Source organism: Aquarana catesbeiana, linkage group LG04, assembly GCF_042186555.1.
Source record: "Aquarana catesbeiana isolate 2022-GZ linkage group LG04, ASM4218655v1, whole genome shotgun sequence".
Taxonomy (NCBI): Eukaryota; Metazoa; Chordata; class Amphibia; order Anura; family Ranidae; genus Aquarana; species Aquarana catesbeiana.
The window spans coordinates 231,675,606-232,215,023 of NC_133327.1; the positions used below are offsets into that span (position 1 = coordinate 231,675,606).

At 43.4% G+C, this 539,418-nt stretch overlaps 1 protein-coding gene across 2 annotated transcripts; it reads right to left on the reverse strand.

Moving 5' to 3' along the window:
- Window positions 1-217,761: 217,761 nt before the first annotated feature.
- Window positions 217,762-479,831, reverse strand: TBL1XR1 (TBL1X/Y related 1). 2 transcript variants are annotated; one of them, XM_073626244.1, is made up of 17 exons: window positions 479,665-479,831; window positions 350,240-350,297; window positions 323,555-323,610; window positions 302,267-302,372; window positions 290,532-290,677; window positions 285,866-286,109; window positions 261,735-261,867; window positions 261,317-261,458; window positions 258,802-258,865; window positions 255,893-255,990; window positions 254,616-254,676; window positions 248,234-248,355; window positions 235,648-235,722; window positions 232,815-232,942; window positions 232,562-232,727; window positions 225,002-225,103; window positions 217,762-224,182 (listed from the first exon to the last, which is right to left on the reverse strand). In XM_073626244.1, exons 4-17 carry the CDS (start codon window positions 302,322-302,324, stop codon window positions 224,156-224,158), a joined length of 1,566 nt encoding a protein of 521 aa, XP_073482345.1. In that variant the 5' UTR covers window positions 302,325-302,372; window positions 323,555-323,610; window positions 350,240-350,297; window positions 479,665-479,831; the 3' UTR covers window positions 217,762-224,155. The 2 variants fall into 2 exon arrangements, with proteins under 2 accessions (XP_073482345.1, XP_073482344.1); XM_073626243.1 differs by lacking the exon at window positions 479,665-479,831 and adding an exon at window positions 393,513-393,737.
- Between the last annotated feature and the right edge of the window lie 59,587 nt (window positions 479,832-539,418).

The window sequence follows — 539,418 nt, forward strand, 5'->3', positions numbered from 1 at the left end:
TTTCCACCCAAAAGTGGAACCTTCGCTTTAAGTACTCCTCACCCCCTTACATGCCACATTTGGCATGTAATTTTTTTGGGGGGGGAGTGGGTACCTTTTTTAGAGAGGGACTTCCTGTGCCACTTCCTTGTTCCATCTTCAGGCCACCTAGGCGACTTCTCCTGTCCCCCTAGGTGGCCCCTCCCTCTAGGCAATCTTCTGGGGCACGTCACAGGTTCCAGAGATTGCCTTTTCACTAAGAGAGCTCAGCGTGACTCAAGCATACGTAGTGCGCGCCCGGCAATGAAGCCACAAGCTGTCACGGCCGGGTGCCCACAGTTCCAATGCCAGTGCCGTGGAGAGGAGAAGGAGAGGAGCGAGGCTTCGGGCGCCCGCATCGGTGGACCGTGGGACAGGTGAGTTGCTGTTTATTAAAACTCAGCAGCTATACTTTTTGTAGTTGCTGACTTTTAATAAACTGAAAAAAGGCTGGAACGTCTCTTTAACGATGAGCAAATATGTCCAGGTTCAATTTGCAGAGGGTTCTGCCCATTTTTAGAGCTAATGGGAAAACTGTTGTAAAAAAAAAGAGAGCATGGAAAGCTAAGCATTGCTATGGTGGGCATGTATCAAAACTAGTTAAAAAAAAAAACTGCAGAATATGAAGAAAATACAAATCATTTAATCAACATGACCCTGAGGAGGGGATACTGTATTGATATAACATTGATATGGAGATATTCTTTTGTTCTTTCTAGACCTGATGAAGAGGGTGCTCTTGCACCCCCAAAACACATTGGCTACCTTTTTTGGATTGTACCCCTCTTTTTATTGGAGTGTATTTGGACCTTTTAGCAGTGATGTAGTGCTTCAATTTCAACTTTTGTTACATTACACTACAGTCCCTGACAAAAGTCTTGTCGCTTGTGTACAAATTGACCTGAAGTGCTGCTAAAATACATTTATAATCAAGATTTTGTTACAAGAAATGGGTCATTTTAATCCCAACAGCTTTTGTAATAAAGTTTCAGTGCAAAACGAAACTGACAAAAAGTATTCTAATATTCACAGCTTGGTAAAGCCCATTGAGTCAATTTTTGCTAAGACATAAGTGTTGTCGCCTTGTTATATGAGCTTCATCTGTGACTAATAATGGATCAATTAGGTCTCAGGTGTGTATAAAAAAAAACACCAGTACACTAGACCTTCTCAGCTGCAACTAGATCTCTGCAAACATGCCTAAGATTCACCCGGAGACTAAAGTGTTGATTATCAAGAGGCTGCATGACCAGATCCACTGCTGATGTGGCAGACACCTTCAATGTGTCTCAGCGTCAAGTTCAGAGGATAAAAAAAGATTTGAAGAGACTGGAGACGTTTTGGACAAGGCCAGGTCAGGCTGACCCCACAAGACAACTGCTCGAGAGGACCGTTTGTTGGCTCGAAAATCCAAGGCCAGCCCATTTTCCACTGCAGCAGAGCTCCACGAGACCTGGTCACCTGAAGTCCCTGTGTCAACCAGAACAGTTTGTCGAATTCTGTCTCGAAATGGCCTCCATGGTCGAATCAGTGCCCATAAGCCAGCACTAAACAAAAGACAATTGAAAAAACGTGTGGCATTTGCCAAGGACCACAGCCTGCTAAAAGGATGGACTCTGGAAAAGTGGCAGAAGATGGATTTTTCAGATGAATCTTCTGTTGAATTACACCACAGTCGCCGCAAATATTGCAGGAGACCTACTGGAACCCGCATGGAGCCGAGATTTACCCAGAAAACAGTGAAGTTTGGTCGAGGCAAAATCATGGTCTGGGGTTACATCCAGTATGGGGGTGTGCGAGGGATCTGCAGGGTGGAAGGCAACATCAATAGTCTAAAATACCAAGAAATCTTAGCTACCTCTTATATTCCCAACCATAAAAAAGGCCACATTTTGCAGCAGGATGGTGCTCCATCGCATACTTCCATCTCCACATCCAAGTTCCTTAAGGCAAAGAAGATCAAGATGCTCCAGGATTGGCCAGCCCAGTCACCAGACATGAACATCATTGAGCATATGTGATGTAGGATGAAAGATGAAGCATGGAAGATGAAACCAAAGAATATTGATGAACTCTGGGAGGCATGCAAGACTGTTTTCTTTGCTATTCCTGATGACTTCATCAATAAATTGTATGAATCCTTGCCAAACCGCATGGATGCTGTCCTTCAAGCTCATGGAAGTCATACAAGATATTAAATTTGCATCTCACAGCACCATTACTTAATTTGCTGACATATTTTTGGATTTTCAGTAAAGTTGTTCAATTTCTGTATAGGCGACAAAACTTTTGTCTTGCCAAAATTTGACCTGTCTGTCTTGATTAAATGATAAATCTTTTTTCAGTGAAACTAATTTATTTCAGTGCATTAAACATCATTTGGGAGGGCTTTAGCTTTTCATATGAGCTATTTCTAACACCAATTGATTAATTAAAAGTCTGGTTAATAGCAGGAGTTTCTACAAAATAGAGAAGCGACAAGACTGACAAAGGACTGTACAAGCCAGGAGACTGTGGAAATCACATGTAGGAGTTGCCTGCCAGTGAACCAGATCATTTAAATCAACACTTTAAGATAGCAATATCAATGAGATAACCCTATGGTTCCAGTGCTATATTTCCACTTTCCTCAACAAATCATTGTGGATGAAACAGCAAAAATAGTAAGCCAGAAGGAACATTACACTATATTTCCTGTTCCAGTAGAGATGTCTGCAACTGGGAGACAAGTGGAAGGCCACATTTTGGTTTCTAAGGGTTGTATACTTCTAGCACCAAATAGGCTCTAGAACAGCAATTCATAGCCAACTGTAAAAAAGCTACATGTGGCGCTCATTTGTCTATAAGGTTCACTGGGTTTAAAGGTGAATTTCTTTTAGTTTGGAAAACATGTTTAAGAGATAGATTCTTTTTATAGTTTATGTCCTGTTGGGGACATTTTTCTTACGTCCTGCAGTAATGACCACCAGGGTAGTGCTGTGAGCTGAATATCCTGTTTCTTCTGACCGCAGTGCTTTCTCCATATATTCTTATAGATAATACACTAAGGAATGACACATTTATTGTCTCTTTAGTGTATTCTATAAGCAAAAAAAATCTAATATAATTGCAATAAAATATATATAATTTATTGCTAGCAGAGATTATCTCTTCAGTTTTAATCACTTCAGCCCGGAAGGATTTACCCCCTTCCTGACCAGGCCATTTTTTGCAATACGGCACTGTATCGCTTTAACTGACAATTGCGCGGTCGTGCAACATTGTACCCATACAAAACTAATGTCCTTTTTTTCCTACAAATAGAGCTTTCTTTTGGTGGTATTTAATCACCTCTGCAGTTTTTATTTTTTGAGCTACTGTATAAACAAAAAAAAGCGTAAATTTTGAAAAAATAACAATATTTTTTACTTTCTGCTATAATACATATCCAAAAAATATATATATAAAAAAACAAATTTATTCATCAGTTTAGGACAATATGTATTCTGCTACATATTTTTGGTAAAAAAAAAAAAAAAAAATCACAATAAGCGTATATTGATTGGTTTGCGCAAGTTATAGCGTCTACAAAATAGGGGAAAGATTTAGGGACTTTTTATGTTTTTACTGGTAATGGCAGTGAGCTGCAATTTTTAACGGGACTGCAACATTGAGGCGGACAAATCTGACCCTATGTGACACTTTTTGGGCACCAGTGGCACCAATACAGTGATCAGTGCTTCAAAAATGCACTGATTACTGTATAAATAGCACTGGCAGCGAAGGGGGTTAACACTAGGGAGCGATCAAAGGGTTAACTGTGATCCCTGGGAGGTGTTTCTAACTGTATGGGGGTGGGCTGCCTGGGAGAAGAGAGAGATCGCTGTTCCTGATCACTAGGAACAGCTGATCTCTCTCTCCTCCCCTGTCAGAACAGGGATCTATTTGTTTACATTGACAGATCCCCGTTCTGGCTCTCTTTCCCGCATCAGACCCGCCGGCGAGCTTCCACAGCGCGTGCGCCACCAGCGGTTTGTGTGCGCCCGCAGTACCACATGCACAGACCGATGTACAGGTACATCGGTTTGCGCAGCAGAGCCATCTTGCCACAGTATATATGCGGAAGGCAGTCGACAAGTGGTTAAAGTGTTACTAAACCCACAACATTAAAATCAGTCTGTGTATGTAGTAAAGCATGCTTGTCAAACTCACTGTGGAATCTAAGGGGTTAATCTAGCACATTGTGTAAACAGGCTGTTTGATCCTGTCTTCTCTGATCCTCCCCTTCTTCCACTGTCCCCTAACCATCTACTGATAGTACAGAGCCCTTGGAGTCACTCTGCACATGCTCAGTGAGGTGTGTATTGCTAGAAAGTTTCTTTTTTTCTTGGGAGGGTGCAGGTAATTAGCACAGGGACAATCAGAACTATCCAGAGGGTCAGGGGTCCTGCAGCCTCATAGGACAGTCAGAGTAGAATGAAAACTCCTCCTACAAGCTTTAAGCAGACACTGATAGAAGTCACAAAACTTCTATATACTGCTAATCAGAAAAAGTATTTAAAACTGTATATAGGGTGTCTGAAAACATCCCAAACAACCTATCACTATATTCACCAAGGCTAGTTTGCAATCGGTACCTGGTGCAAACTGCCAACACCAATACATATTTGTATCATCTGATGCCCATGAGTATCTAATATCTTGCAGTAACAAACAGAAACAGAATAAATCCTGTCTAATAGACATGGTTTATTTACGTAGAAAAACTACTAATGCAATATTGGTTTATTCTAGGTCACATTCCTTTTGGCAAGCATTTTTAGAATGTTTGAGGCCATAGTGATCAATCAGTGACAAATGGAAATCTAATTTAAACTTCTGACTAATCCCTTTATCTGAGTATCCCTAAAGCTATTTGTACAAAGACGAACAGTATTTGCTGACCTTTATCACCCCTCACTTGTTACATTATTATGATTTCACAGAATATGGCTTACAGATTCAGTACATGTCTTACTAAAGCCAAGTAAATAAATACTTAGTGTATGAGCAGGTAACAGAGACATTAAGCTGTCACTCCTAACACAAAAAGATTTCAGATGAAAATCTTCACCAAGGTGCTAAAGTGAAACTGGGGATGTACGCTTTAATCTCAGCCATAAAACTCTGTACAGTACTCACTAATCCAATGGGTGACTGTAGAAAAAAATGTCCGCAAAGGTTCTACTTCCCTGGTCACCTTACTGTCCCCTGGCCTGCCTATTCAACAAAGGGCAGTAGTATTATGATGAGGTTGTGCGCTTTGCAATCAAATCCACAGACTCATGCTGTTGACCCTCCCTCTTTCACTCTCGGCCTTGGTATGGACAAGAAGGTGGGCGGGAATCAAATGGCATGTTCCAGGTACCTATACTAGAAATACTTAAAATACATTTAATGATTTTGTGATGAATAGCTGGATCAAAAGACACTTGTTAATTTTTTTACCTTGCGTTCAGTAGAACTCCAGTTTGCATAATGTTGGTCCAGAATGAAAAAATATAAGCTGGGATCTATCTATTAGACCCCTTATTACACTACAGTAGTGTAAAAAAAAAAAATATTGACAATTTTTTTTAAAATAAACATGTTTTGATTAAACAAACACCAATCTCCCCATTACCCAAAGTTCCCCAACATCTTCATTTTGCAACTTACAACTAGAAAATGAATGAATTTCACATACATTAATTTTAGCACATTGTAAGATCCCAGGAGGTTCCATTGTTTCACTTACATAGATAATCTGGTTGAAAAAGGACACAAGTCTATCCAGTTCACTCAACAGAGAAAAGAAAAATACCAAAACACACACAAATCGAAAATCTCCATATACACAATCCTATACGCACGGTTGATCCAGAGTAAGGCAAAAAATAAAAAATAACACATGATCTAATTTGCTCCAGCAGGGAAAAAAAAAATCTTCCTGCACAGTTCCAGTGCCCCTTACATTCCTAAACCCCCATAAGTTCATACAAGGCTGGATTTCTGGGCTCCCCTCTTGAGAAGGCTGCTAGACCATGATGGACATACAGGTTGGTTTCAGTAGGCAGGGGGCTCAAAAGCTTGTTCCTCTCGCTATAGGGACAGCAGCCCCTATTGTGCCATTCTGATCTTTCATTTTGGATGAAGGAGGAAAGGAAGATGTGGGATTGACAAATCCAAGTCCTGAGAACTGCCTCCTAGGAACTGCCAGGGAGCATATTATTATTAGCAGTATGTAATACAAATGTGTACCAGGAAATTTTATTGATGTGCTATTACCATGGTGTTTGCCATGAAACCCCACCTCTATCTTTGTCATCACATCAGCATACTGATTTATTGCACGAGTGGGCAAGTGCACTTACTTATAATTCAGCAGAAACTAGGTCTTTTAAATGGGTGCTCACTGACTTAATACCAAAGGCTAGATGTAAGACACCTCCCATTCACAATCATAATCATCAAACGCTCCAAAATGGACCCATTATGTAAGGTTTACCAAGAAAGGAAATAATCATTTTGAGTGGCAGTTCTCAGTCTATGATTAGCTTTGCTGTGTAACCTGTTTTACCTTTAACTTAAAAATGTATTTTTTGTCTTACTTTTGCTAAAAATCCAGTGTAAATTGTATCAGTGAAGCTAACTAGAGACTTTAGATGGCATTTGGACATGGTCTGAACACCCTCATTTAATGCAGAAGATAGTAGAATAGAGTATCTCATCACCCCTGGTTACAATTGTATCTTGTAGTCAACATTAATGACTGGATTGAAGAATCCACCACAAATATTCACTAGTTCTCCTAAATTGTTGGCTTTGCATGTCTGCCAGTACTTATACGTGAATTAGGCCCCTTTCACACTGGGGCGGTGGGGGCGTCGGCGGTACAACAGCGCTATTTTTAGCGCTGCTGTACCGTCCTTCTTGCAGCGGTATTCGGCCACTAGCGGTTCGGTTTTAACCCCCGCTGGCGGACGAAAAAGGGTTAAATCTGCTCGTACAGCGTGAAAGGGGCCCCTTTCACACTGGAGCAGTTTTCAGGCGGTATTGCGCTAAAAATACCGCCTGAAAACCGCCCCTAAACAGCCTCCGCTGTTTGTTCAGTGTGAAAGCCCGAGGGCTTTCACACTGAAGCGGTGCGCTCGCAGGACAGTAAAAAAAGTCCTGCGAGCCGCTTCTTTGGAGCGGAGAAGGAGCGGTGTATTCACCAATCCTAAACCGCTCCTGCCCATTGAAATCAATGGGACAGCACGGCTATACCACGGTAATACCGCGGCTATAGCCGCCCTGTACGAGCGGATTTAACCCTTTTTCGGCCGCCAGCGGGGGTTAAAACCGAACCGCTAGCGGCCGAATACTGCTGCAAGAACGACGGTACAGCAGCGCTAAAAATAGCGCTGTTGTACCGCCGACGCCCCCACCGCCCCAGTATGAAAGGGGCCTAAGAGAAGGTAGTGCACTCCAAATGGTCTTTGACCCTTATATTTGAGTGCTGTACGACATTGCAAATTCATTGAAGATTGTGTCAACCAGCAGAACATTCTATCCTTCTCTTAAAGTGTTACTAAAAGTAATTTACATATTTTTTTATTCAAATAACAAACATGTTATGCTCACCTTCTCTGTGCAATGTTATTGCACAGAGCGGCCCGATACTTCTTTTTTCAGGTCCCTCACCAATATTAGCTCCTCCTCTTCATTATGTGCCCCCCCTAGCAAATGGCTTGCTATGGAAGCACACAGTCCCTGCACGCTCCCAAGCTGTATGTCTATGAAGCCTGCTCCATAGACACACACAGCAGGGCTTAGCCCCACCCCCCACTTTCTCCTCACTGCTTTTGATTTGTTTGAGTCTCTGTATGAAGAGGAAGAGAGGGGAGAAGAGATGCAACCATGCACAGCGCTGGATCTCTTTTCCCCTCTCTTCCCCTTCACATAGGTAAAAGGGAGGAGAGAAGAATATAAAATGTTTTTTTACCTTAATACAAGGAATGCATTAAGGTAAAAAAAAGTTTAAGCTTTATTATCACTTTAAGCTACCTTTATTAGTCAAATATTAAATACATAGTTTTGGAGCACTTTCAGCTGCTCCCTTATGTTTCAACAGTAAAAATGTGCCAATATACAGAACAACATTGCCCAATCTGGTAAAAATCAGCAAAATGTGTTTATTAGCAGGCAGGGGGGGGGGGGGGGGGGTGACTGTTGTGATAGTCAACCTCTTAGGGTCCAGCAGAGGAAATGAATACAAATGCTTGAGGTGACATTAAGGTACTCTCTGTCACATCCTTACATGCCTCTTTCTTTGCAACACTGAAGGCAATTGTCCTCTTCTGCCCATATTGAACATAACACAATGGTAATGTAGAACACGTCCTGGGCTCCACCTGCCCATGCACTGATTACCCATCACTCTCCCTAGTGACAACATTGACATACACTTTTCTTCATGCTGGATAGGATTCCGCCCCTAGCTTACCGGGAATCTAACACTGTACTTCTCCTTGAAGCCCCACACCCAAGACTCTCAGGCCAGGTCTCTAAGAAGGCCCTGTACCACAGCTGGTCCCAAGATGGGGTCTGCGCCTCAGTGAAGTGAATAGCCTCAGATGATACACAGAGATTAAATACATCTCCCTACATAAGTTTTACATGTATTTCTATTGTCTTTTCCTTTCTACACTCTTTCTCCTCCACATAGGCAGAGGAAGGAAGGAACATGAATAGCTGTACTCTGAATAGACAATCTCTCTGCTAATCTACCTCTAAGCACCCTTCCTGACACTCGCTTCTCTACAGACTGACTGCTATCTTCTCTGTATCCAAATTCCCTCAATGTTTTCAGCTGTGACACCACTCCCAACAGTTAAATTACCCATCATTCACATTACAGAGTTCTTCCTAACACCAAGGGTTAATGTGATGTTTCCACCAACATATATTGTTGTAATACACTTTGAATATACCACTATGTGATATTGAGTAAATTTAGACCAGGCAAAAACTCTTCAACTTAAGGCCTTTACTGATGATCTCCTCATACAATGCAGAATGAATACATTATCATCATTAATATAGGATGGTGGCGCTGTTCCTCTTATCCTGCCCCATGGTCTGGTCCAAATCTGAATGCCAAATATCCATTAAGATAGCACATCCTGGAACCCTGACTGGGTTACTGTCAAAAGGATATTGGAAAACGCAAAGTCCTTCTACATCCTTAGACAGGTCTCCCTTTCACTTTCCATAGTTTGACCAAAAATCGACTATGAGTTCCACCTTCCATTATATTTATGTGTAGCTAGGTGCTGGGCTACAGCAAATATGTAGAATATGTAGGAGACATCGCCTTTGATTCTTCTCTCCCTCTATTGAGATACTGATGTTATGATGGACCATTCTTCTCCTGGGACAAGGAAAGCGCAACCCTGGCGCATTGAAAATGTTTAAGAAGTAATGTTAAAAACACAATGAGGTTGCACTCACATGATCCCGATGTTAACAGGCATCACACAATGACCAGAAAGCCTTTCAAGATGGTAATCTCACTCCAGCTAAAGCTAAATTCTCCAAACTCAAGCTTCTGTCTCTGCATTCTCATCTGGCCAGCAGGGGGAATGCTAAAGCCAAGCAAGCCCATAGACTTCTATGCAGAGCACTGAGGATCATGGGAGCTGTAGTTTGAGACAGCAGCCATATAATGGGAAAAATAGACTTGTTACACTAGAAATCAAAAAATGCACTGTGCAATTGGAGGAGTGGAGAGATGATTTTTATTAAACTGCCCAGGAAAGTTCTTCCTCTTGGCACCAAGGGAGTTGGAGAAATAGAGAGAGAGAGCGCGAGAGAGAGCACCTCTGTCTGGATATTCACCTGCCAACTGGAGACCATACTAGCAAGATCTGAGACAGAGAGTAAGGACACACCGGGGCATTGCAACATCGCCCACAGTACTTGCATCGCTGCCGCAGGGAGACTGGAGCATCCACTCAGCCTCTGCTTCCCACCGTTGATCACCTGAGACTTTCAAGGAAAGATTGAGGGGGCCCACCTCTTACAGCGAGAGGTCACCACAGCATCCTGGGAACTGGTCAGTGGTCTTATTCACCCATTGCTGATACGGCTATCAGGGACTGAGCCACTGAGTGCAGGACACTAAGTGTATCCAATCCATACTGCTCCCATACCGCACTTACATAACTCCAGAAAACAAAGATCATTCTAGGGAAAATGTGACATAAGATTTCTTTTTTTGCATTGTTTGAGAGTCAACAGTTACAGAAGTGATGAATAAAGACATAAAATGCTTCTTTGGTATGAAATATCTTTGAGTGAATTCTATAGAGAATAACAAATCTGCTAGTTTATAAAAAAGGTTTAAAGACTATACACGTATCTTCTTCACACCAAAGGAGTTTGTGATATTTGTTAGAAAAGGAGATCTGCTGATCAGGGAAATAGTGATCAGTCTCTAGTGAAAAATGAAGTCTAATCAATGTACCTAAACCCATTAATTCTTGCTGTAAAAGGATTACGCATTTTAATTGCTTTATCCTTCTGAAGTCAAAGTAAGCTAAGTTCAAAAAGCAGCAGTATGCTTTTGTGTTGACACAGGGGAACTGCTGCTGCAGTTAAAGTGTTTGTTGGTGGTCACTGATAAAACAAGAGCCAAATTCACTTCTTTCAAATTAATATGTGGCATTTAAACATAAAATGTGTTTGTCATTGCTCACCTTTGAAACATCTACAATAAGCTTAGTGTCCCTATAAAATGTTTGCCATTGTTTTCAACATTATTCTGGTAAAGTAATACTGTGAAAGGGGTTAACTTATAAGCATCAAAAACATCATTAAAATAAGTGTTCGTTATTAAATACAGAGATTTTCCATTGCATTTGAATATTTCAGTGATGGATCAGGCTCCCTTTTTAGTAGAAGAAAGGAATGTATGTTTTACTACATGGGGAAAGAGCTTGCAAAATTACAAGAATTAGGCCCCTTTCACACGGACGGATAGAATGGTGCTTTTATCTGCGGATTTTCTCATTTTCTACCGCAGCTAAAAGCACACAATGCTTTCCTATGGCCCCATTCACACACTGCGTTTAGCTGCGATTTAGATACATGCGGTTCCGTGCGGATAGAAAAAACAGAATTGACTGCGTCCAGGAGCGATTTAACGCAGCTATCAGCACATAACCGCAGGTAATCGCAGTGCACTGTGTCAGCTGCGGAAAACAGTACCGAGATGCTCATCGAGAAAGGAAAAATGATTTTTCCTTTCCCAATGAGCGACAAGCACGGGGATCCGACTCGGATCCCCGGCAATGCCCGGCACTGTTTGGTATGAATCTTGAGGGGGAACTCCACGCCAAATTTTAAATAAAAAACCGGCATGGGTTCCCCCCCAGGGGCATACCAAGCCCTTAGGTCTGGTATGGATTTGTAAGGGAAACCCCCTACGCCGAAAAAACGGCATGGGGTCCCCCCCAAAATCCATACCAGACCCTTTTCCGAGCACGCAGCCCGGTCGGTCAGGAAAGGGGGTGGGGACGGGAGAGCGCCCCCCCGAAACCGTACCAGGCCGCATGCCCTCAACATGGGGGGTGGGTGCTTTGGGAGAAGGAGCGCCCTGCGGGCCCCCCCCACTCCAAAGCACCTTGTCCCCATGTTGATGAGGACAAGGGCCTCTTCCCGACAACCCTGGCCGTTGGTTGTCGGGGTCTGCGGGCGGGGGGCTTATCGGAAGCCGGGAGCTCCCTTTAATAAGAGGGCCCCCAGATCCTGGCCCCCCACCCAATGTGAATGAGTATGGGGTACATGGTACTCCTACACATTCACCTAGGGAAAAATTGTCAATAAAAAAACACACTACACAGGTTTTTAAAGTAATTTATTAGACAGCTTTGGGGGTCTTCTTCCGACTTCAGGGGTCTTCTTCTGACTTCGGGGGTCTCTCCGGTTCTTCTGTCGGGCTCCTCCGCTATCTTCTGCTCTTTTGCCGCTCTTTTGCTAGCGGTGGCCCGGACTTCTGCCTTCTGCCTTCTTCTCTTCTTCCTTCTTCTCTTCTTCCGATGTTGACACAACGCTCTCTCCGGCTGGAATGCTCTCTGAGCGCTCCGCTATGATTTATATAGGCGGTGACCCCGCCCCCTTATGCCGTCACAGTCCCTGGGCATGCTGGGACTGTGCCGTCATAAGGGGGCGTGGTCACCGGGTGATGTTGATGTTCCAAGTCGGATCCCCATTCAATACGAGTCGGTACCCTGTCAGGTTGCCATGGAAATGGCAAACCGCAGCTAAACGCAACAGCAGCTACTCGCACTGTACAAATGCAGCTGATCGCAGTGCCTGGAGTCTTGAATTTCACAGAAAAAAAAAACATGCTTTTAACTGCGGCAGAATAGCCGTCCGTGTGAAAGGCGCCTAAGAGGACAGTTTCATGAATGGGCACATTTCTCATCGTCTGCTGTTCTCTGACCATATACAGTAAAACCTTGGATTGCGAGCAGAATTTGTTCCGGAAACATGCTTGTAATCCAAAGCACTTGTATATCAAAGCGAATTTCCCCATAAGAAATAATGGAAACTCAGATGATTCATTCCACAACCATTTATTTATAGGTCTTTCAGTTTATAGTCCATGTAAAAATATTATTCTAGCAATGTGACAGGTTGTATAACTATAAAATATTCTAATGGCAGCCTCCACAAGGGGATTAGAAGCAAAACCTAACAGGAACGACAGAATATAAAAGAAAAGAGAGGCCCCTCTAAGTGTAGCAATATGGTTACATTTAATGAAGGAGGATGGTCTATGTGGTCTATGTTTACCCCGGATGCCTGCATACTTAGATGTGCCTGTTTTAATCATCAACCGTGTGAGTTGCTAAATGTTGTACCTTCATTAAATGTAACCATATTGCAACACTTATGCGCCGTACACACGAGCGGATTTTCCGTCAGAAAAAACTTGGATGGTTTTTCCAACGGAATTCCACTCAAGCATGCCTTGCATACACACGGTCACACAAAAGTTCTCTGAACTTTCGACCATCAAGAAAGCAGTGACGTACAACACTACGACGAGCCGAGAAAATGAAGTTTAATGCTTCCGAGCATGCGTCGAATTGTTTCCGAGCATGCGTAGGAATTTTGCGCGTAGGAATTTGTACAGACAATCGCATTTTTGGATAGGAACTTTTCCCGACCGAAAAATAGAGAACATGCTCACACTCTTTTGCTGGCTGGAATTCCGCAAAAGACGATAGAAAATGCAATTTTGTTGCATTTTTCAACAAAAAGCTCTCATCAGAGTTTTGCTGGCGGCATTTCCAATCGTGTGTACGGGGCATTAGAGGCTCCTCTCTTCTCTTTTATACTCAGTTGTGACATGACGCTACTTGTATGTCAAGACATCGCTTGGTTATCAAGTCATAATGTATTAAAAGATTTTGCTTGTCTTGCAAAATGCTCTCAAACCAAGTTACTCTCAAACCAAGGTTTTACTATACAGCTATTGTTGCTGCATCCTCTTCCTTAGTTATCACTGATTTTATTTTTTGGGGGGCAGTTATCACCAATTCCAATTTTCCAGTGCATTTTAATCATATATTTATGTCAAGAGAATTGGACAGGGACTGAAATATTTAATCTAGAATTCAAGAATTTAGCATCTGTAATTTTAGAAACACTATAGAAGATAAAAGCCAATGCATGAGTAGTTGAAATACCCACAGCATTGGTTCTTTAAGGCCCAGTTTATATAAATTAGCCTAAAATACACCACATAATTATTTCATATCTAAGTACTAAAATTGGAGCATTACAAATACTAATATCATCCAAATTGAGTAAACATTTTCTAAAGTTTATGGATATCATGGTAACTTGAAAACAATCAGGTTACTTTGCCATGTGTCACTTTGCAATATACGCAAAATGTTGTTAAAAAAAAGGAGATGTACAATAATAGGAATTAAAGTTGTACTGATATTTACAACTTTCATCAGGTCTCCATTCATCTTTCAGCATGAGATATTTTAAAATGACAAAAGCTGTTAATAGAGGACATCAGTAAAATAATTTAGCTGCTGACTTCTGGGGCAAACATTTTCAACCTGTTTATCCTGGAGGAACCCTTGAAATAAAGGTAATTTCTTTTTTTTTTTTGGCAAACGGTTCATTTGCCAATGGCTTTTTAAAGCCACCAACTCTGTTTGGGAAGGGGGGGATAATGGTCTGTCGAAAAAACCTTTGTATGCTGAGCTGTACTGTAAAAAAAATTATATATATATATATATATATATATATATATATATATATATATATACACACACACACACACACACACACTCTAGGACAGGTAAACAATACTTTCGCGCCCGTGATAGTAGTAAATTTTAAAAAAATTATGAAAAATTAATAGTTATAATAATAAGTGTATAAAAAACAAAACAAAAAACAAAAAACAAAAACACAAAAAATCACAAATGCAAGCTGCTCCCCTAATTTTGAATGAAACAATCAAATAAGTAGTGGTGTACAGTAGGGGGCGCTAGAGACCTGAAAACATATGTATCTGTCACTAGATACACACACAATCCACATCAACCGCAGTGAATTGAATAATACTGTTTGTGCTGTAATGAAAATATACCAAATACATAATATGTAATAAAAATATACAAATATATAAAATAAAAGTGAAGAGTAATATTAAAATCAAAAAAGTTCTTAGCGCAAGTGTGATAGATGAATTCGTGATGTTTGATTGTCCCAATCCATTGAAAAGATCAGAGCAAACAGTTAGTTGAAACCAACATTAAAGCTGACACATAGATCTTCAAAAATGCAACAAATCTTGCGATGATATATAGATTCCATCACCCAAGAGGAAAAAACACCTGAAGATAATAGATATCTGCTTACCAGATACCAATGACTCCTTTAACTAAAAAGAGAGTCATTAGCGCTTGTACAGGATTGTGCCTGTTCACATGAAGGCTGGAAGGCTGGATGGTACTTTAGGCATAGATCCCTCCCGTCCCATTCATTCAGGATAGGAAATATGAGAAACACAAAAGGGAATCTCCATAGCGTAAAACCATTTAATGTATAAAAATAAAGAACAATAAAATAGCCAAATGGCCTCTTACATTGATCGGTGCCTACCCGGCACTGGGACTGCTTGCATGTCAGGGTGAATGGTGTCAGAAACCCTTCGCATCACATCGCACATGCGGCGTGCGTTCCACCCCGTGCGTCTAGCTAGCCAGATGATCCGGAAGTAGGTGGGACGATTCTGGACATGTGACCACGTACCGCTCCGACGTACGTTTCGTTTGTGAACGTCTTCAGGGAAGCGTACATTGGTCACTAGGCAACTGGTTTATATGGGGAATAAGGGCGGGTAAATTGGCTTAATACAAATACTCCGCCTCTTTGTCAATAAAGTTTATTTGTTAAGCACTATGCACAAACCAGCCAGGGGATGAGAGCTCCCTCTGGTGGTTATATGTCTTAGTGCTCCAAAAAAACTCCATTATTAAATTAGAGAAAAAAAGATAATTTTATAACAGTAATACATACCCTATTTGTCAATTAGTAAAAAGGCAGAAAACAATTAGAGATGGTAAATTTGTAAATAAGTATGCTACATAAACAATGATAATTGTCATAGTTGGTTGGAAAGGACCAAAATTAATCCCGTCATTCAAAGCAGTCTCAGTCTCGGTTTCACAATGGCTGGTTTTTTGATTTTAATATCACTCTTCACTTTTATTTTATATATTTGTATATTTTTATTACATATTATGTATTTGGTATATTTTCATTACAGCAAAAACAGTATTATTCAATTCACTGCGGTTGATGTGGATTGTGTGTGTATCTAGTGACAGATACATATGTTTTCAGGTCTCTAGCGCCCCCTACTGTACACCACACACTCTAGGATGTCCACAAGGTTTAGGCGTGTGTCTATGGGAATGTTTGACCATTCTTCCAGAAGCACATTTGTGAGGTCAGGCACTGATGTTGGACAAGATGGCCTGGCTCGCAGTGTCTAATTCCTCCTAATGGTGTTCTATTGGGTTGAGGTTAGGACTCCCAGCCAGTCAAGTTCCTTTTGGACATTTTCATGCTCCCAATTTTGTGGGAACAGTTTGGGGATGGTCCCTTCCTGTTCAAACATAACTGCGCATTGGTGCACAAAGCAAGGTCCATAAAGACATGGATGAGCGAGTTTGGGGTGGAGGAACTTGACTGGCCTGCATAGAGTCCTGACCCTGACCTCAACCCGATAGAACACCTTTGGGATGAATTAGAGCGGAGACTGTGAACCAAGCCTTCTCATCCAACATCAGTGCCTGACCTCACAAATGTGCGTCTGGAGGAATGGTCAAACATTCCCATAGACACACTATTGTGGACAGCCTTCCCAGAGGAGTTGAAGCTATTATAGCTTCAAAGAATGGGCCAACTAAATATTGAACCCTCGCACATCTAATCCTAGAGAATAAACTTTTTAGCAAATAATCTCCTCTCTTCTAGTCCATAGATTTGAGTGGAAGCAAGATATTAATCAGGTATTTTGTAGATTTTTTTTGTGTTTTTACCCTACATTTCCCTAATTACCCTACATGGCCCTGCAGTAACACTAGAGAGTGATATTTTTTTCAAACTCTAATATTAAAATTGCCCATGTAGCCCTAGCCTTACTGTTGTCTGTGTCCCTATTAATGAGATCTCCCCTCTCTTCCTGTATCGTCACCTGGACACGAATATCTCCACAATGTTGACAAAGACAGAGATGATAAACCCCACTCTACACTATTCTACACTATTCTACCTTATCTTGCTGTCTGGGGGGAATTTTCCTCTGCAGGAAACAAGTCAGCAATACAAATCTTACATCCAATCATTTTCCACTCTAAAATTAAACAAAAAAATGCTTTAGTTTCCACTTTAAAGAGACAGACATTTAAAAAAAATGGAAGAATATGCATCAAATGTAGATAAGATAACCCCCCTTGGACTTTTCAGGCACAGAGTATAATAGAAGTAAATTTCATTAAAGGGCAGTGATGCCACTTTTATTAAATATAAAACATGATAAAATGGCAAAGATAGCCCTATAAACAATTGTAATAAATAAAAACAGTATATACAAAACAATTTTGAAAGTGGGTATACACAGTTCAAAAATACATGGAATAGTCAAACCCAATATTATCAAATACACCCATGTACTGCCAGAGTCATACTGTGGTCAGTCCTATGGGTTTCTTGAATGTATCCCAACATGTTTCGGAATTATTGGTGTATATTCCTTCTTCAGGGTAAATTATATTCTGGGTGATTTTTCTCTTTCTGAAATACAAACATAGTCGCTAATAGTCACATTGCAATACATGGTAATGAAGGGATTATTGATTTCACATAGTATATCACAGTATACTCAGAGCTGTTTAAATACTTACGATGAGCATTATACAACACAAAAACAGTGGAACAAGTATGTGGACTGATGGAGGATCCCAAAGTGATTGAGCTAGTCTGCATAAACCCACCAGGTGGACAGATGCACACCCCGGATGAGTCAAAACAAACATCCACAAGAAGCACCCTATAGGCTACACCTGCAGTCAAGGTAATGGTATCTAGAACCAAAGAGGTATACTAGAATAAGTATGATTAAAAAGTTAAATTGCACGAAAGCACATAGCACCTCATAACAGTAAAAGAAAGGGGAGAAACATAGACCAAGTAATGTCCCCTTACAGTAAATCACTATCCCTTCGAACAGACTGATGCAAATGTATCTCCATATCGGTAGTGCTCGAACCGAGACAAACCTGGCTGAGTAATCAGAGTTTATATACATATGTTCCCACTGAGGGAGCCAGTCCTCAGACAGGGGAGGTGCTAGACACTTTGCGTCAAACATCACACTGCTACTAAAGCAGCTGGAACTATAAACAGGGCGGTTCTCTGATGCATTGGCACACGGTGTAGCCCTGCCCCTAAGAGTGGGATGATATCACGTGCCGACACATCGCAGACGGAAAAAGACACCCAACCACGTCAACAAGTGGCGCAATAGAGGCCAGAAGGAGCTTCTCTCCATATGCGGGCTGTGGAGAAAGCCGGAAGTGGAGAACTTCCAGCAATAACTGCCAGCCTAACATGGTTGGAGCCTACCCGCTGGGTGGTGTGAGTAAAGATGCCATATGGAGCCACCCAGTGGTCAATATGAGCACAGCAACCACGGGAACCCAAATGATATAGAACCAAAGGGTCTAAAACAAACATGAAATGGACACACATGTAACAAAAAGCAAAAACAAGAATCACCACAGAACTAGAACAGCAAACCATTCTATGTAGTTAAAAAAGGAAGGACAAGAGAGGGCATAGTTGAAGATTGCATATATGAAATGACAAAGGGGAAAAAAGTAGAGAATTGGTATCCCCCAGTGTATAAATTACAGATTAAGTTCACATCCCCCGATATAAATCCTGGAAGAAAGGTTTTAAAGTTAAATTCCTCGTTTAGGCCAGGAGGTAAGGTGGCCTGGAGGTCAAAGATCCATCTGAGTTCAGATTGTAATAAACGCTTGTTAAGATCACCTCCCCTTGAGTTGGAGTGTATGCGATCCAATGGCAAAAAATATACTTTAGAAATGGAGTCACCATGGACAAGAGTCACATGTTGGCCAATAGGCACTTCTGGATCTCTTTGCGTATGCTTAAGAGATGTCGATAAATGCATTTCCAAAACTCATTTATCGTCTTCCCGACATAGTAGCATCCACATTCACAGGAAAGTAGATACACCACGCCAGGAGCCTTGCAGTTGACATTTATTTATTTATTATTTATTTCAGGTACTTATATAGCGCCGTCAATTTACGCAGCGTTTTACATATACATTATACATTCACATCAGTCCCTACACCCTCAAGGAGCTTACAATCTAAGGTCCCTAACTCACATTCATACATACTAGGGCCAATTTAGACAGGATCCAATTAACCTACCAGCATGTTTTTGGAGTGTGGGAGGAAACCGGAGTACCCGGAGGAAACCCACGCAGGCACAGGGAGAACATGCAAACTCCAGGCAGGTAGTGTCATGGTCGGGATTTGACCCAGCGACCCTTCTTACTGCTAAGTGAGAGTGCTACCCACTACACCACTGTGCCGCCCATAATGTCTGGGATGAAACATGCATCCATTGGGTAAATTGAAATGTCTGCGTCTGTACATGTATTCACAATTTGTACATCCCCCACATGAAAATGTTGACAAAGTTTTACATGCATCACCTCTGGTAGTTCTAAATTCACTTGATACCAGTTTGTCACCCACAGAGGGAGCCCTCTTGTAGGCGACAGCTGGTATATCGGATACAAAGGGAGCAAGCGTCAGCTCCATAGTGAGTAAATGCCAATACTTATTTAAGATGTGTTTGACCTACTTATGTTTTGTTGAATATGTGATGACAATCTTGGTTGTATTCTCAGCTTTGGGTTTTTTATGGACGAAAAGCAAGTCCTGATGGAACAGATTAAGTTTTCTATTGTATGCCTTCTTAAGAGTGGCTTTGGAGTAGCCTCGCTCGAGAAGTCTATTTTTCAAAATATTGGCATCATTTTGAAACCTAACATCATCAGTACTATTGCGTCGGGCCCTTAAATACTGACTATAGGGAATCAATGCCAGTAAAGGTTTAGGATGGAAGCGTGTAATAGCGAGTTCCTGGATGTGGGCTTGCGGAAAAGCTCGCTAGACGAACGTCCATTAGATTGTTTTTGAATAAGGACATCTAAGAAAGTGATTCACTATGTGACATAGTGATATTCAAATTAAACTATTTTTTTTTTAAATCGGGTCATGAACTCACAAAGAAGGACATCAGATCCATTCCATAGCATCAACACGTTATCTATGTAGCGGTACCACGCAATTACATGGTCCACATACATACATATCGTGTCATCAGCCAACAATGTACATTCCCACTCCCCCAGGTACAGGTTGGTATATGCAGGGGCACAACAAGTCCCCATAGTCACACCCTGCACCTGGAGGAAGTGGGAATTATTGAAGGAAAATACATAGTGTCAAAGTATTAATTCAAGAGCAATCAAAATAAATTCAATATATTGTGGCTCACGTTGAGTGGATTGAGAAAGAACATGGCGTACTGCTGCAAGGCCCCTATCATGAGGAATAGCACTATAAAGGGTCTCAACATCTATGGTCACAAGTTGTGTACCATCATTTACATGGAACTCTTCAATAATTTGTAACAGGTGAATAGTGTCACACACATAGGATGGCATAAATATAACAAATGGTCTAAGATGGTTATCCACTACACAGCTGAGATTCTCGGTAAGATTACCACATCCAGATATTATGGGTCTACCAGGGGGATTAGATAAATTCTTGTGTAATTTTGGTAGGGCATAAAATGTAGCCTCCCCGGGAAAACTCGTTCTAATAAATTCCTAGGTATGCTTGGAGATGACATTGTGATAATATGCTTCATCTACCATAAGGTAAAATTCCTTGGTAAAATTTTCCAATACTGATTTGGATATGGGGCGATACCATTCAGAGTTGGTAAGTATTTTAGTGCACATTGATATATTGGGTATGACAACGACCTTTGTGTCGCCTACGACCTTTGTGCTGTGCTGAAGACTGGGAAAAAGAAGAAGACACAGATGAATATGCAGACATCTCAGGAACATCCATATACTTATTTAATTTAGATACATTGGAAGAGTTCCATTTATTAGTTTGACCAGGTTGCCATTTGTAGGCCTTTCCTTCTTGGAAGGCTCTTTTATTTCGTTGAAATTTATTATCTTTTTTAATCAGAATATCTTTATTAAATTTTTCTAAATGACTTTTGAACTTAGCCTCAAAGTCAGGAAAAAGTGCATGGGTTTGAAAGGATATCATCTGGTTTTGTAGTTTGTCAATTTTAACATCCAAATCGGTTATATGTTTACAATATTCTTGAATTAATAATGACATCATGGTATTGGAACATTGTTTAAGATTATTTTCCCAAGCAGTCTTGAATGTAGGGTCAATATTAGTAGCGGTGTTATGTTTGGCGCCATGTGTCCAACACCTCCCCTGTCTTGCCTCCCTCAGTGGGAACGTATGTATATAGACTTTGATTACTCAGCAGGTTTGTCTCGGTTCGAGCACTGCCGATATGAAGATACATTTGTACCATTCTGTTTAAAGGTATAGTGATTTACGATAAGGGGACATCGCTTGGTCTATGTTTCTAACCTTTCTTTTACTGTTATGATGTGCTATGGGCTTTCATGCAATTTAACTTTTTAATCATACTTATTCTAGTATACCTCTTTGGTGCTAGATACCATTACCTCAACTGCAGGTGTAGCCCATAGGGCGCTTCTTGTGGATGTTTTTTTTTACTCATCCGGGGTGTGCATCTGTCCACCTGGTGGGTTTATGCAGACTAGCTCAATCACTTTGGGATCCTCCATTGGCCCACATGCTTTTTCCACTGTTTTTGTGTTGTAGTATGCTCATTGTAAGTATTTAAACAGCTATGAGTATACTGTGAAATACTATGAGAAATCATTAGTCCCTTCTATACCATGTATTGCAATGTGACTATTAGCGACTATGTTTGTATTTCAGAAAGAGAAAAATCACCCAGAATATAATTTACCCTGAAGAAGGAATATACACTAATAATTCCGAAACTTGGGATACATTCAAGAAACTCATTTGGACTGACCACAGTACAACTCTGGCAGTACATGAGTATACTGGATAATATTGGGTTTAACTATACCATGTATTTTTGAACTGCATATACTTACTTTCAAAATTGTTTTGTATATACCATTTTTATGTATTACAATTGTTTCTAGGGCTATCTTTGCCCTAGAATCATGTTTTGTATTTAATAAAAGTGGCGTCACTGCCTTTTAATAAAATTTACTTCTAATATACTCTCTGCCTGAAAAGTCAAAGAGGGTTATCTCATGTTGCATTTCATGCATATTCTTCCATGTTTAATCAGGATGTTGGCAGCCCCATACACCCTCTCCCCAACACTATTTCGACATTAAAAATAATGGTATATTTATTTGTGTTGTTTAGACACCAGTGATAATTAAAAACAGCTGTAAGTTGACATACAGAAAAAACAAAATGCTTGTCTCTAATTCTGTGTAGCATGTGGCATATTTGCTACCAGTACCGGCCCCACCCATCAATAGTTGTTAAGGATGCTGTCATTTTCCCTGCAGACAGCTTCTAGAACCAGTAGTGTTGACAGTTGGCGGAGCCTGATGGGAAAGCTGAAACACTAGTTCCCTATCAGGTTCACCCTCTCCTTATGATTGACAACAGGCAGTGGGCAGTTTCTATAGCCAATAGTATGTTGTGAAGCGCTGTGCAAACTGTTGGCTCTATATAAATCCTGTATAATAATAATAATAGCAGGCTTTCTATTGGACAAGGATCCACCCACTGCCTACTGTCAATCACAAGAGGAGAAGACCTGATGGGGGACCAGTGTCTCAACCTCCCCACTAGACTCCAGACAGCCACAAAGCTTTTTAGCGAGACGCTGATTGTGTGGCAGCTGCAAGAGTGTCTTTGGCCTCACATGAGGTGTTTTAACACCTCATGTTGCCTGCAGTGCCTGCAGTGACATTTTGTCATGTGGAAGCATGACAGAATTTTAAAGCATGTCAGGCGCTCTTTACGACTTCCCCAGATTTGTTTTTGCCTAGAGTTCAGATTTATCTTCTTTGTGCCTACCAAAAAGTTGGTGTCCTTGATTTCTCTTTTTCTCCTTTCGCCTTTTTGTTTACTTTGAAGACAGATGAAACGCCTCTATCTCATCACTCACATTTTAACATAACACCATTGTGGGCAAGGAAAAGAATGTACATTTATGGGAAAGAAATTAGGCTTTTTGTGTTGCTAGCAAAAACATGGTGAAAAACCTGCAATCAAAGTTCTCTAAGCGATTCTCTAAAAATGCATTTATAATGCCAACCCTGAGCAATATTTTCCACATCGCCTATGTTTTGAAAACATTTTCTGCATGAATGTCAGCAGAGCAATTACTTTGAATCTCTTTGTTGTCACAGCTCTCTAACTTAATGAGTAATTAAACTTCATTGTTGGCATGAAGAATTTATAATTGTGTATGCCGAAATGTCAGTCCACTGCTTTACAAAAGACCAGAAATACCACTGTCTGATTGTTTGTTTCAGACCTGCACTTCTACTGTGCCTACTTTTCATGTTTTTTTTTCCACTCATCACAACTAAAAAAAAAAAGTGTTTTTTTACCACTTAAGGACCGAGCCTCTTTTTGAGATTTGTTGTTTACAAGTTAAAAACATTTTTTTTTGCTAGAAAATTACTTAGAACCCCCAAACATTATACTTTTTTTTTCTAACATCCTAGAGAATAAAATGGGGGTCGTTGCAATATTTTCTGTCACACCGTATTTGCGCAGCGGTCTTACAAGCTCCCTTTTTTTGGAAAAAATTCACTTTTTTTAATTAAAAAATAAGACAAGAGTGAAGTTAGCCCAAGTTTTTTGATATTGCGAAAGATAATGTCACGCCTAGTAAATTGATACCCAACATGTCATACTTCAAAATTGCACCTGCTTGTGGAATGGCAACAAACTTTTACCCATAAAAATCTCCATAGGCAACGTTTAAAAAAATCTACAGGTTGCATGTTTTGAGTTGCAGAGGAGGTCTAGAATTATTGCTCTCGCTCTAATGTTCACGGCGATACCTCACATGTGTGGTTTCAACACCGTTTTCATATGCGGGAGCTATTCACCTATGCGTTCGCTTCTGCACGCGAGCTCGTGGGGACGGGGCACGTTTACAACATTTAAATTTTTTTCTTATTTATTTTACCTTTTATTTTTTATTTTTACACTGTTCTTTAAAAAAAAAATTGTATCACTTTTATTTCTATTACAAGGAATGTAAACATCCCTTACAAATAATATAGATAGTAAACATCCCTTAGAAACAGAAAAAAAGCATGACAGGTCAAAAAGACCTCAGATCTCATATTTACACTAAAATGCAATAAAAAAAAATGGCCTTTTAAGAGCTATGGGCGGAAGTGACGTTTTGACGTCACTTCCGCCCTGCAATGGTATGGAGACGGGTGGGGACCATCTTCCCCTCACTCGTCTCCATACCCAGGAAGGAGAAGGATCCGATCGCCTCCGCCAATACCGATGGCTCCAGTAAGTGGCGGAGGTCATCAGAGAGCGGCGGGAGAGGGGCGAATACGCCACAGAGACCACTATTATTGGAAACCGGACCGCCTGCCGAAGAAGAGGATACCAGGGTTATGGCAGCTAGCTGCTGCCATAACAAGGATATCCCTCTTCAAAGTTAGGACGTATATCAGCATGCGGCCGGTCCGGAAGTGGTTAAAGTAAAGCTTTGGGACACCATGATGGGTCACTACTGAAAAAGTAAATAGCCTAGTTTGTCCAAGCAAGAAATTAGTAGTGAGTATGCTATCCAAATCCGAGACATAGTCTAAAAAAAAGAGAATATTTATTCTCTTTCTTTTTTTTTTTTTTTTAGAGGTTCACAGCTATGCATTTTGCAGATTATAAAAGACTTCAATTGACCCGCACCAAAAACGCAAGTGTTGCATTTTTTATGTGTTTTTACATACGTCACAAGGGGCGGGGCCACCCAGTGACATCAGAGAGTGACCCAACCCCTTAGTTATTTAAGAACTGGTAGACGGTGAAGCTGGCAGGAGGCGGGAGCCTTCGGCGAGAATGGATCGTTTTTTGTTTTTTTCTTTGGGTAAGCAGTGGCGGCGGGGATAGTGATTGATGATGGATCTACATTGGGAGGCATTGTTTTTTATTTTTTTAAATATAGCACTTGACAAAAACTGCCTGCTGTAATTTTTTACACTAAACAGACCCCTGACATCTCCCCTTTGAGACAAGAAAAGGAACTAAGGACACAGATTCCCCAGTCCCTTTCTCAGAAGCCTCAGCTGCACTGAAGATAAATAGAGAGGAGACAGCAAATGCTTGGTATTGGCACCAATACTAGTATCAGTATCAGTATCAGTGTAAACCTACCCACAATGCATGAAACACAAGTAGTATTAACTATTTCAGCCTTTCTGTGAGAGAAGAGAGAGCAGTGTGCTTTAACTATGGATTATCTCTCTGTCCCTCTTTCTGTCTCTCTCTCTGTCCCTCTCTTTCTCTCTCTGCCTCTGTCTCTCTCTCTATCTCTCTGTCAGTCTGCCTGTCTCTGTCTGTCTCTCTCTCTTTCTCTGCCTGTCTCTCCCTCTCTCTGTCCGTCTCTCCCCCTCTGTCTGCCTCTCTCTCTCTCTCTCTCTATCTGCCTTTCTCCCTCTGTCTGTCTGCCTTTCTCTTTGTCTATCTGCCTCTCTCTTTGTCTGTCTCTGTCTGTCCCTCACTCTGTCTGCCTCTCTATGTCTCTCTCTCTCTTTCCCTCTGTCTGTCTGTCTCTGTCTCTCTCTCTGTCTGTTGTCTGTCTCTCTATCTCTGTCCGTCTTTCTCTGTCTGTCTGTGTCTCTCTTTGTGTCTCTCTCTCTCTGTCTGTCTGTCTCTCTCTGTCTGTCCCTATATCTGTCTGCCTGTCTCTCTCTGTCTGTCTGTCCCTATCTCTGTCTGCCTCTAGCTCTGTCTGCCTGTCCCTATCTCTCTCTGTCTGTCCCTATCTCTGTCTGCCTGTCTCTCTCTCTCTGTCTGTCCCTATCTCTGTCTGCCTGTCTCTCTCTGTCCCTATCTCTGTCTGCCAGCATCTCTCTCTCTCTCTCTGTCCCTATCTCTGTCTGCCTGTCTCTCTCTCTCTGTCTGTCTCTATCTCTGTCTGCCTGTCTCTCTCTCTCTGTCCCTATCTGTCTGCTGCCATCCCTCTCTCTCTCGCTCTCTCTCTCTCTCTGTCTGTCCCTATCTCTGTCTGCCTGTCTGTTTGTCTCTCTCTCTCTCTCTTTCTGCCAGTCCCTCTCTCTGCCTGTCTCTTTCTGCCAGTCTCTCGCTCTCTCTTTGGAAGCGCCGCAATACGGGCAGTTTTAACCCTTTCTACAGCCACTAGCCGGGGTTAAAAGTGCCCCGCTAGTGGCCGAAAAGCACCACTAAAACAGTGGTAAAGCACCACTAAAACTAGCGCCGCTTTATCGCTAACGGACCCACCGCCCCAGAGGGAAAGGGGCCTTAAGCTGGGGAGTTAGTGGGCTATTACATCTAATATCTTTCATTTTCATTGAAGCATTGAATATTGGTATATTTACAGAACACCTAGATGAGGTAAGTGTCCATTTAGCAGCAGCTAAAGGTTCTTTTCAGATTTGGAGTCACTAACTAATGGAAAATTTGGAAAACCAAGTGTAAAGATATATGTGTAGTTCCAGAATGTGATAAATAAGATTTGATTCCGCCTCTCAATAAGAATATGTATTATGTATGTATGTACAGTTCCTTGCAAAATTATTCACCCCCCCCCCCTTTGCTTTTTACCTATTTTGTTACATTACAGCCTTTAGTTCAATGGTTTATTTAATCTGAATTATATGTGATGGATCAGAACACAATAGTCTAAGTTGGTGAAGTAAAATTAGAAAAATATATACATAAAACTATTTTTCAGAAATGAAAAACTGATAATTGGCATGTGCATATGTATTCACCCCTTTGTTATGAAGCCCATAAAAAGCTCTGGTGCAACCAATTACCTTCAGAAGTCATCTAATTAGTGAAATGATGTCCACCTGTGGGCAATCTAAGTGTCACATGATCTGTCATTACATATACACACCTTTTTCAAAGGCCCCAAAGGGTGCAACACCTAAGCAAGAGGCACCACTAACCAAACACTGCCATGAAGACCAAGGAACTCTCCAAATCAGTAAGGGACAATGTTGTTGAGAAGTACAAGACAAGGTTAGGTTATAAAAAAAAATCCAAATCTTTGATGATCCCTAGGAGCACCATCAAATCTATCATAACCAAATGGAAAGAACATGGCACAACAGCAAACCTGCCAAGAGAGGGCTGCACACCAAAACTCACGGACTGGACAAGGAGGGCATTAATCAGAGAGGCAGGGCAGAGACCTAAGGTAACACTGCAGAGTTCCACAGCAGAGACTGGAGTATCTGTACATAGGACGACAATAAGCCGTACGCTCCATAGAGTTGGGCTTTATGGCAGAGTGGCCAGAGTGGGTTATGACTAAGGCCTTATAGGCTGAAACGCGTCAACTGTTCTCATTTGCGTTTGGTCACTGTGGCTTGTCAGTAAATACTACACTTTTTAAGAGCAGTCACCGGAGTGCAGATCATCTTTTCCTCGTGGCCAGAAGAAAGCCATTACTTTCAGCAAAAAACAAAATGGCACGTTTTGAGTTTATGATAAGGCATGTGGGAGACTCCCAAAATATGGAGGAAGGTGCTCTGGTCTAATGAGACTAAAATTGAACTTATTTAGCCAAAAGCAAGCGCAAACCCAACACATCACATAACCCAAAGAACACCATCTCCACAGTGAAACATGGTGGTGGCAGCATCATGCTGTGGGGATGTTTTTCTGCAGTCAGGACTGGGGAACTGGTCAGAGTTAAGGGGAAGGTGGATGGTGCTAAATACAGGGATATTCTTGAGCAAAACAACCACTCTGTGTGTGATTTGAGGCTAGGACGGAGGTTTACCTTCCAGCAGGACAATGTCCCCAAACACACTGCTAAAGCAACACTTGAGTGGTTTAAGGGGAAACATGTAAATGTGTTGGAATGGCCTAGTCAAAGCCCAGACCTCAATCCAATAGAAAATCTGTGGTCAGACTTAAAGATTGCTGTTCACAAGTGCAAACCATCCAACTTGAAGGAGCTGGAGCAATTTTGCAAGGAGAAATGGGCAAAAATCCCAGTGGTAAGATGTGACAAGCTCATAGAGACTTATGCAAAGCAACTTGGAGCTGTGATAGCCGCAAAAGGTGGCTCTACAAAGTATTGACTTTAGGGGGGTGAATAGTTATGCACATTGACTCTATTATTTTGTCCTATTTGTTGTTTGCTTCACAATAAAAAAAAAATCTTCAAAGTTGTGGGCATGTTCTGTAAAATAAATGATGCAAATCCTCAAACAATCCATGTTAATTCCAGGTTGTGAGGCAACAAAACACGCAAAATGCCAAGGGGGTGAATACTTTTGCAAGGCACTGTATGTAGTAGTACTTGCTAGTTTCAAAAAGATGACAGTCCCTAAAAAACCATGGCAGGAAACGTATGGCTGTGGTATGATACAATTGTAAACACAATTTATGTTATAAACAGTATATGAGGTTTTCATATTTCCAAGAGAGAATTATGTTCAATAAGCAATTCCAGGAAACAAAAGAAAGTATTTACGGAGTTATTTTTTTCTTTTAGGTAAATACTGCAACTGTGCTTAAAGTGTTACTAAACCCAGAACTTGCATTCACTAGACATGTGAATTTGAATTCGAAAACTATTTGAAATTGATTTGAAAACTTTTCAAATTGATCAGAATTCGAAAATTTTAATTTGATTTGAATAGGAATAAACAAAACGAATTCCGAAAACAAATGAAACAGATTAAACAAATTTAACTAAATGAATTTATGTATATGAATGGAAAAAAAACAAATGTTTTCATTCTGCACATGTCTAGCATTCACTATATCTGGTCTCACACAGTACACAGAACATAGAAATACAATAGTTTTAGTAAATATAAACTGATAAATACCTTTTTTCATCAGCTGTATATAGCAGTTAGAACAATCTTGTGGCTTGTATCAGCGTGCGCAGATAGCTTGTAGTAGGAGTTTTAATTTTTCCCAAGATTATCCTATCAGACTTCAAGACCCTTGATCCTCTGTCAGGACATGTCTGGACAGTGCTAATTTGCCCTGTGCTGATCACATGCACTCTCCCAAAGAAAAAAAACTTTCTAGCAATGCACACCAAACTGAACACTTCATAGACTCTGTAAATATCAGGATATTTTTTGGAGTCTGTGGAAGAAGGGGAGGGTCAGAGAAGACAGGATCAAACAGCCTTTGTACACAATGCAGAGGATTAACCCCTTAGGTTCCACACTAAGTGGTATAGCAAGCATGTTTTACTGCATATACAGTCTGATTTTACTGTTGTGGGTTTAGTAACACTTTAATCATTCACCTGGGGTGGCATCTTTATTGTTAACATAATATCACAGATTTCAATAAGCCCCCCCATCCACAGACCATGTTACCCGCCATGACACATTTGTGGGGAAGAGACCCTTGTCCTCTCAACACTGGAATAAGCTGCTTTGTCAATGCAGGAGTTTGAAAGCTGGCAGTGAGGTGCCAGGTGTGATGAGAATGACAGGAGTTAGGGTGTTAACAAGGTGACAGTGGAATGCCAGGTGTGATGAGGATGGCAGGGGGTAGTTTGTTAGCAAGCTGGCAGTGGAGTGCCAGGTGTGAACATGAGGATGACAGGGGTAAGGTGTTAGCAAGGTTGCAATAGGGTGCTAGGTGGGATGAGGATGACAGAGGGTAGGGTGTTAGGAAGGTTGCATTAGGGTGCCAGGTGGGAGGAGGATGAGGATGACAGGGTGTTAGTAAGGTTGCAGTGGGGTGCCAGGTGTGATGAGGATGACATGTGGTAGGGTGTTAGCATGGTTGCAGGGGGTGCCAGGTGTGATGAACATGAGGATGACAGGGGGTAAGGTGTTAGGAAGGTTGCAGTAGGGTGCTAGGTGTGATGAAGATGAGGATGACAGGGGGTAGTGTGTTAGGAAGGTTGCAGTGGGATGCCAGGTGTGATGAACATGAGGATGAGGGGGTCAGGTGTTAGCAAGGTTGCAGTGGGGTGCCAGGTGTGATGAACATGAGGATGAGGATGACGGGGGTAGGGTGTTAGCATGGTTGCAGTGTGGTGCCAGGTGTGATGAACAGGATGAGTATGACAGGGGGTAGGGTGTTATCAAGGTTGCAGTGGGGTGCCAGGTGGGAGGAGGATGAGGATGACAGGGGGTGGGTAGTGTGTTAGGAAGGTTGCAGTGGGGTGCCAGGTGGGATGAGGATGACAGGGGAGAAAGAGGAAAGGCACAGAAAGAGAGAAAGAAGGATCACAAATATGAAAAAAGAAAACAAATCTGTATTATTTATGAATTTAGAAATTGGGAAATGAATGGACTTTTAAAAGTTTAGAAATGTCTATTCCCTCATATGCATGTCTGCAGGCTGTAACTGATGCTTGGAGAGGTCAAAAAAGAACAGTGCAGTAGCCTGTATAGTGGTGGTATCGCGTTTATGGGAATCACTGCCTCTTGAAATCCACTATAGCCTGTGTCCTCATGCTTTTATGGGAGGCAAATCATTTATCAATCAAGATGTGTCATCCAACTCACTCTGTTATTCTTTAGTTACTGGGCATGGAGGAGGAGGGAGGGACTGTATACACACCCACATGTGTGATGTCAATACCATGTGACCTGAAAAGCTCAACTGAAACAGGAAATGTTCTCTCCAGCAATACAGACCAAACGAGCATGTGCAGCAGGACTACTCTGACTGTGTCTTATCTGGCCTTGTCTAGAGTGACCCTGCTGGAGGGGGAGGATCTGTACATACAGAATCAGAGAGCCTTTTTACACAATGCAGATGTTTAATCACTTAAGTTCCACATTGAGTATAACAAGCATGCTATTCTGCATATACAGACTGATTTTACTGTACTGGGTTTAGTAACACTTTAACCCCTTCTTGCCCAACCATGACATCCCTTTAATAGGGTCTGTAAACCTGGGAGGGCGGGAAGGATCGGCAATCATGTGACCACAGTGTATGCAGGTGTCTTACTAAACGTCTTTATTTTGTTGTTATGTTACTCTATTTTTTATGTTGTGATGTCTCTTTAAATATCTGTCTGATTTCTCCAGGGTTGGATCGTGTTTGACTTCTTCATCTGTTCCTACTCGGGATATAAATACTTCGGCAGAGGACCGGCCCAGACTGCTGTTGCCTCATGGGAGTACACTTGCCAGGACAGCCTGCTGCAATGTAAATTCCTCACTGCTGCCCTTACCTCCTCTCAATGGGACCATTTTCAGGGACTACAAACTTTGCTGCTATTGACATTTCCAATTCAGGTATGGGCCCCACTATGTACCTTGTGCACCGTAATATATGTGAACTCACTACAGACAGAGTTTCATATTGCAACAGAGCCAATTTTACCAAAATCCAAATATGTGATTTGTCTGCGCATGTATAGAGGGATTAATGAAGCGTGCATCTGTAATTCATTTATCTGCTTCAGTAATATGAGCTTTATTCTAGAAGAGAAGTTTCTGTGTATTTTACTTAAGGAGAGCTAAAGCAAAGTTAATGTAACCTTGCTGTATCTAGTGAACCTTCTACTGGGAGTCAAGCCATGCAACCCTTTGGGTTAAGCGACCTTGTGCTGCAACAGAAGAGAGGACAATGGAAATTTCCTAAGTCTAGTCTGCATTATCACACACTTTAATCTTCAGGATTAAGACACACTACCAAGGATGACAGCCAGTCCAAAGATTGAAGCTGGTGACAGTGGCATATGATGGTGCCCTGTGATTGGCTGTATCCAATCACAGCCGGTCACATGTAAACAAGGAGATGCTGGTAATCCGCTCTCCTCCCTCACACTGACAGAGTGTGAGGAGAGAAGAGCCGATCAGTAGCATCTCCTCACAGGGGGACATCTAGGGATGTAATCAGGGCGCTGATCATCAGTGCCCTGATTACAATAAATAAATAAAATTACAATAAATAAATACAGTGTCGCAAAACACTGCCCACCATTGCCCACCAATGCCAGCATACAGTGCCCACCACTGCTCACAAGTGCCACCAGTGCCCATTAGTGATGCCAGTCAGTGCTGGCAATCAGTGCCACTTATCAGTGCTGCCCATCAATGTCCATCAGTGTCGCCCATCAGTGCCACCCATCAATGCCCATCAGTGCCCATCTGTACCACCAATCCATGCCGCCTATCCATGCCCACCAATGCTGCCTATCAGTGCCGCCTATCAGTGCCCACCAGTGCCCACCAGTGCCACCCAACAGTGCCCATCAGTGCCGCCTATCAGTGCTCATCAGTGCCACATATCAGTGCCACCTATCAGTGCCCATAAGTGCGGCATATTAGTGTCTCCTCATCAGTGCCACCTAATCAGTGATCATCAGTGCCACATATCAGTGCCACCTATCAGTGCCCATAAGTGCGGCATATTAGTGTCTCCTCATCAGTGCCCATAAGTGCCGCCTCATCAGTGCCCATGAGTGCCACCTCATTAATGCCCACCAATTCAGCCTATCAGTGTCCATCAGTGCCGCCTCATCAGCGCACATCAGTGAAACCAAAAAATTACTTAGTTACAAAATTTACTGACAGAAAATAAGTAAAAAACATTTTGTTCAAAATTTTTGGTCTTTTTTTTGTAAAAAATAAAAAACCCAGCAGTAATTAAATACCACCAAAAGAAAGCTCTATTTGTGTGAAGAAAATGATAAAAAATTTGTTTGGGTACAGTGTTGCGCAATTGTCATTCAAAGTGTGACAGCGCTGAAAGCTGAAAAATGGCCTGGGCAGGAAGGGGGTTTAAGTGCCTGGTAGGCAAGTGGTTAAAGGGGTTGTAAACCTTTGTGTTTTTTCACCTTAATGCATCCTATGCATTAAGGTGAAAAAACACCTGTCAGTGACTGACCCCCTAGCCCCCCCCCCCCATTTTACTTACCTGAACACTCAAACTTGTGCCCGGCGGAGACGTGCTGTCTCTCTGCCCAGGGTTCTTGGCTCTTGATTGGATAGATTGATAGTAGCACAGCCATTGGCTCCCGCTGCTGTCAATGAAATCCAATGACACGAGCGCCGGGGGGCGGGGCCGAGTCCTGCATTCAGCCTCTATGGACGCCAAATGCTGGACTCGTGAGTGCGCCCACAAGGTAACCCCCTCGGGAGATCGCTTCTCCGAAGGGGTTATCAGATGTGGGGAGGAGCCGCGAGAGCGCGCCAGGGACCCCAGAAGAGCCAGGTTCGGGGCCACTCTGTGCAAAACGAGCTGCACAGTGAAGGTAAGTATGATATGTTTGTTATTTTTTTTTTTTTTTAATTTACCTTTACAATCATTTTAAGGTGTCCTTCCCTAGTATGACAACTATGATTTTTAAATTTTGAGTTTAAAGTTGTTTGAAAAATGTCTTATATCTGGGGTAACAGCAAAAATCAGTACATTTCAATGAAATTCTAAATATTTGCTAATTGCATTAGTGTTACTTGGGAAGGCAAAATTAAGTTTTTTTGTGTTCTTTTTTTTTTTTTTTTTTTTTAGAGCTAGTTTACACTTGTTTCAAAACATGGATTCGGACAGGCTTTGTTAAAGCTCTCTGAATGCTAGTCAAAGCTCCTGTCACTAAATAAAATGGTTAGCTTACAGTTGTGTTTACACCTTGCTTTTGCTTGGTGCTTCGATGAGGTTCGATGAAGCTTCGGTGGGGCTTCAAGTGAGCTTTGCCATAGATTTCTATGGAGGCTTTGAAGACACTTTGAAGCACCAGTAAAGATAAATGGGGTATAATTTTTGAAGCAAAGCCAAAGCAAAGCAAAGCAAAGTAAAAGCAGGTGTAAATAGGACTGTAAGCTAACCATTTTATTTATTGATAGGTGTTTTGACTAGCATTCAGAGAGTTTTAACAAAGCCTGTCCGAAGCTATGTTTTGAAGCAAGTGTAAACTAGTCGTTAATGTGTGTTGAAGCCAAAGCAAGTGTAAATGAGCCCTTAGGGTGCAGTGGACGTTTTTGTGCCAACCCTATCTCTAGTGCTTATTCTAATGCCTAACCATGCCTAACCATTTGTTTATAAAAAGTAATTTGATTGCATGAGGTAATCTTACTCTAATGCTAACGCTAATGATAATTCTAACCACTTTAAACCCTTTAACCTCTTTAGCTCCAGAAGATTTTACCCCCTTCCTGATCAGAGCACTTTTTACAATTTGGCACTGCGTCACTTTAACTGGAAATTGCACGGTCATGCAATGCTGTACCCAAACAAAATTTGCGTTCTTTTTTCCCACAAACGAAGCTTTCTTTTGGGTACTATTTGATTACCTCTGCGGTTTTTATTTTTTGCAACATAAATGAAAAAAAACTGACAGTTTTGAAAAAAAATGATATTTTCTACTTTTTGTTATAAAAAAAAATACAGTAAACTCAATTTTAGTCATACATTTAGGCCAAAATGCATTCAGCCACATGTCTCCGGTAAAAAAAATTTCAATAAGTGTATATTTATTGGTTTGCGCAAAAGTTATAGCGTCTACAAACTAGGGTACATTTTCTTTAATTTACACAGCTTTTAGTTTATGACTGCCTATCTCATTACTTGAGATGCTATAATGGCAGGGCAGTACAACCCCCCCCCCCAAATTACCCCATTTTGTAAAGTAGGCACCCCAAGGAATTTGCTGAGAAGCATGTTGAGCACATTGAATATTTAATTTTTTTGTCACAAGTGATTGAAAAATGAAAAAATAAAATAAAAAATATACACAAAGTTGTCACTAAATGATATATCGCTCAAACATGCCATGGTTATATGTGAAATTACACCCCAAATGCATTCTGCTGCATCTCCCGAGTACAGGGATACCACATGTGTGAGACTTTTTAGCAGTCTAAATCTAACCAATCACCGCCTTCAGGCTTTCTAAGGGTGTAAAATGGTGATTTCACTCCTCACTATCACAGTTTTGCAGGCCATGAAATGCCAAGATAGCACAAGACCCCCCAAATGACCCCATTGTGGAAAGTAGACACCCCAAGCTATTTGCTGAGAGGCATGTTAAGTCCATGGAATATTTTATATTTTGCCACAAGTTTCGGTAAAATTACAAAAAAAAATGTTTTCACAAAGTTGTCACTAAATGATATATTGCTCAAACATGCCATGGTGATATGTGGAATTACACCCCAAAATACATTCTGCTGCTTCTCCTGAGTACGGGGATACCACATGTGTGGGACTTTTTTGGGGCCTAGCCGTGTACAGGACCCCGAAATCCAATCACCGCCTTCAGGCTTTCTAAGGGCGTAAAATTGTGATTTCACTCCTCACTACCTATCACAGTTTCAGAGAACATGAAATGCCAATATAGCACCCCCCCTTAAATGACCCCATTTTGGAAAGTAGACACCACAAACTATTTGCTGAGAGGCATGTTGAGTATTTTGCAGATCTCGCTTTTTGTCACAAAGTTTTGAAAATTGAAAAAAGAAAAAAATACATTTTCTTTTTCTTTCTTCATTTTCAAAAATGAGCTGCAAAATACTTACCTTGCCTCTTAGGAAATACCTTGGGGTGTCTACTTTCCAAAATTGGGTCATTTGGGGGGGTTTGTGCTATCTAGCATTTCAGGACCTCCAAAACTGTGATAGGTAGGAGTAAAATCACCATTTTACACCCTTAGAAATTCTGAAGGCGGTGATTGTTTTTCGGGGTCCTGTTCGCGGCTAGGATCCCAAAAAGTGCAACACATGTGGTATCCCCGTACTCAGGAGAAGCAGCAGAATGTATTATTGGGTGTAATTCCACATATACCCATGTCATGTGTGAGCAATGTATCATTTAGTGACAACTTTGTGAAACTTGTGGCCAAATATAAAATATTCCATGGACTCAACATGCCTCTCAGCAAATAGCTTGGGGTGTCTACTTTCCAAAAGGAGTCATTGGGGGGGGTTGAACTGTACTGGTATTTTATGCACAACATTAGTAGCTTATGCCACACATCACCCACTCTTCTAACCACTTGAAGACAAAGCCCTTTCTGACACTTTTTGTTTACATGAAAAAAAATTTTTTTTTTTTGCTAGAAAATTACTTTGAACCTCCAATTATATATTATATAAAGCAAAGGCCCTACAGATTAAGATGGTGTTTTGTTTTGTTTTTTACACTGTGTTTGCGCAGCGATTTTTCAAACGCAATTTTTAGGGAAAAAAACACTTTTTTGAATTTTAATGCTCTAAAACACACTATATTGCCCAAATGTTCGGTAAATTATAAAAGATGATATTATGCCGAGTACATAGATACCAAACACGACATGCTTTAAAATTGCACACAACCGTGCAGCGATGACAAACTACATACATTTTTAAAAGCATTTAAAAGTCTTTACAGGTTACCAGTTTAGATTTACAGTGGAGGTTTACTGCTAAAATTACTGCCCTCGATCTGATGTTCGCAGTGATACCTCACATGCATGGTGCAATTGCTGTTTACATATGACACAAGACCGACGCTTGCGTTCACCTTTGTGCGCGAGCATGGTGGGGACAGGGGTGCTCTTTTTTTTTATTATTATTATTATTAACATTTTGCTTTTTTTTTTTTTTTACATTGTTCCTTTCATTTTTATTTTACTTTTTTATAATTTTTATTGTTATTACAGGGAATGTAAATATCCCCTATGATAACAATAGGTAATGACAGGTATTTTTTTTAAAAAAAGTTGGGGTCTATTAGACTCTAGATCTCTCCTCTACCCTCAAAGCATCTGACCACACCAAGATCGGTGTGATAAGATGTATTCCCAATTTCCCAATGGCGCTGTTTATATCAGGCAAAACCGAAGTCATGAAATGCTCATAGCTTCCGGTTTCTTAGGCCACAGAGATGATTGGAGCCATTCTGGTCTTCGATCAGCTCTATGGTCAGCTGGCGGAACCACTGGCTGCATTCTCAGGTTCCCTGGTGGGACAGGAAAGCCCGAGAAATCCATGGAAGACCGCGGGAGGGGGGCGTTCCCTCCCACTGCTTGTAAAAGCAGTCTAGCGGCTAATTAGCTGCTAGGATTGATTTTACACGAAAGCCAACCACTGGCTGAAATAAACGATACCAAGATGATACCTAAACCTGCAGGCATCATCCTGGTATAACCACTCAAAGTCCAACAACATACCAGTACGTTGCTGGTCCTTGTTGGGCATACATGCACCGTTTTTTTTTTAACTGTGGTGGTGAAATCACCTCCTACAGCGCTGGAGTCGATGATTTACGTATCGTGAGAGCAAACGCTGTTGCTGTCAAGATGAATAAATCAGTGCTGCAGCTGAATGGTGTACCTGAAAAAAAATAATGGTTAACAATAAAACACAGTAAACAGTAAGGTATAAAAGAATTACATACCTGAAAAGCAAACATAATAAAACATTGCAGTCAAAAAATACAGTAAAAAGAGCAAAACAATAGAGAAAGAACAATAGAGAGATAAGAGAGAGAAAACAATAAAACGGCAATTATTTTGGGCTTTTTTACTATATATATATATATATATATATATATATATATATATATTTTTTTTTTTTTTTTTTTTTTTTTAACTTGTTTTATTTTATTTTTTTACACTTTTTTTGGTAACTGTAACGGTTTCAGGATTGGGTATCTCAAAATGCGATGGCATCTTTGGAGACCCTGTGAAAGTGTACCTTAGACTGTGCAGTGCTGTACCCTACACTAATAGTCCACTAGTGTGTGGTAGCGTTCGAAACATCCACTGATGCAAAGACCAAGTTGGCCAGGACAGGAGGGACAATAATAGCAGGTGTATATTTGCGCTTGCTTCAGACGCTTCTTGCTTCTTTGGGTTGATCGCTGGGTAGGGGAGGACATACGGAAAATGCCTCTCATGCAGCCGGCTCACTGCATTTGGATTGGGAAGTTGGGCCACAGCACTGTCTAGAAGCAGAAGGGCTGTGATGATCTCTTACTGGAATTTAAGGAAGGATCCAGTTCGTCCTGATGCTTTGTATAGCACATAAGCATTCAGCAGAGCCAATTGGAATAAGTATACAGACACTTTTTTGTACAAACATCTGGCCTTAGGGACAATTAAGCACCGCGCCATCAACTGGTCATTGAGGTCCACCCCTCCCATATTAAGGTTGTATTCGTGGACACAGAAGGGTTTCTCCACAACACCAGTTGCCGTTGGAATTTGGACTGTCGTATCTGCATGAAGGGAGGACAGAACGAAAACATTCCGATTATCCCTCTACTTCACTGTGAGCAAATTATTACTTCTCAAGCAGGCTCTCTCCCCCAGTCTAAGTCGGGACTCTATAAGCCGCTGGGCTAAGCCACAGCGATTAGATCACACAGTGCCACATGCGCCAATTTCATGATCAAACAAGTGACTAAAAAGTGGCACGTTTGTTTAATAATTGTCCACGTACAAGCGGTACCACTTTCCAAATAAGGGTGACACCGAGTTCCAAACAATCTTGCCAGCGCTCCCTATGTAGTCTGGGCAGTTCTCAGGCTCCACGTGACTATCTTTTCCCTCGTAAACCATAAAACTATATTATAGCCTGTTGCCCTGTCACGGAGCTTATTCATCTTGACTCCATATCTGGCACGCTTGCTGGGAAGATACTGTTTGAAAGACAAGCGATCAGAAAACTTAATCAAGGACTCATCAACACAGACAACTTGATCGGGAGTAAACAAGGCTGCAAACTGTTGGCTGAAGTGGTTAGGAGGGGCTGAATTTTGTGGAGCCGATCGTAATTAGGGTCACCCTGAGGACGACAGAGTTCATTGTCATTAAAATGCATGAACCACAAGATCTGCTTGAATCTAGCCCTGGTCATGGATGCAGAGAACACAGGCATATGGTGAATTGGGTCAGTGGACCAATATGACCGCAACTCACTTTTTTTAGTTATGCCCATGAGGAGGGATAGGCCCAGGAAGGCCTTAAATTCGAAAACCATAATAGGTTTCCAATCTCTGGCAAGAAACAAAAAGAGACCCTCTGGTGGGACTTTAAAGGGCAATGACTCCAAAAAATTTCTATGCAAAAATATGTATGTAAAATATATGAGTTTAATAATACAAGATCTAAAAATATAGACACGTGCAAGGAGAGGATTGGGAGGATATGTGGGATCACCCATTTACAAACCTAGTATCAGCTCGTGATCGGCTAATCCAATTCAAATTTCTCCACCGCATCTATCTAACTCCAGCTCGGCTGTTGCGAATTTTTCCATCCACAGATGGAAAGTGCTGGAGATGTAGGTTTCCCCAGGCAGATGCGAAACTCATTTTTTGGGACTGTCCGGAAATACATACATTTTGGAGGGAGGTTACAGACTGTCTGACGGAGGTGCTTAGTACCCCAGTGCCCTTGACGCCCAGAGTGTGCCTCATTGGGTTGGTGGAGGAAGTGGTGCCATCCTTGGCACACCGCACCCTGTTGAATATAGGCCTATTTTATGGTAAAAAAGCTATCCTTCTGAAGTGGAAGAATGCAGCGGCGCCCACACTTTCCTTTTGGAAGGGTTTGGTCAACTCGGTCATACCCTTATATAAGGCCACATATAGAATTAGAGGTTGCCCAAAGAAATTCTCAAAAGTATGGCAACCATGGTTGGATTCAACAGTAACGGTAGGCTAAATAACAAATATGCTGTAGGTTTGCGAATTGGCATTGTGAAATAGGCCTGGTGGGGGAGAGATGAAGCCATAAGTCCTTGAGGTCCTAATTCTATAGAAGCTGTCAGTATCTCCTGTTATGTGTTTCATATATAATAGTAGGGACGGTTTTGTGTATCATAGAGGACAATATAATTGTATATGTTCAGGGTATAAATACTACATTTAACACTGCAGCCGTGACGGTTGGTCGGGTTAAGGGGGGGGGAGGGAGTTCAAGGGAGTAGTAGTAGTAGAACTTGTTAGACAAATGTATAGCCCTGCGTGGCAGATTCGAGGATGGGTACGTTGCCCGTCTGGTTGTTGGTGTTGTTTTTTCCTTTTTGCAAAACAATAAAAAGAATTAAAAAAAAAAAAAATAAAAATATAGACACAGCATTTGCTATATAAAACAGATTACAACATTATGTTAAAATTAATGTAACATTTTGTTCATAATGAGATCAGAAACCACTAATTTACATCACTCATGTACATTTGGACAGAGTGATACTCAACGCGTTTCAAGGTCATGTGTTTTTCCTCTTCATCAGGGAAAAGTGGTATGAATATCTATGATATCTACAATTTATAAGGCAGAAAAACAACAAGTAAAGAATATATGCATACAAATAATTAAACAAAAATTGATATACAGACAAGCAATCAATACACTAAATGCAGTGTCTACTGACCACGTAGAAGCAGGTGTCTTGGTACGTCACATTAAGGATTTCAAAAACAAGGAAATATGGCTGTACTGGCCCTACAATGCCCAAGAAGAATAGAGACGGGTGAGGCCACCCCGAATGATGGCCAAAAGGGGGGGCAGAGAAGGGGGAAACCTGACCTTGACCAAGCACTCCACACTAAAAGATCTAACAATGAACATGCAAATGAAATAGTAAACAGTATATATGCACATGTAAGTAACATGCACATACATACACAGACATATATAAAACTCCATAACCACTCCAAAGAGTGTGCCTGAACCCACCTCAATCATAGGTGCACAACATAGAAGCTGAAACAGTTCCAAGTTGGAGGATCCAGGGACCAGAAAGTAAGACACTTACTATTGGTATGTCTAGTCTATGAGTAAAGACAATGGAATATTGGTATATAGAAGGCACTGTACATATATATGTGCATTTTTCTCTACAATGCTCACATTTAGAGCAGAGGGAGTGAAACAAATAAAAGAAGGTATATATCTACTTAAAGATTGAAGTTGCAGGGGAAAAAATGTCCACTGAATAGGGGGCCTGGGGGATCGCCTTTATTTTATATGTATGAATCTTTAAATAGTGGAGTATACCTAAAAAAGGGTTAAGAACGATGGATCATTATCACAATCAGGTGTCAAATGCATAAACAGTCTATGCATACACACATGCACAAAATACCTATCAGTGTGCACGCATGCATCCATTAAACATACACAAGACATCCAAAGCAACAGATTTAAAAGATCATAGAAAAGCATATACAAAAAATCAATGCCCAATAGAGTAGATGAAAATGCATCCTCTCTTCAAACCAAGCATAGAGCAATATAAGTGGAACTTACCAGGTAGGTGACCTTTCATATGAATATCCCTTTATTTCTTTTTACCAGGGAGCCAGCAGGAGTATAGATTTGACCTGCTGGAATTTATATGCTTTGAGTGAGGGAAGGGAGGGGGAGGCACAAACAGTAAAGGGGTGGGGCATCTACATTGGTGCGTATATAATCAGTGAGGGAAGAGCATCCACAGGATGCCCCCCTCCAGGCGAGAGGTGCGCAGCACTGCCGCAAGGGTGCAGGCAGACAGCCATGGTGGACATGGTGTGAGATGCCAGAGACAGGAGGTGCGCTCAGTCACCGCCCAGCAAAGTTGGAAGCCACGCCCCACGCCGGAGCGAAAGAGATCCACGTCACCCGCCCACCAGCGCAAGTTGGTGCCATGATGCCCACAAAACTATCCGGCCGCATAGCAATCAATAAACAAAATTTGACATAGTCATAGTCGAAAGGGGAGCAAAAAAGGAACGGATAACATCAGTACTAATGAGAAGGTGGTAATACAGAGGAAATACAGAGTTAGCATTTCAAATACAGTTGACGAGGAAGACAAAAAACTGAAAAGCACGGCGTGACCCCAAATCTAGGATAAGAGGAAATATGTATAAAACATAATAATAGAGGGGTCACAGTAACCAACATTAGCAGATAATCACCTATCCAGTTTTTAATGATAGCAGTACAATAAGACATACCTAAAAGAAATAGAGAGAATAGTAGAGAGAAGTATCATTGATTAAAGGTTCATTTCTGAGACCCCTGACTTAAATCCTTCTAAGAAGGGTCTAAATGATAGAGACTCATTTAATCCTGGGGGAGACGTGGCATTTAAACGGAAAATCCACCTCTGCTCATGTTGGAGTAGAATCTTGTTCCAATCACCACCACGTGTCCCCGGATGAATCCGAACTAGAATTAGAAAAGGTATTTTCCAAAAAGAGCCCCCATGCACTGCAGTAACATGTCTCCCCAAGGGGAGATCGGGATTGCAGGTTTTCATGGCATGAATGTGTCTGTAGGCCCGTTGCCAAAACTTCATTTTAGTCTTGCCCACATAGAAACAGGAGCACTCACAGAGAAGTAGATACACTACACCTTCTGTTTTGCAGTTGTTGTTGTGCTTTGGTTCATATTTTTCTCCATTCAGTAAAGTGGTAGGACATTTTATGTGCATAAACCTGCAATAGTTGCAGCCCCCATATCTAAAGGTGCCTCATCTTTTTCAGGGGTCCTTGCCTGAACTGCTTTTAAATTTGCTAGAGACCAGGTTGTCCCTGATTGATCTGGCCTTCCTAAAAGAAAATGCCGGAGGCTCAGGGACAAAGGCACCAGCAATTGGATCCATAGTGAGCATGTGCCAATACATTTTCACGATCCTCCTAATTTCTTTATGCTGGTTAGAAAACCTAATAATGATCCGAATAGTACCGCTCGTCTTTAGTGTATTGGTTTTGTTGTATAAGACATTGTGACGTGTGTTGGCACAGGCTCGCTTGAAAGCTTTCTTCAGGCAGGTATGTGAGCAACTTTGTGCAAAAGTCTTGTTTTCAGTGCGTCTGCTTCCCTTTTAAAGACGATATCTTCTGTACAGTTACGTCTAATCCTCAGATACTGACTATAAGATTTTCGTGCAAGCACATAAATAAATCAAACATAAATGTTAGCTGTGTCACGTGGTGTGTGTACAGCAATAAGTTCAAAGTGTCCAATAATGGTAAAATAAAATAGTGAAAGCAAACAATAGACTATGGCCCCTATCCTCCGGCCAGATGGTGGATAGTGAATCCAATAATGCGATCAGCTGTGTGAAGTGACTGCAGTGATGATAATTACTGACTTTTCTTTACATTGAAGTCAGATACAGCAATGTGACTCGTTCCCCCTGTGTATGTGCTCCCAATGCCCTTACCTCAAGGGGCTTAAAATCAAGCCCTGTTGGAGATGTGGAGTGATGGTCAGGGGGTGCCTGTTCTTCAGGTTGTCAGGTGATGTCCGCTGGTTGCAGATGAATGGATACCCCAGCTGCTCCTCGATGGGAGTAATTCTGTGTCCTGAACTCCAAGCCAGAAAAACGAAAGAGAAGACAAGGGGGCTTCCAATGGTGTAGTAATTTTTAAAATCTGGTTTATTAAGGTTAAAAGGTGAGTTAAAATAACATCCACACTGTGGGTACAGTGTAAAGCAGTGACAGGAAAAGATGGCGGCGGGACGCTGTCACCTGGTGCAAAACTTCCGGTTCACAGCAACAACACCCGGGGTCAAGACAGCGTCGAGTGTTGTGCGCGTCTCCTAGCTAGATCCTACGCGTTACGTCACATGACCTCGTGACTTCATCAGGGATTCTGATTGGTCAAAGCCTCCTTCCATTTATAGTCATTAACAGGTAGTAGTTCGGGCGCCATGTTTGTGTAGTCCGAGTATTGTATCATTGCGCAAATGATACAGCCCTGTTTAAATACTAATATGTGTGCATCATTTGCTGACTTTCAATGAATATCATTAATTAATTTATAAATGCTCATGATATTTAAATAAATAATTAAATGTAATATCCTAGGAGAATATCATAGATGAGTGCAGTGTTAAATTATGTATGTGTGCTGCCATCTAGTGGTAATTGTCAAAATAACATAATGTTATTATAACAAAGGATAGTAGGCAAGATATATGTGACTCCATAGTAAGAGCTGGATGAACTACCCCGGTAAGTCATTCGCAATTCAAAAGTTGTAAACTTGGAGGATATTGATAATAAATTAAGAAGATTATATAAAAATATATGTTAAGACTCTATAAGTAATTAATAACACATCTCCTCACTGGTGGATGGGCCTGGTGCTAGTCCATTGTAAGTACTGCCATCATGTGGTTAAAGTTTAAACTACATTTCGAAAATATTTAGTTTATGGTTATATGGAATAGCATCGACAGGTTGTGTTCTAAATAATTAAAAATAATTAAAAATAGATAGATTTAGGTTCAACTAAAAAATAATTGGTTTAAAAATAAATATTGGTCTGTATCCCGGAAAATTAGCAACAGGTTTACAATAAAATATATATAATAACCGAACACTTAATCAATAATTACTGATAAAACAGTTCAGGTCAAAGTCTATATTCAACCCATTTGGCACTAAAGTATTCATTTTATGAATCCACTGGGATTCTTTTTGACTTAAGCTCCGAATTTTGTGATTACCTCGCCATGATTTGTGATAACGTTCTATGCCCCAAAACATCATTTCTGCTGGGTTGCTGTTATGAACCTCGGCAAAGTGTCTCGATACATTATGCTTCAGGAACTTTTTAATTATGTTTTGCACATGTTCTTTTACTCTAACTTTTAAGGCTCTTTTTGTCCGCCCTACATATTGCAGGTTACAAGAACATTGCAAGACATATATGACCCCTTCCATGTGGCAACTTATAAAATCCTTAATTGGATAAGTTTGCCCTGTATTGGTTGCTAAAAACTCAGTTTTTTTACTCTGGAATTTCCTAGAGTGCTGGCATGCAAAACAATATTTACACGGAAAAAAGCCTTTTCCGTTAAAAAAAGAAAATGAATTAGTGGAGGGGGGATCCACTACATTTTTAACAATTAGATCTCGTAATGTGGTGGCCCTCTTGTAAATAATGAGTGGTTTATCAGATAGTATGTTTTTCAGATGTTTATCCTCTCTCAAAATGTGCCAGTGTCTTTTTATTATTCTTTCTATGTCTTTATGTTGTACATTGAAATTCAAGATTAATGCCAGAGCCTCCAACGATAGTGATGATTTCTTCTGAGTGTGTAACATAGTCTTCCTGTCCAGAGATTGAACTAATGTGATCTGTTTGTTAATAAATTTTGAATCATAACCCTTTTCTATGAATTTTTTACCAACTACGTCAGCTTGTATTTTGTAGTCGGATTCTTTCGTGCAATTGCGTTTGACTCTAATTAGTTGCCCCTTTGGTATATTAAAGAGCCATGGTTTATGGTGGCAACTAGTAATGGGTAAGTAGCTATTTCTTGATACCTCCTTGAAATGAGTCTTGGTAATGAGTTGATTGTTATCAATGATGATATCTAGATCCAAGAATTGGATTTGTTTGTCATCGATTTTCCAGGTGAGAGAGATGTTTATATCCATTGTGATATGATTTCCTTGGCTGTTTTTTGAAAGACTTCTTTCTGTTGTTCTTTGGAGTTTGGTACCTGTAGTTTTGATGATCCTGGTACTCTTGTTCCCATCTTGGTGTAACATATTCTCCATTTCTCCAACCTCCAGAAGTATGTGGTGTTGTAGAGGTATTTGCTACCGGTTCCTCTATTCTCACTTGGCGTTCTGGGGTGGAGTATGTGGAAGTGACTAAGGGATTCTCAAGTTTAGACTGCCATTTGAAAACCTGGTCTTCCTTATAGTCTGCACAGTCCCTATGATACTTTTTTGTCTTCCTTTGTTGGACTTCTAGATCCTTAGCTATAAGGTCCTTATTCATTTGATTGGCTAACAAACAGGTGACAGGCATTGCCATGGGAGCTAAATATGCCCTGAGTGTGGCAAACGCTTTCATGGCCCAATGGGAAGATGAAGCAGTCTATAACATCCCGGGCCAATTAGAATTATACAAAAGATTTATAGACGATATTATAATCGTGTGGAATGGGGACAAAGAGTCACTAGAACAATACCTAACCAGACTAAACCAGAATGATAGAAACATCTCTCTCACCTGGAAAATCGATGACAAACAAATCCAATTCTTGGATCTAGATATCATCACTGATGACAATCAACTCATTACCAAGACTCATTTCAAGGAGGTATCAAGAAATAGCTACTTACCCATTACTAGTTGCCACCATAAACCATGGCTCTTTAATATACCAAAGGGGCAACTAATTAGAGTCAAACGCAATTGCACGAAAGAATCCGACTACAAAATACAAGCTGACGTAGTTGGTAAAAGATTCATAGAAAAGGATGAACAAGATAGTTACCACCACTCTAGGTGACCGGGTTCAAGCTTCCCGTCCTCCGCTGTGTGGATGATTGTGAGAGCCCCAGGTGCCGGCAATTGCTATTCCAATGGTATGTGTGTGATGGAAAAATCTGGACAGCCGCACTCCGGATTGGAAAAGTGAAAAATAAAATCCTCTTTATTGAAAAAGTAATAACATAATTAAAATCCGTACATGGCTTTGTTGGGATAATGCAGCATAACCGCTAACGCGTTTCACGCTCCCATAGAGCGCTTACTCATAGCTGGTTTGTACAAAAGTGATCACGACTTATATACACATAATTTGTCTACCACATGACTACATATTTGGTCGTTAGTCTGTGTGGGATTTTTTTTTTTTTTTTGGCATAGATGTGATTGGATGTGCATCCTATAGTGAAATCACTAATGAAGACATGAATATATAAATGAAATGTGTTCATGTTGACAAATGTCAACATATATGAATGATAAAAAATTTTCTTTTCAAGGTTTTCGAAAAAACATATTTGTTATTTTCCAAAATCACAAGAATGAGATGGGTGCTGGAATTTGACGTTCAAACGTATAAATTATCATACGGATAGGCGCAAGTATGGGCAAACTATGTGAACTGGTGGCTGCGGTATAATGTAAATGGTGTATAGAGTGAAAATTGGGTCTATATGCATGTGGTAAAAAGATGTGCATCCAACACCACTAGCGGTGTCAAAAAAAAAAAAAAAAAAAAACTAAATATGTGTGTATGGTGCATATATATAAAAAATATATAAAAGATTAAACCACATAAAGGTAAAAATATAAATAATAATAAAAAATAATAATAAAAAGCAATTCTTTATATATGTGTATGTGTACGATGATTTCAGCTTTCAAAAAACGTGATAACGTATGTGAATTGGAAGTTGGACAGAAAACTAGCGTCCTGTCACAATGATGCTTCCAATAATCTCCTGATTTGCAGGAGTCTATGTGTAAATAAGAGCTTTTGCTTCAATTCCTACATGTGTGAATTTTAATCTTTGCAGCATATAAAAGATTATGAAACTTATCACTCACTGATAACCCCGCCACTCCAGTTTCACAAAAGTGCTCATTTAAAACCTTGCATCATTCCGTATGGGATGCATTCATCCCAATCAAGCAACAACATTAACGTTGCTGAACGTCTTTCTTTGAAGCAATCACATCTCTCGATGAATTGTCTTCAAGTGTATGGGCAGAACTATATGAGGTGGATAAAAATGGGACAAAATACAGTGTTTGCGCACCTGTCACTATTCTTTTATGCATAGTATAGTATTGGCAGTGACCATATGACAGGTTCATCCAATATATGTGTTTATATCAATGGATAAGTTACAATCTCACTCAACCAATTATTATGTGAAATAAACAACTGATCTACCCCTTTGAAGACCACAGCTCTTAAATCAACTCAAAACACATGAGAACTTTGCAAAGAAAGTAATGAACCATGTATACATGTGGTTAAAAACATTTGTGCAAAGTTAGTGTTATGGTCTACCTACAGTTACCATCAAACAATAATGTCTAATTAGAGACGAGATTCAAGTGACAGTGAATGCAAAAGATATAGTAAATTGTTTCTTTTTTAATGAAAGCATATATGCATATCACTAGTCATTTGCTCGTATGAGTGGGGGGATGTGTGGCCCAATAAAATGGATCGATTACTGGGGATATGTGTAAACTCAAAACACATGAGAGTTCAATCAAACAACAACATTAACGTTGCTGAACGTCTTTCTTTGTAGCAATCACATCTCTCGATGAATTGTCTTCAAGTGTATGGGCAAAACTATATGAGATGGATAAAAATGGGACAAAATACAATATTTGCGCACCTGTCACTATTCTTTTATGCATAGTATAGTATTGGCAGTGACCATATGACAGGTTCATCCAATATATGTGTTTATATTAATGGATAAGTTACAATCTCACTCAACCAATTGTTATGAAAAATTAAACAACTGATCTACCCCTTTAAAGACCACAGCTCTTCAATCAACTCAAAACACATGAGAACTTTGCAAAGAAAGTAATGAACCATGTATACATGTGGTGAAAAACATTTGTGCAAAGTTAGTGTTATGGTCTACCTACAGTTACCATCAAACAATAATGTCTAATTAGAAACGAGATTCAAGTGACAGTGAATGCGAAAGATATAGTAAATTATTTCTTTTTTGCTGAAAGCATATATGCATATCACTAGTCATTTGCTCGTATGAGTGGGAGGATGTGTGGCCCAATAAAATGGATCGATTACTGGGGATATGTGTGAAAGAGGAACTCATATATTAATATGTGTCCCTATATGTTTTTTTGCTCCATCATCCACCAAAAGAATGTGGATGTGTGATCAAGGAAAGAGTTGGGAGGAAGGGTTACAGATGTATTACTCGGGGATATAGCTTCAATGTTGTTTTATTCATAGAAATGTGAAACGTCCCACTCAAAGTTTAACCCCCGTGGGATCCTGGTGTCCAACGAGAATATCCAAAGGACTTCTCGTTTGCACAGTAACTGGAATCTGTCACCTCCTCTCACTGGTGTGATGATTTTCTCAATGCCCTGAATAGTTAAACTGGAAGTGTCTTTGTGGTGTGTGTAAACCCAGTGCTTTGATACATTGGTTAAAATCTCCTTCTCAATATTGTACAGGTGATCATGTAGCCTGTCTCTGAGACGCCGTGTTGTGCGTCCAACATATTGTACCTGGCAACTGGTGCATGTAATGACATATACCACAAATTTGGTGTTACAATTAATAAACACGGGGATCGAGAATTCTTTTTGATTGCTGCATGATTTTATGAGTTGACCCGTTTTAATGTACCTGCAGTAATTACAAGTTTTTATTCCACACTTGAAATTGCCTGTGAAGTTGAGCCAATTGGATTTTATTCGGTTGGTTGAGAACAAACTGGGAGACAATGAGCGTCCCAATGTGGGTGCTCTGCGGGATACAACCTTGATCCCTTTAGAAAGGATGTTGTTATATATAGGGTCATTATACAAAACAGGAAGGTGTTTCATGATAATTTTTTTGATTGTATTAAATTCAGAGCTGTATGGAGTAGAAAATACCGGGATTCTAGGGGACATGTCCCTTCTCTGTTGAATGTTTTTAGCTGGTTTTTTCTTTACAAGTGAAGGTCTTGGGATAGATCTTACTGTGTTGAGTGCTTTTTGTACTGATGTTTCTTTATAGCCTCGAGCTTTAAACCTGTTTGCCATGCTTTTGGCTTCAGCCTCAAAAGTATCAGGAGAGCTACATATGCGCTTTAACCTTAAAAACTGGCTATATGGAATGCCTCTGATGGTGTGTTTAGGGTGTGCAGAGTCAGCTCTAAGTAGAGTGTTGCCACTGAGAGGTTTTCTGTACAGACTGGATTGAATCGCATCACCGGACCCCGCCAGTTGCACATCAAGGAATTCTATGGATCTGGATTGCAGATTTCCCGTAAATTTTAAATTTAATGGATTGTCATTGAAATATGCCAGCCAGATATCCAAATTAGCTTCTCTATCTGATGTAATAAATAACAGGTCGTCTATAAAGCGACAGAAAAAGACCGTATCTTTACGGCGGGGACTATTTGGTCCAAAGATGCGGGACCTCCCCCACCAGCCCATATAAATATTGGCCAGTGAGGGGGAAAAGAGACAGGTTACATGATCACCTGTACAATATTGAGAAGGAGATTTTAACCAATGTATCAAAGCACTGGGTTTACACACACCACAAAGACACTTCCAGTTTAACTATTCAGGGCATTGAGAAAATCATCACACCAGTGAGAGGAGGTGACAGATTCCAGTTACTGTGCAAACGAGAAGTCCTTTGTATATTCTCGTTGGACACCAGGATCCCACGGGGGTTAAACTTTGAGTGGGACGTTTCACATTTCTATGAATAAAACAACATTGAAGCTATATCCCCGAGTAATACATCTATAACCCTTCCTCCCAACTCTTTCCTTGATCACACATCCACATTCTTTTGGTGGATGATGGAGCAAAAAAACATATAGGGACACATATTAATATATGAGTTCCTCTTTCACACATATCCCCAGTAATCGATCCATTTTATTGGGCCACACATCCTCCCACTCATACGAGCAAATGACTAGTGATATGCATATATGCTTTCAGCAAAAAAGAAATAATTTACTATATCTTTCGCATTCACTGTCACTTGAATCTCGTTTCCAATTAGACATTATTGTTTGATGGTAACTGTAGGTAGACCATAACACTAACTTTGCACAAATGTTTTTCACCACATGTATACATGGTTCATTACTTTCTTTGCAAAGTTCTCATGTGTTTTGAGTTGATTGAAGAGCTGTGGTCTTTAAAGGGGTAGATCAGTTGTTTATTTTTACATAACAATTGGTTGAGTGAGATTGTAACTTATCCATTAATATAAACACATATATTGGATGAACCTGTCATATGGTCACTGCCAATACTATACTATGCATAAAAGAATAGTGACAGGTGCGCAAATATTGTATTTTGTCCCATTTTTATCCATCTCATATAGTTTTGCCCATACACTTGAAGACAATTCATCGAGAGATGTGATTGCTACAAAGAAAGACGTTCAGCAACGTTAATGTTGTTGTTTGATTGAACTCTCATGTGTTTTGAGTTTACACATATCCCCAGTAATCGATCCATTTTATTGGGCCACACATCCCCCCACTCATACGAGCAAATGACTAGTGATATGCATATATGCTTTCATTAAAAAAGAAACAATTTACTATATCTTTTGCATTTACTGTCACTTGAATCTCGTCTCTAATTAGACATTATTGTTTGATGGCAGCTGTAGGTAGACCATAACACTAACTTTGCACAAATGTTTGTACAAATGTTTTTACCATATGTGTATATGGTTTATTACTTTCTCTGCAAAGTTCTCATGTGTTTTGAGTTGATTTAAGAGCTGTGGTCTTCAAAGGGGTAGATCAGTTGTTTATTTCACATAATAATTGGTTGAGTGAGATTGTAACTTATCCATTGATATAAACACATATATTGGATGAACCTGTCATATGGTCACTGCCAATACTATACTATGCATAAAAGAATAGTGACAGGTGTGCAAACACTGTATTTTGTCCCATTTTTATCCACCTCATATAGTTCTGCCCATACACTTGAAGACAATTCATCGAGAGATGTGATTGCTTCAAAGAAAGACGTTCAGCAACGTTAATGTTGTTGCTTGATTGGGATGAATGCATCCCATACGGAATGATGCAAGGTTTTAAATGAGCACTTTTGTGAAACTGGAGTGGCGGGGTTATCAGTGAGTGATAAGTTTCATAATCTTTTATATGCTGCAAAGATTAAAATTCACACATGTAGGAATTGAAGCAAAAGCACTTATTTACACATAGACTCCTGCAAATCAGGAGATTATTGGACGCATCATTGTGACAGGACGCTAGTTTTCTGTCCAACTTCCAATTCACATACGTTATCACGTTTTTTGAAAGCTGAAATCATCGTACACATACACATATAAAGAATTGCTTTTTATTATTATTTTTTATTATTATTTATATTTTTACCTTTATGTGGTTTAATCTTTTATATATTTTTCATATATATGCACCATACACACATATTTAGTTTTTTTTTTTTTTTTTTTTTGACACCGCTAGTGGTGTTGGATGCACATCTTTTTACCACATGCATATAGACCCAATTTTCACTCTATACACCATTTACATTATACCGCAGCCACCAGTTCACATAGTTTGCCCATACTTGCGCCTATCCGTATGATAATTTATACGTTTGAACGTCAAATTCCAGCACCCATCTCATTCTTGTGATTTTGGAAAATAACAAATATGTTTTTTCGAAAACCTTGAAAAGAAAATTTTTTATCATTCATATATGTTGACATTTGTCAACATGAACACATTTCATTTATATATTCATGTCTTCATTAGTGATTTCACTATAGGATGCACATCCAATCACATCTATGCCAAAAAAAAAAAAAATCCCACACAGACTAACGACCAGCTGTTTAGAATCAGATAATCAATATGTAGTCATGTGGTAGACAAATTATGTGTATATAAGTCGTGATCACTTTTGTACAAACCAGCTATGAGTAAGCGCTCTATGGGAGCGTGAAACGCGTTAGCGGTTATGCTGCATTATCCCAACAAAGCCATGTACGGATTTTAATTATGTTATTACTTTTTCAATAAAGAGGATTTTATTTTTCACTTTTCCAATCCGGAGTGCGGCTGTCCAGATTCATAGAAAAGGGTTATGATTCAAAATTTATTAACAAACAGATCACATTAGTTCAGTCTCTGGACAGGAAGACTATGTTACACACTCAGAAGAAATCATCACTATCGTTGGAGGCTCTGGCATTAATCTTGAATTTCAATGTACAACATAAAGACATAGAAAGAATAATAAAAAGACACTGGCACATTTTGAGAGAGGATAAACATCTGAAAAACATACTACCTGATAAACCACTCATTATTTACAAGAGGGCCACCACATTATGAGATCTAATTGTTAAAAATGTAGTGGATCCCCCCTCCACTAATTCATTTTCTTTTTTTAACGGAAAAGGCTTTTTTCCGTGTAAATATTGTTTTGCATGCCAGCACTCTAGGAAATTCAGGAGTAAAAAAACTGAGTTTTTAGCAACCAATACAGGGCAAACTTATCCAATTAAGGATTTTATAAGTTGCCACACGGAAGGGGTCATATATGTCTTGCAATGTTCTTGTAACCTGCAATATGTAGGGCGGACAAAAAGATCCTTAAAAGTTAGAGTAAAAGAACATGTGCAAAACATAATTAAAAAGTTCCCGAAGCATAATGTATCGAGACACTTTGCCGAGGTTCATAACAGCAACCCAGCAGAAATGATGTTTTGGGGCATAGAACGTTATCACAAATCATGGCGAGGTAATCACAAAATTCGGAGCTTAAGTCAAAAAGAATCCCAGTGGATTCATAAAATGAATACTTTAGTGCCAAATGGGTTGAATATAGACTTTGACCTGAACTGTTTTATCAGTAATTATTGATTAAGTGTTCAGTTATTATATATATTTTATTGTAAACCTGTTGCTAATTTTCCGGGATACAGACCCATATTTATTTTTAAACCAATTATTTTTTAGTTGAACCTAAGTCTATCTATTTTTAATTATTTTTAATTATTTAGAACACAACCTGTCGATGCTATTCCATATAACCATGAACTAAATATTTTCGAAATGTAGTTTAAACTTTAACCACATGATGGCAGTACTTACAATGGACTAGCACCAGGCCCATCCACCAGTGAGGAGATGTGTTATTAATTACTTATAGAGTCTTAACATATATTTTTATATAATCTTCTTAATTTATTATCAATATCCTCCAAGTTTACAACTTTTGAATTGCGAATGACTTACCGGGGTAGTTTATCCAGCTCTTACTATGGAGTCACATATATCTTGCCTACTATCCTTTGTTATAATAACATTATGTTATTTCGACAATTACCACTAGATGGCAGCACACATACATAATTTAACACTGCACTCATCTATGATATTCTCCTAGGATATTACATTTAATTATTTATTTAAATATCATGAGCATTTATAAATTAATTAATGATATTCATTGAAAGTCAGCAAATGATGCACACATATTAGTATTTAAACAGGGCAGTATCATTTGCGCAATGATACAATACTCGGACTACACAAACATGGCGCCCGAACCACTTCCTGTTAATGACTATAAATGGAAGGAGACTTTGACCAATCAGAATCCCTGGTGAAGTCACGAGGTCATGTGACGTAACGCGTAGGATCTAGCTAGGAGACGCACACAACACTCGACGCTGTCTTGACCCCGGGTGTTGTTGCTGTGAACCGGAAGTTTTGCACCAGGTGACGGCGTCCCGCCACCATCTTTTCCTGTCACTGCTTTACACTGTACCCACAGTGTGGATGTTATTTTAACTCACTTTTTAACCTTAATAAACCAGATTTTTAAAATTACTACACAATTGGAAGCCCCCTTGTCTTCTCTTTCGTTTTTCTGGCTTGGAGTTCAGGACACAGAATCACTCCCATCGAGGAGCAGCTGGGGTATCCATTCATCTGCAACCAGCGGACATCACCTGACAACCTGAAGAACAGGCACCCCCCGACCATCACTCCACATCTCCAACAGGCATTGGGAGCACATACACAGGGGGAACGAGTCACATTGCTGTATCTGACTTCAATGTAAAGAAAAGTCAGTAATTATCATCACTGCAGTCACTTCACACAGCTGATTGATCGCATTATTGGATTCACTATCCACCATCTGGCCGGAGGATAGGGGCCATAGTCTATTGTTTGCTTTCACTATTTTATTTTACCATTATTGGACACTTTGAACTTATTGCTGTACACACACCACGTGACACAGCTAACATTTATGTTTGATCTATTTATGTGCTTGCGCGAAATCCTATTTAATTATTTATTTACTACATGGTGATTCAGTGTGCACTATTGATTTTGCGGCATCACTTTCGTGATTTTTTGCTCACTATTTTCAACACATTCTTTTTGCACGGTCACTTAGTAGCGCAGAGGTCCTATCACTAAATATTACTGACTATAAGGTATTGAGGTGACCAAAGGTCGAGGATGGAAGCTGTTAGCATGTAGGATACAGTTACCTGCCATATGTTTTCAAAAAAAGGCTGCCGGTTAACAGACCGTCATTGCCCTTATGGATCTGAACATCCAGGAAAGTAATGGACTCTTTATCATGATTTATGGTAACGTGCAGATTGAAAGTATTGTCATTGATGGACTGAAAAAAGGATTGAAGTAGTTCATTGGAACCATTACAAACCATAAAAATATCGTCAATGTATCTATATCAGAGTAACACACACTCCATGAAAAGAGAGAGGTTCTCTGATATGCTAATCATACGTTCCCACTCCCCCAGGTACAGATTGGCGTAAGATGGGGCACAGCAAGTCCCCAACGCTACGCCCTGCACCTGGAGGTAGTGTGAACCATTGAATGAAAAATAATTGTGTTGTAGTATAAAGTGCAGTGCATCAACGACAAATTGGTTCAATGTACGATCATATCGACTTGACTGAGAAATAATGTGTTTTATACAAGCTAGACCCTGGTCATGGGGGATTGAGCTATAAAGTGCCTCAACTTCGATGGTAACTAGTAAAGCTGTGGGGGGGACATAGAGTCCATCTATATTTTGCAACAAATGTATCGTGTCACGTACATAACTTGGAAGGTTGAGTACGTGAGGATGGAGGTAACCATCGACAAATCTACTTAAATTCTCTGTGAGTGATCTGTTCCCTGAGATAACTGGTCTACCCGAAGGGTGTTGTACACTTTTATAATTTTTTGGCAGCGAGTAGAACGTAGGGGTGCGTGGGAAATCTGTGTGTATAAATTCCCAGTCGTTCTTGGATATCGCATTGTTAGCATAGGCGCTGTTGACCAATTCATACAATTCCTTTTGGAACCCCATGGTTTTGGTAGTTGGAATACGGCAGTACCATTATTTATTTTTGAGAATTTTATCGTACATATTAATATATTTTTGGTTATCTACGATGACGATATTAACCCCCCTTTCGGAGGGTTTTACTGTGATCGTGGAATTTGATGCCAGGGATTGAAGAGCCTCGCGTTCACCTATAGATAAATTATTGTGACCCCTATGTTTAACTTTGAGTCTTCTACTTTCATTACGTTAACTTAATAAATGCCATGACATTAGAGTTGGTATTCAGGGCTGGGAATTTATCCAATTTTTTCTTATTAGTTGGTCTCGTTTGATGTATAATTTGTTCGGATTGGTCCAAACGCTGAAGCAAGTGTTCCAGATCAATCCAATCAAGTCGGGGGGGGGTCATTTTCCTCTAAAATGGCAATAAGTGAGTCTATAGCTTGCAATTCTTGTGGTTCAAGGCGAGGATTACTGGGCCCCGCTTTAGAATATAGTTGCTTAAGAATTATTTTCCTAGAGAATAATTGAAGATCTTTGATGACTTTGAATTTGTTGAGGTCATTACTAGGACAAAAACTTAGACCTCATGCTAGGACCTCTGTCTCCATAGGTATTAGAGTGTGTGGATAGATTAACAATATTGAGGTGAGTCTCAAATGAGGGATTAGAAATCAAATTCAATTGTGGTGTAGGATCTGAAGTTTGTTCAGTGTTTGATCCCGAAGGATCCAATCATGATGATATCATAGAGATTTGGGCCTCTGTGCAATGTGCAGTAGGTTTAGAAAATTAGTTGAGTGAAGTATTAATAGCAGAAGAAGCGACAGGGGTAGAAAGTGGAGAGCCCGAACCACCTGGAGTGTTACCTAGCACCATGTGAGAACTCTTATTGGGATTGCTGGAAGAAGCTTGTTCAGTGATGTTTTTTATTAGAATCTTTGTGGGTCCTGCCACCAGGTGACTTCGTATTCGTTTTACGTGATTTATTAAATCTGGATGACCCTCTTAAAGAGATAGAGAGAGAAGATACAGATGAGGCATCAGACAAACCCTGTTCCTTGTTATTTTGTCTTGTCCTATAATTAGATCTAGTTCTGGAGTATTTATTATTCCAGCTATATGCCCTATTTTCTAGAAAGGCAATTTTATTTTTATGGAATTTCTACTCCCTGATAGTCAGTATGTCTCGGTTATATTGTTCTAGATGTACATTTAGATCCTTCTCATATTGTGTGTATGCCGCATGGCTTTTAAAGTTAACTAATTGGGCATATGTAGAATCAATTTCTTTGTGTAAATCACAGGTGGCAAACACAAGGCTCGCAGGCCGAATCCGGCCCGCCAGGCCTTGTCATGTGGCCCGCACAGCAGCCTCCAGCTGCTGCCTCTTTTTCTCACTGCTGTTAGTTTTTCTCTGCCAAGTATCCCAGGCAACAAGGGAAAACATCCTCCTCCTCCTAAGTCCTGCGAGCGGCGTGGCTTTGTATTAGCGCGGCTGGTCTCCAAGACAACAAGAGTAAACATCTCCCCCTCCGCTATGTGTTCGCCTCCGCTCTGTCTCCGCCTCAGCTCTGTCTCCACCCCCTTCTCTGCCTCCATCCCCGTTCTGTCTCCGCCTTCGCTATGTCTCCGCCTCAGATGCCGTTCTGTCTCCTCCTCAGCCTATGCTCTGTCTCCACCTCCGCTCCGTCTCCGCCTCCACCCCAGCCTCCGCTCTCTCACCTCCTCAGTCCCTCTTTTTTGCGAGCTGAGCGCATGTGTGGTCAGCCCAGCATAGTGGCAGGGATTGCTGACAGATTTGTATTTTTTTTCCATCCAGCAGGGCTGCATCCTGAGGGCGGGATTTTTGAGCACTTGTGTTGATGAAGAGAGACAGTGTTGTGCTGCTTATATTGAAGTGATGGTGAAAAAAAAACATATAGGGCAAGACTGAGTACTGATACTGAGCACAAGAGATCCGCCCACAAAGGGAGGAAGCATCTATAGCCCAATAAACAGGGAGTAGGGATGAGCTTCGTGTTCGAGTCGAACTCATGTTCGACTCGAACATTGGCTGCTCGCAAGTTCGCCGAACAGCGAACAATTTGGGGTGTTCGCAGCAAATTCGAATGCCGCGGAACACCCTTTAAAAGTCTATGGGAGAAATCAAAAGTGCTAATTTTAAAGGCTAATATGCAAGTTATTGTCATAAAAAGTGTTTGGGGACCTGGGTCCTGCCCCAGGGGACATGGATCAATGCAAAAAAAAGTTTTAAAAACGGCCGTTTTTTCAGGAGCAGTGATTTTAATAATGCTTAAAGTCAAACAATAAAAGTGTAATATCCCTTTAAATTTCGTACCTGGGGGGTGTCTATAGTATGCCTGTAAAGGGGGGCATGTTTCCTGTGTTTAGAACAGTCTGACAGCAAAATGACATTTTGAAGGAAAAAACTCATTTAAAACTACCCGCGGCTATTGCATTGCCGACAATACACTTAGAAGTTCATTGATAAAAACGGCATGGGAATTCCCCAAAGGGGAACCCCGAACCAAAATTAAAAAAAAAAAAATGACGTGGGAGTCCCCCTAAATTCCATACCAGGCCCTTCAGGTCTGATATGGATATTAAGGGGAACCCCGGCCAAAATTTAAAAAAAAAAAATGACGTGGGGTTCCCCCTAAATTCCATACCAGACCCTTCAGGTCTGGTATGGATTTTAAGGGGAACCCCGCGCCAAAAAAAAAAAAAAAAACGGCGTGGGGTCCCCCCAAAAATCCATACCAGACCCTTATCCGAGCACGCAACCTGGCAGGCTGCAGGAAAAGAGGGGGGGACGAGAGTGCGGCCCCCCCTCCCTCCTGAACCGTACCAGGCCACATGCCCTCAACATTGGGAGGGTGCTTTGGGGTAGCCCCCCAAAACACCTTGTCCCCATGTTGATGAGGACAAGGGCCTCATCCCCACAACCCTGGCCGGTGGTTGTGGGGGTCTGCGGGCGGGGGGCTTATCGGAATCTGGAAGCCCCCTTTAACAAGGTGACCCCCAGATCCCGGCCCCCCCCCTGTGTGAAATGGTAAGGGGGTACATAAGTACCCCTACCATTTCACGAAAAAAGTGTCAAAAATGTTAAAAATGACAAGAGACAGTTTTTGACAATTCCTTTATTTAAATGCTTCTTCTTTCTTCTATCTTCCTTCATCTTCTGGTTCTTCTGGCTCTTCTGGTTCTTCCTCCGGCGTTCTCGTCCAGCATCTCCTCCGCGGCGTCTTCTATCTTCTTCTCCTCGGGCCGCTCCGCACCCATGGCATGGGGGGGAGGCTCCCGCTCTTCTCTTCTTCTTTTCTTCTCTTCTTCTCTTCTTCATTTTCTTCTCCGGGCCGCTCCGCAATCCATGCTGGCATGGAGGGAGGCTCCCGCTGTGTGACGGCGCTCCTCGTCTGACAGTTCTTAAATAACGGGGGGCGGGGCCACCCGGTGACCCCCGCCCCTCTGACGCACGGGACATGACGGGACTTCCCTGTGGCATTCCCCGTGACGTCACAGGGAAGTCCCGTCAAGTCACCGTGCGTCAGAGTGGGGCGGGGTCACCGGGTGGCCCCGCCCCCCCGTTATTTAAGAACTGTCAGACGAGGAGAGCCGTCACATAGCGGGAGCTTCCCTCCATGCCAGCATGGATTGCGGAGCGGCCCGGAGAAGAAAATGAAGAGAAGAAGAGAAGAAAAAAAGAAGAGAAGAGCGGGAGCCTCCCCCCCATGCCATGGGTGCGGAGCGGCCCGAGGAGAAGAAGATAGAAGACGCCGCGGAGGAGATGCTGGACAAGAACGCCGGAGGAAGAACCAGAAGAGCCAGAAGAACCAGAAGATGAAGGAAGATAGAAGAAAGAAGAAGCATTTAAATAAAGAAATTGTCAAAAACTGTCTCTTGTCATTTTTAACATTTTTGACACTTTTTTCGTGAAATGGTAGGGGTACTTATGTACCCCCTTACCATTTCACACAGGGGGGGGCCGGGATCTGGGGGTCACCTTGTTAAAGGGGGCTTCCAGATTCCGATAAGCCCCCCGCCCGCAGACCCCCACAACCACCGGCCAGGGTTGTGGGAATGAGGCCCTTGTCCTCATCAACATGGGGACAAGGTGTTTTGGGGGGCCACCCCAAAGCACCCTCCCAATGTTGAGGGCATGTGGCCTGGTACGGTTCAGGAGGGAGGGGGGCCACACTCTCGTCCCCCCCTCTTTTCCTGCGGCCTGCCAGGTTGCGTGCTCGGATAAGGGTCTGGTATGGATTTTTGGGGGGACCCCACGCCGTTTTTTTTTTTTTTTTTTTGGCGCGGGGTTCCCCTTAAAATCCATACCAGACCTGAAGGGTCTGGTATGGAATTTAGGGGGAACCCCACGTCATTTTTTTTTTTTTTATTTTGGCCGGGGTTCCCCTTTGGGGAATTCCCATGCTGTTTTTATCAATGAACTTCTATGTGTATTGTCGGCAATGCAATAGCCGCGGGTAGTTAGTCTGTACGTAGCGCACTCCTGATCCCTTCACTCTGTAGGTAGCACAATCGTGATCACTCCAACCTGTAGGTAGCGCAATTCTGATCACTCCACTCTGTACGTAGCGCAATCCTGACCACCGTACTCTGTACATAGCACACTCCTGATCCCTTCACTCTGTACGTAGCGCAATCCTGATCCCTCCACTCTGTACATAGTGCACCCCTGATCACTCCACTCTGTATATAGAGCAATCCTGATCCCTCCACTCTGTACGTAGCACAATCCTGACCCCTCCACACTGTATGTAGCGCAATCCTGTTCCTTGCACTCTGTACGTAGCGTACTCCTAAACCCCTCCATTCTGTACATAACGTACTTCTGATCACTCCACTCTGTACATAGAGCAATCCTGATCCCTCCACTCAGTACGTAGCGCAATCCTGACCCCTCCACACTGTATGTAGTGCAATCCTGTTCCCTGCACATCTGTACGTAGCGTACTCCTATACCCCTCCATTCTGTACATAACGTACTTCTGATCATTCCACTTTGTACGTAGCGCAATCCTGATCACTCCACTCTGTACGTAGCGCAATCCTGACCTCTCCACTCTGTATGTAGCCAATCCTGATCCCTCCACTTTGTATGTAGCGTACTCTTGATCACTCCACTCTGTACGTAGCGCACTCCTGATCCCTTCACTCTGTACATAGCGCAATCCTGATCACTCCACTCTGTAGGTAGCGCAATTTTGATCACTCCACTCTGTACCTAGCGCAATCCTGATCCCTTCACTCTGTACGTAGCGCACTCCTGATCCCTTCACTCTGTAGGTAGCGCAATCCTGATCACTCCAATCTGTACGTAGCGCAATCGTGATCACTCCACTCTGTACGGAGCGCAATCCTGACCACTCTACTCTGTACGTAGCGCAATCCTGATCCCCTCACTCTGTACATAGTGCAATCCTGATCCCTCCACTCTGTACGTAGCGCAATCCAGACCCCTCCACACTGTATGTAGCGCAATCCTGATCCCTGCACTCTGTACGTAGCGTACTCCTAAACCCCTCCATTCTGTACATAATGTACTCCTGATCACTCCACTCTGTACGTAGCGCAATCCTGATCACTCCACTCTGTATGTAGCGCAATCCTGACCCTTCCACTCTGTACGTAGCGCAATCCTGATCCCTCCACTTTGTATGTAGTGTACTCTTGATCACTCCCCTCTGTATGTAGCACAATCCTGATCCCTCCCCTCTGTACGTAGCGCACTCCCGATCCCTCTACTCTGTACGTAGTGCAATCCTGACCCCTCCACTCTGTATGTAGCACAATCCTGATCTGTGCACTCTGCACGTAGCATACACCTGATCCCTCCACTCTGTATGTAGCATACTTCTGATCACTCCATTCTGTACGTAGCACAATCCTAACCCCTCCACTCTGTACGCAGTGCAATCCTGATCCCTCCACTATGTACGTAGCGCAATCCTGATCCCTCTACTTTGTACGTAGTGCAATCCTGATCCCTCCACTTTGTACGTAGCATACTTCTGATCCCTCCACTTTGTACGTAGCGTACTCCTGATCCCTCCACTCTGTAAGTAGCACACTCCTGATCCCTCCACTCTGTATGTAGCGCACTCCTGATCCCTCCACTCTGTACATAGTGCATTCCTGATCCCTCCACTCTGTACGTAGCGCAATCCTGACCCCTCCACTCTGCACGTAGCGCACTTCTGATCCCTTCACTCTGTACATAGCGCATTCCCGAACCCTTCACTCTGTACGTAGCGCACTCTTGATCCCTCCACTCTGTACATATCGCACCCCTGATCCTTCCACTCTGTACGTAGCGTACTTTAGATCACTCCACTCTGTACATAATGCAATCCTGATCACTCCACTCTTCACGTAGTGCAATCCAGACCCCTCCACTCTGAACATAGCGTACTCCTGATCCCTCCACTCTGTATGTAGCGCACTCCTGATCCCTCCACTCTGTACGTAGCACACTCCTGATCCCTCCACTCTGTACGTAGCGCACTTCTGATCCCTTCACTCTGTACATAGCACATTCCCGAACCCTTCACTCTGTACGTAGCGTAATCTTGACTTTTGATGGTGGGAGGGCTCTTGGCATCTGATGTATTGGGGAGTGAGGTGCTCTGGATGTCTGCTTATAATTATTATAAGAATACTACAATTCCATGTCAGCTGAAAAGGAGGGTTGCAGACCATTAGTATCGTCCACAAGAGAACTTTATTGAAGACTGCTCAGACCGAACACCGTGGTGTTCGGTCTGAGCTGTCTCCAATTAAGTTTCTTGTGGATGATACCAGTGATGTGTGACCCTCTTTTTCAAATTTGCATCACCTGCTACAGAATGTGAGTGGGCTCCATGCTGGTCTGCACCTGCCCTTCACAGCACTGAAATGGTTACATACCATGGCAAGTGGCGCGGTAAACTTTGGATATACTGACCAATTACATGTCACTTTACAGAGGTATAGGGAGCATAAACTACACTCATATAACCCCAAAATGTCCAAGAAAAGAAAAGTTGATGCAGAGGGAAGGCAATTTCATCAGAGATCGGAAAGTGAATACAAGTTTGTGCTTAATAGAGAGAAGCCGGTATGTCTTATTTTCTACGAGGCAGTGGCAGTGATGAAGGAATACAATTTACGCCGGCACTTTGAGACCAAACACGCCAATCTTAGCCACCAAGAAAAGCAACATAAGGTCAAAGAATGAAAAGGCAGCCTGCATTCTCAACTGAATATTTTTGCAAAAACTACAGCAAAAAATGATGCAGCAGTGAAAGCCAGCTTTCTTGTGGCAGAAGAAATTGCACGAGCTTCAAAGTGCTTTTCAGAAGGTGCATTTGTAAAGCAGTGTATGCTGAAGGTATATGAACAGGTGTACCCTGAGCAGTGACAGGCTTTTAACCACTTAAGGACCAGCCTCATTTTGGAATTTAGGTCTTTACATGTTTAAAACAGGTTTTTTTGCTAGAAAATTACTTAGAACCCCCAAACATTATATATTGTTTTTTTTCTAACATCCTAGAGAATAAAATGGCAGTCATTGCAATATTTTTTTTTCACACCGTATTTGCGCAGCGGTCTTAAAAAATAAGAAAGCAGTAAAGTTAGCCTAATTTTGTTTTTATATTGTGAAAGATAATGTTACACCGAGTAAATTGATACCCAACATGTCATGCTTAAAAATTGCGCCCGCTCGTGGAATGGCGTCAAACTTTTACCCTCAAAAATCACCATAGGCGACGTTTAAAAAATTCTACAGGTTGCATGTTTTGCGTTACAGAGGAGGTCTAGGGCTAGAATTATTGCTCTCGCTCTAACGACTGCGCCGATGCCTCACATGTGTGGTTTGATATGTGGTTCTCATATGCGGGCGCTACTCATGTATGTGTTCGCTTCTGCGCACAAGCTCGTCGGGACGGGGGGTTTTTATAAAAAAAAAATGTATTTCTATTATTTATTTTACATTATTTTATTTATTTTTACACTGTTTTAAAAAAAAGTGTCACTTTTATTCCTATTACAAGGAATGTAAACATCCTTTGTAGAAGCAAAAAGCATGACAGGACCTCTTAAATATGAGATCTGGGGTCAAAAAGACCTCAGATCTCATATTTACACTAAAATGCAATTAAAAAAAAAAAAAAGTCATTTAAAAAAATGACATTGAAAAAATGTGCCTTTAAGACGTATGGGCGGAAGTGACATTTTGACGTCGCTTCCGCCCAGCAGTGTCATGGAGACGAGTGGGTGCCATCTTAGCCTCACTCGTCTCCAGGCACAGCACTGAGAAGGACGCGATCGCCTCCACTACCGACTGCTCCGGTAAGTGGCGGAGGGCACCAGATCGCGGCGGGAGGGTGGCCCCTCTCGCTCCACCGATAAAAGTGATCTTAGCGGCGAATCCGCCGCAGAGACCACTTTTATCTGAAAGCCGAGCGCCGCACGAAAACGGGGATACCGGAGTTATGGCAGCTAGCTGCTGCCATAACAACGATATCCGCCGGCAAACTTTGGACGTACATCGGCGTGCGGCGGTCGGCAAGTGGTTAACAATGTCAGCTTATCAAAAAACACTATCACAGACCAGACCGAGTCAGGGACTTAGCGTGGAATCTTACAACACAGCTGGCTGAAGAAACATGCAGTTATCTGGCATTTTTATTAGCTACTGACAATACTGATACAGCTCATCTAGCCATTTTTGTAAGAGGTATGAAGGAAGACTTGTCTGTCAGTGAGGAGCTCTTGGATGTGGTCGCCATGCAAGGAACAACGACTGGGAGGGATATCTTCAATGCGGTGGAGGAATCCATAAATAAAATGAAGTTACCTTGGGAAAAGTTGGTGGGGCTTACTATTGATGGCGCACCTGCAATGTGTGGAGAGAAAACTGGCTTAGTTGGACTGTTGAAAGAGAAGATGAAAAAAGTAACTGCCAAATGCCACTGATAACTTACCACTGCATTATCCAGCAAGAAGCTCTGTGTGGCAGGGTTCTGGAACTGGATAACATAACGTCCACAGTCACGAAAACAGTTTCTTCATGCACAGGGCCTGAATCATCGTCAGTTCCAACAATTTTTGAAGGAGATGGGCACGGAACATACAGATGTGCCATAAGATACAGAAGTAAGGTGGCTGAGTAGGAGCACCGTTCTCAAGCGATTTTTTAAGTTTTTGGAAGAAATTACTCTCTTTTTGCAAAATAAAGGGAAGCCCTTGCCTGAATTGTCAGATCAAAACTGGCTGTGTGAATTTGCCATGTTGTGTGACATAACACAGCATCTTGCTCAACTGAATCTGAGGCTGCAGGGCCTCAAACAACTCATAACGGCAATGTATGACGCAATTACAGCTTTCAGGAGAAACTGCACCTGTCAGAGCATCTCAACCTCATTCCCAGGTGCTTTTTCATGTGCTCAATTGGCTACCAAAGTAAATCGGCTGATTGATGAATTTGATCGATGCTTCTCTGACTTTAAAGAACAACACTTAAAGTGGTGTTCCGGCCGAAATTATACTTTTTAAATAAAAATACCCCTTTATTACACAAGCTTAATGTATTCTAGTAAAGTTAGTCTGTAAACTAACGTCTGTTTTGTTAGTTTATAGCAGTACTTTGTTATTTTATAAACTTATAGTAGGCCGTGGCCATCTTAAGTCTGGGCATCTGAAGCCAGACTGTATTTCTTCCTGGATCTCATCCTTGCAGATCTCGCACATGCTCAGTGCAGCACAAGCAGTGTAATAGGTTTCAGGTCAGGTTTCCATAACAACGGCAGTGTCAGAGGAAGTTGCCGCCCCTTCCCAGAAGGCATTCCAAACAGGAAATCATGCGATGGGCCGCGGCCAGGGAGGAGGAAGTGAAAAATGAATACAGCAGATTTACAGTAAGTGCAGAGAAAAAAAATTCAAAAATATCCAATTCGTTTACAGTGCACAGTTTAGTGAGGGATGCGGAAGAGTTGTAAAAGTGGGTGGAACTCCTCTAACATTTACCAACTTTGCCAATCCCTTCAACATCCAAGTTGATAGTGCACCACATCACCTTCAGATGAAATTAATAGAACTTCAGTGCTTGAGAGCAAAGTTCAAGGATGCTGCAGTTCACAGTTTTAACCGTCTCCTCCCACCTGCTTTGATGCCACAGCTCCGACTTCAAGCTGCCTGTGTTCTGTCCATGTTTGGGAGCACCTATCTATGTGAACAGATGTTTTCAGTCATGAATCTGAACAACACTAAGCTTAGATCACGCGTCACTGATGATAACCTCCATGCTGTTTTGCGGATTGCTACAGCACAAGACCTAAAGCCAGACATCGACAGGCTGACCTCAGGAAAACGGTGTCAGACATCCAGTCAGAAAAGTTAAAGAAAGTTAATGCCTTGTGTTTGCCATATATGTAATAAACAGTGCCTGGCAAAATTTGTATGTTTAAAAAAAAATAAAAGATTACTCTTACCAAAACTAGTTTTTCAATAAATTGTACAATAATTGTACATTTGAATATCTGCTTGCTATCATTCTTCCTAGGCTTCTGTTTTCAGAGCTAGTTATTACTTAAATTATTACTAAAACCAGTAGTAATTGAATGCAGAGACAATTATTTATGATAATAAAGAGTAGATACATAGTCAGATACAACTGGCCCTTTGAGGGCAACCATACTGCTGATGCGGCCCCCGATGAATTTGAGTTTGACACCCCTGGTCTAAATCTTTTATTCTTATCTGATATTTGCTAATCAAGAGGGACATCATCCCCATCGAGCAGGTGGAGAGATTCTTTTCCTATTCATCTTTAAATGCTGTCTCCATATAGTCTAGATTTGGGAAGATTTGTATTCGTAGACCAAATAGGTTAATCTTTCCTTTTATTTACTGCTCAAAGGAGTGTATGTGCCAGTGAAGGGATGATTTATTTTCCAAAAGCTTCCTTAAATTAAAGAATAGAGATGAAAGTTCTGTATCCTTCTGCTCATTTTGTGCGAAATCCTTGTAAAACCCGGCCATGGTAATGGCCCAGTTTTTACCGGCATAATTGGTCGGCTGAAATATGATTGCTTGGCTGACAAAAGATCCCCAGTAGAATTGGACTGGAAAAAGCGAGGGATGGGTATTTACTACCCTGATAGTTATGTATATAGGATAGTTCAATTCTAGTGGGGTATAGGAGAAATTACCCACTTCCCTAATATGGAACATAGAAACAAAAAGAGACCCTCTGGTGGGACTTTAAAGGGCAATGACTCCAAAAATGAGTATGCAAAAATATGTATGTAAAATATATACGTTTATAAATATAAGATCTAAAAATATAGACACAGCATTGGCTATATCAAACAGAATACAACAGTATGTTAAAATTAATGTAACATTTTGTTCATAATGAGATCAGAAACCACTAATTTACATCACTCATGTACATTTGGACAGAGTGATACTCAACGCATTTCAAGGTCATGCATTTTTCCTCTTCATCAGGAACAAGTGGTATGAATATCTATGATATCTACAATTTTTTATAAGGCAAAAAGGAAAAACAACAAGTAAAGAATATATGCATACAGATAATTAAACAAAAATTGATATACAGACAAGCAACCAATACAATAAATGCAGTGTCTACTGACCACGTAGAAGCAGGTGTCTTGGTATGTCACATCAAGGATTTCAAAAACAAGGAAATATGGCTGTACTGGCCCTACAATGCCCAAGAAGAATAGAGACGGGTGAGGAAACCTGACCCTGACCAAGCACTCCACACTAAAAGATCTAACAACGAACATGCAAATGAAATAGTAAACAGTATATATGCACATGTAAGTAACATGCACATACATACACAGACATATATAAAACTCCATAACCACTCCAAAGAGTGTGCCTGAGCCCACCTCAATCATAGGTGCACAACATAGAAGCTGAAACAGTTCCAAGTTGGAGGATCCAGGGACCAGAAAGTAAGACACTTACTATTGGTATGTCTAGTCTATGAGTAAAGACAATGGAATATTGGTATATAGAAGGCACTGTACATATATATGTGCATTTTTTCTCTATAATGCTCAAATTTAGAGCAGAGGGAGGTAAACAAATAAAAAAAGGTATATATCTGCTTAGTTAGAGATTGATGTTGCAGGGGAAAAAAAAGTCCACTGAATAGGGGGCCTGGGGGATTGCCTATATGTCTGTATCTTTAAATAGTGAAGTATACCTAAAAGGGTTAAGACCGATGGATCATTGTCACAATCAGGTATCCACGGCAAAGGTGGAAGCCACGCCCCACGCCGGATCGACAGAGATCCACGTCACCCGCCCACCAGCGCAAGTTGGTGCCATGATGACCAGAAAACTATCAGGCCGCAAGGCAACCAATAAACAAAAGTGTCGAGCATGAGGTGGAAAAACGCATGACATTGAAACGCGTTGAGTATCACTCTGTTCAAATGTACGAGTGATGTAAATTAGTGGTTTCTGATCTCATTATGAACAAAATGTTACATTAATTTTAACATAATGTTGTAATCTGTTTCATATAGCCAATGCTGTTTCTATATTTTTAGATCTTGTATTATTAAACTTATATATTTTACATACATATTTTTGCATATAATTTTTTGGAGTCATTGCCCTTTAAAGTCCCAACAGAGGGTCTCTTTTTGTTTCTGTGTTTAATATTAGGGATGTGGGCAATTTCTCCTATACCCCACTAGAATCGAACTATCCTATATACAATCTCTGGCAAGGGTCAACTGGGGATTAGGGGTGATGACCAGCATACAAATTGCTTTGGTCCACAATAGATCTATAGAGATTTTCCGTGAAAAACAGCGAATAAAAATCAAGTGATGTAAAATTAACTGTTTCCACCTCAATTCCGGGTTGGCCAGGGAATGGGGGAAGTACAGGTGCTGCAGAAGTGTTGGGCTCCCAATTAGGATTGGCATATTCTGCAGGAAGGGCACTATGGAGTCGACGGGCCTGTGTTTGTCTTCTTGGTGGCTGTGGGACACTACTTGTGCTAGCCACTGCACCAGTATGAACTGCACTTATGGGACTCGCCACATCACCACGTGATACTGCAGTGCTGGATGTACGACCCGGGTGTACCAGGCCGCTGGTGCTTGCCAGTTCACCAGAAGTCAAAGGGTATTGCCACTGGGGATTAGCAAAATAGATAGTGGAGGGTACCATCATCCTATAGTGATATAAGAAGAGGAAGGGAGATTGAACAAGGGCTACTCCAAAATTGCCCTCAATCGCCAGGAGAAGTTAGGACTATCACAGTACCCAAATATACAGTAGGACATTTGATAAAAATAGAATTTATTATACAAAATACAAAAATACCAGTTACAACAAAAACAACAAGGTGATTGTGATTGTTGCAGAAATACATAGAACAATAACATTAAAATTGACAATTGAAACCCCCACGGATATGTAGAGGCACAGTGATGTGGGTATAGACGTTGACCTCAACAGTTTCGCAGCCAATGCTGCTTCCTCAGGAGGCGTCAAACCATAACATCTTAAAAAAAAAAACATCTAAAAAACATATGATAACTTATGATAACAAAATAACAAACATAACAACATATGAAAACAAAATTAAAGTAACACGGAAATCTAAAGTAAAACTATATTGCCTAGGGCATATTTATATTGGAGTAATTAACAAGATGCAGCAAAACTCACCATAAAGGCCCATACGGACAACAGATGGCATAAATTGAGACACCCACGGGGGGGGGCTATTGGGCAGACTAAAAATAGACAAAAGTTAAATTAATTTAATTGATACTACATGGGTTTCCACATTGAGCTAGTGCACTGGAGGAAAAACAAGGAAGTGTGAATGAAGAAGGTGAGAAAGGAGGAAGAGGAGGGAGGGATGAAGAAAAGAAAAGAGGGGGGGGAGGGGGAGGAAGGAAAAAGGTGGGGAGAGAGGGGGGAAAAAGGGGGAGTGGGAGGAAAGAAGAAGGCAGGGACCACTACACCATCGTCAGAGCTATCTGTCAGGATACTTCACTAGAGTACCTCTGTTTGGATATTTTGGCCTCTAAATTTACAGGTACAACTAGTGCGACTCACAGGCAAAAAGAGAAACTGGTTGTCAGCGACTGCTTCAATCGCTACCAAAAAAACTGCATTCACAGGGATCAGGTCTGACTCTGTGAATGCTGCAGTTATGTGTGTTGTGTTTTGTAAGTGACAGTGATCGATTGATACTGCACTTGGGTGGGCTGGACTGGGCTAGGCGGAGGGGCAAAATGCAGGTGCTAGTAGGTATCTGGGCTGAGCCCACTAACGCTACATTTTTGGGAACTCTAAACTATTGTGGATGCTAATATAGATCTGATCAAAGATATTGATCCATTAAGACACTATACTACTAAGTGAGTTGTATGGTGTGTGCGTGGGTGTTAGCGCTACTGGCACTAATCTGACGCTGCCTGGGGCTGACGCTGACCCTAACTGACACTAAAACCTAACTGATGTCACCCGCCAGGTGATCAGGGAGTTAAACCATTATTAGGTAATATACGGCGGGTACCCTGACACTTTAAAAAACTAACCAGCGTCACCCGTGACACTAATACGGTGATCACTGGTGACAGGGGGTAAAAGGGTTAACTAGGGGGCAATCAGGGGGTTAAACATTTATTAGGTAATATATAGGGGTACCCTGATGCTATAAAAACCTGAGGTGAAACTAACCAACTAACTGGATAACTAGCATCACCCGTGACACTAATATGGCGTTTAGAAAATAGATCTACTAGTGACACTGGTGACAGGGGGTGAAAGAGTTAACTGGGGAACTATCAAGGGGTTAAACCTTTATTAGGGGGGGGGTTAGGGGGTACCCTAGACCTACCTGGGCCTACTACTAGCTGCCCTAATGCTGATTAATGTCACAAGTGACACCAATGCAGTGATCAGTGAAAAATCTGAAAACTGCAATTGGTGACACAGTGAAGGGGTTAACTGGGGGGCAATCGGGGGGTGAAATGTGTTCCTACGTGTACTGTGTCAGTTTGGTGTTGGTGCAATTCACTTTTAGATGTCCTCTGAGACGGAAAAGAATTCCAGAACGGGAGGTGACATCACTTCCTCTGCCTGTGTTTACATTACACAGGCAGAGGAGGCATTTCATTGGTCAGAACCGATCAGCACGTCCAGGCCAGAAATCATTGGCCTGGACCTGAAGACTGATCGGTTCTGCAATGAATACGATCACGGCGGGCACGACGGGGGCACGAGCGACTTACGGGTATGTGGTTTTACGTACCCGTGCCATTCTGCCAACGTATATCGGTGTGAGCCATTCGGGAACCGGTTATACAAAATTACGTGATCACTATTTTAGTGTTGTCATAGTGATCATGTGACTTTGTTGAAATCATACTAATGGCTGTGACCAATGAGCAATGAGCACTTCTCCACTCACCATTGCATCAACGTAACACATAAAGCAAAAGCGTGGTCTCGCTCATGGATGTAGAGCTTTTTTATGTTCATTATGTATTATTATTACTATCACTATTATCATTTTTTTATGCCATTTGATTAGTTAAGATTCACAGTTTTCTTTAAGTGGATTTCTACAGGTTTTACTATAGTTACTCTTATTTTGAGGATCTATTTCCTCTGCAATTGACCCAATTTTGCTGTTATGTTAAAACTGAAAAAAGACTGTTTCCAGACCAGCAAAGGTATAAAGGTGAAGTGCAAGATATACAGAATTGTGTTCTTACACTAAAAGATTCCTACTACTGACTAACCCAAATTGAAAACTAGAAACTGCCATTTAAATGTATTTCTTAGGTGCATTTGGAAGAGATAAATGTGTTCTATTGAAAGCACCATTAAGTGCGTACCTGCAGGGAACGCATCCAGTATAGATATCTTTCTGACTGAATCTTTTTTTAAACTTTCCAGCCCGCCCTCTCTCCTATTATATTTGAAATGTTTAGCAGTATTATTTCTTAGGGTCAGCTGCCTGGAGACATGAAAAACTACACTCATCTCTGTCCTTTCAAGTAGGATAAAAGAGTGTTTTTTTGCCTGTACAATCTCTCTGTAGAATGTAATGTATATAATAGTGTCAAGAGCACAGAGGTAGCATCTTGCATACCAATCAAGGATAGAAGACCTGTAATATTGTCAGCAGTCATTGTTTTTCCCTATCGTGTGCATTATCCATGTCAGTTAAAACTTTTTTATAGCACAAGCACAAAATTGTCTTTCTTTCTCGTCCATTAAGGTACAGTGAAGTCTTTAAACTTCAGGTTATTCTGTCCTACAATAGTACCGGACACTGGCAAACATAAAAACTGTAGGCCACCAACCCAGGATAACCCTCCTCTATAATAAGCATGCCACAGTATTTTGTTAGGGTCCTAGAAGGATGGAAACCCTACTAAAGACTAACCTATTTTTTTTTTCTAACAATTTTTTTCTCCTATCAATACTCTTCTCTATATCTCTGCAGGGAAGTTCTCTTCCTATTAGCAGCTATCACAGTAGCTTCTGGACTGGACCCTATTCGGACTCCGCTGGACTGGACATTGCGGGGCTAGCCTAGAAGTGATCTTTAGGCATTAGGTTTCACATGGAGCACTTTTCAAACTCTGTTCTGGTAAAAGTCAGCTCCAGAGCACTTTCCAGGTCCAGAGCCACTGGCAATGCACTTGTGTTTGCCCTGTCTCCTAAGACTTTCCTAGTGAGTAGGCCACTCAGGCCAGGCACCAGGAGCTCTTTAAATTTCTCTGGTCTCTGGGCATCATTATTCCCTGTTTCCTAACATTTCTGTCATTGAAGGGGTTAACACTGTGGGAGTGAGTTGGGTGGAGTGTCATGCACACTCTCTTTCCCCCCATATAGAGTCAAGTAAGCATCTCCCTGCTGCTGCTCTTGTTTCAAAGAAATATATGGAAATGTGGTACGTTTCTGCTTACTGCCTACAATGATTTTGGTCACCTCTGGCTATTCGATCATCCAGTCATTGACCCTCGCTTCCTATTAGCTGTCCATGTTTTGTGAGTGCTTAAGGCTTGCCTCTCACCCAGAGCATGCATGCTTCTGATTTGCTTTGCAGTCACAACATGTCTAATTCTAGACACAGGGGGAGTTAACAGTCTTACCGAACTGGGTGCCTCCAGCTCACTTCACATTTTACCAATATGTCAAGGACTGCTTGTAGTGTGCCCACTGACTTTTTATTTTTTTATGCATGCAGCCTGTAATTATGTTGTCCTCTGCTATTAGAGTCTCTAGCATCTTTGAAGTCCTTTTTGACTCTGCTGAGTGTAGCTGGGTCTCTGCCCTCTCTACTGTAGTTTTTGCTATGGTCATTCCCGACTTTTGAACACTCCCCCAGTTTTTTGCTAACTTTTATTGAACAGACTATAAAAGTACTCCTACACCCAGACTCTGTATCTGATTTACTTACATTCTTATTGCCTTCTGAGCCATCAGCTGCAGAATCTCTGATTCTAAATCAAATCCCTGTCAGAGATTGGTGTGAAAATTTCAGATGTGATGGCTTACCGGAAGCTTCAAGCCATGTTTCTCTCAGGGCAATTATGCTAAATTTATAAAATGGGAAACTTGGACTTGAAAATAGTGTTTTATCCACATGCTCTTAGAGGGACACTGCCTCTTTGGACTGGCCTTATCTGTTCTCATCAAAGAGGATACTGGTGGTAGGAACACTCATTTTCCCCAGTGGAAGAAGCCCAAGGAGCAGATTGCAAAGTTGCTTCTCTCTCTTACTGTCAAGAAACATCCTGTTCATTTCTCCGCATCCCTGACTTGAACATAGAGAGCCACCAGCTTGTCTTCAAGTCCACCCAAAAGGTCTGTCAATAAATTCTGACAAATCCTCCTCCACATGAAGGTTTGCCCCACAATCCAGATGCCTGGGTGCAGGAGGTGGTGTGCCAGGGCTACAAACTTGAGTTTTGTTCCCTGCCCCCTCATCTCTTCTCTTTCTCCTCTCTCCCTTCAAACCTTCCCTGCATCTCCTCAATGACTGGCAGATCTCCTTTAAATGTTTTAGGGGCCTTCTGGACAAAGTTGTCAAAGCACAGAGGCCTCTTGCAGGATGTTTCCAGGGATTTTACTTCAACATGTTCACCGTCTCAAAACCACATTAGCCCCATCTCAGACTTCAAAGTCTGAAATATCTACACTGGGGTTAACAAATTATAAATGTAATTAAGAAAAAAAAATGTAAGTACTTAATGTTATATAGCTGCTAGCAATTAGTGTAAAAATACAAAACACTGTGATAACAATAACAAAGAAAAATTGCAGTGCTCAGCACAATATCAAAAAACCCAAAACACCGGAAGTGTTAGGTTAGTGAGTCCAACATTGAAAATATTGAAAATAATCAAACATAGAATAGTTCTTATGAAGAAATATCAAATGATCTGATTCAGGTGATCCCCCTCCTCTAGTGCGTCAATCACCCAGTGCAACCTAAACCAATGTCAGAAAAACGCAAACACCAGACATAGTTGCTGTCTAATGAATAGAACAGCAAAAATCGCATATGATAAGATCCAGGTCATCAGAGGTATGTAGTCATCATTAGCTCTCACTTATCCCCTCTATCCAATTAACAGGACCCTCTTTAAAATGTATCTAAGTGCATGGATCATGACCAAGAAGTTCTTTATTTCTCATGGTAAAAACAGCTCAGCATATCCCATCTGTAGTAATAAGTCACCAATGACAAAGAAGAAAACATCTTCTAGTGCAGTATTTATTGGTAAACCAGCATAAAAACAGACATATAAAACAATTGTGCCTATAGCACTTACATAAAAAACCGCCAATCCAACCAGGGATAATGGTGGCAAGACCTCAAATGCAAAACATCATGTGTGAAATAGTAAGCTTGCTGTTTCACGCACACACGCATCATCAGGAGTATAAAATTTAATATGTGAAATGGTAAGCTTGCACTTACATGAAGTGCCGCCAATCTGAAACAGAGTGGCGGCCAGGACCTCAGGCGTTGTATAGTAATAAGCCTCCACAGCTGTTTCGCACATACACGCATCATCAGGGGTATAAAATGTATACTCCTGATGATGCGTGTGTGTGTGCGCGAAACAGCTGTAGAGGTTTATTATTATACAACTCCCCGAGGTCCTGACCACCATTCTGTTTCAGATTGGGGGTGCTTCATGTAATTGCAAGCTTACTATTTCACACATGATGTTTTTGCATTTGAGGTCTTGCCGCCATTATCCCTGGTTGGATTGGCATTTTTTTATGTAAGTGCTATAGGCACAATTGTGTTATATGTTTGTTTTTATGCTGGTTCACCAACAAATACTGCACTATAACATTTTTTTTTCTTTGTCATTGGTGACTTATTACTACAGATGGGATATGCTGAGCTGTTTTACCATGAGAAATAAAACTTCCTGGCCATGATCCATGCACTTGTATACATTCTGAAGAGGGTCCTGTGATTCAGATAGATGGGATGAGTGCGAGTTAATGATGACTACATACCTCTGATGACCTGAATCTTATCATACGTGATTTTTGCTGTTCTATTCATTAGACAGCAACTATCTGGTGACTGCATTTTTCTGACATTGGTGAAGATCGCACTGGGTGATTGAAGTACTAGAGGAGGGAGATCTCCTGAATCATATCACTTGATATTTCTTCATAAGAACTATTCTATGTTTGATTATTTTGAATATTTTCAAAGTCGGATTCACTATCATAACACTTCAGGTGTTTTGGGTTTTTTGATAATGTGCTGAGCGCTGCGATTTCTATTTGTTCATATAAATGGAATTAACCAGATCGGTAATTGCCAACCTTTATCAGGGAGACCTTCTAGCTCCTTAAGACTTTAAAGATCCTTGCTTGCAAGTCCACATCCTTGCAGCACATCAACACGTTCTAAGGATTGTTGTAGGGCCACTGGGCCTATCTTTGGCACCTTGGGTGCTCACCAGTGTGTTAATTCTAGAATTAGCCTTTTGGCTCTTGTGGCATCCCTATTGTTAGACAAACTCCTGTTGAGGGAATAGTCAGTTAGGTTACAGAAAATTGGGTTCCACCCTAAAACTTCAGAAATCGTTACTTAAACTGATTAATCACTTGTAGTATCTGGGTCTGATCCTGGACATGTCTCAAGACAGAGTGTTCCTTACCCAGGAGAAGCCTTAGACTCCGGTCTCAGGTGCAATCTCTTCAGTCCAGAAGCCGTCTGACTTGCCACTTCTGCATAAGAGTCTTGGGGCTGATGGTAGCCTCCTTCAAGACAGTTCTCTTTGCCCAATTTTATTCCTGACCTCTGTAATGAGTCATTGGCCTGACTCCGGATGGCCAATCTGATTGGTGGCAAGGATGAGGCTATCTCTGACTTGGTGGCTCAGCAAACTGGCTATGAAGTTGGAGTAGGTTCTTTCTTCGTTTCTTTTGAAAGATTCTCATGATGGAGGCCAGTGTTTGGGCTGAAGAGGCGACCTGGGCACCCTGTTTGTGCAGTAGACTTGGTCATCACAGGAATGTCTCCTCCTGGTAAGCATGTTGAAGGTTTTTTTTTGGACCAACCTGTCAGAGGGTCATTCAATCTGGATTCAGGCAGACAGCTCCACAGCAGTGGCATACATCAACCAGAGGACACAGAAGTTTTATCATGGCAAGAGAAGTAGAACAGACTCTGTCCTATGCAGAACCACATGTACAATCCTTGTCAGCTGTTTACAAACAGACTGCAGCGTCTGGACTCATAAAGTGGTCTCCACTGCTCCCTCAACTGCTCCACAGGATTGAGATAAAAGGCATTTCAGAGCGCCTCATTGCTTTAAATTGGATTGCCCCTGGCAGATGTGGTATGTCAACCTGGTAAAACTTCCAACAGACACAACATGGGCCCTGCCAGACTCCAAGGATTAACTGTAATGCCCCGTACACACGGTTGGATTTTCCGATGGAAAATGTCCGATCGGAGCGTGTTGTCGGAAATTCCGACCGTGTGTGGGCTCCATCGGACATTTTCCATCGGATTTTCCGACACACAAAGTTGGAGAGCAGGAGATAAAATTTTCCGACAACAAAATCCGATCGCGTCAATTCCGACCGTGTGTGGCCTGTTCCGACGCACAAAGTGCCACGCATGCTCAGAAGAAATTCCAAGACGGAACAGCTCGTTCTGGTAAACTTAGCATTCGCAATGGATACAGCACTTTCATCACGCTGCAATGTTAAAAATAGTTTAATACAGCGCACTCTCTTCTTCTTTATAATCTGACAAGAATTAAGTAGTTTTGCTGCTCATATTCACACACACTTCTCACAAAGTTTTATTTTTGTTTTTTTATTGGGATTCCCTGAATATATTGTTATTAGTTGTCACATCTGACAGAATTTTTTTTTTTATTTAATTTTTTTGGGGATTTTAAGCCTTTTTTTTTTTTAATGTTTGAATTTTTTCAAAGGCTGATCTTTGTTCAATGTTATTTTTATTTTTACTCCAGAATATTTTTGTGTGTGTTTTGTGTGTCAAGTTACCCCAACACCATTGATATCTTTTATTATTTAATCTCAAGGAGATTGTTTGGTGTTGGTGTCCCTTGTTCATTTCACATTGTATATTTGAAATGTACCTGAATCCTCACAAACCAACTGTCCTTTTTGAAGTAAAACACATAGGAGAGTATAATTCAAAACAAAAATCCTTTATTAAGGGCTCAGGACCAAACAAAGAGGAAGGCAACACTGGATCAACAGGAGAAATTAGCGAAGCCTGGGACCCCCACGGCAGACATCAATTCTTGAACATCAAAATTGGTGGCCTGAGGAGTCCATATGTAAGGGAGGGCAGTCTGGTCCAGAATTCGCAGAGATCCGGATAGCAGCAGATGACATGTGTGTCCCCAGGCTGTGGTACCACAAGAGGCTGCATTTTTTGGCCGACCAGACTGGATCCAGGGTCCTCACTTTCTGGTCTTCCTTTCACGCTTCATTCCAGGCTGTGGCTGTGCAGTTGGAGATGTGGCAGGAGGAGGAGTAGGACCTGGAGGAGGACTGGGAGGACCTGGAGGAGAAGGAGGAGGAGGAGGAGGACCTGCAGGAGGAGGACCATCGCAAAGGTGTGTCTGAGCTGTCATTTGGCCCCTCATACCTTTGTTAAGAGCCTCCAATATGAGCGCCTCACACAAGACTTGTTGGCCCTCCTCCATCCTCTGCATTTTATATGCAATGATGGCAGCAATGTCCTCCTCCACGGTCTGTCGTGCTCCCAGGACCTCTGTAGCCCTCCAAAAGAGTCCTCCAGTAGCCTCCTCTAGGGCACTCCTCCTACTGCCACTTTCTCTTTTCAGGGGGGGTGGAGGGACCTGCAGATCAGAGAGCCGGCTCGGCCTGGCCACCTCCTGGCTGAGACTTCCCTGTGTATGAAAAAGGGACATGGTTGTAATGTTTTGCTTCATCAATCACAATCCTAAATTAGTACTCCAAACTAACATCTAGTTAACATCATTGATTGGACAAGCAGAAATATTTAGAGGAATGCTATACCTGGCTCAATCTGTGGCCTGGAAGGCCCAGGTTGGGCGTCAGAAGCTTCAGCCAGGGGGGGAGGAAGCGTGGAAGGAAGACTGGAGAGGGATGGCCTGGGTTCAGTCTGGCCTGCCAGAAAGTGCAGCCTGTCGTAGTACAACATCCTGGGGACATAGATGTCATCTGCTGCACCGGATCTCTGTGAATCCAGGACTTTCTTGCGCTCCCTTAGATATGTGCTCCTCAGGCCACCAATTAATATCTTTAAATAGGTGATGTCTGCTGTGGGGATCACCTGCTTCACAATTTCACACAATTGCACCAGTGCTGCCTTCCTCTTTGCTTGGTTCTTGTAATGGGGGTGTTTAATCTCCCACAGACATGGCAGCTCCCTTAAGATATCTATGAATACTGACATGAAGTCATTGTCTTTCACTAAGATATCCATGTTCACTGCAAGACACAACACAAGACAAAGCCTAATGTCAGACAAAACTCTCCTAATCTTGTTACAATATAGGCTTCAATGTAGAAGCAGTATAGGCACAAGTTTGTCTCTTACCTTCATTCTTACGATCGGCGCGTCCAATGCTCCTTCCTCCGCTCACAGATCGTACGTAATACGCACGCGTGTTACGCTTTATACACACTGCGCATGCGTGTAACTCCGCCCGCCCCTGGCGTTCTTACTAGTCTATTCCCCGCCCCTTTTCGTTCGGCGCAGTGGGGGAAGAGCACATGGCGGAGTCACAGCAGGTGCGTGCTAATTGCAGGAACGAGGAGGAGGAGGAGAAAAGCCCGGATCCGGACACGTCCCGATCCAGAAGGAGACGTTTTAAGGCCACAAATATGTCCTTTGGGGAGATGTTGGAGATGGTCGACATCATGAAGAAGTCCGACTATGACGGAAAGTATGGGCCTTACCCCAACCCCAATATCAGAAAGGCCAAGATCATGGCGAAAGTGATCAAAAGTCTGCAGAAGAATTTCGGGGTACGACGATCGAAAGATCAGCTCAGGAAGCGGTGGTCGGACCTGAAATTGAGAGAGCCCGAGCAGTACCGAAAGATCCGGAGAGTGCTGCAAAAAAGTAAGTAGTTGTGCTGTGTTCCTATTCTTTCTGTCTTTATTGCGTTCGTACTGCTCCATATGCTTTTCTTAATTGTACAGTTTAAAAGGGCAACTTTAATGTTCATGGGCCCATTATTCGTTCGTATCAAACATTTTTCTTTCGGCCTCTAAAACACCATTGTTTAGGCCATATGCATTTTCCCACATTTTTTTTGGGCCTACTTGGATGCCAAATAGTTGTTTGTGTAGATGGGTTTGTTACTAGAATGAAATGCCAACTAAATTGTGTGTAAGGAGAGGACACTGAGCAGCTGTTTTCACATCTGGACACTGGAGCACTAGTGTGGGACCCCAGAACACCATTTTTATTAGGGGGCCACACAGGTGCTCCAGTGTATACTATAGGGGGGTCTCCATCTGTGAAGCTTGTACTAAACAGGTAAAGTATTGCAGCTTGACAAAGGCCAATAAAAAAAATACATCTTGGAACTCGGCTAAAATAGACAATTGTACCCCACTTCCAAGCAATGTTTCCTATTTCTAGTTCTGCCATCAAATATCTGTGTGCTAATTATACCATTTTTGTTTTACATAGGGGAGAAAAGACTAGGAGGACACCCCTCATCCGAGGAGACCATAGACCCTCCACCTCTGGAAGAAGGGGAACTAACACCAACCCAAGAAGAGCAGGAGGAAGAAGAAGATGTGGTGGAGATTGGCACCACAACAGGTGAGTGTCTGCGACCACAGGCTCAGGTAAAAGAGATGGATGGTGGCAGATTTTTGAGACCTGTTTTTGTTTTCTTTCTCTCTTTTTAGGTGATCGCGATGTTGTGGATCCAGAACGTTTCACATCAGAAAGTGCCCAGATCCTGATCGGGGAGATCATGGGGTGTAATGTCGAACTGCAAAACATACAGCAAAAAATCAATGATGTTATTAAAAAAAATAATAACATCATTGATGTTTTGGGGCGAATTTAAAACCCCACAAAATCACTTTTTGGATTGTGGTCCAATCTTTTAAATATTTTTGCAATGTTTTGAAAAGCCAAATTTGGAGGATGCACACAGTGTGCCAACATGTGCTATCTGCCATCACGGGATATCAATGGACGCGTTTTGGGGGTGCAACCCCTTCCTCAATTATAAAGTAGCGTTGAGGAAGGGCTTGCTCCCCCAAAACACATCCCTTGATCCCCCCCTGATGGCAGATAGCACATGTTGACATTCGTAAATTGGTGTGCATCTTCCAAATTTGGCTTTTCCAGGGGTGATTTCCCCCCATCTGAACGCTATATCAAACCCAGTTCCTAAATACTGATGTCTGATATAGCCTTCAGGTTTTACCTAATGTGAACTTTGTAAGTTCAAGTTTTTTGGCTTTCTTGTTGGTTTTACACAGGCCTGTTTTATCTGAAATGGACATTTCGATTTTTGATAATGCTACTGCAAAAATTGTTATACAACAAACATGTTGGTTTGTTTTAAAAACCTTTGGTAAATGCACATGTGATTGTGCAGGTATAAAAAAGTTGCTTACTCAAGAATGTGTGGATTATTGTCTCAACACTACAATACAACACTTTTGGGGTGATGTAATTGCTGTTTTCTGCAAAAATGGGTGTTATTTCCTAAGGGCAAATCCTCTTTGCACTACAAGTGCAGTTTCAGTGCAGTTGCAAGTGCACTTGTAGTGAAATGTGTTTTTGCATTTAGGAAATAACAGCCAACAGTGCTTTGTATAAGGTTACACAATCACGACATTTTCTGGACTCAACACATTTCTGTCAGGGTCAGCTAAAACAAACACAAGCAGTAAATGTCCACCAAGAATTTCTTTTTTTTTTATTATAAAAAGGCTTCACAGATTGTCTGGCATATTGATAGCCCCCCTACCCGCAAAGAACTCTCACGGGCACTCAGGGAGGGCAAGCCAGTTTCAAGCGCCGTCAGTGTGGTTTGATGTAGGATTCCGGCCTCAGGCCCAACTGAGCCAGCATAGTTGGCCGAATGTTTTCTTAAAAAGTTATGGAGAACACAGCACGCCAGTATAATATGGTTCAGTTTATACTCCGCCATATGGATGGGTGTCAGAAATAGTCGTAACCGGCTGGCCAGGATTCCAAATGTGTTCTCCACCACTCTTCGGGCTCTGGCCAGCCGGTAATTAAAAACCCTCTGTTCCGGGGTGAGGGTCCTCATTGGGAATGGCCGCATCAGGTGGTCCCCCAGCGCAAACGCTTCATCAGCAACGAACACAAATGGGAGTCCTTCAACATTGTCCTCTGGAGCTGGCAAGTCCAAGCTGCCATTCTGGAGACGCCTGTAAAACTCCGTCTGGGCGATGACTCCACCATCGGACATCCGGCCATTCTTCCCCACGTCCACATACAGGAAGTCGTAATTAGCCGACACCACCGCCAACATCACTATACTATTGAACCCCTTGTAATTATAATAGTATGACCCTGAGTTGGGTGGTGGGACGATGTGGACGTGTTTCCCATCAATTCCCCTCCGCAGTTAGGAAAGTCCCACCGCTGGGCAAAGTGGGAGGCCACAGTCTGCCATTCCTGTGGCGTGGAAGGAAACTGTTGAGGAAAAAACAATAAACATTACTATTTTTTCACAGAAACATGGCAAGCAGATTAGGCACAAACATTATGTGGCAACCTCCAGATAGCATTTAGTAAGGGGAATTTAACAAGGCCAAAGTATAAGGTACACCTATCATATTCCCCCTCCCCCCCTCTCATGGGCCATTTCTAACATTATAGGGGGGGGGGGAATCTTGCACAGGTAACCCTCTTCACTTCATTGAGAGCTGAATGCCTAAATAATGGGTATTACTTGGAACAGCCCCTCCTTAGTTACGCTATTGGCAGACCACTGGACAGGTAAGAAGTGTCATAATACAAAGATATAAATACACATTGTACACATTTGAGGACATTTGGACATTCTGCTATTACCTATCAAGATAATAATAGAATACAAAAACTTGAAACAGTACCATTGGAAAGTATACAGGCAGGCCCTTGCACTACATGCTTTGGGCAATTCATCCATAAATCTGACCAGTAAAGAGGTGGGTATAGTGTGTATGGGTTTGGCAAAGTCAGCAGATAGATGATTGAGGTTACATAGAGAATTGGGATCAGCTGACTTAGCAGTTGGGGGAGGGAGGGTTACAACAAATTATTTGGGGACACCAACAAAAAAAAGCCTCTGGCACTCTGCCAGAATTTAAATCAAAAATAACATTTCCAAACATTTTAGGGGGTGTTTGGGGTAAAGCACTACTATAGAGCTGATAAAATACATTGTTAAGTGACTACATGAGGTGAATATAGGCCAGGAGACACCATGCTGGGGAGGTTATTGAAGGGCAAATATGTATGAAGGACCTAAAATAATAATTACATAAAAATCCAGCATGCATGAGAACAAAGGGGACATTCACAGCATATTACAATCATGGTAATTAGGGAATGAGGAAAGAAATACAATATATTAGCAAACATTAAATACAATAAAATGTGATATAAAAGGATAAAAATCTTACCTTCATATACTCCTTCTGCAGGACCTGGATGATGGCAGAACAGGTCTCTGGGATGATGATCCCCAGAGCCTGGGGGGAGATGCCTGTCGAGAACTTCAAGTCCTGCAGGCTTCTCCCTGTCACCAAATACCGCAGGGTAGCGACCAACCTCTGCTCCGGAGTGATGGCTTGCCTCATGCAGGTATCCTGCCTGCTGATATAGGGGGTCAGCGAAGCCAACAAACGGTGAAACACGGGGTCCGTCATCCTGAGAAAGTTCCTGAAATCATCAGGATTATTCTCACGGATCTCACGGAGCAAAGGCATATGAGAGAACTGGTCACGCTGAAGCAACCAATTCTTGGTCCATGAACTCCTCCCCACCCTGTTCATGGACTGGACTTGTGTCAAGGTCAGGATCCCAACACCAAGCCCCCGCACAGCACAAACTCTACGAGGAGTACGCATACGCAACATGGCTAGAAAACGGTCGGCTGCTCAGAACGAAGTAACAGAACGCACTGAAGAACAGCAAGGCCTGTGAAGAGCGACCTGAAAAACAGTAACGAACGAACAAGAATACAATGACTACTTAAAGTCACGCGGAACTTGCTTGCACGCACTGAAGAGCAGATACAAACCCACAAGCACAAACTGAATGGCAGAAAACGATCTGAAAGCCACGAGTCTGAAAAAGCGCGAATCGTCTCTCACCAAACTTTTACTAACACGAGATTAGCAAAAGGAGCCCAAAGGGTGCCGCACTTGGTTCTGAACCGACCTTTTCTAGTCTCGTCGTACGTGGTGTACGTGACTGCGTGGTTGGCGATCGGAAATTCCGACAACTTTGTGCGACCGTGTGTAGACAAAAAAAGTTTGAGCCAACATCCGTCGGAAAAAATCCTAGGATTTTGTTGTCGGAATGTCCAAACAAAGTCCGACCGTGTGTACGCCCTATTAGAAGGACAAATTTACCACCTTGCTTCTTAGTTGTTGGCTTTCACAGTATGGCTGCTGAAGCCCAGGTTCTGAGGGACAGTGTCATCTCTAGGTCTGATTCCTATGATGCTTAAGGAAAGTCCACTTCCTACATGCACTATCCTTGCACGTTAAAGGCTTACTTCACTTGGTGTAAGTCTAAATGCTTTCACCTCTGGATCTTCTCTATGAGACAAATCCTCTCCTTCCTGCAGTTGGGTCTGGACCAGTGTTTGTGTTTTAGGACAATTAGAGGTCAAGTCTCTGCTCTTTCTATTTTTTGTCAGAGACCATCGGCCTTTCACTCTTTGAATAAGGCCTTTGAGTAATGGGGTGTCCTACTGTATGTGGTTTCCGCCCATTCCACTGTGACTCTGTGATATCTGAATCTGCTTCCCTCTGCCCTTCAGAAGTTGCCATTGCAACCCAGTAGAAACATTCCTCTCTGTACTCTCACCCCCAAGGTTTCTCCCCTTGTAGCTATCACCTCTATGAGGTAAGTGTCTGATCTGTTTGCCCTGTCTTAAAAAAATAGGATGTTGTTTAGACAAGATTTTCTTCTTGTCTAAGGTGGTCTCTGATTTTCATCTACCAAGACATTGTTCTCCCATCCCTTTGTCCAGCTACAATTCATCAAAAGGAAATTTAACTGTATGAGCTTACCTCTCAGCTACTGCTTCTTTCAGGAAGACTGACTCTCTTCATCATCTCTAAGTGGCTCAGACAGACCATCTTTCAAGTTTATGGTCTCAAGGATCAGGTTCCTCCCTTTCCTTATAAAGCTCACTCTTCAAGTTTTTTTAGTGTTTCTTTGTTTTTTCAGCATCAGTCAACTGTTTTCCAGATTTGTAAGGCTGTTGCCTTGTCTTCCATTCACATGTTGTTCTACCAGGTGGACATTTCTGCCTCATGTGCTGTTAGTTTTGGGCATAAGGTCCTTCGGGTGGTTCTCTGAGCTGTGTGTAGTCTCCAGTTTGTTGTTACATAGTAGGCGAGGTTGAAAAAAGACACAAGTCCATCAAGTCCAACCTATGTGTGATTATGTGTCTGTATTACATTGTATATGTGTATGTTGCGGTCATTCAGGTGCTTATCTAATAGTTTCTTGACGCTATCGATGCTCCCCGCTGAGACCACCGCCTGTGGAAGGGAATTCCACACCCTTGCCGCTCTTACAGTAAAGAACCCTCTACGTAGTTTAAGGTTAAACCTCTTTTCTTCTAATTTTAATGAGTGGCCACAAGTCTTGTTAAACTCTCTTCTGCGAAAAAGTTTTATTTCTATTGTTGGGTCACCAGTACGGTATTTGTATATTGAAATCATATCCCCTCTCAAGTGTCTCTTCTCCAGAGAGAATAAGTTCAGTGCTCGCAACCTTTCCTCATAACTAAGATCCTCCAGACCCTTTATTAGCTTTGTTGCCCTTCTTTGTACTCGCTCCTTTTCCAGTACATCCTTCCTGAGGACTGGTGCCCAGAACTGGACAGCATACTCTAGGTGCGGCCGGACCAGAGTCTTGTAGATTGGGAGAATTATCGTTTTATCTCTGGAGTTGATCCCATTTTTAATGCATGCCAATATTCTGTTTGCTTTGTTAGCCGCAGCTTGGCATTGCATGCCATTGCTGAGCCTATCATCTACTAGGACCCCCAGGTCCTTTTCCATCCTAGATTCCCCCAGAGGTTCTCCCCCCCAGTGTATAGATTGCATTCATATTTTTGCCACCCAAATGCATTATTTTACATTTTTCTACATTGAACCTCATCTGCCATGTAGTTGCCCACCCCATTAATTTGTTCAGATCTTTTTGCAAGGTTTCCACATCCTGCGGAGAAGTTATTGCCCTGCTTAGCTTAGTATAGTAAATTAAATAGGATTGGTCCCAGCACAGAACCCTGGGGAACCCCACTACCTACCCCTGACCATTCCGAGTACTCCCCATTTATCACCACCCTCTGAACTCGCCCTTGTAGCCAGTTTTCAATCCATGTACTCACCCTATGGCCCATGCCAACAGACCTTATTTTGTACAGTAAACGTTTATGGGGAACTGTGTCAAATGCTTTTGCAAAATCCAGATACACCACGTCTACGGGCCTTCCTTTATCTAGATGGCGACTCACCTCCTCATAGAAGGTTAGTAGATTGGTTTGGCAAGAACGATTCTTCATGAATCCATGCTGATTACTGCTAATGATACCGTTCTCATTACTAAAATCTTGTATATAGTCCCTTATCATCCCCTCCAAGAGTTTACATACTATTGATGTTAGGCTGACTGGTCTGTAATTCCCAGGGATGTATTTTGGGCCCTTTTTAAATATTGGTGCTACATTGGCTTTTTTCCAATCAGCTGGTACCATTCCAGTCAGTAGACTGTCTGTAAAAATTAGGAACAACGGTCTGGCAATCACTTGACTGAGTTCCCTAAGTACCCTCGGATGCAAGCCATCTGGTCCCGGTGATTTATTAATGTTAAGTTTCTCAAGTCTAATTTTAATTCTGTCCTCTGTTAACCATGGAGGTGCTTCCTGTGTTGTGTCATAAGGATAAACACTGCAGTTTTGGTTACTGAAGCCCCCCGATTCACTCGTGAAGACTGAGGAGAAGAATAAATTCAATACCTTCGCCATCTCCCCATCCTTTGTAACCAGATGTCCTTCCTCATTCTTTATGGGGCCAATATGGTCTGTCCTCCCTTTTTTACTGTTTACATACTTAAAGAATGTCTTGGGATTTTTTTTGCTCTCCTCCGCTATGTGTCTTTCATGTTCTATCTTAGCTGTCCTAATTGCACCCTTACATTTCTTGTTGCATTCTTTATAAAGTCTGAATGCTGGGGATGATCCCTCAACCTTGTATTTTTTGAAGGCCTTCTCCTTTGCTTTTATATGCATTTTTACATTGGAGTTAAGCCATCCAGGACTTTTGTTTGCTCTTTTAAATTTATTACCCAATGGGATACATTGGCTAATGCCCTTATTTAATATACTCTTAAAGCAAACCCATCTCTCCTCCGTATTCTTTGTTCCTAATATTTTATCCCAATCTATGCCTTTTAGCAAGGTTTGTAGTTTAGGGAAGATGGCTCTTTTGAAATTCAGTGTCTTTGTATTCCCTTTAGGTTTCCTATTTGTGTGATTTATACTGAAACTAATTGACCTGTGATCGCTGTTACCTAAATTGCCCTGTATTTCCACATCCGTGATCAGGTCTGTATTGTTGGTAATCAGTAGATCCAGTAATGTTTTATTTCTAGTTGGTGCGTCTACCATCTGACCCATAAAATTGTCCTGCAAGACATTTAGGAACTGGCGAGCCTTAAATGAATGCGCGGTTCCCTCTGCCCAGTCTATGTCTGGATAATTAAAATCCCCCATTATGATAACATTTCCCATCCTTGCTGCTAATCCAAATTGCGATAGGAGATCTGTCTCCACTTCCTCCCTCAGGTTAGGGGGCCTATAGCATACTCCCAGTATAATTTCCCCTTAGCTTCATCCCTTTGGAGCTCTACCCATAAGGATTCCACCTCCTCCCTAGCTCCCTCAGTGATGTCATCTCTCACATTCACTTGTACATTATTCTTGATATATAAGCATACCCCTCCCCCTTTTTTACCCTCTCTATCATTGCGGTAAAGGGTATACCCTTGAATGTTTGCCAGCCAATCATGAGAGCTGTTGAACCAGGTCTCTGAAATTCCCACAAAATCCAAATCCCCCTCGTACAACAGTATCTCTAGTTCACCCATCTTGTCCGCCATGCTCCTGGCATTGGTGAACATGCCACATAGTTTAGACCGGTTGCATATTGTCCTCGTATTAGGTGTTTTGAGATTGCAACTAGGACTTGCTACTATACTTACCTTGTGTTTTTGTGCTTTGGTCAACCTACCACTAATGCCCCCAATACTACCCTCTGGAATATCTTCCGCGCTGACTATCTCTACCTCTGGACCCCCCCCATCGCCTAGTTTAAAAACCCCTCTAACTTATTGGCCATCTTCATTCCCAGCAGATCTGCACTCTCCTCATTTAGGTGCAGTCCGTCCCTTCTATAGTACAGGTTATCGACTGAGAAGTCGGCCCAGTCCTCCAGGAACCCAAACCCCTCCTTACTACACCAGCTCTTCAGCCACTTGTTTACTTCCCTAATCTCCCTCTGCCTTTCTGGTGTGGCTCGATGTACCAGTAGTACTCCTGAGAATACTACCTTGGAGGTCCTTTTCCTCAATTTAGCTCCTAAGTCCCTAAAATCATTCTTTAGGACACTCCATCTGCCTCTGACTTTGTCATTGGTGCCAACGTGCACCATGACAGCTGGGTCTTCCACAGCCCCTCCCAGTAATCTGTCCACAAGATCCGTGATGTGCCAAACCCGAGTAGACAACATACTGTTCGGTGCTTCAGGTCTTTGTTACAGATTGCCCTCTCTGTCCTTCTAAGAACTGAGTCCCCTACCACCAGAATCTGTCTTTCCTTACCCTTCGCTGCCCCCCCCACTCTCACTGGAGGAGTTCTTCCCCTGGCAGCTAGGAGAGTCCCTCAGCTCCAGCAGTGCTGGCCCCTGACTGGTTTCACCAATGTCATTCAATGGAGCGTACTTATTGGGATGCTCCAGTCCTGGATCGGCCTCCCTGGCACTTCCCCCTCTACCCTTCCTGACTGTCACCCATCTACTCTTTGCTAGTGCCTGCACCTCTTTGTCTCCACCCGCCTCTGTGCTGGCCCCTGCCGGCACCTGCCGTGTACGTTCCTGGCTCTCCTTTAGTATGGAGGGACTTCTCAATGCTGACAGTTGCTTCCCCAGATTTAGAACCTGGGCTTCCAGGGAAACAATGTGCTTGCATTTTGCACAGCAGTATTCACCCTCGATCGGATGATCAAGGAACGTATACATGCAGCAAGATGTACAAAGAGTCACCTCTCCACACCCGCCGGGCATCGTACCTATTAAATTTAGTGAGGATTGGGGATTATACCCTGTCCAAATTACCTAACAGCTAGCTTCCTGGCACTAATAGTCAAGACAATACACAGGTACACAACAAGACAATACACAGGTACTCACAGACCTACGTGCACTCGCAGAACAGTTGCAGACCTACGTGCACTCGCAGGCTTACGTGCACTCGCAGGCCACTCGCAGACCTACGTGCACTCGCAGGCCACTCGCAGACCTACGTGCACTCGCAGACCTACGTGCACTCGCAGGCCACTCGCTGACCTACGTGCACTCGCTGACCTACGTGCACTCGCAGACCTACGTGCACTCGCAGACCTTCGTTTACTCGCAGACCTGCGTGCACTCGCAGACCTATGTGCACTCGCAGGCCACTCGCAGACCTACGTGCACTCGCAGACCACTCGCAGACCTATCGCAGACCACTCGCAGACCTACATGCACTTGCAGACCACTCGCAGACCTACGTGCACTCGCAGACTACTCGCAGACCTACGTGCACTCGCAATACACAAGTATACAGTACACAATACACAAGTACTAATGATCCACACACACTACTCAGACAACACTCAGGTACTCACACTACACAGGTACTATGACCCCTGTTATAACCTCCTGTTTTAAACTCTGGTTTTAACTCACCACTTAGACTGGTTCCACTTACACAGAGTTGTTGTTTCTTTTGGTCTGTTAGTGATTATTTGCTGTGCTGCTCACTCCTCGATTGGACTGCTTTTGGTTATCCCGAAGGGTAAAGACTTCCTCCTCTTTTTTTTTTAACAAAAATATTTACATACTGTATATACTTGATCAGCCATAACATTATGACCACTGACAGGAAAGTGAATAACATTGATTATCTTGTTACAATGGCATCTGAAGGTCAGTGGGATATATTAGGCAGCAATGAAAAATGTATCTGAAGTTGATGTGTTGAAAGCAAAAAAATGGGCAGTTTGTTATGTATGGTGCTGCTCACGTGCAGACTACCTGTGTCCACAGCCAAAGCACCTCCAATGGGCACTTGAGCCTCAGAACTGGACCACAGAGCAGTGAAAGAAAGGAGCTTGGTCTGATTAATCACATTTTCTTTTACATCATGAGGATGGCTGGGTGTATGTGCTTCACTTACGTGGGGGAGAGATGGCATCAGGATGCAGTATGGGAAGAAGGCAAGCTGGCAAAGGCAGTGGGATGCTTTGTGCAATGTTCTGTTGCAAAATCTTGGGTCCTACAATTCATGTGGATGTTACTTTTGCATGTACCACCTACCGAAACATTGTTGCTGACCAAATACACCCCTTTATGTAAATGGTATCCTATGATCACAATGGCCTCTTTCATCAGGATAATGTGCCCTGCCATACTGTAAAAATGGTTCAAGAAGGGTTTGAGCAACACAATGCTTTCAAGGTGTTGTCTTAGCCTTAAAACTCTCCAGATCTCAAGTCAATTGAGCATCTCTGAGATGTGCTGGAAAAACAAACCCAATCCATGGAGGCTTCATCTTGTGACTTACAGGACTTAAAGGATTTGCTACTGATAGCTTGGTGCCAGATACCACAGCATACCTTCAAAGGTCTAGTATAGTCCGTACCTGGACAGCTGAAGGCTGTTTAGACTACAAAAAGAGCTGCTTTGGTGGCAAAAGGGGGACCTATTCAATATTAGGTAGGTGGTCATAAATTTACGGTTGCTTGGTGTACATCTATTAATAGAGTGAAAACATAAGGTACATACAGTATATGTTTTTAGTATTACCATTCTAATTGAATTTTTAGTTAACAAATATACTTGTGTTTTTACAAGTTTGGTCTGTGGCATACTGTAGCACTGGATAAACAGGGATTATTTGGTTTATTTGGTTGGCAGTTTGGGGGAAGGGAATGGACAAAGCACATATTTTTGATAGAACACACCATTTTTCCATGGAGTCTGGTGAAAGGCTGATTAATACCTGCGAGTGGATAATAGAACATTGTAAAATCTTAGATGTTACTTGCTGACCTGCTCCAACTGCTTCACTTAAAGTGTATGCTATGTGTATGTATTTGAGAAATCATAGTGTTTCATTTTCATGCACTTCTTCCATCTGAAGTACCTTTTTGATCACGCCAATCCTCTTTTTTCCTTGTTCTAAACTGACCTCACAAAGCATGGGAGCAGGTCTGTGCTTGCATGGTCAATTTTCATCCTTTGGCTGGCCATTCAGAGACAAAGCACACCGTGCAGACACATAGCATGCCGCTATTTGATAGTCTGTTCAGCTGCCATGCCCAATCACAGCCTGCCACTGGCACACACACCCTCCCAATCAGTCACAGTCTGTATCTTGCCTCAGGCTGAACAGACTGTGGAATATAGGCACACTGTGTGTCTGCACAGTGTCCTGTAACCCCGCCCCCACTATCAGGAAGAAGAGATACACAGTCATGTATCCCAACCTTCGCAGGAGCCGCTTGGTAGATTCGGTTCTCTGTTCTTCTGCCTTCACTCTGAAAACAACCTCAGGCCCAACCACACACCAGGCTGAGCAAATGAATACTGCACTGCTACTTGGAGCACAAATATAGATACCCTGCACACAACTAAGGTTCAGTATAAAAAAAGCAAACATCGACTGGTTAGTGGTAAATTAACCCATTTTATTGGCAAAGGTTGCAGTTAATAGCAGTATGCACATAAATGGGTAAGTAAAGAATTAGGTCAATTATAGTTCACTAGACAATATGTTCACTAGGCTATAGCAGCATAGAACAGAGTTCTAATCTGCTAAATTATAGTAAACCTGGTAATCCACAAGATCAGAAAAAAGTAATGGCATTAGAAAATAGTAACAGCAATGACACTCAATACTGCAATACCCTCTACAACCACTTGGCGCCAAATCATGTACATATACGTCATTTTGAGGAAGTGGTTGTACCAGGCCATGCCAGCAGCTAGAGGGATCACTCCAGTTCCATTTTTTAGAGCGGAAGGTCAGCTTTCACAGGATAACAACCGATGCAGCTACATAGCCGCTCGGCCATTATCACAAGCAGCGGAAGGGGACATCCCCCTCCCGCCGCCTTCTGCTGCTCTGCCCAGGTCTTCCATCCCACCGGGAGACCGGAGCGACCAGTCGGCACTTCCACCAGCTGGCCGGAGACCCGAACAAAGCCAGAATCGGCTATGATTGGGTCTCCGATGTAGCAACCCAGAAGCAACATCACGTCACTTCCGGTTTACTCAGCAGCCAACTGCACTGATTTAAAAAAATCCAAAGTATGCAAAAATGTCCATTTTGGCCTTTTGAATACTTTAAAGTCCAGAGAAGGGGTTTGGGGTCTTTTAGACCCCAGATCCCTCCATAAAGAGTACCTATATAATGTTTGGGGGTTCTAAGTAATTTTCTAGCCAAAAATATTGATTTTAACTTGTAAAGAACAAGTGTCAGAAATAGGCGTGGGAGTGTTATTTACTAAAAGCAAATTCACTTTGCCCTTGGAAGTGCAGTAGCTTTATATCTGAAGGGAAGATCTGAAATGATGGGGAAGCTCTGCTGATTTTATCATCCGATCATGTATAAGCAAAAATGCTGTTTTTTATTTTCCTTGCATGTCCCCCTCAGATCTACAGCAACTGCACTTCCAAGTGCACTTGTAGTACAAAGTGGATTTGCCCTTAGTAAAACAACCCCTTGGTCTTGAAGTGGATAAACAGTAGGCTACAAACATTTTAGAGTTCACTCTTTATATGAATGTCAGCAATGAAATTTAAGACTCCCTGAAGAGGTACCTATTACTATAGACAATAAAGTTCTTGTGGTTCAGCTATCTGAGTGAGCCTTCTTTAGCCCTAGTTCTTCAATTGGCTAGCATTGGGTTTCAGTCTTTACACTGGTACACATGAGTACAGTCCCAGTAAAGTCTGTAAGCAATACATAATGCTGCTAGTTAGATTCCCAGTCCTTATGTGCTCAGTCTCTGCTAGCAGCAAGAGGTTAATGGCAGCAGTGTCCTCTCACCTGTCCCAGTGATTCAGCAACAGGGGTCCCGCTGTTCACATGTCAACTCACTTCTGGATCTGCCTGGAGTAACTCCAGTCCTGTGGCCACAGGCTTGTAGCAGGTTTATGTGCAGAAAGGAGCAGCAATGTGCACACCTGAGTCTCCTCAGATATTTCTCCCCCCCCATTTGTTAGGAGCAAGGTTGCCTTGTCCATAAGCTACAGATATTAGTGAGGCCCACCTAGATGTGTAAGGGGGTGAGTTTGAGTCACCTTACACTAAATCTGCAGTGGGAAGGTTTGGCATTTCGTGAGTCCTTTGAGTGGTGAAGATGGTTTCTTCAGAACTTTTGCCTAAGGATTTCCACCAATCAGCTTGCCTATGCTTCCTGATTCCTTAGCAACACTCAATAACTTGGTTGCAGGTACTGCATCCTCAATCTCAGGTTGAAGTTTCTTTTATTTCTCAGGCGATCTACATAAATGCCCTGTGGGATATCACAGATACAGTGGGCCAAAAAAGTATTTAGTCAGCCACCAACTGTGCAAGTTCTCCCACTTAAAATTATGGTGGAAAATAAGTATTTGGTCACCTAAAAACAAGCAAGATTTCTGGCTCTCACAGACCTGTATCTTCTTCTTTAAGAGGCTCCTCTGTCCTCCACCCATTACCTGTATTAATGGCACCTGTTTGAACTTGTTAATAGTATAAAAGACACCTGTCCACAACCTCAAACAGTCACACTCCAAACTCCACTATGGTGAAGACCAAAGAGCTGTCGAAGGACACCAGAAACAAAATTGTATACCTGCACCAGGCTGGGAAGACTGAATCTGCAATAGGCAAGCAGCTTGGTGTGTGTGGGAGCAATGATTAGAAAATGGAAGACATACAAGACCACTGATAATCTCCCTCGATCTGGGGCTCCATGCAAGATCTCATCCCGTGGGGTCAAAATGATCACAAGAATGGTGAGCAAAAATCCCAGAACCACACGGGGGACCTAGTGAATGACCTGCAGAGAGCTGGGACCAACGTAACAAAGGCTACCATCAGTAACACACTACGCCGCCAGGGACTCAGATCCTGCAGTGCCAGACGTGTCCCCCTCCTTAAGCCAGTACATGTCTGGGCCCATCTGAGGTTTGCTAGAGAGCATTAGGATGATCCAGAAGAGGATTGGGAGAATGTCATATGGTCAGATGAAACCAAAGTAGAACTGTTTGGTAGAAACACAACTCGTCGTGTTTGGAGGAGAGAGAATGCTGAGGCAACCAAAGAACACCATACCTACTGTGAAGCATGGGGGGCATCATCATGCTTTGGGGCTGTTTCTCTGCAAAGGGAACAGGACGACTGATCCATGTACATGAAAGAATGAATGGGGCCATGTATCATGAGATTTTGAGTGCAAACCTCCTCCCATCAGCAAAGGCATGACAATGATGCCAAACGCACCGCCCAGGCAACAAAGGAGTGGCTTCGTAAGAAGCATTTCAAGGTCCTGGAGTGGCCTAGCCAGTCTCCAGATCTCAACCTTTGGAGGGAGTTGAAAGTCTGCGTTGCCCAGCGACAGCCCCAAAAAATCACTGCTCTAGAGGAGATCTGCATGGAGGAATGAGCCAACATACCAGCAACAGTGTGTGACAACCTTGTGAAGACCTACAGAAAACGTTTGACCTCTGTCATTGCCATCAAAGGATATATAACAAAGTATTGAGATGAACTTTTGATATTGACAAAAACTTATTTTCCACCATAATTTGCAAATAAATTCTTTCAAAAATCAGACAATGTGATTGTCTGGATTTGTTTCCACATTTTGTCTCTCATAGTTGAGGTATACCTATGATGACAATTACAGACCTCTCATCTTTTTAAGTGGGAGAACTTGCACAATTGGTGGCTGACTAAATACTTTTTTGCCCCACTGTATCTGGTCTAATGACATGCTGGATGCCAGATAAACAGGTAGCCGGGACTCTCTCCCGAACATGATTATATAGGGGGAGTACTCTGTGGCATCATTCTCTGTGCTGTTGTGGGCATGTACAACTGCTGAGATATGTTTGAACCAGTGTTGTTTTTTTTCTCAAAAGAAAGTTTCCCAAGCATATCTAATAGGGTGTGGTTGAATCATTCTGGCTGTGGATCTCCTTGCAGGTGATAAGGAGTTGTTCAGGACTTAGCAGTATCTTAATAACCCTCAAAGTCTCTACCTTGGTCAGAGGGTAAACATTGAGGAAGGCTGTAATGGATGAAGAACTTCTCTACCAGAATGCTGGTCACTTTATATGCCTGTTAGTTTTAAGTTTGAAAGCCTGGGCAGACTGGGCGAAGTGGTCGGTCACCACCAAGACATTTTCATATCCACTCGATTCAGGTCAATGCACACCAACTCCATTTGTCATTGGCTTTGGAGATGGCTCACTGGAGCTGCTCTGGTGGGTAATATCTTTCTTTGTATACATCGTATGCAGGAGTGATAGTAGCCTTCGACTTCAGTCTGCATGCAGGGCCAACAGAAGCAGTTTCTCGCCAGTTTTAAAGTAATTTCAGATCCTAATTGACCATGATCATTATGAAAAACAGCCAACATGGTCTCTCTATGATTTTCAAGCAGGAACAGCTGCCATTTCTCTTCGGGATCATCTCCCATGATTCAATGCTGCCAACCATAAAGTCACTTGAGCTCCCTCAACTTGTCAGCTCCCACCGTGAATAGAAATGAGGTAGTGTTAACCTATTCAGCTGAAGTCCATTGGGAGAACAGAGAGCACTGCAGCACAGTGTGCTAAATCACTGTCTGTCTCTAGCCAAGCACCTGCCTACAGTCACACGACAGAATATTTTATCCTTAAGAATAGAAAGGTAAGGTAAGAAAGATCATTTCTGAAACTAAGCAAAAGAAGTTAAGGGGCCTGTATAATTATAAGTGTATTACAAAGTGTTTAAAATATTGTATGTTTACAACTACTTTAGGAGACTGAGCTCATTATCAAGGTGATTGTCAAAATCTGCATACAGGTATAATGTGAAGGCACATAGAGGTGCTTGTACATGCCTGCAGCATCTTTCAGGTGCCCCTTGTGTACTGTCTCCTGCCCTGCCATATATTCTCGTTTTTCCATCACTATGATGAGACACTGGCCATTGTTTTTTTTAATAAAAGAACAATTCCAGGCAACAAGTATTCATTTAGCTACTGATGCTATTTAGTCAAGTCAAACATTTTCCAGAAATGACCTTGTCCTGTGTAATCTGCTGGGGCTATAGCACACAAAAATGTATAGAGGGTCAGTGGGAGTGTACTTTTTTTAAGCCTGTACTGTTTGCAATCCTGTCTCCTGCATCATCAATTACATCCAGACATCCAAGGCAGGTATGATTGTGATCAATGGCTTTGAGAAACTTCTGACCTTTATTATTTACATGAGGCTTTCTGTGAGTCTAGTGCCAGCAAAGGAAGAAGTTGTAAGACAAAGAAACAGGTTCACTTTGAAGACCTCCTTCCCAGTTTCCCAGTGTAGCCCTCTTTTTTTGAGGGGGGGGTGTATGAGAAATTACTAAACCTGTAGGTAAATAAGAAAACTTGAAATCTTCACTAGTTGGAAGTGTGAGTTTGATAATAAAGTTGGCAATGCCTTCACCCAGGACAAGGCCTCTGCGAACAGAGGGAATTACCTTCCTGGGAAATGAATCAGTATTCTAATCAAAGTAATTAGAAGCTTATTGCATTATGTATATACAGTGGGGACGGAAAGTATTCAGACCCCCTTAAATTTTTTACTCTTTGTTATATTGCAGCCATTTGCTAAAATCATTTAAGTTCATTTTTTTCCTCAATGTACACACAGCGCCACATATTGACAGAAAGACACAGAATTGTTGACATTTTTGCAGATTTATTAAAAAAGAAAAACTGAAATATCGCATGGTCCTAAGTATTCAGAAACTTTGCTGTGACACTCATATATTTAACTCAGGTGCTGTCCATTTCTTCTGATCATCCTTGAGATGGTTCTAGACCTTCATTTGAGTCCAGCTGTGTTTGATTATACTGATTGGACTTGATTAGGAAAGCCACACACCTGTCTATATAAGACCTTACAGCTCACAGTGCATGTCAGAGCAAATGAGAATCATGAGGTCAAAGGAACTGCCTGAAGAGCTCAGAGACAGAATTGTGGCAAGGCACAGATCTGGCCAAGGTTACAAAAAAATGTCTGCTACACTTAAGGTTCCTAAGAGCACAGTGGCCTCCATAATCCTTAAATGTAAGACGTTTGGGATGAGCAGAAGCCTTCCTAGAGCTGACCGTCCGGGTAAACTGAGCTATCGGGGGAGAAGAGCCTTGGTGAGAGAGGTAAAGAAGAACCCAAAGATCACTGTGACTGAGCTCCAGAGATGCAGTCGGGAGATGGGAGAAAGTTGTAGAAAGTCAGCCATTACTGCAGCCCTCCACCAGTCGGGGCTTTATGGCAGAGTGGCCCGACGGAACCCTCTCCTCAGTGCAAAACACATGAAAGCCCGCGTGGAGTTTGCTAAAGAACACCTGAAGGACTCCAAGATGGTGAGAAATAAGATTCTTTGGTCTGATGAGACCAAGATAGAACTTTTTGGCTTTAATTCTAAGAGGTATGTGTGGAGAAAACCAGGCACTGCTCATCACCTGTCCAATACAGTCCCAACAGTGAAGCATAGTGGTGGCAGCATCATGCTGTGGGGGTGTTTTTCCGTTGCAGAGACAGGGCCACTAGTTGCAATCGAGGGAAAGATGAATGCGGCCAAGTACAGGGATATCCTGGACGAAAACCTTCTCCAGGGTGCTCAGGACCTCAGACTGGGCCGTAGGTTTACCTTCCAACAAGACAATGACCCTAAGCACACAGCTAAAAGAACGTGTGACTGTTCTTGAATGGCCCAGCCAGAGCCTTGACTTAAACCCAATTGAGCATCTCTGGAGAGACCTAAAAATGTCTGTCCACCAAAGTTTACCATCCAACCTGACAGAACTGGAGAGGATCTGCAAGGAGGAATGGCAGAGGATCCCCAAATCCTGGTGTGAAAAACTTGTTGCATCTTTCCCAAAAAGACTCATGGCTGTATTAGATCAAAAGGGTGCTTCTACTAAATACTGAGCAAAGGGTCTGAATACTTAGGACCGTGTGATATTTCAGTTTTTCTTTTTTAATAAATCTGCAAAAATGTCAACAATTCTGTGTTTTTCTGTCAATATGGGGTGTTGTGTGTACATTAATGAGGAAAAAAATTAACCTAAATGATTTTAGCAAATGGCTACAATATAACAAAGAGTGAAAAATTTAAGGGGGTCTGAATACTTTCTGTCCCCACTGTATACCCAGGTATATATAGTTATTAATAGAGATACCTCCAGATGAATGTTGCAGCAAAGTACAGTTGCAGGGTCCCTGAGAATGATCACAATGCGGTGTCTGTCTTTGTGTCAGAGACCTGAAGACAAGATCAGCTGTCATTTGGAGATCCTCTAATTGTTGTCCAGCCAGCCTGAAACACAGCTTTCACACGCAATTGTGGCGTGGCAATGGAACTCAGCGTCAGCCTATCTACTCTGCACTTAAGCCCCTTCCTACTAGTTTCTAATCTGACATGCAACTGGACCTCTAACTACCAGAGATACTTAACCTGTCTCCAGTCTATGCTGGTTATAGAACCCTAAGTTAAAACTAGCTATAAAATTGCAGACAAAAAAAACCAAGGTTAACTAAAATAACATGAGCTGTAAATAAATTGTATTGGTTCACCTACTAATATACTGGAAGGTGACCACTACATTCATAAAATAGCACAGACCTAGCTATCTGACACTGTGCATGTGAGATAATAACAATAGTACAGAAATACTCTGTCTGTCACAAGGATTCAGAAACACACTCAAAAAGCTATTAGCCGCTGAAGTTAAACTATTGTAGCATAGGAATGTTTGCGTAATAATCTCTACAGAGCATGTGGCTGAGATTTTCTCTCTCTCTCCACTCCCTCCTTCTGAAGTTTTTAAGCCCCCCCCAGACAGGAAGTGCTAATACATCATTATAAATAGAACAAGGCAGAATATGCAATCAAAGTGTAATGGGTACAGTAGATTTGTTGTAAACAAAGAGACAAGTGGCAAATCAAATAGAGACAGTTAAAATGTTCGTATCATCAGACCTCACCTTGGCTAGGGCTCTCAGCAAGGTGCTGTATCAGGAAGGGCCAGATGTTCAAAACCTGAAAAAGCAGCGGGGACACCACCAATATAGTGATATAGGATAGCACATAAGTAAATGGCAACTCATTTAGAAATGAAGTAAGGCATGTATGTTATGGATGGTAGTAGTGGTAGGTCCATTTGTGCAGCAGGTGAGCCGTCCAAAAAATGGGTGGTGTGTGGTATTCGAGCAACTGGGAGCAGCCTTTTCCTAATGCATAATTATACATACATACACTGTGATATTAGCAGATAACAGTAGAAGGCAGTAGATCCATCCCTACACCAGTTTTGCATATTCACCTTTCCCTTGCTCCCTAACCCTCCAGTTATGGGGGAGCATGTATCATTTCTCTCATCTGACAGTGCTGGTGCTTGCCCAGTGCTGCCACATTTTGGCAAGAAGAGCATCCGCAGCTCTGTTTAGACTCCATCTAGAGCAACTAGGAGTTTACATTTGGTTTCCTCTCCTCACTCCCTGGGGCCTGCATATAGAAAACACAGAAAGTAAATAGGCTTTTGGTGTTAGTTCATTGTATACATACAGGTCTCCATAGAGTCAAATACATCTGAGATGAGAGACATCAGTCATCTTGCCTGTTGATACTTATGGGCACAAAGCTAGAAAAGTATAAGTTCAGTGGGAAGAATAGACTGCTAGCTGACTTGGTGGAGCTCCTGCAAAGGGCTGCTCAGTTTTATCAAGTATCTTATACTTTTGCTGATCTAGCTCTTAACTCTCTCAGGGTGAAGCTCAGAGGGAAGCATTACTGCATCTAGACAATATAAACAAAGAAAGAACTTGGCGCCAATGTGCAAAAAAATAATTAATATAAAAGTTCAAATAATTGCCAGCAGCAGTGTGAATGTGAGCCACCTGGCGTCACAGTGAGCTTGAAAGAAGGAATGAACACCGCGCTCAGCTATACAGTGTAACAAGTGCAAAAAACGATATGATTCACAGTGATATAATAACAGTCCAAACAGTCCACTTCAATGTGATGTAAGGTGCTCTTGCATTGATCAGAAACCAGTGCTCCAATTCAGTGTGCAGACACAGGTGCCCCACCTGGATCTGCACTCACTCTTATGAGTTGGCCATCTATCGCTAGAATGGTCACTTGCGCTTTGTGGGGATAATGAGACCCCTAGATGGGATGGTGTAATCCAGGTCAGCTATACTGAGACTAATCCTCCATGAGTGGAAAGAGAGAAACAACAGATGGAGGCTCCCATAGTGTAAAACCGTTGATTTATTTGTAAAATTTGAAGTTAAAAAATATATACACTCACATTTTTAGGTGCTTTAGCCTGGCACCCGGTGTGATCAGCATGTATGATGATAGGGATCACCAGCCAGTCTCGATTGTAGGTGCCGCTGGTCCGCGGTGAGGCTAGGTTCCCTGAGATAGCAATTTTGGGCAGATATGTGGTCTCAATGATGCGATCAAACCTTGACGCTTTTCAGCTAATAGCAACGGCCATCATCAGGAAGTTCTGATCTGCATCTAGACAAACTGTAGACTTTAATGTGGTCAGTGCAATAGTGTGAATTGGCCCTTAAAGAAGACAAACAGGATGTACAAATATTGAATAAATTGTAGCGCTCAAAACACACATACACAGTATAGATAAAAATGAAAGGTCTTTGTGCATGTGAACATAATGTCCCAAAGTAACATATAATCAAAATAAAGATAGTCCACAGTGAATGTGAATAATCCGTGAGTCAATTCTGTCTGCTTCTCAACTATCAGCTTGGATGTCATCAAACTTAGCGAATAGATGGAATACGCTTACCAGAAAGGTTGGATTCTACTGCCATAAGCATAGAATCAATAGAGCTTGGTGCCACCCGGGGCAAAGTTGTAGAGTGTTGGAGGCAGGGTAGAGCCTCTGTAGGGCCGGGACGTCCCCTCTTTATCCACAGAAGCAGAGCGAAATGGATTCCGAAGACAAAGTGGTTTCTCAGTTCCCCAGAATATGTGGAAAAAAAGAGGAATGCTTCCACATAGTGTAACTCAGGGTATTTTATTACTAAAAAAACCACGATACATATAAAAAGTGATCACCCGCCCCTGTTGAAGGTCATTGGACCGAAACGCGTAGGGTGGCTTTCATAGACCCTATACACTGCTTTTTACTCGTGATCACTTTTTATATGTATCGTGGTTTTTATTATTATTTGTTCACCTTTTTGTCACATGGTTTGTAGCAGCTGTTTTTGTCTCTTTTGGGTAGTGCATTAATCATCCCTCTTTTTACGGTTATGACAAACAGGATGTGTTTGTGCATCAGACAGCTAATAAGAGGAATAACTCTCAAAATAACTTGTGTAGTAATGTTAGTATGCTGTAAAATATATCAAGTCATGATCGGGAGAAATAAGACTGAGACAGCCAATGAGAGGGAACCCATATGCACCTAATAATGCTCATTGGTTTTGCACTGTGAAAAGAGTCTTCAGTTTTGTGTAAGCTCCATATAATGACCTACCCAACTACATATTTACTTGCTCTTGAAGAATTTTCTGTGTGTGTCGGATGTTCATTTCCCAATTGCACACTCTAGTTCTATCTACTCGCCGGTTGTGTCCTGTAGTGATGCAAAGATAGCAGCTGGAACCACATAACACAGCAGGAGACAAGGCCTCTGATCCACTCAGAAGTGTTGGATACTGAAAATTCTTAGGCTGGCCTAGCTTTTAAAGAAATTGAAGATCTGAAGCACAGGTAGAGGGACACATTTTTCCTTGTCAAAAGAAGTTTATTGAGTATACAATGTTATAAAGATACATAAAGTAAGTTTACAAGGATCTATAAAGTAAGCTCATTGTTTTACAGTAGGGTTTATATAGGTAAATATCATGAAATTTCAAATATTAAACATTGGGTTCACGTAAACCTAAATTAAAGATATATATAATTTCCTTAGTTACTTTTGTAGGTATTTAAATGATTTATACCTACTATACATATTGTTTACAAGTAGAGTGTATATAGGTCAAATAAATTCTGATAATGAGCTTTAATCGTAAGGTGGAGAAAAGGAAAGAGAAAGAAGAAAAAGGGTTGAAAGGTAGAGGTATGGTCCACAAGGTTGTCCCGCTCGTCAGTTTATTATTCTTTTTAGTTCTCTTTGAAGCCTTAGAATGGGTGTCTCTGTAAGTCATTTAATCTGTTACCATGGCAACAGGACAGAGTCATTGAAGTTTGACAGGAACTGTTGTTTTATCCAAGGATGCCAAAGTTTTTCAAATTTTGGAATTTGATTTTGATCGATGGCTACCATCTTAGCATGGGACATTGTATTATTCATTCTGTGAATTGTTTCTGCTAGTACCAATGTAGGAGATTTCCATGCCTTGGCCACTGTTTGTTTTGCAGCCATTATTAGTTGGATCATAAGTTTGAATTGAGAGAGTGTCAACCATTCCGGTTTTAGATTAAGTAAAGTTAAATATGGATCTGGTTGTATTATTTTTTTAAATATTTTAGATGCAATCACGAAGACTTTCTTCCAGAAGGTTTGGATTACTGGGCACGTCCACCATATGTGTAAATATGTGCCTATTTCTGGGCATCCTCGAAAACAAAGAGCTGAGGTATTAGGTGAATATTTTGCCACTCTAGCGGGTACAAGGTACCAGCGAGTTAGGACTTTATAATTTGTCTCCAGTGCTAAGATGTTGGGTGAAGATGACTTAGATGTGAGCCATATGTTAGACCAGTCCGTGTCTTCTAAAGTTCATCCCAGGTCCTCCTCCCACCTCTGAACGTAAGAGGGTCTATTAAGATTTGGTACTCCATATAATTGATTATAAAGTGATGAAATTGTACCTTTAGTAAATGGATCTTTTGTACAGATTGATTCAAAAATGGATAATTGGGATAATGGTGTATCCCCCTTTAGGAATGGTGTATAGAAATTTTTGATTTGGAGATATCTAAATATCTCAGAGTTTGGTAGATCATATTTTTCTCTAAGCGATGGGAATGAAAGGAATGATTTAGATGCTATGAAGTCATTTAGTTTCTGAATGCCTGATGTTGTCCAAGCTTTAAAAGAATTTGGGTAGATCCATGCCGGATAAAAGGCCGGATTTCTGATAAAAGAAAGGAGAGGATTGTGTGGAGATTGTAACTGATATTTGGTTTTTAGTTTATCCCAGAGAGATAAGAAGTGTTTAGTTATGGGATTATGAATTTTAAAGCGGTCTTTAGGATCAAGCCATAATAAATTTGATATTAATAGAGGGTCATTTTCTGAAGCCTCTATAAATACCCATAATGGGATTTCCTGTTTTGCATGGTATTTGGACAGACTGGCCAAATGTGCCGCTCTGTAGTAGTTAGTAAAATTAGGGTATCCCAGGCCTCCTTTATTTTTGGGAAGATGTAGTGTGTGTATAGGTATACGTGGTTTAGAAGAGCCCCATATAAACGAAGTTGCTCTTTTTTGTACTATTCTCAAAAAATAGGAAGGAATTGGAATAGGGAGGACTCTGAATAGATAAAGCAATTTGGGTAGAATAGTCATTTTGATTGCATTAATCTTCCCCATCCAGGATAAAGGAAGTTGCGACCATTGTTTTATTAGATTTGTGATCTGTCTTAATACAGGAGGATAATTGGTTGAGAATAAGTCAGAATGAGAGGCTGTTAAATGAATTCCAAGATATGGGATTGATTTTTCTGCCCATGTGAATGGGAGTGCAGCCCTAGCCAGGATCAATTCCATGTTTGTGAGTGAAATATTAAGCACTAGGCATTTCTTAGGATTAATCATAAGGCCGGATATGGCTGCAAATCCATCAAGAGCTGGTATTAAGTTAGGACCAGAGACCTGTGGTGATGATAGAAAAAGTAATATATCGTCTGCAAATATACATAATTTGTGTGTAATACCTCCTACTTCAATGCCAGTTATAGTTTGGTTTGTTCTGATATATTGGGCCATGGGTTCGAGTATAAGGGCAAATAATAAGGGAGATAATGGGCAACCCTGTCGGGTACCTCTTTCGATATTAAAGGCTTCAGATTTGTATCCAGCATATTTTATATAGGCTTTGGGTTTATTATATAATGCTTTGATCCATGTTAAAAAGTGGGGTCCAAAACCCCATTTTTGTAATGAATATTGCATATATTGCCAGGATACTGTGTCAAATGCCCTCTTAATATCGAGAGATAGAAAACATAAAGGGATTTTCCGTTTTTTAGCAATATGTGCCAATAACACTGCCCTGCGTATATTATCGCCTGCCTGTCTATTTGGCATGAAGCCTACTTGATCTCTATGTATTAATTTTCCTATAATGCTATTGAGGCGTTTTGCTATTATTTTTGCTAATAATTTAATATCAAGGTTTAATAGAGAGATAGGCCGATAATTCACACAGGAAGTATCATCAGAAAGGGGTTTTGGGATCATACAAACAATTGCCATTAGTGTTTCTTGCCGAAAAGAATGTCCATCTAGAAGTTTGTTAAAAGTTTCAGTGAGAATGGGAGAGAGTATTTCTGAGAATGTTTTATAGTATAAAGCCGAGTAGCCGTCTGGGCCTGGTCTTTTGTTAAGTTTTAGGTCTTTTATGGCGTTAGCAACTTCATCTATAGTTATAGGCTCATCCAAACTGCTTTTTTGATTCTGAGATAACTCAGGTAAGGTTATTTTTGAGAAGAAGGATTCAGCCTCTGTAGGATTAAATTCATTGTTTGTCTTGTATAAAGTTGCGAGATGTGAGTGAAATTTATGGACTATTTTAACTGGATTACAAGTGTAAACATTTTTTGATAATTTCAAACGTATTGGTTTGAAAGATTTGTTAGTTGAATTTAATGCCCGAGCCAAATATGTACCTGGTTTGTTTGTATTCATGTAGAAATTGTGTTTGGAGCGTTTGAGGGATTTATCAACTGACTCAGTGAGAAATAGATCGTATTCCAATCTAGATTTTTCCAGATGAGATTTTGTACTCTGAGATGGATTATCTTGAAATGATATGTAGGCTGCATTAAAACTGAGTTCTAGTTTTTTTGCTAGATTTTTGCGTTCCCGTTTAAATAGTGCCATTTGTCTTTGTATTGTACCACGCAAGACAGGCTTATGAGCTTCCCACAGTGTTATTGGGGAGATGTCTGTTGTATTATTAATTGATATGTATTCCTTTAAAGCTTGTTCAATGGCCATCTGATGTAGTGGGTGTTTGAGCATTATGTCCGGTAAGTACCACGTTGGGTCATGCGCTTTTGGTATGGCTGAGGCTATAGTAGTGTATACTGCATTATGGTCAGACCACGGAATCGGAATTATATCTGATGCAATAATTTCTGGTATCATTCCTATTGTTAGAAAAATATGATCTATTCTGGTGAAGGTTTGATGAGGGTGCGAGAAATAAGTGAATTTCTTTTTCATTGGGTTACTTTCTCTCCACGAATCTACCAGATTGTATTTGGAAAGAAGTTGAGAAAAAGGTAATCTAGAGGTTATTTTGGATGGTGTAAAAGGTGATTTATCTAGAAATGGGAGGAGGACCTGGTTCGAATCCCCACACATTATCACTGTTCCTATTTTGTGTGTATTAATCACTTGTAATATATGTGAGAGGAATGGTGTAGGTTGTTTGTTAGGAGCGTAGTAGGAAATCACCGTGATTGCTGTATCCATTATATAACCCATGAGTATCAGGTATCTACCTTCTGGGTCTTTAATTTCTGATGATAAGGTGAATGGTGTGGATCGGTGAAATGCAATTAGAGTTCCCCTTTGCTTGGTATAGGCAGAAGCCGTGTAAATTTGTTGATAAAAAGGAGAAATATATTTTGGAGTAGAATCTTTGGTGAAGTGTGTTTCTTGGAGGCATACTATGTGAGCCTTCTTGTTATGGAAAGTACGGAAGGCTTTGGTTCTTTTTTGAGGGACATTTATTCCCTGAACATTCAGGGAAAGTATATTCAGTGGTGCCATGGCAATAGATCAAATAGTTTTGACTTACTTTTTGTTATGCAGAGCTGACTGCGCAGATCAACCTGTGTGGACTGAAGAGATGAATAGATAGAAAAGAAACCAGTGAATTCTGGAGTAAAGAGTAAACAAAAAACATATGAGATTAGATGATACATTGTATAAATTATTTTTTGCAAGTAATCACAATTTACCCGTGAAAGAGAATAAATATCTCTCTCAGGGGAATAAGTGCCTTCGTCACACTCCCACATAATATGGTTGGGAGAATGAGGAGGGCTAATGGGGGTACACGGATCTTCCGCTTACAGGAGAGAAGTGCTATGTCAAAAGACATAAAAATGATGTTTCATTAGTTGGAGTGCAGAATATAGTTTTTGTTGAAATTATTTATTCCAGGGTGGTTGTATATGGTTAGTCTTGCCCTAGGCTAAATAATTCAGTTAGAAAGGTACTGTTAATAACTTTGGTATTGATGAAGATAGTTTGAATTATTTTGGGATTTTAACCCTTTTAGAGTAAACAATTACATATTTTATTCATATGTAACTGTTTAGATATGTTAACTCATAAAATTGAGGTTGTATTGCTTCAGATTAGAATAAACAAAAACATAATTCTAGGAACTAGTAGTAGTAATAATATATTTGTTTTAAGAAAAGAAAGAAAAGGAAAAAAAAAAAAAAAAAAAAAAAGCTTCCATTACTTCTGGATTATTGAACATATTTGTCCTAAAAAGTAATAAATCTATTGTTATTACCTGATAATATATAACTGAACAAGAATTTCCTTATTTCACTTATATATTCTAAGGCTATATGAATCAGAAGTAATAAGAAATATAACTGGAATGTAACATGATCCCACACAGTGTGTGACTATCAGAATGCAGTTACATTCAGTTATAAATATAGTTTTTTTTATAGAGAACCATCTCTTAGTATAATAAATGAAGAGATATCAGGAATTAGTATGTCAGTCCATTGAATCTTCTTGGTCCATGGATGATGTGGCATAACGGCCTCTTTTGTGAGAATGATGATTCCCATTTTGTTCTGGAATTTTCTGGGTGCTGCCTGAAGGTGAAGATGATGCCATTCTTCTGCATGTGGGAGTGTTGCTGCTTGTGGGTTCTGTCAGATTTAATTTTAAAAGGGTTTGTTGTAGTTCATCTGCTGATCTGCTTCTGTAAATTGTACCTTGGTAGTTAAATCTGACTGAAAAGGGGAAGCCCCATTGATACATAATGTTGTGGCGTTGCAGTTCCATTAGTTGGGGTTTCATGGATCGTCTTTTAGTAATAGTAAGTTGGGATAGGTCAGCAAAAATTTGATAATTGTGTCCTTGAAAATTAAGTTCCTTTTTTTCTCTTGCAGCAATTAGTATTTGTTCTTTCGTTCTGTAATAATGAAATTTTGTGATTATATCACGTGGGGGTCCATCTTTCTTTTTGGCTGTGAGGGCTCTGTGTACTCTGTCCAGTTCTAAACGTTCAATAGGGATATCTGGCTTTAGTTCTTGTAATAGAGCAGTAATAGTAGATTGCAGGTCTGTCACAGTTTCAGGTATTCCCCTTATGCGCAAGTTTGAACGTCTGGTTCTATTTTCGTAATCTTCGAGCTCAGTTTGAAGTATTAAATTCTCTTTTTTTAATTGTTCCAATTCTGTTATATTTTCTTGGGTTGTAATTTCAATTTCATCCATTTTTATTTCTAAGGCTGCGGTGCGGTTTCCCAGCTCTCTTATTTCTTTGGTTAGGCTTTTTGTTATTTGGTCTGAGGTTTGTTTTAAAGCCTTATGAAGCATCTTTTCAAATTGTAATAATATTACTGGGGATACTGAGGAGGCTTGTGGAGAAGTTTGTGAGAGGATTTGTTCTGTATCTGACTCAAATGGAGAGTCTTGCTGTGACATTTTCTGTCTGTGAGAGCGCCCTGATGCTGTATCTTGTGAGGTGACTGGAGCTGCTTCAGCTGCAGTGAGTGCCTGTGAGCTCTTTGTGAGGTGATTTTTATTTCTGCCACGGTTTCCTCCCAGTACCATATTTCCTGCCCAAACTTTCACAGTTTGTTCCCTGGGGCAAAAAGGTTCAAATGGATACCTTTTGAGCCTGCAGGCTCTGCTTTGTCCTTCTCTTCTCTCCTCAGCGGTGTGGAGCTCTAACAATGCATGTCTGCTCTGCTAGGCTCCGCCTCCTGCCCCCCGAGGGACACATTTTTCTTCACAAGGAGCAATGATTTATGTGGCCTTACTAATACTATAATAGCTGTATTTTTGATTGGTAATGCCCCAACAAAGTAGGAGCACTCTGCACTGGAAGAAGAGACAGTAGAGCACAACGCTTCTGAAGGGTTAAAATACTAGTCGGTAAAATAATCACTGGATGTTTATGTATGTGAAGCACAGGAAGGTAATGTGTGCAAAACATTTAACATAATTTTCAAAATATGGATTTTCTTCAGTATAATGGCATTTTAAATAATATGACAGCTCCCCGTGCTCTTGTTCAAAAATATTTCCTAATGACTAACAGAATACTATAATTACACCCATCAAAAATAATTGTTGCAGGAGAAACTACTGAACATTTTATTTACAGCGATATCAGAATCTAAAGAAGCAAAACTCTTACTGGAAAATATGTTGAAGTTGTAGTAAACAATGTCCATTTAGCTATGTTAACAGTGCAAAAGCATGACAATTTTGTATAAAAGCAAATGGGAAATCCTTTTATGTCCAACAAACTCACTTCCTAAAGCACAACAACTGCACTTGTTGGTTGCAGGATGGTTTTGTTTTCTTTTAAAGACCTCAAAGTAAAGGTAAAACTGTCTATGTTTAACAATTGGCATTTTATGGTAATTTCATGCTTAACAATGACTCAAGTTCAGGATGTGATGATTAAATCTGACTGGATAAGAATAAATGCAGACCATGCTTCTAAAATGAGTTACTTGATAGCTTTAAATGAACTAATTAGTGGCTAATGCAGAAAAGCTCTTTATGGCTGTTAATGTTTGCTTGCCTTTGGCTTGGTAATTAATTTAAAGACTGTATAATTATGAGACTTTCCAGATGCCATATGTCAAATTCTTTTTATATCAGTAGACTACATTTGTTTGTATGTATAGATGGAACACTAAATTAAATTATATGTTGTAGGAAAACCATGAAAAATTAGGTAAATAGTATATAACATGCACTTTTTTATATCAGGATTTTTTTAAAGCTTAACAAAGAACACATTTTACAGTAATTCACGCCAAGCAGTTAAAAGTGAATGTAGAGTGTTTTTGTATATAGTTTCTTTTAGTCAGGTAAATGTGAATCATAGCATATCAATATTTCACTTTCTGATTATTTATCTTTTATTTTTATTCACTTTTTATTTTATATTAACAGTTCCACTGGTACAGATACAACGCACATTGACAGATCACAGCAAGAAACTTAGAGAATGGCAGTATTTTCAACAGTGACAAAAACACATCTACATACATTGCAACTAGAGATGGGCTTGGACGTTTTCGGGATCTTAGTCCCAACCCACCTGCCCAATCCCGCCAGAAAGCCGACACTGCTAATCACAGGCAGTGAAACATTTCCCGGTCCGCAGCTGCACAGGCTGGGAAATGTCTCACTGCCTGTGATTAGCGGTGTGCAGTGTTGGCTTCCTTGTGGGAATCAGGAAAGTGGGTTGGGACTAGTATCCCGAACACACTCAAGCCCATCTCTAATTGCAACCTGCAGCATGGTGCAATTCGTTTTGCCCAATAGGAGGCCACATGTTTGCATTATTTTTATGTTGTAGTTATAGCCTGACCATCAGTTCAAATATCATTGAGATATAGAGATTATATTGGAAACTACTTCTTAATTTTCAAATAAGAGTGGGGGAAACTGTAAAGGGTGAGGTGAAGGTGGGGGGAAGAGAGAGAAAGAAAAAAGGAGTTTTGACTTAGCTGTAAATTCCATATCTTGAAGTACAGGACACAGGTAACATATTTATACACCATGGGTTATAGGTGCATACCTTCAGGTGATTGGACACTGGCAGGCTTCTGAGTAAATGCAACTCTGGGGCACCTCCCCTATAATCCTACCCCACTCCATGTATTCTCAGTTTTGTAGCAAACAATGCAAAGTATACCAAGGCAAGGGAGGGAGGCCTGTTTCCTGTACTGTACTTGAAGATGTGAAAGTCACAGGTAAGTCTAAATTCCTTCTATCTTATTTATGCAGTACAGGACACAGGCAGCATATTCAACACCATGAAACATCTCCAACAGAACTGTGCCAACTGCCCCAAAAAACAACAGTAGTCAATAGGCCCAAGTGCTGCTGTGAGAATCTTGCAGTCAAAAGTTGCATCTGCAGAGGAATGGGTGTCTACCTGGGAAAACATTGAGAAAGTATGAACAGAAGACTTGGTGGTAGCCTTAGACATTCGGGCTACAGAGGCTGAAATTCCCAGGAAACACCCTCTGGTGGAATGGGAATATAACAGCACAGGATGGGGATTTTGCTTAAGAACGTAAGCTCTTGCAATCAATTTCCTTATTCACTGTCCAAGGATGGCAGTGCAATGCCTCAATGAAGTGAAACACTGAAACCACTCTTTGAGGAACTGACAATATTGGGTGTACAACAACATAGTCATTATGAAGTATGAGGAAAGGCTTGTTACAAGAAAAAGTTGCCAGTTAAGATTCATGACTGACATAAGTGATAGCTACTAAAAAGCCTACTTTGCCAACAAGAACTTCTAGTGGAATATTCCTGATACTTTTGAGGGATGGTTTCTAAAGAGAGAACCAAATTAAGGTCCCAGAGAAGCACAAGGTGCTGCGGGGCAGTGGGGGGGGGGGGGCAAACATGCCCCCCCCCTACTGAGTACAGCACAGTTCTGAAATACTGTACAGGGTTATGTAGGTTGTTAATTGTCCTAATTTAGTTAGCTGCAGTGTAACATACTGAAATTGCAGTGTCAGCTGCAAGATTAAAGAGAGCCTCTAGCAGTGTCTCAAACCTTCTATCTGCAGAACCTTTGAAAGAAGGAACATCTTCAATAGGAGTTTAGCAAAGATTTGGGGGAGGGAAAATCCTTTCAGGAGGGACCCAATTATCATAGACTGTACATTTTATCTGTTCATGAACAAGGAAGGTTTTGCAGTACTTTGCAGGTCTCTTTGTACCCAAGAGGAGCATGAGGAGGCAGAGGCAATGAGCTTTACAACATTAGCAAGCATGTTGCATGAAGCTCCCTCTTCAACATAATGGCAGTCTAGAAAAGAAAAGTCTTCTGCAGAAGACTTTTCTTCCCTAACCTGCCATTATGTTGAAGAGGGAGCTTTATCCAATAGTGCCTCAATATCCTCTTTATTCCCCTCTGCATCCTCTAGGACCAGCATATCAACTCAGGTTGAGAAATGGGACTAGGGGAAGAAGTGGGGTGGTGAGCCCTGGACAAAGATGGCTGTATTAAGGCCGTAATCTATCCTAGAAATCGTGATATAGATGCAGAAAATTCTGCTTTTGTAAGGTAGGCTGCATGTTGCTTGCCTAAAATAGAGCTAGAATCAAGTTCAGAAATCAGTATTACAACCAGGTCCTGCTCTGGTGCAAAGGACGCATCATCACTCTGCTGTGCGGACCTTTGGCAAAGTGAATGTTCAACAGGGATTTTAAATTAGCTCCCTTTCACCTGGTCTCCCCCATGGCTACAAGTGAGAGTACAGCCCTGTGTGATATCCACGATAAAAAGTTTATTAGGTTGTTAAAAACACTTACATAGACATATGCAAATAAAAAGTGTGGGCAACAACAATTGATGGCAAAACTACATTTCCCAGTAATTGTGCACATGCATGGTGACATCATGACTTATGGCCCTGTTCTCGCCTTTTGTCAGAACTGATGTCATCAGGGGCCCAGAAGTGCAGCGAGCCGCCACTCCTAAATACTCCATGATTGTTAAGGGCATAGAGGAACCCAGGAGACCGGCACAACCATTTTTGAATACGTTTGTTGAAGAAACTAATTATAGGTGATAAAAGTATAAACAAAAATATGTTTAATGCCTAAAAACAGACATAAACTGAACAAATGTAAATGGACAGCATCCATTTAGATCTGTCCAAGCAAAAAAGGACATAGTCTTATTCTATTTAGAAAAAAACTGACCTGAATGTACGTGGATGTAGGCAGATGTAAACGATGATCATCCATTTACATCCGCAATCTCATAGAAGTGAATTGCAGCAGTGATTTTTTTTTGTACCTTTTCCTGGTCAAAGCTTTAAATTCAGAAGGACTGTGGCAGGGTCATAAGTTAAGGAAATGCCTGTGAGCTGGTTGATTGTTTTCGGAACCTGCTGCCAGAATGGGAGCAACCGTGGACTGTCCCAAAAAGATATGCAATAATGTTCTGTTATGTGCATTACATTGTCAGAATTTGTTGCTCTGTGTAAAATAAAAAAAAAGTTTAGTGAGGACGGAGGAGTTCTGTACCATCATGTCAAACTTTTTAAAACACACATTCTGAATGTAAGTCCCACAATGCATTGCTTGAGCCATCATTGGTCAAGATCAGTTTACACCATTTCAACCAATTTTGGTTCATAGTAAAGTTACAGCCCACACAATATAAAGGCTGCTTTCCCAGCAACCTTTTGTCAGTGTGTTGGTGAATTATATGCAAGTCAGGGACAGCTGACATTGGTTTAAGGGAAAGACCAGTCAGCGTAGTGCACTTTAAGTATCATACTATATATAGTACTGCTGTATATTTGCTATTGATGCTTTGTAGTGAATTACACTTTGCATGGCTAGGAAAAATGGAGTACAAACCCACCTTCAGTACATTCACTGCAATTTAAACTGACCCAACAGTCTTTTTTAGGACTTTTTTTATCAGCTGCAAGTTCTGTTGCTTTGTACTTGCCGTTTCCACATTTAATTTACTTATTTATTTTGGGGCTTCTTAGCTTTTTGTTAATAGTAGCTAGTTCAGGTTTGTTTTTTTCCACATAAGCCAAAAAAAGGGGGGGGGGGGTAGTGTTTTTGGTGGCTGTTTGGGGTTATTTTTTTCCTTTTAGTTGAATTTCATTTATTTATTTTTATTTTATTTTGGTTTTATTTTTCTAGGGCCAAAGGTATATATTATACAAACACACTGATTAATCATAACATTATGATCAATGACAGGTAAAGCTAATAACATTGATTATCTTTGCAAGTGAACATGTTGTTGCTGAAGTTGATGTATTGAAAGCAACATATTTGGCAACTGTAAGTATTTGAGTGACTTTGACATAGTCTAAACTGTAATGGCTAGATGACTAGGTTAGAGCATCTCCAAGACTGCAGCAAATGTGGGAGTTCCCAGTCTGCAGTGGTCAAGGGAGGGAAATCGGTGACACTATCACTGACAGCAAAGGCTCATTGTTGCATGTGGGGAGCGAAGGCAGGCCTGTGTAGTCCAAACCTATAGAAGAGCTATTGTAGATCAAATTGCTGAAAAGTTCAACCTGGATCTGATAGAAAGGTGTCAGAACACACCGCGCGTCTGTATGTTGTGTATAGGGCTGCTTAGCCTCAGACCGCTTAGGGTGTCCATGCTGACCCATGTTCACAGCCATAAGTGCCAACAATGGACACATGAGCATCCAAACTGAACCATGGATCAATAGAAGAAGGTGGTATGGTCTGATAAATCACATCTTTTTCATCATGTGGATGGCTGGGTTCATGTGTGTCACTGAACGACCACAACATACAGGGATATACAATGTAATACTCACATATAATCACACACATAGGTTGGACTTGATGGACTCGTGTCTTTTTTCAACCTCACCTACTATGTAACTATGTAACTGTAATGCCCTGTACACACGGTCGTACTTTCCGACAGAATATGTGCGATCGGAGCTTGTTGTCGGAAATTCTGTGTGTGGGCTCCATCGGACTTTTTCCATCGGAATTTCCGACACACAAAGTTTGAGAGCAGGCTATAAAATTTTCCAACAACAAAATCCGTTTGCGTAAATTCCGACCGTGTGTGGACAATTCCGACGCACAAAGTGCCACATATGCTCAGAATAAATTAAGAGACAAAAGCTATTGGCTACTGCCCCGTTTATAGTCCCAACTTAGGGGTTTTACGTCAGTGCGTTCAGAATGATCGGATTTTCCGACAGCTTTGTGCAACCGTGTGTATGCAAGACAAGTTTGACCCAACATCCGTCGGAAAAAATCCATGGATTTTGTTGTCAGAATGTCCGATCAATGTCTGATTGTGTGTACAGGGCATAAGGGTTAAATCTGCTTAGACCAGTGAAATTCTTTCAGAGCTCCGGAAGCATCCAATGCACAAGACAAGATAGCCATTTGAATGAATGTTTGCTTTTAATGGTAAGGATTGTACTATGTAACTTACCCGGGGAAGAGATGGCACCAGGATGCAGTATGCAGGAAGAAGGCACATGATGTAAAACAAAATGTGATTCATCAGACCAGGCCATCTTCTTCCACTGGTGGGGCTTCTTGAGGTAGAGATTGGGTAACATCAAGTACATGCAGACCAGGAGGTAAACAGACAGCCTGTATGTATGCCAGATGCCAATGCTAATACTGAGCACTGTATTAAAATGTTTTATCTCTTATGTGCACAGGGTTTGAGTGCACTATTGAATGTGAGTTTAGTGTATGTCTATTAGCAATTGATTTTAGAGGAAGCTTAGAGGAATTAAAGGTTCTGCTATTGGTGGCAGATACCACAGCATAACTTCAGAGTTGTAGTGGTGTCCATGCCTCAAGGGGTAAAGGCTGTTTTGGAGGCAAAGGGGGAATTACTTGATATTAAATGGGTGGTCAGAAAAGTTATTCCTGATTGGTGTATCTTGTATATGGTTCCATATTTTTTATTACTTTTCAGCCATATTCTTGCTCTAAGACCATACACTTATATTACTCATGTATATCTTTTACGTGCAATAATTTATTTTCTACTTTTAATTACCCACTTTTAACCTCGTAGCCTAGGATTTATATATTCTGTATTGTCTGTATCTGTTATATGCACCTGTTATGGCTTTATTTAGACTATACCAGAAGCTGAAGGGTTAATTTGGGCTTTTTCAGCACAACATTGAATGATTACTGCCTGCATTCATACAGGGTGTATTGATTTACCCATGGTAATTTTATCTGTAAGCCAAATATTAATTTTTTATATACCAGCTTTGTATATCTTGCACCAGGCCTTCACACCTAAAGCAGCAATTCTGAGAGCCTGGAGAGATCTCTAAAGCCATGTACACACGGGAGGATTTTCCGACCGGACTGGTCCGACAGAACGAATCCGTCGGACAATCCGACCATGTGTGGGCTTCATCGGACATCGGACCTTCAGCGGACCTTTTCTGTTGAAAATTAGACGAACTTTAGATTTGGAATATGTTTCAAATCTTTCCGCCGAAACTCCGCCGGACCCAGTTCCTATTGAGAAATCCGCTCGTCTGTATGCTAGTCCGATGGACAAAAAAAGGACGCAAGGGCAGCTATTGGCTACTGGCAATGAACTTCCTTATTCTAGTCCCTTCATACGTCATCACATTCAAACCAACGGACTTTCAAATTGACTTTAGTCTGTTTGTGTGTGGGCAAGTCCGGTTGTTCAAAAGTCCATCGTAACTCCGCTCGTGTGTACGCGGCATTAGAGTAGTGGCGGCTGAGTGTTCCAGCTAGGGGGAGGCAGCAAACAAACCCCCCAACCCCCGAGGCGGCATACAATACACCTGATCACCCCTCCCCTCCATGTGTGGTACTCACGTGGTGATGCAGAGAGATCGCTCTGATCAGGACAGCCATCTCCCAGCACTCTCCGTACATCCTACCCACATCTGTTACCGGCCAATATGATAGTTTCTCCTCTCGGCCAATTGGCTCAATCCACTTCCTGATTGGCCAGGAGGGGAATCAGGAAGACAATAGCGAATATTAATTCGCTAGTGTACTATGCCCCCAAGCCCACCCTTTTTTTGAAGCCTATTAGAGCCTCAGGCTCTAGTCATGTGCTTCAAAAAAAGAAAAAAAAACATTGAAATCCATGTGTCCGACATCCGGCATGTAGATTAGGGGCCGGACACATGGATTAGGGGGTCAGCACCCCTGCACCCCCCATGGAGCGGCCGCCACTGTCTAAGCGGAAAACAGACAAACAGAGCAAAGTGTGCACAGTGTGTGGTTGGTCTCATGCATTACAGTCATTGGTGCATCTGCAGCTGGGAGGAGGGGGTAACCAGGATCCCAAGATGGAGCTGCTGCTGTAAGGAGTGGAGTGTGGTAGCTGGGGTGACCAGACAGCCTCAGAAAGCAGCACATATGGATTGATGGAGCACAGGTGAGGACAGAAAGTGATGTCTGGGGTGTCAACATGTTTCAAAGCAGGCGCCTCTTTTTGAAGCCAGGAAGTGGATGCAAATGGGAGCTGTATTTATAGTCTATGGAATATGCAGCATGGGACTACAAGGCTCAGCTAGCATAGTGACAAATGCAATGGGGACACAAAATAAGTGTAAAAACTGACAGTGTCAAAACTAACCACACTAAATTGGTTGAACTAAATAGACTTAGTGTGAAGAAATTGTGCTCTGCTGTGAGAGCCATGATTGGCCAAAGGCACACTGCCTTTGGCCAATCATGGCTCAGGGGGCTAAGTCCACGTCCCACACTATGTAAGGCTGCTTACATAGTGGCCTTACATAGTGTAATTAATGAGAGCAGCAAAATTACATTTCTAAAGGAAAAAATGTCATTTAAAACTGCTTGCGGCTGTAATGTATTGCTGGGTCCCAGCAATATACATAAAAAGTCCCCTCCCCCAGTCCATTACCAGTCCCTTTTGGTCTGGTATAGATATTAAGGGGAACCCCATACCAAAATGTTTAAAAAAATGTCATGGGGGTTCCCCCTAAAATCCATACCAGGCCCTTCAGGTCTGGATTTTAAGGGGAACCCTGCGCCAAAATAAAAAAATGCGTTGGGTTTCCCCCAAAAATCCATACCAGACGAGAGAGCGCCCCCCCTCCTGAACCATACCAGGCCACATGCCCTCAACATGGGCAGGGTACTTTGGGGCCCCCCAAAACACCTTGTCCCCATTTTGATGGTGACAAGGGCCTCTTCCTCACAACCCTTGTCCGGTGGTTGTGGGGGTCTGCTGGCGAGGGGCTTTAACAAGGGGGCCCCCAGATCCTGCCCCCCCATGTGAATGGGTATCGGGTACATTGTACCCCTACACATTCACCCAAAAAAGTATCCAAAAAGTAATGACAGGTGTCCCGTGATGTCCATCCATCTTCAATCACAGCGTCCGATGGTCCAGAGAAAAAAAACGTAAAAACTCTGCATCCATGGGAGGCGTCACGCCAACTGCAGCCTTTTCGCAAAGATAGTTGTTATACATCTGAGGGTGGGGCCACCCGGTGATGTAAACGGGTGACCCTGCCCCTTCTAACGTCACGGGCCCCGCCCTTGCCTATATAACAGCTGTCAAAGCAAAAACACAGGAGTCACGGGGCAGCCCTTTTTTTTTTTCTCTGGACCATCAGACGATGTGAATGAAGATGGGTGGACATCGCGGGACACTTTTTTTAATTTTATTTTTTAATAAAGGTATTGTTAATAATTGTCTCCTGTCATTTTCACTTTTTTGACACTTTTTTTTGGTAAATGAGTTGGTGTACAATGTACCCAATACCCATTCACATGGGGGGGCAGGATCTGGGGGCACCCTTGTTAAAGGGGGGTTCCAGATTCAGATAATCCTCCCGCCCGCAGACCCACACAACCACCGGGCAAGGGTTGTGGGAAAGAGGCCCTTGTCCCAATCAACATGGGGACAAGTTGTTTTGAGGGGGGGACACCAAAGCACCCGTCCCCATGTTGAGGGTATGTGGCCTGGTACAGTTCAAGAGGGGGACCGCTCTCGTCCCCCCCCTTTTCCTGTGGTCTGCCAGGTGGCGTGCTTGGATAAGGGTCTGGTATAGATTTTGGGGGGGACCCCCCGCCATTTTTTTATTTTGGCATGGGGTTCCCCTTAAAATCCATACCAGACCTGAAGGGCCCGGTATGGATTTTGGGGGGGCCCACAACATTTTTTTTAAATTTTGGCATGGGGTTCCCCTTAATATTCATACCAGACCTGAAGGGCCTGTTAATGGACTGGGGGGGACTCACACCATTTTTTTCAATGATTTTTATTTATATTGCCGGGATCCGACAATACATTACAGCCGCGAGCAGTTTTAAATAACATTTTTTCCTTTAGAAATGTAATTTTGCTGTGGTAATGTTATGAACATGGGAAAGATGCGCTACTTTACAGGCAGACTAAGTAGACCTCCAGGCATGATATTTAAAGGAATATTTCATTTTTATTGTTTCACCTTAAGCATTATTAAAATCACTGCTGCTGAAAAAAAGACGTTTTTAAAACTTCTTTTTGCATTGATACATGTCCCCTGGGGCAGGACCCAGGTCCCCAAACACTTTTTATGACAATAACTTGCATATAAGCCTTTAAAATGAGCACTTTTGATTTTTCACTTTTGTGTCCCATAGACTTTAACCGCTTGCCGACCGGCGCACGCCGATGTACGTCGGCAGAGCGGCACGGCTGGGCAAATGGACGTACCTGTACGTCCATTTGAATTTCCCGCCGTGCCCGTGCGTGCGTGCGCACCGCCGGCCGGGAGCTCCGTGAGTCGGGTCGCAGGTCCCGCGGACTCGATCGCCGCGGGGATACCCGCGATCGCCTCACGGAGTGGCTGAACGGGGAGATGCCGTTGTAAACAGCATCTCCCCGTTCTGCCTAGTGACAAGTGTCACTCGATCTCTCCTCCCTGTCATCGGAGCAGAGATCAGTGACGTCACCCACACAGCCCATCCCCCTACAGTTAGTAATCACTCCCTAGGACACACTTAACCCCCGCCCCCTAGTGGTTAACCCCTTCACTGCCAGTGTCATTTACACAGTAATCAGTGCATTTTTAATCGCACTGATCGCTGTATAAATGACAATGGTCCCAAAAATGTGTCAAAAATGTCCGACATGTCCGCCATAACGTCGCAGTCACAATAAAAATCGCTGATCGCCGCCATTACTAGTAAAAAAAAAATTATTAATAAAAATGCCATAAAACTATCCCCCATTTAGTAAACACTATAACGTTTGCGCAAACCAATTAATAAACGCTTATTGCGATTTTTTTTACCAAAAATATGTAGAAGAATACGATCGGCCTAAACTGAAGAAAAAAAATGGTTTTTTTGTATATATTTGGGGGATATTTATTATAGCAAAATGTAAAAAATAATGCGTTTTTTTCAAAATTGTCTCTCTTATTTTGTTTATAGCGCAAAAAATAAAAATCGCAGAGGCGATCAAATACCACCAAAAGAAAGCTCTATTTGTGGGAAAAAAAGGACGTCAATTTTGTTTGGGAGCCACGTCGCACGACCGCGCATATGTCAGTTAAAGCGACGCAGTGCCGAATCGCAAAAAACGCTCTGGTCAGGAAGGGGGTAAATCCTTCCGGGGCTGAAGTGGTTAAAGGTGTTCGCACAAATTTTTTGCCTGTTCTCATGTTCTGCTGCGAACCGAATCGGGGGTGTTCGGCTCATCCCTAGTCTTCAGGTCCAGGCCAATGATTTTTGGCCTGGATCTGCTAATCGGTTCGGATCAGTTCTGAAAGGCACAGGAAATAACGGTCTCTTTCCTCCTGTCCCTTTCGGATCCAGCATGAGAAGAGATAACATCTACTCTGAGTACAAAACACTACACCGACACCAGATTAGGTAGAGAGGCACATATAACCCCTTGATTGCCCCCCCTCCCCTCCCAGTTAACCCTTTCACAGTGTCATTAGGTACAGTGTACAGATAGTACATTAGCAGCAGTCCCAGATAGCATCAGCGTACCTGCCACATATTCCCCAATAAAGTTGTAACCCCCTGATTGCCCCCCAGTTAACCCTTTTACTGCCCTGTCACAGTATCATTAGTACAGTGTACACTAATACAGTGATCTTTTTTCCGATCACTGTATTAGTGTCACAGGTGACGCCAGATAGAGTTAGCGTTAGTTAGCGTCAATCCAAGATAGCATCAGATTGCCCACCACATATTCACTAATACATTTTAAGATAAATAAAGCAGTGCAGCGCTATACCCAGAAGTTCAAATATTACTAATAAAAGTCCCTTTAAATTTAAATCCAAAAGTTGATAGAGAAAAGGTCTCCTCTGTAGTGGTCTAAGTGCTCATGACAATCCATGCAGTGCTATACATCCGTGATTCCACCACCAGCTAGCCAAACCGCTCACCTCAGCATATGGACCCCTGAGCTATAGACAAAAATTCAAACAATCGAGAACGAAGCTCTTATGTCTTCTCGTAAGGTCGGATGTTCCGAAAGCCCACTGTACGGACTTCAAAGCGTCCTCATGACTGATAATTGTGTACAGTGAGCTAACATCCGCTGTTATTAAAAAACAAGAAGACAAATCAGGTAAGGCTTCAATGATCTGAATGATATGTTTGGTATCTTTCAAAAAGGATTGGGTTTTAGAAACCATGGGTTGTAGAAAAAAGTCAATGTATTGACCCAGTCTCGACGAGACTGAGTCGATCCCATTGACTATTGGTCAGCCAGGTGGGTTGGTACTGCTCTTATGTATTTTTGGCAAAAAGTATATTGGAGTGCGGCATGCAGATGGATCCAAATATGATGCTTCTTTGGCATTCAGTACTCCAATATGCTTCCCTCTTTCTATCAATGAATGTAATTCCTCCTTAAACTCGAACATGGGATCCTTCGTAAGTTTAACGTACGTATTGTAATCACTTAACAGGTTCTCCATTTCGTTATTATAATAAGCCTTGCTGAGTACCACCAAACCTCCTCCCTTATCCGCCGGACGTAACACTAAATCCTTCCGTTCTATTAGTGATTGAACACCCTTCTTGATATATACTGGATCGTTCACTTTCCGGATCTTAAGTGATTCAAGATCCTTAGCAATCATGTTTCTAAAAACATCAACATGCTTAGTGTCCAGATTGGGGGGATTAAAAACTGATTTATTACGGAGGGTGGAATGTTTACCCAATGTTTTAGCATTATTAGATTCAGTCCGGACAGTAGTATTAGAAAAATGGTATTTCTTTACATTTAGATTTCTGATGAATTTTTGCAGACTAATGTATGTCTGAAATTTATTTAAATTACGGGTAGGGGCGTATTTAAGACCTCTATCTAAAACCCTAATCTCGTCCTCATTGAGAGGCGAGCCACTAAGGTTATAGATTCCTGCTCCTAATGGGGTTTTACTCTTTTGAGTTCCCCTGCCTCCTCTCCTTCCTCTGTTATTTTTCTTTTTCTGTCGAGGGTGGCCAGGGGAGGCGCCACACTCAACCCTCCCCCCGGATTGGGAGGGACCGAAGGAGCCCCCCTCCCTGTCCCCCTTGGGGTCCTGTAAAAATCCCCCCCTCTCCGAGGTCCAGGATTCTGAAGTGGGGTGAACCGATTTTGAATGGATATAGGATTCCCACGAGGAAGGGGGAACCTACCTCCAATAGGATAAGGGTTGGTGGATCTAGATGTATTCTGATATTCATTCTGATACTGCCCAGAACTCATCCTCCCATATTGGCCAGTACCCTTAGGGTCTCCTCCAGGATAATGACCACCTGAATAATAGTTGGGACCTTTATGGGGTTCTTCATTGACATAAGGAGGATTCCATGGGTATTGTCTGGATGGTGAATCGTAGAAGACATCCCTACGACCCCAACTTTTTTTATTGTTTTTACCTCTCTTATTAGAGATGACTTTATACTGATTACTATCTTGGGGTGTCCCCATATCAGCATAGTCTATATGCTCATATGGAGAACCCGGCTCACCAGTAGGGGTAGGTAGGGGTGTATTAGGGTACTCAATGGCAGGGGGACCAGGGTGTGATGTAATATTACACCCGTGCCTAGACTTAATCTGCCATTTGTACACATTCCCTCTCCCGAAGTCCTCCAAATCTCTTATAAATTTTTTCTTCTTTTTATTTTGTGTTTCAAAGTCCCATTTCTGGAGCCTATTCTTTAACTCAGCTGACAGTCAAAGGAATTCTTCTGATTCTTTGTGTGACTCCATGGAACTCTTAAGTTCCGTAATCTGGGTTTCCAGCAGCGTCATTTTGCATCGTTTACGTGACAGCAAAAATCCAACCAATTCAAGTCCTTTGCTGGTGAAAAAATTCCCCCATTCTTTCAATGAATCATCATCCATAAGGCCGTCATTGGGAGGCACTTCCCATTTGAGACGCCTGGGAATCAGTTTCTCGGCTAAATATTGTTCAAATGAGACTATGTCCCACCATGATTTTACTTTTTTCTCAAACAAGTGTCCGAGCTTCCTGAAACCCAGGGCTAATTCGTTAGCCTCTTGAGTGTTCTGTTTTTTTGAAAAAATCTCCCCTAGTTTAATCTCTCTTTTTTCCAAATAGTGAAAAATATCCATGATTAATGCTGCTAGACTGTGATATGTTTGTAAGGATCAATTATAAATAAAATAAAGTCAGCGCAAAAAATCCAATATTTAAAAATACAAGCAGCTGAACACTGAAGGTAAACATAAAAAACCTCAAAGTACATAGGATAAATAAAGCAGTGCAGTGCTATACCCAGAAGTGCAAATATTACTAATAAAAGTTCCTTTAAATTTAAATCCAAAAGTTGATAGAGAAAAGGTCTCCTCTGTAGTGGTCTAAGTGCTCATGACAGTCCATGCAGTGCTATACATCCGTGATTCCACCACCAGCTAGCCAAACCGCTCACCTCAGCATATGGACCCCTGAGCTAACAGATGGGTCACAACAGCATTTACCACTCTCAGTGGATAAAGATTGAGACTTGCATGGGCAGATGGTCACACGATATAAAGGCAGCACCCAGTAATTGATGATCATGTTCACATGCAATAAAAATAAGAGTACATAGTGCACACTGTGTGGCTAAGAAGATCACATTTATTAAAAGTCAAGTACTCACATACACAGCACTACACCCTAGTGCTGGGATAAAGGTAAAATGGCATCAAAGGATAACGTCAAGTAGTAATGGTGGCTGCAGTGATGTCCAAGGAACTCCCGCACGCGTATCGTCCACATCCGGACTTCATCAGCGGTAGTGGAGTCCAAGACATCAGATCTATATATATAGAGCCCCAATAACTGTTTCCTGTGTGATAAAAAAAACCTCCCACGGGCACCATCCAATCAGCTCCGGCCACTATGGGGTCAAGGGGATTACTTCCTGCCCAAGCTTATAGGTCACTATAGCAACCAAGGCATTTTAACCCTTTGATTGCCAGTTACACTAACACACACACACACACACGTTATACACCCCCATTACTAGTATAGTGTCTGAACAGATCAATATCTTTAATCAGATCAGAACTATACTAGCCTCCCCAATAGTATAGTGTCCCCAAAAATGCAGCATTAGCAGGATCAGCTCCAACACCTGCCAGCCCCTGCATTTAGTGCCCCCCCCCCCCCCCCAACAAGTGCAGTGTCAGTAGATCACTGTCACTTTTGATACACGCAAAACCACAGCCTTAGCAAGAACAGGCCTGATCTCTGCTAGCACTAGCAGGTACATTTTTTTGTAGCGGTTCAAGCAGGCCCTGACAGCCAGATGCTTTTTTTTTTCTGTGAGTCGCACTAGGTACCTATAAATTTAGTGGCTAAAATGTCCAACGAAAGGTACACTAGTGAAGAGGCCTACAGGATTCTGAGCATGACAGAGCGATGGGGAAGCCTCACTGTCAGAATTAGGCTCTGAATACAAACCTGTAGAGAGCAGTGGCACCCTGACAGATAGGTCAGACGATGGAGTAGTGGTCCCTGCTAAGGTCAGGTTTACCTGATGATTCTCTTTGCAGCTGAGTGCCAGTATTAGTGCCGCTCTACCTTTTGGTGAACTGGTGAGCACCAGCAGCCTACTACAACCTGGTTTTAGACACACCAGCACTGCAGTAACACTTGGTGATGTGGCGAGTCCCATAAGTGTAGTTTAAGCTGGTGCGGTGGATAGCAAAAGTAGTGTCCTGCAGCCACCAAGAATTCAAACGCAGGCTCATAGAGCCCATAGTGTCCTTCCTGATGCGCTTGCAAGTCTTGATTGGCAGCCCACAGATTCTGCAGCGCCCGTACTTTCCCCATTCACTGGCCAACGCAGAAATTAGGTGAAAACGGCAAATTTAACTCCCCTTGGTCTGTACGAATCAATTGTGGACCAAAGCAATTTATATGCCGAGAAATTTATCACTGCAAATGTCTGTCTCTACAGTGTGTTCATCACCTCCAGCTACAGGCCTCACAGTCCAGTCTGTGTCTCTGCAGTGTATTTATCACCCCCAGCTACAGGCCTCACAGTCCAGTCTGTGTCTCTGCAGTGTGTATTACCTCCAGCTACAGATGGTGGCGCGGTAAGACGTAGCGGCTACTCCTGGTCCGAAAGACGGAGCTTTTATGTCTTTTAATGTTGTCTCTCTGTCTTCAAATAGTCTTACCACAAAGTCATCTGGAAACTACTTTAAAACATAACTAGGATTGCCAAATTCTTTTGGATATCGGCAGTATACACAAACATCAACTTTCACCGGTGGCTATCGAGAAGCTGCAAGACCTGTTTGCTGAAACCTGACCCCGAGACCGCGGTCTCGCCTACTGAAGCTTTTCATGTGACAACACTGAAGAAATGACACTTTGCTTCAATGTAAAGTTGTGAGTGTACAGCTTGTATAACTTTGAAGGAACGCAATTCAGCTGCAGCACTGATCCGTTTATTCTGACAGCAACAGGGTGTGCTTTCAGAATACATAAATCAGTGACTGCAGTTAAAAAAAAAAAAGAACGTATATGCTGAAGCATGGGGGCTGGGGTGGATCGCCCCTATGCTTCGGTATATATATATTTTTTTATTTGTTTTGGCAGAAATGTCTTCATTCACATTGATCGATATGAATGGAGGAATCACAGGCTGCAAGAAAAAAAAGAACATTACAATATATGCCCAACAAGGACCAGCAACGTACTGGTACGTCACTGGACTTTGAGTGGTTATACCGGGATGATGCCTGCAGATTCAGGCATCATCTTGGTATTGTTTTTTTTCAGCCGGCGGTCGGCTTTCATGTTAAAGCAATCATAGTGGCTAATTAGTGGCTTTTTCAAAGCAGTGGGAGGAGATGCCTCCCGCTGCCTTCTACGGTTTTCTCTGGCTCTCCTGACCCACCGGGGAACCCAAGAATGCAGCCGGCGATTCTGCCAGCTGACCATAGAGCTGATCAGAGACCAGAACAGCTCTAATTATCTCTATGGCCTAAGAAACCGGAAGCTAAGAGCATTTCGCTAGATATAAACAGTGCCATTTTAAAATTGGGAAAACATCTGATCACACCAATCTTGGTGTGGTCAGATGCTTTAAGGGCAGAGGAGAGAACTAGAGTCTAATAGACCCCAAATATTTCCAAAAAGAGTACCTTCGCTACCTATTGCTATCACAGGGGATATTTACATTCCCAGTGATTACAATAAAAGTGATACAAAAAATGAAAGGGACAGTGTAAAAATAAAATAAAAAATAAAAATAAATAATAATTTAAAAAAATTAAAGCACCTGTGCTCACACACAAAGGCAAGCATCGGTCTTGTGTCATATGTAAACAGCAATTGCACAATGCATGTGAGGTATCACCACGAACATCAAATTGAGGGCAGTAATTCTAGCACTACACTCCTCTGAAAATCTAAAGTGGTAACCTGTAAAGGCTTTTAAAAATGTACATAGTTTGTCTCTGCTGCATGTCGTGTTTGGTATCTATTTAGTCAGGCGTAAGATCATCTTTTATATATTATCAAACAATTGGGCAATATATTGTGTTTTTGTGCAATAAAATAAAAAAAGTGTTTTTTTTTCCAAACAAATTGCGTTTGGAAAATTGCTGCGCACATACTTTGTTACAATAAAAATTGCAATTTCCACAATTTTATTCTGTAGGGCCTCTGCTTTAAAAAATATATATATAATGTTTGGGGGTTCAAAGTTATTTTTTAGCAAAAAAAAATATTTTTTCATGTAAACAAAAATTGTCAGAAAAGGCTTGGTCTTCAAGTGGGTGAGTGGGTGATGTGTGGCATAAGCTTCTAATGTTATATAATGGCAAGACAGTTCAAACCCCCCCCCACCCCCAAATTGATCCCTTTTTTGGAAAGTAGACACCACAAGGTATTTGTTGAGAGGCATGTGGAGTCCATGGAATATTAAATTTTTGCCACGTGTTTACACAAAGTTGTCACTTAAATGATATATTGCTCACACATGTCATGGGTATATGTGGAATTACAACACCAAATCACATTATGCTACTTATTCTGAGTATAGGGATACCACATGTGAGAGACTTTTTGGCAGTCTAGCTGTGTACAGGACCCCAAAATCCAATAAGCACCTTCAGGCTTTTAAAGGCTGTTATTTCCTCATTACACTTCCAGCCTACAGTGAGGGAAAAAAGTATTTGATTCCTGCTGATTTTATACATTTGCCCACTGGCAAAGAAATGATCAGTCTATAATTTTAATGGTAGGTTTATTTTACCAGTGAGAGACCGAATAACAAAAAAATGCAGAAAAACACATTTCAAAAAAGTTATAAATTGATTTGCATTTTAATGAGTGAAATAAGTATTTGACCTCTTTGCAAAACATGACTTAGTACTTGGTGGCAAAACCCTTGTTGGAAATCACAGAGGTCAGACGTTTCTTGTAATTGGCCACCAGGTTTGTACACATCTCAGGAGGGATTTTTTCCCACTCCTCTTTGCAGAGCCTCACTAAGTCATTCAGATTTCGAAGCTTGGACATTTGGTAACTCGAACCTTCAGCTACCTCTACATATTTTTTATGGGATTAAGGTCTTGAGAATGGCTAGGCCACTCCAGGACCTTAATGTGCTTCTTTTTGAGTCACTCTTTTGTTGCCATGGCCGTGTGTTTTGGGTCATTGTCATGCTGGAATATCCATCCACAATCCATTTGTAATGCCCTGGCTGAGAGAAGGAAGTTCTCACCCAAGATTTGATGGTACATGGCCCCGTCCATCGTCCCTTTGATACGGTGAAGTTATCCTGTCCCCTTAGCAGAAAAACACCCCCAAAAAAGAATAATGTTTCTACCTCCATGTTTGATGGTGGAAAAGGTGTTCTTGGGGTCATAAGCAGCATTCATCCTCCTCCTCCAAACACAGCAAGTTGAGTTGAAGCCAAAGAGCTTGATTTTGGTCTTAGCTGACCACAACACTTTCACCCAGTCCTCCTCTGAATCATGGGATGTTCATTAGCCTGTACATGTGCTTTCTTGAGCAGGGGGACCTTGTGGGCACTGCAGAATTTCAGTCCTTCACGGCGTAGTGTGTTACCAATCGTTTTCTTGGTGGCTATGGTCCCAACTGCCTTGAGATCATTGATAAGATTCTCTGTGTAGTTCTGGGGATTCCTCACCGTTCTCATGATCATTGACACTCCACGAGGAGAGATCTTGCATGGAGCCCCAGGCTGAGGGAGATTGACAGTTATTTTGTGTTTCTTCCATTTGCGAATAATTGCACCAATGTTGTCACCCTCTCACTAAGCTGCTTGACAATGGCCTTGTAGCCCATTCCAGCCTTATGTAGGTCTACAATCTTGTCCCTGACATCCTTGAACAGCTCTTTGGTCTTGGCCATGGTGGAGAGATTGGAATCTGATTGATTGCTTCTGTGGACAGGTGTCTTTTATACAGGTAACAAGCTGAGATTGGGAGCACTCCCTTTAAGAGAGTGCTCCTAATCTCAGCTCATTACCTGTATAGAAGACACCTGTCCACAGAAGCAATCAATCAGATTCCAATCTCTCCACCATGGCCAAGACCAAATATTGGTGCAATTATTTGCAAATGGAAGCCAGAAATCTTGCTGATTGATAGGGGATGAAATACTTATTTCACTCATTAAAATGCAAATAAATTCATAACTTTTATTAAATGCATTTTTCTGGATATGTTTTTTGTTATACTGTCTCTTGCTGTTAAAATAACCCTACCATTAAAATGATAGACTGATCATTTCTTTGTCAGTGGGCAAACATACAAAATCAGCAGGGGATCAAATACTTTTTTCCCTCACTGTACCTGTCACAGTTTCGGAGGCCCTGAAGTGCCAAGATAGCACAATCCCCCCAAATGACCCCTTTTCAGAAAGTAGACAACCCAAGCTATTTACTGAGAGGCATGTTGAGCCCATGGAATATTTTTTGTTTTGCCATAAGTTTCTGGAAAATGACAAAAGGAAAAATGTTTTTTGGTTTTACACAAAGTTGTCACTTAAATGATATGGGGATCCATGTCATCTACTGGTGTTGGACCACTGTCTTTTATCAAGTCCAAAGTCAGCACAGCCCTCTACTAAGAAAATCTAGAGCACGTCATGCTTCCCTCTGCTGACCAGCTTTATGGAGAAGCTGACCTGGCACCTTCCCACACTGCCAAAAGTATCAATACCTGGATTAATGATCATGGTATCACTGTGCTTGATTGGCCAGCAAACTCACCTGGCCTAAACCCCATAGAGAATCTGTGGGGTATTGTCAAGAGGAAGATGAGAGACACCAGACCCAACAAAGCAGACAAGCTGAAGACCTTTATCAAAGAAACCTGGGCTTCCATAACACTTCAGCAGTGCCACAGGCTGATCGCCTCCATGCCGCGCGCATTGATGCAGTAATTCATGCAAAAGGAGCCCTGACCAAGTATTGGTATAGTGCATACTATACTGTACATGGACATACTTTTCAGTAAGCCAACATTTCTTTATTAAAAATCTTTTTTTTTTATTGGTCCTTTGTAATATTATAATTTTCTGGGATACTGAATTTTGGGTTTTCACTAGCTGTAATCATCATGATTAAAAAAAAAAAAGAAATACTTGAAATATATCACTCTGTGTGTAATGAATCTATATAAAATATACGTGCTTCACTTTTTGAATTCAATTACTAAAATAAATTAACTTTTTGATGATATTCTAATTTTATGAGATGCACCTGTATACCATAGTTTGTAGACGCTATAACTTTTGCGCAAACCAATCAATATACGCTTATTGTTTTTTGGGTTTTTTTTTACCAAAGACATGCAGCTGAATACATTTTGGCCTAAATGTATGACAAAATTTGAGTTTGTTGGATATTTTTTTTTATACAGAAAAGTCAAAAATATAGTTTTTTCTTTCAAAATTTTCAGTCTTCTTTCGTTTATATCGCAAAAAATAAAAATCCCGGTGGCGATCAAATACCACTAAAAGAAAGCTCTATATATGGGAATAAAGGACACAAATTTTGTTTGGAAACAGCATTGCATGACCGCGCAATTACCAATTAAAGTAGAGCAGTGCCAAATAGCAAAAAATGCTCTGGTCAGGAAGGGGATAAAACCTTCCGGAGGTCAAGTGGTTAATTAAATATGTTTTATAACAGAAAAAATAAAAAAAAATATATATATATATATATATATATATATATATATAATTTATTTTTTTTTCAACATTTTCAGTCTTTTTTACATAATAATAAAAAAAAAAGCAGTGGCGATCAAATACCACCAAGAGAAAGCTCAATTTGTGTGAAAAATATGTTATAAATTTCATTTACATAGCGTTGCATGACCATGCAATTGTCAGGTAAAGTGGCACAGTGCTGAATAGCAAAAAATGGGCCTTGTCATGAAGGGGGTAAACTCTTCCAGAGCTTAAAGCGGGGGTCCACCTATCTATTGTTTTTTTTTTTTTAGTTCATTCACAAACTTTTCTTCTCAGCATTACATACTCACATATTGTGTGTAATATGTCCGCCTGTGTCAGATTTCGTCGGAAAGAATAACTTATATTATTCACTGCAGGCGATTTCCATCTTCATTGTGGGCATTTGAAGCCCACAAGCATTTATTTCCTGGATGTGGTGAATGCTGTGCTCCCAGCATTCACTGCTCGTTCCCGCACATGCTCAGTGGCATCCTGGGAAGCCTGAGACTAGCTCCCAGGAGTCTGGGAGAGGCTAGAAACACGCCTACTCCCACGGGAGGAGAACCAGGAAGTGCAAAGAAGAATAGAAAAATAAAAGGTAATTATGGCGATTTAAATTTTTTTAAACGGCATGTCAGCATCTAGGCAAGGAAGAGAATACATACAGATATTGTTCAAAATTTGTGTGGAACCCCGCTTTAAGTGGTTAAATAATCATATATAAATGAAGCAGGGAATGTGGACAATATAGATAATGCTGATATTAGAAATCTGCTGGAAGGTATAATAAGGTTACAGTCAGGGAGACCTACTTTTATCATATGCAGTTCTTAGCTACACATTTCTTTCAAGGAGATAAACTCATCCTGTCATTCTTTCTGCTAAGGGGAATCAAAACTCTACCAAACAGTCATTGTTCTGTTGTTTAACAGCACAGTTGGTTAGGTGTATTCACTATTAAACAGCTACCTGTTTGACAGCACTCCAGGGATCTTTAGGCTGATAAAGAGTACAGACCACATTAGTCAGATGGTAATAGCCAAGGCTGGACTCCCACAGACTTTGTAATCTGTAAAAATCTCTCTCCCAGCCTTGCTGTCAATGGATAATAGTGGCGAGTTCCCCTCTCTCCTCCTCCCTTGCAGTGCAGCCCAAATGCAGCATTGTCTCCCTGGCAGAATTGTTCCTGCTGACTCCCAGGAGCCAGTTTTTCTCACAGGGCTGCTCCATCCTGCCCTCAAACTTCCTTCCACCCTCAGGCTGATGCTGCTTCACAGCTGTTCAATCCACAGGTCGGGGTCACCACTTACCGCACAGAAACATAAGGTGACAAAGTATTCTCCTTGTGCAGCCTTAAAAACTTTTTTATTAGAAAGATAAAATCCTACTTACAAAGCCACCAGTCTTTCAAGCATTTAAATGGATACACATCCAGGGTTTACCTCTGTTCGAGGCCAGCACCTAAAGACAGATAACCGAATGAGGACATCCCCCTTTCCACATGTTCCCACCAAAAACCCCATTCCTATTTGTAAAAGATCACTTAAAAAAAAGTTTCAATCAAAATCTACATTTAAACCTCTTGGGGCTAGAGTGCTGAGGCAGTATATCTACTCATTGTCCCTTTTATCTAGAGCGTTGATAAAATCTCCTCCCCTCCAATTCAGTATTACTCTTTGCATCACTAAAAACTTCCATTTTTGGGGGTTAGCACCTTGGCAGGCTTTGAAATGTTGTGGTATGGCGTAGTCTGTCTTGTCAGTTAAGATATTTCTAGTATGTTCATCCATGCATTTCACCAGTGTTCTTTTAGTTCTCCCCACATACTGCATACCACAACTACACTCAAGCAGATAGATTACCTGGGTGCTATCACATGTAAGAAAGTCCCTCATTTTGTATTCCTTTTCCATATAATTGTACTTAAAGGAGAACTATAGGCATTTTGGATAGAGTAAGGGAGGGTTATAACCCCTGTCAATTTTTTTTTCGCCATCTGGGTCCCATTGCATAGATTTTCTTTCATTTCCTGTCCCATAGACAAACAGGAATTGAGAGGAAATCCCTGCAAATTAGGGGACCCCCAAAGGCACCAGAACTAGTGTCTCCATTGGAAGATTTCCCCTTTATTTTTCTGGGGAAAACCCAAAATTTGGGATTTTCTTTTCATTTCACTTTCAATAATAATGGTAAAAAAGACAAATAGAGAGGGTGAATCTCCTTAACGGGAGCCACATACAGCAATAAAAACTGACAAGTGTTCTAATCCCTCCACACTCTATCCAAAACAAACAAAAAAGTTTTGCTTTTTGTTATACTTTAAAGGTTTTGATGGACCTCCTGTTATCTCTAGTGTGTCTGTAGGCATAACACCTATGACACCTTCTAAAGCTCTTATCACCAGTTGAACATATTCTCAAAGTGGGCTTTTTATCCTGAATATAACTCGCTAATAGATCCGTCAAGGTGGGGGCCTTAGTAAAGACCCCTTTGGGTCTTGGTTGTAATATCGTTCTGAATACCGCATCCTTCCTAAGCAGGGGCCAATATTGCTTAACTGCTGTCATATTACAATAGGCCAAACGGGAGCTCTCTCATTCTGGGTAGACACCATATGACTGCCTCCCATGATCGGGCAGCTCTACGATGCGATCTGTCATCTGATGACAGATCAGTGTACTGGGCCACTGCCAGTACCATGTGATTGCTGTGACCAACCACGGTAGATTACATAACAATTGTACACATTGGATTGCTTCCATTCATTGCGTACTATTGTGTTGATCTCATTTATTGGTTACAGTAATCACATGGTACAGACACGGCCAATCAATTTTCTTGACTTGAGCATCAGGTTTATTGAGGGTAGGATTGAAATAGCAGTATACCAGAAAGCGACTAACTGTAATGGGTTTGTCCCAGTGCATAATTGCCATCATTGTCCCTGGTTTGGGGCAATCCCTAAAGGACAATTTCTGAGGTATAGGAGGAACTGTTCAAATATGATCACTTATCAAAAACTGACAGAAGTGTTGAAAATAAAGTTTCTGGAAAGAAAAAAAAAAGATAAAGCCGAGATAGTGGAAATAGCATATCGAGACACGTTGGAGGTAGACAGAAAAATCCTTTTGTTGTGACAAAGGGGAGTGGACGAAGGATGAGGAATCCCCTGCCTGTAGTCTACCCTATTGTGAAAGCAAGGGGACAGTTATGAAGATTATTAGGCAATATTGGCCCCTGCTTATCAAAGATCCTGTACTCAGGACGATATTACTCCCCAGTACCCAAAGTGGTCTTTACCAAGGGCCCCATCTTGAAGGATCTGTTAGTGAGCGAGTTATATTCAGGATAAAAAGCCCCCTTTGAGAACATTTTTGACTGGTAATAAGGGATTTAGAAGGTGCGTAGGAGTTATGCCTGCAGACACACTAGGGACGATAGGAGGCTCATCAATACCTTTAAGTCCAATTATACAGGAAAGGAATACAAGATAAGGGAATTTCTTACACGTGATAGCATCCAGGTAGTCTGCCTGCTTGAGTGTGGTTGTGGTATGCAGTATGTGGGAAGAACTAAAAGAACACCAGCAAAACATTTGGAAGAGCATACTAGAAATATCTTAAATGGCAAGACAGACCACAGCGTACCACAACATTTCAAAGCCTGCCAAGGTGCCAACACCCAAAAATTGAAGTTTTTAGTGATACTGAAATAGGGGAGGTGGTTTGATCACCACACTAGATCAAGGAGAGGAGAGGGAGGGAGAGTGGATATACTGCCTCAAAACTCTAGCCACAATAGGTTTAAATTTAGATTTTAATTGCCACTTTTTTTTACACTGATCTTTTACAAATAGGAGTGTGGTCTTTGGTGGGAGTGTGTGTACAGGGAACATCTACAGTCAGTTATCTGTCTTTGGGTGCCAGCCATGGACAGGAGTATATACTGGATATCCAGAGATTTGATTCAACTTATGCCACATACACATGATCGGACATTCCGACAACAAATGTTCGATGTGAGCTTGTTGTCAGAAATTCCGACTGTGTGTAGGCTCCATTGGACATTTTTTGACGGAATTTCTGACAACAAAAATTTGAGAGCTGGTTCTCAAATTTTCTGACAACAAAATCCGTTGTCGTAAATTCCGAGCGTGTGTACACAATTCCGATACACAAAATTCCATGCATGCTCTGAATCAAGTACAAGACGGAAGCGCTCGGTCTGGCAAAACTAACATTCATAATGGAGATAGCACATTCCTCACCCTGCAAATTTTGAAATTTTTCAATGCAGCGCATTCTCTTCTTCTTTATAATGCTAGAATTATGAATTAGTTTTGCTGCTGATATTCACACAGAGTTCTGACAAACTGATTTCTTTATTATTTCTTGTGATCTCATGAATAATATTTTTATTTTTTTCGCCAGATCTCCAGAATAATGTTTATAATTTTTGTTTATATGTTTATAGTGATTTCCTTTTTTTTTTAATCTAGATCTCCTGTTTTTATTTTTTTTCTATTGATCTCCATAATATTTTTTCTCGTTTTGTGTGTCAAGTTACCACAACACCATTATTATCTTGTATTTTTTAACCTCAAAGAGGTTGGTTCGTGTTGGTGTACCTTGTTAATTTGACATTGGATTTTTGAAATGTACCTGCCTACCTTTTTTTAATTATAACACATAGCCAACGATTTAAGCAAAAAATTATACATTAGGGGTCATAACAAAATAAAGAGGAAGGCAACACTGGATAAACTGGTGAAATTAGCGAAGCCTTTGTACCCCAGGGCACACATCAACTATTTGACAGGCAAAATTGGGAGCCTGAGGAGTCCATTTAATAGGAAGCACAATCCAGTCCATGACTCCGAGAGATCAGGAACAGCAGCAGGTGACATATATGTCCCCAGGCTGTGGGCTTACAACAGCCTGCATCTTTTGCCAGACCAGACCGAACCCAGGCCATCACTCTCTTGTCTTCCTTACATGCTTGCTTCCATGCTTGCTTCCAGGCTGTGGCTCTGGTGTTGGAGTTGTGGCAGGAGGTGGAGGAGGAGGAGGGAGGTCCAACTCACACAGGTGGGTTTTACTTGTGAGTTCGCCCCTCAACCCCTTATTTGGGGCCATATATATAATTTCCTCACAAAAGAGGCATTGGCTTACCTCCATTTCCTGCATTTTGTTGGCAGCCATGCAGGCATAGGCCTCAAGAAGACTGGGGGTGGTTCAGAGGGTCGCAGAAGCCTGCCAAATTAACCCAAGTGCTTAACCCTTCCTGGGCCTTTTTTGTTGAAGGCGTAGAGGAGTGAACTGGGATTCAGTCAGGCTACTGGGCCCGACCACCTCCTGGCTGCCACTTTCGCCTGCCACCTCCTGGTTGCCACTTTCTACAGCTTCCTCCTTGCTGAGGATTTCCTGTGTATGAAAAAGGGACATGGTTTTAGTTTAATGTTCATCAATCACACAATTTTGAGAAATATGTTGAACAATGCTATACCTGACTCAAGCTGCGCTCCTCCACATCTTCTTCCTGGGTGGAAGGCCTAGGTTGGACGTCGGAAGCCTCAGCTGGGGTGGAAGGAAGAGTGGAAGGAAGGGTTGAGAGTGATGGCCTGATTTCAGTCTGGTCTGACAGAAATCACAGTCTGTCGTAGTACCACAGCCTGGGGACATAAATGTCATCTGCTGCTGCTCCTGATCTCTGGGAATCCTGGACCTTCTTGCGCTCCCTATAATATGTGCTCCTCAGGCCACCAAATTTGCACTTCAAACAGTTGTCTGCCGTAGGGGTCTGCGGCTTCACAAATTCCAGCAATTTATCCAGTGCTGCCTTTCTCTTTAGTCGATTTGTATAAAAGGGTTGTTTTGTCTGCCACAGACAGGGCAGCTCACTGTACAAATCAATGAATTGGGGGAGGAAATCATGATCGTTGAATCTATCCATTTTATCTGCAAGACACAACACAAGACAAACCCTAATGTCAGGCTAAACTCGCATAATCTTGTCCCAATATAGGCCTCAATCTATAGGCAGTATAGGCCACTGATGCCCCAAGTTAAAATTGTACCTTCGTTAAAACGATCGGTGCTTCCGCTACTCCATCCTCCACTCACAGATCGTACGTGCGATCTTGAAAGACAGCATGGAATATCCTCCACTTTGGATGTTGTCCTCCCTGTGGATGGCTCCTATCCGAAAGCCCTGGAAGGATGGTTTGCAGACTGATTCTCAGTAGTGGAGGGAGGGGGGGAGGGGAAATCCCCTCCCTCCACTACCGAGAATCAGTCTGCAAACCATCCTTCCAGGGCTTTCGGATAGGAGCCATCCACAGGGAGGACAACATCCAAAGTGGAGGATATTCCATGCTGTCTTTCAAGGGTTGTCTGGTAAGCCTTTAATCTTTCTGTGGTGACGGGTTTATCAGCGGTGGAAGTCACGGAATCACCCAGCAGAATTTTCACTTATGCATTTGTGGACACTATAATAGAATTGAGCACGTTCTCTTTTATAAGATTTGAGTTGGTGTTTGCTATTCACTTATGGACAATATCTATTAATCCTTATCAGGTTAATCAGTTGTGAAGCAATGTGCACAGTTTGTCAGTTTTCTATGTTTTTGTTTGCTTTCTAGCACAGTTTATTATCTACTGTTCAGTAGTTATCCAGCGCTGCACTTTTTGTATATTTATTTTGTTTGTGCCCCCTATCAGGGTTTTAGTGTTCAGCTGCAGGACACTTCTTTTCACAGATTTTGAATTCATATTTTTTCAGTCACTTATTTCTTTGCACACCTAGCGCAAATTTTTCGTTTAGAAAACACGAGATTAGCAGAAGGAGCCCAAAGGGTGGCGCACTGGCCATTGAACTTCCTCTTTATAGTGCTGTCATACGCGTTGTACGTTAGCGCATTCTTGACGATCGGAATTTCCGACAACATTTGTGCGACCGTGTGTATGCAAGACAAGCTTGAGCCAACATCCGTCGGAAATAAATCCCAGGATTTCATTGTCGGAATGTCCGATCGTGTGTACGCGGCATTAGAGGGGAATGACAGAGGTGTTCATCTCCATGAAAGGAATGTGTAGCTGAGAACTGCCTATGCTAAAAGTAGATCTACCAGAGTGTGATCTCAATCTTTTTAGTAGATTGCCAATACCAGCATTATCTACATTGTCCACATGCCCTGTTTCATTTATATGATTATTTAAAATGGACATTTGAAGGATAAGTTGTGTCGCTATGTTTTAGGTATTTTTATGTGCAGGGATTATTCAGCGCTGGCTGATTTAGGTATTGTGTGGTAAAATATGCAGACGTGATATGATCTGGCTGGCTGTAAGGAGATCCAGTGCATGGAGACATTGTTTACATTGGTACTATGATGATTTAACTGATCACAGTCCAGCTAAACTGGAATTGGTGGGGTTGACAGCACACAACACTGAATATGTCTCATAACTGTGGAGAGGCAGTTAGGTTAATGAAGGGGGAGGTCCCTGAAACACATTCTGTCCATTGGAAAGGGGGGTGAAGGTCACAGGCACTGCCGGAATTACATCCTCCTCTCTGCTGTGGACTGAATTCCTTTATCTCCTGTGTGCGGCTGTCAGCTCGTAAACAATAATATCATGAGTGCAGCGCTTTCACATCTGGTTTCCAATGAAAGTTCTTTTAGATGAATATTGCAAATCCAAAGTATGAAATCCAACCTGTGCAGTTTTCACACACAAAGGGTGCTGTAGAGGTCCTCCATCAGGAGTACAGTACACACTGACCCTTACCTTCAGTAATGGACCATCCAATATAATGGTCAAATACGTTCAATTAAGCCAGCTCCAAACCGCAAGATCCACAGATGTCTTTAACCACACTGACAAGAAGGCTTCCAACAGAAAAAGGACCTCAACTCATGCATGGTACGAAAATAGAGGACACTTCATTGTGCAGTATTACTGACACGCAAAAGGGTTATTAAAAATAATCCAATGTACTCACAAGCTAGGTATAAAACTCGCATGTCAATCCATAAAGAGCTGCAAGAAAGTTTCCAACCATAAAGATGGATGGCTTCCGACGTCATTGGGAACTATATGTGAAAGCACAGCACTCATGATATTATTGTTTCAATGCTTCATCTCCAGTGAACTGTGGTAGCCACTTTTTTATTGAATTCATCTGTCATAAAACTTCATTGTAAGCGCAGGTGTTTTGTGGTTATTTACTGTCAGCATGTAAAGGCTGACACATTACCAAGGTGGAACTGAATGCTCACTGAGGATGTTTTTAGTACTGTCCTTATGCTGTTCCTGACCCTACACCTTGATGAGAGCAATGCTTTTAGCCTTATTTTCATTTTACTGCTTGTGCCATTATACAGTATGCTAAACCGTGATCTTTTTGCAATGCTTTCTTTTTCGCTCATCTTGGAAGTCCTCAGATACTAGGCGCTCCTCTGCGCTTAGAGATGCGATAACCAACCTTATGGATTCCACACAATACTTGGAAGCATGAATGTGTTTTAGGGATTTTAGGTTTAGGATAGGACGAATTTTGGTACCGTAGAAAGGTTTGTCTAGAATCCTTCAAACCTTTCTTCCAAATGGTACTGGAGGACAAGACCTCCCGCTCTGCCCTTATTCTGAGCCTAGATGCTCAGAAAGCATTTGACAGGCTTGGATGGTCATATATGTTTGCTACGCTCACATAGTTTAGATTTACAGGCTCATTCATGGCAGCTCTCCAGGCCTTATACTCCTGTCCTACTTCCCAAGTACAACTGGCATCCTTTCTGTCCCCATCCTTCTCCTATAGCAATGGAACTATACAAGGGTGCCCCCTATCCCCCTTACTGTTTATACTGTGCCTTAAACCCCTAGCCGAAGCCATCCGCATACATCCAGACATAAGTGGAGTCTCCTTACGGCAAAGGGAGTACAAGCTGTCTCTATTCGCAGACGATATACTGGTATCGTTAACAAAACCCTACATCTCTCTTCCCAACCTCCAGCTACAAAGTTAACACAGCCAAGACGGAAGCTTTTCCTCTACATGTTTCCCCTACACTTCTCACCACACTGCAAAATAAGTTTCCGTATCACTGGTGTCCTTCCTCCCTTAAATATTTGGGTATACATTTAACTGCATCCTACTCTACCCTGTACCAAGCAAACTATCCCCCTTTAATTCTGGAAACACACAGGCTAATGCATAACTGGGAGGAATGTCCTCTGTCTCTTTTAGGTAGGGTAAATGTCCTCAAAATGTCTATACTCCCGAAGTTTTTATACCTCTTTGAAACCTTACCAATCGCAGTTCCCATGTCACAACTTCGAACTATCCAAAGGGCCTTTACTAAATTTATCTGGGGTAACAAAGCACACCGAATGGCTAACACAGTAGTATTCACACCCTGGTCTCATGGAGGGCTGGGAGCCCCTGATATTAATAATTACTATTATGCTACCCACCTCACAGCGACTATCTCCTGGTCTACACGATTTGCAACAAACAGATGGTCAGAGTTAGAACTGAGCGTTATCAGCCCTGTACATCCTTGCTCCATGCTCTGGTCTGACTTGACCACCTCTATATTCCAGCTGAGAAATATATGCTTAGGACCGATGTTATTTACCCTCGCTATTTGGAAAAAATGCCAAGAGAGGTTCTCTCTCTCTCTTCTCCATGCCCACCTCTCCTAAACATACTTTTCAACCCGGATATACCGGACAGCCTGTCCTACATGTATCCATGGTCACAGGCGGGCATTTTTCAGCTCCGTCATCTAGTACACCCTGTGACTCGTAAACTACTCTCATTCCAAGATCTCCAAAACAAATTTGAGATCCCTAAAAACCTCTTCTTTTCTTATCTCCAATTTAAACAATTTTTTCACTCTGTATCACCTTACCTAACCTTAGAAAAACCTACAGCCTTCGAAGTTCTATGTGCTCAAGATCCATATCAACCTGGTCTCATATCTTTTATATACAAGATTCTCCATGAATCAAGCACACTCACGATAAACTTACATGCATACATGCGAAAATGGGCTAAGATAATTCAGACCCCTATATCCCTCCCTCAATGGCAAAAGATCTGGGATTCCACATCGAAAGCTTCCAGATGCGTATGGCAGAGAGAGACAGCTTATAAGGTCCTCATGTTCTGGTATAGGACCCCACAAGCTATTCACAAATATGACCCCTCTGTATCCCAGAAATGTTGGAGATGCCTACAAGATCTGGGAACATATTACCATATCTTTTGGGAATGTCCGCTAATCATACCATTTTGGACCTCGGTCCAATCTTTACTCCAGACAGTGCTAGAGACGGATATCCCGTTGGATCCGGTCCATTATTTACTAGGCCTTCCAATCCCTGGAATATCTAAACACGCTAAAAAGGGGGGCGTGTCCGGATGTAGAGGGAATAGGACGCGTTCCAGAGGAGCTCCGCCGGTCCTGTTAGAATCCGCAGCCATCCTGCCTTACAGGACATTTATCTCACCACCAACGGCTTCCCCACGACTGCTTGGAGTCATCTGCAGCAGGGACAGTGCTTATTGTGGTGGCCGGCCGACGTGCGGGGCTGCGGCGAGCCCTCGGCTGGCTCCACACCCCAGAGGCAGCCGCCATCTTGAGGCCTGCGGAACCTCCGCGATCCCCGACCCCGAGTGCCGTGATCGGCGGGAGGAGAGCCGCCACACGCCGCACATTAGTGCCATCCGTCCATCTATGGGACGTAGCGGGCCTCGGAGGAGATAAGAGAGTGTGCTGGACGTGCTGCGGCGGCCCTCGGCGGACTTTGTACTCCGGCCGCTGGCCGCCATCTTGCGGCCTAGCCACAGCAATAATCCCCGGGTTCGGGTGCTGTGATCTGCGGAGGGGGAGCCACCGAGCGGCCAGCGACATGCAGATTGACTGAGAGGGAGCACAAAAGGGCTTTGAAGGACTTATAGAGGCCGTTCCCGGACACACGCGGCCTTCACCCAGCTTGTGGCCTACAGGACTAACCACAGCCTGGACACTAAGGTACTTATCTGTGGGAGTGGTGCATAGCTGCAGGATTGAACGGCCGAACTGAGCTGAGCACTGCCTATTATTATTATAGCTTATCCCATCCAGCGGGGGGGGGGGGGCACCCGGGCATGAGAAGAGGCAGGTCTGGCTCCGCGAAGTCAGGTGGGCATACCCCTAAAATTTCCTCACAGTGGAGGTCGCAGGCCCCAGTGGGCCCGTCCAGCTACACGCACATGGCGTCTCAGACCATCCCCACAGACCCGGGGTCGGAAGAGGACCGTTTTCAGGCTTTAATGCTGGCTATCTCTGGCTGTCAGAACACCCTAACGGCCAAAATTGACACCCTGCAAATGGAATTTGGACTGATGCGTAGGGATATGGACAAGATGCGGGATCGCATGACTGAGGCAAAGAGGCGTATTAGCTACTCGGAGGACGCCATTCGAGACAATCAGGCTTCCATCCATACCCTACAAGCCAAGGTAAAGATTCTCGAATCGCGGGCTGAGGACAGTGAGAACCGCAGCCGTAGGAACAACTTGCGGCTGGTGGGCCTGCCGGAGGGCTCTGAGGGTCGGGACCCTACGGCTTTCACAGAGACCTTGCTCCGCACCCTACTTCCACAGGCCCCGTTTTCCCAGCACTTTGTAGTGGAACGAGCACACAGGATGCCTCCTGTGCGGGGCCCACCTGGGGCCCCTCCACGTACCTTCATTTTTCGGCTGCTGAACTTCCGTGACAGAGACATGGCCCTCAGGGAGGCCCGGAAGATTCCGGAGCTTCGCTTCGAAAATACCAAGATTATGATGTTTCCAGACTACTCCATCGACACCCAGCGGCTTCGTAGAACATTCGACCACGTCAAGGCACAGCTCCGTCTGAAAGGGCTAAAGTATAACATGTTGTTCCCGGCTCGCCTTAGAGTGATCGATGGAGAGTCCTCCCGATACTTCACCTCGCCGGAGGAGGCCTCCCGCTGTTTGGATACCCTGCCCCAAGTTCAGAGGGGACAGGAGTAGTATCTACAGGACTACTGGTGTAAATGCCCGATGCTGCACCCTGGTGCCTTCTTCGTAACTGTCCCTGTTGTGTATGCTTATCACCATCCACACCTGCCGAGATGAACACTTTCCTCCTTTTGTTAATTTTCATTTTTGCTCCTATTTTTGATCACGCAGAGTCAAAGCCACTCCTTCTCCCCCATGTTCTCCGTTTTGTGGCAGTGGTTAGCTACCTTCTGTTTCTTAACCCCCGGAGTAACACTGAGATCTACATGGCTGCTTCATCCTTTATCCCCCTTGAGTAAGGTGACAATATGGCAGAACAATTACACTATACTTTTTGCCTGCAAGAAATGGTGATTGACAGAGGTGAATATTACTATCCAGGGCCTCATATAGAGGTCTATGGGAGGTATATACCTGATCTGACCAAAGTATGTGCCCCTAGCTCCGGCTAGGTGATTTTCGTCTTAGTTTTATCATTATGGTTACTTTTCTAGTTTACAATTTGCATGGATCACTGTTATGTTGCTTTTATCCTCAGGATACGGACGGATATCTCTGGACTGCACCGAACTCTGACCGCCCCTGTGTCTGTTTGGTGGCTGTCTGGGGGTTGTCTCTTTGCCTCATAGGAGACTATCCTAGGCCTTAATGGGTCTTGTTTTGGGTATAGGCACGCCGGGTTCCACAACGGTTGTGCGGGGTGGGAGGGGTTGGGGATTTTGTTTTTTCTTGTTTTTTTGTGTTATTTCTTTTATTTGTGTTATTTCTTTTCATATAAGACAGATGAGTGACAATGTAAGTTATACAGGGGTGCTGTGGATTTGGGCCTTGTCATCGCCTAGATCTGTGGCGGACCCATGTGTACAGTATATTGGTGATGCTGCTGACTTCTCAGGGTCCAGCTGACTGTGAATTAATCCTGATAACTCTATCTCCTCCCATACTATGGCCCCCCTGAAAATCCTTTCTTGGAATGTCCGGGGCCTTGGTGATAAAATAAAGCACTCCCTAGTGTTCGATTATATTAAGAAATATAACCCCCACATATGCATACTGCAAGAAACGCACCTAGTGGGGAGTAAGATAATGAGTCTTAAACGCCCCTGGGTAGGGCGGCATTTTCATGCCACCCACTCTGGATACTCTCGTGGAGTTAGTATTTTGATCCACAAGTCCCTTCAATTTGAGCTGTTAGATATCAAGCTGGACCCTGGGGGAAGGTACGTGCTAATTCATGCATTTATTGACACGGTTGAGATGGTAGTGGTGGGCATCTACTTACCACCCCCGGCTGACATTTCCCTTTTACATAACCTTATCCCCCTCCTAGCTCAGTATTCCACAGACAATGTCCTTCTGGCAGGGGACTTCAATATAGCGCCAGACCCGTCCCGAGATAGACTCACCCCTGACTTAGCCACTGACTCTTCCCTATCCAGATGGGCGGGCATCTTTGGGTTTGAGGATCTGTGGAGATGGAAGCACCCCGATAAACGCTCCTACACGTGCTGCTCCCTTTCCCATAATACGCTATCCCGCATTGATCTCCTCTATGCCAGTGGCAGTCTTCTTCCCAGGCTTAGGGAGGTCAAGATCCTGCCCAGGGGAATATCGGACCATTCACCGATGTTCTGTGCTATACAAACGGTGACACCTCCAACTGACAGAATTTGGCATCTGTCTAAGTTCTGGATAAATCACCCGACTATAGAGTTTGAGATGGCCACTTTGATTAAACAATTCTGGTTGATAAATGCTAACTGTACTACGCCGGGGAATGACTGGGACGCATTTAAAGCCTATATTAGAGGATGTTACATGTCTTCTATAGCTACGGAACGTAAGAATAACCAAATTACACTGGAGGAAGCGGAAGCCAAGGCTCAATCTCTTGAATCTGACTTCGCCCTCACGGCTAACCCCATCACAGGACAGGACATGAAAGCAGCGTATAGGGAGGTCTTGCTTCTTAGGGTGGCCAAAGTTAGCAAACGACTAAAGAGCATTCCCCGACCTCCACTATAGCGAGTATTAGGGCGCTGGACGGGACGGTTAAGACAGATCCATCAGACATAAACACATGCTTTATGGAATTTTACTCTAGTCTGTACTCGTCAAGAGCAGGGTACTCTGAGGAAGAGTTGTTTGGGTTCTTGGATGAGGTGGAATTTCCTACTCTTACTCCGGAGGCTAGGAAATCCCTGGATAGCCCGATTACATTAGAGGAGGTCCAACTAGCTTTGGGTTCCCTCCAATCAGGTAAGACTCCGGGGGCGGATGGGTTCCCTCCAGAGTTCTATCAACAATATGCTGAGGAGGTGGCACCTAGACTACACAACATGTTTATTAAGACGCTAAAAGGAGGAGCCCTCCCCCCATCTATGGCACAAGCCATAATAGTTGTGGTGCCCAAACCGGGGAAGGATCCCCAATTATGTTCGTCCTATAGGCCCATTTCCCTCTTGAATTCTGATGCCAAAATATTAACCAAAATTCTTGCCAGACGGCTAAATGAGGTAATATTGTCACTAGTACATGAAGACCAATCGGGCTTTATGCCGGGAAAGGGCACGGACATCAACCTGCGAAGACTGTATGCAATCTTATCCTCGGGGGTTGGAGACGTTGACCAAGCGGTAGTGGCCTCCCTGGATGCGGAAAAAGCTTTTGATTCTGTGGAATGGAACTATCTATGGGAGGTCCTCCGCAGATTTGGATTTGGTCCCGTCTTCATCTCCTGGGTTGAGGCTGTGTACAGATCCCCGTCAGCCAGAGTACGTACTGGAACGGTCCTCTCCCCACCTTTTCCCCTTCATAGGGGAACGAGGCAGGGTTGCCCGCTGTCCCCGGGGCTCTTTGCGTTGGCGATAGAACCCATGGCTATCCTTATTACATCCACCTCTCGGATACAGGGTATAACTATAGGCCCACTACAAGAAAAAGTGTCATTGTACGCAGATGACACCTTGTTATATTTTAAAGATGATGGAAACTCATTGACACAAGCACTTCAGGTCATAGACAGATGTGGGCGATATTCGGGAATATGTATTAATTGGGGGAAAGCAGTATTGTTCCCGCTGCACTCTGGGGTTGCACCTGTACATTTGGACGCCCAACTTCGCCGGGTATCCCAGTTTAGATACCTCGGCGTAGAGATACATAGAGACCTTCGCCAATTTATTGGCCTGAATTTGGCCCCGGTGATGTCTCGGGTGACCCACCAATTTTCCTCTTGGAGGTCTCTTCCTCTCAGTCCAGTGGGCCGTGTAAATCTAATTAAGATGTCCATCCTCCCCAAATTCACCTACCTATTCAGACAAACTCCTGTACCCATACCTATTTCCTTTTTTAACAAACTCGATAGTCTGGTCGTCTCCTTCGTATGGAATGGGAAGGCCCCCAGAATAGCAAAGACAACATTACAACTTCCGGTTACATTAGGTGGCCTCGCACTCCCCTGTTTTTTAAAATACTACTGGGCTGCAGTCCTGGTGACATTGAAGTGGTGGTTGGCGGAGGAGCCCTCTAACCCGGCGTCTACTGTGGAGGCCGCGTTGCTGGGTTCCTACTCGGAGCTAAGAAATTTAATACATAGAGGCCCCCGCTCCAATCCAAAGCTGTCTGTGCCCATGAAAACAACCATTAAAGTGTGGGATACGGTGAACATGAAACTAGGGAAACAAAACACGTGGTCCCCTGTGACACCACTTTGGGGTAACCCACGGTTGAGTCACTTTCAATCGATACCGGACCCCATCATATGGGCCAGATACGGAGTAGTTGCACTTAGTGATATTGTATCGCAGGGGCAACTGATAACGTTCGATGATCTGAAGAGTAAAAAAGGACTCCCAAACCAGATGTTTTTTAGATTTCTTCAGATAAGACATGCTTTTAGCTCCCAGTTTCCCAACCCAGTAACTTTACAGATGTCTGATTTAGAAACGGAACTCCGGGTACCTGAAGGCACTAGACTACTCTCGACTATATATAACAGACTTGCCCTGTTGGATACATCTAGGATCTCACAATTAATGTCATTCTGGCAGCGGGACATCCCTGACCTGACTGATGACGATTGGGAGGAGGGGGTGCAGCAATATTTAACCTTGACCATTTCCTCTAGGGACAGGTTTGCCCAACTGAAATTTCTGCATCGTGCTTATTATTCCCCATCGCGCTTAGCCAAAATCTATCCAGATAGAACAGCCGTTTGTCCCCGGTGTGGCTCAGACGGTGCAGATTTTTTCCATACAGTGTGGTCATGTCCGAGGATTATTGACTTCTGGAGGACAATTCTAGATGATATTAACTCGGTCGGCAAACTCGGGGTCCCATACAGTCCTCTCCCCCTCCTACTGGGCATATGTGATTTTCTTGAGGTCCCAAAAAGGAAAAAATTATTTGTTTTCTACACAGCGTTGTATGCCAGAAAGGCGATTCTCCTTAACTGGAATCAGCCTCAACCACCCACTAAACAACTATGGCTCTCGCTCATCAATGCAGCTCTTCCCCTGTACAAATTAACGTATATGGGAAGAAATTGTCTGAAGAAATTTGATAAAATTTGGGCGGACTGGGTGGAGGCCAAACACCTGACCATTCCGTAGAGAAACTGAATACTCCACCTTATACTACTGGCTGTCCGCTCATCCCTGCCTCATTTACTTTTGCCCTGAGCATAACCTACTTACTAAACAGTTAATATATTAATAGAGGTGGAGGGTCCTGGCCGGGCCCCCCCCCATCCCCCTCTCCCTTCCTCTCCCCTCCCCTCTCAGGGGGTCGCCTACAGGGATCTAAATTTGATTTCTTATAATTCTACTCTTGCCATCGATTAGGATATTGAAATGTGACATCATCAATGTGCTTTTTGACTTGACATGATATAGCTGATTATTGTACAATATCTGTCTTAAGCTAATGTAACCCGTTCTTTTTATTCTGTTTGTTTGCGACAAAATAAATAAACTTTATGTTAAAAAAAAAAAAAAAAACACGCTAAAAAAGAGAGAGAGAGTAATACCTACCCGCTGGTTATCCTCTAATTCCCAGACACAGTCCCAATTAATATTGTCCATAGCATAGATACGTAGAACGGAACGTATGACAGCAGTGATACATGACTCCTTACCTAAATTTTCCAAAATATGGGATCCCTGGGATGATGAAGAAAGCAGTGAGGGTAGAGATCAAAACTATTTTGTACTTCTTCGAATCCACTGACTGAACCTACAGGTCTGGGACTTCTCTTACCCAGAAGTCCCACATTCTTAGGAGTGAGGGCTCTTTTCTTTGGGAATGACCAGAGCATTCAAATGCTTTATGTTTTGAATAGATGGAAGCTCCTGAAAAGGGTATTCTGGAACCTTTCTCTGTGGGAGGAGGACCTTACCTCCTGTGACATCCTTGATGAATTTGTCGAGCGCTTCACAAAAAAGATGCTATTTTTCAAGGGCTTACATGTAAGGCATCTTTTCCAGGCAGCTTCACCTGTCCAGGCTTTTAGCCATAAGATTTTGCAGTCTGTGCCTTTTGGGAGATGTTTCATCACTTGTTCTAAGACATCCACACTAAAAAGAGCAAGGCAGAAACTGCTGGAATTAAAAATGTAAAAATTAAATTTCCCGGCAAAGCCTCCCGCGGCGACTGGGAAGGACATATATGAAAGAAATCACCAGAAACCTAGCATTTGGATGAAGTAATATAATGTGAAATAATGCCCAAATAATTGCCGGGATGCTCTATGCCTTGCATGCACCGAAACATGGGTAAGCAGCCCTATATAATTGTTTACAATTTCCTTCTATCCTTCCCCTATTAAATGTTTTTGTAATACCTTTCACATGAATATATGTATATTTTATTGTATTATATTTCATTCACAGATATAGTTCCTGATGAAGCGGTTATTCCGCAAAACTAGTCGAAAATTAGTATATCTTGTGTTGCTTTTGCTTGTTGTATTAATAAATCTTGTTATTTTTATATATATTCTTTGCCTACTGCTGTATATCTCCTTTTACATGTACCAAGATAGTCCGCTTGCATTTTCTTCCCAGGTGAGTTTGGGGTTGGGGCCCTTACTCCCAAACATCTATTCTAGTTTCTGCTATGGCCATCAGTTAAGGTATTCCTCTTTAGGGTATTTAAAAATTAGGGCACGGAAATAGGGTGTGTCCAAGAGGGAGAATGCAGCAATGCAGGTAGTGACCATACTGTAGCAAGTCCTTTTGGCAAAAGGACCATATAAAGACGTGGTGGGAAACGGATACCTAATGCAACACTTGGTCACCCACCCAAAACTAAGCTCTTAATGATGGAATCAGTTTTTAAAATGTAAACACTGTATAAAGAGAATATGTTACCAAAATATTCTTGGTTTCCCGATAGCTTCAACTTATGAACACTATTCAGCACACACATACACAATGTAAAGCAAGTAACATGATACTAAAGAGCAGGGCCCTCCGATTCCCCCCTGTATTGAATTGTATTGTAATTGTACTGTCTGCCCTAATGTTGTAAAGCGATGCGTAAACTGTCAGCGCTATATAAATCCTGTATAATAATAATAATAATAATATAGAAGAAAAGAGAAAACCTCAATCGTGCAAACAGAGTGTGTAGAAAAACCCCACAAAAGCCATAGATGTCTATGTGTGAAGAAAATCCAAATATAACAATGTCCACTAGAAAAGCTGCCTAAAGATCAGAGGACTTTTTACAATTTGGCACTGCGCTGCTTTAACTGGTGCGCGGTCATGCAATGTTGTACCCAAACAAAATGTGCGTCCTTTTTTCCCACAAATAGAGCTTTCTTTTGATGGTATTTGATTGCCTCTGCGATTTTTAATTTTTTGCAATATAAACGGAAAAAGACCGTAAATTTTGAAAAAAAATTATATTTTCTACTTTTTTAAAATTGTATTTTTATTGGGTTATAAAAGGATATATATAAACTTGTTACATAATGCACAATGCACTAATAATAAAAATATAATGATTCGCAATGTCTCCCATGCCCTCTCCCCTTCCCTCGCCCCCCTCCTCTTCTCTGTCTTTGCTATTTCCCCCTTGATTCTCTTGTCTTTTTCTTTCTTTTCCTTATTTGGTTGAAAAGTGGAAAAAGTAGGCGAGGAACACCCCGAATATACTACCTGAATTAGAATGTGGGCTTATCAGATATAAGTTCAACTAAGAGATGTATGTATGTGTCAATAATCACACTCTCAAATGTAATTTGCACTTACCATTTATTTGTCTAAGCTTTGTCGAATTTGATGTGGCCTAATCGGCACCTGCTTTTGATTGTATGTGTTGGGGGCCTCGCCCCAGGTTGGAGTTGAATAAACTTTATATTTGAAAAAAATATATATATATATAATGATAACAGGAAAAAAAAAAAAAACAATATAGAAATAGTAGATACAGATAAACAATGTCCATAAATACAGAGCACAGGAGTGATCTGTATAGCTTATCAAAGATATATAAAATAAGCAACTCATAGGTAAATACTGGAACTCAAAACCAGAAAGCAGTCATAAAGATAAAACGACAAAGGTTTTTGTGGAGGGTATATTATAAGTAACATCACCAAGTGGTATATACAGTCAGGTCCATAAATATTGGGACATCGACACAATTCTAATCTTTTTGGCTCTATACCCCACCACAATGGATTTGAAATGAAACAAACATGTGCTTTAACTGTAGACTTTCAGCTTTAATTTGAGGGTATTTACATCCAAATTAGGTGAACGGTGTAGGAATTACAACAGTTTGTATATGTGCCTCCCACTTTTTAAGGGACCAAAAGTAATGGGACAATTGGCTGCTCTGCTGTTCCACGGCCAGGTGTGTGTTATTCCCTCATTATCCCATTTACAAGGAGCAGATAAAAGGTCCAGAGTTCATTTCAAGTGTGCTATTTGCATTTGGAATCTGTTGCTGTCAACTCTCAATATGAGATCCAAAGAGCTGTTACTATCAGTGAAGCAAGCCATCATTAGGCTGAAAAACAAAACAAACCCATCAGAGAGATAGCAAAAACACTAGGTGTGGCCAAATCAACTGTTTAGAACATCCTTAAAAAGAAAGAATGCACCGGTGAGCTCAACACCAAAAGACCCGGAAGACCACAGAAAACAACTGTGGTGGATGACCAAAGAATTCTTTCCCTGGTGAAGAAAACACCCTTCACAACAGTTGGCCAGATCAAGAACACTTTCCGGGAGGTAGGTGTATGGGTGTCAAAGTCAACAATCAAGAGAAGACTTCACCAGAGTGAATACAGAGGGTTCACCACAAGATGTAAACCATTGGTGAGCCTCAAAAACAGGAAGGCCAGATTAGAGTTTGCCAAACATCTAAAAAAGCTTTCACAGTTCTGGAACAACATCCTATGGACAGATGAGACCAAGATCAACTTGTATCAGAGTGATGGGATAAGAAGAGTATGGAAAAGGAAAGGAACTGCTCATAATCCAAAGCATACCACCTCATCAGTGAAGCATGGTGGTGGAGTGGGCATGTATGGCTGCCAATGGAACTGGTTCTCTTGTATTTATTGATGATGTGACTGCTGACAAAGCAGGATGAATTCTTTGAAGAATAAAGTGTTTTGGGCAATATTATCTGCTCATGTTCAGCAAAAAGCTTCAGAACTCATTGGACAGCGTTTCACAGTGCAGATGGACAATGTCCCAAAAGCATACTGCGAAAGCAACCAAAGAGTTTTTTAAGGTAAAAAAGTGGAATGTTATGCAATGGCCAAGTCAATCACCTGACCTGAATCAGATTGAGCATGCATTTCACTTGCTGAAGACAAAACTGAAGGGAAAATGCCCCAAGGACAAGCAGGAACTGAAGACAGTTGCAGTAGAGGCCTGGCAGAGCATCACCAGGGATGAAACCCAGCGTCTGGTGATGTCTATGCGTTCCAGACTTCAGGCTGTAATTGACTGCAAAGGACTTACAACCAAGTATTAAAAAGTGAAAGTTTGATGGATGATTGTTAATCTGTCCCATTACTTTTGGTCCCTTAAAAAGTGGGAGGCACATATACAAACTGTTGTAATTCCTACACCGTTCACCTGATTTGGATGTAAATACCCTCAAATTAAAGCTGAAAGTCTGCAGTTAAAGTGCATCTTGTTTGTTTCATTTCAAATCCATTGTGGTGGTGTATAGAGCCAAAAAGATTAGAATTGTGTCGATGTCCCAATATTTATGGACCTGACTGTATAGAAGTGGGGGGGGGGGGAATATGATCAAAAATAATGTAATGTTAATAGAATTTAAGATGTGGCATATGGCATAGGGGTCCCATATTCCGATAGATCCCAAGGTTCCCATATTTTATCAAATTGGGAGATGGAATCGTGTACAGAGGCTGTTAAAAATTCGATCCCCCGAATCTCAGCCAGCAGGTGAAGAAATCTGGACCACGAAGGAGGTGTGTTGGACAGCCAGCACAATGGAATAAGACTTTTGGCAACTAACAAAATATAAGAGATTAGCCGATTGACTTTTTTGGTTAAGCCTGAAAAAGGAAGGCCCAACAGATAATTTAAGGGATCTAGCGGAAGGGACACATCCACCACCCTCTGTATAAGTAGCTCTACATCATGCTGGGTTGAACCAGGGAACATTGCCAAAAAATATGAAATAAAGAACCTGTGTCAGTTCCGCAATGCCAGCAACGCAACGAAACTGAGAAATCATATTTGTGAATGACATCAGGAGTTTTATACTAAAACATGAGGATCTTAATGCATGTTTCCCTTTGGGTTACACATCTGGAGGACTTAAAAGTAGAGGACCAAATCCTATCCCATACCTGGACCATGATAGGCCGGCCCAATAAATGGGACCACCTTCTCATATAGTGGTGTGTGGTCTCAGTAAGAGGGGTCAACTCATGGAGGATACGGTGGATGGAGGATATTAAATGTAGTTGGTGAGGACCCTGAGCGCACAGATATTCAAAGGCGGTTGGTTTATCAAGAGTCAGGGTTGAAGATTTGGAGTGAAAGAAATGTCTAACCTGTAAATAAAAATGAAAAAGGTGGGAGGGTATATCAAATTTCTCACATAGAGTATCAAAAGTATGTAATCTCCGCTAGATAGGATGAACAAAATTCCGGAGCTGAAAGAGAGGAGCATTAAGCCAAGGGAATACCCTACCTAGGGACATACTGTCTGGTATGATTGGGTTAAACAGCACATTCACAAGGGGAGGGCAGGTTGAGGCAAGAGAATAGCTTTTGAGACATTTACGCCAAATGGTTAGGGTAAAGGTCATTGGAGCAGTGCACTGACATTTAAAAATGGGATCCAGGGATGGGAGGGTGCCCCAAACTAAAGAGCATGGGTGAACCGGGTATAACACTCCTTTTTCAATGGCAGTCCATTGATTTGGTGCGTGCAAGGAGGACCATGAAGCAATAGCCCTCAAATGTGAGGCGTAATAATATTTAGTGATGTCCGGGGCTCCCAAACCCCCTGGATCTTGGGAAAAATACCACTGAACTCGCTATGCGGTGGGCCCTGCCAACCCATATGAACTTTACAAAACTCTTCTGAAGTACTTTTAGTTGAGAGGAAGGTATGGCAACTGGTAATGTTTCAAAGTGGTAGAGTAATCTGGGTAAGATAGACATTTTTAGAACATTAATCCTACCTAACAGGGACAGGGGATATTTTGTCCAAGTCGACAGGGATTTGTTAATGTCTAGAACCAGAGAGGGAAAGTTAGCAGGATAGAGGGAAGAATAAGAGGGGGTAAGAAGGACACCTAAATATTTGAGGGAGGTGTTGCACCATTTATAAGGATATGATTCTTTAAACTGAGATAATAGGGATGATGGGATGTGTATGGGAAGGGCTTCAGTTTTGGAAGTGTTGACCTTATAACTGGAAATGGCACTAAAGGAAGATAATAATTTATGCAGCGATGGAAGAGATATCAACGGGTTAGTAATAGTGAGCAGAATGTCATCTGCAAAAAGCGACAATTTATATTCACCCTGTCGCATCACCACCCCACGTATGTCTGGATGAGTGTGGATAGACTCGGCCAGGGGCTCTAAACATAAGATAAAAAGTAATGGTGATAAGGGACACCCCTGCCGCGTTCCGTTTGTCATGGGGAAGCCAGGCGACAGGAAGGATGACATCTGCACTTGGGCTGTGACAGTCAAATAAAGGGCCTCTAAAGCTTTTAGAAAAGGGCCATTAAAACCGTATGTTTTTAAGGTGGCAAAGATATAAGGCCAACTCAGCCTGTCAAAGGCCTTTTGTGCATCTAAACTTAGAATCAATGTTGAGCGGGAAGACCTGTCCAGGAGATCTATCAGATCTATTGCACGTCGGGTGTTGTCCCCCCGCATGCCTGCCAGGGACAAAGCCCACTTGGTCTCTATGGTCAGTTTAGGAACAAGCCTGGATAGTCTGGATGCAGGAATTTTGGTAAATATTTTATAATATGAATTTAAAAGGGCTATGGAATAGAGGGGTCCTTACCAGGCTTTGGAATGACTGAAATGTAGGAGTGAGGTCAACATGTGTGGAGACAAAATGTCAAGGAAAGTTTTGTAGTAAAAATATGGCAAGCCATCATGGCCTGGTGATTTATGTAATGGAAGATCTTTAATTATAGTCAAAAGTTCCTCAGCCGTTATAGCCGTAAATCCGCTGAAGATAATTTTGGAAGCTTTATGTTAGAGAAGAAAGTCTCAAATTTTTCCTGGGTGAAATTAAAGTGATTCACCAGGGTCAGACAGTTATACAATTTACTGTAGAACTTGCAAAAAATTTTTGACATCTCATGGGGGCAATGCGCTCTAGATCCGTCTGCCTGCTGAAGAAAGTCAGGGAATGAGTTGAATGGACATGGGCGTAATTTGTTGACTAACATTCTATGGGGTTTGTTAGAATATTCGTAAAATTTCTGTTTCATCCAGAGTAGGGATCTGGCTGCCCTACCGAGCTGTATTAATTTGATTTGTTCTCTGAGGGAAGTGACCTTACGCAGTTTCATCACCATGGAGTCACACAACAGCCTCAGCTCCCCGGTTACCAGAGCAGATGTTAAGGACTGTATAAGTCCATCTCTATCCCTCTTCAACCGAGAACTCTCAGCTATGCAAGCACCAAGAAATACAGCCTTGTGTGCCTCCCACAGCGTAGAAAATTCAGACACCGACCCTATGTTAAGCTGGAAAAAATCTACTAAACTTTTTGCTAGAATAAAATGTGAAACTTCAGACTGTAAGAGGTGGTCATTAAGACGCCAGTAACAGGATCTGATTTAGGCCTTAGAAAGCATAAGATCTAACATAATGGGTGCATGGTCCGACCATGTAATGGGGGATATGTCAGACTCGACCACATAGGGTATAAGTGGGGCTGAGATGAAAAAGTGGTCAAGGCGTGAGTACATTTTATGAGCTGGGGAGTAAAACGTGAACTGTTTAGCAGAGGGATGCTTTATCCTCCATGAGTCGAAAAGTTGATGGGACCTAATACATTTACGGAAAGCATTGGCTTGGGACGTAATCCGTTTAGACTGTACAGTACTAAGGAGAGTTTGTCTATCTCTAGTGGGTGACATAACCAGATTAAAATCCCCACCAATTATCATAAAAGGTTGTGAACAGTATTGAGGGGTGTCAAAAAGTTTGTTGAGAAAGTCAATCTGGCCTGTATTAGGAGCATAGAGATTGACAAGAGTGAAAGAAACAGACATATACTCGCAGTCTAAAATGAGAAATCTCCCATGAGGATCAACATGGGAGTTTTTAACCATAACAGGACACGACTTTCTAATCAGAATTGCTACTCCTGCTTTGCCCGTGGAATCAGAGGCAAGGAAGGAGGTGGGGTCTTCAGGGCCATCCAGCGTTTACGGATGAAACCTAGACCCTTCACATTATACGACAGGATCCTCAAAGCCATGTTTGCAATCTATACAGATAGCCTCGTGTAAGGGTATTAAAAGAGAAGAACAGCAAAATATAGACAACATAAAAATAAATGCAGCGCTGTTTGTAAACATTACTGGTAACAACAACTCCTCGGTATCTGAGTGTTAACAAGTATACCCTGTAATGAGACCTCAGTGAGTTAGGGAGACATAAACAATGCAATTTCAACCTATAAAGCTGATCTATAAACATGGACATAAAAAAAAAAAAAAAAAACAGCAAATGGAAAAAAAAGAGAAAAAAAAGAACTTATGTTTTTGAAGACCTGAGAGGCTACTGCAACTCAGGAATCTCGGGACATAGTCCAAGGCCTGGTAGGGGCATATAAAGACTTCCATCTGGAGACTCTGGATAGAGAGATGGGAAGGGCCTGCTGAGTTATGAACTTGGTAACATTTAAAATAAGTCTGACATTAGGAGACCTGTTGATAATGAAAAGAAAAAAAATCCACAGGTAAACAGGAACAGCTGTCAACTGAGGTATGAAAACCATTAATAAAAGTACCCCATGGGATGGGAAAAAACTCTACCCCGAACAGGAATCAGGGTAGACACAAAACTTTGCGAACCAGAGCAGCAAACTTCGTATCTTCTGAATCATGAAGAAAAGGAAATGCAAAAAGCAGTGAAGTATGGATCCAAGGAGAAATGTAGATTTGTCTTAGATTTGCCCCTCACGGGGGTCCAGATGTGGCTGGGAGTGTTAGGAGGTGGACGAACCTGGGCAACAGGAGGAATCAAATCTTCTTCCGGAAGAGGAGGCAGGCCAAGGTTTTTCAGGAAAGCTTTGCCTTTCTGCAGTTCACGCAGGATATACTGGACTCCATCTTTAGACACAACAAGGCAAAAGGGAAAACCCCAGTAGTATGGAATCTTATGATGTTGCAAATGGGAGGTAATTGTACACAGATTCCTTCGTTTAGTAAGGATAATGGGAGCGAGGTCGCTAAAAATCTGCAATTTTGCCCCCTTGTACATAATTTGGGATTTATTACGTGTAGCCAGGGTTAGTGCCTCTTTGCTTTCAAAAAAGTGAAACCTCACATCTCTGGGCCCCGAGGTTTTGGGCCCAGGGACCGGTGCGCCCTATCTAGGCGCCAGTTTCTATCCACTACTGTGGGGGCCAAAGTGTTAAAAAGACCCAGAAGATAGGTGCGAAACTCAGGGTCCCCTATTGTTTCCGGGATTCCTCTGAAGCATAAGTTCTGCCTTCTCTCCCTATTCTCCAAGTCCTCCTGTTGAAGTTGTAACTGAGAGACTGAGAAGCACAGATTATGGTTTTTCCTCCACAATAGCCTGTACATAGTTTATCATCTCGTCAAATTTAAGGAAGTCTGTGGCCGAATGTGCAGGCCGCAATAGAATGACAGGCCACAGGATACCAGAGACCATTGTTAGGGGGCTCCCGGTGATTTCCCTCAGCTGGAGATCAGCCCTGTGTCCTCCGGAGGTAGATCGGCTGATGGTCGAGGACGAGGCGCTCGTTTTCTCCACGGATCGTGGCCGTAAGATGCAGGAGGCACCGGCTGATCCGTAGGCCCCAAGATGGCGGAGGTCCTCGGCGGTGTGGAATCAGCCGCAATCCCGGGCCCAGCCGACTGAAGTTCACAATAGCCCCCAGGGCTAAAGCAGGAGGAGTCCTGGGACAGATACAAGTGGTCTGGGGCCCCACCAGAGCAAAGAAAGGCAGTGGATGGCACTGGATTTGTGCTTTTTATGCGGAGCTCAGCACCAGCATGTCTCCCAGCTTCACGTCCAGACACGTCCCCGATATTTTCTACTTTTTGTTATAAGAAAAATCCAATAAAGTCAATTTTAGTCATACATTTAGGCCAAAATGTATTCAGTCACCATGTCTTTGGTAAAAAAATTGTCAATAAGCGTATATTTATTGGTTTGTGCAAAAGTTATAGCGTCTACAAACTAGGGTACATTTTCTGGAATTTACACAGCTTTTAGTTTATGACTGCCTCATCTCATTTCTTGAGGTGCTAAAATATTGCACAAACATGCCATGGGCATATGTGGAATTACACCCCAAAATACATTCTGCTGCTTCTCCTGAGTACGGGGATACCACATGTGTAGGACTTTTTGGGAGCCTAGCCGCGTATGGGGCCTTCAGGATTTCTAAGGACGTAAATTTTTGATTTCACTCCTCACTACCTATCACAGTTTTGAAGGCCATAAAATGCTAAGATGGCACAAACCCCCCCCAAATGACCCCATTTTGGAAAGTAGACACGCCAAGCTATTTGCTGAGAGGCATGGTGAGTATTTTGCAGCTCTCATTTGTTTTTGAAAATTAAGAAAGGAAAGAAAAATGTATTTTTTTTTTCTTTTTTCAAATTTTCAAGACTTTGTGACAAAAAATTGGGTCATTTGGGGGGGTTTGAACTGTCCTGGCAGTGGCGGCTGGTGAAGTTTTAGGATGGGGGGGGCGCCAGACCCCGCCCTTCCTTTTTGACCCCTCCCACTTGATGGAAATGGGCGTGGTTTCAGCGAAATAGTGGGCGTGGCTCTAAGGTGGTGTGGTTAGCGTCTGAGATGAACGAGGGATGGAGGGAGAGGGCGAGGGAGAGAGGGACAGCAGGCCTAGATCCTACACAACAAAAGAAATGTGTATTCTACAAAGTTTAACAATCAGCAGATAAAGATACTCCAAACACCTGGTGTTAGCGCTTCAATCATCCCGGCACCATGGTTGTTATGGTGTCAGGATGATTGAAGCTCATTATTACTATTATTACATTGTAATATAAAATGAAATCGTTCAACTCACCATAATGCAGAATCAGTGGGAGCCCCGAGTGTCAGAGTCCCCCCACAGCAGGTGTCCCCATCAGAGTCCCCCCACAGCAGGTGTCTCCATCAGAGCCCCCCACCAGAGCCCCCCACAGCAAGTGTCCCCTATCAAAGCCCCCCACAGCAGGTGTCCCCCATCAAAGCCCCCCACAGCAGGTGTCCCCCATCAGAGCCCCCCACAGCAGGTGTCCCCTATCAAAGCCCCCCACAGCAGGTGTCCCCCATCAGAGTCCCCCCACAGCAGGTGTCTCAATCAGAGTCCCCCCACAGCAGGTGTCTCAATCAGAGTCCCCCCACAGCAGGTGTCCCCATCAGAGTCCCCCCAAAACAGGAGTCGCCCATCAGAGCCCCCCACAGCAGGTGTCCCCCATCAGAGCCCCCCACCAGAGCCCCCCACAGCAGGTGTCCCCTATCAAAGCCCCCCACAGCAGGTGTCCCCCATCAGAGTCCCCCCCACAGCAGGTGTCCCCCATCAGAGTCCCCCCCACAGCAGGTGTCTTCATCAGAGTCCCCCCCACAGCAGGTGTCTCCATCAGAGTCCCCCCACAGCAGGTGTCCCCTATCAAAGCCCCCCACAGCAGGTGTCCCCTATCAAAGCCCCCCACAGCAGGTGTCCCCTATCAAAGCCCCCCACAGCAGGTGTCCCCTATCAAAGCCCCCCACAGCAGGTGTCCCCATCAGAGTCCCCCCACAGCAGGTGTCCCCATCAGAGTCCCCCCACAGCAGGTGTCCCCATCAGAGTCCCCCCACAGCAGGTGTCTCCATCAGAGCCCCCCACCAGAGCCCCCCACAGCAGGTGTCCCCTATCAAAGCCCCCCACAGCAGGTGTCCCCCATCAAAGCCCCCCACAGCAGGTGTCCCCCATCAAAGCCCCCCACAGCAGGTGTCCCCCATCAGAGCCCCCCACAGCAGGTGTCCCCCATCAGAGCCCCCCACAGCAGGTGTCCCCTATCAAAGCCCCCCACAGCAGGTGTCCCCCATCAGAGTCCCCCCCACAGCAGGTGTCCCCCATCAGAGCCCCCCACAGCAGGTGTCTCAATCAGAGTCCCCCCACAGCAGGTGTCCCCATCAGAGTCCCCCCAAAACAGGAGTCGCCCATCAGAGCCCCCCACAGCAGGTGTCCCCCATCAGAGCCCCCCACAGCAGGTGTCCCCTATCAAAGCCCCCCACAGCAGGTGTCCCCCATCAGAGTCCCCCCCACAGCAGGTGTCCCCCATCAGAGTCCCCCCCACAGCAGGTGTCTCCATCAGAGTCCCCCCCACAGCAGGTGTCTCCATCAGAGTCCCCCCACAGCAGGTGTCCCCTATCAAAGCCCCCCACAGCAGGTGTCCCCTATCAAAGCCCCCCACAGCAGGTGTCCCCATCAGAGCCCCCCACAGCAGGTGTCCCCCATCAGAGCCCCCCACAGCAGGTGTCCCCTATCAAAGCCCCCCACAGCAGGTGTCCCCCATCAGAGTCCCCCCACAGCAGGTGTCCCCCATCAGAGCCCCCCACAGCAGGTGTCCCCTATCAAAGCCCCCCACAGCAGGTGTCCCCCATCAGAGTCCCCCCACAGCAGGTGTCCCCCATCAGAGCCCCCCACAGCAGGTGTCCCCCATCAGAGTCCCCCCCACAGCAGGTGTCCCCCATCAGAGTCCCCCCCACAGCAGGTGTCCCCCATCAAAGTCTCCCCACAGCAGGTGTCCCCATCAGAGTCCCCCCACAGCAGGTGTCCCCATCAGAGTCCCCCCACAGCAGGTGTCCCCATCAGAGTCCCCCCACAGCAGGTGTCCCCATCAGAGTCCCCCCACAGCAGGTGTCCCCATCAGAGTCCCCCCACAGCAGGTGTCCCCATCAGAGTCCCCCACAGCAGGTGTCCCCCATCAGAGCCCCCCACAGCAGGTGTCCCCTATCAAAGCCCCCCACAGCAGGTGTCCCCCATCAGAGTCCCCCCACAGCAGGTGTCCCCCATCAGAGCCCCCCACAGCAGGTGTCCCCCATCAGAGCCCCCCACAGCAGGTGTCCCCTATCAAAGCCCCCCACAGCAGGTGTCCCCCATCAGAGTCCCCCCACAGCAGGTGTCCCCCATCAGAGCCCCCCACAGCAGGTGTCCCCATCAGAGTCCCCCCAAAACAGGAGTCGCCCATCAGAGCCCCCCACAGCAGGTGTCCCCCATCAGAGCCCCCCACCAGAGCCCCCCACAGCAGGTGTCCCTATCAAAGCCCCCCACAGCAGATGTCCCCCATCAGAGTCCCCCCCACAGCAGGTGTCCCCCATCAGAGTCCCCCCCACAGCAGGTGTCCCCCATCAGAGTCCCCCCACAGCAGGTGTCCCCCATCAGAGCCCCCCACAGCAGGTGTCTCAATCAGAGTCCCCCCACAGCAGGTGTCCCCATCAGAGTCCCCCCAAAACAGGAGTCGCCCATCAGAGCCCCCCACAGCAGGTGTCCCCCATCAGAGCCCCCCACAGCAGGTGTCCCCCATCAGAGCCCCCCACCAGAGCCCCCCACAGCAGGTGTCCCCTATCAAAGCCCCCCACAGCAGGTGTCCCCCATCAGAGTCCCCCCCACAGCAGGTGTCCCCCATCAGAGTCCCCCCCACAGCAGGTGTCCCCCATCAGAGTCCCCCCCACAGCAGGTGTCCCCCATCAAAGTCTCCCCACAGCAGGTGTCCCCATCAGAGTCCCCCCACAGCAGGTGTCCCCATCAGAGTCCCCCCACAGCAGGTGTCCCCATCAGAGTCCCCCCACAGCAGGTGTCCCCATCAGAGTCCCCCCACAGCAGGTGTCCCCATCAGAGTCCCCCCACAGCAGGTGTCCCCATCAGAGTCCCCCACAGCAGGTGTCCCCCATCAGAGCCCCCCACAGCAGGTGTCCCCCATCAGAGTCCCCCACAGCAGGTGTCCCCCATCAGAGCCCCCCACAGCAGGTGTCCCCCATCAGAGCCCCCAACAGCAGGTGTCCCCCATCAGAGCCCCCAACAGCAGGTGTCCCCATCAGAGTCCCCCACAGCAGGTGTCTCCATCAGAGTCCCCCAACAGCAGGTGTCCCCATCAGAGTCCCCCAACAGCAGGTGTCCCCATCAGAACCCCCCCACAGGAGGGTGTCACCATCAGAACCCCCCCACAGCAGTTGTCCCCATCAGAGCCCCCCACAGCAGTTGTCCCCATCAGAGCCCCCCCCTCAGCAGGTGTCCCCCCGATTCTCCACACAGCGGTACTTACCTTCAGTCTCCTGCGGTGTCCTCCTCCTCACACTGGCACCAGCATTCTTCCTGCTTCCTCTCTCGGGCGCAATGAGAGAGAGAACCAGGAAGTGACATCTGCCTCAGGGCAGATGTCAATCAAATCTGAAGTGCCAAGTAGCTTCCGCCCGGCGCCTGTAGTATGTATTGCTATGGCCGAGCGGAAGCTACTCGGCGCTTCAGAAAACGCCCCAAGGCGGGCTAAACGCCCGCAAATGCAGCGCCACGTCTGCAATCTCGTGATTGCGTAGACGTGGCGCTTCCTATAAGTGCACTGTGTCCGGCGTCGCACTGTATCCGGCGTCCGAACACAGTGCACTTAAGGACCTTTCTTTTCCTTTTTTTTTTTTTTTTTAAAGGGCCAGTATTAAAAAAATTTTTTTTTTTTTTTTTTTTTTGAATTTTTTTTTTTTTTTTTTTTTGCTGCCTGGAGGGGGGGGCGGCGCCCAGGCGCCCCCTATGGACGGGCCGCCACTGTGTCCTGGCATATTATGCACAACATTTAGAAGCTTATGTCACACATTACCCACTCTTCTAACCACTTGAAGACAAAGCCCTTTCTGACACTTTTTGTTTACATGAAAAAATCATTTTTTTTTGCAAGAAAATTACTTTTAACCCCCAAACATTATATATTTTTTAAAGCAAATGCCCTACAGATTAAAATGGTGGGTGTTTCATTTTTTTTTCACACAGTATTTGCGCAACGATTTTACAAACGCATTTTTTTGGGGAAAAAACACACTTTTTTTATTTTAATGCACTAAAACACACCATATTACCCAAATGTTTGATGAAATAAAAAAGATGATCTTAGGCCGAGTACATGGATACCAAACCTGATATGCTTTAAAATTTCGCAAAAATGTGCAGCGGTGACAAACTACATACAATTTTAAAAGCCTTTAAAAGCCTTTACAGGTTACCACTTTAGATTTACGGAGGAGGTCTACTGCTAAAATTACTGCCCTCGATCTGACCTTCGTGGTGATACCTCACATGCATGGTGCAATTGCTGTTTACATTTGACACCAGACCGACGCTTGCGTTCGCCTTTGCGCGGGAGCAGGGGGGGATAAGGGTGCTTTTTTTTTAATTATTTATTTTGCTTTTTTTATTTTATTTTTAAACTGTTCCTTTCATTTTTTTTTTTTTATCATTTTTATTGTTATCTTAGGGAATGTAAATACCCCCTATGATAGCAATAGGTAGTGACAGGTACTCTTTTCTGAAAAAATTGGGGTCTAGATCTCTCCTCTGCCCTCAAAGCATCTGACCACACCAAGATCGGTGTGATAAAATGCTTTCCCAATTTCCCAATGGCGCTGTTTACATCCGGTGAAATCTAAGTCATGAAATGCTCATAGCTTCCAGTTTCTTAGGCCATGGAGATGATTGGAGCCATTCTGGTTTCTGATCAGCTCTATGGTCAGCTGACTGAACCACCGGGTGCATTCTCAGGTTCCTTGTTGGGACAGGAGAGCCAGAGAAAACCATGGAAGACAGTGGGGGGGGGGACACTCCCTCCCACTGCTTGTAGAAGCAGTCTAGAGGCTAATTAGCCACTAGGTTTGCTTTTACATGAAAGCCGACCGCTGGCTGAAAAGAATGATAGGCAAGAGAAGCTCAATAGCGACCCCCGCCTATGGGAACAGGGACTGAAACAAAAGCAGTTCATTCATATTAATAATTAATTACAATAAACATTATTTTAAAAATTCTGGAAGCTTTTAAGAAGGTCAGGTGACTAGAAGAACCTATAAGAAGAAAGAAGAAATTAACGGTTGTCAGTTTAACGGCAACACTTCAAGAAGAAGCATCTCCTGTGTATGTCCCCTCACCATGGAAAATCTACTGCTTCAGATGATGGATCAGGCCTCCGCTCCGGACAGGGATTCCTGGATGCGTTTCTGCCTTTCTTCAGTTGCTCCTCCAGTCCCAACGGCTTCTTTTCCTCCTCCTTCTTTCCCTCTCTCTTTCCCACAACCTCTTCCGTTCTGGCTTCTCTTCAGGGCTCCTCCGGTGTGTCACTTCCTTCCAGGGCCCCTCCTCTGGTTCGTCATCCTGCTGTTTCCTGGGCTCCCTCAGTGACTGACAGCTCATCGACTCCACCTTTGATGACGCCGGCGGGGCCTCCTTTCACTTCGGTCTCTGGCTCGGAGCCTACGACAGGATCCGGCTCATGCGCAGTGAACACTGACATCGAGCAGTCAGCAAAGTTAACGATGGTCCGCCGGATCGAATCCCGGGGACCTCCATCTAAAAAGTAATGTAAAAGAAAAGGTAATGGTAAGTGATCTATACGGGACAGTACATCAATATTACCTGTTACCTCTCGAATTTCTGAAGATGGGTCTGAAATTCATTTTAAAGAAGTAAACCCTGATGAGTTTACTTCCTCTTTGTTTCCCTGCAAAGGTAAAGCATAATGGGCTACTATGCATCACATAGTAGCCCATTAGGTGTCACTTACCTAACAAGGGAGCCTGCGATGTCACCGCTGTCCCTTCTCCTATGAAGCATCCATCTTCTTTCCGGGTATGCGCGCTGGTGCCGCCACTAACAGCATGATCGCCTTTAGAGACGGCACGCTCAGTGCACCTGTGCGCCGTAGACATTGGTGCCTGTCTTTTGGAAATATCTCCTAAATCTTGTAGGTTGCTTTAAAGAGGCCATGACGTGTGAAATTTCTCCGCTTGGCTTCCATTTATTGACGTCTATCAAAAACAAAATTTGGAGAGGTGAATATGTTGAGCTCCGAAGAAAAGGAAAAGACACTAGAGAGGGAGAAAGGAATTGCTGCTCACCCCTTAAGTATTGGAACAAAAAAGAGAGAAAGGTTTCCCCACAGGCGGGGTTTTTAGGCAGCACAGTAATAGGTGTAGTCAGTATTGTATGAAAAAATACAATTTTATTGAAAAATATGTTGAGCTCCTTTCTCTTCTACCGTTGTTTAAAGAAAATTGCCTGGATAATAAAGATTCGGATAAGAACGATGATAAGAAAAAATCTGCTCCGCACACGTTTAGCAATTGGCCCCAGGCCTTTTGTATTTTTTCTAGTGTTTTGAATGAAACGCGTCCAGAACTATGCAGTAGCTTATTCAGGCATCTTGAGATAATACTTGAAGCATACAAAAATTTCCGGGATTGGCTTGGTTCTTTTACAACGAGTCCTTTAGACAAAAACTTGCTATACATAAAAATCTAAAATGGGGGACTAAAGATGTAGGTTTGTGGTTGAACCTTCTCATACCACGTAAGCCTCCATTACCAATACCATCTTCCCAACATTCGCAATTTAAGGAAGGTTTTTGCTTCAGTTTTAATGAAGGGCAATGTAAGTGACCGAATTCATGCCATTATAAACATGAATGTGCTTCATGTCTCGGAAATCACCCTGCCTCTCGTTGTTTCAAGAAATTACATTCTAACGAGGGTGCGCCTTCTAAGGATAATTTTCGTGCTGGGAGTCACACTGGTGAAATTATCCGCCATGTTTCCATTCCTCCTCATTTGGCCAAACCATCAGATGGCGGACATTCTCATTGACGGTTTTTCCTTTGGTTTTCGATTACCTCGATTTTCTGGACCTGGTTGTCTTTGTTGTGAAAACTTTGCCTCTGTTCGACGTTTTCCTGCTATTGTCTCTGATAAAATTTCGACAGAAGTGTCTGCAGGTAGGGTTGCAGGCCCCTTTTTATTTCCTCCATTTATTGATTTTCGGGTTTCTCCTTTAGGTTTGATTCCTAAAAAAGAGCCTAATAGTTTCCACCTTATACATCATTTGTCTTTTCCTGCTGGTTTTTCTCTTAATGATGAAATCGATCCCAATTTAAGTACTGTTACGTATGCGTCTTTTGATGAGGCGATTTTTAAGATTCATCTCTTAGGTGAATCTGCCTTTATGGCCAAGGCTGATATTAAATCTGCCTTCCGCTTGTTGCCCATACACCCTTCAGCTTTTAACTCTTTGGGTTTTCGTCATAATGGTTTTTATTATTATGACAAATGCCTTTCCATGGATTGTTCCTTATCTTGTACTTACCTTGAAACATTTTAATTATTTTTAGACTGGGTGGTTACTTTTTTGACAGGTTCGTCTAATGTATTGCATTATCTTGACAATTTTTTATTTTTCGGTCCAGCCAATACTGCTGAATGCTTGCATTTGTTCACGGAATTTTGTTTGACCTGCCAACGTTTTGGTGTCCCGTTGGCCCTTGAAAAATCAGTTTGGCCAACAACTTGTATAGAGTTTCTGGGTGTTACCATTGATACTGACAAGATGGAATGTCGTTTACCTCAGGCCAAATTGGATCATTTACGGTTTATGATTACTTTTGTACTTTCCAAACCTAAGGTGATGCTTGCCACGTTGCAACCTTTGTTGGGCTTACTTGCCTTTGCTACTCATATTATTCCTGTAGGCCGTGTTTTTTCTAAGAGATTATACAAAGCTATTGCTGGTTATAAATCTCAAAATCATTTTGTAAGAATAACTTCTTCTTTAGTATCTGACTTGTTAGTTTGGAATGATTTCTTTGCCTTTTACAATGGCCGTTCTTTTTGGCAAACACCTTTCCAGGATACTTCAGTTATTTCTTTATTCACAGATGTAGCTGGGAGTTCAGGTTATGGTGCTTTTTATCAAGGTTATTGGTCGGCTGCATATTGGCCTGAATGTTGGCATTTACTGGGTTATACAAAAAATGTAGTTCTCCTTGAATTATTCCCAATTTTGGTTTCCTTGGAACTTTGGGGTACTCACCTCCGCAATTCTCATTTGTTATTTCATTCTGACAACAAAGGGGTTGCATATGCGATTAATTGTTTATCTTCTAAGTCTTTGCATGTTTTGGCTTTTTTACATTGTATTGCTTTTAAATGTTTAGAACTTAATTTATGGATTAAAGTTAAATGCATCCCGGGTTATACTAACGTAATTGCCGATTCTCTTTCATGTTTTCAGCTTGATCGATTTTGTGCACTGGCCCCGGAAGCGGATCTCCTTGGTCTACTTTGCCCAGAATGCTTGTGGTCTGTAGTTTGCAATCTGTGAACGCTGCATGGTCATTGTGGAGTGTCTTTCTGACTTCTTTGGGTATTCCTTCTAGTTGTTTCTCTGAGACTCTGGTTCTTCAATTTTTGGACCATTTGATGCAGCGCTCTTATTATCCTTTTCCTACCTCATAGAAATTTTGGCAGGGATTTCTTTCTTTTTTTAAAGTCGTGGTTTTCCTCATTGTTCCTCCTTTTTCTTGGTTAAACAGGCCCTCAAGGGTTACCATAAGCGCTGTTTCCGCAGTGATACTCGTGTTCCAGTTACTTTACGTCTTTTGCAACATTTAATGTTGGCTTCTTCCTTTGTTTGTTATTCTCCTGCTGAAGATTTACTCTTTAAGGTCTCTTTTAGTTTACTGTTTTTTGGGGCCTTCCGCATTTCAGAATTGCTGCCTAGGTCTTCTTCTTCGTTAGATGGTGTGTTGTTTTCTGATGTTTCCATGGGTCCTAATTTTATTAAGATATTTTTAAGGTTCAGCAAGACTGATCAATTAGGTAAAGGCCGGTGGATTTTATTCAACAATCCCCTAGTTCATCTGTATGTGCCTTCTTCTGGTTTTCTAAATATTTAACGTCTCCACCCATTGGTTCGCCACAATTATTGCTTCACATCTCTGGTGTTCCACTTACACAATGCCAGTTTTTCGCTGTACTTAAAAAAATGTCTGACTTATTTACAATATCTCACAAAAGTGAGTACACCCCTCACATTTTTGTAAATATTTTATTATATCTTTTCATGTGACAACACTGAAGAAATGACACTTTGCTACAATGTAAAGTAGTGAGTGTACAGCTTGTATAAATAACAGTGTAAATTTGCTGCCCCCTCAAAATAACTCAACACACAGCCATCATTAAACCGCTGGCAACAAAAGTGAGTACACCCCTAAGTGAAAATGTCCAAATTTGCCATTTTCCCTCCCCTGTGTCATGTGACTCGTTAGTTTTTCAAGGTCTCAGTTGTGAATGGGGAGCAGGTGTGTTAAATTTGGTGTTATCGCTTCTCTCATACTGGTCACTGGAAGTTCAACATGGCACCTCATGGCAAAGAACTCTCTGAGGATCTGAAAAAAAGAATTGTTGCTCTACATAAAGATGGCCTAGGCTATAAGAAGATTGCCAAAACCCTGAAACTGACAGGTGCAGCATGGTGGCCAAGACCATATAGCGGTTTAATAGGACAGGTTCCACTCAGAACAGGCCTTGCCTTGGTCAACCAAAGAAGTTGAGTGCACATGCTTAGCGTCATATCCAGAGGTTGTCTTTGGGAAATAGACATATGAGTGCTGCCAGCATTGCTGCAGAGTTTGAAGGGGTGGGGGGTCAGCCTGTCAGTGCTCAGACCATACGCCGGCCACCGGATAAAATTGGCCTGCATGGCTGTCATCCCAGAAGGAAGCCTCTTCTAAAGATGATGTAAAGGAAAGCCCACAAACAGTTTGCTGAAGACAAGCAGACTAAGGACATGGATTACTGGAACCATGTCCTGCTGTCTGATGAGACCAAGATAAACTTTTTTGGTTCAGATTGTGTCAAGAGTATGTGGCGGCAACCAGGTGAGGAGTACAAAGACAAGTGTGTCTTGCCTACAGTCAAGCATGGTGGTGGGAGCGTCATGGTCTCGGGCTGCATGAGTACTGCTGGCACTGGAGAGCTACAGTTCATTGAGGGAACCATGAAGGCCAACATGTACTGTGCCATACTGAAGCAGAGCATGACCCCTCCCTTCAGAGTCTGGGCCGCAGGGCAGTATTCCAACATTATAACGACCCTAAACACACCTCCAAGACGACCACTGCCTTGCTAAAGAAGCTGAGGGTAAAGGTGATGGACTGGCCAAGCATGTCCTAAACCCTATTGGGGATCTGTGTGGCATCCTCAAACTGAAGGTGGAGGAGCGCAAGGTCTCTAACATCCACCAGCTCCGTGATGTCGTCATGGAGGAGTGGAAGAGGACTCCAGTGGCAACCTGTGAAGCTCTGGTGAACTCCATGCCCAAGAGGTTTAAGGCAGTGCTGGAAAATAATGGTGGCCACACAAAATATTGACACTTTGGGTCCAATTTGGACATTTTCACTTAGGGGTGTACTCACTTTTGTTGCCACCGGTTTAGACATTAATGGCCGTGTGTTGAGTTATTTTGAGGGGACAGCAAATTTATGCCCCGTACACACGATCGGACATTGATCGGACATTCCGACAACAAAATCCATGGATTTTTTCCGACGGATGTTGGCTCAAACTTGTTTTGTCTACACACGGTCGCACAAAGTTGTCGGAATTTCCGATCGCCAAGAACGCGGTCACATACACCACATATGGCGAGACTAGAAAAGGCCAGTTCAGAACCAAGCTCGGCACCCTTTGGGCTCCTTTTGCTAATCTCGTGTTAGTAAAAGTTTGGTGAGAGACGCTTTTTCAGACTCGTGGTTTTCAGATCGTATTTCTGCTGTTCAGTTTGTGCTTGTGGGCTTGTATCAGGTCTTTAGTGTGTGCAGCGAGTTACCCTTGACTTGTCATTGTGTTCTTGTTCATTTGTTACTGATTTTCAGGTCGCTCTTCACAGGCCTTGCTGTTCTTTAGTGCGTTCTGTTACTTCTTTCTGAGCAGCCGACCGTTTTTTAGCCATGTTGCATATATGTACTCCTTGTAGAGTTCGTGCTGTGCAGGGGCTTGGTGTTGGGGTCCTTACCTTGACACAAGCCCAGTCCATGAACAGGGTGGGAAGGAGTTCATGGACCAAGAATTGGTTGCTCTAGCGTGACCAGTTCTGTCACGTGCCTTTGCTCCTTGAGATCCGTGACAATAATCCTGATGATTTCAGGAACTTTCTCCAGATGACGGACCCCGTATTTCACCGTTTGTTGGCTTTGTTGACCCCCTGTATCAGCAAGCAGAATACCTGCATGAGGCAAGCCATCACTCCGGAGCAGAGGCTAGTCGCCACCCTGCGGTACTTGGCGACGGGGAGAAGCCTGCAGGACCTCAAGTTCTCGACAGGCATCTCCCCCCAGGCTCTGGGGATCATTATCCCAGAGACCTGTTCTGCCATCATCCAGGTCCTGCAGGAGTATATTAAGGTAAGATTTATCCTTTAACATCACATTTTATTGTATATAATGTTTGATAATATATTGTATTTCTTTCCTCATTTCCTAATTACCATGATTGTAATATGTTGAGAATGTCCCCTTTGTCTCCTCCGGGATCGTGACGTTTCTGGCTCCGGGCTCTCCTTCTCCTCCTCCTCGTTGCTGTAATTAGCACGCACCTGTTGTGTCTCTGCTATGTGCTCTTCCCCACTGCACTGAACGAGAAGGGGCGGGGAATAGACTAGAAAGAACATCAGGGGTGGGCGGAATTTCACGCATGCGCAGTGTATATAAAGCGTAACACGCGTGCGTAGTACGTACGATCTGTGAGCGGAGGAAGGAGTATCGGAGGCACAGATCGTGATAACGAAGATAACATTTAAAATTGGGCCTATACTGCTTCTAGATTGAGGCCTGTACTGGGACAAGATTAGGAGAATTTAGCCTGACATTAGGGTTTGTCTTGTGTTGTGTCTTGCAGAGAAAATGGATATCTTGAAGGATCAGGAGTTTCTCAGCATATTCATAGATATGTTCAGGGAGCTGCCCTGTCTGTGGCAGGTAAACCACCCTGATTATAAGAACCAAACAAAGAGGAAGGCAGCGCTGTATAATTTGCTGCAATTTGTGAAGCCGGTGATCCGCACGGCAGACATCACCTATTTGAAAGCCCTAATTGGTGGTATGAGGAGCACTTATCTAAGGGAGAACAAGAAGGTCCAGGATTCCCAGAGATCAGGAGCTGCAGATGACATTTATGTCCCCAGGCTGTGGTACTATGACAGACTGCATTTTCTGGCAGGTCAGACTGAACCCAGGCCAGCACTCTCCAGTCTTCCTTCAAAGCTTCCTTCCACCTCAGCTGAGGCTTCTGACGCCCAACCTGGACCTTCTAGGCAGCAACATGTGGAGGAGCCCAACTTGAGCCAGGTATAGCATTCTTCTAAATATTTCTGGTTGTCCAATTAATGTTGTTAAATCTATGTTAGTTTGGAGTACTAATTTCTGATGAACCACAAACTAAAACGATGTCCCTTTTTCATACACAGGGAAGTCTCAGCCAGGAGGTGGCCGGGCCAGGTAGCCTGCCCGATACCCATTCCCTCCCCTCTGCCTTCAAAGAAAAAGTGGCAGGAAGAGGAGTAACCTGGAGGCTACTGAGGCCCTCAGAAGCCCCCACAGTGTGGAAGAGGACTTTGCTGACCTAACAGCCTGCAAAATGCTTCAAATGGAGGAGGGCCAACGCCTCTTATGTGAGTTTGTCATTTTAGAAGCTTTACATAAGGGGTTGAGGGGACTCACATGCCAAAGCCACATTTGTGAGCTCACCCATGGTCCTCCTCCTCCTCCTCCAGGTCCTCCTCCTCCAGGTCCTACTCCTCCTCCTGCCACACCTCCAACACCAGAGCCACAGCATGGAAGGAAGCGTGTAAGGAAGACCAGAGAGTGATGACCTGGGTTCAGTCTGGTCTGACAAAAGATGCAGGCTCTTGTATGACCACAGCCTGGGGACATACATGTCATCTGCTGCTGTTCATGATCTCTTGGAATTCTGGACCAGATTGTACTCCCTTATATATGGACTCCTTAGGCCACCAATTTTGCAGTAAAATAATTGATGTCTGCCCTGGGGGCCAAAGGCTTCGCCAATTTCTGCTGTTTCTCCAGCGTTTCCTCCCGCTTTCTTAGGTTATGAGCCCTTAATAAAGGAATTTTTGTTTCAATTATACTTGCCTTTGTGTGTTTTCATTCAAAAAGGACAGTTTGTTTGTGAGGAGGCAGGTACATTTCAAATATACAATGTGAAATTAACAAGAGACATCAACACCAAACAATCTCCTTGAGATTAAATAATACATGATAATAATGGTGTTGTGGTAACTTTACACACAAAACACACCCAAAAATATTCTGGATTAAAAAAATAAATAAATAAAAAAAAAACAAGATCAGGCTTGAAAAAAATACAAACAAAAAAAATAATGAAAATTTTTTGGTCAGATGTGACAAATCAAAATATATTGATGAAATCATGATAAATAATAAAGAAATAAGTTTGTGAGAAGTCTGTGTGAACATGAGCAGCAAAACTACTTCATTCTTCTAGCATTAAAAAGAAGAAGAGAGTGCGCTGTATTAAACAATTTAAAACATTGCAGCGTGACGAAAGTGCTATATCCATTCCGAACGCTAATTTTACCAGACCGAGCAGTTCCGTCTCGGAATTTATTCTGAGCATTCGTGGCACTTTGTGCGTCGGAATTGGCCACACACGGTCGGAATTGACGCAATCGGATTTTGTTGTCTGAAAATTTTGTAGCCTGCTCTCAAACTTTGTGTCGGAAAATCGGATGGAAAAAGTCTGATTACTATGGATGTCGTGGGCTGTTGATTTTTTAATGTTTTAGCCAGTATTTTCCCTGCTTTGTTTCCATATTGATACCATTGAGTTTTATTTTTATCCCTTAATCGAAGGGACTCCTCAACAAGCACTGCTTGTAATTCCATTCGTTTATTGTTTTAAGTAATTTTATCAAATGAATTAGGATTCTGTTTATGTTTTTTTTCCAGATTCTCAATTTCTATCATCATTTGAGATTTCTTTTGTTCTTTTTCTTTTTTTTTGTCTTGACCCGTGCTTGATGAATAGTCCCTGTAACACACATTTTAATGTTTCCCATTGCATGGGGATTGAAGTTTCATCTTTTTCATGAGTTAATGAGAATTCTCTTATTGCTTTTCTGATATCACTTTCACATTCTTTATCTTTAATGAAGTTATCATTCAACCTCCACGTCTCCCTCGTTTTTATATGTTCAGTTATCTTAAGCTCCAAATATAACGGGGCGTGATCCGACCACAAAAATCCACCTATGTCTGTTGAAGGGGTCATCATCATACCGGCACGATTAACCACTTGCCGACCGCCTAACGTATATATACGTCGGCAGAATGGCACGGGCAGGCAGAATCACGTACCTGTACGTGATCTGCCTCCCGCGGGCGGGGGGTCCGATCGGACCCCCCCCCCGGTGCCAGCGGCGGTCGGCATTTGACTGGGAGCGTCGGGAGGCGAGGGGGAGACCATCCGATCGTGGCCCCCCCCTCGCGATCGCTCCCAGCCAATCGGAATCCTCCCCTGCCTGTGTGTAGTTTCACACAGGCAGAGGATGTGATGTCATCTCTCCTCGGCTTGGCAGTTTCCGTCCAGCGCCGAGGAGAGAAGACATGTAAGTGCACAACACACACAAACACACACAGTAGAACATGCCAGGCATACTTTACACCCCCGATCCCCCCCCAATCACCCCCCCCGTCACAAACTGACAGCAAGCAGTATTTTTTTTTTTTCTGATTACTGCATGGTGTCAGTTTGTGACAGTTACAGTGTTAGGGCAGTGAATATTACCCCCCTTTAGGTCTAGGATACCCCCCTAACCCCCCCTAATAAAGTTTTAACCCCTTGATCACCCCCTGTCACCAGTGTCACTAAGCGATCATTTTTCTGATCGCTGTATTAGTGTCGCTGGTGACGCTAGTTAGGAACGTAAATATTTAGGTTCGCCGTCAGCGTTTTATAGTGACAGGGACCCCCATATACTACCTAATAAATGTTTTAACCCCTTGATTGCCCCCTAGTTAACCCTTTCACCACTGATCACCGTATAACCGTTACGGGTGACGCTGGTTAGTTCGTTTATTTTTTATAGTGTCAGGGGACCCGCCGTTTATTACCTAATAAAGGTTTAGCCCCCTGATCTCCCGGCGGTGATATGCGTCGCCCCAGGCAGCGTCAGATTAGCGCCAGTACCGCTAACACCCACGCACGCAGCATACGCCTCCCTTAGTGGTATAGTATCTGTACGGATCAATATCTGATCCGATCAGATCTAAACTAGTGTCCCCAGCAGTTTAGGGTTCCCAAAAACGCAGTGTTAGCGGGATCAGCCCAGATACCCGCTAGCACCTGCGTTCTTCCCCTCCGCCCGGCCCAGCCCAAGTGCAGTATCGATCGATCACTGTCACTTACAAAACACTAAACGCATAACTGCAGCGTTCACAGAGTCAGGCCTGATCCCTGCGATCGCTAACAGTTTTCTTGGTAGCGTTTTGGTGAACTGGCAAGCACCAGCCCCAGGCAGCGTCAGGTTAGCGCCAGTACCGCTAACACCCACGCACGCACCGTACACCTCCCTTAGTGGTATAGTATCTGAACGCATCAATATCTGATCCGATCAGATCTATACTAGCGTCCCCAGCAGTTTAGGGTTCCCACAAACGCAGTGTTAGCGGGATCAGCCCAGATACCTGCTAGCACCTGCGTTTTGCCCCTCCGCCCGGCCCAGCCCACCCAAGTGCAGTATCGATCGATCACTGACACTTACAAAACACTAAACGCATAACTGCAGCGTTCGCAGAGTCAGGCCTGATCCCTGCGATCGCTAACAGTTTTTTTGGTAGCGTTTTGGTGAACTGGCAAGCACCAGCCCCAGGCAGCATCAGGTTAGCGCCAGTACCGCTAACACCCACGCACACACCGTACACCTCCCTTAGTGGTATAGTATCTGAACGGATCAATATCTGATCCGATCAGATCTATACTGGCGTCCCCAGCAGTTTAGGGTTCCCACAAACGCAGTGTTAGCGGGATCAGCCCAGATACCTGCTAGCACCTGCGTTTTGCCCCTCCGCCCGGCCCAGCCCAGCCCAGCCCACCCAAGTGCAGTATTGATCGATCACTGTCACTTACAAAACACTAAACGCATAACTGCAGCGTTCGCAGAGTCAGGCCTGATCCCTGCGATCGCTAACAGTTTTTTTGGTAGCGTTTTGGTGAACTGGCAAGCATCAGCGGCCTAGTACACCCCGGTCGTAGTCAAACCAGCACTGCAGTAACACTTGGTGACATGGCGAGTCCCATAAATGCAGTTCAAGCTGGTGAGGTGGCAAGCACAAGTAGTGTCCCGCTGCCACCAAGAAGACAAACACAGGCCCGTCGTGCCCATAGTGCCCTTCCTGCTGCATTCGCCAATCCTAATTGGGAACCCACCACTTCTGCAGCGCCCGTACTTCCCCTATTCACATCCCCAACCAAATGCAGTCGGCTGCATGAGAGGCATTTTCTTTATGTCCTCCCGAGTACCCCTACCCAACGAACCCCCCCAAAAAAGATGTCGTGTCTGCAGCAAGCGCGGATATAGGCGTGACACCCTCTATTATTGTCCCTCCTGTCCTGACAATCCTGGTCTTTGCATTGGTGAATGTTTTGAACACTACCATTCACTAGTTGAGTATTAGCGTAGGGTACAGCATTGCACAGACTAGTCACACTTTCACAGGGTCTCCCAAGATGCCATCGCATTTTGAGAGACCCGAACCTGGAACTGGTTACAGTTATAAAAGTTAGTTACAAAAAAAAGTGTAAAAAAAAAAAAAAAAACACAAACAAAAATATAAAATAAAAAAAAAAAAAAATAGTTGTTGTTTTATTGTTCTCTCTCTCTATTCTCTCTCTATTGTTCTGCTCTTTTTTACTGTATTCTATTCTGCAATGTTTTATTGTTGTTATGTTTTATCATGTTTGCTTTTCAGATATGCAATTTTTTATACCTTACCGTTTACTGTGCTTTATTGTTAACCATTTTTTTGTCTTCAGGTACGCCATTCACGACTTTGAGTGGTTATACCAGAATGAGAGTGGCTCCAAACATCTCTATGGCCTAAGAAACCGGAAGCTACGAGCATTTTATGACTTAGATTTCGCCGGATGTAAACAGCGCCATTGGGAAATTGGGAAAGCATTTTATTACACCGATCTTGGTGTGGTCAGATGCTTTGAGGGCAGAGGAGAAATCTAGGGTCTAATAGACCCCAATTTTTGCAAAAAAGAGTACCTGTCACTACCTATTGCTATGATAGGGGATATTTACATTCCCTGAGATAACAATAAAAATGATTTAAAAAAAAAAAAATGAAAGGAACAGTTTAAAAATAAGATAAAAAAATAATAATAATAAAGAAAAAAAAAAAAAAAAAAAAGCACCCCTGTCCCCCCTGCTCTCGCGCTAAGGCGAACGCAAGCGTCGGTCTGGCGTCAAATGTAAACAGCAATTGCACCATGCATGTGAGGTATCACCGCGAACGTCAGATCGAGAGCAGTAATTTTAGCAGTAGACCTCCTCTGTAAATCTAAAGTGGTAACCTGTAAAGGCTTTTAAAGGCTTTTAAAAATGTATTTAGTTTGTCGCCACTGCACGTTTGTGCGCAATTTTAAAGCATGTCATGTTTGGTATCCATGTACTCGGCCTAAGATCATCTTTTTTATTTCATCAAACATTTGGGCAATATAGTGTGTTTTAGTGCATTAAAATTTAAAAAAGTGTGTTTTTTCCCCAAAAAATGCGTTTGAAAAATCGCTGCGCAAATACTGTGTGAAAAAAAAAAATTAAACACCCACCATTTTAATCTGTAGGGCATTTGCTTTAAAAAAATATATAATAATTGGGGGTTCAAAGTAATTTTCTTGCAAAAAAAAATTATTTTTTTATGTAATCAAAAAGTGTCAGAAAGGGCTTTGTCTTCAAGTGGTTAGAAGAGTGTGTGATGTGTGACATAAGCTTCTAGATGTTGTGCATAAAATGCCAGGACAGTTCAAAACCCCCCCAAATGACCCCATTTTGGAAAGTAGACACCCCAAGCTATTTGCTGAGAGGCATGTCGAGTCCATGGAATATTTTATATTGTGACACAAGTTGCGGGAAAGAGACAATTTTTTATTTTTTTTTGCGCAAAGTTGTCACTAAATGATATATTGCTCAAACATGCCATGGGAATATGTGAAATTACACCCCAAAATACATTCTGTTGCTTCTCCTGAGTACGGGGATACCACATGTGTGAGACTTTTTGGGAGCCTAGCCGCGTACGGGACCCCGAAAACCAAGCACCGCCTTCAGGCTTTCTAAGGCCGTAAATTTTTGATTTCACTCTTCACTGCCTATCACAGTCTCGGAGGCCATGGAATGCCCAGGTGGCAAAAAACCCCCCCAAATGACCCCATTTTGGAAAGTAGACACCCCAAGCTATTTGATGAGAGGTATAGTGAGTATTTTGCAGACCTCACTTTTTGTCACAAAGTTTTGAAAATTGAAAAAAGAAAAAAAAAATTTTTTTTCTCGTCTTTCTTTATTTTCAAAAACAAATGAGAGCTGCAAAATACTCACCATGACTCTCAGCAAATAGCTTGGGGTGTCTACTTTCCAAAATGGGGTCATTTTGGGGGGGTTTGTGCCACCTGGGCATTCCATGGCCTCCGAAACTGTGATAGGTAGTGAGGAGTAAAATCAAAAATGTACGCCCTTAGAAATCCTGAAGGCACTGATTGGTTTTCGGGGCCCCGTACGCGGCTAGGCTCCCAAAAAGTCCCACACATGTGGTATCCCCGTACTCAGGAGAAGCAGCTAAATGTATTTTGGGGTGCAATTCCACATATGCCCATGGCCTGTGTGAGCAATATATCATTTAGTGACAACTTTGTGCAAAAAAAAAAAAAAAAATTTGTCACTTTCCCGCAACTTGTGTCAAAATATAAAACATTCCATGGACTCAACATGCCTCAAAGCAAATAGCTTGGGGTGTCTACTTTCCAAAATGGGGTCATTTGGGGGGGTTTTATGCCATCTGGGCATTTTATGGCCTTCAAAACTGTGATAGGTAGTGAGGAGTAAAATCAAAAATGTACGCCCTTAGAAATCCTGAAGGCAGTGATTGGTTTTCGGGGGCCCCGTACGCGGCTAGGCTCCCAAAAAGTCCCACACATGTGGTATCCCCATACTCAGGAGAAGCAGCTAAATGTATTTTGGGGTGCAATTCCACATATGCCCATGGCCTGTGTGAGCAATATATCATTTAGTGACAACTTTTTGTAATTTTTTTTTTTTTTTTTGTCATTATTCAATCACTTGGGACAAAAAAAATGAATATTCAGTGGGCTCAACATGCCTCTCAGCAAATTCCTTGGGGTGTCTACTTTCCAAAATGGGGTCATTTGTGGGGGTTTTGTACTGCCCTGTCATTTTAGCACCTCAAGAAACGACATAGGCAGTCATAAATTAAAGGCTGTGTAAATTCCAGAAAATGTACCCTAGTTTGTAGGCGCTATAACTTTTGCGCAAACCAATAAATATACACTTATTGACATTTTTTCTACCAAAGACATGTGGCCGAATACATTTTGGCCTAAATGTATGACTAAAATTGAGTTTATTGGATTTTTTTTAGAACAAAAAGTAGAAAATATCATTTTTTTTCAAAATTTTCGGTCTTTTTCCGTGTATAGTGCAAAAAATAAAAACGGCAGAGGTGATCAAATACCATCAAAAGAAAGCTCTATTTGTGGGAAGAAAAGGACGCAAATTTCGTTTGGGTACAGCATTGCATGACCGCGCAATTAGCAGTTAAAGCGACGCATTGCCGAATTGTAAAAAGTGCTCTGGTCAGGAAGGGGGTAAAACCTTCCGGGGCTGAAGTGGTTAATAAAAAAAGTAGTCTATTCTATTATATGAGTCATGTATGTTTGAGTAATATGAATAATTTTTTTCCGTTTGATGGTGAACCCTCCAAATATCTAATAATTGATAATTGCCCAGTAAATTTTTAAATTCCTTTAACTGATTTTTATTTCTATGTGTATGAGTGCTAGTAGTATCCATTTTTGCATCCAATATAAAATTAAAGTCACCGCCCAAAATTATTGTTCCTTCCGCTTTCTCCATTGCGCTCGACAGAGCTTTCATCCCACTCTTAATTTGTTCATAATTTGGTAAATAAAGATTTATAATTGTAAAGATTTTTCCATCTATCATTACCCTTACAGTTAAGGATCTACTATCTCCACTCTTATATTTTTGCAATATTAGTCTTTGTGGAACGCAATAGATACACCTTTTGATTTGGAATATGAAAATGTGTTGTGAATCCAGGTAACATAGTTCCTGTTAGTTATTTTTGGGATGTGATCTGAACGAAAATGAGTTTCCTAAAACAAAATATTTATTTTTTGCTTATGAAATGAGTTCAAGATTTGGTTTCTTTTAGAAGGAGAATTAAGGCCTCTTCCATTGAAAGAACATAGTTTAACACCCCCCCCCCATAAAAAAAGAAAAAAAAAATTATTAAATAAAAATTTCACTCACTCACCTCTCTTCCCACCCGAATCAATTCACTCAATATTCACTACACCAATCTCACCACTCACTCTAAACTATATCTATCTTGACTTCTATAAAGTCTGTCTTACTGAAGTAAGGTCCCTACTGAGGGGGAAATTGGGGCTGCCGTTTCAGATCTGACGCCCGTCCGTTTACCACATGCCGCTTTACTATTTCCTTATTTTTTCTCTATGAACAGTTTGCTATTTTATTAATATTTTCTTTATTCGTTTCATTTATGTAAACACATAAACACCTATTATTAATTTTGTACTCTTTAATCCATCTACCACTAAAACTCCACGAATATTGGGGGGGAATTAGGTCAAGGGTCGGGGGAAAAAAAAAAAACCCAATCAAGTTCAACTAATCTTCCCATCTCCCACCCTCCCCCCTCCTATTTACTTCCATCACCCTCAATGTATAGTGTTCCATGATATTGCACATGGTTCCTAGTATTACATCATTATGCTCAAAAAAAAAACCAAAAACACATTGCATCTTCCCATCTCCCTCCCACACCCCCCGTTTTCGCCCACCCTCAATGTTGGGTTTACATATTAGTGCACATAATTACTAGTGTTACAACATTGCAACTGCACAGAACAACAATAAATAAATAAATAAATAAATAAAATTCATATGTCACCAACCCTCCCTTCCCTTCATCCCACTATATGTAAATGTTCCAAAATCGTGTTAATATTGATCTCCTGGTGTTACAACTCTCAGTGTATATTAATGAATATTAATATATACATATATATAAAAAAACACAAAAAAAACAAAGATTCATATGTCCACCAACCCTCCCTCCCTTCCTTTCCCTCCATCCCACTATGTGTAAGTGTTCCAAAATCGTGTTCATAGTGATCTCCTGGTGGTACAATTCTCAGTGCATATTAATAAATGTTAATATATATCTATATATATATGTATGAAAACCTACTCCCCATTAACCCAATGGATTATGATTGCATGTTGCGCGATGTATATGTATATGTCCTAAATATATATATATGTATGAACATCCTATTGTTATCTGTCTTATATTGTGACATTATATGATCTAGTGTATTATTTGTAATATACTCACCCCCTATCCCTTAAAACCCATTCCCCTTTCCCTCCTCCCCCCCGTTTCAACCACCCAGTCGCTTTGCATGGATCCTTATGGTTTTCTAAATGTTTTCATATATATATCTTGGCCCACTCTGCACTCTGATAATTTTACTTCCGGGAGTCGAAGGGTTTCCAGGAATACCGGTAAGTCCTCCAAGTCCCTGTATGCTACTATTGAACCTTCATGTTGAACTTGCAACTGAAATGGAACTTTCCATCGATATTGAAGATTTTTCTTTGTTAGTTGCCCCAGAAGGGGTTTTAAAGCTCTTCTTCTGTCTAGTGCAGTGGTTCTCAACCTTACTAGTGCCGTGACCACTTGATAAAAGCAGTGCCGTGACCCCTAACAGTAAAATTATTTTCGTTGGTCATTTCATTGCTGTAATTTTGCGACTGTTATGAATCGAAATATAAATATCTGATATGCAGGATGTATTTTCATTCCTCCAAATTTAACATCTTAAAGCGTAGTGATTAATCACAAAAACAATCCGTAATATACAGCGCAAAATATTTAACATATAAGTTATAAATGAATAAAATGCCCCACCAAGAGACAGGGTAAGTGCCAGGCAGACGGCGGGTGGGCGGCGGGGCACAGTGGGAGCATTGATATGGCACGGGGGCAGCATTTGATGGTACAGTGGGAGCATTTGATATGGCACAGTGGCTGCGTTTGATGGGCACAGTGGCTGCATTTGATGGCACAGCGGGGCGACAATTGATGGGCACAGTGATGGCGCTTGATGGCACAGTGGCTGCGTTTGATGGGCACAGTGGTGGCAATTGATGTACAAAAATGCTATCTCTGATTTGCCAAATCACTGGTGTTCCGTCAGAATCAGCAAGCCGTCTGTGTTAACTGGAAAATACGTTTAGTCGCCGCCATCTTGGTAGACTCATCCTCAGCAAGTGGACTTCGGTGGGTGTAAAAAGATGTCCGCTTGCCGACTTCTAAGTGTAGCCTCACTGTGGACGAGAGTACCAAGATGGCGCTGACGGAACGTCACTTCCGTGCAGGCTCTCCTCTCCCGGAAGTAACATCTCGCTGGCCGAGACGGACAGACTCCGGCGTAACACAGTAACTTCGTGTCCGTCTTGGCCAGCATTCGCGACCCCCTGGCAAATCAGCAAATCAGCGGTTGAGAACCGCTGGTCTAGTGTGTATTTAGATAAGTCCTGAAAAAATATTAATTGTGTCCCTTCAAATTTAATATTTTTATTTTGTCGTGCGGCCGTCATAATTTTATCTTTTGTTGAGCGTAATGCATCCTACAAATAACATCTCGGTTTACCAGGATCTGGTCTTCTTGGGCCCATAACTCTATGTGCATGATTGATTATTAAGTCATCTGGATCTTGGTTCTGGATCAGTTCCTGAAATATCCTCTGCAATGTTGTTATCAAATCTTTTGAGCTCACATTTTCAGTTAGTCCTCTAATTCTTACATTATTTCTTCTATTTCTATTTTCGTGTTCATCTAAGGTATTTATGGCTTGCTTTAATTGCTTATCTTGCTCTTGAATTTTCTCCTTTACTTGTATAATTTCTTGCTCCATATTTGTCACTCTTATATCTATTATATCCATTTTTCTTGTGTTTTTTGTGTGGATATTTTAAGCGCCTGTATTTCTATTTTATATGACTTTTCCAGTCTATGTATATATTGGTCCATATCTGCCCTAGTTGGGAGAGAGCAGATGTATGTTCTCATATTCCATTCTTTATCTGCTTCCTTCTGTTCTAATAACAAATCCGTTGAGTCTATTGGTGAACTATTTCCAGGTTGATTTATTTGTTCATCCCCCCAATGACCTTGATGCTGTAGACAATTCCGCAATATTTAACAATTCCTGCGATATCTGTAATGTCTGTAGTGCTTGGGGGTATTGTAGTTGTAGTTGTTGAAAAAACTCTTTAGTATCTGTATTTTGAGTTACTTGGGCCCCTGTAGTGTTTTTATTTATATTCTCCTTTTTATTTTTTTGAGGTTTTGATTTTTTACTACCTTTCTTGGGCGCCATGTCTGAGTCCTAAAATCTGTAAAGGTCCTTATCTATACCATGAATGGTAATCTATATTTGCAAATAGTTCCTTGTATATTCTATGTTTGGAAGCCAGAGGGGTGAGAGCCCTGGGTTTGGGGGCTGATGGATCATACTACTATAGTCACAAGTAGCCTCTTTCTTATTGTTCCTTATTATTACTTCATTGCAGTAAAAAGTCTTTTTCTGATTTATAGCGTATCATCCCCTCATCCATCTCAATATATATCCCACTCTTATTGTTCTTTCATTACATTTCACTTTCACTTCATTTCACTTTAGCAGCAGTCCTTATATGTATAGACTTTTTTTAACATACAACGACCAATATCTTGTGCTTATGGAGCCAAACAGCAGTTTAAGCTTCTATTATGAATTAAATATCGCACCATAAATACTAGCTCACCACTCCTGAGTTTCCCGAGCACTCCCCTTTTTTTTTCCTCCACTCTCGTCCGTCTCAGGTTTCGGTTTCACTGCTCCGCTATGTCCTCCAAAATTCTCCTATTGTCCACAGGACAGAGGAATTTTCTATATGAGTTACTGGTATTATTCTGTACACCCTTCTGTTTGGGCTTTGCTAATATCTACCAGAGCTCTCCGGGATCGTCCTGATCACTGCTGTATGCTGCGGAAGTCTGCCGGAGGGTGGATTATCGTCCGAACGGCTTCTGTTACCGGCTTCTGCCGCTGAACTGAAGCACACGCCTGGACCCGGCTCCTGATCTCCTAGCTTCGTCCACGGCACCCCACAGGTATTTCGATTTTAGATTCCCGGTCTTCTTAACCTGTCCCCGACAAGCAGATAGTCCAGGTAATGCAGGAGGTATACTGAGCAGTGTAATCGTGGGTTAGGTGTGGCTCTCCTGGGTTGAATACCCTCGCAGTCAGCTGTTCAGATACTCCTCGCTCAGCTGCAGCATGAAAGATTCACGGTCTTTACGGAGCGGCCATCTTAGTCAACAGCTCCTCCTCCCCCTCCCCTCCTAATTTGAATTTGGACAGTACATCTGTTGCTATTAATTGGCATGGTTACCGTGGCATGTCTTGGTTTGATCTCCGTTCTCTATTGACTGAATTGCTTTCTTCTTTGTCACATCCTGGTATTATTATTGTTCATTTGGGGGGTAATGATTTAGGGGTTCATAAAACTCTAGATTTGGGTTCACATATTAAACTTGACTTTCTTCATTTACGTTCTATACTTCCCGCCTCTGTTCTGCTTTTATTTCTGAGATTGTTCCATGATTAAAATGGTTAACTAATCCTGATCTCTTGTATCCTGAAAAAAATCAGGAAGCGGGTGAACAGGCTTATTGCCAAATTTATGCCTTCTGTTCAACGATTTTCTTTTAGACATGTTGATTTAGAAGAAGGGTTGTATGGTTTTTATCGCTCTGATATGGTCCATCTTTCTGATATTGGGCGTCATATCCTTAACTTGGATTTGCAAACTTGTGTAGAATTGGCCGTGGCCCGGGTGGGGTGCCAGGCTATGTAAAGTTTAGCCTGGCGTTTGGGGTAGTTTGTATATTAAAATTATATATAGTTCGAGCATTAATGGCTGAACTATTGGAATGTTAATGGTTTAAATATAGTTCGAGCTTTGATGGCTGAACTATTGTATTTTTGTGTAATTTTAGTAATGGTTATAATAGAAACATTTTTTGTTAAATTGGTATTATTATTATGCCAATAATAATGGACCACGACCATTTTTTATCCATGTTTGGAGTCTGTTTGTATTTATTTATTTACCATTTACCATTACATTTGAATATGAGTTTTCAGCCTCTGGTCCCATGATAGGCAGGAGAAGCTCAATAGCGGTACTCTTTTTTGAAAAAATTGGGGTCTTTTAGACCCTAGATCTCTCCTCTGCCCTCAAAGCATCTGACCACACCAAGATTGGTGTGATAAAATGCTTTCCCAATGGCACTGTTTACATCCGGCGAAATCTAAGTCATGAAATGCTCATAGCTTCCAGTTTCTTAGGCCATAGAGATGATTGGAGCCGTTCTGGTCTCTAGATTGCTAGGATTGCTTTTATATGAAAGCCGACCGCTGGCTGAAAAGAATGATAGGCAGGAGAAGCTCAATAGCGACCCACCCCCCGCCTATGGGAACAGGGACTGAAACAAAAGCAGTTAATTCATATTAATAATTTTTTACCTGTTAACAATAAACTTTATTTAAACATTTCTGGAAGCTTCTAAGAAGGTCAGGTGACTAGAAGACCCTATTAGAAGAAAGAAAAAATTAACCGTTGTCAGTTACACTTCAAGAAGAAGCATCCCCCCCCTCCCTATGTCGTGGTCCTTGTTATGTGGCTGATCCCTTCTATTGTAAGGGATAGTTGGTATATTAAAATTATATATTGTTTGAGCTTTAATGGCTGAACTATTGGAATGTTAATGGTTTAAATATAGTTCAAGCTTTGATTGCTGAACTATTGTTATTTTGGTGTAATTTTAGCAATGGTTATAAGAGAAAAATGTTATTGTTAAATTGGTATTATTATTATGCTAATAAAGGACCACTGACTTTTTTATCCATATTTGCAGTCTGTTTGTATTTATTTATTTACCATTACATTTGAATATGAGTTTTCAGCCTCTGGTCCCATGATACCAAGATGATACCTAAACTCGCAGGCATCATTCTGGTATAACCACTCAAAGTCCAGCAACATACCAGTACGTTGCTGGTCCTTGTTGGGCATATATTGTAATTTTTTTTCATGCAGCCTGTGGGCTGAACAAAAAAAAGAGATTGATCGGTGGGTATGCCCACCATTAGAATACCTCCCTTCATCTACCCACTTCTAATGATGGGCATATATGCACCATTTTGTTTTTAACCGTGGTGGTGAAATCACCTCCTACAGCGCTGGAGTCACGGCTTTATATATCGTGGGAGCAACCACTGTTGCTGTCAAGATAAATAAATCAGTGCTGCAGTTGAATGGCCTAAAAAATATATGCCGAAGCATGGGGGCATCTGCCCAAAAAGTTAGGAGCAAATCGCTCCTCCTTCCATGCTGCCCCATGCATCGGCATATATGCTCTTTTTTTTAACTGTGGTGGTGAAATCACCTCCTACAGCGCTGGAGTCACGGCTTTATGTATCATGGAAGCAAACGCTGTTGCTGTCAAAATAAATAAATCTGCGCTGCAACTGAATGGCGTACCTACTAAGCAAATGATGGTTAACAATAAAACAAAGTAACATTACAGTATAACAGTAAGGCATACCATACCTAACAAAGCAAATACAAAAAAAAAATAGTAAAAAATAAAACATTTTTTAATGCAATCTGTGCCTAAAATATATACCGTATTTATCGGCGTATAACACGCACTTTTTTCCCCTTAAAATCAGGGGAAAATCGCGGGTGCGTGTTATACGCCGATCCCCTGCGATCCTGAGCTTCAAAATCGCCGATCGCGATTTGAAAATGGCGCTGCCGGCGCCGAAATACACAGAGCCGGTTCTCGGCTCTTCTCGGCCACTTTCGGCTTCACTCGAGCGCCGCCCGAACCTAGCCGAGTGTACTCGGCTTGGTACGGATAGCTCCGCTCACAGTCACGCCCACCACAAAGGGAACGAGAGCCGCTGAGAAGAGCCGAGGACCGGCTCTGTGTATTTCGGCGCTGGCGGCGCCATTTTCAAATCGCGGTCGGCGATTTTGAAACTCAGGATCGCAGGGGATCACAGGATCGCAGGGGAGCGGCGCCATTTTCAAACTGCGAGCTGCAAGGCTGCACTGGGGCAAGGCTGCACTGGGATAAGGCTGCACTGACAAGGCTGCACTGACAAGGCTGCACTGGGGCAAGGCTGCACTGAGAAGGCTGCAATGATGGGCATTTAAATGTAAGTTTTTTTCCCTTAAACTTCCCTCCTAAAAGTTTTTTTTCCTTAAAATTCCCTCCTAAACTTGGGGTGCGTGTTATACGCCGGTGCGTGTTATACGCCGATAAATACGGTATATGCCAAAGCATGGGGGCATCGCCCCAAAAGTTAGGAGCAAATCGCTCCTCCCCCCTGCTGCCCCCATGCTTCAGCATATATGCTCTTTTTTTTAACTGTGGTGGTGAAATCACCTCCTACAATGCTGGAGTCACAGCTTTATGTATCATGGGAGCAAACGCTGTTGCTGTCAAGATAAATGAATCCGAGCTGCAGCTGAATGGCGTACCTGCTAAGCAAATGATGGTTAACAATAAAACAAACATTACAGTATAACATACCATACCTGCAAAGCAAATGCAATAAAGCATAGTAAAAATAAAACAGAGAGAAAGATATAGAATAATAGTGAGCAAACAGTAGAGTTAACAGTAGAGAGTGAACATAAGCGAGAGAACAAGAGAGAAGAAAAATACAACCACAACTATTTTTGGCTTTTTTATTTTTTGTGGTTTTTTTGTGTTTTTTTTTTCACTTTTATAAAAACTGTAAAAAAAACTATAAACTGAACGTTGCAGATTAGGGTCTCTCAAAATGTAATGGCCATCACATCTTCCGAAACCCCGAGACCCTGTGTACGTGTGCCTATGACTGTGTGGTGCTGTACCCTACGCTAATACTCAACTAGTGCTTACTGCATTTGCATTTGCATTGGGAAGTTGGGCCAGAGCACCGTCTGGAAACAGAAGGGCTCTGATGATCTCTTCCTGGAATTTAAGGAAGGATCCAGTTCGTCCTGAAGCTCTGTATAGCACATGAGCGTTCAGCAAAACCAATTGAAATAAGTATACAGAGACTTTTTTATACCAGCATCTGGCCTTACGGGCAATTGGGTACGGCGCCAACAACTGGTCGTTGAGGTCCACCCCTCCCATATTGAGGTTATATTCATGGGCACAGAGGGGTTTCTTCACAACACCAGTCGCCGTAGAAATTTGGACTGTCGTGTCTGCGTGAAGGGAGGAAGGAACGAAAATATTCTTATTCTCAGGACATGCACTAATACATCAAAATCTAGGTCTGGGTCTTTGCTATTCTCGCAATATAAAGCTCTTCGCTGTAGGATTTATAGTTTTTAAAATACAACCGTTTGAGATACTGCACAGTTATTACAGCTACCATGATCCTGTGTATTGTGTTTTGAGCAGTGGTTGTGAAGCATAAACAGGACATGAGCGTTGCCAGGAAACAGTGGTTGTAAACACTGATTATCATCAAACAGATAGCACACTTTCACATCCATTCTACGTCAAGATGCTGAGACCCCCCAAATGCATGTGGTCATACCGTCATCTGCTAGGCTTGATAATGCTGCTGTTTTTATAAATCATTTGCTTAGCAGGTACGCCATTCAGCTGCAGCACGGATTTATTTATCTTGACAGCAACAGCATTTGCTCCCACGATACATAAAGCCGTAACTCCAGCGCTCTTGGAGGTGATTTCACCACCACAGTTTAAAAAAATAAATAAATAAATAAAATGGTGCATGTATGCCCATAATTAGAAGTGGGTGGATGAAGGGCAGTATTCTAATGGTGAGCTTACCCACGATCAATCTCTTTTTCGTTCTTACATTCCCTGAGATAACAATAAAAATTATTAAAAAAAAATTAAAGGAACAGTTTAAAAATCATAAAAAAAAGCAAAATAAATAAATAATTAAAAAAAAAAACGAAGCTGGTCTGGGGGGGAGGAGCTGACGCCCAAGATGGCCGCTTAGAGAGATCGAGGGGCAGACACGCTGCAATGCTACAGACGCTGTAGAGAAGGAGGGTTGAGGCAGCCAATTCATATGCTTAACAGCTGGGCTGACTGCTAAGATTAACCCTGACAAGAGACCGAGCCAGCTGATAGAAGCCGCCTTGACAAGAGCGGTGGTGTGAGGAGGCGGAGACTTACACAGGGGATCGAGGAAGGAACGGTATCTGTCCGGTGCCGGGAGCGAGACCAAGGAAGGGTCCAGGAGACAGAACGAAGCCGGGCGGGTGTCTCTGTCTGTCTGCATACACAGGCGGTAGGGGCGGCTCGCTGCGGGGACGCGCACTCCTGTGGAAGCCCTCGGGACACATACAGCAGTGATCAGGAGGACCAAGAGATCTCCCGGCTATCAGGTACCCAGGAAAAGCCTAAGCTGTACAGACGCCGTGTCATACCGAAGGAAGGAAGAAATATATCCCCTATACCAGGTATGACTATGGAAGTTGTGTAAAGTAACAGCAGAAAAAAAAAAAACTGCATAAATTACATAAAATCTGCATAAGAAACCACAGAAGGTTATAATCCGGAAAAAGTGTTACTGGGAAGATTAAAGGACCCTGAGTCAGCATAAACATTTAAGGGGCATATAGACTGTGTTTGAATCGGCTAATTCAATCTATGTGAAAGAGACATTATATCAATAACACTTATCCCCTCTATAACAGCTATCAAGGGACAGTATCTGAGATATAAAAAGGAAAATTTATTATCAAATACTTACCGTAATTTTCCTTTCCTGATGGACTCCATGGCAGCCTACGTGTGGGTTAACCCCGCCTCCTCTCCATTGCTATAGGACCCCCTACCCTATAAGATTGAGCTCACCTGTATAGACTGTGTTCCGTAACTAGCCTACTCTTTGACCGATGGGTGGGAACTCCGTCTGCCATGGAGTCCATCAGGAAAGGAAAATTACGGTAAGTATTTGATAATAAATTTTCCTTTTTCCTGACAGACTCCATGGCAGCCTACGTGTGGGAAATAACTAGCCATTCCACACGGGCGAGTATGCTGAACAGCAATAAATTTTATTTGACCCGTCAACCGACAGGATTTATAAACCAAAGATCACAGAGGCAAGCGAAGCAGGCTCAGAAAAATAATGTGACATCAAGGTTTTAATAGGGGCCCATGAGGCCGCTTGCAGATAACGTCTGGATACGCGTACCGGGTTGCTGCCCATGAAGCTGCTATATTCTTGGTGAAACGTGCCGTCATGCCTCCAGGGGAGTCAGGATCCTAGCTGTATAAAGCTGATGGATAAACTTGACAATCCAGGCCGCAGTCGTTCTGGTAGAGGCTTGAATCAGTTTGTTACTGCCAAAGTGCGGGATGAACAGGCAGACAGAGTGTCTAAAGGAAGGAAGTAGCTTGCAGGTATACCTTCAGAATTTTGTCTACGTCCAGGGGATGAACTTTAGTGGACTCCTGGGTCCTGAATGTAGATAGGACGATTCCCTGGATCTTATGGAACCTTGAGGTAATTCTCGGATTTGAGCTGAGCATATGAATAAGGACCGTCTGGTCCGGAAAGAGGACAGTGATTTTAGCTGAAAAGGTCTCCAATAGGAAGCGGGGAGGACCCCGTGTTACTAAGTTCAGACAGTGAGCCAATGACAAGGGGAAGGTCTAAATTGGGAAATCTTGGTCTCCTTTCTGAGGGCTAGGCTTTGACTGCCCATAGAACGACTGGTGGACTAAAGGGTGAACAGCCCACGAAGTTCCAGAGAAGGCCGACAAAGCTGAGACTTGGACTCTAAGAGAGCCGATTGATAGAGATAAATCTAGGCTGAAAAGCTTAAGATATCCTGAGCTTTGGATTTCTACATGACCTGCCCAAAGAATGAGAACTCAACAGACTTGGCCTGAATTCTCCTATCGACTTAATTCACGCTCATCCCCGTAGAGTTCATGAGAGTGGCAAACATCCTTGAAGCGCACCTGAGCCGGACAAGGGTGCAGGACTGCCCATTAAGAAAGAAGGCCCAGCCCAAGAGGAAGAGACAACGGATCACGGAAACTGAGCTGACTCAGGAAGGGAAGTCAAGGCTTGTTAGGCCAGTAAGGAGCTACAGCCACCACTCTTGACTGCTTCCGCATGAGATCTTCGTAAGAATCTGAGGATTATTGGGAGTGATGAAAGAGGCATATGCCCTCTCAAAGCTCAATCGATTTGTCAGGGCATCCACTCCAGAGGCCTAGCTGCAATGGCTCCGCGTTGTAACACCTCACCAGCTTGAGGTTGCCTGTGAAGAAAAAAGATCCACTTTGGAATTGACTCCCAGGAACAGAATCCACTTGAATGTCTGCACACGAGAAGACCATTCGTTAGTGTCTGTGTGACAGGAATCAAATCAGACGAACTGGACTCCAGGGATATAGGCCATTGAAAAGCCGGTCAGGTTCTTCTGGGCCCAAGACATGATGGGCTTGAACTCCCGGAATAGTGTGGAGATTCGAGCGCCCCTATGACTCTTCACTCAGAAGATCGCCGTTGTAACGTCCATTCTTAAAATACTGACTCTCCCTCCCAGAGATGGGAGAAGAACTGAAGGGCACACTAGGCTGCCCGAAGATCCAGGACATTCTAGCCCGGGTCAAGAAGACGCGCACCCAACCTGCTTTAAGCAGGATCCGAACTGTAGAGGACTCTCCAACCGGTACAGCTGGCATCGGTCGTGACCTTGACCCATGAGATGGGACAACGGAGTGGCAAATGAGCAGGTTTTGTGCTGCAGACACCAGAAGAGGCTACTCCACGTCGTTGATGATATGTGAATAGGTTGACTGTTGTCCCTTGATTTCCCTTGCTGCAGAAAACCTGACGGGAGAGGATATGACCTCTGCAGGAACCACTTCACCATAGGGGTCGTGTAGACCGTCGAGCCGATAGAGCTTTTCTTTTTTTTTTTTTTTTTTTTTTCAGAAGACTTAGGTGAGGTTATCAGCCCGAAAAGGAGGAAGAAGAACTGTAGATGGTCTTACCCAACTTGGAACCGGAGGTAAGCATCCTCAAGTTGATTGAGATTAGCCAATCCCCCGGCCATATAGAAGGACGACAGAGCCTTCTATTGTATGTACAAATTTTTATACTTGTATAGGTAAGTTTGATTTATTACTGGTCACCAAAACTGTTACTTTTGTATTGCGAAGAGGGGAAAGTATACCCCCTGGAATTTTTCGTCCCTTGGTACATGTACAGTAACGCCTGCTCCCGCTCTTCCGACCAAGTTAGCAGAGTGGAATAAATCTGGAGAAAGGAGTATTAGTGAAGGACCATGTGTGGCTCGATAAAAGAGGAGCAGATGAGCCTCCCCGCCCGACCTGCTTGGGCGGGCACAACCCAAAAGATTCAGCTGGTTCACAACCATTGGACGCCTAACTCTTAGCAAGTTCGGAAGGACACTCCAATTCTTTCTGAAGTCCCAGCCAGACCTTTAAAAGCAAGCTTCTCACGAGCGTTCAGCACCTCCCGTACTGGGGACTCTTCCGACCGAGCAGACGCCTAACCTGGGGAAGGCGTAACTATAAGTCCAGCTGAACCATGACCAAGGACCATTTAGTTTAGTCCAAGCCAACAGGTGGATCAGATTGATGCCAGCTTCAGCTCCTTAACTGCTGAACTTGTGAAGAACTCCTCCAAAGCTTCCCTAAGTACGAAGACTACAATCATTGTCTAGGCTTCCATAACCTTTAGACTTAGCTGCTAGATCCAGGGCAGGGTTACGAGCCATACCGGCAAACCCGTAAGCTTCCTTGAGATCTTGATCTAACATCTCTCAAGCCTGTCCTGCGAGACACGGCATCTTCTAAGTTAGAGTAACCTGTTTTGTCAGACGCCACAATGCTGCATCTATAAGGGGAGTGTTTCCCAGACACTTCACTTCTTCTGCCTTGAAGGGATACAATCTAGAGGTATTGATTGACATAGAAGTTTTCTTTTCCACTCAGTTGCACTCCTCATTCATTTAATCCGTGAGGAGCAGAAAGAGAGAGAGAGCGTCCTTTCCCCCGGTATTTAGAACTACTTTGCTTAGCCGGCGGGGGTGGTGGAAGGGTCTACTCACTTAAGGGCTTCCCTAATCGCTTTGACTCGTGGAAGAACCAGAGATACGACAAGGCTTCTGACACATTCGTCACCTTCCAACTTGCTGTCTGAAGAATCCAGAGAAGCAGCGAAGGGCTGGGAAGGACCCAAAAAAAAAAAAAAAAACCTCTGGGCTATGTCGGCCAAGAAGCCGGGTGGGATGGACAATTGGCTCCATGTGTAGGATGTGTCCTATTTGTTTAGAGACTATTACCTCACACATTTCACAAGAGACTCCATATTCTTGTTTCCTGTCCCTTCTATCCCCAACCGCCCAGGCATAACAGTAGTCACATAACGACTTGCCCTCCAGGACTCGTGTCTCACATCTCCAGCAGGCTCTGCCATCTGAGCGGCTGGTAGGGCAGTGGCGGTGACTAGAGGAGGAAAGGCAACATCTCCTCTAGATGGAGGAGAAATGGCAACATCTTCTCTAGATGGAGGAGGAATGGCAACAACTCCTCAATTTGAAGGAGGAATGGCAACATCTCCTCTGGATGGAGGAGGAATGGCAACATCTCCTCTAGTTGAAGGAGGAATGGCAACATCTCCTCAATTTGCAGGAGGAATGGCAACATCTCCTCAATTTGCAGGAGGAATGGCAACATCTCCTCTAGTTGGAGGAGGAATGGCAACATCTCCTCTGGATGGAGGAGGAATGGTAACATCTCCTCTAGTTGGAGGAGGAATGGCCACATCTCCTCTAGTTAAAGGAGGAATAGCAACATCTCCTCTAGTTGGAGGAGGAATGGCAACATCTCCTCTGGATGGAGGAGGAATGGCAACATCTCCTCTGGATGGAGGAGGAATGGCAACATCTCCTCTAGTTGAAGGAGGAATGGCAACATCTCCTCTAGTTGGAGGAGGAATGGCAACATCTCCTCTGGATGGAGGAGGAATGGCAACATCTCCTCTAGTTGAAGGAGGAATGGCAACATCTCCTCTGGATGGAGGAGGAATGGCAACATCTCCTCTGGTTGAAGGAGGAATGGCAACATCTCCTCTGGTTGGAGGAGGAATGGCAACATCTCCTCTGGATGGAGGAGGAATGGCAACATCTCCTCTGGTTGGAGGAGGAATGGCAACATCTCCTCTGGATGGAGGAGGAATGGCAACATCTCCTCTAGTTGGAGGAGGAATGGCAACATCTCCTCTAGTTGGAGGAGGAATGGTAACATCTCCTCTTGTAGAAGTTTGTGGCATGGCAAGGTCTCTGCTGCCCCGGACCATGACTTGCGGGTCTGATCTGAAAAAGGGCTGAAAAAGATTGGGGGGGGGGGGACACCAAAGGTAAGTCTCAAACCTTTGAGACTGCAACCTCGGCCCCTCTCCTCATCTGCACGTACCTTGTGCATGAGGGCTGGCTGTATGAAGGCAGTGACCTGTTCATAACCGCTGGACAGAACGTCATCATGACATGGATGGTCTGCAGAGGACCCGGAAATGCTACACATACCGAGCCTATCAGAAAGATTACGTACCCAATATATGTATACATATATACATATATATACATACACACACCTATACACTTATATAAACACATACACATTATTATTTATTTATTCATTTATATATACACATATATATTATTATTTACACACATTTTTCTTCTTCTCTCTTTTTTTTTTTTTTTTAATATGTATGTACATATATGTGTTATCTATTTACCCTTACTTTCCCCTTTAAGGGGAGAAAACTCAGTAGACCAATGCAGACCAGGCTGGGGGAAGATGCCACTCACTGTCTGCATGAAATCCCGTTTTTGACAGGAGATGGCAGACAATCGAATCCCCCGCCTGAGTGACGTCACTGCTCCTCCACCTCGCGCCTGCGCTGTGGAAGACAGCCACATGGCGCCTGCGCGGCCACCGGAGAATTCGCCACTCCGCGCACGCTCGAGCCAAGCCTCGCTTTCGCGAAGGCCCCGCGCATGCACAGAACGACAGCGGCGGCCGCAACCCGGAAGCACCGCGGCTACCTGGAACCCAGAAGCGTTCCAAACGCCATGAGGGGACACAGAGGAACCGGAGAGCACCAGGAGACAAACACAGCATAACAAAGAAACGGCTGCCATGGAAGTAGTAGAAAATCTCAGACCTTGCCAGCCGTTGATGCGTCCACCTTCAGGCATACCAAGGCATGCACCCCTCTACGACTGGGGAATCTAGTGCCATAAAAAGCTACTCGCCCGCTCATAGCTGGGTCCTGAGCTGTACCGTATGATGGTATGCTGGAATCTGGAAAAACTCCGACCGGACGCAAACAGGAACAATCGTGATGTAGGTCCATGGAGGAGGACAAAAAAGGAACACAGTCTATACAGGTGAGCTCAATCTTATAGGGTAGGGGGTCCTATAGCATTGGAGAGGAGGCGGGGTTAACCCACACGTAGGCTGCCATGGAGTCTGTCAGGAAAAGTTTTTTTTTTTTTCTTTTTGGCAATACTAAGATAAAAATCATTTTTACATAAGAAAAGGAGAAGGGAAAAGAAGGAAAAAGAAAGGGGATATAAAGAGATAGTAGTTCTAATAAAAATATGGCTCCAAAGAAAGGTAATAAAACACCACAGCCTCAAAAAAATAATAAAGATAAAACGGAAAGTAAAAATAAAAACCCTACAGGGGCTCAATCCACACAAACAGCAGATATAAAAGAGATCTTTCAACAACTACAATTGCAATCACCCCGAGCAACTCAAGCCCTGCATACTTCACATACTCCACAAGAAATCTCAAACATTGCAGAAATATTGGTAACATCCAGATCATCAGGGGAAGAGCAAATGGACCACCCTAGAAATAGTTCACCAATAGACACAATGGATTCTTTAAGTGAACAAAAAGAGGGGAATAAAGATAAGTGGGATATGAGAACATACATTCAATCTCTCCCAACCAGAGCAGATATGGACCAATATGTACACAGATTAGAAAAAACATATAAAGTAGAGATTCAAGAGCTCAAGATAACTACAAAAACCGTGCAAGAAAAAACGGCTAAAATAGATTCCAGAGTATCAAAAGTGGAACAGGAGTTATTGAAGATAAAAGAAAAAACACAAAAACAAGGGATTCAAATAAATCAACTAATAAATAGTCTAGATGAACAAGAAAATAGAAGCCGTATATCCAATATAAGAATCAGAGGTCTAAAAGAAGAAGTAAGTGCAAAAGATCTTAAAACAACATTACAAGAAATTTTCCAGGAAATTACCCAGGATATGGATGTAAAAGACCTGATAATAGATCGTGCTCACAGAGTGGCGGGAATAAGGAGACTTGACCCCAGTAAGCCGAGGGATGTTATCTGCAGGATGCACTATGCCCATATAAAAGACAGAATAATGCTAGCAGCACGTCAAAATAAAAACATCCAGCATGAGGGAAATCCGTTACTATTCTTCCAAGACCTGTCTAAATTTACATTGGATCGGAGGAGAGCATTAAAACCCCTAGTGGAACAGCTTAAGAAGAACAATCTGCAGTATAGATGGAAATTCCCTTTTCAACTACAGGCCCAAAGAGAAGAATTAACTGCAACTTTCAGTGATTTAGAAGATTTACCACAGTTCTTAGCAATCCTCAAACTATCAGAAATAGAACTGCCGGCGTGGCCTATTTCTTATGTGAAAATGTCTAGAAAATTTTGAGGTGTGGAGTGGGGGGAAAGGGGGATAAGGAGAAGGGGGCAGAATTGATTATTAGTGTTATTTTAAGGGAATAGTTGAAATAAACTTAAATGAATAAATTAAGGGAGGGGGCGAGGGAGGGGGGAGTGTGTAATATGGGAGGGGCATGGGAGTCCCCCCCCCTTTTTTTTTTTTAACAAAATAGATATTATTTGTGTATATGATTATATTTTTGGGTATAAATTAAAGGATATGCAATATAAGGGGACTATATCAATTGGGGTTCACACGGGTGGGGCATGAGTGATGAAAAGTGCCCGTCTAGGAATGTAGTCACAGTATATAAATTTAGATATGATGGGACCATAATAATAACACGTTTGGAGGAGGGGAGATGAGGGTTTTTTTTTTTTTTCTCTCACAAATATAAGGTATTTGGATAATGAAACAATAGGTTTGGGTAGATAAAATGTGCGTAATATAGAGGGAATACAATATGTAGGCTTGACACGTGTGATATATGAGTGATAAAATGTGTTGATTTATAATATTGGCATAATATGTATGTTTAGCTAGTAGATGTGGTGGGATTTTAATTAACCACACGATGGTTGGAAACTAGAGTGGATTCGGGGTTCTTGGGGGAGGGGGGGGGGGGTTTCCCTCACAATATAAAAGTATCTGGATAATGAAACTATATGTTTGGGTAGATAAAGTGTACATAATATAGAGGGAATATAACATGTAGGCCTGACACGTGTGATACATGAGTGATAATAGGTGTTGATTTATAAACTTAGCAAAATATATATGTTTAGTAAGTAGATGTGGTGGGATTTTGATTGACTACACGATTGGTGGAAATAAGGGTGGATTCGGGGTCCCGGGGGGAGGGGGGCTTTTTTCTCCCCCTTTTTTTTTTTTTCTCACTCTCTCTTCTTTTCTTCCTTTTCCTTTCCCTTCGCCCCCTTCCATGCGTTGCATTCCCCTGTCCCCTCCTGCGGTAACGGAAAAGAATATTTCCCTCTGGGCGGGACGGGATGATAGGGGGAATAAAGACTAATATATGAGATGTATAAGCCCTGGGATAGGTATATTTAGAGATGCTTCCCCCACGCACCCCTGCCCACTTACCCCCCCCCCTTTCCTCTCTGTCAAGTATAGGAGAGGGTCGAGGGGGACGGATAGCTAAGGGGGCAGGGGGAGAATAAGAATCTAAAAGAAGAAGAATACAATCCTTAAAAAAGCAGCGTATGCCACCGATAGAGTGGCTAATCTTGGACGTCAGTGTCCAGCGACCCCTGCATAGGGAACTTTAATTAGTAAGGTAGACTTCAGATAAGTCAAATAGTTTTAGGGTTGTTTCGGGAGTTGGGTGCGTGAGAGAGTCCTTTGTATTTTGTTTTTTTGGGGTTTGGTTTTTTTTTTTTTTTTCTGCCCCTACTGGTTTCGAGATATGAAAATATGCTCTTATAACATTAGAGGTCTGAACTCAGCAACAAAAAGGTCACAGGTTCTGTATTCTCTGCATAAGCAAAAAGTAGGGATAATTTTCTTACAGGAAACGCATTTCCGTACGGACCACATCCCGAATCTACAAAATAGATTTTACACCACATGGTATCATGACTCCTTTATGTATTCAAAATCAAAAGGTGTCTCTATAGCAATACATAAAACAATACCACATCAGGTGCTGGAAGAATGGCGTAATAAGGATGGAAGAGCAATACTACTCAAACTTATTATATATGGCAAAAAATATACGTTTATTAATGTATATTTACCTAATCAAGGTCAACATAAGGTAGGAACACAAATGTTGAAAGAGCTTATGGAAAAAGCTGAGGGGATAACAATAATCGGAGGAGATTTTAACTTTGTTCTTGATAAAGAGATGGATACTACAGCACCTTCACTAATACGGATGGGCAGGGAGAAAAACATTTTTTTAGAAACGATGGCTAAATATCAGCTGATCGATATATGGAGGGCTCTAAACCCAACAGAAAAAGATTTCACATTTTACTCAAAAGTCCATGGGACATACCACAGACTGGATTTTTTTCTGATAAACCAGATGGGGATGGCGGTAACCTTATCTATCGAGATAGGTAGTTCGTTATGGTCAGATCATGCGCCAGTGTTCTTGGTACTGGACCCACTTAAGAGCAAAAATAGTAAGGGGAATTGGAAGCTTAATGATAATCTGCTGCATGATGAGACCTGTGTTACAGAAATAAAGAGGGCAATATCAGACTTCTTACATGATCACAGGGAGGATACTACATCTCTGCCGATCAAGTGGGAAACATTAAAATGTGTAATTCGAGGGCTTTTCATAAAACACGGGGCCAGATTGAAAAAATTAAAAGGCAATAGAATGACTCAATTATTAAAAGAAATACCCAAAATAGAAGCCCAACATAAACACAATCCAACGCGTGAAATATCAATGAGTTAACGGAAATGAAAACAGAACTAAAAACATTGATAAATGAGCAAACTCTACGTATAAGAGACAGTAACCGTGCCCTATACTATCAACAGGGTAATAAACCAGGTAAACTTCTTGCAAAGGCCCTGCGCCATCGGGGCAATATGCTGCCCATCGTTAAAATTAAGTCAGAAAAAGGAGATATGAGTTACGACCCAAAGGGGATATTGAAAGAGTTTCAGACCTTTTACACGAAATTATATAACATTCCTAACTGTGTCACAAATAGCGATTCGGAGGGATTCCAACAAAATATCGATCATTATGTAAGAGAAACAGCACTTCCTGTATTACCTCTGACAGAAAGGGTACAATTAGATCAGGACTTCTCGGAGATTGAAATACAAAATGTAATAGATGCATTAGTACCTGTGAAAAGTCCAGGCCCTGATGGCTTTACCCCTAGATTCTATAAAATATTTAAAGAAGAACTTATTCCCATTATGAAACAGACATTCAACGCAATATCCACATCAGTGCCTTTTGTTCCACAAAGCATGCAGGCCTATATTTCACTTATACCCAAACCAGAGAAGGATCATACTTTATGTGGAAATTATAGACCAATCTCTTTAACGAATATTGACCTGAGACTGTATGCCAATAGACTCGCCCCTTTAATGCCGGTACACATACACTTAGATCAGGTGGGTTTTATAGGGGGAAGGGAAGCAAGAGATAATACTCTAAAAACACTTACATTAATGGAATATGCACAGAGGGGCTCCATCCCATCCTGCCTATTAGCGATCGATGCTGAGAAAGCATTTGACAGGGTGGGATGGAGCTTCCTTAGAGAGACCTTAGTACAGTGGGGGTTGGGTCCTATACTTATGGATAAAATAATGGCCCTATATAAGAACCCAACAGCTAAGATACGGGCAAATGGCGACCTTTCGGAGGTAGTCCCTATAACAAATGGAACCCGACAGGGTTGCCCGCTATCCCCAATATTATATATACTGGTGATGGAGCATTTATTAATAGCGATTCGAAAAAATAAAGACATTCAGGGAATTAAAGTAGGAAATATGGAGTATAAGATGTCAGTATATGCAGATGATATTCTATTATATATTACAAATCCATTAATATCATTACCAAATATGATATCTGAATTTAAACGATTTGGTACTTTAAGTAATTTCAAGGTAAACTATAGTAAATCTGAAGCTTTGAATATTAATCTACCAAGTACCATGATAGAACTCCTTAAAAAAGATTTTTCTTTTAAATGGCAAGAGAATGCAATTAAATATCTGGGTACTTGTATCCCCTCTGATCTTGATAAATTACAGGAGTATAATTATGTCCCAATGGTGCAAAAAACGATGAGAACGTTACAACAATATGAAAAGGGAATGTTCTCCTGGATTGGTAGAATAAGTATAGTTAAGATGGATATACTGCCCAAAATACTATACATCCTTCAAGCAATACCCATTTTCCCTTCAACAAATACCTTGGAAAAAATCCATAGATTAACCACTGAAGGACCGCCTCATGCCGATATACGTCGGCAAGGCGGCACGGGCAGGCAAAATCACGTTAATGTACGTGATCTGCCTCCCCCGGTGCCCGAGGCGGTCCTCTTTTGTCCCCCGGCGATCGGAGGTGAGGGGGAGGCCATCCGTTCGTGGCCCCCCCCTTGCGATCGCCGCCGGCCAATCAGAACATTCCTTTGCTGCTGTATGCTAAACAGCAGCAAAGGAAATTATGTCATCTCTCCTCGGCTCGGTATTTTCTGTTCCGGCGCCGAGGAGAGAAGACATCCAAATGAGTGAAAACACATACACACACTCAGTAGAACATGCCAGGCACACAAAACACCCCCGATCCCCCCCCCGATCACCCCCCAATCACCCCTCCCTGTCACACTGACACCAAGCAGGTTTTTTTTTTTTTTTTCTGATTACTGCATGGTGTCAGTTTGCGACAGTTACTGTGATAGGGCAGTTAGTGTTAGCCCCCTTTAGGTCTAGGGTACCCCCCTAACCCCCCCTAGTAAAGTTTTAACCCCTTGATCACCCCCCGTCGCCAGTGTCACTAAGCGATCATTTTTCTGATCGCTGTATTAGTGTCGCTGGTGACACTAGTTAGGGACGTAAATATTTAGGTTCGCGTCAGCGTTTTATAGCGACAGGGACCCCCATATACTACCTAATAAATGTTTTAACCCCTTGATTGCCCCCTAGTTAACCCTTTCACCACTGATCACCGTATAACTGTTACGGGTGACGCTGGTTAGTTCGTTTATTTTTTATAGTGTCAGGGCACTCGCCATTTATTACCGAATAAAGGTTTAGCCCCCTGATCGCCTGGCGGTGATATGCGTCGCCCCAGGCAGCGTCAGATTAGCGCCAGTACCGCTAACACCCATGCACGCAGCATACGCCTCCCTTAGTGGTATAGTATCTGAACGCATCAATATCTGATCCGATCAGATCCATACTAGCGTCCCCAGCAGTTTAGGGTTCCCAAAAACGCAGTGTTAGCGGGATCAGCCCAGATACCTGCTAGCACCTGCGTTTTGCCCCCTCCGCCCGGCCCAGCCCAGCCCACCCAAGTGCAGTATCAATCGATCACTGTCACTTACAAAACACTAAACGCATAACTGCAGCGTTCACAGAGTCAGGCCTGATCCCTGCGATCGCTAACAGTTTTTTTGGTAGCATTTTGGTGAACTGGCAAGCACCAGCCCCAGGCAGCGTCAGATTAGTGCCAGTACCGCTAACACCCACGCACGCACCATACACCTCCCTTAGTGGTATAGTATCTGATCGGATCAATATCTGATCCGATCAGATCTATACTAGCGTCCCCAGCAGTTTAGGGTTCCCAAAAATGCAGTGTTAGCGGAATAAGCCCAGATACCTGCTAGCACCTGCATTTTGCCCCTCCGCCCGGCCCAGCCCACCCAAGTGCAGTATCGATCGATCACTGTCACTTACAAAACACTAAACACATAACTGCAGCGTTTGCAGAGTCAGGCCTGATCCCTGCGATCGCTAACAGTTTTTTTGGTAGCGTTTTGGTGAACTGGCAAGCACCAGCCCCAGGCAGCGTCAGGTTAGCGCCAGTACCGCTAACACCCACACACGCACCGTACACCTCCCTTAGTGGTATAGTATCTGATCGGATCAATATCTGATCCGATCAGATCTATACTAGTGTCCCCAGCAGTTTAGGGTTCCCAAAAACGCAGTATTAGCGGGATCAGCCCAGATACCTGCTAGCACCTGCGTTTTGCCCCTCCGCCCGGCCCGGCCCAGCCCAGCCCAGCCCACCCAAGTGCAGTATCGATCGATCACTGACACTTACAAAACACTAAACGCATAACTGCAGCGTTCGCAGAGTTAGGCCTGATCCCTGCGATCGCTAACAGTTTTTTTGGTAGCGTTTTGGTGAACTGGCAAGCACCAGCAGCCTAGTACACCCCGGTCGTAGTCAAACCAGCACTGCAGTAACACTTGGTGACGTGGCGAGTCCCATAAGTGCAGTTCCAGCTGGTGAGGTGGCAAGCAGAAGTAGTGTCCTGCTGCCACCAAGAAGAAGACAAACACAGGCCCGTCGTGCCCATAGTGCCCTTCCTGCTGCATTCGCCATTCCTAATTGGTAACCCACCACTTCTGCAGTGCCCGTACTTCCCCCATTCACATCCCCAACCAAATGCAGTCGGCTGCATGAGATGAATTTTCTTTATGTCCTCCCGAGTACCCCTACCCAACGAACCCCCAAAAAAGATGTTGTGTCTGCAGTAAGCGCGGATATAGGCATGACACCCGCTATTATTGTCCCTCCTGTCCTGACAATCCTGGTCTTTGCATTGGTGAATATTTTGAACGCTACCATTCACTAGTTGAGTATTAGCGTAGGGTACAGCATTGCACAGACTAGGCACACTTTCACAGGGTCTCCCAAGATGCCATCGCATTTTGAGAGACCCGAACCTGGAACCGGTTACAGTTATAAAAGTTAGTTACAAAAAAAGTGTAAAAAAAAAAAAAAATATATATAAAATAAAAAAAAATAGTTGTCGTTTTATTGTTCTCTCTCTCTCTCTATTCTCTCTCTATTGTTCTGCTCTTTTTTACTGTATTCTATTCTGCAATGTTTTATTGTTATTATGTTTTATCAAGTTTGTTTTTCAGTTATGCAATTTTTTATACTTTACCGTTTACTGTGTTTTATTGTTAACCATTTTTTGTCTTCAGGTACGCCATTCACAACTTTGAGTGGTTATACCAGAATGATGCCTGCAGGTTTAGGTATCATCTTGGTATCATTCTTTTCAGCCAGCGGTCGGCTTTCATGTAAAAGCAATCCTAGTGGCCAATTACCCTCTAGACGGCTTTTACAAGCCGTGGGAGGGAATGACCCCCACCGTCTTCCGTGTTTTTCTCTGGCTCTCCTGTCTCAACAGGGAACCTGAGAATGCAGCCGGTGATTCAGCCAGCTGACCATAGAGCTGATCAGAGACCAGAGTAGCTCCAAACATCTCTATGGCCTAAGAAACCGGAAGCTAGGAGCATTTCATGACTTAGATTTCGCCGGATGTAAACAGTGCCATTGGGAAATTGGGAAAGCATTTTATCACACCGATCTTGGTGTGGTCAGATGCTTTGAGGGCAGAGGAGGGATCTAGGGTCTAATAGACCCCAATTTTTTCAAAAAAGAGTACCTGTCACTACCTATTGCTATCATAGGGGATATTTACATTCCCTGAGATAACAATAAAAATGATTTTAAAAAAATGAAAGGAACAGTTTAAAAATAAGATAAAAAAGCAAAAAAAAAAAAAAAAAAAAAAAAAAAAAAAAAACCACCCCTGTCATCCCCTGCTCTCGCGCAAAGGTGAACGCAAGTGGCGGTCTGTCGTCAAACGTAAACAGCAATTGCACCATGCATGTGAGGTATCACCGCGAAGGTCAGATCGAGGGCAGTAATTTTAGCAGTAGACCTCCTCTGTAAATCTAAAGTGGTAACCTGTAAAGGCTTTTAAAGGCTTTTAAAAATGTATTTATTTTGTTGCCACTGCACGTTTGTGCGCAATTGTAAAGCATGTCATGTTTGGTATCCATGTACTCGGCCTAAGATCATCTTTTTTATTTCATCAAACATTTGGGCAATATAGTGTGTTTTAGTGCATTAAAATTTAAAAAAGTGTGTTTTTCCCCAAAAAATGCGTTCCTGTGTGAAAAAAAAAAATGAAACACCCACCATTTTAATCTGTAGGGCATTTGCTTTAAAAAAATATATAATGTTTGGGGGTTCAAAGTAATTTTCTTGCAAAAAAAAATAATTTTTTCATGTAAACAAAAAGTGTCAGAAAGGGCTTTGTCTTCAAGTGGTTAGAAGAGTGGGTGATGTGTGACATAAGCTTCTAAATGTTGTGCATAAAATGCCAGGACAGTTCAAACCCCCCCCCCCCAAATAACCCCATTTTGGAAAGTAGACACCCCAAGCTATTTGCTGAGAGTCATGTCGAGTCCATGGAATATTTTATATTGTGACACAAGTTGCGGGAAAGAGACAATTTTTTTTTTTTTTTTTGCACAAAGTTGTCACTAAATGATATATTGCTCAAACATGCCATGGGAACATGTGAAATTACACCCCAAAATACATTCTGCTGCTTCTCCTGAGTACGGGGATACCACATGTGTGAGACTTTTCGGGAGCCGCGTACGGGACCCCGAAAACCAAGCACCGCCTTCAGGCTTTCTAAGGGCATAAATTTTTTATTTCACTCTTCACTGCCTATCACAGTTTCGGAGGCCATGGAATGCCCAGGTGGCACAAAACTGCCCCAAATGACCCCATTTTGGAAAGTAGACACCCCAAGCTATTTGCTGAGAGGTATAGTGAGTATTTTGCAGACTTCACTTTTTGTCACAAAGTTTTGAAAATTGAAAAAAGAAAAAAAAAAATTTTTTTCTTGTCTTTCTTCATTTTCAAAAACAAATGAGAGCTGCAAAATACTCAACATGCCTCTCAGCAAATAGCTTGGGGTGTCTACTTTCCAAAATGGGGTCATTTGGGGGGGTTTTGTGCCACCTGGGCATTCCATGACCTCCGAAACTGTGATAGGTAGTGAAGAGTGAAATCAAAAATTTACACCCTTATAAATCCTGAAGGCGGTGATTGGTTTTCGGGGCCCCGTACGCGGCTAGGCTCCCAAAAAGTCCCACACATGTGGTATCCCCATACTCAGGAGAAGCAGCTAAATGTATTTTGGGGTGCAATTCCACATATGCCCATGGCCTGTGTGAGCAATATATCATTTAGTGACAACTTTGTGCAAAAAAAAAAAAAAAAAAAAAAAGTGTCACTTTCCCGCAACTTGTGTCAAAATATAAAATATTCCATGGACTCAACATGCCTCTCAGCAAATAGCTTGGGGTGTCTACTTTCCAAAATGTGGTCATTTGAGGGGGGTTTGTGCCATCTGGGCATTTTATGGCCTTCAAAACTGTGATAGGTAGTGAGGAGTGAAATCAAAAATTTATGCCCTTAGAAATCCTGAAGGCGGTGATTGGTTTTCGGGGCCCCGTACGCGGCTAGGCTCCCAAAAAGTCCCACACATGTGGTATCCCCGTACTCAGGAGAAGCAGCTGAATGTATTTTGGGGTGCAATTCCACATAGGCCCATGGCCTGTGTGAGCAATATATCATTTAGTGACAACTTTTTGTAAATATTTTTTTTTTTTTTTTGTCATTATTCAATCACTTGGGACAAAAAAATAAATATTCAATGGGTTCAACATGCCTCTCAGCAATTTCCTTGGGGTGTCTACTTTCCAAAATGGGGTCATTTGGGGGGGTTTTGTACTGCCCTGCCATTTTAGCACCTCAAGAAATGACATAGGCAGTCATAAACTAAAAGCTGTGTAAATTCCAGAAAATGTACCCTAGTTTGTAGACACTATAACTTTTGCGCAAGCCAATAAATATACGCTTATTGACATTTTTTTTACCAAAGACATGTGGCCGAATACATTTTGGACTAAATGTATGACTAAAATTGAGTTTATTGGATTTTTTTTATAACAAAAAGTAGAAAATATAATTTTTTTTCAAAATTTTCGGTCTTTTTCCGTTTATAGCGCAAAAAATAAAAAACGCAGAGGTGATCAAATACCATCAAAAGAAAGCTCTATTTGTGGGAAGAAAAGGACGCAAATTTCGTTTGGGTACAGCATTGAATGACCGCGCAATTAGCAGTTAAAGCGATGCAGTGCCAAATTGGAAAAAGACCTCTGATCCTTAGGCAGCATAATGGTCCGGGGCTGAAGTAGTTAATAGAAAAAATTTATCTGGGGAGGCAAGACCCCCAGAATTAAAAGAACAGTGTTAAATAAATCTAAAGAAGATGGGGGCCTTGCCCTTCCAGATATAGATATGTATCTTAGAGCAATACTGATAACTAGAATAGTGGATTGGTTCCACAATAGAGATAATAAACAGTGGGTGAAGCTTGAAGAAGAGATTACGGCCCTTAAATTAAAATCTTTACCTTGGATTAAAAGAGAGCAAAGACCGCCGGAGCGTGAGATGCCCTCTCTAGTGGTATCAACATTAAAAGCCTGGGATACTATAATAAAGAGAGGGATCGGATCTACATATAGAGGTCCTATGACCCCATTGTTCAGTAATCCAGAGTTTCCACTGACACTTGAATCTAAAACATTTCTTGGATGGAAAAGAAGTGGGGACACTAGGATAGCGGAAACAATGGAAGGGAATAGACTCCTCCCATTGGAAACCTTGGGGATAGAACATAAAAATAAATGGATGCAGTATGGGCTACTCCAGCGGTATATTGCATCTTTAACAAAGGAGTCCGTAATAGATAGGCCTTTGACAAATCTAGAAAAAATTTTCCTGCAAGAACTTAGACCCACCCATGTCTTATCTGAGATCTATAAATATTTAATTTCAGAAAATAGAGGTCAGGAGCTACCATTTGTTAAAGAATGGGAACTAGAGATAGGAATAGAATTTCCCAGGGAAACGTGGGAAAAGGCAATTATAGCGACCCATAAACTTTCAATATCGGCTAAACATCAGGAAAGAAATTATAAAATCTTAGCCAGATGGTATAGATGCCCTGTGGACTTACATAAAATGAACCCGGATAATGCAGACACTTGTTGGAGGTGTCATGTAGCTCAGGGTACAATGTCACATATTTGGTACTATTGCTCAGAAATCCAACCGTTCTGGCAAAAAATATTCGAGATCTTTAGAGCATTGACCGGGACCGAGCTATATCCAGAAATACAGGTGGCAGTATTATCTATGATTCCAGGATCATTAAAAAATATAAAAAAAGGAATTTTGAAATATTTTCTGACGGCGGCACGAACTGTTATAGCAAGAAAATGGAAAAATACAGTGGCACCGTCTGTTGTGGAATGGGAGTGTGAGATGACGGGGATGCGTGCCCTGGAGGAAAGAATGATGATAGAAGAGGGGTTGAAGGAACAAATGTTAAATATATGGGCTAGATGGGAGGAGTTCAGAGCCTCTTCGAGACTTCTGAGGACAATATAGAAATATTAAAGAACCTAACAGGTAGGGACCTCTTTTGGGAAATTTTTTTTTTTTTTTTTTTTTGTCTGTTAGTATGAATGGGTATGAGTGAGGGGATGTGGGTGGGGGTAGGTTTAAAGTATGGGTTTCACATCCCTGATCTAATAACATAAATAATTAAAAAGGAAAAGAAATTTGAATAATGTTCTGATATAGAATAATAGAATTATTTCATGATTGGGATGTGTATATGTTTTATAATGTGTTATAAAAATGTTTTGATAAATAAAGATTGTTAAAAAATAAAAAAAAAGCACCCCTGTCCCCTTGTGCTCACGTGCAAAGGCGAACGCAAGCGTCGGTCTGGTGTCATATGTAAACAGCAATTGCACCATGCATGTGAGGTATCACCGCAAAGGTCAAATCGAGGGCAGTAATTTTAGCAGTAGACGTCCTCTGTAAATCTAAAATGGTAACCTGTAAAGGCTTTTAAAAATGTATGTAGTTTGTTGCCGCTGCACGTTTGTGCGCAATTTTAAAACATGTTGTGTTTGGTATTCATGTACTCGACGTAAGATCATCTTTTTTATTTCATCAGAACAAGGAAAGGGGCGCCTCTGAGAATATATCAAAACACTTTATTAAATTGAACAATATCCACTCACATGGAAATAAGGGACTTTCGGTGCATCACTGGGATGAACAAGAGGAACTACAAGTAGCAAAAGGTCCTTTTCACTGACAGGAAGCAGCACATCAAATCCCAGGGATGTGGAGGGCAGTGAGTCATCAAATCCTGGCGGAAGTTCACCACTGTAGCGCCAGACCTCTTGTCTGGTTGCCGCTAAGATGGAGGACGGCCGTGCGGTGTTGAAAACCAAAATGAGGCTTGGATCGCAAACAGCATGGCAGAAGGTGATGACGTCACAATAATGCGACACGTTTCTGAGCGTGCATGCTACAAGTGGTACGGCAGCCATGCTCCTTTGTCAAGCTTGATATTTTCAGGAAAATTATTTTTTTTTTTTTGCACAAAGTTGTCACTAAATGATCTATTACTCAAACATGCCATGGGCATATGTGAAATTACACCCCAAAATACATTCTGCCGCTTCAACTGAGTACGGGGATACCACATGTCGCTCCATTTTGGAAAGAAGACTAGTCAAGATTTTTGCTGAGAGGCATGTTGTTTCCATGGAATATTTGATATTTTGCCACAAGTATCGGGAAAATTACAATTTTTTTTTTTTTAACATAAAGTTGTCACTAAATGATATATTGTTCAAACATGCCATGGTTATATGTGGAATTACACCCCAAAATACATTCTGCTGCTTCTCCTGTGTACGGGGATACCTCATGGGTGGGACTTTTTGGGAGCCTATCCGCGTACAGGACCCCAAAAACCAAGCACCGCCTTCAGGCTTTCTAAAGGCGTAAAATCGTGATTTTTACTCCTCACTACCTATCAGTTACGGAGGCCCTAAAATGTCCAGATAGCACAACCCCCCCCCCCTGCCAAACGACCCTATTTTAGAGAGTAGACACCCCAGGCTATCTGCTGAGAGGCATGTCTTTCTTCATTTTCAAAAATAAATGAGATCTGCATGGTATTTTGCAAGATCTCACTTATTTTTGAAAATGAAGAAAAGAAAATGAAAATGTATTTTTTTTTTCCTTTTGTCAATTTTCAAAACTGTGACAAAAAGCGAGATCTGCAAAATACTCACCATGCCTCTCAGCAGATAGCTTGGGGTGTCTACTTTCCAAAATGGGGTCATTTGGGGGGGGTTTGTGCTATCTGGGCATTTCATGGCCTCCGAAACTGTGATAGGCAGTGAGGAGTGAAATCAAAAATTTACGCCCTTAGAAAGCCTGAAGGACGTGATTGGTTTTCGGGGTCCTGTACGCGGTTAGACTGCCAAAAAGTTCCACACATGTGGTATCCCCGTACTCAGGAGAAGCAGCAGAATGTATTTTGGGGTGTAATTCCACATATAACCATGCCATGTTTGAACAATATATCATTTAGTGACAATGTTGTGTAAAAAAAAAAAAAAAATTGTAATTTTCCCAAAACTTGAGGCAAAATATAAAATATTCCATGGACTCAACATGCCTATCAGCAAATAGTTTTGGGTGTCTACTTTCTAAAATAAGGGCATTTGGGGGGTTTTGTGCTATCTTGGCATGTTATGGCATTCAAAACAGTGACAACATGCCTATCAGCAAATAGCTTGGGGTGTCTACTTTCCAAAATAAGGGCATTTGGGGGGGGGGGGGGGTTGTGCTATCTTGGCATTTTATGGCATTCAAAACTGTGATAGGTAGTAAGGAGTGAAATAAAAAATTTACACCCTTAGAAATCCTGAAGGAGGTGATTGGTTTTCGGGGTCCTGTGGTATCCCCATACTCAGGAGAAGCAGCAGAATGTATTTTGGAGTTTAATTCCACATATAACCATGGCATGTGTGAGCAATATATCATTCAATGACAACTTTGTGTAATTTTTTTTTTTGTTTTGTCATTTTTCAATCACTTGTGACAAAAAAAAATAAAAATATTCAATGGGCTCAACGCATGCCTCTCAGCACTTTCCTTGGGGTGTCTACTTTCCAAAATGGGTAATTTGTGGGGTTGTACTGCCCTGCCATTTTAGCGCCTCAAGAAATGAGATAGCTAGTCATAAACTAAAAGCTGCGTAAATTCCAGAAAATGTACCCTAGTTTGAAGACGCTATAACTTTTGCGCAAACCAATAAATATACACTTATTGACATTTTTTTTACCAAAGACATGTGGCTGAATACATTTTGGCCTAAATGTATGACTAAAATTGAGTTTATTAAAAAATGTTTATAACAAGAAGTAGAAAATATCTTTTTTTTTTTCAAAATTTTCGGTCTTTTTTTGTTTATATTGCAAAAAATAAAAATCACAGAGGCAATCAAATACCATCACAAGAAAGCTCCATTTGTGGGGAAAAAAGGACGCAAATTTCGTTTGGGTACAGCATTGCATGACCGCGCAATTACCAGTTAAAGCAGCGCAGTGCCAAATTGTAAAAAGTGCTCTGGTCATTGAGCATCGAAATCCTCCGGGGCTGAAGTGGTTAACTGACCAGCTCAATATCCCATGCGTTTATCCACTTCAAAACAGGGCACTTATACACCTTCCTGCCCAGACAAATTTTCAGCTTTCAGCGCTGTCGCACTTTGAATGACAAATGTGCGGTCATGCTGTTACACTGTACCCAAACAAAATGCTTATCATTTTGTTCTCACAAATAGAGCTTTCTTTTGGTGGTATTTAATCACCAATGAGATTTTTATTTTCTGCTAAACAAATTTAAAAAAAAAGACCGAATTTGTAAATAAGTAAGTTTTCTCCTTCACCGACGGGCACTGATATGCAGCACTGATGGGCATAGGTGGCACTGATGGGCATCACTGATTGGCAGGCATTAGTGTTTGCCCTCCCTGGTGGCCATGGATGGCATACCTGGTGGTCACAAGTGGTGGACATCCCTTATGGTGGGCTACGCTGATAATCAGCACAGACCCCCCCGTCAAAGGAGCAGCGGATCGGCTCTCCTCTACTCGCGTCTGACAGATGCAAGTGAGAAAAAGCCTATACATGGCTTTTCCTGTTTACACTGTGATTAGTCGTGATTGGACGCGGCTGATCACGTGGTAAAGAGTCTCAGTCAGAAACTCTCTACCTAGATCGGAGTTGCGGTGTGTCAGAGTGACATGTCGCACCACCAATCGCCCCCGCTGGCTAGTTATTTTGATCACGTTTGATCAGGATAACAGAACCACTTTGCCACCGTCATTTTGCTATATGGCGGGTGGGAACTGGTTAATTGACTTGATGCTATACTCTGATTAAAAAGTGAAAAAATATAGAAGATAGCCGCGCTTAGGAAAAAATTGAAAATATAATAAAAACTAAGAATTAAAAGGTAGCTGCCTCCCCTGATAGGGCTTCCCAAAAAAGAGCTCTAGACAATAACAAGATTAAAAGAAAATGGGGTTATGGCGCTTACCTATATACACTAAGGGCACTACCAGTATAGAAAGGTAACGGGGCTTATATTGAGCGCGTGCTAGGGACTAGCCCTACATATACTATGACCACCAGCCTGATATCCTGTACCCAGTGCCTAATGTGAAGAAAAAGATGTAATATGAATAGTGATAAGCACCAAACCTAAAAGGTCATGTGAATAATAAAAAAATATTATTTTAATTTATTTGATCCTAATTTGCAAAGGCACAAGGTCCACCCTACAAGTGCATGTGCATCTAAGTACGTGGATAAGAAGTCATCCCTAATGTTGTATCACAAGAGTACCCTTAAAAATACATGTTGCTACGTGCATATATTGCATACAGTGGGGATGGAAAGTATTCAGACCCCCTTACATTTTTCACTCTTTGTTATATTGCAGCCATTTGCTAAAATCATTTAAGTTCATTTTTTTCCTCATTAATGTACACACAGCACCCCATATTGACAGAAAAACACAGAATTGTTGAAATTTTTGCAGATTTATTAAAAAGAAAAAATGAAATATCACATGGTCCTAAGTATTCAGACCCTTTGCTGTGACACTCATATTTAACTCAGGTGCTGTCCATTTCTTCTGATCATCCTTGAGATGGTTCTACACCTTCATTTGAGTCCAGCTGTGTTTAATTATACTGATTGGACTTGGTTAGGAAAGCCACACACCTGTCTATATAAGACCTTACAGCTCACAGTGCATGTCAGAGCAAATGAGAATCATAAACTGAAAGGAACTGCCTGAAGAGCTCAGAGACAGAATTGTGGCAAGGCACAGATCTGGCCAAGGTGACAAAAAATTTCTGCTGCACTTAAGGTTTCTAAGAGCACAGTGGCCTCCATAATCCTTAAATGGAAGACGTTTGGGACGACCAGAACCCTTCCTAGAGCTGGCTGTCCGGTCAAACTGAGCTATCAAGGGAGAAGAGTCTTGGTGAGAGAGGTAAAGAAGAACCCAGAGATCACTGTGGCTGAGCTCCAGAAATGCAGTCGAGAGATGGGAGAAAGTTGTAGAAAGTCAACCATCACTGCAGCCCTCCACCAGTCGAGGCTTTATGGCAGAGTGGCCCGACGGAAGCCTCTCCTCAGTGCAAGACACATGAAAGCCCGCATGGAGTTTGCATAAAAGACCTGAAGGACTCCAAGATGGTGAGAAATAAGATTCTTTGGTCTGATGAGACCAAGATAGAACTTTTTGGCCTTAATTCTAAGCGGTATGTGTGGAGAAAACCAGGCACTGATCATCACCTGTCCAATACAATCCCAACAGTGAAGTATGGTGGTGGCAGCATCATGCTGTGGGGGTGTTCTTCAGCTGCAGGGACAGGACGACTCCAATATAGGTTCCAATAGAGGGAAAGATGAATGCGGCCAAGTACAGGGATATCCTGGACGAAAACCTTCTCCAGAGTGCTCAGGACCTCAGACTGAGCTGAAAGTTTACCTTCCAACAAGTCAATGACCCTAAGCACACTTAAGCCCTGACTTAAACCCAATTGGGCATCTCTGGGGAGACCTAAAAATGGCCATCCACCAACGTTTACCATCCAACCTGACAGAACTGGAGAGGATCTGCAAGGAGGAATGGCAGAGGATCCCCAAATCCAGGTGTGAAAAACTTGTTGCATCTTTCCCAAAAAAGACTCATGGCTGTATTAGATCAAAAGGGTGCACCTACTAAATACTGAGCAAAGGGTCTGAATCCTTAGGACCATGTGATATTTCAGTTTTTCTTTTTTAATAAATCTGCAAAAATTTCAACAATTCTGTGTTTTTCTGTCAATATGGGGTGGTGTGTGTACATTAATGAGGAAAAAAATAAACTTAAATGATTTTAGCAAATGGCTGCAATATAACAGAGTGAAAAATTTAAGGGTGTCTGAATACTTTCCGTCCCCACTGTAAATATCACCAAAGAAAAATACAAGACCTATATGTCTTAACAGTTTAAAAAAATAAGAGTTGCATATGATGTGCTGTTGCACATTTAAATATAAACATATAAGTGTCCACAAGTGTTGCATCCAGCAAGAATAAAAATCAGAAGCCAAAATAAAAATAGTTAGATAGTGTCCAGAACCCGAAGCACCATGTATATACGATTATATATATATATATATATATATATATATATATATATATATATATATATATGTAAAAAGTAGATAAGATAAAAAAAAAAACAGTCCACATATAAATATTGATCAGATAATGTACTAGAGATGGCAGAAATCATCATAAGTGACTTAAGTGCTCCCCCTGAAGGGTCCCTACTGACCGCATCCCATCACCCCTGCAGGGGTAATGCGTATGACTGTTGTGTTCTAGAGCGCCAGTCCACCAGGATATATACTCTGTAGATCCCCAGCCGTATTCCTTTGATTCCTGATAGCTTGGACGTAACCAGTAAAATGTATACAGATCTCAGAAGCAGGTAGGTTCCATTTTAGCTGTGGGCATCTGAAGCCCTCCTGTGTTCATTTCCTGGCTTTCTGTGCAGCTGACTACCCAGCATGGGTTAATCTGATTAAAAAGTGTTCCTTTAATTTTTTTGAGCAGTGTAGTTGTGATAGTAAAACTGTATATAACACATGTGAACACATTGCAAAACTGGGCTTAGGCATTAAGATTGGTTTTACCCTTAGGTGCAAAGGGGTAAAAGAGAAGATACAAAAAATTATGTGAGCAGGAGACATACTGTATCTATCAGTTTTTTTGGAGAGTATTTGGGATCTGTTCAATAATCCAGACTTGTAGACCCTCGGTGGATTTGGCATGCACACTATATATAGATAGATAGATAGATGTCACCTTGTTCTATGGCTCACCTAATTATATATATATATATATATATATATATATATATATATATATATATATATATATATAATTAGACCACAGGAACACTTGAGGGCATAGATAACATGCTCGGTGGAACATGTAAAAAAAAAGTTGGAAATGGGGTAATTTTTGCCATTAGCTTCAAAGAACTTGAGGCCATGGGGACAAAGGCACAAGTTAGACAATTTTTCTTGTGACATCTGTACATGTCGATTAGGTTGGAAAAAAGGCCCCCATCGTGGGCCCAACGAAAGTGGAAATTTTAAGTTTACAAGAGGATACCTGACTTTTAACGTTCCATGCCCTACAGTAAGTGAACCACGGTTGGAGGGGTAGGGTATGTTTCAGAATGGGGTTTTGTAGCAGAATTCCCCAATGCTTTTTAAAAATCTACTATATATAGGGAGGACCATCAGAACCCCGAGAACCAAATTCTGAGCACAGGAGAGCCATAGAACAAGATGACAAAGATAAAAACAGCAAGTATAGTGTACCCAGACACTTTAGAGATGTGCATGCCAAATCCACTGAGGGTCTACAAGTCTGAAATATTGAACAGAATACTCTCCAAAAAGCAGAAAGATGCAAAAAATTATGTGAACAGCAGACAAACTGGATCTTCTCTTTGAAATACTTTAACTCCAATGGGGCAATTAAAACTCATACTATTTTATGAAACTGATGCTAAAGTCTATTTTTTTTTCTTTAAAAACAAACATGTTATACTTCCATGCCCTGTGCAGTGGTTTTGCAGAGCAGCCTGGATCTCCTCCTTTGGTGCTCCTGGCCCCTCCCTCCTGTCGAGTGCCCCCAAATATTTAAAGAGGACTAAAGATCCAAATAGAAAACTTCAAAGAGAATCAGTCAATACTAAACAGCTTTATTAAAGTATATCTAGCAAAAATAGAACATGAAAAATTGCAAAAACCTCCATCATAAAAAGTTAAAATGCCAATGTTGTCAAAATGAGACAAGAAGCAACTGCAGACACCCACACAAATCACACATCCACCACACTCATATCCAATCCGATGATTGAATCAAAGAGGTACTAGTACAAGTGACTGCAGATAGAATATAATGTGGTTTAACCACAGTTAGCCAGTCTATGACTTCAATGGTAGTACAGGGCCAGATGTGATGTGGAGTACATGAGGGATGGATGGATAGCTGAGTCCGCTAAAACAGAGTCAATCAGTGGTGTATTTGCATAGTACCTTTAGAGGTAAAGGCTGAATTGAGTCTGCACACCGATGTACTGAATGGTAGCCAAACGGCTAACCTGGCTGTGTAAGGCTGGACTGTAAGCGGGTGGACAGGTGCAGATAGGAGCTGTGTGCATCCAGTATCTTACTAGGAGGCTGGTAACATGTGGGTGCGTCGGTGTCCTATGGACAATATACACAAAGTCAGTGCGATCTCACCACTCCCCAGCCATGCTGGAGGCTCCTAATGCCTCAAGGACAGGATCCACATGGAGGAAGTCCACCAGAGCACTCTTCGTTTGTGCCTATCCATGTGTGCAGTCTCGGTCCACAGGTAGATAATGTGGGTGTGGGAGTCTGCAGGGTCCGGTCTAGGAATGGATGTCACAGGGGTAATGACGCCATGCTGACATGTTTCGCAAACAGCTGGTGCTCCTGCCCCCCCCCCCACCCCCGTTAAAATGTCAGGTTTTTGTGATGTAAAAAAAAAAGATGACAACGATAAATAATTTCAGAACTTTTTCCACCTTTAATGTGACCTATAAACTGTACAACTCAATTGAAAGACAAACTGAAATCTTTTAGGGATTAAAAAGAACAAAAAAAAAAATATATAATATGGTTGCATTAGTGTGCACACCATCTTATAGCTGGGGATGTAGCAGTGTTCAGAATTAAGCATTCAAACTCATGTTAAATAGGAGTCAGTACACACCTACTATCATTTAAAGTGCCTCTGATTAACCCCAAATAAAAGTTCAGCTGTTCTAGTAGGTCTTTCCTGACATTTTCTTAGTCGCATCCTACAACAAAAGCCATGGTCCTCCAAGAGCTTACAAAGCATCAGAGGGATTTAATTGTTAAAAGGTACCAGTCAGGAGAAGGGTACAAGGCATTAGGTATACCATGGAACACAGTGAAGACAGTCATCAAGTGGAGAAAATATGGCACAACAGTGACGTTACCAAGAACTGGACATCCCTCCAAAAATTGATGAAAAGACGAGAAGAAAACTGGTCAGGGAGACTGCCAAAAATGCCTATAGCAACATTAACCACCTCAATACAGGGCACTTACACCCCCTTCCTGCCCAAGCCATTTTTCAGTTTTCAGCGCTGTCGCACTTTGAATGACAATTGCACGGTCATGTTACACTGCACCCTAATTAAATTTTTATCATTTTTTCCCCACAAATAAAGCTTTCTTTTGGTGGTATTTGATCACCTCTGCGGTTTTTATTTATTGCGCTATAAACAAAAGAAGAGGGACAATTTTGAAAAAACACAATATTTTTTACTTTTTGCTATAATAAATATCCAATTTTTTTTTTTTTTAACAAATTTTTTCCTCAGTTTAGGGCGATAGGTATTCTTCTACATATTTTTGGTAAAAAAAAATTGCGATAAGCGTATATTGATTGGTTTGCGCAAAAGTTATAGCATCTACAAAATAGGGGATAGATTTATAGCATTTTTATTATTTATTTTTTACTAGTAATGGCGGCGATCTGCAATTTTTATTGTGACTGCGATATTGCGGCGGACACATCGGACACTTTTGACACATTTTTGGGACCATTCACATTTATACAGCGATCAATGCTATAAAATTGCATTGATTACTGTGTAAATGTGACTGGCAGGGAAGGGGTTAACACTAGGGGGCGCTCAAGGGGTTAATGTATGACCTAAGGAGGTGATTCTAACTGTGGGGGGAGGGGACTGACTGGGGGAGGTGACCGATCGCTGTCCCTATGTACAAGGGACACGCCATCGGTCTCCTCTCCTCTCTGACAGGACGTGGATCTGTGTTTACATGCACAGATCCACGCTCCTGCTCTGTTACCCGGCAATCGCGGGTGCCCGGCGGACATCGCGGCCGCCGGGCACGCGCACCGGGTCCCGAGCGACGCAGCGGCCGCGCGCAGGCCCCCTAGTGGCTCGGGAGGGCGAGGACGTCATATGACGTCCTCCCAGAACAATAGAAGCCTCGTCCCGCCGTCATATGACGGTGGGCGGTGGCTTAGTGGTTAAAGGAGCTGCAGGAATATCTGTCAAGTACTGACTGTGTGGTACATGTTACAACAATCTCCTGTATTCATCATATGTATGGGCTTTGGGGTGGCAAGACGTAAGCCTTTTTTTACCAAGAAAAACATCCAAGCCAGGGTAAATTTTGCAAAAACACATCTGCAGTCTCCCAAAAGCATGAGGGAAAGTGTTATATGGTCTGATGAAACAAAGGTTGAACTTTTTGGCCTTAATTCCAAAAGATCCACAACACTGCACATCACCAAAAGAACACCATACCCACAGTGAAGCAGGATGGTGGCAGCATCAAGCATTGGAGCCATTTTTCTTCAACTGGAACAGGGGCCTTAGTCAAGGTAGAGGGAATTATTGACAGTTCCAAATACCAGTCAATATTGGCACAAAACCTTCAGGCTTCTGCTAGAAAGCTGAACATGAAGAGGAACTTTATCTTTCAGCATAACAACGACCCAAAGCAAACTTCCACATCAACAAAGAAATGACTTCACCAGAAGAAGATTGTAATGGCCCAGCCAGAGCCCAGACCTGAACCTGATTGAAAATCTGTGGGGTGATCTGAAAGGGGCTGTGCACAGGAGATGACCTCACAATCTGACAGATTTGGAGTGTTTTGGCAAAGAAGAGAGGGCAAATATTGCCAAGTCAATATGTGCCATGCTGATCGACTCATACCCAAAAAGACAGTGCTATAATAAAACCAAAAGGTACTTCAACAAAGTTTTAGTTTAAAAGGTGTGCATACTTATGCAACCATATTTGTTTTTTAGTTTTACTTCCCTCCACCTAAAAGATTTCAGTTTGTTGTTCAACTGAGTCGTACAGTTTATAGGTCAGATTAAAAAGGTGGAAAAAGTACGGTACTGAAAGGATTTATCTTTGTTTCACTTTTTTACATCACAGAAACCGGACATTTTAACAGGGGTGGTGTAGACATTTTATATCCACTTTATGTTTTTTTTTTTATATCAAATCTTTTAATGGTCTCAGTTTTAAATGCCTTCTTTATTTATAATTTTTTATTTATTATTAATTTTTCATTGCATTTGTTTAAACAATTTGAGCTGTGGCCTAGCGTTCCTCTTTAAAAGCTTAGTCATGTCCTATACACTACGATTCACCAACCATAGACACAGCCCTCTTTTTATCCAAACCCGGTCCATTCCACACTTTCTTCCCTTTAGTATTTCCTCCCTCCCATTGCACTCCATAAAAAGCCAAGTACACCCCTCCCCCCTTTTCTATGACAAAGAAGTGGATTCGCTCGGAACCATGTTACCACCCACTTTGAGGCGTCACCATGCCCCAACTTCCTTCCGGTTCTGATCCCAACACTGGCTTGCTTTCCAGCCTGGTTACAATTCCAGCTGGCGGATTCCTCTACCTACCTGTCCGTCCCGCAGAGCACCTTCTGCCCTTACGCTTTTATCCACCCACAGCGGGAGACACAGAAGTCCAACCCAGCTTCCGCCTGACCCTGGCCAGCTTACTGGGACTGATAATATGCCTCTTTCTTCCAGTTCTGAGCGCAAGCTTACCCTTTGTTTTTAGTTATACAATTTAATAAACAGATACACTTAGATTGCAGCACCTTTTGTCCATTTGTCTTTATGAGATATTATAGGACAGAAACCAGATGGCCCTGTCTTACCAGTCCATGTTGCTGGTCCCTATATAGGATACTGTATTTTAACAAAAGGTTGTAGGAGCACTTGAAATATTTTTTTAATGAAAAGACAGACAAGATACTACACAATAATATCAAAATATATTTTATTCTGGACCTCTTTCAGATCTGAATCAAATTACAGTTGTCAGAGCAATACAATGCAAAAAGGTAAATGCAACAGAAAAAATGTGTCAAAACAAGGCTAAGTAGGGTAGGGGACCTGGAGAAACGTATGTTGTGGAACCAAAATACATCAAAGTGTAATTAACATGGGTCCAGGACAGTACAGAACACCAAAAAAAAAAGTAATCTGTTAGACAAGTTATCATGAAAACCAAACAATAAAAGTATTTAACATGTACAAAAAACTGCAGTGGGCTGGTTCAGGTTTATACATTGGTTAGTTGAATAGCACAAGAAAGGATGCAGACTTGTGACTCCAGTGCTGCTGATAGGCTCACAGAATTAGACCCAAAGGAATTGTATTTTCACAAGCAGGGACTTCTCACGCATATATAGAGGAATTGGAAGCTACACACCAATATTTTGTAGAGTATCCATAATGCTTACTGTATAGCTTTATGGCTACACAACCTAGAATGCTTTATTAAATAAAAGATCACATAGCTACCTGTGGTCTGAATTTTAAGTGCCTTGTTTAAAAGGTTGGAAAAGTAAAAGCATACTGAGGGGGATAATCAGAGCACAGGTTGAAACGTCCAATTAAAATCTAACAGTTGGAGATATTCAGACTAGAAACAGCTGAAGTGCAAGGAAAAGCCACATTTTCTTTATGATGCAGCAGAATTAATTACAAAGTATCCTCATAATATTTTAAACACTTCTAAAATTAAGTATTTGTTATATTTTTTTTACATTAGGTGGAATTAAACCGTTTTACATCAGCACGTAAATATATAAAAAGTCGATTTAAAAAAAATATGAAAAATTATTGGTGTTGCTCAGTTCATATTCGAGCCAAGACAGTAAAACATCAATCCAGCCAATGCTTTGCAGCATTAATCAAAACATTTGTGTCTATTCCTGGGAGCACTTGGTTCTCTATCATTATTGCACACATTTCTTTAACATCAGCCACATACATAGTCTTCTAGCAAAAATTAACTGCCAGACTTTTTTTTTTATTTATTTATTTTTTTTTTAATTAGGAAAGCTTCTGAACATTGATAACATTGTAAATGCACAATAAAAAGAGAAAAGCAAAACAAAAAAAACAAAAAATAACGGTGCACTGTGAAGGGGGGAAGAACATAGGAACAGGTCAGTTGATGTTAATATTAATGAAAACGCCCATAGAAGAAAGTAATTGAGTTTGTATTATACCAAAATATAATACAAAAATCAAGTTTACAACAGTCATGGCTGTATTGGGATGCATCTTTTAGATGCATACGCACAGGAACAAAAAAATTCTGTTAAAATATATGGCTACTTTGTTATTTTCACCTAATAATGAGTAAATGCACAAATAAAATTATTGATTTTACATGAAAGAGAATGTGGGAAGGACTAATTGTGTGTAACAGCTGTGTAAGCTTGTGATTTTTCTTTTTTCCTAAAGATTGGTGTGTACATACAAGCCACCAATAAAAATACTTTTTGCATCACAGGAACAGTGTTACCTTTCCCTTCCTATCCACACTAGCTCTGCTCTACAGAAAACATGTTGTATTTGAAGGCAACTTACAATGCACTTTGCATTACAGGACCCGTCAAATCAAACACTAAATGTTTAATGTATTTTAAGCAAGGATAAAAAGGATCTGGAAAAAAGTGTGGTGCCCATGGCAAACAGAAGAAGCACATGGATTTTAAGCTAATATTTGGTTGAAATTGGCAATTCATTCTTTCTTCTAGTTTTAGCAAACCAGTTGAAGATGTTTAAACTACTAACACCGTCATCCTGTTCAACTACAGAAGCATGTTCAAGTGGACTTGTTTACTAAAAAACACACCATATCAATAATGTGATATAGTATTTCTCCACATATATACATATTAATCCAATTATGTATAGTATGCTTTCTAGTTACTATAGATGACCATAGGATATTAGACTGGCAAAAGTCATGTTAATGAGGCTGGTAAGTTACATATGAAAAATAAAAATAATTAAAATGTGTTGCTTTCCCTGCAAGGGACAGGTACTTTGCATAGGAAAGCAACTATTTACCATATTCAAAGAAAAGCTTCCAATGTGTAGCTGAATGACATTGCTATTATGGGAAAAGGAGTATAAAATGTTTGGCAATAGAGCTAAAGTAGAGTTCCACAATATAATTATTACATTGTGAGGAGTCCACTTTAACATAATTCTCTTAATAATCATAATCGTATTTTACTCCAGACATGTGCAGAAAGGAAAGCGCCCACTGGAATTTCTTATAAACAGACTAACAGCAAAGGGAGGCCGCTTTGGTTGTTCTAAAAAGGATATTTAATGGGAGAAGCATGTACGCTGCTAGTGTGGCACTAATTCTGAAAATACTAGCTGCTTGGATGTCACACTAATCATTTGCCTTCAATACTCTTGTTACTGATCCTCACAAGTAGAGATACTAGATTTGTTTGCTATATACTTGCAGTATTTAACTAATACTGAAGCTAGTCACAGCAAGACCTCTAGCAATTTTTGAAAGGCTAAAAATGGTTTCCTCCATATTTTTTCATTACGGATGTTCTTTAGTGCCCTAGTCTAGCTTTCTGTAACCCTCCCCCACTTGTCCTTTGGTAGGTTTTTAAAACACAGGATAATGGACTAGTTCTGTAATGTTGAGGACATTTTGGAAACTATCCCCAAGCCAGTTCAGTTCCAATGACTTTTAGGATGATACCCAGCTTTTTTTTATCCACACAGGTAACAGACCTCTTAATTAAATTACCATGAAATGTGAAGGTACTGATTGTTCAAAAACAGGATGGGAGGTGGGAAAGTAGCATACTCCTTGGGGAGAAAAAAAGAGAAGTGGCGAGGACCTTCAACACCATCTGTCTTCCACATATAATGCTGTTCGCTACTCTGGTGATTTCAGCGTTAAAGTGATTCTAAAGGCAGGTGGTTTTTTTATCTTCATGCATTTTATGCATGAAGATAAAAAACCTGCGTGCAGCAGCCCCTCCTCATACTTATCCGAGCCCCATCTCATTCCCGCAATGTGCACAATTGCCTCGGCCATCCAGGACTCTCCCTCCTGATTGACTGAGATACAGCAGCAGCGGCGCCCTTGGCTCCCACTTCTGTCAAAGTCAGTTAGCCAATGAGAAGAGAGGGGGTGAGACCGAACCATGGCTCTGTGTCTGAATAGACACACAGCTGCAAGTCGGCTGCCCCCATAGCAAGCTGCTTGCTGTGGGGGCACTCGACAGGAGGGAAGGGCCAGCAGCTCCAGCGAGGGACCCAAGAAGAGGAGGCTCTGGCTGCTCTGCGCAAAACCCACTGGACAGAGCAGGTAAGTATAACATGTTTGTTATTTTTAAAGGAAAAAAAAAAAAAAAAAGACTTCAGTATCACATTAATTGATTTACATGGCTAAAGGTGTAAGCACCTATGCAGATGTTCTAACACCAAAGGCTTTAATTAATTATGTAACTTTAAGGCGGCTCCACAAATTTCACATCTACCATCCTATTTTTGGACAATGAACATTTACACATTCCATGGTGATAGGATTAGGGTGTCTGTGCTACCTGTGTGGATAAGATTTCTGGGGTATCATTGGAACTGAAGTGGCTTGGAGAAGCTACAAAATGCCTTAACACTACAGAACAAGTACAGTTGGAATGTGACCAACTAGCACTAAACTGTACTAGCTATACCATGACAAATGAAAACAGTATACATACCTAAAATACTGCAGTTCCTGATCTGATCTTGAGCCCTTTACTTCCTTCTGCAGTGAGCGAGCCCTGACTATTGCATTGAACAGCACCACAAACTGATGTGGTACAGATTCTTACAGCGTTCTCCTGTGAGCCCAGGGCGGCTTGATAAAGCACCCTTTTAAGGGTAGGTTTTCGATGCCCTGGACTGAAGAAGTGGGTAAGATGACACTGGGCAAAATTCAACCTGAAAAAGGGCTAGGGCTGGACTGCAGAGAAGCAAGTCTGCAGGGGGCATGAATGTAGCGAGTTTTATACTTTATTTTGAATCCCACATGGAATTTTTTTTTTTGGAGCCGGTCCTGGGTTTTAAAGAAAACCTGCACTGATAGAGTTGCAAAAGATGCAACTGCAGATCTATTCCCAATATTTATCTTTGTTACTCTGGCCTTAAACTGCTACTAGGCCACTGTCCTGGAGCTAGCATGCAGCTAGAAAACTCAGTCCAAATGACCAAAAATACAAAAGCACATGAAACAGGCAGGAAACTAGTATTTTCAAAAGGTGAGTTAGGCAATGGCAGCCTAGGTATTTTCACAGATTTATTTTAACCAGAGTTCACAAGGCCATTTAAACGCTCTGTATCTACCACATTTTTTTGTCAAAACACAATGGAGATATAGAAGAGAAACAAAAGTAAACATGCTGTGATCAACTCCTATGTGTACATTCCTTCAAACTTCAGATCTATCTGCTATGCCATTCAGTTTCCAACCACACTCCATTTTTTTTTTTTTTTTGACAAAAACAAATGCAGGAGACAAAAACTAGAACACAAGCAACCCCAACATTTGGATAACACTTCTCTGAAGACACTCTTGACCTATGAAGAAAATTGAGATAAAACTTTTGTATTCACAGTGTTTTCAACAATCTCTGCAGTACATTGCTCAACAATTGATCCAGTCACATAGATCTCTCTGGTCCTTCAGTGGTTGTATTCACTAAAATTTTAGCAATAAAAACATTTCTGATAAAAGGCTTGTGACATAACTGCCATGCTCAGTTAATTTACAATAATGTATACTTGGCCCAACCACCAGACTGTTTCCCAAAAGCAGGGAACATAGCTCAACTATGCTGTTTAAAAGGTGGCAATATTTTTACTAATATATATATATTTTATGTATGAAAATTATAAAAATCTAAAGGGGTGAGAGGGAAGCAGGTATTGAAACTATTTTGAATAGCAGCATGGAACTTGTAGGGTTTTTGTTTAAACAGGTGCAGAAACATAAACGTATAAATAATTTGCTCAGTCTTATATAGTTCAGCCTAAAACCTGGATTAAAAATAAAGCCTAAAATAATTATACACGGTGAACCGCTTGCTCCTCCTATGTTATTGATATTCATATATAATGGAACTCTCTCTATGGGACGCAAACAAAATATCTAATATTCCATTAACACTGGAATTTCTTTTTAAGGTTTATGCAGGTATGCCTGGTATTTAAAAAATATGCTTATTTAAAGAATATAGGGGGATGAAAAAATGGTTTTTGTCGCAAAGGAAACAGTATATCTGTTTAAAAAAATTTTAAAAGTTGTTGGATAAGGGAACTTTACTCCTATTGTAGTAGAGCACAAGTAAACCATAATGTGTTTATGGTCTAACAGAAACAAAGACACTTGCATGTCTGTGGTCTGATCTTTGTTATTTGTGCCCTTCAGGTTTGGCAGAATTCTGTCCCAAATAAGCATTCAGCCACGTCACCAAAAAAATAAAATATAAACAAATTTACCTGTAAGTAGTATCTCTGAGTGAAGTACTATGGACTTTATCTAATAACAAAGTACTTCCATGTATCAACTCATTTCAAATCCATCATAAATCAGGCCTGATATTACCAATGAACTAATTCCTGATTGGTTACACAGCACTACTACCCTTAATAACTAAGTTATTAAAATAAACGCTCTTGCATGTGCTGCAGGCAGTACATTATGCCATTACATCCATCAGAGCTGTGTACCAAGTCATTCTCATCTTTCCATACTTGTGCGAAAACAGAACTATTTGTACAAAGAAAAAGCCAAAGCAAACAAAATGTGTAAAGTTATTTGATACAGCCATCTGATATTTCTTTTTAAGCCCCAAATATAATGTTTCAAAGCCACAAACTATTGCTCAAGTATAAAAGCCCACATTCTCTGTACAGGTAGACTGACCAGAAAATAAAACACAAAAGTAACAAAAAAGACAGGAAAAAATAAGCGGGGGAAGGAGACACACAAGGTAGTTGAATGTATTTTGACCACAATCCTCCAAATTTGGTGCAATTATGCTCTGTGTGTGTGTCCGGAGTCCTCCTCTTCCTTTCCAGGCGTCGTGAAGAATTCTGTTCCCAGCACACAAACTCACCAGATGCGACTAAAGAATTTTGTCCTCTTTGAGGTGCCACAATTGTAGGGATTTCCCCCCCCCCCCCCCCATCTTAAAATATTTATAGGACTTAATTTCGGTTTGGCTGCAGTGGACTGGCCATGGTTAAATGGGACTATAGCAGTACATGGGTCAGGGACAGTCATTTTGGCTATGTACACATTCATAGTCGGTCCATGGCTTCCAACCAGTAGCGCTATTTTCGTAGGTCTAATACACAAACCTGCATTAGAAAAAGAAATTTAGTCAATTTAATACACCCAAATGTTCCATATATGTAAAATTCAGGGCTGTGCATACTAAAAAATAAATTAAAAAATGAACAAACCTGAAAATGTGTTAGGGAAAAAATAGTGTGCTCCTAACTTTGAGCTATCAATGCATCTATTGAACAGATTTCCGTAGCAGTGTTAGCCCTGCTGGACATTTGGAATACAGAGAATCTCCATAATATAACGGGAGGTGTTCAGTAGTCAAGGAGGGAAGAGCTTAGCACTGGGGGATTTCAGTGCAGCAGACAGTGTTAGACACAGAAGTTAGGTTTCACCTTACAGATCAACAAGTATTTTAAAAATATAAGAGGAAACATAAATGTATTGCAGAAAAGTGCTTATATTTTCCCCCTATACAGGTTTAAGGCAGCAAAAATACATCAAAACATTTCATAGCAATGAGTTTCATGCAGTGTCATGTATATAGGCCATTCTACAGCCATATATAGAGTCATATCTTTTTCATCACAGATTGTACACAGTATTAAGTTTCTCAATATAGTTATGTTTTGTTTTAAATTTGATGCTCTTCCTTCTGTCAAAAAAGTCTCCCACAGTATTTTTGAGACCAAATACTTTTTTAAATAATCTGGGAAACCTGCAGGAACTGGAAGCATGCTGGGCAGTGGAAAGTACAGAATCAGAGCAACTTTCTTGTGAAAAATGCAATCTTGGCTTTCTGCTTAACAGAACTTCCAATGTATACTCCAAACATTAAGGTAGAAAAAAAAAAAAGTCTAAAAAGATACATGGAAAGTTTTCACACTTACTGAACCATCTGATGCACTTGCTCCAACTTTGTCTCCTGCTGCATTCCAACAAACTTCAAATATGCCCCCTGTTCCCCGATAGCTGTGAACTAATGCACCCGTCTAGAGGAAAAACAAGACAAAAAAAATTGACATATTATATTTCATTCTGTACATCTAAATACTGTAATAACATTTGCAAAGGTATTTCAAATAGAATGTGGTAGCATTCACAATGTTTCAAAAATCAAAATCCCAACTAGTTGAGGAGCAATGGATGAGGAATGGGGGCGAAGGATTTACAAATAAAAAGCCCAGCTTCAGCTGCAATTTTTTTTTCAACAGTTCAAGCATATGGTTTAAAGATTTTAGAAAAAAAAAAAAAAAAATCTTTAAACCATATGAAAAGCTGTCTGTAAGCACCCTATCAAAACTCCCTGGAACTGCTACTTCTGCTGGACAGCTTAGCCAATAAGTGGAAAAAAATTAGGAATCTACTGGTAGGAGGATAATAAGCTAATAAAACTATGATACCAGAAGCTAGTTAAGACTTAGCAAATAAATGGCAGGGGACAGGGTCTATGTAGACAGGCAAATCCAGATTGATGTTGGCCCAATTTGACAGGCGTTTGTAGTAGAATGTTCATATTAATCCATAATTTCAGATTATATGTAATAATTAGTAATAATTATCGTTAAAGCAAAAGTAAAGTATTCAAAAAAAAAAAAAAAACAAACCACAGGTCCCTGCAAGTTTTTGTCATAATGTGCTAGTATGCATTGCATATGAACACATTATGAAAGACTTGCCTTAAAACAAAGCCCTCCAGAGGCACACCATCATCACTGACAGGGCCTTCCATCTTCACCCGGTTTTCCTTCCAGGCTCTGGCCGTTTGAATGCTCGTGATGATGTCATTCCCACGCATGCACACGGGAGCCTCGACCACGGCACAGCGCTCTAAAGGGATTGCATACTCAGTATACCACCCCTTCAGAGTGCATGCACCGGTGACATCACCAGCTGCACACAGTTTAATTTAGAGAGATTCCTCATACCAACATGTAGGCTCTTATAAGCTTACCTGTAGGTGAAGTCACCAAGCGGCGCTTACTACCACTTTTACGCAATGGTTAATAATGGAAATTTGAAGAGTAAATATGATGTAAAATAATATGTACATTTAAAAGCTGAACTTCATATATATATATATTTTTTTTGTAAGACAGCCATAAGTTTACTGGGACAAAGTTCACAGGCTGCAAGACAGTTCCAGACATCATTGTCTGTAAGTGTTGACATTCCATTATATTGTTTTGTATGTTTTTTACATTCTTGAAAGCCAATTATATTGTATTCACATGCAATTCCTCGGTGAAAACTTATTTAAACCCTGCAAACCTCATATCCCTGAGAATGTCTGGACTTGTTCCCAATTGCAGCTGATATCATGAATTTGATGAACAGATATTTGGTCTGGTCAGATGGTGTAGTAAGCCGTTTGGTCAGGAAAGTAGTTGGAGGTACAGCTTATGGACCCATACACGGCACAAGTAGCGATGGGGCAATAACAGCTCACAATGAAAGTGCAGGGGAGGAAAAAAAAAAAAAAAAAAAATCTCACCATAGGCAAAACCAGATGGTTGTTTATTCAAAAGTAAAAAACAATATTGCTTGCGTATACCAATTCAATAAAAGGTAACAATAAAAAATGCGTCCAGCGACCTGCTGTCACCCCGTTGATTACGTTCCGTATGAGCGGGCGTCGGCATTGTTGCCGGACGCATTTTTTATTGAATTGGTATACGCTTTGCAAGCGATATTGTTTTTTTTATTTTCGAATAAACAACCATCTGGTTTTACCCATGGCGATTTTCCCTGCCCTTTCTTTTTGATCTGCCATCGCCTCATCGCTACTTGTACCGTGTATGGATCCATAAGCTGTAACTACTTTCCTGACCAAACAGCTTACTAGACCGTCTGACCAGGCCAAACATCCGCAGTCTTTGGAGGAAAAGGCCCTGGCTGGGTATTAGGCAAAGGGTCGAACATTGTGCAGCTGGTATATTCACTGTGTTCATATTATAAAGTCACAAGATTTTCAGTGAACCTTTGGTGGCTGGTCCATTCTTCATTGAAGGAACCACTAAAATCTTAAAAAGCCATTGGAGGACTTTACATAAGTCACATGCTTCACTGTTTGGGACCTTTCACTTTTTATAATTTTTTTTATCACTGTTCATTTATTAATTTTTTTGTTTTGTGTTTACATATTTGGTTAAAATGCCACTTTAAACACTTCCGGACCGCTCACAGTCGTTATACGTCGCTACTTTGAAGTGGAGTATCGTTGGTATTGCAGCAGTTAGCTGCCATAACCCCGGTATCCTCTTCTTCAGTGGGCGGTCCGCTTCAAGATAAAAGTGGTCTCTGTGGCGGATTCACTGCGAGACCACTTTTATCAGTGGCGGGAGAGGGCTCCCCCCCTCCCGTCGTGCTCCGATGCCCTCCGCCGCTTACCAGAGCCGTTGGCCGCGATCGGATGTTGTCCCTTGTGTGACATGGAGACGAGTGAGGGGAAAATGGCCCCCACCCGTCTCCATATCATTGCAAGCCGGAAGCGACGTCAAAATGTCTTAAAGGGCCATTTTTTTTCTTCATTTTTTCAAATGACAAAATTCTTTTTTTTTTTATTGCATTTTAGTGTAAATATGATATCTGGGGTCTTTTTGACCCCGGATCTCATGCCATGCTTTTTTTCTATTACAAGGGATGTTTACATCCCTTGTAATAGGAATAAAAGTGACAATTTTTTTTTTTAAAAGAATAGAGTAAAAATAAAAGGTAAAATAAATAAGAAAAAATAAATTTTTTTAAACGTGCCCCATCCCACAGAGCTCGCGTACAGAAGTGAACGCATATGTGAGTAGCGCCCGCATACGAAAACTGTTCAAATCACACATGTGAGGTATCACCGCGATCGGTAGAGCGAGAGCAATAAATTCTAGCCCTAGACCTCCTCTGTAACGCAAAACATGCAGCCTGTAGTATTTTTTAAACGTTGCCTATGGAGATTTTTTAAAGGTAAAAGTTTGTCGCCATTCCACCAGCGGGCGCAATTTTGAAGCGTGACATGTTGGGTATCAATTTACTCAGCGTAACATTATCTTTTACAATATGGAAAAAAAAATTGGGCTAACTTTACTGCTGTCTTATTTTTTAATTAAAAAAAGTGTATTTTTTCCAAAAAAAAAAAAAAAAAAAAAGTGCGCTTGTAAGACCGCTGCGCACATACGGTGTGACAGAAAGTATTGTACCGACCGCCATTTTATTCTCTAGGGCAGGGATATGCAATTAGCGGACCTCCAGCTGTTGCAGAACTACAAGACCCATGAGGCATAGCAAGACTGACAGCCACAAGCATGACACCCAGAGGCATAATGGGACTTGTAGTTTTGCAACAGCTGGAGGTCCACTAATTGCATATCCCTGCTCTAGGGGGATAGGGGAAAAAATATATAAAGCAATTTTCTAGCAGAAATAAAGAAAAAAAGTTTTTAACTTGTAAACAAATCTCAGAAAGAGGCTCAATCCTTAAGTTGTTAATGACCAGGCCATTTTTTGCTTTAACTGACAATTGCACAGTCGTGTGACGCAGTACCCCCAAAAAAATTGACGTTCTTTTTTTTCCACAAATAGCTTTCTTTTGTTGGTATTTGATCAACTCTGCTGTTTTTATTTTTTGCGCCATAAACAAAGCCAGAGCGACAATTTTGGAAAAAAAAAAACTATAATTTTTACTTTTTACTATAATAAATATCCCCCCCCCCCCCCCCCAAAAAAAAATTTCTTCAATCAGTTTAGGCCGATATGTATGCTACTTTTTTTTTTTTTTTTTTTCAAAAAATATCACAAGCTTATATTGATTGGTTTGCGCAAAAGTTATAGCAAAATAGGGAATAGATTTATGGCATTTTTTTTTTTTTTACTAGCAATGGCAGTGATTTGCGAATTTTTGCGGGGCTGTGACAATGCGGACGGACAGATCAGACACTTTTGACACATTTTTGGGACCACTGACATTTATACAGCGATCAGTACTATAAATATGCACTGATTACTGTGTAAATAACACTGGCAGGAAGGGGTTAACACTAGGGGGCGATCAAGGGGTTAAATGTGTTCCCTCGCGTGTGTTTCTAACTGTGGGGGGGATGGGACTGACTAGAGAAGGAGACATATCGCTGTTCCTAATTACTAGGAACAGCCGATCTGTCCTCTCCTGCCAGAACGGGGATTTGTGCCCTTTCTGGCTCTCATGTCAACGATTGCGGGTGGCTAGCCGGCATCGCGGCCACGTGCATCAGGTTCCCCGCCGCGCAGGCCTGCTATGGCTCTTAAAAGGTGCCGATGTACAGTTACAGCGATTTGTGGAAACGAGCCAACCTGCTGCAGTATAATGATGGTGGCTGGTCGGCAAGTGGTTAATGTGACCTATAAATTGTACTACTCAGTTGAACAACAAACTGAAATCTTTTAGGTGGAGGGAAGTAAAACTAAAAAAAAATATGGTTGCATAAGTGTGCACACCCTTAAACTAATACTTTGTTGAAGCACCTTTTGATTTTATTACAGCACTCAGACTTTTTGGGTATGAGTCTATCAGCATGGCACATCTTGACTTGGCAATATTTGCCCACTCGTCTTTGTAAAAACACTCCAAATCTGTCGGATTGCGAGGGCATCTCCTGTACACAGCCCTCTTCAGATCACCCCACAGATTTTCAATCGGATTTGGGTCTGGGCTCTGGCTGAACCATTCCAAAACTTTAATTTTCTTCAGGTAAAGCCATTCCTTTGATGTATGCTTTCGGTCGTTGTCATGCTGAAAGATAAAGTTCCTCTTTATGTTCTGCTTTCTAGCAGAAGCCTGAAGGTTTTGTGCCAATATTGCCTGGTATTTGGAACTGTTCATAATTCCCTCTACCTTGACTAAGGCCCCTGTTCCAGCTGAAAAAAAAAGATCCAAAGCATGATGCTGCCACCACCATGCTTCACGGTGGGTATAATGTTCTTTTGGTAAAGTGCAGTGTTTTTGCGCCAAACATATCTTTTGGAATTGTGGCCAAAAATTTCAACCCTGGTTTCATCAGACCATAACATATTTTCCCACATGCTTTTGGAACATAACATGGTCTAATGTTGTATTTCTCGTATTTCATTCCCTGGTTGATAACAGGCAGATGGCCCCAAGTTGGAATGTAACCAGTTGCACATCAAAGCTTGGTAGCATATCAGAATCGGCATCTGTTTAACTTGGCTCCGGAAAGTCTATTGCTGACAATACGTTGCAAGTAATCTTCAAAGAGAGCCATGGCTGCCAGATGATTGATGACAGTGGGTGACAAAGATCAAAGGATCAACAGGCACCCAGAGTTGACATGGACAATGCTGCCCCTTAGGGGCCAAAGTACAGCAGGACAGACAATAATATAATCTGTTGAGAAGTACTGCCCCAATAAATGCCGATTTGTCGAAAGTCTAATGGGATGGCACTGGGGTTGGGTTTGAATGGTGTATGATCGAAGCATAAAAGACTGAGTGAGGGAAAGAACTGGTCTCTTCAACATCTGAGCCTAGGCTGATGATACAAAGCCTTGCGGAGAACCTTGTGATACATATCTTTGATATTCTGATATGATATATTTTGTTGATACATGTTTGTAATATCCATTTAGTATTTTGTGTTAGCGTATTCCATTCTTCTTGGGAAATAAATAACACTTTGTTATTAAGCCGTGTGCTTGGTTTCATAGCTAACCTTGTATTATTGTGATATCAATAGTAACATGTGGTCAGAGTTTTAATAGACTAGCTAACTATAGGGATAGACAAGTTAATACATAAGTACAATAATATTTATTGTATCAATTACTTCAACTTCAGATGTGTTTTTGCAAAATTTAGCCGGGCTTGGATGTTTTTCTTCGCAAAATAAGGCTTCCGTTTTTCCACTCTACCCCATAGCCCAGACATATGAAGAATATGGGAGATTGTGGTCATATGTACCACACAGCTAGTATTTGCCAGATATTCCTGCAGCTCCTTTAATGTTGCTGTAGGCCTCTTGGCAGCCTCCCTGACCAGTTTTCTTCTTGTCTTTTCATCAATTTTGGAGGGATGCCAGTTCTTGGTAAAGTCACTGTTGTGCCATATTTTCTCCATTTGATGATGACTGTCTTCACTGTGTTCCATGGTATATCTAATGCCTTGGAAATTCTTTTGTACCCTTCTCCTGACTGATACCTTCTAACAATGTGATCCCTCTGATAGTTTGGAAGCTCTCTGCGGACCATGGCTTTTGCTGTAGGATGCGACTAAGTAAATGTCAGGAAAGACCAAATGGAACAGCTTAGCTTTATGTGGGGTTAATCAGAGGAACTTTAAATGATGGCAGGTGTGTACTCACTCCTATTTAACATGAGTTTAAATGTGATTTCTAAATTTTGAACAGCGCTACATCCCCAGTTATAAGAGGGTGTGCACACTTATTTTTAACTCATCCCGTGCCCCCCCCTTAAAATATTTCAGTTTTTCAATTGAGTTTTACAGTTTATAGGTCACAATAAAGGTGGAAAAGGTTCTGAAATGATTTATCTTTGTCTCATTTTTTTACATCACAGAAACCTGACATTTTAACAGGGGTGTTTAGACTTTCTATATCCACTGTACATGTATGTCGGTCAGGAAATGGTTAAGAAATGTGAGTTTTTAATTGGCAAATGCATGGTTTTATATGTTATGTATACCCAAAATTGGGTTTGACATTTTAGGAGTTTAGAGAGGGAGGATTTAAAGTGCACATTACCCCAAAAATTCACATCAGCTATATTGACCATCTTCATGTTAAATGGTAAAATTAACTTGTCAGTTTCCCTAGTGATCATTTAATTAGGAGGTTGTTCCACAATGCACAGAAAGACCTACTTGTGTGGTAAACATTCGGTGAGTGGGGTGTCTGAGGGGTTACATAGAAAGGTTGTAATAGTTTAGCAAAGGTGCAGCTGCATATTGTACTAAAGAACTGAACACACTTTCCATGTAAATCACTTCTGGAAGTTAGGTTGACCTCACATTAAAGGCAATTAGATTTCAGGACAAAATCCTGCTGCTGAACAATCAGATTCCCACAAACATTCAGGTACATGGTTGCTTATAAATTTCCAGTACAGTGAAGAGACTTTTTTGCTCTGGCTATTAACAGGCCTCACAAGCTACTATACAGTTGAGACCTGGTCATTGACATCTTCTGCAAAAAGAATTTAAGCAGGTTACTTGCTACCATCATTATCTTCTCAGTGTCCAAGACATGTCACAGGTTCCACAGCCTGCCAACATCCATGCATTACTAATATTAGTTTAAGTGGACTTGGTATGCAAATATAGAGAAAGCGCCAAAAACAGTGTTATATTCTAGTTTCAATATCCAAATTTAACTATCCTGTTTTAAATGAATGAACAGATTTAATAATTTACTCATATAACCAAGGAAAAAAAATTATACAAAATACAGAACATACCTGTGTATTCCAGATGTGTACACATTTATCAAAGGAACCACTGGCCAGGTACCGGCCATCCGGACTAAAGGCTACACTGTACACAGGCTCTTGATGTTTAGTCAGCGTGTGAATGCAGATGCCTCTTTCTACATCCCACAATCTAACCGTAGAATCAAACGATGCACTGTAAATAAATGATTATGTTTAAGTTGCAGATTAAAATGACAAAATTGATGCTGCAAAGAAAAAAACAAAAGAAAAAACAATTTACCTTGCTAACATTAGATTAGCATTCGGATTACTTGTTCCTGGTCCAGTGGGACTCCATTTGATGGTATATATCTCTTTGTTATGTGCTTGTAAGTCATGAACACAACTATCTTGCTTCATACTCCAGATCTGTATTCAAATGTTAAAAATTATAAATATTGAGACCTTACACTATATATATATATATATATATATATATATATATATATATATATATATATATATATATATATATATATATATATATACACATATATACATACATACATATACACACACACACACACACATACACATAGTGGGTATAGAAAAGAATCACTCCCCTTTGCTGCCTGAAATGAAAACAGACAGTTTTTGTTTTATCCAGCTAGTGCAACTTGCAATATCCAAGTGAAAGATATAACACCAACATGTCGGGGGGAAACAGAATTACTGAGATGGAAAAAAGGATCCCCCACTATGTTCGTATTTTGTTGAACCATATTTTGATTTAATTACAGCCTTTTAATCTGTTGGGATTTGTCTCTACCAACTTTGAACATTTAGACTTTGCAATATTTGCCCACTCTTCTTTGCAGAACTGCTCAAATTCAGTTACATTTGATGGTGACCGTTTGTGGACTGCAGCCTACAAGTCATTCCACAGATTTTCAATGGGGATTAAGTCTGGGCTCTGACTAAGCCATGCAAGGACATTCACCTTTCTCTCCTTCAACCATGGTGAGCTGTATTGGATTTCCGCCAGACATATCGTTTGGTGTTTGGAGGCCAAACAATTTAATTTTAGTCTCATTTGACCATAACACCTTTTTCCATTTGGCCCCAGAATTTGTGGTGTTTAACTGCTTCCTGACCACCTGCCAGAGTTATACTGCGGCAGGTTGGCTCCGTATAGCTACGTCGGCTCACGGGGTCAGGATAGCGGGCGCGTGCACCTGCTGCACAGCGGGGGTACCGATGCTCGTGGCCGCCGGTCACATTGACCGCCGGCCATGAGCGATCGTGAAGAGGAGACACAGAACAGGGACGAGTGTGTGTAAACACACACTACCCTGTTCTGTTATGACAGGAGTGACAGATCATGTGTTCCTATTAGCGAGGAACCATGATCCATCACTTCCTCCAGTCTGCCCCCTCCCCCTTCAGTTAGAATCACCTCCCAGGGAACACAGTTAACCCCTTGCGCGCCCCCTAGTGTTAACCCCTTCACTGCCAGTGACATTTTTACAGTAATCAATGCATTTTTATAGCATTAATCGCTGTATTAATGTCAATGGTCCCAAAAATGTGTCAAAAGTGTCCAATGTGTCCGCCATAATGTCGCAGTCACGATAAAAAAAAAAAATTACGCAGATCGCTGCCATTACTAAAAAAAAATAATAAAAATGCTATAAATCTATCCCCTATTTTGTAGACGCTATAACTTTTGGGCAAACCAATCAATACACGCTTAGTGATTTTTTTACCAAAAATATGTAGAAAAATACATATCGGCCTAAACTGAGGAAAAAAATAGTTTTTTTATATATTTTTGGGGGATATTTATTATAGCAAAAAGTGAAATATAATGCGTTTTTTTCAAAATTGTCGCTCTGTTTTTGTTTATAGCGCAAAAACTAAAAACCACAAAGGCAATCAAATACCACAAAAAGAAAGCTCTATTTGTGGGGAAAAAAAGGACGTCAATTTTGTTTGGGTACAACGTCGCACGACCGCGCAATTGTTAAAGCGGCGCAGTGCCGAATCACAAAAAGTGCTCTAGTCAGGAAGGGAGTAAATTCTTCCGGGATTGAATTGGTTAAGGTGGTCAGATGAGACTAAACACCAACACCAAACAATATGTCTGGCCAAAATCCAATACAGCGGAGGTGGTAATATCCTGTTATGGGGGTGTTGCTCTGCAGCAGGGACTGCAGCAGTAGTCAGGATATAAGGAAAAAGGTGAATGTCCTTGCAGATAAACCTCAGTGAAAATCTGTGGGATGACTTAAAGACTGCAGTCCACAAATGGTCGATTGTGGATGAAAGGCTGTAATTAAAACAAAATGTGGTCCAACAAAATACTGGCATTGGGGGGGGGGGGGGGGGGGGGGTGACCTTTTTTCCAACTCAGTGATTCTGTTTTTTGAATATATATATTTTTTTTCTGACACGTTGGTGTTATATTTTTCACCTTGATGTTCTAAGTTGCACTTGTAAATACAGCTGAATAAAAAAAAAAAAAAAAAAATTAATAAACTGTCTTACTTTCAGGCTGCAAAGCAACAAAATGTCATTATTTTAAAAAATGGCAGCGATTCTTTTCTATACCCACTGTATACAAAGATTAAACTATTGCCAGATGACAAATTGTTATTATTTTCGTCTCTTAATGGTTTGTTCACAACATAAGGTGCAACCAAATGCATGCACATTCATTTCAATGGGCTGCCCTATGCACATGAAACATGCAAAAATCACGCTGCATCAAACCAGGTGGTACCATGCATTTTGGCAGCCACAAATGTACACACGTTTGCCAGATGATTGGGGGTGCCATAAAAATGAGTGTCTGCAGCAAGCAGCACTTTTTCGTGCGGTTAAAAGCATGATTTTTGCACACGCTCTCGCACCTGGTGTGATGCTGTAGGGTGCACTTTTTTTTGTAACTCTGTATTGTGAGATATGTGAAAGCCAATTTATATTTTATGCATATAATAGCTGGTTAAATTACACATTTTTGTGATTTTGTCCCTACACACACTTTTTTGTTATACACTGTAAATGTGGTAAACATAGTAAATGGTTTTTATTGTATAGTAACAGCTAATTTACTGGGTTTAGTTTAACTGTACCTTTAAGGTCATGTCATCAGAACACGATGCAAGAAGATTACCAGTGGGATCCCACTTTATTGCGTTCACTTCATTCTACAAACAGAAACAATGACACATTAGAATGCACCGGTACTTCCAAGACATTACTGCCATACATTCATATGCTAAGTCAAAGGGGGATGCAGGTATTGTAATAAATCCACAACTTATAAATTAAGTAAATTTCAGTTAAAAGTTCATATTATGGTTTAATAGATTCAAATTCGCTAAATTGCAACATCATAGTCAAAGAAATGTTTTTTCCCGGCATCATAATGTATGCAAAAAGGCAAGAACCAGTGAGCAGTCACACTATACAGCTGTTAGTACAAGAACCACGTATTGTTCAGGTTGAGGTCATTATGTTAAAGAACATCTTGTATCAAACGTTCAGCTGTCCCCCAAGTGCAGCCCATTTGGTCATACATAACCTCTGCCCTTGTTCTAGTAATTTTCATTGTGCAGCTCTGACTGGAGCCACTCAACATGCTTGAGAAAGTTTTCATGCTGGGTCATCATCATGTGCATCACTGCTGCAATCCCTATATTTCTACGGGGATGCATACTCATTGTAGCCCATAGCAGTCCTTCAGATTATGGGTGGGGTGTTACCTTAGACAATGTGTACCAGTAGTACAGTTATCTTTTAAAGGATAAGTTCACCTTTTCAGAAAAAATAATAAATGCACATTTTTTTGCAGGTAAAAAATGTGCATTATTTTTTGTTGCAGGAGCCTGTAAAGCAGTGGTTCTCAACTTCTGTCCTCAGGACCCACTAACAGGCCAGATTTTAAGTATTACCTTGGGGAGATGCAGACTAGAATACTGCAATCACTGAACAGCAAATTATATCATCTGTGATGTATTTCAGTTATCTTGCAAACCTGGCCTGTTCGTAGGTCCTGAGGACAGGAGTTGAGAACCACTGCTGTAAAGCATTGCACCAGCGATCAGCAGATTGCTGATACCATGCAGATCTCCTGCAGACCTTTCTCTGCATCTCCTTCCCCCTTTGAGGAAGCTGATACATGCTGACAGGAAGAACAAATTAACTACTACAGTGCTGTGGTAGTTTATTGAAAACTACAAGCCGACAGCCGCAAAGGCTGCCAGAAATTGTAGTTTACCATTCACACAGCACTGTGAATGAGTGACATGGACGAACTGAAAACAGCTAGCGGGTGGAGAAGAAACCCCGCTAGCTGGCACAGTAGGGATCGGGGAGATGCGGGGGCAGTGCATTTCTAACATGTTGGGTGTAACATGCAACATGTTACCAACGGTTAACTTATCCTTTCATATGGAAATTTACCAAGAGTAAATATTTGCTAGAAGGAAGTTTGTTTTTTTATTGAACAAGACACTATGTCCCGTCTGCAATAAAAGCTTTCTATTTTCCTGTGGAATTAACTTGTGTGCATATGCAGGAGATAAAAAAAAAAAAAAAAAAAGTAGACCCTGGGACAACCCCCAAAGAATGAATTCAGAGAGGGGCAACAACAGGGCAAACAGAACCGAGCAAATGGACCTAAAAAAACAAAAACAAAGGTCAAGGACCCAACTTGCAGTGCAACTGAGAGAACCTTGCAGCCTAAAACTGAATAAGCAGAGGCTTGGAGGTCCACCTGGTAGAATTTAGAGAGGATACAAATGGAAGATCAGGTAGCAGCCTTAATTGCTAACTTTTGAGAGCAAGCTTGTGCAATAGGTTGTCCTATCCATCTAGCAATAGCAGTCGTGGAAGCAGGGTGACCCTTTTGAGACCAAGTTAGAAAGACGAAGCTGTGGCTTTCATATAGACTATGATAGCTCCAAGTCCAAACTTTTCCTTGGGATGCCTAGGAGCAGGGCACAAGAAAGGAAGGACAAAGTCTTCATTAGGGTGAAAGGCTGATACCACCTTAGGTAGAAAGAAAGGTTTTGGATGCAAGTTCACTTTGTTTCCTGTGAAGTATTATGAAGGGCTCCTTACAAGAGATTGCAATGAAATGGGTCTGAGATGTGATAGCCACTAAGACAGCCACTTTGCAGGAGAGATTAGCCAAATGAAGTACCCTAATGTGTTCAAAGGGTGGTTTCTGCTGGACAAAAAGAACCAAATTAAGATCCAAAGGAAGCACAAGTGTGCTGTAATGGGGATCCGATACATAAGACACTTAAAATGAATGACATGACAATTAAATGAAGGCTTTAACAAAGGAAAGTGAAGCCACAAGTTTCTGGAACAGAACAGACAAGGCAGAAACCTGTCCTTTAAGAGTACTTAGAGCCAAGTTTTTGTAAAGTTCTGGCCGTAGGGTAGTCAGAATGAGAGGTACCAAGTAGTCTCTGGGAATTGAAATGCAGTACAGTAGTAGATTTTCTAGCTTTGAGTATTGTGGGAATGACAGAGTCTGATATATGCCAGTCCTTCAACACCTGGGTTTCAACAGCTATGCTGTTACAGCCAGTGGCTGAGAAGCAGGATGGAACAGGCGGCCATAAGGCAGCGGGACTCGCCTGTTTAAGAGGCTAGGGGTCGTCTCTTAGAAGTTTGAGTATGTCTGTACTAGGTTCTTCTGGACCAGTTTGGTGCAATGAGAACCACAGATTTCTTCTCTTCCTCTGTTAGGACACTTTCACACTGAGGCGGTGGGGGCAGTAGGGGTAAAGCACCGCTAGTTTTAGCGGTGCGTTTTTAACCCCTTGAAGGGGTCAAAAGCGCTGCTGCCGAAGCTCTTTGGCAGCGCTGCTTAATGTATACACCGCTCCCGCACCACCCCAAAAGATGCTGCTTGCAGGACTTTTTTTCTCATCCTGCAAGCGCAACTCCCCAGTGTGAAAGTACTCGGGGCTACTCGGCTACACAGGAAAGTGCAGGATTTGTGGGAGGAGTTCTGTCCTCCTCTCTGCTGTCCACAACCAAGACGGGGAAGAGGGCAGAGAAGAGGAGGCCACGGAGAAGCGCAGGACCTGGAGGAGGATTTCTGTCGTCCTCTCTGATGCTGACTGCTGAGACTAGGTGGGGTAGAAATGAGGGAGGCGCCACAGCTGCAGGAGGGGTGTGAGGGCCACAAAAAATGACTTGGAGGGCCGGATTCTGCCCGCGTGTTTGACACATGTGGTCTAGATGGTGATAAATAAGGAAAATAATCTTCCAATTGTTCACTCCTCAGATATGTGAACAGCAGAGATTGCTGGACAGCTTTTTTCAGCCAGGAGCCATCCCTTCATGGCTGCTTGACTTCTGGTAGCCCCGGGGATTGATATAAACCATGCCGTGGCACTGCCCGATTGTACTCAGATTGGGTTTCCAGAGGGGCAGACCAATTTTACTGCCCTTAATTCCAAGAGATTGATGGGAAGCTTTGGTTCCCTAGGTGACTACGTTTCATTGACTAAGATTGAAATACTTCTCCCAAGCCTGTGAGGCTGGCATCTGTTATTGCCATCCATGAATGTGGGAGAAACAACTTTCCCATTTTCACGGCTGGATTGGCAATCTACCAAGCTAGGAAGTTCCTGGTTTGCCTGGAGAAAAGCACAGAGAAATTAAAAGAATGTTGTGTTGGAGAGGCCTTGCGTATAACTGAGTGAAGGTTGCAAATTCAAATGAGGCAACCCAGGACTTTCAACAAAACCGCAGAGGGATGTCCTTTGGATCTTAAGGTATGACCATGAGAGAGAAGTCTGAAGGTACAGTGTCTAGGATAAGGTCCAAGTATTCCAGACAAAAAGAAGGCTGGAGGACAGACTTTTAGAAGTCGATATTGGAAGCTTGAAGAATAGTTCTTCGGATATTTGAAGACAGTTTGAGGAAGATTAATTCTTTGGATGGTCATTTAGATACTCTGTAATCCAGATGCTCTGATTTCTTAAGAGAGCGTGTAGGTGTGCAAGCAACTTTGTGATTACCAAACCGGAAGAACAGCAAATTGCAAGCATTTGTCTCCTACTGCAAAGAAACCCCAGAGGAGATGGGTAAATGGGAATATGGGAGTGGGCATCCTGAATATCTATGAATGCCAAGCATCCCATGTCTAAGAGGCAGTAAATGTGGAACATGAAGGTACTCGTTTAGGGTTTTTTTTTTTTTTTTTGAAGAATGTTTTCTGAAATATTAACATTACAAGCAAGAAAATATGAGGCATGTACATATTTCAGAGTTCAGCATCTCTGGTTCACCATTATGAACAGAAAAGAGGAGAGCACAGGTTGAGCAATAATGGGGGAATGGAAGGGATGGGAGAAGGGAAAGGGGATAGATAGTAGATATCAATACTTTCAGGAGTGGAAGCAAAGTTAGGAACATTTGGGTGGCGTTTGCCTGGGAACGATATAGCAATGATAACAAGAGAGAAATCCACCTATTTAGAGTATACTATCTTGAGTCGTCAAAGAATTTCATGGGCGTGGTATTTCTAGGGTGGTAGAAAGATGGAGGGATCCGACAAGTTGGATAGTTTATGTTTACCTAGGGAGTTTGATAGGTCTTGTTTCAGATACCAGTCCGTGAATTTAAATGGTTGCATTATCTCCAGTAGTTCCTTCTGGGTGAACGTGGCCTCCATATATTTACGCCATCTAGCAAAGAAGCGAGTAGTAGATTGGAAATGGAGCATGATCGTTCTACGAGCTACTAGGAGAGTTATACGAGTCCACTGTGTAAGGTAGAGTGAGCCTGCTGACGATGGTGCGGGAGGTATTAGTTTGCATCCAAATATACACAGTAGCGGATTGTTGGGTAACCGGATCTTATTAATTGTGAAGATGTATGCCAGCACAGAGATCCAAAATCTAGCAATTGATGGGCATTCCCAGAGGCAGTGGAGTAGAGTGTGACAGTGAACACCAGGGGCATTGCGCCTGGGTAGAGTCTGCCTTATTGATGCAGAATGGGTAATATGCCCTGTGTATAATTTTAAATTGTGTTTCACGCCACAACTCTGATAGCGTGAGTTTGTGGATGCGTCGGTATCCTTCCAGGATCTTTTCTGGAAGTGTTTTATCGTTAAAGATGGTGGACCATTTTTGGAATAGAGCAAGTTGGTATTTATCCGATTGATGCATAATGAGAGATGAATATATACTGGAGATGGCGTAGTCGTCTTTCCTGAGCACTATATCAATGGATGATTGTTGGAGGGTCAGTTTGAGAATTTAGGGTTTTTAAAGCCAAGGATAGGACGAGTACCTTAGTAGTACCTTAGTATGGTGGTGTTACCAGGAACAGATTTGAACTGAATGCTTTGAACCGGTTTCTCTTGGAACAGCCAATCTCTAGGACACCAGATGGTTCTTGATAATCTGTAAATTTGACTGCTCTTGGACATATTTTGGCTAGTTTGAGAGAAGGAAACGAAGGGGTGGAGTTTAAAACTATTTTGTACCCCTATTAAACCACCAATTGAACTAATAGGTCTGTCACCCAGAGGAAAAAAAACTGTGACAGAAGTCTCAACACTTAGTGAAGGCTCCCCTTCATTGTGAAGGAGATCTTCATTGTGAAGTGTTGGTTTTAGTGGTTTTGTCAAGAGTTTCATTCTGAAAAACCGAATCTTGTTGATTGTTCATCACCCTCGTTCTGTTTGTCAAAGCGCAGCCAAAGGCTTTCACTGCTCTGAAAATAATTGCTGAACTATATCCATCCAGTGGGATAAAAAAGTGGACTATGTCAGTAAGAGACCCTGCTAGCTCAGTCTAAAACATCTACTATGCCCACAGAAGATGTTCCTTCATTTAAAAATTCCAAAGACCGAAATTGAGATACTCTTAATACTCTTATTGGTCCAACTCTCCAACAAGACACTGCTGCAATTAGGAAGGGAGGAATTGCCCATCTATCGAAGGCTTCTGGGCAGAAGTGGTGGTAATAGTTTCACATGCGTGGTGTAAAATAAAAAAACTAGTCAACCACCTGAGACTGGTTCTAAAATATGGAATTTTTACCACCAAGCTTGAAAGTTTTAACGTCAAAAAACAAATACTTATTCTCTACCGCTTTAAATTACTTACCTGTAATAAAGAATGACCCACGATGTGCACCACTTCTGAAAAAATCTTCAGTGCAGGGATGCCCTGTTATCTTCTTGCTGCTGAACTTCTAGTGCTTGGGGGGGGGTTGAACAGCCTCGGGTCTCCAGGCTCAGCATCACTAAAGAGGATTTGATGGAGACACGTCCCCCTTTTCCCTTCTCTTCAATTAAGAAAAATTCTTTCACGAATTACACAATGTAACATGATCTGTGAATGGGGGAGGCCCTGATCAGTCACAGGATTCTCTCCTACTATTCACAGATCATGTTGCACACAGTGTAATCAGCAAAAAGAATTCACAGACCCTAGGCTGGATGTTCACAGACCCAAGGTTGTAAGGCTGCTACCCACCTTGGGAATACCCCTATACAATTATCTGACTGAGACCTCTTTTTATTGTTCAGGTACTTAGGTTATGGACCTCTTTCTCCCTTATGGAGAAGTTTTGATGATTAAATAGTTATTTACTTTGAACACTTCAGTCAATTCTTCACTGCCTTCTACTATATCAATGGAAGCAGGGCAACCTTGGTAATACTCTGGGAACTTGGGAACTGTACCAGGACCCTATGCTGTGGGGACAGCCTGCAATATTGCTTTGGGCACCACAGTGCCTTGCAAAAGTACTCACCCCCATTGGCTTTTTACCTATTTTGTTACATTACAGCCTTTAGTTCAATGTTTTTTTAAATCTGAATTATATGTGATGGATCAGAACACAATAATCTAAGTTGGTGAAGTAAAATTAGAATAATATATACATAAAACTATTTTTCATAAATAAAAACAGATAATTGGCATGTGTGTATGTATTCACCCCCTTTGTTATGAAGCACATAAAAAGCTCTGTTGCAACCAATTACCTTCAGAAGTCACATAATTAGTGAAATGATGCCCACCTGTGTGCAATCTAAGTGTCACATGATCTGTCATCACATATATACACCTTTTGGAAAGGCCCCAGAGGCTGCAACAACTAAGCAAGAGGCACCACTAACCAAACACTGCCATGAAGACCAAGGAACTCTCCAAACAAGTAAGGGACAATGTTGTTGAGAAGTACAAGTCAGGGTTAGGTTATAAAAAAAAAATCCAAATCTCTGATGACCCCTAGGAGCATCATCAAATTTATCATAACCAAATGGAAAAAACATGGCACAACAGGAAACCTGCCAAGAGACTGCTGCACACCAAAGCTCATGGACCGGGCAAGGAGGTTATTAATCAGAGAGGCAGCACAGAGGCCTAAGGTAACCCTGGAGGAGCTGCAGAGTTCCACAGCAGAGACAGGAGTATCTGTACATAGGACGACAATAAGCGGTAAGCTCCATAGAGTTGGGCTTTATGGCAGAGTGGCCAGAAGAAAACAATTACTTTCAGCAAAAAACAAAACGCTATGTCTGGCGCAAACCCAACACATCACATCACCCAAAGAACACCATCCCCACAGTGAAACATGGTGGTGGCAGCATCATGCTGTGGGGATGTTTTTCAGCAGTCGGGACTGGGAAAGTGGTCAGAGTTGAGGAAAAGATGGATGGTGCTAAATACAGGGATATTCTTGAGCAATCAACCGATAACAGAAAAAGAAATGACTCCTGCGCACAAGTGGGCAACCAGACAGATGGTAAAACGACACAGGCCTTGCTGCCCTCAAGGATGGGGAATCCTAGCAGACAAAAAAATAAAAAGAGAGAGGGGCGCACTGGCCATGTGCATTATCTTTTGTAAAATATTTATTAAATAAAATGATAAAAGAAATTACTCACAAGCAGTTGTGGAACAGGGTGCAATGGGTTTTGCTCATCATTAAAACCGCTTGCTGCTAGTCGGTGCTGGATTTATATTGCACCCTGTTCCACAACTGCTTGTGAGTAATTTCTTTTATCATTTTATTTAATAAATATTTTACAAAATATAATGCACATGGCCGGTGCGCCCCTCTCTCTTTTTATTTTTTTATATTCTTGAGCAAAACCTGTACCACTCTGTGTGATTCGAGGCTAAGACGAAGGTTCACCTTCCAGCAGGACAATGACCCCAAACACACTGCTAAAGAAACACTTAAGTCAGGGCTCGACAAACCCCGGGCGCCAGGTCGCATTTGCGACTAGAATTAGCGACCTGGCGACTGGGGCGGCACAGCTGGGGGTATCCTGTGTCCGTGCGGACTCCGACCCCCCCCCCCCCCCGTGCGATCGCGTCGTGCCGCCGGTAATTGAGGCCGCGGCTTTGCGGCCTTCTTCGGTCCTTCTGGAATCTGGCGCCATCTTGTGGTGGCCGTTGGTATTACAACCAGCAATGCTAATGCAATGCTAATGGATAATGGATACCTGCCTGTTTTCACTACCCGCCCATCTCCTTCCCAAAGTAGAGAAGAAAGTGAGTGTGGGGATAGCCTTTTTTTTTTTTTTTCTTAATAGCTTTTATTTTTATTTATTTAAATTTTAAAGTAAAAACTGTTTTTTTTTTTTTTCTTAATAGCTTTTATTTTTATTTATTTAAATTTTAAAGTAAAAACAGTTTTTTTTTTTTTTTTTTTCTTAATTAAAATTAATTTATTTGTTATCTCCCTGCTTGGCCCCTTTCCCACAGGCTGTCTGATCAGGTTCGCCTGTCCGTTTTTCAGGCAGACCTGATCGGACCCTTAGAGCGCTTTCACACCGAGCCGCGGGGGGCGTCGGCGGTAAAGCGGCACTATTTTTAGCTCCGCTTTACCGTCGTTTTAGTGGCGCTATTCGGCCGCTAGCGGGGCGGTCTTTCTGTGTAAATTTAAGATTAGTTTTTTTTATATTGAAAATAAAGCTTTGTCGGTCGTTTAAAAAAAAAACCTGGCTCCTAACTTTTTTAGCTGGCTCCTAGATTCCAAGAAAATTTGTCAAGCCCTGACTTAAGTGGTTGACGGGGAAACATGTAAATGTGCTGGAATGGCCTAGTCAAAGCCCAGACCTCAATCCAATAGAAAATCTGTGGTCAGTCTTAAAGATTGATATTCGCAAGCGCAAACCATCCAACTTGAAGGAGCTGGAGCAGTTTTGCAAGGAGGAATGGGCAAAAATCCCAGTGGTAAGATGTGGCAAGCTCATAGAGACTTATCCAAAGCGACTTGGAGCTGTGTTAGCCACAAAAGGTGGCTCTACAAAGTATTGACTTTAAGGGGTGAATAGTTATGCACATTGACTTTTTTCTGTTATTTTGTCCTATTTGTTGTTTGCTTCACAACAAAACAAAAAACAAAAACACCTTCAAAGTTGTGGGCATGTTCTGTAAATTAAATGATGCAAATATTCAAACAATCCATGTTAATTCCAGGTTGTGAGGCAATAAAACATGAAAAATGCCAAAGGGGGTGAATACTTTTGCAAGGCACTGTAGATCCTGCTTGGGTTGGGTGCTTACCTCAACACTGAGTGCAACATGTGTAGTTCTCCGCGGGGTGTTATACAGGTTAAGGGCCATGGTCCATTCCTTTGGTTCCAAGAACCTAAAGACCCCTCCAGGGGTATGCCCACTGTAACGAGTGAAGCATGGACCCTTATTATAGAGACCAGCGGCAAGTAAAGGTATTGCAGGTTCGTCTTTTTAACAGACCATTACCATAGCCTTAGATCAAGTATGAGACTTAAAGTGGTTGTTAACCTCAGGCATGAAATATGAACAAAACACATCCCTTTATAGTGTGTACTTGCCTCACTTTAACCGGCCAGATGGCTCAAATCTCAGCCGGTTCAGCAGGGACCAGCCAAGATTCGATCCATCTATGGGCAGGTTGGTTTTACCCAAGGCGATCCATGGATCGATTGGATACAACCAGCATGTCAGATTTCTAGCTTGCGATTTTTGCCAGCGGCTATAGCCATTAGCAATCATTACTGTGTTCTCCCCACAGGAGGGATTTCCCCATCAACTGTGTTACAGGAACGAAAACTGCATAACCTATGGCTGGCTAAAGTGTCATTTCTGTCTGCTGCTTCATCCCTCCACTATCACCATTAATCACTTGTGACATGTTTTGCTGACACCAAGAAAAAAAAAAAAAGTGACAGGGGAGGGCATTCCAGCTAATTGACAGCTTTAGCCTTGTTCCTGTGTGAGGGGGTGGGGTGGGGGTGGGGGGTGTTTGGTGGTAGTGTCCCTTTCCTCCGATCAGTTGTCAGAGCTCATCTCACTGAACTCTGCAGTGTGTAATTTCAGCTCTCCACCCATTTTTTGACAAGCTTTAATTCTGGACTTTGAATGGACAAAAAAGGAAGAGAAGTCTGCAGATAAACAAGTACAATTATGTAGGAGGAATTGTTTAACCTCTTGCCGACCAGCCACAGTCATTATACAGGGGACAGGTCGGCACGGCTGAGCAAACTTCCATAGGTGTCAGCCGATTTAAAAGGTATAGGGGGCGCGCGCCCATGGAGCAACGCCAATACGCGTGGCTGGTAGCCACAATGTCGGCCGGCGACCCGCGATCGCTCCTGAGAGGGACAGAACGGGGATCTGTCAGTCAATGTAAACAGACAGATGTCCGTTCTGTCTGGAAAGTAGAGAGAAATCTGCTGTTCCTAGTAGTCAGGAACAGCGATCTCTCTCTAACCTGGGGGGGGGGGTGTGTGTGTACTGACAGGGAGTAGAAACACCTCCCTAGGGAACACTTAACCCCTTGATCGCCCCCTAGTGTTAACCCCTTCCCTGCCAGTGACATTTATATAGTAAATCAGTGACTATTTATAGCACTGATCGCTGTATAAATGTCAATGGTCCCAAAAAAGTGGCAAGTGTCTGATCTGTCCGTGGCAATGTCGCAGCCCCTCTAAAAATGTTAGATCACCGCCATTACTACTAAAAAAAAAAATTAATAATAAAAATGCCATAAATATATCCCTTATTTTGTAGACGGTATAACTTTTGAGCAAACCAATCAATATACGCTTATTGCAATATTTTTTTACCAAAAATATGTTGAAGAATACATATCTGCCTAAAGTGATGAAGAACTTGGTTTTGCACATTTTTTTTTGGGGGGGGGGGATATTATAGCAAAAAGTTAAAAAAATATTGGGTTTGTTTCAAAAATTGTCGCTCTTTTTTTTGTTTATAGCCCAAAAAATAAAAACCGCAGAGGTGATCAAATACCACCAAAAGAAAGCTCTATTTGTGGGACAAAAAGGACATAAATTTTGTCTGTGTACAACGTCGCATGACGACGCAGTGCCAGATCGCAAAAAATGACCTGGTCATTAAGGGGGCAAATCCTTCCGAGGCTGAAGTGGTTAATCTCTGTATATAACCTGAGGGTAGTCACTTCAATGAGTATAAGTATATCTGAACTACTTTGCAATACACTTATGTGTCATAATATTATATATATTTATATTAGCTAACCTTCAGCTTTAAAGGAAACTCATAACTCGGGTGCAATGTGTAACATGCTCCAGACCTGACCACCCCATCCCCCCCCCCACCCCTTTCCTTGTGACAGTGGGGAGGGGATCTTCTCCCAGCACCTGTTGTCATATTTTCAAAATGGTGCAGCTGTGCAGGGATCTGCCCACATTACTGCACCATTTGTTCACAGCGATCTGTGAATGAGAGCACTAAAACACCATTGTGGCTGACTTCTTGTAGTTCTCAATGGACTGCGAGGGCACTGATGAGCGCTCTCGTAGTTCATTCACAAGTCCTGCAGCTTGTCTGCAGGATTCTGACTTTGCACCCGTGATCCACTGATTGCAGGTGTAATGATTTGCAGGCTCATGAAGGGAAAAAAAAGGAAAATCCTAGGCTGGCTAATCCATATAAATATGTCGAAATCGGCAAGGAATCTTAGAGATATTGCATTGCTGAAAGCAAGTATAGCAGATTTTAGCTGTGCTTTAAGTATATAGAGTACGGGAGCACCCATCGCCTGGACTCTACTTCTTGACGAGCATTACAGGTGAACATTTTAAAGAGAATGTGTCTGAAAAAGAACTATAGCAGCTGCAGATACACCCTTATTTTAAAGCTTTGAAACCTGGGCTTGTGGTTCAACTACTCAATGTGGTTATAAACCTCTGAAATGAGAAATGAACAAAGCATATCATTCTATAGTGTGTACATTCCTCTATCCAGAGTACCTAGCGTGACTTCTGTTTCATCTTTCATTCTTCTATTTGCATGAGTCACTTCTGACAATCCCAGGGGGGAGTGTGTCACAGTGCCCTCCACTCAGGTCCCTGCTCTCAGTTGTGCAGTGTGTCGCATCAGATCCCCATCCCACAGCAGCTATGAAATGCTGTCTAAATTCTGTTCTTTGAATGGCTGTAGAGAAAGGAAGGTTGCAGATAAACATGTACAACTTGCGTAGGTGGATTGGTTTCATCACTGTGTATCACCTGAGGCTAGTCACTTCAGTAGGGGTGTGTGGGTGTGTGTGTATATATTTTACATTTACAGCCACTTTAAGATGGAAGATGACAGACCCAGTCCTGGCATAATTCTTTGCCAGATTTCTTTTCTGTCTATTTTAGATAGTTTAACCAACTAAGAAGTTGAAAACTGGTGACACTGAACTTACTGTGTGTCCCTGGAATGTTTTTATTGGCCTGTCTTGTCCCAATTTGCAGACATGAATGCACATATCTGTACTGCATGATGCAAATGTGTTGTTACTTTGCCAGTCCACATCTAACGCTGGTGCTGAAAGACAAAGAAATAGAAAGGTTTGTTAGCAATGACACACCGAATCTTTCCATATTAACAGTTTAAAAGAAAAACAGCTTAGTCTCCGGGCTGCTCTACCTGTGCAATGCACAAGGAAAAAAATATATATATTTTTGCCTTGGTCCAATCACTGTACCAGTGTAGCAGTTTTCTGGGTCCAGCGACAAACAGCTGCAATTTCAAATATTAACCACAGAGTTGCTTGGTACAGTTGCCATTCAGAGAAAGCGTCATCTACTATTTAGATTTGCAGCTTATACAGATCAGTCAGCTATAAGATGGTCCAAGCTGAACCAATGACTATGCAAAAAAATAAAACCCCACAACATACCTGAACCTCAGGTTTAAATGCACTTTAAGGTGGACTGCACAAAAAAAGCTCTAAAATTGAAAAAAGATCCTGTCACCACCTGCTACAGTGCAAACTTAGAAAGGCAATGAATATGTATCAGAAGAACTTACAGAAACATCCCCCAGTGCTAGCAGCCCTGTCACCAAAAACACTGCATGGTAAGGCATTGGCATGGTTTTCTATGCAGCAGCATTTAGTGAATCTAGCGAGTTTTTCCTAAAAGCTGCTGAAACACAAGGATGATGTATGAGGTGGGGTAGGGGACTTGTTGGCAGCTGCCAGGAAGGCTCTTCATCCAAAACTCTTGCAAGTTTTTTTTTTTTTGAAGCAGGATTGCCACCTTCTTTTTTTGAGTAACAGATTCAAAATGCTTCAGCAGTCATAGTTTCTTTACGTACTCCTAATACAAAATGTTCTGCCCAAGTTTATTTTGCGGTGTAGTAGGTATCAGTTACATAGTAATTTCCAAAACTATGACACCTCAAACCTTAGACTACATAGAATAGTATCAAACTCATCTTTGCCCTGCCCTGAACACAGAAAACAAAATAAAAAAAAAAAAATATATATATATATATATATATATATATATATATATATATATATATATATATATATATATATATATAATTCTTTTACTTAAACCTTTGGGTTATACAGCTGCCTACAGGTGGTCTGGACACTGGCCAAAAAAAAAAAAGGCATGCCCAGGGCATAACCCCTCCTACTACTAGCAAGCCTCAGTGTTGTAGGAAAGCAGTACCAAAGGCATTATTATAAGCACAGAGGGGGTTGACCTACTCCACAACAAATTTCAAGAAAAGGATACTAAGGTGAATTCTTTTTATTTCCTCTTTCTTGCCCATTGAGGGACACAGAAGTCTAAAGCTTTCAAGACTTCCAAAAGCAGTGGGAAACACAGGAAACAGCCTCTAACTAGACCAACTGGACAGAACTGGGGACTGCCCGAGGCTTAAATGGCTTCCTGAAGAACCCTACATCTGAAATAGTAATTAGAAAGGGACAAAACTGACAGATTTCCAGAACCAGGCGGGATTTCAACAACAGTGACTATTGCCACAAGGATACTTTAGGAACAGCCTTAAAAAGGCATGCTACAAGGCCTTGCGCCATTCCAGATCCTCTTTACACTGACAATGCTCCAAGAAAGACAAGTGACAGAGTAAAGGTCATTATCCAATACTCCACTCATGACTCTTTGTGCCATCCTAGCCAAAGGTAAATGTGTCAGGGAAAGACCTGAGATCGTTTTTCACCAAGCCCATTCTTTATGGGATAGGGTGACTTACAGCCATGATTTACCAGACCGGGTGGCCACTCCAGGATCATCTTTCATTGTGAGAAATGCCCCTGGATCCAAGAGGGCACCCATTTCATACTCCAATAGTGTGAACTGCTCTACTCAAGGAGTGATCTACCTAATGTTGAAATAATGCTCTGCATTTTATGTGGGCAAAACACTTTGCCAACCCATGCAACACATAGGCAATTGCATTTATTATTCTGGAAAAGAGGGACCTGATCATTATCTCTCAATCTCCTGAAGAAGCAATAAAAAAAACATGTAGAGGAAGAACCTCATCCATGGAGTTAGTTGTTCTGAGGTACTACAATAATTTCCTGTTAGGGCTCTGAGTTTTCTTTTTATATAATAGGTTGAACAACTTTCTCCAAGAGTAGGATGAGGGGCAATTACCTGTGTTTTTAAAGTTGGTTATCTATTTTTTTTATATTTGCCTCATTTAAAGTCCCACTCTGCTCCTTTTCTATTTTTTATAAACGATGCAATAAAACATGATTTGAACAGGTATATATTTGTAGGAGTGTCTATGTGGTACCAAGAAAGTCCACAGACATTGCTTTTACATTTCCTAGTGTACTAATATTTTAGAATGGGGTACCCCCCTTATATGTTTGCGTGGTATCTGGCACCAGCTTTTATACATTTGAGTGGATTCCTTCGAAACAGTCTTGTGACGTTACTGGCACAATGACCCCTTGGGTCAAGAGGAGGTTTGGAGCATTCTGCAAATCTAAAAGGTTCTTGGGCAGTTTTTGGTTGATTTGAAAAAAGAAAGCAGTGAGGAGGTAGGAGTTTTGAACTTCATTTTGTACCCCTTGCAAACCACAGATTGAACCCACAGGTCTGGGACATTTATGACCCAGAGAGGCAAACAACCCTCTGCCCTTAGGAGGAAGGGATGAACTTTGGTTTTAAAGTTGAAGCCTGGTTGGAGCAGACAGGTACTCTGTATTTCAAGGAGCTAGGGGGGTTATGAGTCGTTACACTCTGGAAATAAAACCTTCACACCTATGATCTCTTCGGTGAAATCGATCAAGTGCTTTACCAAACAGACATCTTCTTTGGAAAGGAATATATGTGTGAGGTTCCTTTAGCAGACAAAAAAAAAAAAAAATCTGTGCATGTGAATGGAGATTAGAACCATTCTGGAAACTTGCCTGATGACATGTTCTAAGGCATCTACACAGAAAAGCAGAACAGAAAATACAATTGCTGTAATAGCTTTGTAAGGAACTATGCGCCAGTGTCCATTACCTGAAGGTACACGCCTATAACCCATGATGTATGAATACTCTGCCTGTGTCCTGCACTGTATAATCAAGATATGTTAATTTCAAATTGTAGCAAATGTCTTTAACTAATGGGTTTAGGTATTTAAAACTGGATCTCCCAATTCCTTTTAGTCTCCATAGAATTTCTATTAGTTTATTTTTTTATTTGGAATTTTTTTTGCATGTCCTTGGGGTATACCCAGACCAACCTTCAATGGGAGCACAACAATAAACGTATAAGTTCTTTTTAATCGCTCTATTGAAATCATCAGAAGTATAGTACTGTTGCAGCAAATTCTGTTAATGCTATTTTCTATATAAACTGCGCTTTTTTTCACTGCTTTATCAAAAAAGCATAAAAACTGTAAAAAAAAAAAGTCAGTGTACTACCTTAACCACTTAAATACCAACCTGCAATATACCTTATTTATTTATTTAAGGTACTTATATAGCGCCATCAATTTACGCAGAGCTTTACATATACATTGTACATTCACATCAGTCCCTACCCTCAAGGAGCTTACAATTTAAGGTCCCTAACCTCACATTCATACATACTAGGGACAATTTAGACAGGATCCAATTAACCTACCAGCATGTCTTTGAAGCGTGGGAGGAAACCGGAGTACCCGAAGGAAACCCACACAGGCACAGGGAGAACATGCAAACTCCAGGCAGGTAGTGTCGTGGTTGGGATTCGAACCAGTGACCCTTCTTACTGCTAGGTGAAAGTGCTATCCACTACATCACTGTGCCCCTCCTTGATTACCGGGCCACTTTTCAGTTTCCAGGGCTGTGATAGTTTGACAATTGCTCTGTTATGCAACACAGTACTCAAATTATTTTATATCCCTTTGCTTTTATGGTATTTACCCACCACCTTTTTGAACTAAAAAAAAAAAAAATGTAAAAAAAAGTTTCCCTTGTTTTCTAATAAAATAAAAATGCCAGAACAGTACAAACACCCCCAATATGACCTCTTTAGAAAATAGACACCAAAAGGTGATCCAATTTTTAGAAAATATAAAATGCATAATGGTATCGTAGGGGATTAAAATATGGAGCTTGGAAATTGGACAAGTGTACAAAATAATCTTACTGCTGCTACTGCATCAGCAGCAGCCTGTTTACATCAGAAACAAATGATTAATTTAGAAGTTCCTATTTCTCCCTTTCCTCTGTTGTATAAGAGGAGGGCTGTGTACACCTGAGAGCACTGTGAATGGTCCCTATGACCAATCACAGCAATCATGTTGTACAGAGCCTCTCTGACTGGATGTGTACTCACTGACTAAACACAGCCATCTAAGTCTCAGTTCTTGGTCATTACTGGGTGCAGTGGGTATCCGATGCTCATTTCTGCGGCAGAGCTAATAAACAGTGTTGCAAAATTAAGCACCCACCAATCCCCGGTTTAAAAGGCAAGTTCACCTTTTCCAAAAAAAGCCTATAGGTAAAACAATAAAAATGATTGATCATATTACAAAGCTGCACAGATTTTTTAATATCTACTGGGGTGCTTTGACTACATAGACTATATCCTGGAAAAGGTAAACTGTAAACTTAGCTTTCAAGACATACAGAGCTACAAAAGAGGTCTCTTCAGAGCTTAAAGCCGTAATAACCGCTGTGTTTTTTTTTTTTTTTTTTGGAATGGTGCATGTTTAGGAGGTATTTACAGTACCTACAAGTAAGCCCTATTGGCTTACCTATAGGTACAAATTATGTATGGGAGTTTACTCCCACTTTAACAGTATGTAAATCCCATCTCAGCCACTTTCCACTCATTTCTCCAGCACTCTCCTGCAACTCCTTCCTCTGTTGCAGCCACCACCAAAATAATCAGAGCTCAGAGGGAACATTTTTCACATGCAAATTTAAAAAGTTAAAACACACACACACACAAATTAAATCTCTTACAGATGTCTTAAAGTGGAGTTCCACCCAAAAATGGAACTTCCACTTTTTGGATTCCTTCCCCCCTCCGGTGTCACATTTGGCACCTTTCAGGGGGGAGGAGGGAGCAGATACCCGTCTAATACAGGTATTTGCTCCCACTTCCTGGCATAGCTCACCAGGGTGATTGCGGTGACCTACGCCACTTCCGCCGCCTACCCCGTCCTCCCCCGCTGTATTCTGTGAGAGACAGAATACAGCAGGGACCTGAGAGGACACGCAGTGCAACTCGCGCATGTGCAGTAGGGAACCAGGATATGAAGCCGCATGGCTTCACTTCCTTATTCCCTCACCGAGGATGGCGGCGGCAGCAGCCGAGAGCCGAAGGACGGATCGGCTTCGGCTGCCGACACCGTGGGCTCCCTGAACAGGTAAGTGTCCATATATTAAAAGTTAGCAGCTGCACTATTTGTAGCTGCTGGCTTTTAATATTTTTTTTTCAGCAAACCTCCGCTTTAAGAAGCTGTGCTAAAAGAAAGATGCTTTGCCTTACCGAGGTGCATAAAAGAAATAAAGAATAAATCAAATCAGAGTTTGCTTTATAACGCTAAAGTCTTCCTGAAAGCAGTTTTCTCACACTACTATACAGTATATCAGGTATCCCTACATAGCTGTAACCTTAACAGGCTAATGGATTTGCAGTGAGCAATGGGAATAAAGTACAATAACTGTTCACCATAGCTAAGCAAGAAGCAGAATCTGCATATACAATCAGAAAATATGCCTTGTGCACATATCAATACTAACAATATCAATTTATTCACACAATCTGTTGCTTTTTGTTCATAAAAAGGTACCAAGTATTATAGCTCTCAACAAAAAGGATCAACTAAACAAAAGTTGTGAATCCGCTTAAATTGCTACAAGACTTAAGGAATTAATGATGAAGCATCAGCATGCCATTTAGGCGATTCAATTTCTTAAAAAGGGAAGTCAGCAACAAAACACTGCTCACTTCTCAGGAATGTGAATGGTCACCATAGGCAAAAGAATCTACTTCTGTTCCACGAGAACAAAAACTTGACTGATCACTATGGGCAACTGCTTTATCCTTTGTTTTGTTTTTCTTTACTGCAACTGTATTCTTTAGTAGAAGCTGAAGAGATCACACTTCATTCTCTTTTATTATTCTATATACAATGTTGTCTGATGGCCTATATGGGGAACAGGCAGAAGATGAGAGGAGCAAAGTGATGTGACCTAGTGACTGCTAGATTGGACTGTCAGCATTTAGATTAGATTAATGTTGGTTAGCATTAGGAATGTACACGCTGTGCAATCCGCAATCAGAACACACATTTTTCTATAAGAAATTGCTTTACTAAATAGTTACCCGAGTGGAAAGGAAACTGTTGTTTTGCTTCCCCTGTGTGTGCATCCCAGATAATGGTGGTCTGTGAAGAAAATGCACATACATCAGTAAACAGATTTTCCCAAATAAATTCTGTAGATGCAGAGCTTTAAATTGATTCTAAACCTTGAATTAGTTTTAACATATTATACTTACCTGCTCTGTGCAAAGGTTTTGCACAGAGCAGCCCTGAGCCTTCCTCTTCTGCAGTCCCTTACTGGCTCCCCCTCTTCCAAGTACCCCACCCACGGTAAGCCACTTGCTAAAGGGGGTACTTGTGCGGGTCTGCTTCTGAGCCCCCCCACCTGCATCCATAGACGCAGACTATGAGCGCACCCCACCATGGCACTTAATGGCTCCTGCTGCTATCTATCCACCCTGGGAGTAGTGAGAGAGTGGAGACTGCTCTTGTGCACAGATCTGGATCGAGATGGGGCTTAGATAAGTGTGTGTGTGGATCTTGCAGAGAATGCATTAAGGTAAAAAAAACCCTTAAGGTTTTAGAATCACTTGAAGCATTAGTCCTCATTCACACGGGGCGTATTTTACTGTACATGCATGGAGAGCCAGGTGTTCTGTGCATCCCCATGCAGGCAATCCCACTGATGTCGACTGGGACACAGCTGCTACACAGACACAACTGTGTGGTGTCCAAATATGTGGAGGAGTGTCCCTGAACACACATAGTGCAAGTTTGGGGACAGATACCCACATGAATGTCATATTAGGGCTTTGAGGCAATAAGCAACTGAAATTTGATACAAGTATCCATGGAAGTAGTGAGGAGACAATAAGAGCGAATGGTTGATAAAACTTCTCCATGGGAGAAGATGTCCACCACCTATAAGGACACTAGCAAAAATAACAGGCCCACAAAGCAGTTTGGGTAATAATAGGCGCACTGCTGCGTTTTCTAGGAAAAAATTTTTGCCAGTGTCCAATCACCTGAAGGTAGCAGCAGAAAAACCATGGTTTATGAATAGAAGACCTGTATGATTAAGATAAAACATTTAGTTGTCTCTACCTTAAAATATTAAAAAGGGAACTTTTCGTGCAGAGGACTTCCTCTGCCTGCCTTAAAGCGAGCATGTTGGGTCTCAACGCTTACAGTTTTGACTTTAGAAAGCTTCTGAAACATGTGCTAGTATTTAGTAAGGCAGGGAAGCGAAGGGCTTGACATTTTCGAAAGAATGATAGTTATGTTACCAAAATGGTTAAGCAAAATGAAAGCTAGGATGTAATGAACTTTTCTATATTACCTTGTCTACTCCTGCACTTAAAATAAAGTTTCCTTTCTTGTTCCATTTCAAGGCAAATATGGGTCCCTTGTGTTGCCCCAAGGTGCTTGCAAGGTTTCCTGCAGATTAGAGTGAGTGCTTATATTATTTAAAATTATTAAGCAATTAATCAAATGAAGCAAGTACACAGTTTAGCTTTTTGCTCGGTCTCTATTCCTCAGAAATAAATATACATAATATACTTAAACACGGTGAAGGAAAAATTGCTCTGCGATATTAAAGGTAACAAAAAGGTTGCACTCCTTGCTTAAAAGCATAACTGCCAACACTAGCAGATTCTGCACAACCTGCTAGCCACTGCATGCTGCAGAAATAGTTGGCCACAAATAAAATCCTATACACTGTCTCCACAAGAAACAAGCTTTCACTGGTTAAAAGCTAGCTAATTGCTGTCAAACATTTCCTGGTGGGAGAGAGGTACCATTTTCACTGGGAGGACTCAATCTTTGGGGCACACACTGCACCTCAGTGCCACCAAAAGTGTCAGAAATGTTGCAACTACAGCAATAAATGGGAACAATTACCCAAATTAGAAGCAAGATATAGTACCGCATATATCAAGAATGCAGCCTGAAGAACTATACAGTAAAAAAGTCAAGCACAATGAATAATGGGGAAAGAGTTGCAACAAATTTTGCTATGACTTACACTTTAAAAATGAATTCCAGGTATGGATATTTTATACACCGCTAGAGCTGCACGATTCTGGATAAAATGAGAATCACAATTTTTTTTTTGCTTAGAATAAAGATCACGATTTTCAGCGTGACATCCTTCACATTAAAGAAAAAAAATTGGGCTAACTTTACCATTTAGTTTTTTTTTATTAATTGAAGTGTATTTTTTTTCCCCCAACAAATGTGTTTTTTGAAAGACCACTGCGCAAATACAGTGTGACATAAAATATTGCAACAACCGCCATTTTATTTTCTAGGGTCTCTGATTGATATATAGATAGAGAGCTAGAGAGCTAGGGAGATAAAGTAAAATTCTAGCAAGAAATACTGATTTTTAACTTGTAAGCAACAAGTGTCAGAAAAAGGCCTGGTCTTTAAGTGGTTACTCTTATTTGCAGACCAAAGTTCATCCGTTTGATCTAAAAGAACCAAAGGATACAAGGTTTCTTTTTTTCTCAGCGCTGAGCAATGTTGTGATAAACTTTGCCTGCTTTTTTTTTTTTTTTTTCGTTTTTGACAGCTCTGAGCAGAGAGCAGCTCTGCACTTGTTACATGAATCGTGGAAATGACAGATGGGGTGGGGGGGTTTGAATGAAGATCTCAATTTTTTAACAATTAATCGTGCAGCTCTATATACAGCTACATTAGTCGAGCTTGGCCAATGCCCCTGGAAGCTGAAAATAGTAGACCGCAACTCCAGTGATCTCCACTTGCTCCTGGATACTGCTCTAAGCAGCTGCCCTTCTACATTCTGAACACAGGAGATTGGAATGTTTTTCACGAGTTCCAAATAGCTGAACTAACATAAAAAATTGGTACAAATATCATGTAGGTTTGGCTTTGTCATACTAGTGTAGCAGCACATCCATCTAGGTTAAAGAAGAATTCCAGGTATGGATAGCTTGGACCAATCCAATTATGTATATATAGCATGCCTGGCCAATGGCGTGGAAGCTGGAAATAACTGACAAAGACACCTACTCCAGTCATCTCCACTTGCTTCTGGGTCCTATACCGAGTGGCTGCACTTTCTGCTTGCTGAACACAGGAGGTCAGCCATGCAACCGTCACAGGCACTATTCAGAGAATGCTTTGCATTTTCTGAATGAATGCGGAGCATTTTCTAATAGGACTAGGTTGAGATTGTGACCTCACCACGCTGCATTTTCACCTTGTCTAATTAAAGAAAGCTTTGTATTCACTCAGAAAATGCATAGTATTCCCTGAATGGTGCCTGAGCCAGGCAGCCGACCTCCTATGTTCAGTAATCACAATGTACACCCAGAAGAAACTGGGGATCACTAGGGTAGGCGTCTTCTTCAGTTATTTACAACTTCCAGGGGCATCGGCCAGGTATGGTATATGCAATGTTACATTGGACCAACGTAACTATGTTTAAATACATACCGAGAATTCTTCTTAATCCTAGATGGGTGTGCTGCTACATTAGTAAGTCAAACCTATACATCATGTTTGCACAAATTATTTTTTATGTTTAACTAGTTCAGTCCTTTGGACATATGTAGTACCATCCATCAGTTTGTGCTCCATTTCTTCAGGTGGCTCCCGGCTGTAAAGTGAAAGTGATTAAGCCCATACAGCCAGGGAAGCATCTAACCAAGCCAATCTCTGCTCTGGTAAATGCTTTGGAGGGGAGAGGAGACACTGGGGTCTATTAGACCCCCAATGTCTCCATAAAGGGTACTGGTCACCTTCCCAAAAGCAGTAACTTTATATAAAAAAAAAATAAAATAAAAGTTTTAAAAAAAATGTAATGCCTGTTGCCCCGCATACACTTACAAATGCAAAGGGTGCTTCACATGTGTGTAAACTGCAATTACATCATTCATGAAGTATTGCTGTGAACTTTAGAGTGACAGTAATTATTCTTATACCAGAGCTGGTAGGCAATTCTATACTGATGAAGCGTAAATTGCTCTTAACGTTTCACCTATGGAGATTTTTGGGTACCATTGTTTTTCGTGATAAGGTCAAATGCAAATTTTAAGACTTGACATTTTTTTAATATCTATCTGCGCAACCTCATATAATATTGTGTTTGTGTACTCAAAAATTCATTTTATTATATATTTTTTTGAAAATGCTGATTTTTTTTATGTGTGTGAAAAAAAAGGGGTAACATTTGTTGTAGTGCAACAGTGATTAAATACATAACTACAGAAAAGTGCTTACCATCTTTTGTCCATATTCTGGCAAAGCCATCATAGGATCCAGTTGCTAGAAGTGTTCCTTCACTCTGTTAATTTAAAACATAAAAAACACTAGGATTAACCAGAACATCTACTTTACAAGTAGACTTTGACCTGATCTAAAGGTACAGCTGTGTGTGTGGAGATTTTTTTTTTTTGTTTATCTTAATGTACATCATATTGACACTTTTTTTTTTTTTACCACCACAGGAGTCCTCTAAGCCTTGTGGAGTTATTCTGATATATGTAGTCAGGAGCTGCATTTCTGGCTCCATGCCACATCGAACAGTGTATGATCAAACATCATCACTGTACAGAAAAAGTTTAGCAGGCTTAAAAAACTCCTAAAGCAAGTAAATAATTAGCGTTAAAGTGAGTATTAGAAAGGCTGTAAAGGATTAAGGTTTTTTTTTTTTTTTTTTCATATACTTTCTATGCATTAAAGTAAAAGACCTTCTGCATGGAGCTTCCCCCTAACCCCATATAATAACCTGAGCCCAATCTCAATCCAGGGCTTTGCACAAGCGCAGAGGCTCCCTTAGTGCTCTCCCTCCTCACTGGCTCAGAGACAGCAAGCAGCTTGTGTTATGGGGGCCCTAGCTGTGGGGAGGGAGCCAGAAGCGTCAGCGGAGGGCCCGAGAAGATGAGGCTCAGGGCAGCAAAACCATTGCATAGGGCGGGTATGACATTTGTCATACTTGTGTCAGTATTTTGTTTTGCTTTATTTACAGCCTTTAGTCTATTGGGATATGTCTCTACAAACTTTGTACATCTAGACTTGCAATATTTGCCCACTCTCCTCCGCAGAACTGCTAAAGTTCAGTTAAATTTGATGGTGAACGTTTGTGGACTGCCGTCTTCAAGTAATTCCACAGATTTTCAATGGGGTTCAAGTCTGGGCTCTGACTAGTGAACACAGCCCACTCTATGCTATGGGCCCTCTGATCCAATCCGTCCAGATGGAAGGGGACAGATCCCCTTCTGTTTTTTTTTTTTTTAGCAGATCAGATTGGAGGTAGGTGGGTATGAACGGACAGCACTTGTTTACATCTGCCGCTCCAGAGTGGTGAATGGAAGGTCCAATTTGGGTCGGACCAATCATGTGAAAGGGGCCTAAGGCTGTATTCACACTGATGCTCTGGTTTACCCACAGCAGTGCACCTTCGGCTTTCCTGTTGGTTAGCTGCAATGCCATAGTAAAAGATCCCGGACCAGTAGCCACGCTAGAGGATACTAAGGCACCACGGCCTTACCACTGCAGAAGACTGTCTTCCAGGGGCCATTTGACTTTTGTCCTTCTCTCAAATTAACCTATAGGGATTATACCCAGTCTAGGTACAGGACGTTTTGCGGGGTAGCCATTAGGATATCGTGGCCGTGGTGCCTTAGTATCCTCCAGCGTGGCTACTGGTCCGGGATCTTTTACTATGGCATTGCGTTGCCCCTGCTTGGGAAATACTTGGCCCCTGTGGTTTCTGATCTACTTATATTAGCAGACTTGGGTGTCTCCAATCATCTGGAATACAGACTACTTGAAGTAGCTCCTCCCCCTGGATTATACTGCTGAACATCCTTTTTATTTGGATACTCACATATGAGGCTCACCCCTCTAAGAATGAGTATGTTCTATTCCAGACAGTGAGATCCGTTCTCTTTTTCTGCTATCTTTGAAACCTTGAATGTGTCCTGAAGAAGCCTAATGGTCCTAAGCGCAGAGATTTTGTGGCTTTAATGGTGAAACGCGTTGACGCACAAGGGCTCACTGTATAACTTTGTATCATTATATATGATTTTTAACCCTTGAATGCTCTATTCATGTATTGTATTTTCTCAATAAACTGTTATTTTTTCATACTTCGCCATTTATTCTGCCTTTAAAGTTGGGACCTAGCAATACTTACTATCTTTTTTCTTTTTGTACCACTATGAGCATTAATCATGAACACAGGATACCCGATTGGCTGAATCCACCAGACACAGCAGTTGCGGTTTTGGGCCGCTGAGCACCGGAGGGGGCATACCAGTGTACATGTGCTCAGTGACACACAGAGTGAAAATAAAAGGGAGGGGGGGAACAATTGAAAATGAATGCAGCCACGACATCTGAGGACTGGTAAGTTGTAATAAATTAAAATGTTTGTTTTGGGTTTAGATATACTGTAAATCTCAAAAGCTTTAACAGGTTAAGGAAACTTCAAAAGTTATTTTCCTTCTAATACAACTGCAGCTTTCATTAAACAGAATACATGGTGATAATGCCATAAAGGTTATTGTACATAAAGGGTTTTATGTGCATTAATGCAACACACCAGAACAGGTGTGTGCAGCGGGGGGGCATAATAAAAATATTCCTCACATTAAAATAGAGCGCTATGCCTCACTAAATGTTTTACATCACAATGTTACAGTACCAAAAAAAAGGGTGCCAAACTTTTTTTTTTTTAAATCGCAAACATGAGAGGAAAGCACCAAAACTCACATAAAGTGTTTTGACTTACATTCCAATCTAAGGAGGTTACATCCTTGTTGCTAGGAACATCTTGTCCACCCTCTCGTATACAGTGTCTAAGAACCAGCTGTGTTGAACCACTAGTGCTGTTTTCACTAAGATTCCATATCCGTGCCGTTGAATCCCCTGACCTAAAAAGGAACAAATTTGAAAGGAGAACCGAGTTAAAAAAATTCCCTTCATATGGAATAAAAGCATATGTAGCAACAGATAATAGTGTCAAACCTAATGGTAAAGTGCCCCTAAAGTAAAATATATGCCACTGTTCCATCACGGTACATTCGTGCCTGATCGCATTAGGGACATTAAATACCAATAAGCCCTGGGACTGAAGTGAATGTCTATGTTCACTGTACTGTATCCAACAATATGGCCATGGTATATAAAAAGGAAAAGAAAAATCTTACCCCGATGCTAGGAGATCACTAACTGGGTTCCAGGCACAAATAAACACTTCCGATTCATGACCACGTAATACTACTGCTTTGCTAGATGGGATTTCTACATCTCCATCAACTTCCATCATATCAGTGTGGTTATCTATTAAAAAACAAACAAACAAAAAAAAAAAAAAAAAAAAAAAAAGCTTTAACAGAAATTCACATATACATTTTATGGAAATAGCTGCCCAACTTCTAAGATGATCTAACAACCCTCTATGTGCAACAAAGTGAAGCTAAACATCACAAAATAAAACTGCTAAATTAAATAGAATGAAATGGGCAACCTTGGTACCATTTATACACTAAATTCTAAAGTTCAAAGAGTATTTCCACATTTGCACTCGAATTTGAATAACATCGGATTGCTATTACAGTGGCTCCTGCTGAGCTCTTCGTTTTTTTTTTTTTTTTTTTTTTTTGTTCAGCCCACTGGGCTGAATGTAAAAAAAAAAAAAAAAAACGTATAGTGTGTACCAGGCTTAAAGTGATCGTAAAGCTTTGATTTTTTTTTTTTTTTTTTAAACATACATATCATACTTACCTCCACTGTGCAGTTCATTTTGCACAGAGTGGCCCTGATTCTCAACTTCTGGGGTTCCTGGGCGGCTCCTCCTCTTATCAGATAACCCCCTAGAAAAAGCTCTCTCATTGGGGGGGGGGGTTTATCTTGCTAGCGTGCTCCCAAGTCCATCATTCGGGGTCCATAGATGCCGAATTTAGGACTTGGCCCCGCCCCCTCATCATTGGATTTGATTGACAGCAGCGGGAGCCAATGGTAGCACCTTGCTAGACTTAACCCCTAATAATCCAGCACATTTTACAAAGCTAATTCCTGCAGTTTAGCTTTAAGACCAAATAAACGCATTGCAAAAGCCTTTTGAAAAGGAAAAAAAAATTTTATCAGGTTTTACATTAAAACTAGACATCGATACATATAGCGGCTCCACACACTGGAACCCAGAGATTTTTATCATTATTGCAAGAAACTAGTAACAAAACCCTTTCTATACTATAAATTCACACTTTTCAAATATATACAGGGGCCTTTGATGTTACTTTTTGGACTACAGTAAAGGGCAAAGGCTCTTTTAAGTCTTGAGCATGGATTGCATCCATGCTCAAGACTTAAAGGAGCCCTTTAGGTGAAGACACTGGTAAACAAAGTTTTAGGATTGCCATATAACCCCTCTAACTTCCAGGAAGCCTCAGTTTTTTTGCAAGCAATCAAAGGCAAATTCTAGAACAAATGGAAGGGTGGCTTAAATCCTATACCACACTCCAATATAAAAGGATTTTCCAGGCAAGTCAAAAAATCTATTTTTTTTAAATTGTACAGTTCCAAGTTCCAGTTAAAACCGGACCAAGCAGCTCATGAGTCGTTGCAATGGTTTCCAAAGCAGAAGGGAGGGGGGGGGCCTTAAAAAAAAAAAAAAAAAAAAAAAAAAAAAAGTACAGTAGACGATCAAAGGTAAAATTTCTTTGATCGACTATATGGCAGGCTGGAAGAAAATTACATTCCTTGTAATAGGAGGAAAAAAAAAAAAAAAAACACATTAAAAAAAGGGACAGTATAAAAAAAAAGTAAAATAAGTAAAAAAAAATGTTCCCCCATCCCTCCGTGATTGCAGTATCCAAACCACACATGAGGTATCGTCATGTTAGAGCGAGAGCAATAATTCTAGCACTAGACAACCTCATCCAATTCCAAACAGGAAACCTGTAAATGCGTTTAAAGCATTGCCTATGGAGATTTTCACTGTAGTACCGTAGTTTGTCGCCATTCCACGAGCGTGCGCAATTTTAAAGCATGACATGTTCGATATCCATTTACTGGGCCCAACATCTTACAGCTGCTGACTTTTAATAATCTAACACTCACCTGTCCCATGGCCCAGCGATACGGCCACCTAAAGCCTCACTCCCCCCTGCCCCCCCCCTCCTCCTCCTCTCTGCGGCGCTGTTACTACTGTGGGTACCCGACTGTGATAGCATGCGGCTTCACGTCTGGGTGCGCACTGGGTTCCCTTAGTGGCCAGCCAATCTTCTGGGACCTGTGACGTGTCTCGGAAGATTGCAGAGAGGGAGGGGCCGCCTAGGGGGAGAGGAGTCATCGTCTAGGTGGCCAAGCAACGGAAGGAGGAAGAGGGACAGGAAGTATTTGCATTTTTTTTTAATAACATTGCGTTTGCAAAACCGTGATGCAAATACCGCGTGACAAATGCTTACGATTGCCATTTTATTTCTTAGGGTCTCTGCTAAAAAAAAATAGAAATGTATAAGGTTTGGGGGTTTTAAGTCAAAAAATACTGGATTTAAAGTTGTAAACAAAGTGCCAGAAAAAGACTTGATGGCAAATGGTTAAGGAGTGCACGCTGTCATTTGTCACAGCATACTTTCCATTGCAAACAAATAAATCTTTACCCGACTTGGCCAAAATTAAAAAAAAAAAAAAAAAAAAATACATAAGCAGCTTTAATGGAATATACCAAATAAACTTCCATACCATTGTATATATACTTTTATTTAAACACTTCAATCTTATATTAAATATGAAAAAAAATCAAAACTTGTTAGAGCTCTCTGCTGTATGATGAAAGTAGGTTAACACCTTCCATTAAAATATCAAAGATGCTACAGAAAGACCAGCAGGGGTCGCTCCCACATCACTTTGTTCTGCAAAATCTGTTTTTAATCATATAAGGATACCAGTCTAGCCAAACAAACTCTGTGTCCATAATAGCTTGATGGGAAATCCTAAGGAAACTGCATTTAGATAATGCATAATAGTGTCTTAACCTGCCTGATTGCTGATATATAATCTACAGACACCTTCACTTTATATAATCTATGGAAGAATTGTTCAAAACATACACAAATCGATATGGTCAATGTAATAAAATGATTGCATAAAAATTAAAAACATACAGGTTTGGATGCTGGATTTCTACATGTTGGCTGCTACACTGGAAAAGGTCTGTAGTGTTGGAGGAGATGGGAAGGTTTTTTAACATCTTGGGGTTTGGCCTCTCAGCCAGGAGGTGTGCACCCCCGGAGGCTGGAGAACAGACTGCCTGACCACACAGCATAGTGCACAGCTGTCAATTATACCAAAAAAAAAAAAAAAGCTAAATCTTTCAAGTCTTTGTGTGTTCATCTGCATCCCCTAGAGCAGTGTTTCTCAACCCTGTCCCACAAGTACCCCCAACAGGCAGTGTTGCCAACCGTCAGTATTTTTACTGGCAGCCAGTAAAAAGCAGGCATTTTTCTCCTGCCAGTAAATGCCAGAAAAAGTAAAAGGCTGCCAGTACAAAACATGGCTGTGACGGCTCTGCTTGGTCCGGAGCCGGCTGAGACCATCCGAGTGCCTTCTACAGTGTGATCGGGTGGCTCTGACAGACGCGGTGCAATGGAGCCAAGCAGAGCAGCCAGAGCCTCGTGTGCGGGTCTGCGGTATGGGAGCAAGACAGGCTGGGACCGTCAGTGCTGTTTAGACTGGAGTGGTGTGAAGGGACCACTTGGCTTTGAGAGAGACTGTAACTGACTTGCTAATTGCATATTGTATATGTTTTTAGCCTAAATACTCTAATTTGCACTTAAAAATATAATTCTGTAACTTTTGGAAATGCCAGTAAAAACATGGCTGTGCCAGTAAATTCTGGGTGTTGTGTCAGTAAATTTCAATCTGGTAGGTTGGCAACACTGCCAACAGGCCATGTTTTGAGAATTTCTTAGATAAAAAAGCTGCCCAAAATACCAAGCCATTGACTCAGATTTAAGGCACCTGTGCAAGATAAAAGAAAACCTGCAAACATGGCCTGTTGGGGGTAATTGAGGACAGGGTTGAGAACCACTGCCTTAGAGAATCTGGAGACTTAGGCCTCGTGTACACTGCTGCCTGTAAATGAACGTTCAGAGGCAGTTGGACGTTTTTTCCAGCTGCCCCTGAACTCATCCAATGTTATGTGTACATGTATATAGGCTTGTTTACTGACATTTTTAGGCAGTTGGATTTAGAGGCTGTTCCTTGGACGCAGAAAAATGGGTTCAGATGCAGAGTTTACCGGCGTTTAAGACGCCAGACGCGGTAAAACGCGGCTAAACACGGTACCAGCATCTGTTTTTTGTGCTTTAAGCATTTGGGGGGCTAAACTGATGTTTCTAAACACCGATTACCAGCTGTCAACAAAAACATTCAGAAGAGGTTGCCTGAGCGTCCCGTGTACATTAGGCCTTAGAGGTGAGGTGCTGATGTCACCAGAGGGAGGAGGAAGTGGGAAGAGAGCCCAGAAAACCAAGGCTCAGCCTCTTCTCCTCTGTATGTCCCTGCAAAGGAGGGAGCAGTGACAGGTGGTTAGCAGAAACAAGGGGAGCATTGACAAAGTTTGCATAGGAAGAGTTTGTGGGTGGCAGTGGGGGGTATATGGCTAGTAGAAAGGTGCAGTGTCCGGGGTGTTGGGGTTCAGAGTCAGAGGAACAGCGATAGGTGGGCTGAGTAATAAATGCAATGTCAAGGTTCCCCACAAGCCCCAATGCAAAAGCTCTCTATGAGCATGGTAAGAGTCTTCTCTGACTGCGCTCTACTGCTTTGTTGTAGGCTCCAAAATCAGCCTACCAAAATCAAAGGCTGATCTAAAGTTCAATGGCAAGTAGGGGAACCCTGTATGCATTGACTGACTTGCACCCACACTCACCCGCATGTCATTTTAGGACACAGTGGCCGTTTCCCTGCAGCTGGGTGTCCCAACAGAAATGAATGGGACTCCAGCACGGAGGTATACACAACACCTGTGCACTTCCATGCTGGGAAACCACAGACCTGCACAGGGCCCGCAGCAAAGCCCCCCATGTGAACGAGCTCTGGCGTGTTCGCATGGCGTACGTGCCGAGCCCGCCAGGAAGTCGGCACGGCGCAGCGCTAATCACAGGCAGGGAGACATTTCCCGATCTCTGCAGCCGCACATCGGGAAATGTCTCACTGCTTGTGATTAGCGCTGCCCCGTGCCGACTTCCTGGCGGGCTCGGCACGTGCGCCATGCGAACACGCCGGAGCTCATCCCTACTTACCAGTAACTAGATTTCCATTAATATTCAAGGAAAAAGGGCAGGAAGACTCATGGAAACAGAAGTACTGGTTAATACAACTCTTGACTTCCAAAATAGTCTTCCAGAGAGTACGAGAGAATTAGAGAGAATTTACCGGATTAAGAAGGAAAACAAAAAAAACACGAGAACGCGCATCCCACCGGTCTGAGTATTATAGAAAAGGTGGACGCAGCTACAGTGGGGACAGAAAGTATTCAGAGCCCCTTAAATTTTTCACTGTTATATTGCAGCCATTTGCTAAAATCATTTAAAGTTCATTTTTTTCCTCATTAATCTACACACAGCACTCCTTATTGACAGAAAAACACAGAATTGTTGACATTTTTGCAGATTTATTAAAAAAGAAAAACTGAAATATCACATGGTCCCAAGTATTCAGACCCTTTGCTGTGATACTCATATTTAACTCAGGTGCTGTCCATTTCTTCTGATCATCCTTGAGATGGTTCTACACCTTCATTTGAGTCCAGCTGTGTTTGATTATACTGATTGGACTTGATTAGGAAAGCCACACACCTGTCTATATAAGACCTTGCAGCTCACAGTGCATGTCAGAGCAAATCAGAATCATGACGTTAAAAGGAAATGCCTGAAGAGCTCAGAGACAGAATTGTGGCAAGGCACAGATCTGGCTAAGGTTACAAAGAAAATTCTGCTGCATTTAAGGTTCCTAAGAGCACAGTGCCCTCCATAATCCTTAAAAGGAAAAAGTTTGGGATGACCTGAACCCTTCCTAGAGCTGGCTGTCTGGCCAAACTGAGCTACCAGGGGAGAGGAGCCTTGGTGACAGAGGTAAAGAAGAACCCAAAGATCACTGTGGCTGAGCTCCAGAGATGCAGTCGGGAGATGGGAGAACGTTGTAGAAAGTCAACCATCACTGCAGCCCCCCACCAGTCAGGGCTTTATGGCAGAGTGGCCCGACGGAAGCCTCTGCTCAGTGCAAGACACATGAAAGCCTGCATGGAGTTTGCTTAAAAAAAAAAAAAACACACCTGAAGGACTCCAAGATGGTGAGAAATAAGATTCTCTGGTCTGATGAGACCAAGACAGAACTTTTTGGCCTTAATTCTAAGCGGTATGTGTGAAGAAAACCAGGCACTACTCATCACCTGTCCAATACAGTCCCAACAGTGAAGCATGGTAGTGGCAGCATCATGCTGTGGGGGTGTTTTTCAGCTGCAGGGACAGGACGACTGGTTGCAATCGAGGGAAAGATGAATGCGGCCAAGTACAGGGATATCCAGGACAAAAACCTTCTCCAGAGTGCTCAGGACCTCAGACTGGGCTGAAGGTTTACCTTCCAACAAGACAATGACCCTAAGCACACAGCTAAAATAACGAAGGAGTGGCTTCACAACAACTCCGTGACTGTTCTTGAATGGCCCAGACTTAAACCCAATTGAGCATCTCTGGAGAGACCTAAAAATGGCTATCCACCAACGTTTACCATCCAACCTAACAGAACTGGAGAGGATCTGCAAGGAGGAATGGCAGAGGATCCCCAAATCCAGATGTGAAAAACTTGTTGCATCTTTCCCAAAAAGAATCATGGCTATATTAGATCAAAAGGGTGCTTCTACTAAATACTGAGCAAAGGGTCTGAATATTTAAGACCATGTGACATTTCAGTTTTTCTTTTTTAATAAATCTGCAAAAATGTCAACAATTCTGTGTTTTTCTGTCAATATGGGGTGGTGTGTGTACATTAATGAGGAAAAAAATGAACTTAAATGATTTTAGCATATGGCTGCAATATAACAAAGAGTGAAAAATTTAAGGGGGTCTGAATACTTTCCGTCCCCAATGTATATGAACCTCTTGAAAGAGTGATATGAAACAAAGGCAGGAGACCAAGACTAAGGAAAGTCTATACCACATCGAAAAAAAAATGTGGGTACTTATCCAAAACACACTTCATACAGAGTGACAGGACTAATGCAAAGAAAGACATATTCCTAAAACAAAAATACCAAACACTATGGAGGCCTTGGTCGACTAAGGACAAACAGAAGATCCCATAGCCTGTGTGGCTTAAGGCAAAAGGGTAATTAAGGAGTTTATTGAGCCATCTATTATGCTCTGTTATTACATACAGCCAGTAGCATAATCTGCTTATGAGACAAGTATGTCGCATCCCTGCATATTTATTGAAGAAAAACCTGTTATGAGCCTGTGCAAGCTGAAATTGTAATGCCTCACCAAAACATGAAATGTGGTAATTTAGGTCTAACCTGTGGTGGAGATATATATCCACCCCCTATGGAGTATATTAGCAAACAGAAAAGAAAGGGCTACAGAAGCACATGCAAAAGGGACTACTCACAACCTTCATCACTGTGGAATATAAGGCTTCTGAAATAAAGCTTAAGTGAAACTGCTGGAAGTTCCAGGTTGCTCTAACAGCCTGACGGTTGCAACACCTGTGAGGCACACATTCTCAGAGAGCAGTTAAATGAAACAATAGATTCATTAATTCTCTGTGCATATTGTCGACAGAAAAGACATGACCTTTATCCTCCTTAAGGCTTTGATATGTGCGACTAGGCAAGGACAGACTTTCACCTCCTGAATGTTAAGCATCTTAGCCCTTAAGGCCTTGATGCACTTGTGCACTCGGGGAGGATGGGGAGCCTTGTAGATTTAGGAACCTTGACCTGCATTCCCCCATCTGGCAGGCAACAGCCTCACCATGTTGACTGAAAGAATCAACATTGTCCTTGTGTGTCTACATTGTTTACTACAGTAGAGGGAACAGAAGCAGGCGACACTTGTCACTTACAATTCTACTTCCTCCACTCCTCTTCCCTTCCCTTCTCCGTCGGGGTCCCCCAAGCTTCTTGGACCTCTTATTTTCAATCTACACCTCTTCCCTGGGTCAGCTTATAGCCTCTCACGGCTTTCGATATCATTTCTACGCTGACGACACAGAAATCTCTCTCTCCACCCCTCAACTCACTCCATCAGTCTCCCCACCCATCACTAAACAGACATACAGTAAAACCTTGGTTTGAGAGCGTTTTGCAAGACAAGCAAAATTTTTAAATAAATTTTGCCTTGATATACAAGTAGCGTCATGTCACAACTGACTATAAAAGAGAAGAGAGGCGCCTCTAATTGTAGCAATATGGTCACATTTAATGCAGATACAACATTTTAGCAACTCACATGGTTGATGATTAAAAGAGGCACATCTAAGTATACAGGCATCCGGGGTAAAGCTGTCCACAGATCCCTTCCACACTGTGCTCCACAAGTGCTTCAAGCCACGCTTTCAGATCGCTCTACTGCAGGGTAGTCTTCCCGGTCATGATTGCAGACTGACAGCGGTGAGAACCGGCGGTGCAGAGTATGGTCTATGTGGACAGCTTTACCCCGGATGCCTGCATACTTAGATGTGCCTCTTTTAATCATCAACCATGTGAGTTGCTAAATGTTGTACCTTCATTAAATGTAACCATATTGTCACACTTAGAGGCGCCTCTCTTCTCTTTGCTATAATCTTTTTATATGGACTATAAACTGAAGGACTTATGAATAAATGGTTGTGGAATGATTACAAGCATATTTCTGGAACTAATTAGGCTTGCAATCCAAGGTTTTACTGTATCTGTATGGATGTCACAACACTTCCTCAAACTTAACTTGTACAAAACCGAGCTTATAATATCTCTCCCCCCCCCCCCCCCCCCACGTGCCTCTTCCCCTGACTTATCTGTCAAGAGCAATGGCACAACAACCCATCCATTCCCACATGTCAGCATGCTAGGTGTTATCCTGGACTCTCCTTTCGGCACCACATCCAATCACTTTCCAAAGCTTGCCACCTCAACCTCCGCAATGTCTCTAAATTACGTCCCTTTCTAACCAATGAATACACAAAGCTCCTGATTCACTCCCTGGTTCTCTCTTGCCTTGACTACTGCAACTCCCTCCTCATTGGCTTACCATTAAATAGACCATCCCCCCTTCAGTCCATCATGAATGCTGCTGCCAGACTCATCCACCTTACAAACAGCTCAGTGTCTGCTACCCCCCTCTGCCAATCCCTCCATTGGCTGCCACTCACCCAACAAATTAAATTCAAAATACTAACAATAAGTTACAAAGCCATCCACAACTCTGCCCCCAGCTACATCACTAGCCTAGTCTCAAAATACCAACCTAATCGCCCTCTTCATTCCTCTCAAGGCCTCCTGCTCTTTAGCTCCCTCATCACATCATCTCATATCCACCTCCAGGACTTCTCCCGAGCCTCGCCCATCCTCTGGAATTCGCTACCCCAATCTGTCAGACTGTCTCCAAATGTATCCACTTTTAGGCGATCCCTGAAAACTTTCCTCTTCAGAGAAGCCTATCCTGCCTTCATCTAACAACTGCACTATTTTCTCCATTAGCTCATCCCCCGCAGCTATTACCCTTTTGTATAACTTGACCCTCCCTCCTAGATTGTAAGTTCTAACGAGTAGGGCTCTCTGATTCTCCCATATTAAATTGTACTGTAATTGTACTGTCTGCCCTAATGTTGTAAAGCGCTGTGTAAACTGTCGGCGCTATATAAATCCTGTATAATAATAATACAAAGTTAGTGGGTTTTGGGGTTGAAGGTCAGCGCAAGGGTTAAAGGATTAAAAACTGGATGATAAATCCACCTCAAACTAGATGTAAAGAGTAAAGAGGAATCTAGATGCACCAACTTCACTATTCATTTATGACATAGCAACTTGCTTCTGTTGCGTCCTAATTCTATTTTCCTTTTTTAGAATTTGAGGAAGTTTAGCTTTCTCCAGCTTGAAAAACAGCAATACCTAGTTCAAAAATCCCCTAACAGCAAGAACACCCCCGTGCCAAATTGGCAACGCCAACTATAAGGTAAATAGCACAACTTCTGTCTTTGTAATGCATGGGGAGTTGAACAATCGCAAGTTACACTATTCTGACAGCTTTTGCATTTCTGCAGAAAACTGCATTTCACCTTGGTAAGGTTGGTTTGCTAAAATGCATGGATTTGTGAATATTTTAAAACATTAGGGCTACCTTCTGAAAATTGACTGACAAAAGCAACCAATTTGGTTACAGTATGAAAAAAATGAAATAAGAATTTTCACAGGACAAACAAATTCTGCACTAGAACATAAACAGAAAAAAAAAGCCTAACATTCATCTAGTCTTTATATTTCGCAATACCAACAGAATAGATCCTGTAATGCACACACAGCCAAACGGTTTACACGCAGTAGTGTAGGGGGTGAGGTCAGCATCCTTGCTGCTACCTTACTAGTGAATGAAAGTGTTTCAAGCAAAAAAAAAAAAAACTATACTATTAGGAGCAGTCGTTTATCTTGCCTGGGTGATTCTGACAATATCTTAACCAGGGCAGAATTACCAGTATGCCATCAGTCCAAGAGTTATATGCTACAAAGCATACATCGTTATTTAAATATGAAACCACAACTCCATCACAAACACTTTGCACTTGTTTCACAATTTCTAGCTGTATTGTAGTGGGAGACAAAAGGGCACATTTTCCACTTAGCAGTTTTTACAACTAAAATTTACAATGCTTCAATGATTGCTGTAAAAAGACATGAGAGAGACTGGTTCGACTGTTGTGTTTATGTAGAATAGGACCTTAATAAAAAAAAGTATTACAGTTGTATGCAAAAGTTTAGGAACCCCTGACAATTTCCATGATTGTCATTTATAAATATGTGGTTGGATCAGCAATTTCATTTTGAGCTATCAAATAACTGAAGGACACAGTAATATTTTAGTAGTGAAATGAGGTTTATTGGATTAACAGAAAATGCGCAATATGCATCAAAACAAAATTAGACAGGTGCAGAAATTTGGACACCCTTGTCATTTTGTTGATTTAAATACCTGTAACTACTTAGCACTGATTAATTGGAACACACAATTGGTTTGGTGAGCTCATTAAGCCTTAAACTTCAGACAGGTGCATCCAATCATGAGAAAAGGTATTTAAGGTGGCCAATTGCAAGTTGTTGTTCTCTTTGACTTTCTTCTGAAGAGTGGCAACATGGGGGGCTCAAAACAACTCTCAAATGACCTGAAAACAAAGATTGTTCTACATTATGGTTTAGGGGAAGGCTAGAAAAAGTTATCGCAGAGATATAAGCTGTCAGTGTCCACTGTGAGGAACATAGTCAGGAAATGGAAGACCACAGGCACAGTTCTTGTTATGGCCAGAAGTGGCAGGCCACATAAAATATTGGAGAGGCAAAGGTGAAGGATGGTGAGAACGGTTAAAAACAGCCCACGGACCACTTCCAAAGACCTACAACATCAACTTGCTGCAGATGGTGTGACTGTGCATCCTTCAACAATTCAGCGCACTTTGCACAGGGAGAAGCTGTATGGGAGAGTGATGCGAAAGAAGCCTTTTCTGCACACAAGCCACAAACGGAGTCGCTTGGACAAGCCAGCTTTATTTTGGAATAAGGTGCTGTTGGACTGATGAAACAAAGATTGAGTTATTTGGTCATAACAAGGGGCGTTATGCATGGCAGCAAAAGAATTCCAAGAAAAACACTTGCTACCCACAGTAAAATTTGGTGGAGGTTCCATCATGATGTGGGGCTGTGTGGCCAGTGCCGGTACTGGGAATCTGGTTAAAGTTGAAGGTCACATGGATTCCTCTCAATATCAGCAGATTCTTGAGAATAATGTTGAGGAATCAGTCACAAAGTTGAAGTTACGCCGGGGCTGGATATTTCAACAAGACAACGATCCAAAACACTGCTCAAAATCTAAGCGGGCATTTATGCAGAGGAACAAGTTCAATGTTCTGGAATGGCCATCCCAGTCCCCAGACCTGAATATCATTGAACATCTGTGGGGTGATTTGAAGCGGGCTGTCAATGCTCGGCAACCATCAAACCTAACTGAACTGGAGATGTTTTGTAAGGGGGAATGGTCCAAAATACATTCACCCAGAATCCAGACACTCATTACAGGCTATAGGAAACGTCTAGAGGCTGTTATTTCTGCTAAAGGAGGCTCTACTAAATACTGATGTGATTTTTCTGTTGGGGTGCCCAAATTTATGCACCTGTCCAATTTCGTTTTGATGCATATTGCGCATTTTCTGTTAATCCAATAAACCTCATTTCACTACTGAAATATTACTGTGTCCTTCAGTTATTTGATAGAATGAAATTGCTGACCCAAACACCCAAATATTTATAAAATGACAATCATGGAAATTGTCAGGGGTTCCTAAACTTTTGCATACGACTGTATATCTTTCAAACATTTCCAAGGACTTGCCACGTTAAGAACCTAAGCAAATTATACTTTACATTTTTTCTTAAAAATTACAGCCATTTCAGGTACAGGGGAGCAGATTTCTTCTCGTATGTAACACTTGTCCAGAAAATTCCATTTTAACCCTCCTGGTGGTAATCCTGAGTGAGGCTCGGGGCTAAATTTCAGTACCATTAGCGGTAACCCCACACTCGGGATTGCATTGCAGAATCCTGGTACAGCATACTTACCTTGTCACCAGGATCCTGCGATGTTTCACCCTGTTGTGTACTCCTGCTGGATCCTCCTCCCGATGCTCTGTGTTCCGTTCCCTGCAAGTGTCGTGACGCAGCCCGGCAGAAAAATAAAAAAAAAAACATACAAAAAAACATAACATACAGTACACTGTAATCTTATCAATTACATTACTGTATCAAATCATTTCACCTCCTTTTTGTCCCTAATGCTTTGTCCAGTGCCCTGTAGAGGTGCGCATCTTCACTGGTCTCATGATTCAATTGCAATTATCTGGTCAACGATTCAATTCCATGATGCATCAGGATTACCGACAAGCTCCCACTTTCGCTTGGGCCACCCAGGCGGCCCTTTCTCTCTGCAATCTTCTGGGACACGTCACAAGTCCCAGAAGATTGCCCGGCTATGCAGGACAGAGCAGTGAGGCATGCGCACCCGGCTGTGAAGCTGCAAGCTGTCACAGCCGGATGCCCACAGTAGTATTGCCAGCGCCGTGGACAGGCGGGGGAGAGAAGGGAGGGTTTAGGTGGCCACGTCGCTGGATTGTGGGACAGGGGAGTGTCTTTTTATTAAAAGTCAAAAGATACACTTTTTTTTGTAGCTGCTGACTTTTAATAAACAAAAAATTAACTGGAACTCCGCTTTGAATTAAAAATAACCTCACTCCCTTAAAAAGTGCACTAATCCGGTGCACTACAGGGTACAGGCATTCACACACACTGCTGCTGGGAGGTCAGGAGGGATTACAATCCACAGCTGACAAACAGCCCTGTGAAGTTCCCCTGGGCTTCCCAGTTTGCACCTTCCAGCACACTAGGAGTTAACACAGTGGAATGTGCAAACTGGGAAGCCAGGGGAACTGTCAGCACGGAGCGTGTACGAGGTATAGAGTACAAACATATTTGTACTCTACTTACTGTTAAAATAACCGTTTTAATAAATCCTGTGTTACAATCAATTAAGTGCCCCGCTGTATGTGCTTTTTAAAAAATATGGAGCTTCATACCTCATTTCGCTGTGTGTGTACAATACATGCCGCTCATGTGACTGCCCGGCCCACCTCTCTCCTCTCACCTGACGTCAGCAGAGAATTCTCAGCCCCACCCATCTCTCTTCTGATGTGATAGCTACAGTCAGCAGGCGGAGCTGACAATTCTCCACTGACGTCAGGAGGTATGAAGCGCCATATTTTGTAAAAAGCACATACAGTGGGACACTTGATTGTAACACAGGATTTATTAAAACAGTTATTTTAAACAACTATATACTCGAAGTGCTCTCCTGGGCGGGGCAAGTCGGGATGACGTCACCCGGCAATCCATTTTTCTGGTCGCATGCATCGATGCCGTATCGGGGACACCCGAATCGTGATGCATTGATGCAGAGATTAATTTCAGCACCCCTAGTGCCCTGCAAGCACCTTTATATTATATACCGTAATTTTCGCTCCATAGGATGCACCTTGCCATAAGACGCACCTAGGTTTTCGAGGAGGAAAACAAGAAAAAAAAAAAAAAAAAAAAGATTTTGAACCAAATGGTATACTAAAATGTTTAATAAAATAATATTTCAACCATGTAAAGTGAACAGCAGTCAACAATTACATTAAGAACCAACATCACTGTCATTAACAAATGAGGAGAGACTTTAACCCTTTCATGACTAAGCCTATTTTTGAAATTTGGTGTTTACAAGTTAAAATCCGTATTTTTTGCTAGAAAATTACTTAGAACCCCCAAACATTATATATATTTTTTTAGAAGAGAGTCTAAAGAATAAAATGGCGATTGTTGCAATATTTTTTATCACACGGTATTTGTGCAGCGGTGTTTTAAACGCAAATTTTTGGAAAAGTGACACTTTCATGAATTTTAAAAAATCCAAACAGTAAAGTTACCCCAATTTTTTTGTATAATGTGAAAGATGATGTTACGCCGAGTAAATAGATACCAAACATGCCACCCTTTATAATTGCACGCACTCGTGGAATGGCGACGAACTACGGTACCTATGAATTTCCATAGGCGACGCTTTAAAAATTTTTTACGGTTACCAGGTTTGAGCTACAGAGGAGGTCTAGGGCTAGAATTATTGCTCTCGCTCTGACGATCGCGGCGATACCTCACATGTGTGGTTTGAACACCGTTTACATATGCGGGTGCGACTTCCGTATGCGTTTTCTTCGCTGCGCGAGCTCGCGGGGACGGGGTCGCTTTAAAAAATTTTTTTTTTTTTATTTATTTATTTTATTTATTTTTGTACTTTTATAAATTGTGTTTAAACTTTTTTTTTTTTTTACTTTTATTGCTGTCACAAGCAATGTAAACATCCCTTGTGACAGTAATATGTGGTGACAGGTACTCTTTATGGAGGGATGGGGGGTCTAAAAGACCCCCCATCCCTCCTTTACACTTCAAAGTATTCAGATCGCCGAAAACGGCGATTCTGAATACTGTGTACTTTTTTAAATTCGGCGCCATTGGCAGCCGAGTAAACGGGAAGCGACGTCATGACGTCGCTTCCGCGTTTACAATTAGAAGGCTGGAACGAAGCCGCTCACAGCTTCGTTCCAGCCCGCCCCCAGCCGCCGGAGATTCCCGAACGGACACCGGGCCTCCCGATCGCACGGGAGGCCCGGTAACAGCGGCGGGAGGCGGCGGGAGGGGGGGGGATGTCCCCTCCCGCTCCTCCGGTATAACAGCCGAGCGGCTTTTAGCCGCATCGGTTGTTATATTCGGGTAGCCGATCGCCCGCTGAAAACAACGGTACCGGGATGATGCCTGCAGCTGCGGGCATCATCCCGGTATAACCCCGGAAAGCCGAGGACGCATATGTGCGTTCGGTCGGCGGGAAGGGGTTAAGGTTCAAGTACTCTTCGAGTTTTCTGGGAACCCCAAGAACTCATCATCGCTAGAGTCAGAATTTATGAAGCTCAGTTGTTCACAATCACTGACATCATTTTCTTTGCCATCTTCATATTCAATACTATCTTCAGTTCCAGCTAAGGCATTGCTAATGCCACATTTTTTGAATGACTGTACGATGATTTCCTCCTTCACTGAGTGCCACAATGTTTTCACCCATTCACAAGTGAGTGATAGTCGGCCTCTTCATTCGTCCAATAGGTGTCAGATCATGATTACCAGCAGCCATCCATTTGTTCCACTCTTCTCGCATAAACACTTTAAATGGTTTGTTGATGGAAATGTTGAAAGGTTGCATCTGGCTGGTAAGACCCCCAGGAATTACAGCTAGATGAGTCTTCACTACTTTAAAGCACTTTTTTGTCGTTTCGCTAATATGTGCGCTAAACTGGTCAAGCAACTAATAAGGACGGTTTTTTCAGAAGCCCTCCAGGACGTTTGGACCACACTTTTTCAACCCATACTCTCATTCCATTTTTGTCCATCCATCCTGTGTCATGAACATGTACGACAATTCCTCGTGGATTCACTTCTTTCGGAAATGTTTTCCTTTTGAAAATTAACATGGGGCGGCAATTTAGTGCCGTCTGCACAGCAGGACAACACAACCATGTAATGTGTTTTCTCATTATCTGTGGTTTTCACGGTTATGGTTTTGACACCTTTCAGATCAACGGTCCTATTAGATGGCACATCAAAGGTTAGCGGGACTTCATCCATATTCTTAATCTGGCCAATTTCAAAACCGTTTTTCTTTCTAGCATCAATTACAAATTTATGAAAAGACAAAATCCTAGATTCATATTCTTTTGGCATTTTTTGTGCAACTCTAGTTTTGGTGCGCATAACAAGGTCACATCACCTCATAAATCTGTAGCACCACTATGGTGATCCAGTAGAATCATGAATGCCCTTCTCTACAGCAACGCGTTTGGCTTCATATATGATCATTTTTGTAGAGACTGAGAAGCCATTATTGCGGTGACGTGGACACGTCTAACTGTGGCCACTTTGCATCATGCCCACGAAAAGTGTGCTTACTTTCATTTGCTTTTTGCAGCTGATCCTCTTGTTTCCTCCACTCTTATCTTTTCAGTTGGAGGTGGCTCAAAATGTCGCTCTGCTGCTGTTTCAATGTTCCTTGTCATATTTTACTACCTCCAGTCTAAAAGGAATTTTATATGCTAGTCTTTTCTGCTTATTCATCCTTTCTACCTTAGCACCCGGTCCCTCCGGCGGGTGGCGTGGCCGAGCACCCGGTCCCTCCGGCGGGTGGCGTGGCCGAGCACCCGGACCCTCCGGCGGGTGGCGTGGCCGAGCACCCGGACCCTCCGGCGGGTGGCGTGGCCGAGCACCCGGACCCTCCGGCGGGTGGCGTGGCCGAGCACCCGGACCCTCCGGCGGGTGGCGTGGCCGAGCACCCGGTCCCTCCGGCGGGTGGCGTGGCCGAGCACCCGGTCCCTCCGGCGGGTGGCGTGGCCGAGCACCCGGTCCCTCCGGCGGGTGGCGTGGCCGAGCACCTGGTCAGTGTTAATTATGGAGACAGTGCTTAGGACGGTAAATTTGTTTTGTTCATAGAGTTTTGTTCATAAAAAGAATGCATTTGTTTTGTTCATAGAAAGAATGCAGGGTGGGCACTGATTGCTGAGGGACGGGAAGGGACTTATGAAGGTAATCTGTCAAAAGCTCCAACCTGTCACTCCAACCGCATCATAGGTAGGTGTATGGGGCATACACCGAGTACACTATAGGATTCCAGTGCACGGGACAACACGTAATGATGCCCATGACGTTGCGTGGGCGTGCCTCCGCACACTGGGACTGGTCATCTGATGCAAAGCATCCTGGGGGCTTCTTCTACCCAGGCCGGGCCCCCGTCCCTTGCTTTTTGATGATCACCATGTGTGCTGCTGGGGCCCGGCCTGGCCCGAACAAGATGATCACTGCAGCTGCGGAGTAACAGCAGACGCCCCCAGAAGCATCCATTCTACGGCTGACCCGGCATGTAACACGGGGGTGGGGAGGGGTTGGTAGAGAAGTAGTATACGCTCCATAAGACGCAGGGTGTCTTATGGTGTGAAAAATACGGTATACTGTTCTTTCTGCCTGGAAACTTGAGATTCTCCACAGCAACCAAAAAGTGTCCCTTTAAGTCAAAAGCTGTTTTAGACCAGCCAGAAAACAGCGATAGTAAATTAGAACACTTGTAGAATCGAGCGATACTGGATTGTGGGGAAATTCATTTTATTATTATATTATTATTTTATATTTATAGGTATTTATTCTATTATAATTTATGATTTCATGTTTCAAACTTTATCATACCCGGGATGTCTACTAGACTCTTGTTTGGACAGATTTAAGTGTGCTATTACTAAAAATTACAGGCCTACAATATAAAACGCCACATATCTATGCGAAACAATGTACCGCTTTGAGATTCAAAAATCTGACATAATCATACCGCCAGGGAGGTTAATGGCACATAATAATTTGTCAGGATGCACTTATTTAGCATTAACAAACGTCCCTTTGAGCATACAAACATCAAATATGCCTACATGTAACCAGTGTCACACTACGCAACACTTCTCTCTCCTTCTGGATTCTAGATTCCCCTGTAGGACAAGGGTTCTTAGAAAGCATGGTACACAGGTATTTTTTTTCTTTCAACCCAGCAAGCTGAATGAAAACAGAGACCGCAGTCCTAACACAAGCAAAGTTAGCGCAGCGATCCCCCTAGTGTGCCTTTGTGTTCTGACATTATTGGCTGCGAGCAATGATCAGATGCTGGTTTTCCAGCATGTCTGTTTGACAAAAGCCAGCTTCTGTTGGACAGGCTGCTGTGCAAAATGACCAAATGTCGGCCGGTTTCTGTTGAACTGGCTGATGCTTGGCCTGTGCGAGTCAGACTGCCTACAGGGAGCTGTAGCCGAGAGAGGAACTTGACCAGTGTGTACCACATCTAGACAATGGAGGGAATTCTCCTTATATTGTTTTAGAGCAGGACAGAGTGATGGCAAAACAATGCCCTGGTTAAAGGCTGGTACACACAGGCTGATTATTGTCCACTACCCTGTGAGCCATGTACTATTTGTCATCTTTGGACAATATGAAACCATGTTATCATATCTTTTTTAGACTCCCTCTGGCAGCCACCATTGGTGTATTATCCAGTCTTATTACATATACTTCCAACTTGTGTCCTGTGTTTTGGGGAGGTTTTGATGTACGCCCTACAAGCACGCTGCTCCATCCCCTCAGCTCCTGGTATAGATTGGTTGGCCCTGGCTCTATACTTACCATACCTCGTTACAGTGAGTCCCTGTAAGTACTTTGGGTACACCTATCTGGTTCTCCGTTGACAGGTCTAAATTACACTTACTAATTCCATTTTATTATACTCTGTAGATATCTCATTAGCACCCACCCCTGATGAATGTGATACACACGAAACACGTCGGGCCTTGTTTGGGATGCAGACACAAGCCCCCATTCAACCATCTACTTTGGGCATTTCGGGATGTCTCCTTTTACCTTGACTTTATTATTTATTCTCCAATTTGATTTTGTAATTTAATTTATTATGGTCTGTCTTATTTTAAGTGCTGGATACATGCCTTTTGTACTATTAGAATGTATTTACTGATCAATCCAGACCACTATGGGCCACTCGGCTACTATACTTGGATGTACCCTAGTTGCCTGTATTGTACGCACACTTACCATAGTGTGTGTGAAAAAACATAAAATTATATTTACTATAATGTTCTTTCACCTATGTGGTTTCTGTTATGGACATGTTTTATGATTTCTATGACAATAAATGTGTACTTTTATTCAACCTACCTCCACTATGTCTATGGCCTCACTCAAAGTCCCAAACTTCCTGTTACTGTCTTTAAAATTAGGGATGGAGACACAATTTATGTGCCTCATTTAAAGTCCCACCACTTTCCTCATTGTTTCCACGGGCTGAATATCGGCCAGTTCAACAGAAACTGGCCGAAATTTGGCCGGTGTGTACAGCAGCAGCTTGTCCAACTTCAGTCAAACGGGCCTGCTGGAAAGGAAAAACCAGCATCTGATCACTGCCAGCGCTGACTGGTGTGGTGTGTTCTGGAAGGAAGGGGGTGAGCCCCCCTGTCGGAACACAATAGCTCAGTGGGGAGATTGCTGTACTAGTATCGCTTAGTACAGCGGGCTCCTCAGTTTTTTGTTTTGATTTTTTTCACTCAGTCTGCTGAGTCGGACGATAAAAAACTTACCTGTGTGTACCAGGCTTTAGATGAAAGGAAGAAACAACCTTGGGAAAAAGAGGTCTGAGCCTCAAAAACAATGCAGCACAAGAAAAGATTAATTACAGATTAAGGTAGCCATTCAGAAATTCCTTTCGCAGTGATGGCAACAAAAATGGGCAACCTTTTGAGCAAGGATATAAGACAGGCATATCCCTAATCGGTTCAAAGGGAAGTTTCGGAGGAACAAACAGAACCAAGTTGAGATACCGTCGAGTCACCGGGGAACAAAGTTGGAACAAAATGAATGACACCCTGTATGAAGGCCTTCACTGAGGAGTGAGAAGCATGCAGCTTCAGAGAAGAACTGCCAAGGCCAAGATTTGACCCTTGAAAGTACTAAAGTCCAAACAGATCCATATCAGACTGGAGAAAAGAGGATTCATACTACAAAGAAATTCCTGGGATTGAATTTCCTTGTCGAGCACAAGGAGAAATATGTGGCAGATTTTGCGAGAAGTAGATGCCTGGTGCATCTGTAACATGTTACACCCATATTCAGGGTGTAACACGTTCCAAAAGGTGAACTTATCCTTTAATAAAATTAGTCCAAGTATTCGTCATAAAGACATTCCCCCTGTGGAACCTAATGGGTTAACCATTTCATGCCTAAGCCTATTTCTGTCATTTGTTGCTTACGAGGTAAAATCCGTATTTTTTGCTAGAAAATTACTTAGAACCCCCAAACATTATATAATTTTTAGCAGAGAATCTAGAGAATAAAATGGTGATCGTTGCAATATTTTATGACACACTGTATTTGCGCAGCGGTCTTTCAAGCGCATTTTTTTGGGAAAAGAGACACTCATGAATTTAAAAAAACGAAACCTTAAAGCTAGCCCAATTTTTTTGTATAATGTGAAAGATTATGTTAGGCCGAGTAAATAGATACCCAACATGTCATGCTTTCAAATTTCGCATGCTCGTGGAATGGCGACAAACTACGGTACCTAAAAATCTCCATATACAGTGCTTTAAAAAAATAACAGGTTAAAGTTACAGAGGAGATCTAGTGCTAGAATTATTGCTCTCACTCTGACGATCACAGCGATACCTCACATGTGTAATCTGAACACTGTTTACATATGCGGGCACGACTTGCGTGTGCGTTTTCTTGGATGCGCGGGGACGCTTTAAAAAATTGTGTTTTTTTAAATTTTATTTTACATTGTCACTTTCAAAAATAAAACTAAAATTTTGATCACTTTTATTGCTGTCACAAGGAATGTAAACATCCCTTGTGACAGAAATAGGTGGCGACAGGTATGACCTCTTTATGGAGGGAACGGGGGTTCTAAAAGACCCCAAATCCCTGCTTTGCACTTTAAAGTATTCAGATCGCCAAAAACGGAGATTCTGAATACTGTAATTTTTTTTTTTTAAACAGCGCCATTAGCAGCCGTGTAAACCAGAAGTGACGGTGCTTCCGTGTTTACACAAAGGAGACTTGGAAGAAAGCAGTTTCCAGCATCCTTCCAGTCTCACGCTAGCCGGTGTAAGTGTCGGATCGTGGATCGGGTCTCCCGGTAAGAAAGGCGGCGGGGGGGTGGGGGGAAACACACGTTCCCTTTCGCTCCTTCGGGATAACAGCCAAGCTTTTAGCCGCATCAGTTGTGATCCCTGAAGAGCCGACCGCCCACTCTAAAAAAAAAAAACAAAAAAAAAAAAACACACGGTACTGGGATGATGCATGCAGCTGCATGCATCATCCCAGTTTAACCCCCTAAAGCCGAGGCCACATATGTGCGTATGGTCGGCGCTAAGGGGTTAATCTTCCGTATTGTGTAAAAAGGCTGTTTGATCGTGTCTTTTCTGATCCTCTACTCCTTCCATTGTTCCTAAACAATTTCCTGATAAGACAGAGCCTTTGGGGTCACACTGCACATGCTCAGTTTGGCGTGTATTGCTAGAAAGTTTTTCCTTTCTTGGGAGGATGCATGTGATCAGCACAAAGCCAATCAGCACTGTCCAGACAGAGAGTCAGGGGTCCTGCAACATCATAAGACAGTTAGAGGGGAATGAAAACTCCTCCTACAAGCTTTAACCAGTGTTCGGCCAGACACTGATAGAGGTCACAAGACTGCTATATACTGCTGATGAGAAAAGGTATTTAGCAGTTTAGATTTACTAAAATACTTGTATATCCATGTTCTGTGTACTGTGGGAGACCAGATATAGTGAATGTAGGGTCCTGGGTTTAGTAACACTTTAAATAGCGCTTTTAAAAACTTTTATCCACAGGGTTCGAGAACACTGGAGTGTCCACTATAGAGAAAGTAAAGTCTTATTAAGACAGGAAATCGCTGGGTCTACAAAAGGGACAGCCCACTTCTTTTGCTAGGCAAAAAGACAGGCTGTAACACCGAGTATACAGGTAATGTTGTAGGCCGAGGCATCTGCTGGAATCGCAGGCTAGTAACTTTTGGCAAGACTGCCACAGATTGCCCAAGGACACACGCACACACTGTATCAATAAGCCCACGTTTTGGAGGTATGCCCTCAGAACCAAAGTAATATCCTCACTAGATTGTGCAGAAGCAGCTACAGTTAGATCAGAAACAGACTCTGGAAGAGAGGATGAGGTGCTTCGCCTGTGGTCCTTGCAGTTGGAAGCCTCCAAATAAGCTTGCAAGTGAGAAAGTTCCACGTGCGCAAAACCACCAGAAAAGGAAAAGATAATACCAAGTGGAACAAATGACTGGAGGGATCCTGACCATGTCCCAAAAGGATGTCAAAGGCTGAGCAGAGCAGAAGAAAGCGAGACAAACCACATCTGTTTCCCAAGATGGCACTTGCATATGCAAACCAACCAATTTAGAGGGTGCTATGGAGACTAAGCAGAAGCACCCCAGGTAGTGCACTCTAACCCAATACAGAAAAAAAAATTGGTGCCAATTTAAAAATAGCAGTGGCGATGCTCACTCCTCTGTCTTCACCGTCCCAGCGAGCATGCCCTTTAAGAGGCCTTCGGAGACAGAAGTCCAGATGGGTGGACGATAGCCCTGACCCTAGCATCTAAGTCAACAATGCAACACATGTTTAGATTGAGTACCTAATGCACAGTCCAGTGCACAAATGCAACATTGCAGACCAGGCCAGCCCTGCTTCTTAATCTTGGTGAGGTCCAGAAAAACCCCACCAGGGCTCCAAGTAGTGGCCGATCCAGAAGCTACTACAATCAGCCTCAGCAGCAACTGAAGAATATTGCTAGCAAAAAAAATACAAAATTGATAAAAAGCACAAACAGAAATTAGAAACGGTTTGCTTCTCTCAGAACAGACTTCGGTTCTCCCAAGTACAATAGCAAAAAAAACAAAACAAAACAAAACAAAAAAAAAAAAAATAAAAAAAATAAAAAACACAACTATACAAAAACGTATATACATACACAGGGGAACACAAAAACACACCTTGATTACAATCTTTGAGGGACAAACCGTTACTGGCCAAAGTTACCTGGAAATGCTAACCAACTGGTTGATTCCAGAACGAGCTGCTGTGGGTGGGGGAATACCTTTTTCAGCAAGATGGGGCATCACCACACTGGTATATCACGGTCAGCAAATGTCTCAACGAGCACTTGCCGAACATATGGACTGGCCTCGCTGGACAAAATAACCAGGTGTTCTGCATGTGTGCCCCAAGATTACCGGATCTTGCCGTTTATAATTTTTTTTCCTTTGGGTGTGAGTGAAGGACAGAGTGTAAGCAACTCCACTACTTGCAACCAGGGATGATCTGCAGGAACCCATCACTGAAGCTGTAGACTCGATCATGCCAGATTTGTGCAAAGAGACTGGTCTGAGCTAGATTATCACATTGATGTTTGCAGAGTAACGCATGGGGCGCACATTGAGTATGTGTGATACCCACCGACACCACATGAAAATTTAGGAGTTTAGCAACTGTAGCCACCAATGTGTAAGAATATTCCAATAAAGTTACATTCTAAGTGGCGTCTTTTTGTTCACTACATTCTATATCTGTTGGAAATCAAGGAGTGTTTTGTTCTCATATACACACACATAGATACTCTTCCTGGGATGAGGGGTGAAGGATGTTACTGGGCTGTCCTTAAAGTTCTCGTTTGTCAGCGTGTCATCTCCTGTAGGCAGCAGCAGTCATAACCCCCAATAATAACCACAATGTCCTCAAATACTTATCCTGCATAATGCACAATTACATTTTCAATATTTTTTTTTTAAGGCACCAAAACTTATAAGTAACTGCTTTCTCTGAATACACTTACTTGCCAGTGTATGCCCTCCATTCTCTTCCCCGTTTGCTGCATTTTCACCATTCTTCGCAGGTGGCTGCTGGTTGTTTGCTGTTGCTGCGGCTGCAGCAGCTGCAGCGGCAGCAGCAGCAGCAGCTGCCTGCTGCTGTGCAAGCTTATCTCTGTACGCCTGCTGTCTTGTCTGTACCACATCAGGCATAACTGCATCAATAAGAGAGAGTGATTCAATCGGCCTCCCATCAAAAAGTGTGCCATCCTGTGGAAATAAAAGAAGCTTTGGTATTCAATACCTTCAAAAGGCTAATTGTCAAGACACCAAAATATCTCCTAAAAGCAAGCCATATTGACCTTTCTGAACTGAACAGAAAACTATGAAAATCCTCCCTTGCAGTGGGGTTGCACCCACACAGCAAGGGTTAGCGCTGCTTTTTTAGTCTAGGGAATGTGAAAAGCATTTTTTACTTAACTGATCTCCTCTGCTTCCCCAGGAAACAGTGCTCCCCTCTGTGCTGACAGTGAACCGTCCCTTGGCGTCCTCAAGTCCAATGCAGGGCTATTGGTTCTGCATTGATCTTGATGGCGTCCATGGACCTTAACCACTTGCCATCCGCACTATGGCTGAATGACGGCCACAGCGCGGACCTGAATTCCCGGGAGGCCGTCATATGACGGCCTCCCCTGTGCATGCGCTCTGCGATCACCAAGTCACTGAGACTCGGCTGATCACCGATCCGAGTAAGGGGCCGGTCCTGGCCCCTTACCATGTGATCAGCTGCCAGCCAATGACAGCTGATCACATGATGTAAACAAAAGATCGGTAATCATCTTCTTTTTCTACTCACGCTGATAGCGTGAGTAGAAAAAAAAGCCGATCACCGGCTCAGATGAGAGGGACAAAGGTCCCAAAGTGGAAGAGGCACATCTGCCTCATCTTTGCCAGCTAACAGTGCCACCGAACAGTGCCCACAAGTGCCAGCTATCAATGCCCACCAGTAGTGCCAATCAGTGCCACCTAACAGTGCTGCCTATCAGTGTAACAGATCAGTGCCCATCACTGCCACCTCATCAGCGTACATCAATGAAAGAGAAAAATTACCTGTTTTATTTTTTTTTATAACAAAATATAAAAAAATATATATATATTTTTTTTTTTTTTTAAATTCAGTCTTTTTACATTTTTTTAACAAAAAATAAAAACCGCAGAGGTGATCAAATACCACCAAAAGAAAGCTCTATTTGTGGGGGAAAAAAATGATAAAAATTTCATTTGGGTACAATGTTGTATGACCGCGCAATTGTCATACAAAGTGCGTCAGTGCTGAAAGCTGAAAATTGGTCTGGATAGGAGGGGGGTTTAAGTGCCCGGTAAGCAAGTGGTTAAACTACTGGAGCACAGGAGAGAAGAGGCTACAGGGACTTGCCTAGCAGCATAGAGGGGTCTGTGGGAGTTAACATGGAAGTCCATGCTAAAACTAAAATTCCTGCATCTATAGCCACTAACATTCTAACACTATCCTCTCTAGCACCGAAAAGAAAAAAAAAAATCATACCTTTTCTGCAGGCGATCTGACCCGATCTCGAGCGGCGGAAGCTCTAATTACACGCCGAGCTGTCAGCCGTGTAGGATTTTAGTTTTAGCCTGGACTTCCACTTTAAAGATCAGGTATATAAAACTGATTTTCATGGTCCACTAGGCATTAACGAGCAATTAGCCCCCGTTCACACTAAATTTGGCTTTAAAATCGTGCAATGTCGCTTGAAATCCCACGTTTTTAAAATCGCAGGTCAGTGCGCCTTTAGGTGCGACTTGGCTGACATCTGTGCGACTTCATGCACAGATGTCTATGAAAGTCGCACCTGAAATCACAAAAAACATAGTGCAGGAACTTTTTTTCAAATCAGGGCAGGACCGCAAAGTCCTCATTGCACTGCTTTGAACGGTTCCATTGCGGACAATAGGGTACAACTTGTCATGCGATTTTGGCATCATAAATCGCACTGGTGTGAACGGGGGCTAAACCCATACAAATACACTTGATAGCGACCAAACAGAAGAAGAAATAGTTCCAGGGCACAAATACATTTTTTATTCAACTCACTACAGCCAGTTCAACAAAAGGTGAAGTGTCCTGAGGATGACACTTTTGCACAAGCATTTATAGACGCACATAAGCACATAACACTACTATAAAAAAATATATAAATATATAAAGGGCCATGCTAATCAATCATGTGAATGCAAGTAAAAATGATAAGAAACAGTCCACAAGTGATGTGATGTATTGGAAAAAAATCCTGATGTTAGTCTCCACCATACACCACTCTAGTGATCTTTAAACATCAGTGCCTCCACGAACAGCTGAAAGACTCTCTTACCAGCTCCTGTTGATCCCGCATTACTCACTGCTCCAACGTCACCCATCCCACACGTGCCCTAGAAGGACGGGTCTGTGTGCCGGACGACACACTAAAACTAAAGGCGCATGTTATCAGCGGCAGCTGTAAGTGCAATATTTTATACTTCATTACATTTTATAAGGATTTTACACTATGTGGAGCACTTTTTTTGGAGAAATCCTCATATCTAACACGGTACCAAGGGGTGATCCTGTGTAGGAGACCATACTGACCAGGAGAAAGGGCTGGGCTAAAGCCACAAGCGTTAATGATCTCTTGTAATGAGGGATCAACAGGAGCTGGTAAGCGAGTCTTTTAGCTGTTGGTGGAGGCACTGATGATTAAAGATCACTACGGTGGTGGATGGTGGAGACCAACATCAGGATTTTATCCAATACACCACTCGTGGACTGTTTCGTATCATTTTTACTTGTATTCACATGATTTATTAGCGCGACTCTATTTTTAGGTTTGTTCACTGTGTACATGTCTCACAGGAGGTTTTGCTGCTTACACTTTTTAATTTAGAACATGAGTGTTTTTTTTTCATGTTTTCTACTACTATATAACTCAAACATGCCCACTTATTTTTTTGAGATTTCAGGATATTGATTATTTTGCAAATCTGTGTCTATTTATGTATACAGTCCTAGTTCTTGGATGCAAAAACAGCACGCATTAAGATTCCACGCACACTGCACTTAAAAAACGTCGATTCTACAGGCATTTGAATCTTTTATCACCTGCCTCTAGAGCGGTGGTTCTCAACCTGGGGGTTGGGAGCCCCTCGGGGGTCGAATGACGATTTGCCAGGGGTCACCGAATCCTGGGCTGTTCCTGAAGCCCGCACTGTTCTCCAGCCTTTTTGCAGTCGCCCAGCAGGGCTGCCCCTGGAGCCTGTGGCCACCCAGCTGGGCTGTTCCTGGAGCGCGCGGCCGCCTATCACATGGCTGGGAGGCAGAGACTAGAGGTCAGCTGACTGGTGAGGAATGTGAAGTGGGAGGGGCTGGAGGAGACCCTATCTCCTGATTTCTGCATAGGTGTCACTGCTGCGAGACACCACAATGTCAGAGACATAGTGAAGCCGGAGACACAGTGAGTAACACTACCTGTGATTATAGCTGCCATTAAAAGTCCCCACTACAGTTCTCAAATCAGCAGATGACCTTGATCAAGAGCAACTAAGCTGGCTGATCAGAACTCCCCCCAGCACTGCCACTGATCCCATCCCCCCACCAGCACTGCCACTCATCCCATCTCCCCCCTACCAAGGAGTAAGAGAAGGAATAAAAATTGAGAATACATGGAAGGGAGAGGAAAAGAGGGGGAGGGACAAAGAAAAAAGGGTAAGAAAGAATAAGAGAAAGAACAAGAAAGACAGCTAGAGAGGGGGATGGTGGAAAAAAACAAGAAATTAGGATAGAGAGAGATAAAAAGGGAAAGAAAGGAGAACAAAGAGAGAGTGGTACATTCTAAAATGTACCATATGGGGTTTTAATACTGTACAAGTGGAAGGGACTCAGGGGGCGCTATATGTCCGTGGGTTAGGGGCGCAAATTACTTGTCTTGCCTTGGGTGCTGACAACCCACGCTATGAAAATAATTTTACTGTTAGGGGTCCCCACAACTCGGGAAATTTTATCAAGGGGTCACGGCACTAGTAGGGTTGAGAACCACCGCTCTAGAAGAACTTCTATTGTGTTCTATGTGTCTTTGCACATTATGACTACTACAGGTGTTTTCTGTCAGGGACGTTCAGAGGCAGGAAAAAAAAAAACCCTTCTATATTGCATTTTCTGGAGAAGTTTAGGAGCTGTAAAAATGTCAGTCTCTCCTATACTCCTCTTATCTCTTCTAAACGTCAATTTAACGTTTTTTTTTTTTTTTTTTTTAGTAAAAAAAGGTGTGTTATCACTGTACAAGTGTAGTGTAGGGGAGTGTAGTGCAAAAAACGCCTATAAACTAAAATTCTCTTAAACTCTCATAGACTCGCCTAAACTTTGTACAATATGCTCTCAATTCGCGTCTTGTATGCCACTTTTTTAAAGCTAAAACGCTGACTTTTCTGCTCTTAGTGTGCATAGAGCCTAAGGGCTCATTCACACTGCTGCTCTGTAATAATGTAACCCATTCGTTTGGGCTGCTTAATGCACCAAGTTTGGATGAGCCCTTTACAGCAATAAATCATGATAACCTTTATAAACACTAGCTGTGCACACAGAAAACAAAAACCTAACTATTAAGGCATAATGAAATCAAACTGGCAGCTGGAAAAACTTACCTCATTAATGCTAACTTCTGCCTCAACATACTGTAATCCTTTCTGAATAATGGAAATTAAAGCAGCAGGTGGCACCAGGGCACCATTGATATTAGACTGGCTGATATGGCTCTCTATACCAAAAGTAAATGCTGAATGGGAAAATCCTATACAAAGAAGGGAAAATATTTAGACAAACGAAGGCAAACATGAATCATCACATTACCTACATAAGCAAGGCTTCCGATCTAGCCAAGCACTACCACAGCAGCTGCAGATAAACAATGGGAAATTTGACATTTACTTAAATATCTGCAATTTCATATCGGTTCAGCTTTTATTTAGCAATAAGATTTACACATCAAATAATAAATAGCTGCTATTTTTCTCCATTCAATGACTGATTTAACCAGTACACATCATTGCATAGTAATAGCTAAACAAAAATGGCAACCACCTCAATTTTAAACTAGCTTTTTTTTAGCAAGGTGTCCACAGAAGTGCTTTGCGCAAAGTAAACAAAACAATATGTGCTTCCAAGCACACTTGCCAATAACACTAACAATTAGCATTAAATGTATTTAATTTTTTCACAACATTGGCAAATATACTGTAGGTGGAAGCCTCAATGCTTCATCAAGGCCCTCTGGTTAGTGTGGCCTAACTCTATGAAAGTCTCCAGCTATGATGGAGGGCATGTATGCCTTGAGGAAGCTTGATCCTCCTACTTACCTATCAGACCAATTCTGACATTTGTTACATACACATTTAAAGTTAGCTTTTTTTTTGCTAGAAAATTACTTAGAACCCCAAACATATTTCTGAAATCAAAAGGACCTGGGGAATAAAATGGTAAATGGTGAAAGCAAAGAGAAAAGACTGTCTATTTAATACAAAGTATAAGTAAGAACAGCTTACATTTGGCAAGATAAAACAGATCAAAGTCCATCTCTGATGGAATGGGAATGGTCAACCACGCTAAGGATGCCTATACTGTTGCTTGTCTGGATCTAGAAGCTGGCTATGTATAGAGGAAGGCCATATGAGAGAGCACTGGAGCGTGGAGTCAAGCGCAATGACGTCACTGGGGGTGTCGCAACACGTTTCTGAGCATGACCTGTCAGGCGAACTCCTTTGTCAAGCTGTGTGTATAGGTATAATAGTGCCTTTATATACATAGCGCCATCTACTGGTAATGGCTGGGAACACATCATATATGAAAAATATAGCACATCTATCAACACACCAATGAAAATAACTGCGTTTGTGCAATATCAAATTTGAATAATATAGATGATATAAAGTTATCAAATTTAGTCTTGTAATTGATACATATAGATGGTTCGGCCTACATATAGTTAACATGTTCTTGTAAACTCCTATATGAAGGCCAAACTATTTGCCCCCTTAGAAAGCGGTCTGGTAAACACTGCTGCTTGGTGGTGCAAGGAATGGACTGCCATTTTGCGGAATGCCACCATAAATCCAGAAGTCTGGGTTCTAGAAAAAATGTCACAAAGAGCAGATCGAATTCTCAAGCTTTGTGAAAGGGAGACATATTGGATTGATAGAGACACTTTCCCCTGGCAGGTTCAATGAAGAACTTGAGATTGCTACTATCATTTAACCCCGTAATAATCATGCGTCTTTTACATCTTTTTTACAGGGTCACCTTTTTGATTGGTGGGGTGGCTTATGCGGTTGGGTTAGTGGGTAGTGCTTTCTACTCTAAAGTAAACACCATGACAAGTGTCATCTATATGTCGATTTGGGTTTCTCTTTAAAGATTTCTTCTCTGGTGGTCCCGTGTAATCCCGTGCCAAGCCAGGCTTGTGGCTGATACGTGGACTGGCCACCGAGGTAGAGGATTAGTAAATAAAAGGGCGAATACAAAGGTCGGTTACCCACCTACGGAGGAAGCCCAATAGGAGGGCGTAACGCATGGGAGGAGTTGGGCCCGTGACTTAATTCCAACGCAATTAGAACATCAGCAGTGAGCTGAGGATGTGTTCTGCTTGATTGTATTTCTTGTTTGTAAGTGACTTTTATCCCTCGTTTTAAAAATACAATAAAAGATTATACAGAGAGCAGTAGGTTTCCCCCCTTTTTTTGTTTCATGATACTCTTTGCAGCTGATGAGTAAAAGTTCACTTGAACCACACATAACTGGATCCAGGAGAAGGAGGAGAGATACGGAGACATCTAGAGGAGGAGTGTAAAGGCATATGAGCCTCTGTAGTGGGGTCTGATAAATGAGGTGAGCGGGCACTTCGTATAGAGGTGGAGGCTCACGGAACACAGCCTTTGAAGACTTTAAAGTCATGCGTGTTTAGTACACAGTGATGCAAAGGACACTTATTAGCTCAAACGAATAACGTTTAATTTTATAAGTTTTTTTTAAGTTTTATATGCATATGGTTTATGTATGAATTATGCTGCACTGGTATATGTTCAAATTATATGATGGATGTATATCTACCTTATACACTCATAAAAAGATTGCTCATTCTCCATCTTAACTTTACCCCAGCTTTATCAACAATCATTTATATCTAGTGAGCCTGGTATCTTTTTTTTTACCCACAACTAATGAACTTCCTATTAGAATTAATTTTCTAATTTCTTTATGTCCATATAATAGCTCCATATGCTTATATATAAATATACACACACATTATAATATATATATATATATATATATATATATATATATATATATATATATATATATATATATATATATATATATATATATATATATATATATATATATACACATACACACATATACACATATACACACACACACACATACACATACACATACATATATATACACACACACACATATTATATATATCTATATCACACACATACACATAAATATATATGTGTTAGAGCTGCACGATTAATCGTATATAAGATCACGATCTTGATAGGGTTTAGGTCTGGAAACATGCTTGGTCGTCCATCACGTTTACCCTCAGCTTCTTTAGCAAGGCAGTGGTCGTCTTGGAAGTGTGTTTGGGGTTATGTTGGAATACTGCCCTGCGGCCCAGTCTTCAAAGGGAGAGGATCATGCTCTGCTTCAATATGTCACAGTACATGTTGGCATTCATGGTTCCCTCAATGAACTGTAGCTCCCCAGTGCTGGCAGCACTCATGCAGCCCCAGACCATGACACTCCCAACACCATGCTTGACTGTAGGCAAGACACACTTGTCTTTGTATTCCTCACCTGGCTGCTGCCACACACGCTTGACACCATCTGAACAAAATAAGCTCATCTTTGGTCTCATCAGACCACAGGACATGGTTCCAGTAATCCATGTCCTTAGTCTGCTTTTCTTCAGCAAACTGTTTGTGGGCTTTCTTGCGCATCATCTTTAGAAAAGGGTTCCTACTGGGACTACAGCCATCCAGACCAATTTGATGCAGTGTGTGGTCTGGGCACTGGACAGGCTGAACCCCCACCCCTTCAACCTCTGCAGCAATGCTGGCAGCACTGATACGTCTATTTCCCAAAGACAACCTCTGGATATGGACGTTAAGCACGTGCAATTCACTTCTTTGGTCGTCCATGGCAAGGCCTGTTCTGAGTGGAAGCTGTCCTGATAAACTGCCATGCTGCAGCTCAGGTTCAGGGTCTTGGCAATCTTCATATAGCCTAGGCCAGGGATATGCAATTAGCAGACCTCCAGATATTGCAAAACTACAAGTCCCATCATGCCTCTGGGTGTCATGCTTGTCAATCTTGCTATGCCTCATGTGAATTATGGAAAATAAATATCCCTGGCCTAGGCCATCTTAATGTAGAGCGACAATTCTTTTTTTCAGATCCTCAGAGAATTCTTTGCCATAAGGTGCCATGTTGAACTTCCAGTGATCAGTACCAGTAAGAGCGATAACACCAAATTTAACACACCTGCTTCTCATTCACACCTGAGACCTTGTAACACTAATGAGTCAAATGACACCGGGGAGGGAAAATGGCTAATTGGGCCCAATTTGGACATTTTCACTTAGGGGTGCAATCACTTTTGTTGCCAGCGGTTTAGACATTAATGGCTGTGTGTTGAGTTATTTTGAGTGGACAGCAAATTTACACTGTTATACAAGCTGAGAGAAATTCTCTCTCTCTCTCTCCCTCTCTCTATAGATATATAGATATAGAGAGAGATCTATCTATCTAACAGATCTATCTATCTAACAGATCTATCTATCTAACAGATCTATCTATCTAACAGATCTATCTATCTAACAGATCTATCTATCTAACAGATCTATCTATCTAACAGATCTATCTATCTAACAGATCTATCTATCTATCTAACAGATCTATCTATCTAACAGATCTATCTATCTAACAGATCTATCTATCTAACAGATCTATCTATCTAACAGATCTATCTATCTAACAGATCTATCTATCTAACAGATCTATCTATCTAACAGATCTATCTATCTAACAGATCTATCTAACACACACACAGCGCATCCAGAAAGTGTTCACAGTATTCATTCATCATGTCCAATCAACTGAATTTACCACAGGTGGACTCCAATTAACCGCTTCCCGACCGACTCCTGTAGATATACGTCGGCAGAATGGCATGGCTGCGCAAAGTAACGTACCCATACGTTACTTTGAATTTGCCGCCGTGTGCGCGCGCCTGCCGTGAGCTCCCCGAGTCGGGTCGCGGGTCCCGCGGATAGCCTCACAGAGAGGACGAACGGGGAGATGCTGATGTAAACAAGCATCTCCCCATTCTGCCTAGTGACAGTGTCACTGATCTCTGCTCCCTGTCATTGGGAGCAGAGATCAGTGAGGTGTCACACACAGCCCATCCCCCCTACAGTTAGAACACTTCTCTAGTACTGACTTAACCCCTCCCCGCCCCCTAGTGGTTAACCCCTTCACTGCCAGTGTCATTTGCACAGGAATAAGTGCATTTTTATAGCACTGATTGCTGTATAAATGACAATGGTCCCAAAAATGTGTCAAAAACTTGCGATGTGTCCGCCCTAATGTTGCAGTCACAATAAAAAAAAAAGAATAAATCGCTGATCGCCGCCATTACTAGTAAAAAAAAAAAAAAAATATTAATAAAAATGCAATAAAACTACCCCCTATTTTGTAAACGCTATAACTTTTGCGCAAACCAAACTCTTATTGCGATTTTTTTTTAACCAAAAATATGTAGAATACGTATCGGCCTAAACTGAGGGGAAAAAAATGTTTTTTAAATATTTTTTGGGGATATTTATTAAAAAAAAGTAAAAAATAATGCGTTTTTTTCAAAATTGATGCTTTTTTTTGTTTATAGCGCAAAAAATAAAAACCAGAGGTGATCAAATACCACCAAAAGAAAGCTCTATTTGTGAGAAAAAAGGACGTCAATTTTGTTTGGGAGCCACATCGCACGACCGCGCAATTGTCAGTTAAGGCGAAGCAGTGCCGAATCGCAAAAAACGCACTGGTCAGGAAGGGGGTAAATTCTTCCGGGGCTGAAGTGGTTAAGTTGCAGAAACATCTCAAGGTTGCTTAGTGGAAACAGGATGCTCCTGAGCTCAGTTTTGAGTGTTATAGCAAAGGCTGTCAATACGTGTTATTTTTAATAAATTTGCAAAGATTTTAAACAAACTTCTTTCACGTTGTCATTATCGGGTATTATTTGTAGAATTTTGAGGAAAATAATGAATTTAATCCATTTTGGAATAAGGCTGTAACATAAAATGTGGAAAAAGTGAAGCCATGTGAATACTTTCTGGATGCAGTGTGTATTTATTATGTATAATTTTAACTCTTTTATGATTTTTTGAGTCTGAATTGATAACTTGATATCATGTATATTACTCAACGTTGATCTTGCACAAACGCCGTTATTTTCATGGTTGTGTTGATAGATGTCCTATTATTTTCATATATAATGTATTCTCGGCCATTACCAGTAGACAGCGTTATGCACTCAGGTGCATGCTCAGAAACGCGTTTCAACACACCTGGTAGAGCTGGGCTATTTTCTCAAAAAAAAAAAAAACTCGATCTACGATTCGAATCGAGGTTCTTTTTTCTTTTTGATGAAAACCGTGCTTCCGGCCTTGCGGACTAACCCGAAGCCTCGCCTAAAATCTCCTGCCCGCAGCTCCTCAGGACCGGTGCGGTGTCAGCGCCAGTCCTGGTGAAAAAAAAAAAAAAAAAAAAAAATCGATTTGCTGAAAATTTGAATCAATTTGACCTCTCAACTCGATTCAAAACAATATTTTCCCCAGCCCTAACACCTGGTGATGTCATCACGCTCCACATCGTACTCCATCCCTCTCTCCTGGCTTTCCTCCACAAACAGCCAGCTTCCGGATCCAGACAAGTGGCAGTATAAGCATCCTTAGCGCAGCTGACTATTCCCATTCCACCGGAGATGGACTTTGATCTGTTTTTATCTATTAACAGTCTGCACTGATGCCGGGTTTACACTGGTGCGACACGACAGCTGTCCTACTTTGGATCCGACTTTGCCCTGCGACTTGAAGCCGACATATGTCCGACTTTCAATGAACAGGGATCCGACTTGGATCCCCACCAATACCAGGCATTGTGTTTGATATGAATCTTGGGGGGAACTCCATGCCAATTTTTAAATAAAAAACCGGCATGGGTTTCCCGTCCAAGAGCATACCAGGCCCATTGGCCTGATTTGGATTTTAAGGGGAAGCCCCTACGCCGAAAAAACGGTGTGGGGGTCCCCCCAAAATCTATACCAGACCCTTATCCGAGCACGCAGCCGGGCCAGTCAGGAAAAGAGGTGGGGACGAGCGCCCCTCCTAAACCGTACCAGGCCGCATGCCCTCAACATGGGGGGGTGCTTTGGGGCGCCCTGCAGCCCCCCACCCCAAAGCACCTTGTCCCCATGTTGATGAGGACAAGGGCCTCTTCCCGTCAACCCTGGCCGTTGGTTGTCGGGGTCTGCGGGGGGCTTATCGGAATCCGGGAGCCCCCTTTAATAAGGGGGCCCCCAGATCTCGGCCCCCACCCTATGTGAATGATGAGTATGGGGTACATCGTACCCCTACCCATTCACCTGAGGGAAAAAAAAGTGTAAAAAAAAAAAAAACAAAAACACACACACTAGACAGGTTTTTAAAGTAATTTATTAGGCAGCTCCGGGGGTCTCTTCCGACTTCACCGCACTCTCCGGCCTCTTCTCCCGGTCCCCGGTTCTTCTGCCGGGCTCCTACGCTATCTTCTGCTCTTTTGCAAGCATTGGCCCGGTCTCCGTCGTCTTCTTCCCTCGTTGACACGGCGCTCTCTCCCGCTGTAATGCAGTGTGCGCAACGACTTATATAGGGATGGGGCGTGGTCACCTGGTGTTGTCACCCGTGACCCCGCCCCTTTTGACATCACAGTCCGGGGCATGATGGGCAGTGACGCCATAAGAGGCGGGGTCAACAGGTGACATGACCCGGTGACCACGCCCCATCCCTATATAAGTCGTTGCACACTGCATTACAGCGGGAGAGAGCGTTGTGTCAACATCGGAAGACCGGAGAGAAAGACAATGGAGAAGACCTAGCCAACGCGGGCAAAAGAGCAGAAGATAGCGGAGGAGCCCAGCAGAAGACACCGGAGAAGTCGGAAGAGACCCCCCCCCCGAAGTCGGCAGAAGACCCCCAGAGCTGCCTAATAAATTACTTTAAAAACCTGTCAACTCTATCATATATTAAAGTTCTCCAGTGCATATACAATAGATAAATCCTATGTTACCAATAAAGTGAATATAGCGCAACAAAATCAAATGTCCTATAATAAATATGAAACAAAAACACAATCTTCTTAGTAGAACCAATCACCACATGATAATAAAGTGCACATGCTTTCTTATTCATGCTTCACCCGAGGTGGTATATCAAAGCGCTCTCCAGACAGTAATGGCCACAGAGTAACCCTCAGACATGAAAAAGATCAAATAATATATTTCATCAAAGGTAACTTTCCGGGTATCCTGGCAGAATGACTCCAATCGCCGGACAGCAGGAGTGCATTATATATAACTTCTTATACTTGAGCCTCGGTTCATCAATTCACCAACCAAATCTGCAAAGATTGGCTCCCCATGAAAGCCACAAAAGCTTGGATAGTGTAAAAACGTCTTTAATCCAGATTAAAACTGTACAGCCAAACAGATGTGCAAGGTACAGGACGAAAAACAGACTGGGCTAAAGCTAAGGAGGAAAAGCAGAGACCAAGCAGTACCTTACGATTCTGTGGGTACTCGATAGCGTCTCGGCGTGCGCTCCAGCTGATCCAGGAATGGAGGACTCGTTACTATGTGTCGAGCCTCCCTTTCAACATATTTCACGCTGTGCGCGCGTCTTCAGGGAAGACGCGCACACAGCATGAAATATATAAGAAAGCATGTGCACTTTATTATCATGTGGTGATTGGATCTACTAAGAAGATTGTGTTTTTGTTTCATATTTATTATAGGACATTTGATTTTATTGCGCTATATTCACTTTATTGGTAACATAGGATTTATCTATTGTATATGCACTGGAGCACTTTAATATATGATAGAGTTGACACGTTAATATCTATTTATATTGCACTATTGATGCGCCCTATACTGTTTGTTTATTGTCCATTAGTAATTTACTAATTTTGGAGCAGCATCAGGTTGTCAGAGTGCACGTTTATCTTTTGGCGCCGTGCCCATTATTAATTTTCACTTACTTTAAAAACCTGTCTTTTTTTTTTTTTTTTTCATTGACACTTTTCCCCCAGGTGAATGAGTAGGGGTACGATGTACTCCCTACTCATTCACATAGGGTGGGGGGCCGGGATCTGGGGGCTCCGGATTCCGATAAGCTCCCTGCCCACAGACCCCCGACAACCAATGGCCAGGGTCGTCAGGAAGAAGCTCTTGCACTCTATCAACATGGGGACAAGGTGCTTTGGGGTGGGGGGGCTGCAGTTCAGGAGGGGGGCGCTCGCATGTCCCCACCCCTTTTTCTGACCGGCCGGGCTGCGTGCTCGGATAAGGGTCTGGTATAGATTTTGGGGGGACTCCCACGCCTTTTTTTGGCGTAGGGGGTTCCCCTTAAAATTCATATCAGACCGAAGGGCCTGGTATGCCCTTGGAGGGGGAACCCACGCCGGTTTTTTATTTAAAATTTGGCGCGGAGTTCCCCCTCTAGATCAGAGCACAAGTCGCATGCCAAAGTCGGATCATGCAAGACGGCGATCCGACTTTGATCCTACTTCAGCCCATTGACTATCATTGAAGTCGGATCAAAGTAGTACAGGGAGCATTTTCAAAGTCGGACCAACTTGTGTCGGACCAGTTAAGATGGCTCCCATAGGGAAACATTGATTTTCACACGTCATGCGACATGAACTCCCAATGTCGGAGTGTTTGTCGCACCAGTGTAAATCCGGCCTCAGAGGCAAAGTTCCTTTTCTCTTTACAACATGTAAGGTAAGCCTATAATAAGGCGCCTTTCACACGGACGGCTATTCTGCCGCAGATAAAAGCATGTTTTTTTTTCTGTGAAATTCAAGACACCAGGCACTGGATCAGCTGCATTTGTACAGTGCGATTAGCTGCGGTTTGCCATTTCCATAGCAACCCGACAGGGTACTGACTTATATTGAACGGGGATCCGACTTGGATCCCCGCCAATACCAGGCACTGTGTTTGGTATGAATCTTGAGGGGGAATTCCAAGCGAAAAAACAGCGTGGGGGTCCCCACAAAATCTATACCAGACCCTTATCCGAGCACACAGCCCGGTCGGTCGGGAAAGGGGGTGGGGACGAGCGAGCGCCCCCCCCCCCCCCCCCGAACCATACCAGGCCGCATTCCCTCAACATGGGGGGGGTTGGTGCTTTGGGGCAAGGGGGGTGCCCTGCGGGGCCGGGATCTGGGGGCCCCCTTATTAAAGGGGGCTCCCGGATTCCGATAAGCCCCCCGCCCGCGACAACCAACGGCCAGGGTTGTCGGGAAGAGGCCCTTGTCCTCATCAACATGGGGACGAGGTGCTTTGGGGTGGGGGGGCCCCGCGGGGTGCCCTCTTGCCCCAAAGCACCAATCCCCCCATGTTGATGGCATGCGGCCTGGTACGGTTCGGGGGGGGGGGGGGGGGCGCTTGCTCCTTTCCTGACCGACCGGGCTGCATGTTCGGATAAGGGTCTGGTATGGATTCTGGGGGGGCCCCCACGCCGTTTTTTTTTTATTTAAAATTTGGCGTGGAGTTCCCCCTCAAGATTCATACCAAACATTGCCTGGCATTGGCGGGGATCCAAATCGGATCCCCGTGCTTGTTGCTCATTGGGAAAGGAAAAAACATTTTTCCTTTCCCGATGAATGAGCCAGCTCGGCGCTGCTATCCGCAGCTGACACAGTACACTGCGATTAACTGCGGTTATGTGCGGATAGCTGTGCTAAATCGCTCCTGGACGCAGTCAATTCTATTTTTTCTATCCGCACAAAACCGCAAGTAATCAAACGCAGCTAAACGCAGGTGTGTGAATGGGGCCATAGGAAAGCATTGTGTGCGTTTAGCTGCGCTAGAAAACGCAGCTAAAAGCACAATTCTATCCGTCCGTGTGAAAGGGGCCTAAGGCTTACCTGTAGCTAACTACAGTGATTATCTCCTAAACGTACACTGATTAGGAGATATTTATCAGAGACAACAGGAACCATGGCCAACCTCCTCCTAAAGATAACGGTTGGCTATCACGTTGTTCCGACTTCAAGTCTGTAAACATGCATGGCACAAGTGAAGTGAAAACTGCTGATCTAAGTTAACAACTCTAAAAATTGAAGCCATTATATCAGCAAAATCTTTTAAGTGGAAATCATCAATGACAGTTTTGATTTTTCTCTCTGTACAAGTTTCCCTTAGCCTGCGGTCACACCAGGTACAATTTAAAGCCTGACTTCAACCACGATTACTACTTCAGCACTACTTCTGAGAGATTTGTAATGATTTAATACAACTAGTGCCACTTCAGTGAGGGGCTGACCATTGTCACAGGGAGGAACAGTGATGTTATGAAAAAAAGTTTAACAAAGAGTTAATATTTAAGTTCTTTCAGGCTCAAGTAGTGCTGATATAGACAGAGGTACAATTTTCAGCATGATTTACATTATAGTCTATAGCACTGAAATTGTGCGCAAGACCCCTTTCACACTGCCAGCGTTTTTCAGGCGCTACAGCGCTAAAAGTAGCACCTGTATAGTGCCTGAAAAAAGCGGCTCCATTTACTCCAGTGTGAAAGCCTGAGAACTTTCACACTGGAGCTGTGCGCTGGCAGGGCATCACAAAAAGTGCTGCCAGCAGCTTCTTTGGAGCGGTGAACTCACTGCTCCTCCACCGCTGCTTTCCATTGAAATCAATGGGGCAGCGCTGCGATACCGCTGGCAAAACGCCGCTCCGGTGGTGTTTTGTGGGCGGATTTAACCCCTTTTCGGCCACTAGCGGGGGGTTAAAACCGCCCCGCTAGCGGCCGAATAGCGTCGCTTTACCGCCGATGTCCTCCCCCCCCCGCAGCTCGTTGTGAAAGCCCTCTAAGTCCTGAAAAAGTAATACATGAACTACTTCTCATATTGCACTACTTGAAATCGTACCCATTAAGACACTGCCATAGAAACAAATTAGATGCTACTTCAGGTACGATTTGTAAATCGCATGTCATACTTGAAGTCGTAATGGTGCGACAGGGGTTACAGATATTCTACACTTAACATTACTCACCCGATTCCTGCAAGTATCGGTACACCAGAAAGTTAACCTCATCACTGCTTATACTCATCTTTATGCCCACTTAAACCATGAGTTCCAAGCAAACTGCAGTTATCCCCTGAAAAAGTGAACAAAAACACACAATCTTTTCAATTCATTTTTCCAATCTGTAAAATTGTTATGTCATTACACTACTGCAAATTATTGGACACTGCACAGAATACGATACATTAACCCATTTTGAAAAATCAAGTTTTGTTCCCAGAAAATAAGGGATCTTATGAAGCAAGCACAATATTAGAAAAAGTGTCACACACCTTGTTTGGGTTCAGATATGCCGCTTAGTTCACATGAAAGTGTGGCTAATATACACAATAGAGAGCAGAGCCCTGATCTCAACTGGAAGACAGAAGGATTTGAGGCATCTTACATCCACAGGAGATCTGTGGTTAGTTCTCCAAGATTTTTGGAACAACCTTCCTGTTGCGTTCCTCTAAAAACTGTGTGCAAGTGTACCTAGAAGAATTAATGCTGGTTTGAGGCCAAAGGGTGGTCACACCAAATATCAACTGGATTTAGATTTTTCTTCTGTTAGCTCACTTTGCATTTTGTAAATTTATAACATCTAAAACTGATAACAAAAGGGATTTGGTGAGGCAGGAAAAAGCTGGAAATGCTAGAGGCACTTTCCACTATCTGTCGTGGATCTCCTCCAATGCCCTGTACACAACCGTTTTTCCCGTCGGAATAAACTCTGAAGGTTTTTCTGATGGAGTTCCGACAGAAGTCCGCTCAAGCTGTCTTGCATACACACGGTCACACCAAATTCCGACCGCCCAGAACGCGGTGACGTACAATGGGACTAGAAAACGGAAGTTCAATAGCCAGTAGCTTCCATCTCGTACTTGCTTCAGAGCATGCGTCGTTTGTGGTACGTCGGAAGAGCATACAGACAATCGGTTTTCCCGATAGGCATTGGTTCCGTCAGAAAAATTTAGAACATGTTCTCTTTCTAGGTCTGTCAGAATTTTCAACGTAAAAAGATGGGGCATACACACGATCGGAATATACGATGAAAAGCTCCCGTCGGGACTTTTTCTGTTGGACATTCCACTCGTGTGTACACGGCATAACAGGTACAGTTATGCAAGCCTCGTGAGAGGTGTATACAGTTCAACTGGTCTCTGTCAGTTCTCATACAGGACATGGTGTACAAGGGAACTGTAAAGGACCCATTTGGTTTCTTAGTTTTGGGAAGGGATCCCATACTTGAGACCTTGGGTCCAGCTGGGGCAGATAGTTCTAGCTTCAACCAAAAGCGCACCTTGCCCATTAAAACTTTGTCTCTTCCAAATGGAAGGAAATGATCAAAGGCAACTGCCTATCCTCTCTGGAGGAGTTCTCACATTCCACATCCTCCTCTTCATCTACTCCTCTTCATGGTGAAACCCTGTTGCTATGGAGGAGTTGGAAAATTACTCAGTAAGGGATGCTGGCTGGCAAAGCTTATGCCATATGTGTGGTGGCCTCAATGAGAATAGAGGCTTTCCTCATCAGGTTTGTCATATAGGCTGACAATTTCTCCATAGCTAAAAGTGGGAATGGGAGCATGTGAAGAGATAAGGGGAGACTCCAAGGTGCCCCACAGGAAAAGGGAAAGCCCCAGAGTCGCTATACCTGAACAGGCACATTTACAGGGAATAGACGACCAAGTGAAATCGCGCTCTGGGGACTCTAATCTCCACTGCCCTGGACCTGTAGAGCACTCAGCAGCTAACTACCCTGCTATGTACTGTTGTACTGTGGGTGAGTGCAACACAGTGCCCAGTGTTGAAAGACGACATTACAGGCTGCCCTATATTGCCTTGTGGAGGGACCCAGGTATAGAAGACCAATCCAGAAGCTGCCTCATATTGCCTGCAGTAACATTGATGCATCAAGGTGCAGAAGAGTTTCTCCAAGTGAATAACCAAGAAAATTCTTCAATCTTTCAGTAATTTCCCTCAGTAAGAGAAAAATTGTTCACTACCCAAGGACACTAGCAAAAAACTAAGGGTTACTGGGTGTGGAAGGGGATATTGGCAGTTCTAACTAGAGGTCGACCGATATATCGGCCCATATTTGGTGTTTAATTAATCAACATTGGCCGATTGTGCTGATAAAAAAGGCAGATTATAACTTCAGCACGACTTGCAAATTACTTCTGTAATAGAAGTCAATGCAAGTTGCCTGAAGTCTTCTGTTGAGTGACTTCTCTCCTCTCTGGGCAGCCTACCAAGTCTGATAAAAAGAACCAAGAAGAGATACAATGTTACTACTTATCAATGGACTGAACTGTGTAGGAGTTTTCAGTTTAACCATTTAAAGACTCAATCTTTTCTGACATTTGTTGCTTGCAAGTAAAAATCCTGTATTTTCTGCTAGAAAATCACTTGGAACCCCAAAAATTATATGTTTTTTTTTTAAGCAGAGACCCTAAGGAATAAAATAGCGGTTGTTGCAATATTTTGTGTCACACAGTATTTGCGCAGCGGTCTTTCAAATGCTGTTTTTTTTGGAAAAACATTTTTTAAAAACAGTAAAGTTAGCCCATTTTTATCGTCCAAAAGTTTTGATTACCTGTTTTTGTGTATTTAATATATATTTTCTTTTTTTTTATCTAAATTATACATACAAGTGAACTGATTGGAGGTTTGTTTTGTTTAATAAATGTAAGAAATTTTCTGTATCACTTATTAACCCCTTCCCGCTGGGCGTATGCAGATGTACGTACTCGGCTTTCCGGGGCTATACCGGGATGATGCCCGCAGCTGCAGGTACCGTTGTTTAGAGCCGGCGATCGGCTATCCGAATATAACAACCGATGCGGCTAAAAGCCGCTCGGCTGTTATACCGAAGGAGCGGGAGGGGACATCCCCCGCCTCTCGCCGCTCTTAACGGGCCTCCCGTTCGATCGGGAGGCCCGGTGGCCAATCGGCTGTCTCCGGCAGCGGGTTGGAACGAAGCTGTGGGCGGCTTCGTTCCAGCCTTCTAATTGTAAACGCGGAAGCGACATCATGACGTCACTTCCCGTTTACTCGGCTGCCAATGGCGCCGATTTTAAAAAAAATACACAGTATTCAGAATCGCCGTTTTCAGCGATCTGAATACTTGAAGTGCAAAGTCCATAAAGAGTACCTGTCACCACCTATTACTGTCACAAGGGATGTTTATATTCCTTGTGACAGCAATAAAAGTCATCAATATTTTTTTTAACACAATTTATAAATATATTATTAAATAAAATAAATAAGAAAAAAAAATGTTTTAAAGCGCCCCCGTCCCGCAAAGAAAAAGCATATGGAAGTCCCGCCCGCATATGCAAACGGTGTTCAAATCACACATGTGAGGTATCGCCGTGATCGTCAGAGCGAGAGCAATAATTCTAGCACTAGACCTCCTCTGTAACTCTAACCTGGTAACCGTAAAAAAAATTTAAAGCGTCGCCTATGGAAATTCTTAGGTACCGTAGTTTGTCACCATTCCACGAGTGCGTGCAATTATAAAGCGTGACATGTTTGGTATTTACTCGGCGTAACATCATCTTTCACATTATACAAAAAAATTGGGGCAACTTTACTGTTTGGATTTTTTAAAATTCATGAAAGTGTATCTTTTCCCAAAAATTTGCGTTTAAAACACCGCTGCACAAATATCGTGTGATATAAAATATTGCAACAATCACCATTTTATTTTCTAGATTCTCTGCTAAAAAAAATATACATAATGTTTGGGGGTTCTAAGTAATTTTCTAGCAAAAAATACGGGTTTTAACTTGTAAACACCAAATTTCAAAAATAGGCTTAGTCATGAAAGGGTTAATTAAGGCTGCTTTCACACTGGAGCTGGCAGGCGTTGACGGTAAAACGCTGCTAGTCTTAGCGGCGCTTTACTGTCATTTTAGCGGCACTATTCGGCTGCTAGCAGGGCGCTTATAACCCAGCTAGCGGCCGATGAAATGCACCCGTGAAGCGCCGCTGCCGAATGGCTTTGCAGGCGATTCGGCTGCGGTGCGCATTCATTTCAATGGGCGGAAGTGGTGGAGGAGCGGTACACACTGCTCCAAAGATGCTGCTTGCAGGACTTTTTTTTTTTTTTTTTTTAACATCCTGCCAGCGCATCGCCTCAGTGTGAAAGCACTCGGGCTTTCACACTGAGACCGCAGGGGAGCCATTTTGCAGGCACTTTGGCACTTTACAGGCGCTATTTTTAGCCCAAAAGCGTCTGAAAAATGCTCTAGTGTTAAAAAGAGTCTAACTGTTAGATTTTTTTACAGCGCTGTTTTTACACGGATCTACATGTGAGTGTATATCTTTTTATTCTAATAAATTTCATTTTCTATACAGATTCACACTATGTGGCCATTCCTTCCTTTTTTCCATTTGTTACCATCATTGTTTGGCTCCTAAACATCGTCCCGAGGGATATAACAACGCGGGGTTCGTTCCACATACTTCGCCCCTCCGGGTTCTGGCATCGTTTTGAAGGATACAGCAACGTGTGGGTCAATCCACAACCATCGCCTTTTCGGGCCATCTTTAGCCACCCACCACCTACGCTCTATCCGACCCAACTCGGCATATGCCCCTTTGGGTCCACCCCATCTGGTAAGCCTCTTCATTTTCGGTGGTGGTGTGTGTCTACATTTTCAGATGTCATATATCTCTGCTTGATATGTTTAGTCCCTGAAGACTCCCTACTTATTTATATACGATTGACTCTTTCCTACTATTTACATTTGGAACTATTGGTTTAACGTTCTTTATACTTTCATTTCAATAGCGCTACACCTATAATGTCGTTGGTTTGGAAATATTGTTTCAGTTCTTTTGTAATGTTTGTCAGCACTATAGGGGTCTGTAGTAAGCTTTTGTTCAGTCTCCAGAACTTTGCTCTAGTCGTCAAGGTCTGTGAGGGTGTAGCGCATGATAATGGGTGCATGGTCTGACCAAGTGATATTACCTTACTTATCACTGGGTCTTGTGCTGTCTCCAATTGGCCATGTGGTATCAGGAAATAGTCGATACGTGAGTATATTTTGTGGGTTGGACAAATAGAATATGTAGTCTTTTTCACCTGAGTGGTGAAGTCTCCATATGTCTATCAGCTGGGTTTCATGGTGATTTCATGGTGGTTTCGAGTGATGCATTTGTGTACACTGGTTCGCAGGGATGAGGTACCGGAGGATGTGTCCACTGTTGGGCTTAGGGGTACATTAAAATCACCTCCTAGAATCAGATGACCTTTGGTGAAGTCCATCAGGAGGGTCAGTGTACGGTGTATAAAGGTATCTTGTCAATCATTTGGTGCATAGACAGTGGCTAGTGTCACCAGCACTTCCCCTATTAGCCCTTTAATGAACACATACCATCCCTCGGTGTCTACTCTAGTGTCACAGCAGGTCCAGGGTATCTTTCCTACTTTTCCTGCAAGGAGTATAGACACCCCTTTAGATTTGGCCGTTGGATTTGTGGCATAAGTTATCGGAAAGTACTGTTTTTTCAGGCACGGAGGCGCGCCTATTTTGAAGCGAGTTTCCTGTATGAATATATATCTGCTCTAGCTTTTTTAAGATCATTGCGGACCGCGCACACGGCATTACAGTGGGAGAGAGCGTCGTGTCAACATCGGAAGAATAGAAGAGGGAAGAAGACGGCAGAAAAGACCGGACCACCGTTGTCAAAAGCCGCCAGAAGATAACGGAGGAGCCCGGCAGAAGAAGGAAGAGACCCCCGAAGTCGGAAGAAGACCCCCGGAGCTGCCTAATAAATTATTTTAAAAACCTGTCCAGTGTGTTTTTTTTTATTGACACTTTTTTCCTAGGTGAATGGGTAGGGGTACGATGTATCCCATACTCATTCACATAGGGTGGGGGGGCCGGGATCTAGGGAGCCCCTTATTAAAGGGCGCTCCCGTATTCCGATAAGCCCCCCGCCCGCAGACCCTGACAACCAACGGCCAGGGTTGTTGGGAAGAGGCCCTTGTCCTCATCAACATGGGGACAAGGTGCTTTGGGGTGGGGGGGGCGCGTCCCCAAAGCACCCACCCCCCATGTTGAGGGCATGTGGCCTGGTACGGTTCAGGAGGGGAAGGCCCTCGCTCGTCCCCACCACCTTTCCTGACCGGCCAGGCTGCGTGCTCGGATAAGGGTCTGGTATGGATTCGGGGGGGACCCCCACGCCATTTTTTCAGCGTAGGGGGTCCCCCTTAAAATCCATACCAGACCCAAGGGCCTGGTATGCTCTTGGAGGGGGAACCCATGCCGTTTTTTTTAATTTAAAATTTGGCACGGAGTTCCCCCTCGAGATCATCTGAGCACAAGTCGCATGCCAAAGTCAGATCATGCGAGACGGCGATTAGACTTTGATCCGACTTCAATGATAGTCAATGGGCTGAAGTAGGATCAAAGTCGGACCAGGGAACATTTCTAAAGTCGGAACAACTTGTTTCGGACCAGTTAGGACAGCTCCCATAGGGAAACATTGATTTTCACACATCATGCGACATGAGCTCCCAATGTCGGAGCGTTTGTCGCACTAGTGTGAACCCAGCCTTAGACAGGTTCCTTTTGAAAGCATCTCTCAAAAAAAAAAAATTTGTTATAAGGGATGCCTGAAATCTGACTTGTATCTTAGGCAGACTTCTGGGAAAATTGGTGAGACAATCACACAAGCAGGAAATTATGTTTCTGAGGAGTGGTCCGTACACACTGCGTACAAGAAACTCCAGGTAGCCATATTGCAATGTATTCTCAGAATATTACATTGGCTGCAGATTGAAAAGGAAAGGTAATTTTTAATAACATTCAATCACAAAATGATTAGTGTCGCAATCATATGCGCTATATTATTTTTATCTTTATTTGCCATTTTTTTCCCCACTAAAGTGGTGTTATCCTTTTACCACTTCAATACAGGGCACTTATACACCTTCCTGCCAAGACCAATTTTCAGCTTCAACGCTGTCGCACTTTGAATGACAATTGCGCGGTCATATAACACTGTACCCAAACTAAAATTTTATCATTTTGTTTCCACAAATAGAGCTTTCTTTTGGTGGTATTTGATCACCTCTGGGATTTTTATTTTCTGCTAAATAAAAAAAGGACCAAAAATTTTGAAAATTTTTTTTGTTTCTGTTACAAAACATTATAAATAAGTTTTCTCCTTCACTGATGGGGCTGCAATGACGGGCACTAATATGCAGCACTGATGGGTACACAGGTGGCACTGATGGGTACACATAGGCGGCACGGATGGGCACTGATGTAAACAGATGGTACTGATAGATGCCATTCAGTGCCAAACAATGCCTGCCAATCAGTGATGCACATTGTGGGCACTGATTGGCATCCCTGATGGTCTAGGGTGGCATACCTGGTGGTGACATCCCTGATGGCATCCCAGGTGGTCCAGTGTGGGGATTCTTGGGGTGTCTGTGCTGATAATCAGATACGAGTGAGGAAAAGCTGATCAACGGCTCTCCCTGTTTACACTGTGATCAGCCGTGATTGGACGGAGACTCTTTACCTAGATCGGTGTTGCGGTGTGTCAGACTGACACACCGCAACAATCACCGCGATGCGCGCAGCGGCTGGATATCCTGGAGACGTAATGTGATGTCTGGTCAGGTTATCGAAACCACTTTGCCACCGTCATTTTGCTATATGGTGGGTGGCAAGTGGTTAAGTGTATTGGTTGACCGGATTTTCCTTCAAATTCCTGTCCATTTAAGGGGAATCTCAAGGAAATGTGGTGAGGAGAACCTGACAGAAGGTTATAACCCTTCCTCATTGTTCAAGAACAAAATATGTTTGTTTGTACAAAGTCTTGATTCTATATTAATAAGCTTTAAAAAGGAGAAGTCCAGCCTGAATTTGTTTGGCTGGGCTTCTCCTCTGGGTCACAGGAGTGCAATTAGTTTTGCACTCCTTTGACCCATTTTCAGCAGAGAGCGGTCTGAAGTCTGCTTTCTGCTAACATCACCAAGATCAGCCCAGGCACCGAGTCTTCCAGACTTCCAAAGTCTGGATCCACCAGGTGCCTGGACTGATGGCAGCCTCAACCTCTCAACGAGCCACTGAGACTGCCGCTCCCCGCCTCTCCACAGCTCAGCGATCCAGTGAGCGTGGAGGAGCAGAGCAGGAGAGCTGCTGATTGACAGGCAGCAGTTCTCTGCTCGGGGAGGTGAGAGAACCGAGCCATCGATGGTGTTCGGTGGCTCGGTTCTCAGTGAAGAGGCAGCAGGGGACAGATCCAGCATCGCATCGATGCTGCATCCACCAAGGTAAGTATGATTGGCCATTTAAAGAGCACCTGTCATTTCAGATCCATGATTGCAGCGCCTGTTAGCGGGCATCCACTCACCTGCTGCCGCCACCTCCCTCACCTTGTTTTGTCACTGCCGCATCACCAGCCACCCTATTAAAGTGAATGGGACTGTCGGTGAGTCAACAGCGGGTCAATAAAGAAGCCGCTGTGGGACAGTGATGACAGTTGCTCTTTAAAAATTATGATTTAAACCGAGTTGATTTAAAAATCAAGCCTTTTTACTAGTAATTTAAATCGTGATTTAAATCAACTTGATTTAAGTTAAATCCATCCTGGCGAGTTATTTAAAATTATCGCTATTCAATTTGGTCTACCAACTAGATTTAAATAATATGCTTAAACGTGAAAAGAAAAAGGAGGAATCCAAAGGTCATCTCCAAGTACTGCAGCAGTTGCTATGGAAACAGGGCAAGCTTCAACTTATGCATTCTACTTTCATCCGGTTCTATCCCGGATTGGATTGCAACTCATTCTACAGAATTTGTCAGGGAAATCCGTAAACCAAAGTGCTAGTTGTGTTATAATTGAAGCTGTATTAAAACTACTACACAAAACATTTTGTAAATTATTTTTGTTCAGAGTTGACTTGCCATTTAATTTTGTGGACTCTTGATTTTCTAAAGCTTAATGTACTTGGGACGATTTACAACCTCTCCTGAACGATTTAACTGGACAGATAGTAACAGACGTTTAAAAACGTCCATTTTCCCATGTTTAAATGCTGCGTTTGCATTTAGAAGCTTTTTTTTTTCTTTCAAATAGTCAAAAACGCCTGTAAACTAAACACGATTTACAGCGTTTACAAGCGGTTACAGGCCTTTAGCGATTCAAATGCCTCTAAACATCCATCCTGAACGCTTTTTTTGCTTTCCAAAATATGCTTCTAAACGCAACTGCCTAGAAATGACTATAAGACTCTGTTTATATGTACTGATAAGATAACAGAGGCGAGTTCAGGGGCAGATGGAAAAAAACGCCCAACTGCTCCTAATAGGGATGCACCGAAATTTCGGCCACCGAAACATATCGGCCGAAAATGGCCTTTACGGCTATTTGCCGAAAGAGAATTCACACCGATAATGGCACCAAAAATGGGGCAGGGCCTGCTGGGTGGGGCCCCGCCCATCACGGGGGTTTCGTTCTAGAGCGCCCGTCCTTACTCTCTCCTCCTCCTCCCCTTCCATGCTGCAGGCGGCCCGTGGGGTCTCCGTGTAACGTCCCCCTCTCCCCGAGCGGTGGCTGCATATGGATCCTCAGGCCGATGTGTAAATCGGCTGTGCAGGAGCTCGGTCACGCTGTTTACTCTGAAAGTGAAAGCAAGGGAGAGGTGTCTAGCAATGTGTGCTGTGCGTCCCCCTACAGTGCAGTACCAGGCATGGAGATTGAAGGTACAGAGCTGCAGCTGCCAATTTTTAAAAAGGCTGTCTATGTTTGTACACGTGTGTGCATTTGTGGGCGTGTGTGCATTTGTGGGCGTGTGTGCATTTGTGGGCGTGTGTGCATTTGTGGGCGTGTGTGCATTTGTGGGCATATTTGTGTGCATTTGTGTGCGTTTTATATATGTATGTTTATATGCACAGGTGAGGCACAGGCAGGCTGCATGACGGGCACAGTGAGGCTGCATTGATCTCCTGTACCATATTCCCCAGTCTCTGACCATCTCCTGTACCATGTTCCCCAGTCTCTGACCATCTCCTGTACCATGTTCCCCAGTCTCTGACCATCTCCTGTACCATGTTCCCCAGTCTCTGACCATCTCCTGTACCATGTTCCCCAGTCTCTGACCATCTCCTGTACCATGTTCCCCAGTCTCTGACCATCTCCTGTACCATGTTCCCCAGTCTCTGACCATCTCCTGTACCATGTTCCCCAGTCTCTGACCATCTCCTGTACCATGTTCCCCAGTCTCTGACCATCTCCTGTACCATGTTCCCCAGTCTCTGACCATCTCCCGTACCATGTTCCCCAGTCTCTGACCATCTCCCGTACCATGTTCCCCAGTCTCTGACCATCTCCCGTACCATGTTCCCCAGTCTCTGACCATCTCCTGTATAAAAATATTTTTTTTTTAAAAACCAGTCACTTTCGGTATCGGTGCTGTTTCAGTATCGGTTTTCGACCTAGTGTATTATTCATTTTAGGTATTGGTTTCGGCACCAAAAAACCCATTCGGTGCATCCCTAACTCCTAAACATCCATTTACCAGCTGCAGTGTACATGAAGCTTAAGACTGCAAAGAATTTAAATTCTTTTCCTGAAACAATTTACTAAAAGTTCATCATCCTGTTCTTAAAGCGGAATTATACTCTCAAATCAACATTGACTATTTTTAATCCTTATGCTGCTAGCATTAGTAAAGAGATAGGAAAATAGATCATATATACTTATTTGTGGTGCTCAGATGTAGTTTAGTATCACTTGAAATGAACCTTGGAGCAGCTGGGGAGCAGAGATGCAGCAGCCTTAATATATGGGCCACGGGAAAGAAAAGTACATAAAAGCTTAGTTTACAGGGTACCATAGAATTTGTGTGTGTATTATACTTGTGATTACGCAAGCACCAGCATATATTCGAGGGTACACTTATTCCATGTTTGTGAGCGCCTGTACAAAGTACTTGTGCGACCCAGGCAGGGTAAACACACCAGAATTCACGTTGCATGGGCCCAGACACCCATGTGCAAGAGACTTGAGTGTGAAAAGAATGTTCAGTTTAGTAAAATCAGACCAACTGAGTTTTTTTCATGTCTGTGTCTGCAGTCAGTACTGCAGTGTGCAAACTGCAACATGACTACACACCAAGACTAAACAGCAAACTTCCACTTACTCTGTACATGTAGCCACTGGAGAAAAATCACTACTGCTGGGGAAAAAAAAAAAAAAAAAAAAAGAAACCCCACAAGTTTAGCCATGCACATCTGTTTATACTATGTGGGCCCAGACAGCCAGAGACACATCTAGACAAATCGACAATGCCTGTCTAGTTCTCATCTAAAGATAAACAAAGATGTTACAATCTAATCGTTGTGCAATGTCCTACCAAAAAATGATCTACCCAATTGGATACAAATTCATTGCTAGGTGCTTATACTGCATTCTTTTAATAGATCTAAAGTCAACTATACAAAGATTGTATGGTCAGATTGTAATGTGTATGGCAACCGTAATGGCCCTTACAAACGATCCGAAAATCTGAAGAAAAATACTGCTTTCAACCCGATCGTACGATAATCCGATCTTAAGTACAGAGCTTTTGAGAGCCATGCATGACAGTTCATCTGATCGGACATGCATGTTTCTAAACTCAACTGCCTAGAAGCGACTATAAACAACCCTGTGTACATGTACTGATAAGATAACAGAGGAGAGTTCAGGGGCATCTGAAAAAAACGCCCAACTGCTCCTAAACGTCTGTTTACCAGCAGCAGTGTACATGAGGCCGAAGGAGCAGTTGGGCTTTTTTTTTTTTTTTTTTTCCGGCTGCCCCTGAACCCTCCTCTATATTATCTTATCAGTACATGTACACAGGGTCTTATAATCGTTTCTAGGCAGTTGAGTTTAGAAGCATTTTTTGGAAAGCAAAAAAATGTGTTCAGGACGGATGTTCAGAGGCATTGAAAATGCTAAACGCCTGTTACAGCTTGTAAACGCATGTAAACGTGGTAATGCGCGTTTAGCCACATTTTGATTACAGGCATTTTTAACTTTTGATTAAAAAAAAAAATGAAATCTGAATGGTTTCTATGCATAGCTGCACAAGATTTTGCACTCAGCAGTTTTAGTAAATCGACCCCATTGTGTCCAACAATATATTTGTATAGAACTACTCCAGTGAGAGTGGGGGAGCAGCGAAGGAAAAGGAAAGATTCTGGTGGTAGAGGACTCAATTCTAAGAAGGACAGAGAGAACAATGTCACAAAAGACCTGAAGCGCCAAACTGTATGCAGTCTGCCGGGCTCTCGGATTCGGCACATCAGGGATCTGGTGGACGGACCTCCTATCACAATTTGGATTAGCAGCAAGGATAGAAAGTCTTATCATAATGGGGGATTTTAATTATCCAGACATAGACTGGTCAGAGGGAACCACGGATTCATCTAAGGCTCGCCAGTACCTAAATGTCTTGCAGGACAATTTCATGGGTCAGATGGTATACGCACCAACTAGAAATAAAGCGTTACTAGATCTACTGATTACCAACAATACAGACCTGATCACACATGTGGAAATACGGGGGAAATTTAGGAAACAGCGATCACGGGTCAATTGGCTTCAGTATAAAATCACACAAATAGGAAACATAAGGGAAATACAAAGACACTGAATTTCAAAAGAGCCAACTTCCCTAAACTACGAGCTTTGTTAGAAGATATACATTGGGAAAAAATGTTAAAAACAAAGAACATGGAGGAGAGATGGGTTTGCTTTAAGGGCCAGTTTACATCCCTTGCAGTCCAGAGAGTTTTTTTTTTGCATCAAAAACGCATGGAAAGTAGGTTATATGGTTTTCAATGGCATATTTCACACCAGTGCTTGCAGTTCCAGAAAAAATAAAAGTAGAACATGATGCATTTTTTCTGCACTGGAACACTGTAAAACGCACCAAAAATGCACTGCAACACACTTGTCCTTAAGCTAAGGAAATAGAGGGATTAAAAAAAAACATTGGACTGCATCAAAAACGCACTGGAACGCATCAAAAATGCACATGCAGAAAAGCACCTGAAAGGCATCCGGACTGCGTTTCTATGGTGTTAACTGGACCTAAGAGCATATTAAATAAGGGCATTAGCCAGTGCATTTCATTGGGAAATAAATTTAAAAGAGCAAACAAAAGTTCTGGATGGCTTAACTCCAATGTAAAAATGCATATAAAAGCAAAGGAGAAGGCCTTCAAAAAATACAAGGCTGAAGGATCATCATCAGCATTCAGACTTTACAAAGAATGCAACAAGATATGTAAGGGTGCAATTAGGGCAGCTAAGATAGAAAGAACAAGAAAGACACATAGCGGAGGGGAGCAAAAAAATTCCAAGGAATTCTTTAAGTATACAAACAGTAAAAAAAGGAGGACAGGCCATATTGGCACCGTAAAGAATGAGGAAGGACGTTTGGTTACAAAGGATGGGGAGATTATTATTATTATTATACAGGATTTATATAGCGCCAACAGTTTACACAGCGCTTTACAATATAAAAGGGAGACAATACAGTAATAATACAATAAAATACAAGAGGATTAAGAGGGCCCTGCTCAGAAGAGCTTACAATCTAATAGGGTGGGGCAGATGGTACAAAAGGTTGTAGCTGTGAGGAATGAGCTGATGGAAGTGGTAAAAGATTAAGGGAGATTGCAAAAGGTATTGAATTTATTCTTCTCCTCAGTCTTCATGAGGGAATCGGGGGTTTTCAATAACCAAAACCGTAGTGTTTATCCTCATGACACATCACAGGAAGCACCCACATGGCTAACAGAGGACAGAATTATAACTAGACTTGGGAAACTTAACATTAATGAATCACCGCGACCAGATGGCTTGCACCCGAGGGTGCTTGGGGAACTCAGTCAAGTAATTGCCAGACCATTGTTCCTAATTTTTACTGACCGTCTACTGACCGGAATGGTACCAGCTGATTGGAGAAAAGCCAATGTATCACCAATATTTAAAAAAAGGCCAAAATACATCCCTGGGAATTACAGACCAGTTAGCCTAACATCAATAGTATGCAAGCTCTTGGAGGCAATGATAAGGGACTATATACAAGATTTTAGTAATGAAAACAGTTTTATTAGCAGTAATCAGCATGGATTCATGAAGAATCGTTCTTGCCAAACCAATCTGTTAATCCTCTGAGGAGGTGAGCTGCCATCAAGATAAAGGAAGGCCTATAGACGTGGTGTTTCTGGATTTTGCAAAAGCATTTGACTCCCCATAAACGTTTACTGTACAAAGTAATGTCCATTGGCATGGACCATAGGGTGAGTACATGTATTGAAAACTGGCTACAAGGGCGAGTTCCGAGGGTGGTAATAAATGGGGAGTACTCGGAATGACCAGGGTAGGGAAGTGGGGTCCCCCCAGGGTTCTGTGCTGGGACCAATCCTGTTTAATTTATTTCTAAACGGCCTGAAGGATGGGGTAAACAGTTCAATGCTATTTGCGGATGACACCAAGCTAAGCAAGGCAAAAACTTCTCTGCAGGATGTAGAAACCTTGCAAGAAGATCTGAACAAATTAATGGAGTGGGCAATTACATGGCAAATGAGGTTTAATGTAGAAAAATGTAAAATAATGCATTTGTGTGGCAAAAATATGAATGCAATCTACTCACTAAGGGGTGAACCTCTGGGGGAATCTAGGATGGAAAAAGGACTTGGGGGTCCTAATAGATGGGCTCAGCAATGGCATGCAATGCCAAGCTGCTGCTAACAAAACAGAATATTGGCATGCATTAAAATCGGATTTTTAAAACAGTTTACCTGTAAAATCCTTTTCTTGGAGTACATCATAGGACACAGAGCCTCAAGTAATTACTTGGTGGGTTATGGGCCTTCCTTCAGGTGTTGACACTGGTATAACCAATACAGGAAGTTGACTCCCCTATATAACCCCTCCTCCTTCCAGGAGTCCTCAGTTTTTGTAGCCAAGCAATATACTCTCACCCCACAAAACAGAGGGGCGGGAGCTCTGTGTCCTATGATGTACTCCAAGAAAAGGATTTTACAGGTAAGCGGTTTTAAAAATCCTATTTTCTTTATCGTACATCATAGGACACAGGGCCTCAAGTAATTACTTGGTGGGATGTCCCATAGCAATGCTACTTGAGGGGAAGGAGACACAACCCGTAGGGCACCCCCAGACCTGGAGGAATTATACTGCTTCTTGCAGCACACTGCGCCCGAAGGCAATATCCTCATTCCATTTTACATCTACTTGATAAAATTTTGTAAATGTATGCACTGAAGACCTGACTTGATCTGAGACATGGAGGCCTGATGACGCACTGCCCAAGAAGCACCAACCGCTCTGGTAGAGTGCGCCTTAACTTGAAAAGGGGGAATCTTTCCCTTTAAATCATAAGTTCGAATTATAATTTGCCGAATCCACTTAGCCACAGTGGATTTTGACGCTGCCTGTCCTTTTTTAGGACCCTCTGGCAGAATAAATAAGACGTCAGTCTTACGAATCTGAGCAGTTTTCTTTAAATAGATCTTCACTGCTCTTACCACATCAAGACAATGTAGTGACTTTTCTTTCTTGGAACATGGTTTTGGAAAAAACGATGGCAGGACAATATCTTCATTCAGATGAAAGCCTGAAACCACTTTTGGCAAAAAGCCTGGACGAGGGCGTAACACCACTCTGTCCTCATGAATAATCAAATATGGCTCTATACAGGAAATAGCAGCCAATTCTGAAACCCTCCTTGCTGAGGCTATAGCAACCAAAAATATCAGCTTCCTAGTCAGAAGGACTAAGGGAACATGCTGTAATGGTTCGAATGGCGGTTTTTGTAACACTGCAAAACTAAATTCAAGTCCCAAGGGCTTAAGGGTGATTTAACTGGCGGATTAATCCGCATCACTCCTTGCATGAAACCCCGGACTAAAGAATGCGTAGCAAGTGGTCTTTGAAATAAAATTGATAAGGCTGAGACTTGGCCCTTAATAGTACTCAGGGCCAACTTCATCTCTACGCCTACTTGTAGAAAAGCAAGAATTCTGCCTCTAATATATCTCCGAGGGTGCCAACCCTTGGATTCACACCAGGAAACATAAGTCTTCCAAACTCTATAATATATAGTTCTGGAAGCTGGTTTCCTAGCATTAATTAAAGTAGAAATAACTGCCCTGGAAAGCCCATGTCTTTTCAGAATGTGGGTCTCAATAGCCAGGCCATTAAATTTAGCATTCGTAAAGTAGGATGGAATATCGGCCCCTGTGAGAGCAGGTCTGGCCTTAGTGGAAGGGACCACAGATCCTCCACTGCCATCTTTACGACCTCTGCATACCATGACCTTATGGGCCATGCTGGTGCTGCCAGAATTACCGGTTTTCTTTCCAGCTTGATCCTGCAAAGTCAAGGCAGCAACTGAATAGGGGGAAATGCATAGATCAGTAAAAGCTGATCCCACAGTATCATCAATGCATCTGTTCTGCATGCGAATGGATCCTTTGTTGTGGACACAAAGTTGACTAACTCTATGTTGCACTGGATGCTAAAAGATCTACATCCAGAGTCCCCCGTCCTTGACAAACAGCCCGAAACATGTCGGGGGGGGGAATAGACCATTCCCCTGGGAATAATCTGCTGGCGGCACATGTAGTGCGCAAGCCAATTCTCTATTCCCGGAATGAAGACTGCCAATGGGCACGGAATATTTCTTTCTGCCCAAGTTAGAATATGGTTCACTTCTCTCTGCACTGAGACATTCTTGGTGTCCCTTTTGGTGATTGATATAGGCCACAGCCATGGCATTGACGGATCGGATCCTGTCTGGACAATCCCTTAACCTGGAAGTCCAGGCTTTTAGAGCCAGACGCACTGCCCGAATCTCTAGGATGTTGATGGGCAAGGCTCTTCCGGTTCTTTAACACTGTCCTTGGACAGTTGTCTTCTCTGTCATTACCACTTTCCAGAAAAGTGGTTTGAAGTATTTACACTTTAGGACATTCTTTGGTAACCACCAATTGAGGCTTTGGGACACCCTTGGGGACAGCCGCATTGGCAAGTCCAAAGCTTGGATCGTTTTGTAGTATAGAATACTGTTTTGCAACAGTCTCGAATGGAACTGGGCAAAGGGAACTGCTTCGAATGAAGCCACCATCCTTTCTAACAACCTCATGCAAAAGGTGAATGGAGGGACCTCCTTTTGACCTGACCATCCGCAACTCTTTTATAGAGTGGTGTTTTTTTTGTTTTGTTTTTTTCTGGGCAAGAAGACCCTTTTTCTGGGCTGTATCTATGATCAGACCCAAATACTGCAGCCCTTTTTTAGCTATTTTATTGGAGACTTTACTAGGTTGAGAATGCAACCCAGACCTTTCCAGGTAACTGGTTGTAATGCGTACACCTTACTCCGAACAGAGATTGGTCTATTAGCAATAGATAGTCTAGGTATGCCAAGACTGTTTAAGCCCTGTGTCCTTGACCTGGCTACAGGTGGGGCTAGCACCTTTGTGAACACTCGAGGTGCTGTAGCTAGCCCGAAGAGAAAGGCTATAAACTGAAATGCTGCTGTTCTACTTCGAACCGCAGAAACCTTTGGTGAGCGGGAAATATATGGACATGCAGAAATGCATCTCTGATGCCGATAGGCGCCAGAAGTTTTCCTCCTTGCAGGATAGAAACTACTGACTTGATCGACTCCATAAAAAGGAGCGGATCTTCAGGAACTGATTTAGATTCTTTTAGATCTAGAATGGATCTGTTGAATTTCTGCGTGACTCTGTACATGTACAGGAAATGCATGAAAAAGGCAGTGAAGGTTCCAAGGAACCTAAGAAAAAACAGAACTATCAGCTGACTCTACTAGAGGTAGCTTGAAAGAGGCACAAATCATCTCTGTAAGAGGTTTGTACCAGCAATTTCTCAGATTGCGAGACTGACAAAAAGTTCAACTCTAGTTGTCTCCTCTGCAGAGGAGTACTCGGTTTGCCTTTCTTGCCAATTACCTGAGGGTAATCCTTCATCCTCTACCCACTGTTCCCTTGATAAGGAATCTCAGGTGGGGGAGGGGGATCTAACACGCTTCTCATCCTTGGATAGCGGATGCAATTAAAATAATAAATTTTCCTTCTAGGCCCTGCAGGGCGGATGAAAAACGCATCTTCAATCATGTATACAGGGGCTGAATATTTTCTCCTCTTAGGCTGTTTCCACTATTGCAACCCCAAAGTTGCGTGATTTTACTGTGATCCTTTGCCGCCGAGAATACGTCGGAGCACGATTTTGATGCGACAGGAAACAATGCCTGTGTATTCTAGAGGTTTATGGACCTCAAGTCGCAGCAAAGTGGTACCAAAGTAGTGCAGAGACTACCTTGAAGTCGCACAGATCTGAACAGTACTCCTTGGAATTCATGCCCTAGAGTCTGACGGTGGAGGCAGTCACCGCTGCCTAGAGGCAGCTGCCCCTGCGTAGGGGAAGGAATCTGTTTAGGCGACTTGTCCAAGGTCACAAAGAGCCAGCATGAGGACGAGGTCCCACGTCTTTCAGGAAGCCTCCCATGGCTACGCTGGCCATCAGAGTAGTTAACCTGTGAGGAGTGAACGCCGACATGTGGATCTGAACCCATGTCTGTTAGGAAGTCTCCCATGGCTGCACTGGCCGTCAGAGTATTTAACCTGTGAGCTGTTGTGGCTTCACTTTAAATAAAAAAGGACATTTATACCTTCTACTGGACAAAAAAGCTTTACTGCTAGAAATCATTTGGATGTATTTCACCAAACCTTCCCCAATGAAAAGGGAAACTAGTCAAGACACCCTTTTTTGCAAGATGCTTCGGCTGACCAACCCTTTTAACCACAGGGCCCTAAGCATGTGTTTTAGCGCAAGGCAAGACGCCTGGTGGATAGGGTCTTTTATAGCATCTATGGCTAAACATAGCGCCATTGGTAGGAGGATTTTAAGAAAAAAATTCCAACTCCTTATCTGTTAGATGCTTAAGCAATTATGCATCTTTATTGATGCTGGAAATAGCAGCGTCTACTGCTGGTACTTTCCAACCTTTGTGGATTTTTCCTCCATGATAGAGAACTGAGAAACTCTTTGGAGGGAAAAAATGCTTATCCAGATGATCCCAGTCAGCATAAATAAGCGCTGTAAAAGGTTTTTTTTTTTTTTTTTTTTTTTTAAAAAACCAAAGAAGGGACCTGGACTTTCAACTTACTCTGTTAGGAGTAGTATAAAAAGTGGAATGAACCATCTCTGTAAGAGTTTGTACCATCAATCTGTCAGATTGTGAGGTTGCATAAGGTTCATCAACTGTTTCCTCCGCAGAGGAAAATTTGGCTCGTTTTTCCCCGTGATCACCTGAGGATAATACCTCATCCTGTGCCCACTGTTCCCTTTGAAAAAGGGGTTTGAGGTGGGGGAGGGGGATCTAGCATGCTTCCTATGCTCTTGGATGGAGAATGCTATTAAAGCCGCTAATCTTCCTTCTAAGCCCAACAGGGCAGAGGAGAATGCATCTTCAGTCACATACAGAGGGGCTGAAGTGTGAGAAGCAGTTGCACCACCAATTGCTTCCAATGATTCACCCTGGCTTGCCATGTCAGGTATCTCCTGAGAGGATGACAGTGTGGAGGCATGACTGGAGTTCCCAGCGCCTGGGGGTGGAATCCTTGGTACCTTTGTGGTACACTGGAAATCAAATGTGCTAAGCACAACAGCAGAGGCACTTTAACAAATTATGGTATTTGCTGAACAATAGTTTTAGCAAAAGAAAACAATGTCACCATAAGGAACAGCCTTTGATGCTGAGTACCATAATTTTTCCTGTGCTGGAAATGCCTGTTTACACACCTTTACATGCCCAGCACTCCTGTGTCTCTTAGTGTGACAGACTTCTGTCTTCAGCATATGAACTGAGAGCGTCTGTGTTAAGCTTCAGGTGAGAACCTGATTACACATAAGTGTCAGCTGTTACTGCACCTCTCCAGGAGGAAAGGGGAGGGGGAGGGGAATTTTTATCAGCAGTGTTTGTTAAGCTCCTAGTTTTAAAGGAAGACTTTATACAAAAAAATGCAAATGGCTGGTTTTGTATGTTCATAAACTACTGCTGTAACCCCTTTAGATCCCTCAGAAGAGGAACACCATCTGTTCAATTAAGAACTCCCCTCTGGCTGCAGGGACCACACCCGCTGCTATAGCCAGACACAGAGCTGCTGAAAAAGGCATCGTACTAGGTTAAGTGTAATATACTCCCTCTAGAGGAGACATTTTAAGGCATACAGTTATACATTTTATATATGTATTTTTTGGAGAAAAAGGCATAGGTGGACTTTTTACAGTTTCTAAGCTTCTCCCCTTACCTTATCCTCGCTGCAGGATACTGCTGATTTAACAGACAGATCCAACTTTCACCCATCACGGCGGGCAGCATAGTTAAACCTTCAAAGACTGGGGCCCTTTTTAATAGGGGTTCCGCTCCTTTGGACCTGTATAGCAACCCTCAGGAACAACTTTAGGTAATATGAAAAAACAAAAAAAAGAGTCCTGATTCCTAGGGTCCAGCTCTCAAAGAGACACTTACAGGCAAAACCTCGTTCTTCAATGCGAGGCCCAGGTACCATCCTATGGCCTCAGTGGCGAGGATGGATCCAGTTGTGGAGGTTTTTTAAATCCAGCATAGATCGCTCCCTGGAGCTCCTCAGAGCACATCTGGAGTATGCTGTCCAGTTCTGGGCATCAGTCCTCAGGAAGGATGTACTAGAAATGGAGCGAGTACAAAGAAGGGCAACAAAGCTAATAAAGGGTCTGGAGGATATTAGTTATGAAGAAAGGTTGCGAGCACTGAATTTATTCTCTGTGGAGAAGAGACGCTTGAGAGGGAATATGATTTCAATTTACAAATACCATACTGGTGACCCGACAATAGGTATAAAACTTTTTTGCGGAAGGGAGTTTAATAAGACATGTTACCACTCATTAAAATTAGAAGAAAAGAGGTTTAACCTTATACTACGTAGAGGGTTCTATAAGAGCGGTAAGGATGTGGAATTCCCTTCCACAGGCGGTGGTTTCAGCGGGGAGCATCGATAGTTTCAAAAAACTATTAGAAAGCACCTGAACGACTGCAACATACAGGGATATACAATACTGACATATAAATCACACACATAGGTTGGACTTGATTGTATTTTTTCAACTTCACCTACTATGTAACAGAAAACCCCACACAAAATGTTTAATATAATGCAGCTTACCTGTACTCAGATGTGGTGGCAGCATTAGTTGTATTTTTTCAAGCCAAGCACATTTTCTGCAATAACAGAAAAACACATATTTAAACTTGTCAGACACGTAACCTTGTAATTTTCTCTGCACTGAACACTATTTTATTTGTTTTCCCTATACCTCCCTATGTAATGGAGACTCTGAGGAGTGATGAGCTGCAATCTAATGTGTTGATTTTAGGTTTAGATATGCTTTAAAAGAGAAGTATGGCTAAAGCGTTTTTGGCCACAATACAATCAGCGAGCTGAAGAGCCACTCCGGGCTCTAAAAGAACCCCAACCATATTGTTTGCCCTGCTGCCCGACAGCCGACTCCAGCTCTCACTCTCAGTGTGTAGCCTCCTCTATAGCCTGCACTACAGCAAATGCCAGAGGGGCAGAGCAAAGAGCAATGAATGACAGTCACTGCTCTGAGCACACCAAGAACTGAGCGATCAGAGGTCATGTATTGGTTCAGTTCTTGGTCTTAGAGCTGATGTGGAACAGCTGCAGAATCACAACAATGGTGCAGCATAGAGGTGACTAGAGAAGTTTTATTTATTTTAAAAATTCACCTTTAACCTCTTGCTTACTGGACACTTAAACCCCTCTACTGTCCAGACCAATTTTTAGCTTTCAGCACTGTCACACTTTGAATGACAATTGCGCAGTCATGCTACACTGTACTCAAATGAAATTTTTATCACACAAATGGAGCTTTCTTTTGGTGGTATTTAATCACCACTTGGGTTTTTATTTTTTGCTAAACAAAAAAAAGAAATTAAAAAAAAAAAAAAAAAAAAAAGTCATAGTTTGTTATAAAATTTTGCAAAAGGGTAAATTTTTCTCCTTCATTAATATTCGCTGATGAGGCTGCACTGATTAGCACTTATAGTGTGGCATTTGTAGGTGGTATTGATATGCAGCACGGATGACACTGTGGGCACTGGTGGATGACACTGTGGGCACTGGTGGATGACACTGTGGGCACTGGTGGATGACACTGTGGGCACTGGTGGATGACACTGTGGGCACTGGTGGGTGGCACAGAAGCCTCTGCAGAGGCTCTCCGCGATCGGGACCAATGTCCCTCTCACAGCCGCCAGTGATTGGCTTTTTTTCTTCTCCTCACGCTACCAGTGTAAGGAGAAAAGATAGCCGATTACTGGCTCTGTTTACATCACATGATCAGCTGTCATTGGCTGACAGCTGATCATGTGGTAAGGGGTGAGGATCGACCCCTTACTCCGATCCGTGATCAGCCGAGTCTCGGACTCGCTGATCACAGAGCGCACCCTGCAGGGGGGGCGCGCAGGCCGCTCGAGAACGGGAGAACGTCTATGGATGCCCTTCTGGCAAATTAGGTTTGCGTTGCAGCCGTCTTTCGGCTATAGCACGGATGGGAGGTGGTTAAAAAGGAGCTTCCTTTTTGTCCTGTACTCCCTATTCTCCACTGATGTACCTCACAGCTAACAGTTTAGAGCGAGTAATGCTGTTAATTCTGGATAGGTGTACTACAATTCCCATAGAGCTGATTGTGTCTACATGTAGATGTGTAATGCATCTTGGGAACAAGCAGGAGAGGGTGGCTATGTACACTTACAAGGGGGTGGAGGTGCATAGAGAACAAATGTAGCTACCCTAGAACAAGTCTGAGAATAGAGCGCCCTCAATGTGCTGGAGGGGGTGCGATGCCCCAGGAACCTTTGCGCATCTGTGGTGGGAATGTATAAAGATACAGCCCTACTGGGAGAGGATCATTAAGGCAATTAAATTACAGGAGAACATATACAAGCAGAACTATGGTGTTGTCTGTTTCATGGCACGGAAAAAATGGTAGTTCAATACAGGAATACTCTAGTCCCGCATTTATTAAGTGCGGCCAAAAGCTTGATACTGAGATACTGGCGAACACCAGAGATCCCGAGTATGGGAGAATGGGCCGTAAAGATTGATTGGGTAAGATCTATTGAAGAAACTATGTATACAGAGGAGGATTCCCTAGAGAAGTGCTATGCTATCTGAGGGAAGTGGTTGCATTCCAAAAAAATCTAGGGGATATATGGATATGCTGGAGGCCTAAGAGTGCTCATAGTATGGGGAAGGAGGTTGAGGCATTGGGCACCACAAGGAGGGGTCCAGACCCGAGATTGGTATAAAGATATGACAAATCCTGTAGGAGGTGGAGGCTGGGGGAAGAGGAGAGAGTTTTTTTTTCTCTCTGTTTTTGTTACTGGGGCAGGAAGATAAGGGTTCTGGGACCACTGATGGGGGTGTTTTAGAATTTGGATTTATATGGATGTAGAGTTGCACCGATACCACTTTAAGACCGAGTACAAGTACCGATACTTTTTTTTGGGGGGGGTGGACAGTGTCTTTATTTTATTTTTCCAATTTTAATTTAAAATATATACTTTTTTTTATTCAACCCTGTTGGGGGGGGGCCTTTGGTGAGATGTCGGGGGTCTAAACAGACCCCTTTGAGACATGGAGAGGGACTGAGGATACAGATTCCCCAATCCCTTTCTCAGTAGCCTCAGCTGCACTGAACATGAATGGACAGGAGACAGTGGCTCCTCTCTCCATTCATAAACTGAAGCATCATAAACATAGTTTACGATGGTCAGTTATGAATGGACAGAGACAGTGATCACTGACTTTGTTCATTCAGAAAAGGAAAGAGGCAGTAAATGACATTTACCGGTTCCTTCCTCCGCTCTCCATCCTGGAGGGTGGAGGGGGACTGGAGGAGCCCACAGAAGAGGGCACAGTGGGGATCCGGAGGAGGATACAGGGGACACCCAGGGACAATCGGTGCGGCAGCAAATACTCGTATCGGTGCAACCCTAGATGTATTGGATATTGTAGAAAGAATTTAAAAACAACAAAGATATAGAATATAAAAGTCTGAATAGCAGAAAAAAAAAACTTGCATTTGGGAGATGAGAGAGCGCATGATAGAGAGTGCGTGATAGAGAGCGAGATAGACTTACGTCTACAAGCGGAGTTCCACCGTTTCTTTTTTTGTGTTTTTTTTTTTTTTAAGTCAGCAGCTACAAATACTGCAGCTGCTGACTTTTATAATATGGACACTTGTACCTGTCCAGGGCGCCCGCGATGTCGGCACCCGAAGCCGATCTGTCCCTCGGCTCTTGGGTACTGCCGCCATCTTCGGTAAGGGAATCAGGAAGTGAAACCTTGCGGCTTCAGTTCCTGTTTCCCTACTGTGCATGTGACTCGCGCTGCGCGTTCCCACTGGTCCCTGCTGTCTCCCAGAAGACAGCAAAGGGTGGGGGGCGTAGATACCCGCGGGTCGGTTCCGAAAAGCAGAAGTTCCATTTTTCTGTGGAACTCCACTTTAAGCATATTGCATGTATTTTATTAAAAAAAAAAAGTGTGATTTTAGTGTCTCTTTAAAATGCTGTATGTGTACAAAAGGAACACTAGCGACTGTCTCTTTTTTCAGTTCCCATCGGCATGGGCAGCTTTATCTTAGGCTTTCATGTACACCGGAAGTTTTTACAACCTCTCCTGAACGATTTAACTTGACAGATAGTAACCCACGTTTAAAACTTACGTTTGTTTTGCCACGTTTACATGTAGGGTCCTTTCACACGAGACGGATCCGAGATGATCCACCCCGTGAACATCCACGGAGCGATCCCCGCTGAGCAGGCAGATGACAGGTCAGTCGCTGCACCTGTCACAGTGCCACTCTCCCCTATGGGGGATCGGACGACGACTCTACGGTCCATCATCACCTGATCCGATAACGGATGGAAAAGTAGGTTTTTCCTCCATTACACTTTTTCGGATCGTAGCGGGTCGGATGTCAGCGGACATGTCACCTCGGACATCCGACGCTCCATAGAGGTCTGGCGCCTAAAAAAACTGACAGGCGGACCTGAACGGATCGTTCATGTGAAAGAGGCGTTTAAAAAAAAAAAAAAAAAATAGCCAAAAATGAAAAGTACCTGTAAACGAAACGCGGCTAAACGCGAGTTACCGCGTTTAGCACTTGAAATGCCTCTAAACTCAAGCTTCTGAGCTTTTTTGCATTCCAAAAAAAGCCTTTAAACTTAACTGCCTGGAAACCTCTGTAAACGACCCTGTGTACACATACTGATAAGATAATAGAGGAGAGTTCAGAGGCAGTTAAAAAAAGTGCCCAACTGCTCCTAAACGTCCGTTTACCAGCAGCAGTTTACATGAGGCCCAAAGGACAAGGGTTTATGTGAATTTAGCATTTTTTCCCAGCTTTTTAAAAAGACCAGACAGGAACACAACCACAGTACAATCTGAATGTGTGAAAAAGATGTTAAAAGTAATGAAGATCTCGAGCAAAACCAAATACTTTTTGCATATTAACTTGGCATAGCATACTTTTGAAACAATGCATGAAAAACACCAAATTATGAATAGAATAAATGATGATTGCTGCTAAAAGGTTAAGAGTGCCCGCAGTATATTAGGAGAACAACACAAATAAGAAAAGAAAATGGTAAAGGCAGGGCTCAAAGGTCCCAGGCGGCTCTGACACCTATTCAAAGCCCACAATGTGAGCCTGAGCGGGGATATGCGGCAGGAGGGAGGGCCGGTCCCAGGTGGCTCTTTGACACGTATTCAAAGCCCACAATGTGAGCCTAATCGGAGCGGGGATGTGCGGCAGGAGGGAGGGGGCGGTCCTAGGCAGCTGCATGACTCCTATTGAAATGTCCACGCTGCGCGGCGGCGGGGGGGGCTGGCTATACATTCCCGTCACAGCACAGCCCTGCAACACTCGCAATCCTCATTTTTTCACTCGCAAAATGTAAGCAGGCAAGTGAAAATTTTGAGGGCTGGTAAAGGCATAGTTCACCATTATTAAAAAGAACTGCCTATACAGCTTGGACTAATGAATAATGCCTTCGCTTATGCATCTCCTGAAACCTGAAAAACTCTAAAGATCGATATCAACCCATCCTGCCTTGTTGCTTGGACATTGCAGAAGAGAAGAGACTCCTAGCTGTTACTGCTCACCTCCACCATCACAGAAGAAAATTAACAAACCCTGAGTTCAACTACTATGTCAAGGGAGAGAAAACACACGGGAGGGGGCTTGAATCAGAGAAAGAGCTTGCTCCAGTAATGGTGGAGGTGAACAGTAAAGCAGGCCATACTTTAAAAAGGAGGACAAGTAAAGCCAAAGCTTTTTTGGCTGTACTTCTATGGATCACAGGAGTGCAGTTCGTTCTGCACTCCTGTGACCAGTTTTCAGCCGACAGCAGGCTAAAGTCCACGGTCACCTGACATCAGTCAGCTGGTTAAGGCTCTGGAAAGACCCAGAAGCCTAGACGGACAACTGTCTCAGCCTCCTAGTGAGCCGCTTCCTCCCCAGCCCAGTGCTCCAGTGAGCGCCTTGAGGGCCAGAGCAGAGAGCCGGTGACTGACAGCAGTCCTTGATCGCTCAGTTCTCAGGGTAAAGCCTATGGGGCACAATTGCAGCTGGGATCAGTGCTGCAGCCATCTGGCAAGTATTTATTTTTTTCTGCATTCCCGAACTTCTCTTAACTACCGTATTTATCGGCATATAACACGCACAGGCGTATAACACGCACCTTCATTTTAAAAAGGGAAGTTTCATGAAAAAAAAAAAAAACTTTAAATTTTAAATAAAGAACTTTGAAGCAAAATAAGGGTCAGTGCCCATCAATGCAGCCTGATCAATGTTCATCTGCAGCCTCAAAATTGCCCATCTGCAGCTTCACAATTGCCCATTAATGCAGCTTGATCAATGCCAATCCACAGCCTCACAATTGCCCATCAATGCAGCTTGATCAATGCCCATCTGCAGCCTCACCATTGCCCATCAATGCATCTTAATCAATGCCCATCTGTAGCCTCACAATTGCCCATCAATTCAGCTTGATAAATGCCCATCAGCAGCCTCACAATTGCCCATCAATGCAGCTTGATTAATGCCCATCTCAGGAAGGGGGGCGGGATGAGCGCCATCAGATTACATACAGGGAGAATCTCCTGTTTACTAGGCGGCCTCTTTAATACAAAGTCCCGCCTCCTGGACCAGATTCTATGATAGACAGAACACTGGTCCAATGCTGGCCCAGGAGACGGAACTTCCTATTACAGAGGCCGCTGTGTAAACAGGAGATTCTCGCTGTATGTAATCTGACGGCGCTCGTCCCGCCCCCCTCCCCGTTCTCTCCGAGGCAGCCCAAATTGCAGTATCGGCGTATAACACGCACACACTATTTGCAACCAATTTGCAGGGTGAAAAAGTGAGTGTTATATGCCAATAAATACAGTAATTTGCTTTTCTTTACCACGAGATTAAAAAGGAAAGACACTAGCTAATTTCCCCCCCATCAACTGAGCTATTGTGTTCTGAGAGCAGGAGGCTTTCCCGCTGAACAATCATCATTGCTACACCTATAGCAAAGGCATTATTCAACTTTGGTAAAACCTGCACAGTTTGTCTTTATCTACAGGCATTTTTTGGTAAAGGTAAAATATACCTTTAGGGGATATAATATACAGGTCATCTTTGGTGTAAAACTGGAACTATAAAGTTATTAACAAGCAGCTGAAACAAAAGGCATTCTTTCTTCACAGAAAGCAATCATTTAGGGCCGGCGGTTCACACCAGGAAATCACACAAACGTGCTTGTGTTCCTATGAGATTTGAGTGCAGTACGTTTTCAGCCCATTAATTTGCACTTTATAAAACCAAAAGGTGGTGCATGCACTACTTTAACAAATGCACTGCAACCAGATTCCATGGTACTTATGTACCATGCGATCTGATGAAGACAAAACACACTGTATTTGGGGTGTCATTAGCATTGCACTGACACTCGCTACAAATCAAGGGCACTGCGTCTTGAACACGGTGCGGGAATTACATACAGAATGCTCGTATCCTGCACTTCGTTCTAGTGAGAATGGGCCCTTATTCCTAGAATTTTTTGTAAGTTCAATAATCAGCTCGCATCCTCTGAAGCAGACAAATGTGTTAAAGAAATCCAGAAAGGACCAAGGGATTCAGCAGGTAAAAGTGGATCATGGTAAAGTCTTCAATCCCGGGACAGATCACAATAAGATTTTATAAAACACAACTTGGCTGCAGTAATAAGTATTGTGTAGATAAAAAGTACAGACCAAATTGATCTCTCCCTCCAACCCACTCACCAGTAAAAAAAAAAAAAAAAAAAAAAAAAAAAAAAACACAAAGTTTTTTTTAGCATATGCAGGCATTTTTGCCTTCACAGACTGCAATAGGTGCACCTGTAAACGGGTGACATATGCATACATTTTGAACTCCTCTTCTCCTCTAGAACTGCGCTCCCTTCGCCCAGTCCAGGAAACCCCTGAAGCTTGATATACATTGTGATAAAGGAGTTGGTTAGCCCAGCGTTTTAGGTTAGATGATCGCAGATTGCGATTGGGTGTGTAGTGTTTTATTTTCTCTCGGAGGTATTGAGGGGCGTTACCTTGTATGCATTTGTGGGTGAGGCAGAGGGTCTTGAATGTGATCCGATTCTTTACCGTTAGCCAATGTAGGCTCCTCAGGGAGAGATGGACTACCAGGGGAGATGGACTACCAGGGTTTTTTTCCTGTTAGCAGTCTTGATGATTGTTCCAACTACTGCTGCTTTGTCCTCTTCTGGGATGAAGGGGATGAGTCTGCGTAGCAGGCGGAGGAGATGGTGAGGTCCGCTAACTACTAATCCTATTTGTGCATCCATTGTCATTTCTGAGTCAAAGATAACTCTTGGCTTTGGTGCTCGGAGAGATGGTCTGTCCAAAGATGGTGGGAGGTGTCCATGGAGTCTTGGTTTTGGGATTTTGGTTAGCGTGTAGGAAGAGAAGTTCTGTTTTTGAACCGTTGAGTGTAAGGGAACTAATGGTCATCCAGTCATCTATCAAAGTGAAGCATTTCTCTAGTTGCTGATGGTGGTCTTTTTGTCCAGTGATGCGAAAGTAGATTTGGGTATCGTCAGCGTATGAGTGGAAGCAGAGGTCTGATTTTTTGATGATTTTGAGGAGTGGGCGGATGTAGATGTTGAATAGCACTGGCGACAAGGGTGAACCCTGAGGGACTCCACGGGAGATTGTCTGGGTGTCAGAGGTGAATGCTCCTAGTTTCACTATCTGAGAGCGATTCTCTAAGAAGGATGCAAACCATTTTAGATTAGAATCTGTGGCTCCTGTAACTTCTGTGAGGCGGACAAGTAGAGTATTGTGGTCCACTGTATCAAATGCTGCACCAAGGTCTAGCAGTATCAGGAGACATTCTCCATCATCTGTTGCTTCGAGGGCATCATCCCATATTTTTAGAAGTGCTGTTTCTGTGCCATGGCGGAAGCCTGATTGTAGAGTGTCTCTACAACTCAGACTTTCAATGCAGAGGTGATGGTAAGGCTTCATGCACAAGAGACCCTGGTGCAAACTCTGCTGAACATGTTTTTAAAAGCTGAAACCGGTGTTTAGAAACGCCCGTTTTGCCGCGCTTGCATGCCGCGTTTTACCACGTTTGCGTCTAGAAGCGTCTGCAGAGCAGAGAATGACATTTTGCGACCCAACCCGTATCTCAGGGCCACTTGGTGCTAGGAACCCCAAATTTGGTGTGCTAACACAGTGGAACTCACAACATATCCATATTTGGGGTTCCTAGAACCAAGTGGCCCCGAAATCGGGTCGCAAAATGTCATTCTCTGCTGCAGAAAAGTGCTGGACATCTTGCGACCCGACTTTGGGGCCCCATATCTCGGGGCCACTTGGTGCTGGGAACCCCAAATCGAATATGTAGTGCTAGTTCTACTGTGTTTGCACACCAAATTTGGGGTTCCTAGCACCAAGTGGCCCCGAGATATGGGGCCCCAAAGTCGGGTCACAAAATGTCATTCTCTGCTGCAGTTTACCATCATATTGCTGTGTTTTCTGGTCCAAAAAATAGGGTTCCTTTAAAAACACTTATAAAACGCAAACGCAGCTAAACGCGGTACCGCCGTTTAGCCGCGTTTGGCGTCAAACATGGAAAACTTTTGCTTCTGAAAAAATGAGGTTAAACACAACTGCCTAAAAACGCCAAAAAATGAAACTGCGTACATGGACACATAGGATAACATTGAATGAGTTCAGGGGCAGTTGAAAAAAGTGTCCAACTGCCTCTGAACGCGCGTTTAACAGCATCTCGTGTGCATGAGGCCTAACAAGAAAATAAAACCTTGTAAGTTAAAGTGCCAAAAACTAAACTTAGATTTCACAATATCACCAGGAGCACATAAGGTGTCTCATGTGGCTCACCCTATGTATCACACATTAATCAAGGAATGGGAAGCTAGCAGTATTTGGAACAAGATTGTCAGTGCTGATATTTGGTCATTAAATGGTACTCTGAGCCAACTGTTGATCCAAACCTGACAATAAAATTAGTAGAAGTGCATTTTTGTCAAGTTCTGTATCATGGGAATTTCCCATTTAGATATGCCTTTGTTCCTCAAGACCGGAGTCACGCCTTCAATGCTAATGACCATGAAGCAGGATTGTAAGTTGTTACTTGTGACAGAAGATCTGGACAAACTGAAAAGTAACCACTGGGCATATGCCAGAAGTCTAATCAGGTTGGAGTGCCAATCTAGAAAAACCTCCCATCCCAAACCTGCGAAGCAGACAAGGAAAGAGTTTCAGGAGAAGAAAGTCTGTATGCATCAGAGTAACTAGAGCAGCGATGGCGAATCTTGGCACCCCAGATGTTTTGGAACTATATTTCCCATGATGCTCATCTACACTGCAGAGTGCATGGGCATCATGGGAAATGTAGTTCCAAAACATCTGGGGGGGGCCAAGGTTCACCATCACTGAACTAGAGCATCCCCTTAATCTGCCAGAGGATCCCAATCTGAACACAGATTTGTCCAGTTGATTGTTGAATCTGGAGGCTAGGATTTCACATCTGGTGTCCCACACCTGTAACAGGTCTAGGAACATGTATATAAAGAACATTCCCCTGGATCCAGGCACTGCGGCTGAGTAGATCCTAACATTTATACAAGCTACAAACTAAGCTGGAACGTGGAGTTCTGCCCAGAACTGAAATATCTTCGCCTCTTGTAGTGGCAAGACTTCTGGTGACCCCTCATGAATAACGTATGCCACTGCTGTTGTCTGACTGAGTCTGGATTGTATGACTCTTCAGCCTGGTCATCTAGTGTTGTAGGGACAACCTAACCACCTAAAGTTTCAGAATATACTTATCAGGACACAAGATTCCTTGTCCAAGTCCCCTGCGCCAACATCAAACCCAGCTAACAAAGACGCGGTCTGTCCAGATGTCTTCCCACTGTGGGGATGCCTCTTGCCTCTTCAAGCAGAAAAAAAAAGTGTTTATCTGCAGGTTTGGGGGACTTGGAGCCCAAGCTGTGCAGTTGAACTGGCTGGCCGGCTGAGACTAACAGAAGAACTATTTTTGCCCTCTGAAGCAGATTAAACCATCCCGGCCTGAGGTTTAGGTTTCTTGTACTGGGGCAGAAGTACTCTTACCCACAATCTTTGATGAGGTTGTCCAAGGTAACTCCAAAAGAGAAACTGTCCCTCAAAGTGCATGTTGATCGTTTTTTGTATGCCTGACTGCACTACAGTCCAACACTCTAGGCCAAAGAGTCCTGCACATGTTCACTAACAAGAGAGGGGTTGAGACAGGCGAACACTAGTCCACAAAGGAGCTCAGGGCTGAAGGCATAAGTTCTAAACGCTCCATAATTGGAGCTTGGTCTGGAAAGTAGTCAAATCCTCTCCAGTGGCATTAGTGTATTCAACTAAAGTTTTACAAATTAGATGACGGTCAAGGTAGGTTGGAAAGCAGGTTCTGCCAGAGAGAATGAAGTCTTGGAAGATCCTCCAACCATTTAGGATTTGGATCCTTAAACACAGGCGCATTTCCCACAGGAATCGTCAGTGCTTTAAGACTGGGTATTGCTGGGTCCACAGAGGGAAGCATCCACTTAACGAAACAGCTCAAATGGGCTGACAACCTTTTTAGGGGTACAACTTCCTCCAAATCTCCATTGAGTATGCCTGGGGACAAAAAGATCTTGATGGGTTTAGGGCCCCTTAAGAGCATCTAGACAGGTAGCAGCCCAGACAGACAGTCTCTTTAAAGTGGTTGTACAGGTTTAAATAACAAACATGTTATACTTACCTCCACTGTGCAGTTCGTTTTGCACAAAGTGGCCCCGATCCGGCTGTTCTGGGGTCCCACGGCGGCTGTCTCGGCTCCTCCCCGCAATAGATAACCCCCTCAGGAAGCTCTCTCCCGGTTACCTTGCAGGAGCGCTCCCGTCTCATACACTCTGCGTCCATAGACACAGAGTGTATGTCTCGGTCCCGCCTCCCGGCGGCCGCGTCATCTGGATTTGATTGACAGCAGCGCAAGCCAAAGGCTGCGCTGCTATCAATCTATCCAATGAAGAGCCGAGAAGACCAGGCCGAGAAGAGCCGTGAAGCCAGCGCGTTCAATGCGGGACATTCGAGGGCTCAGGTAAGTAAACCAGGAGGGCTGGGGGGCCTGTAACCATCAGATGTTTTTTCACCTTAATGCATAGGATGCAATTAAGGTGAAAAAAACGGAAAGTTTACAACCCCTTTAAGCCTGGGAGTAAGGGCAGGAGCCTGCAAATCCTCAGGGACAACATTGTCTGTTAAGGACTTTAGAGACTCGGCATCACCAGAAATCAGGTTCTGATCAGATGATTCTGCAGGGGAAGGCATGGAAGTATAATTGTGGCCTCAGGTGTTTGCAATTTGGCCCAGGACAGGACTGAGGAGGGGGTCACGCCTAATGAATTTCAAAAATAAGTAGGGGCAAAGCTCTTTTGGGCCTACTGTGGGACACAGGAGTGACCCTTGTTCTGCACTCCTGTGGCCCATATTCAATAAACAGTGGGCTAAAATCCACTGTCGGCTAGTGTCACAGAGCCGGTCCAGACTCTGGCGGGATCTTGACTTTACACAACTTACGGACCGCCACACGCCGATATACGTCCTAACTTTGAAGAGGAATACCATTTGTTATGGCAGCAGCTTGCCGGCGGTCCGCTTTCCGATAAGAGTGTTCTCTGTGGCGGTTTCACCGCAAGATCACTTTTATCGGCTGCGGTAGAGGGAGGGCCCGGTACCCTCCGATGCTTACCGGAGCCGGTCGGCAGCGGCGATTGGATGTGGTCTCTCGCTGGGTATGGAGACTAGTGAGGGGAAGATGGCCCCTACCCATCTGCATACCATTGCAGGGTGGAAGTGACCGCAAAGCGTCACTTCCGCCTATAGCTCTTAAAAGGGCCATTTTTTTTTTTATTGCGTTTTAGTGTAAATATGAGATCTGAGGTCTTTTTGACCCCAGATCTCATATTTAAGAGGTCCTGTCATGCTTTTTTTCGATTACAAGGGATGTTTACATTCCTTGTAATAGGAATAAAAGTGACATTTTTTTTTTTTTTTTTTTTTTTAAAGAACAGTGTAAAAATAAAAAATGAGGTAAAATAATAATAATAATAAAAAAAAAAAAAATTTAGCGCGCCCCGTTCCGCCTAGCTCACCCCGTTCCGCCTAGCTCACGTGCAGAAGCAAACGCATACACGAGTAGCACCCGCATATGAAAACGGTGTTCAAACCACATGTGAGGTATCGACACCATCGGTAGAGTGAGAGCAATAATTCTAGCCCTAGACCTCCTCTAGAACTCAAAACATGCAACCTGTAGAATATTTTAAATGTCACCTATGGAGATTTATAAGGGTAAAAGTTTGTCTCCATTCCACAAGTGGGCGCTATTTTGATGCGTGACACGTTGGGTATCAATTTACTCAGCGTAACATTATCTTTCACAATATTAAAAAAAAAAAAAAAAATTGGGCTAACTTTACTGTTGTCTTATTTTGTAATTCAAAAAAGTATATTTTTTTTCCCAAAAAAAGTGCGCTTGTAAGACCGCTGCGCAAATGCAGTGTGACAGAAAGTATTGCAATGACCACCATTTTATTCTCTAGGGTGTTAGAAAAGAAAAAATGTATAATGTTTGGGGAAGTAATTTTCTAGCAAAAAAAAAAAAATGTTTTTAACATGTAAACAACAAATCTCAAAAAGAGCCTCGGCCCTTAGAGTGGTTAATGGTGGGATTTGGTTCAGCCACTCAGTGCACTGCTAAGCCTGAGCCAGCTGCTCCTGCCCCCCGCAAGCCTAGCACTCCAGTGAGCCACCAGGGCTCTGGAGCTGAGAAACACTCCATGTCTGACAATATGCACAGGTCTGGAAAGCACCACAATGCAGAGCTCAGTGCCCTACGGACCCATTCCAAGGCAAGCACTATAATTGTCTGGACCAAGGGGTTCTGGATACAGCCTCCAAAGCTTTTACTGATGATACCTTGATCCTTTCAGCTCTGCAAAGACCAGCTTAAGCATACAGAGAAATCTAGATTGAAAAAAAAATTGCTAGCAAAAGATGTTGTTAGACACTTAACAGTACAAAAACTGTACTGACATTCAAAAGGCTTATTCCGCCATTGTCACCGTTAGGAAGCCATTTTAGTACAATGACCTGCCATCGCTATTGAAAATGCACGCATGTAGGCTGGGAGAAAATCAGCAGCATCAAGACGCAAAAAAGGTAACCTTATTTTTAAAAAGAAAAAATAATAATTGTTTGAGATAGTACATTAGCAAATTAAATGTCTTCCAGTTGGTGCCATGCACATTGGGATGCATTGCAGTAATGCATGCACCCGAACATACTTTATCATGCTTTGACTAATCAACGCATTTGCTTTAAAATAGGCGCCAATGCAGGAAAAACTGATTCTGCTCTATCTGTACTGCAGGTAAAATAATCCTGCTCAATTTGTACCACAGTACACATTGTATTTTGTTGTGTGCTCTGCACATGCGCTGGAGTGTGATTCAATAAGGAATAATAAGGTTTACATTTAATTTAAATACAACAGACTAAACAACCAGGGGAACAATGAAGGGAAACACATAAGCAGGATTCATTGAGCTGTAATGCATGTGTTAATTGGCATAACAGGTCCTTATTTCAGCTCTCACTGCAGAAATTGCCATTATGCAAAATAATGATTATAGATTAAAGAAACAAGACTATAACGAGTTATATAAACCTTATGAATCAAGTTCAGGAGGCTCGGTAGATAACATCCTAAAGTAAGCCAGCTCCAGACCATATGGAAAAATAAGTTTGGTACCCCTAAAATTAGCAAATGGTGCAGATTTTACTTCTTAAAAATAAATGCAAGTACTAAACAAAAATGACTTTAAATACATGCTAGCTACTGTATATTTTTCTTTAGTTTGTATTGGAGCATAATTAAAAAAATAAATAAAGAACAGGCAGAAGAGGACATATACTACACTTTATGAGCTATTAATGCGATCCAGTAAACACAACACAAAAAAAAAAAAAAAAAAAAAAAATTCTAAAGGAACTTCAGTCACCCCTTTTGTGGATACACCCCTCCCCTTCCGGCATCATTATAGCACATGTGCAGACGTTCTGCATGTCTCCTGGTAGAGCCCTTCAGCTCTTCAGTGTCAGTGGATTACAAGTCTTTTGATAACACAAGCCATTTGCTGCGGTGGCAGACAAGACTTTGTCAATGAATAAACTATCTCCTCCACCGACATACCCATGCCAGTTTTAAAATGTGACAGCGGTTGCAGGGGAGAGGACCGTTGCCCGCTGTAACAGGGCAAGGGTTGAGGGGGAGAGAGGGCATGTATTGGAACAGGTTACATAATAAATACGGGTGAGCTTATCTTTGAGTAAACCTAAGCTTGGCCTCAAATGTTAACAATAACATTTCTGAAGATAAAGGCAAATTGTGGTACCTGCAGGGATGCGTTTTTTTTTTTTTTTTTTTTTTTTCAATTTATTCATTGTTCCTGAATTTTGAGAAAGAATAGGTGCACACATGCGCATAAACATCATGGGGTAACGAGTGTTCTATATATCCATTTTTTTTTTTTTTTTTTAGTAGCAATCGAAAGAGTTTGAACAGGGTAAGCAACCTTTTAAACTTAGTTTGCTAAAAAAAAATCTTGTTAGAAATTGAGACTGTCACACCCGGGGCTGCCATTAGAAACCAAGCAGTCCCATAAATCCTTCCTTACAAGGTGGCAGAAACAGGGTAAGGTTCTGGAGCAGACAGTGGGTGGGGTCAGGGAGAATAAACATGAACACTAAACAATGTAAAAGGTGTTCTTACTGCCTGCAACGAGTCCTGCAAGGTCATAAATTCCCATTTAAAGCAAGCGCACCCCAATCCCAGGCGCAGACCTGTTATCACAAGTTGGGATAGGGGCATTCATAATCTCTTTGCAAACAGCTTTCAAGCCAGAATGATTTTGCCAGAGGATATTACCCATCTGTGACCATATTGGGTGCTGTCACTTCCTACACTGTGTCATAGAAAATCCAACAAAATTCAACACATAACAGCTCTAACTCTTCCCCACTAACAAAAGAGTTCTGCAGACTAAATTTATTCAAGGAGTGCCTTCAATTCCAACTGTAATTAGTACTTTAATTCACTGAGAAATCGTTACAAATTGGGAAATTGCCATTTTGTTAATACTTTACAAGGAAAAAAAAAAAAAAAGGTGACCAATCATATACTCCTAGACCATGATACCTCAGAAATATCAAATTCCCCTGCATGTGAAAATGTTATTTTTAATCTATATCGTCTATTGAGGGCCACTGAAAAAGCTTTAAACTTCAGAATACAGTGCATCCAGAAAGTATTCAAAGCGCTTCACTTTTTTTACATTTTGTTACGTTATAGCCTTAGGCCTCTTTCAGACGAACGATCCGTTCAGGTCCGCCTGTCAGTTTTTTAGGCGGACCTGAGCGGACCCTCCATAGACCTCTATGGAGCGTCAGATGTCAGTGGTGACATGTCCGCTGACATCCGACCCGCTCCGATCCGAAAAAGTGTAATGGAGGAAAAACCTACTTTTCCATCCGTTTTCGGATCGGGTGACGACGGACTCTACGGTCCGTCGTCATCCGATCCCCCATAGGGGAGAGCGTCACTGTGACAGGTCCGTTGCGACGGACCTGTCATCTGCCTGCTCAGCGGGGATCCACGGAGCGATCCCCGCTGAGTAAGCGGATGTTCACGGGGCGGATCATCTCGGATCCATCCCGTATGAAAGGACCCTTATTCCAAAAAATTGATTAAATTCATTTTGCTCAAAACTCTACAAACAATACCCCATAATGACAACGTGAAAGAAGTTTGTTTTAAATCTTTGCAAATGTATTAAAAATAAATTACATATACCCAAGTATACACAGCCTTTGCCATGACAATCAAAATTGAGCCCAGGTGCATCCTGTTTCCACTGATCACCCTTGAGATGTTTCTACAACTTGATTGGAGTCCACCTGTGGTAAATTCAGCTGATTAGACATAATTTGGAAAGGCACACACCTGTCTATATAAGGTCCCACAGTTAACAGTGCATATCAGAACACAAACCAAGCCATAAAGTTCAAGGAATTGTCTGTAGACCTCCGAGACAAGATTGTATTGAGGCATAGATCCGGGATAGGGCACAGAAAAATTTCTGCAGCATTGAAGGCCCCAATGAGCACATTGGCCTCCATCATTCATAAATGGATGAACTTTGAAACCACCAGGACTCTTCCTAGAGCGGGCCACCTGGCCAAACTGAGCGATCGCGGGAGAAGGGCCTTAGTCAGGGAGGTGACCAAGAACCTGATGGTCACTCTCACTGAGCTCCAGCATTTCTCTGTGTAGAGAGGAAAACCTTCCAGAAGAAAAACCATCTCTGCAGCACTCCACCAATCAGGCCTATATATTAGGTCAGACGGAAGCCACATCTCAGTAAAAGGCACATGATAGCCCGCCTGGAGTTTGCCAAAAGGCACCTGAAGGACTCAGACCATGAGAAACAAAATTCTCTGGTCTGATCAAACAAAGATTGAACTCTTTGGCCTAAAAGGGAAACATGTCTAGAGGAATCCAGGCACCGCTCATTACCTGGGCCAATACCATCCTACAGTGAAGCATGGTGGTGGCAGCTGGTTTTCAGTGGCAGGAACTGGGAGACTAGCCAGGATCGAGAGAAATATGAATGCAGCAATGTACAGAGACATCCTTGACGAAAACCTGCTCAAGAGTGCTCCGGACCTTAGACCGGGTGAAGATTCATCTTCCAAAAGGACAATGACCCTTAGCACACAGCCAAGGTAAAGAAGTGGCTATGGGTCAACTTTGTGAATGTCTTTGAGTGGCCCAGCCAGTGCCCAGACCAGAAAATGGCTGTGCATCTACGCTCCCCATCCAACCTGATGGAGCTTGAGACGTCTTGCAAAGAAGAATGGGAGAAACTGACCAAAATTAGGTGTATCAAGCTTGTAGCATCATCCTCAAAAAGATTTGAGGCTGTAATTGCTGCCAAAGGTGCTAAAACAAAATATTTAACAAAGGCTGTGAATACTTATGTACATGTGATTTTTTTTTTTTTTTTTTTTTTTTAACTTTTAATAAATTTGTAAAGATTTCAGACAAACTTCTTTCACATTGTCATTATGGGGGTATGGTTTGTAGAATTTTGAGGAAAATAATTTAATCCATTTTAGAATAAGGCCACAACATAACAAAATGTGGAAAACGTGAAGCACTGTGAATATTTTCCAGATGCACTGTATACTGCCATTAACAAGAGGATTGGATACAGGCAAAAAAACGGCACCAACCCATGTTAACCCCCTCCTGCCAGCATGCCTCCATTTTGAAGAAAACTACTGAGAGAATGATCATAAGATGTGTTGAACCTGTATATCCTCAATGGACTCCATGAAAATAATTTTACACTTATTACAAACATTTTCTCTCACCCATCGAGGGACAAGCTAAGTCCTAAACTTTTGGGATTTCCAAAAGTAGTCCAACTGAGGGGTCGGCAACAGCAAACATGAACAGGCCCAGTGTAAACCACAAATGGAGAAATACATGCAGCTCAAAGAGCCCTTTGAAGGACCTTAAGCCCAAAGTTGGCAGCAGACGAGGCAGAAATGTCAACATGAACAATGTATGATCAGAAGACAGGTGGTAGCAATTATGTGTTTATTTTACCTTAATGCAGAGAATGTTTTAGGGCACAAAACCCTTTGCCTTTCACCTTAAAGTGGTTCTAAAAACAGACTTTTCTTATGCAGAAAAGTCCTGGGCTTCACGACCACCTTATCCCTAAGCAAGATCAAAAAGTTGTTTGCAAGATATAGCTGCCAGTTTGGAACACCCACCTCGCAGAGGGGAAAGCTACAAAGAAAGTAACTTTGTGGGTGCGTGTAGAGAGGAAAATCTTTAATCAGTTCAAACAGCAGCTTCGGAAGCACCAACAGAACAGGATTCAGATCCCACAAAGTCATAGAGGAACAGATGGGAGATACAATACAAAAGTCTCAGAGAGAGGTCAATGGTCTCTGAAAATTAATGAAAAGAAGAAAGACTTGACCTTGATGGTGTTGAGAGCTAAATGATGGTCTAGACCAGGGATATGCAATTAGCAGACCTCCAGCTGTTGCAAATCTACAAGTGCCATTATGCCTCTGCCTCAGGGCATCATGCTTGTGGCTGTCAGATTCTTGCTATGCCTCATGGGACTTGTAGTTCTGCAACAGCTGGAGGTCCGCTAATTGCATATCCCTGGTCTAGACCGAGCTGCAAGAAGATAATTCATAGTATGAGGAGATTCCTGATGTGAAGCAAGCCTACCATGTACAATGATTCACCTTGTAGGAAGTGGACTTTCTAGCCATAGGCTTCGTATGACAGAAAGTCAGAGATACTTCTTTTCCTTAGAAGCCAGGCTTCAATAGCCGTTAAAGCCAGTGACCAAAAAGCAGGACAGTAGATTCTAACAGTCTGGCAGTATCCACGGTGCATCTGCTAGAAGTGTTACCAGGTCAGTGCTCCACTGGGAGCAATGAGGATCACCGGAATGCCCTCCATCTTGATCCTGTAGAGCAGGGGTAGGCAACCTCGGCACTCCAGCTGTGGTGAAACTACAAATCCCATCATGCCCTTACCTCTAGGAGTCATGCCTGCGATTGTCAGGGTCTTGCAATGTCTCTTGTGGGACTTGTAGTTTCACCACAGCTGGAGGGCCTAGGTTGCCCACCCCTGCTGTAGAGCAAGTAGTTTCAGGGGAGGAAAGGCAAAAATGAGTACACCATTTGAGCTTCCAGTTCTTCTGCTAGAGGAGCCATGCACATTGACACAATCCTGTCCAGGTTGTTGTTAAGTCTGGGGACCAGAAGTCCACATTTGGTGACACCCCACCTGTGACACATGTACTGGAACACGCTCCCAAGTCCAGACGCTGACAGCTGAGGAAGTCTGCCTGCCTACTATCTACACCTAAAATGCACATGGCTGATAAGACCCAGGACAGGATCCAATCTACCTCTTTTGCTATAGAAAAACTTCTATTTCCTTTCAGACCAAATAAATCTGGATTGTATGGCCCATGAACAGGTTGGTCTAATGCTAAAAAGACAGGCAGAATCGCCTGAAGCACCACAATGTTTATTAGGAAATGAGATTCCAAAGATGACCAGGTTCTCGGTGCCAAAGAGCTCAGGAGATGCTTGGTTGGAAGGGAGGGCAGAGTACAGCACGACACAGGGTGGCCAGCAGACGTTATGCTCAGTTCCACTGTGTTAAAATCTTCCACTTCAAAGCCAGTGGAAAACAGGGAAGAATAGCACCTAATGAACAACAAAAATGAGGGAGCTGCCGATTCACTGAGTGAGACTTTGCAGGCAGGGCAAGCACAGACGCATTGCCAGCAGCTCTGGACCTGGATAGTGCTCTACAGCTAGAGTAAACAGAGCTTAGTCTGGAATGCACCTCACATGTAACCTAGCCCCCCAAAAAGGTCATTGCCAGGCTAACCCCCACAAGGTCATTCGGGGTGCAGATACTGTATAGTTCACAAGCCGAGCTGAAGCAGACTGTGAAAGAGGGGAAGCCTCCAGCAGCATTGCTTGAAAAGACAGCCATGCTGTTAAAGCCATAGACAGAAAAGGAGGATGGAGGTAGGGGTTCGTGAAACAGAAGGTCTAGCCTGTTCGACTAATAGAGGTTTGAGTAAGTCTGCGTACCAGGTTGCCCCGGGTCAATCTGGTCCAATGAGAATCACCCGTTTTTGGCAGAGCAGTCAAGGCAGAATTTGCACTGGAGGAAATGCATAATTGAAATAGGGGAATTTTAAAGCACCTGATGCCAGTGATAGGGGATCCTTGGCCCTAACCATAAACACGTCTTGTACCTACAGGCAAGGATGTTGGCATCTGGAGCTCCCTTGCTGACAAAGGAGATGAATGATGTTGGGATGAAGGACCCATTCCCCTTGGTCCAGGCAGGGACAGCTGAGGTAATCTGCTTTTCAACTGTCCACCCCTGGGATGTGAACAGCAGAGGGTGCTGGGCACCATTTCCCAGACATTAGACAATCAGACTTGCTTCCATTAAAGTGGTTCTAAGGCAGAACATTTTTTACCTTAATGCATGAAGGTAAAAAATGTCCCATTACTAGCATCGTCCCCTCACCCCCCAGTATTTCTACCTAAACCAATCTCAAGCCAGCACTGTGCCTGCCTTAAGCAGCTCTTCACTCTCTCTCCACTCACACTGGCAGCAGCGGGAGCCATTAGCTCCTGCTGCTGTCAATCAAATCTTGTGAGCAGAGAGTGGGGATCAGGGCAGAGCCGTGCATGTCAAAAGAAACACAGCTTGGCTTGGGAGCGAGCCCGCAGGTGTGCCTCCATAGGCAGGGGCCTCCTAAGGTGGTGCACTGACAAGAGAAGCCCAATGGGCCACAGGAGAACCCAAGAAGAGGAAGTGCAGGACCGGCCAGTGCGATACCACTGCATAGAGCAGGTAAGTATAAGATTTTTTTTTTTTTATTAAAATAAAGAAGCTTTACGAACACTTTAAAGCTACCTGATTACTAGTACCTTCCCTTGGTGGTTGATCTAGGCCACATACACTATATTACCAAAAGGATTGGACCGCCTGCCTTTACACGCACATGAACTTTAATGGCATCCCAGTCTTAGTCCGAAGGGTAAAATATTGAGTCGGCCAGCCTTTGCAGCTATAACAGCTTCAACTCTTCTGGGAAAGCCGATCACAAGGTTTAGGATTGTGTCTACAGGAATGTTTGACCATTCTTTCAGAAGTACATTTGTGAGGTCAGGCACTGATGTGGACGAGAAGGCCTGGCTCGCAGTCTCCACTCCAATTCATCCCAAAGGTGTTCTATCGGGTTAAAGTCAGGACTCTGTGCAGGTCAGTCAAGTTCCTCCACCCCAAACGCTGTCAATGTCTTTATGGACCTCCTGGAAGAATGCGTTTTGCAGCATTCTTGCATTATCATATTTTAGCAAAACTATACTCTCACAAAAGCTTATGGCTCAAAAGTGCTCATAAACGCTGAATAGCCATGTTTATTAGCCATTTTCAGAGTTAGAGCATTTTTACAGCTGAAAACTCCTCTGCGAACCTACTAGTTTTGGGGGGGTTTTTCCCGCAGCCAGAAAACGCCCATGGCAAACATTGCTGATAAAAGCGTATGTGTGCATGGACACATAGGCTGTCATGCTGGGAAGTTTACTGGCTGCAGAAAAAAAAACATCTGAAGCCAAAAATAGCAGCTGTAAAAAAAAAAAAAAAAAAAAAAAATTATATATAATAGTTTAGGAGCCCGGAAAGCATTGCACCTGAGATCAGCAGATCGTTGGTGCCATGCAGGACTCGTAAAGACTGTTAATGTGAGCGGTCTACATGTAAATCGTATGAGCAGGCAGTTTCACACTGACAGAAAGAATCAATGAATTACCAGAGTGCTCAAAAGCCCTGTGAACTACAAGCCGACAGCTGCAAAGGATATCAGTACTGTATTCACAGAACTATGAATGAATGACGAGGCTGAATGATTCGAGGCCGACACAGCCGCACTCTTTTCAAAAAGCGACAGCTGGTATGGGAAACTTCTCCCCGTACTGTTGTCACACAGTGAGCTCGGATCGCCGAGCGGCTGCTTGAGCAGGAACATGTTACATGTATGTAAAAACAGGTGGAACATGTAAGGTCAACTTATCTCTTAACATTTCATAGTCAGATTGGAAAAAAAAAAAAAAAAAAAAAAAACTCAAAAGTCAACATTGTTGACAGGGAAGAGGAGAAAGAAAACCTCCATATACAGAATCCTATACCCACAGTTGATCCAGAAGAAGGTTAAAAAAAAAAAAAAAAAAAAAATATTTGTAAAACAATTGGCATTTGCATAGCGAAAAATATCTGGTGCCGCCTTCATATGGAAAGTTGTAAATTGCGCTTATTGTATCAAAGCAAGGTGTAATGCCTCGTACACACGATCGGACTTTCCGCCAACAAAACCATGGAATTTTGTCCGAAGGGCATTGGCCCAAACTTGTCTTGCATACACACGGTCACCAAATGTTGGGTAACAATTACAAACGTAGTGACGTACTACGTGGTTTTTCAGCTCTTTAGCGACACACTTTGGGTTCCTTCTGCTAATTTTGTGTTAGTAGAAGTTTGGCGAGCGTTGATTTGTGCTTTTCATTTCGTGCTTTTCAGTTTGTTTCTGAACAGCCGTTCGTTCGTCAACCAGACATGTTGCGGAATCAGAGGAGATAACGTGTTATTTATTATTGGCCTCCGAGTTATTGCTTTGACATTATTTTGGTTGAATAATGATTTGATTTAGTATATTTTCTATATTTTTGGATGCATAGAATGCACTTTTTGGTTAAGTTCTATTGACAGATAAAATTAGACATGCTATTTGTTTTCTTTTTTTAATGCACAATAAAAAAAAAAATTGTGGAGAATAGGGCCGAAACAACTAATCGACAACCGATTATGAAAATAGTTCTCAGCTATTTTCATAATCAATTAATCGGTCAGCCTATTAGTTGGCCTGCATACAGAATGCATTATTTGTTTACATATCAGGAAATACAGTGCAGCACACATACAGCTCAGTACACCGTCCATACATGTCAGTAAGTGCCTGAGAACTTGTGAATGTGTGAGAAGCAAAACCTCATGGGACATGTAGTCCTGGGCAGGGAGTGAGTGGTTCTACAGGCAGAAGTTTTTTTACCTTGCTATAAAGGGGACTACTGTACACGGTCTGAAATTAATTTGACCAAGAAGTTTTCTATTATGCTTCTTGAATTTTCCCATCACTGTGGTCGAAAACTAACATCGATTTGACCCCACTAACGATTAGAAAATCGAACGTTCTTAAAATGACTTTTTTTTGAAGGAAGACATTGTTTTTGTATGGCCAGCATAAACGACAGCAGGTGCAGGGAGCTTTTATCAAGCCACCTGCCTATGACAAGGGGGTCTGTCATACATAATATATTACAGTTCTGTCTGAAAATCCACAAAACAGTCTCTTTTTTTTAAATAAAAAATTTGATCCCAGTCTGATATTTACCAGATTCAACCTCTAATAGTATATACAGTATATATCTTTTCTGTCTGTTATTCTCAGAGTGGATTAGAGATTTTGCTCCCTAACCATGTAATTGGTTATTTATATTTACCAATGCATATAGATATTTAAGAATAAATTGCCTTTTTTTTAAAAAAAACTTTACATATTAACTAAAGTCATACACCACACTTTTAAGGTTATTATCCGATTAATTAATCTAAACAATAATTGGTCAACTAATTGATTATGAAAATAATCGCTAGTTGCAGCCCTAGTGGAGAATACTTGGCTATGTGTTTTACTTCAAATGACAGTTTGGGAGTAGACAGTTACATTTAAAAAAATACAATGTAAAATTAACAAGGGACACCAACATAGTTGTATCTTTGATCTTAAAAACTACGGGATAATGGTTCTGTGATAACTTGCCCAAATAAAAAAAAAAAAAAACACAATATTATTCTTGATAATCACTAGAAAAAAAAAAAAAGCCTTTGAAAATTAGTTTGCAATAACTCCATCAGCATCACCAGCAAAGCAGCTTCATTATTATCCCATCCCCAACAAGAATTAATTCTCCATTACGAATGCTAGTTTACAAGACCGACCGCTTCCGGCTCGTCCTTGCTTCCGAGCATGCGTGTTTGTACTTTGGACTTTTGTACACATGATCGGAAAATCCGACACCACACATTTGTTGGCGGGAAATTTGAAGACATGCTATACAACATTTGTTGGTGGAAAGTCTGACAACAATTGTCCAATGGAGCATACACACCGTCTGATTTTCCGCCAACAGCCTGACATCCAACATTTCCCGTCAGAAAATCCAATCGTGCGTACAGGGCTTAAGTCAAGGTTCATGGACAGTACAACACAACTATCTTATTTTAATCAGCTGCGTTTTCCCTTGAAATGCATCAAAACGCATACCGACATACATAGGCACACATTCACGCGCAATTCTTTCCAGCGATTGCAAATTAAAACCACATCTAGCAAAAACAGCAAGTGTCGCTCTTGCCAAACGCAAAACACAATTTGACAATCCCTAATAGGTTGCGTTACCCAACACGGGCAAAATGCAACAAGATGAAACCCATAGTTTGCCATAGTTAATGTGCACTGGGTGAAAATGGAACATCCTGCATTTAAACAAACACCACACTATAACACATCAGCGTGCTGCAACCAATGTAAAGAAGTATATTTTAGCTGCTGCTTTAGAAAAAAAATCCCTGCACATCAATGCATTGTACCAATCTCCGCTCAAAAGCATGTAGCTCACGTGTGCTAGTGGCATGTAGTAGTATGAATCCAACACGCAACACATTGAAATGCAGTCTATTATACAGATTAACAGACTGACAACAGCTTTTAGGATATGACAACCATTTGAAAGCGCAGTACTGAAAATTATAGCGAATGCCATTCATATGCTCAAATAAAATCTCAACTGTAGATAAAAATGATAGTATTGCCCATAAAAATCAATAAGATAATAGATAGTATTCTACTGCAAGGTATTAAGGCTACTTTCACACTGAGGCAGTTTTCAGGCATTTTAGCACTAAAAATAGAGCCTGTAAAGCGCCTGAAAACTGCCTCATGCCTCCCCAGTGTGAAAACCCGAATGCTTTCACACTGGGGAGGTGTGCTTGCGGGACAGGAAAAAAAAAAAAAAAAAAAAGTCCTGCAAGCAGCATCTTTGGGGCGGTGTAAGAGCGCTGTATACATCGCACCTACACTACCCCTGCCCATTGGAATGAATGGAGAGCGTTTTGGAAGCACTGCAACACAGGCACTTTTAACCCTTAACCCCTTCTTGGGGGTTGAAAGCGCTCCGCTAGCAGCGATAAAGCGTATGTGTAGCTGCTGACTTTTAATTTTTAAAGGGACGGGCGGAACTACTCTAAGTTAATTTTAGGGCATACAAGTGCAATAAATGACCCAACTTTTGGTAAAATAATGAATAAAACATTAGGTTGTACCAAACTCCTATGTTTGGTTGCACCATGTAAATAGATAACATGTCAAACCTTAAAACTGTGTGCACCCATAAAATGGCAACAAGCTTCATTACACTTTATTTTTCCATAGGCAACGCTCTAAATCCCCTACAGGTCATCAGGTTAGAATTGAAGGCGATGTTCACCTTTCATAACCGTTTACACCTACATACAGGGTGTAACATGTTGCTAAACAAGCAGTCCCTGCACCCACCCTGAGCCCCCATTCTCCCTGCACCCGCTGTCACAATTTAAAATAAAACACGGTTGTGCCCACCCGGCCGCATCATTCATTCACAAATTTCTGTGAATGGGAGAACAGTGTGGCTGACAGCTTGTAGTTCTCATTGAACTACCAGGGCGACAATGAGCGATCTAGGCAATTAGTTTATTCTTCCTGTCATTCAGTAACAGCTACACTGACAATCTGCAGGAGCCTTGAATTGCACCCAAGATCTGCTTTGAGATCCCTGTTATGTTTTGCAGAAAAAAAAAAAAAAGAAAGTGAATCCTAGTTTTTCACTCTTCTCTCTGCAGTGCTTAAAGGATGGATCAGAGTGATGTCCTATGCTGGAGCTGACCAACCAGAATCGCTGCATAAAGAGGGAGAAGAGCAAGGATTTAAAATCCTCAGACCACTGCACTGACACCTCAACACCCACGGAGCTAAGTACGGGGGGGGGGGGGGGGGTGGGTACACTCAGTCTATTGTACATGTAAATTTTACATACTGTCAACATACACATGCTTTTTAGGAAGGCAATAACTACTGGTTTTATAATGTGCCTACAGTTTACAGTTCTGTGTATTGCAAGTAGCTTATTTGCCGTTTCACAGGTTGATGCAGTTTTGATACAGGATATGTTGTTTGGAACTTGCTAACTCAACAGTCCTAAATATTTATTAGAAAAACATTTGCACATTTTCCTAAGACCACCAAAATTACCAATGAGGCCAATCTAATCTGCATACAGACTGACCTCAAAGTTAGCTGCTGTGGTCAACCATGCACATCTTACACAGAAAAAAAATCTCAGAACTCCAAAATACATGGCATATTTTTACCAATTAAAAATAAACATTACCTCATCCAAAAATTACTCTAAAAGCAGGTATAGTACTGGACCATTGGACAAGGGAATCCTGCAACAAAAATAAATAAAAAAATATATTAATACTTTATTCACTGACTGGAGAAAAGAGCGTAAAGGATATATAAAACCAAAACTGATATTTCATTTTTACATGTTTAATTTCAAGATGAGTAGCATGCTCAGTTAAACCTGAATTTACATGGGCCATTGCCAAACTTTTCTTTTAAAAAATAGTAGCCATGTTAATTCAAAGGCTTCAGTACTTTGCAACACTAATGTGATATAGGAACGAGAACAGAACTAGTCATGCTGTTATTTTTCCAGGTCAGGGACTTCTAAGTATTGCAGCCTGGGACAGCCAGTTTACTAGCAATTTCAGAAAATCCGCAATGCATGTCTCCATATTTCTGGACCATTATATTTAATAATCTAGGCTGACTGTGCAATGTAAAGTGAAATGCAAGCATGAAACAGTTTAAGGTTGCTTTAATCATTAAAAGCAGAGTTCCACCCAAAAGTGAAACTTATGCTTTGAGGACTCCTAATCCCCTGACATGCCACATTTGGTTTTGACAGGTACCCAACTCCCACTTCCGCTCGCGACTCGAGCGGAAGTTCTCTTCTCCCCCCTGCAATCTTCTGGGACACGCCACAGGTCCCAGAAGATTGCCCGGCCATTCAGGACGCGCAGTACGCACCCGGCTGTGTAGCTGCAAGCTGTCACAGCCGGGTGCCCACACTAGAGATGTGGGCGCCGGGGAGAGGACAGAGGTTTTGGGGAGCCACATCGCTGGACCGTGGGACAACGTGTGTGTGTTTATTAAAAGTCAGCAGCTACACTTTTTATAGCTGCTGACTTTTAATAAACACAGAAACTGCTGGGACTCTGCTTTAACCCTTTCATGACTAAGCCAATTTTTGAAATTTGGTGTTTACAAGTTAAAATCCGTATTTTTTGCTAGAAAATTACTTAGAACCCCCAAACATTATATATATTTTTTTAGCAGAGAATCTAGAGAATAAAATGACGATTGTTGCAATATTTTTTATCACACGGTATTTGTGCAGCAGTGTTTTAAACGCAAATTTTTGGAAAAGTGACACTTTCATGAATTTTAAAAAATCCAAACAGTAAAGTTACCCCAATTTTTTTGTATAATGTGAAAGATGAAGTTACGCCGAGTAAATAGATACCAAACATGTCACCCTTTATAATTGCACGCACTCGTGGAATGGCGACGAACTACGGTACCTTTGAATTTCCATAGGCGACGCTTTAAAAAAATTTTACGGTTACCAGGTTTGAGCTACAGAGGAGGTCTAGGGCTAGAATTATTGCTCTCGCTCTGACGATCGCGGCGATATCTCACATGTGTGGTTTGAACACCGTTTACATATGCGGGCGCGACTTCCGTATGCGTTTTCTTCGCTGCGCGAGCTCGTGGGGACAGGGGCACTTTAAAAAAATTTTTTTTTTTATTTATTTTATTTATTTTTGTACTTTATAAATTGTGTTTAAATTTTTTTTTTTTTTTTTTACTTTTATTGCTGTCACAAGCAATGTAAACATCCCTTGTGACAGTAATATGTGGTGACAGGTACTCTTTATGGAGGGATCGGGGGTCTAAAAGACCCCCCCATCCCTCCTTTACACTTCAAAGTATTCAGATCGCCGAAAACGGCGATTCTGAATACTGTGTACTTTAAATTCGGCGCCATTGGCAGCCGAGTAAACGGGAAATGACGTCGCTTCCGCATTTACAACAAGAAGGCTGGAACGAAGCCGCTCGCAGCTTCGTTCCAGTCCGCCCCCAGCCGCCGAAGGCAGCGGAACGGACACCGGGCCTCCCGATCGCACGGGAGGCCCGGTAACAGCGGCGGGAGGCGGCGGGAGGGGGGGGATGTCCCCTCCCGCTCCTCCGGTATAACAACCGAGCGGCTTTTAGCCGCATCGGTTGTTATACTCGGGTAGCCGATCGCCCGCTGAAACCAACGGTACCAGGATGATGCCTGCAGCTGCGGGCATCATCCTGGTATAACCCCGGAAAGCCGAGTACGCATATATGCGTTCGGTCGGCGGGAAGGGGTTAAGTACAATTGACTAGAATTTCAGATCTGATTTTGTATGCAGTTTCCAACTTGAAAGCACCAAAAATACACAAGTGTGAACAGGGCCTAGGTTTATAGTAAATTGGTTGTAGTAGACATGTTGAAAAAAAGGCAAAATGTAGACATCTGGTAAATAGGAAAACAGAAAAGGAAAAACTGAAAAAGGCAATATTATAAATAAATATAAAATCTCCCAAAAATCTACTAAAATGCAAGGAGCGCACTATAGCAGTAAAAAAACAAAAGAATGAGAAAATATTTTAACCACTTCAGCCCCGGAAGGATTTACCCCCTTCCTGACCAGAGCACTTTTTACAATTCGGCACTGCGTCGCTTTAACTGCTAATTGCGCGGTCATGCAATGCTGTACCCAAACGAAATTTGCGTCCTTTTCTTCCCACAAATAGAGCTTTCTTTTGATAGTATTTGATCACCTCTGCCGTTTTTATTTTTTGCGCTATACACGGAAAAAGACCGAAAATTTTGAAAAAAAATGATATTTTCTACTTTTTGTTCTAAAAAAAATCCAATAAACTCAATTTTAGTCATACATTTAGGCCAAAATGTATTCGGCCACATGTCTTTGGTAAAAAAAATGTCAATAAGTGTATATTTATTGGTTTGCGCAAAAGTTATAGCGTCTACAAACTAGGGTACATTTTCTGGAATTTACACAGCCTTTAATTTATGACTGCCTATGTCGTTTCTTGAGGTGCTAAAATGGCAGGGCAGTACAAAACCCCCACAAATGACCCCATTTTGGAAAGTAGACACCCCAAGGAATTTGCTGAGAGGCATGTTGAGCCCATTGAATATTCATTTTTTTTGTCCCAAGTGATTGAACAATGACAAAAAAAAAAAAAAAAAAAAAAAAAAATTACAAAAAGTTGTCACTAAATGATATATTGCTCACACAGGCCATGGGCATATGTGGAATTGCACCCCAAAATACATTTAGCTGCTTCTCCTGAGTATGGGGATACCACATGTGTGGGACTTTTTGGGAGCCTAGCCGCGTACGGGGCCCCGAAAACCAATCACTGCCTTCAGGATTTCTAAGGGCGTACATTTTTGATTTTACTCCTCACTACCTATCACAGTTTTGAAGGCCATAAAATGCCCAGATGACATAAAACCCCCCCAAATGACCCCATTTTGGAAAGTAGACACCCCAAGCTATTTGCTTTGAGGCATGTTGAGTCCATGGAATATTTTATATTTTGACACAAGTTGCGGGAAAGTGACAAATTTTTTTTTTTTTTTTTTTTTTTTTGCACAAAGTTGTCACTAAATGATATATTGCTCACACAGGCCATGGGCATATGTGGAATTGCACCCCAAAATACATTTAGCTGCTTCTCCTGAGTACGGGGATACCACATGTGTGGGACTTTTTGGGAGCCTAGCCGCGTACGGGGCCCCGAAAACCAATCACTGCCTTCAGGATTTCTAAGGGCGTACATTTTTAATTTTACTCCTCACTGCCTATCACAGTTTCGGAGGCCATGGAATGCCCAGGTGGCACAAACCCCCCCCAAATGACCCCATTTTGGAAAGTAGACACCCCAAGCTATTTGCTGAGAGGCATGGTGAGTATTTTGCAGCTCTCATTTGTTTTTGAAAATAAAGAAAGACGAGAAAAAACATTTTTTTTTTTTCTTTTTTCAATTTTCAAAACTTTGTGACAAAAAGTGAGGTCTGCAAAATACTCACTATACCTCTCATCAAATAGCTTGGGGTGTCTACTTTCCAAAATGGGGTCATTTGGGGGTTTTTTTTGCCACCTGGGCATTCCATGGCCTCCGAAACTGTGATAGGCAGTGAAGAGTGAAATCAAAAATTTACGGCCTTAGAAAGCCTGAAGGCAGTGATTGGTTTTCGGGGTCCCGTACGCGGCTAGGCTCCCAAAAAGTCTCACACATGTGGTATCCCCGTACTCAGGAGAAGCAGCAGAATGTATTTTGGGGTGTAATTTCACATATTCCCATGGCATGTTTGAGCAATATATCATTTAGTGACAACTTTGCGCAAAAAAAAATTAAAAAAATAAAAAATTGTCTCTTTCCCGCAACTTGTGTCACAATATAAATTATTCCATGGACTCAACATGACTCTCAGCAAATAGCTTGGGGTGTCTACTTTCCAAAATGGGGTCATTTGGGGGGGTTTTGAACTGTCCTGGCATTTTATGCACAACATCTAGAAGCTTATGTCACACATCACCCACACTTCTAACCACTTGAAGACAAAGCCCTTTCTGACACTTATTGTTTACATAAAAAAATAATTTTTTTTTGCAAGAAAATTACTTTGAACCCCCAAACATTATATATTTTTTTTAAAGCAAATGCCCTACAGATTAAAATGGTGGGTGTTTCATTTTTTTTTTTCACACAGTATTTGCGCAGCGATTTTTCAAACGCATTTTTTGGGGAAAAAACACACTTTTTTACATTTTAATGCACTAAAACACACTATATTGCCCAAATGTTTGATGGAATAAAAAAGATGATCTTAGGCCGAGTACATGGATACCAAACATGACATGCTTTAAAATTGCGCACAAACGTGCAGTGGCGACAAACTAAATACATTTTTAAAAGCCTTTAAAAGCCTTTACAGGTTACCACTTTAGATTTACAGAGGAGGTCTACTGCTAAAAATACTGCCCTCGATCTGACCTTCGCGGCGATACCTCACATGCATGGTGCAATTGCTGTTTACATTTGACGCCAGACCGACGCTTGCGTTCGCCTTAGCGCGAGAGCAGGGGGGACAGGGGTGCTTTTTTTTTTTTTTTTTTTTTTTCCTTTATTATTATTATTTTTTTATCTTATTTTTAAACTGTTCCTTTCATTTTTTTTTTTTTAATCATTTTTATTGTTATCTCAGGGAATGTAAATATCCCCTATCATAGCAATAGGTAGTGACAGGTACTCTTTTTTGCAAAAATTGGGGTCTATTAGACCCTAGATTTCTCCTCTGCCCTCAAAGCATCTGACCACACCAAGATCGGTGTGATAAAATGCTTTCCCAATTTCCCAATGGCGCTGTTTACATCCGGCGAAATCTAAGTCATAAAATGCTCGTAGCTTCCGGTTTCTTAGGCCATAGAGATGTTTGGAGCCACTCTGGTCTCTGATCAGCTCTATGGTCAGCTGGCTGAATCACCGGCTGCATTTTCAGGTTCCCTGTTGAGACAGGAGAGCCAGAGAAAAACACGGAAGACGTTGGGGGGGGAGGGGCATTCCCTCCCACTGCTTGTAAAAGCAGTCTAGAGGCTAATTAGCCGCTAGGATTGCTTTTACATGAAAGCCGACCGCTGGCTGAAAAGAATGATACCAAGATGATACCTAAACCTGCAGGCATCATTCTGGTATAACCACTCAAAGTCGTGAATGGCGTACCTGAAGACAAAAAAATGGTTAACAATAAAGCACAGTAAACGGTAAGGTATAAAAAATTGCATACCTGAAAAGCAAACATGATAAAACATAACAACAATAAAACATTGCAGAATAGAATACAGTAAAAAAGAACAGAACAATAGAGAGAGAGAAAGAACAATAAAACGACAACTATTTTTTTTTTTATTTTATATTTTTGTATGTGTTTTTTTTTTTTTTTTTTACACTTTTTTTTGTAACTAACTTTTATAACTGTAACCGGTTCCAGGTTCGGGTCTCTCAAAATGCGATGGCATCTTGGGAGACCCTGTGAAAGTGTGCCTAGTCTGTGCAATGCTGTACCCTACGCTAATACTCAACTAGTGAATGGTAGTGTTCAAAACATTCACCAATGCAAAGACCAGGATTGTCAGGACAGGAGGGACAATAATAGCGGGTGTCACGCCTATATCTGCGCTTGCTGCAGACACGACATCTTTTTTGGGGGGGTTCGTTGGGTAGGGGTACTCGGGAGGACATAAAGAAAATGCCTCTCATGCAGCCGACTGCATTTGGTTGGGGATGTGAATGGGGGAAGTACGGGCGCTGCAGAAGTGGTGGGTTCCCAATTAGGATTGGCGAATGCAGCAGGAAGGGCACTATGGACACGACGGGCCTGTGTTTGTCTTCTTGGTGGCAGCGGGACACTACTTGTGCTTGTCACCTCACCAGCTTGAACTGCACTTATGGGACTCGCCACGTCACCAAGTGTTACTGCAGTGCTGGTTTGACTACAACCGGGGTGTACTAGGCCGCTGGGGCTTGCCAGTTCACCAAAACGCTACCAAAAAAACTGTTAGCGATCGCAGGGATCAGGCCTGACTCTGCGAACACTGCAGTTATGCGTTTAGTGTTTTGTAAGTGACAGTGATCGATCGATACTGCACTTGGGTGGGCTGGGCTGGGCCGGGTGGAGGGGCAAAACGCAGGTGCTAGCAGGTATCTGGGCTGATCCCGCTAACACTGCGTTTGTGGGAACCCTAAACTGCTGGGGACGCTAGTATAGATCTGATCAGATCAGATATTGATCCGATCAGATACTATACCACTAAGGGAGGCGTATGCTGCGTGCGTGGGTGTTAGCGGTACTGGCGCTAATCTGACGCTGCCTGGGGCTGGTGCTTGCCAGTTCACCAAAACGCTACCAAAAAAACTGTTAGCGATCGCAGGGATCAGGCCTGACTATGCGAACGCTGCAGTTATGCGTTTAGTGTTTTGTAAGTGACAGTGATCGATCGATACTGCACTTGGGTGGGCCGGGCAGAGGGGCAAAACGCAGGTGCTAGCGGGTATCTGGGCTGATCCCGCTAACACTGCGTTTTCGGGAACCCTAAACTGCTGGGGACGCTAGTATAGATCTGATTGGATCAGATATTGATCCGTACAGATACTATACCACTAAGGGAGGCGTATGCTGCGTGCGTGGGTGTTAGCGGTACTGGCGCTAATCTGACGCTGCCTGGGGCGACGCATATCACCGCCGGGCGACCGGGGGGCTAAACCTTTATTCGGTAATAAACGGCGGGTGCCCTGACACTATAAAAAATAAACAAACTAACCAGCGTCACCGTAACAGTTATACGGTGATCAGTGGTGAAAGGGTTAACTAGGGGGCAATCAAGGGGTTAAAACATTTATTAGGTAGTATATGGGGGTCCCTGTCGCTATAAAACGCTGACGGCGAACCTAAATATTTACGTTCCTAACTAGCGTCACCAGCGACACTAATACAGCGATCAGAAAAATGATCGCTTAGTGACACTGGTGACAGGGGGTGATCAAGGGGTTAAAACTTTATTAGGGGGGGTTAGGGGGGTATCCTAGACCTAAAGGGGGGTAATACTACCTGCCCTAACACTGTAACTGTCACAAACTGACACTATGCAGTAATCAGAAAAAAAAAAAAAAAAAAAAAAAAAAAAATACTGCTAATGTCAGTTTGTGACAGGGGGGGGGGGGTGATTGGGGGGGGATCGGGGGGCGATCGGGGGGGGATCGGGGGTGTAAGGTATGCCTGGCATGTTCTACTGTGTGTGTGTGTGTGTTGTGTGCACTTACATGTCTTCTCTCCTCGGCGCTGGACGGAAACTGCCGAGCCGAGGAGAGATGACATCACATCCTCTGCCTGTGTGAAACTACACACAGGCAGGGGAGGATTCCTATTGGCTGGGAGCGATCGCGAGGGGGGGGCCACGATCGGATGGTCTCCCCCTCGCCTCCCGACGCTCCCAGTCAGATGCCGACCGCCGATGGCACCGGGGGGGGGTCCGATCGGACCCCCCGCCCGCGGGAGGCAGATCACGTATATATACGTGATTCTGCCTGCCCGTGCCATTCTGCCGACGTATATCTACGTTAGGCGGTCGGCAAGTGGTTAATATAAGCTAAATAAAAGTAAATGTTTATTGAGTAGGGTTGAACATGTAGTAATGAGTAATGTGCACCAGTTTTCATTACATAAATTTATCTAACTGTAAGGGCTCTTTCACACGGGCAGATCAGTCATGATCCGCCCTGTGAACACCCGCTTGCTCAGCGGGGATCGCTCCGCCGATCCCCGCTGAGCAGGAAGATGACAGGTCCATCGCTGCACGCTGTGCAGCGGCAGACCTGTCAGAGCGCCGCTCTCCCCTATGGGGGGGATCGGATGATGACTGACCGTAGTGTCCGTCGTCACCCGATCCGATAACGGACGGAAAAGTAGGGTTTTCCTCCGTTACACTTTTCGGATCGGAGCGGGTCGGATGTCAGCGGACATGTCACCGCTGACATCCGACGCTCCATAGGGATGAATGTATGTCCGTTTTTCATCCGAAAACGGAAGGATGAAAAACGGACATACGGATCGTCCGTGTGAAAGAGGCCTAAAGAAAAAAAAAAGTTTCACCCTCCGGGATGTGCACTCTGGTCGAATGAATAAGACTCCATTCACACAGGGGCAACTTTGGATCCGACTTCAAGTCGCCCTACATGAAAAAAATCAATGTAAGTGAATGGATATGTCTTAATGCACACTACTGCAGTCGCTCCGACTTCAGAAAAGGTTCCTGTACTACTTCAATCTGACTTGTACCCATTGATTTCAATGGAAGTCGCCTCCAAGTCGGAACCTTGTTCATAGTGAGGCAACTTTACAGGAAAAAGAAAAGAATTTACCCAGGAAGACCGCGATATGCCAGCGCTGAGCTGGCTCACTCATTGGGAAAGGAAAAATGCGTTTTTTCCTTTCCCAATGAGCGACAAGCAATACCGACATGTGTTTGGTATGAATCTTGAGGGGGGACTCCACGCCAAATTAAAAAAAAAAAAAAAAAAAAAAACGGCATGAGTTCCCCTCCAAGAGCATACCAGGCCCTTAGGTCTGGTATGGATTTTAAGGGGAACCCCCTATGCTGAAAAAACGGCGTGGGGGTCCCCCCAGAATCCATAGACCCTTATCCGAGCACGCAGCCTGGACAGGAAAGGGGGTGGGGACAGACGAGCGAGCGCCACCCCGCCTCCTGAACCGTACCAGGCCGCATGCCCTCAACATGGGGGGGGTGCTTTGGGGAAGGGGGGCGCCCTGCGGCCGTACATCTTTCTCTAAACCCATAACCATTTTAAAGCCAAAAACTAGAAGATAAGCCAGCCAAGTGGGGACTAGCAAAATTCACAAGTCAGTGCCCATAGACTGCAATGGTATTTGTTGTATAACTTTTGCCCATGTTAAGCTCTTTGTTTTACATTTTAGAGCAGTGGTTCTCAACCTCAGTCCTCAAGTACTCCCCACTGGACATGTTTTGGGAATCTTAGCTAAAATAGCTGTCCAAAATACAAAGCCATTGACTGTGATTTAAAGTACCTTTGCAAGATGAATTAAAACCTGCAATCATGACCTGTTGTGGGTACTTGAGGACAGGGTTGAGAACCACTGATTTAGAACACCGAGCTAAAATCGCACTCAAGACAATCCTATCCTAATTGTGGGCATTTGAGGGAATCCAAGCGAGTGTTAGAACCCCTGCTTGTCTTTTTTAGGTTGGACTTTGTGTCCGGTTTTCCTAAATTTGGCTTCACTTCCTGTCACATAGCCAAATAGGAAGTGAGGGTAAAAACCTACCAATGTCTTTCCTTGGGGACACAGGTCAATATAACTAGTGTCCCCATAAGGCAAATTGCACTCTAGCACTGCCTGGAGACTCCAGACGACCCTTTTTGCTGCTAGGTGAAAGTGCTAACCACTACACCACTGTGCTGCCAAAATATAGATCTATTGATGCAGGTTCTTGTGTCCACAAGCAGAGCAAAGTTGGGTAGATGCCACACTCCCAATTCTGGAGGCATAATAATGGTCTAGCACAGGGGTCTTCAAACTACGGCCCTCCAGTTGTTCAGGAACTACAATTCCCATCATGCCTGGTCATGTCTGTGAATGTCAGAGTTTTACAATGCCTCATGGGATGTGTAGTTCCGCAACAGCTGGAGAGCCGTAGTTTGAAGATTCCTGATCACTCTAGCATGTCTTGAAAAAAGGTGGTTTCTCATGTGCCTTGTATAATGCCAAAGAAATATCATTTGGAAATACAAGTGGGTCATCTCACATCTACATTTCAAATTTGGCACTTAAGATGGTCATGCACTATGCAATCTAATTGGCCAATCTCTGTACAACTCGATATTTTGGTTAAATAGGCAATAGGAGGACACACTTGAACAATTAATTCAAATTATAGAAAATCAATTAGGCTCTTGAACTAAATCTAATTTATTTAAGATCTAACTGATAGCAGTGTATGGTCACCTTTAACCGCTTCAGCCCTGGAAGATTTTACCCCCTTCCTGACCAGAGCACTTTTTGCGATTCGGCACTGCGTCGCTTTAACTGACAATTGCACGGTCGAGCGATGTTGCACCCAAACAAAATTGGCGTCCTTTTTTCCCCACAAATAGAGCTTTCTTTTGGTGGTATTCGTTCACCTCTGCGGTTTCTATTTTTTGCACTATATACAAAAAAAGAGCGACAATTTTGAAGAAAAAAAAAAAAAAAAAAAACCACGCAATATTTTTAACTTTTTGCTATAATAAATATTCCCTAAAAATATATTTAAAAAACTATTTTTTCCCTAAGTTTAGGCCGATATGTATTCTTCTACATTTTTTTTTTTACCAAAAATAACAAAAAAAAAAAACGCCATAAGAGTATATTGATTGTTTTGCACAAAAGTTATAGCGTCTACAAAATAGGGGATAGCTTTATGGCATTTTTATTAAATAATTTTTTTTTTTTTAACTAGTATTGGCGGCGATGTGCGATTTTTATCGGGACTGTGACATTATGGCGGACACGGACAATTTCGACACATTTCTGGGACCATTGGCATTTTTACAGCGATCAGTGCTATAAAAATGCATTGATTACTGTAAAAATGTCACTGGCAGGGAAGGGGTTACTACTAGGGGGCGATCAAGGGGTTAATGTGTTCCCTAGTGTGTTCTCTAACTGAAGGGGGGAGTGGACTATGTAGGGTAAGAGATAAATCGCTGTTCATACTCTGTATGTGTAAGTGTAAACTTACACATGTCATCTCTCCTCGTGGAACTCTTTTCCGCTCCAGAGAGAGGAGAGAAGACATCTCAGAGTAGGTGCTCCAAACACTAAACTGACCCTAGTTCACGTAGGTACACTTGTCACCCCTACCCCCTCGAGTTAACCCCTTCACCCCCTTTCACTGTGTCGCCCAGTGCACTGTTCAAATTTTTTTTTTTGATTACTGTACTGGTGTCATTAGTGACCTCCCTAACCCCCCTAATAAGGGTTTAACCCCTTGATCACCCCGTCACCAGTGATCACTGTATTAGCATCACGGATGGCGCTGGTTAGCTAGTTTTTTTTTTTTTTTTTTTTATGGCCTCAGGGCACCCGCCGTATATTACCTAAATAAAGGTTTCACCCGGCGGGTGATATCAGTTAGTTTTAAGTGTCTGCGTTGCCCCAGGCAGCATCAGATTAGTGCCATTACCGCTAACACCCACACAAGCACCATACGCCTCCCTTAGTAGTATAGTGTCTGAACGGATCGACATCTGATCAGATCTATACTAGCGTCCCCAGCAGTTTAGGGTTCCCAAAAGTGTTAGCGGGATCAGCCCAGATACCTGCTAGCACCTGCGTTTAGCCCCTCCGCCCAGCCCAGCCCACCCAAGTGCAGTATCGATCGATCACTGTCACTTACAAAAACACTAAACACATACAACAACTGTAGCATTCGCAGAGTCAGGCCTGATCCCTGCGAATGCTAACAGTTTTTTTTGTAGCGTTTGAAGCAGTCGCTGACAGCCAGGAGCGCTTTTTCCTGTGAGTCTCACTACTGTACCAGTAAATTTAGAGACCAAAATGTCAAATCGAAGGTACAGTAGTGAAGAGGCCTACACATTTCTGTGCATGACAGATAGCAAAGAGGAAGTCACCCATCTGTCAGATTCAGAATACGAACCGGGAGACAGCAGCAGCACCCTGACAGAAATAGCTCCGACGACAGAGTAGTGTCCCTGCCAAGGTTAGGCATACCCGAGCCCGTTCTTCAGCTGTCGTAGAGGTGCAAGAACCGCAGAGCTCTCGTATGGAGCAGAGAGCCAGTACTAGTGCCGCTCATCCTTCTGGTGAACTAGCAAGCACCAGCAGCCTAGTACACCCCGGTCGTACATCCAGCACTGCAGTAACACGTGGTGACGTGGCGAGTTCCATAAGTGCAGTTCAAGCTGGTGAGGTGGCAAGCACGAGTAGTGTCCCGCAGCCACCAAGAAGAAGACAAACACAGGCCCGTCAAGCCCATAGTGCCCTTCCTGCTGTATTTGCCAATCCTAATTGGGAGCCCACCACTTCTGCAGCACCCGTACTTCCCCCAAACACTGGCCAACCCAGAATTGAGGTGGAAACAGTTGAATTTTCATCACTTGATTTTTATTCGCCGTTTTTCACGGAAGACCTCTATAGATCTATTGTGGCCCAAGGCAATTTGTATGCTGGTCAATTCATTGGCGCTAATCCCCAGTTGACCCTTGCCAGAGATTGGAGACCAATTACGGTCTCCGAATTTAAGATCTTCCTGGGCATAACTAAAAAGAGTGAGTTGCAGTCATATTGGTCCACTGACCCAATTCACCATATGCCAGTGTTCTCTTCCTCCAGGACACGATACGAGCAGATCTTGCGGTTCATGCACTTCAATGATAAGGAACTCTGTCGTCCTTGGGGTGACCCTGGATTTGATCAGCTCTACAAAATTCGGCCCCTCGTAAACCACTTCAACCGATCGGCATAGGGAGCGCTGGTAAGATTGTGTGGGACTTGGTGGGTGTCACCCTTATTCAGAAAGGGGTACCAATTGTACATGGACAATTATTACAAAAGCGTGCCACTTTATAGTGACCTTTTTGATTATGGAATTGGCGCATGTGGCACCGTGCGATCCAATCGCCGGGGCTTCACCCAACGGCTTGTAGAATCCCGACTTAGGCGGGGAGGAGAGAGCCTGCTTGAAGTGTAATAATTTGTTAGCAGTGAAGTGGAGGGATTCACGGCATGTTTTCGTTCTGTCCTCCCTTCAAGCAAATACGAAAGTCCAAAATCCTACGGGGACTGGTGTGGAGAAACCCCTCTGTGTCCACGAATACGACCTTAACATGGGAGGGGTGGACCTCAACGACCAGTTGTTGGTGCCGTACCCAATTGCCCGTAAGGCCAGATGCTGGTACAAAAAAAAGTGTCTGTATACCTTATTTCAATTGGCTCTGCTAAACGTTTTTGTGCTATACAAAGCTTCAGGATGAACTGGAACTGTGACAGACCTAGCCGGGAGAGAGAGTTTTGGAGGGGACTGAATGCTAGCCTCTTGCCGATCGATCGTGGGTCCTGGCATTTGGGGGAACGGTGCTCTTTGTGAGCTGTATGCCTGGAGACCCTTGAGGTGGTATTACTGTGGATTCGGGTCCTGGTCCCCCAGGACACACAGACTCTGGGGACCCTGGATTTGCCATATTAGAAATACTGGCTGATTCATAATGCTGGGGCAAATACTGTTAGGAGATGCTGATGTCAATTCCAGCCACCTGTCTGTTGCCTGCTAGAATGTGTATTGTAAATAAGTCTAGTATGGGATCTAAAAGTCATTAGATTCCCATTGTTGTTTGTGTTAATTCTGCTATTGTGTGAACAAGAGTTCGGTGTTGATTTGTTATAAGGTTGATTGGGTTTCCTGAGCTACAAGACGGCCAGTCTGGCCTAAAGGTCATGTCTGAGTCATCTAGACTGTCTAAAGGGATTAGTTAATTAGCCCATGTTAATTAGGTTTCTGGTCACAGGTGTATGTTCAGCGTAATATGAGCAGGAGGTATACACCTCCTCTTTTACTGTATAAAAGAGCCTGTATTCCTTTCAATAAAAGATTCCTGGTTGAACTTATATACAGCCTGCCTGGTATTTGTTCTGAGCTATCACAACTGGATTTGAACGGCACATAGCTGTAGTTCAATTCCCGGAGCATCGGATGACCGAACCAGACGTTGCAATCTGATTCAATAGACACAGAGGAGTGTCGGGAGAGTGGAACCGAGCGAGCAGGGGCTCGTTACAGAAACCTTCCTAAAATTCCAGGAAGAGATCGTCACAGCCCTTCTGTTTCCAGACGGTGCTATGGCCCACCTTCCCAACGCAAATTCAGTGAGCCGGCTGCATGAAAGGCATTTTATGTTCCTCCCCAACCAACTTCCATGGTTTTCTCAGGCCCTCCTGTTCCAACAGGGGACGCGAGAATGCAGCCGGTGGTTCTGTCAGCTTACCATAGAGCTGATCAGAGACCAGAACGGCTCCAATCATCTCTATGGCCTAAGAAATCGGAAGCTACGAGCATTTCATGACTTAGGTTTCGCCAGATATAAACAGCGCCATTGGGAAAGCATTTTATCTCACCGATCTTGGTGTGGTCAGATACTTTGAGGGCAGAAGAGAGATCTAGGGTCTAATAGACCCCGATTTTTTCAAAAAAAAAAAAAAAAAAAAAAAAAAAGGAAGAAGGAGGAGGAGTACCTGTCACTAACTATTGCTATCATAAAATCTGTAAATCTAAAGTGGTGACCTGTAAAGGATTTTAAAAATGCATGTAGTTTGTCGCAGCTGCACGTTTGTGCGCAATTTTAAAGCATGTCGTGTTTTGGCATCCATGTACTCTGCATAAGATCTTTTTTATTTCATCAAACATTTGTGCAATGTAGTGTGTTTTAGTGCATTAAAATAAGCGTGTTTTTTCCAAAAAATTACGTTTGAAAAATCGCTGCACAAATATTGTGTGAAAAATAAAATTGCAACACCCACCATTTTAATCTGTAGGGCCTTTGCTTTAAAAAAAAAAAAAATTATATATATATATATATTTTTTTTTTTTTTTTTATTATGTTTGGGGGTTCAAAGTAATTTTCTTGCAAGAAAAAAAAAGAAATACATTTTTAAAAATAAATGAGAGCTGCAAAATACCCACCATGCCTCTTAGCAAATACCTTGGGGTGTCTACTTTCCAAAATGGGGTCATTTGGGGGGGGGTTGTGCTATCTGGACATTTCATGGCCTCTGTAACTGATAAGTAGTGAGGAAGGGAAATCACCATTTTACACCCTTAGAAAGCCTGAAGTCGGTGATTGGTTTTCGGGGTCCTGTAGGCGGCTAGACTGCCAAAAAGTCTCACACACGTGATATCCCCGTTCTCAGGGGGGAAGCATCAGAATGTATTTTGGGGTGCAATTCCACATATAACCATGGCATGTTTGAGCAATATATCATTTAGTGACAACTTTGTGGAAATAAAAATTGTAATTTTCCTGTAACTTGTGGCAAAATATAAATTATTTCAAGGACTCAACATGCCTCTCAGTAAATAGCTTGGGGTGTCTACTTTCCAAAATAGGGTCATGGGGGGGGGGGGTTGGGCTATCTGGGCATTTTATGGCCTTCGAAACTGTGATAGGTAGTGAGGAGTGAAATCAAAAATTTACGCCCTTAGAAATCCTGAAGGCGGTGATTGGTTTTCGGGGTCTTTTACACGGCTAGGCTCCCAAAAAGTCTCACACATGTGGTATCCCCATACTCAGGAGAAGCAGCAGAATGTATTTTAGGTAGGGCTGGGGAAAAAAAATCGATTGGAATCTTGAATCGAGTTGAGAGGTCAAAGCGATTCAAATTTTCAGCAAATGTTTTTTTTTCTCCTTCACCAGGACTGGCGCCAGTCCTGAGGAGCTGCAGGCAGGAGTTTTTAGGCGAGGCCGCGGCTTCGTCCTAGTCCGCGAGGCCAGACGCCGCGGACTAGGCCAAAGCCACGGCCTCGCCTAAAAAAAATTCCTGCCTGCAGCTCCCCAGGACCGGCGCTGACACCGCGCCGGTCCTGAGGAGTTGCGGGCAGGAGTTTTTAGGTGAGGCTGCGGCTTCGGCCAAGTCCGCGGTGTCCAGCGGAGTCAGCGCCGGTCCTGGTGAAAAAAAAAAAAAAAAAAAAATATATCGATTTGCTGAAAATTTGATTCGAATCGTGAATCGATTTAACAAAAATAAATAATAATTGCAGATTTTTTTTTTTTTTTTTTTTTTTTGGAGAAAATCGCCCAGCTCTAATTTTAGGGTGCAATTCCATATATAACCATGGCATGTGTGAGCAATATATCATTTAGTGACAACTTTGAAAAATGACACAAAAAAAAAAAAAAAATATTCAATGGGCTCAACAAGCCTCTCAGCAATTTCCTTGGGATGTCTACAAAATGGGGTCATGGAGGGGGGGGGGGGGGGGGGGGATTGTACTGCCTGCCATTTTAGTACCCCAAGAAATGAGATAGGCAGTCAAACTAGAAGCTGCGTAAATTCCAGAAAATGCACCATAGTTTGTAGACGCTATAAACTTTTGCGCAAACTAATAAATATACGCTTATTGGAATTTCCTTTACCAAAGACATGTGGCTGAACACATTTTGGCCTAAATGTATGACTAAAATTGAGTTTATTGGATTTTTCTTATACCAAAAAGTAGAAATATTTTTTTCCAAATTTTCAGTCTTTTTCCGTTTATATCGCAAAAAATAGGCAAATACCATCAAAAGAAAGCTCTATTTGTGGGGAAAAAGGACGCAAATTTCGTTTGGGTACAGCATTGCATGTCTGCACAATTACCAGTTAAAGCAGCGCAGTGCCAAATTGTAAAAAGTGCTCTGGTCATTGAGGAGCTTATTCGTCGGGGCTGAAGTGGTTAAAGTGGTTGTATTGTCGGCTTGGTAATTTTTACCTACGGGTAAGCCTATAATAAGGCTTACTTGTAGGTAAAATTAATATAGATATTCACCTTGCTTTTCGGCAGCTGACATCAGCGGCGCACGCGCAGGTAAGATCTGGCAAAGGTCCGGCGTATCCTGCCAGAACGGAGGGCTCAAGCGCGCATGCTCGGAGGGAGGTCATCGCGGCTCCAGCCACTCACAGCGTGGAGCCACGAACCCAGAGGGGAACATGTCAGCTCCTCAGCGGTGACCGGGCAGCCCTGTGGGAGCTTTGTTTTAAGGTAAGGATTTCATAATGAGCTACTATGCGGTGCATAGTAGCTCATCGTGCTTTGCCTTACAGGTTTTTTTTTTTTTTTTTTTTTAGAAAAAACAACGCAATATACACCCCAATTTTTTTTTGCAAAATGTGAAAGATGTTACGCCGAGTAAATAGATAGCCAATATGTCACATTTTAAAATTGCGCACATTCGTGGAATGTTAAACTATGGTACAAAAAAATCTCTATAGGTGACACTTTAAATGCCTCTACAGGCTACCTGTTACAGAGGAGGTTTAACACTAGAATTATTGCGCTCACTCTAACGTTTGCAGTGATACCTTACATTTGGTGCAAATACCGTTTACCGTTGCATGCACAACTTCCCTTGTAATAGAAATAAGGATGACAGGTCCTCTTTATGGAGAGATCTGGGGTCAATAAGATCCCAAATCTCTCCTTTATCTTTAGAAGTAAAAGAAAAAAGCAATTATGATCTTTTGCTAAAAAATAAATAAATTATTATTATTAATAATAGCTTACTTCCAGCCTGAACCGGGTCCAAGGCTATACAAGCGATCAAAGAGGATGTATTCTTTAATTGCCTCTTGGACTAGTCTGGCAGCACCGTCGGATCATTTCTCGAGCAAGCCCATGGTAACAGTAAGCCCAAGAAACACCAGAAAGCAGCATCTGATGTCCCCTCTCGGAGCTTCTGAAAGCGCTCCAACAGCTCATGAGCCACTACGAATGCTTTCATGAGAAAGTCAGTCGCCGACTGAAGAAAGATACCGGGGTTATGGATGATTTTTTTAGCCATAACCCTGGTAAACCATTTCAAAGCCACAAAACACACACACACACACACACACACACACATATATATATATATATACACACACACACACACACACACACACACACACACACATACATATACACACACACGTATTGTGGTCTTAAAGTGGTTAAAGCAGAAACTCCGCTTATCTGCCCCCCCCCCCCCCTTCGGGGACACACTGGGCACCTTTCGGGGAGGGGGGCTGGAACGGGTACCTGTTTTTAAGTACCTGTCCCTGCTTCCCGAGAGATCTCGCGGCGGCGAGATCACTCGGAAGTTCGCCCCTCCCCCTTAGTCAGCCATTCAGAAAGTGCAGCGCGCTTCACGTGATGTACAGTAGGGAGCCAAAAGGCTTCACTGCTGGTTTCCCAAAAAAAGGGAAAGGTCCCCCAGGGGTGGGGTTTTCTAGGCAGCAAAAAATTGTAAAGGTAACTCGTATAGAGTAAAAATGATAGCTTTATTGGCAACAATCATATCAAGATGACAAAGTTAAAATGTGAGCTCTGGTAACGGAGATACAAATTCAATACAGTAAATGCAGACACAGTAATACACAACAGTCAATGTAGTTAATGCTGGTTGTGCATGATACTGACATGTTTCAACCCAAAAGGTCTTCTTCAGAGGTTTGGCCTACTGTGAAAAGAATTTACATTCATTGGTTGTGCTTTGTGGCTAAAACATAATGATGTTAGCAACACAGTTTTAATATATAGTTACCAGTGGCAACGTATTGTGGAAGTTCTCCTGACCAGAGATCCTCTAAAAACCTTTCCACCTTAACCCTCACAGCGAGCTTGATCTTTCAACACTCCAGGAAAGAGCTTGCATCGCAGGTATGTCTTACAAGGAGTCACAATATCGGAGTGGACCCCCACACTGAGGTAGGGCACGGGAGCAAGAAACCAGCACCTGCAATAGGTCATTCAGGAACAGCAAGAGTGAAGAGTGAGACTGAACAAGGGGAAAGGAGAAAAGCAGGTGTGAATAGGTCGAGGTGAAGTGAGAAGATGAAATCAAGAAAAGTGAGATAATGTGAATAGGAAAATGCATATGGGAAGTGAATGGCAAGAATGAAAGATAAGAAAGGGAGAAAAGGGATAGTGTGATTGGACGTGAAGGATGAGTGGTGAAAAAAAAAAAGAGTGCCAAGCGAAAAAACTATAAGTCGACTAATAGGATATAAGAAAAAATGAAATTAGAGTGATGAAAAGAATGCCACTTACAAAATGCAATCCTAACAATCTAACCTTTGAAGAAAATGCCCAAAATTTCTTACGCAAAAATTCCAGTATCGTGGTCAAGCCATCAGACAAAGGTGGAAATGTGGTCATCATGGACAATCAAGACTATGTACTGATGTGTCTTAATATCCTTAACAACAAGAATTGGTATAAAAAAAAATCCCCCACTCCAATATAGACTTATATAACACTGAATTTTATGCCCTGATTGATGCGGCCTATAATAATGGCGCAATCACCAAGGATACCTACGAGTTTGTTCACACCAAACATCCTAAAGCTGGCGACTTTTTATAGTCTGCCAAAAATCCACAAAAATCCCCAAAAACCTTCTGGTCGCCCTTCATGGTCTCCAGCAATGGGTCAATTTCTGAAAATCTCAGCCATTTTATTGATGCATACCTTCAGCCACTGGTTCTGTCCCAACCAATCTTTGTCCAAGACACGATCCAATTTTTCGAAGAACTTGAAATCTCAAGTGACTCAATCCTCGTCGTCATTGACGTTGAGGCCTTATAGAGTAGCATCCCCCATCATTTGGGTCTTGCAACTGTGCATAGGTTCCTTCAAAAAGGCTTTTGCAACGATCAAGCCTTAAATGACTTCATTTTAAGTGGTCTGCAGTACATACTGCATTACAACCATTTCAGCTTTGATGACTCCCACTACCTCCAGGTACAAGGTGTAACGATGGGGACATGTTGTGCCCCATCCTGCGCCAAATCTGTACCTGGAGGAGTGGAAGAAGTCCCTCCTAGATGACGAAGACCTTGTTGAGTACACGAGACACATTTCCAAGTGGCTTCAGTACATCTACGACATCTTCGTCATCTGGGAGGGATCGGAGGCCAAGCTTTTAGAATTTTTCAAACGAATAAACTCAAATGACCATAATTTGAAGTTCACCATGACTTACGACCGCGACAGTGTCACTTTCCTTGTTCTCCGAGTTAAGACCAACATCGAAGGGAAACTAAGTAGCACTCTCTCCTGAAATAGCACTGCTGGGAACACAGTACTTCACGCCACCAGTTTCCATCCTCCATCACTTAAGACATCCATCCCATACGGGCAGTATCTGCGCCTGCATCACACTTGTTCCACTGACACTCTGTTTCGTGAAGAGGCTGGAAAACTTCAAAGTTGACTTCTGCAACGAGGCTATAGTCGATCGTGCTTAAGGAAAGCATACAATACAACCATTAGGAAATCTCAACTCAATCTACTCTTTTAGAAAAAAACCCTAGCGCAATCCTAACTCAGATTTCACCTGCATTATGCGGTTTCCACGTCAACATGTGGTGATCAGAAATATACTGCAGAGCACTACACGCCATATAGAATCTCAAACTACTTCCCTGGGTCGTCACCACACTGCTGGAGGGCTTGCGGTCAAATTGGGAACCTTCTTCACATGCTTTGGCATTGCCCTACAGTTAAAAGTCTATTCCAAATATCATCCTTAACAGGAATGCTTACGGTTCCAGATCCAGCTCTAGCAATTCTTCACTTGAATATAGACAAATTCCACGTAGATTTCAGACCAGTCATAACCCACATTTTATTAGAGATGAGATTACTAATACTACGCAACTGGAAGTCCACAACGGCCATAAACCTATCAGACATTACCAAAAATGTGCACAGAAACTACACCTTTGAACGCCTTATAGCAATGAATTCCCTACACTGCACAACATTCGACAACTATTGGTCCATATGGCCCAAATGATCTTGACGACACCAGAGGTTACTTCACTAAGTTAAGTTACTTCTTTAAGTTGACTTTAACTATTCCTACATATTGAGGATTGTTTAACCACCTCAACACAGGGCACTTACACCCCCTTCCTGCCCAAGCCATTTTTCAGTTTTCAGCGCTGTCGCACTTTGAATGACAATTGCGCGGTCATGTTACACTGCACCTTAATTAAATTTTTATCATTTTTTTCCCCACAAATAGAGCTTTCTTTTGGTGGTATTTGATCACCTCTGCGGTTTTTATTTATTGCGCTATAAACAAAAGAAGTGGGACAATTTTGAAAAAACACAATATTTTTTACTTTTTGCTATAATAAATATCCAATTTTTTTTTTTTTTTTTTAACAAATTTTTTCCTCAGTTTAGGCTGATACGTATTCTTCTACATATTTTTGGTAAAAAAAAAATTGCGATAAGCGTATATTGATTGGTTTGCGCAAAAAAGTTATAGCATCTACAAAATAGGGGATAGATTTATAGCATTTTTATTATTTATTTATTTTATCTATGTACAAGGGACACGCCATCGGTCTCCTCTCCTCTCTGACAGGACGTGGATCTGTGTTTACATGCACAGATCCACGCTCCTGCTCTGTTACCCGGCAATCGCGGGTGCCCGGCGGACATCGCGGCCGCCGGGCACGCGCACCGGGTCCCGAGTGACGCAGCGGGCACGCCCCCTAGTGGCTCGGGAGGGCGAGGACGTCATATGACGTCCTCCCAGAACAACAGAAGCCTCGTCCAGCCGTCATATGACGGTGGGCAGTGGCTTAGCGGCTTAACTAAGACTACAATGAACCATTTTTCGCTTTTTGGCTTAACTAAGACTACAATGAACCATTTTTTGCTTTTTCTACTGTATCTCAGATGACTGTGTATACTGTATTACCCTCTTTTTCTTTTGTTTTGTAACATGTTTATTTCTGCAAAATTTAATAAAAAATATTGAAAGAAGAAATATACTGCAGAGAAATTGGAACATCCTAACGGATTATCCTAAATTAAAACCTTTCATCCCCTCATATCCAGCTATAACTTACAAACGTGCATGGTCTATCAAAGACAAGCTCGTACAAAGGGAGTTTAAAGACACACAAAAAAAAGATTTAGATATTAAGTGTTTGCAAAACTCACGGTCTTTCAATCAGGGCTTCTAATTTTGGGGGGTGACTTCAATGTACCTCTTGACCCCCTAATAGATACCTCTACTGGCAATTCTTCCCTCCCCTACTCTGCCCTTCGCCAATTTAAACTTCAGCTTGCATTCCTGACGTTAGACGCCACCTGGGAGGACCCTTCACCCCCTTGACAGATTACACTTTTTTCTCTCCCCCACACAACCGGTACGCAAGACTGTACTACCTCTTTATAACACAAGCAGACTTACCTCGTCTTCATAGTGCATCGATAGAGTGCATGACAATCTCGGATCATCACCCTGTCACAATTATCCTACTATTTCCTGAAACAGTAACCTCCAACAAACTTTGGAAATTAAATGCGTCTCTTTTCGCGGATCCTGGGGACCTAGCAGCGCTCAGACAAGAGATAGGGACATTCTTTGCCCATAATGATACGGCAGAAGTCTCTCCCATGACACAATGGGAGGCCCACAAATGTGTCATTAGGGGCCAGCTGCTCTCGGCCTCAGCCCGGAAAAAAAGGAACGCCAAGCCCTGGTTCTAGCGCTGTCCACCAAGATACGTATCTTGGAGGCCCAGCACAAACGCACCTTGGCACTCAATACATCACAGGAGTTGGCGGAAACAAACACTTTTACTAGAAGAACTTTTCAAAAAAGCGCGCCGACGTAATATTTTATACCAAAAACTCTTCTTTGAACAAGGTAACAAACAGAGTAGGTCATTGGCTAGAGCCACTCAACAGTAAATTCATCGCATTATAGACTCCAAAGGCAGGACACACTCCAAAAATGATGATATAGCACAACAATTTCAGTGCTTTTACAGCAAGCTATATTGCCTGCGCTCTGGAGACACGAACCCTGTTGCATTTCCTAAACGCCAGGAATTAGAGACTTCCTGAGTAAACACAGCCCCACAGCATTGTTAACAGATGACTCCCTGGCTTTAGAAGCTCCCTTGACCTCAGAGGAATTTCTACCAGCACTTAAAACTACAAAACCGGGCAAAAGCCCAGGCGGCTTTACGGCCCTGTACTATAAGACCACCTCAGACATACTGGCGCCAAGCTTTCTTAAAGCATTTAGGCGTGTGACGTCCGCACGAGGGAGGAGCCCAGCGTCAGCTCTGGCGGAGGTGCAGAGACAGAGCGCCCGGAGGTCTCGCCGTGTGAGAGACCGCTGAGAACGGACCGGGCTAGGTGTAGCGGCTGCTTCCTGGGCTAGTCCGCCTGGCCTCCCATCCCCCCCCCCCTGCTCCCCCACCGCTGAGGAGACGGAGGGAGACGGCATCCGCGGACCCCCTCCCCCTGGTATGGAGGAACATAATCTGAGCTCCACACATCCAAGCAGCATTTCTAGCAGATGGTTTCCTCAGAGACTGACACCGTGAAGGATTCAGAAGCAGGGGATCCTAAACCAGGCTGAGGTCCTGTGACTCTTCACCGGTACGGTAGGGAAACAATGCATCTGCTTAAACTCTGAACCGCATGTATTACAACTGAAAAACTGTGGATATAAGAAACAAAGTTCTGAAAGGATGTATAATTAACAACATAACCCCGGTTACTAAAACCCAGCATTCACAGCTTGTTTACTGACAATCGCCTGACTTATGAACTGTGTTTTCTCTCATGGACACAAGTGCAGAGTATCAGCAGGAAATAGAGGAAAACTAGAGGATATTTGATTCTTCCAACATGACTGTGTACTGATAACTTCCTCCCATGGGCGGTAAAAAGTAGGCCAAAAGCTTGCTCTCTATTTTATTTTTACTTTTTCACATTGATTTTGTGTTGTGAATAAAACCCTATAGGTCTTCCCTTTCTCCCTTTTTGGAGGAGGGGAGGCGTGGAGGTCGCGGGGATAAGAGGGGAGGAAGGAGGTAGCAAAGAAGAGGAAAGGGAAAGGAAAAAAACGCTCAGCAGCCATAGCAGAGGAGTAAATGAACCTTCCTTAAATACAACATCCCCTGTGAATCCCGCCAAAGCCGGCTGTGAGGGAGACCATCTTTTTATGGACTATATACTGGCTGGACGTTTTGTGCCTTGAGCTTTGCAGACAGCACTGGTGGCGAGGTGCATTTCCCCCCCACCTCCACTCTCTTCTCCCCCCTCTTGACCATCACACCTGGACTGTTCCATCACTCATTCATACAGTGAGGGTACACTACAGTACAACCTTAGCCCCTTGAGGGGATAATAGGCCCAGGGTAAATAGGCTTGAGCAAGGGGTAGCAGTAAACGGCAACAAGAGGTGAAATTATGAGAGGCCGCTCAACGCGAACAACTGAACCCCAGAATACCAGAGATAGCCTCAATACCAGCTCCATCCAAAGATATTTAAAAGAAGCAAGCACCAAAAGTCCAGGTATGGAGACAAAACAACCAGGGTCAAAAGATAAAAAGAAAGAGCAACAGAAGCAAAAAGGGGCTCAGGGAGACAAAGTCCGTGAAGAATTGGATTTGGAGGGGGCATCGGTCTGGAGCTCGGCAGAAGAACAAAGGATAATGGCGCTTGTACCAAGTAAAATAGATCTTATAGAAATGTTCACTAAGTTAGAAAATATGATAAAAACTGAAATATCCAATGTCCGGGCAGACATGGGTCACCTCCTGCGTCGAGTGGAGGAGGTGGAGGAGGTTTCAGGGCGCCACGCCAAAGAAATCTCCGAATTAAAAGATCAACTCAACAAACTGCAGATCGAAAACCGTAATATGGTATTTCGATTGGAAGAACAGGAGAATCAAAGTCGGCGACAAAACCTACGCATTAGGTCAATCCCAGAGCAACAGGGTGAGGATCTAGGGGAAAAGATGAGGAAAATCTTTAATCCTATAATGGGAAAGCGAAAAGAAGAGCCTATCTCGATAGGCCGGGTACACAGAGTAAGAAGGCCTCCTCATGCAAAACAAGACTCTCCTAGAGACGTGATCGTTAAATTCCACCAATACGAAGATAAGGAGAAAATATGGAAGAATTTGAAGGGCGCCCCCCCCATAATGTTCGAAGACAAAGAGCTACAGATATTTTCCGATCTTTCTGCAGGAACTCTCGCTCGTAGAAGACGGATGAGACCAATCTTGGAGCAGCTAAGGAAAGCAAATCTTAAATACAGTTGGGGGTTCCCAACTTCCCTGATCGTCCTAAAAAACGGTAGACCAAGCAGGATGAGATATTTGGAAGAGGCACGGGACTTCTGTGACAGCCTGGGCATTCCCATCCCAGATATGTCTCAGGTCAAAATAGATTGAGAGACTCAGAGGACTAAAATACTAAAATGTCTTGATCTGTTGTTGGTGTGGTGGTGGTGGTGGTGGTGGTGGTGGTGGGGGGGGGGGGGGGGAGACAGTGGAGAGGAATTTTTTTTTTTTTTTTCTCCCGGTCGGCCTCCCCCCTCCCCCCCCCCCCTCCCCTGGCCTTTTCCCCCTCTCCCTTCTGGATTGGCGCGGGAGGGGGGGGGGGGGGGCCTCGAGCTTTAAACTAAAATATGGGCTGTGGTGGTGCCGGGGTGTGTTGTAGCTTGCTGTCCTTGGGGGGATGTAGGGGGGGGTGGAGGTTCAGGAGCGGTCCCACCGTATTAAGGAGCCAAGATACCTCTCATACATTCTCTTCCTTCGGGAGGGAGTGTAGACGCTAGAGCTCTCGCTGGAGCTTCACCCTGAGGAGGGAGTTCTGAAGATTGGAACGGGCGAAGCTCCAATCTGGGGGACTCAGGGTGATAATTTCACCATGGGTGGGAGGTGGGGGGGTGGTGGGGGAGGGGGGGGGGTGTTGGTGGGGTGGGAGGGGGAGGGGGGGGGGAGGGGTGAGGGTACTGCAGGACGTGCTAGGAATAAGGGAGGATTCTATAGATGAGCCAACCTCCAGATATGCTAGAAATTAAATTTATTTCATACAACGTGAAAGGCCTAAACTCACCCTGTAAAAGACATAAAATTTTAAAAGAGCTGGAACGACTAAGAGGGGACGTAATCTTTCTACAAGAGATTCATCTGACCCTTGACACTAGAGTTAGGCTTTTCTCAGCCAGGTTCCCGCAGTGGTTCTATGGGGACTCCCCCGATAGGGGGTCGAGGGGAGTCGCCATCGGGCTTTCAAAGGACATAAACTTCTCCCTAAGAGAAAGATTGGCAGACCCTGATGGCCGCTTTATTTTTTTAAAAGGCAAACTTGGTCCTAAACTGGTCACCCTAGTAAACGTCTATTGCCCCAACAGGAAACCTACGGTCTTTCTGGGCCAGATTTTGAAAAAACTGTCTGAGTTCGGAGAGGGCGAGGTGATCTTGGGAGGGGATTTAAACTTTTGTTTGGACCCGGAACTGGATGGTACGTCCCGTGCTCAGGGGACAGGGAAGGTGTCACTCAGGGCCATTAGGCGTAAGCTACATCAAAGTCAGTTAATGGATGTCTGGAGACTCCAGCATCCCAATGAGAGGGACTACACGTTCTTCTCCCCTGTGCACGGGACCTACTCTAGGCTAGATTATTTTCTTATAGATCATAACCTGCTAGATTGGATAAAAGAAACAAAAATAGAAGTAACGACCCCATCAGACCACTCCCCGATTGTGTTGCAGATTAGAATACCAGATGGGCAAGGGCGTCCTTACTCATGGAAACTGAACGAGGATCTATTGAGAGATCCCGAGATTGTGGAGAGACTTCAAGAAGAAGTAGACTTTTTCTTTAAAGCAAACGACACGGGGGATGTATCACCAGCTTTATTATGGGACACACATAAAGCTTATATAAGGGGTATCCTAATCTCAATAGGTGCAGGTCTGAAAAAAAAAGAATAGAGAAGCTAGAGGAAAATTGATAGAGGAAATCTTTTCCTTGGAACAAGCACATAAAAAAGCTAAGGGCCATGATCTAGATAGTTACCATGCACTGGTCGCCAAGAGGGAGGAGTTAAGAGACACGATGGACCTAGAGGCCAAGAGAGCTATAAACACCATAACTAGGAACAACTACTTCTGGGCCAACAAGCCCAGTAAACACCTGGCCAGGATAATCAGGAAAAAAAAAAAAAGCAGGAACTTCGTGGAGAAAATACTTAGCAAAGAAGGGGCAGTAAGAGTGACGAATAGTGCCATAGCAGACGAATTTCAAAAGTATTACAGGGATTTATATTCGATAGGGCATCGGGGAGTAGAAGATTCATCCCGCTCAGACAGAAGTAAGGAATTCCTGAAGGAGGCAGGACTAAGGGGTCTGTCAGCAGAAGACAGGGAACTATTGGATAAACCTTTGGTAGAAGAAGAAATCTTGGCAGCATTAAGGGAGTCTCCGAAGGGGAAAAGTCCAGGCCCGGACGGTTTCACCACTCTCTACCTAGAAAAAATGAAACATATCCTGGTCCCGAGGCTTTGCCACTTTTGGAATGGCCTTGGAACAGGAGGTGATCTGACAATAGAGGCCTTGACTGCTACAATTACACTTATTCAGAAGGAAGGGAAGGACGTCAGATTGTGTTCTAGTTATAGACCAATCTCCCTTCTGAATGCAGACGTCAAACTCTACGCAAAAGTCTTAGCAAATAGGCTTAAAGAGAAAATGACAAATCTTGTGCACTCGGACCAGGCAGGTTTTGTTAAAGGGAGACAGTGTAGGGACAATGGGGTTAGGGCGGTGCTCCTATCAGAAGTATGTAAACAAGGTGGACCCCCAGCTCTATTCCTGTCAATCGATGCTGAAAAAGCTTTTGACAGGGTAGACTGGGGGTTCATGATGAACACTTTAGAGGCCCTAGGGCTTGGTCAGAGGTTTGTCTCTTGGGTCAGGGCCCTATATAGTAACCCGGCAGGGATGGTGAGAGTAAATGGGACTACTTCTAAGCCCTTCAGGATGCTCAATGGAACAAGACAGGGTTGTCCCCTGTCCCCTCTCTTGTTCGTCCTGACCCTTGAACCGCTACTGTCTACCATCCGCAAAAATGTGGACTGTGGAGGAGTAAGGGTCGGAACGGAGGAGCACAAACTAGCGGCTTTCGCTGACGATATCGTGTTCTTTGTTACCAACCCTAGAATAACCCTTCCCAATTTACTTCATATTATTGGAAAATACGGAGAAGTTTCGAATTTCAAAGTTAATTCCAGCAAATCAGAATGTTTAAACATAAATATAAACAAGCAAGAAGAATGTCACTTAGCTGCAGTTTTTCCCTTCCCTTGGAAAGAGGAGATGGATTATCTAGGGATTAAATTGGCCAACTCCTTCAACAGAATATTCGTAAAAAAATTTTTACTTATGCTAGATGATACCAGACGAGAAGCGAGACGACTCCAGACCAGACCTCTTTCGTGGTTTGGGCGAGTCAACGCGATAAAAATGAGTCTAACACCCAAGATCCTGTTCAAATTTCAAATGCTGCCCATCCCTTTACCCAGATATTTTTTTAAGGCCCTTAGGAGGCTAATAAGTGGGGCAGTATGGGGGGGTAAAAAACCATGCATCGCCTATACAGTTCTTAGCAGGGGGAAGAAAAAAGGGGGAATAGCTCTACCGGACTTTAGCAGATATTATAGCGCTGTAGTGCTATCTAGGATCACGGAATGGAACAAAAAAGACACAGATAAACGTTGGGTTCACATAGAACACTTTTTGAGTGACACAAATTTAGGACAGGCACTTTGGAATCCCCCAAAATTTAGACCACTGAGCACTCACACATCACAATTAACGCAAAACACATTTAAACATTGGGATAGGATACACTGTAAGAACAAATGGTCATATAATTCACCACTGATACACATGAAAGATAATATTTTTTTTGAGCCAGGGAGGAGGGAGGTGGGAGGGAGCTGGTTGAAGGGTGATATGGTACAATTGAAACACTTCCTACACAAGGGGCAAATCCGCACATTTTCAGAACTAAGTACAGAATCTAATCTCTGGGTAATGAACAGATGGAGGTTTCTTCAGCTCTCCCATTTCATAGAGAGACTTCCTAAACCACTTAGGAGTATGGAAGAACTTAGACCATTTGAGCAGCTCTGCATAAAGGAACAGACAGGAAGGGCAATAACGCAAATTTACAGGATCTTGGGAATTGAGGAGGAACTGGAGATACCCCCCTATATCAAAAAGTGGGAACAGGAATTGGGGTCTCAATGTAGCGAAGCTGGGATAGAAAAGATCTTGAAGATGGCCCATTATGTAGCAATAGACACCAGAAGAACAGAAAGCCATTTTAAATGCCTTGCGAGATGGTACGCCACACCAGATAGGGTTAGTAAAATGGATGGGACTAAACCAAACACCTGCTGGAGAGGATGCCAAGTTTTAGGAACAATGGCCCATATCTGGTGGGGGTGCCCCGTTATAAAAACCTTCTGGGAAAAAGTACTAAGGTTAATAAAAGTCATTACTGGAATAGCATTAGATGAGGACCCATGGGTCTGTCTTTTCCACAAAACTTCGGACTCGGTAAAAAACTAAGTCCTCCCTAGTCCCTATTATGCTGGATGAAGCCAAGAGACAGATATCCTTGAACTGGACGAATGTCTCGAGGCCCAGCACGCGAGACTGGCTGATCAGTCACAACGAAATATATAACATCGAAAAACTAGACAGGGGAGGAGTCGAACCTAAAGAAGAAGAGCAATCAGGGAAATGGGCCGCCTGGACCAAGTTCAAAGGGACTTGGATTATCTGAAGGAGATTGTTGATTTACCATAATTGAATGTATATGGACTCATGTTCCACTAGACTAGCACGGTCCTGAGGGGGGGGGGGGGGATGAGGGGGGGAGGGGACACAGGGTTTTGTGTTATAAATTTTTTTTTTTTTTTTAAATAAAAAAAAAAAAAAAAAAGCTTTCTTAAAGCATTTAATTCATTATCCACCGAACCCTGTAGATCAGAAAGATTGCTCAAAGCCTATATATCCGTTATTCCCAAAGAAGGGAAGGACCCTGCCAACGTCGTCAGCTATCGTCCAATATCCTTGCTCAACGTGGACATCAAGCTTTTTGCCAAAATTCTGGCAAATTGCCTGTCCCATCACGTACTGGCCTGGATGGACTTGGACCAGGTGGGGTTTGTCCCTGGCAGAGAGGCCAGGGACAACACCATTAAGGCCCTGAATCTCCACAACTGGCTCACCACTTCCCAACAAGAGGGCTTTTTCCTGGCAATGGACGTGGTGAGGGTGTTCGACAGAGTAGCCTGGGACTTTACAGAAGCAGTATTGACCTCACTGGGGATCAGACCCTGTATGCGGGCTTTTATTCTTCTTTCACTATACTCTAACCCCACAGCTAAGGTCAAAGTCAACGGCCATCTGTCGGACGCCTTCTCCATCCATAATGGAACCAGGCAGGGATGCCTCCTGTCCCCCTTGCTGTATATACTTATGTTAGAACCTCGCCTCCGTTGCATCCGAGCTAACCCAGATGTTAAAGGCATAAAGATACGGAAACAAAGAATTTAAGATTGCGGCCTTTGCAGATGATGCTCTGTTTCTTTCTTCACCGCTCACGTCCTTACCCAATGTCCTGCAAATTCTGGAGCACTTCAAACTTCTGTCCAATCTAAAAATCAACTACTCCAAATCGTTTGCGTTGAATGTGTCATTACCCGCGGCACTGGCCAAGCAATGCCAACTTAACTTCCCCTTTCAATGGAAAGCGGGAGCCATAACCTACCTGGGCATTCAACTTCTGGCCGATCTAGCAGAGCTTTATAGCAGGAACTTCCAGACGGAATTACAAAATATACGCCAAGAGCTCCAAAAGCTCTCCTAGTTTGGACGAGCGTCCATGACGATCCTCCCCAGGCTGCTTTGCAAACTTCAAAACACTCCCTATACGCCTGCCACCCTCCTTTTTTGCACACAAGTCCATATGTAGGACCTTCCTTTGGTGCAACAAACCCCCACGAATAAGCTGGACGAAGCTGGTGCTTCCTAAGGCAAGCGGAGGACTAGGTCTCCTGGACCTGCAACGCTATTACTGGGCAGTGCATTTAGCGCGAATCACAGACTGGAGGGTACATAGCCGGTGTAAAGATTGGGTGACCCTAGAACACTTGGCAACTAATTCGGACTTATGCCTTACCCCTTGGCTCTCAAAAAAACACGTATCCCAATTGCTTTAACTCATCCCCTAGTTGGAGCCACCCTTCAGGAATTTGACAGGGCCTGCGCTGCCCACGCAGTCTCGGCTAAATTCTGCCCCATTACTCCGGTGAGAGGCAACTCGGACTTCCCTCCAGGCCTATCTAGAGCCTTTCTGAAATCCGAGTGGCTGCACGCAGAAATGCTGGCCAAACACTTTTTTCAGAGAGGCCGATTTATGCGGCAAACTGAACTTGCTGAGCATTCTGGCACGGGTTCATACCCTTTCTGGTCCTATATCCAGCTTAAACACTTCCTGGATGATCCGTCCCGCAAAAAGGGCTTTACGAAGATCCCAACAATTATGGAGTCCCTGTGCTCTCGCTCGACCCCACAAAGTCATGTCATATCCATGCTCTATGCCTCCATGTTGGGGGGGTCTTCCGCACTTCTACACTCCAAACATTCCTTTTGGGAATCTACCTTGGGCTTAGAGATAGATGAGAAGAACTGGGACCGCATACATTTGTACATTCACAAAGGGTCCCTGAATGTCTCTGTTCAGGAAAATGGGTACAAACTTAAAACCTGTTGGTACAAAACCCCGGACATAGTCCATAAGTTCTCCCCTTCTGTCTCTGCTCAGTGCTGGCGCTGTGGCAAAGCACAGAGCACGTTCTTTCATATTTGGTGGGACTGCCCGACACGCCAACCTTTCTGACATAAAGTGCACAATCTGACAACAACGGTGTCTTTACTCCCACTGGAGTTCTCCCCAGCACAGTATCTTCTACATCTAACTAAAATGTCTAAAAAGCGGTACTTTAAATCGGTTGCAATGCACATGATTAATGCTGCTTGGATGTGTATACCAGTTCATTGGCGGTCTTCATCCCCGCCTTCCATGGCTGAATGGGTTGCTCGAATTAACAGAGTTGCTGAAATGGAAGAATTGATTTATACAGATGCAGATAACATTGCCAAATTTACTGCTACATGGGAAGCCTGGACAACCTTTAAAAGCTCTCAACCATGGCGAGATCTCCTAGAAAGCGCAAACTAATGTCAGATTGAAGCCATATTGCCCCAGATCCTAAATACAGATTTAGGCTCACACTAATGGCATGAAGTACCTTAGTGATTTAACCGTTGGATGCTTGAGGGTAGTTGGTGACTTATGCACCCCCCCTCTCCTCATTAAGCCCTGCTCTCTTTCTCACCACCCTGCCCTCTTTTTTTTTTTTTAATCCCACCCTATCCACCCCCACTCTTTTCAGCCCCTCCCCCCCCCTTTTTCTAGCTATACCCCCTTTTCCTCTTTTTTTTTTTTTGTCTTGTCTCTCCTAGGATTAAAACACCATTACCCCATATATGACTCAACTAACTGTGTAGAGATGTTTTGGCATGCTATGTATCTGCCTTGTTGAAATCTATCTGTATAACTGTCATCGGGCTAATGGAGCCACTACTGTCTATGTTATATGTCAAAAATTAATTTTTCTGTTCAATAAAGTCTTTATGGAGTAAAAAGAAAAAAAAAAAAAAAAAAAAAAAAAGAAAAATGATTTAGATATTGCTCCACTCTTGGCTCCTTCCAAACGGGGAGACCTTCAAGCCCTCGCACTTCGTGAATTGCCAGATCTGTGGTGTGGTATATTTCATGGAGTGCGAGTGTGGTGCCTATTACATAGAATAAACAAGAATTTCGGTGACATATAGGTAAGCATTTGTACAGCATGCAGATCGGTAACCAATATCTCCCAATTGGGAGACATGCTGTTTTGAAACATGGCTATACAGTCCATTAGGTAACTTTTACGGCACTTTATCGGATTCAGATACCAGACCGAGGAGGGGACTGGAACAAGATCCTGCTCCAAAAAGAGCAAAAATGGATCTTCCGGTTACGAGCCACCCAGCCTGAACGAAACTATTTCCTTCCGTTTCTACGAGGGTTCTCCTCAGAAAAAACGCAATAGAAATTTTGAACACACTTTATTTAAAGGTTTGAGCAAAGTATGTCTTTTCATTATTCTTATTATTTTTTGTTTATTTTTATTATTTCTTCTTTTCTTACTGTCTGGGAGCCTTTTACTTATTGCTGGTTTCAACCAGCACTCTAGTTGTTATTTTCATCAACAATATACAGAAATCTCTTTTTCATAATAAAGTGATTGTAATAGATCGAGAACAGATATATCCGGGCTAGCACTGAATAGTGCACAGCACACAAAGACATTTTGGACATGATAATGTCTATGTAATCACATTCATATCAATCTTTATTAGACCTTATTGAACTGACGCGGTTTTATATGTGAACTATGAGATTCCATATGTATTTTATATGCATTCTCGCTTCCTTTTGCACACTTAGGTTCCACCGTTGATCTTGATGCTGCCGACCCTTCCAGGTTTCCGTTTGCGGTCTGTTCTCCTGGCAGGGTGGGGGAGCATAGGGCCCTGTGCTCCCCTATAATTTCCACTAGGTGGCGGTATTTACCTGGCCGCCTGGAGGTTAATTTCTCCCTGCCAGCAGCATTCCGAATCTTCCCCGGACCCAGTACTAACGCGCATGCGCAGAATTCTGTACGTGCGCGTGGCGTCACGCAACTGCGACGGAGGAGACAGCGGATGCCGAGACTTGTCGGTCGGAACGCTGGGGAAGCCACACGTGGAGCGCCGCCATTACGGCGTCATCCCCGCCAGTGGTGGGCAGGGAGAGAAACCCATGCACCTGCAGGTCATTAGGGAGTCAATCAGCACAATTTAAATATCAGGGTAATGCAGGGGGATCCTGAGACGATTCCCTTCTTCCCACCAGGACGGTCATATGCTTGCGAGTCTTCGTTTTTCAGGTAAATCATCAACTATCACTTCTTGGGGGCTGTTTGGAGGGTGAGATCCCGCTGTGTACAGCGGATCTCCATTAACCACTTGCTGCCCGCCATATGACGGCGGAACGTTGCAGCTGTTATCCTGGGCCACCGTCATATGACGGCACTGCCTTCCAGGATCCCTAGGGGGCGCGCGCGCCGCATCACTCGGGTCCCGATGCGCGTGCTCGGCGGCTGCGATGTCTGCCGGGCCCGCGATTGCCCGGTAACCGAGCAGGACCGTAGATCTGTGTGTGTAAACACACAGATCCACGTCCTGTCAGATGGGAGGAGACTGATGGTGTGTTCCTTGTACAGAGGAACACCGATTGGTCTCCTCCCCTTGTGAATCTCCCCCCCCCCCCCCCCCCACAGTTAGAATCACTCCTTAGGAACATATTTAACCCTACAGCGCCCCCCCCCGGTTAACCCCTTCATTGCCAGTCACATTTATACAGTAATCAATGCATTTTTATAGCACAGAGCGCTGTATAAATGTGAATGGTCCCAAAAATGTGTCAAGATTGTCCGATGTGTCCGCCACAATATCGCAGTCACGATAAAAATTGCAGATTGCCGCCATTACTAGTAAAAAAAAAAAAAATAAATAATAAAAATGCTATGTCTATCCCCTTATTTTGTAGATGCTATAACTTTTGCGCAAACCAATAAATATACGCTTATTGCGATATTTTTTACCAAAAATATGTAGAAGAATACGTATCGGCCTAAACTGAGGAAAAAATTTGTTTAAAAAAAAAAATTTGGGGGATATTTATTATAGCAAAAAGTACAAATAGTGTTTTTTTCAAACTTGTCACTCTTGTTTTGTTTATAGCTCAAGAAATAAAAAACGCAGAGGTGATCAAATACCACCAAAAGAAAGCTCTATTAGTGGGGAAAAAAAATGATAAAAATTTCATTTGGGTACAGTGTTGTATGACCGCGCTATTGTTATTCAAAGTGTGACAGCACTGAAAGCTGAAAATTGGCTTGGGCAGGAAGGGGGTGAAAATGCCCAGTATGGAAGTGGTTAACAAACCAGCTATTTATTCCAATTATATATATATTTTTTTATTATAGACATGTCGGCCTCTTAGGCCAGCAGTCAAAAATCTTTCAACTTTCTTACATGGCACTGACAAAGCAACTGACTGAGGAATCCTTTAACAGTTTATCCCTGCTCTACTGCAGTGAACTTTTCCTCACATATCGCAGGTAACCTTATCTACATTTTTCACTCACACTTATGGTTTTCCTTGCAACTATCTGCACTTCATTTTCCTCTACACTTCTTATCCCCCCCCCCCCCCCCCTTTTTTTTTTTTTTTTTTTTTTAATATCTTACTTTCATGCTCATTGACCTTCACATTGTTTTTGCACATTGTATTGATTTTTACTACACATTTTTATTTTCACATTTTATGATGGTATTATCCCAACCCCCTTCTCACAGATTAATTTTATGAATTTTTTTGGTGTCTGTTACCAAACTAAATAGTATATTTTGTTGGATATACACCGCAAGCAATGACCTCCCCGATAATTGGGAATTTATAGTTCCCACTAACTCTTTTAATTATTCAAATACTTACCTTAAAATACAATTCTACTACCCATATGGGATTAGTATGTTGTAACTCATATTGCTGTTCCTGAATGACCTATTGCAGGTGCTGGTTTCTTGCCCCCGTGCCCTACCTCAGTGTGGGGGTCCACTCCATTAATGTGACTCCTTGTAAGAGATACCTGCAATGCAAGCTCTTTCCTGGAGTGTCGAAAGATTGAGCTTTCTGTGTGTATTGAATTTTTGTCTCCGTTACCAGAGCTCACATTTTAACTTTATTGTCATCTTGATATGATTGTCACCAATAAAGCTATCATTTTTACTCTATATGAGTTACCTTTACAATGTTTTGCTGCCTAGAAAACCCCACCCCTGGGGGACCCTTCCCTTTTTTGCAGTCACTATTTGGGATGTGCAGCATGTTTCTTTGCTCCTATATGTGTTTTCCATATACACTGCTGGTTTCCCTTACCATGAACGGCAGTGGCAGCACCCGAGAGCTGGTGGAAACATCGACTGGGGTGCCCACATCTCTGGATTCCAGGACAGGCAAGTGTCCTAATAATAAAAGTCAGCAGCTACAGTATGTGTAGTTGCTGACTTAACCTATTGTGGGGGGGGCGACTCTGCTTTAAAGCAGTTGTACACCTCAGACATGAAAAGTGAACAAAGCACATACTTCTGTACTTTGTACTTGCTTCTCTCCAAAGCTTTGAGTGTAATTTCTCTCTGCTGCTATCAGCATGAATAACTCCTAACACCAAGAGAAAGGAGAAGATGAGGAGAGCTCCAGCACACTGCTTGTAACTGACAAACACAGCTGTGCTTGTACTCTGTGTTGTGTGATGGAGGAGTGTGTCCCTTCACCTTCAGAGTTCTTCTCCGTGAGCTGTACAGTGTGTGAGAATTCAGATCCCTGCCCCCTTCTTTCAGCTCCTGGGAGAAGCTGACAGATTTTGTGTTATTCTGCATGTTGTAGAAGACTGTACAGGACAAATGGCCGATTATCAGGTACTACTTACGTAGGAGGACTTGTTTCATCTCTGTATATCTAAGGGCAATCACTTCACTAGGTATATGTAAGGGTTTACCGCCACTTTAAATCAAAACTGGAGTTAGGCTTTAAAGTGGTTGTAAAAGCAAAAGGTTTTTTCTCTTAATACATTTTATGCATTAAGATAAAAAGCCTTCTGTGTGCAGCAGCCCACCTCACACTTACCTGAGGTCCCTCTAGCTCCAGCGATGTTGTAGGAATGTCTCGGCCATCCGTGACTCCCCTTTCGCTGTAGGAGTACCCAACAGGAAGGAAGGGCCAGCAGAGCCAAAGAGGGACCCAAGAAGAGGAGGATCTGGGCTGCTCCATGCATAACCACTGCAACAGAGCAGGTAAGTATAACATGTTTTTTTTTTTTAATAAAAATTACAAACACAAGACTTTGCAATCACTTTAAGTGTGAATGGGCCCTAAACTCTATGCCTTTCATCACTGTTGCCTGCTGTAACCATCACTCCCAGATAGAGAAATATTAGTACCTACCTACCTGAACAGCAGTATTTCACACAAACTGCATTAAACACTGGAGAAACCTGGAGCAGAATGCATCTTGTGAACCTTAGCATATGGCACACCCAATAAATCCAGTATTGGGCAGGGCAGAATTCTAATCAGCTACAGGGCTCATAATTATTCCTATTAAAGCTGAACTCCAAGGAACCAGTTGAATACACAGAGGAAATATATCCATGAAAAATGGTCCATTTTACTGTCAGTGCTCCACTTCCCAAGCACAGATAGCGCGCACGTGCACACACACACACACACACAAAAAAAAAAAAAAAAAAAAAACTTACCCTACCTTGCCTTCAGCTTCCAAGGAGAGGATGATGGCACTTTACCTGTCTTCTTCCTCCAGAGAAAGCATGGTGCTTAACCGCTTGCCGACCGTATAACCTAGATATACGGAGGCAAGGTGGCTTGGTTGTGCCAGATCACGTACCTAGTACATGATCTGACACTTCTGGGTAGGGAAAGCAGATGTCAAATCACCAGATGGCGATTGCAATCATCAGGAAATTACACAGGACAGGACTCTGCCTATGTAAATAAGGCAGAGCCCTATCCTGTCAGCAAGGAAGTACCGGTAATCGATTTTCTTTCCCCCGCAAAGCAGAGAATAAGATAGATTATTCCCCCAGTAAAAACACCTCCTACAGTACACCAAAACACTTGCTAGGCAAACTTACCGTATATACTCGAGTATAAGCTGACCCGAATATAAGCCTCACTGTGCCCATTTGCAGCCATAGGTCCCCCGAACTTCAAACTCGGTAGTTAAGGGTTCCTAGATGCCCCCTAGCTGCAGCCAAAATTTGGGGTCTCTGGACCCAAAGGGTCCCGAAATGACATTGCTGCAGATGGACACAGTTGACCGACTTTGGGGCCCCGTATCTCGGGGCCACTTGGTGCTAGGAACCCCAAGTTTGTGTGCAAATCCAGTGGAACTAGCACTACAACATATCCAAAGCTGGGGTTCCTAGCACCAAGTGTCCCCGATGTATGGGGCCCCAAAGTCAGTTCAGAAAATGTCAAGCACTTTTCTGCAGCAGAGAATTACATTTTCCGAACTGACTTTGGGGCCCCATATCTCGGGGCCACTTGGTGATAGGAGCACCAGCTTTGGATATGTTGTAGTGCTAGTTTGCACACCAAATTTGGGGTTGCTAGCACCAAGTGGCCCCAAGATACGGGGCCCCAAAATCAGTTTGGAAAAATGTCATTCTTTGCACCAGAAAAGTGCTTTACTCGAGTATAAGCCGAGGGTGGGCACTTTCAGCACAAGAAAATGTGCTGAAAAACTCAGCTTATACGGTAACCCTTTTATTGCCCTAGATGTTTAACATCTTCCCAGCCAGTGTCATTAATACAGTGATCAGTGCTAAAAATATGCACTGATCACTGTATTGTGTCACTAGTTCCCAAAAAGCGTCAAAAGTGTCAGTGTCTGAATGTCCGCTATAAGTCGCTAAAAATTACCATTACTAGTCCAAAAATTAAAAAAAAAAAAACAAATGTAAATAAAAATTCCAGTAAAGTGGATATAAAATGTCTACACACCACTGTAAAAATGTCAGGTTTATGTGATGTAAAAAAAAAAAAAAAAAAAAAGACAAAGATAGATCATTTCAGAACTTTTTCCACCTTTAAATGTGATCTATAAACCGTACAACAAACTGAAATCTTTTTAGGTGGAGGGAAGTAAAAATAAACGACTATAAATATGGTTGCATAAGTGTGCACACCCTTAAACTAATACTTTGTTGAAGCAGCTTTTGATTTTATTACAGCAGTCTTTTTGGGTATGAGTCTATCAGCATGGCACATCTTGACTTATATTTGCCCACTCTTTGCAAAAACATTCCGAATCTGTCAGATTGTGAGGGCATCTCCTGTACACAGCCCTCTTCAGATCACCCCACAGATTCTCAATCTGATTCAGGTCTGGGCTCTGACTGGGCCATTCCAAAACTTCTTCTGGTGAAGCAATTTCTTTGTTGATTTGGATGTATGCTTTAGGTCATTGTCATGCTGAAAGACGAAGTTCCTCTTCATGGTCAGCTTTCTAGCAGAAGCCTGAAGGTTTTATGCCAATATTGACTGGTATTTGGAACTGTTCATAATTCCCTCTACCTTAACTAAGGCCTCTGTTCCAGCTGAAGAAAACAGCCCTAAAGTATGATGTTGCCACCACCATGCTTCACTGTGGGTATGGTGTTCTTTTGGTGAAGTGCAGTGTTGTTTTTGCAAACATATCTTTTGGAATTATGGCCAAAAAGTTCAACCTTGGTTTCATCAGACCACAACACATTTTCCCACATGCTTTTGAGAGACTTCAGACGTGTTTTTGCAAAATTAAGCAGGGCTTGGATGTTTTCCTTCGCAAGAAAAGGCTTCTGTCTTTCCACTCTACCCCATAGCCCAGACATATAAAAAATACGGGAGATTGTTGTCACATGTACCACACAGCCAGTACTTGCCAGATATTCCTGCAGCTCCTTTAATGTTGCTGTAGGCCTCTTGGCAGCCGCCTTGACCAGTTTTCTTCTCGTCAATTTTGGAGGGACGTCCAGTTCTTGGTAAAGTCACTGTTGTGCCATATTTTCTCCAATTGATGACGACGGTCTTCACTCTATTCCATGGAATATCTAATCCCTTGGAAATTCTTTTGTACCCTTCTCCTGACTGGTACCTTTTAACAATGAGATCCTTCTGATGCTTTGAAAACTCTCTGTAGACCATGGCTTTTGCTGTAGGATGGGACTAAAAACATGTCAGGAAAGACCAACTAAAACAGCTGAACTTTATTTGGGGTTAATCAGAGTCACTTTAAATGATGGCAGGTTTGTACTGACTCCTAATTAACATTTGAATGTGATTGCTTAATTCTGAACACAGCTACAGTTATAAGAGGGTGTGCACACACATTATTTAAAAGATTTCAGTTTGTTTTTCAATTGAGTTGTACAGTTTATAGGTCACACTAAAAAGGTGTAAAATGTATTTATCTATCTTTGTCTTATTTTTTTACATCACAGAAACCTGTGTGTAGACATTTTATATCCACTGTATATATACCATTGTTTGTAGACGCTATAACTTTTGCACAAACCAATCAATATATATGCCTTTTGGAATTTTTTAAATGCTCAGCTTTCCCAGTTAGCAATGTTGTGATGTCACCCACCCCTGGAGTTGGGCAAAAAAGAAAATCTCTTAAAGGATAAGTTCACCTTTGGGAACACGTTGCATGATCCACCAGTTTTTAAGGTGGAACATGTTCACATTCCAGCAGCCTCTCCCTGATCCCTCTTTTAATTGTGATAGTGGAATGGGGATAATCTCCCCACACCCACTGTCTCAATTTTTAAACAATGCAGAATAGTGGGGAGGAGCCAAACCCCTAACTCAGCCATCCAAGATCATGATGTGGTGAGCTGAAAGCACCTTACTTTTAAGCGGCTTTGTTTTTATTACTTGTAAATTTGAATCTATTGGGTTTTAAATAAAATGTTTAAAGCGCAACTCCACTTTTGTTGAGAAAAAAAAAACATTCCCCTCCTGGATGATCATTGCAATGATTATAACATCCTTTGTTGCAGATTCCTACCTTTTGTTATTCTGAAGAAATCCATGTGTGTTTCTTTGGGTCTCTGTGCAGAGTCTAATGGGAGTGGTTTCATAATCATCAGTCAGCTGTAGAGCACTAATGAGGAAAGCTGCTGGGCCTGCATCCCTTTAGGCGTGTTCCTATTGGAAAATTGCATTTTTGTTGTAGGAGATGCCTGAAATCTGACTTGTATCTTAGGCAGACTTCTGAGAAAATTGGTGAGCCAATCACAAAAGCAGGAAATTATGTTTCTGGGGAGTGATTTGTACACATTCTGTGTACAGAACAACTCCATGTAGCCATATTGATTTGCATTTATAGAAAAATACAGCGGCTGCAGATTGAAAAGGAAAGGCAATTTTTAACCACTTAAGCCCCGGACCATTTTGCGATTCGGCACTGCGTCGCTTTAACTGACAATTGTGCGACGTGGCTCCCAAACAAAATTGACGTCTTTTTTTCCCACAAATAGAGTTTTCTTTTGGTGGTATTTGACCACCCTTCGTTTTTTATTTTCTGCACTATAAACAAAAAAAGGGTGACAATTTCATTATTTTTTGCATTTTGCTATAATAAATATCCCTCAAAAATATATAAAAAACATTTTTTTTCCTCAGTTTAGGCCGATACGTATTCTTCTACATATTTTTGGTAAAATCGCAATAAGCGTTTGATTGGTTTGCGCAAAAGTTACAGCGTTTACAAAACAGTGGATAGTTTTATGGCATTTTTATTAATATTTTTTTTTTTTTATTATTAGTAATGTCAGCAATCAGATATTTTTATCGTGACTGAGACATTATGGTGGACACATCGGACTTTTTTTTTTTTTTACTACACATTTTTGGGAGCATTGTCATTTATACAGCAATCAGTGCTATACAAATGCACCGATTCCCATGTAAATGACACTGGCAGTGAAGGGATTAAACACTAGGGGGCAGTGTAGGGGTTAAGTATGTCCTGGGGAGTGATTCTAACTATGGGGGGGCGTGGCTACGTGTGACACATCACTGATCTCTGCTCCTGAACACAGGGAGCAGAGATCGGTGACACTGTCACTAGGCAGAACGGGGAGATGCTTGTTTACATTAGCATCTCCCCGTTCTTCCCCTCCGTGAGGCGATCGTGGGTATCCCTGCGGCGATCGAGTCCGCGGGACCCGCGACCCGACTCACGGCGCTCCCGGGCGGCACGCACACAATGGCACGGCGGACGTATGGGTACGCCCATTTGCCCAGCCGTGCCATTCTGCCGACGTACATCGGCGTGCGGTCAGGAACCGGTTAATAACATTCAATTACAATATGACTTGTATCGCAATTGTACACGCTATGTTTCCCCCCCCCCCCCACAAAAGTGGAGTTACCCTTTAAATGGAGAGCACTATCGGTCCGCTTTCTAATTTTACGGTCACCCATGCCTTATGAGCAATGAACCTACCCGATTTGTGAGAGTAATTCCTGGACCCAGAGGAGGATTATGAAAAGGTGTTACATAACGAGTATTATTGGCTGAGATAACTGGAATGTTTGTGAGTGTGATATGACCTTTTATGTGAGGTCAAACATTGAAGTGAGCAGGTTTTTCACCTACTGGGCACTTTATGAAGATTGAAGTTTTCATTTCACAAATTTTACTGTGTTGATGTGAACTCATGGACTGAGTATAAAGGACTTTATGTATGCCGTAGTTGCGTTAAACTATTATTTGGTATATGATCTGCCCAACCAAGCATGTTATTCATTCACAGACTACTGTGAATGGAGAAACTAGAATGAACATTCGTTGTCAGTATGAGATTTTATATAGAATATATATTTATATGAATTTTCTTTTGGTCACTGCTTTATAACTAGGATATTTTTTTTGCCAACTCTGCTTGGGGTTAGGGCCTGGCAGTAAAGAAGACTTTCCATTTTCATAGCAGGGCTGTTTTAATTGTCTACATTATCACGCAGTCATGTGTGGCCATGTTGGAGACGAGGGTCCTTCCAGCACATTGTGAAATTGGTGGGCCATGCCTGCACAATCAGGAAACCCACCCTGGGAAATACCATGCAGCCATCCCTGGAGGAAAGGCATGTAGATGGGAAGCAGATACAATGAGATCAGCAGGGCCAATGTGCAACAAAGGATAAAAAGGTGAAAACAATGACTATAGTTAATCATCATAACTCTATGACACAGATTAATAGAACTAAATGTCATCTACTTAGATTTCACATGTCCTGGAATGGAGAGGCCGCCTGACATACTCTACAGAATGGATGGACTTGTTGGGTGGAAATGATTTGGGGGGGGTCGACACCTAAGAACTGGCTCCTTATGATTGAATCTTTCCATGACACCTGCAAACATATCCAGTCAAACAAATATACAGAGCACGGTATGCCGCCTGCACACACACCACAGGTGAGGACGGCTACACATGCAATCCTCCCCGATATCACACAGATGAAAGCAGACGAGCCCCGTGACCCTCCCCCTCCCTCTTGCACATACTTGGCGCCGTGATGGAGGAACCACGTGTGCACCCGGATTTGCCTTCCTCGGTTACACGCCCATTTCTCCTGGGGGAGCGGTAGCCGGTTACGTAGAGAAGGATCGGTAAGAGACTAGGGGGGAAGACAAGAGAGTACGACCCCCCCTCAGAGTTCCACAACAATCGCCCGTGGGACGCGTCGCACTTCCGGGTTAGGTGGTGTCGCTCAGTAAAGTGACGTCAAAGGGCGCTTCCGGTTCTTCAGAAGGACTACGGCAGCATGGCCTTAAGGATACCGGAAGTGGTTTAAAGGCATCACGTGATAACGCTGGGGGCGGGAAGTGGAGTGAAGGCAGCGAGGTGACATGTTTTATAGACAATGATGCCTCCCACGTGACGAGCCGAGGACAATAGAGCCATCCGTTCTCTGTGGAAGGGGAATCGACGCCAAGGGTGGACTCTTCACTTAGATCATTTAATACGGGCAAAGAAGCGAGCGTATATACCTTACACTACATTTATAACACCCACAGATGTCATATATTACCAATTATTAGATGTGTTGGCTACATTAGTTCCCCCCAACCTTTATTTTCACCTGATGATTTAAGTCCTCATGCACACTAGGCTCTACTGAACAGGAGAGGAGCAGCGTTATGGTGGTTGTAAACCCCCCTACAACCACTTTTTACTACAGGTAAGCCTTTAATAAGGCTTACCTGTAGCTACCCCAGATATCTCCTAAACCTGCATGGTTTAGGAGACTTCCCCTGTATCTACATGTGCCGATGTCATTGGCGCATGGAAGCAATGGCACGTCCATGCCGTGGCTTCAGCTAGTATGCCGTTACCAGTGGATCCCACGCGCATGCGTGGGAGTGACATTTTTCACGGTACCCAGAAGTAACTCCAGGAGTGGTGTATAAGGACCGCTGCAGGGGCTTCGATCTAAGGTAAATAATTCATAATGGGCGAGTATGGCATGTGTACTAGCTAGCTCATTATGCCTTTGTTTTGCAGGTTTTTTTTAGTGGGTTTTCAACCACTTTAAGAATGCATGTAAAGCCACATTTTTCAAGTGCGTTTAGCTGCATTCAGGCATATCAAGCATTTGGAGGTTTATTCATTTCAATATCCAGTATATTAACCCCTTCATGCCGAAGCAATACATATATGCGATCTTCTGCTTCAAGTGGGTGTTCCATGGTTTTCTTTTTTTAGAGCCAACTAAACGGTCAGCTTTCTTTCTAATAACAACCAATGCAGCTAATCAGCTGCTCAGCTGTTATTAGAAGCAGTGGGAGGGGACCTCCCATCCCACAGGGAGGCCCAAGTGACCAGCCAGCATGTCCACCGGCTGGTTGGAGAGACCCGAACGAAGCTGGAATCGGCTTTGATCGGGTCTCGGATCTAGTAACCCAGAGGCGAAGTCATGAAATCACTTCCGGTTTAGTGAAGCCATAAAGGTGCCAGATTAAAAAAAAAATGTCATTATTTATAACTGACAAACTTGGAATTTTGAATGCTTTTAAAGCACTCCAGGCTAAAATGCAAATAGGCCCTGAACAATAAAGCACCCCATCCCACCTCTCTGCTCATTTTTGGATATAGTTTTATTTTTTAAATAGTTTTGTACCTTTTCTAAAGTTTTTAAGCTGCCATTCTGTCCTACCTCGCCACAGTGAGGTACGTCATTTCCGCAATTGCTTTGGGCCCTGCTGATGTCTGGAACCTGTGTGTGTCCCAAAAGAGGACAAGACCATTCATAAAGCACAGAGCGACTCATGCATGCACAGTAGGAAACGAGCTGTGAAGCCTGAAGGCTTCACTGCCAGTTTCCCTTACTTGCAGTGTGGGTGCCTGTACCCAAAGCCGATGGACAAATCGGCTTGGGGTGCCGACATCGCAGGAACCCTGGACAGGTATGTGTCCTTATATTAAAAGTTATCAGCTACAGTAAGTAGCTGCTGACTTTTAATTTGTTTTCTTTGTACAGGCTGGAACTCCGCTTCCAGTGCATATGAGCTATTTGGGGTTTTATAGACCCTTTGTGCGCAGAAGCAAACGCATATGTAAGTCCCACCCGTGAATGTGAACAGTGTTCAAACCACACATGTGAGGTATCGCCGCGATCGTTAGAGCAAGAGCAATAACTCTAGCACTAGATGACCTCTAAAACTCTAAACTGGTAACCGTTAAAAAAATTTTAATGCGCCGCCTATGGAGATTTTTAGGTACCGTAGTTTGTCGCCATTCCACAAGTGTGCGCAAAAGAAAGCCTCTAGCAAAAACAGTCAGACATACTGTATAATACAACTTAAAACATAAAATAAGCTAATAGTAATATTTGTACATTAAAGTTGAGTTTCACCCATATTTGCAAGTTGCTTTTATTCACATGCCCACCCGCATTGCAGCCCTAAATGGATATCATTTTTTTTTTTATGTTTAAATACCTTTATTTTAAATGTGTCAATGGCACTTCTGGCCCCAGCCCCCTAGGAGATGTCATCATCAGGTGATTCCCTTGGACTCCTGTGATATCGGCGTCATCGATCCCAGAAGTCCAAGGGAATCACCTAATTCTCTTTTGATTGACACATTGCCATAAGAACGGGGCGGGAACGTCCGCTGCTGCCACCAACGCTGTGCCAAGCTACGCCGCGCAGTGTCATCACTGCGCAGGCACGAGTTTGGAAGGTGCATGCAGAGTAGCCAGCTACACCTAATCCTGGAAATAGACATGAACGGGCTTACAGATGCCCAGAACTGCGTTGGCCCCTGCCTGCTGCTGAGATCAAGCATCGGTAATTTTTTACAGATAAAGAAAAAACATAGTTAAATTTGCAACAGTATCCAAATAGTAATGTACAATCTGTGCCAATCATGGGAGTGCTTTTAGAAAAAAAAATGATTATGGTGACTGGAGCTCCGCTTTACGTGCCGAGAATATGTGATAATTCAAAACAGTCAAAATAAGTTTTGTGCAATCGTGACAATAGTTCCAGTCATAACAAGAGTGATCCAATTCCACTACCAATGTAAAATGGACTCATACCAAAGTTGAGGGACCCTATTACAGAGAGAGAGAGAGAGTAGCGTCAGATCAAAGTAAAAGGCATCTCCTTCAGTCTAGAAGTCCAGGTGCTGGCAATGCTGTAGCAGTTAGACATCAAAGAAATCCTGGACAGCCGCACCCCAAAAAATATTTGACTTTATTCAATAAAGTGTCATCCAAAATACAGGTCACAGCAGAGTGGAACAAAGTTTACACGTTTCGCATTACACATAGTGTTTAGTCATAGGACCCTATTATGGAGTCAAATGTGCCTAGTATAGTGTATCCCCATATATCAAGCATCTAGAACTCATATGTCATCAAGGAACATCTTAATGAATCACATAAAATCTGGGTACATCTCAATGGATATGGTCAAATGGATTATCATCGTGGATATAAAACGAAGTAGACATCCACATAGTGTAAAACCGTAAAGGAACTTTAAGTAAAGGGATTAAAAATACCCACATAGTATGTGATACAATAAGCGTGATATATCAATCCAAGGCAAACAAACCATGTATGGAGAAAAATCTGGATTGTGTACACAGCAGGACAAGCCTGGCGACGGCACGTACAATAGCTCCACCCTTTTTTTTAGCCAAGCACTCCATCCTGCCTGCATGCCTGTGGTAAGGGCTGATGGATTCCAGGAAGTAAATGCTACATGAATCATCTGCCCTTACTCAAGATGGCCAGGGCCAGAAATGCTAAGGGATGCTTTTCAAAGTGAATGGCTGAGAGCGCTGAGTGTTCTGGTGGGGGAGCCATCCCCTTATCAGAACACAATAGAACAGCAGGGGAGATCACTGTACTAACGTTAGATAGTTAGTACAGCGGCTCCTCCTGAGCTGTCAGGTTTTTTTTTCGTTCCGCCCTGTTGGGTTGAACGAAAAAAACTACTAATATGTACTAGGCTTAAGCTGGCCAACTGCAAAGTACTTTAACATGTGGTCACACCCCTTTAGCACCTAATGGGTTTATATACTGTATGTATAAGCTATTTGGATGTGAGACTCCCCAGACTGTATTATTTGTGATAGCAATAAAGTTAATTTAAGAGAAATTAAAGAGTAAAAAAAAAAAATTGTAAATAAAATTTTAAAAAGTAAAGTGCCCCCGTGCTTACGCAGAAATGCAAATGCATATGTAGGTCCTGCACACTTACGTAAACCGTGATCGCACCACACATGTAAGGTATTGCTGTGAAAGTCACAATGAGAGCAATAATTCTAGTTCCAGACCCCCTGTTTAACGAAACTGGTAATCTGTAAAGGCTTTTAAAACATTGCTTATGGATAACTTAAAGCGTTCGTTAACCCCAAATGAAAATCCTGTTCCCTTCAAGCATGTTATATAGCACAGTGCTTGTGCTTTGTCATTTGGCCCCCTGTAATACCTGGCTGATCCTGTCAGTTTCTACCCTCCCTCCTGTACGCTGACTCCGATATATCATGGCGGCCGAGCTCTGACACCGGTGTACATGCCTCCATCATCTGCAGCCTTGCTCTGTGTCTTCTGTGTGCTCTCCCCCCTCCTCTTCTCTCCTCTCTGCCTGACAGCTTCATGTCCGCACCACCCCCTCCTGTCAAGCTGCTCAAATTACTGTTTATTTTATATAATCCTCTGTTTTTTACTGTAATGGCCCCCTGTGGCTGTGCTATATGAAAATAATGCTGTATATACCTTTTTTTACACAGCGCTGATCTGCGCTCATTGACCCGCCATTTCTCTCCTCTCTCAGCCTGACAGATGCAGTGGGTGGGGCCGCCCCTCTCCTCCTGACTGACAGCAGCGGGGGATCCTCAGCTCCGCCCACTGAATCTGTAGGTTAACACTGACTGCAGCTAATTAAGTGCAGTCACTGTTTGTTAGCTCCCACAGTATTATGACAGCCCTGTGCACTGACTGGCAGAATAGAATACTCTGCGGAAGACTTGTCCATCCGTAGCAGCAACGCTGTATCCTGGCCTAGGCCAACAAGGCCCAGGCCTAGGGCAGCACTTTGCAGGGGGGCAGCACAGAAAGAGTCCCTGCCGGCTTGCGCCATACTGTTATTGTAGCGCCAGTCTTTTTGGGTGGACTGGGCTGAGAGGCAAATTAGTTTAGCGCCCCCATAAAGCAGCTGCACTGCTTCCGGTATGTGGCGGCCGGAATTCCGCAACCTGGGGGGGGGGGGCGCCGCTTCTAATTTTGACTGTTCTATTATCCTGGACCACAAACCTTCCTCACTGTGCTATATGTTTTCTGCTACACCATTGACAGGATTATATCTTCTTAGTCCTCTACATAAAATTTTTTAGAGATTTGTGCTTAAAGTAGAACTATAGGCAACATTTTTTTTCATTTTGGATAGAATAAAGGAGGGTTATAGCTCCTGTCAGTTTATTTTTTACCAGCCCTGTCCCACTGCAGAGATTTCCTTTCACTTCCTGCCCCATAGCCAAACAGGAAGTGAGAGGAAATCTATGGAAATTAAGGGAATCCATTCATTGCCACCCCCCCAGGCAAACAGAACTAGTGTCCCCACACGAAAATTTCAGGGAGGGTCTTAAACAGCAAGGGGTGTGGCCTTGACAGGAAGGGATGGATCATATTTAAATTAGGGGGTGCACAAGTTTAATCAGGCCTAGGGCAGCACAAAACCTAAATACACCACTGCGTAGCAGCACTCGTATACAGCCAATCGCTGATCAGGACTCAACCAGATATTACCCTGGTCGCTTAACAACCACAGAACAGCCAGCCAGCGTCTTAGAAAGTGGGCAACCCAGACAAAATCACAACTAAGCATTACTGGCAAATCATAAAAGTAAATCAAATGCATGTCTGTCAAAAAAACGAAATAGAATAATAGGTGAATAAAAACTTACAATGATCCTTAAAGCAGACCTTCAGTCATTTTTTCAACTTTCCATCTATTAAATCTTCTGCCCTTGTTGTTTTAACTTTGGATAGTAAAACATTTTTTTTTCTGCCAGTAAATACCTTATACAGCCCACTTCCTGTTTCTTGTCTGGTCATTAGCCTAGGCTTAGGACATTATGCACAGCTCTCTCTCGAGAGAGAGAGAGAGAGAGAGAGAGAGTTTGCCAGGAAGGGAGGGGGGATGAGTCATAAGAGGGACAATGAGAGCTGCAGAGCTGGAGGTGTGCCTCCGTGAACATCTAGGAAGTGAACAGGTAGCAGCTTCAACTGCCCACAGTTAAAATAGTTGCAGCCAGACTCAGTGGAGGGAGATTTTTGCAGCATATTTGGCAAGTACAGAATCACAGTATATATATAAAATAATATGCAAAGTGGTTGGAGGGAAGCTTCAGAATGGCAAAATGTTTTTATTACAAATTATTTGAGCAGACTGCAGTTCCTCTTTAAGGCATACATAATTAAGGAAAATAAACTAAAGGTGCAGTGTGAAGTTATAGAGATAGCAAACTACTACTATAATTTATATCAATAACTGAAACACCTTCACCATTAAAGTACCTGTATAACTAAAGGCACTAAAGTTTTGGATAGAGTAGTTTTATTGATGTCTGTGCCATTGTTAGGGAGATTCACTCTCTATGTGTCCTGTTTATCGTTATCACAAATTTTGGGTTTTCCCCAGAACAGTAATAGAGGGGAAATCTTCCAATAAGGACACTAGTTCTGGGGGGCCCAAAGGATTCCCCTTATTTGCAAGGATTTTCTCTCACTTCCCGTTTTGGCCATGGGACAGGAGGTAAAGGGAAATCTCAGCGGGACACAGATGGCACAAAATCAAACATTTGACAGAGGTTATAACCCTCCCTTACTCTATCCAAAGTGAAAAAAAGTTCTGCCTGTAGTCCTGCTTTAAAAAGAATTAAAAAAAAAAAAAGTAGGGTTACCCTCCTAAACCAAGGGGCAGCAAGTATCACAATAACCCTAAATCAAATTATCTTTCATCTAAAAAGGTTTTTACACAAGCTATGGACACGCTTCTAAACAACAGTAAGTGGCAAGAAATCCAAATATTTTTTATCTAAAAAAACACGTCATAATGCTTCTCTATGCAATAATAACAATGCCAGGTTACCTTCCCCATTCAGTCTTGAAACATAAAAGGGGAAAAGGGCAGTAGGACTTTAAATGAAGCACATAGGTATAGAAAGATACATTTATTGATAATAATAATAATAACCGCAATATTCTGATATGTAATAATAATCATAATGCATGATGGAATCGGTACAGTTGATATATATACACAAATTCAAATATATTAAAATAAAAACAAATAATCACATAAAAATGGTCAGTTGATATCGCATGATGCATATATGAAGAGTATGACAAGTAGAGACACAGCATTGGACAGCTCTACGCGTTTCATGGATTGATCCAATCTTCAGGAGCATGCATGTGTTTTGGAGTATGTATGCTCCCTCTTTCTATCAGCAAGCACTGCAGCTCAACTAATGGCTCCCTGTGCCGTTTCCCCCACTCCCAGTGGGCTTAACAGTGGATTGCAAGAAGCTGATAACAGGGCAAATTCAGGTACTTGCACTGCTTGCATTTGAAAAAAAAAAAAGGCCAGATTTATACTTTTGCATTGTGGTAATACACAGTAAAACTTGCATTTTACCTCAAGGTTAACGCAAAATCATGAATGCAGTTGTTTGCATACCTCCTCTAACCAAAAGTTTGTAAAGGCGGGGGTGATTTGAGGTAATGAAACTGTAAACTGAGATTTTCCAGCAAATCGGTTACTTGCCTGATAATGAGCAGAGAGCTCTGCTTCCTGGTTGGAAATGAGAAACTACTACTAAATGGGTTGTAAAGTCTCCAGGTTGTTATGCATTAAGGGGAAAAAACCTTCTGTGCTGCAGCTGCCCCCAGAGCCCCCCCCCCCCCTTTCTTACCTGAGCCCATCCGTTCCAGCGATGTGAACGAGCCCAGCGATTCCAGCCGCTGTCTCTGTCCTCACTGGATAAATTGATAGCAGCAGGAGTTATTGGCTTTGCTGCTTTCAATTAAATCCAGTGACGCAGGGGGCGGGCCCGAGTACTGCTGTATGTGTCAATGGACGCAGCCGTGGGACTCGTGAGCATGCCCGCATGGGTGCCCCCATGGAAAGAGGCTCTCCGTGGGGGCACCCGATAAAGAGGAGAAGCCAGGGGCGTCACCAGGGTACCCCAGAAGAGGAGGATCGGGGCTGCTCTGTGCAAAACCCTCGCACAGAGCAGGCAAGTATAAAATGTTTTTTGTTATTTAAAAAAACAAAACAAACCTTTACAATCACTTTAAATACAACCCCAATTCCAAAAAAGTTGGGACACTATGTAAAATATACAGAATGCAATGATTTGCAATGAAACCTTAGACACCCATATTCTATTCACAAAAGACAATATAATACATATCAAATGTTTAAACTGAGAAAATGTACCATTTTAAGAAAAAAAAAAAGGTACTTTTGAAATTGATGGCAGCAACACATCTCGAAAAAGTTAGGACAAGGCCATGTTTTCCACAGCGCAGCACCCCCCTTTTCTTTCAACAACACTCTGGGGGTTATTTACTAAAGACAAATTCACTTTGCGCCACAAGTGCACTGCAAATGCACTTGAAAGTGCACTTGGAAGTAAAGTCACTGTAGATCCGAGGGGGACATGCAAGGGTGATAAAAAACAGCATTTTAGCTTGTACATGATTGGATGATAAAATCAGAAGAGCTTCTACTCATTTCATAGCTTCCCCTCAGATCTACAGCGACTGCACTTCCGGGAACTGAGATCGGTTGCTGCAGTTTTGGGAGAATATACAAAACACTGCATGATTTATTAAAGAAAGAGGAAAATGTATGAAAGCCATCATTGACAGGTTGATGTGTTTTACATCAAGCACGCTGTCCAATATAGTAAAAGTGCAATCAAAACTTGTGATCTGAATAGTTTTCTGGAAGAGTAACTTTATCCACTTCAGCCCCAGAAGGATTTACCCCTTTCCTGACCAGAGCACTTTTTGCAATTCGGCACTGCGTTGCTTTAACTGACAATTGCGCGGTCGTGCGATCTTGCACCCAAACAAAATTGACGTCCTTTTTTTCCCATAAATAGAGCTTTCTTTTGATGGTGTTTGATCACCTCTGCGATTTTTATTTTTGCGCTATAAACAAAAAAAGAGCGAAATTTTGAAAAAAAAGCAATATTTTTTACTTTTTGCTATAATAAATATCCCCAAAAAATATATAAAAAAACAAATGTCTTTCGCAGTTTAGGCTGATATGTATTCTTCTACATATTTTTGGTAAAAAAAAAAAAATATAGTAATGGCGGTGATCTGCAATTTTTATCGTGACTGAGACATTATGGCGGACACATCGGACACTTTTGATACCATTTTGGGACCATTGTCATTTATACAGCGATCAGTGCTATAAAAAATGCACTGCTTACTGTGTAAATGACACCGGCAGGGAAGGGGTTAAACACTAGGGGGCGATCAAGGAGTTAAGTGTGTCCTAGGGAGTGATTCTAACTATGGGAGGATGGGCTACTACTGAGATGACAGCGATTACTGCTCCCGATGACAGGGAGCAGTAGATCCCTGTCATGTTGCTAGGCAGAACAGGGAAATGCCTTGTTTACAGAGGCATCTCCCTGTTCTTCCGCTCCGTGACACGATCGCGGACTCCCGGGGGACATCGGGTCCGTGGGACCTGCTGTCACAGAGTACGCGGCGCGTGCGAGCCCACAATGCCGCAATTTAAAGGGGACGTACATGTACGCCCATTTGACCAGCTGTGCCATTGTGCCGACGTACATCATCGTGAGCTGGTTGGCATGTGGTTAAAAGTATTAAGGTCTGTGGATCAGCATGATAACCAAGCAATTTGAATTTTCAGGAGGAAAGGTCAGCAATGAAAGTCTACAAACTTTCCATGGTATCATTTTAAATATAGAAAAATGTCATTCTAAAAGTTTCAGAAAAATAATGAGAACTTCTGAATCTAAGATATAAAGTACTGTAGTACTAGGTCAAACTCATTGTTGGATATAGCAGGCTAGGTTAAAATTGCTATCAGTATTTTTTATTTTTGCCTTCTGTGTCTCATTAGGTATATTTCCTTTTACTTTCTGTACTGCAGACTCAACGAGAAAAAAAATATATATAAAAGAATATCTTTAAAATTGGAGTGAAACCCCTCCCCCCCCTTTTAGAAAGTAGTCAAGGGAACAAGTGTCACCAGTGAAATATTTGCCCTTTATTCCAATTCTGAAGGCTATTCAAAATTTGTATTTACCCTGACTGATCAGGGCAATTAGAGTGAATCTCCCCAGAGAAACGGACAATAAAAACCTGACAGTTGTTTCTAACAAGTCATCCCTATTAAATCTTAAAAAAAAAAAAAACTTTAACCTTTAACTTTATTGCAGTTCCCCTCAAACATCTCTGGATTTTGGGGAGGCATGTCAAATGCTGTAAAGAACACTTTTCTCTGTGGCTGTCATCCAGAGATCTTCTGTAGACCCTGACCTCCTGGCAGCTAGTTCTTCATCCTGGGAACATATCCAGCCCCTAAGCGAAGCTCAACAACATACTGGGAGTTGGAAAATTTCCATCGTTATCTATGGGGTTGACTACTCCAATAAACATGCTGTAAATTGGTGTTGAGAGACCAAAACAAACTGCCATGAGGCAGGAACTTACAGTAAAAAGCATGGCAGTCATGGAGGCTAGTGTAGCTTACAGCATCGCCACTTAAAGCAGTATTAAACCCAAAATCAAACATGTAATATATAAAGCTTACCAATCATTAGATGTGGTGGTTGTATTAGTTTTCTTTTTTCCCCGTTTTCACCTGGTGATTTGGCCAGGTTAACGCCAATTTAACTCCACCAGCTCAAAAAATGCATAACTCTGAAAAAGCAATAATGCTATACTCCTTACACATATAACTTCCTTAACATATCCTGATGAAAATGGCACAATTACTAACCAATTTATAGCAAAAGATTGCACATGACCCTTAAAAATAAATGCACAGTAAAGTTGATGGCAGCAAATGCATATGTAGCCTACGAAAGAGAGAAAATGAACTGATTTCCCATATTCAGGCCAACAGTACAGATGAAAGAATCCCCACTGTTGGCTATTTTATTCAGAAAACCATGGCACCCACAGCTGACTAAAGACAGCTCAACTGATGAATAGTGACTGTATCCGATAGAATATAGTCACTGTACAGCTGATTTTCCACCCCACGAAACAATTTTTAACCGGTTCAATACCGGGCAATTTCACCCCATTCCTTCCCAGGCCAATTTTTAGTTTTCAGCGCTGTCGCACTTTGAACGTCAATTGCGCGGTCATGCAACGTTGTACCCAAAAAATATTGACGCCCTTTTTTCCCCACAAATAGAGCTTTCTTTTGGTGGTATTTGATCGCCTCTGCGGTTTTTATTTTTTGCGCTATAAACAAAAGAAGAGCGACAATTTTGAAAAAAACACAATATTTTTTACTTTTTGCTATAATAAATATCCCAATTTTTTTTTTAAAAAACAAATTTTTTCCTCAGTTTCGGCCGATACATTTTCTTCTACATATTTTTGGTAAGAAAAATCACAATAAGCGTATATTGATTGGTTTGCACAAAAGTTATAGTGTCTACAAAATACGGGATAGATTTATGGCATTTTTAAAAAAAATATATTTATTTATTTTTTTAGCGGGGATCGCGATTTTTTTTCATGACTGCGACATTATGGCGGACACATCGGACACTTTTGACACATTTTTGGGACCATTCACATTTATACAGCGATCAATGCTATAAAATTGCATTGATTACTGTGTAAATGTGACAGGCAGTGAAGGGGTTAACCACTAGGGGGCGGGGAGGGGTTAATATGTTTCCTAGGGAATGATTCTAACTGAAGGGGGAGGGGACGCTCAAGGGGAGGAGACCGATCAGTGTTCCTCCGTTCTGGGAACACAGATCGCTCTCCTCAGAGCTGTTTACACACACAGATCCACGGTCCGGCCCGGTTAACGGGCAATCGCGGGTGCCCGGCGGACATCGCGGCCGCCGGGCACACGCACCGGGTCCCCTAGACGGCCGGGAATCCCAGGACGTCATATGACTATGGCTGGGTAGGGAAGTGGTTAAATAGATCTCAAATTTTGGTCAATTTCTGCTGAATAGGGGCCTTAAAGTGTTTGTTATTCCAACATTTCCTATTCCTGATATGTGTCTGCTGTACCATGTACTTGTATGAAAAAGTATCCTGTTCTCTTTGTATTGCTTCCTTTGTGTGAAATACCTGGTGTCCCTGCCAGTCCCTTTGCCTTCCTATAAAAAAAACTTACCACACTAAGCAGGAGAGCACATTGTGGTCAGTTCTCTAGCTGTGATGGGAACCTAGCAGCCCGAGTCCTCTGCAGTGTCTCCATTTGTGGCCGAGCCTCCATCTGACATCATGAGCCACGACGGTCTGCTGCATGTCCCGAGTCACATCTTTTTGGTATCGTCTCGGCAGTGGGGGTATAAAGGATACCACACTACACAAACAAGCCCGGTAAAGCGGCAATACGATGTGTCAGTGCGGGAGATCGCCGGATTCAGGTACAGCGGGACCGGGTACAAAGGGGAGAGGGTCCAGTGTAAGTTCATCGTACTGATTTTCTATAAAAAGTTGAATTTTCACTTTAAAGAAGAATTCCAAGCATGGTATATTTTTACATAGTTGGTCCACTATGGACAAGTGTAACTATGGGGGTTATTTACGAAAGGCAAATCCACTTTGCACTGAAAGTGCACTTGGAAGTGCAGTCGCTCTAAATCTAAGGGCTAGATCTGAAATGAGTGGAAGCTCTGCTGATTTTATCATCCAATCATGTGCAAGCTAAAATGCTGTTTTTTATTTTCCTTGCATGTCCCCCTTGGATCTACAGGTAATTTACTTCCAGGTGCACTTGCAGTGCAAAGTGGATTTTCCGTTAGTAAATAACCCCCAATGTATGTACCATACCTGGCCATGTCCCTGGAAGCTGGAAATCACCGATGTAGACAATGCTACTCCAGTGATCTCCACTTGCTTCTGAATCCTGTGTCACACATATACAAATACATGGTTTCCTTCAGAATATATTTAACCGCTTGCTTACTGGGCACTTATACCCCCTTCCTGCCCAAGCCATATTTCAGCTTTCAGCGCTGTCACTCTTTGAATGACAATTGCACGGTCATACAAAACTGTACCCATATGAAATCTTAATAATTTTTTTCACATAAATAGAGCTTTCTTTTGGTGGTATTTACTCACCACTGGGTTTTTTATTTTTTGCTAAATAAACAAAAAAAGACCAAAAATTGTGAATAAAAAAACAGTTTTCATAGTTTGATATAACATTTTGCAAACTGGTAATTTTTCTCCTTCATTGATGTGCGCTGATAAGGCTGCACTGATGAGGTGGCACTGGTGGGCACTGATCAGGAGGCACTGATGAGGCTGCACTGATAGGCAGCACTGAAGGGCACTGATAAGCAGTACTGATGGGCACAGGTTAGCAGAAGTGGCTGTTACTGTGTGCGACCAATGTCCTGTTTACACAAGAAGGTAATCTGCTTATTTTTTTCTCCTCATGCTGTTAGCGTGAGGGAAAAAAAACTATTACCACGTTCTGTTTACATCATGTGATCAGCCGTCATTGTCTGACAGCTGATCACATGGTAAACATCGATCTGTAATCAGCCGAGTCCCAAGGCCGCAGGGGGCACCTGGGCTGTCTGTCTAAAATACACCGCTATATCAAAGTCCTCTGATAGATACATGGAATGGAACACTTATTTCTGGGTTTGGCATATGTAATTTTCAATACACCACGCAGTAGGAGAAATCATTTCTCCACAAGTCAGACACTGACAAAAAATGCTAAATTTTCCACCCCAAATTTTAAAGTGGCCACAGGTAATATGAGCACAAAGGATCCAGATCATTAAAAGCAGATCTTCAGCCTGGGAGGAAATTTCCCTTCAACCCACCTCATTTCCCCAAGACTACATAAATAGCGCTGTCTTTTTTGTTTGTGTGTTAGCATATAGGTTTATGTTGCTGCATAAGGCTCCTTTCACACTTGTGCGACTTCTCATGCAACTTTGATGTCCAAAGTTGCATGACAAGTCGTTCCCGATGAATTCCAGCAACTTCAAAAGAAGTTTGTGCACTACTTTGGTTCGACTTTCATCACTGGTCAAAGCCAAAGTTGTCTCCAAGTTGCACCCATCTAAATTTGAATCATAGTTGCACTCTAAAGTCAGCGGAAACTTTGGAGTCTTACAAGTGGGAATGGAGTCTTAAGAAGATAGAGTATTCTATAAACAGGGTTAAATTAAAGTGGTACTAAACCATTTCCGAGCACCACAAATTGATAACACTATTTGATTAATTTTTAAAATCCAAAGAAAACTCACCCATCCATCCATGTCTCCATACTTTATTTTGTTGAGAAACCCCCTAGCATTTCTAGTTGCAGCCATCTTGAGTAATGGCAGATACTTTATGTAACATTTACTTCCTGGAATCCATCTGCCCTTAGCTCAGGCACGCAGGCAGGTGGGTGTGTTTAGTTGAGAAAGCCCCTCCTCCCGAAGAAAAAAAAAAAAAGTGCCCATGAAGACTCCTGGAATGTATGACATCATTTTGGCCTAGGCCAGAAACCAACTGAAGAAATGTAAAAAAAAAAAAAAATTAAAACAAATAAATATAACATACCTTCCTATTTATTTACTAATGCTAGCAGCATAAGGATTAAAAATAGTTACAATTTGAGAGAGTTCATTCTGCTTTAACCACTTCAGCCCCAGAAGGTTTTACCCCCTTAATAACCAGGCCATTTTTTGTCATACGGCACTGCGTTACTTTAACTGACAATTGAGCAGTCGTGCAACACTGTACCCAAATAAACTTGATGTCCTTTTTTTCCCCACAAATAGAGCTTTCTTTTGGTGGTATTTGATCACCTCTGCGGTTTTTATTTTTTGCGCTATTAACAAAAAAAACAGTGACAATTTTTTTTTTTAAATAATAATTTTTACTTCCTGCTATAAAGCATATCCAATAAAAATATGTAAAAAATCAAATTTATTCATTAATTTAGGCCAATATGTATTCTGCTACATATTTTTGGTAAAAAAAAAATCCCAATAAGCGTATATTGATCGGTTTGCGCAAAATGTATAGAGTCTACAAACTATGGGATAGATTTATGGAATTTTTATTTATTTAATTTTTTTCACTAGTAGTGGTGGCGATCAGCGATTTTTAGCGGGACTGTGACATTGAGGTGGACAAATTGGACACCTGACACTTTTTCGGGAACCAGTGACAGTGATCAGTGCTAAAAAAAAATGCACTGTTACTATACAGCGTGATTATCTGGGAGGGCTGCAATATAAGCCCTACCCCGAAAATAAGTACAATTAAAGTAATTGTAAAAAAATGTAATCCATTTTGTAAAAAGATTATACCAGTATAAGGTGCAGAGTGTCTCCATTTGTAACTGTATTGTGGAAAATACCTTATTTATAGCGTCGCTGGGTGCTCACATGACCTGCTCTCCTCCCTGCTGACGTCTGTGGCCCCTCCCTCTGCAGTGCTCGGAGCGAGCTGACGCCAGCAAGGATCTTGGCCCCTCTCTCTGCAGTTATTCAGAGCGGAGAAGAAGAGCTCTGGCAGGTCAGGTGAGTGCCCAGGGGCGCTGTAAATAAGGTATTTTCCACAATACAGTTACAAAGGGAGGCACACTGCACCTTATACTGGTATAATCTTTTTACAAAACGGAATACATAATTTTATAAGGTCTTTAACCAAGATTTTTTGGGGGGATTAAAATGATGTCATAATGCTGACTCGCAAACGGAGAGGGGGAGAGAAGATAGGGGATATATAGGAACTTATTTATTGTTTTTTGTTTTGTTCCAGTTTTTTTAGAACAAAGAGGGGTGAATGACACAGGACCAGCACTGTGCTGTCTATCATGCTTTAACCACCTCAATACAGGGCACTTTCACCCCCTTCCCACCCAAGCCATTTTTTTGTTGCACTTTGAATGACAATTGCACAGTCATGCAACACTGTACCTTAATGACATTTTTAGCATTTTTTCCCCACAAATAGAGCTTTCTTTTGGTGGTATTTGATCACCTCTGTGGTTTTTATGTATTGCGCTATAAACAAAAGAAGAGGGACAAGCTTGAAAAAACACAATATTTTTTACTTTTTGTTATAATAAATATCCATTTTTTTTAAACAAATTTTTTTCCTCAGTTTAGGCCGATATGTATTCTTCTACATATTTTTGGTAAAAAAAAAAAAATCGCAATAAGCGTATATTGATTGGTTTGCGCAAAAGTCATAGCGTCTACAAAATAGGAGATAGATTTATAGCATGTTTATTTATTTTATTTTTTTTACTAGTAATGGCAAGCGATCTGCGATTTTTATTGTGACTGCAATATTGAGGCGGACAGATCGGACACTTTTGACACATTTTTGGGACCATTCACATTTATACAGCGATCTGTGCTATAAAAATGCACTGATTACTGTGTAAATGTGACTGGCAGGGAAGGGGTTAACACTAGGGGGTGATCGAGGGGTTAAATGTGTGTCCTAGGGAGGTGATTCTAACTGTGGGGGGATGGGACTGGCTGGGGGAGCTGATTGATTGGTGTCCCTATGTACAAGGGACACACCATCGGTCTCCTCTCCTCTGACAGGACGTGGATCTGTGTGTTTACATACACACAGATCCACGGTCCTGCTCAGTTACTGGGCAATCGCAGGTGCCCGGCGGACATTGCAGCCGCCGGGCACGCGCATCGGGTCCCCAGTGACACGGCGGCACACGTGCGCCCCCTAGTGGCTCAGGAAGGGGATCACGTCATATAACGTCCGCCCAGAAAAAAAAAACAAACAAAAAAAGAGCGACAATTTTGAAAAAAAAACACAACATTTATAACTTTTTGCTATAATAAATATCCCCAATTTTTTTTAAAAAAGCTAATTTTTTCCTCAGTTTTATGTATTCTTCTACATATTTTTGGTGATAAAAATCGCAATAAGCATATATTGATTGGTTTGTGCAAAAGTTATAGCGTCTACAAACTATGGGAAAGATTTTTATGGCATTTTTATTATCTTTTTTTTTTTTTTTTTTTTTTACTAGTAGTGGCAGTGATCTGCGATTTTTATCTGGACTACGACATTATGGCGGACAGATCAGACACTTTTGACACATTTTTGGGACCACTGACATTTATACAGCAATCAGTGCTATAAAAATGAACTGATATACTGTGTAAATGTCACGGGCAGGGAAGGGGTTAACACTAGGGGGCGATCAAGGGGTTAACTGTGTTCCCTCAGTGTGTTCTAACTGTAGGGGGATGGAACTAACTCATTGTTCCTAGCTAGTAGGAGCAGACGATCTGTCTCTCCTCACAGAACATGGATTTGTGTGTTTACACACACACACATCCCTGTTCTGGCTCTCGTCATCGCGACCACCGGGCAAACGCACATCGGCAGTGCAGCGTGCGTGTGTGCCCGCTATCCCAGCTTAAAGGGCCAACGTACAGCTATGATGGCTCGCGGGAACGTGCCGACCTGCCGCGGTATGACGGCGGCTGGTTGGCAAGCGGTTAACTGACAATTGCGTTGTCCTGCGACGCTGTACCCAAATAAAATTGATGTTTTTTCCCCCACAAATAGAGCTTTCTTTTGGTGGCATTTGATCACCTCTTCATTTTTTGAGGGTTTTTTGCACTATAAACAAAACAAACAAAAAAAAAATTTCGAAAAAAAAAAAAAAATTTTTTTTTACTATTTGCTATTAAACACATCCAATAAAAAAACTGTAAAAAAAAAAAAATAAAAAAATTCTGATTTCTTCATCAATTTAGGCCAATATGTATTCTGCTACATATTTTTGGTTAAAAAAAATCCCAATAAGAGTATATTGATTGATTTGTGCAAAAGTTATAGTGTCTATAAACTATAGGATATTTTTATGGAATTTTTATGTATTTATTATTATTATTATTATTATATTACTAATAATACAGTATTTATATAGCGCCGACAGTTTGCACAGCGCTTTACAGACAGTACAATTACAATATAATTCAATACAGGAAGAATTAGAGGGCCCTGCTCATTAGAGCTTACAATCTATTTTTTTTTTTACCAGTAATGGCGGTGATCAGCGACATATGCACTGTTACTGTACTAATGACACTGGCAGGGAAGGGGTTTACATCAGGGGCAATCAAAGGGTTAGATGTGTTCCCTGAGAGTGCTTTCTATCTGGGGGGGTGCTTGTACTGTAAGAAGACAGCAGAAACACAAGATCTCTGTCTTCTCTTGTCACAGAACGGCGATCTGCCTTGTTTAAATAGGCAGACCACCATTCTGTCTGCCTCGGGAATGATCGGCAGGTCCCGGTGGACATTGGGTCCGCCGAACTCGCTGATTGGCTTCCGCTGTGTAAAATCACAGCGTGAGCTGGTCGGCGGCGGCGTGCGCCCCAGACCCAGGAAACAAAATCATGTACAGGATTTCGCCCCAAAGGGCCACCCTGCCGCAGTATATATGCGTGGGGCGGTCCGGAATCGGTTAAAGAGTAATAACCCCACTTGTGTTGAGAAAAAAAAAACACATTCCCCTTCTCTGGGTGATCTGTGTACATTGCAAGGATTCTGACAAACTTTGTAGCAGATTCCTACCTTTTATTATTCTGAAAAAAATAGCTGTTTGTCTGTCTGGGTCTAGAGCTGCACAATTAATCATTAAAAAAAAATTGCAATCTTGATTGAACCCCCTCACGATCTTAATCCGGCATTTCCAAGCTTTATGTAACAAGTGCAGAGCCGTTCTCTGCTCAGAGCTGTCAAAAAAAAAAAGGCCAGCCAAGTTTATCACAACATTGCTTAGTGCTAAGAGATAAAAAGAAGCATTAGGGGATATTTATGAAAGGCAACTCCACTTTGCACTACAAGTGCACTTGGAAGTGCAGTCATTGTAGATCCGAGGGGGACATGCAAAGAATATAAAAAACAGCACTTTATCTTGCACATGATTGAATGATAAAATCAGCAGAGCTTCCCCTCATTTCAGATCTACCCCTTAGATTTACAGCGACTGCACTTCCAAGTGCACTTATAGTGCAAAGTGGATTTGCCTTTTGTAAATAACCCCCATTCCAACATTCGGTTCTTTTATATCAAAAGAGATGAACTTCAGTCTGTAAATGAGGTCAGTTTAACCAGCTAAAGACTAAGCCTTTTTCTGACACTTGTCGCTTATAAGTTTAAATCTGTATTTTTGCTAGAAAATGACTTAGAACCCCAAACACATATATATATATATATATATATATATATATATATATATATATATATATATATATGTACCCCTCACATTTTTGTAAATATTTTATTATATCTTTTCATGTGACAACAATGTAAAGTAGTGAGTGTACAGCTTGTATAACAGTGTAAATTTGCTGTCCCCTCAAAATAACTTACCGCGCAGCCATTAATGTCTAAACCGCTGGCAACAAATGTGAGTACACCCCCCAAGTGAAAATGTCCAAATTGGGCCCAATTAGCCATTTTCCCTCCCTAGTGTCATGTGACGCGTTAGTGTTACAAGGTCTCAGGTGTGTTAAATTTTGGTGTTATCACTCTCACTTTCTCATACTGGTCACTGGAAGCTCAACATGGCACCTCATGGCAAAGAACTCTCTGAGAATCTGAAAAAAAAGAATTGTTAATCTACATAAAGATGGCCTAGGCTATAAGAAGATTGCCAAGATCCTGAAACTGAGCTGCAGCATAGTGGCCAAGACCATACAGCGGTTTAACAGGTTCCACTCAGAACAGGCCTTGCCATGGTCGACCGAAGAAGTTAAGCGCATGTGCTCAGCATCATATCCAGATGTTGTCTTTCGTTAATAGACATATGAGTGCTGCCAGCAATGCTGCAGAGGTTGAAGGGGTGGGGGGGGGGGGGGTCAGCCTGTCAGTGCTCGGGCTATACGCCGAAATTCCGAAACACACTGCATAAAATTGGTCTGCATGGCTGTCATCCCAGAAGGAAGCCTCTTCTAAAGATGATGCACAAGAAAGCCCCGCAAACAGTTTTCTGAAGACAAGCAGACTAAGGACATGGATTACTGGAACCATGTCCTGTGATCTGAGGAGACCAAGAAAACCTTTTTTGGTTCAGATGGTGTCAAACGTGTATGGCAGCAACTAGGTGAGGAGTACAAAGACAAGTGTGTCTTGCCTACAGTCAAGCATGGTGGTGGGAGTGTCATGGTCTGGGGCTGCATGAGTGCTGCCGCCACTGGGGAGCTACAGTTCATTGAGGGAACCATGAATGCCAGCATGTACTGTGACATACTGAACTTCAGCATGATCATATCCCTTTGGAGACTGGGCCGCAGGGCAGTATTCCAACATGATAACGATCCCAAACACACCTCCAAGACGACCACTGCCTTGCTAAAGAAGCTGAGGGTAAAGGTGATGGACTGGCCAAGTATGTCTCCAGACCTAAACCCTATTGACATCTGTAGGGCATCCTCAAACGGAAGGTGGAAGAGCGAAAGGTCTCTAACATCCAGAGACGAAGAGGACTCCAGTGGCAACCTGTGAAGCTCTGGTGAACTCCATGCCCAAGAGGGTTAAGGCAGTGCTGGAAAATAATGGAGGCCACGCAAAATATTCACACTTTGGGCCTAATTTGGACCTTTTCACTTAGGGGTGTACTCACTTTTGTTGCCAGTGGTTTAGACATTAATGGCTGTCTGTGGAGTTATTTTGAGGGGACAGCAAATTTACACTGTTATACAAGCTGTACACTCACTATATTACATTGTAGCAAAGTGTAATTTCTTCAGTGTTGTCACATGAAAAGATATAATAAAATATTTACAAAAATGTGAGGGGTGTACTCACTTTTGTGAGATACTGTATATATATATAATATATATATATATATATATATATATATATATATATATATATATATATATATATATATATATTAGCAGAGACCCTTGAGAATAAAATGGTGGTCGTTGCAATATTTTATTTCACTCTATATTTGTGCAACGGTCTTTCAAATGCAATTTTTTGGGAAGAAAAATACATTTCAAATGAATAAAAAAAAAACTAAACAGTAAGATTAGCCCAATTTTTCTGTATAATGTGAAAGATGATGTTACGCCGAGAATCGTGATCTTTATTCTAAGCAAAAAAAATTGTGATTCTTATTTTATCCAGAATCGTGCAGCTCTATCTGTGGGAGTGGTTTCATAATTATCAATTAGCTGCTGCACTTGCAGAGCTCTAATGAAGAAAATTGAAGGGTCTGCATCCTTTTAGACATAATTTTCCTTTGGGAGTATCTCAAAAATGACATTTTTGTTCCAGGGAATATCAAAAATCTGATTTGTACCATAGTGCAGACTGCTAGGAAAATTAGTGAACCAATCACACAAGCAGGAATTGACATATCTGGGGGGCGTTCTGTGCACCATCTGTGTACAGAGGGCCTCCAGGTTGCCATATTGCATTGAATTTTACATAAAATGACAGTGTTACAGATTGAAAAGGAAAGGTAGCATTTAATAACATTAAATTACAATATGGAATTGTTTCGGAATTTTATATGCTATAGTTTTTGCTTACAGTATTTGGAATTTGATTCCCCAGGAAAGTGGAGTTACCCTTTAAAGGAAAAAAAACAGAACACCATACCACAAACCCTCTTTTAGATTGTATCCTCTCTTATGAATGGGGCCCTCCTTACACCCTCTTGTTTTGAATTGTATTCTGTTTATTTTATAAAGCACTGCACAAACTGTTGGCCCTATATAAGGCCCCTTTCACACTTGTACGACCTGAAAGTTGCGTGACTTTGACGAGACTTCAACGCAACTTGAAGCAATGCCTGTGTAATCTTGAGGTCTATGGACCTCAAGTCGCATCAGAGTCAGACCAAAGTAGTGCAGGGCCTACTTTGCGACTTGAAGTTGCACAGATATGAACGGTACACATTGGAAATCATGGGGAAAGACTTGTCATACGACTTTGCAGTCCCAAGTCACAGGACAAGTAGCACAAGTGTGAAAGGGGCCTAAATCCTGTAAGTTAATATTATTATAATAAATCCTTTTCACTGCTGGAGCTTTATTTTTTCCCCACCCATTAAAAATGTACATTTTAGGACTAAAGATTACCGACTATCCACAAAACATATTTTCTGAAAACAAAAATTGAGTTGCGTAAATAGATACCAATTCTGTCACAACTTAAAGTGGTTGTAAACCCTTACAATACACTTTTTGCTACAGGTAAGCCTATAATAAGGCTTACCTGTAGCTACCCCGGATATCTCCTAAACCTGCACGGCTTAGGAGATATCCCCTGCATCTGCATGTGCCGACGTCATCGGGACATGCGCACTGAAGCAATGGCACGTACATGCCGTTTGCTTCGGTGAGTGTGCCGTTACAGGCGGCTCCTGCACGGGAGTGATGTCATCGCGGCTCCGGCCAATCACAGTGCCAGAGCTGCGATACCCGGAAGTAACCCCGGGGAGAAATGTCACCGGCCAGTGCTGTGTACAGGTGAGTATTACATAATGAGCTAGTATGCTTTGCATATACTAGCTCATTATGCCTTTGTCTTGCAGGTCTTTTTTTTTTTCATGTGGGTTTACAACCACTTTAAAATTGCATGCAAGAACTGTGTCCATAGGTGAAGTGTTAAAAATCCTTTGGCTTAGCATTAAAGGGGTTGTAAACCCTCATGTTTTTTCACCTTAATGCTTGCTATGCATTAAGGTGAAAAAACTTCTGGCAGTCACCGGCCCCCCAGCCAGGTTTTACTTACCTCAGCCCCGTAATTCCCACGCCGGAGATGCGCTGTCTCTCTCTGCATGGGGACCCGGCTTTTGATTGGATAGATAGCAGCGCAGCCATTGGCTCCCGCTACGGTCAATCAAATCCAATGACGGAGGGCAGGGCCGAATCGGGCATTCGTGTCTATGGACGCTGAATGCTGGACTCGGGAGCACACCCACCCCCAGGAGAGAGCTTCTCCTAGGGGGTTATCTGAAGTGAGGAGGAGCCGCAAGAGCCGCAGAGGGACCCCAGAAGTCAAGGATCAGGGCCACTCTGTGCAAAACGAGCTGCACAGTGGAGGTAAGTATGACATGTTTGTTATAAAAAAAAAAAAAAAAAAGAATAGAGCCTTTACAATTACTTTAATGGTGAAAGATGGCTCTAGAGCAGTGGTTTCCTTTACTCTCTTTTATCCGGCCCCTGGGGCACTATTTCATTCACTGATACCAACAATGAGCCATTATTACCCCTACTGACACAAATGAAAAGGTACAATTTCTCCCAATGACACCAACAATGGGGCCCAATGACACCAGTGATAGGGCATAATCCATGCATTCTATGCATGAAGGTAAAAAACCAGTGCACAGGAGCCAAGGTTCTCCCGGGTCTCTCCCTCCTGATTGGCTAAGATGCAGCAGCAGGAGCCATTGGCTCCCACTGCTGTCATTAACAGCCAGTGAGGCGGAAGCAAGCACGCACGAGTGCCCCTATAGCAAGCGAATTGCTATGGGGGCACCTGACAATCACTTTAACTATACAGGTTAGGATGAATGCTTGATGTCAAAAGGCCCCTAAATTGAGGCCTGTATGCAACCTAAAAACAAACCTTCAGACATTCAATAAAACAACTAGCACAGTATATAAAATGTTCTTTATTCAGGTGTTAATATCCCTGTGCTGTAAGGAGTTTCTAAAAAATTTTTTCAATGATCTGTATTAAAAAAATTGCTACAGAAGATGCATTTTGGAATATGCTTGCTATGAATAACCTGAGCACTTTTCTTTCCTATGCATTATGCAAATCATCAACAACATGATGAATTTAGGTTTGTACTTATAGTATCTTCAATGGCAGAGAGAACAAAAACAGAGCTGTGGCCATCAAACCTTGCTTGGTAAAATGTAATTTCTATAAAGTAACCTAGAAAAACACATTTGACTTTTTTTTTAGCCAATGGTAATAAAACAGTTATATAAGTATTTTCTGTTTAATCCTGTTAATCCTGATGCATTAGTGGTCAGAATCCCAGGAAAACAAACATTCCAAGCTAAAAGGCATTCAGTAGCAACAGAAAGGACACAAGGGAGAGCTCACATGAGGTGCAGCTCTCTTGTGAAGGCTAAAAGAGAATGTAATGAGCTCATATAGCTGAAATTGTATTTTAGTGTCCTCATGGGCCAAGTACCATTCTGCAAATACATGGAATTACTGGTATGAAAAAAAAAAAAATAAATAAATAAAAAGGATGATGATAAAACTATGGAACTTTCTAGAATTTAAAAAACTGAAGTACATTAAATTGACAGGCTTCAAAATCTTTGAACAGGATGCCTAAGCATACCCAGCAACTGTGTAAAAGCCAACATGATCCCACATGAAACAAACAGAATACCATCAGGGTGTACAGACAAACCATGGTCAATGTGTCATTGTGATGAAAAGTGATCCTTGCAGTTATGCAGAGATTCAACCCATGCAGTAGCAATATCTTACATGTCTTCTGTAAAGGCTGAAGGTTTTTTGCCTTCAGGTTGGGTTCACACAGGTTTCCCCGCATCCAATTAGCATGACAGTATACTGTGACCGGCTCTTTATGGAGCTGGTTCACACATCTCCAGGGCGGGCTTGCGGAGCACATTGCATAGGGGTTCTGTGCGTCTTTGGCTCCATTTTAGGTCTGAATTCAGGCAAAAATTTGTGCCCAAGTTGTCAGTGAAACAGAGAACAGGGACCCACCAGACCTCTGCTGTGAGCCGCGTCTGGACACAGTGTGAACCCAGTCTCATGCATTCTATTCACGAAGATAAAAAAACCTTCCCTGTGTAGCAGCCCCACCAATCCTTACCTCAGCCCAACCTGCTTCCAGTGATGTGCACGTGAGCCTCGGTTCTCCCGGGACTCTCCCTCCTCATTGGTTTTTGCTGCTGTCAATCACAGCCAGTGAGCCAATGACAAGAAGGAGGGGGTGGGGCCAAGCCATGGCTGTGTATGAATGGACACGCAGAGCCATGGCTCGAGAGCGAGCCTGCTTGGGTACCCCCATTGCAAGCCGTTTGCTCTTGGGGCACTAGACAGGACGGAGGGGCCAGGAGTGCCGGTGAGGGACCTGAGAAGAGGAGGATCAGGCTGCTCTGTGCAAAAACACTGCACAGAGCAGGTAAGTGTAACATGTTTGTTTTTTTCTTTTTTTATTGGACTTTAATATTACTTTAATGTATTAGTCCCCTTACAATACAACACATTATTATGAGACACAACAGATGCCTTATAATGATAGTTTCATGTATGTATTTTTAATAACACACCAAAATTATTTGATAGCAACATAAAGATACATGTATAGCCATGAGGCAAATTTGTTGCAACACGTTTGTACGTGTTCTGAGCAATAAAAGAACTGGGCCATTTCTGCCTGTCTTTCTTGTTTCCAAGTACAGTAATTAATAAAGTATTGATGTGTCATTGCATAGATGCCGAAACATGTGTCACTTCTCAAATAACTAAATCGTTGACATTACAGTAATAAAAGTATATTTGTCTTGTTTGTACACGTCATAGTTTCATTTTTTTTTTTTTTTAACAAACACTCATGTATTTAGTGTGCAAGGATACAACAACACACACTTGTATAAAATAAGCACAAAACCTAGAAGTCTGGTTAACAAAATGGAAGTATTAGAACTTCTACTACACAAGGAGGATTTTGACTTTGTGGGAATATCAGAAACATGATTTGACAGCTCCCAGGACTTGCTTGTGACTGTCCAGGGGTACCCCTTGTATAGGAAGGCCAGGGTAGGTAGATGAGGCGAAGGGGTGTGCCTGTAAGTCAAATGCAATTTGATAGTGAATATGAGGGATAACGTTACTAAACGGGGCTGGCGAGGAGGGGAAGTCTTTGTGACTGGAGCTGCAAAGGGACAAAACAAACAATATATTAATTGTAGGAGTATGCTATAGGCCCCTCAAAATAAGGAGGAGGCAGAGACCCACCTACTTTCACAGTTAAGGTTGGTGGGGAGGCAGAGGTGTTATATTAATGGGGACTGTAACTATTTTGATATTGACTAGGCAGACAGAACTATGTAGCACTCAACTAAGCTTGTCATTTCTTGATTGTATTGCAGGACAATTTCATGTGTCAAATGGTGTAAATCATCACTAGAGATAATGCTCTGCTGGACTTACTAATTACAAAAAACACAGAGCTGATTACAGAGGTGGCAGTAAGGGATAATTTAGGCAATTGTGATCATAGAGTAATTATATTTGCCATAAATTATTGGCAAGAGGTGTACTTGGGGTGGATATGTACATTTAAATTTAAACCTGGGTCGCTGAACAATAAGGATAAATACAAATAAAAAATTATCAACGAGAAACACAGTCCTTTAATAAATACAAGGCGGAAGGGTCATCATCAGCATTCCAAAAATACAAAGAATGCAATATGAAATGCAAGAGTGTTATCAGGGCAGCTAAAATAGATTATAAGAGATACACTGTGGAGGAGATTTTAAAAAAAAATCCCCCATTTTTTTCTCAAATATATTAATTAGGGTTGCACTGATATCATTTTTTTTACCGGGGAGTATGAGTACCGATACTTGTAGGCTGAAGTCCCTATGACAAGCCTGGGTTCCGATGCAGGAAACCACATGTGATTCAGACAGGAATCACACAGCATTCCTATCCAAATTACATGCGATTCTTTGCAGTGCCATTTGAGCAAGATCAGAACATATTGCCCCACCAAAAAAAAAAAAAAATGATATAGAGGAAGTTGGTCACAAGTAACAGTGAGAAGGCAAGTGCATACAAAGGAAAAGGAGGGGTATAATACAAGACAGTAATGCTAATAACATTACAAGACTCTGGTCCGGCCGCACCTGAAGTTTGCCATCCAGTTCTGGGCACCAGTCCTCAGGAGGGATGCTGGAGAGGGTCCGGAGAAGGGCAACAAAGCTAATAAAGGGACTAGAGGATCTCAACTATGGGGAAAGACTGCAAGCACTAAACCTATTCTCACTGGAGAATAGAAGCTTGAGAGGGGATATGATATCAATGTACAAATACCATACTGGTGAGTCCACAATAGGGATAAAACTCTTCTGCGCAAGGGAATTGAAAAAGACACGCGCCCATTCACTAAAATTAGAAGAGAAGCATTTTAACCTTAAAATGCATAGAGGCTTCTTTACTGTTAGAGCGGTATGGATGTGGAATTCTCTTTCACAAGCAGTGGTTTCAGCAGGGAGCACTGATAATTATAAAAAAACTATTCAATATGCACCCCAACGACCACAACATACAGGGATATACAATGTAATATAAACATAAAGCACACACACAGGTTGGACTTGATGGATTTGTGTCTTTTTTCAACCTCCCCAACAATGTAACATTATATTGAATGTACCTTTGTGACTGACAGAGACCAGCGTTCAAAAAAGAGTAGAAAAAAAACATAATGTGAATAAATCACCAAGGCCTAGTGGCTTACACCTGAGAGTTCTCAAAGAGAACTCATATTTATCATTTTAAAAGAAAGCTTATTGATTGAAATGGTACCAGCTGACTGGCAAAAAGCAAATGTGGCATCAATATTCAAAAAGGGGCCGGAATATATTCCTGGAAACTACAGACCAGTCAGCCTAACATCAACAATATGTAAAATTTGGAAGGAGTTATAAAGGGACCATGTATCACTGGTAGTAATCAACATAGATTTATTTATTTATTTATTTATTTCAGGTACTTATATAGCGCTGTCAATTTACACGGCGCTTTACATATACATTGTACATTCACATCAGTCCCTACCCTCAAGGAGCTTACAATCTAAGGTCCCTAACTCACATTCATACATACTAGGGACAATTTAGACAGGTTCCAATTAACCTACCAGCATGTCTTTGGATTGTGGGAGGAAACCGGAGTACCCGGATGAAACCCACGCAGGCACAGGGAGAACATGCAAACTCCAGGCAGGTAGCGTCGTGGTTGGGATTCGAACCAGCGACCCTTCTTACTGCTAGGCGAGAGTGCTACCCACTAGACCACTGTGCCGCCCAGGGTATGAAGGAACGTTCTTGTCAGACCAAACTTTTAGCATTCTATGAGGAGATAACCTATAACCGGGCTACAGGAAGGCCTGTGGATGTAGTGCATCTGGATTTCGCTAAGGAATTTGACACAGGAGTCCATAAAAGTTTAATTTACCTTGGTGAGATTGTATGTAATGTACCTGGGTAGAAAACTGGTTGTAGGAACGTGTCCAGAAGGTGGAGATTAAGGGCATATTTTCTGAATGATCAAGAGTTGTAAGTGGTGTACCCCAGGGCTCTGTCCTGGGACCAATTCTGTTTAACTTGTTCTAAGATAAAGAGTTTGGAACAAACGGTTCAATCTCCGTGTTTGCTGATGATACAACACTAAGCTATAGCAACTCTATAGGAAGACCTAGCTAAAATAGGGCTAGGTCTTCCTAGCTTTGTGGGTGGGTAGCTATATGGCAGATGAGGTTTAAAATTGAAAAATGTAAGGTGATGCACTTGAGAGCTAAGAATATGATTCCAAGTTACTGGCTGGGGGAAAACCTCTGGGGAATATTGAAGATCTAGATGTGCTAATAGATACAGGCTTTGCAATAGCATGCAATGCCAAAAGACTATTAGCATGCATTAAAAAAAAAGGGATTTATTCAAGAGATTTAAAGCTATTGTAGCACTAACTCACGGTGGAGCTGCTAGTTTAAGCGGGTCTGTTACCTTCACCTTGCTTCCCTTGGTTTCACCGGCACCGGTCTAGGGGTTCCGTTGAGTTTACTTCTGGACGACACACGCATCAACACTGGAGTAAGTTTTCAATGCTTTATTGAACAAACTTTAGGAAGTAGCAGGAAAGAGGCGGAAAAGGAAACTCTCAGGAGAAACTCAAATATCTTCTTACAAGATCTTAGCGACAAATGTCCCGGTAGAATTCAGATAATTATGTGGAATGCGTTCCCCTCATGGGACACACTCCTTGCTCGTCTGGATAGGCCTCTCTCACCGGTCTAGCAGCCAGTATGCAGCACGAATCTAAAGTCTCTGCCACAGACTAGTTTGAGGGGGTAAATCTGCACAATCCTCTGCCACAGGATGTATCAGATCTTCTGCAGTGAACAGTCAGTCACAGTGTCTGAACCTTTAAGCCGAACCGGCAAAACTATGCTGTATGGTTACTTCTTTTGGATACGTCCTCCAGCCGAGTCACCAGGCCCCTCTATAGACCAGCACGCTGCGTGATCTCTCCAAGACGGGTCCTCCCCTGGGATCTCCTCGGCTGTCCAGCTTCGTCACACAGGACCGACAGCTCAGGACCATTCCTCGGCTGCGGTGGTAGGCCCCAGACAAGCCTCTGGACCCACCCCTGTGCCGTAGCATCATGGGCCTCCCGATCGGAGGACCACGTGGTAGCTCCTTAACGCATACCTGTCGGCCAGGAGGGCCAGCAGGTGGCTGCAAAACGACCTTAGAACATGGTGTCTGTCCCATAAATACCCCCTTCCCAGAATGCAACTCGGAGGACCACCTCCACCGAGCTTGTCTCCGAGATAGAGGAGCATCTATACACTTTGACACGTTGCCTTTCCAACATTGACCAGTGGTAACAGCGACACCCACCAGTCAGCACGGAAGCACACACAACGTCAGCCAAGCTGGAACGGAGGCGAACTTTTAACCTTCTTAACACACAATTTACTAAATGTACCTAATCTGCGGTAGATTGTAAATCTACCAGCACTACACTATAATTCTACCACTTTACAAAACTTTGGTTTGGTCGAATCTTGGGTATGTGGTCCAATTCTGTAACCAACCCTCAGGAAGGATGTGCTTGAACTGGAGAAAGTCCAGAGAAGTACAACAAAGCTTATAAGGGGGCTTACAACTGCAAACATTAAAAAGTTGCTGTAAAGGCTTAACCACTTTGCCTACCATGCAATAGCAAAATGATGGCTACAGCACAGTCAGCCAGTTCTGGGAGGGAGTCATCTGACGTCCTCCCGTGATCGCGCCCACTGCACGCGTGCTGTGTGTTTGCGCTGTCCTTCGGGGACACACAAGCACAAAGCAAGGTCCATAAAGACATGGATAAGCCAGCTTGGGATGGAGGAACTTGCCTGTCCTGACCTCAACCCGATAGAACAACTTTGGGATGAATTAGAGCGGAGACTGCAAGCCAGGCCTTCTCGTCTACATAAATGCCTAACCTCACAAATGTGCTTCTGGAAGAATGGTCAAACATTCCTATAGACACACTCCTAAACTTTGTGGACAGCCTTCCCAGAAGAGTTGGAGCTGTTAGGGCTGAAAAGGGTGGGCCAACTCAATATTGAACCCTGTGGACTAAGACTGGGATGCCATTAAAGTTCATGTGCGTGTAAAGGCAGGTGTCCCAATACTTTTGACTACATAGTGTATATAGGTACATGATCATTACAACGTTCTTCATAACAAATGTCAAAATGTATATCAGATAAAGAAAGTGATATGAAATAAAACAGAATAGAATTTTCCTTAAAGTGATTGTAAATCCTTACATATTGCCAATGAGGTTACTGGCTTCAGGTGATACACAAATGAAACAAATCCTCCTACATAAGGTATACCTGTCTATCTGCAGTCTTCTCTACATCCGCTCAAATTGCTGAATTTATAAGTTTGTCTCAGAGTTAAGAAAAAGCAGTGGAGAGCTGAGGTTACACTCTGCAGAGCTCACCAGACAGCTGATTGGAGGGAAGGGACACCCTCCCACCCCCCTCCACATAGCACACAAAACAGAGCTGAGGTTGTCAATAAGCTGGAGGTCCCTCTCCTGTCACCATTTTTCTCTTGGTGTCAGGAAAACTTGTGAGAAGTGATTCATGCTAATATCAGAGGAGCAGACAAAAGTGACACTTATGGGGTGTACACACGGTCAGACTTTTCGGCTACAAAAGTCCAGCGTACACCGACGGACCAAATCCGGCAGACAATCCAATCGTGCGTGGGCTTCCCCGGACTTTCAGCGGACTTTTCCAGTCGCAAATCTGACGGATTTGGTGTGATTGTGTGTAGGCAAGTCCGGTCGTTAGAAAGTCCGTTTAAAGTCCGCCAAAAGTCCGTCGACAGTCTGTCGAAAGTCTGTCGGACAGGCTGTCGGACTTTTGTAGCCAAAAAGTCCGACCGTGTGTACGCCCCATTAGTGCTCTTAAGATAAGTACAGACTATAGAGGGATATGCTTTGTTCAGATTTCATGTCTGAGGTTTACAACCATTTTAATCTTGACATCAGTTTCAAATAATAAAAACTTTCACATTCCCTGTTCATCGCTTTCATTAAATTTTTCATCAGTCTCAGTTTTACGTGAAGCAGAAGCAAAAATGATTTTGTCAGGTCAACAAGTAGTTCATGTGCTACGTTTGTCTGACCTCAAATGTAATGCAACTCTCTTGCATGGCTGTCCCATTCGCATATGCAACAGTACTTGGTAAATCCAAGCTGCATTCCAAACAGCAGAGCCACCACTTTTATCTCCACAGATTTTCCAGTTGTACTTTGTGTACTAGATGCAGCAAAGTCAACAACTGTTGATGGGTGTACAAGACAGCCTGGAGGCTTAACACTGAAATATTAATAAAAGAAAATGTCATTCTAGTGGTTCATGCTCATAACCCAAAGTGGCGAACAAACCATCAACATCAGTACAGAAAACGAGGTTGTCAACCTGTGTAAAGAAACCTGTAAAATCACCTTGGTGGCTTCAAAAGATAGAAGCTTTTGTACCTGGTGATAGCAAACACCATTTTCCAGTCTTGAGCCCAGTAGTTATGCTTTTGATTTTGACATACCTAAGTCCCCAACCAGGTAATTTAATTCTAATGGTGTTATACTGTAAGTTGAGGCTCACCAGACATACACTGTCCATGCTTGCCTGGAGCATTGCAGCATCTTTGTCTGTTTCACCTAAGTGCCATTCCTCTGGTGGCTTTGGTACTAGCAGATTGTTGTCATGTGGCACTGGTCTCATAGCTGAAGGTAGACTATTCGGTCTAGTCTTCAGACTAATCAAGGTATTCAGTTGATTTCTTATTTTTAGCAGAGAAACCAGCGACATTAGTCATACAGAAGCCACAGTCTGCCACGTGATCATTCTGCAATATCATCAGGACAGCAAATGGCAACGGCCTCTAAGTTCCTCTTAGCCAAGCTCTAAGATCATCTTACACAGCAAATGTGGGGAGCCTTGGCCTTGTCTTGAATCTTACAACCAAAGTACAGTTCATACTCTCTTTTAACAAGTCCAGTACATGGTGCGTGTACTTGTCCCAAATGCAGCAGAATGTATCACAGATGTTCCAATATTGGCAAGACATTACTGCTGTCACCAATCATCTATAGCAAATCCATAACTGGCTTACTTGTTATATAAAATAAATGTACCTAGACAATGCAATGCCTTGAAACTATTGCATCAAAATACATGAAGATGGATATCAAGGAAACCTGCAGCATCTGTGCATGCAAGCTGTTTTTATAGCCTTTCCAGGCAGCATCAATCCAGCCTAAGCATGCCTAGGTATGTCCAAACTGGAGCAGCTCCACAAACATTTTCCAATAGGCTAATGAGCTATACAAAGCAACTTATAATGCAAGCAAACACTAATATAGATAGATAGATAGATAGATAGATAGATAGATAGATAGATAGATAGATAGATAGATAGATAGATAGATAGATAGATAGATAGATAGATAGATAGATAGATAGATCTATATATCTATCTAGATATCTATATAGATCTATATATCTATATCTATAGATATATCTATAGATATATAAATACATATATATATATATATACACACACACACACACACACACACACACACACACATATACAGTTGTGCTCATAAGTTTACATGTCCCTGCAGAATTCATGATTTTTCATTTAATTTTTCAGACTATGAATGATAACACAAAAACTTTTCTTTCATGGTTAGTGTTTATTATCAATCAACTTACTCTTTTTAAATCATAATCACAAAAGAAACTACCCAAATGACCCTGATCAAAAGTTTACATATCCTGGTGATTTTGGCCCGATAACATGCACACAAGTTGACACAAAGGGGTTTGAATGGCTATTAAAGGTAACCATACTCACCTGTGATCTGTTTACTTGTAATTCGTGTGTGTGTGTATAAAAAGTCAATGTGTTTCTGGACTCCTGACAGACCCTTGCATCTTTCATCCAGCACTACACTGATGTTTCTGGATTCTAAATCATGGGGAAAAAAAATTGTCAAAGGATCTTCGGGAAAAAGTAGTTGAACTGTGTAAAACAGGAAAGGGATATAGAAAGATAGCCAAGGAATTGAGAATGCCAATCAGCAGTGTTCAAACTCTAATCAAGAAGTGAAAAATGAGGAGTTCTGTTGAAACCAAACCACAGTCAGGTAGACCAACTAAAATTTCAGCCACAACTGCCAAGAAAACTGTTCGGGATGCAAAGAAAAACCCACAAATAACTTCAGGTGAAATACAGGACTCTCTGAAAACATGTGCTGTGGCTGTTTTAAGATGCACAATAAAGAGGGGCGTGGTAGCAGCAACATGAGGCTCAGTCTGCACCACCAGTGTTGTCTCCTATCCCTATTCCCAGGGTGGTAAGTGACTCCATCCCCCCTGCCTCCCCCCGTTCCATCTCATCACAAAACCAGGGTGCAGAGATAGCAGACCTGGCAGGAGACAGGGATATCAAGCAGCACCTGTGGTTTCTCCCCACTAAAGAGGACTTGGAGCGTTTTACCAGCAGGATTGAAAGGGCTTTTAAGCAGGACATTGAGCAACTGAAAACAGACACCACTGAGCTAGGACACAGAGTAGAGACTTTGGAGCAGAAATTTGATGAAACTGTGCCCGCCATCTCTCAGCTCAGAGAACAGTCCTTTGCCCACAGTCACCAAATTGAGGCCCTCCTATGCCAATTAGATGACGGCCTACCAGAAGCCACCGCACCTAAAGGCATTATCCCTATGCTACAAGGGGTGTTCCATGAAATCCTGAGCCTACCACCCTCGACCCCGATTGAGATAGACAGGGCCCACAGAGCACTCAGGCCCACATCTGAGGACCCCAGGGATATTTGCATACTCCACAAATATACCCTAAAAGAGCACATCATGCAAAAGACGCGCAACAGACCGGTCTTTGATTTTGATGGAGCCCAACTGTCCTACCAGGACCTCTCCAGGCGTACCTTAATGCAGCGACGGGCCTTGCGCCCATTTCTGGCAGAAATCCAAGCAGCAGGCCTCACATACCGCTGGGGCTTCCCATTCAGCCTTCAGGCGTCCAAAAATGGCCGATGGGCCGTGCTGCACACTAACAATGACCTCCCCCGCTTCCTGCACACCCTGGAACTTGACCCTGTTGACTTCCCAGATTGGCGCAACATTCCTGACATTCCGATTCCCCAGCTACCCCAACCATGGATCCTGGCCGGCGTCGCTCCCGTGGTTGCAAAAGGCAGACGGAGGGACCTTCCCCGGGCCACTCTGTCACTAGAAACTGGCCATGCCGCTGATGAACTTATCCATACTCCCTTGAAAGGACCAAGATCACCTCCTTTCCTCTACTGGTTTCCCAGACTGGACAAAGGAGCCAATGGACGCAGTGCTGTAACCCACTCCACGAAGGACACTGAATCTTGGTGCCCCTGTGATATTACCCAGCATTAAGTTGTGCCTCCTACTACATGCTGGACTGGAGGGTTTGTTATTCAGCCCAATGTTTGGATGCTGTGGTTTGCACTTTTTGGGGGTACATGTTCGAGTACTCCTCATTCATCACCCTGTTCGTTTGTTTTCATGAACTGGATGGGGCACTGGGTCCCACGTCCCCTTAGTGGTTGCCCACGTACCCCACTTAGGCCTCACCTAATTATGTGACTGTCCCTAGCGGGACCCTAAGCTAACACCCAGGCGGTTTTTGGGTTTGATACCCCCCCCAGGCTGGCTTTGTAGTTTACTGCTGTGCAGTGCGCCAGACCTGTTAGTCAAGGTCTGGCCCTTATTTTATTTTTGTGCCTTACCCCCCCCCCTCTCTTCCCTCCATTCTCCTCCTTCCCCCCCTTCCCTTCATTCCCTCCCCTACCCATCTCCCCCTTCCCCCACCTTTCCTTTTCTCTTTCCCTTACTCTCATCAATGTCCCCCACATTGCTTCCAATAGCTAACTGTTTGTTGCTTTGGCCTTTAGGACATTTTTTTTTTCACCTGCGAACGCCCACAAAGGACTCAGAGGGGAACAGACGGACTGATTGTCATCGGCTTCAGGTAAAGGTACTCATCGGCCGTCACTAAAGGTACTGTCTTATAACATTAGGGGGCTCTGCTCTCTACACAAGCGCAACAAACTATGGCTCGAACTGAAACGCCTAGCAGCCCAAGTGGTGTTCCTCCAGAAAACTCACTTTAGACAGCAATCCCTCCCCAAGATACCCACACATCTCTACAACCAATGGTTCTTTAGCAACTCCCCGGTAGCTAAATCACGCGGTACAGCCATTGCATTTCACAAATTCTGCCCATTCCAACCTTCAGAAAGCCACGTAGACCCACAAGGCCGTTACCTCTTCGTAAAAGGGGTCATGGCCAACACAAAATTCATGTTTGCAACTCTCTACGCGCCCAATACCCAACAACTTTCCTTTATAGACTATAGAGTCTTAGAAAAGCTGACAGGTTTTAGAGAGGGCCTCCTAATCCTTGGAGGTGACTTCAATGTTAGCCCTGACCCACTTCTAGAGACATCTTGTGGCTGCCCCACGCACTCCCAGGTCTACCTTAAACATTTTCGCAAATCGCTGCGGAATAATTGTCTCATAGACACATGGAGAGCACTGCACGCGTCGGACAGAGATTATAGCTACTACTCAGGGGTGCATGATGCCTATACATGCATTGATCTTATGTGTGTAGATCATGATACCTTAGAACTATTGCAGTCAGCTGAAATAGGGAATATCACCATATCTGACCATGCCCCTGTCCTTGCTGTGATCAAGGTCCCCGATGGGTCACCGAAGGCATGGTCTTAGAGACTCAATGAAAATCTCCTGGAACGATACCTCAGTGGTAGCTAAGGTTTCCGAAACCATTATGCACTATTTTACAGAAAACATGTCTGAGGAAATATCAGAGGGAGTTGTATGAGCCATAAAGCGGTACTCAGGGGAGAACTGATCTGACTGGGTTCTAGACTTAAAAAGGAAAAGCAGATAGACTTTCAAAGGGTGCTGTCAGCTTTACAACAGGAAGAACTTAGACACAAACGCCAGGGGTTTGCTGAGGCCTGCAAACGACTGACTGAGTTGAAGGAGTTGTTCTCATGCCTCCTTGACCGTCGCGCCCACAGGCACTATGCTACCTATCCCACAAATATTACGAACACGGTAATAAGTGCAGCAGAATGCTGGCCAGAGCACTCCGAAAATGACGAATAACTTCTCATATACACGCGCTTCGGTCCCCCGGCGGTACGGCGATCCTACACTCTTCTGGGATTTCTTCAATATTTAGCCTGGGTTCACACATGTGCAGTGCAAATTGAAGCTCAGGTTTCACTGCGAAGATAAAAATCAGTTGTTCAGAGGTTCCTCTGCGTTTTAGCTGCGGATCAGTGAGCAGGGAGGGGGGGGGGGGAGGGGGGAGGTGTAGTGAGGAGAAGGAGAGAAGTCATATTCAGAACGGAATGCATCTGCGAATCAGATACATTCCCATAGAAGATAATGGGCTTGTAATTCGCACCGCAATGCCCAAAAAATGCACACTTATGTGAACCAGATACATTCAAATTAACGTATTTTAAAATGTCCTGCGAATTGGATGCAGTGTAAGCCGCATCTAATTCGCATAGGTGTGAACGGGGGCTCAGAGACTATTATGCAGACCTATATCACAAAGACATTTCCCAGACGGAATAGACAGCCAAACTATGTGCTATTGGTGACTACCTCGCCTCGGCCGGGCACCCCTCTTTGACACCAGAGCAACAACTGGACCGCGAATCACCCATTTCCCCTCAAGACGTTATTGGGACAGTGAAGGCTCTGCCTAGTGGGAAGAGCCCTGGCCCGGATGGATATACCAAAGCATACTACGCTAAATTTCTCCCCCTGCTACAGAATCACATGTGCAGGTACTTCAAGTAATTCGCCACAGGCCACCCGATCCCACTTGAAGCCTTGTTGGCTCACATCACGGTGCTTCCTAAAGAAGGCAAGGACCCCACCCTCCCACAAAGCTATCGACCAATATTACTATAATGTCGATATATAAAAATTTTTGCAAAAATTATGGCAAACTGATCAGACAGGATTTATATCAGGTAGAGAGGCCAGAGACAATTCCATCAGGGCCATGCAGCTCATTCAGTCGGCCTGCTCCTACAGTGACTCCTACAGTGACTCCACCCCCTACCTCATTCTGTCCACGGACGCCGAAAAGGCTTTTGACAGAACAGACTGGTCATACCTCAAGGAGGTTCTGGAAACCCTGGGGATAGGCCCCCACATGCTCCAATGGATTATGGCCCTCTACACAACCCCCAGTGCGAAGGTCAAGGTCAATGGCCATCTGTCCTCGGGACTCCCCATGCGGAATGGCACAAGGCAAGGGTGCCCCCTCTCCCCCCTCCTGTGCGCCTTAGTTATGGAACCTCTCCTTTGAACTGTACGGGTGAGCAGTGATATCAGAGGGGTGATGGGGGGGTCCACGGAACACAAACTTTCAGCCTATGCTGATGACGTGCTTTTTCACCTGACCAACCCCTTTGTCTCGTTGCCAAACCTTATGAGAGAACTCAAAATTTTTGGACAAATATCAAATTTTAAGATCAATTATACTAAATCTAAAGGTCCTACCCATTACTATACCGGGGACGCTGGCCATTGGTCTACAGCAAGCTTTCCCATTCAGTTGGGCCAAAGCCTCTATCAAATACTTAGGGATCCAACTCACAGACCAGTTTGACACAATATCAATATATTCTGCTAATTTCCCTACTCTTCTGGGCACGGTGCACAGGGATCTGCAAAACTGGGCCAAGACCTCTTTCACATGGCTAGGCAAAGTTAACATACTTAAAATGAATTTCCTCCCTAGGGTACTTTTCTTTATGCAGATGCTACCTATCCCTCTCTCCAAAAGCTTCTTCACAGCTTCAAAGCCTAATGATTAGTTTCATATAGCACAATAAAAAACCTAGGCTGGCCGTGTCCTTACTGCAGAAACCTAAAGAGATGGGAGGTCTAGGCCTTCCAGACATATGTCGCTATTACAGGGCCATTGCGATTCAATACATTCTAAACTGGCGCCACCATACCAGCACTAAAATGTGGGTCTCCTTAGAGAAAAGCCTAGCTGGTCGCAACCTGTCGTATGCCCCTTGGCTGCCCCGGGAATACAGAGGGCTTTCACAGACAACTTCCCCACTGACCACTCATGCCCTCTGTGTCTGGGACCGCACTAACGCTTTGTATGCCCTAGTACCCCCTGGCTCGTCGCTAGGAGGATTCAGGTGGTTCCCTCCTGGAGAACAGTCAGCCTTTTTTGGGTCCTGGGTCACCGATGGTGACTACAGCTGTGCAAATTCTTGGATAAGGGCAAGCTGATACCCCTAGACACGTTGAGGGACAGACATGGACGATTCCCAATGGACTGGTGGAGACATAAACAGCTCCAACACTTCGTTGTGATCCATGGTGCCTCTATAAGAGAACTGGACACTCTTACCTCACTTGAACGATTGTTCATAGAAGAAGAGCCCACTCCCCATCTGATCTCCAAACTATATCAGCTTCTGGGATCAGCCCCTGCTGTTACCAAACAGGCCTTTACACGGGAATGGGAGCGCGATCTGGAGGTTGAGCTCTCAGCAGACCAACGGTTACACATTTATAGACTCGCGCACTCCAGCTCCATCGATTCCAGGACACAAGAAACTAACTACAAGCTTCTGACCCCCTGGTACCGTGTACCTGCAGCACTATCACGCATCTACCCCTCGGCCACAGACCGCTGTTGACGTGGCTGTGGCCAGAAAGGCACTCTCCTCCATATTTGGTGGGACTGCCCAGTAGTTAACCCATTCTGGCTAGAAATTCACGCCTTTATAAAAGATGCCCTGCAGATTGAAATCCTGTTTTCCCTAACTCATTTTCTCCTGCACCTCTCTGCCCTTCCTTTGAGCCACTACAAGTACACTCCCTCACTTCTTAAATGCTGCTAAACGGCTTATACCTCTCTACTGGAAACGCTCGCAGATGCCTACTATAACAGAGTGGCTTAAGAAGGTGGACGAAATTAGAGAGGCGGAGGAGTGGGTGGCGAGGTGCAAGGACAGGAGCAAACGTTTCAATGGTATCTGGGCTCAGTGGCCGTCACGGACCCAGTGCCATCTAGCCTGGATGTTGTGCTGTTGGAGTTAGCGGAGCCCTCACTGAAGCTGAAGAGGCCATGAATAGTGATGTGCATACCTGATCATGATGTCTCACAAACCCTAATCGCAGTGATATGACCTGTACCCCTCTCTTCCCCTCTACGGTTCAACAATGGAGAACAATGGAGAACAACTCCAAGGTGCAGCACGCCCTTTTTAACCTGTTATGTTTTACCCTCTAGCTACTATATTCTTGGCACTCCGATGGTTACATTAGACAGAAAACTCACCTGGTAACCCTGGTGCCCCGGTAGGACCCGCAGAGGGGGCCTGGGAGATGTTCCCCCCTAGACGGAGGTACGATGGAGGCTTTTTAGCCCCTCTCCCAGAGGAAACACAGGTGGATCGCTGATGGTCTGGGGATGTGTGAGCTACAAAGGCACAGTAAATTTGTTCAAAATGGATGGCAAGATGAATGCAGTATGTCATCAAAAAATACTGGAGGAACATTTGCATTCATCAGCCAGGAAGCTATGCATGGGATGAACTTGGACATTCCAACATGACAATGATCCAAAACACAAGGCCAAGTCGACCTGTCATTGGCTACAGCAAAATAAAGTGAAGGTTCTGGAGTGGCCATCTCAGTCTCCTGACCTTAATATCATTGAGCCACTCTGGGGAGATCTCAAACGTGCAGTTCATGCAAGACAGCCCAAGAATTTACAGGAACTGGAGTTTTGTTGCCAAGAGGAATGGGCAGCTTTACCATCTGAGAAGATAAAGAGCCTCATCCACAAATACCACAACAGACTTCAAGCTGTCATTGATGTTAAAGGCAATACATGGTATTAAGAACTGGGGTATGTAAACTTTTGATCAGGGTCATTTGGGTAGTTTCTGTTGTGATTATGATTTAAAAAGAGTAAACACAGTTGATTGATAATAAATGTCTTCAGCCAAACACTAACCATGAGTGAAAGAAAAATGTTTGTGTTATTCATATTCTCTGAAAAATGGCCAAGAAATCATAAATTCTGTATATATTTATAATAATTTATATATATATATATTTTTTTTTTTTTTTTTTTTTTAAAAAGGAGATTTCAGTAAAACAATACGTGATAGGTTAAATCATAGATTTTTGTGTTTAGCAGCAATAAAATTCACCCAAAAGTGTTCAGGAAGCAAAATCTTTGTTGTCCAGTAAACGTCACTATTTCAACTGTATTTCCAGATTACAGTTTTACAGGTCAGACAATATATTGTACTAAAGGGGTTGTAATCCCTCGTGTTTTTTTCACCTTAATGCATCATAACTTCTGACACTGACCGCCCCCCCCCCCCCCCCCCCATTATACTCACCTGAGCCCGTTCGTTCCCTCTGCTGAGACACGGTTTCCTTCTCTGCCCAGGGTTCTCGGCTCTTGATTTGAATAGACTGATAGCAGTGCAGCCATTGGCTCCCGCTGCTGTCAATAAAATCCAATGACGCGGGGGTCTGGCATTCTGTGTTCATGCACACAAATGCTGGACTCGGGAGCGCCCCCACAAGGTAACCCCCACGGAGAGCGCTTCTCCCAGGGGGTTTACCGATGCGAGGAGGCGCTGCGAGCGCTGCCGGAGGACCCCAGAAGACGAGGATCAGGGCCACACTGTGCAAAACTAACTGCACCATGGAGATAAGTATAATATGTTTGTTAATTAAAAAAAAACAAAGGTTTACAATCACTTTAATGAAGCTGCAATTTGAAAAAGACAAAACATGATATTATATCACATAGAAAATTTTATGTGATCAATGCACCTGCTGTACATTATAGCACATGAAGGTTTGTAATTAAACTGGTAGTTATTCTCTTATCCCCTCCCCGCCGAGCGTACACAGATGTGCGCACTCGGCTTTCCGGGGTTATACCGGGATGATGCCCGCAGCTGCAGGCATCATCCTGGTACTGTTGTTTAAAGCGGGCGATCGGCTGTTATAAAGCCGCTCGGCTGTTATACTGGAGGAGCTGGAGGGGACGTCCCCCCCTCCTGCTGCCTCCCGCCGCTCTTACCGGGCCTCCCATGCCATCGGGAGGCCCGGTGACCAATCGGCTGCCTCCGGCGGCTGGGGGCAGGCTGGAACGAAGCCGCCTCCTAAACGTAAACGTGGAAGTGACGTCATGACGTCACTTCCCGTTTACTCGGCTGCCAATGGCGCCGGTTTTAAAAAATACACAGTATTCAGAATCGCCGTTTTCGGCGATCTGAATACTTTGAAGTGCAAAGGAGGGATTGGGGGTCTTTTAGACCCCCGATCCCTCCATAAAGAGTACCTGTCACCACCTATTACTGTCACAAGGGATGTTTACATTAATTGTGACAGCAATAAAAGTCATCAAAAAAATCTTTTTTTTTTTAACCACTTCAATAACAGGCACTTAGACACCTTCCCGCCCAGGTCAATTTTCAGCTTTCAGCGCTGTTGCAATTTGAATGACAATTGCGCGGTCATACAACACTGTACACAAACAAATTTTTTATCATTTTGTGCCCACAAATAGAGCTTTATTTTGGTGGTATTTGATCACCTCTGCGGTTTTTATTTTTTGAGCAACAAATAAAAAAAGACCGAAAATTTTGAAAAAAACAAGTTTTTCTTTGTTTCTGTTAAAATTTTTTGTAAATAAGTACAATTTCTTCTTCAATGACGGGCACTGATATGGCTGCACTGACAGGCACTGATACGGCGGCACTGATGGGCACCAATGAGGTGGCACCAATGAGGTGGCACTGACGGGCACTGATGATGGGCACTGATAGGTGGCACTGATAGGTGGCACTGATGGGCATTCACAGGTGGCACCGATGGGCACTCATAGGCGGCACTGATGGGCACTCGTAGGTGGCATTGATTGGTACTTATGGGTGGCACTGATGAGTACTTATGGGTGGCACTGATAGGTAACACTGATGGGCACTGATGGGCACAGATGATACTGATTGGTGTCACTGATAAAACTGATTGGTGGCATTGCTGGGCAGAACTGAAACATAATGGTGCCAATCAGTGCCCATTTGTGGGCACTGATTGGCACAGATTGGGCACATTGGGCACATGTGGATGGCCATGGGGTACATACCTGGCCATCCACATGTTGCCCCTTCCCTGGTGGTCCTAGTGGCGATACCCGGTGGTCCAGTGAAGTGATCTGAGGGGGGCTGCGCTGATAAACAAAACGCATACAGAAGTCGCGCCCGCATATGTAAACGGTGTTCAAATCACACATGTGAGGTAACCTAACCTGGTAACCCTAAAAAAAATTTCAAGCGTCGCCTATAGAAATTCTTAGGTACCGTAGTTTGTCGCCATTCCACGAGTGCGTGCAATTATAAAGTATGACATGTTTGGTATCTATTTACTCGGCATAACATCATCTTTCACATTATACAAAAAAATTGGCGTAACTTTACTGTTTGGATTTTTTAAAAATTCATGAAAGTGTCCCTTTTCCCAAAAATTTGCGTTTAAAACACCGCTGCACAAATACCGTGTGATATAAAATATTGCAACAATCTCCATTTTATTCTCTAGATTCTCTGCTAAAAAATATATATAATGTTTGCGGGTTCTAAGTAATTTTCTAGCAAAAAATACGGATTTTAAGTTGTAAACACCAAATTTCAAGAATAGGCTTAGTCATGAAAGGGTTAAATACAGTATTTGTATAAACACTTCACTCAACCATAACTGGTATGGAAATCGTCCTCAACGTAAAACGGAACTAAACTCAATGGTTACTGGTGCTTTACAATCACTTTAAAGAATTTCTTGGGATTTTTTTGCTCTCATCCGCTATGTGTCTTTCGTGTGCTATCTTAGCAGTCCTAATTGCACACTTACGTATCTTGTTGCATTCCTTGTAAAGTCTGAATGCTGATGATGATCCCTCAGCCTTGTATTTTTTGGAGGCCTTCTCCTTTGCTTTTATATGCATTTTTAACATTAGAGTTAAGCCATCCAGGACTTGATAGCTTAACTCTAATTGGCTTCAGTATAAATCACGCAAATAGGAAACACAAGGGGAACACAAAGACACTGAATTTCAAAAGAGTCAACTTCCCTAAACTACGAAGCCCGCTAGAAGATATAAATTGGGATAAAATCTTAGAAACAAAGAACACGGAGGAGAGATGGGTTTGCTTTAAGAGCATATTAAATAAGGGCATTAGACTGTTCGCTCTTTTAAATTTATTTCCCTTATTTAATATGCTTTTAAAGCAAACCCATCTCTCCTCTGTGTTCTTTGTTTCTAAGATTTTATCCCAATTTATATCTTCTAGCAAGGTTCGTAGTTTAGGGAAGTTGGCTCTTTTGAAATTCAGTGTCTTTGTGTTCCCCTTGTGTTTCATATTTGCATGATTTATACTAAAGCAAATTGACCTGTGAGACCTGCATTTCCACATTCATGATCAGGTCTGTATTGTTGGTAATCAGTGGATCTAGTAACACCTTGTTTCTAGTTGGTGTGGCTCTGACCCATGAAATTGTCCTGCAAGACAGTAACTAGCAAGCCTTAGACGAATGCATGGTTCCCTCCGCCCAGTCTATGTCTGAATAATTAAAATCCCCCATTATGATAACACTTCCCATCCTTGCTGCTAATCCAAATTGTGATAGGAGGTCCATCTCCCCCCTCCTCCCTCAGGTTAGGGGGCCTATAGCATACTCCCAGTATTATTTTCCCCTTAGCTTCATCCCTTTGGAGCTCTACCCATAAGGATTCCACCTCCTCCCTAGCTCCCTTTTGGTCATCTCTCACATTTAATTGTACAATATTCTTGATATATAGGCATACCCCTCCCCCTTTTTTACCATCTCTATCCCTGCAATAAAGGGAATACCCTTGAATGGTTGCCAGCCAATCATGAGAGCTGTTGAACCAGGTCTCTGAAATTCCCACAAAATCTAAATCCTCCACGTTCAACAGTATCTCTAGTTGACCCATCTTGTCCGCCAGGCTCCTGGCATTGGTGAACATGCCACGTAGTTTAGACCGGTATTTATTGGGTGTTTCCGAGATTGCAAATAGGATTTGTTACTATACTTACCTCAGGTCTATATGCTTTAGTGAACCTACCACGAATGCCCCCAATACTACCCTCTAGAATATGTTCTTTGCTGACTGACTATCTCTACCTCTGGACCTCCCCCCCGTCGCCTAGTGTTGGAAGGCAACAAGTTTTATTTCATAATACAAGATGTGTTTGAATACGAAATCTGGATACACCAAGCCTCATCACTCTTGGGGGCCGACTAGAATGTAACAGGTTGCCCATCAAGGTTTTGTATCATTGTAACATTCATCTGAAAGAAGAGTCATGCCCCAAGAGTCATGAGGAAATAAACCATTTTGATATACAGAGAGCACTAGATTTTGCCTTTTCTGTTCCTATGTGCACCAGACCCCATTGAGGGAATCTGTACTGGCTGGTATCCATCTAATCAGCCGGAGGCAGCACGGACGGAATAGGAGCTCCATGACCAGCTGATTTGTTTATATCCCTGAGAGGGAACCTACTTTTTCTGGTGAAACAGGGGTCAGAACGTGAGCTGAGCGGCTAGGATATGGAGGTGGAGGAGAGCACTTGCATTTTCAACGTTTATGTACTAGTGGTGTGTTGTGCGTTTTTGTGCAGAAGACCCTGAGGATTATTTTTATGCATTTAGACTCTTATTTTTATTCACATTTTTTTTTTTTGAGTGTGTGGACTTTATCTTTATTGTCTATTGTTCATTATTCCCATATAGGGAACACGTATATTTCATTATTGTGTATTGTTCACTACTCCCAGTCAGGGAACACGAATATTTGATTGTGCACTCAGTATCTTGCTTTATTGCAAGTTAATCATCTATTCTCTTTAAGGATTTATTGGTAGTTATTTAGGAAGCGCAACACTGTTTTGTTATGTATAAAGTATGCAGTTTAGCACTGTTCTGCTGGAAGGCAAGGCGTTCCCTGAAAAAGACGTCCTCTGGATGGGAGCATATGCTGCTCTAAAAACTAGATATATCTTTTAGCATTGATGGTGCCTTTCCAGATGTGCACGTTGCCCATTCCATATGCACTAATGCACCCCCTTACCATTAGAAATTCAGGCCTTTGAACTGAGCACTGATAACAAGGCGGAGGACGCGGTGCCCATTGTTGCCAAAACGAACATCAAATTTAGATTTGTCTGACCACAGATAAGTTTTCCACTTCGCAACAGACCATTTTAAATGAGCTTTGGCCCAGAGAAGACGATAGCATTTTTGGATCATGTTCAGTGAATATGAGTTTTAACATGCATTTTCAGATAGCATGGAGAACTGTGTTCACAGACATGTCCATCACAGAATTATGCCAGTTTTTAATGCAATGCCATCTAAGGACCTGGAAGATCACAAGCATCCAATATTGTATTTTGGTCTTGTCGCTTTCACACAGAGATTTCTCTAGATTCACGGAATCTTTTGATATTATGTATTGTGGATGATGATATCTTTAAAGTCTTTTATGTTGAGAAATATTATTCTGAAATTGTTCGACCATTTTTAGATGCAGCTTTTCACAGATTGATGAACCTCTGCCCATCTTTACTTCTGAGACACTCTGACTCTCTAGCTCTTTTTATGCCCAATATTGTTACTGACCTGTTGTAAATTAACCTAATTAATTGCATAATGTTAGTCCAGCATTTCCTTGTTAGTACCACTTACTCTGCCAGCTTTTTATTGCTCTGTCTCAACTTTGTTACTTTGGCAGACGTGTTACTGCCAACAATTTCAAAATTACCATAATTTTTTTTTAAATGGTACATTTTCTCAGTTTAAACATTTGATATGTTTTCCATTTTCTATTTTGCTCAAAATATGGGTTTATGAGATTTGCAAATCATTGCATTATGTTCTGTTTCTACGGACTTCATTGCAACTAAAGTGAATAAAAGAAAGTGCCCTGACAAACATTACAACTAACAGAAAAGAAGAAAACAGGAGTTTAAGAATTCCATATATTACGGGCTTATCATCAGTAAGGGAAATGTGAAAAAACTGCATAGATAAGCCATGAGGGCATATACTATGTATAGACAGTGAGTATATGATCACTTCCCTCACAATACGAGAGAAATCCCAAAATGGAGAATAGTGTGCAATAAGCCGAAGTCCAGATGCTACAGTATAGTGGATATGTAAGTCTTGAGGCAAAAAAAAAGGACTCATGAAAGGGAGATCTGCACTTCTTTAAAAAAAAAAAACTGGCCTTATGTGGAGGAACTAGTAATCTGGCCAGTCAATTCCAGTAAGGGAGTCTGGCTGGGGGAATGTGGGAGTCCAGAGGAAAAAAATGGATAGGGGTAGCCCAAGAGAAGGAACAGATAAGAAAGAAGCTGCACAGACAATGGAGGGGTGGGGAGGGGGAAAAGAAGGATACCATGTATGTCTCTAGCAAGGTAGGTTAAAATGAGGCCTTAGAGGGTGGTAAAGGTAACAGCAAGGAGAAGGCAGGGGGCATGTACAGTACATGGGGGGTGGCCAACTGCCCCTGCTTCCTGAATGGAGTGCAGCAACTACCCGGGCACATATGGGAGTGGGAAGGTGGAAATCAACCTGGTGGAGATGGTCTCGATTCAGCAAGGGATTGGGGAGGTTGCCCATAAGCTGATCATATTCTGGCATGGATTGACAATGAAGCCAACAAGAGCATGTTTTTGTGAATTCAGAAGGGTTTAAGGCTATTGAGATTAACTTTCAACTTGGCTGTTAAGCGGAGCTGCACAGTTACATGTAAACAATGGCCTTAAAATTCTTCTACTTTTCTGGTGTGTCTGCAGGGAGTCATTAATAGGCATATAATGCAGGGAAAGCAATCAAGGTTTGAAATATGGCTAATAAAATCCTGCAAAACCTCAAAGAAATCCCCCCAGTATAGAACCAAGGAGAGGCCCATGCCTGATCTAGCTAAGGAAGAATCTGAGAATGAAAGCAGAGGGTAACATTCCAGGCAGACGGCGTCAGGCCCTCAAGCAGGTGCACAGCAGTGAAGAGGTTAGTGGACCATGATATGAAAAGACCCATTGAAGGGGGACTGCTCCCCATGTGTCTGGCATCTGACATGTTTCGCTGCAAGGCAAGGGCAACAAAACTGAAGGTACAAGGTTAGGCCCAGCTGTTAGCAAGAGAGGTTCAGATGACCAAATGTTACCAGGTCACTGTAGGTGGGGAGCAAAGAAGGATCCTTGTGTCACTTGCGATAAGGACCAGTGGCAGGAAAGTGATACCTCACATTGAATGGCACGGAGTGCACAGAGCATGCACGTGCTTGACACTAGAAGGCCGTTTTACACAACGACAGAACATATACTGCCACCTCTGCAAGTTTGAAGTATGGGCACCTAGAGCAGTTCACTCTACTGCAAAAGTTTTCCCACCTCTTCCTGCCTCCTTAAAATTCCTATTGGCCAGCAAGACTGCCTATCATTATTATAGTCAAATAGGAATGTGTGGAGTAGGGGTTTAGCAGCAAGCTTTAGGACTCCTCTCACTCCTCTCTCTAAAGCCTAGTACACACGATGAGATTATTGGACGAAAGGATCGTCTGTTTGGGCTGTGACAGAGGATCTGGGAGGCTGCTGCAAAGTAGTCTAGGTGCTTGCATTTCACACCTACTGCCGTTTGACCTCTTCCCCACCAGAGTCTCCAACAGTTTGTTCTCTAAAAACGACATGGCAGACTATAAATATGGAGATTTCTTCTGGTGCTTATTTTGCCATCTATGGAAAAAGTGTATGTACTTAGTGAAATGCTGTGATGCAAACAATGCAACTGTCTCTTTGAGATCATTAGTAGATAGCACTTTACTCTGACAAAATATACATTGGAACTCTAATTACAGTAGATGTGAATGGCTGATGCCCATACAATTCCATCACTTGGCTCCACCAGGATTTGTTTTTATGCGTTAGGATAAAAAGGGCTTTGCAGTGTCAAAGATAGCCACACAGAAGATATCACTACATCACCCACATCTGCTTTCCATCACCCCAAAACTGAGACGTTCCTGCGTGAGAAATGATTTCTCATTTAGTTTTCCAAAGCTCTGAGTGTTGTATACAAATGCCTTTAAGACATAGCATGGTTTGCCTTTTTTTGTTGCATCTTAGTATTGCCAGTCTCCTGTAGCTATTTCCTACCTATATGCACTACAGCAATGGCTGTATGGCGATTCTCAGTGCAGCTTTCCTGATGTTGACAACAGGGAAAAATGCCTGTAAAATGTGTGCTAAAAACAGCCACTTATAGTCTCCATTGGAAGCCCATGTCAAAGTGTGACAACACAGGAGCACAACTGAGAGACAAGGACAGAGTGTTGTCACCCTGTAACAGAAAGAGACTAAACATTCACTGGTTATATGAATGAAAACTGCAGATCTGAAACATTGAAAATGACTTAATGTGACATCATCATGTTAAAGCTTATATGACATTTTAGTGATTGGTTTTTATACTGTATATGCCTACCAATCAACAGCGAGAGAAGAAGAACTGTAAGGCCTCATGCACAGTGGACGTTTTTACGTTTTTACAGCTGCTGTTTTTGTCTTTAGGCGTTTTTTTTTTTTCTGCAGCCAGTAAACTTTCCAGCATGATATCCTATGTGTTCATGCACACAGTAGTGTCTGTTTATAAAACAGAGATCAGCCCTGATATTCAGGATCACGGCTGATCTCTGGGGTTTACTGGTTTATATAACTGAATTAAGGAGCAGAGAACATGTTCTCCGCTTCTCATCACAGTACAGGACCGTTCTGTCACAAACGGCCTGTTTATAAAAGTGAGATCTGAAGATCTCATAGCCTTTACACTGAAATATCTTCCTTCCAGATTCACCAGCTCAGAGGTGGAGAATCTGGGAGAGAAGCTGGTGTGATAAGAGGAAGAAGGCTTCTTTTTTCATAATATCAGCACCAGTGTACTATATACAAGTGTGTGTGTATATATATATATATATATATATATAGAAAAAAAAGTCGGGACACGAACTCCAATGCAATTCTTTATCTTGATTTCCAGAAATATGTACAAAACATGCAAGCCACTGTACAGTTGCGAGCGATACTGCTCTTCATCAGGCTTATCTGGATGTGTGTAATGTGTCTTTACAAACATCGTGTCTATATACCATTTTAAGGGTGTGCCCCACAGGTATATCCCATTTATCCAATCACCCAGAGTACTGATTTCACATTAATCCCATAATCCTACACATGCCTATAATTAAATCCACTTCAATGTCTAATTGGACACCCCAAAAATACACTATATACATATATTTACACAAAGAATTCTACTTGTCAGTATCCAGACATAGATCATCTTAATATTGTTACATCCGACATTTCTATGTCCATATAATCATCTTCGGGAAAAAATCCCTTGTTTCAATGAATCTTTACCATAGGACCTAAGGGAGAGAAATAATCATGATACAATCCCAATCATTCTTATAGGAACAAATATAAATCATAGTCCCGTTTGATTCCGTGGGGATGAAGGGATTGTAGCCTATTAATCCACAAACCTCCCTTTTCTTGAGCTTTACCCCCTCTTTTATCCTTAGATACTACCTCCAACACAATGAAACGTAAATCAGTATCCTTATGTCCCTTCTCCATAAAACGTCTAGAAACCGGTAGTGTGGGTTGTTTCAATCTGATCGTACTGCAGTGCTGGGCTATTCTATCCTTGATTTTTTGAGTGGTTTCCCCAACATATATCAAGTTACACGGCCATGTGAGGACATACACCACATATGAGGACTGACATGTGTAAAAGTTGTGAATTGCTATTTTTTCTCCATTAGTCGGATGAATAAAATCATCACCCCTGAGGAGCAGATTGCATTGAATGCAATTTAAACAGGGAAAACATCCCTTTCTTCTGCTCCCCAGGAATGTATTAGCCCTAAATTCTTATCTCACAAGGGAATCACTCAAGGTCTTATTACGCCGATCGGAATTTGTTGTAAAACATCCATCTGTGGGTAAGACCGTTTAAGAAGGGGCCAATGTTTTTTAATGATATTAAATATCTTCTCACTGTAACTGTGATACTGAAAAATAAACGGTAATCTTGGTCTCTCCTGTTTGAATCTCCGCGGGTTCGGAGCGGTATTCTCTTGTTGTATTTGAGTGTATTCCTGTACAATCATCCTCTCTGGGTAACCTCGTTCTCTAAACCTTTGACACATCTCTTGTAACCTCATTTCTCTTGTCACTCCATTGCTTACAATACGTTTCACCCTTAGCAACTGACTCTTGATAATAGATTTAAACACATGGGGGGGGGTGATAGCTGTCAAAAAGTAAAAGTTGATTCCTGTCCGTAGGTTTTATATATAGATCGGAGTCAGTCTGACCCCGGTCTATATATATTCTGTTGTCAAGAAAAGAAATGGAATTACCACTAACATTAATCTTAAATTGTATATTGAGACAGAATCCATTCAGAATCTCATCAAACAGCATCAAGGATTCAATGTTGCCCCGCCACACTGCAAAAATATCATCTATATAGTGTCACCAAGTGGCGCAATACTTCTGAAATAATTAATCAATGAAAACAAACTTATGTTCAAATTCATTCATAAATGAACATGTATATGGTGGGGCAACATTGGAGCCCTTCACAACTCCACTGAGCTGTATATAAAACTCATCCTTAAAAAGGAAATAGTTGTTATGCAACACCACATGAAACATTTTTTCAAAAAGCATTATCTGGGCATTAGAATATTCGTTACTGCTTTTAATGAGTCCAATTGCTGCATCAATTCCCGCCTGGTGCGGGATAGATGTATATAGACTTGTAATATCCCAGGTAACTAAGATTTCATCTCCATGGCATATCGATTTACTCCTGATTTTGGATAAAAAGTCATTAGTGTCCTTAATGTACGATCTGGTGTTTCTAACAAGGGGGGACAGAATCCTGTCAAGAAAGTGTGCTATTGGAAGATAGAGTCCCTCCCCGAGACTATAGGACGTCCCAGAGGGGACTGACTGTCCTTGTGTACTTTGGGCAGAACGTGAAGAACTGGGATTCGTGTATGAGATGGTAATAAAAATTCAAACAGATCCAAAGAGATTAACCCCTCTTTTAGTGCAGGTTTTAAAATACTCTCAACTTGTTTTCTTATGCCCCATGTGGGATCAGCAGTGATTTTCTTACACACAGTTTGATCATTTAATTAGCGATATATTTCATTTTCATACATTTCCGAATCCATGATCACCACTGTACCCCCTTTTGTCAGCCGGCTTCAATACTATATCCTCACGTTTGCTTAAATCTTTCAAAGCCCGCCTCTCTTTTTGTGATAGATTGTTAGGTGTTTGGTCTGTATAGTCCACTCGAGAGATTAGATCTCTCACCTCTCGAGTGACTTCTTTTACAAAAGTTTCAACTGGGGCATAAGATGTAGGTGGAACAGATTTCGATCTTATATTTAGACCCAATGATTTGCAGTCCAATGAAGCACCCACCAATTCACCATATACAAGTGGTCTGTGAGCAAAGTGTCCCTTCCACCTTATGTTGCGAAACAGTCTGTAAAGATCCTGGTCAAGTTGGAAAGAATCTAGATAGCTTTTGGGGCAAAAAGAGAGGCCCCTATTAATCACTCCTACCTCCTCCGATGATAGGACCCGTCTGGAGATCTCTCTTATTCGTCCCCAATTGCCGCGTGTGTTGCGTTGTCTGCCCAGACTATATGATTCGTCCCTGTTGAATCTGGATCTGGTTTGCATTCAGGGGGGCTCCTCTCGGGGCTATCTGTAGACTTGATTACGCTCCCCGTGTATATGGCTGCCGAGGTCATTTGGACTATGGCAATACCAGAAGGGAGATATCAGACAACGCCTCAGCCAATACAGACACAGACTCCTCATTCAATTTTCTACAGCAAAGTCGGAGAGGAGCCCCCCTTGGATGGCAACCAGATCTAGATTCAACAGGGATGAATCGGATGGTCTGGGCAGACAACTCAACACACGTGGTAATCGGGGACGAATCCTTTTTAAGGATGAGTTTTATATACAGCTCAGTGGAGTTGCGATGGGCTCCAATGTTGCCCCACCATACGCATGTTCATTTATGAATGAATTTGAACATATTTTGTTTTCATTGATGAATTATTTCAGAAGTATTGCACCACTTGGTGGCGCTATATAGATGATATTTTTGCAGTGTGGCGGGGCAACATTGAATCCTTGATGCTGTTTGATGAGATACTGAATGGATTCTGTCTCAATATACAATTTAAGATTAATGTTGGTGGTAATTCCATTTCTTTTCTTGACACCAGAATATATATAGACCGGGTTCAGATTGACTCCAATCTATATATAAAACCCACGGACAGGAATCAACTTTTACTTTTTGACAGCTATCATCCCCCCCCATGTGTTTAAATCTATTATCAAGAGTCAGTTGCTAAGGGTGAAACGTATTGTAAGCAATGGAGTGACAAGAGAAATGAGGTTACAAGAGATGTGTCAAAGGTTTAGAGAACGAGGTTACCCAGAGAGGATGATTGTACAGGAATACACTCAAATACAACAAGAGAATACCGCTCCGAACCCGCGGAGATTCAAACAGGAGAGACCAAGATTACCGTTTATTTTTCAGTATCACAGTTACAGTGAGAAGATATTTAATATCATTAAAAAACATTGGCCCCTTCTTAAACGGTCTTACCCACAGATGGATGTTTTACAACAAATTCCGATCGGCGTAATAAGACCTTGAGTGATTCCCTTGTGAGATAAGAATTTAGGGCTAATACATTCCTGGGGAGCAGAAGAAAGGGATGTTTTCCCTGTTTAAATTGCATTCAATGCAATCTGCTCCTCAGGGGTGATGATTTTATTCATCCGACTAATGGAGAAAAAATAGCAATTCACAACTTTTACACATGTCAGTCCTCATATGTGGTGTATGTCCTCACATGCCCGTGTAACCTGATATATGTTGGGGAAACCACTCAAAAAATCAAGGATAGAATAGCCCAGCACTGCAGTACGATCAGATTGAAACAACCCACACTACCGGTTTCTAGACATTTTATGGAGAAGGGACATAAGGATACTGATTTACGTTTCATTGTGTTGGAGGTAGTATCTAAGGATAAAAGAGGGGGTGATCGCATTCTAAGGCCCCTTTAACACGTTCGGACCGTTCAGGTCTGCCTGTCAGTTTTGACGGCGGACCTGAACGGGCGCTCCATGTTAGCCTATGGAGCGACGGATGTCAGCAGAGACATGTCCGCTGACATCCGACCCCGTCCGATCCGCAAAAAGCAGACGGATGGCCCTACGTCCAGATCCGTCACTGGCGGATCGGGTGAGATCTGATGAAAACGGACATGCTGTCCGTTTTCATCCGATCCCTCCATAGGCAGCAGTGGCACCTGACAAGCCCCTCCCCGCTCAGTGAGCAGAGAGGGACCTGTCATCCGCCGGCTCAGCGGAGATCAACGGAGAGATCTCCCGCTGAGTCGGCGGACCGAGGCGGGCTCCGTAGAAACGGAGTCCGCCTCGTGTGAATGAGGCCTAAAGCTCAAGAAAACGGAGGTTTGTGGATTAATAGGCTACAATCCCTTCATCCCCACGGAATCAATAGGGACTATGATTTATATTTGTTCCTATAAGAATGATTGGGATTGTATCATGATTATTTCTCTCCCTTAGGTCCTATGGTAAAGATTCATTGAAACAAGGGATATTTTCCTGAAGATGATTATATGGACATAGAAATGTCGGATGTAACAATATTAAGATGATCTATTATAATTAGAATTCTTTGTGTAAATATATGTATATAGTGTATTTTTGGGATGTCCAATTAGACATTGAAGTGGAATTATAGGCATGTGTAGGATTATGGGATTAATGTGAAATCAGTACTCTGGGTGATTGGATAAATGGGATATACCTGTGGGGCACACCCTTGAATTGGTATATAGACACGATGTTTGTAAAGACACATTACACACATCCAGATAAGCCTGATGAAGAGCAGTATCGCTCGCAACTGTACAGTGGCTTGCATGTTTTGTACATATTTCTGGAAATCAAGATAAAGAATTGCATTGGAGTTCGTGTTCCGACTTTTTTTCTATCTAATTTGGTGGAAGATTGGGAGTCCACCTTGACAGTACTCTGATATCAAAAAGAGAAAGAAGAGGAAGTAGCCAACCCATTGAAATTATTATATATATATATATATATATATATATATATATATATATATATATATATATATATATATATATATATATCCACTTCAATACCAGGCACTTAGACACCTTCCTGTCCAAGCCAATTTTCAGCTTTCAGCGCTGTCGCAATTTGAATGACAACTGCGCGCTCATGTTACTCTGTACCCAAGCTAATTTTTTATCATTTTGTTCCCACAAATAAAGCTTTATTTTGGTGGTATTTGATCACCTCTGCAAGTTTTATTTTTTGCGCAACAAATAAAAAAAGACCGAAAATTTGGCAAAAAAACAAGTTTTTCTTGGTTTCTGTAAATTTTTTTTGTAAATAAGTACGTTTTCTTCTTCAATGACGGGCACTAATATGGCTGTACTGACGGGCACTGATAAGGCGGCACTGATGGGCACCGATGAGGTGGCACTGATAGGTGGCACTGATGGGCACTGATAGGCACTTGTAGGCAGCACTGATGGGTACTTATGGGTGGCACTGATGCGTACTTATGGGTGGCACTGATAGGTGGCATGGATGGGCACTGATAGGTGGGCACTGATGGGCATGGATAGGCACTGATAGGTGGCACTGATGACACTGATGGGTGGCATTGCTGGGCATCCCTGTTTTGTCATGTAAATATGATGTGCCAGTCAGTGCCCATTTGTGGGCACTGATTGGAATATTTTGGGCATTTTTTTTACATGTGGATGGCCATGGGGGATGTACCTGGCTGTCCACATACAGGGGACTTCCCTGGTGGTCTAGTGTGGGCATTTGAGGGGGGCTGCGCTGATAAACAATCAGCGCATACCCCCCCCCTCCCACTTCACCACCGATCGCCGCGATGTGATGCCCAGTCAGAATAACTGAACCACCACCCGGCCGTCATTCTGCTATAGGCCGGGCGGGAAGTGGATATACATATATATACACATACATGTGTGTGTGTATATATACACTATATATATATATATATATATATATATATATATATATATATATATATATATATATATATATATTAGGGCTGGGGAAAAAATTGATTTGAATCTTGAATCGAGTTGAGAGGTCAAATCGATTTTTTCGATTTTTTTTTTTTTCACCAGGACCGGCGCTGACACTGCGCCGGTCCTGAGGAGCTGCGGGCAGGAGTTTTTAGGCAAGGCTGCGACTTTGGCCTAGTCCACGAGGCTGGATGCCACGGACTAGGCCGAAGTCGTGGCCTTGCCTAAATACTCCTGCCTGCAGCTCCCCAGGACCGACGCTGACACCGCACCGGTCTTGAGGAGTTGCGGGCAGGAGTTTTTAGGTGAGGCCGCGCAGCTTCGGCCTAGTCCGTGAGGCCGGACGCCGCGGACTAGGCCGAAGCTGCGTCCTCGCCTAAAAACTCCTGCCCTCAGCTCCTCAGGACCGGCGCGGTGTCCATCAAAAAAAAGAAAAAAAAACTTGATTCGAGTTTTAAAAAAAAAAACGCAGATTTTTTTTTTGGAGAAAATCGCCCAGCTCTAATATATAAATATATATACAAACACATGAACATATATATATTTCCTTAGTTATCACATATCTGAAAACATGTAATTACATGCTCTTTTAAACTTTAGTTTCACTTTTTGAACTCGGCTGCACCGTAATCTCACAATATCTCACGAGATTACAGGCAGCCCCTTTACACTGATCTCAGTCGTTTTTTAGAGGAAACACTTCTCCTCTGTTCTCCCTCTGAGAACTGAAAGCGGACTTCCACCCAAAAGTGGAACTTCCGCTCATCTGATTCCTCCCCTCCTCCGGTGCCACAATTGGCACCTTTCAGGAGGGAGGGGGGTGCAGATACCTGTATTAGACAGGTATCTGCACCCACTTCCTGGAATAAACTCCCGCGGGAGTCACGCCCCCTCCTGCAGCGCCCCGCTGTCTCCTGGGAAACACACAGGTCCCAGGAGATAGCGGGGACCACTTAGGATGGAACCGGGAAGTGAAGCTGCAATGCTTCACTTCCTTATTCCCTCACCGAGAATGGCGGCGGCAGCAGCCGAGACCCGAGCTATTGCTCGGCTTCGGCTGCCGACATCGCTAGACTCCAGGACAGGTAAGTGTCCGTTTATTAAAAGTCAGCAGCTGCAGTATTTGTAGCTGCTGGCTTTTAATAATTTTCTTTCAGGTGGACTCCCTCTTGAAGTTCTCAGTTTCATAAACCGGCTGCAGAGGAGATAATTTTCCTCTGAGAACTGGCGAGAACTGAACTGAGAAAAAACTTCTCAGTTTTATAAACGTACACCATAGGCTATCAGCGTTTGTCGGGGGTGTTTTTCTGGCTGGAAAAAAAAACAGAACTGGTGGGCTATTAGTCGTTTATCAGCGTTTTTGAGCCATAAGCTTTTGTGGGAGTATAGTTTTGCTTAAATGAAAAAAAAAAGCTAAAAAAAAACGATACTGCAAAACTTAGGCCTCTTTCTCACGGGGCGGATCAGGGGCCTGTCAGAGCGCCGCTCTCCCCGTAGTGTCCGTCGTCACCCAATCCGATCCGAAAACGGATGGAAAAGTAGGTTTTTCCTCCGTTACACTTTTCGGATCGGAGCGGGGTCGGATGTCAGCGGACATGTCACCGCTGACATCCGACGCTCCATAGGGATGAATGTATGTCCGTTTTTCATCCGAAAACGGAAGGATGAAAAACGGGCATACGGATCGTCCATGTGAAAGAGGCCTTATTCTACAGCTAACACTACTGGCATGTTTAACTGCTCCCCGACCACCTCATGCAGATATACTGTGGCAGAAGGGCACGTACAGGCAGATTAACGTACCTGTACATTGCCCTTTAAAAGGCGGCTCGCTGGCGCGCATGCCCACCGGGAGCTCCTGTGGACTCGATGTCCGCAGGGATACCCGCGATCGTTTCACGGTGAGGAAGAATGGGGAGATGCTAATGTAAACAAACATCTTCCCGTTCTGCCTAGTGACAGTGTCAATGATCTCTGCTCCCTGTGATCGGGAGCGGCTTTCAGTGTATTGTAACATACAGCCCCTCCCCCCCACAGTTAGAAACACTCCCTAGGACAATTAACCCCTACAGCGCCACCTAGTGGTTAACCCCTTCACTGCCAGTTACATTTTTACAGTAATTAATGCAATTTTTTAGCATTGATCGCTGTATTAATGCCAATGGTCCCAAAAAATGTGTCAAAATTGTCCGATGTGTCCGCCATAATGTCGCAGTCACGATAAAAATCGCTGATCACCGCCATTACTAGTAAAAAAAAAAAATTATCAATAAAAATGCCATAAAACTATCCCCTATTTTGTAGACACTATAAGTTTTGTGCAAACCAATCAATAAACGCTTATTGCAATTTTTTTTACCAAAAATATGTAGAAGAATACGTATCGGCCTAAACTGAGGAAAAAAAATGTTTTTTTAAATATTTTTTGGGGATATTTATTATAGCAAAAAGCAAAAAATAATGCGTTTTCAAAATTGTCGCTTTATTTTGTTTATAGCGCAAAAAATAAAAACCGCAGAGGTGATCAAATACCACCAAAAGAAAGCTCTATTTGTGGGAAAAGAAAAGGACATCAATTTTGTTTGGGAGCCACATCGCACGACCGCGCAATTGTCAGTTAAAGCGACGCAGTGTCGAATCGCAAAAACTGCTCTGGTCAGGAAGGGGGTAAAATCTTCCGGGGCTGAAGTGGTTATAACGTCCATGTGGTCTTATGAGTTTGACAATGTACACAAAAAAGGCCCGTGCATATATATGTAGTTTCCTGCAACACAGTGCAAGAGGTTTACAAAAACAAAACAAAACAAAATAAAAACAGAAGCAGGAGAGAAAATAAATGCACATCCTGTAGATGTGAAAGAGCTGTGTGCAGTACAGAAATAACATATGTAAAGCCCGAATGTTTGGACTAGCAACATATCCATTCAGTTCAACCAAGAGCTGAGAAAGATTCCCAATTACCTTGTGTGATTGGGGACAGGCACAAATCCTAAATACCTGCTTCCACCAATATGTTATCAACAAATGACACACAACAACTGCCTTACAATTCAGATGGCAGCAGAGGACTAGAAGGTCAAAAGATCATACTTCTGCTAAATATACTCATACATTAAAGACACTATCAGGGGAATGAATAAAGGGTGTCCATTACACTTTAGAATTCCATCGTGCCTCTGGATGACAAATGTTGGTGCAGGCTCAGATTCATGTACTTGTTGATGAATTTGGGGCATGTAACGCATGTCAAGACACTCTGTCCTCAGTGCAGCTGAGCCTCCTCCCCCCAGCCTCTGTAGTTGTCACACAAACAGCATAGCAGGCAAGGATCTATGAACCTAGGTGGGCGGAGCCTGATGGGAATTCAGAGACACTAGTCCCCCATCTTGGCTCCCACTGCCTGATGTCAATCACATAAAGGGAGCGGAGCTTATAGAGAACCATTGTCTCAGCTTCCCCATTAGGCTCTGCCCCCTGACAGAGTCACTAGCTGCTATGAGGCTGTTGGCTGTACAGTTGAAAGCGTCCTTGACAACCAATTAACAGGTAGGGAGGAAAGCAGGTAGTTGCTGCAAACATGCAACCTGCAGCAGCGTACAGAGACAGGCACTATGCCCATCTCTGTATGTCAATTTAGAGCTGGTCTTAATTACCCCCAGTTTCATTATCTACGAAATGAAGGTAATTATTTTTAAATTTGGTGCAGCAGCACTAGTGCAAATTTGTAAAAGGGGCACTAAAAAATACAACTGGAATCTGCAGCACGATTTGGTAAAGCTACCGAAGACTAGCAGCAGGGCATTTTGATTCCCGAGTAGGACTTTTTAAAAGGCCATATCGCCGGAAAAGTAGGACAAATGCTTTACTGCATTCCCCTGTCAATCACTGGAATAAAGTCAAACCATACTGTGATGAGTCTGGCCTCAGCCCCCCTATACAGCACAGTCCCCCTTTACATTACAGTGCAGTCTCCTTTACATCAACGTAACAGGGACTGCTCTGTAAAGGGATACTTCATATTTCCATCACACATGTTGCTAGATAAGCTCTCAAAGTTTGGGTACTGCAGCTGGATACTGGTTTAAATCACAAAGTAGATATTTGCTAGCACACCATGGATTGACACAAAGTAGTGTCCAAATGGATTATTTATTGCATGATCACTACACAAGGAGAGTGCAACGTTTCGGAGTCACGCAGAGAAAAGCAAAAAGCAAAGCTCCACCCACCCCTTGACAGGTATGACGTCACAAGTCCCGCCAAAAGCTTAGCAAGATGAGTACAATATCACAGATTTAAGAGAAACAACACCGATTTAAGAAAAACGTATGAAAAAAGGTGTCGCCAAATAATATACTAACACTGACCTGTGTATTGTCAAGATGAACTTGATAATGTGGATCCTTGGTGACTATTGCTATAGAGCATCTGTATATAGCGCACAATCTGGATATAGAATTATAGATCAGAGCCAATGTGGGGATCAATAATTGCAGGTCGGCTTGGATCACAACAACGATCGCGTGATGCGCCGGTGGTAACAGAGCAATGGGGGACACTGTAGTGTTGGGGCTGCCGATGTCATGGAAACGTGTGACGTCAGCGGACCCCGCCCATCAAGGCAGGTTACGTCCAATCAAGAACAAGGGGAGTGAAGAGAAGTGAATGTGAGAAAATAGAGAGAAATACAGCCGCCGAAGCAGCGTTAGATCAAGGAAAGGAGAACAGGAAGTGAAAAAAAGAAAAATAAATGGAAGAAAAAAGGTTGGGACCAAGGAGTATTGAAAACAAAGATAGATGTCAATAAATATAGATTGGTAAAGCAGTTCAAGGAAAAGAAAAGGATATATAAAAATAAAATAAATAAATATAATCAAATAATAATAAATATAAAAATATCTCAATTTATGAGAGTGTCACGTATCTGTTTTATGGCAGATGATAAATTACAGCAACTTAAAGTGGATGTAAACCCAATGTTATCCTTTGTAAACTACTGCCATAGGGGTTATCTATAAGGATATACATGTCTCCTGCATGTATCTTTACCTGTCAAATGTCTCCCCTCTGTCTGTTATGAGACTGCATATTCTGTGGGTGGGTCTGTTGTCTGGAGCTGGGTGGGTGGAGTCATGATATCAGTAAACTCCCCACCCACCTCTACACTCCCCTTGTCAATATGCATTTTTCTCCTGTGTATTTCTTACACTGAACTTCTGCTTTGATCTCTAACATCCAGTGAAAAGACAGGAAAGTAACCACATGACTTCAGCATGCCAAATCATGCTGAGGTGTGGAACAGCCAATCCTTGCAGAGCTGCTGAAGAAAGAAATGGGGGTGGAAATTAAAAAATAATGCCTGTGTCTTAGGCTAGTGCACGAGATGTAAATCACCTGTCACTCACAGCAAGGGGGAGGATCTGACAAAGTTTTTCTCTGTCAAGATTTATCTCACTGAACAATAAAATAGGATTGCTCAGAGCTGGATTAACTCTGCGTGGCAAGACTGGGCTCAAATGATAGCAAATCTTATACTCTACATTATGACATCAAAAAAAAAAAAAAAAAATTCAGGTTTACATCCACTTTAATAAGATGTATGATAAGTTTCGGGAAAAGGGGTATCCTGTAGAATTCCTTGACCATGCATTAACTAAGACTAGGACCACTTGCACCAAGCCCTATAGGCCTTTGGATCGACTATCGTTCATTCATACGTTCAACCGTGAGTCTGACCATATCAGACAGGGGCTTTAATCAAAAGGGGTAGTTGTAATGAGTTGTTAACCCCTTCCCAATGAATGTACAGATACCGTATTTATCGGCGTATAACACGCACTTTTTTCCCCTTAAAATCAGGGGAAAGTCGCAGGTGCGTGTTATACGCCGATCCCGAACCTACTCGGATAGCTCCGCTCGGGACTACGAGTGGAGCCGAAAGTAAACGAGAGCCGCCGGAAAGAGCCGAGGACCGGCTCTGTGTACTTCGGCGCCGGCGGCGCCATTTTCAAATCGCGGACCGCGATTTTGAAGCCCTGGAAGCAGGGACAGGGGATCCCAGGCTGCACTGGGGCAAGGCTGCACTGGGGCAAGGCTGCACTGGGGAAGGCTGCACTGACAAGGCTGCACTGGGGAAGGCTGCACTGGGGAAGGCTGCACTGACAAGGCTGCACTGACAAGGCTGCACTGACAAGGCTGCACTGACAAGGCTGCACTGGGGAAGGCTGCACTGGGGAAGGCTGCACTGACAAGGCTGCACTGGGGAAGGCTGCACTGACAAGGCTGCACTGACAAGGCTGCACTGACAAGGCTGCACTGACATGGCTGCACTGACAAGGCTGCAATGATGGGCATTTAAATGTAATTTTTTTTCCCTTCAACTTCCCTCCTAAAAGTTTTTTTTCCTTAAAATTCCCTCCTAAATTGGGGTGCGTGTTATACGCCGATAAATACGGTATATTATTATACAGGATTTATATAGCTCCGACAGTTTACACAGTGCTTTATATATGCGGCCTCTTTGAAGTGGGTCTTTAATCCTGTGGGGCCACATATATGCATACCTGTGTTTGTGTTGGGAGCATGCTGCATAGCATATTGAGAGTCCAGGCTCCCACTGAGAGCCCCAGGTCCTGTTCTGACAATTGGGAACTGAAAGGATCAGTTCCCAATCACCTGATCGCTATTATAGCTACTGATTGGCTATCACAGTGATCAGTCACTGTTCAGCCTGCATGTGTTTTTTTTTCTCCTCTTGATTCGAGAAAAAGATATGGGGAGGTTGAACCACTAAAGGCAAATATACTGTGCACTGCAAGTGCAGTTGCTTTAGATCTGAGGAGAAGCTCTGCTGATTTCTATCATCCAATCATGTGCAAAATGCTTCTTTTTTTTCCCTTGCATGTGATAGAGTATTCTTTGCAAAGTGAAACTTTACCTCATTTACTAAGCTCTGGAGCAAGTGCACTTTCAGTACATTGTACTGTATATGCCTTCAGCCCCGGTTCACACAGGGGAAGCCCGACTTGCAGCACGACTCTGTAAGGCGACCAGCACACGACTTCAGCGGCAGCTTGCAAAATGACTTCTGTATAGAAGAAGTCAATGCAAGTTGCCCCGAAGTCGTCCCAAAGTAGTACAGGAACCTTTTTCTAGGTCGGAGCGACTTGAGTCATTCCTATTGGAACGGTTCCAGAGTACAGAATAGAACGCAACTTGTCAGGCGGCTAAGTCACTTGACAAGTCGCCCCTGTGTGAACCGGGGCTTAGTAAATCAACCACATAGTATGCTAGAGGAGAAAAGCGCAAACAAAGCAATGTGTGCAAAAATTGATAAATAATAATAAATAATAAAAAAAAAAAAAAAAAGAAAGAAAGAAAAAAATAGCAAGATCAGAGTTTTATAGGTTTATCTAGGTCAGTGTCAGGTTTAGAGTGAAGGTCAGGGTCAAGTGTCAGTTAATGTCAGTGTGTTTAGGTAAGATAAAAAATAGCAAAATGGAAACTATTATTTCTGGGCCATACTACGGATACAAACAAAAAACAACATCCACACATCATTGCAATCGTCCAGAGCAGAAGAATTTATTTTGGGTTGCTCTTTGGTGATAGGTTATGGCAATAGCAAGAAATATACATCAAAATTTTAATGCAGCAGCTCCAGCTGTTTAAAGACGCAGCTCACACATGAACTACAATTGTAAGCACCTGTGTGAATAAGGCCTTGTGGTGTGAACAGGGCACAGAGAAAACAATGGTTTTCTATGTGACCTTGTGTTCATCTATGCAGACCAACATAGCTCAAGAAGATAGTGTGACTGAGCCATTAGCCTATATTCATACTTCTCTGTGGGCAGTTTGATGGGTTTGTACATTCATTATCAACGCGCAATTTCATGCAATGCTATTGTTGTCAATAGGTTCTTTAACGAGTGTGAACGTTGAGAAATAAAACAGACACAAACTTTTTCATCCAACACGTCACACATGTGTGACCTAGCACCATTTTTAGGTGCAGCCCGCTAATGCTGCGACATTCTGATGAAAATTCTTAGATCAGATTTTCGCATGAAAATTCTTTCAAAATTCAACCCGTGTATGGCCTGCCTAAGGCCCCTTTCACACAATCGGACCGTTCAGGTCCGCCTGTCAGTTTTTAAGGCGGACCTGAACAGGCGCTCCATGTTAGTCTATGGAGCGTCGGATGTCAGCGGAGACATGTCCGCTGACATCCAACCCGGTCCGATCCACTAAAAACAGACGGATGGCTCTACGTCCAGGTCCGTCGTGGCGGATCGGATCGGGTGAGATCTGATGAAAACGGACACACTGAGCCTGCAGACCGAGGCGGGCTCCGTAGAAACGGAGTCTGCCTTGTGTGAAAGGGGCCTAAGGCTTAACAACTTCAGCCCCGGAAGATTTGGCTGCTCAATGACCAGAGCACTTTTTGCGATTCGGCACTGCGTCGCTTTAAATGACAATTGCGCGGTCATGCGACGTTGTACCCAAAGAAAATTGACGTCCTTTTTTTCCCACAAATATAGCTTTCTTTTGGTGGTATTTGATCAACCCTGCGGTTTCTATTTTTTTGCGCTATAAACAAAAACATAGCGACAATTTTGAAAAAAAAAAAACACTATATATTGTACTTTTTGCTAAAATAAATATCCCCAATTTTTTTAAAAAAAAGCTAATTTTTTTCTCAGTTTAGGCCGATTTGTATTCTTCTACATATTTTTGGTAATAAAAATTGCAATAAGCGTATATTGATTGGTTTGCGCAAAAATTATAGCGTCTACAAAATAGGGGATAGATTTATGACATTTTTATTATTATTTTTTTTTTTTACTAGTAATGGCGGCGATCTACGTTTTTTATCGTGACTGCGACATTATGGCGGACACAACGGACACTTCTGACAAATTTTTGGGACGATTGACAATTATATAGCGATCAGTGCAAAAAAAATGCACTGATGACTGTATAAATGTCACTGGCAGGGAACGGGTTAACACTAGGGGGCAATCAAGGGGTTAACTGTGTTCCCTAGTGTGTGTTCTAACTGTGGGGGGAGGGACTGACTATAGGAGATGAAAGATCGTTGTTCCTAGCTATTAGGAACTCACGATCTGCATCTCCTCACAGAACAGAACAGGGATGTGTGTGTTTACACACACATCCCTGTTCTGCCTCTCGTGCCCACGATCGCTCGTTGCTGGTGTTCCTCGCGACTGCCGATCATGAGCATCTGCACCCCCCGAGTGCTATCCCGCTTAAAGGAGCCGACGCACAGCTACGATCATGCCGACCTGCCGTAGTATAATGACGGCAGCTGGTCGGCAAGTGGTTAATGTACACAGGATGTTTTACAACCTCTCCTGAATGATTTAAAGCGGGGTTCCACTCAAAATTTTAACTTAATCTTACCCCCTTCAGTTAATTGCATAGATGTTCAAATGCCACACAAAAAAATTTTTTATCGCTGTAATTACCTTTATAATGTACTTTATTGTGGCACTTCCTGTCTCTCCTCCCATGGGAGTAGGCGTGTTTATTGCCTTTCCCCGGCGCCGCACTGTTTCCTGGGAGCTTAGTGTCAGGCTTCCCAAGATTCAGTGCGGGAACAATGATCATGCGTGTGAACAAGCTGTGAATGAACAGCATTCATCGCATCCAGGAAATCAATGCTTGTGGGCTTCACATGCCCACAAGCAAGATGGAAACAGCCAGCATCACATTTTTAAAGTTATTCTTCAGTACGAAAACAGACAGAGGCGGAAATATTACACCCAAACTGTGAGTATTATTTTGGGATTAGCAAAGAGTCTCAATGACCTAAAAAAAAAAAAGAAAAAGATTGGTCGCCGGACTCCCACTTTAACTAGACAGATAGTAACCAACGTTTAAAAAACGTCAGTTTTGCCGCGTTTTACATGCCACTTTTAGCCACCTTTGCGTTTAGAAGCGTTTTTTTTTTTTTGTAATAAAATTAAAAACGTCTGTAAATGAAACGCGGCTAAAAGCGAGTTACCGCGTTTACAAGCTGATACAGGCGTTTGGTGTTTCAAATGCCTCTGAATATCCATCCTGAATGCATTTTTTTGCTTTCCAAAAAATGCTTCTAAACTCAACTGCCTATAAACGACTATAAAGGACCCTGTGTACATGTACTGATAAGATAACGTAGGAAAATTCAGGGGCAGCTGAAAAAAATGCCCAACTGCTCCTAAACGTCCGTTTACCAGCAGCAGTGTACATGAGGCCTTACATGTGTGGTCAACTTAACCAAGAACAGCCAAAAGTCTACATGAGCAGGTTTCTAGTATAACAGCATGGATGTTGTTAATGTAAAGTGTGAAATATCATTAGGTGCACATTGTAAATAAATTGTCCCACTTTATATATACCTAAAAAGAGAATGTACAATTTACAACAATAGAATTGTTGCATACTTGCCAACAGTCCCAATTTTCCCGGGACAATCCCGATTTTGGGACCCTCTTCCCGATTTAGGCTTGTCCCGATTATTTTTCCGGGATTTTGCTTTTGTTTCATAAATTTTTATTGATGAAAGATGTAAAGTACAAAACAGGTAATGGTATTTCTCCAAGGTTTACAGAGACATTTTGGCAAGTTACAGATTTCGTACAGTTAACAAGCGAATATAGTGGTACATGTAACTACGTTGAATGTAAAAGAACACTTGGGTATGAAAGCGTTAACTTGCAAACAATTAAAACGTTTATAAGTATATGAGGTGCACAGTCACCTAAACAGTTGTTAGTTACTCTAGAAACATTGAAGCCAGCAAATGAAATCTATAATATCCTGTGTTGGTGTTATGGGGGGGGGTCAGAAGTGGAGCCTGGAATACGGACCTTTTACCAGACCTCTCCCAATTCCAGTACCCCAAAGGGAACACACTGTACTGGGGGGAGGGTCAGAAGAACCAAATATATGTAGGTAGTGAGAAAGGTCCTTTACGTGGAACAGTGCTTCTTAGAGGTCTTATAGTGTATGCGGTGTATATGATTTCGAAAAGTGTGGGGAGTATATAGGATGGGGGGAAAGATGTTGGACTAAATATGCTATACGTAGTATTTATATAATAAGATGGGGTAGAAACCAACATGGGTGGATATATGGGTATGTGAGTACAAGGGTGAGGGTGAGGGTGGGGGTGACGGACACTCCTTTGACAGTCCCTGATGAGTACTTGTTATGTGGATGACCGTGGAGCCAAGGATGTTCCGGCTTGTGGGTCAATAAGTAGTGTCTGAAACTCAACCGAATCGCGAAAGTGTGTCCAACAAGCCCAAGTATGACTGTATTTTGTTGGGTTATCTTTCGCTTCATATATTAAGTCTTCCATAACTGCTATTTTTTCCACACGTTTTAGCCAATCTGATAAGGTAGGAAGGTTAGTGTCCCTCCATCGTAACGGAACACATTGCTTGGCCGCATTTATGAGGTGCAGCATTAAAGATTTCCTATAAGTGGAATGATGTAGTGAGGTGTGGTGTAGTAAATATTGGGCAGGTGTAAAGTCCAAAGTATAAGTAGTGATACGAGTGATCATGTTGTGTACCTTTTCCCAGAATGGCTTTATGAGGGTACAATCCCACCAGAGAGCCCACTCCAGAGTTACATCCAGCACAAAGGGGAGACAGTTGGATGAAACATATGAATGCGATCAGGGGTGCGGTACCATCTAGAGTAAAATTTGTAATTGGTTTCTTGTGCTGAGACGTTAATAGAGCCTTTATGGATATGAGAATAAATATTTTCCCAGTCTTCCAAAGATAGGTCCAGGTTGAGCTCTCTTTCCCATTTCTGGTTAACTGTAGTAGATGTGAGGTTAGTTTCACCGAAAAGCAAGGAGTACACAGTTGAGATTAAGTGGTTTTGAGGATTTGTTTCAGAGCATAGTGTTTCAAAAGGAGTCATGTCTCTACACCATTGAGAGATGGGATTGGAACTATTGAGAAAGTGTCTGATTTGTAAGTATGAGAAGAAGGGGATGTTTCCATTTGGGAGTTTAGTGGGCAGGTCGGTGTACGGGATTATGGAACCATTATGGAAAAAGTGAGGGATTTTGCTTTTGTCCCGGGAAAATCAGGAATGTTTCTGGCTAAAAACGGCAGTGGGCTACACAAAGATGGCCGCCGCCATTGCCACGAGTATTGTTTCCCCTTGTGTTCAGTGGAGAGGAGAGGGCAGCCAATCGGCTTCTCTCTTCAGTGGCTGCAGGGATTGTAGACCCCTCTCCACTGAACACAACAGGAAGAGATCAGCCGCCGCCAACCCTCCGCCCCGTGGAGCAACATGTGACAGAGTTTATAGTCCTGCATTGTACATGATGACACTATGGGAACGCCTCAAGAACCATAAGGAGAGGAGGAGAGAGCCGAAGTCCCCACTATAAGGATAGATTTTGTCTAATCTCTGGTTTGTGTCTTTACAAAATATGCATTTTACTGTGTTTATGCATTGTATAATATTACAAATGTGTTTTACTGTGCAGGCTGGTGTGAACAAACCCTAATGCCGCGTACACACGAGCGGACTTTACGGCAGACTTTGCCCGGCGGACTTTACGACGGACTTTCTGAATGAACGGACTTGCCTACACACAATCCACCAAAGTCCGTCAAATTCGTACGTGATGACGTACGACCGGACTAAAACAAGGAAGTTCATAGCCAGTAGCCAATAGCTGCCCTAGCGTGGCTTTTTGTCCGTCGAATTAGCATACAGACGAGCGGACTTTTCGACCGGACTCGATTTCGACGGATTGATTTAAAACATGTTTCGAATCTAAGTCCGTCCAACTTTTGAGAAAACAAAGTCCGCTGGAGCCCACACACGATCGAATTGTCCAAAGAAATCCTGTCCGCCGGGCAAAGTCTGCCGTAAAGTCCACTCGTGTGTACGCGGCATTAGGCTAAGTTCACACCTAACTGTAATCAGTGTAGTGTAGTGGGTGGTGTTGTGTAGTGGGTGTTGTAGTAATCAAGTGTAGTGTAGTTGGTGTTGTAGTAATCTGTGTAGTGTAGTGGGTGTTGTAGTGTAGTGGGTGTTGTAGTAATCAGCGTAGTGTAGTGGGTGTTAATGAATGGGTTTAATGAATGGGTGTTGTAGTAATCAGCGTAGTGTAGTGGGTGTTGTAGTAATCAGCGTAGTGTAGTGGGTGTTCGTAGTGTAGTGGGTGTTGTAGTAATCAGTGTAGTGGGTGTTGTAGTGTAGTGGGTGTTGTAGTAATCAGTGTAGTGTAGTGAGTGTTGTAGTGTAGTGTAGTGGGTGTTATAGTGTAGTGAGTGTTGTAGTAATTCGTGTAGTGTAGTGGACAGTGTAGTGTAGTGGGTGGCGTAGTGGTAATCAGTGTCGGGTAGTGGGTTTTGTAGTGGGCAGTGTAGTATAGTGGGTATTGTAGTGTAGTGGACAGGTAGGTCAATATACTGGTCAGTATAGGAATCAGGTAGGTCAGTGTAGTGGACAGGTAGGTAAGTGTAATGGTCAGTCTAGGAATCTTGTAGGTCAGTGTAGAGGTCAGTATAGGAATCAGGTAGGTCAGTGTAGGAATCGGGCTGGTAAGTACTATTGTAGGAAGGGAAGGGACCCAGGGAGTGCTAAAAGTCTGTAGGTTAGGGGGTGCAAATTTCTTGCCTTGCACCGGGCGCTGACAACCCACGCTACGCCACTGCTGCTGGGGGCACCTGATGTAAGGACGGACTCTGCTGGGGGCACCTGATGTAAGGGCGGACTCTGCTGGGGACACCTGATGTAAGGGCGGACTCTGCTGGGGACACCTGATGTAAGGACGGACTCTGCTGGGGACACCTGATGTAAGGACGGACTCTGCTGGGGACACCTGATGTAAGGACGGACTCTGCTGGGGACACCTGATGTAAGGACGGACTCTGCTGGGGGCACCTGATGCAAGTACGGACTCTGCTGGGGGACACCTGATGCAAGGACGGACTCTGCTGGGGGACACATGATGCAAGGACGGACACTGCTGGGGGCACCTGATGGCATCTGGTGGGAGGCGACGTGGCAGGCGACACGCTCAGGGGTCCCACTGATTCTGGATTATGGTGAGTTGAATGATTTCATTCTATATTACAATGTAATAATAGTAATAATGTGCTTCAATCATCCTGACACCACAACAACCATGGTGCTGGGATGATTGAAGTGCTAACACCAGGTGTTTGGAGTATCTTTATCTGCTGATTTGTTAAACTCTGGAATACACATTTCTATTGTGGTGTAGGATCTGGGCCTGCTGTCCCTCCATACCCCTTTCCTTCCTTCTCTCTCCTTCCCTCCTTCTTTTTCCCTCCCTCCCTCCGTTCCCCTTTCTTTCTCCATCTCTCATTCATCTCAGACTCTAACCACACCCCCATTTGAACCACACCCATATAAGCCACGCCCACTATTTGTCAGGGCTGGCTAAGCCCTTCCTTCTCTGAGTTTGCTGCTCAGCTTTCGGCTAATTGCCACCTCTCTTCTCTCTCCACAGTTAACCAGCTGTTGTGGATCTGCTCGTCAGTCCCGCCTACTTAAAGATGTCCAGCTCACTTCATCTCTGCCTTCGCCTTGGTCACATCACAAGAAACCATCTCCTGTGTTCCTGTTTAGAGACTGACTTGCTGACATCCCTTCTGGCTCCTTATCCTGCTTGCTGTTCCTCTACTTGGATTCCTTTTTTTTCCCACAAATAGAGCTTTCTTTTAGTGGTATTTGATCACCTCTGCGGTTTTTATTTTTTGCATAATAAATAAAAAAAGATCGACAATTTTGAAAAGCAGCAATATTTTTTACTTTTTGCTATAATAAATATCCCCCAGAAATATATAAAAAAACTATTTCTTTCCTCAGTTTAGGCCAATATGTATTCTACATATTTTTGGTAAAAAAAAACAAAAAACGCAATAAGCGTATATTGATTGGTTTGCGCAAAAGTTATAACGTCTAATTTTATGGCATTTTTATTAATAATTTTTTTTTTTTACTAGTAATGGCGGCGATCTGCGATTTTTATCGGGACTGCAACATTATGGCGGACATGTCAGACGATTCTGACACATTTTTGGAACCATTGGCATTTTTACAGTGATCGGTGCTTTAGAAAATGCATGATTACTGTACAAATGTCACTGGCAGTGAAGGGGTTAACCAGTAGGGAGCAATCAAGGGGTTAATGTGTTCCCTAGTGTGTGTTCTAACTGAAGGGGGGAGGGGACTGTGCAGGGGAGATGACAGATCGCTGTTCATACTCTGTATGAACAGGTGATCTGTCTGTTCTCCCCTCAGAAAACCAAACACTGTGCGTTTACACACACAGATCCCGGTTCTCCGTGTGCCCCGAGCAATCGCGGGAGCCCAGTGGTGATCGCGACTGCTCTCACGTCGGCTCCGTGGGCAAGTTGGGGGGGTGGGGGGGCGCGCCTCCGGTGGCGTGCAAGCGCCCCTTGTGGCCAAAGCAACGTTACATAACGTTGTTTCGCCCAGCCGTGCCATTCTGCCGCAGTGCAACTGCGGCAGATGGTCGGCAAGCGGTTAAAGTGTTACAAAACCCAGGAGCCTGCATTCAATATATCTGGTCTCTAGGGCTGAAACAACTAATCGATTAATCGCCAACTAATCGATTATGAAATTAATCGATTACTATTTTCATAATCGATTAATCGGCCAGTAACATAATGGGGTTAAAAAAAAAACTAAAATGAGTCCTTTATAGTACAAAAAAAACAAATAATTGTTACTGTAAATATTACTTTCACAGTTCTACAGTAAAAAAAAAAAAATGAACCCCTTACAGTAGTGTTTATCTGCTTTTCTTGTACTATAATTTTAGTTTTTTTAACCCCATTATGTTACTAAACGTCTTAGACCTGGTTCACATCTGTGTGTTTTGTGGTGCTTTTTGCAGAAACGCACTACAGTTCATTGACATGGTTTCCTACGGGACAAGTTCACATCTACGCTTTTTCAGCCGCTGCGTATTTGAAAAGGGTCAGGGACTTTTAACGCAAAACGGTTCAATATACTTCAATAGAGAAGCTACAGAAAAGCATGTAATGCGTTCTTGCAGCAATTTGTGTTTTTTAATTTGCCCAACAACAAACTGGCCAAAAAAATTGCAAAAAACGCAAATCGCCGCAAAATCACATGCGCAAAAATCAAAACGCACAGCAAAAAGCACTGCAGGAACGGATCAAAAGCAAACTGCATAGGTGTGTACCAAGCCTTATGCTGGCCACACAGATCAATATAGTCAGTATATCTCCTCTAATAGTATATACAGTATATCTCTTCTGTCTGTTATTCTCAGAGTGGATTAGATATTTTGCTCCCTAACCGTATAGTTGGTTATTTATATTTACCACTGCAGAGAGATATTTAAGAATAAATTGCCTTTTTTTAAAAAAACTTTACATATTAACTAAATTATACACCACACTTTTTCCTAAGGTTATTAACCGATTAATCGATTAATCGAAACAATAATCGGCCAACTAATCGATTATGAAAATAATCGTTAGTTGCAGCCCTACTGGTCTCCCACAGAACATAGAAATGCAATCATTTTAGTAAATATAGACAGCTAAATACATTTTCTCATCAGCAGTATATAGCAGTCTTGTGAATTCTATCAGTGTCTCCAAAGACATGCTGGTAGGTTAATTGGATGCTGTCTAAATTGTCCCTAGTATGTATAAATGTGAGTTAGGGACCTTAGATTGTAAGCTCCTTGAGAGTAGGGTCTGATGTGAATGTACAATGTATATGTAAAGCGCTGCGTAAATTGACAGCGCTATATAAGTAACTGAAATAAATAAATAAAAATAAATCAGTGTCCGGCCAAGCACTACTTAAAGCTTGTAGGAGGAGTTTTCATCTTTCTCTGACTGTCCTATGATGCTGCATGACCCTTACCCTGACCCTCTGTCTGGACAGTGCTGAATGACCCTGCGCTAATCTCTTGCACTCTCCCAACAAAAACTCTCCAGCAATACACACCAAACTGAGCATGTGCAGAGTGCCCCCAAGGCTCTGTACTATCAGGAGATGATTGGGGACTGTGATAGAAGGGGAGGATCATAGAAGCATAGAAGACAGGATCAAACAGCCTTTCACAGAATGCAGAGGATTAACTCCTTAGGTTTCAGTGAGTATAACAAAGCATGATTTACTGCATATACAGACTGATTTTACTGTTGTGGGTTTAGTAACACTTTAAGTCCTGTAAGTTGTGAGGTGGGGTCTCTGTAAGGCCCCTTTCACACTTATACGACTTGTCCCACTGCAAAATCATATGACAAGTCATTCTCCATGATTTTCAATGACTACCATTCATATTGGCACGACTTTAAGTCATGCCGACTTCAAAGTAGTCCCTGCACTACTTCGGTCCAACATCCATGCGAGTTATTGTCCATAGACCTCAATGTTAAACCCACAAGTAGCATGCAAATTGTACCTTAATAATATAGACACAATTTCAGTACGACTTTGTAAGCACAAGCTGTGCTTACAAGGAATGGCAGGAAAAGGAATTGCCTCACACCATGTATGTTTTCATTGGTTAATGTCAAAGTTGTGGCAAAGTCGTACAAAAGTAGTACTGATCCCAAATCGCGGTAAAATCGCGTGACTTTGAAGTCGCACAAGTGTGAAAGGGGCCTGAATCAGACTTGTTTTTCCAGCACATCCCATAGATGCTCAAATGGAATGAGATCTGGAGAATTTGGAAGCCAAGTCAACACCTCAAATCATTCTTGAGTACATACAGACCAGGTCACCTTCTTCCATTGCTCTGTAGTCCAGTTCCGATGGTCACATGACCATTGTAGGCACTTTTGGCTGTGGACATGGGTCAGCATTTGCACCCTGACCGTTCCGCAGCTACACAGCACCATACACAACAAACTGCAATGCACTGTGTGTTCTGACACCTTTCTATGGGAAACAGCACTGACTTTTCAGCAATTTAAACTACAGTATCCCTTCTACTGGATTGGACTATACAAGCCAGCCTTTGGCTCACCAGTATGATCCCAGCAGACCGGGATCATCCCACAAATACTGTAGTTTTGGAGATGCTCTGACCCTGTCATATAACCATTACAATTTGGCCCTAGTAAAAATCACTCACATCCTTAGGCTTGCCCATTTTTCCAGCTTTCATGCACCAACTTCAGGGACAACATGTTCACTTCCTGCTTAATATATCCCACCCACTTCCAGATGTCAATACCTGTGTAGAACAATGCACACTGATTCCCTTCTATGGGCTTCTGTACACTATACATGGGTGTAGATGACTGCTGTGTGTATCCATGTAGAGGCATGCACACATTGATAGGCTGCACTGATGATTGGTGCCCTGATTATCAGTGGAAATCTTCCCTGTCACAGGAAAGCTGCTTATCCTCTTTCCTCCACACTGACAAGAAATACAGATAACCGGCATTTGTTTACATGGGATCAGCTGTGATTGGTTCTTTACCATGTGATCAGCTGTGTCCAATGTCATTGGCTCTTTACTCTGATTGGTGATGCGCTGTGTTCAAGAGACGCGATAGCTGCGCTGCGTGCCCCTGGGAGTGCGCACGAGCAACATAACTGGGAGGACATCATATGACGTCCACCCGGAAGGAGGAGCGTTCCGACGGCCGTCAATCTGCTATAGGCCGGGTGGGAGAGAACTGGTTAATGTTGGTAAGATATGCAATGGCATCACTGCCGACAGGGTTAAATATATAAAATGTAAACCCCAAGTTCACACTTCCTGTGTTTCTGCAAAAATAGGGGTTTGTATCTTTGAGATGTGGGGGTACCATTCAGAATGTACGTCTCTTAGGAGCACTGCACACACATGTCACCTGACTTCTGTTTATGAAGCTTGGTTTTATTTCTAAAGATGTTATATATATCACAACAGCTAAATGTGTGTCTGTTCACACCGGAATACCACAAATAATAACATACTACATTGTTACTCCAGGAAGTCCACTGAGACCATTCACATCACTAAAATACCACAAATCTCACCTCGTAATTATCACTGAAAGAGGGGCCCTTCCCCCCCCCCACACTAACAGAGAGGCCCTTCCCCCCCCACACTGACAGAGGGGCCCTCCCCCCCACACTGACAGAGGGCCCCCCCCCCCCCACACTGACAGAGGGGCCCTCCCCCCCACACTAACAGAGAGGCCCTTCCCCCCCACACTGACAGATGGCCCTCCCCCCCCCACACTGACAGAGGGGCCCTCCCCCCCACACTAACAGAGAGGCCCTTCCCCCCCCACACTAACAGAGAGGCCCTTCCCCCCCCACACTGACAGAGGGGCCCTTCCCCCCCCCACACTGACAGAGGGGCCCTCCCCCCCCACACTGACAGAGGGGCCCTCCCCCCCCACACTGACAGAGGGGCCCTTCCCCCCCCCACACTGACAGAGGGGCCCTCCCCCCCCACACTGACAGAGGGGCCCTTCCCCCCCCCACACTGACAGAGGGGCCCTCCCCCCCACACTGACAGAGGGGCCCTCCCCCCCCACACTAACAGAGAGGCCCTTCCCCCCCCACACTGACAGAGGGGCCCTCCCCCCCACACTAACAGAGAGGCCCTTCCCCCCCCACACTGACAGAGGGGCCCTCCCCCCCACACTGACAGAGAGGCCCTTCCCCCCCCACACTGACAGAGGGGCCCTCCCCCCCACACTGACAGAGGGCCCCCCCCCACACTGACAGAGGGGCCCTCCCCCCCACACTAACAGAGAGGCCCTTCCCCCCCCACACTGACAGAGGGGCCCTTCCCCCCCCACACTGACAGATGGCCCTCCCCCCCCACACTGACAGAGGGGCCCTTCCCCCCCCACACTGACAGATGGCCCTCCCCCCCCACACTAACAGAGAGGCCCTTCCCCCCCCACACTGACAGAGGGGCCCTTCCCCCCCCCACACTGACAGAGGGGCCCTCCCCCCCACACTGACAGAGGGGCCCTCCCCCCCCACACTGACAGAGGGGCCCTCCCCCCCCACACTAACAGAGAGGCCCTTCCCCCCCCACACTGACAGAGGGCCCTCCCCCCCCACACTGACAGAGGGGCCCTCCCCCCCCCACACTGACAGAGGGCCCTCCCCCCCCACACTGACAGAGGGCCCTCCCCCCCCACACTGACAGAGGGGCCCTTCCCCCCCCACACTGACAGAGGGCCCTCCCCCCACACTGACAGAGGGGCCCATCCCCCCCCACACTGACAGAGGGGCCCTTCCCCCCCCACACTGACAGAGGGGCCCTTCCCCCCCCACACTGACAGAGGGGCCCTTCCCCCCCCACACTGACAGAGGGCCCTCCCCCCACACTGACAGAGGGGCCCATCCCCCCCCACACTGACAGAGGGGCCCTTCCCCCCCCACACTGACAGAGGGGCCCTTCCCCCCCCACACTGACAGAGGGGCCCTTCCCCCCCCACACTGACAGAGGGCCCTCCCCCCACACTGACAGAGGGGCCCATCCCCCCCCACACTGACAGAGGGGCCCTTCCCCCCCCACACTGACAGAGGGCCCTCCCCCCACACTGACAGAGGGGCCCATCCCCCCCCACACTGACAGAGGGGCCCTCCCCCCCAACACTGACAGAGGGGCCCTCCCCCCCCCACACTGACAGAGGGGCCCTTCCCCCCCCACACTGACAGAGGGGCCCTTCCCCCCCCACACTGACAGAGGGGCCCTTCCCCCCTCCACACTGACAGAGAGCCCTCCCCCCCATACTGACATAGGGCCCTTCCCCCCCCCCCACACACACTGACAAAAGGGGCCCTTCCCCCCCCACACTGACAGAGGGGCCCATCCCCCCCCACACTGACAGAGGGGCCCTTCCCCCCCACACTGACAGAGGGGCCCATCCCCCCCCACACTGACAGAGGGGCCCATCCCCCCCCACACTGACAGAGGGGCCCTTCCCCCTCACACTGACAGAGGGGCCCTTCCCCCCCCACACTGACAGAGGGGCCCATCCCCCCCCACACTGACAGAGGGGCCCTTCCCCCCCACACTAACAGAGGGGCCCTCCCCCCACACACTGACAGAGGGGCCCTCCCCCCCCCACACTGACAGAGGGGCCCTTCCCCCCCCACACACTGACAGAGGGGCCCTTCCCCCCCCACACACTGACAGAGGGGCCCTCCCCCCCACACTGACAGAGGGGCCCTCCCCCCCACACTGACAGAGGGGCCCTCCCCCCCCACACTGACAGAGGGGCCCTCCCCCCCACACTAACAGAGAGGCCCTTCCCCCCCCACACTGACAGAGGGGCCCTTCCCCCCCCACACTGACAGAGGGCCCTCCCCCCCCCACACTGACAGAGGGGCCCTTCCCCCCCCACACTGACAGAGGGCCCTCCCCCCACACTGACAGAGGGGCCCACCCCCCCCACACTGACAGAGGGGCCCTTCCCCCCCCCACACTGACAGAGGGGCCCTCCCCCCCCCCACACTGACAGAGGGGCCCTTCCCCCCTCCACACTGACAGAGAGCCCTCCCCCCCATACTGACATAGGGCCCTTCCCCCCCCCACACACACTGACAAAAGGGGCCCTTCCCCCCCCACACTGACAGAGGGGCCCATCCCCCCCCACACTGACAGAGGGGCCCTTCCCCCCCACACTGACAGAGGGGCCCTTCCCCCTCACACTGACAGAGGGGCCCTTCCCCCCCACACTGACAGAGGGGCCCTTCCCCCCCACACTAACAGAGGGGCCCTCCCCCCACACACTGACAGAGGGGCCCTCCCCCCCCCACACTGACAGAGGGGCCCTTCCCCCCCCACACACTGACAGAGGGGCCCTTCCCCCCCCACACACTGACAGAGGGGCCCATCCCCCCCACACTGACAGAGGGGCCCTCCCCCCCATACTGACAGAGGGCCCCCCACACTGACAGAGGGGCCCTTCCCCCCCACACTAACAGAGGGGCCCTCCCCCCACACACTGACAGATGACAGAGGGGCCCTCCCCCCCACACTGACAGAGGGGCCCTTCCCCCCCCACACACTGACAGAGGGGCCCTTCCCCCCCCACACACTGACAGAGGGGCCCTTCCCCCCAACATGACAGAGGGGCCCTTCCCCCCCCCACACTGACAGAGGGGCCCTTCCCCCCCACACACTGACAGAGGGGCCCTTCCCCCCAACACTGACAGAGGGGCCCTTCCCCCCAACACTGACAGAGGGGCCCTTCCCCCCCCAACACTGACAGAGGGGCCCTTCCCCCCCCAACACTGACAGAGGGGCCCTTCCCCCCAACACTGACAGAGGGGCCCTTCCCCCCAACACTGACAGAGGGGCCCTCCCCCCCAACACTGACAGAGGGGCCCTCCCCCCCCCACACTGACAGAGGGGCCCTTCCCCCCCCCACACTGACAGAGGGGCCCTCCCCCCCACACACTGACAGAGGGGCCCTTCCCCCCAACACTGACAGAGGGGCCCTTCCCCCCAACACTGACAGAGGGGCCCTTCCCCCCACACTGACAGAGGGGCCCTCCCCCCCACACTGACAGAGGGCCCCCCCCCACACACTGACAAAGGGGCCCTTCCCCCCCCACACTGACAGAGGGTCCCCCCCCACACTGACAGAGGGGCCCTTCCCCCCACACACTGACAGAGGGGCCCTTCCCCCCCTACACTGACAGAGGACCCCCTCCACACTGACAGAGGGGCGCTCCCCCCCACCACACTGACATAGGGCCCTTCCCCCCCCACACACTGACAGAGGGGCCCTTCCCCCCCATATTGACAGAGGGCCCCCCCCACACTGACAGAGGGGCCCTCCCCCCCCACACTGACAGAGGGGCCCTTCCCCCCCACACTGACAGAGGGGCCCTCCCCCCACACACTGACAGAGGGGCCCTTCCCCCCAACACTGACAGAGGGGCCCTTCCCCCCAACACTGACAGAGGGGCCCTTCCCCCCCCAACACTGACAGAGGGGCCCTTCCCCCCAACACTGACAGAGGGGCCCTTCCCCCCAACACTGACAGAGGGGCCCTCCCCCCCCACACTGACAGAGGGGCCCTCCCCCCCCCACACTGACAGAAGGGCCCTTCCCCCCCCCCACACTGACAGAGGGGCCTTCTCCCCCCCACACTGACAGAGGGGCCCTTCCCCCCCACACACTGACAGAGGGGCCCTTCCCCCCCACACACTGACAGAGGGGCCCTTCCCCCCAACACTGACAGAGGGGCCCTTCCCCCCAACACTGACAGAGGGGCCCTTCCCCCCCAACACTGACAGAGGGGCCCTTCCCCCCAACACTGACAGAGGGGCCCTTCCCCCCAACACTGACAGAGGGGCCCTCCCCCCCCCACACTGACAGAGGACCCCCTCCACACTGACAGAGGGGCGCTCCCCCCCACCACACTGACAGAGGGGCCCTTCCCTCCTCCACACTGACAGAGGCCCCCCCACACACACTGACAGAGGGGCCCATCCCCCCCACACTGACAGAGGGCCCCCCCCATACTGACAGAGGACCCTCCCCCCCACACTGACAGAGGGCCCCCCCCCACACTAACAGAGGGGCCCTCCCCCCCCCACACTAACAGAGGGGCCATCCCCCCACACACTGACAGAGGGGCCCTTCCCCCCCCACACTGACAGAGGGGCCCTTCCCCCCCCACACACTGACAGAGGGGCCCTTCCCCCCCCCCCACACACTGACAGAGGGGCCCTTCCCCCCCACACACTGACAGAGGGGCCCTTCCCCCCCACACACTGACAGAGGGGCCCTTCCCCCCCCCACACACTGACAGAGGGGCCCTTCCCCCCCACACACTGACAGAGGGGCCCTTCCCCCCCCACACTGACAGAGGGGCCCTTCCCCCCCCCCACACTGACAGAGGGTCCCCCCACACTGACAGAGGGGCCCTTCCCCCACACACTGACAGAGGGGCCCTTCCCCCCACACACACTGACAGAGGTGCCCTTCCCCCCCACACTGACAGAGGGGCCCTTCCCCCCCCACACTGACAGAGGGGCCCTTCCCCCCACACACACACTGACAAAGGTGCCCTTCCCCCCCACACTGACAGAGGGGCCCTTCCCCCCCCCACACTGACAGAGGGGCCCTTCCCCCCCCACACTGACAGAGGGGCCCTCCCCCCCCACACTGACAGAGGGGCCCTCCCCCCCCCACACTGACAGAGGGGCCCTTCCCCCCCACACTGACAGAGGGGCCCTTCCCCCCCACACTGACAGAGGGGCCCTTCCCCCTCACACTGACAGAGGGGCCCTCCCCCCCACAAACTGACAGAGGGGCCCTTCCCCCCCACACACTGACAGAGGGCCCCCCCACACTGACAGAGGCCCCTCCCCCCACACTAACAGAGGGGCCCTCCCCCCCCACACTGACAGAGGGCCCCCCCCCCACACTGACAGAGGCCCCCCCCCCACACTGACAGAGGGGCCCTTCCCCCCACACTGACAGAGGCCCCCCTCCACACTGACAGAGGGGCCCTTCCCCCCCCACACTGACAGAGGCCCCCCTCCACACTGACAGAGGGGCCCTCCCCCCCACACTGACAGAGGGGCCCTCCCCCCCCCACACACTGACAGAGGGGCCCTTCCCCCCCCACACTGACAGAGGCCCCCCTCCACACTGACAGAGGGGCCCTTACACCCCACACTGACAGAGGGGCTCTTCCCCCACACACTGACATGAGGGGCCCTTCCCCCCCACACTGAGAGGGGCCCTCCCCCAACACTGACAGAGGGGCCCTTCCCCCCCACACTGACAGAGGGGCCCTTCCCCCACACACACACACACTGACAGAGGGGCCCTTCCCCCACACACTGACAGAGGAGCCCTCCCCCCCCACACAGACAGAGGGGCCCTTCCCCCCTCCACACTGACAGAGGGGCCCTTCCCCCACACACACACTGACAGAGGGGCCCTTCCCCCCCCCCCACACTGACAGAGGGGCCCTTCCCCCCTCCACACTGACAGAGGGGCCCTTCCCCCCTCCACACTGACAGAGGGGCCCTCCCCCCACACACTGACAGAGGGGCCCTTCCCCCACACACACACTGACAGAGGGGCCCTTCCCCCACACACACTGACATGAGGGACCCTCCCCCCCCCACACTGACATGAGGGACCCTTCCCCCCACACACACTGACAAAGGGGCCCTTCCCCCCCACACACAGTGAAAGAGGGGCCCTTTCCCCACACACAGAGGGGCCCTTCCCCCCCACACTGACATGAGGGGCCCTTTCCCTCCCCCCACACTGACATGAGGGGCCCTTCCCCCCCCCACACTGACAGAGGGGCCCTTCCCCCCCCCACACTGACAGAGGGGCCCTTCCCCCCACACACAGTGAAAGAGGGGCCCTTCCCCCACACACAGAGGGGCCCTTCCCCCCCACACTGATATGAGGGGCTCTTCCCCCCCCCCCACACTGACATAGGGGCCCTTCCCCCACACACACACACACTGACAGGGGCCCTTCCCCCCCACACACACTTACAGAGGGGCCCTTCCTCCCCCACACACTGACAGAGGGGCCCTTCCCCCCCCCACACTGACAGAGGGGCCCTTCCCCCCCCACACTGACAGAGGGCCCCCCCACACTGACAGAGGCCCCTGCCCCCACACTGACAGAGGGGCCCTTCCCCCCCACACACAGTGAAAGAGGGGCCCTTCCCCCACACACAGAGGGGGCCCTCCCCCCCCACACTGACATGAGGGGCCCTTCCCCCCCCCCACACTGACAGACGGGCCCTTCCATCACACACACACTGACAGGGGCCCTCCCCCCCCCCCACACACTGACAGAGGGGCCCTTCCTCCCCCACACACACAGAGGGGCCCTTCCCCCCCACACTGACAGAGGGGCCCTTCCCCCCCACACTGACAGACGGGCCCTTCCATCACACACACACTGACAGGGGCCCTTCCCCCCCCCCACACACACACTGACAGAGGGGCCCTTCCCCCCCACACACACAGAGGGCCCCCCCACACTGACAGAGGCCCCTGCCCCCACACTGACAGAGGGGCCCTTCCCCCCCACACTGACAGAGGGGCCCTCCCCCCCCACAAACTGACAGAGGGGACCTCCCCCCCACAAACTGACAGAGGGGACCTCCCCCCCCACACTGACAGAGGGCCCCCCCACACTGACAGAGGCCCCTCCCCCCACACTGACAGAGGGGCCCTCCCCCCCACACTGACAGAGGGCCCTCCCCCCCCCACACTGACAGAGGGGCTCTTCCCCCCCACACTGACAGAGGGGCCCTTCCCCCCCACACTGACAGAGGGGCCCTTCCCCCACACACTGACAGAGGGGCCCTTCCCCCACACACTGACAGAGGGGCCCTCCCCCCCCACACTGACAGAGGGGCCCTTCCCCCCTCCACACTGACAGAGGGGCCCTCCCCCCCCCACACACACACTGACAGAGGGGCCCTTCCCCCCCCCCACACTGACAGAGGGGCCCTTCCCCCCTCCACACTGACAGAGGGGCCCTCCCCCCACACACTGACAGAGGGGCCCTTCCCCCACACACACACTGACAGAGGGGCCCTCCCCCCCACACACACTGACAGAGGGGCCCTTCCCCCACACACACTGACAGAGGGGCCCTCCCCCCCCCCACACTGACAGAGGGGCCCTTCCCCCCCACACTGACAGAGGGGCCCTTCCCCCCCCCACACTGACAGAGGGCCCCTCCACACTGACAGAGGGGCCCTTCCCCCACACACACACACTGACAGAGGGGCCCTCCCCCCCCCCACACTGACATGAGGGACCCTTCCCCCCCACACTGACATGAGGGACCCTTCCCCCCACACACACTGACAAAGGGGCCCTTCCCCCCCACACACAGTGAAAGAGGGGCCCTTTCCCCACACACAGAGGGGCCCTTCCCCCCCACACTGACATGAGGGGCCCTTTCCCTCCCCCCACACTGACATGAGGGGCCCTTCCCCCCCCCACACTGACAGAGGGGCCCTTCCCCCCCCACACACTGACAGAGGGGCCCTTCCTCCCCCACACACTGACAGAGGGGCCCTTCCCCCCACACTGACAGAGGGGCCCTTCCCCCCACACTGATAGAGGAGCCCTTCCCCCCACACACAGTGAAAGAGGGGCCCTTCCCCCACACACAGAGGGGCCCTCCCCCCCCCATACTGACAGAGGGGCCCTTCCCCCCCCACACTGACAGAGGGGCCCTTCCCCCCCCCACACTGACATGAGGGGCCCTTTCCCCCCCCACACTGACAGAGGGGCCCTTCCCCCCCCCCCCACACTGACAGAGGGGCCCTTCCCCCACACACACACACTGACAGAGGGGCCCTCCCCCCCCCCACACTGACATGAGGGACCCTTCCCCCCCACACTGACATGAGGGACCCTTCCCCCCACACACACTGACAAAGGGGCCCTTCCCCCCCCACACACAGTGAAAGAGGGGCCCTTTCCCCACACACAGAGGGGCCCTTCCCCCCCACACTGACATGAGGGGCCCTTTCCCTCCCCCCACACTGACATGAGGGGCCCTTCCCCCCCCCACACTGACAGAGGGGCCCTTCCCCCCCACACACACTGACAGAGGGGCCCTTCCTCCCCCACACACTGACAGAGGGGCCCTTCCCCCCACACTGACAGAGGGGCCCTTCCCCCCACACTGACAGAGGGGCCCTTCCCCCCACACTGACAGAGGAGCCCTTCCCCCCACACACAGTGAAAGAGGGGCCCTTCCCCCACACACAGAGGGGCCCTTCCCCCCCACACTGACAGAGGGGCCCTTCCCCCACACACACACACACACACACACTGACAGGGGCCCTCCCCCCCCCCCCACACATTTACAGAGGGGCCCTTCCTCCCCCACACACTGACAGAGGGGCCCTTCCCCCCCACACTGACAGAGGGACCCTTCCCCCCCACACACAGTGAAAGAGGGGCCCTTCCCCCACACACAGAGGGGCCCTTCCCCCCCCCACACTGACATGAGGGGCCCTTCCCCCCCCCCCACACTGACATGAGGGGCCCTTCCCCTTCCCCCCCCCACACACTGACAGAGGGGCCCTTCCCCCCACACACACTGACAGAGGGGCCCTTCCCCCCCCCACACTGACAGAGGGGCCCTTCCCCCCCCCACACTGACAGAGGGGCCCTTCCCCCCCCCACACTGACAGAGGGGCCCTTCCCCCCCCACACTGACAGAGGAGCCCTTCCCCCCACACACAGTGAAAGAGGGGCCCTTCCCCCACACACAGAGGGGCCCTTCCCCCCCACACTGACATGAGGGGCCCTCCCCCCCCCCACACTGACAGAGGGGCCCTTCCCCCACACACACACACACTGACAGGGGCCCTTCCCCCCCCACACACACATTTACAGAGGGGCCCTTCCTCCCCCACACACTGACAGAGGGGCCCTTCCCCCCCACACTGACAGAGGCCCCTGCCCCCACACTGACAGAGGGACCCTTCCCCCCCACACACAGTGAAAGAGGGGCCCTTCCCCCACACACAGAGGGGCCCTTCCCCCCCCACACTGACATGAGGGGCCCTTCCCCCCCCCACACTGACATGAGGGGCCCTTCCCCCCCCCACACACTGACAGAGGGGCCCTTCCTCCCCCCACACTGACAGAGGGGCCCTTCCCCCCCACACACTGACAGAGGGGCCCTTCCTCCCCCACACACTGACAGAGGGGCCCTTCCCCCCCCACACTGACAGAGGGGCCCTTCCCCCCCCCCCACACTGACAGAGGGGCCCTTCCCCCCACACTGACAGAGGAGCCCTTCCCCCCACACACAGTGAAAGAGGGGCCCTTCCCCCACACACAGAGGGGCCCTTCCCCCCCCCACACTGACATGAGGGGCCCTCCCCCCCCCACACTGACAGAGGGGCCCTTCCCCCACACACACACACACACACACTGACAGGGGCCCTTCCCCCCCCCCCACACATTTACAGAGGGGCCCTTCCTCCCCCACACACTGACAGAGGGGCCCTTCCCCCCCCACACTGACAGAGGGGCCCTTCCCCCCCCACACTGACAGAGGGACCCTTCCCCCCCACACACAGTGAAAGAGGGGCCCTTCCCCCACACTGACATGAGGGGCCCTTCCCCCCCCCCCACACTGACATGAGGGGCCCTTCCCCCCCCACAAACACAGAGGGGCCCTTCCCCCCCACACTGACAGAGGAGCCCTCCCCCCCCACACTGACAGAGGGGCCCTTCCACCCCACACTGACAGAGGCCCCCCCCACACTGAGGGGCCCTTCCCCCCTCCACACTGACAGAAGCCCCCCCTCCACACTGACAGAGGGGCCCTTCCCCCCCCCCACACTGACAGAGGCCCCCCCACACACTGACAGAGGGGCTCTCCCCCCCCCCACACTGACAGAGGCCCCCCCACACACTGACAGAGGGGCCCTTCCCCCACACACACACACTGAAAGAGGGGCCCTTCCCCCACACACAGAGGGGCCCTTCCCCCCCACACTGAGAGGGGCCCCCCCACACTGACAGAGGGGCCCTTCCCCCCCCCCACACTGACAGAGGGGCCCTTCCCCCCCCCCCACACTGACAGAGGGGCCCTTCCCCCCCCCACACTGACAGAGGAGCCCTCTCCCCCCACACTGACATGAGGGGCCCTTCCCCCCCACACTGACAAAGGGGCCCTTCCCCCCCCCACACACAGAGAAAGAGGGGCCCTTCCCCCCCACACTGACATGAGGGGCCCTTCCCCTCCCCCCTCACACTGACAGAGGGGCCCTTCCCCCCACACACTGACATGAGGGGCCCCTCCCCCACACACACATAAGAGTGTTTCCTGCCTATGACAGAGCAGGGTGTCCTCTGATTGGAGCACACAGGAAAGGGTTAAGGAGCATGCGGTGGGGGAAGGGCCGGCATTCCTCTGTGTCCCAGGGAGGGGGATGGGCAGCAGTCTGTCTCCAGCAGGGAAGCGGTTAACAGTCAGCCATTAGTAGAGCCTCCCCTCCCCCATAGTCAGCCTCTCAGGCAGGGATTCCCTCTACAACACTACGGACACTGACAGCGCTACATGACATACACTATACCTGCGTCCCATCCCCCACCCCAATACCACTACAAAACACAAGGACACTTACCTGGAGATGGTGGCCGGATGGTCGGCTCCCTCCCACACACCGAGCGGGCACTAATAGTCACTTATTACCCGGGATGGGGGAGGGGGTGTAGAGAATCGGTGAGGTGGGGGAGGGGGGCAGTAATTCCACTGATGAGGCTGGAGAGGAATCGAGGCACAATGTACAAAGATATTAGAAGAGAGCCAGCCAACGGCTCCCACATCCGACACCACCAGTGTGACCGGCCGGCCCAAAGTGACGGAGACATGCTCTGTCTACAACACTACACATACCACACTATGTACACTACACTACACACACCACACTGTGTACAACACTACACACACCACACTGTGTACAACACTACACACACCACACTGTGTACAACACTACACACACCACACTGTGTACAACACTACACACACCACACTGTGTACACTACACTACACATACCACACTGTGTACAACACTACACATACCACACTGTGTACAACACTACACACACCACACTGTGTACACTACACTACACACACCACACTGTGTACAACACTACACATACCACACTGTGTACAACACTACACACACCACACTGTGTACACTACACTACACACACCACACTGTGTACAACACTACACACACCACACTGTGTACACTACACTACACACACCACACTGTGTACAACACTACACACACCACACTGTGTACACTACACTACACACACCAAACTGTGTACAACACTACACATACCACACTGTGTACAACACTACACACACCACACTGTGTACACTACACTACACACACCACACTGTGTACAACACTACACACACCACACTGTGTACAACACTACACACACCACACTGTGTACAACACTACACACACCACACTGTGTACACTACACATACCACACTGTGTACAACACTACACATACCACACTGTGTACACTACACTACACACACCACACTGTGTACACTACACTACACATACCACACTGTATACAACACTACACATACCACACTGTGTACACTACACTACACACACCACACTGTGTACAACACTACACATACCACACTGTGTACAACACTACACACACCACACTGTGTACACTACACTACACACACCACACTGTGTACACTACACTACACACACCACACTGTGTACACTACACTACACACACCACACTGTGTACAACACTACACACACCACACTGTGTACAACACTACACACACCACACTGTGTACAACACTACACATACCACACTGTCTACAACACTACACATACCACACTATGTACAACACTACACATACCACACTGTGTACACTACACTACACACACCACACTGTGTACAACACTACACATACCACACTGTCTACAACACTACACACACCACACTGTGTACACTACACTACGCATACCACACTGTGTACAACACTACACACACCACACTATGTACACTACACTACACACACCACACTGTGTACAACACTACACACACCACACTGTGTACAACACTACACACACCACACTGTGTACAACACTACACACACCACACTGTGTACACTACACTACACACACCAAACTGTGTACAACACTACACATACCACACTGTGTACAACACTACACACACCACACTGTGTACACTACACTACACACACCACACTGTGTACAACACTACACACACCACACTGTGTACAACACTACACACACCACACTGTGTACAACACTACACACACCACACTGTGTACACTACACTACACATACCACACTGTGTACAACACTACACATACCACACTGTGTACACTACACTACACACACCACACTGTGTACAACACTACACATACCACACTGTGTACAACACTACACACACCACACTGTGTACACTACACTACACACACCACACTGTGTACAACACTACACACACCACACTGTGTACAACACTACACACACCACACTGTGTACAACACTACACATACCACACTGTCTACAACACTACACATACCACACTATGTACAACACTACACATACCACACTGTGTACACTACACTACACACACCACACTGTGTACAACACTACACATACCACACTGTCTACAACACTACACACACCACACTGTGTACAACACTACACACACCACACTGTGTACACTACACTACACATACCACACTGTGTACAACACTACACACACCACACTGTGTACAACACTACACATACCACACTGTGTACATTACACTACACACACCACACTGTGTACATTACACTACACACACCACACTGTGTACAACACTACACACACCACACTGTGTACACTACACTACACACACCACACTGTGTACAACACTACACACACCACACACCACACTGTGTACAACACTACACACACCACACTGTGTACACTACACTACACACACACCACACTGTGTACACTACACTACACACACACCACACTGTGTACAACACTACACACACCACACTGTGTACAACACTACACACACCACACTATGTACACTACACACACCACACTGTGTACACTACACTACACACACCACACTGTGTACACTACACTACACATACCACACTGTGTACAACACTACACACACCACACTGTATACAACACTACACACACCACACTGTGTACAACACTACACATACCACACTGTGTACATTACACTACACACACCACACTGTGTACATTACACTACACACACCACACTGTGTACATTACACTACACACACCACACTGTGTACACTACACTACACACACCACACTGTGTACAACACTACACACACCACACACCACACTGTGTACAACACTACACACACCACACTGTGTACACTACACTACACACACACCACACTGTGTACACTACACTACACACACACCACACTGTGTACAACACTACACACACCACACTATGTACACTGCACCACACACACCACACTGTGTACACTACACTACACATACCACACTGTGTACAACACTACACACACCACACTGTGTACACTACACTACACTACACACACCACACTGTGTACACTACACTACACACACCACACTGTGTACAACACTACACACACCACACTGTGTACAACACTACACACACCACACTGTGTACACTACACTACACACACACCACACTGTGTACACTACACTACACACACACCACACTGTGTACAACACTACACACACCACACTGTGTACAACACTACACACACCACACTATGTACACTACACACACACACCACACTATGTACACTACACACGCCACACTGTGTACACTACACTACACACACCACACTGTGTACACTACACTACACATACCACACTGTGTACAACACTACACACACCACACTGTGTACAACACTACACACACCACACTGTGTACAACACTACACATACCACACTGTGTACATTACACTACACACACCACACTGTGTACATTACACTACACACACCACACTGTGTACATTACACTACACACACCACACTGTGTACATTACACTACACACACCACACTGTGTACATTACACTACACACACCACACTGTGTACACTACACTACACACACCACACTGTGTACAACACTACACACACCACACACCACACTGTGTACAACACTACACACACCACACTGTGTACACTACACTACACACACACCACACTGTGTACACTACACTACACACACACCACACTGTGTACAACACTACACACACCACACTGTGTACACTACACTACACATACCACACTGTGTACAACACTACACACACCACACTGTGTACACTACACTACACTACACACACCACACTGTGTACACTACACTACACACACCACACTGTGTACACTACACTACACACACCACACTGTGTACACTACACTACACACACCACACTGTGTACAACACTACACACACCACACTGTGTACATTACACTACACACACCACACTGTGTACATTACACTACACACACCACACTGTGTACATTACACTACACACACCACACTGTGTACAACACTACACACACCACACTGTGTACATTACACTACACACACCAAACTGTGTACAACACTACACACACCACACGGTGTACACTACACTACACTACACACACCACACGGTGTACACTACACTACACACACCACACTGTGTACAACGATACACACTACACTTTGTACACTACACACACCGCACTGTGTACACTACACTACACACACCACACTGTGTACAACACTACACACACCACACTGTGTACAACACTACACACACCACACTGTGTACAACACTACACACACCACACTGTGTACAACACTACACACACCACACTGTGTACTACACACATCACACTGTGTACTACACACACCACACTGTGTACAACACTACACACACCACACTGTGTACAACACTACACACACCACACTGTGTACAGCACTACACACACCACACTGTGTACACTACACACACCACACTGTGTACAACACTACACACACCACACTGTGTACACTACACACACCACACTGTGTACATTACACTACACACACCACACTGTGTACACTACACACACCACACTGTGTACAACACTACACACACCACACTGTACAACACTACACACACCACACTGTGTACTACACTACACACACCACACTGTGTACAACACTATACTACACACACCACACTGTGTACAACACTACACTACACACTGCTTACAACACCGGGACCGGTGACCACCACAACACTATACACCACTACACACAACGTATACTATATACACACTGCATTCAACACTATATACACACTGCATACAACACTATATACAGCACTACTATACACACATACAGAGCGTACACAACACTACTAAACTCGGAGAGCATACACCACTACATAAACTCTACACACACAGCATACAACACTACACTGTTATACATAACACTACACACACACAGCATACAACACTGTACAAACTGCTATACGCACACTGTACACTGCACTACACACTCAGCATACAACACTGTACGCTTGCTATACACACAGCACTACACGCACTGCTGTACACACACTCTATACACACAGAGCATACAACACTACACATGCACACTGTACACAGCACTACACACTGCTATACACACAGCATACAACACTATACACACCACTGTACACAGCCATACACACATAGTATACACCACTATACACAGCTATACACACATCGGCAGAGCAACACATAATGCTATACACTCATAGGGGTCAATTCATTAAGATTTACTGCATGCGATCATGTTACTCATTTGCATAAATTATCGCATACGGTAAATGAAGTCAAATTCACACACACAAAAATAACATGCGATATTCACCTGAAAAAAAAAAAGTGCTGGTAAACATCACATAAAAAGCTCTTAAGTCCAATTCACAAACGAACCGGAGAGTAAAAAAGCATGCGATGATTACCACCAGGGTTTAGCTGGCAGTATCTGGCAGTATCACACGCTGTTTTTTGACGAATAGCTTTTTGCTAAGGAGCGGGTCGAGAAGCCGGCCGCCGCGTTCTTAACAACCGATGACTCATCAGCTGTCCGTGGGTTCCCCGTGGACAGCTGAATGTAAAACAAAAAAAAACGCCAATTAAAAATGTGGAAAAAAAGTGAGGGCCCCCCCCCATGCATACCAGGCCCTTAGGGTCTGGTATGGATTTTAAGGGGAACCATGCCAAAATGTAAACAAAATGGCGTCGAGTACCCTGCAAAATCCATACCAGACCCTTTTATTATTTATTTCAGGTACTTAAATAGTGCCGTCAATTTACTCAGCGCTTTACATATACATTGTACATTCACATCAGTTCCTACCCTCAAGGAGCTCACAACCTAAGGTCCCTAACACACATTCATACATACTAGGGACAATTTTTTAGACAGGATCCAATTAACCTACCAGTATGTCTTTGGAGTGTGGGAGGAAACCCACACAGGCACAGGGAGAACATGCAAACTCCAGGCAGACGGTGTCGTTGTTGGGGCACCCTATCTATGCATGCAGCCCGGCAGTTCAAGAAAGGGGGGGGCGAGCGCCCCCCCCTGAACCCTACCAGGCCACATGCCCTCAGCATGGGGGGGGGGATGCTTTGGAGCGAGCCACTTACAGACCGGATGATTTGGCTGCTTAATGACCAGACCATTTTTTGCGATAAGGCACTGCGTCGCTTTAACTGACAATTGCGTGGTCGTGCGATGCTGTACCCAAACAACATTGACGTCCTTTTTTTTTCCCACAAATAGAGCTTTCTTTTGGTGGTATTTGATCAACTCTGTGGTTTTTATTTTTTGCGCTATAAACAAAAAAAGCGACAATTTTGAAAAAAAAAATATATTTTTTACTTTTTGCTATAATAAATATCCCCAAAAATGTTTTGAAAAACAAATTTCTTCCTCAGTTTTGGCCAAAATATACATTCTTCTACATATTTTTGGTAAAAAAAATTGCAATAAGCGTATATTGATTGGTTTGCGCAAAAGTTACAGCGTCTACAAACTATGTTAAAGATTTATTGCATTTTTATTATTATTATTATTTTTTACTAGTAATGTCGGTGATCTGCAATTTTTAGCGGTACTGCAACATTGCAATGGACAGATCAGACACTTTTGACACATTTTTGGGACCATTGACATTTATACAGCAATCAGTACTATAAAAAAATCACTCTTTACTGTGTAAATTTCACTGGCAGGGAAGGGGTTAACACTAGGGGGTGATCAAGGGGTTAAGTGTGTGTTCCCTGGGTGTGTTCTAACTGTGGGGGGAGGGGACTAACTAGAGGAAGAGACATTTCGTTTTTCCTACTTAGTAGGAACAAACGATATGTCTCTTCTCTCCTGGCAGAACAGGGATTTGTGTATTTACATACACACAAATCTCTGTTCCTGCTTTCGTGCACAGCCGACGGCGATCTCGTCCACTGGCCACACGCATCGGGTCCCCCCGCTGTGCAGCGGGCACGCTTCTATCGTCCTTTAAAGGTACAGATGTACCCGTATGGCAATTCGAGGGAACTAACAACTTTGCCGACGTATATCGGCGTGAGCCGGTCGGCAAGTGGTTAGGGAAGGGGCCCCAAGATCCCAGCTCCCCCTCATGTGAATGAGTATCGGGTACATAGTACCTCTACCTATTCACCAAAAAAGTGTCACAAAGTAATTAAAACGCACACAGATTTTGACTATTCCTTTATTTAAAAAAAATAGTCTCCCCAATGTAAGTCCATCGTCAATCACGCCACCCGCTGGACCCAAAAAAGAAAAAAAAAAACAGACGCTCCTGCCGTCAATGAAGGCTGACTGCCTACTGCTGGCTCCGCCGTCTGACGTTTCTTATATAGGTAAGGGGCGTGGCCACCTGGCTACGTCACCTGATGGTTCCACACCTTGTGATGTCACCAACTCGGCATGCACTGGTCCATGATAACCCAAGGGAGCAGGACCACCAGGTGACGTAGCCAGGTGGCCCCGCCCCTTATCTATATAAACGTCAGGCGGTGGACCCTGCAGTAGGTAGTCAGCCTTATTTGACGGCGGGGGCATCTTTTTCTTTTTTGGGTGCAGTGGGCAGCGTGATTGATGATGGATTTACATTGGGGGACACTTTTTAATTTTTTTAATAAAGGAGTTTTTTAAAAACTGTGTGTGTGCTTATTACTTTTTGACACTTTTTTTGTGAATGGGTAGAGATACTATGTACCCGATACTCATTCACATACGGAGGGGGGGGATCTGGAGGCCCCTTTTTTTTTTTTTTTTTTTTTTTTTTTAATCTTGGTGTGAAGTTCCCCTTAAAATCCATACCAGACTCGAAGGGCCTGGTGTGCATTGGGGGGGGGGACCCCACGCTGGTTTTTTTTTTTCACCATTTTTACTCACTTTTAATTGTCTGCTTTTATGTTTTACATTCAGCTGTCAGCGGCGAACCCACTAGCGGCTGATGAGTCATCAGTTGTTAAGGATGTGGCGGCCGGTAAATCGCTAAATCGAACAAATACTTAACTCAAAATTCTTAGTAAATTAAACACTTGCACAATTGTTACCGCATGCAGTATTTTACTGCATTTTATTGGTCGTTATTTAACTCTTAGTGAATTGACCCCATAGACAGAGCACTACAAACTGCTATATACACATAGAGAGATCACTACACACTGCTATATACACAGAGAGAGCACTACACACTGCTATACACCAGGGCCGTCTTTAAGACAGGGCAAAAGGGGCAGCTGCCCTGGACCCCATCATTGTTGTGGTGCCCAAAGCAGCTGCTTCATACATGCCAACTATCCCAGTTTAAACTTCCTTGTCCCAGGAAGTTTTAGTCCCATACTGCGTCCCGATATCTCAGTGTGAAGTTCTGTTACTAATGCTGCCCAGGTCTGCCCTATTGCCACGTACAGATGACTCGCCTGCAGACCCTGTGTTTACATGTAAATAACCTGCATTGGTACGTAAATAGCAGCTGCATTAATATGTGAATAGCTGCGGACCAGCTGCATTGATATGTAAATAGATGCGGCATTCATATGTACATCATGCCCCCCTGAGGTCATATCCATCATCACCTCTCCTGAATGCTACCCAGTGGGAGGTAAAAGAGCATGCATGAAAGTCCTGCCTTCAACTGTAGTCATTAAGCCTAACATCAGCCTGTTCTGCAAAGGTAAGTAAATTGGAGGTGGAACTCTTTTTCAAAACAACATGGTGCCACAGCATGGTGCATGTAAATACGCACATCTCAGCAGATGCTTGAGGGTGTCATTAACAGTGAATGGCACTGCTATGTATCTGCTAAAGGGCAGCATGTTTCTATGGTGTAACAAAAGAGATTTTGCATGCGTTCCTGACACACACAAATGTGTCAGTCACATTGGTGGTCAGTGTAAACCTCTTTTAATTACATTGGTGCTTGGTGTACAATCCTTTCATTCACACTAGTGGCCAGTGTAAAGGTCCCCCTTACATTGGCAGTCAGTGTAAATCCGTCCTTATATTGGTGGTTACTGTGAATGCTCCTATTACATTAGTGGTCAGTGTAAATCCCCTTACATTGCTGGCAAGTGTACAAACGCCTCTTTATATTGGTAATCAGTAAAAAAATCCAAACTTGCATTTGTGGTTGAATCCTGCCTTGCATTAGTTGTCCATGTAGAAGCCACCTTTAAATTGGTGGTGAGTGTAAATACCCCCTCACATTGGTGGCCAGTGTAGAAATCCCTCTTTATTGGTTGTTAATGTAAAATCTCCCTTTACATTGGTGATCAGTGTACATTTCCCTTTACATTGGTGGTAAGTGCAAAATTGCCCTTACATTAGTGGTCAGTGTAAAGCCCCCTAACATTGGTGGTTGTTATAGTTATCTACACACTGCTATACACACATGGGCAGGGCACTACACACTGCTATACACACATAGACATGACTCTACACGCTGCCATATACACAGAGAGAGCATAGAATACTACACACTGCTATACACATGTAGACAGGGCTCAACACACTGCTATACACACACAGAGAGCATAGGATACTGCATACTGCCATACACGCATAGAGAGAGCATAGGATACTACACACTGCAATACATGCATAGAGAGAGCATAGGATACTACACACTGCAATACACGCATAGAGAGAGCATAGGATACTACACACTTCTATACACAGAGCATAGGATACTACACGCTGCTATACACAGAGAGAGCATAGGATACTACACACTGCTATACACGCATAGAGCAGTACTCACCCGCTATACATAGAGCATAGGATACTATACACTGCTATACACACATAGAGAGAGCATAGGATACTACACGCTGCTATACACACACAGAGCATAGGATACTACACACAGCATGAAGCACTACACATTGTACACAGCTAGACACACATAGGTCTCTACACACTGCTATACACACAGAGAATATAGGATACTACACACTGCTATATACACATAGAGCAGTACTCATCACCATAAACAGAGCATAGGATACTATACACTGCTTTACACACATAGAGAGAGCATAGGATACTACATGCTGCTATACACAGAGCATAGGCTACTACACGTTGCTATACACACATGGAGTATAGGATACTACACGCTGCTATACACACACATAGAGCAGTACTCTCCGCTATACACAGAGCATAGGATACTACACACTGCTATACACAGAGCATAGGATAGTACACGCTGCTATACACACAAAGAACATAGGATACTACACGCTGCTATACACACACATAGAGCAGTACTCACCGCTATACACAGAGCATAGGATACCACACACTGCTATACCCAGAGCATAGGATACTACACGCTGCTATACACACAAGAGCATAGGATACTACACGCTGCTATGCACACAAAGAGCATAGGATACTACACGCTGCTTTTCACACACAGAGCATAGGATAGTCCACACAGCATTAAGCACATAGGATTCTACACAGTGCTATACACACATAGTACTCACCACGATACATAGAGCATAGAATATTACACACTGCTTTACACACAGAGAGAGAGCATAAGATACTACACACTACTATACACGGAGCATAGGATACTACACACTGCTATACACACAAAGAGCATAGGATACTATATACATCATGGAGCACTACACACTGTACACAGCTATGCATAATCAACATAGGATATTGTTTACTGCTAGAGAGCCTAGGATACTAGACACTGCTATAAACAGAGGGCATAGAACACTGCACACGGCTACACACACATAAAGAGCATAGAACACGAAACACAGAGAGAGCATAGAATCCTTTACACTGCACTATTATACACAGAGCATAGAATACTATACACAGAGCATATGTAGCGCAACCCCTTAGGAGCAACAAGTAAACTGGGATCCTCCACCCTGCACAGCCAGGCACACCGAATTTTCAAGGCACTCCAGAGTCAGAGAACAGTCCGTGGCTTTGTTTTTGTTTTTTTTGGTTTTGTTTATTGATGGTAATAACTTGGCTAGGGATGGGAGGTTATTGGATGCCTGTTTGACTTCAGCAAAACTTCAGGGACATTCTTCCTATATACAGTCTATATTAGGGTTGCACCGATACCACTTTTTTTAAGACCGAGTACAAGTACTGATACTTTTTTTCAAGTGCTCGCCATTACCGATTACTAGGGATGAGCTTCGTGTTCGAGTCAAACATCGTCTGTTCGATCGTTCGACGAATTGCAAACGATATGGGCCGTTTGCACCAAATTCGTGTGGCGCGTCACGGCCCATAATTCACTGCGGCATCGCAGTGCATAGCTGGCTGATGATTGGCCAAGCATGCACTATGACCCGCATGCTTGGCCAATCACAGCGCCGTCAGTAGAGAGAGCTGTAATTGGCCAAAGCCAGGGTGGCTTTGGCCAATTATGGCTCAGGGGGTTTAGAACACGCCCCACACTATATAAGGCCGCCTCCACGGCGGCCCTGTGTAGTGTGTTCCGGCGTGCTTAGAGAGAGAGACGGTGTCATTTCATTTGAGTTAGATAGATTAGGCAGGACAGTCAGTGAGTTAGCTGCACTTACAGTGTATTGTGTATATATATGCATCCCAGGTGTTGTGTGTGTATATGTGTATATATATATATATATATATATATATATATATATATACACACTGTATTCAGTTTAGCTAGATCAGTTCCTGTTATCTTCCTACTGACAGGCAGGCTTGTCTTGTTACAGTATTTACAGCTACCTGAAGAAAATTGCTGTGTTCTTTTGATCCTATTAGTACCACAGTCAGGCAGCTAGACTATTTACAGTTAGTGTAGTGCGCCCTCCTCACAGTGTTCAGTTAAAGCTACAAGTTAATTTAGTGTGATCTCTGCACAGTGTTCAGCTAAAACTACAAGTTAGTGTAGTGCGTCGTCCTCACAGTGTTCAGCTAAAGCTACAAGTTAGTTTAGTGTGACCTCTGCACAGTGTTCAGCTAAAGCTACAAGTTAGGGTAGTGCGTCCTCCTCACAGTGTTCAGCTAAACCTACAAGTTAGTGTAGTGCGTCCTCCTCACAGTGTTTAGCTAAAACTACACGTTAGTGTAGTGCGTCGTCCTCACAGTGTTCAGCTAAAGCTACAAGTTAGTTTAGTGTGACCTCTGCACAGTGTTCAGCTAAAGCTACAAGTTAGGGTAGTGCGTCCTCCTCACAGTGTTCAGCTAAAGCTACAAGTTAGTGTAGTGCGTCCTCCTCACAGTGTTTAGCTAAAACTACAAGTTAGTGTAGTGCGACCTCTGCACGGTGTTCAGCTAAAGCTACAAGTTAGTGTAGTGCGTCCTCTGAACAGTGTTCCCCTAAAACTACAAGTTAGTTTTTTGTGAGCTCTGCACAGTGTTCAGCTAAAGCTACCTGTAGAAGGTTGGTGGTGTGGCTCCTGATCCTATCACTACCGCAGGCAGCTAAATAAGCTACAAGTTAGTTTTTTGCAAGCTCTGCACAGTGTTCAGCTAAAACTACATGTTAGTGTAGTGCGAGCTCTGCACAGTGTTCAGCTAAAGCTACCTGTAGAAGGTTGGTTGTGTTTTCCTGATCCCATCACTACCGCAGGCAGCTAAATAAGCTACAAGTTATTTTTTTGCGAGCTCTGCACAGTGTTCACCTAAAGCCTCCTGTAGAAAGGGTGGTGGTGTTTTCCTGATTCTATCACTACCACGGGCAGCTAAATAAGCTACAAGTTAGTTTTTTGCGAGCTCTGCACAGTGTTCAGCTAAAACTACAAGTTAGTGTAGTGCGAGCTCTGCACAGTGTTCAGCTAAAGCTACCTGTAGAAGGTTAGTGGTGTTTTCCTGATCCTATCACTACCGCAGGCAGCTAAATAAGCTACAAGTTAGTTTTTTGCGAGCTCTGCACAGTGTTCAGCTAAAGCTACCTGTAGAAGGTTGGTGGTGTTTTCCTGATCCTATCACTACCGCAGGCAGCTAAATAAGATACAAGTTAGTTTTTTGCAAGCTCTGCACAGTGTTCATCTAAAGCTTCCTGTAGAAGGGTGGTGGTGTTTTCCTGATCCTATCACTACCGCAGGCAGCTAAATAAGCTACAAGTTAGTTTTTTGCGAGCTCTGCACAGTGTTCAGCTAAAGCTACCTGTAGAAGGTTGGTGTTCTCATACTACAGGCAGGCAGTTGATTTTGCTAGCTGCAGTATCAGTATATATATATCCCAGCTTAGTGCAGCTACAATCCATTAGTATGTCTGGAAGGCCAACAAGGAGAGGCAGATAGTCACAAGCCAATAAAAGAGGGCAAGCAGGCTCTGTGTCTAGAGGCAACAGTGCTGGTTGTGGAGACGGTGCATCCTCATCAGTACGTGTCCATGGGACACGCTTGGCCTTTTTTTTGGCAGCTGGCCGTGTTGAGCCGCAACATGCGGAAGACTTGGTCGAGTGGATGACCAATCCGTTCTCATCCTCCTCATCCTCTCTCACTCATGCTCAGGGTGCTTTGTCTGGCAAAGCAGCTGCCAATGCGGCCTCTTCCCTCGGCTCAATGGCATCAGTGACTCGTTCCCTAGCCCCACCATGTCCTCCTGAGGAGTCCCTCGAACTGTTTGACCACAGTGTTGGGTACATGCTCCAGGAGGATGCCCAGCGTTTAGAAGGCTCTGATGATGATACTGAGCTAGATGAAGGCAGCAACGTGAGCACGGACAGAGGGGGTGCCCAAGAAGGACAGCAATCTGGCAGTCATGCTCCCCCTGCTGCAGCATACTGCCAGGTTTGCTCCAGTGATGAGGAGGGAGGGAATGATGAGGTCACTGACTCAACGTGGGTGCCTGATAGGAGAGAGGAGGAGGAGGCACATCACCAACGAGGCAGGATGCCCTCCAGGGGCCAGCCTAAAGGCAGCACACTGACTGCATCACACCCCAAAGCTCCACATGTGCAGGGCGCTGCTGTCTCTGCACGTTTTTCCAAAAGTTCTTTGGTGTGGGCTTTTTTTGAGACGAGTGTATCAGATTGCACCGCTGCTATTTGCAACATATGTCTCAAGCGTGTCTCGCATGGCCAAAACATCTCCCGCTTGGGCACCACATGCTTGACCAGACATATGTTGACCTGCCATGCAGTTCATTGGCAAGGGTATCTAAAAGACCCACACCAAAGAACAAAGAGGACCTCTCCTTGCTCCTCATCAGCTGAGATCTCCCACCCCACTATACCTTCAGTCCTCTCTGAGACCTGCACTGAGAGGAATGAAGGTGTAGAATTAGGTGTGTCACAGCCAAGTACTTGTGGGCAATCTGCTTTCGGTACACCAACGTCAGATTGTACCAGGCAAATTTCCCTGCCCCAGCTGCTGCACCGCCGAAAGAAGTTCGCTCCCAGCCATCCACATGCCCAGCGGTTGAATGCTAGCTTGGCAAAATTGCTAGCACTTCAACTGCTGCCTTTTCAGTTGGTAGACTCTGCCACCTTGAGTTTGTGGAATGTGCGGTTCCTCAGTGGCAGGTACCCAAATGCAACTTTTTCTCACGGAAGGCGATTCCGGCTCTCTACCGGCATGTGGAAGGCAATGTCTTGGCCTCGCTGGACAGGGCAGTCAGCGGTAAGGTGCATATTACCACTGACTTATGGTCCAGCAGGCATGGACAGGGACGTTACCTAAGTTTCACCGTGCATTGGGTGACTCTGCTGGCAGCTGGGAGGGATGCAGGACAAGGTGCAGTAGTGTTGGAGGTTGTTCAGCCACCACGCCTCCAAAATGCCACTACTAATGATTGTGACACACCTCTCTCCTCCACCCCCTCCTCTTCTTCTTCCTCAATGGCCTCTTCCTGTGCTTTGTCCTCGGAACCAGTGGTGCTCCATAGCCGTTCAAGGGGCTACGCAAGTATGCAGGCCAAAAGATGCCATGTGGTGCTTGAGCTGGTGTGCTTTGGGGACAGGAGCCACACTGGGGCAGAGGTTCTGTCAGCTCTGCAGGGGCAGGTTCAGAGGTGGTTGACGCCATGCCAACTTAAAGCAGGAATGGTGGTTTGCGACAATGGCACCAACCTCCTCTCTGCCCTCCGGCAGGGACAGATGACCTATGTGCCCTGTTTGGCTCATGTCCTTAACTTGGTTGTGCAGCGGTTCTTGGGCAGGTACCCGGGCTTACAGGATGTCCTGAGGCAGGACAGGAAAGTCTGTGTGCATTTCCGCCGGTCATATAATGCCAGTGCTCGGCTGGCAGACCTCCAAAAGGAGTTTAACCTGCCCAAGAACCGCCTAATCTATGACATGCCCACCAGGTGGAACTCAATGTTGGCCATGCTGCAGCGGCTGCACACGCAGCAGAGGGCCATCAATGAGTACCTGTGCAACTATGGCACCAGGACAGGGTCAGAGGAGCTTGTTTTTTTTTCCCCACGCCAGTGGGCCATGATCAGGGGTGCATGCACTGTCCTGTCACCATTTGAGGAGGCCATGAGGATGGTGAGCAGTGACAGTGCATGCATCAGTGACACTGTCACCCTTGTCCACCTGTTGGAGCATACGCTACGTGGAATAATGGACAGGGCACTTGAAGCAGAACAAAGGCAGGAAGAGGAGGACTTCCTTAGCTCTCAAGGCCCCCTTTATCCAGACAGTGTTCCTGCGTGCCCGCCGATCACACAGGAAGAGGAGGAGGATTGTGTCAGTATGGAAGTGGAGCCTGGCACTCAGCATCAGCAGCAGTCTTTAAGGGATCAGTCCCAAGAAACATATGGACTTGTACGTGGCTGGGAGGAGGTGGCTGTGGACCATGTCGTCCTTAGTGACCCAGAGGACTCCGGACCGAATGCTTCAGAAAACCTACGCTGCATGGCCTCCCTGATCCTGCAAAGCCTGCATAAGGATCCTCGTATTTGTGGTATCAAGGAGAAGGACCAATACTGGCTGGCAACCCTCCTTGATCCACGTTACAAGGGTAAGGTTGCGGACCTTATCTTGCCATCGCAGAGGGAGCAGAGGATGAAACACCTTCGGGAGGCAGAAAGGTCTGTGCAATGCGTTCCCAGAGACTGGGAGGTTACAAACTCCTGTTTCTGGACAACGTGTTGCTGAGGCTTCGGTCAGTCAAAGAAGGAGCGGTGGAGAAGGTGGCCGTCTGACTGATGCGTTCAGACAATTTTTTAGTCCGCAGCCCCAAGGTATAATCGGTTCCAGCAACCATTGCCAGCGTCTGTTTTACATGTTGCAGGAATACCTAGGGGCAAGATCTGACTTGGACACCTTTCCCACCGAAAATCCTCTGGGTTATTGGGTCTTGAGGATGGATCACTGGCCAGAGCTTGCACAGTATGCAATTGAGCTACTGGCCTGGCCTGTCCTGCATCCAGCGTTCCTTCGGAACGCACATTCAGTGCTGCTGGAGGCTTTGTAACCGATCACAGGGTGCGCCTGTCCACCAACTCGGTCGATCGACTGACCTTCATAAAAATGAATCAGTCTTGGATCACCACCAGCTACCAAGCACCTGATGCTGATGTAACCGAATAATTTTTTTTTTTAAATCTCAGATCCCTTCAAAGACTGTCTATGCTGATGCTGAGTGACTATCCTGAGTAATTATCCTCTTCCTCCTCAATGATCACGCTGATAGCTTGTAAGAACATTTTTGGTTCTTGGCGCCAACACCAGTGCCTAAGGCCCAATTTTTCAGCCCCTGTTTAACAGGGGCATGTAATTACAATTTTTGATGCAATGCTTTAGTTGGAACGCAGGAATGAGCCCTGCTGCAAAGCATTGCATCAAAAATTGTAATTACACGTCCCTGTTAAACAGGGGCTGAAAAATTGGGCCTTAGGCACTGGTGCTGGTGCCACAACACTGCAACCCCTCACAGATACTCTAGTTGGAACGCAGGAACGAGCCCTGCTGCAGAGTATCTGTGAGGGGTTGCAGTGTTGTGGCCTAAGGCCCAATTTTTCAGCCCCTGTTCAACAGGGGCATGTAATTACAATTCTTGATCTAATATTTCACAGCAGGCCCCGTTTCTGCGCCCACCAAGAGTGAGTAGGGACTTAGTGTTGTGGCACCAGCACCACCCAAAGGCCCAATTTTTCTGCCCCTGTTCAACAGGGGCATGTAATTACAATTCTTGATCTAATATTTCACAGCAGGGCCCTGTGAGAGCTTACAGTGTTGTGGCCACAACAACACCTAAGGCCCACATTTCTGCTGAGTATATAGGGCAGGGCCCTTCTTTCAAACATCCAACTTACAAACGACTCCTACTTACAAACGGAAGGAGACAACAGGAAGTGAGATGAAATCTACCCCTAGGAAGGGAAATTCTTTCCTGTAAGTGTTAATATGGGAAAAACATTTCTCCTTTCCACTGATGCTTTATCACCAATCCTTGTTTAACTAAAAACCCAAATTTTCAAAAAACATTTGTCATTGGGACAAAAAGTGAGGTGAAATCTTCTGAAGAGGAGCACAGACAGCAAAACGAATGTCACAGGGGTGATAACCCTTCCCTATGTTTTCCAAAAAGCTTAAAATAGATTTTTTGGCTGGAGCTAAACACGTTAAAAATGTACCAGTTCAAAATTACAAACGGATTCTACTTAACAACAAACCTACAGTCCCTGTCTTGTTTGCACCGCCTGTATACTGCTGTTCAGAGTACAGAGCCTATATACTGTTGTTTCCTTTTTTTAATTTGGGTGCGGGGTTCCCCTTAATATCCATACAAGACCCAAAGGGCCTGGTAATAGACTGGGGGGTACCCATGCCGTTTGTCTCACTGATTTTCATCCATATTGCCAGGACCCGACATTACATTAAAGCCACAAGCAGTTTTAAATGGCTTTTTTTCCTTTTAAAAATGACATTTTGTGCAGGGACTGTTCTAAGCACGGGAAACACGTGCCACTTTACAGGCATACTATAGACACCCCCCAGGTACGATATTTAAAGAAATATTTCACTTTTTTTTTTTTACTTTGAGCATCATTAAAATCACTGCTCCCGAAAAAAATGGCCGTTTTTAAAAGTTTTTTTTGCATTGATACATGTCCCCTGGGGCAGGACCCAGGTCCCCAAACCCTTTTTAGGACAATACCGTGCAAATTAGCCTTTAAAATGAGCACTTTTGATTTTGAACGTTCGAGTCCCATAGACGTCAATGGGGTTCTAACGTTCGTGCGAATTTTCGGTCCGTTCGCAGGTTCTGGTGCAAACCGAACCGGGGGGTGTTCGGCTCATCCCTACCGATTACCAATACTTTTTCTAATGTCATGTGACGGTGGCACTAATATGCAGCACTGATGAGGCGGCACTGATGGGGTGGCACTGATGAGGAGGTACTAATATGCAGCACTGATAGGTGGCACTAATGAGGCATGGACTGTGTCAGTAGTTTTTTATTTTTATTTTATTTATTTTTTTAATATTTTTTTTTTTTTTACAATGCCTCTTTCTTTTTTCTTTTTTTTTTTGTTATTATTATTATTATTTTTCCAATGTAACCTGTAAATATTTATTACAATTCTTTCTTTTTTAATCAGCCCTGTTGGGGGTGGATTTGGTGAGGTATCAGGGGTCTAAACAGACCCCTGACATCTCCTCCCTTTTGAGACAGGGAAAGGGACTAAGGATACAGATTCCTCAGTCCCTTTCTCAGCAGCCTCATCTGCACTGAAGATGAATGGACAGGAGACAGCGGCTCCTCTCTCCATTCATAAACTGAAGCATCATAAACACAGTTCACAATGCTCAGTTGTGAAAAAACAGAGTCGGTGATCACTGACTCTGTGCATTTAGAAAAGGAAGGAGCCGGTAAATGACATATTTACCAGCTCCTGGCCGAGGCCTCATAAATATGCATGGCTGCCCCTCCTTACTCCCACCCTCCAACTCTGGACGTTTCTACCAACTTCCAGACCAGGGGGAAGTGTCAGAGAGAGCTGCCAGATAAGTCATCCAGCCCCTGAGTCACTGAACCCTGACCCAGATTCACAACCCAGACCTGGCCCTCAGCCAAGGCAAATTTTCTTATACTAACAACTAAACCTATTTACATCTAGCACACTAGCTAGATGGTGCTACACATATAATACTATGCACAGAGCATAGAATACTATACACTGCACTACTATACACACAGTATAGAATACTATACACTGCACTACTATACACACAGTATAGAATACTATACACTGCACTACTATACACTTAGTATAGAATACTATACACTGCACTACTATACACCTAGTAAAGAATACTATTCACTGCACTACTATGCACAGAGCATAGAATACTATACACTGCACTACAATACACCGAGTATAGAATACTATACACTACACTACACTACTATACACCGAGTATAGAATACTATTCACTGCACTATTATACACAGAGCATAGAATACTATACACTGCACTACTATTCACCGAGTATAGAATACCATACACTGCACTACTATACACAGAGCATAGAATACTATAAACACAATATATAATACAATACACTGCACTACTATACACACACAGTATAGAATACTATACACTGCACTACTATACACACACAGTATAGAATACTATACACTGCACTACTATACACACACAGTATAGAATACTATACACTGCACTACTATACACACAGTATAGAATACTATACACTGCACTACTATACACTTAGTATAGAATACTATACACTGCACTACTATACACCGAGTATAGAATACTATTCACTGCACTACTATGCACAGAGCATAGAATACTATACACTGCACTACAATACACCGAGTATAGAATACTTTACACTACACTACTATACACCGAGTATAGAATACTATTCACTGCACTACTATACACAGAGCATAGAATACTATACACTGCACTACTATACACCGAGTATAGAATACCATACACTGCACTACTATACACAGAGCATAGAATACTATACACACAATATATAATACTATACACTGCACTACTATACACACACAGTATAGAATACTATACACTGCACTACTATACACACACAGTATAGAATACTATACACTGCACTACTATACACACACAGTATAGAATACTATGCACTGCACTACTATACACAGAGCATAGAATACTATACACACAATATATAATACTATACACTGCACTACTATACACACACAGTATAGAATACTATACACTGCACTACTATACACACACAGTATAGAATACTATACACTGCACTACTATACACACACAGTATAGAATACTATACACTGCACTACTATACACACACAGTATAGAATACTATGCACTGCACTACTATACACACAGTATAGAATACTATTCACTGCACTACTATACACAGAGCATAGAATAGTTTACACTCTGCAACTATACACAAAGCATAAGATACTATATACTGCCCTGCTATACACAGAGAGAGCATAGGATACTATATACTGCACTACTATACACAGAGAAAGCATAGGATACTATATACTGCACTACTATACACATACAGAGAGCAGTGTCATATCAACAGTTTAATAACAGAGAGTGAGAAATTTGGTGCTGAAGCATTTATCACAGTTAAACAGGGAAAAAGTTGCATTTATTTTTGTTCCACCAAATTCATACATTAAAGATAAGCTTACACAGTCATCTGAGGTTTTCTAACCCCTGCATCCTCCTGCACTCAGTCCATCCCCAGTTTATCCTGACTTACCCAGAATGACCTCCCACTTGCTGCTCTGTACTTAAAGCATATCTCCTAACTCTCCCTGATTTTGAGGGACTGTCCGTCATTTAGAACAAAGTCCCTCTCTTTCCTTCTCATGTGTCCCTCATTTTGGTCTGATCTTTATAGTTCTATATAAAATACACTCATCTTTTAAAAAGTGTTTTCCAGTGCTAAACTTTTCATCCAATTTCTAAATCTGCATTTGTAAATTTCCAAAGCCAGTATAAATAAATATTAGCGAAGAAAAAAATTGTGCTACCAATGTTTATAAGCTGCCAACATTATCAATAAGACTAATTACATAAAAATATAAAACAAAGGATGCAGCGATTAGAAATAAGTGAACTCTAGATTTGCTTCAAAGGAGTAAAATTTAAAATATAAAGTGCAGTGAATCAAATAAGTACGTATATACTCAATTAGTAACCTTAGGAATGTTGGAAATAATAATGAAAAAACATGAAGAGTTCATAGTGATAAAACACGAAAAAGGTATATAAACCCACAGCAGGTAAAAGGTTTAACATATATAAAAAAAATGCAAAACCTCAAAAAAAGCTAAGAATGTAGGTACCGAGATTCATACTAGAGAGTCAGTATAGCGATATAGAGTTCATCGTAATAGATATATCACGTTCAATCTCTTTGACACGACCACAAAATTATCTTATTTACAAGATGTAGTTGAATGGCTGGACCATACAGAGTGGTATTATCACACGACACCCAGGATTGTGTTGCCAACACCAGGGGGAAGGGATGGATACTCTTACCCTAAACTGTGGACACACACGCCAGCGGAAGTGGGTCAAACAAGCATGGACGACAGTCAGGAAAAAAATCACGCCTGCCTCAATCAGGCAACAGATGGTCCAAGAAACCGGAGTTTCACCGTGATGTTCCTGATAAATGTAGTACTCCTCCCTTTAGGAAAAGATGTGGATCATATGAAGAAAAATGAGGCCTCCACATAGTGCAGATGAATCCAAAGTATAAAATGTAATAATATAAAAAAAAAGTACAGACATCACTCGATGCGTAGAGCGGTGATCACAAAAAAGAATAAAAACAAGCGTGGTATGTAGAGCTAAGCAGACTACGTACCCAACATGTTTCGTACAAAGGTACTTCAACTGGGGCATGAGCCTGCTAACATATACCACGCTATATATATATATATATATATATATATATATATATATATATATATATACACATACTTATTCCCTAGATTACAAACAATATCACATGGCTAATTATAACAAACAGAAAAAGCTGTTTGCTGTAACTCCTTCCAGTCAGTCTAACCAATCATGGGAGTACAGCATCAGTCGCGTCATCAGCTTACATTCCAAGCCCCATAAGCGTCAGCCCACTGGCATGCACACCTCCAGGCTAAGCAGTCGCCATGGGCCAGCTTGCACTCCTCGACTCGCTTACACTCACCAATCAAGGGAGTTTGGCGATGTCACGTGACTGGAATATGCTGTGTGTGTGTCAAGCCTCGACTTAACTAGGCTAACACAGCTAGTACTGAATCCAGCCACACAACTATTGATACGAAATCACATGACAAGCGTCATTACTCATCAGAGCCTTCATATTATGATGACAACTGGAGATAAAGAAATATATAGAGTGACATGGAGGGGGCATAAAGCGCAATTAGCCACTGCTGTGCCCCATATGAAAAAAAAAGCAGCCAACATGAATGTGACTTACTAATAATACTTAGATGAGCGTAAAAAACACATAGAAATCATCTGGCCCCCTCAAATGTCAATCTATATAATAAGGTAAAACATAGCGTGTAACATAATTCCTAACATGATTATTGTCAAAAATGGATATTAATAATCAATTAGATTGCATGGGCCCCCCCTCGTGATCGCTCCCAGCCAATCGGATCATTCCCCTGCCTCTGTATAGTACACAGAGGCAGAGGAAATGATGTAATCTCTCCTCGGCTCGGCATTTTCCGTTCCAGCGCCGAGGAGAGAAGACTGCAATGTGAGTGTAAAACACATACACATCACAGTAGAACATGCCAGGCACACATTACACCCCCCTTTACCCCCCGATCCCCCCCCCGATCACCCCCTAATCACCCCTCCCCCCCTGTCACACTGACACCAAGCAGTTTTTTTTTTTCTGATTACTGCATGGTGTCAGTTTGTGACAGTTAGTGTGGTGGGGCAGTTAGTGTTAGCCCCCTGTAGGTCTAGTGTACCCCCTTGACCCCCCTAACAAAGTTTTAACCCCTTGATCACCCCCCGTCGCCAGTGTCGCTAAGCGATCATTTTTCTGATCGCTGTATTAGTGTCACTGGTGACGCTAGTTAGGGAGGTAAATATTTAGGTTCGCCGTCAGCGTTTTATAGCGACAGGGACCCCCATATACTACCGAATAAATGTTTTAACCCCTTGATTGCCCCCTAGTTAACCCTTTCACCACTGATCACCGTATAACCGTTACGGGTGACGCTGGTTAGTTCATTTATTTTTTATAGTGTCAGGGCACCCGCCATTTATTACCGAATAAAGGTTTAGCCCCCTGATCGCCCGGTGGTGATATGCGTCGCCCCAGGCAGCATCAGATTAGCGCCAGTACAGCTAACACCCACACACGCAGCATACGCCTCCCCTAGTGGTATAGTATCTGAACGGATAAATATCTGATCCGATCAGAACTATACTAGCGTCCCCAGCAGTTTAGGGTTCCCAAAAACGCAGTGTTAGCGGGATCAGCCCAGATACCTGCTAGCACCTACGTTTTGCCCCTCCGCCCAGCCCACCCAAGTGCAGTATTGATCACTGTCACTTACAAAACACTAAACGCATAACTGTAGCGTTCGCAGAGTCAGGCCTGATCCCTGCGATCGCTAACAGTTTTTTTGGTAGCATTTTGGTGAACTGGCAAGCACCAGCCCCAGGCAGCGTCAGGTTAGTGCCAGTACCGCTAACACCCACGCACGCACAGTACACCTCCCTTAGTGGTATAGTATCTGAATGGATCAATATCTGATCCGATCAGATCTATACTAACGTCCCCAGCAGTTTAGGGTTCCCAAAAACGCAGTGTTAGCAGGATCAGCTCAGATACCTGCTAGCACCTGCGTTTTGCCCCTCCGCCCAGCCCAGCCCAGCCCACCCAAGTGCAGTATCGATCGATCACTATCACTTACAAAACACTAAACGTATAACTGCAGCGTTCGCAGAGTCAGGTCTGATCCCTGCGATCGCTAACAGTTTTTTTGGTAGCGTTTTGGTGAACTGGCAAGCGCCAGCGGCCTAGTACACCCCGGTCGTAGTCAAACCAACACTGCAGTAACACTTGGTGACGTGGCGAGTCCCATAAGTGCAGTTCAAGCTGGTGAGGTGGCAAGCACAAGTAGTGTCCCGCTGCCACCAAGAAGAAGACAAACACAGGCCCGTCGTGCCCATAATGCCCTTCCTGCTGCATTCGCCAATCCTAATAGGGAACCAACCACTTCTGCAGCACCCATACTTCCCCCATTCACATCCCCAACCAAATGCAGTCGGCTGCATGAGAGGCATTTTCTTTATGTCCTCCCGAGTACCCCTACCCAACGAACCCCCCCAAAAAATGTCGTGTCTGCAGCAAGCGCGGATATAGGCGTGATACTCGCTATTATTGTCCCTCCTGTCCTGACAATCCTGGTCTTTGCATTGGTGAATGTTTTGAAAGCTACCATTCACTAGTTGAGTATTAGCGTAGTTGAGAGACCCGAACCTGGAAACGGTTACAGTTATAAAAGTTACAGTTACAAAAAAAGTGTAAAAAAAAACCATAAAAAAAAATAGTTGTCGTTTTATTGTTCTCTCTCTCTCTCTCTCTACTCTCTCTCTATTGTTCTGCTCTTTTTTACTGTATTCTATTCTGCAATGTTTTATTGTTGTTATGTTTTATATAATATTAATATTTATATTTATGTTTCAGGTATGCAATTTTTTATACTTTACCGTTTACTGTGTTTTTTTGTCTTCAGGTACGCCATTCACGACTTTGAGTGGTTATACCAGAATGATGCCTGCAGGTTTGGGTATCATCTTGGTATCATTCTTTTCAGCCAGCGGTCGGCTTTCATGTAAAAGCAATCCTAGCGGCTAATTAGCCTCTAGACTGCTTTTACAAACTGTGTTTTTCTCTGGCTCTCCTGTCTCAACAGGGAACCTGAGAATGCAGCCGGTGATTCAGCCAGCTGACCATAGAGCTGATCAGAGACCAGAGTGGCTCCATACAACATCTCTATGGCCTAAGAAACCGGAAGCTACGAGCATTTTATGACTTAGATTTCGCCGGATGTAAACAGCGCCATTTGGAAATTGGGAAAGCATTTTATCACACCGATCTTGGTGTGGTCAGATGCTTTGAGGGCAGAGGAGAGATCTATGGTCTAATAGACCCCAATTTTTTCAAAAAAGAGTACCTGTCACTACCTATTGCTATCATAGGGGATATTTACATTCCCTGAGATAACAATAAAAATTATTTAAAAAAAAAAAAAAAAAACGAAAGGAACAGTTTAAAAATAAGATAAAAAAGAAAAAAAAAAAAAAAAAAGCACCCCTATCCCCCCCTGCTCTCGCGATAAGGCGAACGCAAGCGTCGGTCTGGCATCAAATGTAAACAGCAATTGCACCATGCATGTCAGGTATCACCGCGAAGGTCAGATCGAGGGCAGTAATTTTAGCAGTAGACCTCCTCTGTAAATCTAAAGTGGTAACCTGTAAAGGCTTTTAAAAATGTAGTTATTTTGTTGCCACTGCACGTTTGTGCGCAATTTTAAAGCATGTCATGTTTGGTATCCATGTACTCGGCCTAAGATCATCTTTTTTATTTCATCAAACATTTGGGCAATATAGTGTGTTTTAGTGCATTAAAATTTAAAAGTGTGTTTTAAATTTTTGCGTTTGAAAAATCGCTGCGCAAATACTGTGTGGAAAAAAAAAAAAAATGAAACACCCACCATTTTAATCTGTAGGGCATTTGCTTTAAAAAAATATATAATGTTTAGGGGTTCAAAGTTATTTTCTTGCAAAAAAAAAAAAATGTTTTCATGTAAACAAAAAGTGTCAGAAAGGGCTTTGTCTTCAAGTGGTTAGAAGAGTGGGTGACGTGTGACATAAGCTTCTAAATGTTGTGCATAAAATGCCAGAACAGTTCAAAACCCCCCAAATGACCCCATTTTGGAAAGTAGACACCCCAAAATATTTGCTGAGAGGCATGTCGAGTCCATGGAATATTTTATATTGTGACACAAGTTGCGGGAAAGAGACAAATTTTTTCTTTTTTTTTTTTTTTTTTTGCACAAAGTTGTCACTAAATTATATATTGCTCAAACATGCCATGGGAATATGTGAAATTACACCCCAAAATACATTCTGTTGCTTCTCCTGAGTACGGGGATACCACATGTGTGAGACTTTTTGGGAGCCTAGCCGCGTACGGGACCCCGAAAACCAAGCACCGCCTTCAGGCTTTCTAAGGGCGTAAATTTTTGATTTCACTCTTCACTGCCTATCACAGTTTCAGAGGCCGTGGAATGCCCAGGTGGCACAAAACCCCCACAAATTACCCCAAGCTATTTGCTGAGAGGTATAGTGAGTATTTTGCAGACCTTGCTTTTTGTCACAAAGTTTTGAAAATTGAAAAAAGAAAAAAAAAAAAAATTTTTTCTTGTCTTTCTTCATTTTCAAAAACAAATGAGAGCTGCAAAATACTCACCATGCCTCTCAGCAAATAGCTTGGGGTATCTACTTTCCAAAATGGGGCCATTTGGGGGGGGGTTGTGCCACCTGGGCATTCCATGGCCTCCGAAACTGTGATAGGCAGTGAAGAGTGAAATCAAAAATTTATACCCTTAGAAATCCTGAAGGCGGTGATTGGTTTTCGGGGCCCCGTACGCGGCTAGGCTCCCAAAAAGTCCCACACATGTGGTATCCCCGTACTCAGGAGAAGCAGCTGAATATATTTTGGGGTGCAATTCCACATATGCCCATGGCCTGTGTGAGCAATATATCATTTAGTGACAACTTTTTGCAATTTTTTTTTTTGTCATTATTCAATCACTTGGGACAAAAAAAATAATATTCAATGGGCTCAACATGCCTCTCAGCAATTTCCTTGGGGTGTCTACTTTCCAAAATGGGGTCATTTGGGGGGGTTTTGTACCGCCCTGCCATTTTAGCACCTCAAGAAATGACATAGGCAGTCATAAACTAAAAGCTGTGTAAATTCCAGAAAATGTACCCTAGTTTGTAGACTCTATAACTTTTGCGCAAACCAATTACATTTTGGCCTAAATGTATGACTAAAATTGAGTTTATTGGATTTTTTTTATAACAAAAAGTAGAAAATAAAATTTTTTTTCAAAATTTTCGGTCTTTTTCCGTTTATAGCGCAAAAAATAAAAACCGCAGAGGTGATCAAATACCATCAAAAGAAAGCTCTATTTGTGGGAAGAAAAGGACGCAAATTTTGTTTGGGTACAGCATTGCATGACCACGCAATTAGCAGTTAAATCGACGCAGTGCCAAATTGTAAAAAGTGCTCTGGTCAGGAAGGGGGTAAATCCTTCCGGGGCTGAAGTGGTTAATGATTTATATATAGCTCCTTAGTTCATTAGTCTGTTTATCCATACAGACATACCTATTTGCGCATGTCATGTGTGCGTACCATCTTCACTACTTCTCTATTATACCAGTCTTTATGCATAGTCCATTAGTCTATCAGCCTATTCACTTATACAGTTCTACCCTTTTTTTGTAGGTCTTTTTATAATCTATGTTCAGCTTCCATGTTAACCCTCTGAGTACAAATTCAGTTAACATTATTATTCCTTGTATATTACCCCTCCTTCATATCAGCTTAATTTTTTGTTCTTCATATAATCTCCACTTTCATTTTTATTTTCCACCTCTTATTTTTTATTTCATATTTTATATTTTTTATTTAATAATATTTTTTATTTATCATTTTTTACTATTTTTTTTTTTTACACACCACGGACAGCCTTCTTACATCCTCCCCAGCGCTTTGCACCATCTTGGGATCCTGCACTGAGAGCCACCACGCTTTTGCCTATGGGCTATCTACATGTTATTACATGCCTTATCCCTACTGAATTTTTGTGAGTAGCCATTTGGCCGTTGATTTTTATATTTATTTAATAAAGCTGTATTGGATACTGCACTTAGATTGGCACACCTTGTTTTATCTCCACATTGCCTTCCAGAGTTTTTGCTTCTACTCCCAAGGGAGCAGCCACTGGTGCCCAGTATCATCTCCATTTGAACTTTTCATCATTTTGGGACTTCACATTCTTAGCATATATGTGTTTTCAATATTACCATCATTCTCCCATATACGCCTATACTCTGGTCACATACCATCATTTGAATGATGATCATTTGAATGTACTTGGACACTACAATTTTGATATTATCTTGATTGTCTTTCATGTTTGGCTGGTACCTTACGCCATTTCTCCTTTGTTGGTAATATCCCAGTCAATATTCATCCCATGGGGAGAATAAGATCTGAGCTGCTGTATCCAGGTCTCTAATTGTGAAACACCTCTCAGGCGACATTCCCCTCTCCAATGAGGCATGAATTTATCAATGATCTGGAATTTAGTGCCTAATAAATTTTTATTATGATGGTGAAGATAATGTCTGGATACGCTGTGTTTAATACAACCTTTTTTAATACTGGCAATGTGCTCATTTACCCTAACTGAAAAAGATCTGATGGTCTGTCCTACATATTGCTTTTTGCATGAGCAGGTAATAAGATAAACAATGTAGCAGGTGGTAAATTGCTTCATCTGATAAGTTACAGAGGTGGTTGTGGACTCAAAAGTCTCGGACTTCCTCCTCCCACATGTATCGTGTACACAAACATTGCACTTGCGGCAAGGGTAATATCCCTTAAGATTGTGAAAAAAGGAAGGTCTAGTTGGGCAGTCTATCACATTTGGGGCAATCTGACTTCTTAAAGATGGAGCTCCCCTATATACGACACCAGCTCAATCCGGGAGAACAGGGCCCAGCAGATGATCGTTTTTGAGTACCTTCCAGTGACGATTAAAAATATTTTTAATTTTTTTATGTTGTAAGGGGGAATTTGGTTATAAAGGACCATTTAAACTTAGTATCAAGTGCATGTTTAGGTTGTTGTGCACCTATCCACTGAAGATACCCTATTAATCTCCTCATCTATAGTTGTTGGATGATAACCGTTTTTGACAAATCTAGATTTGAGAGTTTGGGCCTGCTGATGGAAATCTGATCAATTAGTACATTTCCGTCTAATACGCAGTAGTTGACTACGCGGGACAGATTTCAGCCATGAGTTGTGATGACCGCTATCGACTGGAATGTAACCATTATGGTAGGTAAGTGTGAAAAAAGTCTTAGTGACTAACAGATGGTCAATAATGGAGATTTCCAGGTCAAGAAAATGTATTGTAGTGGAACTGGTCTCAAAGCTTAACGTGATACCTCTCTCGTTATCATTGAGGGTGGCCATGAAGTCGTGCAAAGATTCCTCATCACCTTTCAGTAGGAGGTGGATGTTGTCTATATACCTAGCCCAAAGAGCCAATTCAGGGCATAGACGACATCCTCCTCCCATAGAGCCATAAAAAGATTAGCTAAGCTGGGGGCGAACTTAGCCCCCATCACTACACCCTTTCGTTGTAAAAAGTACTGATTGCTGAACCAGAAGTAATTATGCTTCACTGCAAATTGGAGTAATGCCATGATGTACCTCTGCTGTGCAATGGGAATTCAATTGCTTCGGGACAGATAATATTCCACAGCTGCCAAACCCAACTTGTGTGGTATACAGGTATAGAGTGCTGCAACATCTGCCATGACCAACAAATAATCATCACGGTTATCTAATCCCTCCAACAAGCGGATGGTATCTCCAGTGTCTTTAAGATAGGAAGGAATTGACTTTACTAATGGTTGTAAATGAAAATCAATATAACGTCCTATGTGGGATGTCACGGAGTCAATACCACTGACAATAGGTCGGCCGGGGGGGTTGGGTAGCATTCTTATGGACTTTGAGGAGATAATACATTATGGGTATGTGGGGGGGCAAAGGTACTAGATCTCTCTCCTTATCAAGAATCCCCAGTTGGAACCCCCTGTTAAACAGTTCAACCCAATACCCTTTTGAACTTTTGGGATCCTTAAAGAATGGTCCATATGTGTCTGAATCGTTAAGTATTCTAGACATTTCTACATAATAGTCACTTTTATCCAAAATAACTAGACCTCCGCCTTTATCCGCCGGACGTATAATCAAGTCCTTGCGTTCACACAAAGACTTGAGGCCCACTTTAATATTGGGATTGTCATTTACTCTTCTCTTAGGCAATGAGTCTAAATCCCTCAAAACTCACGAAAGACTTTAATTGAAGGTGCTGTGGAACTTGGAGGGTTGAAGAGAAAGGGGTTAGAAAGGCCAGAATGAACCACGCCATCACCCCTCATTCCTCTATTCGGTGGTCCTGAGGGGTTAGCAATAAAATGTCTTTGCACATTAAGTTAACATATGAATCCATGTACGTCTATAAAAGTGGCAAATTTATTGAGTTTCTTAGAAGGAGCAAATTTGAGTCCTGTCATGAAGCTTGGAATACTGAAGTATCTCTCCTTTGATTCTATTACACAGTGGGGGGGATCTTCTGCCCTGTTTTAAGGCTAACCCCCTCCAGATGGCTCCATGGTCTGGAAGGAAGGCATTGTTCTGTGTTTGACTGTTTGTTTATGTACTTTAATTACCCCCTGGGGCTTCTCTATGTCATTACACATATCAATCCTCCTAATCAAGCTATCGGACCAATCCCTGCTGACCCTGTTTCAAGTCCTCATTTGCGTGGACAAGAGGATCTGAGTGAAGACTCGAGTGTACTTTACAATTGACCAATAGGAAAGTGGTTGTTGGGGGCGGGGTGTTCAAACTGCTGTGTATAAAAGTGTGTTGTGTGCATCAATAAAAAGTGAGATTCCTGTTTGAACTTGCATACAGCCTGCCTGGCGTTTGTTCTGAGCTATCACAACTGGATTAGAATGGCACATAGCTGTAGTTCGAATCCCGGAGCATCGGATGACCGAACCATCAGACGTTGCGATCTGCAATCTGATTCAATAGCCATAGAGGAGTGTCGGGAGAGTGGAACAGAGCGAGCAGAGGTTCGTTACATTGGTTGGCAGCCGTGGGATTTATTCTCCAGTTACTGGGACACTCCAAACCACCACAGTGAATGACCAGCTATTTAGCCTGCAGGAGAGCCAAGCTGAAAGACTTACTGGAGAGCCGTAGAGGGACCGGTGGGATCGTGCTTCCTTGCTGTGAACACATCCAAACCATCACCTGGATCCAAGGTCCAGATAGCAGGAGAGGAGAGGTACAGATAAGTCGTCATGGAAGAGGAATTCAGAAGGAGGTTGCAAGAGATGCAGATACAGCACAGAGCACCAGTATCAGAGCAGGTCCTGCTGGAATGGTTTGATTCTATCCACTGCGAACTCTGGAAGAAAGCCCGTGAGCAGCGACACCAGGGAAAAGTTCTCCCCTCCATCCATGTAAGGTACTGGTCGCAGTATGAAGTACGAATGCTGTTATTGGAGGAACAACCGAACCACGAGTGGACAGCTGAGTTAAGCAGGCTGATCCGGGCAGAAATGCGGTTGGACGAGAGCTACAGAGCCCTCCAGTGGTATGTAGCCCAAGTGTGCCCATGGACAGCGGATGACAGCCCCACGGAAGGCTTTGACTATGATGGCCTGGGATTGTTATACTGGAGGCTGTCCAGGGACCCTGACTTTGGGAGTGATCGAGAGTGGCGTTTGGAGGAAATAATGGAGCACAGAGAGCGAAGACTGAATGTCTCGGAAGTGCACTGGGCACAGGAAGATTTGGAGTTTCTGGCCGTTCAGGAATGGGAGCTGGAGATCACCTACAGACAGCTGCTAGACTCTGCTCAGCAGCAGGGTGGGGCTCCCTTTGCCTGGGACTATCCGGAAATACCAGTTGACAACTCTAAAATCCTGGCTGAAGAGTTGACAATGTGGCAGAGTAACAGTGTGCTTTGCCAACCTGCCCCTGCAGCTATGGACGCGGAGGTCTTATGGCGGATGGAGCAAGTGCTGACTGACCTTGATGAACCTGTTTCTGCATTGGATGATCTTGAATGGATGAATGTGCCTGTCCAGCAGAATGCCAGAGAATCGGCAGTGGAAAATCTGGAGATCGCTATCCCCAAAGCTGAAGTTCTGACAACAGGGCAGAGCTCTGCTAACCTCTGCCCATCACTGATAGCATCTTCTGGGTTCCACGGACAGGAGAGAGTGAACCTTTATCCCCATACACCAGTTGCAGAGACAGGGGATTTGATAGACTTTTCTGCTGAGGAAGAACAACCTGGTGAGCCTCCAGCAGAAGAGCTGTTATTAGGGCCAAACTTCACTGTGCTCTGCCCAGCACCAACAGCAGTATCTGTGGAGTCACAAGGAACTTCCCCAGCTGAAGCGCTGGTCACTGGACAGAGGTTCCAAGACCTCTGCCCCACATCTGTGGCAGTTTCGGAGGCTCAGGGTGAGAAGAAGGTGGTCACTTCCCAGCAGCAGATCAGGATACAGGGGGAGAAGGGAGAGGAGGTGTTTGTCATGCCTCCCCAACAGTTGGCCAGAGTGGAGGAAGCGGTCTTCCTCCCCAGCAAAGATCCGTTCACCTGGGAAACAGTGCCACAGACATATCGTCCCAACAGCCAGATGAGGGAATGGAAAAGGAAGCAGCTGGCTCACCTCCCCAATGGCAGTTACAAAGTTTGGGAGTGGAGGAAGCCAGCCTCCTGCCCCAACGGTTAGCCAGAGCGGAGGATGTGGAATTCCCAGCAGAAGTGCTGGCAACAGGGCAGTAGTGCTGCTGGCCTCTGCCCTCAACTAACAGAAGAGGGAGTTCCTGTGATAGTGGATGGGACTTTGGTCTCCACTGACACAACCCCAGAAAATGGTGTGACACTGAGACAGGAGGATGTCAGCCATGCCTTGCAAGCACTGTGGGATTTTCAACTACTAAAAGTGGATGGGACTTCAGTCCCCACTTGTATACCCCAGGGATGCTGGGCAGTCGGCCCAGATCCCCAACAGCAGGATGGAGTGAGCCCAGTCACCCTGTCTTCTCTCCAGTGGCTGAAAGGACTCCAGGGAGAAGGGCCAGTCCAGGCCTGTCCCCAGTGGCGGGCATGTTCTCTGAGAGAGGTAGAGGTTGGCTGGGTAAGTAATGCTCTGTTTGGAACAATTTGTTTGGGGTACTGTGTGGGTACAGGCATTACCTGTGTGGGTTCCAGGGACTGGAACTATGGACTTACTTCAGAGTAAATCCGTCTGGGGTCTCCTCCTGTGTTAGTCATCTGCCGACAAGGGAGAAATGTGACAGACCTAGCCAGGACAGAGGCTTTTGGAGGGGACAGAATGCTAGCCTCTTGCTGACCGATCATGGGCCCTGGCATTTGGGGGAACAGTGCTCTTTGTGAGCTGTATGCCCGAGGACCCTTGAGGTGGTGTTACTTTGGATTCAGGTCCATATCCTCCCAAGAGACACAGACTCTGGGAAATTGTATTTGCCATATTACAGTGTGACCGATTCATACTGTTGGAACCTTAAGACTACTTTTCCAGCATCCTCGAGTTGACCTGTTTGGGGTCCCACTGTGGTTGTTGGACTGTTTTCCAGGGGGGAGTATTGTCATGAAGCTTGGAATACTGAAGTATTTCTCCTTTGATTTTATTACACAGTGGGGGGGGGATCTTCTGCCCTGTTTTAAGGCTAACCCCCTCCAGACGGCTCCATGGTCTGGAAGGAAGGCATTGTTCTGTGTTTGACTGTTTGTTTATGTACTTTAATTACCCCCTGGGGCTTCTCTATGTCATTACACATATCAATCCTCCTAATCAAGCTATCGGACCAATCCCTGCTGACCCTGTTTTCAAGTCCTCATTTGCATGGACAAGAGGACCTGAGTGAAGACTTGAGTGTACTTTACAATTGACCAATAGGAAAGTTGTTGGGGGCGGGGTGTTCAAACTGCTGTGTATAAAAGTGTGTTGTGTGCATCAATAAAAAGTGAGATTCCTGTTTGAACTTGCATACAGCCTGCCTGGTGTTTGTTCTGAGCTATCACAACTGGATTAGAACGGCACATAGCTGTAGTTCAAATCCCGGAGCATCGGATGACTGAACCATCAGACGTTGCGATCTGCAATGTGATTCAATAGCCACAGAGGAGTGTTGGGAAAGTGGAACCGAGCGAGTAGGGGCTCGTTACAAGTCCTTTATCTAAAATGAGTATGGTCCAGCCATTCAACTACATCTTGTGAATAATATCATTTTGTGGTCATGTCAAACAGTATAAATAAATAGCAGTGGTTAAAACAAAAAGTACTTGTGAGTTTAACAATAATTTTTTTTTTGTTCAATTCTGCTATAAGGGAGGCGTGACAGAAGGTGTGTCTAAACCTACACACTTTTGCTAATACGAGTACCTCGTTCCTATCTCAAAGTTGTGAGGTATGCTCAAAGGGTTAGTTCACCTTTACAAAAAAAAAAAACTGCCTATGCAGATAAGGGGTGTCTGTAGATAAGAACAAACTGTGCAGCTCTGACTAAAGTTGAATATTGCCCTTGCTATAGGTGTAGGCTATCTACATATCTCCAGAAGCCTGACTGGCATACTCCCAGGACATTGCTAAGTGAGGCCTAGTCGTAATTGCTCACCACCACCATCACAGGAGTGAGCTTTTTCTCTGATTTAAACCTCCTCACATGCTCTCTATCTCCTGATGCAGTAGCTCTGGACTCAGTGTTTGCAAGCTCACTCCTGTGATGGTGGAGGTGAGCACTAACAAGTATTCCAGTCAGGCTTCAGGAGGTAAATAAAGCTAGCAATGGCATTATTCAACTTTAGTCAGAGCTGCACAGTTTTTTTTTTTAATCTACAGATACCCCTTATCTGCACAGGCAGTTCTTTTGGTAAAGGTAAGCTAACCCTGTAAAGTTTATAGGGCAGACATTCTGGGGAATTAACTAAACTTCCTGTGACATTGCAACCACTTAACCTCCGGCAGATTCACCTCTTTCAAGACTAGGCTATTTTTTGCGATGCCGCACTGCGTTACTTTAACTGACAATTGAGCAGTAATGCAACGCTAAACATATAAACAAGGTTTGTATCATTTTTTCCCCCCGCAAATAGCACTTTCTTTTGGTGGTAATTAATCACCTCTGGGTTTTTTATTTTTTGCGTTGCGCTTTAAATTAAAAAAAAAGCATACATTTTGCAAAAAAAAAAAACCTTTTTTACTTTCTGCTATAAAACATATTCAACAAAAAAAAGTAAAACATCTAATTTCTTCATAAATGTATTCTGTTACATGTCTTTGGGAAAAAATCCCAATAAGCATATATTGATTGGTTTACGAGAACGTTGCAGTGTCTACAAACTATAGAATATATGGATATGGACTTTTTTTTTTATACTACTAATGGTGGCGATCAGCGACTTTATAGCGGGACTGCAATATTGTGGCTGACATTTTGACAGCTTGTGAGGGCCAGGGACCAGTGCTAAAAATATGCGCTGTACTAATGACACTGGCTGGGAAGGGGTTAAACATCTAGGACGATCAAAGGGTTTAATGTGTGCCTAACCAGTGTTTATGTGTGTACTGTGAGCTGCTTTCACTAAGGAATGTTACATATTTTATTCCCTGCCTTACAGGGAAACAAAAAATGACACAGCGCTGACAGGACAGAGCTCTGTCTTGTTTACTTAGGCAGATCTTTCCTGTCTTCCTACTCGCCGATCTGTGGGAGCCGGAAGACATCCATTGGCCGGCACCCGCTGATCGGTGCTGTGCTGTGTCTAATCACAGCATAGCTGGCGTGCATGCCCCCTACCCAGAAGTTCTGGATCACATACTAGGTATGTGATTTAGTACAGGAGAGCCACTCTGCCACCGTACTCATACGTGAGGCAGTCAGCAAGTGGATAATGAAGGAAACTATCAAGGGTGGCGTGCATCACATTAACTAAGCAGATAAACCTGTTTCATGACTATCTGTGCCACCTCTGCCAGTTTCTATTTCAGAGTAAAATAAAAACTAGTGCAGGTCTGCCCCTAATTAACATAGGGAATACTGCAGTTTGAGGTCTGACATCACTCAGCCAGTCCAGGCTCGGGAAAAATCCAGACCATATGGTCAGGATCCATCCAGATTCCTGGAGCGGCATCTGGCTCAGCCTCTTGGTGATCCACTGAGAGCCTGAGCCAGCATCTCCTGCCCCCTTCACAGTCCAGCACTCAAGTGAGTGCTGGAGGGGAGAGCAGACAGTTGGAGAGATTTTGCACTCTCCAGTATTAGTAAATCAACCCCAAAGTGTTTTACTGACTAGGATCACCAGGTGAAAATAAAGAAAAGAAAACAAACAAACAAATGCAGCCACCACATTTAAAGTGGAGTTCCACTCATTTGTCTCCTCCCCCCCTCCGGTGCCACATTTGGCACCTTTCGGGGGGAGGGGGGACAGGATACTTGTCTTTGACAGGTATCCTCTTCCCACTGCTGGGAGCCACAGCTGCGGATATTGACGTCACCGCTCGGCTCCCTTCTCCTCCCCCTGTCGCTGGGCCAGTAGGAGAGAGGAGCGGAGCCTTGTGCAGTAGTGCAATGGCGGCGGCAGCATCCGACAGCTGATGGAAACATCAGCTGCGATGCCGACATCGCTGGACTCCAGGACAGGTAAGTGTCCTATTATTAAAAGCCAGCAGCTTCAGTATATGTAGCTGCTGGCTTTTAATTTTTGTCAGCGGAGGGCGGACCTCTGCTTTAAGAACTGACAAGCTCCAATATATTATGTGTGTTTTTGTTTGTTTTTTATTACCACTTTAACTTGCATGTGAACTTGTAGGTTTGTAAAATGACTGGCAAACAGATTGTGCCCATCATCCAATGTTTGTAAGCAGCTTTTGGAAGATTAATGCATGTTTATGCCTCAGCACGCATGCATCCAATAAATAAGCATGCATAATGTCACCCCTTATGATGAGGAGCAACACCAACTGTTTCAGAAAATTCATCCTGGAATATGGATTTTACACCCAGATATTGGTTAGTGGTGGTCTTCATATGACAATTTCTGATGCAACCATTATTGATCAGATCAGGCAATAATTATCACATGTGTAGAGGTAAACTAAGTGATCTCATTCTAGAAACATAGCATGCAACTTTTAGCAGTAGAAGAGTCACCACATGAGACGTAGGAAGTGGAGAAATCCTGAACTGCAGGGATCCCAGGCTTTGGGTAACTAATCCTGTTACTTATGTCTGTGAAGGTTCTCATTTATCCAGGTCACAGTATATCTAGTAGTAGTAGTCACATCCAACTGGACTTGTTCTGTAATGTTGATGCTTTGGAGCTCCTCCAAGTCATGTCTTCAGTTCTGATCAGTGTCAGGAGGATACCCCAACATTTATATCCACTTGGATATCCCAGACACCCTAATTCAATCATCATGGATTAGATATTGATTGTCCAAGAACAAACTGGAAGGTGTGACTTTCCTGTTTATGGACAATCAACCGCTAAACATTCCAAGGTGTTTGCACTACATGTGTGGCAGAAAAAAATTCATTGGTCTCATAAATTATTATTTTTTCTACACAAAAAACAAGAAAAAGTTTAAAAAAGAAAAAAAAAAAACAAAAAAACAATAGATAATAATCGTACATTGAAAAAATTACACATGACATAAATAAAACTCCCCAAAATACACGCTTTAAAACAACAACAAATAACCTGCTAAAATAAAGGGGACTTTTTTTTCCAAACAAATTTCACCTAGGCATCTGAATGAAAGAGAAATTGAGAGTTTGTAATTTAGTGAAATTTCACCAAGGGCAAAATTGTTAACTGTTAATCACACGATCATGGGGGAAACACTTCTAAGGAAAACAGGGGGACAATTGCATGATCAGAAAGTTGTATTTCTAGGCCATTCTGTAAATGTATGATGTACGGAAGCTTTCATTGGGTAGGTTACAAGGATACAGCGTGTTTCCAAAATAAACAAACATTCTCCTGCAATCATAAAAAGTTTGCAGAAATCAAGCTGTGCCAAGGGTGAATAGAGCATTATAGTCAACGATGTACCATCAGGATACCTGATCCTTGGTGTAGCTGATGTCACAGTCACCTATTTTTCTTCTGTGACCTTATTTACAGAACTCCAGTCTAAACAAAGGCTATAGTGTTTTACGGTAGGACAGATTAGATCTCTAAATATAAACTACTAAGAAACGTGTCCCAGTTTCTGAAGCTGGGAAAGCTGCTATTATGCAGATTAGCTGATCTTCTAAGCTAGACAAAAAATGCGTTGCTTGTGCCTACTCTACTTTCAACAGAGTAACCAAAGAACACCGCTCGCCAACCCAGTGCATGAATATGTAAATGAGTGTGGCCTCAGCCAGTGCCACCCCAAACATTCCTCCCCGACATGTTTTGCCCTGAACACCGGGGCTTGACCATAGAGGTTGGGAAAACAAAGCCAAGCATAGATTTATATGCATCATTGGCCACAAATGGAATCAATGCATGTGTGTGTGATGCATATTAATGAACACTGTAAAATGGTGGTGTGGAAGTGGAGAAGAATAGGAAGAAAATAAACTAAACTTCCCTTTTCTTTCCTCCACTTCCACACCACCATTTCACAGTCTTCATTAATAATATAAGCCAGGATGACATTAGTCATAGGAGTTATGTCATCCCGCACCAGCCAATGAAGATGGCCAATGATTGGCACCCAGAAGAAGATGGCTAGCCCGGGATGGGGACCATTGAAGGAAAGGTACGGTATGTTTAACTCAGGTTTAAGATTTGTGAATCATTGGGCACCCAAATGTGATTGTGCATCCTCTGAATGTTATAAATTATTTTCAGAAATGAATAAGAAAGTGACCACACATCTTCCAGAAAAGTATATAGTCACAAGCATAGTTTTTTTAAATGTAATTCGCTTTTCTAGTTCTCAAAAAAGATGTGCTTTACCGCTCTTGAGTTTATATGAATAGATATTGATGATGTGATTTTGACATAAAGGGTCAGCACTGTAGATTGTATAAGCATTACAATGAAAGAATATGAACACTTCACTCACTTGTTTCACCATCATAGCTTCTGCTGAGTCTGTACTATTGAAAAAACTAATACTTGCACCACCCAGTGAGCTAAATAGGCTGAAAAAGAAAGTTTGCGCACTCCGCACCATTACATCTAGAACCGACAATTAGAAGGTTGTTGCCCTACGGACAAATTGTGCAGGAAGAGCAGCAAAAAAAGAGTAAGGCACACTGTCAATAAGGACAGTAGTCCAGAACATTTTGTTATTTATTGCAGGTACTAAGGCTGGGTTCACATACTGTATAAATGTGAATTGGATGGGTTTTTAACCTCATCCAATTCGCATAACACATGAATGTGACCAGCTTTCAATTGAGCCAATTCACACATGTGCGGTGTGGCCGCAGTGCGGTTTTAAAAAGGGTCCTGTGCGTTTTTGGGTCCAGTTCAGGTGCGAATTCAGGGAAAAATTTGCACCCGAACTGGTGAAAAGAAACGCTCCGGACTGCAAACCGCAGCCGCATATATGTGAACTCATATAGGGCTGACAATTTACACAGCGCTTTAAATGCATGCTTTGAATTGTATGTTCAAATCAGTCCCTGCTTACAATCTAAGGCCCCTAACTCACATTCATACATACACATACTAGGGCCAATTTAGACAGGATCCAATTAACCTACCAGCATGTCTTTGGAGAGTGGGAGGAAACTGGAGCACCAGGAGGAAACCCAGGCAGGCACAGGGAGAACATGCAAACTCTACGCAGGTAGCAGAATATTTGGGATTTAAACCAACAACCCTAGTGCTGCTTGGCATAAGTGCTCACCACTTTGCCACTGTGCTATACAAGAATTGTGTTACTGTCAGATGCATGATTTGCAGGTATTGGGGGGCATCCCTGACAACACGGTGCATCCTAGGCCATGACCTAGTTTATCTATACAGAAATCCTGCCTTGGTGTTCAGTTATTAGATGGAAATTGTTCCCTGACCACATTCAGTACAAGGATTCTCCTCTTTATACTGCCTTCCAAAGAAGCAGAAGAGTAATAGACTTGAGAAATCACTATTTCCATGGAATGTGGTTAACATTAAAAAGTTCAATAAATAGTCATAACAATCATAAACTCAGTAAACACAAGCTATTGCATACTCACTTGCTTACATGCCTTAGTATGGACTGTATGAGCCGATTTTCTGCACTATAAACTAAATAAAGTATTTGCTTTCATGCAATATTTTATATGTTATACAGACATGTAACATCTCCTCATTTATTTTAATGCTCAAGTAAAATTTTGTATAACTGACCTTACTACAGGGATTTCCCTTTTAGGTATGCAAAGTGGGCATTGTGTACCTATACTCAATAGCAATAGAGGATTGAAGACTGTCCTAAGGTGTATCTCTGCTTAGGTTCTTTGTCATAAGCTAACACTTGGATAGAACAGTTGGCACCTACCAGGGATGAATGCAGTTTACATTCCAGACATACTGCCCTAAACCATAGTACCACGGGTACAGTTTAATAGGCTGTCGGCAACAGGGCTGGATAGTGCACATGGGCCCTCCAGCTGCAGCTAAAGGCCCAGCGTGCATAAGGCCTAATTATGCCTTGTCAAAAAGGTTGCATGTCATAAACAGTGTGACAGAGAAGTTGAAAGGAGTACACATTCTGGTCTGGGTTTTTTCAACTACCAAAGCCCAACTTTGGTTCGTATGCCACAATACCTGCAAGCAGAACAGTGGCAGCACTCTGCCTAGCAGCACTAGGGTTGTTGGTTCGAATCCCAACCATGGCACTACCTACCCGCAGTTTGCATGTTTTCCCTGTGCAAACCTACATGACATGTTTCCTCCGGGTACTCCAGCTTCCTCCCACACTCCAAAGACATACTGGTAGGTAAATTGGCCCTAGTATATGCATGTATGATTGTGAGTTAGGGACCTTAGATTGTAAGCTCCTTAATGGGAGGAACTGGTGTGAATGTACAAAATAAAAGTGTAAAGCTCTGCGTAAATTGACAGTGCTATATAAGGACCTGTAATACATAAAATAATTATATATATTATTATTTATTATTTATAATAAATAAGTTACATTCATAAAATGTGATTGTACTAATGTAAAAGAAAATAACAATTGGTTAGACACCAAACATGCTTGTTTTACAGTATATAAGGAGCAGAAGGTTAATGGAGCATTTAAAACTGTTGGTTGTTGGATCATAAAACCTTCTCATCTGCACATTTAGATATAATTAAAATAAATTACATCAAGGGTGTGTCTGCTGAGTATCAGAAAATACTCCCCAGTCCCTTCACCACAACCCTCAAACCATTTGATTGGCTGTGTTATGTTTTTAAACTCCCTCCCCAGGAACCTGAAAAATTGGCTGAAATTGGCACCTGGAGCTTTGACTTACCTTTAAAGCTATGATGGAGTGCAAAGGCACATTTGTGAGAGCCAGTAACTCTCTGTGAGATTTACCTTACTCTGTACTGAACCAAAGACCTGGCAAATTGTGCTAAGTAATTTTCACTTTTAATTCTGCCTTTAACTTTTTCTTATTTTCTGTTTTGTAATATATAATAAAAGAATTTCTGGGATGTTATATGCCTCCAAAAGTGCATAGTACATAAGCAATTTTTATTACAATAGCATATAAAAAACATGATTTTTTTTATTTATTTTTTTAATACTTCAACTTTTTGATGTTTACAAAAGTCAAAAAACATACAAAAATTACAGCAGAACTTATGTAACCAGTACAACCTGAGGTCAAAAGAGTGCTTAACAAGTCTTTCCATGTGATCTATGTAATACATTCTGAAATCAGTCAGGGTAATTAGAGGTAGCCATCCCATGTGTCAGTAAGCTCGGTTGTGAGTGTGTGCAACACATCGGTTGGCGCAGTTGCTATATGTACATTAGAGCACAAGTTTAAGGTATACATAGATAAGGTAACCACCAAAGGTTGGAGCCTTGAATTTAAATGTAGCGAAAGCTATAGAATGATATTCAAGGATTGTCAGGGGTATGGTACAGCTGGTTTATATTAGATAGGTCTGTCGATACAGACTTAGGCCCCTTTCACACGTGCGGACCGTATGTCCGTATTTCATCCATCCATTTTCGGATGAAATACGGACATACATGCATCCCTATGGGATAGCGGGTGTCAGCGGATGTACATCCGCTGACACCCGATATCATCCGGCCCCGCTATTGTCCGATTCTATCTGTCTGCAGAGCGGATCGGATGAACGAAGACAGACGGTCCGTGTTCCTCCGATCCCCCATAGGGGAGAGCGGAGATCTGACAGGGCGGTCCCTGCACAGTGTGCGGGTCCCGCCCTGTCATCCGCCGGCTCAGCTGGGGAAAACGGAGAGATCTCCGCTGAGCAGCGGATGTTCACGGGTCGGATCAACACGGATCCGTCCCGTGTGAAAGGGGCCTTAGATAGATGCCCTTCTAGGAATAGATATCTTAGGCCTCATTCACACGAGGCGGACTCCGTTTCCACGGAGCCCGCCTCGGTCCGCCGGCTCAGCGGGAGATCTCTCCGTTGATCTCCGCTGAGCCGGCGGATGACAGGTCCCTCTCTGCTCACTGAGTGGGGGCTTGTCAGGTGCCGCTGCTGCCTGTGGAGGGATCAGATGAAAACGGACACCCGATCCGATAGCGACGGATCTGGACGTAGGGCCATCCGTCTGCTTTTTGTGGATCGGACGGGGTCGGATATCAGCGGACATGTCTCCGCTGACATCTGTCGCTCCATAGGCTAACATTGAGCGACCGTTCAGGTCCGCCTTCAAAACTGACAGGCGGACCTGAACAGTCCGATCGTGTGAAAGGGGCCTAAGCATGTGCTATGGCTCTTCATGACATCTAAGTATCTATTGTAGGGTCTTTCTGTTGTTATGAGAGAAAGAAATTGTTCAGGTACCTCCAACAACCTTATGACATTTCAAACACGCACCTAGGATCTGCTAACCAGGAGGACCATTTTGCTATAAATTGGCGTACTGTAAGTTGCAACTTAGCGTGCATATATTCGAAATGAAGATGCGGGCTAAGTATGGTTATGGTATGTTGGATAGTGGAAGCTTGGATATTTTTCCAGTATCACACAGTGGTAAAAACATGATTATACATTAAAAACAATAACATAACATAAGGTCATAACTTGCTTGGGACAAACCTAGATCTATACTCAGACAAAAAAGTTAACAAAAAAAAAAAAAAAAAAGTAAAAAAGAATTAAAAATTGACAGACTCGATGGACTACTCAGTCATTTTTTTTTTTACTTTGCCGTCATTTTTATCTGTTTCTAACTTCATCATCAACCTATCAGCCATCCTTCTCAGTTGTAATTTTGATATGGTCAATGTGACAGGGTCAACGCATTTCGTGGGAAACCCCGCTTCCTCAGCACCCCACAAACCTCAATTATATCTGGATGTAATATCAATAAAAAAAAGGTGAAAATAAGCAAAATAAACAAATCAATAGTTATGCATAACATTGAGACACCTATCCATACATAGCAAAAATGAAGCAGAGGGAAAAAAAAAAGTGCTACTCCCTAACCATTACAATCAAACACATCATTTCATGTCAAAATTACCTCAAGGGGTCATCATCCAAATTATTGTCTGTTTTGTCATTTTCTTTTTCTGTAACTGCTCCAACCAAAAATTAAAGAATGTGTTGGCTCTGTGAAGGAAGCTACCATATTGCAAACTCTTCTGGGTGTCAACATTTCTTTTTAAAGATCATTAACTCACGACTATTAAAGCCATGAGACCAGAATGATAGGCCAGCATTTAGGGCCCATTAGGACTATTGCCTTTTGTTAACTTTCGTTACTATAGTGCATGTCTACACATGGTTCAATGTTTTGTACTAAACATAATAAATGGAGCCCCAGTGCGTTGTACGTTAGCTGCCAATGCACAAAGGCATGCCAGTGCACCACAACACACATGCCATGCAGTACGTTGCATGTACAGTATCTCACAAAAGTGAGTACACCCCTCACATTTTTGTAAATATTTTATTATATCTTTTCATGTGCCAACACTGAAGAAATGACACTTTGCTACAAAGTAAAGTAATGAGTGTACAGCTTGTATAACAGTGTAAATGTGCTGTCCCCTCAAAATAACTCAACACACAGCCATTAATATCTAAACCACTGGCAAAAGAAGTGAGTACACCCCTAAGTGAAAATGTCCAAATTGGGCACAATTAGCCATTTTCCCTCCCCGGTGTCATGTGACTCAGTGTTACAAGGTCTCAGGTGTGAATGGGGAGCAGGTGTGTTAAATTTGGTGTTATCGCTCTCACTCTCTCATACTGGTCACTGGAAGTTCAACATGGCACCTCATGACAAAAACTCTCTGAGGATCGGAAAAAAAGAATTGTTGCTCTACATAAGATGGCCTAGGCTATAGGAAGACTGCCAAGACCCTGAAACTGAGCTGCAGCATGGTGGCCAAGAACATACAGCGGTTTAACAGGACAGGTTCCACTTAGAATAGGCCTCGCCATGGTCGACCAAAAAAGTTGAGTGCACGTGCTCAGTGTCATATCCAGAGGTTGTCTTAGGGAAAAGGGGTGGAGGGTCAGCCGGTCAGTGCTCAGACCATACGCCACACACATGCACAAATTGATCTGCATGGCTGTTGTCCCAGAAGGAAGCCTCTTCTAAAGATGATGCACAAGAAATAAAAATATTTGGTTCAGATGGTGTCAAGAGTGTGTGGCACCAACCAGGTGAGGAGTACAAAGACAAGTGTGTCTTGCCTACAGTCAAGCATGGTGGTGGGAGTGTCATGGTCTGGGGCTGCATGAGTGCTGCCAGCACTGGGGAGCTACAGTTCATTGAGGGAACCATGAATGCCAACATGTACTGTGACATACTGAAGCAGAGCATGATCCCCTCCCTTCAGAGACTGGGCCACAGTGCAGTATTCCAACATGATAACGACCCCAAACACACCTTCAAAACGACCACTGCCTTGCTAAAGAAACTGAGGGTAAAGGTGATGGACTGGCCAAGCATTTCTCCAGACCTAAACCCTATTGAGCATCTGTGGGGCATCCTCAAATGCAATGTGGAGGAGAGCAAGGTCTCTAACATCCACCAGCTCTGTGACGTCGTCATGGAGGAGTGGAAGAGGACTCCAGTGGCAACCTGTGAAACTCTGACGAATTCTATGCCCAAGAGGGTTAAGGCAGTGCTGGAAAATAATGGTGGCCACACAAAATATTGACACTTTGGGCCTAATTTGGACATTTTCACTTTTCACAGGGGTGTACTCACTTTTTTTGCTAGCGGTTTAGACTATATTGGCTGTGTGTTTAGTTATTATGAGGGGACAGCAAATTTACACTTCTATACAAGCTGTACACTCACTGCTTTACATTGTAGCAAAGTGTAATTTCTTCAGTGTTGTCACATGAAAAGATATAATAAAATATTTACAAAAATGTAAGGGGTGTCCTCACTTTTGTGAGATACTGTATGTTAATTGTACATTAAATGTACGTTGAGGTGTGTTATAAATGGGATTCCTTAATGAAACATATGATAATGCACTACAATAGATATGCCCAGGGCCGGACTTGGAAATTTCCCGGCAGGCCGCCTGCCCTGGGGCCGCTTTGAGCGGCGACTGCTGCGCTCTGCTCCCTCTGTCTTCCGGTGCTCGTATGTCATGGAGCTGGGTCTGTGTGTGCAAAGTCCCGCCCCCCTAGACCGGCTTGTGTGATAGTCTTCTAGATGGAACACTGATTGAATCAGTGTTCCGCCTATCACGCGAGTCGGTCTAGCTAGGGGGGCGGGACCTTGCACACAGACCCAGCTCCATGGCATATGAGCGCCGCAGGACAGAGGGAGGGGAGCACTGTGTGTAATCCAGAAAATGGTGAGGCTGACAGTGGGCACAGAGGCTGAAATTAGTGGGCACAGAGGCTGAAATTAGTGGGCACAGAGGCTGCAAATGGTGTACACAGAGGCTGCAATTGGTGGGCACAGAGGCTGCAATTGGTGGGCACAGAGGCTGCAATTTGTTGACACAGAGGCTGCAATTGGTGGACACAGAGGCTGCAATTAGTGGGCACACAGAGGCTGCAATTGGTGGGCACGGAGGCTGCAATTAGTGGGCACAGATGCTGCATTGATGGGCACCATGAAGCTACAATGATGGGCACAGTAAGGGTGCAATGATGGGCACAGTGAGGCTGCATTGATGGGTACAGGGAGGCTGCATTGGTGAGCAAAGGGAGGCTGCATTGGTGGGCACAGTGAGACTGCATTCATGGGCACCGTAAAGCTGCATTTGATGGGCACAGAGAGGCTGCAATGATGGGCACAGTGAGGCTGCATTGGTGGGCACGGCGAGGCTGCATTGGTGGGCACGGCAAGGCTGCATTGATGGGCACAGTGAGGCTGCAATGATGGGCACAGTGAGGCTGCATTGATGGGTACCATAAAGCTGCATTTGATGGGCACAGTGAGGCTGAAATGATGGGCACAGTGAGGCTGCAATGATGGGCACAGTGAGGCTGCATTGATGGGCACAGTGAGGCTGCATTGATCTCTTGTATCATGTCTGCAGCCTCTGACCATCTTTAGTAAGATGTCCTCAGTCTCTAACCATCTCCTGTACCATGCTTGCAGCCTCTGACACCTCCTGTATCATGTCTGCTGCCTCTGACATCTACTGTATTATGCCTGCAGCCTCTGACCATCTCCTGTACCATGCCCACAGCCTCTGACACTTCCTGTATCATGTCTGCAGCCTCTGACATCTACTGTATCATGCCTGCAGCCTCTGACCATCTCTTGTATCATGTTCTCAGTCTCTACCCATCTCTTGTATCCTGTCCTCAGTTTATAGCCATCTCTTATATTCTGTCCCCAGTCTCTAAACATAACTTGTATCAAGTCCTCAGTCTCTAACCATCTCTTGTACCATGTCCGTAACCTCTAACCATCTCTTGTCTTATATCATGTCTGCAGTCTCTGAGGGGGAGTCTGGAGAGGAGTTAAGAGTGGGAGTGCCGCCAGGATGGGGGTCATGGGAGAAGTCAGATGTGTGTGGACTGTGAAGAGGAGACTATAGGTTAAAACCCGAGCCACTAACCTGGAGCCGTCTAACAAAGCCCTGCACAGTGCACCTGAGAGGAAATCAGTGACAGCGCCGCCGGGCAAGTCTGAGGGGGGTCACTGATGCAAGAGGGAGTGAATACAATAATATAAGGGGGCACTGATATTAAGATTTCCACCTTTCCCCCTTATATCAGTAACCCCCCCCCCCCATTCTTTCTGCAGAAGGTGGTCTCTTGAAACCAGAGTCCCCCTCCACGTCCCTGGGGTGCCCCTTGATGATGGACCAATTTTACCACTTTTAACTGTGAATTCCATTTGGTAGACATAAATTCATATGGCCTATCCAGGCTTATTGAGCAGAAAGGATGTCCTGTTCATGCAACAACATACTGTCATTGATCAGTATACTCTTAAATAAGAGACATATATTTATTAATGTCTCTTTACCAATAAACAATAATGTTGTTCTGTTTCTGCATTACATTAAAGAGCCATTATTATTTGTCTGTGAAAAAAAGTGTTTTAAATGAGTAAGGATGGCAATTAATTCAAGAAGGATTGCTTGATCTGTTAAAAACAAATCAATTAAACAATGAATAGAATACAAAACGCTCTCTGGTCTCTACCTGGAATTTTGAGGGTATACATTTTCCAAACAGCCAAATGCTAACAATGTATTTTGTATTGTTGTATTATTTTAGTACATATTGTTCTATGCTTTGTTGACCTTTCATATAATCTAATGTCATGAAGATTTATTAATTATTATTGTTAGAATTATCTTTACTTGAAAGTCAATTACAAGGTATTAATGTTTGTATGTACTGGTTGCTGACATAATATTCTTTAATGTACTTGGAGTACAGACTCTAATTGATTTTGTGATTTGTTTGATAAGATACCAATACCATTGGTGTCCTATTATTTCCACTACTTCCACACAAAACTCTTTTTTTGCTGGTGGGAACAATCAATTGAGCAGGTTATAAAGCCTGTCTTAGTGATTATTATGCTCCTGTAATAAGCAGATGATGCCAGCTCTCTCTCTCTTTCCACTTTATTCTTATCCACAAACATTCGGCAGAGTCAGATATATATTTGTGGTTGTGGGAGCACATTCTGATTGAGGCGCCCGAGAGAGGTCTGAATTCAGATGCATGTCCCAACACGCTAGTTGTCTAGGGACTTTATTAATAGTGAATTATTATTAGAAAAATGTATTACTACCGAATAAAATGAGTGACCATGATATAACATGTTATGGCCACGTTTAGACAAGCAATGGCAACCATACAGCATGCAGGCTGCCTTTGCTTTGGTGTCTGCATCCACCCTGAGCTGTGTGTGCAGGCAGCCTACAGAAATGGATGCAGGCACAGCGGCTGCATTGTTTGCATTCGGGGCCATGCAACCACTACTGCATGGATGTTAGATTTTGACATGCGGCAATGTCTGTGCAGTCACTGCATCTACATCCGCACCTTAGGGTTGCCAGTGTTTCTACAAGGCAAACCTGAACATTTTAGCACTGCGCAGTAATTTTTAAATTGTTTTTCATTAGTACACACTATAGGACTGTAACAGACCTGGGACACCTTTGGGAACTCCAAAGAGAATAGTAATGTGGCACACAGTGCCCCCTCACACTTCTGTCAAGTTCTGTCCTGAGCCACATTCCTGTTTGAATATTGTGTCTGGGTTTCAGATGGACTGAAACCTGGACATATGATTTCAAAACCCAGACTGTCCGGGTGAATCCCAGACAGGTGACAACCCTACCACGTCTGTAGACTGCCTGCATGCAGCTCAGGGTAGATATACAGTAGGTGACAAAACAAAGGCAGCCTGCACTTGGTACGGGTTTCAGCAGCTGTCCAAATGAAGCTTAGGAGTACTCTGAAGCAGGAAGGTCTGGCCAGCCATTTGCCTTTCAAATCTGGGAGCAGCTGTAGGCCTTGTGTGCACTAAACTTTTAGCCCCCAGATGCATGAGATCCAAAGTTTTGGGGCAGGCAGAAGACAAAAGGCACACCATCCAGTCCCACTGCCAACAGCTTGTAAAACTCAATGTGAGGCTGAATGCTGCTGTGCCTGGGTGGTGAATAGTGTAGTACTAAGGTTTAGAGCAGTGATGGGGAACCTTGGCACCCCAGATGTTTTGGAACTACATTTCCCATGATGCTTAACCACACTGAAGAGTGCATGAGCATCATGGGAAATGTAGTTCCAAAACATCTGGGGTGCCAAGGTTCGCCATCACTGGTTTAGAGCAATATGCACCCAGGAAAAACCTTCGAACGAGTACTACCTGAATTTGCCACACATGGGCAGACAATATTACCAACACTGGTCCAGATACTTTCCTGAATTAGCCACAGATAAGTTCATAAAGTGTAAGTCCAGCCTAACACTAAAATCCCTGCATCTACAGACATCCATTATCTAACACTAACCTATCTAGCCCTGTAAAGAAGAAACCAGTATACATACCTTTTTTTAAGCTGATCCGATCTCCAGCGGCAGAAGCCCTGTAAAGGACTCAGCCGACAACGGCTGTAAAATTAATGGGGTGTGACGTCACCCATAGACTTACTATGGGGCTTCCGTTGTCGGACATATCCTCTGCACCTGCCTCCACAGCAAAGCCGCAGTTGAAAGCTCAGCGTGGGATCAGGTCGGATTGGCTTCAAAAAAGGTATGTACCATATTTTCCGCACCATAAGGCGCACCAGGTTATAAGGCGCAGTCTCAATTACGGGGACTATTTCTGTACTTGACCCATACATAAGGCGCACTGCATTATAAGGCGCATGTTAAAACATACGCTCTACAAAAAAAAGGTAACGGAAGCAAAACAGTGAATTTACTTGTACTTTATTCTACTATTTCCTACTGATCAGCGGTATCACCAAAAGTAGATCGCCCAGCTCACAGGTAGGAGAAACACTGGCCACACTGCGCTGGAGATACAGTTCATGTGAAGGGACGAATGACTTCCTGGTCGGTACGAGGATAGTCAGTAGTCTCATCGGGGCGCTCCGCTCACACAGCAATACACATACCAGCCGTGTAGCACTGGAGTAGGAACCCACGTGATGTGGCTCCAGGTGGAGACTCAGAGCGCATCAACAGTGTGCTAGTGCCCAGGTGTAAAAGGGGTTTGATGGATCTGTTTAGATTGTAGATCTCCTTCAAAGTGGAGTGGTTGGTTTATCGCTGCCAGCGTACGTCCCTGTGTCAGAGAGGGAAATGATTTTGGAACTCAGTGCACACATAAGGCGCACCGGATTATTAGGCGCACAGCCGATTTGGAGGAAAATATAAGGCTCTTAGGCGCTTCTTATAGTGCAGAAAATACTTTATACTGATTTCTTCTTTACAGGGCTAGATAGGTTAGTGTTAGATCATGAAAGTGTGTAGATGCAGGGATTTTAGTGTTAGGGAGGACTTCTACTTTAACCATTTCAATACCAGGCACTTACTGTAGACACCTTCCTGCCCAGACCAATTTTCAGCTTTCAGCGCTGTTGCAGTTTGAATGACAATTGTGCGGTCATGCTACACTGTACCCAAATTAAATTTTTATCATTTTGGTCCCACAAATAGAGCTTTCTTTTGGTAGTATTTGATCACCTCTGCGGTTTTTATTTTTTGCTAAACAAATAAAAAAAGACCGAAAATTTTGAAAAAAATAAAAGTTTTGCTTTTGTTTCTGTTAAAAAAATTTGTAAATAAGTAAGTTTTCTCTTTCACTGATGGGCACTGATAAGGCGGCACTGACAGGCACAGATACGGCGGCACCGATGAGGTAGCACCAATGAGTGGGCGCTGACGGGCACTGACGATGGGCACTGATATGCGGCACTGATGGGCACTGGTAAGCGGCATTGATGGGTGGCACTGATATGCAGCACTGATGGGCATTGATAGGCGCCACTGATGGGCACTTCTGGGTGGCACTGGTTGGCACTGATAGGGGACACTGATGGGCACTGAAAGGCGGCACTGGTAGGCATTGGAGTGGGCACTGATTGGCAGCTGCCTGGGCACAGATTGGCAGCTGCCTGGGAACATAGTGGCATTTCCCTGGGGGTCTAGGGGCATACCTGGTGGTCCAGTGTGGATGGCTTCCCTGGTGGTCCTGGGCGGCTTCCCTGGTGGTCCTGGGCGGGATCCGAGGGGGGACTGTGCTGATAAACAATCAGCACAAACCCCCATGTCAGGAGAGCAACCGATCGGCTCTCCGCTACTCGCGTCTGTCAGACGCGAGTGAGGAAAAGCCGATCACTGGCTCTTTCTATTTACATCGTGATCAGCCGTGATTGGACACGGCTGATCACGTGGTAAAGAGTCTCCGTCAGAGACTCTTTACCTAGATCGGTGTTGCAGGTGTCAGACTGACACCCCGCAACAACGATCGCTGCGATGCGCACCCCCGGGGGCGCGCAGCGCCTCGATATTCCTGATCATGTCATATGACGTCCGGTCAGGAATATCAAACCACTTTGTTGCCGTCATTTGGTAATAGGGCGGGCGGCAAGTGGTTAAGGAAATGGTGATTTACAATGACTCTAATGCACCACATCTGTGAGCCAAGCATTTGGCTCATGGTTATGACGTGGCCTCATTGACTTGCATGGCCAAAAATGACAGGCGGTGGCACATGTCAACTTGACTGCTGCCCTAATATTGCCACATTTGAACAGCCCCCTCTGGCTGTATTGGGGACTTTAGGTGGGCAGTCAGGACATTAAAACCACAGCTTAACTGCCTGTTTTTACTGCTCTCCTGGCCATCTGTGTAAAAAGAGGCCTTAAAGCGGAGTTCCGGCCGAAATAAGACTTTTAAGATAAAAATACCCATAGAATACTCATACCTTGTGCAATGTAACAAAGGTATGCTGTAAACTATGCCCAGTTTTCTATCTATGCAGCATTGATTTCTTACTTTGTGAAGCCATCTCCAGTGTGGGCATCTGAAGCCACAGTGTCCTTCTTCCTGGATTCCGTGCATGCTAGCTACCCTGCATGCAGTGTGGTGGAATCTTGATTAGCTTAACATGCCAAGCTGACCAAGAATTTCCATAGACGCCAATGTTAAATGTTACTGGAGCAGTGCCATGCCAAGCTGACCAAGATCTCCCAGGAGCCAATGCAAAACCGGAAATGGCGACTGCGGCCGCAACCCCCTAGAGGAGGAAGTGAAATTAGCTATAGGTGTAAATCAGGTAAGTAAACAGAAAAATTTTAAATAAATTGCCAATTAATTTTAAGGATGCACATTAGTGCTGCATGGTGAGGAGTGAAAAATGTGGGTGAAACTCTGCTTAAACATGTAAAAAAAATGCTTAATATGTATATCTGACAATAAGGCTTAATGCACACGAACACAATAATTCATTGATGTATATATGCAGGATATTGCTGGCAGAAAAATCCTTCGGCCGGGTTCACACTAGCTGCAGCCACGGCTCACAGCAGGGTTCCAGTGCTTCCCTGTTCTCCATTTCAGGTGCAAATCAGGTCTGGATTTTTGCCTGAATTCACACCTGAAACAGAGCCAAAGACCAACAGGACCCTTTTCCAGTGCTGACAGCAGCCACCCCAGAGATGTGTGAACCGGCTCCATTAAGAACCCGGTCGCAGTCTCCTGTCATGTGAATTGGATGCGGAGAATTCTGCATCCAATTCGCATAAGTGTGAACCCAGCCTAAGTAAAAAAAATAAAAAATGTGAGCTATGTTCTGTACACTTAGACCCCATTCACACAGGGGCAACACGACTTGCAGGTCGCCTCAGCGAGGCGACCTGCAAAGGACTGCCCGGGCGACTTGCAAAACGACTTCTGTATAGAAGTCTATGCAAGTCGCCCCAAGTGTCATACAGGAACCTTTTTCTAAGTCGGAGCGACTTGCGTCGCTCCCCTTAGAACGGTTCCATAGCACAGAACGGGAGGCGACTTGTCAGGCGACTAGGTCACCTGACAAGTCGTCCCTGTGTGAATGGGCTCTTAGGGTCCTTTCAAACAGGTGGTGTGCATTCTGATCAGCAGGGGTTCCACTCACAGGGTCGGAAGAGCCGTCTGTGTCCACTCAGTTTATGCAAAGCAGATACAGAATCCGCTCTGCTCCGTGGATGGAGTAAACGTACTCCGCTGTCCATTTATACCCGGCTGCCAACAATCTGGTCACCCCATTTTTTTTTTTCAGCGGGCCTAATCAGATCTGGAGGTAGGCGGGTGTAAACAGAAACCAGTCCATTTGCACCCAACTGTCCAAAGGAATGCATGGACCATTCATTGAGGTCCGCCTGAAAAACAGACAGGCTGCCTGCCCACAGCTGCAATGTGCATCCTGTGCAGGATGAAGACGACTCTTCACATGGGTGTATGGGTAGGTACTTCCATGTGAATGAGGCCTTAGACCCCTTTCACACCAGCAGACCTTTCATGGTCCATCTGTCCGTTCTTCAGGTGGACCCAATCGGGCCAACCATTGTTCTTTATGAGGTGGTGGATGACAGTGGCCATCTGTCCGCTGTCACCCGCCGGCATCTGATCCTGTTCGCTAAAAACAAACAGATGGGGATACATTTGCCACCCGGCCGGCAGATCAGATCGGATGGCAGTCGGATAGAACTGGACAAGCAGCTTGTTTCAATCTGACTGCCCCATAGAGAACAGCAGTCTGTGTCCGCTCTGCATAGTGGAGCAGACACGGACCTGTCATCCACCTGTTCAGCGGAAAGATTCCCCACTGAGCAGACGGATCCGCTTGCATAATGGATAACGCTGCATTATGGATCTTTACACGGCTGTGTGCCTTGTCCCATAGACAACAATGTGTCTGTGTTCAAATCTATACAACAACACAGCTTTGTTTCACCTGTACACAAGAGGAATAAATGTGTTCATGTCTAATTCACGGCCGATTAAACCTTATTGTATTAAAAAAGCGTGGTGTTTATTTCTGGCAACAAAGGGGTTAAAGCGTGTTTGATTCCCTGAGTCAGCTGACGTCCATTTTTCCTGCTGTGTGAAAGTGTGTGGCTGTGTTTTCTTGGATGCTCTGAGCACAAGACCCAATGCTTTTCTTCCTTCGTTCTTTTCTTCAGCTGTACAGGCCTCTGTGGAGCATTTGCTCCTGCAAAACAGAGCTGATGTTATGAGAAGCCTCTTTAACATGCAGGCTCAGTGTCTTCCCATCCCCCTCCACAACCTTGAAGCTCATTTTCGCTTGGCTGGTCACACAGCCTGCAATAGATTGATTTCACCCCACCCCCTCTCCTTTGCTCAGTCATTCAGACTTGGAAAGTCAATAACAAGCTGACATCATCAGTGGTTTGTGTATTACACTGCTACTTTTAAAAATACCACACACCCTGGAATAGAAGAGCATTTTGTTTCTAAAAGAAGAGCACTCTGGAGCTAGGCTGGAATTCTTGCTGTGTGTTTACCAGAGCTGCATTTTACAGATGGCCTTTTTTTTTAAAGTGCATCTACTATACTGGACCGGTACGTGACTTTGACAATTGTAAGCTCTTTCGCTGAAATAGTAAACAGAATATGATTTGTAAAAACATCAGAAATGATGGCTTTCAGTTTTGAGAAATCATATATATATATATATATATATATATATATATATATAATTTTATTTTTTAAATAATAAACATGTTATACTTACCTGCTCTATGCAATAGGATTGCACAGAGCAGCCCTGATCGCCCTCTCCTGGGGTGCCCAGCCGCCACTCCTGGCTGCTCCTCTTCCACTTGTGTTCCTCCAGAGCAGGCTGCTTGCTACGGGGGCACTCGTACAGGCTTGATCCCGAGCCGTGCTGCCTGCATCCATGATCGGCCCCTGCACTGGATTAAGTGAGGACTCTGGTAAGTATAAAGCCAGGTACACACTATTCGTTTTCTTCCGTTCAGCCCAGCGGGTTTTAAAAACTGTCAGCTCCAGACGGAGCCACTGTACTAATGATCCAACGGTAGTACAGCGATCTCTCCCACTGAGCTGGAGACACCCACCCCACCTCAGAACACTCCAATCAGTGCTCAAGCGGCCGGCTATAACTTTTGCGCAAACCAATATACGCTTATTGTGATTTTTTTTTTTTTTTTAACCAAAAATATGCAGAAGAATACATATTGGCCTAAACTAATGAAGACTTTTTTTTTTTTTGGATATTTATTATAACTAAAAAGAAACAAAATTGTTTTTTTTCTTCAAAATTGTCACACTTTTTTGTTTATAGCGCAAAAAATAAAAACCGCCGAGGTGATCAAATACCACCAAAAGAAAGGTCTATTTTTGGGAAAAAAGGGCATCAATTTTGTTTGGGTACAGCGTCGCACGACCACGCAATTGTCAGTTAAAGCGATAAGCGATGCAGTGCCGTATCGCAAAAAATCACCTGGTCGTTAAGAGGGAAAATCTTCCGGTCCTTAAGTGGTTAAAGTGGAACTATACTCAGCTCCAGCAATGCGGTGTCCCTGAGCTCCCTGCTGGGTGCTGACATCTTTAGGCAGCCGGCTCTCCTGTCCTGATCGCTGGCCACTTTTATCGGCCAGACAGAGATGACGTCACTTCCGTGCTTGTGTGGGAGTTCATTCAGATTCACCATTGCCAAAGGGTGACAAAGCAGGTCTCTTCTGCATTAAAATTCCTGCCTATTTACCAATTTTAACTTTGGCCTAAAGTTCCCCTTTAAAGTGACATTAATCCCCTTTCTGCCCACACTGGCATCCCTTTAACTTGGCTTGTATGCCCAATGGGCAGAAAGGTCATATGACTGCTGTGATTGGCTGTCACAGAGGTCACATGATTGGGAGGCGGTCAGTCTCTGTGCTGGGAGCACACAGTGAGCACAGTTGGAGGTGTTTAGTGCTGCTTTTAGGGGTGCTGGTTGGGGGGCAGGGTAACTAAGTCCCAAGTATCAATGTACAAGCATTAGATCAGTGACATGCTAGTGAAGACCATAAACCTCAGATCAGCCCCAATTGCTGTACCTTCAGATGACATCAGTCCAACACCTTCATATCTCAGATTAGCCCAAAATCCTGTACCAGCAGGGATTTTATATGAATGTCTGCTGCAGCTGGAAGATCCATTAGGAGGAGAAAAGGCTTCTTAATATAAAGATGTAGACAATTGTAGGCAGGTTTATTTGGCTCAGGACTGGCACCTTAACATCAGACAGTTCAGGTGAACCTCATAGAGCTGGCTGGACAGGCCAACCTAGCGAGCTGTCAATTACAGCCCATGGTAGTAGCACTGTATTTGTAGGAAGTAGGGTCCCATCATGGGACCATTCAGGCCTCTGGTGGACCGTTTCAAGCCTATGCTCTATGCTCTAAATGCAGCCACTGTACCCCATCAAACGCAGCCACTGTACCATATCAAATGCTGTCAGTGTACCCCCTGCCGGCCCGCCGTCTGCACTTACCCTGTCTCAGTGGGACAGCTCCTCGATGTCTTCTCCCATCCTCTCTTCCCGTCCTCTGCTATGATTGGACGCCTGATAGGCGTCCAATCACAGCGCCTGTCGTTTCAGCCAATCAGGTGACGGCTAACGGATCCCAGCACCTGATTGGCAGAGAGGCGGTTTAGTGCCTTCACTCCACTCACTCACAATCCCATTTCTCTCTTTTTCATCCCCAGCAGTTATTCCCGGGCCTCGTCACCTGCCCCCGCTTGGTGGCCCCAGTAGGCGCTCCGGCCACTTTGCCGGTCGGGGCCGATGGTCTTTTTGGAGCGCGCTCTCTGCCTCAACCCCGGGTAAGATTCAGTGTGCCCGGACCAACACTGCATCACAATGTATGGGCTATCATTCACCCATGCATCCCTTGTGAGTATATCAATATAAACTTGTATGTGTATACGCCAATTTTCCTCATACTTTTACTGATACATAGTTATTTTTTCAACGCAGCTACACTGCATCGGACTCCTGACGATTGGTTGTAAGCCAAGAAACGCGTTGAGTTAACATCTATTGATGCATACTTTTATTCACTGTATTATGTGATATATCATTTTACTACGTTTTGTACATGTATAACCATCATTTGAACCATGTCTGTAAACCTACTCATGTCCACATGCCCCATTGTAGCCCAAATGTATCTCTTTTATCATGTATCTGATTTTATGATTTTCTTGTAATAAACCATGCATTATCTTCCTGCAATATATTTTGTCGGTATTATCATTAGATACAGGATTATCTTTAGTCATCCTACTATACTAGTTTTGTGATGTGGATACACTCACCGACATGCCTCACACAAAGTCCCGCTTCCATTCTCCATCTCTTTGTAAAGTGTAGCATAATATGTTGACGCTAGTTAGAGTACAAAAAACTATTCATCTCAGTTCCTGTTCCTACCACACTAGGGTTAGTTTGGGTGGAAGCCCTTTCCAAGGCCCCTCACAGCGGGCTGTTCAGCTGCAGTGTTTCCCTCTTGCTTTAGTGTGCCTTGAAGGGACAGAAGTGGGGTCCAGACGCAGGTCTTCTGCATTCCAGAACCTTGTCCCTACAGTCGGGCTGGACACTGTTTTTGTCAACACATTGTAAACGCTAATAGAATTTAAAAAGGACTGGATAATTTCTATACAAGTAACAATATAAACAGTTATAATTAATGAAGGCTAATGCCTAGTACACATGGGCTGAATGTCAGGTGGCATCAGCTGATTCAATATAAATCGTCCGACATTCGACCCGTGTGTACTATACCTGGCTTCTGTTGAAGGGGCTTGACCGAGGTCGGCCGATCTCAGTCAATGGCTGAGAGCACTGACCGGTGTGTCAGAACACAACAGAACAGCAAGGGAGGTCGTTGTACTAATGTCGGATAGTTAATACAGGGGCTCCTCCTGAGCTGTCAGTTTTTTTGTTTTTTTTTAGGTTAGCTGGGTTGAACAAAAAAAAAACTTCTAGTGTGTAAAAGAGATGTAGGGGATTTATTTTTATTTTTTTTTTGTATCATACTTACCTTGGTGGATGTAGCATCGCTCTGTCAGTCAGCGGCTCTCTGCTCTGCCTCCCCCCCTCACTGGAGCGCTGGGCCGTGGAGGGGGCGGGAGGGGCTGGCTCAGGCTCTCAGCGGCTCACTGAGAGGCTGAGCCAGGTGCTGGTCCAGGCATGTGGGCGGATCCCGTCTCTATTGTCGTGATGATGCCCAAGCCTGGACCAACTCTGTGATGTCAGCAGAGAGCGGACTTCAGCCCGCTCTCTGCTGAAAACAGGTCACAGAAGTACAGAGCGATCTGCACGCCTGTGATCCACATGAGATGTACAGCCAAACGAGCTTCGGCTGGACTTCTCCCTGTTAACCACTTCAGCCCGGAAGGATATACCCCCTTTTTGACCAGAGCACTTATTGCGATTTGGCACTGACAACTGACAATTGCGTGGTCATGCGACGTTACACCAAAACAAAATTTACATCCTTCCCCCCCCCCCCCCAAATAGAGCTTTCTTTTGGTGGTAATTGATCACCTCTGTGGTTTTTTATTTTTTGCGCTATAAACAAAAAAAGAGCGACAATTTTGAAGAAAAAAAGAAATATTTTTTACGTTTTCCTATTCAAATATCCCAAAAAAATGTAAAAAAACAAATTTTTCCTCAGTTTAGGCTGATATGTATTCTTCTACATATTTTTGGTAAAAAAATCATAAAAAAGCGTATATTGATTGGTTTGTGCAAAAGTTATATTGTTTACAAAATAGGGGATAGATTTATGGATTATGCATTTTTATTAAGAATTTTTTTTTTATTAGTAATGGCAGCGATCTACGATTTTTATCGTGACTGCGACATTGAGGCGGACACACTTTTGACACTATTTTGGGACCATTGTCCTTTATACAGTGATCAGTGCTATAAAAATGCACTGATTACTGTGTAAATGACACTGGCAAGGAAGGGGTTAAACACTAGGGGATGATCAAGGGATTAAGTGTGTCCTAGGGAGTGATTCTAACTGTAAGGGGATGGGCGGACAACCAGTCTAGGGGGCCACAGGCATGGTCACGCAGTATGCGGTGGGCGCGCGCCCACTAGCCCGCAAATTAAAGGGGACCTACCTGTACGCCCCTTTGCCCACCGCTGCCATTGTGCCGACGTATATCGGCGTGCTGCTGTCGGGAAGTGGTTAAGATAGAAATATTTTGATCCAAGTAACTAAGCTAAAAGCCCTTGGGGATTTTTGTTCCCTTTCTGTGTGGCAAGGATACTAGGATGTTCAGTTTGATGTTTGAAATCAGCCATTTGATTCATTTTGGCTATACAATTTTACATTGTATATAGACTTTGTAAGACATGTACTTTTCATAGTTGGTCTTTTTAAAGGGTGGCTTAAGAGAATGCGGGGCCTAAGATGTTTTTTAAACCAGGGGGTATAATGTACATGAGTAGTAACCTGCAGGTGTGTCAAAAGGGTAATACAGAATGAAGCCAAACTGCACTAGTGTAGTGTAATACATTGCACAAAACCTTTTTTTTTAAATAAACAGTGCAATACTGAATGCACAAAGAAAAAAGCAGGAACAACTTTGCATGAAGTGTGTAGCATCACTTAGACCCCATACACACCATTAGATTTTCTGCAGATTTTTGTCTTCAGATTTACCCAAACCATATAATATGAGGTCAAACCTTAATGCCCTGTACACACGAGCGGAATTTCCGTCGGAAAAATCTTGGATGGTTTT

Coding starts and splice junctions, on each gene's coding strand:
- TBL1XR1 (XM_073626244.1), bottom strand. CDS start 302,324: ATGAGTATAAGCAGTGATGAGGTTAACTTTCTGGTGTACCGATACTTG. Junction 254,677..255,892: donor TAAGTGCAGGAGTAGACAAG/GTAATATAGAAA, acceptor TTTTCTTCACAG/ACCACCATTATCTGGGATGC. Junction 235,723..248,233: donor AAACATTCCAGGGACACACA/GTAAGTTCAGTG, acceptor TTCTGTTTGTAG/AATGAAGTGAACGCAATAAA.